At 36.3% G+C, this 543,449-nt stretch overlaps 15 protein-coding genes across 22 annotated transcripts; 6 read left to right on the top strand and 9 right to left on the bottom strand.

The window, feature by feature from the left end:
• Positions 1 to 447: 447 nt before the first annotated feature.
• LOC115919939 (neurabin-1-like) lies at positions 448 to 21,878 on the bottom strand. The gene is made up of 5 exons (XM_030974668.1): positions 20,806 to 21,878; positions 13,456 to 13,591; positions 11,643 to 11,879; positions 9,934 to 10,151; positions 448 to 601 (listed from the first exon to the last, which is right to left on the bottom strand). The coding sequence occupies exons 1-5, from the start codon at positions 20,844 to 20,846 to the stop codon at positions 463 to 465; spliced, it is 771 nt and encodes a 256-aa protein (XP_030830528.1). The 5' UTR covers positions 20,847 to 21,878; the 3' UTR covers positions 448 to 462.
• Positions 21,879 to 28,157: 6,279 nt separating this feature from the next.
• Positions 28,158 to 50,951, bottom strand: LOC115919759 (neurabin-2-like). The gene is made up of 4 exons (XM_030973904.1): positions 50,931 to 50,951; positions 50,213 to 50,345; positions 40,394 to 40,514; positions 28,158 to 28,283 (listed from the first exon to the last, which is right to left on the bottom strand). The coding sequence occupies exons 1-4, from the start codon at positions 50,949 to 50,951 to the stop codon at positions 28,175 to 28,177; spliced, it is 384 nt and encodes a 127-aa protein (XP_030829764.1). The 3' UTR covers positions 28,158 to 28,174.
• Positions 50,952 to 89,729: 38,778 nt separating this feature from the next.
• On the bottom strand, positions 89,730 to 96,621 carry LOC115920003 (somatostatin receptor type 5-like). The gene has a single exon (XM_030974816.1). The coding sequence runs from the start codon at positions 94,579 to 94,581 to the stop codon at positions 93,409 to 93,411; it is 1,173 nt and encodes a 390-aa protein (XP_030830676.1). The 5' UTR covers positions 94,582 to 96,621; the 3' UTR covers positions 89,730 to 93,408.
• Positions 96,622 to 104,774: 8,153 nt separating this feature from the next.
• Positions 104,775 to 168,147, bottom strand: LOC115919834. 3 transcript variants are annotated; one of them, XM_030974244.1, is made up of 5 exons: positions 142,437 to 143,001; positions 139,705 to 141,628; positions 136,072 to 136,101; positions 120,181 to 120,285; positions 104,775 to 107,378 (listed from the first exon to the last, which is right to left on the bottom strand). In XM_030974244.1, exons 1-5 carry the CDS (start codon positions 142,478 to 142,480, stop codon positions 107,286 to 107,288), a joined length of 2,196 nt encoding a protein of 731 aa, XP_030830104.1. In that variant the 5' UTR covers positions 142,481 to 143,001; the 3' UTR covers positions 104,775 to 107,285. The 3 variants fall into 3 exon arrangements, with proteins under 3 accessions (XP_030830104.1, XP_030830106.1, XP_030830105.1); XM_030974246.1 differs by lacking the exon at positions 142,437 to 143,001 and adding an exon at positions 167,933 to 168,147 and having other exon boundaries at positions 105,590 to 107,378; XM_030974245.1 differs by lacking the exon at positions 136,072 to 136,101 and having other exon boundaries at positions 105,591 to 107,378; positions 142,437 to 142,999.
• Positions 168,148 to 168,423: 276 nt separating this feature from the next.
• On the top strand, positions 168,424 to 241,422 carry LOC115917904 (epsilon-sarcoglycan-like). Of its 2 annotated transcripts, XM_030974248.1 has the most exons (13): positions 168,424 to 168,522; positions 194,063 to 194,176; positions 196,427 to 196,575; positions 200,471 to 200,543; positions 202,177 to 202,381; positions 215,391 to 215,550; positions 216,096 to 216,292; positions 220,215 to 220,238; positions 225,996 to 226,016; positions 227,407 to 227,556; positions 234,349 to 234,468; positions 238,706 to 238,755; positions 240,984 to 241,422. In XM_030974248.1, exons 1-13 carry the CDS (start codon positions 168,492 to 168,494, stop codon positions 241,064 to 241,066), a joined length of 1,377 nt encoding a protein of 458 aa, XP_030830108.1. In that variant the 5' UTR covers positions 168,424 to 168,491; the 3' UTR covers positions 241,067 to 241,422. The 2 variants fall into 2 exon arrangements, with proteins under 2 accessions (XP_030830108.1, XP_030830109.1); XM_030974249.1 differs by lacking the exon at positions 225,996 to 226,016 and having other exon boundaries at positions 168,425 to 168,522.
• Positions 241,423 to 243,996: 2,574 nt separating this feature from the next.
• Positions 243,997 to 257,149, bottom strand: LOC115918341 (proliferation-associated protein 2G4-like). Its single transcript, XM_030974243.1, has 10 exons — positions 256,988 to 257,149; positions 255,640 to 255,768; positions 255,019 to 255,124; positions 254,152 to 254,314; positions 253,473 to 253,615; positions 252,333 to 252,542; positions 251,309 to 251,403; positions 248,212 to 248,339; positions 247,639 to 247,692; positions 243,997 to 246,927 (listed from the first exon to the last, which is right to left on the bottom strand). Exons 1-10 carry the CDS (start codon positions 257,073 to 257,075, stop codon positions 246,835 to 246,837), a joined length of 1,209 nt encoding a protein of 402 aa, XP_030830103.1. The 5' UTR covers positions 257,076 to 257,149; the 3' UTR covers positions 243,997 to 246,834.
• Positions 257,150 to 262,203: 5,054 nt separating this feature from the next.
• On the top strand, positions 262,204 to 275,339 carry LOC115918338 (actin-related protein 3). Its single transcript, XM_030974160.1, has 11 exons — positions 262,204 to 262,377; positions 263,962 to 264,017; positions 266,591 to 266,715; positions 267,528 to 267,638; positions 268,174 to 268,269; positions 268,763 to 268,870; positions 269,271 to 269,588; positions 270,232 to 270,324; positions 270,864 to 270,989; positions 271,907 to 271,990; positions 273,039 to 275,339. Exons 1-11 carry the CDS (start codon positions 262,334 to 262,336, stop codon positions 273,132 to 273,134), a joined length of 1,257 nt encoding a protein of 418 aa, XP_030830020.1. The 5' UTR covers positions 262,204 to 262,333; the 3' UTR covers positions 273,135 to 275,339.
• A 4,151-nt stretch (positions 275,340 to 279,490) lies between these two features.
• LOC577291 (mitogen-activated protein kinase kinase kinase 2) lies at positions 279,491 to 338,022 on the bottom strand. Its single transcript, XM_003724662.3, has 17 exons — positions 337,598 to 338,022; positions 326,601 to 326,671; positions 313,829 to 313,932; positions 299,862 to 299,974; positions 296,363 to 296,403; positions 294,483 to 294,594; positions 293,929 to 294,090; positions 292,467 to 292,727; positions 290,510 to 290,583; positions 289,797 to 289,849; positions 287,048 to 287,137; positions 286,236 to 286,463; positions 285,411 to 285,559; positions 284,730 to 284,855; positions 283,321 to 283,450; positions 282,522 to 282,696; positions 279,491 to 281,682 (listed from the first exon to the last, which is right to left on the bottom strand). The coding sequence occupies exons 3-17, from the start codon at positions 313,830 to 313,832 to the stop codon at positions 281,445 to 281,447; spliced, it is 1,956 nt and encodes a 651-aa protein (XP_003724710.1). The 5' UTR covers positions 313,833 to 313,932; positions 326,601 to 326,671; positions 337,598 to 338,022; the 3' UTR covers positions 279,491 to 281,444.
• Positions 338,023 to 354,382: 16,360 nt separating this feature from the next.
• On the top strand, positions 354,383 to 365,532 carry LOC577416 (Golgi reassembly-stacking protein 2). Its single transcript, XM_777645.5, has 8 exons — positions 354,383 to 354,605; positions 359,625 to 359,705; positions 360,133 to 360,336; positions 360,998 to 361,084; positions 361,748 to 361,878; positions 362,432 to 362,582; positions 363,088 to 363,421; positions 364,233 to 365,532. Exons 1-8 carry the CDS (start codon positions 354,543 to 354,545, stop codon positions 364,574 to 364,576), a joined length of 1,395 nt encoding a protein of 464 aa, XP_782738.3. The 5' UTR covers positions 354,383 to 354,542; the 3' UTR covers positions 364,577 to 365,532.
• Positions 365,533 to 371,268: 5,736 nt separating this feature from the next.
• LOC577351 (pre-mRNA-splicing factor CWC25 homolog) lies at positions 371,269 to 377,199 on the bottom strand. The gene is made up of 10 exons (XM_030974606.1): positions 377,006 to 377,199; positions 376,066 to 376,238; positions 375,381 to 375,492; positions 374,836 to 374,921; positions 374,408 to 374,477; positions 373,290 to 373,964; positions 372,835 to 372,971; positions 372,385 to 372,484; positions 371,867 to 371,928; positions 371,269 to 371,492 (listed from the first exon to the last, which is right to left on the bottom strand). The coding sequence occupies exons 1-10, from the start codon at positions 377,021 to 377,023 to the stop codon at positions 371,384 to 371,386; spliced, it is 1,542 nt and encodes a 513-aa protein (XP_030830466.1). The 5' UTR covers positions 377,024 to 377,199; the 3' UTR covers positions 371,269 to 371,383.
• A 3,805-nt stretch (positions 377,200 to 381,004) lies between these two features.
• LOC575396 (death-associated protein 1) lies at positions 381,005 to 386,947 on the top strand. Its single transcript, XM_030974556.1, has 3 exons — positions 381,005 to 381,289; positions 383,847 to 383,949; positions 384,822 to 386,947. Exons 1-3 carry the CDS (start codon positions 381,241 to 381,243, stop codon positions 384,988 to 384,990), a joined length of 321 nt encoding a protein of 106 aa, XP_030830416.1. The 5' UTR covers positions 381,005 to 381,240; the 3' UTR covers positions 384,991 to 386,947.
• A 5,605-nt stretch (positions 386,948 to 392,552) lies between these two features.
• On the top strand, positions 392,553 to 423,801 carry LOC754234 (ankyrin-1). Of its 4 annotated transcripts, XM_030974124.1 has the most exons (24): positions 392,553 to 392,651; positions 399,453 to 399,555; positions 400,431 to 401,019; positions 401,644 to 401,766; positions 406,014 to 406,256; positions 407,106 to 407,233; positions 407,918 to 408,021; positions 408,717 to 408,873; positions 409,632 to 409,732; positions 410,442 to 410,505; positions 410,992 to 411,177; positions 412,836 to 413,087; positions 413,553 to 413,745; positions 414,151 to 414,350; positions 414,672 to 414,814; positions 416,033 to 416,118; positions 417,126 to 417,229; positions 418,050 to 418,197; positions 418,980 to 419,015; positions 420,589 to 420,654; positions 421,444 to 421,599; positions 421,946 to 422,163; positions 422,976 to 423,103; positions 423,452 to 423,801. In XM_030974124.1, the coding sequence occupies exons 3-24, from the start codon at positions 400,644 to 400,646 to the stop codon at positions 423,567 to 423,569; spliced, it is 3,330 nt and encodes a 1,109-aa protein (XP_030829984.1). In that variant the 5' UTR covers positions 392,553 to 392,651; positions 399,453 to 399,555; positions 400,431 to 400,643; the 3' UTR covers positions 423,570 to 423,801. The 4 variants fall into 4 exon arrangements, with proteins under 4 accessions (XP_030829984.1, XP_030829985.1, XP_030829986.1 ...); XM_030974125.1 differs by lacking the exon at positions 418,980 to 419,015; XM_030974126.1 differs by lacking the exons at positions 418,980 to 419,015; positions 420,589 to 420,654.
• A 5,245-nt stretch (positions 423,802 to 429,046) lies between these two features.
• LOC100888280 (demethylmenaquinone methyltransferase) lies at positions 429,047 to 433,818 on the bottom strand. Of its 2 annotated transcripts, XR_004062095.1 has the most exons (4): positions 433,721 to 433,818; positions 432,454 to 432,592; positions 429,517 to 430,004; positions 429,047 to 429,155 (listed from the first exon to the last, which is right to left on the bottom strand). XR_004062095.1 is itself a non-coding variant. In XM_030974745.1 (3 exons), exons 1-3 carry the CDS (start codon positions 433,793 to 433,795, stop codon positions 429,583 to 429,585), a joined length of 636 nt encoding a protein of 211 aa, XP_030830605.1. In that variant the 5' UTR covers positions 433,796 to 433,818; the 3' UTR covers positions 429,298 to 429,582. The 2 variants fall into 2 exon arrangements, 1 of the variants encoding a protein (XP_030830605.1); XM_030974745.1 differs by lacking the exon at positions 429,047 to 429,155 and having other exon boundaries at positions 429,298 to 430,004.
• Positions 433,819 to 443,222: 9,404 nt separating this feature from the next.
• LOC593256 (krev interaction trapped protein 1) lies at positions 443,223 to 477,308 on the top strand. Its single transcript, XM_030974425.1, has 15 exons — positions 443,223 to 443,343; positions 448,012 to 448,322; positions 462,993 to 463,126; positions 468,268 to 468,402; positions 469,111 to 469,173; positions 469,618 to 469,711; positions 470,054 to 470,161; positions 470,789 to 470,890; positions 471,905 to 471,968; positions 472,393 to 472,544; positions 473,435 to 473,601; positions 474,802 to 474,937; positions 475,442 to 475,621; positions 476,079 to 476,204; positions 476,623 to 477,308. The coding sequence occupies exons 2-15, from the start codon at positions 448,056 to 448,058 to the stop codon at positions 476,719 to 476,721; spliced, it is 1,827 nt and encodes a 608-aa protein (XP_030830285.1). The 5' UTR covers positions 443,223 to 443,343; positions 448,012 to 448,055; the 3' UTR covers positions 476,722 to 477,308.
• A 3,784-nt stretch (positions 477,309 to 481,092) lies between these two features.
• LOC577549 (lysine-specific histone demethylase 1B) lies at positions 481,093 to 499,537 on the bottom strand. The gene is made up of 17 exons (XM_030974424.1): positions 499,409 to 499,537; positions 496,461 to 496,815; positions 495,980 to 496,069; positions 494,868 to 495,093; positions 494,138 to 494,327; positions 493,624 to 493,656; positions 492,776 to 492,960; positions 491,810 to 491,986; positions 491,014 to 491,223; positions 490,286 to 490,457; positions 489,556 to 489,683; positions 488,645 to 488,851; positions 487,598 to 487,714; positions 487,028 to 487,153; positions 486,084 to 486,209; positions 485,223 to 485,375; positions 481,093 to 484,706 (listed from the first exon to the last, which is right to left on the bottom strand). The coding sequence occupies exons 2-17, from the start codon at positions 496,796 to 496,798 to the stop codon at positions 484,623 to 484,625; spliced, it is 2,562 nt and encodes an 853-aa protein (XP_030830284.1). The 5' UTR covers positions 496,799 to 496,815; positions 499,409 to 499,537; the 3' UTR covers positions 481,093 to 484,622.
• Between the last annotated feature and the right edge of the window lie 43,912 nt (positions 499,538 to 543,449).

The raw sequence follows: 543,449 nt of genomic DNA, 5'->3' as shown, positions 1-543,449 counted from the left end.
TTGGATGATACATGTATGTTTGAGATGGTATTGCTATGTTTCTACATCATCTATGGAGAGCCTAAATGGCATATAGGAGTTAATGCCGTTTCTTGTCAACCTTGCTTCATTGTAACTCTCATTTCTAGGTGATAGTTCTCCTGACTTACATCATGGCTTGTTCCTCAGTGCATCTCTCGTCATCACCAAATAAACTTTATCTCTCCCACTCAGAAACTTGTCAATATTTTCCAAGTAAAACTTTTATTATTCTGTTCTCATTTGCTTTCAAGTTTCATTATGTCTCATTTCTCTTGCTTTATTATAACCTTATATCTTTCCTTTTATCAACAATATTCATGCCATTAACTTAAAACACCTGATTCCAGCTCACAGCTTATAAATCAATCATTTTTCCAAGTATCAATTTCATTATTTTTCTTTATTCTTTATGATATTTTTCAATCTTCTCATGTTTTTCCATCATTCTTGATCAGCACATCTTGTTTTATCTCCCTTACTTACCCTTGCTTGAAGATGCTCCACCTCCTTAGCGTGCCTTTCATCCTTGTCATCTTCGATCTGTTTCTGAAGACGTTCTTTCTCCTCTAATTCCTCCTCCCTGTGATGGAACAGACAAAAATGACAAGAATTTGAAATAAATATATAATTTACTGTATCTTCTTTATTATTATTTATTTGGCATTTCAAAATACAAAAGAAGGTACAATAGAATGGTACATAGGATACAAAGTATGAAAGAACAAAATTGGCTTCCCCTGTTGCACCTCCCGAAGTTGCCTGGAAGAAAAAAAGGAATGTGAAATTCCTATAACCTGTAAGTCATTTCTTCCGGGGGAAAAGATATATTACAAATGTTCCTCTACATGAAAACAAACATATCGATGCAGTAGGTCTCTGAGGAACATCCATCAATATGTGATAAACAGATTATTTATATTACACATTATATACCTCACTTAAGTAATCCAGCAATCTGATTGGTCGAAATTGCATTCATAAACTTTAACTGTTCCCGAAAATTCCCAGTAACCATGGTTAAAAAACAGTTCAAAATCCCAATAACCATGGTTATTGGGAAAATAGGTCAGTCTCCATGGTTACCCCATAGGTTTACATGTTAAAAAATGGTCTGAGCGATCGAGGATACCGTACGTGTGCGAAGAATTGGTCGGTAATTTCAATACAATTGAATCTCGATCGATCTTACCGACAATTTTATCTTGCATTGTTGACATGAAGACGAAAATAAACTTCCAAAAACAAAAAAACATCTGCCGATAGATCTTGATCTAAATTCGTGCCAATATGCATTGCAAAAGTAAAAGAAGGGCCTGTTTAATGGAGCAGCCGCGAAGCATCCACCGCGCGAAGCCGTTTCAATCCATTTTAATGTATATATAAGAAAAAACTGCTATGAATGGTAACAGAGCGCGATAGCCGAGCAGTTTAAGGCGCTCATTTTAGTCACCTCACCTTTTGTACGCAAGAGATCGAATCCCATATTCGAAAAAAGTTTTTTCTTTTTTTCCTTTTTTCTTTTTAAATTTTTTTTTTGGGGCATATAAAAGTATTAATGACTGCTTTAATATTCGAGAAATAGTTGTTTTTCTCAAAGCAGTCATTAATACTATATCATTCAACTCACTTGATGAAGTCTCTCTGTGCATGGTACTATGATGTAATATTATAAACTTTAGTAAATGAAAAGGAACTCTACTTCTTCAAACAGGGAAATCTGAAATTGTCATTAAATGGTGTTTTAAAACAATGATACAAAGAATGGAAAGATTCTATATAAAAAAGAAAGGTGAAAATTAAATGGTATGTACATAAGAAAGAACAAAATGGCAACTGATATTCTTTATAGTAATAAGAAATGTTATTCATATCTGGGAAATGATGTTATGTGCCCTCTTTGTTGGGAACTTAAAGAGCTAGTATAAAGGATGTATTACAACAACAAAAAAGTCCAAATTGCATGAAAGTATGAGTTATAAGCATACCCCTCCCATATTGATACATACTAAATGAAGAAAATATCAAATGGCTAGATACCAACCTGACATGAAATACAAGGTATAATTAGAGACAGGACAGGTGAGATAATTAGATGGAAGAAGAACAGCAACAGGATGCTAGTATTCCATGACAGACGGAGAGAGAAATAGGACAGACGGAGAGAAGATGGAAATGACAGCAAGACGTTCGCAGACTTGGAGAAAGTAAGAAAGGGTCGTATTACCAGAGCCGCAATCTCAAGACCTGTAATTTGATTTGCCTGAAAACTATTGCTCCAATTTCAGGTGATTCCCAAGCAATGTAGATTGATTCAGAGAAACACCTTCTCTCGCCTCTCGGCTTTACATTCACCTGATCCGAACAGAATCCATCTTTCGTTTCGAGTCAAGGGATGGATGAGCATCATTTAGTGACCTATATAGATGATCTAGATCAATTAGTAAATATCTCTCTTCTCTTGTCAGCAGTCTTTTCTCTACTGGATTCACCCCCAAAATATCAATCAAACCTGATCACACCAAATACAATCAATGGAATCTTTATTCTACTAAAGAAACTCTATTTCAAGATAAATGCAGGAATTAAATCAATAGAATTGATAAAAAAACAAACAAACAAAGAAACCAAGAATAATACAAATTAAACAAATTTATCATAAGACCTCATATATATATATATTTCCTTATCATGATGCCTCATGTATCTAATGATTTTCCTACTTAAGCTAGCCCTAAAATTTGGGTCATTTGTATTCTGAATTACATAGCTCATAGAGTGAATCTTACAAAGATGTCTAAAAAGTATCACATACTATTCAAAATAATAGGATGATAGTAATTTCAACAGCTATCTATTCATTACATCAGATAACTGGAAAATTCCATCATCATCATCATTCAATCTGAAAATCATCCTCAAAATATGATCATCTGATTACAGAGAGAGGTTTCAAACCTACTGCATGTAGCAACCACCTGTATAGAAAGATCAACCTGTTTAGAAGGACCAGATCACTGTTGCCTTTGAACAAGGTTTCTCATTGAAAACTCTCCTACAACTGGAACAAAAAGACTGCCAGCCAATGAAGACTACCTCATTTGTCTACCTTGAGCAGTCTTTACTTGTAGATTTGACTGTATACAACCATGGACCGTAGTAGGTCCATAATACAACCATGGACCGTAGTAGGTCCATAATACAACCATGGACCGTAGTAGGTCCATAATACAACCATGGACCGTAGTAGGTCCATAATACAACCATGGACCGTAGTAGGTCCATAATACAACCATGGACCGTAGTAGGTCCATAATACAACCATGGACCGTAGTAGGTCCATAATACAACCATGGACCGTAGTAGGTCCATAATACAACCATGGACCGTAGTAGGTCCATAATACAACCATGGACCGTAGTAGGTCCATAATACAACCATGGACCGTAGTAGGTCCATAATACAACCATGGACCGTAGTAGGTCCATAATACAACCATGGACCGTAGTAGGTCCATAATACAACCATGGACCGTAGTAGGTCCATAATACAACCATGGACCGTAGTAGGTCCATAATACAACCATGGACCGTAGTAGGTCCATAATACAACCATGGACCGTAGTAGGTCCATAATACAACCATGGACCGTAGTAGGTCCATAATACAACCATGGACCGTAGTAGGTCCATAATACAACCATGGACCGTAGTAGGTCCATAATACAACCATGGACCGTAGTAGGTCCATAATACAACCATGGACCGTAGTAGGTCCATAATACAACCATGGACCGTAGTAGGTCCATAATACAACCATGGACCGTAGTAGGTCCATAATACAACCATGGACCGTAGTAGGTCCATAATACAACCATGGACCGTAGTAGGTCCATAATACAACCATGGACCGTAGTAGGTCCATAATACAACCATGGACCGTAGTAGGTCCATAATACAACCATGGACCGTAGTAGGTCCATAATACAACCATGGACCGTAGTAGGTCCATAATACAACCATGGACCGTAGTAGGTCCATAATACAACCATGGACCGTAGTAGGTCCATAATACAACCATGGACCGTAGTAGGTCCATAATACAACCATGGACCGTAGTAGGTCCATAATACAACCATGGACCGTAGTAGGTCCATAATACAACCATGGACCGTAGTAGGTCCATAATACAACCATGGACCGTAGTAGGTCCATAATACAACCATGGACCGTACTAGGTCCATAATACAACCATGGACCATAGTAGGTCCATAATACAACCATGTCTCAATGGATGCTACATCAGCAACAATCAAATCTGCAATCTAAAAACGTTGGCATGCAAGCAAGGTTTGCAGCTAGCTAGCCAGCCAGCCAGCCAGCCAGCCCATGGCTTACATGAATGAAGCAGACATCTTACAATGGCTCACTCAGCCCGCCTGCCCCCTTACATCAATTAAACTAGATTTTAAGACTGACACATGAAGCCAGGCTCCTCATCAAAACAAAGTAAAGCTTCTTCATCTCCATTTTAAACTGTCCATCTTGGGGCCACTTGCCCTACCTACTCCATCCGTTCTATTTCACAAGCATTTGGTGATCAAAACAAAAACAACACAAAGTGTAACGTCATGGTTTATTTAGCGCATTTGTAAGTCAATTAGCTTTCATATCCCAGACACAAAGCCCCATTCCCCAAAGTAGCCTGCTCCATTTCTTTGATATCCAAGTATGATCCTTTAAACCCAATACCACGCCAGTGACGTCTATAGCCTCCCACTAGTGCCTCTCAGTGATGCATACACCCCCTAACACACCGGCAAAGTTATTTCTTTTTCCAACGATGTCGTCATCTATTCGTCTTTCTTTTTATTTCATTCAATAAAAACTGAACTAAAGAAACTCAAATTCAGAGGGATCTACCAAAGACTATTTTCATAGAATGTGTGATCTTTCTAAGTCAATGCCGTCACTGTGGCAAAGACCATCTAACTACAATACAAGGACAAATTTCTTTGCTTTCTTAGTAGACTTTCTACACAGTTTAAAAATGCTGCTGTCACAAACACAGTGTATATCTCAGTCATATCTTCAGAGTTTGTTTTTTTCTTCTGCAAGCAAACTTCCCTATTTATCCAGGATTTTCAACAGACCCTACAGGTATCCTAAAAACAAAAATTATGGCCTGAAGGTGAGATCGAAGCACATCTGTTTAAGAACATCTTTCAATTAAGTCATTGTCACAAAATAAAGAGAGTTGGTCATCAACCTACGGCTACGCTCAATTTTTATTTGCCACCTATAATCCTATGTGTCACATTGCTTTTCTAATTGCTTACGCAGTATTTTGCCATTTCATTCATAATGCTACTACAGTGTACATAAAGATGAAAGTGTTACTTTATGGCCATTTCCAACTGAAGTGGGTCATCAAATGAAGTTTTAACACACAGTGGGCCATGTTGCTGATTTCATTTATATTTTCTTCACTGATCAGTGAATGTTGCGTGGGATTGTGTCTACAGGCAAACCTGGCTCAAGATACATCATATACACACTTGTCTGCTTTAGGAGGACTACAGCAAAACAGGTTATAGGGTAGGAGGCTTCTGAAGACAAAGAAAAACTTAGGATTTATGTGCTAACTCCCTTCAGTTTAAAAACTACATAAAAAATACAGCATTTAGGAGTCAATGGTAGAAACTAAACTTCCCACATGAAGTTGACGTTGTAAGCAGACAACTGTAGATGAAGTAGAGAATTCTGACTAGCCCGTTCTATCTAAGTAAATAAAAGTTGGCTTAGATTTGAATGTTCATGTTTAATTTATAAGCATGTCACACTCAGAGGTACAACATTTTCATACAGAAGTTTGACTTCTGAGAAGAAAACAATTGTATATGACGTAAGAGCAACCTGGCTAGCCCCTGTCCCGTCTGAGCAACATCATTTGACCTAGCTTTTTAAACATTTCCCATTGAAGCATGAATGAACTGTGTGCATGTTAAGGAGGCATAAGTACACACAGGAGAGGAGAGTCCTAAACCATGACTCAGTTTTGACCCATTCAGATGGTTGGTCAAACACTTGTTTCAACCCTAGACTCTAGACCGGTCAACATAGGATGACTCCTTGACTGGCTGGCCCACCTCGACCAGACCACAAGCACCGCCTCTCAAGGACCTTACCCAACAACCTACTTCAAGGGTGATGCATCTCAATGGCTATCTTCTCATCAGCCAAAAATAAACGGAACATAAAGTGTTTACACCATAACCCTACCCTACATTTTACTGAGTGATGTTAACTAACAACCTACTCCAAGGGTGATACATCTCAATGGCTATCTTCTCATTAGCCAAAAATAAACGGAACATAAAATGTTTACACCATAACCCTACCCTACATTTTACTGAGTGATGCATCGCAATGGCTCTGTTCTCATTAGCCAAAAGTAAACTGAACTTAAACTGCTTACATCATAACCCTAGCATACTGTACAATCAACATGTGGATGCATCTCAATGGCCCTGTTCTCATTAGCCAAATCTCAGCTAAGCTTCAAATGTTTACAGCCATCTAACAAATTTGCTGCAAGTTGGTATACTGGATGGCTTGAATGATACCCTATGGTTTAAAGAGGATGTCATCTTATGGGATACTTTAATCCATCACATCGGAGGGACAGAGGATCTTTATGATCTCTCATCTCAGGGCAGATTGTGGAGCTAGAAATTCACGAGTCTGACCTATCAATTACTCGACAACGATTTTCTCTCTCTCTCTCTCTCTCCACCACTTTTTTGTGTTTAAATGACAGCCCTTTCAATTTACAAGATTAGATACCATGAACTTTACTATGCATCCTACGACACTGACCTTTATAATATTAAAATGTACCTGCCACCCCTTCTCCTCTCTCTCTCTCTCTTTCTGTCTTTCTTAATTTCTTCTTATATCTCCTCTTCTGTCTTGACTCAATACTGTCTAGCTCCATCTGTCTTTCAGTCTGCCTCTGTCTCCTGTCTGTCTCCCTTCTCTCTCTCTCTGTCTCTGTCTCTCTGTCTCACTCTCTTGCTCTATCCTTCTGTTACTGTCTATATTTTCTCTCTGTCTGTCTCTCCTCCCTCTCCCTCCCTCCTTCTCTCTTTACCTAAGTGCAAGTATCTGACATCATAGAAGTCTTGAGGACCCTTTGGCTAGGCCTGTAACCTCCCATAAGTGTTGGTGATGCGTCAAATTAGAAATCAACCATGAATCCAGACACTTGATTATACAAGTGCTGGCAATCTACTCCACGCATTTCATGTAAAGTACTGCCCTACTATTTCAAATGCTCAGTGTTTTGCCAATGCTCAATGTTTTGCCAATATAATAACTATAAACATTTAAAAATTAATTGATTATACAAAATTATTACCATTCAATTGTCATTCTTAGTTTAGTAGATATTCTAACATTTGCAATTATAATGCCAGGGGAATTTCTGATTATCGTATTGTATGTGGAAAATCCTCCTATTTTGATTATTTTATATATTTGCTAAAGTGTATCACAAATTATAGCCTGCTATCCTTACTTATTCATTTCTCAAGTTTGAACTAAAGTCAATTTGGCATTCTGAGCTGCCCCAAGAAACGAGAATGACTGATTGATTGCACAGGCCACATGTTATGTCTCTGGTGATTAAGAAGGAATTCCCAACTGTCAAAATGATTCTCTTTCAACTGAATATGAAATGACATATGTAGGTGTGAAAATGGTTCTGTCACTCTGGGAATATGTCTAATTCTCATTGTTAAAACAACAACAAAATCACCTCGTTCAATTTTATACAGTGTTTTGGGTCCACTCTGTAGGATACATCAATTCTTCTGCCCAAAAGTTCTACACCAAAATAAAAGTCTCTTTATATGACCTTTGGCAGATGTGTTTTCTAGTATCACTACATTTAGTCAATGGCAATATCAAGAAATCTTTAAATTTTGATGAAATAAATGGATAAAGACAGAATTGCACATTATCTACTACCAGATATAACAGAGGTTAGTAAATACTGTTAATGTAACTCTTGTAAATCTTGAATCTTGCTGTTCACCTTCACTTATAAACCACCTTCACCTTCCCTTTCAGGCCTTATATCTTCCTACAAGACAATCGTCTGAAGGCAGTAGATTACTTTCTCACTTTACATCTCAAATATGTGTTTACATAAGATCTGTAGCAGTGAAGAAGCATATCAACAAACTATCATTCAATACCACTTCCTGTTCTGACAATCGCAGCAACATATATATATCTATTTCTTTGACACGCAACCTACAGCTAAGCTTGGTATCTTCCCACGCTGATACTGCTGCAAGTGAAACACAGGATTTAGGTCGAGTTCAGGGAAAGAAATAGATCTATTACCATCTTTATCTTCTCACTATACTTACAATGGGAAGAGCATTTCCTTTGAAAGCTATGTCATATAGGATTACTTTGGAAATAGTCTTGTATTTGTGTCATTAGCACTTGAACTTTAGACTTATGTCATGTATCAAGACTGAGTCCCACATGTGCATACCTATGTTTGTGCCTTTGGTGTACTTGAGTTTCAATTTCTTTTAACCTTTTAATGATCAAAACAAATCCACAATGCTTGAGGATTGATGTCCACTCTTTGATCAACAAGTCAAGATGTCTACATTTTCTTTAAAAGCAAAGTTCTATTGATAATACTTGCAGCATAATATTGAAGTCATCATCACCTTGATATGAAACCTAAAGCTTAGCCTGAAACTGATTGAAGAGTTCCTAGTTGGCTGACCCTTAGTGGGTTAATCCTTTCATCGTTCTCTACTTGATTGCTGGAAGATGTTTTTCATCTTGTGATCTGTCTCCTGAAAGACTACCAAGGCCAAGCCTTGCCTCTAAGAACACAGCTTACAATAATATTTCTTGAGAGGTTTCCTCTGTCCTTCATAAAACAGTGAAAGTGAGAGCATCCTTGTCCTACCCTGAGGAATGCTACTTCATTTCAGGATAAGACTTTGTGACGAAATAGCAAAAGATAAACAGGAAAAGAAAGAGATGTACACAAACAAAACAAAAAGAAAAGAAGACATAAGAAAAATTAGACAAAACACACTACCTAAGATACGAATATTCCTTCATGCTCAATTTTTGACACTAAAATCAGTTTTGTTTGATTAGAGATGGCTTTAAGCGGAAAGATGGCACATTAGCATTAAAGATAAACTTGAGTTCTGGTAAAAAAAGAAAATGAATTCTCACAGAATCTAACGAAACTTACACTGAATGTTCAAGATTACAAATAAGTGTCATGTCAATTTTGGAAGAAAATGTATACTGGCTGAGTAATGAGCATAGAAAGATAAGGAAATCAGGGTAGTACTATAGCCCTGACACCATGTGTGTTGTCCCATAATACATCTTTCTGTGTAAGTGATTGTTACTTTACCAAGACTCTGCCAAATTTATGATGATTTTGATGACTCGAGAACCTTGCATTACACACCATTACTTACATGCTATATGATCAACTTTTCTGATCCATTCCACACCTTTTCTTTCACAATGCAATCGCATTACCAAAACTCAAGTTTATCTTTAAATGTATCCCTTTTGGCAACATTTTCCCTTGGAGCTACATGATACATTAAAACATATCTCCTCAAGCAGACAATCAATTCTCTACTAATTAATCCTTGCTGCTTGTAAGTATCGGCTTGCATGGTGATGTAGATAGACAGTAGGCTTGCGGATGCACCATGCTTGCGGATGCACCTCAAGAAAGATTACCAATAGTCCTTTTCAGGACTCCTCAATCCTCCCTCTCTCTCACATGGTGTATCTGCAAGCCTACTGTATAATTAATCCTTCTAGCGCCACAATGGCTATGTTGAACCTACCTTGCTTGTAGGTCCTTGATGAGTTTCTTGGCTTTATGGTATTTCTTCTCGAGACCGGCGTGCTGTTCCTTGGAATCGTTGAGGGCATTTTTCATGCTGTCTATTTGGGTTTGTATCTTCTCCAAACCCTTCTCTAGGATAGCCATCCGACGATCCTGGGCTTCTATATGGTTCTTCAAACGCTTCTCCTCTGTCTCCCAGCCTTGGGCTTGCAGAGCCTATGATCAAACACACAGATACACTTAGACCCGTCTATAAAGGCCATGTCTATATAGGCTATCCAAGGGAGGGAAAACAGGGGGCTACTATCTGTACACAGGTGGACTTTATAGACAGGTTCTACAACATATTTATGACTCACAGAAGATAATGCAGGTGATCACTATGCACAGGCGGCCTTCAAAGTGAGGTGGTCACTAAGAAAGGTTTGACTGTATAATGTAAACCATTACTTTTATGTTTTTCCCCTTCTTAATTTTACTAGTAAAATAGAATATAAAACTTTTCACTTGTACGATAAGGCCTACAAAAAAAAGATGGTGTATTGCCCTTTGTGACAGACCCCAAAATCTTGAAATCTACGGACTGCTTTTTTTTTTTATACTGATTTTTAGAAAAAAATATATTAAAGCATTCACAAGTGAGAAATATCAGCCCAAAGAGGGAGTAAAAAAAAGGGGAAAAAAGAAGATTTCCAACCGACTGACCCATGATTTGGCACCTAAAGGGCAATACAACATCTTTTTTTTAAAGGTAGGAAAATCTACCAATTCATTCTAAGTGTTGGTCATTCAAGGCAAAATGAAGAACTACAGTTTTCACCCTCTACTTGCAATTCATATCTGCATAAAAAGGTTTTTTTCACTTAAAAATTTGTTTTCTTAAAGGTCATTACATCTTGCATGAACAACGTTTATTAGTAAGTGATGATTTCTAGAAATTGATTAGTTCACTCACATCACCTGTCCATCTCTGCAAGCAGATGTACAACAGGTGAACACTACACAATAAAGTACGATAACATACGATTGCTTCTTCCACATAGTTTCAAATTGATACACATCTAGCTGAATCATAGGCATATTCCTAAACTCATCTCTCCTGGTTCAGTTTATCATGAACTCAAAGATTTCAGGAGTGCTCCATCAGGTTGATATGATGGATCTTTAATCAAATATTCATGATCTATAACTGTCAGGCTTTCATGGAGAAACTGGTAACTTTGGCAACACATGGTAAGATATTTTAATTACTTTCAAATGTTTCAATAGAACAGTTGCATTCTATATCCTTGCTTGAACTTACACCTTTCATAGCTTTCACTGTAATATGGGTATCCTTGTACAATTTATAATGATTATATTCATCATTTAACCTAGGGTTAAGCCATTGACGGCAGGAACAGGGTGGTTCTGTATAAAACCTTCTTTGAAGAAGGCAACCTACGGTATACCTAAACCTGTAGTGAACACATTGCCTATGGGACAACCTGATGGCTTCTGTATAAAGCCTATAGGAATGAGAGACTTCAGGGGGGCGTTTCACAAAACTTGTCATCAGTGACAAATGACAGATTTTGTTATAAACCACTGAAATCCTTGCTTCTGATTGGTTATCAGCAGATTTGTCACTGATTTTTGTCATTTGTCATTGAAAAAAGGCTTTGTGAAACAGGTCCATGTTGTTATCAGGTTAAGAAGGGAACCTACCTGAATCTTAAGGTTGGGTATCTCTGCCTCAGCCATGGCAAGCTTGTACTGTGTCTCCTTGAGTTTGATCCTAAGGTTAGCATAGTCTTCAGCTGTCGCCTCTGATGGTGAGACCACTGAGCTTCCACCACCGCTGCTTAGGGTATCATCTAGATCATAGGTACCCTGGATCAGCTGATTATCATCAGGGGATTCCCCGGGCATCTCTACTGATGGGGTATCCTCATCAGGGGAAGGCTGGTGGTGGGAGGAAAACAAGGATATGATAAACAGGCCTGGGAGAAATATTCAGATTTTAAATTATTGGCCTGGGACTAATATTTAAATAGTCCTATGATGGGAATGGGACTAATATCCAAATATTCAAATTAGTAGAATAATTAGCCATCTATCTACCAGTACTCAAATACCATTGTTAACCCCATTTGAAAATTAGTCTATTCACTAATAGTGACTGGGATCTTTGAATAGCTATACACTGTGAAAAAAGTCATATTGGCTAAACAAAGACAATAATGTAATCTATAATTCATATTTATGAATAATTAGATATCTGAAACATTCAAATACATTTTTAATCAAATTTCAAATACTGACAATGTAATTATCCTAAGTTCTTAAACTAGTCATGTCCACAAGCCAACAATTGTCCTGACTGTGTAGATAAAAGTCTATAATTCCTGGTCTGTGTGGATGCATCATTCAACTTGATCATGTCATCAAAAAGGTCATCAGTAAAATTCTTGTAACTTTGCTCCACTTGGACTTAAAACAGTGCATGACAAAAACAACCACTGAATGGCTCTATATCCTGTTGAATAATAATACGTTTTACGATAGAAGTGATCGATGCTTTGATTATATGACCTTTTAGGAATGATCCAATTTGGTTGGTTGTTGAATAATCTAAGTCCTAAAAGAAAAGATGCAAGTTGCATCGCCGTTGCTTGTTTGACTTAGAAAAAGGTCTCAAGTCCCGTACAGCATTACGATCTAAATGTGAAAATCAATTCCCAACTCCTCCCCCCCCCCAAAAAAAACAACAACAACAAACAAGGGTGGAAACTATGTAGGCAATGCATGACTTCAACATTTTTTCTTCTGTTGACATGAATATAGAAGGAAAAAAAATGTTGTTGATTGACGACAGCACTAACATAGAGCGGAAAGACATAAGGAAATGACACACAAGGGTCCATGAAATATGGGGACAAATTCTAAGAAAAAGACGCAAAAGGGAAAAGACAAGACGAAAACAATCAATTAGCTGAAAGAAAATAACAAGTAGCAGTAAGAAGTGAGAAGACCTAATAAATGAGATGACAGGTATCAGAATACATGATCAGTATCAAGTTACACGTTTGGATTCTTAACTCATGCACAAAAAACTCAGAATTCCTCTTTTGTCTTTTCAACGACATGGCTTATCCAAATCAGTTTCCAAGTCATTTCATTGAAATTCTATTCCAGTTTCTTCAATTTCAGAAGCTATACATTAAATTAAAAATAAAAACCAAATATATCTAATTTAGATAAGTCAGCCAACTTTTAAGAGCTGTATAAATAAATTTAAAGCCCATCTGTACTGGTTTACAGGAGTGATTAGACCACCCTGCAAGGTCACCGACAGGTGGCTATCTCATCAAATCAGCTCTCACTTAACATAAGAAAAAGAGGATCATGGGGGACCAATGGTCACCAATTAGGCATTGTTTGCTATATAGAGGGCGCAAGTAGCTATAAATAGTGCAGTAGGGCTTGAAATCTTTGATTTATTTAAAATTTGAGATTTGTTTCTAAAAGAAATTCCTACCACTGGATGTCTATTAGCTGGTGGAGGAGGAGCGGGATGAGATGGAGGAGCACTGATACGATCCCGATTGAGAGATTGATTGATAAGAGCTGCTACCTCACTGTTTTCACTATCCTTCTCACGGCCAATCAGAAACCTGCATGGAATGATATAAAACATTGATAAACATCAGTCATTTCTTATTACTCTCTATAGTTTACACTCAAAGACCATACTGAATAACAATAGGAGAGATTTCATTAAGATAGAAAACAAAATAAAACAAAATCAAAAAGGACTTTGTTTGCTTCAGTCAATTTTAGACATACCGGTAAAGTATACTCACCAATAAACTGTAAATATAATCAAATGCCAGTACAAATATGAGCCCTACACATCTAAATATATTTATGAACTAGTCAAATATAGTCCCGAAAACCCCTTGTGACTCATCTGAATGAATGGAGGTGATTTAAAGGAATTATCAATCACAATGCTAGGTGACTGGTATATTCTATCTTCAAGAATTATACTGTATGAATCATCAAAGTATGATAACTATTGTTATAAACTATACAAAAGAGTATATATCAAACTAGTATGACCTCATAATATCCCTTCTAAAGGATGGGTCATGGATGCACAGCTTAAAATGAGTTCTTTTCATACAACGCTCAGAATCCCAGCTGATCTGATCGAGAGCTACAAGGGAGTTCACTAGTATTCTCTTCCAAAAGTGATATTACCCCTTTCTGGCCCTTACAGATAACATATCTAATCTTCTTTTTCTTTTTCTTTTTTTTTTTTTTGGGGGGGGGGGGGGGGCTCATTCCTGTCTTAAGAGGGCAGCATGCCACTAGAACCAAGGATGAAGTAAACAAAAAAGAAGTAGTTCAAGGGATCTATCAAATTTGTTTTTTGCTCCCCAGACAGGGCAAGGCTGACAGAGCAAATCTGATAATTGGTATTTTCGTCAGTAAATATGTATATTTATCGGTTATAAAATCTTCCACCTACGCAGTTTGCATGGAATGGGCAAGGTTCTTAAGAAGTAAAGATACAAAGCCCCTAGACACATTAGAGTACAAAGACTCATTTGGATCTGAGTGAGGTTAAGATGAAGGATTCTACCAGTGGGTGGACCCCCGTTACTCAATACAACATCAAAAGATTCCAAGCACATTAAAGAGTCTACACAAAACACCCACATTGAAGGCTAATAATCTTTGAGGAGCTAGTCGCTCTCTTTTCACCGTTGCTTTAAAGGACCAATAACAAGGATTAAAAAGATCAGATGCCTTGACTCCAGATGGTTTCCATGGTAACGGGTAGCTGAATGATGCCTTGTAAGATGGAGGAGAAATAAGAGCGTCTGAAGGGAAAATAGGACAAGCCGTATCGATGGAGGAATGAAAAGAGTTCCTTTCAACGAGAAACAGTGAGAGGGATATTGAGCAAATGACAAAGAGGGAGGCAGGCAGGCATCGGAGGCAAAGATCCTTCCAAACAAAAACCAAAGTGCACGAGGGAAAGGTAGGCGTGTCTTCCTGTTGCTAGGAGCAAAGAAGGTCTTTTTTCTCTCTTTGAGGTTACAAGGATGTGAGGGGGCTGCCATGTTTATTAAAGAGAGAAAATGTTCAGTTAAAGCTGATAAAAGGGACAAATTTCAAAGGGACTTTTCATCTCGATTGCTACTGTATATGAAGGTCTTTTCAGCATGCCCTATATTCTGATATCAAGCACTAAAGAGCTATCATTAAGCACCAAGGGAGGGAATCAAAGTGGCAAGCTAACAGCCATTTCTTTTCATTTCATCATATTTATTTCTTCTTGATATACTTCCTCTTTAAGTGGGTGGTTTATTGCTTTATTATATGTACTTACCCTGCTAGAGGTAATAAGGAGTGACAACAACAAAATGATGGTATAGATATTTTTATTTGGTCTCATCATCTATTTAAATTATTGGATACACTTCTATTTCAAATTTGCTTTAAAGGTACTATGTCCTATTTGCTGATGAAGACATACCTAATGATTCATAATATCATCTGTTTGGAGCCAGAAGGGTGTTAACTCATATGCTTTAACATGGAGTTAATGCCCTTCTGGCTCTGATCAGACGTGTCTTCTTATACTCCCTATATTTCTCTGTTTTATTTAAAATCTTTATCATCCCACTGATAAATCTATCCGTCTGCATGCTTTTTATCTACCTACCCTTCACATACCTATCTATATGTCAATCTATACATATCTATTCTTCATCTGGCTCACAATTAATATCTTCATATTCCTCCCCATTTGAGTGCCTCTGATTCCATCGCTCAAACTCTAATAATCTTGTCTATTTCTATGCCTTAAATCTCTCATATTAAGGTTAATGCTACCCCAGATGATCATGTGATATAATAACGTCCGGTATCGTCCGCATATTACTAATTAATGAGTAGCTTATGGGGATTAATACCGTCCAGTCATTTGAAATCACCCCCACACAATATGATCATTATATCGACAATGATTATGTGCTCCAGTTTCCGCATCAACATAACTTTTTCACAGGACTTTGCAGCACTGAAGCTGCAGTTATGATGAAGTTATGCAAGTTTACAACGTTTTTTCTTTTATCAAAGAATTAAACCTTTCTTGCTTCTTAAATAGTTAGTACCATATTTCGTCGCTGTTTTCACGAAGTGACGGTAGTGAAAAAAAATTGCATTCACTTTGCGTTACGATTTTCCTCACTACTGTCACTTCGTGAAAACAAGGACGATTTAGTGATTTACAATTTCTTTTTGTCTATTCTATGTATTACAAAATACACGTGTACAAAATAAAATCATAACAAAACAGAAAAAGAGAAATACAAGAATGCTTTTCAGTATGCATATTAAACAACTAAAAAAGAAGGATCATATTTTAGATATTCTAAAAATGAAATAGCTTGTAATTTAAAACAGATACCCCAAAATATCAGTAGAGAGGGCACCAGGACGAAAAGAGATTGTTTAGAACGATGGAGAGGGAATAACAGGGATACCAGTTGATTTCTCCAGATGAGCCTGTAAAGAGACCCAGACATGTTGGAGCCTTGTATGTTATGTATAATATGAAGCATGATAAAGCCTGATATGGAAAGGTGTCAGGGCCTGAAATCAGGCTATAGCCTGAATACTGGCATCCCTGGGACATAATTATAGCGCATAGTGGTGTAGCAATGAAATCTCAAAATGCTTTACAACAACATTAATACATGTGAATGTTTTATAATATTTTATACAGACAATCACATTTTATCAAACTTAAGATTTATTAAAAAGCTTAATGGTATGAGACCCTAGAATGCAGGAGCTAATGCCACAAAGGACCATTTTTCATTTACAAGCATAAGGATATAGGAGGGACTGACTAGAGAAGCTTGTTTTAATAGAGTTGCATATATTCCTTTCTTATAGATGATTTCAACATATCTGTAGTATACCACTTCATTTATCAAGAATTTGCCACTGGTAAACATTTCGAATCAATTTCAAACACTGTTGAAAATTCTATAGTTACAGATAACAATTTCTCGTTCTCACCATTGATTGCGTTTAAAATAAAATATAATTAAATTGTCTACAATAGCTATAAAACATAATTTTCTCTATCATTACTTCATTAGAATTATATTCAATGTCATATGTACAGGGAATAGGGGAAAATAGTCATGAAGCAGTTTGTAATATTTAAAATATGGGTAATTCAAAAAATATAAAACATTGAACAAGATTTGTAAATGCTTGAAAAGTAAGTTTGGACCCTTTTTAAAATTAGGAAACAACCTGTATATTCTTAATTATGACATTCTCTTCCCAAAAATACATGTTTCCAACGATCCTCAAAACATTTCCCAAACAGCCATTTTTTAACCAATTGACAACGGACTATATCACTCAAAACCTAATTCAATGCTAACGACCCATTTCCAATGGTTGCATGACGGAACCCCCTGTGTCTGGTAAGCAGAGAGTGCTATTCTATCTACTATTAACCCAGCTAATTTGATTTCCCTGTATTAGGTTACACACCTGAGAGGCTGATAACCAAACTAAAAAACAAATCATCTCGTCCACCTATATACCACACCCAACAGGCATGACTTCAACTTACCCCCATCCATCCATCCATTCAATGTCTCCTGATAGACACAAGGTAATTACACCTCTTTTATCTTGACATGGAGTTAAATACCCTTCTGGCTCTCAACAGACAATAATTAGGACCTTTTCCTCGGTATCTAGATCTCCCAATCTTATTTCTTTCGGACAATTAGTGAGCTTTAATATGTGACCCATACCTGTTTTGCTCTTATTTATTTCATAACCAGTATACCTTTGAGAACATTTCAGCATATTGCAAAACAGAACAAAAACTTGCACAAACTGCAGAATTTAATGTAATTCTTGTATTTCCTCGCATGAAATTCTCACAAATCTAGACCCTCTTGAAATTCTTAAACTCTCTTGAGAGCAAAAGTTTCTGGTTTTCACAACTGAAAGCTGTTTGAAAGTATAATATTCATACACCACACCACACGCAAACCATTGTAGCACAGATCTACTGCCATAAATATTGTTTGTTAGATACCAGTAGAGAATAAAAAGCTGTTCTAATTGGACGGTAACTTTTGACTATGGAGCTGGTATATCCATGATTTACATTGACAGTATAAATCATCTGTTAGCTAGGAGCCAGAAGGGCATAAACTCATCCAGTTTCACTTTTTTTTAGAGGGATTAACACCCTTCTGGCCCTCAAGAGATGAAATGTTAGTTTTACATGTTGCAATATCTAAGCTGCATTTGGATCCACAACATCCTTTGTTTGATACCAAGGTTCATCTCCAAACTTGTTTATCAACAATGATACCATTGTCATCACACCCCGCATGCTGTTCATTAATAAATAGAAACAATATGACTTACGGATAGACTGGAGACGACGACATAACTGTGAACTTGTCAAGTTTAAAGTAATATTCCCAGCAGCCATTCAAGAATCGGAACCAGATTCGACATGACATGAGAATGATTAACGTTTGTGGTATCCCGCCACCCCTTCCTCCAGACATACACTACAATGACAGGTGCATCTATGCAAATAAGATAGCCCTGGTAGAGAGGGTACATCACATCACTGTCATACCAGGCCTGTATCCATTGGACAGTCAATCAGGCCTTTCATACTAAAGGAAATCTATACAACATTTCTATTTCTATTACTCAACAGTGTAAAAATAACCCTTGTATCTGCATACAAAGCATGAGAAGCAAGGGCTACAGCCAAGACATTAGTTCCTTATGAGAAGAAGAAAAAGTTTCTGTAAAGAGAAATTAAGAATTCCTTCCAATGAGAACAACCCCATTAGCTATTCCATTAACTTTTTCACACTATCATAAAAATAATACAGTCTTAATCACCTATCCTAAAGAGTACCCCCATTAAGAATCATCAATGGTGATGAACTAATCTACTATCTCACCTCTTATCTTATTTCTTACTTCAACTGACAGACGCGGAGGTGAATGCTTCCAAATAAGACTTTTGACTGACACATTTCTTCATATACATTTAAAGCAATGGGTGGGTCTGATCATTGACAATGATTCCTTATGCCAAAGATGTGCATGCTTCTACAACTTTGTTCCTGAGACAGGTTCCACTGAGTTATTAGTAAAACTGTCAAATATTTCAATGACAATCATAACTGGGAACATATTAACAGACTTCCTCATAATTCAGATCTGTTTAACCATGTTTATTTCCTTGCTTGATAAAAAGTAGGTGATATTTAAAAGTTTTCTTTTGGGGTTTTGAGGACTAGAAACTGTGACACAAAGTAATCTTTAGTGTCAGGAAGATAACTTTGAAAGAGTCATTTTGGGTTCTAATTTTCAGCCAATAATACTAATCTGGAAATATCACAAATAAAATTGTCCAACTATGGTGTTAGTTTCTCATAATGACATGAGATCTCCTTCCCTTTGATATGGTTATGTCTTCATTAGATTTAAATGACAAAACATCTCTGAGGAATGGAGATGATTTCTGCAATGAAACTCACTTAAGGTCAGAAACAATCCTAACTGGATGGAAGTCTTCAATGATACCTCCTGAGTATTAGCTGTCTCCTGACCTTTCTCTATTCTCTCAAATCTCATATTTTCATAGAGCAAGAAAATGAGAAAAGACATATTCTTGTGAAACAGGAGCTAAAACATCTGGGGCTGTTCTAAAGAATGGCGGACATTCAGACGTATCATGACATACGATAGTCTGAAGCTACAAGGGCTATGAAAAGCAATGTTAGTTAATTCCTTGGCTCTCGATCAGCAGGAAATATATCCTTAACACTCCCTTTGTAATCATGCTTTATATTTACTTACAGCCAAACATATTCGACTTGTTTCTTCCAGTCTACTAAAAAAGAATTTTCAAGAAGTTTTTCTCAGCATCACCATTCTACAAAACTTTTCATTTTGTTTTCTTCACCTTATTACTATGTCTCATTTCATTGGCATTATCATCATTTTCAACAGTTTTCTTCTGTTCAAATTCTTCTCATTTGCTTTCTCGTTCAACTAACTTCTAATTCTCCTCACAATCATTTTCAATATTCCAATTCATCTGTTCTTGCATTCACCTTTCTTCCTTGCCACACCACCCTCAAAACAGATTTGTTATGCATGCATACATCTAAAAAAAAGTCATGAATAAGTCATGCAGGAATGTTATGACATGAAAAAAAAACAGAAAAACAGTGATAACCAGACGATCGAGACTTGACATTTTGCCGATCATATTGATAAAAGGAAACCAGAAGGCCATCAGGTTTGAAATGCCAATTACTTTCCAACGTGTTTAGCTTAAATTAAAGAATATTGATATGACGTGACAACATGCTTCTACGAATCTCACCGTGTATTGCATGGATATTTTGTTTGTGTCTGTTTAAAGTACAATTCTGGAATACTCTATACTGCTTTGCATGTATGCAATGTATTTTCACTGATCGTGTTTGCACAAAATGGGAAATAAAGACATGTCACCCATGCTTTAACTAATTAACTTATTATTAAATGCAAGAAATGATGTGGGGTGAAAAATCATGAAAAACAAATAAAGTAACAATATTTTCAATTGTTGATGCTTAATATCTCATACATTTGGTCATTTTGAGTATCCCCTTCCAAACATTGACCATTGAGTAAGCTAGGTGTATACCCTACACCAACCTGTATAACACAAGATGACCAACACACTAAACAATTAGCATATCTTAGTGAGATCGAGATCGAAAGAGAAAGAGAGAGAGATTGTGTTTACCGTTTACTGGTAAAGGTGGATCTGTAGATGACTTCTGCCATTCTTACGTTGCAGGTTTCTCTAAATCGATACCAGTTTATTCACTGCTGAACCAAGCAACAAATCACAGGTATAAAACTCCCTCCAGATAACTAACGATCCAGATCACGTGTCTTGCTATTGGGTTTGAAATCTCACATTGACGTATCCATGCAATGAATTCCAGGTATCCACCAGAAGGTTGCCATACGATCTACCAAAATGGATTCAATTGGTTTGGTAGAAAGCCAGTGAGCTAGCAATGATAACTTCTATTGTCTAGAAATGCTTGCAAGACAAGCCTTAGTTTTCACCATCCTAAGGAGTGAGCTCATTAATTGGCTTTTTTGTCAGAGTACTGCTAGACTTTGCTTGTTGATTCTGAGGTTTCTTATTGAGGAAATGATGAGAAGCAGCCAAAGTCAACACTCCAGGTCCAGGTCCATTGAGTAATAGAAGTGTAGATTGATAAAGTCTTTTCTCCCTTACAAAATGATACTTGATACCACTACTCAACATCCATAGACAAGCTAGAACTAGCTTCCTGATGTAGAATATGATAAAATGCTTAAAATTCGTTGATATCAAATCTAATAGAAAGCAACAATGCAGTTGACAGCACTTTTAATGTGGACTAGATGAAATGTAATAAATGTCTGATCCTAAATCTGATATAGCTGGTGAAAGCAAGCTCTAATCCATATTCTGCAGCAACTTTGTACGGATGTCGAAGCTCATTCAGACATTCTGTATTCCTGCTACAACGTCAAGAGACCGATGGCTTTAGAATCACAAAATAGCAATGTCCACTAGCTAGGTAGCATGTATACTGCCTGCATCACAGTTGCTTCCAAATCGCAGCCGGTACGTCCCAGCTAGATGAAGTGTCCTATTAGCCGTATATTGATGACATCCAAACTAAGCCAAGTTGGATCAAGCGCTAAAGGTTACCATGTAGCTCTTGACATATAAACACAGGCTGTTCCGCTTTACAAATGGCACTCTCAAAATGGACTCACTCCCGGCCCAAAACAGAGGCGGTTAGTCGATGGTGACTAAACACAGCTATGAATCATTGACTCATGTCTACAAGGGGTGGAGGAACTGGACAAAATAATCTGCTAATTTTCTTCCAACTACCCATAAAGATCATCGCCGTAAATGAACCTGGTCTCTTAGCAGGAAGAACTCAAGTTGAGAAGTCCAAGGAGATAATTAAGTGATGAACAATCTCCTCTTTTGTTGCTACGTGTCTGAGGAAGTTTGACAAACTTGAAGAGCTTTTAGTCTCTCACGATTCCAGCTTGCGTGACAAAACCTACTCCAGAGGAAGTTGAAATGTGATAGATATGAAACCATAAACCATGATGAAACCAAGTCTTAGAAGATAACAAATAAATATTCTTTCTAGGTCTCTGGAGATATTTTATGATTCCATTCAACACTTTCAGAACTCTATATAGTTATTTATTGTATTTTCAAGTACTTTTGAAACAAATATTTCATGGGAAAGTTTTTTCATAACAGTTGAAAGCACAGAAACTATGCTTACAGTGGTTTCGGAACTCTTGAAAGATAATTGTTTTCTGGGTCAAGCATCGTAAATAGAGATTGATTATCCATCTACAAGCTGATCTTTGGTAAAGTATCTAAGATAAAATAAAAGCTACCAGCTAACAAGTTTTTTTAATTTTTCATTCAGATAACTATCAATCATTCAAATTGAAAACTCTGGTATAATCAAAATGCCTTCATTTGGAAATCTTAAATGTAATACAAAGTTTTGGTATGGGGTCATGAATTTGGTTCAATTAATGAACATATTGGAAGCATACGCGATCCTACAATATTCAGTGTTCATTGTCACGGTTGAAATCAAGTCTAAAGTGATGAAATTGTAACTGCTTCACAAGGTCAAGATATTAATTTAGTTTTAAAACAATGTTTCTTGACTAAAATTGACAGATTTGCTATTTCCGTTTGGAAATTATATATCACAACTGCATATTCTGAGATTGTCATGGTCACAGCTACTATTGGATGGCTATATAAGCTATTTGAAATTCATCAAAATTACCTGGAGTACCAGTAAATCTTATATTCATTTTTTTCCTCGAAAACAGAAGTGGGGGCTAATTTTTCTAGTGCTTATAATACATACTCTGGGGGATCTAAATATATATCAACATTTCAAAGAATCGCAATCCGTCCATTAACAAAATTTCCCAAACTTTGTATTAACTTTAATGATGTCCATTTTGTATCTATTTTCCAATGTACATGTTCTACACTAAATAATGTACTCTAAATTGAAAGATAACATAGATTGGAAATAAAATGATCAAAATATACAGAAATTAATCTTTCTGACCTTAAAATGTCACTCATATACATATGGCTGTCAATATTCATCCATGATAATAGTTCCAAAGAAAGAAATAGATCAGGAAATATCAAATCAGATATTTTCAAAGTGGAATTTTGGAGAGTACCAGTTGTTACATTGATATGAAGAGCATATCACAGCCCAGAGCAGATGATATTTTCTGCTCTCATAAGAGAAATATTGACCTGTCAAATGCCATACAGCATTATAGGTCTCTATTTTTGCTTCACATCTTGAAGATCCATCAACAAACAACACTCAAATACCAGATCTACATAATGCCTATTGTACCTCTTTTGTTCACTACTTCACAAGCCTCTGCATTCGAAGAAAACCAAATTAGAGCACACCTTTTCAAACTTTCTTTATTTTAAAAGATAGAACATAGAAAAAGGTTGATCTTAAGAAAAAATGAGAAGGGTAAATATAGTATGCAGAAAGAGGGAGAGATATATATATACAAAGGAATAGAGTGATGAAGAACGTACCACCAAAATAGAAAACACCAAAAACAGATATATATATATATATATATATATATATATATATATATATATATATATATATATATATGTAGAAAAAGGAGGAAAGAAACAAGGATATGATTTGAAACTGGAGAGCCAGAAAGGGTTTCATCCATTAACAAACAGTCCTAATTCCGCCTATCAGCAGATGATATAGCAGGATGTGGTCCTGATATTGAAGAAAAAAGAGTTGTTATAAAACTGAGATGTCGGAACATTATTAGAATTTTAATGATTTTTGTTGGTCTTTATAGTGAATTTAAAGTTTTTCAATTTGACCTTTTTCACAAACTCCCGTTGAAAGATTATCCGTAATGGCCACTCTCTAGCTCTCTCCTCCATATATCCTATCCCCTGAAGCCAAACTTTCACTCGAGTGATTGTACGAAATATGACACGCTTATCAGATTTGAGCAGAAAATAAATATATTTGGGTTCTACGTCGAGCTGTCATAAGCATGACATCTAAATCAACAACACTGAAAGCCTTACCTTAAAAATGAGCTATACATATGACGCAAATTAAACAACATATCCGGTTTCCTACGGTGAACTGCTAAAGTATTGGTGCACACAGAAGATAAATCTTGCAGAACATAGATAAATGGTAGGTGTGGGAAGTGGGTAAAGAGGAACTTGAAAAATGTTTTTGCCAAGAAATGTTCAATAGAATAAACTAATCAATCAAAATAAGAACATAAACTTGGTATTCACTTTACTAATTAACTTATAAAATATCCTATCTGCAGTCAATCCACACAGAAAAATATACAATAATTACTTACCCCTGCCCTGTTTTCTGCTTGAAACAATATTGAACAGTAATGCTAATTAGTTACAATGCAACCTTTTATTTCACAAGCAAAGTATAAGCAAGTTTCTTGATTTAAAAGGCATTTTAAAGCAAATTTGAGCTTGTGTTCAAAACTCATATAGACATTGTCACAAAGACTGTAACAAAATGAGCTTAAAGACAATTTCAATACCTCCATTGTATTGCCAATAGAAATCGGACAACGTGCATGTAATATATGATTGCACAGGTCAATCTGTGATGCGCAACGCTATTGAAATTGCCTCGGTTGATTTCTTGAAAGTCTTTCCTATCGTGTTGTATGTGTGTATCCATAATTTGAAATTGATGAATTCAATTATTTTACCCTTTTAACTTTCATCAGAGGAGGCACGATAGCTCAGTGGGTAGAGCAGTTAATCATTCATCCTTATTACCAGGTCCCCTCGGAGAGGACCTAAATCCATCAGTCCTCTGGTTGCTAACCAACAAGCATTTATGCTTTCTTAGCAGTCAGGTAAAATAACCACTACTACTACTACTGTACGATCCCTTTAAAACTTGCTGATAAACAAGATGCACCAAGGTAGACAAAACAGCAATCAACGCTATTTCTGGAAATGCCAAATGATGCTATCTAATTCTGCCAAACCTATCATTACAAGAAAGTGTTTTGGGATACAATCATGTTTTCACTGGGGTGTTGCGAAATTGCAACGTAAATGAAGAATAAATTTTGGTTACTTTTAAGTAAGGAAAACTTAAAGTGGGAGCTACATTTACATCTACAAGTTTCCAGGGAACACCAAGAGCTTGTTTTTGTTATCGAAACTTTTGTCTCTTTCAATACATTTTCACATCTAACACAAACAAAAGTGGAATTTCACCATCCCTATCAATTCATGACATAAAAGAAAAGATCAACATGATGATTAAACCCCTCAGCAAAAAAGCAAGAAATCTGATAGTTTTACTTCAACATTAAATAAAAGTAGGTTCTCTTCTTTCTGGACAGCTTTCAAAGTATTGCAAGACATTTTGAGTGCCCTGTGTAACATAGAAAAACACATTTTGAAGGCATCTTTCTCATATTACTATGCGGAAAACACCTTACACAAGAATGAAAAGACAGGATAAAAGATAAGATAAGAAATAAAGTGCGCCATCTGCCCTACATCTACATGAAACCATCATCAAAGAACAAGTAAAATATATATCAAAACTTTAAACACATACCTTCCACTAAAAATCAGCAGAAATATAATTTAATTTAAAGATTTGTGATCATTTTATCAACTTCTATCAAACTGAAAATGCTACAGAATAAAATATTTATGCCAACAATTTGATTGTGTACAAAATAATGACACTGAATGTACTAAAAAAAAAAAATCACTAAATGAAAAAAGTCAAATACCCCTGAATAATAAGCATTATGCTTGAAACTTGGCAATATTATATTCAACCATTATCAAAACAAATTGTAATTCAAAAAAATATATATCATTCTATCTCTTTGACATGCTTGATGAATGTTGATATTAGTATTGATAGAATCATATTAGAGAAATTTCTATAAAGATATTAAATGTATCTTTAAAATATCACCAACAGGATTATGAGGAGGATGCTCGAGACAAGCAGAAGTAGAAGGAGGGAGTGTACGTCATCAGGAAGTGATAGTCAGTAACCCCTCGTAAGAGGGAAAATGCTGACTTTAATAAATGGTGATAATGATGATGATGATACTAGAAGATTATATATAAAATCTACCCCGCCTGCTAATAATAACATGCCAGAATGCATTTTTTTTCTCTTGAATTTTGCTGTGGATAAGTTTTGAACAAGAAATATATATTCAAATTCAAATTTACTTATTAAAATCAAACATACAGAATCATTCCAAATGCTAGCAAAATCACCAGCCACCCCCCCCCCCCCCCCATGCACCTCCACATCAAACCTGCCCCCTTACAATCCTTTCAATAATAAAATGGGAAAGAAGGAAGGGCATGGGTATCAATTACCTTGCTGTGTTGTAATAATCTACAGAGCTAGAGCCCTCTGAACCCCTTACTAATGAGCTGGCTGACTATGCTTACGGATAAGCTATTTTGAGCAGTAGTGCGCTAATCAACAATTTCCCCAATTGAAGTAATTACTGCTGGCCGATGGGCACGGCTACTTGTAAGGACCATGCTGACTGAAGGCTGGCTGAAGGCACACCCATGCTCTGATGAGGTGTGGATTAAAAGGTTGTGTAGGTTTGCTGGAGTCCTATTGTAAGTTTTAACATGTTTACTGTTTCGCTTGACATGCTTCTTAGAGAAAAACATTTCATTACATTTTTAACAAGGATAACTTTAAAAAAAAGAAACTTTCAATATATTGAAAGACAGTAAGCATTAATTTAGCTGATGTTAGGCTGATTGTTATCTTTCTGGTAAACAAAAAATGTTATGCTTTCAGTTTCAGATCAGAATTCTAAAAACTACAAGTACCTTTAATTATCTCCCAAGTTTACATAGGCACCCACATTTTTTTTTTTAATTTACAGTTTTTTTGTTTCCCCCTTAAAAATATATTGAGCTCTTTAACTGAATATATTGTAAAGGCATATCCTTTATCCAAGACTAAACATTTTGCTCGCAGCTTCATTCTATATTTATTTCAAGTTTTAATAACCTTTTAAATACTAAGCAGAGATAACTATAGCCAGAGTTTATGAAAAATGTATGTTATCCTCAAATCAAATCATAACCAGTCTTAAATCTAATGTAACTGTAAGAAAAGTACTAGTGATGCCAATTTGAAGAGCAAATACAGAACTACTGAGCTAGTGCCGCAGAACAGTTTTCCATCTCTTGTCAAGTTCAATGAATTTGATACTTAAAAGATATCATCTATGCAGCATCCACAAAGGGTATGACAGCTCCCTGTGGCATGAAAACATACAAACATCAACAATGTTTAAAGAAATACACCCCCGAAATGAAGAAATAACAAATTTGACTGTTCCTTCTGTTTTAGCTAGACATCTCTGTTTACATGAGACTCCAGTCATAGTTACCATTTTCTCCTAGAAAAAAAATTGTAAAAACAAAAAACTTTTCCTTAAGAATTTTGGGAGGAAAGACAAAATGGAAATTTAGATCTCATGTTTCCTCTTGGAACCATGTATGCATCATTGTTGCTATGGTAACGCTGCTTTCACAGCACACCATACATCACTGTCCAATGAAATCTCTATTATTGTTTCTAGCTTATTTTTTTATGTCCTCATGAATAAAAAATAATCATCATATTTAAAAGTAAACTGTGTGTATGTAAGCGATGTGCTTTCATGAGGTAACAGCTCCATGCAACATGGCTACATGAAGTGATATGTCAGAGGAATAGTGCTGTTGTTGGTGCTGATTAGTAATCTCCATTGTAAAATCACGATGTGGATAAAGTTGAAATCAACGTTGGACTACCGAACAAATTAGCCTGCAGTCTAAATGTTGGCTAATTAATATGAATTCAAGTAACTGAATATTTAGATGCTAGTTTCAAGGATTCAAGGCAGTGAGTGTTTGTTTTCATGTGGGGGAGGGGGGAGGAGGGGAGGGGTCGTTCCCTCTGAATATGAATATTTGATCATCCATCTTACCTGACTTGTCCTTTGGTGTTCTTAAGAACCATGGCTGCATACGATTGACTCACACCTACAAGACTCTTTCCATCCACTTCAATGATCTGATCATTCACTTTGATCCTAGAGAGAGAGGGAATAAAGAATAGGAGACAAAAATTATTTAAAATTGCAAATATCAATGCTCAATATCTATGCAATTAATTGATATGGATCTGCGCCTACATGTACCGTAACCTCTAATGCTCTGAAAGCTGATATCTATAATTAACTCAAAAGCATTTTCTTTTCTTTTTTTTTATAAATGTGATACGGTACATGTCGTGATTATTACATAACTGATATTTTTTACATCAAAACAATACCAATTATACCAGTGAGATGATTCTACATCTCCAATTCCCTTGGATGTGATTAGTCTTGTCCCAAACACTAGAGGGAGCACTACTGCATGAGACAGGACCTTGGTCATTGCAGTCTAGCCTAGCTAAGAGCTAGTATTTCATCAAGTTGATATAAGAGGCATGTATTGATTCAACCTAAGGCTACTATGATCACATCTAACCTTGAGATCTCATCATATTGTCAATCACGACAGATCATCTATATCTTCACTATTCCCTACTGACTTCTTGTCTTGGTCTCAAACATCTTCCTGATTGTCATGTCTGGTGAGATTTCAAACCAAAGTAAAACAAATTCTTACGAGAAATACAATAAAAACAATGTTGATCATTCAAATACAGACAATTAACCTCCAAAAAGTCATCAATTTGTAATCCCCTGTATGAAAGATTAGATATGGTCATGAAATTGAGACATGTACAAAATGTATTGTTGTCTGCTGAGAAACAGAGGGTGTTTGTTAACTTCTACATAGATTCGTCCTTGTTTTCACGAAGTGACAGTAGAGAGGAAAATCGTAACGCAAGTGAATGCTATTTTTTTCACTACCGTCACTTCGTGAAAACAGTGACGGATTTACCTTCTGAATCTTAACACATGATAGGCCTGTTAGCCTGGTCATGTGACATACCCTTCACTTGCTTGAAAACAGATTTTTTTAAACTCAATAATGTCCAGCTTTTCAGGACAGGGGATAACTTGCCAAATAAAGTCAGAGAAATGAAACAAAAATATTCGGTATTGACAAGACTATATATGAAGTACCAAATCATTGTTCCGAAAACTTGTGTGAAAAGAAAATACAAAAGGCAGCAATGAAATGGAAATCGATAGAACAATGTCAATAAACTCCAGGCCCTAGGGTGTACAATGAAATTATATATGTGCTAGAAGCATCTGTAGAATTCTTGTAGTTGAATCACCACTTCATCAAATGAAACATACCCATCTCTTCCGATCGCTCCAAGAACAATTACAACGGTTCAACTTCAATTAAGTGTGTCTGGTGTAGTCATATCAAGGGAATAACAAGGAGCAATACTCTCGTTTAAAACATATAAAAAATGGGAAATGGTATGAGATTACATAGAAGGCATAGGTATAGCTATAGGTATTGCTATAGGCTTTGTAAGTCATTACAAATTGCGGCAGATCAGTAAAGCGCTTAGAGACATCGTAGATGTATTAAGCGCTATATAAAAGCGGAATATTATTATTATTATTATTATTATCAGGATGGGGGGGGGGTGGCATGAGAACATCCCTTCTGGCACCAACTTGGGATTATCTTTTGGGGGAGAGAGGGGGGGAGAAGCTTGTCAGAAAAAAATTGTGAACTTTTTTTCTTCTTCCTGTAATTAGCAGGGGTCTCACTTAACATATTATTTTGGTTGCCAGCTTGGCAACTTATAACAGTTAGTTTCTAAAGTTGCCCCCCCCCTCAAAAAAAAAAAAAATAATAATAATGATAAAAATAAAATAAAGTAGGCTTGAGTCGGTACGGTCGATCACACCGGGACCCGACCGTTGCCGTCGGGTCCCGGTTTCGTTTTTTGAGAACCGACGCTCCGAAAAAAATAATGAAATATGTAAGAAATTGCAGTTTTGCACACCACTAAAATCAATCCACCTTGAAACTTAAGTATTTAATTGTTACCAATCATATTCTAGCTCATCCTGAATCAATCCGAACTGCTGATATAAATATGGGTTGCAAAGCAGTTCGCCCCATGGGGTTGTTGTCGCCAGCTGCTAGCTACATGTAGCTACTGTACTGGCTGGGTCTCTCGACAGAATTAATAAATCAGGTTGAAAGAAAAATTAATGTTTGAATAATAAAACGATTTTCTAAAAAGTACTTCTTAACAACATACCGATCAAATAATTTTTAAAAGACAAAATAGATATTTTTTCTTTGATTTTGAACACCGCATGCTTCTTTTAAAAGCTGAAAATTACTTGGTAATCACAAGAAGTTTCGATACGGATAGCTGTTGCAAGGCAAGTTCAGACTAGTCTCGGAAAAATGCGCTGTGCTCCTCGTTAGCTGTAATGCGTGCCAGAACGAACCCAAACGAAGACGTGATCGTAACGAGAAAAAAATCATTAAAAACTACGAGAGCACAATTGGAAAGACAACTACTCAAAATTATCGTAAGCAGATACATAACTTGGAGGAAGAATACAATAATTGTCCAAGAAAAGCCACACAAATAGTGTATTTAAGGAGTTACTATAGGTACAATCATTATCGGAAGGGCCTGCTGCGATATATCCGAATTATACACGTGTTTGAATTGAACACGAGGCAAATACCGCCCTCTACGGTAAAAAGCAGTATAACACAGGATTCGAGTATTTGCAGCAGGCACCTTGCGATAAAAATGTACCCAGTTACTCCTTGATTATAACAATTTCTGTGGCATTTATTGGGCGATTATTGAATTCTTTGTCCAAGTTATGTATCTGATTATGGTAATTTTGAGCAGTAGTTGTCTTTCCAATTGTGCTCTCGTAGTTTTTAATGATTTTTTTCTCGTTACGATCACGTCTTTGTTTGGGTTCGTTCTAGCACGCATTACAGCTAACGAGGAGCACTGCGCATTTTTCCGAGACTAGTCTGAACTTGCCTTGCAACAGCTATTCGTATCGAAACTTCTTGTGATTACCAAGTAATTTTCAGCTTTTAAAAAAAAGCATGCGATGTTTAAAATAAGAGATAAATATTTATTTTTGTCTTTAAAATATTATATGATCGGTATATTGTACAGAAGAATTTTTTAGAAAGCCGTTTTATTATTCTAACATTAATATTTTTTGACCAGATTTATTCAACCTGCATAAATCAAAATGGCGGCTCGAATGTTGTCTTTCTATTTCTGCCCCAGTTTTTTTACTTTTAGAGGCACGATAATGGCACTAAACATCGCCAATCATGGATGAAAATAATGTCAAATGGAAGAATATACCGATCTGAGCCGAGGTATGCATGTGTTGATATATTTGATTGATAAAAAAGGTCACTTTTAAGGGACATACTGATGATATGCGCTTTTTATAGAGGCAAGTGACAAATCCTGGGAGCTGATTTCGGGACACCGGGTCCCGATCGGTGCAAGGCCGTCGGGACCCGGTTTATGAAAATCCCGACATGACTCAGGCCTAAAATAAAGACACTTTTAGCAATCATTTACAGTGAACTACACAAAAGTCATAATGAAATGATAATGAAAGTGAGTTTTATGTAAAGCCACCAAGGCAGGAAATGGAGTACTTTGAGGTTGTCCAGTAGGATTTTTCGTTGGCAGAAGGACCCGGGGAAACATCTAATTTCGAGCCTTGCGTCTAAGATGTCAAAAATCAATTACGCTTCACACACAAGTTGACACGTAAAAGATGCCACAATACTTTAGGGCTTGAAGTAGGAATAACAAAACAAAACAATTTTTAATTTTTTTTGTATATGTTTGATTTAGAAAAGACAGAAAATCAATACTTCAGAGCTATAGAACTTTTCAGACCGGAAGGGGAAAGGATACTTTATCAATCATGTCACATGACTCTGTCTAACTCTAAATCAAAAGCTAAAATAAAATTCATCCATTTGTATTTTTAGGTACACCACGTATGAAGTTCAACACAAAACGAGGCAACATTTCTAGTGGAATGGCTGCAGGTACGGAAACGATAAGAATATTAAGTTATAATACTAATATAATTAAATTGGAACATAATATAGCTTTCTCATATTAAATGTCTGTAACTTGGACTGTCCATGCTCAATTTAGCACTAGAACAGAGCCGCTTAAAGCAGAAACTTGGATATTAGCACGTAAGCATGCTATTCTAATGTTCCTTATACCCTTAAAAATTGTAACCTTTTTGTTTTAATTCTAGTTCACCTGGTAATATTAGATGTTTTTGTACTTTTGGAATGATACATTTCAATTTGAGTTGCATCATTCCATTACATTCCACACTGATTGAAAACATACCATCCATTACATGTAGCAGTACATGTCAAGAACCTCTACCTTAAGAAAGAATAAAGTTTAACTAATCTTTTGAAACATTTCAGATCTACATGAGGGGTAAACGAGGTGGTATAGAGAATTGGGGCTATCTTTTCTAATATCATAACTTATCCTGGTTAATTATTCCAACTGATTTTCATTAAATAATCATTTCTGTTGCTTCCGTTTGGGAAGATGGATTTTCCCTGATTTTATTAAGTAGACATCCAAGGAAGCTTCAAAAATTTGTTGCAAAATGACAGCATATTTTCTTCTTCGTAACAAACCCTTTATATATTTACATCAATCACCAATGAACTATCTACTGTCTAATGCTATTTATTTGGAAAAAATTAGGCCAACCAATCCATGTGGAGATACCCATTTCAAGTCACTTTAGGAAACGATATTCATTTTCAAAATCCTGCCTTTTAGCATTTAAAAGCAATGTAATTCAAGAATGTAATTTGTAGATAGCAAGGGACAAGTATAAAAAAAAAAAAACCTGAATGGTCATATATAGTTACATACTTCATATGAATGGAGGGGGGGGGGGATTTATAGAAATCATGTAGTACTCTCCGCATTCTCTATCTCCACTCACAACACACATGAAGGTTGTTGAAGGTCATTATTCCATCATGTTCTCTGGAGAATGCAGTCCATTTACAATGCACCCTAAGGCCAACTCATATAAACCCCACGCAAGTCCATTTAATATGAACCCCTCTCGGATATGAACTTACAAATTGATATGGCATCTGAAGAAGAAAAAAAATTCTTAAAAATTAACCTTGACGAGATTTCTTTTTTTCCTCTTCATGGGGTGCACCCCTGCCTCGCCCCCCTGTCGCGCCCCTCATAATGCCTGGGGAGGCATGTGGGTACCCATAGAGGGGTGAAAAATGTTTTTAATGTAATCTTGATGAAGGCATGGGAGGGTGAACTTGATATCATCACAAGGGGTAGATGGTTGTAACTCCATGCAAGCTAAATGTACTATGGCAAGGGTGGGGTCCAGTATCAATGAGATGCACTTTTAGCAAGCCAGCTTCCATCATCACGCTAACTCTCCATCAACCATGTTGAGACATTATTAAAGGTGCTAAAGTGGTATCCTACTATTAACATCCAAAATATGTGACACTTTCAAAGACGCTGTTGATTTGATGTTTATTACATGTGATGCAATTCTTGAGTATTTGATAGATTCTTTATTCCACAGACTTGGTGTGCACACCTCAATCAGCCACTGAATGGACATACAACCTTATACCATTAACATGAACTGAGCTGAACTCAGAAGTACATGACACTAAACATCAAATTATTACGAGAGGAACATTTAACACATTGGCGTTGCTCTATCAAAAGGTGTAGATTTGCTGGGTAAGGTACTCTTCTTACTCTGTTGGATATCTCACCAGTTGTGTGAAATAATATAACAGCTGTTAGAAATAACATTGACATCTTTAATATCATCATACTAAGAAGTAAATGTGATGAAGAATGTAAATTCACTGCATAACATCACGTTCTTGGGTAGGAGATGACAGGTTACGAAACTCCTTCATTTCTAAAAGACCTTATTCATTTATTAACCATTATCTTCATCTTCCCTTTACAGCTCTTGCTTTTCAAGTATTACCAAGACGAATTATCCACACTCATACTTTAATATGGACTTGTATTAGTATTTAAAGATAATCCCAATCTCTTTGATCAAATACCCTTTTCTAACTGCACCGATTTTCATCGGATGCATCCGGACGCATCCGATGAAAGTGCCAGTTAGAAAGCAACAGAGGAGAAAAAGGCGATTAAATAGCCGATGAAAAGAAGAGAAATAGGCGATTAAATTCTCCTGCTCTAGAGCAGGAGAAATTCTCATTCTATTGGTGTCACACCGATGAAACGTGCAGTTAGAAAACGTTCGGGAGAAAAGGGCGATTAAAAAAGCGATTAAAATGGTCAAAGGTCGCAGTATACGCGCGCTTTACCGTAACCAGCTGTGTTTGTTGACTGGAGCGCGGGCTTAATAATTACGTAATAATTCTTCACTTCCGGCGAGGGCTCGCCACAGCGAGTGAATTTCACCGGCAGTTAGAAACCGACAGGGGGAAAACTGCGGTTTCACCTTTGTTTACATAAGGAAAATTCAATCGGTATTTTCATCGGTGTGACTCCGATAGAGTGCAGTTAGAAAAGGGTATAAGTGTAGCAAGAATTCAGAATTGCAAACAGCTGTGAAATTCTTCAGAGTCGGGTAATGAGTAATTAATAAGTCAGGTAATTAGTAATTGGTCCTAGATGACCAATGCTGCCTGGAAGACCTAGTCAGTGGCAGCAAATGAGAAGGCTCTTCAGTGTGCAAAAGCCTGGCAGAACATTTGAGCACAGATGATGGACACGAAAGAAGAAGTAATTAATACTACCTAGGGTAATAAGTAATTAATATTACCTGGGCAATCAAAATTGATTAGAGGTCTCTGTTTGGTTATCCATGCAATTACCATATATCATAATCTGTGATGATTATAATTAGTCCATTCATTCTCCATACACCCATCCTCACTATGCTGAATTTTCAAAACAGCCTGCCAGCCAGTTCTACTCTGACTTCTGAGAAATTAACACTACACTCTAAAAACTGAAATGTTAAATGTCAATTTAAAAGGGCCGAGGCACTCTTTCAAAATGTCAGATTGTTTCTTTTAACCTGCTGGATTCAACCTTTATAGTGTTGGATCCAGCATCTTCAAAGTGTTAATCTACCATTTTGAAAGAGTGGTCACCCCTCGGCCCTTTTAAATGGTGATTTAACATTTATAGTTAGAGTTTATATAGCAAATTCATAGTGAAGAACCAAATAGCATGTTATTCTTCGTCCTTGTGCTAGGAATACATATGTATAATGTACTAAGTAACTTGGGGTATATAATCCCAAGCAAGTTAAAGGCATCAATTAACAATGTTAAATCTGAGATGCATGGCCCTATACATGCTATTAGTGTCTGTGATATGGTGTAATATTGAAGCCCTAAAAAAAATGCGCTTCAAAATGATCATGAAGTTCCTCATTATTTTCCCCAACAGACTGTAGTGTTATGAAAACTGTTAGGAAAACGTAAAAATTGATATCGATTTCCAATCATAAATATCTTGATAATCAGACAGGCGATCGACTTGTAAATGTCATGGGATTCATGTATGCCCTAAAGGTTTATAATTATGGTTGCAGCATGAGCTAAATCAAGGATTTTTTTAAAGGATCTTACACAAAGTTACCGGATCACTGTAAAGGTTAGTTGGTGAAAGAGCCCATTATTTTACCAATAAATGGAGCAGTGAAGATGCACTGCAATGGGGATCAAGATCATGCCCATGCTCTGTAGATTTACTAGCTAACTATCGAGAAACGAGCAGGGATTACTCAGTCAAGCTAATGGAGACCCCATCAACCTTGGACTATTTTCTTGAGCCTAGCTATTAGTTTAAAGGTAAAGACCAGTTATGGTTATGCGATTGCATTGTGAAAGAAACGTTGTGGAATTGATCAGAAAAGGTTGATCATCTAGCATCTAGCATCTGCAAGGTTCTGGAATCATCAAAATGATAAGAAATTTGTCTTTGTAAAGTTACAAGCACTATACACAGAAAGATGTATATGGGACTACCCTATATCTCTCACAGACCATGAGAGAAACAAATTTACCAAATATATGAATTAGTAGGCGGTTTCCCGGGAAATTTTTTATCATCATGTATTAGTCAAAACATATTCTTTCACATGATTGGTAATGAGAGCTTCCATTTCATTTTTTGAAATTGGGGCGTTTCCAATACTGGTCTTTACCTTTAATATCTTGAGCAACGAGCTTTCTTAGGCTAATGTAAAAACACCTTTAACCTTCTTCTCCATTCTAGTTCAACCTTCACCATACCAACCATACCTATAACACCTTTCAGACCACTTTTCCAATAGTACTATTCTCCAAGCCATAAATCCCCTATTCACTATCCCCCAAGCAGTAGTTTGAACTGCATCGTTAGTTATATCACCCCTTTGGGATGAGGTGTCTGAGAGGATCAAGTTCCATTAATAATCATCCATCCATGCTTATAGTTAAGATCAAAAACAATCTTCCATTTTCATAATAGTGAATAGGCATGGTTTTATTGGCTTCAAAACTAATGATCATGAACTTAATAATTATGATATTGGCCTCCAAACTAATAATCTTAAGCTTAATAGTATAATATGATAATATTGGCTACTTGTATACTGCTCATAATTGTCCACCATGCAATGATGCGCACAGAGCTAAGATATCACAGTTTGCTTAAAAGCATTACTCATTTTTATTAAAAAAACGTTGGGAAAACGGTTTTGAATTTTTTTAATTCCAAACATAAATATATTGATAATCAGACAGGTAATCGGCATGTAAAAGTCAAAGGATTCCTGACTGACCTACAGGTTTATATTATCACTTCAGCATGAGCTAAATCCAGGATTTTTTTAAGAATCTGAGACAAAGAAAGATACCCAATCCCTTTAAAGGCAGTGTATCCCTTGTGCAGCCAACATCAAATTCTGTAGAACTTTGCAGGAATTATGAATATGTCACATATATATATATATATACCTGTGAAATTATGGAATTTAAATGTTAGCAGTGTCCTAGTATTCAAATATGCAAGGAAACCTGTTTACTTTCTAGACTTCACTGTCAGACACTTTTGTAAGACTGACTGACTCTTTTCTTCTTTGGTAATAACATGCATAAAATGAGCTGTAAAGGATACATGAACATCTGTCTACATCAATAACCCAATTCTTGTAATGGCCAAAATTAAACTGATTGAATCTTTGCGCAGCACAAACCTATGACCATTCAGTAGAAGGGTCTCAAAATCAGACTATTTAATTAAACGCCAGCGATTGCTAAATTCGATTTGACAACTAACGGTTGTTATTTTCCCACAACAAGACATTTTCAAGCCCTTTCAAATGCCGTTGGAATTTAACCTTTTCATTTTTGTTGGCCTGCAAATGGGACATAGTACTTTTAAGGCAGACTTAAAAGGGTCCTAGCTATCACCTACTTTTTTAATACAAATGTTAGGGTTTCCATTTGATATCCAATGTTCAGAATATCAATTTCAAATAGAGCATCTGTAAAGAGAAATGGCAGATTCAAATTCAGGTTCTGAAATTGCACTCTTAAAGGTAATACAAAGTTTTGGTATATAGGGTCATGAATATGGTTCAAATGAACATATTGGAAGCATAAATGATCCTACAATATTCAATGATGGTTGTCTTGGTTGAAATTGAGTCTAAAGTTATGAAATTGTGAATATTAACTGTTTATGTTGTATAGCTCCCTTTCGAGATTCATATTACTTTAGCTTAAAAACAATGTTTCTTAACTAAAATCAACTGATTTTCTATTCCCTTTTGGAAATTAGATATCAGAACTGCATATTCAGAGATTTTCATGGTCCCAGCTATTTTAATTTCTCGAAATCCTTACTGTTTTAGAGCCCAATTTTCTCAAAGTTGCTTATTCTAACACTAGGTTTCACAATGTTAATGCAAATTTTAAATTTCATAATCTAATCCTATTGAAATATTACCAAAACTTTAATAAAGAGAAGAACCTTGTGAGAGTGTGCTTCCATAACATTTGTCACACATGAAGGCTGAAGAGATGAAGAGTTTCTAAATGTTTCCCGGGAAGTACAAGATATGTTAAAGTAAAGTAAAAGATAACTTTTTGAAGAAAACCACTGCTGATATATACTGTGCAGCTTTATAGGTCTGTGATAAAATAGAAAGGCAATATAGGTCAGTTACAGAGAGGGCATGCCTAAACTATAGAAGGCAATTTGTAATATATCCTTCTAAGTAGAGTTTCACCAGGCCATAATGAGAATATATCGTCTGTTTCGAGCCATAAGGGCGCTAAATCTGTTTTAAAGTATAATATCTAACATCCTTCTGGCTCCAAACAGACGATTTGTTTCTAAGATGACAGATATGCCTACGCGTTGACAATTGCTCTTTGATGGGCAAGGAAATGCTCTGTGGAAAAAAAAGCGCAGCACTTTGCTCATAAACAATAAGAAAGCAATTCACACTATATCCTTCTGAGTAGAGTTTCACCAGGCCATAATGAGACCATATTGCCAAGGTGGAGAACTACATATTGTGATATGCTCCTCAAATTCTGACAAAATTGAAAGCAAGCATACAGTAAGTCTTTTTTCCTCATTAGATAGCCCTCATAAGGTCAACTTTGTTGAGAACATCTCCATCAGATGTGTTATTGCATATCAGTCGAATATGTGAATACAAACATATTATAAGATCATATAGACAACCGTAGATGCCCTAATTCAAAGGAAAGTAACATCAAAATGTGAAGCAATTTGTCCAAACCCTAGGGCTATTTATGCTAGCTGGACCCAACAGTTCATTTGAAAGTGTCCATCAGAATATTGAATCAAGCAGTTACTTTATACATCAGCCTAGCTTATAGATTTCAAGCAGACCCTTTTTCCCCTCTTTTTAATTGGTTTATCAAAAAATCGCTGAAGGCTGATATTGTATGTTTTACAAAGCAATCAGATATTAACAACATAATACAACAGTGTCAAAATACAAAAATAATATAACAAAATAACAATGGCAACATCATACAGCAATAGAAAAGATTTAGTACAATGTATGGAAGATGCAGATAAGTAGCCATCCAGGCAATGTCATTAAATATTCAAGGATAAATCCAATTGAGCATATGTTCAGGAATATTAGCCTTATTATTATTTTCACAATTATTGCAATAACAACCAGGAATAATTCAATTCCTCATAAGGCTGTCCTCACTAGCTCCAGATTACCAATATCCCACTATTTGAACTATCCCGATCGCAAACTATCCAGCTAATTTGCGTCTTCATCAGCCCGAAGTTCCAATTAGCGGGATATTTGGTGGGGATTGTCATCCCAAGATATCTTGGGTGGTTGGCAAAATATCCAGCTATTTGTCTGGTGCGTCTTCACCAGACCGAAGACTCGCACTATACTATGCAAGAACGCTGAGCAAAAGAGTTTCAAGTTTTGAGGTCGAATCTCGAGCTGATGAAGATGCGATTTGTAACTTCGGGATTAATTCCCAAATCAGAAATAGCGGGCTATTTGGCAATCTCGAGATGATGAAGACGCGCCTATATATACCCCTTTCATATGAAGGGTATATAGAGGGGTAGAAGAGGATCGAGTCCGCATGCACTCAGTCCAGACACAACTCTAATAAGAACAGTATCATGCAGCATCATATATCGATCCACTTTCAGTGCCAGACTCTTGAAGAATTCTGAGAGAAGGGTTGAGTCTGAACTTCATCTACACCGGAATTGCATTCTCTACAATATGAATGATATGTGCACTACTCAATGAAGATCTCAAGATCAAGATATCTTCTCAATTATCTCCTGTCCTTTTTTACAACAGGTTGGTGGGTAAAAAAATGAGAAATCATGGATATATTAGGACCGTCCTTGTCTGCATCCATGGAAACAAATGAGCATGGCAGATGAGATGAGCTCTAGCTGCTCCAAGTATGACCGGTAGTGACACCGGTAGCATGATCTGAGATGCGAATCAAGTGGGTATATTGACCCATGGACCTACTACGAACAAACGTAGGTCCATGGTATATCTAACGCTATGGACCGAGTCCAGACTCGGACAGTGTATATATGAAGGGTATAAGATGAAAGAAACTGAAATGGAGTGTTTCTTACCTTCCATCTCTCTGTGCGGCTCCATTAGGGGTGATCGTCTTGATGAAGATACCAAGCTTCTCTAGGCCTGCGTCTGCTCCTACTCCCATACCTATGATGCTCAGACCTAGACCGTCAGATCCTGCAACAAGAAAAGAAAGTTAAATTAACAAAGAGTTAAATCATGAAAGAACTATTAAAAACAGATATTGTGTTTCGAGACTGGGCAATCTACCGCAATGCATCAGGATAGATTTGTATTTTCTAATAAATAATTCTCCCAACAAATGATTTATGTAACCTATTTTGATGCTACTTCTATTACTGAAAAGACTTTTAAGCATAAGTATTAATCTGTTGACTACTGAACTCTGTCACTCCATAGGCTTACCACATATACCACTCGGTTCCCATAGACAATCTAAATATGGCTTTGACCAACAATATAGTGAAGATTTTAAGTCTTGCCTCCTTAAGGTTTTGTAATCATCTTTTTAAATAAAAGATATCCATAGACAGCTCGGTATCAGATACACAAACATTTCATAATAACCATTTATCAGTCGGGAGCCTTATGGCACCAAAGTGGGGCTGGATCGACAATCATGTATGGTGTTATCAGGAATATACATCCCACTAGGCGCCGGGCAACCTCTACTGAATCAACATATATATTATAAGTGATATGGAAAGATGCGAAAGGGCACCCTGTATGAATGTGTTGATTTTAAATTAAAGTTGGGGGTCTCCGAACTAGCATGATGTAAATTACTCAAGAGATGGAATAGAATATCAATTGGATTTACAGATAGAGAAAAAGAAATATCATCGCTTGGATAGTACAAATCAAAGCAGATCAAAAGAGAATGTGTGTGTGTAGAGGGGTACGAGTGTGTGTGTCTGTTTGAGAGAGACAGTGAAACATGGAAAGTGAGGGGGAGAGAGAGAGAGGGAGAGAGAGAGAGAGAGAGGGAGAGAGAGAGGGGGGAGTGAGAGAGAGAGAAAGAGAAAGAGAAAAAAGAGAGAGAGAAAGAGAAAAAGAAAGAGAGAAAGAGATAAAAAAACGAGAGAAAAGAGAAAGAGAAAGAGAGAGAGAGAGAGAGAAAGAGAGAGAGAGAGAGAAGAGAAAGAGAGAGAGAGAAAAAGAGAAAGAGAGAGAGAGAGAGAGAGAGAGAAGTAAGTTTAGACTATTTAGCATAGAAAACTAATTTGAAGAAAAAAAAACTGATGAAAAAACTGTTAAAGAGACTCCAGGGGGTATTCTGAACTTTCTTTTTATCTCAGATAAAACCTGAGATTCTAAGTCATCAAGATAAAAGTACCTACAAGATCTTTTTAAATTGGAAATGTACCCTGAAATTTATTGGCGACAAGTTCAAATTACCAATAAGAAATGGTAATTTTCACCCTAATGGTGTTCATGGAAAAGAATTACTATCTAGTGTTAGGAGAGTATAGCATGAAAGCATCATTTTGATAAATGATAAGTTTGCTGGATTCCTGCAACTGAAAAGTTTGAAAATCTGTTTCTACACTTTCACATTGCTGAACCAGACACAGAAAAAATATGCAGAAAACCTCTCATGGCAACCTATAATAACATTCTTTGAAACACAAATTAAGAATCCTAAAGAAAAGGGAAAATGTAGAGAGGGAAAATGTAGAGAGGGAAAATGTAGAGAGAGAATATGTGACATAGGGAATGAACAAAAGACCAAAAGAAGAAAAGGAGAAAAGGAGAAAAGGAGAAAATATCGATGGTGTTGAGTGGTAGCACTTTGATATTTTTGACTGAGGGTTGTTGAAATGCTCTTACATGTCCGCAAATAACCGTGCAACTCCAGACATGAGCAATTGAGAAATCAAGAGCTTGGAATAAAGGCTGACATAAACTGAACTCCTTCTCTCACTTCTCACCTTCTTCTCTATTTCCGTCACTCTCCTTTACATTCTCGTTTAAACCCCTACAATCTCATGGTGTGTGCATTCTTCTTCATTCATGTACCTTTCTTCTTCTCTATTTCCATCTCTCTCCTTTACATTCTCGTTTAAAACCCTACAATCTCATGATGTGTGCATTCTTCTTCATTTTGTACCATTATTCATCTCATTTCTGGCTGGAATAAAGCTTCATTATTAAAGACCTATCTTATTCTATGACCCTTTGGGTATACCTTAATATATCAGACTTTAATAAAACTATCAATCATAATTTAATGACTCTGTGAAATCAATCATTTATCTATACAAGATGAAGAGATAGAGGTGGGGATCAATCCACTTATCAAAATCCTAGAGCTCTAGGGAATTTCTTGAGATCTTTTCATTTCATCTCATCTCCTGTGCTTTAATATCTCTAGAGAGAGAACTGACCATATGTCCACCCAATCAAAAGACACAATCATCCTAATATAGCATTTTTGTTTTGTTTTAGATGTTCACAACCCTTATACCTATGAGTATTCATAGGTATATTTCTTGCTTGTGGTATTGTGCAGACAAAAGGCTTTTTAACTATAACCCCACCCCCTCAAATATACTGCCACTTTCTTACTAGACAAGTTATAATTGATTGCGTCAAAATTATGAATTGACAACAATTCTTAATTAAGAAGTAAATATGTTGTAAGATTATGAATTCTACTGAAAATTTTCACTTTTTCCTCCCTGATATGTAGAATTTTGATCTGTTAAGTGTTAGACAATAAAATATTTTTCTTATACTTTTAATGCTTTTAGAGACATTAGTTAATCCCTTAAAAAAATGTGTTTCTGTTTTTCACAATATTCTTTGATGAATTACACTCGTATCAAGAAGACTAAGTTGAATTACATGATATAGGAGTGGGCCGGCATACAATTGAAATCCTCAGACTCCCCGCTCAAAATGCTCTTCAGTTGATTCCAATAAATATGATAATAAACAAAAATACAGGAATACTACCAAAGATGATGGATAACATTTTGAAATGTTATCAGATTACCCATCTTATTATCCTCCTGGAATCTCTCTTTCTCATCTCATGAAAACCAGTTGCACTACCCAAAAAGCAGCAGAATTCTTTTATTCGGCAATACGTCATCTAATCTTAGTGTCCGAGCTTATAAACTGACAGATACGTATCGGCTATCATGAGAAGCTATACAACTCATAGGTATTCGGCTGAGAAAGCAGATTCTATTACACGCTCAATGGAAAACCACCGCATTCTCCTCCTAAGGATATACCTCTTTCATCTACATCAATCCAAAAAGGGTAAAAACTTTTCCCTTTTGTGCTTTCATCATTCTCCTCTCATTGATAAAACTATTAATATCAGCATTTATGAAGGTTTTTCTTCAGTATTATAGGGCTTAATGAATGATATATGACATTTTGTAATGGAATAATTAATAACGTAAATGCAAGCTATGAAAGATAAAAGTCCTTCAAAAATTCCAACATGAAAATAAATGCAAAATTACACTTCAGTCTGATCACAGTTAGGATTTCATTAAAATCATCATTTATGATTTGAAGTTGTAAGGCTTTTACCAATATTTGATATAACAATACACTTTAAGCAGATAGATTATTTCCACAGAAAGAACGAAAACCTGATGAAACTCATTAAAGAATTTTTTTTATTAAAATATAATTTTCAGCTAAAATTCATACATTTGGCACACTACTCTGTGAGCATTTTGAACACGTTTTTCACACACCATGGTTAATTTTCAGAAATGTTGTTTCTATAACCACTACCATAAAAAAAGAATTTCTTGACGGATACGAAAATAAAAAGGAGTTTGATGGAACATTAAAATGAGGCTTTAGAAGTTATTTGATCATGGCAATGTGAGCATGCAGTCAGTGAACTTATCAAAAAGCAAAAAACATCCCGAAAAGGTTAGATTACATGAGCCTCCCTTGGGCGATCCATTCTTTATGAAACCTGGCATTTCTATATTCTTTTTCACTTCCTCTCATATTTTTAAAGACAAAGTTCAGTTCTGGATACCCCGAATAGTGTACTACACAAGATTATTTGTTTTAAACTATGCTTTTATGGTCTTTAATTGTTCTCTTAATATAATATAGTATTAATGACTGCTTTGAGAGAAATAGTTGTTTTATTACGCTCAAGGGAAGGTTAGAATTGTGCTATTCCCCGAGGCTTGCCGAGGGGAATAGCCCAATTGTAACCTTCCCGAGAGCGTATGAAAACAACTATTTCTCGAATATTAAAGCAGTCATTAATACTTTTATATGCCGAAAAAAAATAGACTAAAAAATAAAAAATAAAATTTTTTTTTTTTTGGTCGAAGATGAGATTCGAACTCTTGCGTACAAAAGTTGATGTATCTAAAGTCAGCGCCTTAGACCTCTCGGCCATCGCGCGTTATTAACATGCTTGGCAGTTTTGTACGATATATACATTAAAATGGATTGAAACCGGCTTCGCGTGTGATGAATGCTTCGCAAAAGCTCCATGAAATGGACCCTTCTTTTACTTTTGCAATGCATATTGGCACGAACTTAGATCAAGATCTATCGGCAGATGTTGTTTTTTTGTTTTTGAGAGTTAATTTTCGTCTTCATGTCAACAATGCAAGATAAAATTGTCGGTAAGATCGATCGAGATTCAATTGTATTGAAATTGCCGACCAATTTTTCGCACACGTATGGTATCCTCCATCGCTCAAACCATTTTTTAACATGTAAACCTATGGGGTAACCATGGAGACTGACCTATTTTTTTAATAACCATGGTTATTAAAAATATTGAAATGTTTTATGCATGGTTACCGGGAATTTTACAGGAACAGTTGAAGTTTATGAATGCAATTCGACCAATCAGATGGCTGGATTTCTTAAGTGAGGTATATAACAATAATTACTTTGATAATTGTCTTTAATTAGTTTTATTTATTTGTGAACTCTTTCTTTGTTCCCATATGAATATATCTGTGTTTCGAAGAATGTTTGATTAAAACCCAATTTGTGTGCTTTTTGTTTTCTATATGACTCTAAACCACATATAAACAATACCTGAACATTCCAATTGACTACATCCTCAAGAGAGAAGAAGGTATTTCGCTCTAAATGCAATTAATCTGCACACAAACCTTTAACAGTTAATGAACAAGTCAGCATGGATAAGATGCAGTATGCTTTGATTACTTAAGTATGTTATATGGATGAGCTGTACACTCCTCTATCTCAAACTACAAAACACAAATTTCTACGACCTTTCTCCAATTTTACTGTCTTTTAAAAAATAAATATGAAAAAATGATAAATGATGCTACACACGTACACACATGCAAAATTAGAGTGGAAAATGATTTTTTTTTTTTTAAAGAAATAATTAAAGTGGAAAATGTAAGTAAAAAGGGGAGCCTTGGATACCCTGTGCATGTTATAGTGGAGAATGATTCCTGTGTATTAACTACTGCCTCAAGGCAGTGTGCCACTGCTGTACATGTAATGGAATCAAATATTTGTGGAGAGTTATGGCTGATATTCTTTTTGACACAAAAAGGTGAAGATAAAAAAATAGGACTTGTGTTTCTGCATGATGTCTAGTTTGGCCCCTGAGTATGCAGGGGAATATACATTAAATCTTTTCATTTTTTAAAATAATTATATTGTATAATTTATTTAAAATATCATATTTTATCTGTGCATGAATCTGTACTAAAATGTTTGATTTTCGTTATAAAATAAAGTGATTATCCAGTCACTTAATATGATCAAAAAAACTTCATGATTTTTTTTTTCATCTGCATTTTTCTTGCAGGAATTAATTACTTGAAATGCTAGAGGCGTCGTAATGGCAGCCAGGCTACAGCCGGGGTAGTAATTGTGTAGTGCCAGGAGTGTCAAGTCTGACAGATATGAGCGCTATACAAGAACACCATTATCATTATTATTCTCTTTCCAGCACACTTTCTAGAGAAATTTGGAAATTAAAATTATAACAAAAAATCAGGACCGATCAGACAAGCAATTAATTTCAAGCTTCGTGATTCTGGATCAATGGTCAGCTAAGACAGAGTGGTGCGGAAGTGTGCTGGTAGAAATTAAAACCTCAGTCCCATGTATTTGCTTTAATGATGTAAAACAGCATGGGATCAATGCAAGATCACTGCAGGATATTAGAAAATGAAATGGAAGAAAAAGAAGAGAACTAAATGAATCATACCTTGCCAAGAAGACAGCTTATTATCGCCAAGGTTTTGATGAGTGAAATTATAAGCACCCGAGGGATTAGAATCTTGACAGAAAGTGACAGAATGACATATACGCAAGGACAGAACCCAGCAAGCTTTTGTTGACATTACATTAAAAATCAACCCCAGAGCTTTTCAAGCAATGAAATCATGGAACAATTTACTACCATTAGTCCTGAGTACACTGAGACATTGAATTAAAGAATACTCCCCCCCCCCCCAGCAATTGGTAATTAGTTTCTTATGAAAACAAAAAATATTATTCTACTGTATTAAGTTAAGCCTGCCTGAGAAGATATTGCTCAAAAGTATTAGTGGACAACTCTGTCATGATGTAATACATATTTTGGCAATGGAACAACATCATTCTGGATCTACATCAACAATAACCCCCCCCCCCCCCCCACACACACACACACACACACACACACACACACACAAACAAAAACTAAACAAACTCTATTGCCAAAGTGTGATTACACTTTCTGGTTTTTGGCATTAATGAGCTACAATAAATTGAATACCACAATACTTCTAGCAATGTGAATGGACTTTTGTGACAGTGCCATTAGGAAAATTGAAAAGCTTTTAAAAATTGGAATGAAATAGAAATCTCATTGAGGTTTAATGGATGTATGATGATGCACAGCATGAAGTAATCAACAGAGAATGTGACTGGATTAAGTCCTTCTAACTAATGCTACATTTAATCTATTTGGCAATGAGGAAAGCAATTCCTTAGAAAATCTTCAGTTAGATTCTGTTTAAGAGAATTCAAGTAAGGATGATGAAGGTGACCTAGATAGTAGTGATGATAATGATGTCTTAACACAGACAACTTTGAAAGTATGCGAGCTGGAACATATACGCATTTGCAGTGACAAAGCACAAATGTTGCATCAAGATCTTCTGTTACCATCTGCAATTACAACAAAATTTACTATAAATGGTAGAGAGAGAGAGAAAAATAGAAAGAGAAATCATAATGTATTTGTCTGTACGTAGACCTGTCTACATTTGGGACATCATTAAAAACATCAACCAAGAGAGAAAAATTATTTTAAGAAGTTTGTAGTGATTTGAGCCAATTAATGAAGAGAAGCAACATAGAATAAGGTATATCTATTCTATTTATCAGCCTTTGGGGGGGGGGTCAAATAGTTGGAGATCAAATCAAATGATAGGAAAAGACACACAATTATGGCAGTTGCAATCCATTATTAGAGTAAATGTCTGGCATTATGTTTTCAAAATGACCAATGATGATATTAAAGAACATTAGCAAGCAGTAAAAGCAGATTAACCCATTTAGATCTAGGGATCACAAAATAGACTAAAGATTTGGATCGGGGATAAAACAAAGATATTAGGACAAGGAGATAAAGGAATCAAATTGTATCCTTAAATCCAAGATATGAGTAAACATTCTAAATATTAATATTTACAGCCGGCACACAGCTGGTTCTCTAATTCTTACATTAGTTCTGTTCATACTGCGATGCTTTTGATATGTGTTGGTTGATGTGAATTGGCCGGTAAGTGATCATTCCTTGGACTCTGTTCCTACCAGCATGGAAACGTTGTAATAAAACTGGAATTACCCAGTTCACATGTATGTCTACAGTTAGTGATGAGTTCTACTCCTAGTACTACTGTTACCCAAAATTATAAAAATGTTCAAGAAAGACAAACTTACTCCCTGATTCTTTACAAGAGAGAAATTAATTGTGTTTATAATTATATTTCCACACTTGACACTGTTTCTATCCAGTGTTCAGACTGTCTCCTCACTGTGCTCACAAAGTTCCATACTCTCTCTCTACAAAAAAGGAGTGAATGTTCACTCTATTTTCACTACATTTTCAATCTCCAGAGGAGTGACGTCTGTGATCACTCCATTTTTTTTAGAGAGTACTCTGTTCATGCAATTATCATTCTGTTTTCACACCACTTTCACACTGTTAAATAGTCTCCACATTGTTTACATCTCCACAGTGTGTTCATATCTTTTAAAGAGTTTGAATAACATATGAAGGGTATCCACAGTGTTTACCTTCTTCACAGTCCACACTGTGATGATATTGTCTCAAGATTGTCAACAATGTATAAAGAGCCTCCACACTGTGATCACAATGTAAGACCACATTGTGATCACAATGTAAAACAACACAATTACTACTGTTTTGAATATGCAAATTAAAAAGTATTAAAAAGTATTAAAGTATTAAAAAGAATTCTGTGCTTGTATAGAGGATGAAGGGTTCAATTCAGAGCAGGCAGTGAATGTGATAATAGAGTTGATTAGTTGTTTACATCAATCAACTCATCAATGTACACTCACTACATGATGAAGAGAACCACATCTGGTTATGTGAGAAAACAATATATCACAGGAAACATAAATAGAAACATGATCCAGTGACAAGGCCACCTCTCATAATCTCATTTACAAACTGATCAATCAAGTAAGTTAGACTCTGTAAGCTTACAGTAATCCTATTTAGTAAACTAACCCTCAACATAGCTCAACATCCTTCAGCATAGCCTCTTGTTCAAATTTGATCTGTTTTTCAAACCACATTTGTATGCATCATTGCCAATATAAATCATACATAATTGAGCCATTTGGCTGCAAAGTGCATTCATAATAAAGCCTTTTCAATCAATCAATCAATCAGGGGCCTGTTTCATAAACAACTTTTTATCTATAACAAATGCTAAATTTATATGAATAATTTGCTCTTAGCCAATCAGATGCCATGATTTCAGTAGCTTATAACAGTAGCTTGTAACTTGTTATTGATATCAAGTTTTATGAAACAGGGTCCTGGTTATCAGCAGTAGATGTGAACACATTAAAATCATCGGCATAAATTTTTCTTCCTCTCTCTCTCATTAACATTCTTCTTTTTTTATTTTATTCCTAAATATCATACTACTGAATTCAAAGAAAAACCTGAATAACAACTGTGTTTTTTTGCATTTAACTCCTTGTATTATTCATTACCACCTGCCCTTGTTTGTGTCTAGTAATGTGCTGGTATAGAATTTTTCATCTTAATTTGATTTAGAATTTATGATCTAACTTATTAAATAGATGACGAAAGAAATATTCATATACACTTCTCTCTCTCTCGCTCTCTCTCTCTCTCTCTCTCTCTCTCTTTCTATCTCTTTGTCTGGGTGTTGTATATTTCCAGAGCTATCAGTTTACATTAGCTTTTAAGCTGAAGTTCTTACATTTTGCCCCTATCATGTTCCACTACATTTCAACTAAAAACAGGATGTTTACTTTCAAAGTTTCCCTTTCTATCTCTCCCTTCTTCTCTTTCACTCCATTAAATACTCCATACTATCCCACCTTCTCTCTCCCTTAATCCCTCTAGTCTGCTCTCACTATTTCTCTATATTTCTTCCTACCCCCCCCCCCCCCAATTTCTCCAACTCTCTTTCATACCCCTTTTTCTATATCTCCATTTAATTGTTGTTCATTTCTCATTCTATCTATATATCTCTCCCTTTTTTTCTATCTCTCTATAATTGCTCCTTCTCTTACTCTCCATTTCATTCTCTCTCATCGTCTCTCCGTCTCCTATGACTAACATCACTTCAAGGTCAACTCACCTTTCTCAAGGTCAACGGGGAAAACATCCATTTTCTCCACTCTTTTCTCAAGTTCGTATTCGGCTGACGCTGCAACGGGATCAATGTCATCATTGCGCCTATCATAGACATCTTGGGCGTATGTTTCATGAACCTGTTGAAATGATAAAAAAACAAGAAGAAAACTGATTTATGGTGATTCCAGATGGGACAACTTTTATTTGTAAACAAAAAAAGGAGCAAAAAGCGTTTAAAAAAAAAAATTCTCATTACTACTCTGCTCAGATTGTTGCAACCAACATGTTTTACAGTAATAAATCCAACATTGTAGAAATGCCGTCACTACTACTTTATTTTCCATTTATTTCACCTCGGAATTAAAAATCACTGTACATGACCAGTCACTAATATGGTGTTCTAAATTTCACTTAATGATTGCCCTAAAACATCCATGATTATTGGCAAAGGGAATTTTAAAATTAAAATTCTGTTTTGTTTAATAAAGAATGGCCTGTAACACATTTCACCTAGAAAAATACCTCAATGTTCTGCTATCTTGCTTTTATATTGATCCTAAATCCTTTGAAAGTGGAAAATAAAGTTCAAGTTGGAATGGGAACAGTTCAGCTTATTTACGATAAACTGAAAAACTATCAACAGGACACAGACAGACAATTCCTTAAGGGATAATACCACTGGCACCACTTCCTCTTCCAGAGGTATTAACACAGATTGTTACTCTGGCCTTGACCAAGATCATTGCTAACCTTAGCATTCATTCCTATCTAGAGTCTCTTAAAGAAACATTGCTGATACTAGTTCCACTTTCTATCACTTAAACACATGCCAAGTTTCTCTCTCAATCTTAAAATGTCCTCTCTTAAGCCCCATTATATATATCCTCTTCCTGTTCACTACTCCTTTACATGCCATCTATTTTTCATGACTTTGTCTTTTCTTGTAGTTTCAATTTACTCATGAATACTCATTTTGCACACACCAATCAATCAACAGGAAAACCTTCATGTTATGAATAATTAATGAATCCCAAAACATTCCCAATAAAATGAGTCAAAGTCCTACCGTTCGTTCGGTGAATCTTGCAAGTCTGGAAGGTTATATTCTTAATACAACATTCAACAATTGATATTAGATAGCAAAGATGGATTGACTTAGTACACTGTATCCATGACTGTTTCTCTTTCTATAGTGAGGTTTACACGACAGTTTGTTACTTCAAGTTTAGATTGTGGTTTTTAATTTTGAAGTTATCTTGTATAGTTAAAGACCATGGGGGCGCACTTATGGTTACGTAACTTGAAGCTAGCTCAAAGTTACAAACCATGACGAATCTTAAGGTAAGCGTGATAACTACAACTAGCTGGAGGTCCTAAATCACAGTGCCATGCGGATGCAATCAACTTTGAGGTTACGCCAGATAGTAGTTAAAATGAATGCTTTCCCGGCGTGATAGTTAACAGTGTACTTGTTATTTTGGTCATCGTCATTGTTAGTGGATCGTGGTTAACAACTTTGAGGTTACATTAACTTAATGTTTGGAAACCATGACGATGCCGTGCGAACATAACGTATCTCTCTCATTCCTATCCCCAGCGGCCATGATTAGAACAAGCACTTAAACAATCGCCCTTTCCACATTCCAGCTTCCATCATCTCTACTCCGATTCTACAAACTATTCTAAAAGGGATCAAGAGAGAGACAGTTGGATAAATTGATACGGATGTTGAAGAGTATAGTATCAAATGGTTTACCAATTTCGTCCTGTATCAATGAATGAAAGGTAATCAGATGAAAGATGAAAGAATCTATCATTCATGTTTGTCACATGTATGAATAAAGACTATATGCCAAGTTTTCTTGAAATTGTGTAACACTTCAATTAAATTTTACATTACATCTAGAAAAAGGTGTACCGGTAAGGCTTTTCCAAGAAATTTATGTTTTAAAAAAAGTTTCTAAAAAGCACTGAAATCACTTTAAGATATCATCAAATATCTATGACGAAACAATACAGCATTCAACATTCATGTTTTTCTAACTGCAATAGTTTTTGCAAATGAGAATAAAATCATAAGATATAGGCTTTTCTTTATTAGAACCCCCCCCCCCCCCTAATATATCAAGGCTAGAGAGATTTATCAGTGATGGCAGATGCTGAGAGTACTTTTTAATTGTTAAACCCTTTTTGTAAAGATGTATTACTGCTAAAGATTCACTTAAATTTAAGCCATTTCTATTTATAAGACAGACATTTAACTGGACTAAACTTAAAGACAGGTAGATCTAGAACAATAAGTGAATGCACTACTCTTTTGGAAGTCACTAAAAAACCTTTTATTCCATCCATGCATCCAGTTCCCTCGTTTAAATTCAAATATATTCATGAATTCCTTCATATGAAAACAGAGAATCTGAAGAGTATTGTGTTAAGTAAACACTGCATTTCAACATCGAAATTGAAAAATTGGTCAAAAATTTCTCGGCCGCTGCTGACAATTGATGGACGAGAAAATCCATCATGAAAACATTTATTCCTCTCAAGTTAATGCCGAGAAACTCTAGAACGTCAAAGGGTTCGCCAAACCATATCTGTAAAATCAATGATTGTGCTATATGCTAGGGCCTTAAGAGATGGCTTAACATTTTGGATGTGTTCATACTGGTCTGTAGAAGATACTCTATCTATGAACACAGGTCCACTTGACAAAGCACATAACATATATATACACTTGGGGGTTGAATGTCACCATAATAAAAGTATTAGTCACCTTAAATATGATATGACATATATAGAGTTTAAAAGAACACACTAAAAGGCTCGTAATTCTCAAGCCACCCCATCCCCCATCCTACTCAATATAAGTTATATACTTCAAAAGAGTCAGAGAGAGATGAGGAAAAAAGGTCTCCCTCCCCCCCCCCCCCACCCCCATCTCTCTCAAATGCACAAATAGACACTTTTTCTCAAAAGTTCCCAATATTCCTACATTATAGACAGAGATGCAGCATACATGTGATGATGCTAAGCAGTGGGTATGGAGAAGAAGAAGCAGGACGTGACAATTTGAATGGACTTTAGGCGCCAGTTATGACTTATGCCACTTTAAATAACGATCAAAACAGATGATAAATCAAAGCATAAAATGACAAAATATATGACACTCCACACATGTTGGCTAAATGGCCATCTTTTAGCTCCTCCCCACCCCCCTTCCAAAAAAGAAATTGAACTACTGTATTTAACTTCTCTATTTTTAGGCCTCTCTTGTTCCAAATGTATCCACACATCTTTCCATTTCAATCTCTTATATGTTCATCTTTTATCGGTATGCATCTAAACATGATTTCGTCTGTTTGGAGCCAGAATTACGGCGTTAACTCTGTTAAAGTGTATGAGTTAATGCCTTTCTGGCTTCTAACTGATAGTTTGTTCCTCCCTGCCATCTCCCAATCCCTATTTCACTTACAAACAACATAAACAAACCATCATCAACATTTCTCAAGGCTCTGTCATGAATAACATTATTATCATTATATCATTATTTATATACTGCGCTTTTCCCAGAGCAGCCCAAAGTGCTTACAACAAGAAGAAAACTTACAGAATCCTAAAATCTGGATTACAAAAAAGAAATGTTTTTAAGTCCCTTTTTGAATGAAGAGACAGATGGTGATTGCCTGATTGCCTATTCCAAGAAAACTAATTAGATTAAAAGAACCTTTGATACATATACTCTGCGATGATCAAATTATATACTGCTAAAACCTACCTGTAACTTTTCAAGGTGGACCGTTCTACTATGAATTAATATTAATTATTAATTAATAGTGCTCCACAACAGCACAGATGGTCTTAATGATATACTATTTTCCTATTTTTTTAGCATTCTTTTAACCACACCATACAGCTATGTGGATATTACTTGGTATTTCACATAGATTTTCAAAGATCAATATAGATCTAAGAGCAACTAATGTGCTTGAATAGACAGCGTAGAATTTCAGAAAGTCATTTAGATAACTAATGACTTGACAAAATTTTCATTATGTTTCAAAAACAATTTCAGAAACATAAAGTGGCTGGAAATCTAAGAGACACACTATAGGATGTTTGGCGTTATTAAGGGAATAAGACGAAGCGTTGATTGATCTCAGAGGGGTTTTACATTACATGGCCTGATTAAAATGGGGTCTAACTTTGATATAATCTTTCCCCTTTGGTCTCATTCTCATTCACAAAGTATAATCAGGTCATTAATAGGATCCTGAACGAATCTTTCCAATGGATTGTCTCATGACCTAGTTTGGAAAAGATCTTATCAATTCCCATCTCACTAATTACTCTGTGACTTAGGAAAAACTCTTAGCGATGGAGAGAATTTGAGGAAACGTAAGCAGAAACTTGACATTACTATGAAAAATAGACTAAAAAGAGCATTGAAATCAAATTATAAGAAAATAAAGACGTTTACTAACTGAAAAGAAAAATATGAAAAATAGAAGGGATTGAAATAGAGAAAGCAAGAGAGAGGGAGAATGAGAGAGGGAGAATGAGAGAGGATAAATAGAACAGAGAAGAGGATGGGGAGGAGAAGAGAAAGAAAACATGAATGAAGACTATACCTTGACAGATGTAATAGGGAGTGGAGAGGAACTTAGCTCCAGAAAGCTCAAAAAACTTATAACAAATATCAAAGTGAGGTAAATAAAAATAAAGAGTGCAATATATATCGCTACAGGAGAATCACACTCCTAAACATATAAAATTCCCAAACTATTCCTGCAAATGAAAATTGCATTTTTCTTGCAGCAGAAGAAAAGAAAAGGGAAGTAAATAAAGGGGAATTAAAACAAATTCAAGGTGGACAATGCAAATAGTGTAGAGATATCAATCTAATATGAGTTCATTAGCATAGCATCTAGGAGACGCGAGGGTTAGACAAATTAAACCACTGCCCTCGTTGGGAAGAAAACCAGACACAATTTCAAGGATTTCTGGCCTCCTTAAGATGAAATCCAGACCAACGTATTCATGGAAGTCTAAAGCAAAGTAAACTCCATTACATTAAGGCAAGAAAGGTGATCAAATGATTTGATTAAAGATCCTACCCCACACCCTAGCATCATCTGTAGAGATACATGCAACGCTTTGCAAAGGTCAGTTGTATAGTTTGGGGCAATTTAAATCCTAACTCAGGTGTTCTTCACTCAATTTAAAGCAAAATATAACTTCGATTTGTGAAACAATTTAACCAAGTTGGGCATAAATGTTGGCCCCAAATTTGGTCATACACATAATTACCCTCATGATGGGCAATTGTTCACCCAACATTTTGGACAGAGTAAGGTACATGGAGTCTATACCGATGCCGGAATGAAATAAAAGTGTATCAATGTAATGTAGATCAGCTGATAAAGAGACATAGGATGCTCTGAAAAAGCAGACATCTAGCATCCAAGCTACTGACCAATGCTTGAAATACAAACTGTTAGTTGTACTACATACATCACCAAGGTTATATACTCAACTAAAAAACACAGCAGATGCCCAAATCATTGCTTGTTCTTAAAAAAAATGTCTTGGATTTAGCTCATGTTGCAATCATAATTATAAGCCTTTAGTTTATACATGTATCCTGTGACTTTTACCAGCCAATCGCCTGTCTGATTATCAAGATATCTATAAAAGAAATTAGAGATGTCAGAATTTGTTTTATAACACTCAAACATTTTTACTTTTCTGAGGCACTTCATGATCATTTTGAAGCACAATTTTTTAAGAGCTTCAATAATACACCATATCACAGACACTGATAACACGTAGGGCCATGCATCTTAGATTTAACATTGTTAAACAATGCCTTTAATATTGTGTGCTGGTCTTATAAATGATTTTGTCAATAAGGGAATGAAGAGGTCACTAGGATATATTAAATGACAAAATGAAATGCTAAGTACACATGATTGACCTTGATTGACCCTTAGTGCTTCCTCTCTTGCTTCACAGTCTACAGTAGATATTAACATAGCAATTTCATCATCTTGATACCCTTCAAATTTTCTTTTCTCTCTTTTGAGTTTTAGTATGAAGTATCTTCTGAAGTATTTCCTCTGTTGGTACAGCATGCAAATCCATCTTTTAAAACTTGGAAAGAAGAGAGTAAAAGTTTCTAGCAAGGAGAATACTAAATGCCCAATGGACATAAAAAGCAAAATCTATACCACTTCAACTTTTTGAAGTAACCGAGCACTGTCTGATTTAGGCTGTTGCCACAACATCTGACATAGCGCAATTTCAATCTGAGATGTTGACTGACTCCCTATAAAAGTAGTAATATCATTGATCCTGCTTCTCTCTTGAAACAATGTCACATATACCCCTTCTATCACAGTCAAAACACCTCATATGTCAATTAGAATGATATCAAATACAGCCACTTTAAGGCACAGGTGGGAGCTGATCTATTGAGATGTCTCATGTACAACATGTTTCTATATCATGACTATGTTTTGATAACCCAAAGGGCGTTAAGTCCATGTAAAAGGATATGACTTAAAGCCCTTCTGGCACTCAGCAGGTGATACCATGTGGACGTGTCTCTGTTTTCAGGGCAGGGAGATGAGTATTGAGATCAAGAGAGTACCCGCCTTCCAGCTTTCTTCCAGCTATCGCCACTTACAGACATGAGAGTGATAAAATGAGGGCAAGGCTCTTTAAAGGTAGCATCAAGTATTTACAAAAGTACTGTGAACTATGTTCTATTCCACACCTGTACTGCTCTCTATATATGAAATATTCTCTATGTGGTATCCAAGATGTTGATAATAAACTTAACTGGAATAGGAACACCCAAATCGTAGCAGGCAAGGCGAGTCAAAGGTTATACTTTCTAAGGAAACTAAAGGAATTTCATGTGGATAATAGGATTCTAGTTCTCTTCTACCAATCTCTTATACAGAGTATCCTGACATTCAATTTTTTGTGCACTTTTGGTAATCTTTCAAAACAAAATCGGAGAAAGTTAGATAGACCCAGGAAAATTGCCCAGCGGTTAATTTATTCAGATCTTCCCCCTATCAGTACTGTGTATGAAAAACGTATGTTACTTAAAGTTCACACAATAATGAATGACCCATCACATCCATTACATCATTTCTTTGGATTCAATCGCTCAGGTATTCGCCTACACGTACCGAGGAGCAACCGCTGTCGTTACAGACAATCCTTTGTACCGAATGTCATTCATATGTTCAATGCTAATGTCAAGCGATGACCCTTTTGAAAGTCTCTTGCCAGCCAGTTAGCCAGTTATATATTTATATTTTCCTTGTAACTCTAACACCTGCCAATTGACCCACCGTTCAATCTTGCCTCTGCTCTGTTGTTACGCATAATTAGTACCATAAAGCCGGTTTTTTAAAATGTGCAACATAATGGACCAGTTTCGCAGTGGGTTCGGGTTGGGTGCGCGGGTCTTTGTCGGGGTGCCTGGATGCGGGTGGCTCCATTCACCGTTGGGAGTGGTTGTGTTTTGGTGGGCGGGGTGTGAGTTGCGTACGTTGGATGTTGCTAGGTTGGGCGAGCTCTAATGTATTGCCAGCCTGGTAGCGTCTTTCGTGTGCAACTCGCATTCTGCCTGTTGGAATACGATTGTTCCTGGCGGGTGGGAGGAGTCATTCGTGTCCGCGCACTTCGCGGAGACCTGCGCATTCAACATGGATACACTGCGAAACTGGTCTATTACCTCTCAGATAGACAGTTACATGTGTCGTGTATAACTCGTCCCCCTTCCTTTCCTTTTCTTTCCCCTCCCTCTATTTATACCCTCTTCTCTCCTTACGTCCACCTTTCGTTCCTATCTTTCTCTCTCTCTCCCTCTATCTCTCTCTCTCTCTCTATCTCTCCTCTCCCTCTCTGTCTCTTTCCCCCTCTCCCCTCTCTCTCTTATTACTATTTTTGCTCCTCAGTCTCCTTACGACTTTTTTCTCACTTCTCAATCTTTGAATGTCGACTTCTTTCTTAAGTTTTCCCTATTACTATGTAATTTATACTTATGCTTTTTGTTAATGTCATGATCTCGTGTGAATTTATGTACATTATGTGACATATCAATTATTTTGTTACTACTTTGAATTGTGTTTATGTGCTGCCAGTGGAGGCCAATTTTCTATGTTTTTGAATATGGACCAATAAATTATCTATCTATCTATCTATCTAAGATATCTCAGAAGAGCCCGTGCCTCCCTGGAAATGATATATTTACTTTCAAAGTAATTCAATTGGAGATTATCCATTATCATCTTTGCAGACATGGATATAATAAACAGGCTGGTAAAATTCATTAACAATGTTTAAATAATCAATCAATTAAGTCATACCTCAAAAGTTGTACTTTGCCTCCTTTCCTTGTTACCCTAATCTCTAAGCAATAGTTTAAAACATTGATTCATCAGCAAAGAAAATATAGAATTACATTTTTGGCAACCCATGGAATCTTGGAAAAAAGAAGCTCATATGCCAAAAAAGAGAGAATTTCACAGATACTTGGTTCCCAAGTGTTTTGAATTTGATCTAACATTTCATTCCCTTTGTCAGCTGATTGAAAATGGTTGGATGAAGACTTTAAAGCATATATACAAAGTAAACAATGTTGTTTCATCTCTTGACCCATTAAGGTTGTCATACAGGAGGGATGTATCTGTGTCAAGAAGGTAGAGAGAGAGAGAGAGCCGCCCGCATGTGGGCTAGCTGTAAACTATATCAATGACCTATAATGATCGGATGACAACAAGACGAATATGAATCACTCAAACATCGCTTAAAGCTTGACTTTCATTTTCGTAGAATGAGGGAGAATATGGAGCACAGGGAGTTCAAATCATACACCTTTAATAAGAAATGAACCTACTTATATTCATGTTGACAGAGGATCATTTTTGTGGTTGAGATATCTAATTAAATCATCTCACACCCAAAGCGTTATGTGAGCAGCAGCAAACTACTTTGATTGTGACTCTCCCTCCAGGCACTCCTGCATGATATGATCTCATGGAAACAAACTTCTGTTCATACCTGAAATCACCATTGTGTTACAATTGCACAATTTGAATCTAAAAGGGAGGATGTAAAGTCTCAAGCTTTAAAATGTTTCAATAACTTTGTCACTTGCTTAAAAGATACATAATGATTATCTCTAAACCGAATTTTTAAACATGCTGCTTAATATTTTCATATGGTCAGAAAAAGTGAGTAAATTGTTCAACTGAAATCCAAAGAATTTTAAGAAAAGGGCTATAAACGTTCATTTTCGATAGATCAATAAGAACACTATCATAAAATGCTTAGATTATAAATATCATCACATCAAGGAATGATGTTAAAAGTATGGTGGCCCTGAAGGGACATCGCGAATAGACTAAATCGTGAAAAATATGCGATAAAATTCACGATATCGTCAATTTTATCGCATATTTTTCACGAAGAAATTCACGAAATTGACGATATCGTGAACTTTATCGTGAACTTTTCACGATGAAATTGACGATATCGTGAATTTTATCGTGAAAAGTTCACGATATAAAGTTCACGATATCGTCAATTTTATCGTGTACTCTATCGTGTACTCTATCGTGTACTCTCCTGACGGGCGCTTCGTAAACAAAACCAGCCCTAGCTGGGGGAGACAGAGAGAAGGAAAAAAGGGAAAGGGAAAGAGAAGATAAAAGGAAAGAAAGAATAATAAGAAGATAAGAGGGAAACGGGGGGGGGGGGGGGGGGGGGGGGGGGGGGGCGAAGGGCTCTTGCCTCCTCCTCACTCCCCCCCCCCCCCCCCCGCCAAAAAATAAATAAGAGAGAGAGAAGGGAAAGGGAAAGGGAAAGAAAATATAAAAGGAAGAAAGAAGAGGAAGAAGGAGACGGAGGAAACGGGGGAAGGGCGAAAGGCTCTTACCTCCCCCCCCCCCCCCGCCAAAAAATAAATAGAGAGAGAGAGAGAGAGAGAGAGAAGAAGAGAAGGAAAGGGAAAAGAATAAGAGGGAAGAGGAATAAGGGGGAAGGGCTCTTTGACCTCCCCCCCCTCTTGCCTCCCCCCCCCCCCCCCCCCCGCATAAATAAAAGAGAGAGAGAGAGAAGGGAAAAGAAAAAAAAATATAAAAGGAAAGAAAGAAGAGGAATAAGAAGGAAAGAGGGAAACGGGGAAAGGGCGAAGGGCTCTTGCCTCCTCCCTCCCCACCCCCCGCCAAAAAAATAAATAAGAGATAGAGAGAGAAGGGAAAGGGAAAGGGAAAGAGAAGATAAAAGGAAAGAAAGAAGAGGAAGAAGAAGAAGAAAAGAGGGAAACGGGGGCGAAGGGCTCTTGCATCCCCCCGCCCAAAAAATAAATAAGAGAGAGAGAGAGAGAAGGGAAAGGGAAAGAGAATAAAAAAGGAAAGGAAGAAGAATAAGAAGAAAAGAGGGGCTCTTGCCTCCTCCCCCTCCCGCGCCAACAAATAAATAGAGAGAGAGAGAGAGAGATAGAGAGAAGGGAAAGGGAAAGGGAAAGAAAATATAAAAGGAAAGAAAGAAGAAGACGGAAAGAGGGAAACGGGGGAAAGGCGAAAGGCTCTACCTCCCCCTCCCCCCTCCCGCCATAAAGGAAAGAGAAGGGAGAGGGAAAGAAAATATAAAAGGAAAGAAAGAAGAGGAAAAAGAATAAGAAAAGAGGGAAAAGGGGCGAAGGGCTCTTGCCTCCTTTCTTTTCTTTCTTTTCCTTTCTTTCCTATTCTCCCTCTTTTTCGTTTTTCTCTTTCTTTCTTCTCTTTCCCTTTCCTCTCTCTCTCTCTCTCTATTTATTTTTTGGCGGGGGGCCGGGGGACGAGGCAAAAGCCTTTGCCCCCGTTTCCCTCTTTCTTCTTCTTCTCTCTCTTCTTTCCTTTTATCTTCTCTTTCCCTTTCCCTTTCCTTTCTCTCTCTCTCTGATTTATTTTTTGGCGGGGGTGAGGGGGGGCAAGAGTCCTTCGCCCTTCCCCCGTTTTCCTCTTTCTTCTTCTTCCTCTTCTTTCTTTCCTTTTATCTTCTCTTTCCGTTTCCCTTTCCTTCTCTCTCTCTTGATTTATTTTTTGGCGGGAGGGGGGGGAGTGAGGAGGAGGCAAGAGCCCTTCGCCCCCCCCCCCCCCCCCCCCCCCCCCCGTTTCCCTCTTTTCTTCTTATTATTCTTTCTTTCCTTTTATCTTCTCTTTCCCTTCCATTTTTTCCTTCTCTCTGTCTCCCCCAGCTAGGGCTGGTTTGTTTACGAAGCGCCCGTCAGGAGAGTACACGATAAAATTGACGATATCGTGAACTTATATCGTGAACTTTTCACGATAAAATTCACGATATCGTCAATTTCATCGTGAAAAGTTCACGATTAAGTTCACGATATCGTCAATTTCGTGAATTTCTTCGTGAAAAATATGCGATAAAATGACGATATCGTGAATTTTATCGCATATTTCACGATTTAGTCTATTCGCGATGTCCCTTCAGGGCCACCATATAAAAGTGTTTAAATAGTACATCCAAGACTTGTATCATCGTGCTTCTAATGAATGAGTAAATTATTTTTTATTGATTGCCTATATCACAATGTTAATTGACACTCTGTCTGTGACTATTAAAGTATTTGTGTACAGAAAACTGGAATATTATTTATGTTGAAGATTACACAATTTTATTTGTAATTTATGGCATTTTTTTGATTTTTTTCTTTTTATGTACAGTAGTTTTAAACTATTTAATGCTATTTTTAAATACTGTTAATATAAGTGTGGTGAATGATTTAACTTGTGTTCTGATGCCTGATTGTTTTTAATTAATACAGATTTGAATTGCATTGAATGAAACATCAATTTATACTTATTAAAAAGGACTAGCAAAGATAAACTTATATCAAACTACTAGAGAGTGCCTGTCAATAAAAGTTTATAAGAAAAATCTTCAATCACATAGTGCCTTTTTTCATCGTTTACATCGACCGGAAAGATCATTCAGTGACACCTAACTGGAGTTATTCCACCTTTTTTTATTCAATTTCAAGAAGACAAAGTCTTAAGTTCAAAGTTTTTTAGGACTAAATGTGAACTTAAAGTGATCCCGAGACACCAGGTCTGATGCAGAAACAGATGCATAACACAGCCCTGCTTTGAATAACCTTAAACTTCCATACTAAGCACTGATATAAGGAATGGAATGGGAAGCATCAGATGAGTGCAAGAAAGATGTTAACTCCATGTAAAAGCATCTTAATTGACACCCTTATAGCTCTAAGCAGATGACATGAGAGACCAGACCGTTTGCAATCAATACAAGTTAGTATTTTTGTTGCAGTCATAGATACGTAATTTTAAACTGTAATTTGGTAAGGGAAGCTGTTGCGTCAATTAAAATTTACCGGAAATCCGAACACTTATGACCTAGAAGAAATGGTTTTATGTTTATTATGTTAGAATACTTTTCATCTTTGTGACATGTATTGATTTTCTACTTTCAAATATTACAGGTTATTATCACAGGTCTTGTCCTTTCTTCCTCTTTCTATTTCTTTGTTTATTTTTTTACGTTAAACATTTCAAACAACACTCTGCGCTCTGTACTCAATTATCATTATCATTTTCCCTATCTTTTTTGTGAACAAAATGTTGAGGGAAAATATTTCAGCACAAAGAAAGAAAATTGTGTGGATAATACATTCAATGCAATACATAATTGAATCACTTTTCTATCATTAAAAAAAAGAGATATATTTTTAAAGATCTGTCACAGGTAGCTAACCATTCAGTTGATCAAGGTTTTATTCTCTCATTCCATGAATGTGGGGGCGGGGGGGGGGGGGGTGGACTCCAATAACATTTTGTTCAGTAATGCTACCTGCTACACTTAGTGCTTTTTGTTGGGAAGGGTAAACGTGAGTCGATACCATAAAATGGTTATGTCACTCTTGATTTATAGTTAGATATGGCGGAGCATGGCGTGAGCATGGTGAGCTAAAAGGGTTGTACAGTCTTCATATCGATTACCAAAATACCGGTAGGAAGGTTATTTATCAAGTGGACTTTTTTTAAATTTTACTTGAATGGCACTTATGATGATATGTAGGAATGAAACAAAGAGATAGAGGGTGGAGAGGGGGAGAGGGAGAAGAGGAGAGGGGAGGGGAGAGGGAGAAGAGGAGAGGGGAGGGGAGACAGAGAAAGACAGACAGACAGACATACAAGAGAGAGAGAGAGAGAGAGAGAGAGAGATGGAGACAGAGAATGAGAGAGACAGAAAGACAAAGAGACATAGGGAAGGAGAGGTAGGGAGATAGAGACACAGAGACAGTCAGCTAAAGATATAGAAACAGAAAGAGATGGAGACAAAGATGGAGACAGAGGTGTTACATAAAACCATTACATGGGATCAATTTCACTAAAAATTAACCCTACCACTTAGAAAACAGTTGATATTGATAATATATCCTGCAAGGTAGACTACAAATTTTATTTTTAAAAAAGATCAAACTCACAATTCAGAAAATTTGATAGAATTAATTCAAAGAAATTATTCTTTGCTATAAAACTTATACCAATATATAATTTCCTTGGTCCATGAAAAATTGAAAATTCCAATAGAGAGATGATGCAAATTCTATACTTATATCATGATCAGGTCTTTTATTTTTCTTCAGCTAATCTTTGACACTGCTTGATCACGTCCCTTTGTTATTTCTACAGCTCTGACCTCATTCTTTCCAGACCTACGTCCTTCTAAATCTCAAGAGCTTGTAATCAATGACATTTTCACCTTGCAATTATCCGATACCCAAAGACACATGAAGCACATTCTTATCTTTCTGCACAAAAGACGAAGGCCTTTTGAGAAACTAAAAACAAGGCGTAAAGTATCTGCTTGAAACATCTTGAAGACATGGCGTTAGTCTTAGATGACCAATCATACCCTTCAGCTATGCACAGGGTAGCTAAGTATCAGGAATGAAACAAAAGCCGTGGAAAAACAAGGAAGACCTCGTTCCAGGGAAGGCGCTAATTGTTTATTGCTACGACCAATTCAATAAGAACGACGCCAAGCTGAAATCTGAATCTCTTCTAAAACACTGAACTTTGAAGAAAAAAGAGTTATTTTCTACTTGTGGCAGGTGACAGATCCTTTACTACAGGCTAAGGTGATAGCCTTACATTTTGATAAATGGGTAGGAGATCTTGCTTGATTGGAAAGGTTAACCATGCGATACCTGTCTCATCAACGCAAAAACAAACAACTTTCACATATCGGTAGAAAAAATGTGTTTTCATGAAAGATTTAAGATCTTATACAGATATGAAAGTATTCTTCACCACTTAGGGAGAAGACAAACAGTTGGACTAATAAAATTTCTATATAATAGGTCTCTATAATTACACACATGAAACATTGTGTTGATCAGAAGGCATTTACTAAACAGCTTTAAAACAAAAATGCATTTTTGTTTTAGCTAACTAGTTTGAATAAATAAAGTCCCTTTTCTTATAGCCCAGCACTGATTCTAATCAAAAGACTTGTCAGCCCAACAAAAAATGGGAAATACAGTGAATTTTCTAAAATTAAGTGTTAGATCATTGAACTACAATATCTTTAAAAGGACTAGACAATCTGACGACCCATTTGATGAAAAAATATATCAACAGAATTTCAGTAAAACTTCCCATGTACGAAAAGCCTCTAATAATTAAAAATTCAGTGGTAAAAAGGCGCTAAAGGTTGTAGAGGAATGCACAGTGGTGAGGAGATGATGTTATAAGATAAGACTCCATGTCTGATGATGTCTTTCAACTGCTTATCCTCATCTCATGCAGTCTGTCTACAAGAATATATCAAACATCATCAGCATAGCGTACCTGCCATACAAACAGCTATGGTTACATTGATATAACCTCTGACCTCTACAACTGCCGCCGGCAAGCCCACAAGGAAATCCAATTCTTTTACCGTGACTCTATATAGGTTGTCCGTGCTACAACCAATGTCTGCCACCTGTATTTACAAACAACATGTAACTATTTACACATTCTTTGTTTCTTGAATCAGGCCTATATTGACATGTCTTGTCACTTTAATACAGAAACTGGAACGATTGCATTTGGAAAGTTCTTTATTTGGTTCTGTATTTGGTTCTGTATTTGGTTCTGTGAAATCTGAATGGTTGACCATAAGAATAAGATCTAAGCAGGTTGGAATAAAACAGTTTGAAAATATACATGATTTTACCTTGCCTAAGGTATCCAGAATTTGCCAGGTGCAGCCACAAAGGGAGAGTGTGTATTTTTGTATCACTTTGAACTGATTACATACCTGTTAAAAGTTGAACAAATTCTCTTGAGTAATTTATCTATTTTTACTATATTTCATGCTCAAGTTTCATTACATAATTGATTATCACATCATATGAATCATGCTCCAGGGCATTGCGGTTATTTTGCTCTTTTCATTTCAAGAAAATAATCTTGCCAGTCTATGTAATCCACTGCACACTTTTTTTCAACTTTCAAACTGTCATATTTCAATACGAAGAGGAGGAGAGTGAGGGGAGTAGAGAGAGTGAATGAGAGAAAGAGAGAGACAGACAGACAGACAGAGAGAGAAAGAAAGAGAGAGAGAGAGAGAGAGAAAGAGAGAGAGAGAGAGAGAGAGAGAAAGAGAAAAAGATAGAGAGAGAACAAGAAAAAGATAGAGAGAGATAGAAAGAGAAAGAGAGAGATAGAAAGAGAGAGAGAAAAAGAAAAAGATAGAGAGAGAACGAGAAAAAGATAGAGAGAGAGAGAGATAGAAAGAGAATGAGAGAGATAGAAAGAGAGAGAGAGAGAGAGAGAGAGAGAGAGAGACAGAGAGAGAAAGAGAAAGAGACAGAGAGAGAGAACGAGAAAGAGAGAGAGAGAGAGAGAGAGAGGGAGAGAGAGAGAAAGAGGAAGTTGTTCGTATGCCATCTATTGATTTCTAAATGCTTCATCAGGCCACCATACACCTAAATAGAGAAAATAGGGATAATTTGTATCCATGATGAATGTCTTGGAGTGTGAAAGATTCAAATAAGAATCAATATTCAATAACATCATCTAATCAAGCTGATGGGTGAAAAGAACATCCTGAATTACCTCTGCTGAGATGAAAAAAAAAACCTCTCGAAGGCTATTCTTTGCATCCTTGCGATCGAAGGCGTTCATTTTCAAACTGTTATTTCGATGCTTGCAAACTCTTGACGTCATTAGATACTCTTCCATGTTCACCGACACATGTATCTGAATCCAGCCAACCTAAGGGTGAGTACCCACATCTACAAGGCAATGCTTGATAGATCCCTTGCTACAATAGTGCAATCTTCTGCGTGCTTGTCGTTCAGCGTTTGCATGATCAGTGCGACTCCGGATGTGAAGCTCATCTTAAAAATCGGTCTGGTATCCTGTCAAGCCTATTGTACGCCACCCATAACATATTGATTTCAACTCATCCATACTCAACAAGAGAATATTTATAGGACCCCTGAGATCTCAAACGATAGATAGGCAAAGATCAAGTACAAAAAATCAACATATATACAACACAGAGAATAGATACAGAAAACTTGAAATGACGATGATATGCCCCTGTTCCAGGAAGCATGATGCATTGTGGCTACAATCATTAAGGCCAAGTCAACCATCGTGGTTTAGGGATCAATATAAATATGGGTCAGTATTTTGTACGAGTTGTCTAAAATGGATTGTTTTTCTCATGCTTTGTTTAATTGCCCTAATTGCTTGGCATTATTCACATGTGAGTGCATTCATGGCATGGCAGAAGGGGAATTTGTATCAATCAAGAAGATTCAGGGAAATTCCCTTAACCTTGCTACCATGCTACTTAAAAAGCAAGCGATGAGGTCTGGAGAAAAACAAGAATTTCAATATGTACCCCCTGAGAAATCTTCTTTTTCTTTAATCAATTTCAAAAGTGAAATTAAAACCACTTAATTGATTTCTTCCCAGCATATGCCGGAAAACAACATGACAACTTGTGAGATCAATGGCACTCGAACAGTAATTTTCTATCAAAGAACATGAAAGTATCAGAACTTAACAAGGTTTCATTTTTCACAATTAAGAAGGTAATTAAGAATTCATGAATCAATACTCTTAGAGAACTTGTGTAGCATACATTAATTCACCCAGAAACAATAACCTTTAATAACCACTCCTGATTTAAAGATAAACCAGTGTGCTTCTACAAAATGTGCTACCTCTACAACTAAATATGTTTTGCAAACAGTATGGAGTATTTCAAATTCTAAGGACATTCATAATTGAAGAAAGGGTAGGATTCCATCACCAACAGCAGTATATCCTTCATCCAGGGATTTTCATCAAACTGTTTGGGACAGTAAAACCTGTCTATAAAGACCACTTAAGGGAGACTCTGCAAAAGTGGTCTTTGTAGGCAGATGGTCTTTATGTACAGGTTCCTTCAGTCCATGTTTCAATGAGAAACTATTTTCAAGGGAGAAAACAAATGTGGTCTTTGTAGACAGGAGGTCTTTCTATACAGGTGGTTGCAGGTTTGACTGTATACCATTTTAACCTGCTGTTATCTTCCAAATATCTCATGAGTTATTAAGACTGTAACAACACAGAAGATTTCTCAAGAAAACATTGTTTACAGTGTTTTGACTATTTCTTTGTAATTTTGTAATCATGTTTCCAAAAGATTTTCATTGAATGCAGTATACCTTGTCACTCAAGGTCACGAATTGTGTAAAATTGGTCATGCCAACAATTACAATATCATATACAGGTCCATGCTCAATTATTAGTAGCCTTTTAGATTTACAAGAGGATCAGAAAGTTACAAATGGACACATTGATATCATGATTTCAGATTAATCATAATGTCCATAATGTTTGGATACTTGGGCTGTTTTTAACGAGTCTACAGTTGGCATTGATATTTCCCTAACTTTCTTCCTATCCCCTTCCTTCTCTCTCTCTCTCTCTCTCTCTCTCTCCTCTCTCTCTCTCTCTCTCTCTCTCTCTCTCTCTCTCTCTCCCTCCCTCCCTCTCTCTCTCTCTCTTTTTCCTTTTCTTTTCTCCCCTCTCTCCCTCTATCTTACTCTTTTCTTTCTCTATGCTCTCTTGGGAATTTCTTTATTGTATGTTACATGTATTTCGGGTTAATTGCAATGATGTCTACAATGTTGAATACCTGGACTGATTTTACAGATTCTACAGATATAGTATTGATATTTCCCTAACTTTCTTCCTATCCTCTTCCTTATCTCTTTCTCTCTTTCTCTCTCTCTCTCTCTCTCTCTTTCTCTCTCTCTCTCTCTCTCTCTCTCTCTTCACCTTTCTCATGTTCTCCCTCTCTCTTCCTCTACCTTACTCTTTTCTCTTTCTATGCTCTCTTGGGAATTTCTTTATTGTATGTTACTTGTACCATCTCAATACTTTAAACAAAAATTTAAATATTCTTTAGCTGACATATTCCCCTTTTTTCACCATTGATCTTTTTAAACCCAGTCTTATGCATTTTAATTTTCTTTTTATTGGACTCTCGGTCTGTGCCTGATTTAGTTATTGCACAGCTCGAGAGCCCTCTTTTTATGTAATTGTAATGATGTATACTTATTGTTTATATGTCCTTTTTGCAATATTTACTGATAATAGTTTAGTTATTTGATATTTTAACTTATGTAACTTATGTATTTATTCATTACTGCTATTTTATTATGTATATTTGATTTAAATTTTATTTTTGTACCCGAGACAGTTGTCAGTCTTTGGACTGTTTGCTCTTGGCTTTTGATGTTTTGATTTCAATAAAATCCTATATATACATATAAAAGTAATAATATCAAATCAAATGCTGCAACATGGACCATTTCTTTGTTTCTGTTGTACTTTAATAAAACTAAGCTCTAGTCACAATGGTACCCTTAATAGAAATATCAAAAGTAAATCTATTGCACGCTATAACCTTCACATACTATCAAGAAGATTATAAACGGAAATTTGGTGTGACGTTTCCATTTGTACTCAGTCATTTATTAATTGAATTTAATGTGAAGCAAACCTCCAGTCAAAACAATCTAATTTCATTGTGGACGTCATTCACAGCGAAACACAGAGCCGTGGTAAAATGAACTAATTTGGTTAAAAACACAAATGATGAATAGGTGACAGCAACCACTGGGTAAAGGTTTCTACATTATTATAGAGAATAGACCGGTGGTATAGGAATTTTCACTGGCTTTCGTGTATTTCACGCTTATCATTGGAATGATAGGTTTTGTATTGCTGCAAAATGAGACCTTTAATCCTCGAGTGGCATATAGGCTGCCCTGAGAGGGGGCACGATCAGATTCATCCAATGTGTTTAAATATTCATTGTAGACCTAGATAAAGAGACAAATCAGATACTCTAGGGATATGCTATGTTTTAAGTGCATCTTCCAATCTGAATGAATGAATTTCTTTCAAACACATATCCAGTGTTCAGTGGACATCATGAATAAAACAAGTTTAACAAAAAACATCTGGTCATTACTGATGTTACATTGCACCATTTCCCATCCCAACTAATCCCAGTTGGTCACATAAAATGAAAAAACTCTATTTATCTAATTCATCATACAACTTCCTTTTGTACCACAATTCACAAGATTTGTTCTCCCAATTGGATACATCTATAGTCGGTGTGGCTAGTACAACGAAGGTCAAGAAAGGTCAAGTTCGCACCTTAGGTAGGCGTTGGGCTTAAAACGAGGGCCCTAATTTACATGACTTGCGGCCAGAATGAGGACCTTGAGTGTTTGGAATTGTTCATCCAAATCTGACAGGTTGGTCAATAGTACTTCTCAGACAGGAGACAGATCTAGGGTCTAACAGGAAGCAGTAGGAAGGCCAATAAATCAGCCAAGTGCACCCTAAAGAATACAATGTCAGCTCGGTCCGCTTCGATGGTACATCTTCAAACAACAACTTCATAATAAATCATAAGAATTGTTTTAAATAATACACTTTATCCTCATGATTTCCAAATACCTGCACAGCATTTTAAAGTCTCATTTATAAGCAGGAATTGCATTAGGTCAGTTCCTCCTCTTATTATGGAAGGGAGAATTTTGAAATGATTCTATCATTCATGCGTAAAATATAAAAGAGCATATACTATTTTCAAATTAGACCTTACAGGTGATTTTTGCAGTTCTGTTGACTTCATTTCAAAATAAAAGGTGACATAAGAAATTCAGTATTCTCACAAATTCTTTGAGCTTCTCATACCGAATTGGATGAATAGAGGTAATCATTACCAACAAGGCACAATGAATGAATTAATAAGTATTACATTCCTTTTGTTCCGCTTGTGAGCGTCAAGTAACGCCCGGCTGGAATGCTCCCCAGGGAGTGGAGATTGTGCATGCAGTGTGTGCGGGCAAGCATTGAATCCAATGACGGGTTAATAGTATATTTGTAAAGTGCTTAGAGACATTTGTATTAAGCGCTATATCAAAATTAAATATTATTATTATTATTATTATTTGTTATTTTTTTTCTAGATACCTGATATGTAGCAGATTCACAACAGAGCTAGGTCATTTAAGTATGACTAATGTTATCCATGGGTAATCATGAATTCAGACTAAGTCTTGTTCAATCGAAATGTCATTACGCCTTCGCTTTCTGCACATTTTGTATGAAATTTCACTGACTAGAAAATACAGTCATCTCAAAGTAGATAGTTCAAATTCCTAACTCACAACCATACTTGACTAAAAGCCCTCTTCTTTCAAGTGCCCCTCACTTCAAATTGTAGACTACAGACTCTGGTTTGGAGAAGGCTGCATGTCCCCCCCCCCCCTGATGTTAACATGTTAGTTCTGAATGCTGAGAAAATAAAAAACAAGATCATAAACCCTGCAGGCCTTAAGTTCTATCATTTTAAAATCATTTTCAACTATATCTCTCTCTCTCTCTCTGGAACAAAAAGGTCCTTAAACTTCATCTCATCTCTGTCCTACTAAAAAACTTCCTTCTTCAAACACAAGGTAAGGAATGTCAAGAAGCTGCGATGCATGAAACAATCACTTCAACTACAGCTGGGTACCTTTCAAGTCCAAACTCAAACTCTAACAATCTCTTCAACCTCAAAAACACACAAACAAACAAGTACCGGTAGGCTTTTTATTACGCATACTAAGGAGTACAAAACAAGAATACAGGAAATTTAAAATACTTTCTACAAAATATCATTAATCGCTTACCTTTGAATTTTGTTTGGGGCATGAAGTAAAACTAAATAGGAGTCCCAAACTACTGTACATTATACCTTTAATATAGTGATAACAAAAGGTGGGGGGGGGGGTCATGGTTTTCCTGATTGAATAGGAATTTCATCCATACAATAGGGAAGAAGAAAATAGCAAATCCACTTTTGTCCCTGAAAAAGTTGATGAAATGTCACTAAAGCCTAACAGCGTCATTACTTATGAAGTTCATACCATGACACAAGCCAATGAAGTTTCATTCAGCAATAACAGCTCGAACCAATATTTAAAGCTCCAAAACATTAAAAGAACACTTATCTTTATGAAAGATGTATTTTTCATTACATTCAATTATATTTCTAATCGATGAGACAAAGTTGCACTTTAGGACAAGAAATGTTATAACTGAGCATGAACCCTGGGCAATCATTGATGGTTTCCTGCAACTCAGACTATAAGAATGAATTCTAACATCAGTAACAGAGAGGGAAATAATGTAACATACATCATCACACCTGTTCAGTCTACACTGCAGAAAGTGCATCCAACCCTGCCGTTTCCCACACCCATCTATATAACAATATGTTGCTTAGCAACCACAAACAATCCGTGGGTATACTAGTAGATCAAATTGAGCAGCATGACTTTTAGCACGGCCGGGGAGGAGGATTTCAAATGGTGACTAGCAGGAAGAATCATATCCATTTCAATTGTACAAATCAGTGAATAGTATTAGTGATCCCATGTGTTGTGATGTTCATTGTGTGGTCCATTGACTCGACGAAGGATAACCACAAACTGATTGTCAGCTATATTTTGTTTTCTTCTTTATTTTCCCTTATGAAAAGGATCAATTGCAAATATAAAGCAACTTTTACAATATAGATTTGGAACTGTTATAAATCAGCATTAAAAGTTTTTTCTTCAATTAATGTATTGCCAACAGGATCCAGAAGTTTAATGAGCTTTTTATTAATTTATCTGTAAAGAGATAAACATGATGAGTTGGTTAAAAAGAACTAGGTGGAAAGAAGAATCCTCTCCATACTAGTTAGAAATAAATAGTAAACAGATATTGACTGCCTAGAGGGGAAATATAACATTTGAGACCCTCGAGAGAGAGTTATATTTTTGTCGAGTGACATTATATTTTTCCAAAGCATCATATAGTATTCCGAGACTAATATATGATTCCTCAAGGGAAATTAAATGTTATATTGTTCCTGAAGGAAAAAGTTAATATCTGCTATATTATGATGAACTATATTAGATACAAAACAAGATGCAGTCTCTTAGTCTGTGTGCAATTTTACCGGCATGAGAGCTGCAGTACTTGGTCCCAGTATATACATAATAAATTTAAGTGATCAACAATCTTTGCTTAAAGAAATACACTACAACCATAAACAATAAATCAAAATCTGAGCAGTTTGGGCTTCTTTAAAGTAATTGGAGAGCATTTCCAATTTTCGATTGATTAGAAAGAGACCCCCAAGAGTATGTTTAAATGGTTGTATATGTTTCTCATGTTGTGATGATAAGAAGCTTTCTATATGATCTCCATGGGTTTAATGTTGCATAGTGGGTGAGAAATGGCATGCAAGATTAATATCATCTGAGGCGTGGACCTTTAGCTCATCATTTCTAAGGCATGCTCCCCTCACGGTAACTCATCAATAGGGGCATCTTTATAAATTATTCAACTCCGTTGGAGGTATTAGTTGTCTGTTCAATGTGGAAAGTCTCAGCATTCATCTTTAGAGAGATAATTATTAGCGACACATAAGTACCCTTTCGTTATAGGCATTCAATAGACCTAAACAATAGACGCATGCAGTAAACAGCTCCTACTCCCATATATAGGCATTACAATGATACGATGGGATTCACCCTCAACATTAACCAAACATGTTTAATCAAATCTCTTTCATTTGCCGAGAGTAATTGAGCTCTCTCCTCAATCTAATCATACACACTTCTATTCATTCTATTATACGATTCTATCATGATATTTTTTAGAATAAGTTCAGGTTGTAAACTGGGTATCATGTAAATCTCGTTTAAAAATTTGGAATGATGAAATTAAGGTCCCTGCTCCAGCTACTTCCTTTGGGTACAAGGTATCATTATTCTATTTCTTAAATGACACTATACTAATCATCATCACCAACATCATCATCATCATGAAATATAATGGATTCTAGTATAACATTGTGTAATGTTCACTCTAAGAAAGGAGTAAAAGGGCGACTCCTTGTTCAACTCTCCTCTCCATATGAACATCAATATCTTATCAAATGTTTAACCAGAATTAAAGGTCTGTGAGCCCTATCTTCCAACATAAGATAATTATCTATTAGGTCAAAGTGTGTGTAAGCTGATCTGATGTTCCCAAACCAGCCAAGTTTAAGGAATGTCACATTAATGACATGAAATATGGGATGTTAACAAATGTCTGTAAAACTAAAATCAGGCACATAAAAGCTGGGCAATCCATTTTGCAAAAACTACTGTGCGTTTTTTAAAGCTTGATGTAACATCTATGAATCTCTATATCCAAGCAGGAGGAACAGTCAGTGTGTTAAGAGAGAAAGTGTTAAAGAAATCTATTAAGCTGTACTAAACAATTACAATTTAAAAAATCCATTTCAAGCTTGAGAAGCTTTGCAAGATGATTTCATCAAATCAAAATTCAATCAGAGACAAGAAATCCCACAATATCACGAGAATGGCTCAAAATAACTACATTTAGATTCCCTCAGGGAAATTAAAATAAATCCCATACATATCATAAGAAAGCTTTGAAATGAACACAATGAATTAACCGTAAGGTGTTTGAGACAAGGGAAATAAAACAATCCCACGCACGATAAATTGATATTTTACTTTGAGATTCTCAGGCAAACATGAAATGACATTTTACTTTCAAATTCTTAGGCAAAAATTTTCACACTGACACTGTGAAAGCTTGAGATGCCATTTTAAGGTTTTTTTCAACAAAACCTCCATGATGTATCTCTTGCTTTCATCTGCATGTCTGCCTTTGGTCATTAGCATCTCAAGAGTGCAACACCTACATTTTGGAATATGTTAGCAACATTTCTTTTTACAAGTCTCAAAGAAACGACAAGGTTGTAGGCAGATGAAAAATATTTGCAGATCAGGAAAGACGGATATAAACTTAAACATTTCAATACACTAAAAAATTAAGAGAGAAACTAGATCTCTGACTTAGTACACTGCAGTATTTTTCATTCTATATAAAGCATGAATTATTGATATTTGCAAATAGCTGATCAAAAGATTCAATATTATTCAAGATTTCCATGAATCGCTGCCCTCAATAACATTTAATCAAAAGGTTTGATCATGTGATATATCTGTGTGATATATGCCAATGGTAGGGTCATATTGTTATTTCAACACAAGAGGTGTTTGCAGTTTAGTGGATATATTGCCAGACTGTGGATTAACTTCTTTCTTTGTTTGTTAAATTCTAGCCCACGCCAAATCAAAAATGTCTCTTGGTGAGACATTAATCTACATCTGACTCTCTACCAGTGGCGTACCTATGGGGGGGGCAGGGGGGGCAGAGTGCCCCCCCTGACGGGCTCCAGGGGAAAAAAAGAAAAAGGGGAAAGAAAAGAAAAGAAAGGGAAAGGAAAGAAAAAGAAAAAAGGAAAAGGAAAGAAAAAAGGAAAGAAAGAGAAAAAAGGAAAAAAAAGGAAAGAAAAAAGGAAGAAGAAGAGAAAAGGAAGAAAAAGGGAAAAGAAAAGGAAAGGAATAAAAATGGGGGGAAAAAATAAAGAACATGGCCGTAAGCACCAGGGGGGGGGGGGCAGTTGACCCCATATATTTTGAAATCGTACAGTTTTTTTCCTGAAAATGTAGTGTAGGCCTATACCAAATCCTTCAATTCTACTTCTGAAAATGCAAAAGTACCCTCATGACCAGTTCGGTCGCTCGAACTCCCTTCACTCCTTTTGCTTTTGAGATTCTTCGAAAACTTTTAACGCATCTTTCCCCCTTCCCCGATCAGAAAAATATTCCGCATACGGCCCTGAAAAATTAAAACAAATGAAAATAGGAAAATATAAGTGATATAACAAATTTGAAACTCTTCGCTGGCGCGAACTGCTTGCTAGCCTATAAATGTTTTCACTTCCTCGTCCCCCTGAAAAAAGAAAAGGATTAGTATTGCCTAGAATACAACTGTGCCTGCCCCGACGGGCCCCGACCTGCAACCATGGCAACAATAACACACAATATATGTACCAAATGTTACTAAAAGAGACTAATTCATTTTTATCGCTCGCTACACTCGCTCGCGAATAAAATGAATAGACATTGCTTTGGAAACAATTGTGCCCACCCTTGACCTGCAACAATATCATTAAAAATGGAAGAGTTTTTTCGCCCTCTCGCCAAAAAGGAATTGAATCGCGTTAAACGCGATTGCGTCCATCCTGACCTGCACCAATAAAAACAAGTTTATTTATTAATTTCTATTAAAAGAGAATTTATTTTTTTTGCTTGCTCGCTATGCTCGCTCGCCAAAATGGAATTGACACCGCTAACGTGCCCGCCCCAACCTGCAACAACCAGTTAATAATTATGTACGAAACGTTATTCAAAGAAGTTTTGGTGTGCTCGTGCTCGCCAAAACGGAATTAACATCACCTTAGACATGATTGTGTAAGCCCTGCCCTGCAACAAAAAAATCTGAAATTTATGAACCAATTATCATTACAAAAATTTTGCTCGCTCGCTACGCTCGCTCGCCAAAATAGAAATAACACCGCTTTTAATAATCACGTCCCTGACATGAAACAATTAAACCAAGTTTATATACCATATTTTCCCTATAAAGAGAAGTGATTTTTTTTTGCTCGCTCGCTACGCTAGCTCGCCAAAATACAATTAACACCGCTTTTAATAATCACGTCCCTGACATGGAACAATGAACCCAAGTTTTATGTACCATATTTTCCCTATAAAAGAAAAGTGATTTTTTTTTTCGCTCGCTACGCTCGCTAGCTCGTGGAATTATGTGCCCACCACTAACCTGCTACAATATCATTAAAAAGAGAAATGTAGGGGGTTGCCTGCCCGCCAAAATGGGATTGACATCACCTTAGACATGATTGTGTAAGCCCTGCCCTGCAACAAAAAAATCTGAAATTTATGAACCAATTATCATTACAAAAATTTTGCTCGCTCGCCAAAATAGAAATAACACCGCTTTTAATAATCACGTCCCTGACACGGAACAATTAAACCAAGTTTATATACCATATTTTCCCTATAAAGAGAAGTGATTTTTTTTTGCTCGCTCGCTACGCTCGCTCGCCAAAATACAATTAACATCGCTTTTAATAATCACGTCCCTGACATGGAACAATGAACCCAAGTTTTATGTACCATATTTTCCCTATAAAAGAAAAGTGATTTTTTTATCGCTCGCTACGCTCGCTAGCTCGTGGAATTATGTGCCCACCACTAACCTGCTACAATATCATTAAAAAGAGAAATGTAGGGGGTTGCCTGCCCGCCAAAATGGGATTGACATTGCCTTAAACACGATTGTGCCCGCCCCCTACCTGCAACAATGAAACAAATTTTATATAGCAATTCATTGAGAGAAAGATGTATTTTCGCTCGCTAGCTAAAATGGGTATAAAATCACCCTAAACACAATATTGTTCTCGCGCCCTGCATGGGACAATTGAACCAAGTTTAAGTGGCAATTATTAAAAAAGAAGTGATGGATATGTGCGCAACATAAATGGAGTGATTGCAACTGCACTTTTCTGATTTGTGTTCCATGCACTCTGTGGTCGGTGCTACTTGAGAGAAATATTGCCCAAGATGGTGTAGTATAAGGGGTGGTTACAATAAAGAGCTTGAGAGGAGATGATACAATTGTTAGGGGGCCATTAGCGGTTTTAGCAACCAAACATCTAAAACACTGTCATTACAAAACCAATCCCATGGAATCAGAGACTTACTTGCAGTTATAGAAGCAGCATGTTTCTAAAATTCACAGAAATATCCTATAAAATGTTTGATATTTTCTGACTTGAATTGACAGGAAAGGATAGTTTGGGGGATATTTGAAGTGATGATGACTTGTTGGGAAATAGATGTTAGAGCAAGAATGATAGTTTGAATTTATCAGCGAAAAGAACCAACATGAACAGAGAGTTATTAAGCCCTGGAACACTCACCACGAGGTCTATATAATATAAATAAGATCCTACGGAATTTGAATGTGTTTAGAAGATTTGAAAATGTGAACATCATCGTTTATTTTGCAAGCCTTGTTAGTGAGTTGTTTCCTCCTGAAACACCAACCAGTAGTAATCCATGCCTAAGGTTACTAATTAATTCTATCTCACATGTGCTGCATCACCCCTAACTCTTGATGGCTGTATGTGATTAGGAGAGGCAAAGTTTGTATTTTACTATAAAAACAAATACTAAACTTCATTGATCATCATCCCCCTGCCCCCCCCCCCCCCTGCCCCATCTCCCCAAGCATCAATTAAATAAGTCAATGCCTTCTATTTTAATTGCATGACAATGTACACTGTCTGCCCAACTATCTCTCTGTCAAGCTTCTAACCTACTAGAAGGCTGGCTTGCCAACTCTTCTTCATGTGGAGCTACATGGAAGGTATAGTGATTACTAACAGCAGGAAAGTCATTATCTTGCTCACTTTCACATTGAGTCTTAAGAACATATTCAGTTCTTCCCCAAAATAGGTCTTACTAGTAAATACTAGGGATTTGTTTCATCATATTTTTCAAGGAAGAGTAAACTGCAAAATTTTAAAACCCCTTGGAGTCTAATCATTTTGTCAGCTTATTGTCAACTTTAAAAACATTTTTTTATTACATAATAAGTTGATTTTCTTTCTCTCTCTCAACCTTGTTTCCTCTTCCTATTTTTTTTTTTTTTATTCCTGTTCACCTGTGAGTTCTCTTGCTTTCCTATCCTCAAACATCTTATTCCTGAGTTGCATCTTCTCTTCTCTGTCTCTATAAATCTATTTGATAAAACATTCTTTTTTTTTTTACTCAGCTGTCTTGTTATCCTGTAAGGTAGTATACCATTCTCCTCATTTTCTACTTTTCATTTTCTACTCTGTCCTTTTCCACCAATCTTTCGTATATTCTCTGATCAACTTTTCTTTCTTTCTTCTTCTTCCTGCTCTTCCTCTTTCTAGTTCCATCTCTCTCTCTCTCCTTTCTTTGTCACCTTTGATGACACCAAATTTGTTAATGTTTTTAATATTTGTAATAAATTTAGATTTGTATGTATTATTTGAGAGTTTTAATTTTGTTTCATTATGCATGACATATGGTTGTACGTTTTAGTCATTCATATTTTGATCGTTTATTGTGCTGTACATTGACTTTGTAAATAGAGGAATTTCAGCTTTCCACCTGCATGTTCTTTTATTGTAATAAACCAAATCAATAACATCATTAAAGTTAGGCACACCTCATTTCATATTCATAATTTTATATTTGAAGTTTAAGAGAAAAAAAGAGAAACATGATAAAGAAAAGGAGAAGGAAAGATTATTGTTCCATGGCTTACAATAAGATCATTACAAAGAGAAAATAAATGAAATACTAAAAAGGAAAACAAATATTGCCCATTCTTTGCTTTATTATCAGTTTTCAAAACCTAACATTTTCTGACATTATTTGCTCAAAGACAAGGCAGCAATTTCCTTGAATCCTAAGTTCTCCTATAGTTTCCACAGCCCCAGAACCATTTTGAAAAACAATTTGTTTTTGGACTGCAATTTACAGTACTGCAAAAACCCATAAGAAACCGTTGGTATTTGATAATTCTGTTATTTTGGTGAGTTGTGCCTATTCACCACTTATCACTGCCCTGCATGCGTTGGCACAGAAGCGAGGAAGGTCATGTACGTACGTGACCAAAGACCGGAACTATTCACTGATGTTTTGAGAGTGAGCATTTACACTGTAACAATCAGTGAAGTTTAGCCGACATTTAAAAAAACCATCAAAGATGTGGGTTTATTGATTTGGGTTCTTCATTGTGTTTATGGGTAGTAATTGCGCATGCTTAGCTACTTCCAAAGAAACACCGGAATGTTAGAATAACCAATGTTTTTTCGCTTGCAGTGTATAAATTTGCTAACACGCAAAACTTGAAATTTCATTAAACCTGAATAGGTCATGGTCATTAAAATAATGTTTCTACGACAGGACCCAAATACTTGCCTTAATTCCATGTTGTCTTAGTTCATACTCCATTAGACTTCACTAACACATCTACGTCTACCATGTTTGTATGACCAAGAAACAGAGTTACATGTACTGTAGCTTCCAATGTAAATCTATAAACCCTGATGGTTTCTTCAGGGGCTGTCTTTCTTTACTCCAATTAACGGGTCAAGCTTGGCGAGTTTAACAGGTCAAGCTTGGCAAGTTTAACGCAAGCATTTTTATAGATATAAACAAAGCACGTCATGACCGCCATTGGAATGACTGGACATTGAAGATGTAGGATTGGATGTTAACACCCATTTTCAAAAGACACCATCCTGAATTCTCTCAGACTTATAAGAGGCATACAGAATAGAAACAGATTCACCATTGGTTAAATTTATATTTCTATTAATTTCCTCCAATTTCTTGGTTCTACATTCATTATAAGTGTAAATTTGTTTATTGTAACTCATTGTTTTTATCTGTAAAACTACAGCAATTCAGCCATCTGGCTGCGAAGAGATGTTTGATTAATGAATCTTGAATCTTGAAAAGAATCTGTCAAAATATTTTCTTCAATTTTCTTGTGATCCACTGCAAGACTTCTTAAAGCCTGATACATGTGAAGAGGCCTGGACTTGTCACTCCCTCTGAAAGTGAACTTGAGTTTTTAGCATGAATTCATTCCCACCTTCTTAATCACAGGATCACTAGGATTTCTCAAACAGGATAACAAGGTGGCAGCTTGCGTGACTTGGGATAAAGTTTATTTCAAATTTCATGTATCCCAGCTGACATCTATGATGCCCTCTGTTAGTTTTAATGCTTCACTATGTGCAAGTAAGAGCTGTCAATTAATAGCGAAGGTTTACATGGGACTCTTGCCTTACTTATATTAGCTGGGTTAACATGACGGTCCGTACATGTCAAGTTTAGCTCATGCATGGTTACAAGCGTGGAGGTTGTCTTGTAGTAAATGACTGAGGAGATGCACTTGTCGTTTCTAAAACTTATTGTTTACCCAATGTTGAAACTTAATCAAAGAGTGATATCCGGTTAATATGAAAATGAAACCTAGCGGGATGGTTGATCCTTACTCAATATTGATTGCACATTCAATTACTTGTGATGTTTCGACAGTTTTTAGTAATCATAGCCTTGCTTAAAACTGTCAAGCAGTTGCTGTATCAATCAATGCAAAGTCAACCAATTGCTGGTGGGTCATTGTTTGAAACTCAAAGGTTTCACAAAATGTATTTTTTAAAAGTTTAAACTCAAAAGGTGCCATGCAAACATGGCCATTAATTGTAGGGCTTCAAGTCGCCAAACTGGTGCCGGGCTAGCTAAAACTTAAAACAACATATTACCTACACTCTACTGCATCCCAATATCCAGAGAGTGACATGGTGAGGACAATCAATGCATATTTAATATCATCATATGAGGATGAAATCAATCAATCTTCCAACAACCAAATAACTAATAAAGTGCATTCATACAAGACAAAAACCTTAGAGAAATTTGATGTTTAAATAAAGTGTAATGAAGCATCATGTGTCCACAGTGGTATATACACTGTTAGAACAAGTATTAACATTTTTAATCAACTTGGTTAAAATTTTAATCAACCACCGATTACCGTATGAATGACACAATCATTGGTTAAACTTTAACCGACGGCCTGTTGATTAAAATTTAATCCGTGGTTGATTAACAATTTTAATCAATTATTGGTTAAACAAATTTGCTCAATGTTGGTTAAAATGGTGTTGATTAAACTTTAACCATTTGTTGATTAAAAATTTAACCTTTTGTTGGTTATTTATGATTTGTTCAGGGCTTATTCACATGATGTTGGTTAAACTTACATGGGTCGTTGGTTAAAATTGTAACCATTGTAGGTTAATTCTGCTTTGATTAATTCACACGTTGTTGGTTAAACTTTAGTGGGTTGTTGGTTACAGTTTTTAATCACTGTTGGTAAAACTTACGGTGGTTTGGAGGTCTTATCCTCGTGTTTGCAGGTAGGAAATTGTTTTAATATGATTATCATCAATGCTAAAATTGTAAGGAAGAAGTTAAATAAGGTTCTTGCTCAAATTAAAAACGTTTTGTGTCCCGGGCACGTAGGTTGTAGCTCAATCAGTACTCAGGAAGTGTAACGGATGACCTACCCAAATTGCATGCATATTCAAGACGTTTCACTTCATGATGATAATTAGATTTATTTTTTTTAAACATAGGTCTAGTCATCATTCATGCATGTAATTTGGGTAGGTAATCCGTAATACACTCCTCTTTCTTTGGGTCCATGCCTCCTTCACAGTTGAAGATTCTTGCAGACTGACGAGTGTATGTGTGTGCTTACGAGAGCCAGGTGCATTGTGCAATGTGCAAGTAAAAAGTTACTTACTGGTTGAGCTACGTACAGCCTATAGGGGATACAAATCGTTTTTGACTTGAGCAAGAACCTCATTTCACCTCTTCCTTACAATCCTAGAATTGATGATGATAATATCAAAATAATTTCTTACCTGAAAACACGGAGATAAGACCGTCCAAACCCCCACTTCCTTAGCATCCTCGCGACAACCTCCATTGTTAATTTTGTCGCACGCGTAGCATGTACTTTGTGTACTTGTAGCTAGTGCAGTGCAGTGTATTATGTTGAGCGATTGCTAGCTACGCGCTTCGATATCGTTCTGTTGGGTCACGTGACCAGTACTTTAATCAACATTGATTAAACTTTAACCAGAAGGGGGCTATCATTAGGTCGGAATTTTGTTTTTTAATCCATGCTGGGTTACAATGTTTGCCAACGACTTGGACTTAACCAACATAGATTAAAAGGAATAGTTTTGATCAACACTGTTTTTAACCAACGCAAGATTAAAAGTAAATTTTAACCAACACTACATTTTTAACCATGATGGAGTGTTTTTTAATCAACTTTTTTTATAACCCACAGTTTTTTAATACTTCTTTTAACAGTGTACTAGGAATGAGAATATACAGCTATTTTTGCTGGAGGTCAGCTGTTAAGTGTCAGCTTACGTCATGAGCATCCTCCCAATCCTTTAAAAAATGTTGTTAATTTAACCCATACTCATGACAAGCCTTGCTAACGAGGCCACTGGACTTACTTATCATATCACTGTCAAAATGATGGTCAAACCTCAGCTATTTCACCATGAGACGCTTCTTTGTACATTTTATTGTATCACGTTCCAAAGTGAAATGCATATTTATATTGTAAAGAATAGCTCTTCAGTAAATCTTGCTGTGAAGTGTGAAGATAGGGGCAGCAAAGGAAGCAAGAAATGTATTCAGGTTCATTAATAGAAAAGTATAAGAAGGTTGGCATGATGATCGAAGAAGGAGTTTAGTAGTAGGTTGAGACAACGTTATAATCATGATAGGAATAAAGGGTCATTAGCTTGGAAAAAAGATATAAACATAGATTTAAGACAGATACAACCCACATAATTTGGAATGAAAGTCAAGAATAGTACCGGTACATTGCTAGGCATCGAATTACCTTAACTCTCTCTCTCTCTCTTAATTCCCCCTCTTTCCCTCTCTCCTCTTCTTTCTATGGGTGTCTCTCTCTCCTTTGTTCTCTTGTTCTCTTCTCTTTCCTCCCATTTTCATAAACCTGTTAGTCATTCTCTCGAACCCGCCCCCTTCTATTTCCCTCACTCACTCACTCACTCACACACAACTCACACACTCACACAATAACTCACTCACTCACTCACCCACCCCCCCCCCCACCCACTCACTCACTCACTCACTCTCCCACTATCTCTATGACGTTCTCCTATAGAGTGCATAAAATATACAAAAAGTGGGTCCACTTTTGATATATACGCACTGTATATACACTTCATTAACTAATAACCTTATCTTTCTCATTCATCAATGAACAAAATCATTCGAACTGATGGTCATCTACGATAGGAGAACATAAAGGAGAGAGATTTTATTCATAGCATTTCATTCATAGATAGGTATATACAATTTGCACTCCACAGAATTTAGAAAATACATCTTTTAACACGCACCAAAGTCTGTCTATACAGATACATGTACAACAGACATGATATAATCCACCAATACATTTATACAGTATATAGTATATTTACAAAACATACACGCAAAAGTCAGTACAGTTGATGTTTATACATAATATCCACCCCGATATCTTTCCTTCAAATCACACACTTCTTATATTCATAAAACTCATTTCTGTACAAAGTTAAAGCCTTACGCTCTTGTGATTTACCGATTATGAATATAAATTATATAGTACGGTGACCATTTTTCAAATATTGGGCAGATGTACAGACACTCAATGCTGATGTTAACATGGTCATTCATGTAGATCTATTTGTCGTTCTTTAGAAGAAAATTGATAGCTTTCAGATTGACAAATTTAAAAAAGGAATGATTACAGTATATCATCAAGAGCAGCCCTAGTACACACATCATATGGATAGGGAGTTAATTTGCAGTGCACTTTGTGCATGTCATGTACCTTTGATGTTTCATGTGCCACATTATACAAAGACCTACAATGTACTTATATGTAGCAAATATGCTTAGTCTTAGTACGGTTGTACTCATCTTTATCAGCTATTAATGCAATACAATTCAAAAATCAATAAACAATTCTTTATGAGATATATTCTATGGATTATGAAAGGATAAAGACGGAAATGTGACTTAGGCACATTTTCAATGTTTAATCTTCAAATCAAAATGGAATTTTCCAAAGGTCATAAAATTCAAGATTGGCCTTAAAACATCTGGGTGTTATTACTTTTTAATAAACCAATGATATTAAATTGTGATATCATTCCATTATAATGAAAAATCACATGAGCACATTCAGATGAACTTTCAAAATCCCTTAATTGAATATACTAAATGGATGGTTCAGTAATGATGGTGAAAATTACAGCTGAATATCTGTACAGTCACAAACTGTACAGAAATATCGTGTTCCCTTCCCCCAAAACGCATTAAATCAAGGTAGCTCTCATTGGAAATAAATGCTAGAACTTAAATCTAAATGAACTGAGAAGAAAATAAGTTGTTATGAGCACCATTTTCACAAACGAATCAGGAAAATGATATATTGTAATTTATAATATAAGAAATATAGTAAAAGTAAAATTTGTACTAATGGCAACATGGTCATGGTGGTGGCAGTAGTATCAATATTATAGTAGTAGTACTGATATAAGTAGTAGAAGTAGCAGCATCAGTAATAGTAGTTTGTAGTGGTGGTGGTGGTGGTGGTGGTAGTGGTAGCAGTAGTAGTAGTAGTAGCAGCAGCAGCAATGATAGTAATAGTAGTAGTAGAAGTAGTAGAAGTGATCAATAGAGTTTTAGTAATAGTAGAAATAGCAACATCGGCAGCAGCCATACAAGAAGCAGTAGTTGAAGGCCCATGTTCCTATAGACCCCCCCCCCTCCCACGTCCCCCCTCCCATCCTGCCACTCATGAAGTAAGATTCTGGACAGGGTTTTCCGAAGGCCAATGTCTTCATTTTAACTAAGGAATTACATCAAGGACATCCTCTTCCTTATTTTAATCTGAGCTTTTCATCTCTGAAAGTCATCGACCTTCTTGAAGGTCAAGATCCTCCGGCCAAAACCAAGTAGACTTCTCAAATTACATGAACGAAGATCAGACCATTTGCCTATTGGTTAACTTGTTAGTGTCATGTAATATCATGTTCATGGTGAAGACTTCAGGCCTTATAGCATTCCCTTTGACTGCAATAATAACTGCTGAGAGCCAGAAGGATGTTAACTCGGTGTGACAAAATAATATGACGCCCTTTTAGCTTTCAGCAGCTGATATGATGTGCATGCAGTGAATACAAATCAGAGGATTTATACAACATGAAATCATGGTACTGTTGAACTGCGCTAGCACAGAAGCGAGGAGAGAAAAACCAATGGTTTTTGCTTGCAGCGTAAATGCAGCTGAAGAGATATTGGCAAAAATCATCCTTCATTTCAAAAGCTCTTTACAGATCATTAGTTGCCTGGTTTTGTACATCTTGATAAGATTTAAGAATGTAAGCAGATTGTGAATATATATATACTTCAATGATGCTACACATCTATGAAGTACTCCTATGGTCAGACTAATGACTAGCTCTGGTGCACCACATCTTTGTAAGTGGGCAATCCAAGCACTTCGTTTTGACATTTTTAACCTTAAAATGAAGTGCAAAAATAGTTGCTCCGAAGTGCCACTTTTATAAACGAGCTAAACTAACTTCCTTTAAAAGCCATTTTCTGGAGTGCAGGCTAGATTAGGTTTCAATTTTCATTAAATGTTTCACAAGATGACATTTTTAAAGCTTTCAAAATTTATGAAAATAACAAATATAATGAACAAGCTAAAGCAATATGCTTATATAAAAATCTGTTGTTGTTTTTTATTGTTTCATCATGGACTAGAATCTCATCAAGTTCACACCCTTAACCTATTACCAAAGATGATATGATATCATGTCATCTGGCCCTCTATAGATACCGGTAATCCAATCTCCATAATTTATAAATTCCATCATATTCCTCAATTTTCAATTAACATTATAATCACAGCTTTTCACAAGGGAAGAATATATATATATATACTTGCCCCAAGTGTGTTATATATCTGATTACTTTCTTCTTGCTGGTAGGCAGCCTCATTATCACTTCCCCATAACAATTATTTTTAGCTACTACTCAAATTACCGGCGGCGTTCTTTGATCACTGGAAATCTATTTTAAGTCAGCATAAGCATTTTAGATCTTCATCAGCATTTCTAAAGCAATAATAAAATTCTATCAATTTTGGTTATGGATAGTCTCATTAAAATACTGATGATAACAATAAAATGATGAAGATGATGATGATGTTGAGACATAAGATGTTGCTGGGTATGATGCTAATGATGATGATTCGTATGAATAACAAATGATGATGATTCGTATGAATAACAAATCATGTTTGAACATTTACACATCTTTCTTTGACAACAATCAAGTTTGAACAGGTTGGTTATTTTTGTAGCTTTGGGGATGAATTTTAGCCCCATCCTTCCCTTATAGCTTAGATTTCAACATTCTGAAGATGACTTTTATTTGGTTCATCTTAGATTATTTGTAACGCATTTCCGCCTGAGATGAGTCCATCATCACTCATAATCGAGAGCTATAGGACAATGTAAGCTGACACTCACACTCTCTGAGGAGAAGGGATAAAGGCCAATTCTAAGAGCAACAAAATCAACATCTTCCTTACATCTCTTCATCTTCAAGCTCATCTATTGATGTTTTTCAAAATTAAAATGTTTAGAAACAGAGTTATCTAAGCATCTGTTTTAAATGTGGAATTACATGATTCTGTCTACACTACAATATTGAGCTATAGAGCCAGAAGGGTGTTATATAACTCTGTGTAAAGTGAATGATTTAATGCCCTTCTGGCTCTCAACAGAAACATTGTAGTATACATCATTGCCCCCCCCCCCCCCGTATTATATTGATTGCATCTTTGCATGGTCGAATGTAGATTGATGTTATTTATGTATAAAATTGTTTTATCGATCATAACAAAACATTTAATGACATGCTTTCTGTGAACATAGTTAAAAGAGTAATACATAAACTGTCAACAACATTGTATAGAATTACAAATGTTGTTTCTTTTTTTGTCTAAGTGTTACATGAAACATTAAAAGTAAATTTTTCTTTAATAATAAAAAATAAAGTTAAAAAAAGAGTCCCAGGTCATTCAACTATTTTTTTTTTAAATCCAACTCAGACCAGGTTTTACAAAGTACAGTTAAAATAAACAGTGATAGCCAAGACATGACTTAAACGAAACAAACAACAACATTCCCCAAACACTCCCAAAACAAATTAATGAAACTGAGACCATTTAGGTTGGTGATGGCTGCATCCCTCCCTTGGTAGATCAATATTATGGGGATTTTTTGTTTTTTGTTTTTGAGGTTTTAATAGCAAATATTTGTTAACACACTCCTCCTCGTCATCATCAGAGAGAAAGAGAGAAAGAGAGAGAGAGAGAGAGAGAGAGAGAGAAAGAAAGAGAATAAAAAGAAAGAATGTGAAAAAATGAAGAGAATAGGAGCTAGGAGACAGGCATGAACACAAAGAAAGAAAGAGAAAAAAAATTAAGGGAGAATAAAATGGAAAGAAATACATGTTGACAAATCAGTCACATTTGTAATTGATTTTCACAAAGAACTGACAAGAAACATGAGGAGAAGAAAGTACAAGAAGGTGCTCACTTTGATGAAGTATTGAGATGATTTGATTGTGAAGAGGAATGGAACCTTACATGAATCAATGGAGATAGCTTGATAGATCAATAACCATTCATCATAACACGTCATTGATATACGATGCCATCTGCAGAAAGCAACTGCCTTACTATACACAAACCTGACCTTCAGTCACACTTTCAATCACACTTTTTGGTTATTTGCCAGTTTGTGAGAATGACGATAAGAGTGAAATGCATTCAAAGGTATTGAATTTGTATTTAAAGATAGATTTTTATCCTGATTTGCAGGTCATACAATGTAGCAAGTCGTATTCAAAGTAGTGATATTCGTTTTAGCAGTTGTGGTAATTGTCATCTATTCTTGTATTGTAGAAGTGGTAGTAGGTGTAGTATTTAATGCTGGAAGTATAATTAGTAATTAAGTGGATTAAGTTATAATTGAAGTAAAAATTGTAGTAATAATAAAAGTGGCAATAAAAGTAGCAGAAGCAGAGCAAATAGTAGTATAGTACAGAAGTGGTAGTAGGTAGTGGTAGTAGGTTGTAGTAGTAGTAGTAGAGGTAGGTAGAAGTAGTAATAGTAGAAATAGTAGTAGTAGTAGTTTAGTAGTAGTAGTAGTAGTAGTAGAAGTAGTAGTAGTAGTAGTAGCAGGAGTATTAGAGTAGTAGTAGTAGTAGTAGTAGTAGTAGTAGTAGTAGTAGTAGTAGTAGAAGTAGTAGTGGTGGTGGTGGTAGTACTAGTAGTAAAAGAAATTGTAGCAGCAGCAGCAGTAGTAGCATTGGTAGTAGTAGTTGTAAAGTACTAACAGCCACAGCGGAGGAAATTATTTCTGTCATATCATCATTATTGTTACAGGAATAAAACAAAACTGAAATTATTTAAGTTATGGTCAAATAAATAATGAGCAGTTGTAGCGGCAGAAGTAGTAATAGTTGTACAGGTAGTAGTATAGTATTAGTAGTAGCAGTAGTTGTAGTAGTAGAAGTAGAAGTAGTAGAAGTAGAAGTAGTAGACGTAGAAGTAGTAGTATCAGTAGTAGAAGTAGAAGTAGTAGTAGTAGTAGTAGTAGTAGTAGTAGTAGTAGTAGTAGTAGTAGTAGTAGTAGTAGTAGTAGTAGTAGTAATAGTAGTAGAAGTAGCAGGAAAAGAAATAGTTGCTGTTATTGTGATCACCGTTGTCATTTCAGCAGTAACAGTGGTTACAGTCATTATCACAGATAAAGTTGTAGTCAAGTAGTAATAGTAGGAGTATTCATAGAGTCAGTTGTAAAATAATTAATATAGTCATAGTAGAAGTTAAATGGTAATAGTAGACATTAACAGACATTTATAGAGTAACAACATTTTTACATCAGTGGTAAGTGTTTAAACTGAGTGAAAAATAAAAGCCCCTATTCCCTTTTTATTTCTTTTTATTTCTTTTAAATGACTTTGTTTCAAATTTTCAGATATGATTTTGCAACATTATTTATGCACAACTTCAGATGCAAGCTTTTCATAAAATGTTTTTTCAAAATGTGCCTATAAATTTCTAGCATGCACAAACCATTACATTTCTCTGTTACAAAAAAGCTAATTTCTGTTGGCTTTACCTGATGCAAAAGAACCACAAATGATTGAATTGTGCTTTTTTCACAGAAGCCACAAAACATGAAAGACGTTTCGTCTGTGTAAGGTCAGTTTTCATTGATTTCATAAAAGCATTAAATCTTGAGTTTGGGACGGGAGACGATAAGTACTTTGTTTTTGCTGTGGAATATTCATGGTATCTTACAAGTGCTTTGGTCTGATTATACAATGGGACTCCCCCAAATACCAGCCGAGACAAATTCGCACTTCACATATGAAAGGTAAAAGTTGCCCCAAATTCCAGTTATGAGGAATCCTTGACATATCTCTACAAACCACACTGAGGAGTAGGAATTGTATCTTGATTCAAGTATATCACCCTGATGTAAACAACAATAGAAAAATAATAATAATATCAACAGCATTCACCATGAAAATAGCTAAAAGACATTTATGAAGAAAAAACAAGGATTATGGCTGATTTTCCTTCTCAGAACACAGATAAATGAAACTACACCAGTACATTTTCTAACATTTTACATACTTCTTATTATTTTATTAAATAATTTAGCATAATCCATCATAAATCTGTACTACTACGTATTATTACCATTACCATAACTGTCTCCCAACTTATGTCTCAAATATCAATGTAGCATCTTACATTATTAAAGAAAATCCCAGAATGAAGTGAATAATAATAAATTAGTGCAGGCTAATGAATCAGGGCTTGTATTTAGAGCAAACTAAAGACTGACCTTTGGTAGTCATTCATCAATATTACTTCTCAAATTAGCCATCAACACTAAAATGTCACAAGTCAAGTATGACGCAGTTGTGGTAAAATCATAATTCAATGTTCCTCAAAAAAATTTAACGCAGCAACAAGCAAAATTTATTGTTGAATATATTTCAGAAATCTTACAAAGAGAAATGAGTGAAAAGATGCAAATAACCATGGCAACTATTCATTGATTAACCCCCATTGTTCAGCAAAGATGAGATATTAAAAAAGCAGTCCGGGTTCATATGTAGAACTCTATTGCCATAGTATCTCTTGCACAGGGTTGACGCTCTCAAAATGATGGTCCAAATTATTTTTCTTTTCATTGCTGCTTTAATTTGTAACAGTAATATGTCATGAACACTTCGTTCAAAATATGAATAAGATTTGATTGAAGGGGGAAAAAACCTTGTGTCTATGGTTAATGACAGGTTTAAAATTGACAATACACAATTATTTTTGTTTTGACATTTCATTACCAAAAGGGAAACTTCAAAGGTTGTTTGTAAATCTTGTTTCCTCACTATCATGTCTTGGTAAGTACCTGACATACACCTGAACCGACAATTTCATTCATCAGGATTCTTCTTAGAAAAAGAGAAAGAGAGACTACAAAACAAAATTTGGATTTGGATTTTGATTGTAATTCAATTTCTTGTCAATATTTTTTCTTACAAATATTGCTCTCAAGGATAAAATTTGGGAATTAGTTTTTCTTCAACAGTATTTTTTTTCTTAAAAAAAAAAGCCAGAAGCTGTCTACCGTGTACCAGAAAGAAAATGATATTTTCCCATTCAAGTATTATCTAGATATGGAGCAGTCCTTACTGACATGAATGGCATACTTTGATACTGACTATAAACCTTTATTGGACACATGCATATACCAAAATAGGATTTAAACTACTATCTTAAATGGGAGTGGGTTGGATCATACAAATTTGAAAGACGTATAGCACCCGCCTTTGCATGAATGCTTTGTCTCGATAAGGTTAATCTTCACTATATACAGAATATCAATTGGATGAAATAAGCATCCTTAACAAATGCAAAAAAGAGCCCCCCCTATATTGCCCTTAATTACAGCTTAAATGACCGCACATTCAAGAAAACATTTCATCTCGTCTCTATTCCATTTGAACTCAAGTTGAGTGAAGATGACATATATGCATTTTTAAAAGCATTTCATTAGTGCAATGTTGGTTTTCTAAATGTCACAATTAAATCTACTTAGCAAAAAAGCGAGCAGCCTTGTGGGATGAAAGCGGCGACAAAATAAACAGTTCTAATTCAAGTAACTGAGGTTGATTCATGGTATGCGCTCTCATTTTTCACATTGCAAAAAGTCAAAGTGCAAAACTAGAAACAACAGCGAACAAACAGTTGTGGTATCAGTGGAAATTAGATTGATTTATGGCATATAACTTTTGTGAATCTTAAACCACTTGTCAAATACTTGCAAACATTTCATGAGTGAATAGTCTCTTGTTTCACAGTATCCATGATATGCAGAAACAATACATGGATCTATCTTAAAGGTGTGTGGGGGAATGCTTCAGCTCTCATTATTGGTACTTAAAAATTGATAGCTCTCGTCAAGAGAAAGGGGACCATGTACTGCCCCAAGCAATTTAGTCCACTCGATCCTTTCATGATTCTATCAATCATTGGGATTCTTGTGTCAATATGATTCTTCAACTAATCATCCATCTGTACCATTTACCCACTCCCACAGGTTCGTAGCTGACTCATTAGCGTTCTAGTATATTTTACAAGTTTTGCTGATGAATTAATTATACACAATTCCTTGGCTCTACACATTATACCCAGTTAACATCATCTTCTTAGAGCTCTATTTGCAAGAATAAAATTATAATAAATTTGATATTTTTATAGCACACATATCCAAAACACACAAGGTGCTCGAGGTGCTCCAATATAATGCCGGCTAGGCTAGGCTAGGCTACTGCATCGGTGCTCACAACATACAAGGAATTCCTTCCTACTGCATAGTACCCATTTCACACCTAAGTGGAGATCGAGAGGCAAATGAAGATTAAATTCTTGCCAAAGGACATTAGTATATATATTTTAGACAGATAGATGTTTTAAGGGTTATCAGAAAAAGGTTATATGAAGTGGTGTGTAGAGAAGAATAGAATTAAATGATGCAATCTTTGTCATATTAGAATATTATTCTTTAACATAAATAATCAACTAAACCGAAACTCACATAACCGTGCATTATAAAAAAGTGACATGTTTTTTACGATTCAACTGAGAGAAGTATATTAGTTATATGTTAGATAAATTTTCAAATGAATAGGCAAATGTGTTCTTCTACATTACCAATTGAGTTTGCTAAACTTAAGTGGGTTCAATGAAATATCAGTAATAGGCCCAACGTGGCTTAAACGTGTGATGTCAAGGATTAATAATTGATAATGTTTGAGGAACTAGGCTATTAATATTTCATTCATATTGAAGAAAATGTCAAACATGCATGATTTATGAATTGTTTGCCACTCCTTGGTCATGAACAGCTGCAGCTGCCGTGAACACTGGCTACAAATATATTTCTACAGGTAAAATATATCACATTTTAAGTTACATAGGGTCAGTCAATGTATTGGGTTTGATTATCTTCAAAATCTGTCACATGTGTCCCAAAACCTAACAATATTTTTTTACAATATATTCTGATAGATTGAATTTGTAAAGTGAATGTAATAAAATTGCACACCAAACACCATTACCACAGTTGATCAGAGGTATGAATACATTGAGAGCAAAGGCAAAATTAATGAATACATTTCAAATTCTTTTGTCACACCAAACATAACCATCACCTAAACGTTATCTCCAATACTTGAAAACAACCACTGTACAGTTCATAGGCATGCATTTCTCGGCAATAGTTTGATTTTTCTCGAGGTGAAGATATTTTGAGATGACTCTCCCATGCAAGCAGAGCTTTGTTCGATCACACTGGATCTTCAGGAGGTAAGCGCTTTGGTAGATGTGTAATAGCTATCTTCGGACTGATACTAAGGTAACCATTGGTATGGATACGCCCCATACCATCCGTACTACTGTTACACGACTTTATGGAGCTGCGGGATCGACGAAGGTACATGCTAGACGTGCGCATGCTGCTCTGGCGGCTGTTAAGCTTTTTCCGTCGAAAAATGCTCCGGCAGAGACGGGGGAGGTTCTGGCGAAAGTTCTCCCCGAGCATGGTGTAGACGACGGGATTGATGATACTATGACTGTACATGAGAAACCAGCTGATGATATAAGCAAGTAGGAGAGAATCTGTGAACTGTGACGGATCCAATTGACTCTGGATGAACTGGACGATAAAGAATGGTAGGAAACAGGATACAAAGACAAAGACGATGCAGATGACCAAGACGGCGACTTTGCGACTAGCGCGTCGTGAAGTGTTACGGATGTCCTGCAGGGGACTATGCCGTAAGCTCCAGATGATGAGAAAGTAGCAAATAAAGATTACAGTCAGAGGTGCGCAAAAGTCAAAAAAGAGTGTGTAGATTATCCACCAGTTAAAATTGTTGACATCCTCATCTTGCTTCGTTGCAAGCGCCAAGCACAGGTGCACCTTTTGGCCGTTCCCAATATATGTGATCTGATCGGTGTAGATCCAAACGGGTAAAGACACCAAGAACGAACAGATCCAGACCCCCACACTGACCACACGACCGTTGAAAATTGTCCGATAGTGCATCGACCTGATAGGGTGGCAAATGGCCAAGTAGCGATCGAAGCCCATGACGACAAGAAAAAAGACGACGGTGAACTGCGTCATGGTATCATACGGAATAAGAATTTTGCACATGACGCGACCGAATATCCACTCACTCCGCCACATCTGATGGCCAAGGAAAGGAAACGTAAACATGAAGAAGAAATCTGCCAAGGCCAGGTTAAAGATGAAAGTATTGGCCAGAGTTTTCATGTTGGAGTACGTCAGAAGAAGTAAAATGATGAATCCATTACACAGCAGTCCAACGGTGCAAAAAACAGCTACCAGGCCTGGCAGAATCTTCGTCAAGATGCTGACAAGCGGAGACACTGTTACAAGTGTCCCGTTGGCAAACTGCAGGATTGCAGGATCTGCATACCCAACAGTCGTCATTGTTAACTATTCCTCTTTGCTATTTTCCTTGATCAAAATGTTAGCAAATAAAGTTGCTTAAATGAGATCCAAACCAAAATATAAGCTTCTTTTTTCATCAATGTTACATTCTGTTTTTGTAATCACACATACAAATATCAGAACTGCTTGATATTGGTACAACAACGATCTGTCACATACTAGACGATGAGGCACAGTAAGCCAAACTTTGCAGGTTTCCTTCTACTTATATCAGTAGTAATATGTTCATCTCCCGGTAACTTGTTTGAATTCTTCAAATCCTTTTCACCACACATGGGTATAAACACGTTAAAATTCATAAATTCCTCCAGGCATCGTTCGCAAACAAATATGTAGACTCATTGGCACACACGTAGTGCAAACTATTTCATCCCTTCCTTCCAGGGGTGATCAGACAAACGGGTTTACATGACAGCAACGATATTGACTTTTCTCTCAGTTCTTTATCTCCCATTCCATATTCACTCACTTTTGCTTCTTTAAAGATCGGAGTGTTACCCGGGAATGATTTGTGATGCTGTCAACTTTCCTCTATTTATCTTTTGGTAGGGTGATAAATCCCAGTGCGCTAATCTAACAAGGTCTTTCCAGGTGATTGTCTAGAGCTGTACAAGGATAGCATGGCATTGTGAAGAGACCTGTACTAAATGATATTAATGAATCATGAAGCACCTACGTCAATGCTTCCCACGGTGGACTAAGAAGCACAGTACAATTGCAGATATCCTTTATTTCAAGAACGCTTGATGAATATTTGATAAGTCAATCTGCAAGGCTGCATTGATATCTATCCTTGCTTTGATAAATGAAGAAATCGTTCAAATTTAACATCACTCATGTAATATCCGAGAAAAAAATGTATTTATTCACACGCCGAGCATGGTGTTCTATTTGCCAGGGTGATAAAACCTCTCTGGTATTCTTGTTGTTAGACGCGGAAGCTCCAACCCTTCTCCCGAACCCAGCGCACTCGTAGTGTCCTTCAGAAACGGCACTTGGGAGTATCTTGAACCCTACCAATTCAACATGACCCCGAAGACGTGATTTCAAATATTGTCGTTGATGGCTTCTCACCTGGGAGTACTGGGCGGAAATGAGGGAGGGATAATATTCCAGTGAAAATCACCCCCAAAATGAATTCAATTTGAGATCTAAATTCTCAGATAAATTGAGCTGTAATAAAAGTTTTAAATCGATGCATCCGTTCCCTTTCTGATATGGTCACATTCCCAGTCATATATTCAATCTTCTCTCAGTGATTGATATGTATCAATACCACCAGCAGGTAATGTTGGGCAGTCACGGAATGAGTTCAAAACAAATGGATTTCTGTCATGAATGCTACCATTCCATATCACAGGTGTGATAAGGAAAAAATCTGCACAGATACTTGAGATCTTGTTCTAAAATGCTATAATACTGTCGATCTGTTCCAGTAGAAATCAGGTGACTCTCCACACAAGGATTTCATACAAACTCACTCCTTTTTCTGACAAAAAATCCAAGGTAATAATACCATGTAATGTTTATAGATGATGAGAAATGTTTCCCCTCTTTTTAATTCCACAATAAGTTCATGAGGTGGGAAGGAGATTTAGTTGAAACAGCTGCATTTCATCCTTCAAAGTTCAAAATGATCCATGGCACGATGAAGATAGAAAAAGATTTCTTCTGCAATGCATAAGTCCAAGTATTTCTTTCCTATAAAACTGCTCGAGAGAGAGAGAGAGGGAGAGTCAGACAAGGAACTAGCAGAGGGTAATTGATCACAGTAGTGTGGTAGCAGTGCATGATGAAGGTAAAGTAACATTCGTGGGAGTATAGTGTGATACTAGCTTGGCCACCACTGTATGGCTGAGAGTGAGTTGGACTAGTCCATTCCATCCCAGGGGGTGATGAAATATCAGTTTAAGCTCCCAGACAATTCAGGCCTACTTTCAACATCAAATTCAGTCTTTGGTTGTTTTTCTTCAAAATTACTACCGTTTTCTTGAAAATTTCAGAAATACTTCAACTACAGAAATACTTCAACTACAGGAATACAAATCTGTATATCTCATCTCTGCATTTTACCCTAGTCAATAAGTGGAATTGGTCTATGAAACTAATTTTCTTGCATATGATTGGAGTGAGGTTCTGACCAATAGCAGCCATGCATGATATATGAAGTCATATGGTAATAACTTATAAAGCAATATGAGATGTATGAATATTCATATGAAAATAACTTATAAAGAAATATGAGATGTTTGAATATTCATTTGATAATAACCTATAAAGCAATATGAGATGAGTACAGCATGTCAAACCAAAAAATAACCTTCAATCCTCTCAAAATAGCCAATAGATTTAGGGGGAATAATTTCCTAATGCCTTTTAAATAAATTACTTCAGTCTTCAAAACAATTAATATGCAATATGCTATTTGCGGTATACAATTATCTCATTATTATTATTATATTTACAAAATTCAAGGCTGTTCCTCCATACATTTTCGCTCACTGTACTTTAATAATATCTGAACTCATAAAAGCTCACTTTATATAACTGTAATTAATTTGTTTTTGATGGAACGCACTGCTACCATACAAACGTGATTAGCCTAATCGGCTAATAGATAGCAAGGTGACAAAAAGAATGCATCCTTGTTTAAAATTGGATTACCCCTATTGGATTTTCTTTCATAAAGCAGCATGTAATGCACAGAGATAGATAAATATTTACTTTAACATTCTTTCATAAATCCTGCTTGTATCATGTATTTGTGATAATTCACTTGGATAGCACATGCCAACATTATATGTGAAGGAAATACAATGTCCTCAGATTATTCATGCAGCATGAAATACAGAAATATATTTTCACAATTTTTCAGAAAGGTAGGAGCACCTTTCATTTCAATATCAAGCTACAAATTAAAGCGATGTAGTTAATATCTATCTTTTTACAAATAACACATGCCTAATCAATTCACTTCAATAAAAATCACTGTGCTGGGAGGCAGAGGGGCATTTAATACAGAATACACTTAATTTCCTTCTAGCTTTTAACAGACAAGTTGATCTAAGACATAATAATGCGTAGGATAATCTAGATTTAGCTACACAACAGCCAATTACTTTATACAACACACAATCAAAGAAAAGAAAAAATGCATACAATCTTTATGAAGTTAAAGAGAACGAGTAAGCGATGCATTGGCCTTAAGTTACCATGGCAACCACAAATGAAGCAGTTGCCATTGTGAAGTGTCGATCGAACCAACCTTCCATATATCCAAAGTGGGCAAACCTTTTATTGTTCAGGTTCTATTTGTTAAAGGCGAACTGCATCTAGATGAATCTTTTCATCTATTCGATAGATCCTCCCTTCTCCCCCCACGCCCTCCCCCCCCCCCCCCTCTCTCTCTCTCTCTCTCTCTCTCTCTCTCTCTCTCTCCTGATCCTTTTCTGTCTTTTTCTTTATCCATATGTCTGTCTCGTCTCTTGATCTCTTCCTGTCTCTTTCATTTCCAATCTATTACTTATCTAATATACATCTCCCCTCTCTCGCTGTCTATCTCTCTCTCTCTCTCTCTCTCTCTCTCTCTGTCTCTGTCTCTCTCTCCTCTATCATTCTGACATATGAGAGATAAACATTTTGAAGTATATTTATCCTGAGAGCCAGATTCTTGATACATTTGTACAATACAGTGTATAAACTATTCATATCCCAAATATAAATGTCTATGCAAATATTGCCGTTTGTATAAGTCAGGATATATAAAGTGGCTTAAATGTTGTAATATTATTTCCTTTTCGTGTCCATTGTGACTTAAGCTTATCAAATTACAGGCAATTTATGATTTAACTTCTCCTTGCAAAGAAATTAAGAAAATTCAAAACCTTCTACTGGACATGGAACTGTCTTTAACTTATCATACTCCAAAAATCTGAGAGGAAACTTCTGAGGCATGAATTGTGAAACTTGTCCAGCTTTGAGAGTTGTTCAAACAAATTTTCATGAGATGACATCGCTGTTTAGTGTACTCATATCTTGGATAATCTCTTTTTGAATGGTTTAATTTTGAGCTGTGTTTGTAGTGGCTCTAGGTATTGATACACACTGACAGGGTTGTAATCATATTGTATTATGAAGAATGGAATAGCATGAAAGACATAATTAAGTTTTAATTCTCCACATCACTTTCTGACGTTGATTGATTGACTGTTGGATATTAAAAAAACTGAATTAGGTGACTTCAATGTTTTTATTTTATCCTCACGTCAATGTTCCTATTTCCTAGTTGATATTGGAAAATGATGTCCAATGTCACGGTTTCCATCATCTTACAACTTTATATATAAGCTTTCTGCCCACATACATAAAATGTATATAAAACAGATCTATCAAATTCAAACAGTTTTACAGAATCAAAATATAATGATTTAACCTCCGTCTATTATTCTTTTGATTGATGTTGAATCATTGTAAACTCTTCACCTTTCTTTTAAGTTTCTTGCAGGAATCTCTTTCCCTCGTCCCTCATCTTCCTTTTCCTTCTTTATATGTTACAATAATCAATTCCAAACTTTTCAAATTCTCACCCCCCCCCCTCTCTCTCTCTCTCTCTCTCTCTTTCTCTCAGACTTCTCCTGTTCTTGAATGATACCTTTTTTATTCTTCCCCCCCCCCTCTCTATTTATCCCTCCCTCTATCAGTAACACACAATCTCTTGTCTTTCCACCTCTCTGTTTCCCTCTCAATTATTTAGCTGTTTTCTTACTTGTCTTTCCATCCTTATTAATCCCTCCCTCTGACACTTGTTCTTTCCTTCCTTTTCTCTTTTTCTCAATCTCTCTTGACTACTTCCTGTAATTCACTCACTCTACCTCTTCCTCTGCTGTAAGTCTGGTAGAGCATGTAATGCTTTCCTGTCCATGGCGTGTTAAGTTCACACCCTGCATACCTCTCTCTCCTTCATCATGCTTCCTGATTGCCAATGTTACCTACCAATTGTCACACTCAACACGTACAACATCAACCGTAAACAAAACAAAACAATGACGTGGGAGACACACCCACACCATGCTATCAGTGTAGCTGAAAAGAAATAACAAGTTAAGGGCCAACGACTCCTGCCTGATCGACAAGAAACTGAAAAGGTCAGAGAAAGAAATAAAGCAGTCTGACTCCATTGATGAGCACGTTATGCAAGAATGATGAAGTAGACGTAAACAACTCCATTCTCACTAAATGAGACAATGCATACTAGTAATGTGCAAAGCCTCCAAGGGTAAAATGTCACTGTACTGTTCGGAAGTCTGACTGAATTACAGTGCCAATCAGTCCAAATAAATCTATCCAAGAAATAAAGCAATTATATGAAGAAATTGGTGGTAAGATTGAATCCAAGAAATGAAGAGAAATCTAAGATAGCTCTCAGATCATAATGTTTCCTGACATGAAGCATTACAAGTTAAACTAATACAGAGATATTGGTTTGAATTTCTAAATTTACCTTCACACTGCATGTAACTCTTTCACATTTAGGAGTATACAGAGGTGATAATTATATTTTAGTGCATGAGTTCCTTCAAAGAATGCACAAGAGGTTAATGGTTCAAATTTGGGGGGTAAATGTGGACTAGAGTGTGCCATCCCTTAGTGTTAAAATAACTTAGAAACTGATTTTCTCATCAGATTTAATTTGCACTTTATAATTTAAATAATTAAAAATAATATATTTTTTTTAATTACAAAAATTTCATTTAAAGGTAATACAAAGTTTTGGTAAATTTAGAAAATTGGCTGGATAGTGATTCTTTACAATTTGTGTATATTTGGATGCCCCTGTGGATGTATTATAAGCACCAGAAAATTTAGCACCTAAAACACTTCTGCTTTCGAGAAAATTTGAAGTAAAAAATTTACCGGTGCTCCCGGTAAATTTTGATGAATTTCAAATAGCGCCTACGGCCAAACAATGGTAGCTGCGACCATGAAAATCTCAGAATATGTAGTTGTGGTATATGATTTCCAAATGGGAATAGCCAATCGGTCGATTCTAGTCAAGAAACATTATTTTATAGCTAAATTGATATCTTGACCTTGAGAGGGAGCTATACGACATGAACAGCTTATTATTTACAATTTCATCACTTTAGACTCGATTTCAACAGCGACAACGGTCACTGAATATTGTAGGATCACATATGCTTCCAATATGTTAATTTGAACCAAATTCATGACCCCATACCAAAACTTTGTATTACCTTTAATACACCTCTCCGGTAACAATGACCATTCTTTGCCAGGCCCCATAGTATAGCTGCATGTCATTACATAAGTGGGTACTTAATTACTTCATTAATTAAATTAATCAAGTAATGTCATGTGTGTAGATTACATCTTTATCAATATACAGTAATTTGGTTCTATTATTATCCATTTAACATCTGGAGAAAAAAAATAGAAATGCTCATCCAGAAATACATTTCACAAAGTATTCAAAATGTATTCATGTAGTTAGTCCATTACAATACAGCTAGTAATCTTTGCACATTTTCAATACATTCCGAATAACTTCATCATCTAATTTGATCGCTCAGTCAAAGAACACCTTAACCATAGTGTATTTTTCTTCCAAATCTAACAAAACTTCTTTCTTTCTTTCCCCTATATACAAAGAGAGTTGAAGCCAGACTTCTTGTAAATGTAACACCTGTACACCGGTAAATCAAAATGGACATGTAATTCTGTAAAGCAATTGATTTCTAGATTATATCTTTGTATTCTGACTACCTGTAATTGAAAACAGCACTTCATGTAATGTGGCTGTTGTATGTTGCCCATGGCTACGCCTTACTAATATCACAATAATCAATGAAATAAGTGAATCCAAGAAAAATAGGTCTTGTTTACTTTTCTAAAAGCATGGGAATAATCATCTTGCCTACGGTAATGAAATCGTGTCGCTTTCACTCCCCCGGCCTCCTCCTTTTCTCAGCTCTCTTGATGTGATCATCCACTACTAAAACAGTTTGTATTTCCTTGTACCGTGACTAACACGATTAGGTTCTCACATGCATCTACGCTAACACCAAAATCCCAACGTACCTCACACATTTTGAAATTCAAGCAGTCTCTAATCTGACATAACTTGTTTTTCAATGTTTTGGTTCGGAAGGGCCACGGGTGGATACATTTCAGTGTCTCGGCATGGCAACGACACCCATTTCACAAAAACCGACCTGCCCCCCCATTTCCTCTTGATCAACTTCATTTTCTGAAATGCTATTAGTATAGCCCACCTGTATATCAATAATGCTGGATGAAATTCAGGAAAAAAAGGTGCAAAATCCTTTAATAAGGTGTGAGCGACTGTAGGTGCGTGTACAGCCCCTAAAGCATGAATAAGAAACAGACATAAGATTGGCAATACTAAAGCCTTGATCATCAATACGTACCCAGTCTATGTAAATGATGAGATTGATGGGTTGTAGCAAGGAAGTAGCGGGGGGTAGCCTGCCCGTTTTGATAATAATCTCTGATCAACTAATCCCTAGGCTACAAGTTTGTCGTATTAAATCTTTGAATTGGGTGACAAAATGGCAAAGTTATTCTCCATAAATTTGTCTTCCGTAAGTTATACAGCTGGCCTAAAAAGAAAGTGACTCAATATTCGTTAGCCTAGCTCTCTAGGTAATTCCTAACAAATTGAAATTATTCCGATCCTTTAGGGGTGGGAATAATTTCTCTTCATGAATTGTAAAGTAAGAGCAACCTAAGAACCTCCATGATTGTAGAGCCAATTCCCACTGCTAGCCAGCCTACTGCATACATGGTCTTGATTATAACAGGAGGGGGGAATGGGTCAGAACAGTCTAAAAAGTTTCTGACAATTAGGCAAGACAGAACCGAAAACAGGATTTCTGTCGCTACAATATGCTCTGATAAGCCCCCAAAGAGGGTGATCACATCTCTTAATGGGCCTATGGGTCACAAATCTAAGTGGGCCACAATAATACACAAATGGGCACACATTTTTCTTTCATGGCATAAGGTACGCACATAGTCTTTCAAAAGGGAGGGGAACGATGGGGCATTATATAGTGCCCTCCTAAATCTGCCAATGGGGTGTACCCACATTATAGTATAACCAAGATAAAGTTTTGTATCTCATTGACCTTGGTTTGAATACGAACAATCTTTCTTAGAAACTGAAATGTTTTATGGAACTGGACTGGATTTAATACAGTTACCTGCTCCAGATATTGTACAAATTTCATTAACAAACTTCATTAACAATGAAACTCTTTGTTTTATCTATGGTGTACTGTTTCTATGATTATATAGATCACAAAAAAAGATAATATGTGAGTAGCAATGTTCTATCCCAACAGATACATTTGCAAGCTTTTATATCATTGAGTTAAATTCCCATAGGATAAGCCTACAACAAACAAATCATGATCCTGCCGCTAGCATTCATGCACTGTTGTTTTGTTGGTAGTAGTTTTATGCCGTCCATTTAGTACTGAATATATCGTCGCTGTTTTCACGAAGTGACGGTAGTGAAAAAAATTGCATTCACTTTGCGTTACGATTGTCCTCGCTACCGTCACTTCGTGAAAACAAGGACGATATAAACCATATCTTTAGTTATATAAGAAAAACTGGGAACTTTTTTTGTAATTATTATCTTTCATGGCATAAGGTACGCACATAGTCTTTCAAAAGGGAGGAGAATGTAATTTGTAATTATCTAATTAATTAACCAGTATCGCAATTTATTAGGAGTCTCTAGATGGTTTACAACTTTGTATTTCTGCTTTTTGAATACGTTTATAAATCTGGTAAGCCTGGTTTTGATTGCATAGTAATCTAGCTTTGCTTGAGCTGAAACAGGCTCCTCGGCTACTTGGCGTACTTGCGGTGTGATCTTTTAATTTTGTAGCGCACGGTGCCTAGACCACTCAAAAACACTAAATTGAGACACATCGTAACCGAAATTCCAATCCATTCAAGTATTTGTAAGCAAATATTAAAGTGAGCTTCTTTGTTAGTACTAAAATAGAACAAGTTAGAATGTGAATCTTTTTTTTGCATGCATTCATGCACTGTTGTTGTTGTTTGGTATTATCGGCGTTTCATTCTTTTTCTTTCTTGTTTATACAGAGGAGTTAGTGCACAAAAAAAGCAGTTAGTGCACAATATATACTACAGGAAGAATCTTTCAAAATGCCAATCTCACAAAAATAAATCCTATTTGGCATTAATCATCCTACCCCAGTCTAATTCAGCTCATAGCGACCACTCCCATTCATCCTGTCAAAAGAAGAGCAATAAAGAGCAATTTTTGATAAATATATGGCCTTCGAAGGCCTACGTAATGCAACAAAACAACATTGGAAAAAAAGCCTTTCATTTGCAACCTTTTCTGCTTGTTATGATTTCAAATGAGAGATAATATAGTATTCAAAGCTGGTATTTTATCATTACTGATCTTCAACAAATCACTGCCCAAAAATGAATGACGTCAAAGCAGCTGCATCAAGGAGGATATGGAAGGAGAATGGTAGACAGAGAATGGTAGGCGGAAAACAGATTATTTATGCATTCAAACAATGTAGGAGTTATTTTCTCTCAAAGCAATATGCTGTCTTCCGTATTGAATAGTCAGTCATGTGGCTCTATAAATATACCTTTACCTCCATTGAAATGCTGTTTACAGGAAATAAAATATCACTTGATTCAGATAGTTGTACCTTAAATCTTAAAAATAGAACATATTATATCCTGCATCCAAAATGTATTTTTGATATAAAAGAAATTGTCTTAACTGATCTCTGAGAAGTGACCAACTTATAACTGGCCCAAACATTGTCAAGCGGTGTGTGCAGCGCTTTGTAACCGCAAGGAAAAGGCGCTTTATCAAATATCTTTTGATTGATTGAACGTTACAAAATTACAAATAATTAATGAAAGTGACAATCATTATCTGAAGGAAGTAATTAATAATAACAAACACCTTTTGATCTGCTAGTACTAGGATGGCTCAAACAAAATTTGCTAAACACATTAGACACAAATGTTTAAGAGTGACGTATGAAAATATTTCAAATTTGGAAAGGAGAAGACAATGGACAAGAAAGAGAGAAGTGTGTCACAGGTAGATGAGGTCAGAGTGTGAGACGGCCATCTGTAGCCTTGGAAAATAGGGGGTTTTCTTTCTGAATTTATTCATGAATACATTGACAAATCATGAACACATACAGAAGAAACGGTTGGGTTCAATGACAATCACTGATATATGAGATACTCTAACATCTCCCAACAGTCATATAGTATTCATGCCGGAATCTGTGCTCCCTATAACATGAACTTGAACGTTCCAAAGTTTATATTTTATGAGTTTACTAGGAATGCCAAGACAGTCGTTGATCCCTGGTGACCGTGAAGGCTGCATACCCGCAAGTCTTAACTGAACTGATACAACTACTCTAAGTATCAGAGTATCATCTCCATGCAGTGACGATGTAGGAGAAAATGACTTCATCAGAAAATAAAATATTCAAGAGGCCTGCTTGCAAACACAAGAGACAGATAGGCTTACAACCTTATCAATAATTGATCGACTAGGTATAGTTAGACATAACATTTCTTAAGAAACCTTGTTTTAAATGAAATATTCTGAAAAGCAACAACTTGTAAGTTCAAAAGCGAAAAATGTCAATTTAGGTAGATGAATCTAACCCACAGAAAAGGCTTTCATTTTCCATTAACTGCATTTCTAATCAGCTGAATCACATCAGACATTATGTTAGTATGCAATTAAATGGCATTCAAATAAACATGTAAACAATTATTTTGAAGATGATTTAATGAATTATTGTTATTAATTCGGATGTGTTATAATAGGTTCTACAAATATGTCACACATAGTCCCTGTATCAAGCCTATATGAATTAGAGACTTCAGTTGCCATTGGGTTAATATTGTAATCTAAGGTAGATTGTAAAGAAGCAGGATTCTAATATTCTCTACACAATATAGCTGTTGCCAATACAAACTGTTTCTATGTTTCTTGGAATCTAGTCTAGTTGACAATGAGATTCAAGGAGATAAAAGGAGATAGGTAAAGCTGACAATGCATACAACATTACTGAGGGTTAGTGAGAAGAGTCCCAGATCTCTCCAGACTTGATAAAAGAGTCTTGAAAGCATACCTGACATCTAAACTGATTTTTGTCCATGTTGGTTACACACCCAACCCCAGACATGTAGAGTAGTGTGATGTAGAACCATTGAATAATGTATGAGAGAGAGAGAGAGAGAGAGAGTGTTTGGTTGTTGGGTCTGAATAATGTCAAACAAAGCTCACATTACATGCATATATAATCCTTACATACTTGTCATCCCTGGTTTCTCTCCTATCCTTCCAACTAAAGAAATATATTCAAAACTTATTTTTAAGGACAAATATCACGCTGCGTTATACAAGCACAGAACAGAAAATATGCAACTTTTCAAAAATATATGAATTCCTTTCCATCTAGATTCAAAAGGAATCTTTGATACATTTGGGACTGCCACACATGAGTGATGTTTTCCTACATGTTAAGGACATGTATCTCCTGTATGTCCATACCCCCTATCCCATGGCCTACTCTAGAGCACATCAGCCTTAGCTACAGAGCAGAGCAGAGCAGAGCGAGTCAGGCAGCCTCGATGGATTCTTAAGGTCTCCGGAGGATAGACAATCGATCACCGGAAGGCGTAGGGAGAGAATTGAGGCTCTAAGTGCTTGTATCAACTCAGTCACAACCAGGCAAGGCTTACCCTTTCACCTGCTTAAGAGAAGGGCGGGCTGAGAAGGGCTGGGATTGGCTTAAAGCACAGCAACATGGAATATACTTCACCAACAACAACTAAATATATGCCCCTCCTTCTTTTGCATCTCTCGTCCTTCTTATATCTATGTTCTCTGACTTTTATTTTCATTTTTGGTTAAACTCTTGTTCTTTCATATATTTTCCTTTCTTCTACCTCTGATTTTGTTTAAAACTCAACGCCCTTGTCCTTTTATCCCGACCTTCTCTGGCCTCTGTACTTCTTCCAGTGTTTTTGGCAATGGAAATATGGTTGACCGCATGAAGCTGAAAAAAGCTAAATACATATTTAACCTGAATTGGTGTGCATTCCGCCTGAAGGCTGATGGGTTGATGTACTTGATCGAGACTCTCGTACTAAATACTCATCTTATATCTGGGTCATGTTCAAATATATTTATTCCTCAATAGGATTCCGAATCAATGCCTTTTGAAGATGATTTCAAACTATTGGCAGTGCCATGCTTTTCTCTCTTCCTTCCTCCTCTCTCAAAAACTATAGGAAACATGTCTCCTCCCACTAGATCATCCCCTTCTCTCTCTCTCTCTCTCCCTTCCTTCCTTCCCCCTCTCCCCTTTCTCTGTCTGTCAGTCTCTCCCTATCTCTCTCACACTTTCTAAAATTACTAAGCTATTTATCTACTACGGAACAATAAGTCTTCATTAAAAGAAATTGTGTTTACTATCAAAAACTTGACTCCATATCTTGTGTAAAATATTCCAGCCTGACATTGCTACAATATAAATGTATCTATTTCAATTTTACACATATATCTTTTGTTAATCTTACTATCTTACCAATTGTTAGAACTACATCACATATCCTATTGATTGCTGCGCTTTGTGATTATAAGTAAACTTACCAGGCCTTGCCATTACATTCAAAATATGTAAACATCTTACCTGCAAAGATAAAATAGAAGAAAGAAAAGAAAAAATATTAATAATCAAACTGGTAATCAACTTCACTGCATATATTGGATGGTTGGATACTTCACTAAAAAAATGTTGATACTAAAACAGATTAACTAAATGAGTCAGATGTAAAGAGATAGCAAAAACACATTAACATTAAATAATATTTGTTACACATGTATTGAAATTTGTTTAAGAATGAAATAATGTATGATTTATTCATGAAGTGGTAGATGTCAACATGAATACATTAAGATTGAAATCATGAATGAAACAGAATGAGTTAAGTTTTGTCATTTGAAGTAATTACATGTCCTATTTATTTTTAATCTCTTTAATATCTGCCTCAGCCATTCTTTTATGAAACTCTTATGTGTATGTGCTTCTCTCTCTCTCTCTCTCTCTCTCTCTCTCTCTCTCTCTCTGCATGTCTCTCTCTCTCTCTCAGCTTTATTTGCTTCATATTTGGAGACAAGTTGGAAATAAAGCTTGTTCAAATATTTATTCTATCCATCACTTTTCCTTCCTTATATCCTTTCTTCCTCTTGCGCTTAGAAACATTGTATGAAGCGCATTATAAATGTAATGTATTAATTATTTATTATCTGTGTTTTAATTTTTAGCATATTTCTGTTTCCCTTGTGGACGTATTTCCTTGATAGAAATAACAGGACAAAAGGGAATAAAGAATTGATCAAGCATACATTATATAAATATACAATGACACTCGAGGATCTAGCTAAAACTATTCACATCGAAGGAACATCAAATAGTATACTATTGATGTTCCTGAGTGCGAATAGTTTTAGCTTGTTCCGAGAATGGGTCATTGTATAATTGTTTTATATCCCTTCCATGTGTATCATTCCTTGAACACTTCTGTAATAACACGTACCGTTCTCACATTCACATCACATCCAAAAAAAGAAATAAAAGAAAATTGCATGGCTCAGATGCAGTTATTGCACAAAGTGCAAGGCGTAAATTGCAATGCTTGAGCGCCGTGACACCGCTGGAGTTGCCCGTGTGGAGGCATTTGAAATCCTGTACGCTCGCTGAATTTTGCCAGTTTAGGGGGGGGGGGGGGTGGGAAAACACCTAGTTCACTTTTTCCCAGGAAAATTTTCCCAGGAAAATTTGAACTATTTGTGAAGTCAGTAATAAAAAATGAGCTATTTGGCAGGAAACGTCTTTTCTAGTAAAACTTTTCTTGTTGTGTACACTCCCAATGCAACAATCTTACGATAAGGGATATAATACAAATTGTGCACCAATGAAACAAACCTCAAGATTGTTCCAAAACGCAGTGCCACATTCAAGCTTTAGTTTCTTCTATAGGGCCAAATTTAACAAATTGTAAAAGATATTGAAACATATATAGTTGGCTGTCATATAAGCCATTTGTATAACTTTTAGTTGAAACAGTGAGAATTTCAACAAACAGGATCTTAAAGTTGTGTAGATCCCAACCTAGACAGGATTCGACTATATTTCTTCCTCATTGTCAACTTAGCAATGTAAACACACCGAGCCATAGGTGTACACAACTGCCCTCAAGGGAAGCAGCCAACGAGCCGATAAATGCTCATCATATTGATGTCCATATGATAGGCATATACTGCGGAATACGAGATGGATGATACGAGGGGTAGCACACCCCAAGACAGCGCGCTGAGCGGAAGAGAGCAGTATGATGCTGTATCAGGTGGTATGAGGATAGCATAGAAGGTGGAGTGATTGACAGCATCAATGGGGGGTATTTTGACGCGAATGCAAACCAGATATGTGTGTTGCTTTTCAGCAAGGTGTCAACCTTTTGTCAACCTTTTAGATATGTGTGCCTGGAGCATCCAAAAGGCTTGGCAGAGCAGAGCTGCAAAGGGTAAGACCTTCAGGCTACACAGGGAAGTGGCAGTAAACTAGGTTGATATGCATGCATTGTTATGGGCAGTGTGAACTGCTTTGTTGGTCAACTAGACAAGGACTTGTACTTGAAGCAGTATCTGATGCATGACCCCTTTGCCACTGCAAGGACGACCGGTGCCTGAAGAGAATACACAGTGCAGTACAAGTGATATGCATGAATTACCCAAGGCCCTATGACGTCTCTAAAACAATCGTGCTTTGGGGTCATTACAAACATGAAGAAGGAACCTATAGGAAAGGGAATGATAGACATAGGAAACTGTGCTGGTGGGAATGGGGTCATTACAAACATGAAGAAGGAACCTATAGGAAAGGGAATGATAGACATAGGATACTGCGCTAGTGGGAATGGGGTCATTACAAACATGAAGAAGGAACCTATAGGAAAGGGAATGATAGACATAGGAAACTGTGCTGGTGGGGTGAAAATGACGTTTACTTAATATTTTAAAGATTTCAAAATTAAAATATGATTCCTTGAAAAATACATGCATTTCAAAATGAAGATTTAGGGCCCTTTTCATGCCTCATTAATAAATCAATAATCTAGTAAATGAAGGGAATCTGTTTTTTAACGTTGCATTCTCTCAATATGATGTATTTTTTCCTTTCCTTTAAACCCAAAATTCTAATGTAGCATTTCCAAACATTAAAACGGACCACCCACAAATTTTATCCAGTTCATCATTTTTTTAATATCTGTTTGCTTGAAATCGAACAAAATTTAGTTTTCTTATCTTTCTTTAACATGACACATCTTATTGCTTCAGGAAGGCAATTAAGGCGTAATACAATCAGCTTACTGACAACTAATCAATCAATTATTGAATGCAACTCTTTATCCTAATATGCTAGTCTGTAAACTGGACACTAAATATTGATTTAAAACTTGTTTTTAAGGAACTTTTCATATGGATAAGATGACAGTCTACACTTAATCAAAATGTCAAACTTTATTAGTATATCCTGTCAAAATCTGGCAAAAGATGACCATGTTTGCTAGTGAGTGGGTGATTTGAAGTATTTAATGAACTGGATGAGGTTTGTGGTGGAGATAATTTTTTCATTTTTTTATTTAAAATAATATTTAAAAAAAGTAAAGACACAGCCTACAACATTTAGAAACAGCCGTAAGCTTAATTAAAAACAAATAAAAAGCCATGTTTGTACTCGATGTATCTTCTAGGACTTGACATTTGGGAAAAACAAATTCTGGAATAATAAACAAAACTAGAGAGCGAAGATCAAAGTTCTAGAAAGTAAATTTCTTGAAAACATACTTTATCAGATATAAGTCTGTGGACAAAGTCTGGGAGAAAACCTTGAGAGAAAGCATAGCATAAAGATAGAATTAAAATGAATGCCTTCATAACATAATTAAAAATGTTCCTATCTGAAAAACAGTTTTGATTAAATCTACATGAGACATCTGAACACCCACTACAGCAGGGACAATACAAATATATTCAAGCAAAAAAATGCATCTCGGAAAATAAACGAGTTGGGAAGTTTGTAGAAGAGATGCAAGTCTAATAAATCAAACATTCTACAAAGTTTAGCATGTAAGGAGGTCAGCCGATCGACCGACCAGGCCACTGGAGAAAAGCAGCCTAAAAGTAGTTACATGAGGTTAATTTGATATCAAGAACTGTGTAGATAAGATAAAATAACAACCAACTTCACTTTCTCTCTTGAAGATAAGAACAAGTCACTTTCTTGTAATCCAAATAGCCCCATATAAAGCTATTCCACTCAGAAAATAGCTAAGAGGGCTGTGCAGAACGGGAGATAAAACAAAATGTTTCTGTCCCCAAAAGAGTTGTTCAATGACAACTATCGCCATGGCATCAAGGGTAGGATGAAAAGAGGTAGATAATTCAAAAAACAATAAAGTTACATCATGGCTCTTAGCTGTTGATATAAATCGACTGACGTCCCATCCCCCTTCCTCGTGTCTGGCCCAGCTGTCGCCATGGCACACGTCGTCGTTAGCAACCCGACCTCTCAATATACCATCGATAAGTGTAGAGGGTATGAATGTTGAACGCCACTGCAAGAGCTGGATCGACAAGTGTAACCTTCAACCTAGATTCATACAGGTCTGATGGTTTTATCTCTAAATGTGACTTTATTATGCTTTCAATGGTTAATTTACAGAATGTGTAAAATAATATCAACAAACTAAAAATTCAGGGGTAAGATAGCTAAGCTAGATTTGAGATCTATACGATATGATAACACAATTACATTCAGAATTTCAATTAAATTAGATTTTTCTTTTACTTTCTTTTTCTTTTTTATATGGATCAATTGAAAGTATTTATTTGAAATTAAAAAATAAATTATAAAATGACATTTCGTCAAAAAGATGTGGGAAAAGGTTGATGAGTACAACACATATTCTGTATTTGGCTAATTAGTATCCTTACATATCATCCCGGAGTACCGCTTCAGGTTTGAACTCAATTCATCTTGCATTAAAAATCTTTTCTTCAAGAGAGATTCCTCTGTGATGTTCTTTACTTCACTCACAAGCAAATAGCAAAAGTAAGAGTAAAAAAATTTGTTTGTCTTGCCAATGGTTCGTAGGCAATGAAAAACCGTAAAATGATCAGACATGAAGGATTGTCAACCAACAATCGTTAATTACTTTTGAACGCAACTCAATATAAGGCAAGTAATAAGGTAGATTTTAGAAATGAGTATCAGATAAATTGAATACTTTGACTGGAATTTGTTATTTTGCGTGTGTGAGTGGGAGGGAGGATGAGGGAAGGTTGGCAGATTTGTTGTTTTTCAAGAGAGGACATGTAACAAATCTGAGAGAGGTGTATAATTCTTCTCAAGCTGTAACTTGAAATGGCAACGTACAAGCCCAGGGCCCCGATTCTATGTAAGAAAGACAAAAGGAGAAAACACAACATAGAAACAGATAGGTGCACCGTTCTTGAGCATCAGACTAGCCAAATTCTGACCCGCGTTGCGTATCAATTTTGTTCGTTTATAGGAACTCCTGGGGCTACTTTAGAAACATGAGGACTGCTGGAAGTAAACAGGTGAAGAGATTGAAGATGAGATGGAGAAAAGAGAATAACGTTGAGCTACGATGCTAGACGTAACCTTTCAATGAGTCTTTTTTTAATGTGTAACTTAATCTCATTAAATGATCAAACAGATCTCCCAACCAATCACTGGTTTTCAAACTGATATTGCTCAAACTTGTAAAACAAGAATCAAAAACTTCAGGAAAAGAGAAATGTATTAGCAATGACTTCAAACATAGGCCATCTGATAAATAGACGCTGCTCATCCCATTGCATTTTTGTTTACCAAATTGCTTCAAGAGCACTGACATTGTACTTCATTCAGCAAGCATATTCCTAAGACTCACCGTATATCTCATGAGTTTGGAAGTAATTGCTATTGAATTGGATATAAACATATAAGAAAATAATTGTTTTCCCATTAAGGTCTGAATTGCCAGATGAATAGTAATTTTGAAATTACTGATAATCCAAGCCTTTAGGCAGAGACAGGTCATCAAAGCCAAGATCGGCTACCAGTCATTCAGCAGGCAGTTATTTTATCTGTTTGACGTCATTGATTAACAGCCTATCAGGCATTTTCTCAGACTGGAGAGCTTTAATACAATTTTAACAATTCCAATAGAATAGTTTATATCACCATTCTGGACAATTAGGCAAAAACTTACAATATGCAGGGCTAGAAATTAAAAGATGCCCTGGACACATTGGCACTCAAAATCTAGATTCAGACCCCCCCCCCCCCCCTACCAAAAAAAAAAAAAAAAAAAAAATTAAAAAAAGAAATAAAGAAATAAAATAAATAATTAAATAAAATAAAAAATAAAAAAGTTAATGTGGAGCTCTGCAATATGGGAAAAACTATTACTTTTTCATAATTCTAATCAGTACAACTATTGCACTATTTTTCCACAATATAGTCATGATGGGTTGTAAATTTGATGGGCTTACAGTAAACTGAATTGGGGTGGAAATAGAAGACAGAATGACCGGTGTATCTGATCTCTTTTCTCTTGTCTTGTTTTGACAGAGGATGCAATCAATTGTTTCCTGATCAATGGCAAACTTCAATGAGACACTCTCAGATATCAAAATAACCATTTAATTGGTAACACTACCTCAGTTCTATCTGCGCGACGCCAGGAAAGTAATCCTCTGGCAGGCCCTGATTGTATGAATAATGTTTGATTTTGCTATCAACAGGGTTATAGGATTACAGTTGAACTTGTTACAAAACAAGAATTAGGCATGAACAGTGACGCACAAACTAAGATAATGATTAAATCTTGTTTTGTCCTTTAATAACATTAGTATGAATATATTTACCTGCCATGTATTAAGATCTAATGAAGATATTAACATGTTAACAAAGAGAGAAATTTTCCAAAATAAAATTTGATACTTATTTTATTCTAAACAATCAACATAAATATCTCCTTTTGCATAATTGCTGGATGCATCGTTAAAAGAAGGTTGGATTGTTGGAAGGCTATAACTCTGGCAGGTTGTTTCTTAAAACAAAGACTCTATGGGGGAGTCATGATTTACTAGACACATTAACATAGGTTAAGATTTTGTTTTAATAGGTGATCTAATTCTATTTCATTAGTACATTAACGATAGATATATCACATGTACTAACTGTTGAAATTCCCAAATATTTATTGAGTGGGAGGGGGAGATTTGGGAAGAAAATGAGTGAGGGTAAGAGGAGCAATGAGTGATAAAAAGATAACAGGAACGAGATGAAGACAGAGACAGAGAGAGAGAGAGAGAGACAGAGAGAGACAGACAGACAGAGACAGAGACAGAGACAGATAGACAGACAGACAGAGGGAGAGATGGAGAGAGGGGGATAACAATGATAAGTGAAGATACTGATAATCTTTTCCTATAAGAATAGGAAATGGGTGTGCCCCAAAGAAATAATTTCAAAATCTCGAGCTACTATAGAGATATAGGGTTACATTTGCTCACAGCTTTTCCTTTTAACACCACCATAGCCCATGGTTTTTGTTAAGTCAATCCTTTGTATCTGTCTATGAATTAGCTTGTAAACCAACGGGTACAGTGGCATCTAAGAACTTTGCACCTGTCACTGTTCTCTTAAGTGCCTATTCTTTCACTAAATGTAATTTTCAGCTTTCCTGAAATTTATTTTTGTGGGTTGATATCATTGCTTATATCTATTCACTCTTATTTTGGAGATATTATAGTTACAGACAATGACAGTTTTTTAGATGATTCCGTTTTGTTAGAAAGAAAAGAAGGACAAAAAACGGCAGCTGTTAAAAAAGTAAGTTATGCTTGCTCTTCTAACTAAAAAAGGAAGCAAAAAAATATATTCTGTTGGTTTGTAACGAGATGTGATACTCAGTGGCCCACAATATTTATTTCTTTTAATCCATTCAAAGTAAAAATAATAAATTAAAGCCTCAGAAGTTAAGTAGAAAGAAGTAGTGCAGGAATGTAAAGCTGTTATTCTGGTATGGTATTCATGTGAGCATCAAGGGAAATCATATATTGTGTGTATCTATCAATACATCTTCATGACAACTCTCTTAGGACCCGTTTCCTCGTCTCCCTTGCACTACAATCAAATGCCATCCTACTACAAGGAAATTTAGAAGAAATGGCAATTGGGGATATTCTTAAAAGATTAAAGCGTCTATGTCCTCTTGATGAAAGTCCCGCCCAAGATTCAGAAATGTTCAAATGACAGTTCTACGGCTGGGTATCAAGACAGTTTTTTAAAGTTTTTTTTCAAGAATTCTCTCAAAAGAAACACCCACACAAAGCAATTTATTTGGGGTTAATTGATGCATCAACACATCTCAAATCCTATCACCTGATATGTTTTGTCTGTCCATCCTATTCCATCCATGGTAATATATAATTAAACATACGGCCCACCGCACACTATGCAACCTTTCTGCAATCTGATTTTCAAAGAAAATGCAATTACATAGATATAGAATTCTAACAAACATCGTCTTCACGATGCAGGTTCTAAATAAAGATAAGAATACTAACAACCAGAGTTTTATTGCATTAATGGCATCAAGTCGTAGACATCTCACACAATGTGTGACAACGCTACAATTCTGAGCCGATTTAGCCATTTTCTCCTCCAAGGAAGCTTGAATTTCATTTGAATCTAAATTTTATCAATAATGTGACCTTTCAAATCATTGATCATTGAGATAATACAAGTTTGAATATTCATATCAAATGCTATTGCAAATTCTTCAAAAATCAGGTCGTTTAAAGGCTGTCTGTACTAGTTTGGCTAAAAGGGATAAGACCACCCAGGAAGGTCACCGACAGGTGGCTATCTCATCAACTCAGCTCTCAATTCACATAAGAAACAGAGGATCATGGGGGACCAATGGTCACCGATTAGGCATTGTTTTCTATATAGAGGGAGCAAGTAGGTACAAGTAGTTAAGTGGGCCTTTAATGTGTGATGGGCTTTAAGTGCTAAGTATTTTTAATTTCAAGGAAATACACAACTCTCTACCGAGAGCAAGGAGGGCATTTACTCTGCATACAAGTAAATGAGTTAACACCCTTCTGGCATGAGGGGTCATGCAACCCACTGAAAGGTAAATGTTCATTTGTTGTCCAAGAAGACCTAGAATGATTAGACTTGATCCAAGGCTGATCTATAGCAACCTTGGTCAATACATCTCTTAACTTCTGACATTTGAATTTACATCTATTGGTTTTCTGGAGAAAGCAGGGGCAGCTAGCTAGGATCTCAGGCCAACAAATTACCATTTCTAGTTCAAACATGTGCAAAGAATCTCACTACGGGCTCATTCAGATATGAAGCGCTAAACCGCTGCAAACAAATCCGCTGCCTTTTTTCTACGTGTGAATGAATGGCAACTGTGCGCAACAAAGCTCCTAGGCGTTTTCACTAAGCACTGTTTTATAAGATACAGAAATGTGATGCGAAATACACTTTACATCATCATTCTTAAAAAACAGCTGCAGTTTTACTTTCACATCTGAACAAGGCCTTAGTGTCTTCCACCACAGACACTTAGGAGAACACTTTCATCGGTACACAGTTTAGCAAACTGATATTTTTATAATGAATGTAGAAGAGTAAGTAATAAAAAAATATCTCAAACTTCTTCTTCCATAATTTCTAATTTAGTGTGTATGAATCATTTCTGACCAAAAAGTAAACCTTGTGGACATATTTTACATTGAAGTTACAATTTGATTTGATTTGATTTGATTTATTGGTTCAGTGTATAACTTCAATGGACATTTTAGAGAAACAATATTACCATATTTGACAGAACAACTAACAAAATAGACAAACAAGCATGCTCGTTTGCATGGTGATAATTGCTCAATCTCCATTTCTAAGATTCTAGCTACTGGTTATCTTGAAGAGACTGGAGTCTTAACAAACACATGTATCTGTTACACTAAGAATAAGCTGTCTCTTATAAGTAGGCTAACCTGGTAATCGTTCATGTTTTATTCATCAAAGTAAGTTAATCGTTACAGATGTTTTTTGATGTCATTACCCTGGTGGTGTTGATGGTGATGGTTGAGAGTAAACACTATTTACTGCACAGTTCAAGGTGTTTTTGAAGCAATCTTTTATAAAATAATGTTCTTTTGAAAGTCTTCTACTTCTCCACTGGTTGAGTTGGGTATTTTTTGGATTTCCAAAAATCTGACAAATTGTGTTAGAATTTTGAAGCAAAATGATCATTCTTAAATAATGTAAAAGGGACAATGATCTCCTATTTGGTAGCTTGGATATTTTATTTGCCGTTGTCCAACAGACAAAGACACAATTTGATGTACATGCGTGCAAATATGCATTCAATTGGGATTGTGAATATTTCAATCGGTCTTTATCAGAATTTGTTGTGGTATTCTTTCAATGTAACTATTGCCCTTGAATGACAGGAGAAGAGACACAATGAATGCTACTCGTGAGAAACAAGACAAATATCATGACTGTTCTAATTCTACCACAGAATGCCCTTCCTCATTTTATCACAATGAAAATTAACCCATTTCTGTCCTAAATAAAAATTCTGACATCACAAACATATTGATCATGAGTTCTAGATTTTCATAAATGTTTTTCATACATGCACGCTAGTATTGATGTTATACGCACATCGCATACATTAAAGATGGATGGTAATGTACATTTAGACAAGAATCGGGGCGAAATTAGTGATTTTCAGTTGGAGTTTCCAGACGAAATTCTTCTGTTAACAATTTGTAAAAATTAGTCCATCAAACAAGGGCAAATTACATGCCTCAGCTAAAGATAAGGAAAAGTTGAGATAATTAAGATAAACAGTAAATAAGGAAAATGAAGAGCACAATATTATGGCAACGAGGAATAGTTAGGCTACCTGCCAAATAAAACCAAACAAAAACAAGGCATGCTTTTTATTAAAAATTGCAAGCATCATTGTACTTTTTGAGGACACCTTCCTTATTATACAAAGATTAATCTTGCATCACCAGTTGTCCATCTTAGTGCTTGTCTTTTAGCATTGACCAGTGAAAAATGCAACCAAGCTTGAATCAAGAAAAGCTATGAATAGAGAAACTTCACATATATTCAAGTGACAAAGAGGCAAGAAAACAAGACATATTTAGACCACACAGCTATGACGTCAAAAAACAACTTCTTTGCTCTCTCTCTCCTCCTCTCTCCTACATCTCTACCTCTCACGATTATTTTAAATTCAATGCCGCCTGCTCTAAATACTATTATCAGATTTTTTCTTGTTTTCTCCCTTTCCTTTAATTCACCCAATCGCTCACAAATCTTTTTATGTATTTTCCATCCCTCATCTCTGCATCATGAATAGATAAACCCACTATGGTTGACTCTTTTAGAGCAATCGATATTGATTGAGACGTCCTTATTTCTTTTCATCGTCTTAAACTTTCAGGCATAAGACATCAAATACAATACCTCCTAAATCCAAAATCTAAGCTCCTAAATATATTACCAATTTGAAGAAGACAGACAGATCTTGTTTTTCATGTGACATATAAATGAATAATCGTTACATAACTTTCAAGAACACACATCCAGCAGTAGTCTTGATGGGTTTTAAAGTTTTCTACAAATGATCTTTATCTGCCCATGAGCAGAATGTATCTCTGAAGTGGCTTATTCCTACACTTCCCCAGCTCTCTCTCTCTCTCTCTCTCTCTCTCTCTCTCTCTCTCTCTCTCTCTCTCTCTCTCTCTCTCTCTTTTTAATAAAGTTTGGAGTGAACTTGCTGGAAATATCAACAAATCCATTTGCTTTTCCAAAGAAACCCTGGACTGACTTAGCTTATGTGTTCATGATATGTTCTTGGCACCTTTCTGTCCCTCTTCATATTGTCTTAAAAATGGGGCCCTTTGAAATCTTGATCAATTCTCAGAAATTGAGATGTACTTGGCTTCTTGAAATGCGGGTTAAAACATTCACAATATCCACTGATCAATCCAGTTTTTAAACCACCTTCCGAGAATCAATATTCATCGACAAAGGAAAGCATGGTAAGCTAAAACTTCTGAAACGAATCTGAGTTCTCTATCTATCCGGATCCTGCCAATCTTTATCAATACTTGACCTGCGCTGATAAATAGGTTAACAGCTAGTACCCCTGGACGGTTTTCCTTTGTTCTCATCTCTCAGCTTCTTTCTTATACTTCAATCAATTTCTTCCACTCTCTCTTTCTCTCATGCGGTATCATCTTTCTCATTCTATATGATTACCTTCCAATTTCATCGCTTTCTCTCACTTCTGTTCCATCTTATTAATTCTCTTCCTCCTCTTCCGCTCATTTTTTCTCTCAGTTTTCATTCAATTTCTTACCCTTTTACCCATGTCTTGCCCCCTCCCACAAAATTGTTCTGCACTTAACAGTAATTTCGAATATCCTTATGGAGACCGTTGTCAAAATTTAGAAGCATATATTTTGTTATTTCTAATCTATTCTTCTGCTAAAAGATTTGGATAGATGCAATGGTCAAGCTTGAGATAGAATAGATGAATCCTGATTTGTTGTTGAACAAGAATAATTGACAACACAGCAATATTCTCTAAAGTATTTTTGAAATATAATCTCTTTTTGAAAAGGCAATAAAAGTCTCTGCTTCTCATTCAGTCTGATTGTGACTGTGTTCATTTCTCAAGATGCACCTCTCTTTGCATCTCTCCTGCACCTCTTTTCCTTTTTTTTTTCCTTCTCTCTTCCGCCCCCCCCCCCCCCCACCTTCCCACTCTCTCTACCCATTTATCCCAACTACCACCCCAATTCTACATTCTACCCACTATTGTCCAGTAAGCTACACAAATTTAGCTTGGTGGTCTACAAAATAAATGATACTCACCTCGGCAAGAGGGGGCAGTATTGCAAAATGTTATGAACATAGGAACACAAATTTAGCTCGGTAGTCTACAAAATAAATGATACTCACCTCGGCAAGAGAGGGCACTATTGCAAAATGTTATGAACATAGGAACACAAATTTAGCTCGGTGGTCTACAAAATAAATGATACTCACCTCGGCAAGAGAGGGCAGTATTGCAAAATGTTATGAACATAGGAACACAAATTTAGCTCGGTGGTCTACAAAATAAATGATACTCACCTCAGCAAGAGAGGGCAGTATTGCAAAATGTTATGAACATAGGTTGATGTTCTTGTTTGCAAGTTTAGTTAAATTGTGATGAGTGATGGCAGAGAGAGGGGTAAACCAGCTCAATCAATGAAACACACACACAAAAAAAGACTGCATTGTGATTAAATAAGATGGAACATACCTGTGCAGGTCCGTTGTTGAATGTGACACGTCTTTTTGCTTTAGTTTTTGGTGTTGATTCGACCTCATCTGTATCTGACAAGCCTTGGATCTGTATCTGGTATGACTGCAGAGAAAAACATAAAGAAATATTCAGTTAGATGGGCTGTATCATGACATAGTACTCATTTTTACAAAGTGGTAAAGAAGAGAATAATTAGAATATGATTATGAACAGAAATTATGAGATTGCAGAAAAAAGGAGATTTTTTTAAGAGAGAAGAAAAACTAGATGGAACTTCGACTGCGTGCAGTCGAAAATGATGCCTCCGTCATAGAGCAATTTTACAAACCAAAACAGAAGAAATTTTTCGAATTCAAGTTCAATTGTAATCCATTAACAGGTTTTCAGAATATTGTGATTACAAGCTATTTTTGCATACATAATGAGCCCATGACCTTTGACCTTATGAACCAAGAATCTACTCAGTTCATTGGCTCTGCAAGAAACATACATGACCTAAGTTGGCAGGAATCCATCAATCGGTTCTTGAGATAACGCGATCACGAGCTGTTTTTGCATACATAATGTGCCCTGTGGCCTTTGAACTTTGACCTTGTGACCCCTACATCTAATCAGTTTATCGGCTCTGCAAGTAACATACATGACCTAAGTTTGGCAGCAATCCATCAATCGGTTCTTCAGATAACGCGATCACAAGCTCATTTTGCATACATAATGAGCCCTGTGGCCTTTGACCTTTGACCTTGTGACCCCTACATCTAATCAGTTCATCGGCTCTGCAAGTAACATACATGACCTAAGTTTGGCAGCAATCCATCAATCGGTTCTTCAGATAACGCGATCACAAGCTCATTTTGCATACATAATGAGCCCTGTGGCCTTTGACCTTTGACCTCGTGACCTCAAAATCTAATCAGTTTTTCGGCTTTGCAAGTAACATACATGACCTAAGTTTGGCAGCAATCCATCAATCGGTTCTTCAGATAATGCGATCACGAGCTCGTTTTGCATACATAATGAGCCCTGGGACCTTTGACCTTTGACCTCGTGACCCCAAAATCTAATCAGTTCATCAGCTCTACAAGATACATACATGACCAAAGTTTGGCAGGAATCCATCAACCAGTTCTTCAGATAACGCGATCACGAGCTCGTTTTGCATACATAATGAGCCCTGTGACCTTTGACCTTTGACCTCGTAACCCCAAAATCTAATCAGTTCATCGGCTCTACAAGATACATACATGACCAAAGTTTGGCAGGAATCCATCAACCAGTTCTTCAGATAACGCGATCACGAGAACGGGACGTACGTACGTACAGACGTACGTACGTACGTACGTACGGACGTACGGACGGACGGACAACCCGAAAACATAATGCCTCCGGCTACTTCGTAACGGAGGCATAAAAACATGATTATAGAATTCATAATCCTGAAGACATTTCTGCAAACACTACCCAGCACATTATGATTACACACAAACAAATGGAAGAAGTAAGTTGTAAGAAGTTTATTTGATGAATTGCATTCTTTGGCCAAAATATTTGAATACGAAAACAAAACACAAAAACTGAGTATTATTTGTTTTCAGTTTGCCTGCCACGAGTATGTGGTTGAATTTTTATGATCCTGAATGGAGTGATGCACAGTCTTGAATAAATAGTGAAACCTGTAAATAAACACTGCTCAAGGGAAACATAAAAAGGTTTTTTTAAAGACAGGTGGTCTTTCAATACGTACAGGTTCCTTCAGTACAGGTTTCAATATATTCAAGGGAAGTTAAACAAAAACAGTCTTTATAGACAAGTGATCTAGCTATACAGGTGGTTGCTAAGGCAGGTTTGACTGTAAATACTGTTTACAATAAAATTACACATCTATACAATACGTAATTAGAGTTAGGAATAATTTTTTTCTTTTTTGCTGTTCTCAGATGACTTGCTTTTCCCTTGCGTGATGAGATCCCATGATGCGACTACCAGCAGTATAAGCTATTCCCATAGATGGCCCTTCCTGGCAATGTCGATGAAAGATGCATCAAGTCAAAGTCTGTTTGCTGCCATCTCATGGCAATAGTCTCATAAGTTATTGTGGTACCCCAAAACAATTATTGCATCAAGAGTGTAAAATTCAATTTGCAAACTCAATAAATACAGCTGCCAGATTTTCAGTTTACATGTACTTCAACTTAGATTGAGGACATAGAGATATTTTTTCTGAAAAAATGATTATATGAAATTAACATAGTGTTTCATTGTTAGCAACACTGATAAAAGAGAACATTTTCTCAAAGTTACAATACTGATATTTAGTTGCACCTTATCAAATGATTTACATTAATTAAGATAAAGAACTGTACTTAGATATTTGACACAGTTTATGAACTGATACAAAACTCAATTAAATAATGGAATTTTTCATATTTTAGTTACAACAAAAACATTTTATTCACACAAGGGTTTGTAAATTATTTTCCCTGCAGGTGAATTCCTAAAAAGGATTTGTTAAAAATGTGCTTTGTTAAATAAGCATGCTTATTGTGCATATATCCCAGGTTAACTTTATTTGAAAAAAGTGCTAATGCCCTGGGACTATGTGTAACTAATTCCCAGTAATTCTCACATGGCAGATGAAAGCCAACTTAGACCTACATTTTAAGCCAATCATAGACCTAGAATTCAATATGTGATATTAATTCATTAATGTTATTGTTATAGTTCAAGTGATTACAATCAAAGAGGGAGAGTTGGACATGTATGCTTAAAAAACATTTTTTTTCTCACCCACCATGTCTGTTCATGGCTTATCACATGTCAGTAATCGGTAACGGATCATGTGGCCTGTAGAATGTCAGGAGAAGTCAGTGGCTTTGAATACAATTAGTGTCATTACTACCAAGGGAAGCCCCTCTAAAACCAATCTAAAGAGACTACAGTCTACTTTCCAAGACCTTGGTCTGAAATCAACACAGATGTTTTCTTCTACAGATCAAACTGAAGACCTATAATTTTTCTCTATTTCATTAGCTCATTAAATTAAATTGAAATTCAAGCCTTTTTTAATCATTTTTAATAACAATTCTTTTAAACTAAATCTTTCACTCACAAAGGTAAAAGACAATTAGGACAGTAGTGTAGACAATTTTTGTTATAGTGTTGGATAAACCAAGCAGACATTTCAGGAATTATTAGAATACAACAGGTCAATGACACTATACATGTACAGTAGGTAGGGTTAGACAATTATTTAATTACCCTCTCCATTAATTTAATTACTTGACTAATTAGACAAATATTTAACTCTGGAAGAGAAGTGTTACTGATTTATCAAGATGGAGGATAAGCAGGATGGATAGGGGGATTAACAATTTTTGTTTTAAAGAATGCAGCCCTGGGATTAAGATGACTCATTTCCACTATTGTCCTATATTGTTTTCTTCCAATAAATATCCATGCTTTGTTTTTAAAGATACTGCATCTGTTATCTACTTTTTGCCAATGTTCCTCCCTCCCTCCCTCTATCAGATCACCGCAAAAAGACCAGGGGGTGTTTCACAAAGATCTTAAGATGAACTTATGGAGTTGGACTTAACAATTATGGAAAGCTGTTAACATCTATGAGAATATTTTGCATAAAGTTGTTTTAAAAGGCATAAAATGTTGATTTAAACCATTCTTATTTTCTATTATCAAGGAGATTTCATGTTCTTGATGTGGAATTTATAAAAATTCTAAAATACTTGATTTTTCGCTTTTGAATATATATTATTTTAAGGCTACAAATGGCTCTCCATAATTTTTAAGTCCAACTTAGAGTTAAGTTCGACTTAGGATCTTTGAGAAACACCCCAGTAGTGTTATTGGCAATTCATAGCGCTTACAGCCTTCTAGCAGGCAAGCACTCAAGCTTTGACTACAAAATTTGTTCCAAACATTGTATCCCAGTCACGTTGCATAGTATGTAAACATTTCTTTCTCTATGAGAATATTAGGTTTCCTGAAGACATTTCAATCACTGCTCTAACATTTGATTAATTACACTGTTTGTAGTGAACCTCATAATGTGACTGATCAATCAGTCAGAGTCTACACCGTTTGTTTTGTGAGTGGGAGTATAATGAATTCATGTTGAAAGGAAAGAAATGTCACATGACCTGACTTCAAAGTGCTCACCCTTTCATACCCTTACTATAAGTACACCTGATACATCACTGTAGTTGAAAGATCAGAAGTTCATCAGCTACGACAAAATAAAAGGAGAGCAGATCTTTAAGAAAGTCCTTTCATGACTGATGTTCAAGTTCAATGTAATGTATTTCAATTCATACTATTTGGCTGAATAAGGAAATTAAAGAGCCTGGGCACAAAATAAACAAAAACAAAAACATCAGAAAACCACAATAATAATCTTGTATTTCTGCACTGTTCTATTTCATCGAATTGATTACATCCAATAATTGCTTTATGAAGAAAAGAAGTTTGTGTCTTCCAATAAAATCAAAGCAAAAATGGTACCCAAATTGAGAATCCCTGATACAAACATTGTCTACAGCAAGCGGGTTGTCTAGATGTTAGAAGGGAATGAGAGGATAAAAAACGTATATAGCACCTTTGAAGTAATTCAAAACAATAATTATTCCTTCACCTTAAACTTGATTTATTAGCAAGATCTGACCTCACTATGATTCTAATGATTTATAGTCAGTTGAGTGTGGAAGATTATCAATAAGGAATATATATATACGTCAATGATAAAGTCTAATAAATCATTTATTAATGACACAATCATATTTCAATGCCATATGAAGACTCATTTATACCTCTTTATAGCTTATACCTAGAGACATATTATAGGAGAAGAACTCAATCAATTGGTTTGATTTTCAGTCTCACCATCTTCATAGCTCAATGGATAAAGCAATGGTCTAAAGAAGAAATCTATATTCTGAGTATTAGAGATAATGACCAACTTGTATTATGATACAATGAGAGCCAGAAAGGTGTTAGCTCAATGTATTAATCTCTTAATACCCTTCTGGCTCTCTCAGCATATGATATGAGTTTAATGCAGTCTAGCATAATAGTTACATGACATGTACACTCTGTTTTGACTGAGAATTATAAAACACCCTTTTAAAAAAAAGACATTACTCCCCCCCCCCCCCCCCCCCCCCCCGAAAAAAAAAAAAGAGGAACAAAAGAACATTGGATTGTTGATTTGGGTGGGAGTGATGTTTAAAAATAAAGATGTTGTATATAATTCTCAGTCAAAATAAAGCTTTTTAATCCTACAAACGCTACAATAAGCTCCTTTTGAAGAACGGAGAGGTTGGATGTTGGGGGGGGGGGGGTGTATATATCCCTCCCTTCTTATTCTTGTTCATAAGCAAGATGGTACACAACTCAGACTATGAGTCACCTCACAGTTTCTTCAAGCGCAACGTTATTTTACGACTGTGCAAGCAGACCGCGTCATGCCTCGCTTGAGTCAGGATTAAAAATAAATCTCATTAGAAAAGCGCGAGATGAATGTGTGCTATAGGGACAAATAAAGGTGAAATATTCAATAACTACATTAAGGTTCAAGAACTGGAATTAGACTTTAAATGTGGAGTAGTTCAATATTGACTCGGTCCAATATTTATTTGGGGAGAAGGAATTAAAGTGGAAAAGTCCCGATAGAATCTAGATATTTCCCCACCGCACAGCTCTAATTTGCTCCCGATTCATTAAACATTACATGTAGATGGTAAGATGCAGTCATCTTGTGTCATGAGATGCACATGCACTAGTTATAAAATTAGACTACTATAATTTTGCTGTTTAGATCTAGGAAGGTGTGACTGTGAACTCAGTGTTCAAGTATATAAGTCAATGCCCTTCTGGCTCCAAACAGATAAACCGTCTTAAAACTGGTAGGATTATAAGATACTGAGATGTGAAGCATACACTTTGCATCACCATTTACAAAGAATGCTGGTGTTTTGCCAAATCATATCTGAAAGAGGCTCTACCAAGCTATTTTATATTTAAAAAATTAAACTCAATTAGTTTATCGCATAATAAATGATTTTTTATTAAGTTTTGAGAATTCACTGGAAATTTGATGGATTTATACAATGAGTTTTAGGATTTTTCAGTTGACAGACCAAACTCTAGAGACTACCTTTAAAATTGACGCCTAGAGCGATATACGCCCTATATACACGGACGTACACCGATGCTAATTCTAGCAGGTTAAACAGACCTTTCGTGAGAAACCAAACCTGACTCATTCATTCTCTACCGGAGTGAGATCTGTTAATCATTCATGAGAATGTCATGCATGAGTGAACCCCATATCATATCAACCTCAGTATTATATGATAAGCTGCTCATGATCAAATTTGTATTTCATCATCATGGATCCACCTAGTCATGGGTGCCTGCCTAGTGTATGTCACAACATGGTGTATTTTAAGAGCTAGAAGGGTGTTAACTCTGTATTAAAGCCCTTCTGCTTCAAAACAGCCAAGGTATGTTTTAACACTATCACTTGCATGAGTAGCATACGCTGTAAAATTAAAGCATAAATCTACGATCTTGGGTGAGATAGCAGATGGTGTCTTATAGAAGTGAACAGAACCAAAACAAATTTGGTGAATAATGTTCTTCATGAAATACACCAATTTGATTAAAATACATCCACCTTCATTACTCGCATACTGTATTCCTTATTTGGGATGATGCAAAATAAATCGAAAGTGTTATGGATGGCAATGCAGTATACGTTAAAAATACAACCTGAGTGCACAGACAAAAAGTGCTTTAAATATGTAAAAGTCGTTTTTATTTTAGTGTTACTATGTAGATGTACATGTATGAATTAATACACTTCCAGATTACTTCAACAGTTTTTGCACATGTAGTACATGTAACTTTAGCATGACATGGCTAACAGGTAGGCAACAATCTTTTTGGTTGTTTCCCTCATTATCCCACTTACGTAAAAACTGCACCGAGTTCACAAACAAGGGCTTTCTAAAGTATAAAAGAGAGATCACAAATTTGAGTGAAAAGGACATAGTATGTAGGCTGAGAGCAGCTGCAGCATTGGTGACTAGACACTACCTGTCTCTTTGCTCAATCAGCTTTGACATTCAATAAGTTAGAAGGATGAGAAAGACGGCTAAAAACAGATGGGTCTTTTGGTTTGGGGTTGAAAATGAAAGACTTCCAAGAGAAATGAGAATTGGCAGGACCAAGCGGAGGAGTCTATCTGGGTTATTTTGGGTGTTACCGCAAAAAGGCCCGTTCCGGGGTGCTCTATTTCTGACTGATTGACCTGCCTATACTGTTTAGGGTGGAAGAAGGTACTTCTAGGTCAACTCAAAACTTATTAATGATCAAACATTCAGATGGCTACAACTTATCATTGAAATGACTTAATGTTAGGGTGAAATTTGATAATTTTGGACAACAATTGTAAAAATATTATTATGACATCAATGCATTCTACTAATTACAGGAAATTCTTACTGAATTTATAGGTTCAACCCTGGACCCAATATCATATCTAATCCTAACCCTAAACATCACTTACAGCCTAAAAGAAATCTAAGACCTAACCCTATTAAACATTTAGGTGATCAATATAGAGCCTGGAGAAAACGAAGCCAGCCAGTACAGTGTACATACAATGTATAGTAGTTGGATCCCCATCAATATATGATAAGCATTTCCAAAATTTTCATTTGGAAAATGTATCGATTTCTGTCCTCTATTTGGGTGAAAAGTGTTGTTTAATTTTTATTCATATGAATGAAATCATCAAATTAGCCCATTATCATCTGGGACCTATTTGAGCTTAGGCCAATCACATTTGAAACATTACATCTGAGATGTAGGATTTTCACCGGTAGGGTATTTAGCCTGAGGTGACATTTAATCCCGATCTAATCCCAAGTCATTAGTCACCAGTCAAAAGACAAGGTATACATTTCAACACATGTGACCCCTAAGGCATGACTCAGCAAGTTCATTACTGCTCGCCAACATGGCCATCGAGCTTCTCACCTCAACCATGGACTCAAGCTATAATGAATGTATTCACATCATGCCAAGATTGCTATTTAGGCAATCATTTATGAATTTACAACATACCAAGATTTCTTTAATGTATTCACATGATACTAAGATTGTTCTTTACACACAATCATTAATATATGATCATAACAAAATTGCCATTTGGGTGATCGTTGATGTATTCACATCATACCAAGATCGTAATTCAGGCAATCAATAATGCATTCATAGCATACCAAGATTGCTATTTAGGCAATCATTAATGTATTCACATTTATGTAGATTGCTGTACCATACTGTTTGCAATCATCGAAATACAAAGATTATTCCATTTGCCAGGAAGCAATGTGAATACAGAGATATAGGATTCTATCATTTGCATTTAAGATATTCACAATCACATCACACAAAGGTGACTATTGGCTGCCTTAAGTAATCATCTCCATATTCAAAGCAGACACAGATTTCTATTGGTTGCTGTATGCAATCATTGATGTATGTATTCACATCAAACAAAGATTTCTGATTGGTTGTTGCATGGCATCCTCTATTCATATCATCCAACGATTGCTACTAGCTTAAATGGTTATGTGATGTAAGGAAGACAAGTTCACAGTGGTACCAATAATCAGTAGGTATAACCGCTGGTAGCTGCATAGTGTTGTGAATGGAATGCCTGACTAAACCTCTGGATCCACCCAATTTAACATACAATCAAATCTAGATCTACTTTTCGACAGTAAGTCTACCTGGCCTGCTAAGAAAGAGTGATAAAAGGATTGCCCTCGAGCAGGTCGTCATCAGGATTAGCAGCTAGAGACTAGTCCTTTCTCTCACCAGACACACACCGCCGCGAGATGAAAATTGAATTATTCACATCTCTAGAGGTGTGAAGAAGCACCGGGCCTTAGGGGCCATGCGGGCGGGCAAACAGGGGTGAAGCATCTTCCAATTGTTTGTTATTTCATTTCTAAGGTAATGGAAGCGAAGCACTACTCATCGCACGTCCCACGGGATGGTGTCTGGGAAACAAGAATAACTAAAGAAAAGAGGATAAGAATGGGTCATAGATTTATAAATCTAGCCAGCTTGGCGTGAAAATGTTAAAATTGACAAATTCTAACAGAAGTTTAAATTTCCAATACAGCAAAGGGGAAACATATAATTTTAACAAAATGGAAAATAATGATAATCATGATGGTATAAAAGAGGAACAGTTTTTGTGTATTTGACTATCAGGACAACAAGATATGGAATGTACTATGAAGCAAGAGTATTCAAAATGAAAATGCTACACCATGTATATGGACCAGATGACATACTAACTTAATGACATAATAATATTAAGGATTCAGGATAAACACAAACATTTTTCTATCTGTTTTCTGAATTCAAATTAGCTATCCCAGCCCTGAGATGCAAATGCCTGGACAATTTGAAAAAAATATGAATAAATATTATTTTTATTGAAAAAAAAACTCACAGAACCATCAGTAAGACAAAAAATTGGACCATAAAGACCAAAAGGTTCCAAACATTAAAGAAAGGCAGAATACTTTAAAGCAGCAGAAAATGGGACACTTGGAGTTGATGGAACCTCACAGTGTAAATAAAGTGTCATATTGAAACTGGGTTCTGAGCTGATCTGATCTGAGTTTGGAATACCCATCTCTTCTTCTGATGTCTTTACCATAGGGCCCTATCTTAAGGGTAATGTGTTTCTCAATCCCAAACTCAGATGCTGGATTCATCTACCGTCATTCTATTCATGGGTAACACACTCAACAAATTTAAAAGTACAACGTCTGTGAATTATGTTATGTGTGAGTCACTGTCCAATGAAATTGAAAACATGGACTGTTTACATGCATTCTCCCTCGGAGATGAGAAGAATGTAAAGGTTACAGTGGTTTTCATGTTTAGTGGTTTAGTAGTAAACAGGTAGTGGAAGAACATATTTTTATCTATTATCTCATGCTCATGATGAAAACTACATGTATACAAGATATGATTAAGTTTCCATGTATGTTAGTCAATATTCAATATTAAAGATTTAAGATTAAAATTTAAACTCATTTAAACTTCAAACTTAAGGAAGCAAGATTGAAGTTTTGTTGTCCTTATATAAATAAATTTTTATTTCAACCAGTATTGATACAAAAAGAGACCCCAATTTGTTATTTTTAGCAACAACTCCATTTTTAACTTTCAAAGTTGTCCCCATTTAAAAAATATATTTCTGCATAATAGCAAAACCATAAATACCAACCGGGGGGGATTTATCTTTTACAGAGTATAGTGATAAGGATTTGTCCATTACCTTGCTCTAGCTCTAGCTCTAGGAGATTAAAATCCTTTCCTTTTACCAACCTTTCCTTTGTCTTCCTCTTATTTTGAGCTAATCTTCCTGCCAAGGCTTACAATTATCATCTAGCTCAGGTCTAGGCCTTTGCTTGCTATTAAAGGTAGCATCAAGTTTGCACTCGTCCAAAAGAGAAGACGTGGGTTTGTACTAACACTGAAAAAAAAAATTGTTACCACAACTTAAGTATTACCATACAATTAATCTTTAGTATCCCTTTCTTCACAATGAAATTATATAAACTATCGCATGAGAAAATACATCAAATATAAGATACATAATATAGACACCCTAAATAAACTATTATTAAATTGGACTGCCATATGCCAATACAGAGGCTGTATGATACACCATCCCAACTAACCACTACACAAAAATGGTCCTAAAGAAAAGAATATTATACAAAATATGATCTACAGAATTCAATCAATGGAGAACAAAGCCTTTAAATCATTGATTAGAATCATTAATGTACCATGAACATCGCTACATGATATCACAGATGACCTTAAACAAATGCCTTTTCTGTCCTCCAGTTGAACTGACAATATACGCACATCTTCAGGAAGCAGTCGTCTAAACAGAGTGTTAAATTTTAAAGAGTTTTGGATGTGGTTTTTCTCTTTTAATCCTGCGGACATCATTTATGACAATGAGTCATTAGAAAATTCACATTTGACGTACATGTGAACGCATTTAATCTATAGTAAACAAGCCAAATCTAAATCTTACAAACACATTGAAAGATTAAATCATCTGCTGATAGAGAGCAAGAAGGGTATTAACTCTAAGAAATAATATGATTTAATACCCTTCTGGTTCTTAACAGCTAGACCTAGCTATATGTAGGTCTACATATCAGCACCTGAAGAGAAACAACCTTTTCATAATCATACAACTTATACATAATAGGACATTATATGATACAAACCTAATTATAATTATGTCAGATCAGACTAACTAGCTCTTAGCTAATCATGTATCAAATAACCTTCATCACAAAGTGACTGGTTCATAACTTCATACTGTAAAGATCAGCATATTAATTGCTTATTTCTGTGAATTATGAAGCCCATAAAATGATAATTAGAGAAAATATTACAAGAGTTAACTTTGAAAAGAAAGACCAGGGGGAAAAAAAGCTTTATCTTTTATAAGCTACCTTAATACTCATTGGCTACTTCAATTATGAAATAATCCATTCCTTTACATACGACATAGCCCTTAATTTGTCTGACTGCATCAATGCTTCTACACCATATGGTATGAAGGACTCTGTCCGTCTCGTTAAATGAAATGATTACTAGAGCGTCTGCTGGCCACTGTGTATTGCAATCCAACGTCTCGTCCAATCATTCAGTCATTCATTCATTCATGTGTTTAATAGTGAGAAGACTGAGCTTAGAGGTAGGTTATTAATTAGCAGTATTATGAGGATGAGTCAGCCACATGGAGCGCAGCTTCCAACCACATTAAGGTCATGAATGGACAACTGTTTTTCGATGCATATACCTCTTAAACCTCTTTTGAAAGTTTATTCCTAAAATTTGAAATTGAAAACTTGAATCATAACAATTCATGAATGCATTACCAATCCTATGTATGCTCAAGATTTAATGTAACAGTGGTTTGGAAAAATGTGTCCGGTATGGCATATGTAAACACGTTCCAATGATAGTAAAAAAAGACTTCTGTCATAAGTGACCTCAGGACCTTGCATCATTTTCTGAAGCTCCTTAAATTCCCCAGGGACCTATTTTCTCTTACTGATGACCCCGATTATTTTTCATAAGGAAATAGCCTACTTTCATAAAAAATATGTTCCAAAGTTGCTTGTTTTCAGAGTTGACAATTACATAATCTCTGATACAGAGCGTACTAAAATACAATAGCCAGGTTCTGATACTTAATTACATGTATGAGTACCACTTCTTTGTTTTTTGTTTAATGATCTTTGGACTTCTATCTCTGATCTTTGTAGTCTATCCTTAATTGCCTTAATTATAAACTCAGGAACAATACCAGGAAGAAACAGATAACTCGGTTGGACCTCACTTCTACTGATAGTGATACTATTCATATCACAAGGGAACAACTTTGACACTAATCTACTTAATTACTGATTGTCAGAACATTTTGAGAAAAAATAACAGTAAGAAACAGTAAATTTATCATTAGCTATTTCCCCCCACACTGTGTACTTTCTATCAACATACATCAACTACCAAATCCAAGATCATATTCATCTTCTTATCAAACTATTATGTCAAGTGATACTACCATAAGAAAAAGTCTGTAAATATAAATCTACAAAGTACTCATATTTTGCATATAATCAAACACCTTCTATCCTGGATAGTCTTGTAAGACAGACTGTAGTTTCAACCAAATTTCTTTAACAGAATGGTAAAATTTATTAATTTCTTCTTGTCCACACTTTTTAACCCCCCAAAAAAGCATGAGGTTCCATGTTCTTTTATATTTTTCTTACCAAACCGAAAACTGAATTTGTTAAAATAAAGTTTAATTTCTCCATGCATGACAGAGGTTCAAAACAAAAAATCTTGACGAAATCAATAGGTGATACGTAGACTTTGTACGTATCACTTAATTAAATTGCACTGTACTAAACATGTTTGTTACTTTACTGTCTAACAGTAACACTTGCTAAGATTCTTCTACATTCATGCCAAAGAAATAATATCATATAATTAAATGAAGGGTGTGGGATGAAAGGAATGCCCCCCCCCCCCCCCCCCCCGAGGCAAGACTCTAGGTATCAAGCTTACTTGGCCTTTGAGAAAGAAAAGGGTAATTACAAATTCAGCTTCCCTTTATACAGCACTGTCATGTCCTAAAGAATCCTCATTATTTGATCAACATGTAATCTTTTGAAATCTTAAACTCATTATGGTCACATATAATTTATAGCCAATATCATGCACATTATATTTGCACTTGTGATTTCAGCTACCATACTATACAAGCAAAAGGAAATGAGCTCAAAAATTAATATTTGCTCACAAAATGACAAGGCAAATTTTCATCAGTCACGTAGATAGTGAGGTGAAAATTCAATTTTTGTGAGAAATTACTCCTTTTTCCTGTTTTTCTCAAGTTAGTATAAACTTGGAACATGCAATCATCATGGTTCAAAATGGTTTGTAAGATCATAACATAAACATAAAATTGTGTTCATGGATTATACATGTACATGTATAATATAGCAGGTATGAGATGGATTTTTTTTGTTAAATACCTTTAAAAATACATGGGGCCAGTGACAATGAATTTAGATTACAGTTTATAGAAATCTTTAAATGTTCAAATAATCATTTGGACTCTGATCTTCAATGCTAAAAGTGCAAATGTGACTTCAATTATCACTAGTCCTGGGCGAATCTTACTCTTGACAGCTCAGCTGATACAATCTATATCCAGGATGTATTTCATCAATATCTTCTGATGAAGAAATTCTGTGCCGCCCCCCCCCCCCCACGCACACATACATGTACACCTACTCCACCAAGAAATCTTATCTAAAGATCAAACTTAGAGGCTTATCACAGTCATCCATTTCCAGGATATGTATGATTATTTTCAAAATATAATGGCATAATTTTGTTTTTTAAATCAGATACAAGAATTTTTAAATTAATGTTAATGTGTGAGAAATCACTTCCTTGTACGTTTAAAAACATGAGCCACCAAATTGGAATCTTCATTATTACATACCTGTATGCACTCGTGCATTTTGTGTAACATGCCCTGTTGTAAAGGGGGAAGTCCCTCCCTCTCTACCTCTCTTCAACGTTCACTATAATGGGTTTGATATCTATACAATTCTTAAGGAGCACCAAAGCACACAATCTCTCCTTTGTACCTTCTCTAAATAGCTAATATTTAATTGTTAAATATTGTCGTCTTTCTGGGCGTTTCCATCCAAAAGACCTTTGTAGTATGGTGTTTCAAACAGGAAGAATGCTATTGTGTGTTTGCATACAATGTACAAGCAGTGGGAATAAATTGACATCTGTAAATAGAGGATTTTGGTATCAATAAGGCATGGGACGAACATAAATGCCTGTAGTATGTTCACATATGCCTGCATGTATATCTCAGCAAGTCACATATGAAACCAAGAGGAATAGATACCTCATAGATATATAGTAAACTTGTAAATGTCACAGCAATCTTTTCTAAAAATAATCGCCACACGGACATGAAATTTGAAAGAAATGGACAATGGTTGCCCTTTCAATACAATATAATGATTTCAACAAAGTTTTTACCAGCAAGCATCTAAAATATTTTGAAATAAGATATGATTGTATCATGAGCTTATAAATACAATGTACATGTCCATGTTCATGTATTAAAACCTTTAAAATAAATTTGTTTTTAAAGAGCATATATGAAAGCTGATATATGTTTAAAAAAATAATAATAATTCCGCTTTTATATAGCGCTTAATACATCTAAGATGTCTCTATTAAAGCCTCCACCAGTTGTGTTAGTTGCTATTTAAGGCATGAATATTAGTCTCCCTAAGCCCATACATTGTACATACATGCATGATGTGTTTATACTTAGTAAAATGATAACAGCTTAAAATCTTACATCCAGGGAGTCACAGGGGGCATGTTCCCTCCCCTCCACTGGAAACCTACTGAACTTATAACATGTTATAATTTACTGTGCCCCATCACCCACACCTTTTTACAACACCTATGTGTGTTCAGAAATGCTTATTCTAAGCAAACTAATACCATCATTCCATATACTCAAAGTATGACACACTTGTAAATATGCATGTGATCGAAAATGCATGACAAATTAGCAAGTTATCAGAAGAACACAACAGGTTCTTCACAATACTGCAGACCATTGGACTTTAAGGTTTTTTTAATCATTAGATTATATTTGGCATAATAGTTAATGCATTGAGCAAAATAAAGATTAAGTTTCTGCCTCTGTTATCAATGTAATAATCATTACCGGTAATCTAAATATTTGCCATATTTGAATATAACTCAAGTGAAGGCAAAGTCCTCAACAGCCAATGTAGGTAAACTCCCACTTGACAGAGCTGCAGGTACAGGGTCGATCTACACAGAGGGGAACTCCTGCGTTGAAGGGTGCTATCAAATTATCGAGAACAGTAAATATTGATAATAATAATGAAAGGAAAATTCACATCTTACTTCTCTATAAATTTTAGACAGAGCATTTTAGTCTTTCATCTTACAATTTGGCAAGTAAATTCAGGGCCCACAACCGCGATAATGAAACAGTTGTAATCTTTTCACAAAACAATTTCATAAAATTCTGCAGCTACTTGAGAGGTTCATGTAGTTTGGAGTAATATAATATGATGCTATGAGATTATAAGGATGATATACCATAAGCAGCAGCAAGTAAATATGTTTGATTGCTTGGTAATTTTAAAAAGTTGTTACCTTTGGTTTTCCCCTTTTCCGTGAAGATAACTGCAACATAATTGAATGTAAACAATACAATGAATCATTTTTCTGAAATTACATTTAAATATTACAAAAAGGAAATACAGGATATCCACTTAATATCAAGCACATGAAAACAAATTCTGGAAAAACGCAATGATAACGATGATTACTAGGATGATGACAACAAAGACTTGGAAAAGTAATTCATTTTGCTGTATAAATATTACAGACTATAAGCAGGATTCAGTCATAATCATTGAAATAAATATATGTAATATCTTTGAGAGTACACGGTACATGTCAGCACAATAATCAAATTACAGGAGGCCGGAGCTCATGATGCTAATGTATTTGCTACCGTTGCAGTCCTACTCTGCAAATAGGAGCTACCATTTCCTATGATGTAATAGAACTGTTCATTTATTTAGTAGCTACCGTTGCATTCCTAGTTTTCCTACTGTGTAAATATGAGCTACTATTTTCTTGGATTACTTCCTCAATACTGACCATGTATTGCAGTATGACATGAGCAAATGTGGTCATCGGTATCGGTATGTATTCTCTTCTTTCCCAATGAAAATTGGTTATAACCTAATCTCCTTTCAAGTTCTATAGTTTACAAGCAGCAGTCATTGCGTATGTAACACTCAAGGAGACAAATGACAACTCATAAAATATAAGAGAAAATGTAATTTAAATTCTTTTCTAAAAGCAATGAACACGGTCTCCAAAGAGACCAAGAACATGGTCATTGAGACATGTTCATATGATAATAGATGAGTGTACATCTCTCTCCCGACTGCCTCTAATTGAGAGGGACTTGAACATGAGTGCAATACAAACCTAACCCCATATAAACTATGACTAACTTTCAGCTTAGCTCAAGGCATGCATGCCGACTGATCATGTAACATAGAATTGTATCTTTGGAAGTCAGAAGGGTGTTAACTCATAGTTTAAAACCCTTCTGACTCTATTAAGACGATATCGAACATGGATCTTAGGTAGATGTGGGACGAGTAGGCCTAGTAATACCAAATTTCTTTTCTCCTTGTTCTTTCTCTGGCTAAAATTGGTTTTCTTCTCGCTATTTCTCATTCATTATCTACCCGGTAGCTATGATGGCATTTAAGGGGGAGGGAGGTGGGCTTGCATTACTTATTTAGAGAAATAAATGTGAAAACTGAAAAGGTTGTTCAAATAAAGGGTGGGTGATGTAGGGGTCACAGCATCTTCTTTCCGGAGGGGTCACAGCATCTTCTTTTCAAAGCGGTGCCCCCCTCCCTGCTGTTCTTCTTCTCCCTTTTTATCTCTTTTTGTTTTTCTATCTGATTGAGAGAGGGGCAAACAGTCTCTCACTCTGTCCTCTCTGTAGCTACACTGCTGAGATCTGGGGCCCATTTCATAAAACTTTTTATCTATAACAAATGCTAAATTTCTATGACAAATTAGCTCTCAGCTAATCAGATGCCTTGATTTCAGTAGCTTATAACAGTAGCTTGTAACATGTTATTGATATCAAGTTTTATGAAACAGGGTCCAGGTATGACTAAGAGGAGAACCAATGAAACATTGCCTCAAAAAATAAAGCGGAAGTGATTCCTGCCCCATTGATTGCCAATTTGATGAACATTCATAAATCCTTAAATGGCCTGATTAATGGATGAATGGTTAATTCCATTGATGAAGTATTGGTGTGATGAAGTAATGATGTGATGCAGTGGGGTTGAATGGGAGGAAACTGGTTTAGCCTCAAGGGATCATGGGGGTGTCGGGCTGACATAGACGTAACTACAAAGGGAATTTGTAATTTTAAATGAATGGGAATACATGTACTGAGGTATACCCTGCAGATGGCTGGATGCGCACTTTCTATACACTAATCAGGACTGGTTTGTAATATTGGTTTCACATTAGTCACATGTTCTTTCTTGAACACATGAAGCTTAATGAACATGAATGTGAAACCGCATAATATATTTTGCCTTTCTTTGTTTGTCGTTCTTATATTAATTCACAAAAATACACGTACATGACTTACGTTTTATGGTATTTGATTTTTGGGTTTATAAATTACTTTCCTTCCTTCTTTTATGCACCAACCACAGTAATAAAGACATGTAGTTCTCCTATATGCTCATTTGAAAGTATATGAAAAATAATGAGATGAACAAAATGTAGGCCAACGTACGAACGTGCAAGTAAATGTGGTCTCTACTTTACATCACATACACTTGCCTTTCTTATAATTCATGAATTCACTATAGATGCAACAGTGACTATTAAGCTGCATGGCAACCAAGCCAGTTTTTAGGACATTATAAAAATATATTTCATGAGGTTAAGATTCTATAGTGCTCAGCTATAAAGTAAGCAGTGGTCTGAAACCATGGTGGGTAGGTAGTCTGCAGGATAGATAGCACATCCCATGTTTCCTTTGAGATCCCAGGAGATACTATCATAACTTGAGTGAAACCCATTTATCTTCTCCTCAAATCAGACATATATTGAAACATGATAGTTTATGCATCCTTGATCTTATAAACTACTTCCTCTAAATTTGTGAGGGGAAGGGCAAAGAAGAGCAAGTTTGGTTTAAAGTCTGGGGCAATAAAGATGAAATACCGACATTAAGTTTCTCTTCTCTTCTCATAAATTTTCTAATATATATAAATATTTTTCCATGTACATGCACAAATTTCTCAACATCCAATTCCGCCTCCCCCCCCCCCCCCTCCCCAGCCAGCTAGTCCTGTTTCTGTCCCATGAAACTTGAATCAAAGCACATAAAAATTAAAACCTAAATGTAAGTGCATGAAAGTAGTTCTGTCAATAACTCAAACAATTAAAATCTTTACATTGTAGCAGCCACAATCCATTACTTTTTAGCCCTGCCTATCTCTCAGTATTACAGTAGATATTCTTAACGTTGCTAACCTATATGTCTTTTTTAAATTATCACTTTCATATATTTATTATCAATATAATCTTTAGAGGACACTTTCTGTCATGACAATATAATGATTTACTGCTTTTCCACTACAAAGTGGTAACCATGGATACAGTAAGGTCATAAAGCGGTCCTAGTATTATTTCCTATTGTAATCACCATGTTAAGAACACAAGCGTGTCAATAACACTTCTACTGCTCTCAGAAACAAAGACAGTTTAATCTCTCTGGGTTAGTCTAATGGGTAACTGGTCTCTATACAGGGAAACCTAGGGAATTAATTGCATGCCTAAATTGATATTTGAGTTTAGGTTGGTCTCCTTATTATTATTTTTAAAAATCCAAGTACATTATTTTAAAGTACATGTACATCAATGAATTTCCAGAATAAATGAACAGCTAAATGTCTATAATGCTATTATGCAAACTAGTGTTACAAACAAGAAATGTTGGTAACATAAAACTTCTGAGAACATCATGAATGGCTCAGATTCAGGAAAGTTTCATGTTGTGAATGAAGTGAATAACTGACACGGGCAATGAATTTTCACAAATCGCAAAATTTCTTTCCACATGAACAGCTGTTACTCATTATCATGCCACAAAAAGTTCTGTTTTAATGGCATGTCTTCTACTCGTTTTGATTAAAAGAAAAGGAAAGAGTTTTGACCACTTACCGTATCATCTGGAGAATGTTCCTCTCCTGAAGATGACGACTGTTCCGTTGAATCATCATCACTACCAGCTCTGGTTTCACCAGGCATGAACCCTCCAATGTTGAATGATGTATCATAGCCTTGATCCTCTACAGAGTCCTCAAGCTCCTCTAGAGTTCCACGAGCACTATCAGGCTCGTGACGAATGTCCTCATCATCATCCTTATCATTCATCAGGTCGTAACCACCCACAGCATCCTCAGAGTCATCGGTGATGTCCGAGTCATCCGGTTCAAAGTGCGGAGGTTCGTCATCCTCGCTTCTCTCTTCTTCATCTTCTTCTTCTTGATCGCTGTCCAGGGTTGACTCTGGTAAGGACATGGCCATGGCAAGGATGTCGGTACTAGCTCCACCACCACCACCACCACCACCAGAGGTGATTAGACCACCACCACCATCACGACTCCTAGGAGATACATCAGACGTGATGGCTTCTGCTGTCAGGTTGATGCGATTCTTAGAGATATCATCTTCCATAGAGGGTGTAGGGGAGAGGAATGAGCATGATCCTTCAGAAGGAAGATCAGATACGATATCAGGTCTCTCCTCCTTGGATCCAGAACTCAGCTCAGCCACAAGTCCTGCTGATTCCACTTTGCCAGATACGGTAGCTCTTACAGGTTCATGGCTCTGTGCTTTGACTTCTGGAAAGGGAACGTCTTCAGTCTTACTGGGAATGTTCTTAGAGGAATATGGTGATTGGCTTAACGCTTCATGAATGTCATTAACTGAATACTCATCATCAATCGATTGTGTTTGCGGCTTTTTCGTGTCTACGCTTCTTTCTTGAGCAGCGGCGTGATTAGACCTCCTAGATGGCACCTCTGGAACATTCTTGCGCCGACTGCTCTCAACATCCACATTCAACTTTTCTGCATAATCAATATCAGGCCGATTAATTGCAATAATATCTGAGGCAGGCATCTCCTTTTTCTTTGGTGGATCTACATGATGAATCTCTGCATCACTGTACTCCCGAGAGAATGGTCTCGCCGACTGGCCAAAACTCCATCTTCTTGTGGAAGCACTGGAATCCTCTGATTGCCTTGAGGAGCGATTTCTCCTCATGACAACCTTAGATTCTTCAGCTACGACAGTCTCCTTATTACTAACGTCCATTGGTATGGCTTTGGTAGCTTCTACATCTCTGTTAACATCTCCATTCGCTTTAGGAAGAGAATCCTTTAATCTGTCTTCACTAGGTATATTTGCCACAGGTGGTATATACTTTGAATTTATTACTTCATCACCATTTGAAGCGGAATGTGATACATTGTCATCGGATTCGAATACCTCTGACTCAGAGTCCCTGCGGATACCAACCCCAAACGGCTCTCCAGATCTGTCCACATTTTCATGGATGCGTTTCTTGAAGACCGGAGGACTTGTAGGTGGGCTACTACTGGTCCTTCTGGGACCTGTTGTTGCCCTGCGTTGGATAGGAGGGCTACTCGCAGCCTCAAACTTCTTGAGGACATTTGTGAACCTCTTCCTTGGGTCATCTCCACTACCCTCCCCTGAGCCTTTCACCGGTACACCTGTAAAGTCCCCGCTTAGTCGCTGTTGAACGTTTACATTATACTCATTGCTGGCAGGTCTTGGACGACCATGTACTGACTTTGATTCTTTGTGCCGTAGTACAACCCCAGACAGTGAGGACTTGGCTGCATTGCTAGCATTGCTAGTTGTGGTGTTGGCATTGATGTTATCGGTTGTCTTGACTAGTCTTGGGGCAGGTGGAGGCTTGCCAGTGGTGGTAGACTGCTCCTCAAAGAGATGCCGTAGCTTGCGTACATTGGAGCTGATGGTAGACTTCTCACTGCCGCTTGGGTTACGACTGGCTGTTACTGCAGTGGACATGTTGATGTCAGCCAGGTCCCAGCACCTGAAATGAGCAATAATACAACCAAAAAAGAAATTAATGAATATTTGTTTTTGAAATTCTGTATTTAATGCTTATATTATAATGCAAAAACTGTTATAGGCAAATTGCACAAGAGCTTGAGATCATGAAAATATAAGCCATGAAATGAGTGAATCACAGCTGAAACAATTAAACAAATTAGCAATTTTCAATCATTTCAAGTGGCAAATTGTTCTGGCTTTACAGTGTACAACTCCTGTTAGAAACTGACTGTAAAATGTGAGACAAATTTTGGCAAACGATCTGAAAATTTGTCAAACAAATCAAAAGGAGCATGGAGATATCTCGCTATAGGAATGGGAATAAGTTGTATGATTGGATGGAACCTTGTTTTTAATTTCTACATGTATTTGCATTTAGACATACATGTACATGTATAACACAATACAACAAACAATGTAAGAAAAACACTTTAATACGAAATTACAAAAAAAGGCTTGACAAGAGAGTTACATGTCATCAGCTTGAGCCAGAAGGTTGTGAAATCATTTTATACAAGTACCTTTCTGACACTCAGCAGAGGATGTAAATTAATAACACTTGGTAAACTTTTGAAAACATATTACGTAGTTCAGATTTGAATAAAGATCTTCCTACCACACATTATTACACATTATCATACTGTCGGACAAAACAAAAACATTATTTAAAAGTCTGCTTTCATATACACAGGAATGTGTAGTGATTACCACGGTGTAATCATTGAAGACAATGTGCTAACAAAGTCAATTCTTTCCCAACCTAGCCATTACAACCATTCAAGACTTACCACTCAAAATCATTTTCAGACATTTCTTCATCTGATGACGACATGTTTCCTAAATCAATATCCACTCAGTACAGGAATAATGAAACGGTCTTCACTGACCACCTACATCAATGTCCACTCAGTAGGGAAATAATGAGATGGTCCTCACTGACCAGCTTTCCAATTCAACAACTCTATATACACCATACAGTATGTTCTATTCCTAAAGTATTTATAGGATAGCATGTATTCCAACAGATCCACTATAATCCCATGTGACTAACTGCCTTTCAGCATCTAGTGAAGACAGTAGAGCAACAGCATCCAGACTTCCATATGAAGCCTGTGAGTGCTACTGACAGCTGTGTATGGAGTCACTAGTGATGTACTGACAGATCAGCATACATAGCTAGCCCGGTCGGTCGGTCGGTCGCGATACATCAACGACGTCATGTGCAGTATGTGACTACACTTTTATGCACACATGAATAAAACATAAAGGGCTGACTTGTATGATCATTCCTTCTGTGCAATTTACGCGATTGCATTTGCAGAAGTATACACGTCCAAAATGTCAAACAGCACAGCTGAAATTGAAGAACATCATTCGGTATTACTTCTTTACAAGATACGACAGATAGTATAAAGAGCAGGTCTCATGAGAACAATTCTGAACAATCTGTACGATCAGACATGAATATGATGCCATTTAAATTCAAAGGTTCTTCATGCACAGCTACATGAATATCCACAACCATGAAGGTCAAAGCCAGAATTACCAATGGATCAAAAATTGTTTGTCCTTTCTCAGCAATGTTTTGCTCGTCTAATTAGCAGGAAGACAATGTAGGTCTGCATGTTCACACCAATATCCTGTATACTTCCTAGTACAATCAAGTATCAATTAAGAAAACAGGCGATATAAACAAGTCCGTATTGTGGATACCACTCTCTCTCTCTCTCTCTCTCTAGAATGTGCCTTCCGATAATATTGCAGAATAATATAAACCTATATAGACGCACATGCCAAGAATTACATGTATGTCTCGGAGCTTTCTTGAGAACATGTCCAAAGCGGCACACCTAAATGATGCGATTACTTCCGACTAAGGTTTCTTTGATCCTATTAGAGATTCAGTAGATCGAGTGTGCGTATCTATGGCATTGGTTCGCTGATTTGGGGCCCTATTGTAGAGATCTGTGAGAACGAATGCAGGAAGTTTGAAGTAAGGTCTAAACAAAGCAAGAGCAAAGCAGAGATAAAGGACAGGCTTATCACCGTCTTTGTGGCCTACCTTGACTGCATGCCCAGGAACATTAATCCTATGATTATATAATGTGCACTAGCTGAATAATGTAACAATGGCACAATAAGGGTGATGTTTGAAGATGTAGTATGATTGAGGCCAAACATCAATTACATTATAAACAAATAAACACAAACTATCTAATGTCCAATTGTTCTCCTGGGTCCTCGAATATCAGTTATCAATCCTTCTACAGACTGGGTTTCTATCTCAGACCCTTGTACACAAAACTCAATGACTCATAGAATGAAAGATTCCAATTTAAAAGAAGTGATACACAAGTAATCAGAACTTTCAAAGTTTTCAACATGTCACCGAGGATAGGCCTGCATATTTCAAATTTGACAGATGGACCGATTGCTGAATGGCATGGATGAGGCCTTTATGATACTCAAATATTGGGGCTTTCACAACAACATTGTCTGAAGAGGAGCTCCAATGAAAACTTGCAATCCCAACATAAATCAAACAGAACTAATTACAGAGTTCATGGATCTGCACAGATCACGAAGAACGATGGTTTCATGTACTGAACGTATAGACAAATAAAACAATGAAAGATGGCTGACACAGAGAAGTTCAACAGCTGCCTAGAATGTATTGAGACTGGGTACGATGCAGATGCTAGTTGAGATCTTTAGGAGATCAGTGCTTGATTGAAAAACTGTGATCTTGATATCAACTGCAAAATATCCACACAGATCACTCTAGAACTCTTTAGAAGTGTACATGTATACTACAAACAGATCTATAGAGAAACAAGTAACGTTGTCCCGTCGCCAAGGATGTACATGTATAGGACCAGGTCTGATCTACTAGATGTTGAGGAGATGAGCGATGCTGGAGACGTTTGTTTACTATGGTGGCCCTGAAGGGACATCGCGAATAGACTAAATCGTGAAAAAATGCGATAAAATTCACGATATCGTCAATTTTATCGCATATTTTTCACGAAGAAATTCACGAAATTGACGATATCGTGAACTTTATCGTGAACTTTTCACGATGAAATTGACGATATCGTGAATTTTATCGTGAAAAGTTCACGATATAAAGTTCACGATATCGTCAATTTTATCGTGTACTCTCCTGACGGGCGCTTCGTAAACAAAACCAGCCCTAGCTGGGGGAGACAGAGAGAAGGAAAAAAGGGAAAGGGAAAGAGAAGATAAAAGGAAAGAAAGAATAATAAGAAGAAAAGAGGGAAACGGGGGGGGGGCGAAGGGCTCTTGCCTCCTCCTCACTCCCCCCCCCCCCCGCCAAAAAATAAATAAGGAGAGAAGGGAAAGGGAAAGGGAAAGAAAATATAAAAGGAAAGAAAGAAGAGGAAGAAGGAAAGAGGGAAACGGGGGAAGGACGAAAGGCTCTTACCTCCCCCCCCCCGCCAAAAAAATAAATAAGAGCGAGAGAGAGAGAGAGAGAGAGAGAAGGGAAAGGGAAAGAAAGAAGAGGAATAAGAGGGAAACAGGGGAAGGGCGAAGGGCTCTTGCCTCCTCCCCCCCCCCCCTCCCCGCCAAAAATAAATAAGAAAGAGAAGGGAAAGGGAAAGAAAATATAAAAGGAAAGAAAGAAGAGGAATAAGAAGGAAAGAGGGAAACGGGGGAAGGGCGAAGGGCTCTTGCCTCCTCCCTCCCCACCCCCCGCCAAAAAAATAAATAAGAGATAGAGAGAGAAGGGAAAGGGAAAGGGAAAGAGAAGATAAAAGGAAAGAAAGAAGAGGAAGAAGAAGAAGAAGAAAAGAGGGAAACGGGGGCGAAGGGCTCTTGCATCCCCCCCGCCCAAAAAATAAATAAGAGAGAGAGAGAGAGAGAAGGGAAAAGGAAAGAGAATAAAAAAGGAAAGGAAGAAGAATAAGAAGAAAAGAGGGGCTCTTGCCTCCTCCCCCCTCCCGCGCCAACAAATAAATAGGAGAGAGAGAGAGAGAGATAGAGAGAGAAGGGAAAGGGAAAGGGAAAGAAAATATAAAAGGAAAGAAAGAAGAAGAAGACGGAAAGAGGGAAACGGGGGAAGGGCGAAAGGCTCTTACCTCCCCCTCCCCCCTCCCGCCATAAAGGGAAAGAGAAGGGAGAGGGAAAGAAAATATAAAAGGAAAGAAAGAAGAGGAAAAAGAATAAGAAAAGAGGGAAACAGGGGCGAAGGGCTCTTGCCTCCTTTTTTTTCTTTCTTTTCCTTTCTTTCCTATTCTCCCTCTTTTTCGTTTTTCTCTTTCTTTCTTCTCTTTCCCTTTCCTTCTCTCTCTCTCTCTTATTTATTTTTTGGCGGGGGGCGGGGGGACGAGGCAAAAGCCCTTTGCCCCCGTTTCCCTCTTTTCTTCTTCTTCCTCTTCTTTCTTTCCTTTTATCTTCTCTTTCCCTTTCCCTTTCCCTTCTCTCTCTCTCTCTGATTTATTTTTTGGCGGGGAGGGGGGGGGGGGGGAGTGAGGAGGAGGCAAGAGTCCTTCGCCCCCCCCCCCCCCCCCGTTTCCCTCTTTTCTTCTTATTATTCTTTCTTTCCTTTTATCTGCTCTTTCCCTTTCCCTTTTTTCCTTCTCTCTGATTTATTTTTTGGCGGGGAGGGGGGGGGGGGGAGTGAGGAGGAGGCAAGAGCCCTTCGCCCCCCCCCCCCCCCCCCCGTTTCCCTCTTTTCTTCTTATTATTCTTTCTTTCCTTTTATCTTCTCTTTCCCTTTCCCTTTTTTCCTTCTCTCTGTCTCCCCCAGCTAGGGCTGGTTTTGTTTACGAAGCGCCCGTCAGGAGAGTACACGATAGAGTACACGATAGAGTACACGATAAAATTGACGATATCGTGAACTTTATATCGTGAACTTTTCACGATAAAATTCACGATATCGTCAATTTCATCGTGAAAAATTCACGATAAAGTTCACGATATCGTCAATTTCGTGAATTTCTTCGTGAAAAATATGCGATAAAATTGACGATATCGTGAATTTTATCGCATATTTTTCACGATTTAGTCTATTCGCGATGTCCCTTCAGGGCCACCATAGTTTACTACAGGCTCTTCCAGCTATAGAGGAAACAGGATGAGTCAAAACCACAACTAGTCTACCATCAACAAGTACACAGTCCCAGGTCAATTCTGGTTATTAATGACTCTACATTAGGCACGTGCTAGTACTAGAGTGATACAAATAGGTTTGACATGTGTTTGTTTGATAAATAATAGGATCAATTATAATAAACAAAACACAAGTTTTAAACAAACTATAAATGTTGGCAAAAGATTTTTCAAGAAGTAAAAGTGGAGTTCTAACAAACTTTTGAACTTATGCAGGGAAATTTGATGGCAATGTAACAAAAGGAATGTGTTTTGGAGTGTCTAGCTGTAACCAAAGAAACTTGCATATATCAAAATAAGCAAGAAAAATCCACACAGCTATGAATTTTCATTTTATTCCGCATTTCACTATACCATTTTCAAAATATAATGAGAATGAAAGCTTGAATTGGACACTCCTAGTGCATCTTAATATTTTATGTAGGAACTTTCTTGTGCACATTTTGTATTTTCATACATGTTTATTCATTCATGTGATTTCGAATTTTCCAACAATGTCTTCTTCATTATTCCATAGCACGGAGACATTGCATCTCAAGTGTCTATCGACCAAGACTATATAGGCAAGACATGTCTGTCAGTCAGTCTGTCTGTCAGTCAATGTAGTTATCCATAAGGGCAATGAGAAGGCAAGCATTCTATTCTAATCTTTCTTTGTTTGTATCTATAGTCCTGACTGTCATGATACCACAGATGAGGTAGTATATATTGCAATCATTTATATCAATTTTCAGGCAAACATTGTGGTGGGAGAAATTTATTACAAATTTATAGTCTGAAAAGCAGACTTCATTTAAAGCTTGTGTCAAATCATTGCATTTATAGCAGAGAATAGTCAATTACATAATGTTTTTCATTCAAATTTCATGACTAATTTTGTTCAATTATATTTCAATTATGTTGATTTCATAACAGATTTTTACAGCAATTTGTGTGGACTGAAGGTTGCTAAAATCTGCTGAGGTTGATAGGTAGAATAACGATGAAGATGACTTGACTCTATCTACATGTACATACATTGAAGAAGGTAAAGGGTATACCCTATGACATTCACTTGATTAGCATTACTTGTATAAAGTTTTTATGTTTATTTCAGCATGTTGGCTTAACGAACCACCCCTTCTCCCCTCCCTTGATAATCTTATCCCCTACTCCCACTCTGGCTCATCCTAAATATTAATTTCCACGGTAACTCATGACCTTTTAATTTTGCCCATGATTCCCCAAAATCATAAATGTTAAGTCGCTCCTAGCTGAACCTGCCTGTCCTGTCGGCAGTCCAAAGTTCCCCCACAACATCAATATGAGTCACGTAAATTATGATATTCGGAAACCCCTGCTCAGTCAGCTAGCACTGCTCGCAAATATGCCCGCTCATAAATTATGTCCACGGGTCTTAAAGGGAAAGCCAACGTAAATTATCAATTATTCTGTGGTCAACCAATAATAAACAGAAGCTTTTAAACATATTACGGAACAAGGCCACCATGGATTTGGTCAAATGTCTATTTTTCTTGGATCATCTTGATGGTCAATGACCCAGATGATTTCTTTTAAAATATTTTAAACTGCTAGAGAACCTGTATTAAAAGATTTAAAACTTGCTCTCCTTTGGGGGTTACTAATTATTGCTCTGAGATTATGTCAAGATGAATAGGTGTACATGTACATAATATGAATTATGAGCTAAGAAACAACTTGTCTACTTTCAAGTCATTTTCAAGTGAAGTAGGCATAGTCTGTGACACCTTCATGTTTCAATCCAAACTTATTGAACTTTTGAATAAAAAGCAGGATTCAAAATTCAAAATTGTAAATTATATTTTTTTAACAAAGATTAAATGTATTTAATATACCTTTGAATACTGTGCGTGTTTACTGAGTTATCCATTCCAAATTTTCAATGGCAACCCAAGGCATTATAATTGTTTATTTTTCGCAGATTCTAGACATAACAAGATTCAAATTTGGGTACCGCTTTGCGGCACATCAATAGTGCAAATAATGTACACTGTAGGCTACCGGTATACAGGTGTTTTATCATCCAATCGGAAGCGACATGAAGAATATTTTTGCTACAAATTGGAAATAGTTTTATCACTCATAAGACACCACATAAAATATATAAAAAGTTATTAACCAATAAAATATTAACATAAAAATGTTTTGAGCTTATTTTTTTCATTGAATGTAAATACCTCATAATAGAATTTTTGTTATCTCAATTTGAAGATTTAAAGTTGTGTCAAAGTATGGGGTTATGTACATTATGTACCTATGATGTTCATATGTACGTACCCTTTATGAACCCACTACCCCCTCTCCCTAAGATCAGAGGGTGTATTTGATCTAAGAAGCTCCCACCAGCCAGCCCCCTTGCGTGATCTCATCAGAGGAACAAGTAGACAACCAATCACGACGTATCGCAATCCCAGATTTGGGTTGAAATCAGAGGAAACAGGGATTCTAACTGAACTCAATACGCCTACCAATGAATCATGTTTCTATAAACTGAGTAGAGTTAAGCTTCAACAGCTAGGGCTAAGGATTTGGTCTTAATTCCATGGGCATGTTGGAGAGTATTCTACTGCAAAAATCGCAGCTCTTTAATAAATTGATAATCATTCTAAGTGGTTACAGCTCATCTCTAAATATGATGCAATTCCACCCAGACCAGACAAGAATATTCTTGGCTACGTTTCTCCAAGAAACGCATTTCTGGCTATGGCAACAAATCATCCTTTAACAAACTGAGGGATAAATCAGTTCACTTTGAATTTTTAGCATTTTTAAAAGTAATTCATGCTAGGGACATGCCTCTTTACAGCTGAAATTATTCATTTCACTTTTAAAAAATAACTAACCTCTTTAAAAGTGATGTTGAACAATTGCATTATCAAATTTTAAAATGAGTACCTATCATGAAATTTGATCAAGACTCAAACTACTGCAGTAGTAGTTTCCATTGCATACATGTAGATGCTAGAGTACTTGACATCTTTCAAGAAATATAAATGTACAGAAAGTAATCCATTCTATATTTAAAATCAATCCTTTTCACTTCAAAGCCACACAAAGATAAAAAGAAGAGGAAATGTTATCATGTAGTTTGCTATGCACCAAAATAAATGCTTCATAAAGGTTTATGAGTCAAAAACAATCAAATAGAGTCAGAGGCAAGGGCAGCATGTACAGGTAGTTCTCTTTGTTCATATCTAAATATCCTCCATGATGTAAACATATTGATTGGGCAAGCTAGGACCCACTTAATGAGCAGGGTTTACAGGCCATATGCTGCAATCAAATCTTGATTACAGCATATCATACTAATATATCTTAAATATATGTAGCATGGATGATTCCAGCTAGTTGCTATGGTAACCCGATGTGGCATTCACATGCTACTTATTACCGAGGGTTGATCTCTCTTTCTTTCTGAATCTTACTCAATAGAATCACTCTTGAAATGTCAGGTCAAAAACATGAAAATAAGAATTCAGTCAAGCAAACTAGATGTAAGCCAAAAAGAAAGACAAAATGAAAAACAGCAATCAATAAGTAAGAGAATTGCAAAGAGGGAGTAAAATAAAAAGAGATTCAAATCAATTCACAAAACACATGCTTCAACTAGTGTCTGTGTAATATTATAACAACAAATTTACATGTGATGTTGTGTAATTTTTTTTCTGTTCAGTGGACTCTCTATATTTTCTACAATATTTGTAAGTACTTTGTATACTATGCAGAAATGTAATACTTTGAACACTGTTGAAGAAAGAAAACAAAATATGGAAAGGAGTATATGGGCTCCACAAATAGAAGAACAGGGAAAGAAAAAAAAAAGATCGCAACTAAGAGGTCTTTATTACTGAGTGATGGCATGATAAATGAAGATGAATACGTGACACAAGTATCAGTTTCATACCATAAACATTGCTCCCAAAACAAACTACATGAAGAGGATACATGCATGATCAAAACAAGATTAATCCAATCAAGATTCATGATCCTACATGTATCTGGTTCTGCCTACACTACAGCGATTTGCAATGCTTTGATCTCATTTTTTTTTTTCATGAATTTTTCAATAGCATTCCTTTTAATGAGAAGCAATATGTCAAAATGATATTTTATTATGAAAAAGCTAAAACACTTTGTTTTTGATTCGTATCTCAGGATAGGAAAGGCAAACATGATTTCAACTTTTAGAGGTTGGAACAAACAAAAAGATCAGAAACAGAAATATCTCCTTAACTTTATCACAACTTAGAAAATGAGTAAACAGTACCCCCCCCCCCCCCCAGAAGAAGAAAAAACAGGGCAACACAGAGAAAGTTGAAGAATATAACATTAATTGGAAAAAATTATTGAATTTACTGTTAACTATGCAATAAATGACACATAGCAGAGCAAACTTATACGACACCATACGTCTTAAGTTTTTTTTTCTTTTCTCTCTAATAAAGTTTTAATCTCATTTCTAAAGAAGAAGGTATGACTGTATGGTCATCTGTCCTCACATAGTGACCGATGGGTGTCCAGGGTTCAGCGTGACTCCCAAGATCCCCTGGAACAGTCACAGTCATGGTATGGCTATAGTGATGATGACCATACTAGATACACCCTTACAGGTTACAACTCAACAGCTTAAAGGGAAAACATCAGCCATGCCAGTATTCCTACATAATAATACCAATTCAACTATTACGTATACCCTCTATTCAACTTTATGGGAAGGAAGAGCCTCGTGGTACAGGGTTAACTGTTTTTTCCAGGAAGACAATGACAAACATGTAAAGTATGTAGGCATGGTGATAATCTTTGTTCATAATTACTGCTTAGGATTTGTATAGTAATATAGGATTATTTCAACAAAAATTCACATTTAACTCACTCGAAGATGCCATTGGGATTATCTTTATAGGCCAACTAGTAGCTCTCATGGCTCTTGCTGTAAAAGTCACATTTCTTTTCACTTCTTGTGTTTCAATGTAATTGTACTAGATAAACCAAATCAAATCATGTCCACCTTTTTAAATCAGAAGGATCATTGACCATATTTGTTTAAGAATCTGATTCATCTTTTATCATGCCTCATTTAACCTTGCCTTTCTTTGTATGTGTAAGAAGCTATGCACCTTGTATTGTCATGTAAAATAGAAGTGGGACAATGGAACTGGAATATACCACTTTTCTCTCTAAACCTCAATGAAACGTCACAAGTGTATTGTGTGCCTGGCAGAATGGTGCAAACAGGGCCAGGAGCAGGATGTACATTTCTAGAAATAAACCCATGCATTTTAAAGTGAGAAAAAATAGACATAGGACTATTAAAGATCATATGTTCAGGATTTTATCATATTTGTCAGTGGATGTTTTCAACTTGAATGTCACTTTATATAGCCCTTCTAAGAATCAGAAGGGGGGTGGGCATCAGCCTCATGTTAACCACTTAGTGATACCAAAGAGATACCAGCTCTCTTTGGTGAGTCACACCAATGACACCAACACCATATGGACTACAGAACAAATACAAAATAAAATGAGCCCTATATTAGCCAAGAATAGGCGGGTTTAGAGTCGGGCGGAGTTAGTTTGGGGGTGTGATGGAGATATACATGTAAGGGCTGATTTTCCATTTTCTCAATTGGTGACAAAATGAAAAATAGTCAATATGGTAAAGACCAATTAACTACAATCCTATGCATGCTCTTACACCGTATGAATAGAAAGCAAAATGATGACACTGACCACTATGGCCAGTAGATCTAATCTCACTTACTATAACAAGTTTACACTGGATAGTGAGAACTGGACTAAATCCTCACCATTCTTCTCACGATCCTTCTCACCACCACAACACCAATGTCAATTTCCCAATTAGAAAGTATGCCCCATACAATACCTATAAATACCACAGGTTATTAACGACCAAATGCAATTATGAACTTGGCATTCACCGTGGTTGACTGTGGTCGGTGGCTTGGTCAGTGGGTATATACCCCAAATGCGCAATTCCACGAAGGCAATCAAGGCATGTATTAAACTGAAGGGAATTGTTTGTATGTACACAAATATAACATACCAGGGTGTTGTGGGTAGCACAAGATAATCAAGAAAGTAATGCCACATGATTGAAAATTCATGACAAATTTTCACTTACGCATGAATATCAATGATAGCAAACACCTTGCCCTTTTTTGTTTTTAAATATAACTTTTCTGTGTAATGCTTATCATACATGTACATGTATGATAAGCACTCCTATCTGGTAACCTGCACTTCTACTCAAGAAGGAATTACCGTATTTGCCAGCGATAAGGCCGCAGCGCTGCATAGGCTGCACCCCCAACTTTGACATTTTATAGCAGAAAAAAAAAGCGACTAAACAAAAATATTCATAATTTTCTTATAAAACACCATTTTTTCTACAACCTGATACTAAATTCATCAATATTCTTATAAAATTTACAGAAAAAACTAAGTTTACTTAAAAAATGATTGTAATTTAGAAAATCTTCATCAATTTTGAAATGTTGTATCCTATACATGTATATACCCCTACCACAACGAAATTGCCTGAAATGGATACCAAGAAAATAGACTTGGTGCAGACTTTGTCAAGATGTGCAGTAGCTCCGTAATGGTCCCTTCTTTTAGCGATGCAATTAATGGCACGAACTTAGATCTAGATCTACTGGTAGATTTTGTTTGAAAAATAAGTTATGAAGTTTATTTTCGTCTCCATGTCAACAATGCAACATAAAATTGTCGGTAAAATATGTAGAGTTATTCTAGAAATGTCCTGTACTGTTGTACATTAACTGGTATAGTCATTGTAGTCCCATATGTACAAATCCGTGCTGTTACTGTTGTTGCGCATATGCCGCACCCAGACTTTTTAATATTTTTTCTTCCGAAAATACTGCGGCCTTTACACCGGCAAGGCGGCAAACACGGTAAGGGGAATGCACTTTTCTGTTCTACAAGTCTATCATTAAAACGTGACAGAAAAATTCCTTCTTGCAAAACAAATGATAATGGTACCCAAAGGTACCTTTTGTATCATCTGATAATCATACATGTATATAAAATGCATGAAAGCAATCCAATACCCTGTATTGGTAGTAAATTTGGTTTCTATGAAAATATTTTGAAGTCTATTATCATAGAGAACAAAAGATATATTCCTAAAGCTCTGCTGGCTTATTCAACATGAAGTAGGACTTTGAACCCAACTGAATAGGAAGATATTTCAACAATATACAGGTACGTACATGCACCAACAATGTCCAACAGGTACATGTAGGAATTCCAAACCAATAGAATTAATGGAATACACCCATGGGGATAGATGGTACCATCATTTCATGAATAATAATTGTGGGGGGGGGGGGGAAATAATGTTCATGACACAGCAAATCTGTTCAATTATTTCATAGTCAAATATTTTCAAATTGCTGTACTTTTCATTGTTATTTGATGTTCATGAAGAGATATGAAATAAACTGAATATAATTGAATTCATAGTACATGAAGAACATGTAACTCATATTAACATGTACATGTATAAGCACAAATCATATGTTCAAAAGTAGGAGGGCGTTAACTTAGGGTTAAAGTATACCAGTTAACGCCCTCCTGGCCCTAAACACAAAGTCCAAACACATAATATTATATTTTGGTAAATGCAATACCATGAGAACCATATTCTTCAGAAGTTCTGTTTGAAATAAGAATATGAATGTATGAGAGTTTTCATTTAGTAGCCTTGAATTTGGAAATTAATATCATACCCTAACAGCTAATACGTAAATGTCTTTAGAAATCAAGCATATTTTTCCAGTGATAAATCAATTCAGGAATAGTGCTTAGTAGTACCAGTATGGTATGAAATAACAGTTTTGTCAGAACATAAAAATGTTTTATTCAATATCATTGATACACCAAACAGCTAGATATCCCAGGGGCTGTTGTTTCAAATGAGTACATAATGATCTTCTTCTTGACTCACTATGAGCAAGTCAATATACCAACCAAAGACAGAGTAAGATTATGAATCATCCTTCTGTGCAATAGAAATTTATCTCTTCTCTATAATCCTATTTTCAAATAAAATGAAGTAAAAGAATGAAATCTACGTCTGTACATGATTAGGCCTGATCGTGATTACTTCTGTATATGAACAGAAGATATTTCATCTGCTGGGAGCATATAGAAGAGCATTCAACTCAAATGTTCTTAAGATGATGCCCTTTCTGGTTCTGTGCAGACGATTTATCATCACACCAAGCAAAAAGAATAATACAACCCTGATTATAAATGTAGGCTTATATAATCAAACTGAACTCTGTCTCCTTCACGTTGATAAAGTTCAATCTATTCTGTACAGTGTTATTGGGCTACAATCTACTTTTATTGCATATTCTGCACTATACATGTAAATGTCCATACACGTACATGCCTTTACAACTGTACATTAACCTTTTTGCAAAGTACAGTACACATTACAATTCTTTAATGGAGTTCCTCATTCCACAGGACTATGCATTATAGAAAAATGGTAATTAGTCTAGATAGGCAGCCAACCAAGCAATAATTACTACATGTACATGTATTATAGCTGTGTATACATTTAGTTATTCTGAGTTGTAAAGCTTGTCAAACATTTGTACATGTCATGAGAAACGATAATATTTCCATCTGATTCTTGTATGAAATAACGTCATATGCTTTCCATATGCTGTTTGATCCTGCAGATGGACCATGATGGATCAATACACAGACAATGAGTGTTTTAAGAAAAAAACATATTCCAAGGTTTTAACCTTTTTTCCCCAAAATCTACCCAACAAACTGTTGTCCATATATCATTCGAATATTTTACACTGACATTATTACTCTGTCGATCAAATGTGATTTTGAATTTGATAAAAAATGTCATTGTGCACTACTGCCAGATATACTGTTGGAAGTAAACGTGAAGGCAAATGATACCTATTACAGGTCAAGATAATGAGGAGAATTGTCTAATTTAATCTGAAAATAGACAAAGTGAAATCTTTTGGTACGTGTTCAAACCTTTTAAAGCTCACAAGAGTAGGTCTAATAATTTCATAGCCTGTAAATTTTCACACCCTACTGCTGTTCATAACCTTTACAATAAATTAGACCCCAGTTTCCACCTAAGGGCCTTTTAATCAGTCCCTTTGAGAAGGAGATTATTAAAATCATACTTTTTTTATTACCTCTGCTCTGGCATGTAAAGGGAAGGCCAAGTAGTTTTCAACCATCATATTCATCTTGGAGGAAGCAGGCTGTCATAATTAATGGTGCTATTCAAGATTCTGTTGTTGTATAGGGGAGCTATGAAATTGATTAAGTACTAATTACAGACAATGAGCTCAAATCAATTACCCACAATTTGTTAGCATAATATAGGTTAACACTTCCCACAATAATAACTTTCAGAAACCAACATGCTATATCATCTGCTGAGAGCCAGAGGTGTGTAAACTCTTTATGAGACTACGCCCATTTATTAGCATCAATATCTGTTAAACCATACAAAAGGCATTCAAAAACTTAAAACTCCTTCACTGTTGCATAGAATGTAGATCATTTAAATAAATATTCAATTCCTTGTAGGGGCGGGCTACTGTTTTTGTTTAACATTGCCTGCATACAAGCCTAGACAACAATAGAGAAGGAGAGGAGTAATGATTATGTAACATGTTACATTTGTATCTCCTTGTTATGACCATGTATGACCTGTGAACCTGTGTATTTGCTCTAATCCCATTGTGTTAATCTGTTTAAAGAGAGAGGAAGAGGGGGAGAGAGGAAGAGGGAGAGAGATGGAACCCTCTTAACTGTTTACAGTTATGTACATAACAGTGATTGGTGTATCCTGTATAATATCATTATGAAGACAAGGTCAGTTTGTTAGATGAGAATAGACAAATATTCTAGGAAAATAGTTGACCTTTTTATAATCATATCCCGAACACTGGAAATAACAATTTTGTTTTGACTTCCGGGTATCACGGGCTAAGTAATAATATTTAGATAATCATAACCAATATAGACAAAACTTGCACTCTTTAAAATAACACACTAAAAAAGGTCTCAACCAAAGTGAACAACATGGTTTAAAATATTCTGTCAGTCTAGTGATATAATATGCTGTACACTATAACTTTCTTTACAAACATGTAAAAGCTTTGTGTGTATTTTTCCCTGCATCGATCAGAGTAAAAATCAATTTTTCAACAGGTTCAGATTAGACAGCTGTACAGATACCAAAACAACATCCCAGACTAACTAAATCCAATAGCCAAACACTTAGATAACAGCACCAAATACCATGATCTGTCCGAACTACATCTACATTATTCTTTGCTTTCATTATGTTATTATTATCTGGTTAAATTGCTCTTCCTTATTTTTTAATGTAAAGTGCATATAGTGAATTCTATGAATTATTAAGCGCTTTACTTACCATTATTATCATTATTTTAAGTAAGCCTATAATCACATGTAAAATCTATGTAGGCGAACATATAATCCTTATCCTAGGCCTATTCAGGCAAAGGCTTTATCTCTCAAAATCATTATCAAATTCATATAATGATAATTCAGAAACTGAAATCTAGAAAACTCCCTTGGCTTGTGACCAAATTCCATTCAAGATGAGTACATTCTTCATAATATTTGTCATTTTTATGCAAACAACTACCAATGCATTGAACCAGAGCAAAATATCCTTATTTGTAAGCTTTGTGTTTTGCAAAGGTGTAACCCAAAAGACATTCGACTTTGTTTTGTAATTTTGAATGGGAAACTCCCACCTTGGCCCAAATCTATTGTACAAGTACATGTACATATAGCCTATGGCTCTCCTGTCTTGACGTTAGTCCCACACACTCCAATTGGAGGTGGGCAAAGTTGGGTAAAATCTAATGGAAAGGAGAGTATATTTTGTCTTTTTAGCTTTTACATGTTTTCCCCCTACCCTTTTTATCTCTCAGTAAAGAATGATACATGTAGGTAATTATTCCTACCCCAAAACAATTACAAATTTGATTTCAATGACTTTTGTCAATGCTTATTGTTCTTATCTTAAACATCATTGAGAGAAGATTGTAATTCATATTCAGTGACGTACATATCTTTAGTTCTCTCCTCATCTCCCCGCTCCACAATTTTCCTTTACTTCTTTCTTCCCTTTATGAGTTTAATTGAGTTTTTTTTGTTGTTGTTGAATTATTGTTAAATAACGAAGTGTAAATATGATGTTTTTTATTTTTTAAATCAAATCTCTGTAAATCATGCATGCAATTCAGCCATTGGCTGCGATATGTTGATGAATAAATACCATACCTTACCCATGCATGAAATCCATCCACTGAAATAAATAAACCATTTTTTCTATGCGCTCAAGATTATACTTGTCATACATGTACTTGTCTTGCACTTATTTTCAAAGTACATTATACATGTCATATAGAGGGAAAGAGAGAGGGAGAGGGGAGAGAGAGAGAGGTTCACACAAAAGTCTTTAAGCTTAGTTCATGTTTTTATCGTTTTAAACATTGGGACCTTGCAGACGCATTTGTGGATACAAAAGTTAATTCAAAGTTACAAAACATGGCAGATCTTAAGGGTTATAGCGTGATAACTACGAGTAGCCGGGGGTGGGGGTGGGAGAGCAAGGGTCCTCACTCAAAGTTATATGCTGTGCAGGCTCAATTAGCTTTGATGTTGCGCTAACTTGTATTTATTAAAAATGAATGTTTTCCCGGGCTTGTAGTTAACTTTGAATACTACATGTAGCTGTTTTGGTCCTGCAAGAACCCTCTTCATCGTTAGTGGGTCGTTGATTATAACTTTGAGGTTTAAAAGTTTAAAAACTGAGACATTTCGGTGTGAACAACGCTAGATCAAGAGAGCAAAAGAGAAAGTATGCTACTCCTGAGCTAGCGGAGTTGGGTTATAATTGGCAATAGGAAGTAAGGCACCTCTTCTCAGCCTTCCGTTCAATGATTGACTGAAAGATGACAGCTACTGTCAAGGTCCCCCACGTTGTCAAACAGAAAGCAAGAAAATCAGGTAGTGGTGGAGAAAAGTAATCTCAAGATTGTTCCAATTGAAGAAGAAGTTAAAGAAAACAAGAAAGAAGAGGCAAGAAGATTCTGAGAAAAGACTGTATGCGATTCCAGGCTCTACATGGGAACTAAATTGGTATACCATTAACTTAAATACTTTTGTAATAAGAAAATTGTCACAAAATACAAATTATTATATTGTATCTTTATTGAACTGCATATTTAGTTTATGTGAAAGCTTACGATTCTACCATAATGTACATGCAATTGTACACGTAGATCTTCAAGGAGGAGTTTACCTACATGTACTAGTAAACATTGCCTTTATCCAACATAATAACCAAGCATCTATCAATCAATACAATATCAAAGAGTAGACCAATTTTCCTTACAAGTACCTCCATAAGGTAAAGTCCAAAGTGTATAGGTACATGTACGTAATACAGTACACACAAAGTATTAAAGGTATATTCATGTATCGTGCGACATGTACTATACATGTTTGTAAGTATTTGTTGAATAGAAATACAGCGAAGCAAATAGGCATGAAGTACAAATAGTTGAAAGAAGAGATTTGTCTTATCTGACCTGTGTAAAGTCCAAACAGAAAGGGAGAAAGAGAGAAACTGGGACATTTTATGTACCATGAATCTCCATGTATAAGACACACTTTTTCCTGCCCCCAAAAATTCTTAAGTCAGAGATGACAACAAAAACAAAAAAAATCTTTTTCTGGGCCCCAAAAATAGGGGTGCGTCTTATACACTGAGATTTACGGTAGTGTTCTATTAACAACAGAATGGGAGCTAATGGACACTGCCAACAACAGAAGTAAAAATATACTCCAAAAAATATCAATACTAAAAAGTAGCAGCTTGTGTCTGATTTTTAGGGATTATACAGTAGAAAGATGTTCCATGTATTGTATACCCTATCTGTAACTTCTGTACAGGTAGATCATCTTAGAGATTACTTTAAACATGAATTATTCTTGAGGACTACAGGCCTGAGGATGCCTGAGGAGGCCTGAGGGGTGCATGGGAATGCAAGGATATCAGTCATCTAGATGAGAGCGATTAAAACACTGATGGTGTGAAGAATGTGCTAATTCTGTCTCATTCAACTCTCTTGACAATTTAGAGGATTCTCAGAAATATCCTAGCTGCATGGGATGAACTCATTCTAAATTAGGCATGACACACAGAAAGCAATAAGAAAAGAAAGTCAGGAAAAGACATGTGGTCCAGGGGGCCAGCACCCATATTGTTTGAAAGGGCACTACTCCCCTATATTCTTTTAAACTATCTTTTGAAAACAAAAACATTTCTGGCGTATCAATCAATTAAATAATACAGTTCAAAATTAGCTATTTTAGGAAGCTTTTGCTAAACATAGTATAATGAGGTAATAAACTGAAGATTAGATGACAGAGCACAATCTTTATGTCAAGAACATGACTTGGAGTTAAATCTATGAAATGTCAAGAAGATGACTTGGGAGTTAAATCTACGAAAATGTTGGTTTAAAAAGTTTAGAAATAATATATATTGTGCGAGTTTAGTGCATGACGTAATTTTCTATACACTTCTTCAATGATCGTTTCTATCTAGTATCTATAAATGTTAAATATATTACCCAGCAGATATCATCCTAACACAATTCACACAATCAAATGGCCAAATTCTATCCCTGATGTCCTATCGAACTTGACCCAACACCTAACGTTTACACCTATGGTGTTTCCCCCATTTCCCCTCGAGGAGGCGAGTTGGCTCAGTCGGTAAAGCGTCCGACTGTCGAACCAAAGATCCCGGGTTCGACTCCCACCCAGGTGGATGACTGAAGCCTGCGTTGGGTGTTAACGTGCCCCTTTTCTTGGTCATAGACGCAGGTTATGTCAAGTGGAAAACACTCAGTCCCTCGGATAGGACGTTAAATGGAGGCCCTGTGTAGAGAAGAGTCACTACCTTTGCACGTTAAGAACCCACTGCACTATTCGTATAAGAGTAGGGGGAAACCCCGGTGTAGTGGTCCACCTGCACACACCCCCAGTATAGTACGATAATACTCTGTAAAGAGGTCTGTACTCAAAAGGAAGAAGAAGAAGAAAGGGTCAGAGTTCGTCTTTGTTATTACTTCTCACAACTGGAGAGTCCGATTTGAATAAACAAAATTACCCTTTCAGCTTCCCAGTCAAGTATGGTAATTGGTACACTGTACCTTAAACATCATTATACAAATTTCATAATTCTATGGAAAGATTATTTTCTTTGCATATGGAACTGGGTAAAGGAGAAACATCATTCCTTATGGAAATATAAGTCACTAATATAAGATGATCATGAATTTCTAATTAAAAAAGAAAAGAATCATTTCATACTGATATCTTATAAAACACATTTCATCTGTTTAGAGCCAGAAGGGCATTAACTTAAATATTTATAATAATAATAATAATAATATTTAATTTTTATATAGCGCTTAATACAAAGGTCTCTAAGCGCTTTACAAATATACTATTACCCCGCTCATTGGATTCAGTGCTTGCCCGCACACACAGATAACCTCCTTCCCAGTTCAAACAAAACAATTTACTGGTAGGGCCTACATGAAAGTACAGTAATACTGAAAGGAAATCAATCTTTAAGTACTTTTATGAACAATTTTCATTCTGGAACTATGAGCAAGGTGATTTGCTTTTCTCCCTTTGAATTAGAGGCTAACTTAAAATGACTAATATTACATAAATACATGTACATGTACCAGGACAATAACCCTGCAACGTACAAAGATAAAATAGTTCACAATGATAAGAATTATCTCAATGGCATTACATTGATGGACAGGAAGTTTTAAGAGTACCCCCTCCATCTTAATTTCCCATTGCCTTCCTATACGCATTGTATACTTCCTTTACAAGCTACATGAGTGCATGAGGCACACATCATGCACATGCTGTGAAAACATAATGTAACTAACTCACTAAAAAAAATTCTCATTTTCATTTAACATGTATTTTTGATGGGTTTAGTCTTAATTTTTTAAGGTTAAGTAGTGTACAGGATAAGTGCCGCCATAGAATCACTGCAGGTCATAAAAGTTGCATACAGTACGTGTGTAGATGGAAAAAAATCTGGCATAAACTATTAGAAAAGAGTAAGAGAATGATGTGCTATTTATAAACATGTATAATGGGATAATTTGATATCAAACTAAATAACATTAAAAACTAGCTGTTAGCAACTGATTGAGGATTGTTATAAGTTTGCCAACTTGGCCCCAGATCAATTTTCACAAATTCAAAGCAAACTAAGAGACTTTGAACAAGTGGGGCTCTTCAAAACAATTCCTCCGACAGGTACATGTAAGATACATGTAGAAAATCAAAATCCAAACTCCCTTCTAAGTTCTTATCCTTCTATTTGAAGATGCATATTTTATGGATGTCTGGTTTTATAACTTGTCTTTTCTTGCTGCAAATTGGTTTTGATTTTCAAGTCTTTATTGTTTCCTTGGGATCACAAGATTCTCAATGTTACCACTTGTCCATAATTTTACAGTATACACCTGTAAATATTTTGATCATGATGCAAAAGATACATTAAAGTATGCTGTACTGAGTCTGAGAGATTTCTTTCCAGCCCTTTCATCATCCACTTCTAAGTTTTGATCTAGTTTCTGAAAGGAAGCCAAAGGCATATTTCTGGCCACAATCCTCAATCCTACTTGAGAGGATCACTCTCACAACTCTCCCATAGGTATACAATAGGAAGTTACACCTTGTCACAGAGCTAGTGCAGGGTAATGCAATGTCCTACATTGTATTATCTACACAAATATCTTTTACAAGCATGGTTTACTGGGAAAAACCTCTTGAAAAGCAGAGCAGAGAAAAAAATAAGACTCAACTTAATACGTTTTCCAGACGAGAAGTCATCAAATGGTACATGTAAAATGTTATTGATACGGTCACTACTACATGTAGCTGTGTCATATTAAAAGGTTCACATGAGAAGTATTAAGATTCCCATATTTGATGATCTTGATTGTCTGATTTCACTCAAAGTTCCTTGTGATCATATTTGGGTTTCCTTCTTGCCATGGACCTTTCTCATACATCCTTGGTATACTGTACATTGTATGATAGAGAGACAGTAGTCTAAGCCTACAATAAAACAAGAAATATGCTGGTTACATTAAATAAGAAATACAGAATTACGATTCAATCAAACCTAATAAATTTGTAACATACGATGTAGTACTAAACCATATCAACAACCGAACAACGACTTGTGAAGATGATTGTTATAAAAATTATAACGAGGTCATAATTCATTCCCCTAATCACATTTAATCACCCATTTCCAGTGCAAAGCATGCAAGGCCGTAGTAAAAGGCGTCAATTACTTACAAACATTTATCCTGCAAAGAGGAAATCAACTTGTGACTAGCTGCCGTCGCTATGGTTACGATCGAGGCCAAAGTGTGACAAAAATGTGTACATTCCATCTCCTTTCAAATGTCAACAGACTTCATATGAAATCAACAGCACTTTCTCATACATTGGGACCTTTTCTATCAGTTCAATTGAAAGGAAATGAGCTTGAATTGGCATTTATGGCAAAATTGAGATTGTGAGGCCTGATTTCTGTTATCAAAATACTACAGTTGATATACAAGGTGCATCTATTTTTTCTCTTTTGATATGGGCTCTGAGTTGCCAAAGCTACACAACTGTGTGTGCTGACCTACAATTGCACCTGGTATTCATTCAAAATGTTGAAACTTGAAAGCTACATTGTGTACATGTACGTAGTAAGTTTTGAAATCATTAGTTTGGTAAAACACTGCTTGAAAGGCAGTTGAATAATTTGGGAAACCTGAAGAGAACTATTAAAAGATTTAGGGGAGTTCAACATTATCTAGATTAGTAGTACAACTGTTACTCCGACAAAAACAAATCAAAACATGAATTCACTAGTCAGCAACATCTGCAAATGTATAGGCCTATAAAAGGGTAAAAGTGCAAGAATCAAATTGCATTACCCAAGAATATGACCAAATCTAATTCATATAGAATGACCATATCTCACAAGCTTCCTATATATGCCGCATCCATTTGGCCTTTAAAAAATAATATCCTAAGTGACTTAAGTATTCCTAAATGGATTACAGAGTGTAACACCAGATGCTGGGGACATTTTCATTACAGAGGAAATTCCTCCTGGCTCCATTAGCCCCTGTGTATGTGTTCTCATGGTGGTTGTAGTACATTTGTCATATAAATGTATATTGTATCTCATATACTTTGCATTTTGTTTGCTTACATTAAAGCAAGTAAGAGAAATTCATATAAATATGTAATGTAGTAAATTTTCCACATTAATAGGGTCTGCTTGTAAGCAGATCAAACAACAAAATTACTAGATCATCCAACCAAAACTTGTATAATAAGAGTAGGAGCCTAAAAGCTTAGCAGATTGTGGCCACGGCCATGCATTCCTGTCTGTATTGTTATGCTAATTGCTACATGTCATACACAGGACACATAATAGTTTGGGCGAAGAATTAATACTGGGTGGATCTGAGAGGCGAAAAATGTGTTGGAAACTAACAGAATTTGTTACAATGGCTTTTACATGTACATGTAAACATACTTGTACAACTTTACTGCACATGTAGGCTAAGTACTGTACAAATATGAGAAATTGTAATGAAATGATTTAATAACTTTAAGCAAATTGTCTGTACTTCAACAAGCATATCTACAGTATTAACAATATATATCATCTATCATTCTAACAGAGTGGACTTCAGTAAATTCTAGTATGTACATGTGAAGTGTATGCTGAAGTATACATGTAGCTGAAGCTGAAGTATTCACAATAAGAACACTTACATGTCTATATGCCTACTATTAAAAGCTAACTGTGTATACATTTGGCTGAAAGTTCAGTCGTAACATTTCGCTGGTTCAATTAGTACACAGCAGGATCTCACTCGCATGCATTACAACATTCACACGTGTAGTGCACAATTAATTGGTAATATAAAGGTTAAACACTGACTGCCAAAATAATATTGGCAGAGAGAACACACCTTGGGAGATTTGACCTATTTTAAGCCAACTGCCAAAAAAGTGGGCCAAATTTGTTGGAGTATTCTGAACTAGTCAAACGACCACCACACCCAGGAAATACTCCCAACCCAAGCAACAGCTCTCTAATCTCAAACCTCAGCTCAGGCAGGTACATATAGATAGGATTATAGGTAGGTAGGTAGTATGAAATAACATATAAAGCCATCATTGATCCAGAAGAAATCATGTTCTTCACTGTACATAGCAAAGTCAGGTGGCTATGCGAACGAATGCATACAGTACTGGTGCTCACACATACTGTACACAGTATGATCTGGCGACAATTGCTATAGATTCTATATATCATTCCTGTTATAGGCCTACATATACATGTACATGTTCCTGTAGGGCTAGAGTTATTAGTTTGGTACAGGGTGAAGTGAAGAATGTATGACATTCACAAAATTAGAAGAGGAACAGTGTAGAGTCAAGTGATACTTGACGACTTCCTATCTAATTACTCATCAATACAGTGTGAGCTCTTCCCTTAGTAAGTGTGAATTTTTCATGGGACTATTAGTGGCTGCCGCTAATTAGATTAATTTCACGTCGAGATCCTGTTGCCCTAAATGTAGAAACCATAGACATTCATCACCTTTCATTCGTCCATTATGGCTTTATTAATTGTTGGAAACTGGATAATTTATAACCTCAATATTCATTAAGGATATAAAGAAAAGATCTGGTAAATAATAAATACATGTATATACTAGTTCTTGACTTTATACCTCAGGAAGTAGCAGTGGTATACATTACTTTGTTTATGTACATGTAGCACAAGCCTAGAGCAGTCATGTCAAAGGGGGAGGGGTGGGAGTTGGAGTGGGGACAGTCTTACTACCAGTATGTGGATGAATGATGCAAAATGCCATCAATTTGGGCAAGTTTATAGGAGGGTTGTGTATTATCTTCCCATTTATCCCCTCCTCTCACTTTCTTTCTTTCTTTCTTTCTTTCTCTCTTTTAATTAATTGTTGGGGGGAGGAGCATTTGATTGGAGGGACATGTGTCAACCTGCTCCCTTGCCACTCACCCCCCCCCCCCACCCCCTCAATGTTATTCCACTGTACTATAATATGGGCTACTATATTAGTCTGATATAAATCATCCTACATGTACATGTACTTTCAAAGGCTAATTACACACCAATGAATTGTTAAGACAGGGTGTTCACTTAGTGGATCACGGAAATAAGAATTGTAAAGTGTGTAATCTGAACCACATGTAACCCCGTTACCTGCAGCAAATAGACCTCATTCTTCTTCGTCTTGACACTCAAACACTACTAGTGTACACAACAGGGCAGGGGATGTAGTTTGCATGCAAATCCTTTTGCATATTTCTTTTTTAAAACCATCAAATCAGAAAATTCAATAAAGAATCTATTATGTCATATACGTACTTTACTCGTTTTACCATACAGAAATAATCACATCATACTACATACTTACTTTTTCCTTTAATTTTACAAACAATGACAAAAAATAATATTGATATCCTTGAATATTTATAGTTTCTTGAAACTGGGAAGTATATTGTTCAAGCAAGAACTTAATAGAGTATGGGGGTGAATAGAAACTGAAAGAAGTGCACTTTATATTGTGTGCTCATGACTACAGTGTAATCATATGAAGTGGTTTCATCTTCTTGTACCTTAGAAACGAGCAAGGCTGAAGAGGGAGAGAGAGTGCTGTATTAATAGGAGCGTTGCCAATTCAAGGCAAGTTGCTGATAGACGCCGTCTGTTGCGATGTTTATACTGCGTCTCACAGGAGGGAGGAAAACAAAACATGAACATGACATGGACAGGTAGCAAGCAGTACATGACATGTTGACATAGTTCTCCCCTTCTCTTGTAGTATACATGTACACTGTATGCAACATGAAATTGAATGTATTGGGAGTTGTCCTCTACTGACATTTTCTTTATTTCTCACTGCCTCCCATCCTAGTTTGGCTGCACATTGACAGTCATAGAATTTACGTTTTATTTTCTTGTTATTGTTTTTCACCACCTAATGTTTTCAAATAATTTTCTTCAAGTATATAGATTGAATTCTATCTGTGATCCATTGTTTGCACTAACATGATTTTGCAACCAGATTCAGCATAAATACATATTGTAATTGAAAATAATATGTTTTGGACACATATTGATTTTAAAGATGAAGTTGAGTTCTGGTCATGCGATTGCATTGTGAAAGAAATGGTGTGAATTCGATCAGAAAAGGTTGATCATGTAGCATATAAGTATTGGTGAGTAAGGCAAGGTTCTGGAATCATTGAAATGATAAGAAATCTGGCCAAGTCTTGGTAAAGTTACGAGCACTTCACACAGAAAGATGTAGGGTCTATGGGACTACACGAACACGTGGCATAAAAAATCTGTCCCAATTTTTACAATGTTACATGCCATATTTATTTAGAATATGTAGGCATTTGAAGAGCCATACTTCTCAGGGAACATGGTTTATCTGATGTTCTCCAAATTTGCATAATAACAATGATATTGCTCACAACTCTTCCCAGATCTCAACCTTCTCTTTATTTAAGTTTGAACTTCATTTATTGCATTTACCAGTCATCAATTTAATGTTTGAATCAATACATAGTCTACACTGTTTGATTATCAAAAATATACCAACATCTAAATAAATTCCACTTTTTCAATTTATGCCACCATGCCATTCATGATTCACGGCCATCCATTCATTCTTTCTTACATTACACTGCACTGCATTGAGGCAATAACTTCAATGCCAAAGGCAAGCCAGACAACACCAAAGCTTCGGGAGGCTGTGGGGGTGTGTGTGAGAAACTCTGATCCTCATGCAGCAAGTGTGTGCATATTCCCATTCATCTATTGTGTGGATTTGCATTGCAAAACAATCTCAGTTCTTCTTACCTAAATTTATGCCTTTATTTGGAACGAGACTGAGAAGGTGAGCCAGGAAACCTAGGTTTATCTCCAGATATTGATCCGAGTAGACTTCGTTACAAGCCAAAAGGTAGCACAATATTTAAAAAATCTCCGTCAAAATCCTGGAAATCCTGTTCGAAAATAAATGCGCATTTCGTAACCTTCCTTCCGTGTATTCTTGCTACCATTTTGTGACAGATCAAACACCACATGTATGATACACGCATGCGCGATGTTTCGGGGTCATCCCCGGGCCAGCAGAGTCCAATCTATTACGAAGGGGTGGTATCTTCTCAATAATGCATAATTTTTAATTTTTACTTATCTATAATGCATAATAACATTTTTAAATATTTTTAATAAAATTTCTTTTAAGTATTAACAAGATTTTGCTCTCTAAATTTAGTTTTGATGAGTTAAGTGGATAATTGTAAACAGACTTTACCCCTATTTCCCAATCGATCCTTCTGTAAAAGGTAAATAAGCAGTTGCAGGTGAATGAAGATAGGATAAATGGGCGATTACTGACGTGAAAATTCGAAAAATGGAGGTGAAAACAAGCTCATATTTCATCGGTAGGTGTATAGTTTCGATATTCCTAAATATTGTGTTCTTTGCCTTCTTTTTCCATCTATTTATTCATGTAGTATTTAGTTATTTCGTGAAATTAGGCATGCACACTACTGTATGGTCATGAACAGTGTTTGGAGCATCTGCCGGTACCGTGTATTCGCATAGGCCTGGTGCAGCGGCCTGGGTTGATTCCCGAATGTGTGTGGATGCTATTGACTATTGTCTATTCTACACTACAAACAGTACATGACTATAATACTCTACTTCTTCATTTTGTTTTTCTGTTGAATGCTCTAATGCAGAGATGCAAAAATGTGATTTATCACTTTATTATGTCAACATGTAAACACGAATAATCCAGCTTCTGCTGCTTTTCATGTAAAATGACAATTAGATCTAGATCTAGAGTAAAGGAGCCGGTAATCGGCCAGCTCCAGTTTTCGGCCGATTGGTTGGATGCAAGGTAAAATCACTCTAAAATACATCGCATGATAGCATAACACATATCCCACACATACCATACCATGCCAGTGTCACTGAAGAACCACATTTGCAATGGAAAATATATCCTAAAATATCACATTTTAGCGATGTAATCGCCGGTCCCGCTACCCAAATCTGAAAAATCGAGTATCTTACGCGTGTCTGTAAGAAATATGGGTACCATAAAATGAGCTTTATTTCAAGTATTTTTCAGATTTAGAGCCCGATTTTGTGCTAGTCGCAAGCTCAAAAGTATCTCATCGCATGTATTAAATCAATGCAGCCGCACACCGCGACGCACACACGATATCTCTGTCTAATTCAGATTCCAACTTCCGATCACCGCTGTGCCTGTCTTCGGCCAGGCGAGCACCAGGGAGCTCCGGCGTGGGATACCTGCTCCGCCCGCTTGTGCTGTACATCAGCGCGGAAACGCACGGCGCGCGCGAGCGCTTCCTATTGACTTTGTACATGCGGCCGTAAACTGAAACGCTCGGCCGATAACTGGCTCCAAAACAGTGAAAATTGAAATGAATATTGTCATGGCAATTCGTGATTTTTTTCTGGGATTCTTTTTTTGTTTAAATAATAATAATATTTGCTTCATGATTTGAACAAGAAATGATAATAAATAGGAAGTAAAGAGTCCTAAAAATAGGATTTTGTCTTAAGTGGCCGAAAACGGGCTCCTTTACTCTAGATCTATGACTATGATGCATGTATTTTAAAATTACATAATAAACCATTAATTGAATTGAATTCTTCTTCTTCTTCTTCCTCTTCTTCCTCCGTAAATGCTACTTCATACAACAAAGATTACGCACTGCAGTGTGGTGTGTGCCATGTCCAAAATTTGTGTAGGTCTCAACCCAGGTGCAAAATATATATATACAGTGATGTGCTGTTAAAAATCCAGAGAAAGAAAGTTCACAGTGTCCTTCTTGAATTGATTGCAAACGAGTTACATTTGTTCTTTTCTATTGGTATGACAAAAATCATTAACTGTAAGAAACAGGTATTCTTGTTTAGCTTCGCCTTGGAACTAAGATTAAGAATAGATACCAAGATTGCACATAAAAATTTAGCTTTTATTAGTGCATGCGCATTACGCTCATCCGATCTCAGCCTTATTTTCCTAAATTGGCACCTACAAGGGCCCTTCTTATTGGCTATCACTGGCTACCATTCGCTCAATGTTAAGATATTGGTGTGAGGAGAAAGCTTGCGATTTCCCGTTTGATTATTATTATTATACCAAAATCATGATATTTCAGTCAAACCTCTTTTTGTTTCGATTTTTTCAGCATCCTAAATCAGTAAATGGGTTAGGTATTTCACTTAAGTTTAAGTCTGACATACCTTTTTATTTAAGTTAGAAAAATTTTCATTTTCGTCATATTTAAGGTACAAACTTGCAAGTTGTACTGAAATGTTTGTTGATATTTCTATTTATGTGTGTACCTACATATATGCTGAGTGTGCCTCATTTACATGTACACTGTATGTGTAAAGTGCGTCACCTGTTAAAGCATGACATCTAAGTGTGTTATGTAATATTATGTATTGGCATTGCCGTTGCGCTTAAGTTGCATTTAAGTTGCGCTTGAGTGAAGTAGGCCTTCTCTCACTTAAAATCGAAGCTACTCAAGCGGATCGGCCAATGGGAGCATGTTTTCTAAATGTACAGCGCTCAATGCGTAAAGTTCTACATAGATTGGCTAGAAGTAGAAGTAGAACTACAGTACTTGATACTTGATGAGGTAATCCGTGAAGCAGCTTTTCCAAGCTATACTGGGATGGGATGTGTTGTGACAGCAGGTGAAGGTGCAGACAACAAAAGGTGTACAATTTCTTTATAACAGTGCAAGTAAGAAGAGAAAAAGTTGTACTGTAAGCTCTGTTTTCTAATTTCTATGACACCTAGCCTGGAAGATTCCCGGGGAGAGAAAATGTTACACTGTACGCTCCCTCTCCTTTATGGCGCCTAGCCTGGAAGATGCCCAGAACTTGTAGGAGAGAAAACAGTAGAATACAGAACTTGTAGAAGACTGAACACCTCATCATCATCATCATCATCATGATACAAGGAGAGGTAGATCCTGTAATCCTCGGTCACTTCTTCAGGGTTGGTTAAGTTCTAGAGGTTAACACCTGCTAGAAAAGATCTTCCCACTCCAAGGCCAAGGGCGAGATCTTCACAAAATCCTCACTGTTACCCAGCTCCATTCTCCTCCCTTATTATTAAACTATATGATGAACTGAAATTAGCAAAACTAATTTTTTTTCTACAAGATCCGGGGCGGCGGAGGAGGGGGGGGGGGTACTCAGATGTGGTTTAAACGTGGGTGTGCCGCTGAAGCCTCGAACCGCCTACCCACTTTTAAGGGTCATTTAGGGGGATTTTTCTTGAAGTAAAGCCTTTTTTTTCCTTCAATCTTTGAGGTGTAGTTTGAAAATTTTGAAAAATCGGACCCATGTTTAGGGATATTTTTGTTAAAATGAGACCCAGGTTTAGGTATTTTTTGTGAAAAAGTGACCCATTAGAATGGCACACCCCTATATGTCTTAATAAGTGAGCTAGGGTGTCGTTCCGATCTTCCGATCCGATAAAAGCCCCAATTCGATTTTCCAATCTTTTTTGTCTGACCGTAATATACTAGTAGTAGTACAGCATTTATTGTGATGCTGAATATGTTGCAGCTGAATTGCATTGGGGCTATATGTGTCTGTCAGATCATTGCATGATAAACATCAAAAACTACACAAGCACGTTCTATTCGTGATCTTACTTGCAGCTAGTATGTATTGCATGAACTTCACTCGACAACTGTTACATAGATACGAGGATTGTTGCGAGTTTGCAACGCGATTTAAGAAAATTACTCTGTTATACATACAGAGCTATCGGTGACCGCAACTTGCGATGGGACACTTGCGATGGGACACTTGCGACTCACAAAAAATATTTTATCTAAAACTGAAAATTTCTTTAAATACAGCCCAGGTTTTGGTACTATGTTGCCTTACAGACACACTTAAGAGATGTGCATTTTCAAAATTTAGCAGCGGGACTGTCGGTAAGATCGCTGAAATGTGACATTTATTGATAGTTATTTTCATTGCTTCTATATGTGATATGCTATGATGCTGTGCATTATAAGATGATTCTGCAATGGTATGTTTTTTTTAATCAATCAGAAGTGGATTTTTTTTGTACATCAGCAGAATATAAAAAGAGGGAGGAGGAGAGAAGAGAATAAGGGTTTTACAAATTTTATTTGAATGACTTTTTGCAATTTGCAAACTATATTACGTTGACTTTTTTTAAATAGCTTTCAAAAGACATTTATTTGTACTTCCTTTCAAATGAAGAAAAGAAAATGAGTCAATAGCACTGTAATGGAAGTCAAGTTTCATATTGGTATTTGTCCCCTGCCATAGAAATGACAAAAATGGGAAAATCACAGTATCAGTATGGATGTACTACATGACTCACTGAAGTGAGTTACTTGGCCTATTCAGATAATATGAAATGCTGCCATCTCTTGTTCAGGTAAGACTCTGGTTAAGCTGACAATTCTCTGTCACCTCACATAGATATCCATCAAAAGAACTTTTGTACCAATAACCTGGGCCTCTCTTTGCTTCCTTCCTTCCCCCACCTATGAAAGTCATGATTAGATTATGTGCTTCATGTTTGTTACTCTTTCTCATATCCTGACTCTCAACTGTGAACCAAAGTAGTTTTATTTCAGGAGAGGCTTAAGGGTAGGGGATGGGATCAAATGATTAACCAATATAACTATTCTTCAAGAAGCACTAAAACCTCTTTTTTTTTCAATCATTATCATCCTCCATGCTATCAATTTATTTCTCTTCAATAAATGCATCCATACACATTTTTTCAAAAGGTATTGAGATGAACATGGGATAAGAAAAAGAAAACCACGTCTGTTGCAATCTGTACGGGTCGAAAGGGAAACCGAAGTACAGAAGCAGCATAGTCAGAAATAAACCTGTCAAACTCAATTATCCTTGAGAAACTCTTCTTCCAGGCATATTATCTTTTTTCTCTATCCATTTCCTTAATCATGTCATTTCTATTGACAAATGGAGGAAAGGGGCATTTTGAAAATGTTTCAGTAGATACAGCATGTAAGTGGATACAGGCCTTACTGATATGACCACATCTATTATTTGTCCATTTGAGATTGATGTGTTTGATGATCTTGTTTAACTTTTTTTAATCGTTTGTCCAATTTTATCTTAATTATTTAATCATTCTTTTATCTAATGTCATGCAAATTTGTTGTCAGTCATGTGATTTATAACCTTGGAGAGCCAACACTGATAATGATAATACCACATTTGAAATTTGAATTTATCACATTAAGTCAATAATAACGGTAAGAGAAGAAACGTTTGCATGTATATCCTTTGAGGTAAAAGATATTCAGCACCATTCAGTAATAGTTCTAAAAAGTTTAAGTGATGCAAGGAAGTTTGCAATTTCATAAAGGATATATAATCATGGTTGTGGTAAAGCAGAGATATATATAATTAGCAGTTGTTCAAAATCCCAGGGTCCCCTATCAAAGTCAACTGTCAGCCAATAATAGTGAGTCAAAAGGTGAAATATTTGGTTGTCTGACCTTTCAAATCCATACACATTAAACATATAAAAATGCTGTGTGGTTAAGGCAACTATAAATTCAGTTCTAAGTCACTAAAGCCAGGTGATGAGGTGAATATAATTTGTGAAAGGTGTATTTTTTGTATTATTAGTATAATATTTAGGGTTATCCAAAGTATATATGAATAAGATACTTTACATTAATAATAGACCTACCGCGTATTCACATTGTTTCTCTTTGCTCACTTGATATATAAAATGTTGCTACATTACGGTATATAAGAATATCCAAAATGTTATATGACTTGATGTCAAATGCTACTTTTGATTTAGCCCTTTTTCAACATAAAGTTTTTTGTTGTTAAAGAAGTAAAAAATATTGTGTAGGGGTTTCTTTGGTAATTGATTATCATTCAAGTATCATTGATGATATTCTTCAAAGTTTTTTTAAAAGAAATAATCCTTTTCCTTTTGAAGAAAAATTAATAAATTTGGATAAAACATATTTTTGAATAATTTCAATGCTGACATTTATTCAATTTTTTGAATGGTTTAATTCACACTGATCATCGTCATCATCAAGACCAATGTTCCTATGACACCTACCTTTTTTTGTAAAGTCCCACTCTCTTAATAAGTCCATCCTTGACTGCATTAGCCCTGCTTCTAGCAGTGGCGTGGTCTGGAACTGCGGCGCAAAACATTTTAGGTTTTTAGTTAACCGCTCAGAAAAGCAATCCTTTGAATTCAAAGTTTATACTGCTGAAGTCAGTTTAGAATGTTGTAGAACAATCTCTAATGATCAAATGCATTTGTCTTTACTCCCACAAGTAGAATTTTCTTAGATGGAATCTTTTGCGGTCATTCTAATCTTTGTGGAGTACAGAGATTTCTTGGGTTGAAGAAAGTCAACTTGTTATTCTCTTTTAAGTTTCATTTGTTCTCTCAATTAATCAGACTCCAACGATGGTTGTAAAGATAATTGTGTCAAACTATGAGAATGATTCAATATGCCGTATTAACTGCCACTTGCCAGTGTGTCGCGACTTGAAACACAGGTAACTGTATAACTAAAATACAATGAGTTAAATATGACTGGCAAAAATGATTATCCACTCTGTATCTTCATCAGAAATCCAGACTGATTATCAAACCGTTAACTTCTCCAATGCAAAAGGACTAGACTGATACAAGTAGCAAACGATGAACTTCACAGAGTGAAAACTGATAGCAGACTCCTTCCAAATTTCTCAGGTGTTTCCTCTAAGAAAACTGCACCATCATATGAAACCTGCTGAACGAAGTCCAATCAAGGAGACACAACTGTACGAAGAACTTGAGCTCTAGATTTGTTGGAGATAATGTGTTCTTTGGCTTTTTTTTGGTTGATGTCCAATAAATGTGCAGTTGCTTGTATTTCGGCCTAGCTTTGACCAATTCCTATCACTTGGTGTATGTAATTTCTTATCAATATTTAAAACTTGCTTCAATGAATGCTTTTGTTACTTGGCTATTAATTATGTAATAATATTCAAGAATTATGATTTTTCCTTGGAGTAATTGATAGATAACAAGATAAAACAGTTGAATTGATTAGTTTCAAAGGTCCAACAATGTATCGTTCCTCTAAATTCGTTCCGGCTATTTACAAATTGAGTTAGAATAGAGGTGATACTATGTGTTCAGTAGTATTCTTCTCACTTAACACCTCTAATATCAACCAAGGTCTTGAATCCTAGTAACACCACTCTCACGTCACTTCAGCTCCTCAGCTTATGCCCCGATTTCCTCTAACGGACCAAGCACAGATCGCTTCTTGTTAACGATGTTAAATATCTGTCTCTGCCTTCATTGCGAAGATGCAGCAACGCTTCCAAGTCTAGTAAAGGAGTCAGTCTCTGAAACTCCCGTACAGGAATTAGTAGCTGTCTAGTCATAGATTTCTGCTTGAAAAATAGTTTTGACTCTGGTGTGAGAGGTCCTCCAAAAAATTTGTCTAATTTCCTTCTTTGGCATGAAAGTCATAAAAACTTCCACGCTACAGTCATGGTAAGGTTGATTCAATAAACCAAATTTGGTAATCTCCTGTGCATTGCAAGCTTTCCAGTTGACAAAATAACAATTTCAGAGCACCAAGATGAAATTTTTACAAGATATAAGAAGCATTCCTCTCTAACTACTACATATAGTCCATTTCAGGTTGTACTGGTAAGATTTGTCCTTTCAAATGTCTTTCAAATGTTCTTAGATATTTGAAATTATGAAACAACAGTGAAGGATATATACAGATGTCAAGAACTGCAGAGTTCAATTCTTAATAAATGACTTCCAAATATCCAGAACAAATGACCTAGTTTCAATCCCCAACTTGAAATTACTTGTAGAGTCGCTCAAATTTCAACCGTGTGATTAAATTGGATGGGGATGCTCAGGCAGCACAGAGTTTGAAAATCTTGAAAGACTGTTGAGGGGAAAAAGTCACAATTTGCGTGCTAGAGTGAGTAGATTTGAGGTCTTTTGCTTGATTAAAGGTGACAAACTTCTGGTTTTGATGCAATGAACGTTGGCTGAACATCAAGTCTCATATAGAAGATGAGCAAGATGAAGATGTCAAAACTTGTTGCAAATTAGAGGAGAAACTGTCCACTTTTGATGATGAATCGACTTGAGACAAGCAGCTGTGTTGAGTTAGAAAGTATGGAGGAACTTTACAGAGGAGAAATGAAGTTAATATCATGAAGCCTCGATACTGAAATAGTTCTTTTGGTAGAATACAAGTATCCTGATGATCAACAGAGAGAGTATCAAATGGAATAGAAAATAGAAACTGTGTGCTTCTGATAACAACTGATATTCCTGTGAAAAAAATATTCACTTTCAAAAGTTGTATGATATGCTCAGTGGCTTCTCCGTTTCATGTCAAACTATTTCAGACATGGCAACCCAAATGTTTGTGCCTTCAGCTCATATTAACAGCACATGAGAAAGTAAATGTAATGCAGACTTAGGCACTTGAACAAGCAATTAGTGAAGTGAAGAAGGCATTAACAGGAGTAGAAGAAGTATGTCTTTGTAGTTCAAATCTTTAAGAAGGTCAGAGAATGAAGACTCTTGAGTTACCTCCCGGTCAAAAGAACTAAAATACATTTCATCCTTGAAAGAAAAAACGTCCTAGCTCTCTCTCTCTCTCAAGTTCCCCTGAAGATGAGGGGCGATAAACTTTTGAAGAATGTGACACCTTGAAAGTTGATACCTGCCTGGAAGTGGCCGTGATTGGTGAACTTGTACTGCGGTCAGAGAAGAAGCAGAGACGTGCGGATAAGCTTGTAAAAAGTCAAGAATGTCATCTACTGTAGTGAAGTCACGAGTTGCCAAGTTGAGGGAGGAAAGTGCATTGTACGTTTAACTGTCAATGAGGCCAAGGTTTGTTCCTGCCAAGTAAGCTCTTAGTAATCTGAGTCTGCAACATTTCATGAGTTCCTGCTGATATCACGCATTTGGTGAAAAAAATCTAAAAATGTAAAAATGTGATGGATGGTAACATGGGGTGTTGCAAGCAGAGAATGTTTCCTACGGTATTACCTTTTCTATTTTACAAAACAAGATTTATTGGATAAAGGATGAAAATATCTCAGACAATATTGACACAATCAAGATCAGTTTGTACTAGATACTCCTTCAGACGTAGCTGATCTCAATAGGGCATTGACTTAGTGAAGCTGCAGACTCGTAGCTCATGATCTACAGGTGCCCCCTATACCAGAGAAATGATATCTTATTGAAGAGGCGACGGCACGTGAATGATTGGGCAGTTGATCCTGCGCATTGCTGTAGTCATGATGATTGTGTGGTGGGGTAGGGAGGGGGCGTGTCATGGTACCATGGGGGTGATATAATGGGTCATGAGTTGATAGAGGGATACAAGGAATGGGGGAGAAGAGACGTATATGGAAGGACGGAGGAAGAAGGAGAAATGAATATTTGTTAAGGAGGGAAATGACTAGTCTACCGTGAAATAGATGAGAGTTGAAAATATATCACTGTGGGCAGTGGATAGACTAGGAATGCACAACCCAAATAAGGGTTTGACACAAAGTAATAATGAAGTGATTAAGAGAAGGTTTGTAATTTGGAGGGGATATAGAAGAACAAAATAAACTTCACCTCACAGTCAAGCATGATGAGTGAAATTACAAAAGGAAACAAGGTGGAAAGGTTATAAAAAGGTTAGGAGAATTCAGTTACATGCGTACAAGTCATTAAGAAACGTAGAAAGGGATTATGTTTTGGTAAGAGGATGGAAATGCCAATATATGAAGAGGGGCTCAGTTGGTGACAGGGGTATTGGATGGTTAGGGGTTGGAAACTGATTGCAACATGCATGCAGGATGTAGAAGTTGGAACTGAAAGAAAGAAAAACAGATTTTTTTTGTTGATAATTTTGGGGATAGAACACTGAGGACATCTACAAAATTATTAGTATCTTGGCATAAGAGCTCATGATATCTTGTTTGACTGAAGTTTACAAGGAAAGTTTGAATTACTTATTGTGATAGGTTAGGTGAGGGGAATTCTGTTATCTTCATCTTCTGTAATTGAATACAATTCCTGTCATATTCCTTAAACTTTTATTCCTACACATGATAAAAGGAGTTATTCTGTTAAGAAGGGGAGGGGAGGGGAGGGGGCATTTGGGTGCTATGACGCGAGTAGAAGCACCGAGCAATCTCTTCCCAACAAACACGTGGCAGTAATATCCTGAATCAGGCTAGAATGCTTAACTCCCCAGTGTTTCTCTTCCTCTCAGGCTCAGCTAGAAACTTCTTGGACATGGTCCAACAAATCTAGGGCCTTAGATTGCTGGAGAGAGAGAGAGGAGAGAGAGAGAGAGGCGGGGTGGGTCAAGAGATCCATCTGAAATTCAAATTCAAGATTATGTCCAATTAAAAGGATTTAAAATCAACTGATCTCCTTAGTTTTGTGTTGCACATAGATAATATTCATTTTTGCTATGCACTTGTTTGCAGACTCTCACAACAGAGAATATGCAAAGTCATTAAATAGTATTTTTAGGGTAGTACTTGAAAGTCATGCTGTAGAGTATCACTTAAAGAGATACTTAATCTTGATGTGAAATTGTGTAAAAAATGAAAGTTATCAAATAATGAAAGAAATAGGTTATTGAGAGTTCAAGCGGATGAATAAACTATATGAACATTCTTTTGAAACTTAGATATCATTGAGCCTGTGTTTGATAAATATAATGGGTAATATATCCTGTTCTAAAAATGAAATTATTAAAAGATTTAGCGTCAACAATTATAAAAAAAAATTTAAAGAGTAAAATAGTGAGCTGGTCAATTTTCCAGTGTGAATTCCCCTATGTAATCTAGACCTTCTGCAGATACAAATTTTCATAAATTGATTCTTTGTATCAATTTATCAAACTCTCACTAGTTGAATTGATCAATTGATTGCTTGTTTATAGTATTCTTTCTCCAAGTTAAAGCTTACTATTAGGGACAGTTTCCCATCTTTTGTTAAAGGATAATACATTCCACAGCCAGATCACTCTCTAAGTCTTTTTTCTTTTTCTTTTTTGTTGGTGCATTAAATCCCATTATCCATTACTTGATACTTCTTACCGTAATAGCTTCTTAATATAACACATTAAAGCAGTAATTTATAAAAGATATAAGATAACGCAACTGTGCAGCTTACAGGGATGAACAGCTACTCTATGCATGCGTGTGAGGGTATGCTGTGAGCATGGACCTTGTAAAGCCCTTAATTGATGAAGGAAATCAGTGGTTTTATAGCACACCCATCTCTTGAAGTTCAGCGGTATGAAAGATCACAGTCTGAGGCATGTACTTCGGTAATTGGTCAAAGCCACATCTTAAAGACCTACTCTTCCTCATGGCGTGAGATTCTTAGGAAAGATGAGATGAATGATATGACAGGCAATCATAAGGGTCATTCACACTACAGAAAATATATACATGTAGTTAGAACAACTAAATTATTCATAGTTTCATACCACTTGTAAATTTGATGTTTTTTGTGTTTTGTAAGTCATAAAAAAATAAAGGTAGGTTGGTTGAATAAGGGCCTTTGTTGAATACTTTTAGATGTAAGCTTTAATATGTTGCATTCTCAAGAAACACAAATGGGGACCAATTTTAAAAATTAGAAAACTTAGTAAGGGTAGGAATAATTTAGTTGATTATAGACTATTGCATAAAAATTGTCTTATAGCGATGGAGGAGTATATGAGAATATCACATCCAGGAATCTCCTAAAGAAAAGTACAACGTAATTGTTGATAGTTCATCTTTTACTTGCATTGTGAGTATCATGAGCATTCATTGAGTATACAATATTGTACCTGGTCAATCACATCGGTGTGCACTCACAATTATCCCTGCCCAGATGTATGGTTTTCTTTTTATATGATTTTCATATGATTGATAGACCAGTATTAAGATTTTGTTGGAAATGATGCACAAACCTCCAGCTTTCTCTGTTTTTTGGTTTTTACAGTATAGATGAGGAGAGATTAATTACTAATTATATTGCTCTAAAATATCTGTTTAACTATACAGTACATTTTTCTAGTCAGAATGGGGCTTACGATGACTCGGTTTATTCAAAGGCCCTTTCATATCTTACAGAACTGGAATGGATATTGGTGACTGATTCTATCATTTTGAGATGGTACTTTATCTACAACTACATGTATCTGCTTATAGTGCATGGACTTCACTTTTAGGAGGCTTTTATAATGCACGTACCCTCTACCAACTTCAATAGAACTGCCTGTTAGGAAAAGCCATCATCATAATTCCAAATTTGAAAACTTCCAGTCTCTTGCAACCAATTTTCAATGGGACACTGAATTTTATTATAGCTGATCCAAGACTTTGTACACTCAACATCTGAACTTAATTCCTTGGTAATTTCATGAAGTCTAACATATGCAAACTCTGATGCAATGCAAAAAGAAAAAGAGGAGAGTATGTCTTTAAAAAAAGTTTAACTTTATTCTTTTTAATGAAAGCAGCTACGTCAGTACTGTTTTAAGAAATGATAGATTTGATGACGTTGAGATGACTTGAGATGATGCGAAATGTCATCAACCCGGTTGATAAACGGATGTCATGACGGCGGGCGTTATCTCTAGTTTATTAAGTCATTGCTATTACGTAGATCATCATTTCCCTAATGACTGAGATTCACAGTCGAGCGAGACAGACATATTGTCTGCTATGACTCATGCTACATTTGGAGTTATGAAGTAATCACTTTTTCAAACTCTGATATTTAGATCTAAGACACAATTAAGTCAAGAGATTTCTTAATGTGATTTCTACTAAACATCCCCTCCCATACATACACAATGTTGCTCTGATTGTGTCCTGCTTCCCTCGTACACACCGGTTAAATGTAATAATAATAATAATAATAATAATAATGGTGGCTTTTGACATACCGCTAATATCCACAGTGATGCTGCTGGCACTCCAAAAATATATCCCTATCTATAGCTGAGTGGCTAAATATGTAGCACTCTACCATATGATTTACCTGTTTAATCCTCAGTAGAGATTAGCAAATGTGTATTAAAATCTTGTTAAAGGACAATAGTGCCAGACTGGGATTTCTAAATCCACAACACTTGGATTGAGAGTCAAGTGAATGAATGAACCACTATACTATACCTTGAATACGAAATATTGACAAAAGTATGACTGAAAGTTTACAAAACTAGTGTTATCATGCATGCCAGGTTCCAGCCTTTACTGTATATATATGTGTGTGTGTGTGCCCCAATCTTACCCATCACGAACGACATGGGTTGAGAGAGCCAATTTTTGATAAAATCTTGTTTCAGGGCCTGGGATGGAAAGGTTGTTGACTGCCAGTATGTTTTTGAACAAAGGAATTGGAAAATGCAATACTGACGACTAATTCAACTTGATGACTACCCCCTTCATATAGGCTCATTGTTGTCTATGGTGTAGATCTTCTTCATTGAACATCAAATTGGGCTGAAATTGATCTCAGAACTCAGTCACGATTGTTAAAGCTCTGCTGATAATTGGATGAGATTGGTCCCTGATTACACCTATCAATGAATCACCCACAATCCATTTCTCAAAGTGTTGACGGTATAGTGATGTCACAAGTCTTCTTTGTTCACCGGTCTCCTCTCATTTAGGAGATGGGTTGTTTAATCTCTAGGGGGTGTTTCACAAAGATCCTAAGTTGAACTTATCTCAAAGTTGGACTTAAAAACTATGGAAAGCCGTTTGCATCTATGAAAATATTTTGTAAAAAGATATTTTAAAAGGCAAAAAATGTTGATTCAAATCATTCTTATTTTCTATTATCAAGGAGATTTCGTGTCCTTGATGTGGAACTTATGAAGAGTCTAAAATACTTAAATTTTTGCTTTTGAATATATTTATTTTAAGGCTACAACTGGCTCTGCATAATTTTCAAGTCCAACTTAGAGTTAAGTTTGACTTAGGATCTTTGTGAAACACCCCCTGGTTGTATATATAGGTTTGGGATGATTCTTTATTTCTACCTTAGATGTGGAGAAAGTGCTCCCAATGACCCAAGGTTCCTTTCTGAAGGGCAGTCAATGAATCAGAGAACACTTGGTCAACATTCTATCTCTGACTTTCTTTTCTGTATTAACCAGGGGGTGTTTCACAAAGATCCTAAGTGTAGAACTTAACTCTAAGTTGGACTTAAAAATTGTGGAGAGCCATTTGTAGCATTAAAATTAAATATATTCAAAAATAGAAATTCAAGTATTTTAGACTTTTCATAAAAATTCTACATCAAGAACAAGAAATCTCCTTGATAATAGTAAATATGAATGATTTGAATCAATATTTTATGCCGTTTAAAATCACTTATACAAATATTTTCAAAGATGCTAACAGCTTTCCATAATTGTTAAGTCCAACTTAAAGAGCAGCTCGAAAAGCAATAAAAAATAGAATGCAAAGGTGCTGGTATATAAGAAGTAGAGTTAGAGTTTCAGATTGGTTGGTTATCGAATTACTGATGATTCAGACACACTGTGGAAAAGAATGGCTAATTTCTGGTTTGACCAGATAGGTGGGCTCTATCTAGTATAAACCTGTGATTTTGATGAAAGAATTATTATTGTGTATCAAAATTGCCAATTTTTTATCGTGAAATCTTACTAACATGGTTTAAATTAAAGGGGAATATAGAAATATTATGGTTTAATCAAAACGTTATTTTCTGAAAGAAATTGGTGTTCTTTATGAACTGGTTTCAAAGTGGCATTGTGTATGTAAACGACATTTTTAGAAACGGTACCTTTAGAAGTAGTGCTCAAATTAGGTATGAATTAAAGCAGGTGAAAAGCAATGTATTGTTTGACCTTGAAAAACTATAAACAGCGATTTCAAAGCAGTTGTTTACCAAATGAAATAAGTCTCCATTGAAAAGAACCAATTTACAAATTCAAAGAGTTCTAAAATAGAAGTAGAAAACTATGAGTTAACAGGTAAACAATATTATATACCTCACTTAAGAAATCCAGCCATCTGATTGGTCGAATTGCATTCATAAACTTCAACTGTTCCTGTAAAATTCCCGGTAACCATGCATAAAACATTTCAATATTTTTAATAACCATGGTTATTAAAAAAATAGGTCAGTCTCCATGGTTACCCCATAGGTTTACATGTTAAAAAATGGTTTGAGCGATGGAGGATACCATACGTGTGCGAAAAATTGGTCGGCAATTTCAATACAATTGAATCTCGATCGATCTTACCGACAATTTTATCTTGCATTGTTGACATGAAGACGAAAATTAACTCTCAAAAACAAAAAAACAACATCTGCCGATAGATCTTGATCTAAGTTCGTGCCAATACGCATTGCAAAAGTAAAAGAAGAGTCCGTATATGGAGCTTTTGCGAAGCATTCATCACACGCGAAGCCGGTTTCAATCCATTTTAATGTATATATCGTACAAAATTGCCAAGCATTTTGATAGCGCGCGATGGCCGAGAGGTCTGAGGCGCTGCCTGAAGATACAACACCTTTTGTACGCAAGAGTTCGAATCTCATCTTCGACCAAAAAAAAAAGTATTTTTTATTTTTTATTTTTTAGTCTATTTTTTTTCGGCATATAAAAGTATTAATGACTGCTTTAATATTCGAGAAATAGTTGTTTTCATACGCTCTCGGGAAGGTTACAATTGGGCTATTCCCCTCGGCAAGCCTCGGGGAATAGCACAATTCTAACCTTCCCTTGAGCGTAATAAAACAACTATTTCTCTCAAAGCAGTCATTAATACTATACTATGACATGCTATGGTAAGATGATGGGGTTGCTACATGTCGTCTACTTAGGGAAAAGTTTTTAGATAAAGAAATCAACTGGCCAAATTGTTTTAAAAGAAATCTAATTAACATTAATGATAATAAGCTGAAAGAATTTCACTTTAAGATTTCGTATAACATTCTACCAGTGAGAAAGAATCTTTTGAAGTGGAATCTTGCACCTGATGATATGTGTAAAATATGTGAAGCAAGTGAAGGCATTGTTCATGCTTTTATTTTATGTAAATGTAATGATTCCTTCAAATCATATTTATGCTGGTTATAATAGAAAAAGTGTTTGATACAGAAATAAAAATTACAGCAGATTATCAAACTAGGTGAGGAAACTCAACAGATCACATAATTTCCATTGCACTTTGGTCAATTTATAAAATGATACTATTACGTAACTTAAAGGGGTATGATCTTAGAAAAACTAGATTGAAGTATATCTTTATTTCAGGGCTTAGAAAAGAATTAAAATTGATAAGAATCAAAGAAATTAAAACAAATCAATATATGTCAAGTCCAACTTATATATAGAGATAAGTTCAACTTAGGATCTTTGTGAAACACCCCCTGGTATGTATCGTACATTATGACATTCACCTGACTCATCATGTGTGAGGATTAAGAAATTAAACGCTTTGTCTTAATTTAATGAAGTTCTTCATAGTCATTACCATCTGTTAATAAAGGCTTTAAATTCAATTTAATGCCTCCAAAGAGTTATGCAGTTAGGAACACATTTTTAACAAAATGTAAACACCAGTTGGACAAAAGGGCTACAATTTGATTTACTAGACAAAATATTCAGTTTATAAAGCAACTAGAGCGTGTATTTCCCTTTATACTCTGTATGATATCAAAATTACAATGCTGCAGATCTAATAAAGTTTTTGTTCTATTAGTTATAAGGTATCTTAACCACATTATACAAAGGTAGGATTATATACATGTAGATATATCACTTCTATTGTGTTTATCAGCTGAATATGTGTACTATACATGGGATCAAGTACACATTGTTTCCTTTTGAAAAAAAGGAGGTTGAGTTGTATTGTGGTTTTACAAATGAATGCATACCTACACAAGTAAACAGAAAACCACTCATACAGATCTATTGTAGGTATTATACTCCATATTTCTGCACAATAATTCTTAATTAAATAAAACTTCTTTGTTAAAAGAGAAAAGGATAAGGCATTGCATTCTTTGGTATATACTTTTTCAAAGCAGTGTTAATAACATGTGTGTGACACAAATATTTTTTACGATTATAAATTATACAAATATTATAACAATGTACAAAAATTGAATAGTAACTGCAGGCACAGAGAGTAGGGCCATCCAAATATGTAGAAACACAGTGAAATAAGTAGGAAGATGAGAGAAAGAGAGGGGGAAATCCATATAACTCTATTTTTAAAGCCAGGAATAATATTTTAGTGTGCCCACTGTCCAAGACTGCAAGTAAGATTACCAAGGAAAAAAGATATATTATTGATCAAAAACAAGTTATAAATAATTGTGTGTAAACTTACCTTTTCTCGAACCTTTCTCGTAGTTTAAGAAAGGCCATTTTGGCTGATTCACCGTTAGTATATATCCTGTTCTGTGTATCTACTCTCATAGATCAAATCCTGTGCTTCAATCAAAGTACCACATGGTGTCTATCTATTCAGGTTCATTGCTCATCCACAGTTATGTAATCAGGTCAATGTTTTGATAGTAATTGAAACACACTCAAGGTACATGTAGTCAACTTTTCTAATCCCTCGCTTTGCTATTCCAAAAATGCAAATCCATCATCGTAGGTCAGGATTAATGAGCAAGTAAGTATTTTAAGATGAAAATCTCTCTGCAATAGCATTTCACACCATCTTTGAAGGATTTGTTTGGCATTCAACCACAGAATTATTTTTATTTGGACGTTTTCCGAGTCAGAATGCTATCTGATTTGACATTTGATCCAAGAATTCAAGTTCTCTATCAAATCTATGATATTAAAGTTTCCAGTTCCAAGTATAAAAGCAAGAATATGAATCCTGTTCTGTTCGCTAAGTGGCGTTCCAAAGGTGTTCTAAGACATGAAACCAAAAAGATAATTGGGACATCAGATGTCTGCAAACTTGAAGATCATTCTCTGTATTCCAAGATACATTTTAGCTATAATAACAACTCTTTTAATCGCAAATGTGAAGGAAAACAAAGTTTTCTTGACAATATATTTATAAGTTACCGTACTTTGGGTATCAATATTATGCTCTCAGTGCATTTCTGAGCTCTTTGATTATTTGATTATACCTTATTTTGTTCCTCACCATGAAGAATTGCTCTGGAAACAACTGTGCAATCTTATGTCTAACTTACATTACTCATACTGCCATACTTGTATCTTAAAATGTCTTATTCATTCTTTCTGTTTTGAGAATATGACCATGACTTCCAAATGAGCTTTGTTCACATATCACCACCGCAAGGTTACAATCGCTTTCTCAAAGACATTCTGAAACCAATTAAAACATTAGTTTTACCCTGCAATGTATCAGGGGGAGATAATTAGGAACATGACAAGTTCATTTATCAACAAGACATGACTGATTATTTTGACTCATTAAATTTCAGAGCTTCCAAAGAACATTTTCTTTACACTAAGATTTGCAGGATTAGTGATGCGTCATGAGCAGAGAATCAACGAGAGACATGAATTAACAGGGAATGTTTGGGAACAGGTGGGACAAAGAAAACAAACTCATGTAATTGTCTGTTTCAAGACAAGTCATCATTTGAATTAAATGAATTAAATTCTCATTCTCAATGATTAATCACTTTAATGCTGATGTAATCCTGTATAAAGTAAATATCAAACATGCATTAGAATGACTCATTTCTATAATTAGCCATCATTTTTAATCCAAAAATATAATCATAAAATATGACTATGTTATGGATATTTTTGTCAGATCGAAACAAACATCCTGTATTATCTGTGGAATTTGACTCATTAGATTATTCTGCCAAATTATTGATACAAGGTCATATTTCTTTTCAAAATGAAATTGGATAATTTTAACTATGCAGCATTTTGTTACATTTCCTCAAATGATTATACTTCAAAGAAGCACCACGAATATAACACCTTCCTGCTACGTATATAACATATATACTGCGTCAAACATGTGGATATCTTTATCTTCTATCTTTGGTATCTATCTACTGCATTATTTGGTAAAGTCAACTGCAGGCATATTGATGGGATTCTCCTCTTTCCCTTTATCTTCTATTGTTCCATACACATCTCCTGCAGAGTCATTTTGGTCCAGAGTCCTCCACATTTGGAATTATTCTATCACGTGGATATATACCCAAAATGATCACAAATTTCCTGCGTGTGTACTCAAACTTCAATCAAATTAGTAATTTATTTTATATTATATGTTGTATTATCTAAATGCAACATTCTACCTTTGTCGCATACAATGTTGTTGCACACACGAACACCTCAGCAACTAAACCAGCCTGAATATGTGTTTGCTAAAAAGTTCAAATTGCTGTTAATCCTTATTGATATCCATCGTAGTTTATCCATGAAGTTTGTTTCCTCTATGATGTGAAGAGAAGATTCACCACCAAATGTTGACCACAAGTGAGTTCTCTATCTCTTAGAAAGTCAAGGTCCTAAGTTGCTTGGTATAATTCAAATGTGTAGATTCCAGGTATTCCTATAGCTATCCAACGCTGCTCTTTCAAGTTCTCCTGAAGAATGACCCCAATAAAGCTCCATTAAACTGGTCCAAATAAAGACATGTTTCACCCTGGATATCACCAGTATAATAATGGCAGAGAGGTACTACGTCCCATCACATAATCTGAAAGTTCCGTGGTTGATAATCCTTAAATCCCAGGGATTAATCTCCCTTCAAGAATGTTTTGATCCTGGGATTCTGAGTATGATTCAGCGATTATCACTCGTAAATTCATTTCTCGAGCTCTTCCCTTTTCTACCAAAAACCCAGAAACCAGTTGTGATATCTATGACTCACGACTTCCCTAAATTGCTTGAGAAATTGACAACCAAATTATGCCAAGAGATGTATATGCCAAGAACCCATGATAGGAATTTTAAGTTCTAAATTGGGTTTGGTTCTCCCTCCCCAGGTCATAGCTGGGAGTTAATATGAAGTCATAATCATAAATCGTTGCCATTCATAGGTGCTAGCGGAGTTACTCATGCATACCAATTATATAGGCTTGCATGTGTGCTCAATCTCCCGTGGAGTATTTACAAGTAGCGTTGGTTGAACTTCATATTCCACCAGTATGCATGCTGATCCGTGTGTATGTGTTTGTGTATAGAAGATGACGATTTCAATTATGAGTGTAGATTCTCTTACACTATGTGGTAGAATTTAACAGGTGGTAGCCAGTGGCAGCCAGTGGTAGCTAACTAGTGGTATGTAGTGAACTCTCCGTATAATATTACATAGTAGATTCTGATGAATATAGTTTCCAATATCTCCCATTTGGTCATTTCTTTTAGGATTCCATGATGATGCATTTAATTTCACGAGATAAAAGATACCATTTGAAATCATCAAAATTTAAAGCCCTCTTTCATTGGCTCCATAGATGAGATTAAAAGCTTATTGACTATTCCAACAGTAGTATCAAAGAGTCTGATTATTTGTTCATAGTTGAGATCTTGCAGTATGAATCCATATCTAGAGGTCTTGAATATCCATCCAAAGGTGCTACAACTTAGGCGTTCACATGCAAAATGATACTCAAGGTTAGCTTTGAATCCAAGCAAAAGATGCTTCTCAAAGGATCACGTCGTGAGGTTCAAATTGCTGATCTAAGAGAAATCCTGAATCGTACTTGTAGAAGTTGAGCTGATGTAAATCTTAAGGTTGCTCTGCATTTGATGACAAAATAGCAAGGTTAAACTTTATCTAGGAAATAGTTGCTAGGAGGAAATTGCCTCAAAGATTTCCCATGTCTGTGATGTATGCTGTAGAAATTATCCTGAACATGTAAGAAAATTCATATTTCAGTTTTAAACTGTTTTGCAAAACAATTTTGAGAAAATGATGATTTTTTTTTCCAATTATTTTTCAAGCTGTTAATGTTTTGTTTTTAAGTTCAATAAATTCAATCATTATAAATATTGGTAAAAAGTTTCTCTATAGGTCAAGAACATTAGATATCAATTAAAATATATAGTGAATATATTAATAAATTTGTTATGATTGTGCTACCTCTTTTTAATAACGGTAATTGTGTATGAAGTTTGATCCTCTTCAGAAGCAGTGAAATAGTTGAAAGTTGCCCAGCTAGCAAAACTTTGCGTGGGAAATATCCAAATTTGCATTGAGGTGCTTGTAATCCAAGTGCATCCTGAGTTCTTAATCCACTCTCTGTTCCTTCAGTAAAGTACTACTGGAACTTGTCCAGAGTAGCAGGAAATTACAAGATCTAAAACTAAAATGTACAAGCGATTGAAGAAGAGGTCCAGTGCAACAGAAGTCCTTTTGTAAGTGGTCACTTTTTCTTAAGCTATTTGTTCAGAGCGGCACAAAAGAAACATTCCAAAGCTGCCTTGGTGGTGGTCACTAGGATCCAAATATTCCCTTTGCTCGGTGAAAAAGTACTGAAGTGATGTCCAAATACTACGCATTGAAGTACCAATGTGCAAAGTCCATCATCATTTTCACAAAGATGAAATATTGGTCAATCCTTTCCTTGATTTCTGTTACTAGGCACCGCAAGATGTGTCCTGATTTTTTGCAATGAGATGAAGTAGATCGATGAACCAATATCAATGCAGTCTATTTGATCCACTTAATTTAACAGCTTCATTAATCTCTCTCCATATGTCTATGCTCTCACCTAGTTTAAAACTTTTTGAAAACATAGCTGTACATACAGAATACACCAACACCATACCCATCATTCCTACCATGGACTCTGTTCCTACCAATGCTACAATCCTGCTTTGTAAAGAATGGAAGATTCAAAATCATAGTAACAAAAGGTTTGTACCTCAGAGAATTGTCCCTGTGCAAGTGCATTTCCAGTGTAATAACATGACAGATAGCAGAACATGTCCAGAACAAGATGAAGAGAGAGAGATTGGTGTTTATTCTAGTTAGTATGGCTCTTCAGTGAGTGGAATCTAGAGGTCAGGTATGGGTTCAAATCCAAACCCCGATGGCTGCCAATTTGGTGTGTTGTTGTCAAAGGGGTAGGGAACATCCTATTTATGGAACATCATTCAATTGTGACATGAGAATTGGTGCATTACGATGAGTGCTGAAAGTTGCTAAAAATTATAGGTAAGAATGTTATTGAGCATTCATCAAGTGGACAACAAACTTTAAAGATATTTCTTTGACCTACAAGCTTATAATTGGCCTATCGGTATTTGCTGATTGCCAGAAGTGTTAAAATGTTAATTTTTGTCACTCCAAGTTGATAAGTTTGAGATGTTTAAAATAAGTTGCAACTAATATCAAAGCCTACAGTATGACCTATTGCAATCAAAGAAACTTCACTTTTCAAATAGCAAATAAAAAAAGAGCTCCTAGATACCAATAGTAATTTTGTTCTGGAGCTGACAACAAACCAGTGTTTTAACAATCTACCTAGTTAAAGTAAGCAACTAATAAGTTTCAATAAATAGCTATCATAGCAGTTGAGAACAGTTGATGAAGTGGTCTAGTGACTTTCTCTAGTAAAGATTGAGTTGACATGGATCCGGAAAGGTTCAAGACTGACCTAGCTCTCTATATATCCACTGTATCCAGGTGATCCTAATGAAGCTTGTTCTGCTTGGTTGTCAACAATTGGTATCATCAGTTCCTTTGCTTTGTACAGGTTCATCTGACAAGTGGTCCTTGAAGAAACCATGTAGGTCTTCCTTGTAGACTTCTCTTACTCTCTGCTTTACATCCTAACAGAAGGGCTGATATACAATCCACTTATCACTCTCTGATGCATGGCATGTATCAGGGATTCCATTTTTCCGGTCCTGTTGATCACTTCTCTGTTTCAGCTCTATGTGGTGTATATAGAACAGACATACAGGACTGCAATGTGTCTGGAACTCTCTGCAGGCTCATTGAATCAAACCAAGTGTTATCACTTATGTTCAACTCACCACGATGTAATAGAAGCGCATTAATGATCAATCTACCTTGGATCATCACTGCAAAATAAATCCCTTCCAGCTCGGCTAAATTTAGAAACATTCAGTTGAAACAGACAACTTTTAGCTTGTAGCTGATCGTGTCTGCTCAATAATCCAACCTGTCATACATAGTTAGCTCGCTCACATCAAAATAAACTCTCTACAAGCATACGCTTCTCATGTCCCAAACTGATCCAAAATGTTTTGCTTTTCTTTTCCAATGGTTGAATGTCATTATCCTCAAAAGAGTCCATTTATCATTGACAATGGGTCTCAAGGTCTCAGGAAATAAGAGTCAAAGATCGTTGCAGGAAGTGGAGCTTCACCTTTGCTTGATCGAGCTAGGCCTATTCTTGTGTGAATCCATACAGACTTTGTTGATATGATGATGACCCGTGTTTTCAGCTGTTAAAGACGAAGTTGAGTTCTGGTCATGCGATTGCATTGTGAAAGAAACGGTGTGGAACCGACCAGAAAAGGTTGATCATCTAGCATATAAGAATTTGTGTGTATTGCAAGGTTCTGGAATCATCAAAATGATAAGAAATTTGGCCAAGTCTTGGTAAAGTTACAAACACTTGCACAGAAAGATGTATATGGGACTACACGAACACGTGGCGTAAAAAGCCGGCCCCCCCCCCCCCCCCCCCGATTTTTACGATGTTACATGCATATTTAGAATATGAAGGCATTTGAAGAACCATGCTTTTCTGGGAACATGTCTTAACTGATGTTCTTCCACACTTGCATAATAAGAATGAGTAATGCTCACAAATTATTTTTCACCTCTTCCCAGAACTCGACCTTCTCTTTAAAAGCATAGTCAACATGTCACAAAGACATGTTAAACTCCATTGGAGTCATTGACATTTTGACAAAGTATAAATTGTACATTTACTTCCAATTAGTTTGATCAAGAGTACTAGACCAAGAACTAGATAGATAGTTTATTCCTCAGCACTATACAAGAACTAGATAGTTTATTCCTCAGCACTACATCCTGACTTATGGATCCTGCTGAGTATCGTCGTAGAAGTAGAAGAACTGTAAAAGTAGAAATATTTGCAGTACGTTAATTTTCACGGATTTTGCGCTAAGATCGGCAAGCGTGAATTTTAGAACCCACAAAAATAACAGCATTTACAGTATCCTATTACTGGTACCTACTTCAAACATATATGCTAATACTTGCACTCATATATATTGATTGTGATTTTCAAAATGACCTCACTAGACCCAAATTTCCTTCATTCCAGTTTATTATTCTCTATTTTTATGCTATTTATATAACAAGGATTTAAAAAACTCATTAACCTGTCATGTCACTCACAATCCTATTGTACTTAGCCACCATGTGTTAGAAGATCCTAGGTATGCAAAGTAAAGTATTATCTTCCCACACATGTGTACAGTAACAAAAAATGTTTACGGATAAAGTTCTAAAATGTATTCTTTTAGAAATCGCTTGTATTTGAGAGGCACTTTGCTTCAATGAAGATATTGAATACCAATAATGATGTGGTAAGCTAGCTATCAACAACCTAAATAAATCTCATCTTATTGAAACTCCAAGTGACCCCTACCAAAATATGCCACTGGACCCGCCCACTCCATTTTAAAGGTAAAATTTATCAAAAGGAAACCACAAATATTGCTGTCAAGGCCATGTTTTTTTTAATGATGTTATTTGTTTTTACCATGGCGTCTCAAAAGTCTCACATTCAAAGGGGTTGAATTCTACAGAAATTTGCCTGATGCACATTGACCCCTTTAGTATTCCTGAATCTCAGTGAAGCCCTTCACTAGAAAGTATTCGCTAATTTACCAACCAGAGTTCTCATGAAGCAAGTAAAGTCCTTGTGTGCAAACAATTGCCTTCATTTCACAAAAGTGAAGTGCAGCTACAATATTTGTTTCCATTCCACAAATTTTAGCACAGCAAAAACAGTTGTTTTCCTTCCACACATGTGCAGCACCAAAAAAAAGATGTTCTTATTCCATAAAGGGGCAGCTCAACACAATTTATATGTCCTTGTGCACTTTCTGATTTTCTGAATCCTCAAAAAGCTGCGTAGTATCCTGGCAAGTTATACACAACAGATCTTCATGTAGGCTAGGGCTAAACAAAACAGGACCAGGTCTCAATGAATCTCTTAGGGTGTATGCCTCTACTTGTTATAGCTGTTTACGTTGAAGTGATCGTGTTTACCAGACTCTGTTCATCTCATTCATAAAGTTTGGGCTATCCAAGGGCTTATCCATAGGATTTACCCAAGCCTAGCTCATTCTATTCTCTATGTTTATTGTTTGGACCAGGCTCTCTACTTTCATGCTTTGTGACTATTGTAATATCGGGGCTGCTGCTCTATTCTTCAGAGTGGAGTAACCTGAAAACCTTCACTTGAAAGTATTTTTGTTGCCATTTACCTTTTATTTTGCAACTTTAGATGGTGGGCTTACAGGAATTAATGGATTGTGTAGTAGGGGATTGATGATGATTTACCCGTAGAGGAAATATAAACATTTTCCCTAGGAAGCATGCCAACATTTGCAATGTTTAACAACATGAAATGTATATTGCAGTTTTTTTAATCATTCTCTCTATCTCTCTCTCCCTCTCTCTCCCCCCCCCCCCACTTCTCTCTCTCTCTCTCTCTCTCTCTCTCTCTCTCTCTCTCTCTCTCTCTCTCTCTGTCTGTCTGTCTCTATCTCTCCCTCTGTCTCTCTCTCTCTCTCTCTCTCTCTCTCTCTCTGTCTCTCCCTCTGTCTCTCTGTCTCTCCCTCTGTCTGTCTCTCACTCTGTCTTTGTTCATGATATAACTCTGTCTCTCTATGTTCTGCTTTTCTATAACAGGTATCTTCTTGGCCGTCCTTCACCCTCATCTTATCCAGGCACTCACCATCCTCTCGGGAGTCAACTTTCAACATCCTATCCTAAGGACAGACTACTTTGATGAGTACACACTTGGTTAGTACCTTGAGAACATTCATGTACTCACACATCAGAAGGGATCAAGATTAATCACAAAATCTGAGCTCACCTTTACATTTATCTAAATTTCTTCACATCTTTGGAACTCTATGATATAGTATACAAATATACAATACCTCTTGAGGGTCTAGCAAACACTATGAGCTAATGAAGAGGCATAAATAGTAACTTTCCCGAGAGCAAATTTATATCAAATTTACTATTTTGATATAGATTTACCTTGAGGAAAAAATCAATATTTATGCCTCTGAATGCTCATAGTTTGCTAGAGCCAAGAAAGACATACATGAAACTATACATGAGGGATATAATAAACATTATAAATGTGTCTTGTGGTGTATGAGGAATAGGTATGATGCATCTTTTTCCGACCAAAGTTCTAAATATTGATGCAATAGTCTATTTGGAGTAACGTTGCACATTTTATGGGTGTACAGTGTAATGATACACATTTAAATACCTGTGATTTGTTTCAGTGACATAATGATTCTAATTGGTCAGAATTTATGTGGGCTTTCGCAATCAACCAATCAAACATATTATTAAGTTTCTTTATCAAAAACATCCAAAAACACCAAGGCAACCTTACAAGGGAGTGTAAAATATTTATTAACAGTTTAATGACATCATTGCTCATTTTTTAATGAGCTTGAACCACAAACCAATAAAATGTTTCCTATATCATGTTCAGAACTTACATAAGAGGTATTACCAAGTTAGCATTTTAAGGGAGTTTCTTGTATTTGTCATTAGATTTATGACTTCTTAAGCCCTGGGAATTGTGGCTGGTGTGGTGGGAAGCTCAGTGGCTAGTCAAGAAAATAAAAAAATTGGCAAACATTAGTGTGTCTTATTAGTCATAACTCATGTAATTACTGGTTTTATCTATTTATAGGCTGCCAAATTTATATTTGACACCTTGGTTTTGTTCCAAAGTTACATTTAATGTGTTTTGTCTGACCATTGTAACCCAAAGGTCTTGTATTTGGCATGCAAGGAGAAAGTTAATGAAACCTGTTAGAGTGTCAGTATTCATGTATCATTCAGTCTGCACTAAGACTGATTGATTGATTTTAGTTATCAAATATATAAACATTTAAATCTTGAAATAAGCAAGAAAAAGAGAAACCTTTATTACCTTGGCATGGATGACCCATGAAAGTTTATAAATAGTTAATTTAGCATAAACCAGGGGGTAGTTATGATTTTGTTTGTATATTTACTTAAATTTTAACATACCAAACAAAAAGGGGAGAATAACCAGGTAGTTAGCATTTGATCCTGAAAAAATTAGCCAACGACAAAACAATAATCATATTCTATCTTCACACAATCCCTGAGTATCAAAATTTTCTTTTTACTTTAGGGTGCGGTGTCCTTTTAAATTCACTGATATTTTGTGAGGAGCTGATCATATGAATTGTAAAGCACTTCCTTTCCTCAAGTGGTCAGCATCCTCAATCAATCATTTAATGCATTGACAGTCAGCTTTATAAAGAGAAAGGAAGGAATGATGATTTAACAGAGACGCAGATTCTCTTCAATATTATCATAAACTTTAATCACCTGCCCTAAATACTTCCTTCTCTCTTTTCTGTCTGCTGTAGATCAATAAACATTTGGAGGGGTGTGAAAAAGAAGAAAAAATTGCTCTAATGACTCTTCTTAGTGCATAAATGTATGCTTAGATGGTATTGATGCTGATAATATATTCTATATACTCATAAGATTTTTTTCTTTGTAAATAGTAATTAGTATGATGTCAAATTCTGAGAGTTTAATAGACTGATATGGAACCAAGGTTAATATCATGCTTCTTTCCATGTAGATACTTATTTTTGATTTACAAATGATTGTTATTGTCTGTTTCCACGTACATTAAGAACTTTTGAAATATTACACAAAATCTTTTTATTTCAAGAAAATTGAAAACTTAAATAGTTCAAGTTTGCATTGCTTTAATAGTAAAAAATGATCCATGAGTTTAGATTTTTGTTCATCTGACTCAGATTTATGTCTTAATGACTTAAAATCTTGTATGAGGCTATATAGAGCTTATTTAACATAGCAACATATAATAAATGAAAAATGGAATCTATCCTACTCTATCCTAAATCACCGGTGAATGAGTAGGATAACCACTAAGGGTTCGTGGAAGATAAATACAAGCATTTGAATACACTACTAAACTGGTCTATATATTTTTTTTTTCGTCTTTTTTCTCAGATTCTACTGATCCAATCATCTTTCGACCATCCCTGGTCAGTAAACCTAGTCTACCAAGCTGGCTGAAGTTTATCCAGCCAGCTGACCGCTCTGATGGGTACCTGTATGGAACACCTCAAGGGTCTAACATTGGACAATTTAATCTCGAGGTTTGTACAAATATGAGTTCCTTTCAGGACAATCATATAATATCTACTTTTATTTCTGTTTCATAAGAATATTCCAATTTTTCCATTAAGAATCACAGACTGGGGAATTTTTGAGAACTTACAATACTAAATTATGAGGCTTCCACTTTTTAAGAAATGTGATGTTGTTATAGCAAGTGAGAGTTGTCTAATTCTATGTGAATTACTTGTTCCCTTAGTCTTTATATTTGCAATCAACTCTAGAGTTCATTATTTTCTTTACCAGGTGTTTGGCCATACATTTGTTCTTGCTATGCCTTATTGATCTCCTTCATTTTACCTCTGATTTTCCATTAGTTTTAGACGCTGCAAATCTTTAGAATATCTAGGACTTTTGGAAGATGTAACGCATTAAGCTGACACAAGAATGATGTTCCTTACAATCTTCCATTTGCCTTATCTCTCTCTCTCTCTCTCTCTCTCTCTCTTCCTTACAATTTTCCTCCAATCTTCCTTTTTCCTTAACTCTCCCTCTCCCTCTCCCTCTCCCTCTCCCTCTCCCTCTCCCCCTCTTTCTCTCTCTCACTCTATCTCTCCCTCCCTCCCTGTCTATCTATCTATCTATCTATCTCACTCTTGGATCACATCAATAATTTCCCCTTTTTCAAAGGTCAGTCACCAAGTTTATCCTGGATATGTAGGAGGAATTTGATGGGCCTCTTTGAAAATTAGAAAATTAGAAAATAATATGTTCCAGACATTTGAGATTCTCTTATCACGTTATATTTTCACTTTTGGAAAACTTTCTCACTTTTTCTGTAATTAATGTAGGTCTTGAAGAGGGGAGGGTTTTAGGGATAATTCTATCGTTTCAATTACATACCGCTCTATATTTCTCTTTATTTTTTTTATCCACAGCTATGTATATTTAACTCTTCACTTATCTGTGTCTTTATCTTTCTATCCATTGGCATGTAAATAGATAAAAGTAGAATGGGATTGAATACAGCTGGATACATCTTTCTCTCTCATTCCATTCTATAATTCATTTTGCAAAAACATTTTCCTCTTCTCTGAAATTAATGATAGCTATCAATTTGTAATTTCATCAAAAACATAGTGGTACATTTTTTTCTTCTTTGAGCGTTTATAAACCATTGAATTCCCAGGGCTGTCTCAATTGCAGACCATGACATTTAATGTATGTCAATGGTTGAGATGATGATAAGAGTGGGAAGCTCTCTTCTTTCAACGTGTAAGGAAGCGTCAAAGGAAACGTCTTCCCCAAACGATTTCATAACGCATGTTCCCTGACCAAGAGGGTTTGATCTATGGGGAAACGAAGGGGAAAACCATGAGCTTGAGTGAATGCAGTTCAGCTAGGTAGGCAGAGGTGTGCCAGCCACTGGGGTTTATTTCATCAGAATTTGATAAAAATCAGAGATGTGGTTTAAAGCAGAACAAAATGTGATGAATTTCATGTAATCAAGAGGAAACAAGTAATTTTGGTAAATAATTTGCTGACTTATAACTTCAGTCAAATCAGTAAATTATCTTTCTGGTATATGACTCTGTGTTTCATTTTCAATGTCCTGTTTCTGTTTCTATTCGGTGAGATGGAGACATAACTTCTTTTTTTTTACAGCAAGATGTTTTTACTTAGTATCCTTCCATGTTTTTTGGTCGTCCATGTTGTCTAGGCAGTTTCTATTACAAACAATTATCATTTACAAGTTGTGTGTAAACCAGTGATGCTATTTATACTGATTTTAAAAATGTCATACTTATAATTGTGCAGAATATTAATATTTTCATGGGAATAACCTGCCATCCATGGGAATACTGACATATTTTGATAAAGTTGGTAGCTGTTAACAAATGATTGACAACATTTGAAAACCATTGCTGTTGGCTAAGAATGATGTAAATGACAGTGATATCAAATATTCATTTCATTAGAAAAACAATTCAACTAAAATTCAACTGAAAATATGGGTAAGGTTTGAACTTGTACTCTTTAATTTTTATTGCTCTAATCTTCAGGCCTGATAGATGACTGATTTAAATTGGTTTCCCAATTTTTTTATTATTCTTTCCCCTGTTTTTTCTTAATTATTTTTTGCCCCAAATTTTGTTTCTTTCCGATTTTTATTCATACTTTTTTCCTCCCGATTTTACCCCTTTTTCCACATTTCCCCTATTTTTCCTATTTGTTCCCAATTTTCCTTACTCAAAAGGGGGGAATGTTGTTAGATGCCTCCCCCCCCCCCCCCAAATCCTTTTTCCTTTTTTTTTAATCAAGGGGGGGGGGGGGGATAGGGTTAGGGGTGGTTCCTTTTCTTTAGTGCTCACTATCACCCCTGAATCTTGTCCGTGAGTTAAGAGTCAAAAGGATGATAAGTACATACAAATATATGACGTGATATCTTTCTAGCTCTCAGCAGTTATTAACCTTTTTGCCTGGTGCCCCCTCCAGATCTGTTTTATTTTCCTGAAGATGGGTTGATTTGTAAGATGAATAGGGAGGAATTTGTTTGACGTGTTGCAGTCTGCATGGAAATTGGATTTAGAATCTGTATTTATTCAGCCATCCCGTACGCTGATAGATAGCTGTCTTGATCTATTCAGGATGTCTGCATAGCTTCTTCTTTCTAGCCAACTTCAGAAATAAAAAAGGGTTTTTACAAAGTGTGAGGTTTTAAAGTTATGATTTTAGTGAATGGCTTATATTATATCATTATCATAGAATAGTTTATTGCTTCAAATAGTAAATGTGCAAATTGTTTGGAACAATTTGAACATATAATCTAAGAAATTTTCTGTTCTTATTACAGAATTATTTAGTCTATATTAATGACTTCCTAAATTTTCCGTATTCTGTACTCTGAATATGTTTTATGAAAAAATGTTAATATCTGTGACATACATGAAATGAAACTAAAGAACATGAGTTTTGAAAATCAAAAACATGTTTTTGAGTTCACAGCCCCCCCCCCCCCCCTCCCCCAAGATACCACATATATCTCTATACTTTGAGTCTTTAAATGTCTATCTACAAGTATGAATAGATGAAAAACTTAAATGTAAGTATGTATTCAGGTTTGGGGTATTTTTATTTATTTTGATCAGCCGTAAAACAGCAATATTGTACAGAATTTTACAGACTAGTGCTTTTTAAATTCCATGGAAACCTATAAAAACAGGGCCCTTTTAGGAGACCAATATAGGATCTGGACTCTGGAGTACATCTCTTATGCATCTTCCAATGACTAACGTTAAGAACTAGTTGATGATCCATTAAGTGTCTTGAATTACTTGGCCACAAGATGGAAATTGTTTCCGTCATTTGACCTACTTCCAGAAGAAAAGAAGACGAGTTTGAAGTGATCTCATTTGCAGTCTGATTGTGTAGGAGTGTATCATAGGAAATAAGATGTGATGAAGATCACTTCAGGCTGCTCCTTTGGAAATGCCTCAAGTTATCTATCAAATTACCCAATTTATCTCATTTTCCTTCTCTATTTTCATGCCCCCTATACAAAGTTGCCACAGGCATTATTTTTATCTTGATCTCTTCCCATTTTTATTTAGTATATGGTTTTTAAAGTGTGTCATCATCCAGGGTAAGATTTTTTAGAATATTTGTTCATTTTGATATTCAACATATTTTTTCTTTCTCCTTGTTAGTGTCAGGAATAATCCTGTAATTCTATCTATTGCAGTTGTCTTGTCATCTGCTGAGAGTCAGAAGGGTGTTATAATACAGTTTAAAATACATTAGTTCTTACCCTTCTGGTTGTTGTCCAGAGACAATATTACTTGTGAAGGGTATATACATGTGGAAGTTGTTAAAAGAATAATCAATAATTTTTGTTATGTACTTGATCATTGTAAATCTATCTATTGTTTGTTTCAGATCATAGGACTCAACTCCAGAACGTATGAGAGCGCAAGAAAACTTGTTCCGATGACTGTAGAAGAAAATACAGGTTTGTATGGTTTTTCCTTTCTATCTCTCCTTCTGCTTGTCTCCGTCTCAAGGGCACTTGATTTTATGTTTGTTGATATTCACCTTCTATTTATCTTTCTTTTTCTTTTTAGAAACTTGTGCCTTTTTAATTTCATCTATCTCTTTTTCCCACTTTTTCAAAGCCCTTATTTCCTCCAATTTCTCCTCTAATAATAATAATAATAATATATAACATTTATTAGGCGCTTAATACAGGTGTTTCTAAGCGCACCATTGTCTTGACTTAAAATTACCAACTAAAACTTGTAATAAACACAAAAAATATAAATATGTTCTTTATTCAATAAATCAAGCATATATAGTAACAAAAATAAAAATGAGAACAAACATAAGGTCAAACAAACATCTCCGTTTGTTTTCCTTAGATATTTTAATTCCCCTATTCTCTAGTCTGTATACTGTATCCTTCTTTCTCTTTACTATTCTATTTCTGTGAATCAGAGTTGATTTTGTTACTGTTCTTCAGTTTGCAATGGGGGGAGAAAACTTAGAATGGATCTTGTTTCATTATTGCCTGTGGAAAATATCCAATATCAAATCAAGAATCATAGTTTTAAAACTTTTGGCAAGGATTCCTCTATTTTGATCTAACTCCATTTGACTGAGAATGAAATCATCTGGGTGTATGTATGATATATGATTCATAGGGATACCAATCCCACCTTTATCAGAACTCAAGGTACTAGTTCCTTTGGGGCAAAGGGAGGGGATTCAGTGTACAAGTGTATTTTTGATGTGTTGAGTGAATAAAGCAAAAAGTCATATCTTTTTGTTTTCATTTTTGTAGTATTTGAAGCAGCAACAAACATATACATTACAGGAACTTCAGTCCATTGGAATAGAATACTTTTTCAAAGCTATAGTTTTTCATTATATTCATGTTGACAAATGTATTGTATCACTCTTTTGCTCTTTTTTGTATACAGTATTTAACTTTCATTGTGTTTCTTGAAACTTTAAAATACATTGTGTATCTTTATTCAGCCAATATGAAAAGGATATAATGAATCATTTCCTCCCTGTTAATTGGAACTTGTAAGTATTATTGGCTTTCATAGCTAGTTGAAAGGAAATCATGCTCAAAAATGGTATTTTAAGATCAAGATAAGGAAATTATATAAGTGAAAACACAGGTGTGTAAAACTATGAAACATTTGTACATGATACACAAATGCAACATCTCTTCTCCACATAGTTCTCACCATTTTAATGTACTACTATTTTAAATATGTCAATTTGTGTATCATAAATACATCCTTTTGGAGGGGGGGGGTGTCTTCACAAAGAATAACTGCTCTGACTGAAATGTTGAAAGTCAGAAGAAGATTATCGCTATTTAAATCATAGAATATAACAAACTGGCAGGGATAATCCTGTTCCTAATATTATTTTAATGTTTTAGTCCTATATGTACTTAAATTTTGTAATATTCTTGAGTTCTAAACGACAGTCAGTTTATAAACTGACCTTAAATTTGTTTTTCATTTTGAGATCCATGCTGAGTATAGCAAGAAATTCATTCTGTTTCTCTCCATTGCCCATCACTGATGGAAGGTACCAATATAACCATGTCATTTACTCCCTACTCTCAGGTTCCTCTTCTAAGTACCAGGCAGATTTCTTCATCACCAACCTGAACCTAGCCGACATTCTAGACACTGAGAAACAAGATGACTTCAGGTCAGGGGTCAATGCATTCTGGGGTCAAGGGTCACAGGTCACCATTCAGTCGCTGACCTCCGCGCAGGACCTAGGACTAAGAGTACCACTCAATCCGCAGCCGGACCAGAAGTATGGGTAAATAGTCTGATTATTTAACAGACTGATGTCTGCTCGTAGTAGGTAGATATGGTTAAACCTGTATGTAAAGATCTCTCAAGGGAGGCCCAAAAAGTGATCTTTATAGGCCGATGGTCTTTATGTACAGGTATCAATAAGAAACCGTATTCAGGGAAACAAAAAATTTGGTCTTTATAGACGGTTGGTCTTTCTGTGCAAGTGGTCACTAAAGCAGGTTTGATTATACATGTATCATCTTGTGAGAGCAAGAAGTATGTCACTTTGCAGAGAGTTGTCATCCTTCTGGACCTCTTCAGATGATGTAGTATGGGTTGGAACAGTTTAAAGACATTCCCACTGCTTCTCTCCACCAAGGTGTTAAATGGGTACCTGGTAGGATGGGAAAGTCATATTAGTTTGCTCAGAATATGTTGAGCTTCTATAAAAAGGTGCCCGCTGAAATGCTTCCCAAGTAGTGGAGAAGGTGCACACATTGTATTTGGCCAAGCCTAAATCTGATGACTGGTGTGATAATATATCTGTAGATGTTACCGGTGTATAACTCAGATCATCATCATTATCTTTATTTGAATAGACTAGATGGACATGCATGTACTGTATCATGATATTGATCAAGGTGAGATTGTTTTGAAATAGGAAGGTTGATGATAACAATAACAAAGTCATTATATAGTGCTCTATATTAAACTGTTTCACAGAGTTCAAACAATTTAACATACAAGTAGCAAAATTTAATGATAACAAATGAATAGAAAAGTTTTTAGAGCCTTCTTAAAAAAACATCTAATGAAGGAGACAAGCGGACCTCATGGTCGTGGTTGCAGAGGCTTGATAAGCATTATCACCAGTAACTTTGCTGTTTGTTCTGGGCATATGGGGTATGGGGCAGCCTGAACTTGAAAGGAGGCCGGGTCTTGCAGAACTGAGATAGGTGGGAGCTTTACCTTGGAGACACTTGTATATACACTATGAGTTGTCTAATTGGCAGCCAATGCAATTGCTTCAGCAAAGGAGTGAAATGGTTCAAATTCATATCAACCAAGAGAAACCTCATTGAAACGATTTGGCTTTTGCTATTCTCAAACGAATATAAGCTGTTTTGTACAAAGGCCTTTTCTTCTTCAACACTTTTAATTGTTCCAGTTTATTGAACGCCCGCTGATCATACGTTACAGGTTTCCTGTGAGATTGTCGGCTGAGTTCAAGATTGGTGCTACAGTGCTATATCTGATTTCTCACCACCGAGTCACATCTGGACAGACACACAATTGTATGGTAGTGCACAAGAGACATGGATAAACAATGACATCATTTTCCTTATCTTAACCAAGGATTTCTTTAATTTCTTTTATTTCAAGAAAAGTCATGTGATGTATCTAGAGGAACTCACCTATTGGCTCTAGACCAACTATTTCTTTGTCTGCACCACAAACATTGGGAGGCTTAGCAAGATAAACGGAAGGGGAATACTTCTTGATACTTCACCAGATGTTGTCTGTAGAGCTCTGGTTGCTTGGGGGAAACTCTTCAGTTCTACATCCTATTTCAGTTGCACACCTGAACTATTCTTCAAGGATTTCTGTTTCCTGCCCTACTTCGTCTCTCATGCTACCTTCCTCTTTAACCTCACAGTTCTCACAATATCCATGTATGCCTCTGATATTCTCTCTTTGAAGACGGCTGTCCAGAGCATGCTGACCAGTACAGAGAAGGGTCCTTTTCTAAATCTTGTTCACGGAAGAACGTCTGTAGGGGTACCAAGTTGTTACATCATAGTTTGGAGACAAAAAAAATGAATAATTGAGGTACACCAATTAGGAGTATTCATTATTCAAATGGAAAAAATTTCGTTAGATTACTCATAGCTTTAGTTGTGCTGAAAGGGAGCATGACAGATAGAAACTTTAAAAAAATTATCAAATTATGTCTTAAATATGTGTTATTATAAATGTTTCTATTCCTGTGGTCATACAGAAAGAAGAATAGGCAATTTATAATAACAATAGCTGCATCTATGCTGTGCACGTATCTATCCCAGGGGATGTTCAAGGCACCTACAACGTATTATTACCCGTATCAGACATCTGAGCTGGTCATTTACAAAACCGTATTGCCCTAGTTTTCACTAGCAGTGGGAACGGAGGGGTATATTCTTTGTATTTTCCTTGGTCTCCCTGCGCGTATTGACTTTGCGTGTAGAGACGAGTGAAAATATACCTTGGTATTTTCCACGGTCTCGCATCCAGGCATCTCTTATTGACCGCGCCATATTGTTTCATTTTCATTGCGCATCTATTATGCGTACGAGAACCTACACACTTTGCGCGCACTCTATTGTGACGTAATAATCACACCAAATGCACACTGTTTGCAGTGTATCCAAAATTTTGTCAAGCACTGGATGCACAGTGCTGGTTTGACAAAGTTTGTTCAGTTCTTGAGATTGTCATGGTGGATTTCTGTATTTGCTCTAGATGTCTGATTTGGATAACAATAAAAATAATGACTGGCTTTACTTTCGGGGGATATCAGAAATATTGACCGCGCTAAGACCATATTGCCCTCGTCTTTCGACTCGGGGCAATATGATCTGAGCTTGGTCAATATATCTGATATACCCCTCAAGGCCAGTCAATATTATATAATTATTAACCGTATCAGACATCTGAGCAGGGCAATTTTTAAATGGTATTGCCCTCAAGGTTTTGATGGATAAGTCAACAAAATTACAATAAGTTAGTCCGCGCAGAAAAGTCAATGGGATTTTGTGTGTAATTTGGCGGGCAATATAGGTTATATAGAAAACCAATGCGCAAATATTTTACCCCGCTCAGAAGAGTCAATGGGATTTGTGTGTAATTTGGCGGGCAATATAGGTTATACAGTAAGTCAATGGACAAATATTTTAGCCCGCTCTGAAAAGTCAATGGCAAAATGCGTGTTAAACTAGTGCGCAATAATGTAGTGCCAGTTGTAATTTACATCGCGCATCAGCTATTGTAATTTACATCGCGCATCGTGTATTAGAAAATGCGCACTTTGCGCGAACTCCATTGTGACGTAACAATCACACCCTAGGCAAACTCTTTGCAGTGTATCGAAAATCTGTCAAACACTGGATGAACAGTGCTGGTTTGACAATGTTTTTGCAACTTCTAATGCTAGGAAACCCTGTGTAGCCTACATAATTTAAGAGTATAAGATAGTAAGAGTTTCTTGTTTGCTCTAGATGTCTGATGTGGTTAATAATAGTAATATTGACTGCCTAATTCAGGGCAATACGACTTGTCATATATCACCCTCACCTTCGGTTCGGGCGATATATGTCGTATTGCCCAGAAGGCAGTCAATATTACTTAAATATATTACCTAAGACACTCAGAGCATTTCAGGTATAGGTACCCATTCACTACTCATGGGTGGAGAGAGGCAAATGTAGATTAATGTCCTGCCATAGAACATTAGTGCCGTGGCAGGACTCAAACCACAAACCATGTGATCCACAGTTGTGTGGCATATCCTCTAGACCATGACAACACAGATACAAATAAAAAAGATTGTTTCAATACTGTGTATCATCATCATCATCATTGTCGTCGTCGTCATCGTCATCATCATACGATAGTGACTGAAGAAATATGGATAGGATAAAGAAGAAGGGAATGGCCATGCAGGAAGGAGACTCAGCGCATATAAACACTGGCCAATAGTATAGCTATAGGATATGGTGAATATACATATAACTAGATGTATAGCCATGCAGGTGGGAGCCGTGATTATAAACAGTGACCAAATGGGTCAAGATTTTTAGATATGAACCTATACCTGTGTCCATACCATGAAGGAAGGATACTAAAATATTAACTGACCAAACAAAGTCAGAAGGTATATGCGTGAACATATCCCTTTGACCATACAGGAAGGAGACTGTATGGTCACAGACTGACCACACTAATCAAACTCTACAAAGAAGAATAGGAACATAATTATTATACTCATACTCTTTAACAAGGAGACCAGGGGGGTGATTCATAAAGCTGTTCGTAAGTTATGCACGACTTTACGCACGACTGGTGATATGTTCTTGTGCTACATGTAAATGATTGAGAATCTGATTAGCACCCAAGAACATGTTCCAGTCGTGCGTAAAGTCGTGCGTAACTTACGAACAGCTTTATGAAACACCCCCCAGAATGTAAGCAGCGACAAAATAAATCATGCCGTGTAAACATAACTCTGTGACTACTGTAAAAATAGAAGCTTTTATGACATGAAGCCTTAACAAATTGTAAATTAAAGCTATTTCTATGGCAAGAAACTTCGTTATTTGCCCAAATTAAGTGTTATACAATGTATCAGTTGTGATTCCTTTTTTTTTTAGCATGAAATTGACACATATAAGCAAACTAGTGAAATTCACAAAGTTTTCATGCACAAAAGAGTGTCTTTAATGTATGCACTGAGGAGATGGGAATACTGACCGTACAAATGTCAAGAATACAAGGGTACCAGAATGTGAACAGTGACCAACAAATATAAATCTGAAGATATGAACACAACCCTGTGGCCAGGGAGGGGCTTGAATACATTCTGACCACATACTTACCAACATTGTATAAAATAGAATATGAACATAGCACTGTGACCCTACAGGAAGGAGACTGGGATATAAACAGTGACCAAACACTGCCACAGGTAAGCGTTCACATGTGGGTCATATTAACTCAAATACTGCCCAAAGGAAGTCAAGGTGTTAAAGGTAGACTGTTGTCATCTTTGCCTTAATCCTTTGATTTTCTCTCTCATTCAACCCATCTCTCTCTCTCTCCCATTTTATCTCTCCCACTCTCTCTCTCTCTCCCACCCTTTCTTTTTCTTTTTCTTTTTCTGCCTCTCTCTCTCTCTCTCTTCTCTCTTCTCTTCTCTTCTCTTCTCTTCTCTTCTCTTCTCTTCTCTTCTCTTCTCTTCTCTTCTCTTCTCTTCTCTTCTCTTCTCTTCTCTTCTCTTCTCTTCTTTCTCTTCTCTTCTCTTCTCTTCTCTTCTCTCATTCTCCCCTCCTTTGTCTCAGTAAGCTTCCAATGACCCCCCAAAAAACTTCTATTTTCTTATAGCAGTATCCCAGGACCCAGGATAATTTATATACGGAAGCTTTTATTGATTTCATTGTCTGTTTCTCAATCCTGATGAATTTCTAGAGGATACCAAGCACATGACTCTAGCTGAGCGGTATAGCTGATGCCTGTCATCATGATGTGTATTGTCTGCTTTTATGACCCCCTGGGGAATCCCCCTGGGGAATCTAACCCATGACCAGGTAGATCCAGTCTGCATGGTGCTAGATCAGTGCACTTGCCTTACAATGACCTTTCATTTGAAAGAAAGAATATCATAAATCATTATTAAACTATTGATTTTTAGTGCTGTAAAGCAAACAGTTGTAATCCGCTAGTGAAGATGATTCTTTGATATTGTAGTATTCCTGAAAGAAACAATTGTTTCTCATTAAAAACAATGGAGAAAGTTCAATTTGTGAAGTATACAAAAGTGTCATAGTTGAGTGGTTTAAACACTTGAGTTGAAATTCAGAGGTTGTGGTTCGATCCCCACTAGGGCACTAATGTCCTTTGGCAAGGCATTGATCTTTATTTGCCACACTCGACCCACGTGAGGTTAATGGGTACCTGGCAGGAATTAATACCTGAAATGCTGGAGCGCTGTAATGGTAGCTAGGCTAAAGCCAGGGTAATAATTAATGCGCCTTGGAATTGAATTTCTAGATAGACGGCGCTATAGAAATGCATATAATTATTATTAATTAATGTATATATTTAAGTTGCTTGCATACAAATTACTTTTATAGTCATTTATAACAATGGTGAAACTTGACTGTATGCAACCCTTTCATTTATAAACGTTATAGAGAGTCGTTAGATTTGCATATGTCTAGCATATGTAAGATACAGGAGACGCACAAGGAGACCTGCATACGTGTCCTGATTCAGACACGTAGTCATTCAGAGTGATACATTCAATTCTTCTTTTGAAAAGTACTTCCTTTTACTTGAAATAAATATGCTCCATATGGATAAATCTAAAATCAAATTATGTATTCATGGGAAACATCTTTTACTCATTTTCTTTTTGACAATAGGTTTAGTTGTTGAGGGTACGTTGTCATCATTCAATAGTCTGATTGAGTCCAATGAACATTGATAGATAGAAAGCTGAATCATATCTCAGTGGATAGGTGCTTCTCTATTAGCTCAAAATAAACATGAGTTTGAGATATGAGATCCGATTAGCGCTTGTGTAGAACCTGCTCAAGGTAGAAGCTCCCTGCTGTAGTTGGTGTGAGGTGAGCAGTCACATGAATAATTAGCTCAAGCTACAAGGTCATAGTCTGAATGAATTTTTGCAAGCAATGGCCTGCCTATTGTCCAAACTGCAGGCTATTTCACAAACAAGCCCTATGTTCCTTGAGATAATAACTCAAGCTTCATGTAAATGCAATGATGAATGAATCCGCTATTTGCATTTCCAATTCAGATTAGTTTAAGACTAGTTGTGATTGGGCTTAGATCAGAATGATACAGCAATCTTTCATGTAAACTCTGACTAGTGAAGACTGGTCTTACAGGCATGAACTGTAAGTTCAATATGTCCTTATATTTTGTTTGTTACTAACCAAGCGAGAAGCCTTCAGTTCAACCCTCTTCCTCGAGACTCCCTTGGGGTAATCACTCATTAACCAACCAAGATGGTTCTCTAGCTTAAGTTTGAGTTTTAGGAGATTCGTATGTGCCAAGAAAATCTTTGGAATATTCCTTAAATAATAGTCAATATTGCAGCAGTTTGCCTATACAGGAAAAAGACATTGTGCCAGGTTGTTGAATGCCCGCTAATCATAGTTTACCTTTTCTCCTGTGAGATTTTTTCCTAGTACAGTTCAATATTTAAAAAAAATTGTAGTAAGTGTTTTAGAAGATAATCAGAAGATCTGGGATGTATTTGTTACATCTCAATAAAAGGTCACTGTGAGACTTTAGAGTAAAAGGCACTTTGACCCCAAAAGATCACGTCTGACCCCTTGGATGGAAGGTTGCTATGGTGTCCTGGTGTAGATCGAGGAAGAGATTAGAAGCTGATGCACCTTACAGATTTATCAACCGTATTTTAGTTTACCCTACTGGGTCTTCATTGCATGTGGCAGGTTATTGTAAAAGTGAATGAAGGATTTTTTATTGTCTTTCTTCCAGAAAACTAAGTTCAAGAAGTTTTGTAATGTGATACAAGCTTGGTTAGTGACTAATTGCCTTCTAATCCAATGAACATTGATGTTTGCTGAATCACATCTCAGTGGAGTCCTGTCTAAGCATGAACGCTGAGAACATGACATCCCTTTGTTTATGTTTATTGCTAACGGAGTGAGAAGCACTCAGATCAACCCTTTTCCTGCAAACTCTCCAGGGAGCTGATCACTCATTAGCCAGTATTACACCATAGCTTCGTAGAACAGTAGTTTGTAAGTGTTTTGCCTGTATGACCTCCATCTGACATATTTTGTCAGTGCCTTAAACCACCAACCTGTCACTATTACTCCATTAGATTCACCTATACATGTATTGAAATGAATTACCCCTCCCACACACACACACACTCACACATACACAGCCAAAATGTCCATTAAGAAACATTTTGTAGAAGATTTCAAGATGCAGCAGTATACCATTGATTACTTCTTGGCATAGATATTTGTAGTAGTATTGCACTACTTTCTGGAAACTTTCTTATGGTGATTGTAGTGCAGACAGAATAGCTGGGAGATCATTGTGATAATGCATATTGTATCTAGGATATTTGAAGGGTCACCAAAAGGTCGACAAGGGTCTGCTAAGGCTACAAGATCAGGGCCCCCGTCTTACAAAGAGTTACGATCGATCCATATCAATCGCAAGTCCTCTAATCAATCGCAAGTTTGCAGTCTCCTATCTCTTATGTACATAGTTGCGATTAATATCAATTCTTTGTAAGATGGGCCCAGAAGTGGACAAATACATGTACAACATGGATATTCTGTGCTTCTACATTTAATATGGAGAATTAATGCACAAAATGTCACCAAAAGTCTTCACCCCAAAATCATGAAGTTCTTGAACTTCTGTCGTCCAGATGTGTATCCAGACTGATTGATTAGTAATCCAATGATCATTGATGTTTGCTGTATCACATATCAGAGGAAGTATAGGAACATTCATCACCGACCCTGAGAGAAGTCCTCCGTTCAACCCTGTTCCTTGAAGCTCTCTAGGGATGTCCACTCACTGCTATCTGAGTGCAGAACAATGGTACAGGAACTCCATGTGGCCGGGGCCTGGGAGTGTGAGGGGCTGGTCTTCCTGTCAAGCATTGTTCTTTTTCATTCCATGTAAACTCCTGATGAGCATCATGGTGTGGGAATGTCAAGGAGGTGTGGGATTTTGAAGCAAGTTAGGAGAAACAGATGATGTATTCCCAGGAATGCTTGACGTATTAAATGTGTGAAAGATGAAATTTGGTTTAACCCTTCCAGTGCCTTCCAACTACCAATACCAAAATTCTCATATTGTACAATATTCTCATAATTGTTTTATTCAATATAAGATAAACTGCATTAGCAAAAAAAAATAGATTGTGCAGCTACATGTATAATGTGAGATGTTTGAATGATTGATAACATTATGGCTCTTTTCAAACAAAACTCTTGTTTTTAGTGAGTGGTAAAATGCATCAATAACTTTTAAAACAAACATTTATCTTTCAACTTTAAGATATTGACCCGAAATAACAATACGCACCATTGTTCAGGGCCTTCCGTACAATATTATATTTACATGTAGTCCCGCTATAAGAGTGTTGTAAAATATATCAAGAACTTTAAAAAGAAATGAATCATTGCTCCAAGGAAAGTATCATGACGTAAGATGACTGTGCAATGTCTGAAATAACTATGAGGGGTTAGTCCAAGACTCCACCCAACATGAGAGATGTTCTGATGTGTCATCTTCATGGTGGTCCGTAATAAGACGTAGATCAATCCCATCATGCATCATGGACTCGGGAGGAGTCTCCTAATTACAGATTGTGCTTTGAGTGACAAATTATTTGCTGTTCCAGACTACATGTATCTGTATGATGGTCAGAAACTGTCCAAGGACTCGGGCAAGAAACTTTTCCAAGTTTGATTTTGTAAGACAGTATGAACATTTAAGGTCACTCAAATCTTAATGATATTCAACTCTTTTGAGATGATTACTTCTTTTCTTGCTTTTTTCCCCAAAATTTCTATAAATGTAAATGTCTTGTTTGAATACCAACACTCCTTGCATTTCAGTTGTAACACAAACTAGCAAATATCTTCTGGGGTATATCTCCAAAGCTATGAGGTAATGGTATATCTCTGATTAGACAATATTCCCTAGAATCAGAAAAGGTACTGGGTGATGTTCTAGGTAAAGACATACATGATGCCACAAACTCCAAACATACTCAAACAAACTCAGTAACAAGGCACTACTGTATAGAGAGCAGAGAGTGAGATTGCTCTATTAGTTTGGATGTTAAGAGGAGATGAGAGAAAGCAAGTGGTCCAAGAAGATAAGGAGCAAGGCTTGGTAACATGTGGAGCATAGTGAGAGAGAATACCCTTGATGTGTTCTAGATTGCTGATTAGCATCGGCATGTTCACACTTAGTGTGAAGTGGGCCAAGAAGATAAGGAGCAAGGGGTGGAGCATAGAGAGAGAGAATACCCTTGATATGTTCTAGATTGCTGATTAGCGACGGCATGTTCACACTTACTGTGTTATCAGTCTAGAAAATAGGGACAAAATGCTTGACTATCCACACAAGATGTATGTGTCTTTGACAGTGCCAAACAGTCTGGTTACATACCAATGACAATGATTGGCTGTAGAAAATTCCACCTCCAAGGTAGGAATAACTTGCAACAAATTTTGAGGATGGTTCCGTATTAAATCGTGTGAGATGTTTTCATGAACTGTGTGTCTCAGTTTTATACTTGTATAAGGCCAGACTCATATTTATCTCATTTACAAGAGGAAGAGAGTGCGTGAGGCTCTCCTTGACCATCTATCTTTGACCATGTCATGGGTTCAGTAATCCACCTGTTATAAATATCTAATTGTACGAGTACATCACTCAGAAGAGATTGATGAAAGCAATATGATTTTGAAATAAAACCCTTCCCCTTCTAAATTCATACTGACTTTCTCACATATCTCTATAATTACACTTGTACGATGCATTTATTGGCTATGAATGTCCCAGAGATGACTAACGTAAACTAAAGATTTATTTTCTGCTTTACCCGCAGGTATTCCATGATCTATTACTTTTAATGATCGGCACACAGGAAACAATGAAAGCAAAAGGATACCCTTCTGAAAGCAATGGTTTCGATAAGGAAACCAACCTTCAGTTTCATGGATATTTAAACTTACTTCATCTAACATCCCATGCTACAAACACTTAATTTGTTGTAATTTCCATTTCACCTCAGAACTTTAACCTCCTGTTCCTTGACCCTAAACCAAACCAAACCAAACCAAGCTTTTCCTGTGAGTAGTGTAGAGGAATGCAAGGAGCTGCATTACAAATTATTAGGATATATCCTTATCAAATGTGTGTGAATATGATATACTTTCAAGAACTGTGTGTCTCAGTTTTATACTTGTATAAGGCCAGACTCATACTCATCTCATTTACAAGAGGAAGAGAGTTCGTAGGGGTTCTCCTTGACCATCTATCTTTGAACATGTCATGGGTTCAGTAATCCACCTGTTATGGGTTCAGTAATCCACCTGTTATAAATATCTAATTGTACGAGTGCATCACTCAGAAGGTATTGGTGAAAGCAATCTGACTATGAATAAAACCCTTCCCCTTCTAAATCCCAAGCCAGATTGACTTTCTCTTTATATCTCTTTAATTACACTTGTAAGATGCGTTTATTGGCTAAGAATTTCCCAGAGATGACTAAAGTAAACTCAAGGTTTATTTTCTGCTTTATATACCCGCAGGTATTCCATAATCTATTACTTTTAATGATCGGCACACAGGAAACAATGAAAGCAAAAGGATACCCTTTTGAAAGCAATAGTTTCGATAAGGAAACCAACCTTCAGTTTCATGGATATTTAAACTTACTTCATCTAACATCCCATGCTCCAAACACTTAATTTGTTGTAATTTCCATTTCACCTCAGAACTTTTTAAAAAGCGGTAAAACTTCACTTTCAAAGTCAAGTCAAGGTGCTTCAACCTCCTGTTTCTTGACCCTAAACCAAACCAAACCAAACCCAGCTTTTCCTGTGAGTATTGTAGAGGAAGGCAAGAAGCTGCGTTACATCTACAAATAGAGCATCATAGATATGCTTTCATGGACATTTAAACTATGATTACTTATTAGACATTATGTGTTTTATTGTCTAGATTTAGAAAAAAGGAAGTTACCAACCTGGGCTTGTGTCATGCCTCACACACCCAAAATCAACCACAGAAGAGTTCTTAGTAAGAGGTGTTACAAGGGAGGGTTATGTAGTTTTGAGTAAACATAGAGCTCTGTGAGACGACTGAGTTCAGCTAGGGTTGCCAATATGATTGATTTTATGGCATCCACCTTTGATTCCATGACCATGTCAGTTTCCTGTCTTGCTCGCTGGCTTTCTTAATGGAACATTTACATTTGATCATAAATCAGGAATTCTGCAAGATTTTCTTTTCTTTTATGTTGTTGCATCTTCAAAGTATTTTTTTTTAATCTTCTGATTTTAAGGTGATCACCGGTATATAGTTCGATATGGAAGATTTTGACATTGAAACTGACATAAAGTATCCATTTTCCAATGGAAAATCGTTTTTCACTGCATGAATTTTACAAATAATGAATTTATAAATTTAGTCAGCTGTATATTGTTTTTATACTTCAAAACATGTATGAGATCAAAATAAATAATGTTTGGCTAAGGTACATTATATGCCCTCTGACCCTACAATATGTACCGTATTTGGATGTTAATCTTTTATGCAAGTACTATCTTTAATACTAAGATTTGTATGGACTGATAAAGAAATGTTCACAACTAGTCATGAGTTATGAAACTACATTTATTTATTGTATTGATCTCTTATCGTCTCAAGCGAAAGAGAGATGGACAAGGTATTTCCTGTTCAAGTTAATCCAAATTTATTATCTTTTAAACCTCTTATCCTCGTTGAACTGCATGAATAGAGGAAATAATAACTATCTTTCCGGGATGATAATTGAAACAATCTGTTCATGTTTCAGAGCCGTTTTTATCAACATACAAGCTAACGATATTCTAGTCTGATAGAGATAGCTGAAATGGTCAGCTAGGTTCAGCCACAAGTGATTGAACTTTGGCTAGTTTCACAAAGGAACTCATCATGCCTTTGTAGTAATGAGTGGAAATAGAACAAATTAGCGCATCCCCCATGGCTACAGATCTAGCCAGTGCAGATGTGTTCTGAGAATTCATGCTATTTAACTTGTCAAAATGTGGTCAATTATTGGTTGTTTAACAGGCTATGAAGCAACGCCAAGGCTAGTTGTTGACTTGTTTCACTGACACTTGCATTTCCTTTTCCCTGTGTGCTTCATCTCACACCTTGTAGAGAGATAAGATCCCTCTTTGAGTTGAGTGCTTCTGAGGAAGATTGCTACAAGTTATACAATATTCAGGAGAAAGAGATATATGCTATAGCACAATCTTTTATTTTGCAATTCACAATGAGAACTTTTAAATAGAATATTCATAGGAAATAATTTTCTTATTACCAACACACAATGAAATGATAAATTTTCTTGCAGGATGACACTATACATGTACTTGCATATATTGCATTGGTTTGTTATCATGCTCCATGAATACTTAAAGATAATTATATGCATAGTTTTTTTTGCAATCTCTGTTTATGCTAATATACAGGGTAAGAATCACCATTGGTGCGCGACAAGAATCAGAGACTCTAGCCAAGGTGATATCAGATGCTGTCGGTCCCTGCCAGCAAGATAGTACATACACCCCTACTGACATCAATGGATTCTTCCAGCCTGCATTTACTATTGACTGGTGCAATGTTTCCATGGTAATGCTAATACATTTATTTATTTAATTTATCATCTCAAAAGAATTTCCAAGTGTTGTTTAAGTTTATTGAAAATGTATGTAATGCATTTTCTTCCAAGATCGTTTTGGCATGAAAAACTGAAGATGGTTAACAAGATAAGCATTTTTACTGGTCTTAATAGACCCAAAGTAATTGGCTAGAGAATTAAGCTACGTGTAAGCTTAGTATATCGAGAATATCCTTGTTTTAATTGAGTTGCTGTAACTTTCATTTATCAAGCATTATTTGTAAGGACATTTCTTTTATTGATGATCTATGTTTTTTTGCTTGATTTTAGAAGATCAGACGTCTCTGTTTTTGAGAAGTTTGCAAAGCATTCCTGGCAACTTTTTCGTAGCTTTTAAGACACTTGTAGTTAATTGTCCCTGTAATAGAAGACAATAGAATTATTGTTAAATGTACTTTGATCTTGGGGGATATTTTTAAATAATCCTGATTGTAATAACTCCACCATTTCCTGACATATCTATCATACTCTAATTCTTTTCTATTTTCAATAAAAGATGGAAGTAAGTCCAACCCAGCTCCAGAACGAGTCGACTCCTGTCTTCTTAGGAGGGATGTATGAACCCCCTATCATGCAAGTGGAAGATTCCGATCGTTTCCTTGAGTTCCTACTACTGGTAGTGGTTCCCTGTGCTATCATGTTCTGTTCCATTCTGGTTTTAGGGTACCTGATGTGCTGCGGGCGGAGTGGACGGTAAGATAATATCTTGTCTGACAATTGTTATGTTCACTTTGTGTAAAGCTCTTTTTCTCTTCTGGTTTGAAAAAAAATAGGTTCAGTTTGTTTGTTGTAGCTTATGTTTCTTGTATGTTTTAATTTAATATCTGAAAGGAATGTAGTTTGAAGATATATTATCAAATATGAAAGTGAAAAATATTTCAAGTTTACATTAAAAGAAACGTGAAACATAAAAAAAGATATATCTCATTGAATAGGAGGACTGATATTCCAATTGAAAATATTGATTGCTCTGTGGATTGGATTGTCATTAGATTACCAAAGAGGTAATAACATTTGTGTGTGTGTGTGTGTGGGTTTGTTTGTGATTTTAGACAGATAACGTTACCCAAACCCTTGCTTCCTGGTCAAAAATAAATTTCATGATTGAAATCGGAGAAATAAATAGGAAAACTTAAGTAGACCATATGAAATAATCATCAAATGATTAGCGATCAAGTGTCCAGACATATATTTAGTTATACCTGTCAAAGTAAGCTATTTTGCCGTGCACCCCCTTTCTGCTTATCTTAAGATCAATATATATGATCAAGATATCTTATTCTTTATAAGGTCAAGATTTATAAGGTAAAGGCCTACTTGTAAATCTCTTTTCAATTTCTTTCCATTTTCAACCCTACTCAAGGGATTACTTTATCATTGAGTGATCCAAATTTATTTGGATGTTTTTATCAACACTGCCCTCAATCAGTGTCCACCTCCAGCCGGCCAGTTTAATAAGTGCATCTTAAGATTGATGTTACCATAGGAACAGCATCTAATTCAACCCTGATGAACTTTCCAATTGCCCACCTCTTTTCCTCCAATCCTGATTAGATGCATTGATTATGTCGATCTTTAATCCATGAGATTTATAAACACTTGATGTGGTTTGTGGAATGGTTGAACGAAGACCAGCCTCTTATCTGATTTATTATCGAGCTTTTATCATGAAAAAGCTTAAGAAATGAAGATTTGACTAAATCAAGACATCAATCTGTCTCTCCCTTGGTTTGAGGTGTTTCACATGACTGTGAGTTTAAGGGTGGTCCATGAAATATGATAATCCCACTTTCCTGAGCCTTCATCCTGTGGTAGGGTGATCAGCTCCCGATAGCCTCTCAGAAATAATTGAGGATTTAGATTGAAACGAGGCAAATCTCCTACTACTTTCCGCCTAAATATACGCCTTTGGTGTTTGCACTGCCATTTTTCATAAAGAGATGTTTTGAGGAATTCACCAACTTTCTTCTTGTTACTCAGGTTTTGACATTTCCTCATCAAAACTTAATCTTTTATCATGGTACCTGTCGTTATGATCATTTTTAATGGACAACATTTCTTGCATACCTTTCACTTTCGGTCTTAAACAATCCAACAAACAGAATCTGCTAGATTTAATGATCTAGATCTCCCTCATCAGGTAGCCAGGTGATAATCTTGACACAATTCATAGAGAAATTAAAGGAAGGTTGTAGCGGTAGTAAAGCCGGCTTCACAACATTTTCTGTATGCATATAGTCCTCTAAACAAAGGGTTATAATCAAGTATAGACATCAGTAATTATGGAAGCAATGTTAAGGAAAGACAGCTTTGAGGTATGAAAGTAAATTTTAAATAAAGAAAGTTTTTGATTATTGTATAATTTTTTATTCTTAAACAGTATAAACCAGAAATTATTCCAAATTCAATTTCATAGCTACTTTGATTTGATCACACAATAAATGAGAGCATCTAAGATTGCCTGCAACTATTTTTAATCCCTTGCTTCCTTCTGCATCCAGAGCAAGAATGATAGGTGAACAAGAAATGATGATAAGGTGAAAAGATTAGCTGCTCTAATCTAGCCCTATATCTCGTATTAATATTTTATCTTGCCCTTGTGATTCTCATATTACCACCCAAGGAGTTAAATATAATCAAACAGATTTCCATAGAAGAATAAAAGATGTGCTTGGCATTTATTACCGGTAATTGTCTGATCAGGATTCAGCAATACTGCAATTTGACTGTAACTAAGTGACCTTAACCCTACATTACATGTATTTATTTAGTTTTAGTCTTTTCTTGTGTTGTGTGCTTATATTGAGTAAAATTGTCTTGATTTAGTAAAGCTAATGTGATTAGAAGAAAACTATTATTGAAAGATCATGATGCCATATTAGTATTTTGTGAAAACATAGTATATATTGCAGATACAGAAAATTAAAAATAGGTGAAGGAAATTAAATGTTAGGTGTTGGGAGAACAGATTAACGTTTTTAAGAATAGGTCTTTGTTGAGATCCATTTTGTTCAAAAGAGTTCTCATAGAACCATGAACATCATGCATCAAGAACAAAATAAGAATCAGAACAGAAACCGAATTTTCAATACCATAAATAGTTTTATTTGTATTTAACACTTCTAATTGTTTTAGCCCTCCGGTATTACATTTCTTGATAAGAAGTCCTTGAGAAATTATTTAATTTATGACAATTAAGCAGATTTCCTTCAGAATATCCCTCGTGTGAAATATCGCAAGTTTGAGCTAATCTCTAGCTAGCAAACCTGTCTACATTTCTCTTTCTATTTCCTCTATTTCCTTTCAGACCATTTACATTTTTATATGGTTCCCTCATGGATTTGTTTATTTACATCTTTATGATTTTTTAGAGAGTAATTTATTTGTTCTTTGACATGCATTATTTGCTGTCTGTATCACTTTTCATGTCATTCTTAATTGATTTCCTCTCATATTCTTTCTTCCTCTCTCTCTCTCTCTCTCTCTCTCTCTCCCTCTCTCTCTCCCCCTCTCTCTCTGTCTCTTAGTTCATTTACTTCATTTGATAACCATATTTCTTATCAACCAGCAATCTCTCAATACATTCAAACAATATCGCAAAACTCACCTTTTCTGTTCAAAACGTAATTTTAAAGTGCATTTGAAAATGTATATGGAAAATATGCTATGTAAATACAATAGTAGAACTAGTAGTAGTATCTATCTTTCTTCTTCTTTATTTCTATCATTATAAACTGATCATGACCACACAAAAAAATGTACTAATACTTGTGACACATTTAAATGGGTTAACAAGCAAAATGAGAGTCTGTCAGATTAGTGATTGCCAAATGGCATTTGACAGATCACATGACATCAGTGTTTTAATGTGTTCACCATTTTCAGTTTTATTCAATCTACATTTCCAACAGGTATCATCTGAAATTTGTAACCATAAATATTAAATAGATTAATATAATCTTGCTTTTAAAGGAAGACTTGGAGTACAGATATAAATTTATTGCATTTGATTTATCAAGGGATTTGAATTGTTCAGCCGAGTAGCATGTTAAAGGTTGTTGACCCATAGAGGGCTTTAGTTCTACTGGTGTGGAAAGCAGAAATGTTCAGGTCTAGCGATTGTCCTCCATGCTGTCTGTCACCAATAGAGGGCTTCAACTGACCTTTCAGGATATATACAGATTCCAGCTTAGATTGAGAGATTCTTGTGGGAGGGAGATCATCAGTGATATAGATAGAATCAAAGAGGCAAAAGGCGAGAGAAAGAGAGAAAAAGAAACAGAGACCAGGAGAGAGAGAAACAGAGAGAAAGAAACAGAGAGAGAGAGAGAGAGAGAGAGAGAGAGAGAGAGAGAGAAACACATATCTGTAAGAGTTTCAGAGAAGAATGGCTGAAGCAGATATAAAAGAGATTGAAAATAGATAGGACGTGTAATTACTTCAAAAGATAAAACTTAACTCATTCTGTTTCATTCATGTTTTCAATCTTAATGTATATTTCATGTTGACATCTACCACTTTATAAATGAATAATACATTATTTCAATTTATTTTTAATTTTAAACACATGTGTAACATTGATTTTGTTCTGTTTCTTTTATTTCCTATCTTGCAGGAAAGAAGTTGCCAGTACATCTGAGTAAGTATGTTCCCACACTCTATCCACCCAAATCATATCTAAACATTCCCCCAGATCTAAGATAATGTAACCAGCCTTCATTTCCTATGAAACGCAGCAGCTTGTTTCTTAGCAGGAAATCTATTTGATTTCATTTAAAACATTCAGGTTAACAGGTACAATTTCATTATTTCATTTCTCGCTTGTGAAATGTTCTCCTAGTGATTTGAGAATTGAAAGGAGGCTGTGAAATTTGAATTGGTAGGAGGAAATTTGATTACAAGTTTGGGGAGATTTTTGCAGCATCACGGAGAGTGTTTATTTTGGTTCTATGATTGATGTGATGTAGATTTAAAGCAGGGAATATCAGTGACAGAGACCAGTAGAATGTGTCTTAGCAGCTGGTTGGAATTTAGATATTCATTTTAATAGTGTCCAATGGCATTGACCAGGAGGATGTGTCATGATGCTGGAAATAAACAAGTAAATAATTGTATAGTCCTTCGAATAATGGAGTAAAGCGTTATTGCAGAACTCACGTAATCCATCCTGTGTTGGCCAATTTTTAAAGATTCCAAGCCTAATTTGAGCATACATTCTGAACATATATAGTAGGTAATAGGACCTAGGTAGTGTTGCATTTGAAAGTGATTTGTCATTAAGTCATTCTATTTTTTGCTTCACCTCAATGCAAATGTGTTTTTTTCTTCTTCTTGATGCACATATTTCTTGGTACCAATTTACTAGAGAATATAAGTGCAGATTTATTCAAGAATGATACGTCATTATGAAAATGCTAATGTATTCATAATTTGACATTTCTTGTCTTCATTACCCAAGACCATGTAACGGTTGGTTACATCGTAAATTAATTTAATTACCAATGTCATTTTTATCTTCACTTCATATCTTTCAGAGCTTCTGATGAGTGATAAGTTATTAGAAAACTTTCACCTAAATCACTATTGTTTTGTTGTTGTTGCTTTGTTTGACCACATTTCCTGAACTTTAAATGTATTTATCTTTTATTGCATTTGTCAGTTGGGAGCCCAAGAAGGTCATTAGCTCATATACTTTAACACATAGTAAATGCCCTTGTGGCTAGGAACTGTATTTGTATGAAATATGACGTATGAAGTGAAGATATAAACCCATCCTCCTATGAAAGGTAAAGTGAAAGTGATTTTTTAGCCTGCAGGTATGGAACCATCTCCATAGAAACTGATCATTCTAAACACTGTCCAGATGGTTAGAGTCTAGACCCTAGCATCCTTACAACAAATCATAACATGGATTAACCATCATATTTCTCTGACAGGTATGAAGCCTGGTTTAGATTGGTTAAAAATGATAGTAAACTGTGTAAGTAAAGGTAATCTTGAGTTTTTTTAATGACAACGTAATGAAACTTACACTTCATATTCAAAACTACAGATACAATGTAAATGATACCTGCCATATGATATTGATAGAAAGTATGATGATATGTCAGGAGTGAGCAATGGAGGATTAGAACATCTAGCATGCATGCAAAACATTTGGTTTTCAATTATGTAAATATGACCTTTGCTCTTTAGTGATGTTCTCCAGCAAGCTTTTATTAATTTCTCTATTAAATATTTTCTGGTCTACACAACCTCCCTACCGCATTAATAACAATTTAACATTATTTTGAGCCAGTTTCTCTCAAAATAGAATTCCATTACCAGAGCTCAATCTTAGCTTTCAACTCATAGTGTGATCTGATTAGGATATTAAGGTAACCCCTGTATTTCTTTATATTTCAAATTGATTGAAGAAGATTAAATTCAAGGACATCTTCTGTACATGTACCAGGTAAAGATCATAGTATGAAAGACATCATGTATTCTGATGCTTTAAAGATGATGACTAGAGTGGATCAGGTACTCACTGGGCTCTGGGGCTTGTAGATGTAGGAGATAGTAGAGCTGATATTGATCCCTTCCTTACCTTAGGATATGTATGGGTTGGTTTGAATCCAGTTCCCATTGCACACAGAGAGTGGTGTGCAACCCCATTCATTGTGTATCATTCTATGCTAAACCAGTACTGCAGCATGTTAACATTGTACTGGTCATCAGTTGTATTGGTACTATAGCATGGCCATGAAGACACTCTTCTCAAACTGTGATGCTTAACCTGAAAGATTTCTTGCCTAAAAGAGGATGAAATTTGACATTTGATACAAAAGCACAGCGATGAAAGTTTTTTGTTTGAAAAGAGTTGAGTTGCCGTCACTGCAGGAGGAATTGCTTCAAGCTATAACCCAACCTTATTTGGTGCTGGAGTGTTGATGATGTGATAAAAGGATCCTTCACAGTTCAATGGTCTTCAGAGAAGGGGAAAGAAGGAAGGGGAGGGGGAAGGGGGAAGGTCGAGATCTTTATCAGTGTGCTATCAGGACGTTACTCAAGACATAGTCCCACCTCTTAACAATCATCAATGTCTTGAGTCGGTTATGTGGCTGAGGAATGAAAACATGTGGCGTATGAAACATTTTACTGGGATGTAGCTGATGGCCGGACCATGCTCTGATTCAGCTAAATAGAATTCTCATAGGTATATACTCAAGCTATATCAAAGTAACTGTAATTTTCTTTTAGCAAGATCCTGGGTGAGATGACTGGAGAAATATAGTCAAATTTGTACATTACATACCGATACATTAACTTATTACCAGTACAAATTCTTGATATGAAGACAACAGATGAAGATGTCCTGCTCAAAGTCTGATTTCATATGACTAATTTGACTACCAAAGTGCTTTATACACCTGAGGTTATGGATCTATTTCCAGCAACAAAACTGAGCCAAATTCAAACAAAATAAGCCAAATATATTAAAATAAGGATTCAGTTTTTGTTCTGTCGGCCACATAGAGGTAATATCACAGTTTGTGAAATTTTGAATTAACTTTTGATAGAGAATTAAACCCAATTATGCAGTTTATGAAACATAATAAATATGTTTGTAGCATTTTTTTATTTTAATTCACACATTTTTTTCTTCTCAATATACCAGGGATCAACACAGACAGGCACCCAGGACATATGGACATCCAGAATCCAAGTCTAGTCCCCTCCCCCCCCCCCCCCCAAATATAAAAACATTCTCACATACCGGTATATCTCATTTATACAGCCCCTACAGTTTACAATTCGGCCCCTACTAAAGTGTTAGTGTTGAGCCCTGGATATACATTTATATTGTCTTAAGAATGCAAGCTTGATAGAAAATATTTCTATTCAAATCTGATGAGGCAGAATTATATCACTCTAATCTTTGGAATATTTATATGCCTATCTATGGGTTGATGATAAAAGCATTCTTCTATGGGTAAGAATGCCCTTAGTCTGTGAGCGTGAATAAGATCTATGATCCATTGGTCTTCAGAGACCTGGATGCGTGGAGGCATGGAAACAATCACTTCCTTCTCAACAGATCCTGGTGTATGTCTGCTCTAACGAGGGCAGCAAACCGATCGTTATTATCTCAGCTATGGTGGAAGTGATTATGGAGATGGTGTTTTCTAAGACAGCAAAGTCTGTAATTTGAAACCGGTAGTTTTGTGTCACATGCCATCAGTCGTTCTCCTGTGGTCCATAAAGAGATTTATCATCAAGAACAATCTCCTAGCCCTAGGGTAACCAAGAAATCAGTTTTACCAAAGAAAGACTAAGCTTTGGTGTAAAGTAAAGCACCTTGCAAATTATTGGTGCTTTATGACTAAGTAGGCAGCTATATATGGAGCAATTTATTGCATATCCTCCATAGAGGATGCAAAGAATTTGATTTGTTGCTCCAAAAAGAAGTTTTTTGTTGTTGAAAGTGTTAATTGTGGATGAGTCTGTGAAATCAATTGATATCATCAGTCTGTATCAAAAGACAGTACTAATGGTGTTAATCCAGTATGTTATCTGTCATTATTGAAGAAGAAGGAACTCGTCGTTCCTCAACCAGCAATAGCCAATATTTGAAACAGACGTACTGCAGGACAGACTTCTTCAAGTTCTCCTATTTCCCTCGTACGTGCAAGGACTGGAATAAGTTACCTGATAGCGTTATCAACACGGGATCAATTGATTCCTTTAGGTCCCATGCGCTATAAGATCGCTCCATTCCATGACCACGTGCCTCGTTTCCGTGTCTTTATATGGACTAACAAGTCTGTCGACATGTATTGAAGAAGAAGAAGAAGTACCACAGTAAAGCGATTCATCCACTTGATATTCAATACATCAGTACAGAGGTTCAAATCTCTACCTGTAAGATGTCAGAACATGAGGCATTTATTCTACAATTGCCTCTATCAACCCAAGGGTATCTAGCACTTGGTAGGATTTCTCCTTGACATAATGCAATCTGTACTACAACATTAGAACTTTGTTCCGGTTAAGTAGTATGTTTAATTTGCAGAAGCAGTTGGAGATGTAAATTCACTGTGTTAGATGCAATAAGAAAATGAAAAGATATACAAAGAGATCTCCTATACCAAAAGTTCCAGATTAGATTAGATTCCCCAAAGCATTGTATCTCAGATAAAGTAGTCTACTGCCCTCTGTAGGGTCAAATACATCATTCACCTCAAGAACCTGTTCTAAGAAGACTAGCAGCAGATACAAGAGAGTGGAGTTGAATTTTGTTCATAACGTCATTTCTCGCTTTGAACAGTTATAAACATGTCACATATATTTTCTACTGAGAGCCAGAAAGCTGTTAGCTCATATAAATCGATATACTTTTACATAAAGAAAACACTCATCTGACAATACGATACATTGATTTGATCTTACACTGTGTAATAGAGACTGACTCCAAAGCTTACTGATTGCCTGGAGGTTGTATCTTGTCCACTTCTAAGAGTTCAAGACTCTTTAAATCAACCAGGAAGTAACAAAATATACTCTTTCTTCCAGGGTTAATATCCTTTCTGTATGATACATACATGAAAGTACTTACAGAATGTTCTGATCACAGGTCATTTGAACTTTTATCTTAAAAATCAGTTCTCAAGACCCAAATGTCCCTGAATCTACCATCGCACTTTTAACATGATTGATGATTACCAAGTTAAATCAGTATCTTGAGGGTATATCATCATCTGTCAACGCACATCCCGCCCAGCATTACAGCCAAACAATGACTATAAATAAAGAGCTTTGTGAGATCATGCAACTCGATAGTAGTGGAGCCCTCTACGAATCATTCCCAATTTCCTCAACCAATAACTTTGGAGCGAGCTATCTGACCGCAGGCAAAGTTACGTGCCTTTTAACTCAGGAGGCCTCCTGTTGTATTCTTAATCCCATTTCCTCAAATTTCCTTTTTGAAATCTTGTCCCTGTTCACTCCATGGAACGGAGCATGTTTCCCTGGTCCTATCAGTGTTTTGTTAGAGCTAAACACAGCCCTCGGTTAAGTGGTACATCGGTTATGATTGGTTGGTTAAATTCTCTTACCTTCGGTATGAGAGCTAGAACCTGGGACTTGGAAACATAACCTCTTAATTGTCCTTTTTCTGCAACTCATTCAATATGGTGTAGTCGATTCTATTCATTGAGGAATTTACATGTATCATTTTGGTCAGTCCATCTCCCAGCTGTTATGAAACAGTTAAATCCTGTAGATAACCTCTTCTCCATACAACATGTTTACCTTGTACGTTGTGTCTTTATGAGCTGACAAGTATATACACTGGACATTTCAAATCAACACCAAATATTTCAAAAATGTTTTCTTTTATCAAATTTTGGTTCAGTTGCTTCATATTTGGCACAAGGTTTGTATTGCATTCCATTGCTTTCCTCTCTCCTCTCTTTTCTTAAATCCATCGATCATTTTTTGTTTCTACCATAATGCTCATAATTAAAGAAAAAATGCACCATGCCTTTCCTACTTTACCAAGCTCTTTCATTGGAATGACCTTTATTCTTTGAAGATCACCGTCATATATGTATTTGTATATGGGAACACACAGAATGTTCTTGTAGATGTAGAACTAGAACTATGATGTTGCTTGGGGTTGCATGAGGAGGAAATATAGGCCTAGTCCCAATTCTGTGATAACTACGACTAATGCCTCCACGAAGTTAAAAACATCAATTATGTATTCTTGTATTTTACTCATCAATGACATTGAACCAAATTATGATAACCAGGATAGGATGTGTATTTTTGACAGTTCACATTTATTGGCATTCAAAGGATGGGACCAGGCCTAAGATTCATGAAATGGCTTTTTTGTACATCAAAGACTAAGTATTAGATGAATTTAGTTGACAAAAAGCTGTAGATCACCGATAGAGGGCCGTTTGGTTGTGAATACAGGGTTCAATGGAGCTGATAGGAAAGCTTACATCACAATATAAATAATGTTTTGATATGAACTGCCAGATCATGACATCATACCATAAAACATACATGTAGATGCATTTGTAGTTTAGGGCATCTTTTCATGAAACCATCATAAATACAAGTTCAACGACATCCCATTGAAACTTGTGTTAAATTAAATGCACACTTTTCATTAGGCTATCGGTGATCTTGTACTTACAACGATTTCATGAAACAACCCCCAGGTTATTAGGAAGAGAAAGACGCAAATAACATGCACTGCACTATATGGATAGATGTCATTCTCATTGGCATGTTGTAGTGGATATAGAGGGAGAGTAGTCTAGAAAGATATTATTGCTTCAATGAGAATTGATCTGCATTTAATATCACATGCAGGTGGTTGGAGTTAGTCATAGAACAGTCATTCTTTGAGCTCAAGCTGTCTAGTACATGGATATTAGGTGCAAATTAATAGATTCAAGAATGAATACTTTTACCCATTCACCAGTGGAAAATAAAATATGCGTCATCCCTTTCCTTTCTCCTTCTGTCTCTCTCTTTCTAATGTGTCTTTATCTCCTTTCTTTCATTTTCAACTTGTATCTCGAGTTCTCATTCTCTCTTTTGCTCTCTTTCTCTTTCCTCTCTTACTCTTTCTCTCATGCTCTCTCTCTCTCTCTCTCTCTCTCTCTCTGACCTTCCATTTCCCTGTTTTCTTGTACTATCTTGCAATCTCTGCATTCCATTCTCCTAGAAGTTTGAAATCAATAAAATTAATTTGTCATTGTCCTACCTTTCTTTCTCCTTCTCCTCTCCCGCACTATGTCTTCCAGACTGCAGCTGACCCATCATAGGACGTTACGTCAGGCGTGTCGCGACCTCCGTACGATGTCAAACCGACGTGATGGTACTGCTTCCGTAGCGACGCTTACTCCAATCGGCACTCCAACTGTCGGAAGTCAAAGGTCGCACTCTCGTTCTAGGTAAAAACTTTTTGTAAAATGTATTATCCTAGGATGATTTAAAATTCTATTCAAAGTTTTATCCATCCATCTTTCCAATAAATGGTTAAATCTCTGCAGTGTCTGATAAAAATGCTCTCAAATTCACTCCAACCAAAGATATATTTCCTCCTTTGGTAAACTTTTTCTTCACACTTCCTTGACTGATTCCACTCTGTTGTAGATCAATGAACCTTGCAATCCTTAGACAGTCCTTCATCTGTATCTCATGATCGTCTGTCTCTGCAGCGTAAATCCTGCTCAAAACTCTTTTTCCTATTTGATCAGTAGAACACAGCAATCTGAGACATCTTACATCTGTGATACATGATATGATATCTGCTAAAATTAGTTATTTATTTCAGATCCTTCTGCTCTTCAATTTATCTTTTTTCTCTTTTTTCTATCAAAGAAATTATGAAGTTCTTAGTCATCGAGAAGAAGCTCTACAGAATTTGTATCTTTTAATTTCCGGTATATTACAAACAAACCAAATTGCTCTACCTTTATGGTACTGTGTGCATTCAGTCTAAGAGTAGGCCCTACTGTACTATGTAATTATTCACTGACATTGCAAGTTTTTAGTTGGTTTGTCAGTGTTTTTAAGAACAGAACTTAATTGAACCTACTTGTATGTATTAAGTATGAATAAATTAAACATTTGCCCATAATATACACAGAGGTATGTATCCTTGATTATCTAGTAATGATCTTGACCTGAGGAAAGCCCTAATATTTAGAACGCTTTCAAATAACAACTCTTTTTACCCTTGGATAGTGAGAACCAAGCTAGCTTGCCATGATTCTGATCTTCTTCATCTACTGTTGATCCAAAGGAGATTTACATACAGGTCTTTGTTCGCTTCATGGTAACCCTACCGTGCGTCATATACTTCACTAGTTTTACCTATGAAAGCCAATAGTTTCGATGTGTGTGTATTCATACTCTCAGATTTATCAGAGATATCCCAAATATCTCTCTATTTTTTGCATATCGCTTAGATTAAAGTAGTTATTTAAGTAAATTGAAGGTTTTTAAATGACAAAAACATTGAACAATATCACAAACTTTTATATTGTATCTGTGGAGACATCACTAGCCATATCTCAAAATTGGCAATTCTTTCTTATATGCTTTTAAAGTTCAGAAAAGTCATTTGATAAATACACTGGACATTTATCAACTGTAGGGTATATTGAAGTGGATTTGTTAAGAGCTGTTTGATTTTGCAATTACATGAAGTTCACTTCTCTTCCCTTGCCAATTAAATGACCAAAATACTCTGAGAAATCACTAATATTGCATTATCGCCCTGTTGATAGCAGCACAGATTTAGATAATGCAAAAGTTAGACAAAGTTCTGTCTATCGCTCAACCAGACATTGGTTTATAAGTAGCAATCAGGAGCTCAATGGGACATCCAAAGAAGATTTAAGGTCACAGCGAAGTCACTACAACGTTCATATTCACCACATTACTGCTATCACTTTAAGTGGTTGATGTACCCACAGGTCTACACAAACTCCTCCGTGTTACTATTTGTAATGTTGGTTGATTTCCTGGAAGATGTTTGTTTCCATGGAGATAAGGTTGTCCATGCTTGATGCTTGTCCACATGTTTCCTTAGCTTCTGCAATCCATCATGACATTTCTAGAGACCAAAGAGAAGAAGTTGCGTTGTAATAGCAGAAGATAGATAAATAAGCAAGGATTAGAACCAAGAGATCCCAAACTAAAGCTTGAAGTACAATTTTTTGTCTGGTGTCGCAGCTCATAATTTGAATAAAGTTATGATTTCTGTTGACAGAACAATAATTTTCCCCAGATATTGATATCCAAATTTCTTGCTCAATGATATAGGAACACATCACATAGCTTGACCAACAAATGCTTACAAGGACATATATATATCTCTCTGTTAAAATAATCACATATAGATTGTGAATTATTGCAATGAGGCTCGTTTTTTAAGCCATTGGATCCCAAGCCACATATTTCAATATTTGTTACAGACAGAATATGATATTACTCAGCAATGATAGGATTAACATCACGGTAGGCAGGAAAGGATGAAAGCCTTGAAAATGAATTAGAGATAAACCGAATTGGGATTGATTTAGGGGTAACCGGGAGTTATTCCCGGGCTGGAAAGGCCATGAAAGTTTGAAAAGAGATCCAGCTCGTGTGGTGACTTCCTGTATGTGGATAGAGCAGTTTGGAATATGGGAGTGTGATGTTGAGACTTCTGAGGGGGAAGGGTTCTACAGGTACCTGTTAAAAGTGATAGAAAAGATACCTCTAATTGTTTAATGAGCAAAGACAAAAAATAGTCAGAAGCAGAGTCTATCATATTTCACCTGTTAACTACTGTGTTCTCTCATTCTCATAGGCTTGATACAGGGACCACCTGGTTTCTGTAGGCAATGGATTTATAGATAGCCTTTATTGTAGCAATGGTAGTAAAAGTTATTGTTAAAGCAGTCTCAGTATTAGTTTGATAAATGCCAGCATTTCAGACTTCACTTCTCTTTTAGTTCTAATGAGTAAATTCTCCCTAAATGAAATACGGTCATCAAGTAAATAACTGAACCCCTATGATCATGTCAAACACCGTATTGCTTGTAAGCAGTACTGACTTCTTTGCACAAGCTAATTTCAGTTGCAGAATATTGCCATTTAGGAGGTTTTACTCATCACAATATAGTTTATGTATTTGTCTAGCCCCTAGAGGTAAATTAGAATTTGGGCTAAGATTTGAAGAATCTTGGAAGGAGAAGATAGAATGACAGATATAAGCCAGGGTAACTTCCTTCTGTGATGTAATGTGAAATATATCAGCTGGTTTGGTATTCATAGTCAATAAAAGTAAGAATGAAGATGATTCCTAGCTTTATTTGAAGGTAAGGGATTTGTCTGGCCTATGAAATGATTCTTTTAAAAGCTATAGCAAGGATGCTTTTAGTAGATCATTTCTGTTCACAGATTTTTGTTCATATAATATATATAGAATAGGTAACAGATATAATGAATTGATCAGCCTGATTTTCATGTTAGAAGTTCTCTCTCTCTCTCTCTCTCTCTCTCTCTCTCTCTATCTCTCTCTCTCTCTTTCTCCCCTCTCTCTCTCTCTCTCTCTCTCACTCTCTCCCTCCTTTTCTCCCTCCCTCCATCCCTTTCTCTCTCTCTCTCTCTCTCTCTTACTCTCATCTCTTTATTATTCTCTCTGTCTCTTTCTCTGTTTGCTCTTTGATGACTCCTTTCATAATCTCATTCTCTCTTATCCTTTTTCTTGTATTCTAATGTTCTCCTTATCTTTCACATTTTCCCTCTCTGCACTCTTTCCTTATCATTCATTGATTTATAGTTTCACTTATAGGGATCAGTCCTGTATCATCAGTAACAATAATATAAAATTAGTCCAAGTAGAAAATGTGTTGAATCCTCAAAAAAAAATGGTGCGAGAGGCTCATTAGTGTAGATCAGACAGCAAATCTGATATTAACTTTTCCACATAACTTCAGGACACTGATTTTTATGTTCATACATGTAGTTATCAATGATGGTAATGTGGAAATGGTCCCCTATCTCTTTGTCTGCTCACTCTTCTCCTCATTTATTAATGTTGAAACAAGTGTATTTATCCTCTCAACCTTGTAGAGCAAATTGTTTATTCTGTGACTATTTATATCCAAACAACAAATTACCGTTTCATGATAATGAATCGATTAAAGGACATCAAAGCAGATGATTTGTCAAAGTATGAATTTCATCTTCTTTCAATTAATGATGAGTGTACAGACATTTTTCCCATAAACACATCTGGTCAGCTGGACCATCTTTTTTCTGTCTTTGGACGTTTCCTTCACTTAATTCCACGTAATCTAATGACTCACTTTGTTTGATTGGGAACATGCCACTATATCAATACAGTGTAATGAGTGTTTCTGAAATATCCCTATGTCCCATCAGCTGTATCGTGTATAAATGTTTATGAAGAGTCACCTGCTCCGGTCACACTTTCCTAATTACGAGGCCCAGCTGTAAGGATTGCTACTCTTCTTTTGAAACAGACATTCATGGCAGCTAGAGCCCTTTGTATCTAGTGGAAATGAGGCTATGTAATTGCTTCTGTTATTACTTTTAATATTAAACACATCATTGTTGCCACAAAGCTGCAAGAGATGCTGCAAGATTGCCTTGCACCTACCACATCAGTCCTTCTAAAGACTTTGTCAGAAGAGTTTCTTGTTCTCTCCCTTCACTCGCTTTACTTACCTATCACACATCCTCTCATTCTTACATTTTTTTCTACCATCTCTTTCTCATTACTTCAATATTTTCTTTGTTCTCCTATATCTCTTGCATCGCACAATTCTCTTGCATTCTCTTTTTCTCTCTCATTCTCCCTTTCAAACTCACAAGTTCCCTCAATTTTGATAGAATTTAATCAATTTCAACTTGGCAAAGCTGAATCCTTTACAATTAGACCTTGGCATATAACTTTCAGAATAATTGAGTGATTAAAAGAAAATTAATTAACACAGTTTGTGTTCTTTGTTGATAAGCATACAGGTGTTAATGTTCCTGTGAAACTTGTTTATGCCATGTTACTTGGCTTCACACCCAGGGGCGTCGCTAGACCTTTTTCAGTGGGGAGGGGGGTGTAGAGGCCACCGATTACTAACAAAACTAGCCACCAATTACCGACAAATGAATTAATGCCAATGTGCCAATGTCTACAAATTAAACCCTATAAACCTGGGCCTGGGACTAATTTCCTACAAACTATCTATACCTGTGCATGAGCACATGGTCATTTTCCTTGACCTCATGAATACACGTTTTATTTTGTCAAGACTAGTCAGCATCATAGCTATAAACAAATTTGCATCCCCAGAGTGCAACTACTCGGTGTGGCGTGATTGGAAAGAGCGCTGCGTTCGTACACAAATAACCCGGGTTTGAAGCTTGATGGAGCAATTTTTGAACCCCTTTTTTCTTTTGCTGATATTATAGTAAGGTTGTCAATGACAATGATTTTTAATGATTGCTGGTTGCTGAGTTGTAGACTCTCGAAAGTCATCACAGCAGATAAAAAGTCACAGTTTGAGGAAAAAGTAATTCACTGGCCGACTGACATTGTACATCTCACCGAGTTAAAACTTCTGCATTGATATAGTACACGAGGATCGAGCTCAACCTGACACAGCAACGTATCTTTGCATATTTTTCTTGCTCCCCTCGACGAGATGAGTCCACCCAACAAGCCCTTTTCCTTTTCCTTTCTTTTCTTTCTTTTCCTTTCCTTTTTTTTTCTCTTTTTCTTTCCCTCTCATTTTTTTCCTTCCTCCTTTTTTCATTTTTCCTGATGGCAGCGCAATTTTACCAACAATATCCTGATAGGCACCCCCCCCCCCTCTAGTCCCCTCCTCCCACCTGACATTGTGATATTTTAAGTAATCTTTAAAGGTCAACAACAAAGTGAAAAACCTGTCCACAAAAAAATACCTTCATTTACTTTGTCTTTGTCTTTTGAGTATGATTTATGCAGGTTTAATATCTTACATTTAGTATAGCTAAATTATTTTTCCAGAAGACATCTTTTTGAAAATAAAATGTCAACTCATTGCAAGTTACATTCTGAATTTAATTCAATATCATACCTCTGTACATGACCATGCATGTATACCACACACACACTCACACACTAATGAATACATAATTATAATATCTCAACAATAAAACACTGTATTATTTGTGCATAGTCTATTTTTTTCAAGATGACTTGACCTCAATTTGTTCAAAAAGTTCTAGAAGATCAGAAATGTTGATGAAAATAAACCAACTGTACATGGTCAAGTTCCAAGTGCATGCCTGATATTGAAATGAACTTACTTTGTAAAATCCCACCATTCCAATGTCTTAATCCACATGGCTCTTATCCCTCAACTGTGAAAATATCTTATGCCACTGTCTCCTTGCGTTCACTATCTACATACTAACTGTCCTCTTCTAAGAGTTCACTTCATATTTCTTTCTCGTTAGCTTTTCTATTGTCATCATGGTCTTGTCCATGAAGTCCGAATGACCCAGACAGGATGTCATCATTGCTTCACACTCTATGCCAAATTATTGGGTTAATTTGACAGAAAAATAGTTGTTGATGGATGACCACTGCAGCTCTAGCCATCTGTCCACTCTACACTGCCCCTTAACTAGGGTCCTAGCTAGAAATGAATCTGGAATGATGTAATGTGTCCTTATAAATTACTTCCTTTGGCATGAACCAGATGAGATGTATCCTTGATTATTGTGAGGTGTCTTCATTCATTAAGGACATGATATCACATTCAAATGAATACAGGTGATGTGTAGATACAGTTCCATTTCTCATGACTTTTCAAGTGTCTTTTCATTAAGGAACATCTGCATTTTTTTGTCATTCAGATACTTCTTACACTTTAATGTAAAGCACCAGTTTGTGACTGATTCAATTATCACTTAAAGTACTAATTATGTGAGCTACTTGTGTACTGAGTTCCTTACTGATGGAACATGAAGCTAATCCCATGAATAGCTCAAGAATAAAGCTATTACACACAAGATAGTCCTGGCAATCAGGTAATATTCCCTACATGTATATTTTATAAGTATGATGTACAAGTAGTGACTTTTTAATTGTCATTTACCTCAATTTATTGATGAGTAGAAATAGAATAATTAGTAGTTTGTTAATGTTGTCAATACCATTTTGTTTTGTTGTTGTTTTACAGAGGATATGATGAGTACCCATGGGCCAGCAGCACCCCTCAAGTTAACCATCGTGGTATGGCTACCCCACCCCCCTACAGGACACCGCCCCACCCTCACAAACATCGTGAGACAAGCTTCAGGTGGGTCTAATATTATATTGATTTCTTTCTGTTTATTCATTCACCATGTTAATAATCATTGTTAATGACATCTCTATTGCAACTTCTACATCTTATATTGCTCAATCTGAAATAGAATTTATCAATATGGATTGAGTCCATGTATACTCTAGACCTAGTTGATTATTGGAGACATTTGAGCGTCACTTTATGAGATCATATAGTTTTTGTAAGCACATATATTTTATACTGATCAAGATTTGGACGGTTCTTTTAAAAAGAAGTCATTCAGTTGACATCATTGCTATTTGCAAAATTCTAGTTGATTTTATTAAAGTAACTACTAGAGGATATATAATAACATTGCATTCGATACACCTTAAATGTTTGCTAATTGCATGCTAACTCAAGGTCTAAGTATGTCACAGAATGGAGAGGGATGTCACAGTATATGACTCAGCATGATCCATGTATACTGAGAGAAAACATCCATGTGCCTCACTACTCACAGACTCAATTAATCCTTCCTCTTACATCATACTATCATTGTACTATCAAAGGTTGTCAGTCATAAGATTTATGCATGGAATTCAGTGAGTGAATTCAATGTGAGTAAGAATGATTTTGAACATTTTTAAAATCAAATTTGAACATATACACTCTTCATATGAATGAATAATTTCTCACAGACAGTAAACCAAGATCAAGATATTCCTTGGTTTTTATCAAATGGGTTGTATCATTGATTTTGAGATACTGTCAAGAACTCAAGATTATTACAAATGTTTGTCACTTGCAGCCTCTCTCCTCAAGTTCAAAGATATTCTTAAACATTGCTTGTTACACATGGTACCCTAGGAAGTAGTGAATCTTTGTGTTAATCTAACGTATGTCATCAAGCGTTTGACCGATTGGCTGGGACAGGATGAAAGGATTAGACTTGCAGTCTGGACTCTGCCTGTCATCACCATGACGACAGCATCAAACTTTCTTATGAAGCTAGAGCTAAGAAGGGGGATGGGTGTTCAGGCACAGACTCAGAAGTTTGATTCAAAGCATATAGTGAAGATATTGAATGATGTGTAGAACTTCTGTAAGTTTTACTCTAGGACCTAGAAATAGCTTTCGGAAACATACGTGCGTAACATCATATGTTGTGTACCCGTGCACCGCCGCACACCTGGGGGGTGTTTCACAAAGATCTTAAGTTGAACTTATCTCTAAGTTGGACTTAAAAAATATGGAAAGCCGTTAGCATCTTTGAAAATATTTTGTAAAAGTTATTTTGAAAGGCATAAAATGTTGATTCAAATCATTCATATTTTCTATCATCAAGGAGATTTAATATTCTGGATGTGGAATTTATAAAAAGTCTAAAATGCCTGAATTTCTGCTTTTGAATATATTTCACTTTAAGGCTCCAATGGCTGTCCATAATTTTTAAGTCCAACTTAGTGTTAAGTTCTACTTAAGATCTTTGTGAAACACCCCCCAGGAGTATGTAAGTCCCGGAAGTGGCTTGAAAATACATCCAAGAGGCTACATCCGGGCATATTGGCGATAGCGAGAAATTAGGGCCAAGAAACAAATCAAAAGAAAGAATTGATGATGTAATCTTGACCCATATGTCTTGACTTGTATAAGGATGAGAGGGAGGATGAGAGGGAGGATGAGAGGGAGGATGAGAGGGAGGATGAGAGGGAGGATGAGAGGGAGGATGAGAGGGAGTCACAGGGGAGGATCAGATTAGTGAGAGGAGGAAATGAGCGCTGGATTTACCAATCTATAGAATCGGTTCTTACCTCGTCCTTTTTATCTAACCTAGATCTTCCAATCTAGGACTCTATTGATTGACTAATTATGAAAAGCTAAGCTTAGGTGTAATTCATTCTAAACTTATACAGGACATGACAAATGTATGTAAAAGTGAGGTGTATTGCTTGGGCTGCATGTGTAGAGATAACAAACTTGCCTAAGGCTTTCCTCATGTAGCAACATAATACAGTGTGTCTATGTATTTCACCTAATTTCACCTAGGGAATGCTCTATATATAGGCAATTTTAACTTGCTTTATGAATTGTTTTGAGAACTAGGAATGGCTTTTAATCAAATTTACTTTAAAATGCTCTCCTCATTCTCTTCCATTTTCTGTGCTCCTGTCAGTTGAGCCTCAGCTCTGTTTTCCGCTTCACTTTTGTCCCCGTCATAATGGTCTTAATCTCTCTCACATTATCTTCCTCCCATGTGTGTCCTCTTCATGTGTTTCTTCTCATCCCCCTCTGGGCAATCCTCCCACATAGAGTAATAAGCAAGAAGACAAAGAAACTTAAAGTGTTTGCCAAAGATTTGAAAGAGACCTGAATGAAAATGAAATGATAGCAAAGCTATGACAGTCATGAATGTAACTACTTTATGATGTAATAAGGAATAGCTTTCAATATGTTTGTTGGTATATGCAATAACCCATTTGACTCCTTTTCGATCTGTGCATAAGGGCTATAAATTTAGAATACAATGTCTTTCATGAACATCATTTTTGTGTCCTGCAGGAAGATTATTTTCTTCATAGAAATTTTTAAAAAAATATGAATTATTTTAGTTAGTCTTAAAGCTGATGAAGAAATTCTAAAAGATGTATCACTCAAATAATCATGATTTTCACTGATTTGAGATCTGTATCTGTAGGCCTCAATTTTGTAATATACATGTATTTTATACCTGTGTCTGTGATGCGTGCTACCAAGTTTAGATTGCCCTTTAACTAAGCTACAATCGAAGAGCTTTAGGGCAAGGAACTGAGTACTGAGTGTTAAATCTGACTCAGTTATTCTACCCATCATACATCTGTTATAGATTCACTAGTTTCACAAAGATGCCCTATTTATTGTCTTATCATAACACATCTTAAGATGTTACCGCACGCCCCCTTCCTTCTTCCCTAATTGAAACTCATTCGCATTAACATAGTTTCGGTCTTTTTTTACTTCATGTGCGTGTGTGTGTTTGTCTATGCAGTCATTCTTGGGCTCACTTTTGATTATCAATTATAATGATTGTTTTTGTCATAGTAAAAAGACAATCTGCTTTTTGTCTTTGATTACTGACAAATTTTATCAAGATGTTCTCTTGAATTCATTTGTGTTAGGGCCAAGTGATCTAATATTGTCATCTTTTGTTTATTGTACTTTATTAGCAACAGGTTTCACTGTCACTTAAAATTATGGGTTGGTTTGCAATCTGTTATCAACCGAAATACAGCAATTTCAAATGAGGAACAGTGATATTTGGCCATGAACTGATTATTAAAGTTGATAACTCTAGAGAGAGATGCAAAGTCATATTTTCACAATTAGATTTTCTAAGATATTCAAAGAGTTTGAAAGGAAACTGCACTCTTTTATATCAAACTTGGTACAGCTAAAGCATGAAGCTTTCACTTACGTCATGCCTAAGAGTACACCTTTCTGGAGTAGTAAAACCAAGCATAACCTCTCCAAGCCTACAGTTATACCTGTCTCAAGAGCTGAAGAAGCTCAGACTATTCTCATACGTATGATTACACCTGTCATCCTGACTAGACACTTGTCTTGGTCAGTTGGGTCTTCCTTAATCCACTCTCACTTTTGATATAAACTACAAATAGAAGAATTGATAATATCACACCAAGATAACATCGTCATATGTAATTTACACCAACTCGATGACATTTGATACTCTTTCTCTCCCATGTTTTCATGTGAAAAGTTGATGTCAGGTAATTTGATCCTAACATTTGGTTTTGTAAGGGTGACTGATAAAATGTCAGTTTACTCCAAAAGAGGTTGGCTTAAACCCATCTCTTCCCATTTTCCATTGAATCCAGACCACCAGAGGATTAGCCCTCATCCCTTTGCTCTAGAAATAGCCTGTCACATCTCATTAGTTAATCTCTATTTTTTCTTCTGTCTCAGTCTCCTTTCGTTGTTGTAGACATTTGGATTCCAGCATACTTGTCTATTCTTGAGCCGAGTCCTTGGTCATCGACACATCTCAGACGACAATCGCTCCACGGTCAATACCCTATTCTAGACAAGTTCTGAAGTTCAACCCTGAACCTAACACACAGTACCTTACTCTGAGCTCACTTTCTAAAATGTATGAATCAAAACGCCCATTTATTAGCGAGATTTTGATCATCATTATTTTTGTTATAAAATGCACCTCCATTATGTATTTAATGCAACCATCAGTAATGTTGTTTTGTTCTTCTAATTTCAGTAATCAAGCATCGGACAAGAGACGATTATCTGAACCTTCCAACGCCCGAGGTAAGATGTGGCGTCGGTCTTTTTGAAAATTTGAAAATTACATACATTTTTTAACATCTATTAAAACATTCTTCTCAACTAACTAGCATGTAGGATGTGAGTTAAGTTGTAAATGTTTTCAATTGTTCATCTTTATACAAACAGTATTCACTCTGTATCTAACTTTTGATGGGAATGTAATTTAGCAAGAATTAATGACCTTTTTGCTTGTAACCAATGATATACATACATGAAAATGAAAGGAACATCCAATGTTCTGTTGCACATGGAATGGGAATGCATTATATAGAGTAAAGTTCCTTGTTCAGTCTTGTGTTTTAATGTATAAAATTTCTGAAATGTGTGCATACAACACAGTGTAATATCTCCACATTGAGATAGAATTACTTTACAATGTACAGTTAAACCTGCTTTAGTGACCACCTGTCTACAAAGACCACATTTTTTTTGTTTCCCTTGAAAATGGTTTCTCATCGAAACATGTACTATAGGCACCTGTACATAAAGACAACCTGCCTATGAAGACCACTTTTCTTGTCTCCCTTGGGTGGTCTTTATAGACAAGTTTCACTGAATATGTTTGCTCCGGTTTGCTGTAACCTACTTGCGTACTAACCATCTAGATTTGTCTTGTATCTTAAAGGACGCAAACACAGAGCTGGACCACAATCTTCAATCCTAACTCTTTAACAAGTAAAACACCTCATAGTCAACACATGTACAAAGCATGAACAATTTTTATTTATTTTATTTTATTTTCTTTTATTCATTATCAAAAGTTATTTTATTTAATATTAAGCCTCTTATTGTTTCCTTCATTTTCTTTTTTGTTATAGACGAAGTTTAATCGTAATATTTCATTTAAGCATTTACATTACACCCTAATGCAAGCTGAACCACCTCTCTCTCTCTCTCTCTCTATCTATCTCTCTCTCTCTCTCTCTCTATCTCTCTCTCTCACTTTCCCTGTATGTTTTGTTTGTGTGTGTGAGTGTGTGTTTGTGTGTACTTGTATTTGCAATTTTTCCTTTTGGTAATTATTTATCATCTTGTTTCATTGAGTGTTTTTTTTGCATAGTTAAAGTTTGTTTTATTTCATTTTCTTAATTCTTCATATCTTCTTTCTTTCTCCATATATTCTGTCTATAGGTGTCTCTCTATCTCTATCTCTCTCTTCCTCTTCCTCCCTCTCTTTCTCTCTATCTCTCTCTCTCTCTCTCTCTCTCTATCTCTCTCTTTCTCTTCCTCCCTCTCTTTCTCTCTCTCTCTCTCTCTCTCTCTCTCTCACTCTCACTCTCAATCTCCACCCCTCCCCCTTCCTCCCAATTTGCAGTCTTATGTGCCATATTAAAATCCAACTATAATCGAAATTCCTGCCTCTCAGCAACCAATTTGCCTTTTTGTTATTTGCATATTGATGATGCAGTATTCACATTTAACTTTTAGGGGATGCAAACTGAAAGAAATGTTGTAGTTTCACTCCCAATTTGATTATCCATTGGAAAAGATCCAGCCATCTGATCCACTGATCAGTGATTATCTGTTTGCATGCCAAGTGCATTTAAAAAAACTTACCGTATGTAGAACAAAGATTACAAAATACAATCTTACTAACAACCTTTCTGTTTCGTTCACATGTGTTACATTCAGAATTAGATTTGTCAGTGATAACAAATTTCATTTGATATCTAAAATTAAAATTTATTCTGATTTTAAGATGATGGGGATGATTTTGTTTAAATCTGTTACTGTAGTAAGTCCTTAAATGTACTAAAAATATATTCTCTTTTGTCTGTTCTTTGTTTTCTTTGTTTTTAATTTTTTAATTATTTTTTCTTCTTCATGATTTATATTGTTGTTCTATGTGTTTGGAGTGAGTACTGTTTCTGTATCTTTCTGTTGTATCTTGCTGTTATGTTTGTTCTTATTTTATTCACATTTCATATACTCTTCTTTCTTTCCATAAATCATCTTGTGATATATAATTCTAGTTTGTTAATCTGTATGTGACTTTACGACTGTCTTGTGATATTCATTGTGTTCATTGTAATCTATCAATGTTTGTCATTTTGTCCATGTGGTTTCAGAGCTTTTCTTCCTCTTTTTTTCATTACTTCTATCTCATTCAAAACTTCTCAGTAATTTTACTGTGAAACTACCTACAAGTATACTCTGTTAAATTATTGCTTATTTGTTTTCTTTTTTATCTTTTGTTTGCTGTTTTGCAGGTGGAGAGTCACCATCAATGCGTCCTGTACCACCTTTCATGGGTAGCACCACATCAGATCGAGTACGCCCAAGACATGTGTGAAAGGGTCTTCACTGTTGCACTATCAAGAGATGCACTTTAAGGGGTCATTCACACTGCATATAGTACTGATATGATCTAATTGCAACTCCATTAATTTGGTGGTACTGTGAAAAACAGTTTTGGAAGGTCCTAACTTTTGCAGAGCAATTAATGTTGTATAGTTGTTTGTTCACTATTTCTATTTAATACGCCATTGAGTGAGAATATATGAATTTTGAAAAAGCACAAAACATAGTACAATAGACTCTTCTTCTTCTTCTGTACATGTCAACAGACTTGTTAGTCCATATAAATACATGGAAACAAAGCACATGGTAATGGAATATTGACTCACTAGACTGTATACAGAACATCAACATTTTTTTTCTAAATATTGTTGCAGTAGTCTTTATTCCGGTGTATTATCTTCATTATATGTCCCAATTCTTTTTTCAACTTCTTTACAATGTGGATCACCAGGGTGTCTAGCCTGACAGACATGAGTGCTATTACATTTTAAAAGCCAATGTAAATGGTAATATAAATACAGCAAACATCTGTTTGTGTTAGATTGTTAGAAATTGTAACAGCTTTTTGCAGGATTAGAGTAACTGTAAATAGATATGCAGCTCCTTGCCGTATAAATAGGCTGAATGATGTTAGCTTACAGTACTTGTGCAATGAATCTACTTTAGTGTGACTAAGATTTATATTCATATTTCCGTTATTATGGTAGCATTTATTTTTATTTATTTTACGAAATGTTGTACAATGATTTAAAATATGTGTTCTGAAGTTTGATAATGCTTCTTTCATACATGAATATTTTTTATTTTATTTTAAGTATATTCATAGGAAAGACTGAATTTGGCACATTAATGTTCAGAATTAATTTTGAAGTGACAAAATTCCTTGAAAGTTATTCTGAGTTTGGGAACTTTCTCTGATTAGTCTCCTCTCTCATCCTATTTGATTTTTGATTGATTTATTCTCAAGATTTGTTTCACTTTTTTCCTTCGGTTAAAGTTTATTCATTTTATTTAATACTAATTTCTTTACTTTAGACCAAATGTGACGGATGACATGTCAAATGTCACAATTATGTTTTAAAAATCTTTTTTAGCACAGTGCAAAGCCTTTTATGGTGCAAAATTGCAAATGAATTGTATATCAACACTTTGTGCAAATGTAGATATAAACACGATGATGAATGGATCAAATTATGTAGGTAGATGTTTGGTTGTGATTTGTGATATTTTAATAAGTGCTGACAGTATATTACTTGTATTCATTTAATTTTATTAACATGGCACTAAGAATGTATTCAGTAATGCTAAAACATGCTTTGCTCAATGTATTATGCTAGATGCTAGCTATTGAATGATTGATATTTATATTATCAGTTTTATATCGATATTAATATTTATTATAACGTGTGATAGACCTTGATTTGTGTGTTCTGTCTGAAGGAGAAGGCATTGATTCTCACATTACTATTAACTTTTATCAGACCTTTAAAATTAGCTTCGTGGAAAGTTTGTATCACATGATCCAAGAGATGACACCAGTACAACTTACATTCATTTGAGAATTAACAGTACTAGCTGTAGAGCTACATGCATGAAGGTATTCAATTGGTTAGTGCTCACTTGTGGAAACCATCTCAATATGAGTATCATATTAGCTCCAGTATCACAATGAGCAAACAAATCAAAACAAATTTTGGGAGTCACAAAAGCAGCATGGCTCATCAGAAATCATTTCCTCTAAAACTAGTTGGATGTCTACCGGTATCTATGAATGTACTTGACAAAGCAATTTTGTCTAGTTGATCACGGTGTGGAAAATTGGTCATGGTATGCTGGGTACCCGGTAGGATGCGACCGTCATTGTTGGTCAGTTTTTGAGCATCAAGTAACGCCTGGCTGGAATGCTCCCCAGGGAGTGGAGATTGTACACACAGTGTGTGCGGGCAAGCACTGAATCCAATGACCGGGTAATAGTATATTTGTAAAGCGCTTAGAGACATTGTATTAAGCGCTATATAAAAGCTAAATATTATTATTATTATTATGCATGTATCATACTGCCAACCAATTTTGGAGGAATATCAGTTGAATATTAAAGCTTATACTGCATATCACGGAAAATATGTGTGTTGTTATTTCATACAAAAGTGTACCGTTTTTGTTTTAGAACAACATGCTTCATTGACAATTGCTCTACAGTCAATTTCCAGCACTAATAAACCAAATTCTTAATTTCCAACCTTGGACCCAATACTATAAATAACCTGAAGTCCAACCTTAAACACAATCACAAGATTCTAGTTTTATTGTACAGAAATCAAAACCCTAACCCTTTAGCTCTGACAAAATAAAGGTAGAAGCAATTGTCATTTGAGAATAATTGCATCACATATTTTCCTCATTTACATACCCCCTCTCTCTCAAGTCCAATGTAATGTAGATACATGAATGTTTGATAATTAGTTGCATCGCCTCGACTCTCAGCGTCCCTACCCCCTTATTTATCTCACTCTCGCTCTCTCTCTCTCTTCTAGTTTCTCTCTCACGGTCTCCATTGTTCATTCCTTGTCATCTCTCTTACCTATACCATCCCAAGATGGTAATTATTTGCACGTTTAGAATCTATACATCAATGTGAGGGGGATTTGTTTCACTTTTCACAGAGGTCCATCTACAGTCAAAACTAGCAACCTTTCAGCAAATGACACTTTGAGAATTTCACACATGGTTCAGATTCAAGAAAGTTTCATTCAGTAATGAGTAATAAATTGAGTAACTGACAGAACACTGATTTTTTTTTGGTGCAATTTGGAAGTCTCTGGTCATTAAAATCACTCTTGTTAATAAATCTTGATAGTTTCATGTTGCAAGAGTTTCTGGGTCTACAGTAGGTTCTTACACAAACACAAAGCTCAGCAAATGTTCCTTTCTTCTTGTTTATTGTGATCACCTGGCATTTACTTTTATTTTCTCCTCGTTTTCATGAAAAAGAACATAAAGATTGAGAATGAAAAAATAAGCAAAAGACCACAGACATGACTGATTGTACGGTACCGGGCAATCCCCCATCCCTAAAACTACTCAAATAATTCATCATCACATACGTCATTAAGACATAACATCAGATCATACAGATGTGCCCATTGCCTGCAGAAACATCGCCACCAAAGACGGTCATCTCTTCAACTAATTCCTAGATTTTTGTCAAGATTTCCTACTTGAAAAAGAATAGTTGAATACACAAATGATATGGGTCATAGTTGCTTATTCTACAAAAGCTATCTATAAATGATACCAATGAGGGCTTAATCTAACGAAGCAATTAATAATTTGATTACATAATCACTCTTAGAGACAAACGATACATAATTCATGAACACATATCCTTCAGAATTTACAACTTCTTTTCATACATTTCACAAGCCATTTGAGAACAAAATAGGGAAAACTTAGTAAATGGTGGTCCCCAATTCCTTGATTTATTTCAAGTTTTAAGGTTCTATCTACAAGTAGTATTGGTTTCACAGTGATAACTCATAAACCACAGCTCATACCAATCGTATTAATACAAATAAAAATCTAAAAATTATGAGTAACAGGGAAATGGCCCAAAATTAAAAGATAATGACCGTCAACAGCAGATTGTCTTGATGACAAAAAAAATCTGTTAAAATTTAAAATCACATGTTGGTGCAGGGGGGGGGGGGGGGGGACTATTTCCCACCCCTTAAATTGTCAATGTTTTCATGTGGTACGACCATATCAAAATTAAATATCCTTTTACCTCATTTTTCACCGTGGATCAAAACCCGAGACTGCCACATCGTGTACAGTACATGAGCACTGAATGTGTGACAAATGTCAAATATGGCAATCTCACTTTCCTGAATGGTTGACCAAAGCAGGTGACAAGTTAAAGCACCAATAAAGAAACCACAAATTCCAGACAAATTATTACAGAAGATACTTTTATACAATTTGTTGAGGAGCACATCTACCTTGTTTGGATAAAAATAAAATTCTCTATGGATAGTTTATCAGAGAGCTTTCAATTAATTCCAAGACCACATAGCGAGGATTAATTCAACAAATTGAAAATGTCCATTGATTGTTTTACACTTTGTGGGAAAAGAATTCTATATTTTCAGCAAATTCTACAGATTATGTTGGGTCTCCTGAATATATATATGAACTTCTGGCTTTCCACAAACATAGGATCTAAAAACTAAACTAAGTACTACCAAACTCTTGGAAGACTCTAGCCATTACTTGAACCAAGTATTTCACATGATCAATAATTGGCCAAGGAAAAAGAAAAAAGCAATTCACACTCATTACTAAAAACATCTTTCAGACTGGCACACAAAGATCCTTCATACTAAATATTCTAGTTGACATTACAAAACACAACTACAACTGCGAGCAAGATTTCATAAAGCTTGTATACAAGAATAGTCTGTCTTGAGGCCGTAATAGGTTTGATAAAAAATTACACAAAATATGAATTTTGTCCTACCAGGGCACATACTGATATATAAGAGCTTGGCTCATAGAGCAGATATCAAGATCTAAATCTTCATCTCTTAAAAGGCTCTTATTAATATTTTCAACATTTTTTGAGTCTTTCTCTCTTTCTCACGTCACTGCATGTAATTGGACCCAGGAACATCGACCACATGTTTTTTAAACTGAAATAAGAAACAATGATTTCAATTATCTCTATGACCTTTCCAGATCTTAAAAGCTTTTTCTCTCAATCTCAAGCTATGAAAAGAAGAAAATCTTATCAAATGACGTCAGTGTTTGGTAACAGTCCTTACAATCATCCTTACAATCAGAAGAATAAGCTGACATGACATAAAGAATCTTGGAAACAGAAATCAACAATGAGGATACAAAGATAATAATTACAGAGTTGCCTTTTCCAGTCGCAGGCTTTACATTTCCATCAAAATATCTCGCTTATTTTTTCTTTAAAACTTTGCCCAAACCCATATCGGCTGATATCTCAAAATCACAAACACGTCAGCCAAAGCCCTGTCATTCATAGCTAATCATAAAACATTCGCAAAATACTCGGTCCCAATTCTATATGTTGGTATAAAAATCATACATACTCTTTTTTTAGTTAAACCATGATTTTCTGGACTATAAGATATAGACTCTCAATGATTTCATATCCCTCTTTACTTCTTCTTCAAAGTATAATTGCTTAACATATCCATGTCTAAACATTTTTTAAATTTTATCTGTGTGGTTGTTATTTGCTCTTCCCTCATCTAAGGAATCTTTTCAATCTCATCCTCACCCATGCCATCCATTCATAGACAATGCCTCCCACATGAAGGCTCAAGTACAGTCAACACTTTTAACCATCTCTATGGCTGTGTTCATCCAAATCTTTCTTATAGCCTGTTTTAATTGACCCTCACCAACAAACCTCAACCTATATCTTCTTCATTAAACTATCAATGGTCCCAAATGCATAAGATGATGAGTAATTCCACTCTTGCTTCGTGCAGATACTCTGCACTTTCTTACAATCCATCCCGGTAGAAAACTGTGGCTTCCATAGAAATCAATAATAATTACAAGTAGAAATAATACTTGTAGCAGGAAATAATAAAAAGAAACTAAGATTTAAACGACGATAGGATATGGGGGAGAGGGAACTGAAAACTACACCATCTTGTCCGCACACGTTGAGATGATGGTCGTACACACAATACTGTCCTATACACAGATATGAATGACTTGCTATCATTTCTTCTCCTCCTCGACCAGGGTAGGTTTCTTCTCCTCGACCAGGGTAGGCGCTTCTTCATCTTCAGCTGCCTCGGCTTGCTTGGCCGCCTGCAATGACAAAAAACAAACATAGAATCATCTTATAGAATAAGTTTGGTGGAGTATCATCATCATCTAGTGCCGTCCCTTCGGAAGGGGTTGGCGGCTATGCACCTCCATTGCTTTCTGTCATGTACCTTTGTTCTAACCTCTCCGTAGTGTAGTATATTCTTCTTATTATTATTAAATATTCTAATCAGGAGCGCCAGGAGTGTCAGGTCTGACAGATATGAGCACTTTACAAGAACCCAATATTATTATTATTATCATTATTATTTGGTATCACCTGTGCCTGGGAATGGAAAAGCAACCTTAACCACTGTAACTCCCAGGTCTCTCCTGCTATAACTGATTGGGGTGTAAAGGTGCACATTTGTTCATCGCCTCCTTTATCACTTATAAGAGACAAATCTAAACAAAATTGACCATCTTGTCTTTAAATGTAAGAATGTCACCAGTGGCACATCTGACTTGAAGACATAAAAGATGTGCATATTGTCAACAACTCTGAATTTGACCTCCTGGAGTGGCATGACGTTAATTATGCTTCCACTACACTACAGAGGGCAGTATTCCATTAACCATGACAAGAGGGATCTATTCTTGATGGCAGAAACCAACAGTAAGACATTGGGTTACAGCTCACTCTACATGTCATTTATCAATACCCTTCTTATCAATATTGTCAAAGGACTTTTTTTCTGTGATTGATCGACTTACCTTCTTTTTCTTCTTCTTCTGAGCCTTGCGACTAACTGAGGAATTAAGCAGCTCCTGAAATAGGCAAATTGAATTTAAAGTGAACACTTCATCGGTACTTTGCAATTCCTTCTTTTCAATGAATTTAATTTCAGAAGATTATATGTAGGCATAAAAAATTATGCTTCCAACATTTACTTTCCTAGTGATCAGCAGATCGGAAGAAATCAACATCATTAATAGTGAAAACTGACTATCAGATCAGATCATACACCCAGAAAGTCCTTATACAAATCAAGTTGCTATCAAAATGATAAACTGATTGTTAATAATTGTACAAAGCAAAGCTTGAAAAAATCAAACACATGTTTTCTGATCTTGAACAAATACCAACTTTGAAATATTTTATGTAGCATGGTTATGGGGGCAGACACATTGTCTTTCTCAATCTCTGAAAAATATTACTTTTGGGGGGAAGGGGGGGGGATTTTTCTCAAATGTAATTATTCCTCTTATTTTCTGATTACATTGAAAAAAAATTAATATTAGAGTGGGAAAATGAGTGAGGTATATCTGACCATGCTTGGGTCTTACCTTTAGTTCTTTGTCTTCAACTGACTTGTCTGATGGATAGAGAGATAGATCGACCGGTAGACCTGTTATCTTCAAGGGTCCGTTAGGCATCAAGAGCACTGTGAACTTGAACTGTGCCACAAACTCACCTGAAATATAGAATCAAGGATGTGTTACATATCAGGTTAAATAAACAAACATTTTCACACCCTCGTGATAAAGCCAAACAATTTTTAACATTGTCATGATTTATTATCTTTCTGTTACATTTAATACCTCAAAACAACTATTGTCGACAAAACAACTATTGTCGACAAACCAACTAATATTGAATATCTATAATTTTTACCATTATCTATTATACCATTATCTATGATCAGACTTTTCTCTTACCGTTGTATCGTTTCATTTTATTTTGCTTCTCTGTATTTGTATATATTTGTTTGTTTTCTGTTAACTATTTATAGGCAGCATTAATAAGGCTCTTGCCATTATAAGCTGTCTCCTCATTCATGCATTAGTATTTCGTGATCTGTTCCATACATTTTGCAAATGCGTTTTTTTTTTAATAAATGAAATACATTTCAACGTGAATTTGATCAATTAGATATATTCAGTAATCCATCCTAAACCTAAACCTAAACCTACATGCTCGAAGGCGATTGTGCATGCGACATACCTGCACAAAGTTGTTACACTTCGTCATTGTCCTTGTTAAAAAAACTTGTAACTACTCCCATGTGTAAGTGCACCATACATGATGTATCTCTTAAAGTTATGTGGTTCAAAGGGCAAATTTCCCACGGACAGAATTGATCAGGGGATGAAGTATTAGCTCTACAAACTTTATTTTACTTTCCCTGGGGTTTACTACACACCATAACATGGGCTGTTATGGCATGCGAAAAAACCCAGGTTCACTATGGGACTGAGATAATATGCTACATGTATATAGAAATTGTGTATCATTTTTTTTATTTGTAATTAATTATTTTTAAGTATCAGGCATAATTGTTCACTTCTTATTCTGCCCTTTCTCTATTTCCTTTTTTCCTAAGCGGATAGGGACTTCTTTTTGTTAGTGAGATGTGCTATGAAAGTAACGTTCATTATCATTATTATTATTTGAAGTAAAAAATAACCCATGACAATGTGCATGCAAATAAAGGTTGTATGTCATATCCTCCAATAACAACTGGTCTATGTTTAACAGGGCAGTCCACAAGGGTTTTTAACATGTAACAGTGACAGACTTGAATGTTGAAAATAAGTTTAACTAGATGGAACTTTGACTGCGCGCAGTCGAAAATGATGCCTCTGTCATAGAGCAATTTTAGTAACCAAAACAGAACCAATTTTCAAATTCAAGTACGACTGTAATCCATTGACAGGTTCTCAGAATATTGTGATTACAAGCTATTTCTGAAATACATGTATGACCCTTTGATCCTTGACCTCATGACCCCAACATCTACTCAGTTCATTGGCTCTGCAAGAAACATACTAGGCCTGAGTCAAACCGTTTAACCGACGGTTATCCGACCGCATTCATCAAAACCGTTTAGCATTTCTCGCTCCGGTTAACCGTTATTTGCATACATTTTGGAATGTGCTAATAGCCGATGATAAAGATAATCAAAGAAACCGCAGTGTAATGTTACACCCTGGCCGCTGCGCGCCAGCTTTCTGGCAGCAGTAATCCCCATGAATGAATTTGTAAACAATAAAACAACCAGCCCCCTTCTCTCTTTTCTCACCCTCTTTATTCCCTTCTCTCTGCAATGTGTTCATCGCTCATGTACCTTTTCTTATTACTGCACTCTCAGCTCACAACTTTCTAAATGTTTACACATTCGATGGTCAGTTCCTCTCACATCCCTTCTCCCCCGAGTCTCTCTCTCTCTCTCTCTCTCAATATTAATATCCATCCCTTGCCGACTCGCCCCCTAAAATAATGTTCATATATAAATAAAATACAAAAATATTGATAACAATAATAATTGAAGTTTTAGAAATATCAATCAACAAAGTCTTGGATATTGTGAGTAATTTAAGTTTTTGATCATTCTTCAATTCAGCCGATTAACACAGCCACCCTTTCTATCTAGTCTCACTTGTTTTACTTCTTTACTCTCTCGTGTCCCTGCCTCGTCCATGCAGGGACATGCAGGGACATGCTAGCCCATGCATGCTCTCTCAGTCACACACACATGTACACACAAACCTCCGGCGCCCAAATACACTGTACATACACACAGATGGAGAGCTCATGCTTGTCACATGCACACATGTGGGCGTGGCTTCTTGACCTCCCACAGAACTGGGTACGGTGAAAGCACGCGCGGTCACCAACCTGTAATTTATGCTGGTATCAAACTCCACCCACATAGCTAGAGAACCTTCCTGATTGGTCACTAACCTGGATCAGCTCATTGCAGGGTGTGTCTTGGGTGTGTGTGATACACACTTCCACATAATTTCATATGGCAATGATACATGCAGGGAGCTCTCTCCCTGACCATGTGCAAACATTGCATTGCAAAGGCATATATAAACACGTCACAGATCAGCAATCTTCACAGAGTAACTTTGCAAGGTTAATCATGATATCAAATTCAGATGAGGAATAATAAGACATGTTTTATGTTGTTTATTACTGGTCTCTGTTTATCAGGATGACCCAATTTGTGCCATAGTCTGGGGCTGGGAATGCTCAGCCCGACAGTCTGAAGACCAGCAGGGTTCCGAGCTACAGCACTATTACAAATACTGTATTTTCACTTTTTCAGATTATTATTAAACGGTTAAACGAAACCGCCCGTATACTTTTAACGGTTAACCGTTTAGCACAAAAACCGTAATGACTCAGGCTTAAAACATACATATCTTGAGTTTGATGGTAATCCATCCATAGGTTCCAATGATAATGTGATCACAAGAGAGAGAGAGAGAGAGAGATAACATATTTGGTACAGGTTACCAATTGATTGTTCGATGGATTCTTGGACTCTCCCTTGCCTCTAGAAGAGACTTTCATTCTGTGGTAACATTGGTCTAAACTAAGCCCATTTTTTTGTTTTAATTAGATAAAAAAAAAATTAAAATGTAAATAGCTTACCATCTTTCTCATATAGAACTGGATAAGGTTCAACAAGATTGTGGTTCAGACATTCTACGATACCCATACGAGCCTTGCCTTCATCCTCAAACGACCTGCAATCAAAAAAGAAAGTTTTATTGATTTTCTTGCAAAAACATTGACAAAATTGATCAGTTACTTCCAAATCACTTGTGACAAAATAATATGCCGTCCCTTTCAACAATTAGCCTGACATTAAAATCTGTAATTTTTAATATCATTGATACAATATAAAAGAGAAGTTCTAAATGAAATTCCACTGTTGAAATGGCATAAACTTCAGCAAATCATCAATTCATACTCTTCGCTTTATCAGATTAATATTAATGTTGGATTGTTTCTGCACTCTATAAATGTATTATTATTATTTTGAAAAGAAATAAAACATCAAAATTTTGGTTGATCCTATGTTTTGGTAAGGAAATTTAGAGGAAAACTGACTTGTAATAAATTCTAGATTTCATGTCGCATAACAGTGGCACAAATAGTTTTATTTCCTTGTAGACATTTCTTTGCCCATTACTTAGCAATCAGTTGCTACCAAAATATCTTTGTAGTCATTTATTTGTAGTTTACAACATTTCTGTGCACATTTGTTTGATTTTTTTAAAGAATATATGCCCATCATTACTAGAAATCAAGATAGGCATCCAGTGAATCAGTCGGAAAATATATCTATACAGATGTTTCAAAAGAAATATTCATTAATTGCATCCCTTTTACCAACAGTGATTCACTGATAGAAACAACATCTAAAGCTTTCCTTCCCTACCACTTACTGTAAAATATACGCAGAAATATTTGTGGTACATTAATTGTCACGGATTTCACGCTTAGGTTGGTTGTCCGCAAATTTTAGAACCCGCAAAAATATAAACATGACTTCTTGTGTGAGCTGAATTTGATGCAACGTGAATTTAAGAACCAGCGAATATGTTTTGGGGTCGCTCAGCACGAAAAATTAATCGCGCGAAAATAACAGCGTTTACAGTAGTTGACTTACCTGAGTGAGAAAGGCATTGTGGTGAATCTCTTGGTCAGCTCACTGAAGAATGTTCTCGAGGTACGCATCTTGAGCTGGTAAGTTTCATCGGTCCTCTTGTAGACCGTGACCCTATTCTCTCGTTCTTTAGCCTTGCCTTCTCCTGTACTCACCAGTACATCTATAGCATAAACCTCATGAACCTCAAAGGTACACTTGGAGTGCTCTCGCCTGGAAACAAAACAAATAATTTAGAACATTTCTGACCAGAATATGACAAAAACTTTGTCTATATCAATCTAGAATTCACCTACCTTAATATTTAATACGTTTTTTTTTAATCCATAGTAGAATCCCAATCGCTTGTAAACCAAACTGCAGACTGGCAACACTTTTTCATACTGATGGTATAGAAGACAATGTAGTACAGTAAACTGGAAGTAGCACAAGTCGAATTTTCCTAAGTCAATCAATTTTGTCGACCAAACTATGAAAAACATGTTTTATTTACACTTCCTACATGTAAGTTTAATTTTGCATTTAAGGCAAACTATTTTTGCTGTTCCAACAGATATGACTTGAGCAGAGTTACCTGTAAATACTGGTACAACTCCTCATGTGTACCCGCCACTCATCCTCTCCAAGCGCTATAGTTCTCCTTAGAACTATAAGCTAAGAAAGATAACCAACAGTCTTTTTCAAGACTACACCAACAGTCCTTTTCAGGACTACACACCCTCAAGAAAGATTACAGAGAGTCCTTTCCTTTTCAGGACTCCTCAATCCTCCGTCTCTCACATGGTGCACCCGCAAGCCTACTGTATATCTACATCACCATGCAAGCCGATACTTACAAGCAGCATCTATTATCAGTAGTATTGTTCACTATTTATTGTGGCATTAATTCTAGAGGAATGACACCACTTGTACAACAGGCTTAAAATCCTTGTTCAGATAAAACTTAGTATACCTCCACAAAATAATACTGTTGCAAAATAAATTCTTTTACGTGTAAAATAGATAGCGAGTGAAAAAAAGTAGGCAACTAAGGGTGGAGGCACAAACAGCACAATGCACCTATATTGTTTAAACTTTTAATTATTAACTTTTAATTTATGGCATAATATGCAAGTTTGGAGGGTGCAGGGTTGGATAACTTACAGCTGTTCTTCTGTAGGGTTTTGGATGATACTCTTTTCACCATTGATGATGTTTCTCTTGAGTTGATGAGATAACATCCCTGAGACTGGTTTGCAACCAAAAGACTCAGCAGCCTTCTGGATCATCTCTGTTACTTCATTATTCTGAACAAAGATAAATAAACAAGAAAACATTGCAGATGCATCAAAAAAAGCTAATATTCAGAGAGAAACTACATTAAGAATGAAATCTCTGGGGAACCAACCATCAAAAATACTTTGTTGTTCAAAGAAAAATCACTCCCAATGACTATGCACAGAAATTGTTAGGACGAGCATGAGGAGGAGAAAAAATGTATCAAGGATTGCATTAATACTTGAAGCTGCAATATATTACCTAATAAATATAGAGAAAATTATTTTGGTGAATGGTCACCATTAATATCTGTAAAATAGACATCGTTACTGATATTAATGTAAAAGAAATATTACCAGACCTCTTTTTAGCCAAGGTACATTTATAAAGTCTGCATCTCAAGTACTCACCACATTCACTTCATAAAAGTATTCTCGGAAACATGTTTGTGAAGTTCACTTCATATTCACATCGAGTCATCTTGATTATATTGGCTCAAAAACTTTACATTGTAACATCCTACATACTCTAACTCTCTACAGAAAATATTAATTAAATATCCTACCTGTGTGTCTGGCTTGACTTTCCTTAATGCTGCTTCAGCCATTGTGTGTGCTGCCCTGAGAAGGTCAGCGTTTCGACCTTTGACCTTGTTGTCTGACGATGCCCCGACAATCAGGGTGTGTGCAACGACGCCTATGAAGCCATCTACATGAGCACCAAGATCGCTAGCAAATCAAAGAGAAACCAGGGGAATAATAGTGATCACCACTGACATTTGAGCCAAATCTAAACCCATACCCAATTAACCAATTTTTCCAAAGATGGTTAACAAAAATGACAGAGAGAAACAGTGGAAACAATTTTCTTGTCATGTGTAACCAAAAATCTTAATGACTGAAACTTGAGTATTTGAAACTTGAAATAAACTTCTTGCTACAGATCCTGGAATGATGATGGCCTGGAATAAAGAAATGTGTGGGTGTCCTTACGATTCCTTAGTTCTTCAAAATTTCAGATTAGGGCTTGCCGATTGAGCAGAGATGATGTTGATGTTAGCATATGACAGTCAGCCATGCTTCAACACCTCTTACATGTATTATCTATCTCTGGATAGTGGTAACCAATTGATGTAGCAGTAATGTAGAAACTACTTCTCTATTAACAGGAGCTCTCTGATAGATTTAAAAGTGGGACCACCTCACAGGTTTTTTTAGGAGGTTGTTCCTCTTTTGTTCAACCAGAAATATTTTTTCCAGAGGTCTTATGGAGTTTTGATAACATACTTGCTCACTACTCCTATGTATTTACTTTCTTTAATTTAAATTTTGCAGTACACTGTCAGAACATACAGATCAAAGCTACTCCTCCCTACCCACAACTTCTCCACCCTCCAAACCTCAGACACCCTCTTGTGTCATGTTATACTTACATCTTGACAACATCTCCGTCCTTCAGCTCTACTTTCTTATCGCTCCGTAGCGGTGAGAAGTGACATACACAGTTGTTGACTGATATACATGTTGGGAATGCAATACCTGAAAACAAACAAATAATATTCACTTACTTGCACTGGTTCCTATTATGAATCGGAAATAAACAACTAAAAAATCTCTTTTTCACTCCTTTATTTCATCATCCAATAAAGATTTAAAAGAAAAATGCATGTTTCACGGACTAACTAGTTACATGAGACAAGGAAAGAAAAAGATTAAAGTGTGATGAAAAGTGGATCAACTTTATCTCCTCCTGTCCTTCCAGTATTATCAGTGTTTGCTTTCATATTAATCTCCAAACAACCTCCCCAAAATAACTTATATAATCTGACCCATCAGCTTTACCAAGCAGAAAATTTACCATGCAGATAAAGTATTTACATAGACAAGCTTACATCAGGTCCAATAATAACAATGATAATAAATAATTTTCTTTCTAAATCAAATGCAAATTAAAGACTGCATTAGACCATTTTGGAAATGAAATTGCAAACATAGTCAATTATATTGTTTGCTCTTTTCAATACCATTTCATTTCATTCATAAATTCTTTGTACCTTTCTTCATTTCTTTGTCTTTCTTGTAGACCCCGCCTGTCATCTCTTCTAGAGTCTTGTCTCCAAAATCACAGATCGAGACGACCTCTGCACCTGTCACACATTTCACCATTACCTGCTTCAGGACATCTGAGAGAAACAGAGAGAAACAGAGAGAAACAGAGAAAAATAAAGTAAAGACTTGAGAACTATATTAGCTCCTACAAAGAATGGGGTAGCAGAAGCATATTAAATATGTCTTCAAGGTATTATTAAGTATGAAATTAATCAGAGTAACCTTGGTACCTGCTTTCATAAAACGAATGCTCACAGAATTCGAGAGGAAAAAAGGGAAGGAGTACGATGAGAGTATCATGTAAGAATTGCATTTTCCTTCATGAAGTCAATTTCAGAATAATTTTTTGAAGGTGCTGCCATCTTGGATATCAAGTTAACATTTTGGATTAAGTTAATAGCCAATGTCACACAAGTCCAGGGCCCCATAGCACAAAAATGATTTGGCATAGGACCTATAGAGTATAGTAATTAAAACACAATTTTTCAACGTGTCATTAAAACATAACGTGAAATTCATCAATCGTACGATCAATAGTCAAGCTTTAATTAGCCACAGGACTCACTTTATTGTTTTAGTTTAAGCGGTCGCCCGTTTGCATCACTTCTAATTTTAAGCTTCTTGTGTGTACCAATCTTGTCTTTCTCTTCTTCCTGATGACCAACCCACAACCAACAAGCTGATTATTCTGTCAGTTTTAAATATTGATTCAATCTTTTTATTTAGATTTCAAGTGAAATAAAGAAAGGATTTCACAACAGAATTAAATTTTTACACACAAAACAATATTTATCAGATAATCAGCCAATCACTCAATGCTCTTTATCATTTTAACATTTCATAGTCTTTGACTTTGAACTCAAACTTTTAAGTCAAGTTGGGTCTCAACAGCTAACACACTACAATTTTCAAATTTATAATTAAAATCATGTGATGTGCTCAGGCTCAGCTCACATCATCAACAGATCAAATTAATACAATAGCAAATTCCCTTCAAATCATAAGCTATTATTATGACTGCAGGAAGAAGTATATATATGCCATAAAACATTCTGACTCTGTCTATGTAGATCTACCTTCCACAATCGAGCATGCAGCGCATTGGACATTGGTAAAAATGAATGAATGAATATCCATACGCACACAACACATGCATACACCACACTGCACTGCATTGCAATCTGTACATGCAGATTCGTGAGTGATCCATCTGGTACAACTTTTCCACCGATAAATGTTTCGTTTTTCTCATCAGTCATTTCAATAACGTCATAGACAACTCGTCCAACTTACCGTTGACCATATCGCCAACCATTTTATACTTGGTGACGACGACGTCTGAAGCTATGGTAGGCTCTTCTTCTGAATCTGAGTCAGGCATTTTGAAGAATTTTCTTGTCTTCCCACACGAAATATAACACACGGTGCGATTCTGCGTTGAAATCAATAGGCCGCCGTACAAATTGTACTGCAAAATTACGGTGGCGTTGCAAAATGCGTTGAAATGTCTCCACACGTGTTCAAGCAATACAATAGGACAAGCGCGGGGTTTTAAAAGGATTGCGCGCGAACGTCAATAAGTCCCATAGATAAATCCGTAATGATATTCGCCATCACTTCTTTCATTAATTTCATGAAATTAAAAATTCTTTGAATAAACATTACACATGTAGATAAACGAATGGCGATCATGCATCATTATGTTTAAACAACAACTTTCAAATCTGAAAGCTCGATCTAAATGAGCTATTTTATTTTATTAATCACTTTTCTATAGTAGACCCTAGTCTATATCATTTTAATTACATATTAGATAATTGTAGAGAAAGATACATCAACGTTATGCAATACTATGCAAAACGCAAGGGACTTTGTATAAATATGCGCTACGAGAAAATATCATCATCAGAATCATCACTAGGGTCTAGTAGTAGTTTAAATAGTAGTAGTAAAAAAATATGGTAAGAGGTAAAAGTAGCAGGGGCGTCGCGCGCCTTTTTCACGACTCTGGAGCCGAAAGCTAAATTGTTTTTCATATGAACTATCTATACTTTCTATAATCTACTTGCGGATGCGCAAATGGTCCTTTTCCTCGACGACATAAATATACGAATTATTTCGTCAACTTAGTCAGTATCATAGCCAGTAGCGTACGCAGGATTTTTTTCAAGGGGGGGGGGGGTTCAAATTTGAAAAAAAACGACTCAGCCAGCCGGCCGCTGAATGAGGGGGGGGGGGGGGGTAAGAGCACATTTTTTTTTGTCCCGAAAATTGGAAAATTATGCCGACCGATTTTCGTTCAGTGGGGGGGGGGGGGGGTAAGGTCAGTTTTTTTTTCTTTATTTGACAAAAAAATGAGGGGGGATTAACCCCAAAATGATTCATCTACCGTTCACGACTCTTAACCCTAATTGTCTGAAGTCAGTTTTTTCCCTCCCTCGCAAAGCGCGAAATCTTTGACGTTTTATTAAATTATCATAGAAAGAAGGCCATTTGTTGTACCGTTCTCGACTCTAATTGTTTGAATTCAGTTCCCCCCCCCCCCTGGGAAAAAAACGTGTAAACGTGATTTTTACCTTTTTTGGGCGATGCCCCCCCCCCCCCCCCCCCCCCTGGCGCTCAAGGGGGGGGGGTGCTAATTTTTAAATTTTGGAGAGCCAAAGGGTGAAAAGTTGGGCCCCCTCCCCTAAGAAATCCTGGATCCGCGCCTGCCCCCCACCCCCCCCCCCCCCCCCCCCCCCCCCCCCCCCCCCCCCTCCCGCGCAAAGCGCGGAATTTTTGACGTTTCATTAAATTATGAGGAAAGCAGATGATTCGTTGTACTGTTCTCGACTCTTTATCCTTGTCTGAATGAAGTTTCCCCCCTCCCGCGCGAAACGCGGAAGCTTTGGCGTTTCGTTAAATTATTAGAGAAAGAAGACGACTCGTAGTACTGTTCTCGACTCTTTATCCTTGTCTGAATGAAGTTTCCCCCCTCCCGCGCGAAACGCGGAAGCTTTGGCGTTTCATTAAAAATAGAGAAAAAATACTATTCGTTGTAACGTTCTTGACTCTTAATTGAATTTAGTTTACCCGAAAAATTTAAACCTCTGATTTCCTTAGCTGATATTATATGAAAGTGAAACTTCGTGAAAATACAAGTATTATATTTGCAGTCTCTCTCGAAGTCGTCATAACGAATAAAAAGTCACAGTTCGTAGGGAAAAAAACTTGTCGGCCGACCGACATTATACATCTCACCGACTTCAAACTTCTGCATTGATATATAGTACACGAGGATCGAGCAAGAATACCGATACAGCTGACCCGACACAGCAACATACTTATGCGTGTCTTTTTTGCTCCCTCGACGAGACGACTCCACCCAACAACCCCCTCTCTCTTTTATTCCCACCCCTCCTGTCTCAGGCTCCTACCTCCCCCTCTCTCTCCTCTCTTTCTCTCTTTTCTTCCCCTATTTTTCCTTTTCTCCTTTTCTTTCTTTTCCTTTCTTTCCTCTCCTCCCTTTTTTCTTTCTTTTTTTCTCTTTCTTTCTTCTCTCCTCTTTTCTTTCTCTCCTTTCTATTCCTTTCTTTCTTTTATTTTTTCTCTTCTTTCCCTTTCCCTCTTTTTTCCCCCTCCCTTTTTTTCCCCGACGGCAGCGCAATTTTACCGACAATATCCTGACACTGGCACCCCACACCCCCCTTTAGAGACGCCTCTGAATAGTAGTAGTAGTAGTAGTAGTAGTAGTAGCACGGTAGTAGCAGTGGCGTGGCTAAGGGAGCACAGGGGGCATCCCACCGACCCGCCTAAACGAATGGCAAAACAAAAAAGATGAAGGAAAAGGAAAAACAACGTGATAGTATGGTATGGTATGGTATTCACGGTTAAAAACACAATACATTATTGTGCCCGCATTCAGCAAAAGCTGTTTTTCAGCGAGGCCGTGATTACATATAACAGAATATAAAACAATGAAAATACAATTTACAAACAAATATGCAAGTTATAATAAGTGAACATATTGACAGAAATTTAAGTACAAAATAGAATCATAGTGATAAAGTGAGGGGGGGGGAAGAAAAAAAATTATAGTAATGTAGGATTGCTCATAAACGCTCTTCAAAGATAACTTATATGTGAATCAGTAACGTAGGGACAACATGATAAGTCTCAAATGAAATGTTCTGTAAGAAGTGCATTAATTTTATTTTATTATAATTTTTATTATTATACGTCGCGAGAGTAGGCATATTTTTAGTTAGACTATATCAAAAGCATACATGTATTTTGAAATAACGTCAATTTCAGAAACTGCAAGATGCGCAAAATATATAACGAAATCTCGCTAGGTTTGATGAAGAAATAACATTTCTGAGATATAAAGTATACTTTTGTCTTACTCGCTTCGCTCGCTCGCAAAATTTAGAAACGGGATACTGTCAGAAAGCGAGGGCCATAACCATTCCCATATGATGATATGATGATATTAGGGCACCTAGCTGCCCGAATATAACCGGGGAATATAACCTTAATTGTTGTATTTTATATCGAAATGAAATTAATACCGTACTGCAACAAAGGGTCTTTTATTGTCCTCGTTCGCTTCAATTCTCGCAACGTTGATAACTCTTCAATTTTATCTAGTGTATATTGATGACTAAATTACATTTTTTCCACAATAAAAGTACTAAAATTTTACTCGCTCGCAATATTTCAGATCCGGTTAGTAAATTTCGGGGCAAAAGGCCCTCACGTCTATGTGTACTGCGAGGGATGGACAACGAATCCTTTTTGACGAATTCGGATTTAGGGTCACGCGAAACTTTTCAACTCCATAAAGATGCCGTGACTAAAAAAGATGAGGTTGAAAAACGTTGATATAGTAGACTAAAGACTGTTGTCCCCCCCCCCCCATGACTGAACCCACGCTATGCCACTGAATAACAGTAAGAGGTGGCGTTCCGGGGGAGACCCCCCCCCCTCTTTCCACCTCTGTGTTGATTCCCCCAATCCAAATCTGATATGTGCCACTTCTACTTTGACAAGAGCCCATTTTCCTTTATAATAAGTGCATTTTCCATTCTAATAATTTCTGATAAGTGCTCCTTTTTACTTTGACAGGTGCCCCCTTTTCTATTTTAATAAAAATTAGTGCACTTTCCCTTTTGATACGTACCCATTTTCTTTTTCTAATACGATCCCCTTCCTATTATCATAAATGCCCCTTTTCACATATAATAAGTTTTCCTTTCAAATTTTATAAGTTTCCCTTGTTACTTTTGACGTAATTGCCCTTCGATAAATATGTGCCTTTTTTATACCTATGTCCCCACTGTCGCTTAATCCCATTTTGCGGTCATCTTACCTGTTTAAAGAGCTACAATAGTTTGAAAGAATCGGAGCAGCTTCGTGTAGCAGTAGAAACTTTTTTTTAAACACCACAATGCAAGGCAGTGGACCCAGGGCAGGGGCACAATCATTTCATAAGAGCAAAAGGCTGTGCCCCTTTTAGAAATATAATCGTGCTCGTTTTCAAAGCTACCGAATGTCCTTTTTCTAGATATATAAGAAGCGTGCCCTTTTAACACTAATCGTTGCCTCTGTTATTATCATGGCATTATTATACTCAACTTCTAAAAGAGGCATCTTTCACACTATCATCCTTTAAACCCCATGCCCAGTGGCGTACGCATGATTTTTCAAGGTAATCAACTGCCCTTTGTTCGAGAATATACAATTTAGACAATTTCGGAGTTTTTGAATTCAGGCAACTGCATTTAAATTACCAAATGACATTCGTGTTAAAAAGACTGAGACGTGATTACCATACGTGCTATGTTGTTATCACCCCCTCTTCTCCTTAAAAACAATAAATTTCTCATATAACAACCTCCCTGATGTTTGAAGTTTGAAGCTTATTTGTTTCACATTTACATCAAAACAAGTACAAATTTGTTTTATTTTTATACAACTATATAAGCGTAGATTACACCCCCCCCCCCCCAAAAAAAAAAATCAAATCAAGTATAATGTACGGGGAAATAAGTACGAAGTTTCGAAATATATAGATATGACAGGCAAGGTAATACAATGTAAAACGTGGGGAGCCTTAATAAAAAGCAAAGCTTGTATGTGAATAGTCTCCCGTATTGATTAACACAATATAGTAGGTCTGAATTAGAAAGGTATTATAGAAGGCGAAAACGGAGTAGTATATAGTAAGAGATTGAAAAAAAGTAATAATAATTATGTGCCCCTAATTTAAAACGACTAAGAGCATTTTCTCTCAAATTTCCTCCAAAACTGGCTCGCTACGCTCACTCGCTCACATTTATTGTTTATCTCATTAAATTATTATTATGATAATTATTGTCATGATAATTATAATAATACTACTAGGTTCTACTACATGTACTAATAAAACACAAGACAATTTATAATTATTGACTGGCCTTGTCCACTAGCACTCGCTGTGTTTTTAAACATAGCCCCATCTACGTTGACGGAGAGATATTCAGGAAGCAAGAAACTCACTTTGCGTGTGTAGTGTTTTATTGTAACCCTTCCGCGATCTAGTTCCTTGTGCGGAATCCAGATAAGTGGCCAAAAACACTCCTTTTTCTGAAGGTTGTGGACCGGACTACAACTAGAATCATGGCTAACAGGTTACCGGCATGTGTTATTGATCCGGGGACAGGGTAAGTTAAAATATTCTTTCTATCAGTATTCCGTAAAGCTTCATTTTTATCGCACTTGTTACTGAACATGAAAGGGCAACTCCCATCTTTATGTTCATTCGACGCTAGTGTGTGTGTGTGTGTGTGTATTGGGTTTTTACAGACGTGTATCAATCAGATATGATTATTTACGTCTGGGACCGACCTTTAAACGTCACCATCCGAAAGACGTGACTCAGTTTCGAACCTGCGTCCTGGGCTGAATCAGTTTGTAACTTCCACTTTTTAGCTGGATTACAGGCGCACGCCACAACGCCTAGTGCTATAATATCCTACGCCAAAAGGAAGTGCTAAAGACAAGAGAATTGATTGTGTTTTTGTGACTTTCAAAAGCACGGCCAATTTGACTAATCTTAATATGGATTTATATAGAACAGTGTGAAACCAGTTGAAAGAAAGGCAGGGTGATCTTGGACATATTGTGGAACAACTGGAATAGGAAATCACTAAAATCATGATCATCACATTCACAGATATATCTGCTCAAGTTATTTTGAGTGCCTGTGGCTGTGCATTGGCATTGGTGAAAATGAAAGAATTAGTGGTTTCCTATTTTATGACCAAGTCATAATCTTTAGTTAAAGATTACACGAAATTGCATGTTATAGTTTTCAAGGGCTGTATTAGAAGTAGGTCTTGAGTCTGACAAAATTTGGTTAACATTTATGATTAAATCATGTTATAACTATAGGGTCTTGGTCTTGGTCTTGGTCTGACTCTGTCTCTGAGCTAAATTATGTTAGAAAGGGTGACACATATCTAAGCATCTACACAACTCACAAGTGTACATATTTCATCTATAGAATATAAACAACTGTAATAATAACCTAGGCTATGGTTATGGTATGGTTATTAAAGAGGGAAGTCACCCTAAGGTTTTCTTGATTTTATAAAATCTGAAAAATGAGAGATTCAGATTAGACTCTAGGGAAAGTTTAGATCAAAATTCAGTTAAAAACTGGAAATCATGAAAATTAAAACAGTTGTAACTTGTAATCCATGAATTCCAAAGTGGCAACTCTCTCGTCATATCTGGCCAGGTCCAAGTATATATATCCAAGTGATAGTTTCATTTACATTACTTATAATTTTCTTAGATGTCAATGATGGAATTTATTTATCTCATAGAGGGGTTGTTGTGTACAAACATATTTGCAATGATCATATCTAGAGTGCATGTATGATTGCATTTTTTTTAGAGAATTCAATAGTTGTTTATTAATCCAGTTAAAACATGTACATGTATATCATTTTACATTAAAAGCAGCAGAAACTTGATTTTATGAAGTGGATATATCACCGTACTGGATCACTCGGTTTGTTATTCGCGTCCTGCCATGGCACTAATGTCCTTTTGCCAGACTTTCATCTGCTTTTGCCACTTTCTACCCAGGTGATGTAAATGAGTACCTGACAGGATGAAAGTCATTGAATGCCAAAGCACCTTGTTGGGGTAACTCGGTCAATCCCAGGTTGAAAATAGTAATGCTTAGAAGCAGTAATAAGTGATATATTATTATTATTATGTTTATTTTTTTCCACCAGATACTGCAAGTTAGGCTTTGCAGGAAACACTGAGCCTCAGTACATCATTCCCTCAGGTGAGCCGATAATACTTGAATTAAATCCATTATAAACCCATTACCTATGAGATTGAGTGGTCCATGTATGAACCCATTACCTATGAGATTGATTGGTCCATGTATGACGCCCATTGGAATGAGAGAATTCAGTACCGTATCTGCCGGCGTAAAGGCCGCAGTATTTTTGGAAGAGAAAATATCAAAAAGTCGGGGTGCGGCCTATGCGACGAAAGAGTAAAAAAAAAAATTTTAAATAAAAAAAAGTAAGTCAAAACCAGCACAAATTTGCACACATGGCCCTCGCGTACACAGATAACGCGTGGCGCGCGCGCCACGCGTTCCTGATGGGCCCGACCTAGCGCCACGCGTTCTTTAAAAAAAAAAAAAAAAAAAAAAAAAAAAAATCATTTTTTTTTTTTTTTTTTTTTTGAAAAATCAGAAAATTCCGGATTTTCTGGTCCTAGAAATCCCCAAAAAACAGAATATTCTGAATTATTCGTAAGGGTTGGCAGGTATGGTATTAAAAATTCATCAAATTACTTGTAATACTTGTAAAAAAATAAATTTAAATTTAAAAAAAAAAAAAAAAAAAAAAAAAAAAATCAAATTTTTACTTTTTTTTTTTTTTTTTTTTTGGGGGGGGGGGGGGGGGGGGTCAAATTTTCCCTCGGGTCGCGCCACGCGTTTTTAATTTCTTGGCGAGAGGCCTGCTTGCACATATAGGACTGGATCTACGAACGGTACAATAACTACACATTTCCACACATCTTACCGACGATTTTATCTTGCATTGTTGACAAAAAAAACTTCCAAAAACAACATCTGCCGATAGATCTTGATCTAAGTTTGTGCCAATGCATTGCAAAAGTAAAAGAAGGGCCTGTTTATCGGAGCTGCCGCGAAGTATCCAGCACGCAAAGTCACTATTTTGAATCCATTTCAATACACAAGAGAGAGGCGCAATGTATACATCACTAAAAACTACATGAGCTATCATCAGTGCGTGATGGCCGAGCGGTATAAGGCAGTGATTTTAGTCACATGAACATTTGTACGCAAGAGATCGAATCCCGACTTTGGCAAAAGATTTTTTTTATTTTTTTTAATTTTTTTTTTTAATGTCAAAATCGGGGGTGCGGCCTTATCGCCGGCAAATACGGTAGTCAATATGTTGAAAACTTGATATAAGCCCTGAGGTACACCAAAGAAAAATTAGTGATTTTTTAAATTAGTGACTTTTTTCAGGAACACATGTCACATTAGTGCTGTAGCCGAACCGCCGAACCGAACGGAAGTTCGCCGAACATGGCACTTCCGAACCGAACCGAACCGAACCGAACGCAAAGGCCTGGTTCGGATGTTCGGCAAAAAAAATGTAAACGTTTTTGCAAGCTAATAAACTTTTCATTTTGTACCTAATTTTCATGTTATGATTGCTCATATTATATTTACTTTTTTTCCCATTTTCCGCCCTTGTGATTTATGCCTATCCAGTGGTGGGCGCAACTTCACTGGCGCCATTTAAATCCCAAATCCTGACCACGCTACGTCGCGATCGCAAGCCATAAACAAGAATACATGTGCGTGATCAAAACAAGTTTAGCTCAATTTGCTCAAACCCGTTGAACAAAACATTAATATTTTAATTGTAACCATATCGGACAAATTTTACAATATAAATAATGAAATAAATATTTATTATCGTATGGTATTTATTTATTCAGGAAAAATAGGGATTTTATATTTTTCCTATTGAAAATAAAAACTTATAAAAAAACAGTTCTTGGCGAGCCTGAAAATTTCTATTCAAGATGGCACCTTGTATGACTCTAACATTAGACAACAACCGTCTCGGAAAATCTTTTAAAAATATCATTGATTGACAAATTGAAAACATGATTCTTTTAAAATTGAAAATAAAACACGATTCAAGACGGAAATACGAATGTAAGTAGTATTTTTCTTCACAAATAATTACGTTTAGAGCAGTTTTTTAATGTGAAATTTGTGCTGGTCGGAAGCAGTGTGCAGAAGTCCTCTGTGCCGGTCGGGCCCGGCAGGGCGGGCGGCCTGCCCAGTCCCGACCGCCGTGGCTATAACGCTGCTTGCTATTAAATTACCGAACCCCGAACCGAACCAAGTTCGGGTGAAAAATTGCCGAACTCTGCCGAACCGAACCGAACACGAACATAGCGTCTGACTTACAGCACTATGTCACATGGTAAGCAATTTGCTCATATTTCTCTATACATCTGTGAAGGGAAGCTTTAAAAGGTATAACAGAAGAATGTTAGTACTGGTATATGATTTTTTTTTAAAAGAAGGAAATAATGGAAAACTGGTGCAATACGATGATAACTGTTTTAAAGATATTAATTAATGCTTTTAAACATGTACATTAAAGCAGACCTCTCTTCCTTCAGTTCATTGCACGTATCCTTTATGTTCTCTGTATTCCTCCTCAGATATTTATATATGCAAGGCTCTATTTTTCTTCCTGAGAACAGCACAAGTTTCAGAGTGTGTGGTACAGTAAAAGTGATGTGGTAAAACAAAACGTGATTTATTTTAATTTTTCTTTTCATCACCAGCCATTGCGATCAAAGAATCAGCTAAAGTTGGAGATCAAGCTTCTCGAAGATTAGGGAAGGGTGTGGAAGATCTGGATTTCTTCATTGGAGATGAAGCCATTGATAAACCAAACTACGCTTGCAAGGTATGTGTATTCATCATTCTACAGGCCTGATAAAACCTGATTTTAATAACCCGATTTAAATCGGTTTCCTGATTTTTTAGATTTTTTTTTCAATTTGTTTTTCTTTATTTTTTCCTGATTTTCCAGATTTTCCCCTTATTTTCTTTATTCTTACCTATTTTTCCCTATATGGCCCCCAATTTTCCTTCCTCAAAAGGGGGGAATGTTGTTAGATGCCATTTTTTCCCTGAATTCTTTTTTTTTTTTTTTTTTACTCAAAGGGGATGTGGTTGAGGGGAAAACCCTCCCCCCCCCCCTTTTTTGTGCTCATTATCACCCCTGATTCTAACAAATGTTGTATTACTTGAAAGGATTCACCTATTGAATGCTATGATGCTTCTTGTAGTGTAAGTACTGAGTAGCATTAATCATTAAATGATCTTCTCAAAAGTATTTTGTCACTCAGTAACAAGCCTGCTACATTTATTGACAAGTTGATACTTTCAAAGGACGACTATTTCTTTAAGGAGAATGGCTTGTCTGTGTTCAGTGGCTCAATTGATCTTTTAATTACCACACTTGACTCAGGTGATGTAAATAGGTAAAGTAGGGACTAATTTATTAAAGCTTCTGTGCCTTCATTAGGTTGAGGAAGCTGAGCTAAGTTAATAATTCAGAGCTCTTTTGAAGCACATACCTGTATATGTGTAGACTTGGATAGGTAGTGATATGAGCTTTGCAAAAACTGAGTATTATGGTTATTGTTATTATTATCATTATTATCATTACTGTAATATATATTTCCTGTATGATTCTTTTGCCTTGCACACCAGTATCCTATTCGTCATGGAATCGTTGAGGATTGGGACTTGATGGAGAGGTTTCTAGAACAAAGTATTTTCAAATATCTGAGAGCAGAACCAGAAGACCATTACTTCTTGCTGGTAAGTTTCACATAACCTCGATGTGACCATTGGGTACTTTTTATGCGGTGTTCCTACCATTATTTTATCCTTAAGTCAAGAGATTTTTTTGCTTTTAAAAGAAATAAATAGAAAAAACAGTCATGTCATATGAGACACATTACATAAAAGAACCATTACAAATCATAAACGATACTTCTACTCTGATATCACTGGTTGTTAATGAAAAGTACATGTGTGTTTGTTTAAAGACAGACATATTTATATATCACTTTAATTAACAAATAATAAGAGACTGGGCATTGATGAAAGGGGAAAAGTGATGTAGTATAACTTGTAAAAGTTTTCTTTTGGAAAGGAAAGTCATAAGGTTTTAGTGTCACGTTTGATTGAAATATTCTTCTTTATTTCATGAATGTATGGGATTCCTAGATTATATGTTTCATCACCTGCATTTAGTAAAAAAATGTCTAAAAATAGAAAATGTTGGTTAGTCCCAAGTTTTCAAAAATGCTTCCATAGAAATCAAGTTATTTGACATATATGTTTTGCACAGACGGAACCTCCCCTGAACACACCAGAGAACAGAGAGTACCTCGCTGAGATCATGTTTGAGTCTTTCAATGTTCCAGGACTCTACATTGCTGTACAAGTAAGTAAAAGATTCATTCAGTTGAGGATTTTTACTGTTTGGTGTTATTAATGTTTTTCATGGACAAAAAGGATATAAACTGGTAATATTTGTATTGAATTAATCCTTTTCTTTGTTTTGTTTTATTTGTTTTTTTCTTTTGTTTAGTCTTACATATCCTTGCAAACTAATTCAAAGACATGTGTCATTTAATGTTTTTACAATCAAATCATGGGGGTGTAGCCTATCTTATTGGTCTTACACCAATTTAAGAGTGCATGTCCATGCAGTTTTATGATTGAGATTATATCCATTATGTGTACACCACAAGAAAAGGCACAGACCATGTGAGAGCATTTCAAAAGCTGATTTAGAGATGTGACCTCTTCATGAAGGGACAGGAACTGTCATCCAGCATGTATACAAGTATGAATCTATAAGACACTAATCATTGATGTATACCAAATATAATCTATAAGAAACTAATGATTGATGTTTTCATTCCACTCTGTAGGCTGTGCTAGCCCTAGCAGCATCCTGGACATCAAGGCAGCAAGCAGAACGTTCTCTGACCGGTGTCGTGGTCGACAGTGGTGATGGTGTGACTCACGTTATACCTGTGGTATGTTATCTTATCTATCCCCCCCCCCTTCCATATGAGGGACAGAATGAATGCATGCAAGAGACCCCTCTCCTGTAGACCATTCCTAATGATATTCACATGAAACGTGACTGTTTTGTAGTAATATTTTAATCAATAGGTGAAAGTAAAATTTGTTACTTACAATTGTTTAAGTGACCCAAACATGTGAAGCAATGGAAAGCTATATCAAATACATTTTGGATTGGATTGTGAATAGACAGAGAAGTATGGTTTTGAATTGTATAGCTTGTTGTTTTGGCATGTATAGCATGGAAGAGACCATGTGTGTGTTATAAATATTGCTTGTCCCCTGTAATGATTATTATTGTGCTCATATAAGTTTACATTGTTTGTGACCCTTTAATGTTGTATTTTTCAGGCTGAGGGTTACGTCATCGGCAGCTGTATCAAGCACATTCCTATCGCTGGTCGTGATATCACATACTTCATCCAGCAGCTTCTAAGAGAACGTGAACCAGGCATACCTCCTGAACAGTCCTTAGAGACAGCCAAGGCAATCAAGGAACGTTGGGGATACATCTGTCCAGACATCGCCAAGGAGTTCACCAAGTACGACACCGATCCATCCAAATGGATCAAGAAGTTTGATGGAGTCAACTCTATCACCAAGCAGAAGTTCAGCGTTGACGTGGCCTACGAGAGATTCCTGGGACCTGAGATCTTCTTCCATCCTGAGGTACAAACAGCGCTCATCTCAAATCTGTATCGAAATACTACCCTAGGGAGACACCAAGAAAAATACTGCCCTAGGGAGACACAGAAAGTGGTCTTTGTAGGCAGATCGTTGTTACACAATGGTTTCAATTAATATATTTAAACGAGAAATTTTGTCTTAAGGGAAACAGGACTGATTTCAATCTGCCGTCAACTTGTCACCTGTCTATAAAGGCCTCCTGTCCTGTCACTTATAGGCATTTTGTTAGAGACCTTCAGTCAATAATATTAATTATGCATAGACAATAGTATGATTGACAGATAAGCCACACTTATTCAAACTTTTTTTTTTATAGCAAGCAGATATGTGTTAAATTGGGTCTTTTTTCCATAATTACGTGTAACAAACAGAAGTGTTATTAATGAAGGCAAGATGAGAACATTCATGAGATAGTCAATGATGATGCCGACTTGATGATGAAGATGATGATGATGGTGGTGGTGATGAAGATATGTTGATTATGTTTAAAAAGCAATATATTAATCATAAACATGGGTAATTTGGAGATAAAAATATTGATAGATAGGTAAATATTTATGCTTCCCATAATTGTGTCAGGAATGATGATTGTCAAAGGTTTACCTGCCATTGCTTTCCTCTCTAGTTCTCCAACCCTGACTTCACCACCCCCATCTCTGAGACGGTGGACAACGTGATCCAGAACTGCCCCATTGACGTCAGGAGACCACTCTATAAGGTAACCTACCGTCTCTCATTCAAGTCTACCAATCTACAAAATAATACATTTGTTCTGCATGTTAGTAGAGCCATGTCATAATACTATATTTAAAATATGAGCTTCAAATATTTCTTCTGTTAAGAGATTTTGAAAGTTAAAATACACCCTCAATGAACATAGAGTTTCCAACAGATAAATAGTTTTTGACAAGCATATTTTGTCAAAATATCTAGTTTTTGAGAATTAACATGCAGAATGCAGTATATAAATCAAATATAAACTGCTTATATTGGGGTCAAGGTTATAACTATAGCTCCCCTGTGACTTTAGGACTTTACAATATGCCCTCGACTTTGTCTTCAGGGCACAGTACGGTTTCGAGATCACCGCAGGCCATAGTTTTAACCATGCCCCTCATAGCAGTCAGTATTTCTGTATTGTGTATGATGTATTATAGTAGAAGGAAGTATCATGTATTATAGTAGAAGGAAGTATCATTCTTTACACATTATATTATAATATTGTATTAATATTAAATGTTTGATTTGTTTGATTAGAACATTGTTCTGTCTGGAGGCTCCACCATGTTCCGTGACTTTGGCAGGAAGTTGAAGCGTGATGTGCAGAGGATTGTGGATAATCGTCTCAAGCTTAGTGAACAGCTCAGCGGAGGCAAACTCAAGGTGAGATACCTCATATCATGGCTGCAATAGAAGCCATCTTACTCCTTAATGTTGAATTTAATACAAGTATTTGTATATCATATAGGCTGCTTTATTAATTGGTACTATAGGCATGACATTTACCATTAGATGCCATGTCATATAGTGCAGTGGAACAAATTATTGTCTCAGCAATCGCTCTTCTTGTACCTACATGTTATTAACGCAGCTTCCCTTTTTAAGGATTCACATACATGATAGGTTATCAGAAATAAGATATACCGTCATCTAATTTGGGGATTTAAAAAAGAAAAATTTAACCCTTAGTTGCCTCAAGAGTGTACTATGCCCCATACTTTGTCTCAGGTCACAGCACAGTTTTGAAATCACCTGGTGCCCCACATACCAGTCAATATCTGTATGATATACTAACATGATTACCCAGATCAACTTCACAATTTGGACTTTGTGTATGTTGACTATTCAATAAAATAAAATAGGCAACATTACAAGACTTTAAGTAAAGATATAATGTACATCATTATGATGCTTTAGATCAAACTAATACCTTTTGTACATGTAGGTTTGTTATTATTTCATGATTTGTGAGAGTGATCCAATCCAATCCATAGAGTATCTGGTAGAGCGCTTTCATCTTGCAGAAGGGGATTCACAATATGCTCCACAGAGTAATATGAAGGACATGTAAACAATGATAAAACATTCCAAAAGACCAGCAGAGACTTATAAAACATGTTCTCTGACAAAATAAGTGATCATTCAAATATATCTTGAACTGGTCCAACAATGTAGCAGCATTCAGAGTGAGAGAGAGAGAAAGTTTATTTGAATTGTGGATGTGTTAGAATCTAAATCTGTGATATCTTGTGAGGATACCAACTTAGATGTGTACTTTCCATCTTTGACTTTGTTTTCAGCCCAAGCCCATCGAGACTCAAGTCATCACACATCACATGCAGCGATACGCTGTTTGGTTTGGAGGCAGTATGCTCGCATCTACGGTAAGTCTCTAATCATTGTGCATCCTCTCTTTGGATTTTTTCCCCTTCTTTTTTAACAAAGATATTTATATATTGATTCAGGGACAACTACCCCTTTTGATTATTATCCTTGGACATTTTTGCCCCTTGATACTAACCCTCTTGGACAACTAACTCTTGGTGAATCATCACCCCCAGACAAAAAGTACCCCTAAATTTTTTACTGTGGACAATTTTTCCCCGGGCAACTTTACCTGGATACAATTACCCCCTGGATTACTATTACTGCGTCAAGCATGCCTCTGTAAACTACATTCCCCCTCCCTCCTTCCCACATATACACACACACACACACACACACACACACACTCCAAAAGGGAAAAAACTCATTACTGCATTGGGTAACATGAACAATGTCCTGTTCTGTATGTTATAACACAGAGCTACTCAGTGAATATGCGCAGGAACTTTGTAGCGCACAGTAGTTATTCATTTACACAAATAAATACAAATTAGGCTTTTTTTAAATTGTGGCGGCTTACTGCATCATATCTGAATGAGCCTAAACATGGATTTGGTGCACCCACAAGTTCTTACTTAGATCTATGCAGGCAAACCCCTGAAAAACCTTGATCCATGCGTCTTGGGAACATCATTAGTATGTAGCCCTGCAATGTAAGATCAATAGGAGATTATGAAAGGATTGAAATCAGTAACCATTTTATAACGAGTTGGCCTTAGAGATGATAGTGTGATATTATACAAATGATTCATGTTTCCGAGTGCATTAGTGAATATGCACTGTACACAGGTTAAGTCTCGTTCATTGTCCTGCTCATTGCAGCTTAACCGATCGCAGTTCATATCACTAATGCACAAGCTATTTTTTTTTTTGCACGTTAGGCGGAGCAGGAAAGAATACATGGTTACGTGTTTTCATCCGACCAATTAAATTCTAGAAACCGGTTTATTTGCAGATCTTATATTTACCAATCAGGTATTTCAATTGTATTTTTTGTACACTTTTGATATCATGATATACATATCTGTTTTTATTTTGCTCATTCAGCCGGAGTTCTACACTGCTTCTCATACTAAGTCTGATTATGATGAGATTGGACCCAGCATCTGTCGCCACAACCCTGTCTTTGGAGCCATGGCATAGAGGGCGACAAACAGAGAGAGAGACAGAAGTGATGGGAGGTAGAGAGGAAATATATAGAGATTGTAATGCTATTGACAACCATGGAAAGATTAAAATAATCAACATCATCACTTTGAAAATGTCTTGGTTTTTTGCCAATAACAAGATCACCACTTTAAAAGCATCATCATTTTCATAATCGCTATCTCAGTTATCATCATCAACATTTTCCCCTTTGTTTACCGTGCCCCCCCCCCCCCCCCCCCCCCCCAATAAATTCTGTATCTATCACAGAATGTGATAGACTAGTTTGATGACCAATCTGAGATGAAATGAATCATTTTTCAATTCAATTCAAAATTATTTCCACAATCTGATAACCATGAATGTATGGTGATGATGGTGATATTGAGAATAAGATGATGATGACAGTGATGATGATGATTAGAATTAAAGAGGAGATATTATTCCAGTTTCTTAGCCATGTCTTGAATGCTTCCCTCTTGTGGCAGGTAGAAAGACAGGGAGCAACGTAGTGATATTTTATATTCATGCATATGTAGATGATATTCTCACCAACTTATCTATCATTACCAAATAAAGATCAAGATTATTAGAAACTTACCAAGATTGTGATAAAATTGTATGGGATAAGTTTGAATTTTAATTATAATGTATGGATTGGCTTTATATTTGGATATAGATGTATGTTACAAGCCACCTTGTTTTATTTCAAATTATGCATCAATCTGTTCCTTCTACTGATTATTTTTTGTTGTATAGTCTTAATCATTGTGGCAGTATGTTGTAAAAATCTAAATATGATTTACCTTACTGTACATGTGATGATTTTATACATTTTTTCTAATGGATAGAGCATATACGGTAGTTTAATTCATGATGTAGCATAAAAAACATTGACTTTCACAATTAGTTTGGAATAATGCTTGTGTACTTAGGTAAATATTTAATCTGAAGTTTGTTAAAATGTATTTATTCTTCATTTGAAAGCAGCACATTGATTTAATCCAGTATCAAGCTGGCTAAATAATCTCTTTAAAAAGCACTTAAGTTTGATGAACAACCATTTGATTTCCGATACAAAAATTCCTTGTGGTAGAAAGAGTTGTGTTGTAAGACATGGTATGTGAACTTTATACAGGAAACTTCATGTTGACTTTTACAATCCAGGATTTGAATAAAGGCTACCGTAATCCTGAATGACAGAAACCATTTTTTCTCCAGTTGTTAAGAAGGAAAGAGCATCCAACATGCTTTTATTGAGATGAAAGCTGGGGGAAAAAGTCCCATTTATTATGACCACTCCATAAAAACACCTCAAAATATGTACAGATTTGTTTGGTTTTTGTTTGGAGGTTGATATTTTACCTACATCCACGTTGTGTGTTACTATGTAGTATTATAAGTAAAGAATAGTTGTTCTGGTGGAATATTTGGTTATGAAACTCAGGCAGCTTCTTCTTGCTTTTCTTTGGGAAATTCATCATCAGTAGATAGCCGAGTATGCTTCCAAAGTATTTGTTCTTTCTACGGTATATCATGTGCAGCTTTTCTTTGATGTCCCTCGTTATATGTAGGAAACGTAAAAAGTGCCTGATTTTAGAGAAAAGGAAGGAGTTAAGAACAGCATGGTTCAATTTTTCTCATGTATTTACATAATCATGAATGTAGTTAAAAATTGCTCAAACCTTTGAGGAAAATAGTGCATACCATTTGTAATGTCATAACGATCATCTGCACTTGTATTTGATGAGCGGTATTAGAATGCATTTGAGTAGTATTCCTTGGAATTATTTTGCTAGGAAACAAAAAGACAACACCATGCTTTATCTCTACTATTGTATAGACATTTGAATAGAATATTTTGCAAATTGATACCATGAAAATGATTTGGATATTGGACCAAGTCTAATCAGTATTGCATGATTGCCTAGTACTGGGTAAAGGTTACATCATCAATTATAGTTACTATCGTCTTTCCCAAACCGAACCTAGTAGAGACAAATCTTTTCTTCTGAGCTCCGTTAGATGAATGTCCATCATGAGGTTAAGATATCATGTAACCATTGAAGAGCCTTAACAAAACTTGTTAGAATATCCTTATTGGTCAGTCACTGTTGCATGTCTTTTAGTATGATATATCCACAAATCAGGTCATTTCCTTTGATTTGATGCAAATTAATAAATACACTTTTATTATGCCTACATGGTTATTGTGTATGGTGCTTTCTTGCATTGTAGCTCCTGTCTGTTCAAAGTGTTAGAAATATATTTCTTTCATTTGTGCTTGGTATGCCTCTTGTAGATATTGTGAGTTTGGTATGCTGGAGATTGTTTGTTGTTTGTTTTGTTGTGAGAATTATTGCAATAAGAAGTAAAAAAAAAAGTTGAATGCATTGTGATTGGAAATGTTAATGGTTTCCATTTCTCTTTTTGGAGTTTTTACATAAGAGAAGCTAACTAAAGCAGAATCTCCATTAACAACTGAATTATTCATACCCCTTGTAAATTTTATGTTTTGTTTTGTTTTTCGTAACTCGAGAATGAAAGGTGGGCTGGTTGAATTAGGGCCTTTGTTGAATACCTTTTAATGTCACATTCTCAAGGAACATGAATCTGTACAAATCAATTTTTCACATATTTGGGTATGAATAATTCAGTTCTTAACTGTATATACATCTACAGGTATATTTTGATGCAGTGCACCTCTCTCTCTTTCTCTCCACTGTATACTTCATTCTCTCATCTTTGTACCGGTATATGTACGCTATCCTTATTCTTACTCATTCTCACATCTCACAAGCTACTCAGTACTTACAACACTGAAACCACTTTGATGTAAATCAAACGGCAATAATTGAACACAAATTTCATTTTGGCATTTTAATCTCAATTTGTACACATTTTGGTATAAAAACAGCCATCAAAACGATACATCTTTGTAACTCGGTATGTATAGTTTGTTGATAGTTGTCTAGAATGGATTGAGGTGTTACAATGACAAGCAAAACATGGAGAAAATTCAATCTGCAAAATGCTTTATGTTAAGCCAAATACAGAATGCATTGATTTTAGACTGATGATTAAAGGGCAATCCAACCCTACTAGGTTCATTAATTCATTTGAATGAAAGCAAAACAAATTAGAGAAACTCAAAATGGTGAAAGTTTGAAATTAATCAGACCAATAATAAGAAAGTTATAAATGATTGAAATATGAGATCACTACTTCTATGCGAATCTCAAATTGGAATTTTGTAAGTGGATTGTGACATAGACATGGATAACTCTCCCGTTTGTCTGTTTTTCTCACAAGTGCCTTCACCTTGGGGCACTTCTCAAATTATATTATGGAGAGTACATTATTACAGATCCTCTAAAAAGAAAAGACCATCCTGAGTCATATATGCTTGAATTTTTACTTTTTAAAATTTTAGTAATTTTTGTTTTGGAACAAATGAGAAAGTTGTCCACACCTACATCACAGAGACATCACCAATTTTGCCAATTCGAAGAGCCCATACCTTTAGTAGTCACAATGTTAAAACATGTGTAACTTTCTCATTTTTGTCCGATTTCATTCAAACTTTTACCAGTCTGCTTCTCAAATATATCCTGCTTTCTTCTAGAGTAGTTTGCTCTTAAGGTTGGATTCCCCTTTAAAGAACTCAAAATATCAGCCCAAGACTACTTTTCTTACACACCAGCCATTATTTATCATTATGAGTCAATATAAGCCCACTATAATATACACACTGAACTTTGTACAAACCAATAAATGTATATATAATCATATACAACATCATGAGCTCTTGCGTTGCTATAGCAACAATTCTTACAAAAAATAATTCTGGAATTCTTCTCTCTTTTATACGAAAATGTACAATAATATGGAGTATAAATAGTCATAATATTCTCATACACTAAGAATATAATTATCTAATATGATTTTTTTTTCATTTTCATCTTTATAAGAAATAAAGAAAGATATAATGTACTTAAAGAAATTAGCCCAACCAATCATAATTGAGAATGTAAAATGAATACTGATACAAACAAGAGACACTGTCTATGATTGGTGGATATGGAGTATTAACAAATAGACAAACAGGTACCAGTCATTTCCCCCATATGTTGAACTTCATTCGCAAATGCTTGGAAGTTGTACAAGACTGCAGTGTGAAAGTTCAACGTTTGTGGTGGAAACATTCCTTTAATCTTGTCCAATAATCACATCCCGTTGCGTAAGTAATGCTCCAAACTATTTCATTTTGATAATGAGAACTTTCTTGTAAAAACATAAAAAATAGGCTATGACTATTTAAGTCCAAGACACAACCGTTTTCCAAGCAAGCAAGAAATACTTAAAGCAATCTACTAATGAACTGCCCAGATGCCCTGAAAGAAATAAAATCCTGATTTCAATGTGACCTTTATAAACGGAATTGAAATGGGAGTGTAAGCATGAGAAAAATTTCCTGTTTGGAGAGAGCAGATATCTCTAAAGTAAATCCTTGCTAAATGGGACCAACATTTCTAACACTTCTTCGCCTAAGATAATGCAGCATAGTATGGACTAAGTAAATATGTTGTTTTCAGAGATACCATATATACTTCAAAACATCATGCATAGCTAATTTTTGAACCCATTATTTGAAACCAGTTACCAGTACTTAACATCAACTGCACGAGGCATAGCATGGGTCCTTTCATTAGGGGGGGGGGGGGGGGGGGTACCTTAACATGGGTCACAAAGGTGAGGACAATTGTTACAGGTTCTTTGAAATTCTGTTCCATATCTTGATGTAATGGTTCCTGTAGACATGGTGTATCTGGTACATACCAAACGTAATGCATGTATTATTAGTAAGTTAACGTAAAACATATGTCAATCTTTATAACAAACATACACTAAGTACATTTGAAACAAATCACAAACACATGTTACTTTCTACTCCTGAGTCCACAGGCAGATATCTTATCATTTAACCCACTGCCTGTAGGAAAACAATGGTTTCTGTACTAGACATATGGGAATTAAAGAGTTCAGTATTCAACAGCTTAACCAATATAGAGACTAAGAGATAAATAGAAATGTTTTTGAACATATATGACAACCTTAAAGGAGATTTGACTCTTACAGTAATTAAATCTGCAAATATACCTACAAAGTTAAGATGACATGCAATTATTTAAGCACTGAGATCAGCAATCTACATGGACATTCAATGATGTGACTGTCATCTAAGGAAGAGAGAAAGGGAAAGAATGATAGAGGGGAGATGGAGGGGGAAACACAGGAGGAAGAGAGAGAGAGAGAGAGAGAGAGAGAGAGAGAGAGAGAGAGAGAGAGAGAGAGAGAGAGAGAGAGAAAGAGAGAGGGAGGAGAGAGGGAGGGAGGGAGAGAGGGAAGGAGGGAGGGAAACACAGAAGGAAGAGAGAGAGGAAGAGAGAGAGAGACAGAGAGAGAGAGAGAGAGAGAGAAAGAGAGAGAAAGAGAGAGAAAAAGAGAGAGAGGGGGAGGGAAGGAGGGGAGAGAGAGAGAGAGAGAGAGAGAGGGAGAGAGAGAGAGAGAGAGAGAGAGAGAGAGAGGGAGGGAGGGGGAGGGAGAGAGAGATGATGAATGGAACAAGTCAAACGACTGTATGGTAGAAAGAAAATCTTTAGAAAGACCAGAGAATAATTAAAAAAGAGGGAATAACTAATTTGAAGCATTAGCAAATAGCTACTACAATGTATCTCATTTTGTGCAGACCAATACCAATCTGTCTCTTTGTATACTGAAGATCAATGTAGATTTGGACTACATGCATATTGTAATGAATGCTACATGTAGTTACAGAGTAGAACCAGGGACTTATCCCAAGTCCCTGATAGCACCATGACAGGCTTGACAATTTGCTTATTTGACAGGTTGCTTTTTTGTTTGTGGGGGGAAATGGCTACCATATTTTGAATAATACCCGACTGTTTATGGGCACTATGAGCCACTTTGCTTACACATCATGGTAAAAACACTTAAGAAATATTAATGAGAATCAGAGATTCAGAGATTGAGAGAGAGAGAGAAAGATATTAAGAGAGAGTGAGAGAAAGAGAGAGCGAGAGTAAATAGAGAGAGATGTAAGGCTATACATGTACCTTTGTACACTAACAATTCAAGGTTTTTGCAAACAGGCACTTAGAATCTGACGTTCCCTCAGGGGATAAAATCCAGAAAAAAGGCCGGATATTCAAAAGAATTACTAGAAAGATTAAGTTATTTGCTCCAGTGACTGATAAACAAGTAACTTGACTCACGTATTAAAGACAAACAATTACAACACACTACATCACATTGACACACAATAGACTCTAATGCACATAGGCACATATGTTATATGTTATACTCAATCATACTTTTGTTTAAAGTGTATGCATATATATTTGTTATATCTATATATAAACGTATAGTACAGGATTCTATACACATACACAGTTATATACATATACATGTACAAAAATGTACATACATGTATCATAGTAGTTTGACACACACACAACTATATCCGATCACATATTGAGAGATATAAGACCCTTGTTCTATGCGCATAAAAAATAACAATGTGCTCTATGTATAACAATGTGTCCTAATAGGCTATATGCTACTTCATTCACAATTTTAATGCCAAGTTAATGTTATTCCCTCACAAATAGACACGAAGAAAGAGAAGTAAAAACCTTTGCAGCATGATCTAATGCATTGAAAATAAATCTATATTATTGAACTTATATTTGCACCTTTCAATTTCATCCTTAAATCATATAAACAGTGTAGATTACTTCGTGTAACATTCTACAATATTCATACTCTAAAAATTCATTATTTGTGTACCTTGGGCTGGTATGTGACATATTGAACAGAGTTTTATGGGTTAGAAGAGAAAGGTTAGAAGATATAAGGTTTTATCAGCCATTTGCATGCATCATAAACTCTTGCTCAAGATTGCTTCTAAGCTGTTATGCATTGTACATTGTGACTCCGTTGAAATGGCAGAATGCATGGTAGTGCATATAGAAAGCAATTTAATGGTTTTCTGAGCAATGACTTATGAGACACACCTCAACTTCATAACATGTATATACCACTGGCAACACGTCTTATGAATATTCTCCCATTTTTCTAATCGATCAAAATATGTGGTAAATGTTGTGCGAAGTAATCTTTCCTACATAAACATCACATGAATGTAATGATGTATGGAAGTCATTAATGTGAGCATTAGAATGTACCTTAAGACTGCATCACAATATTTCAAACTGTGTAAATGAAGAGTTCACATCAACCCTGTCATGATAATTTAGTTCAGAGTTTTAAATAGTATTTAGATGAAACTTTGCCTCCTACTTAATGAAACACATGATGTAGTATACATGCATACTACATTTTTTTTTAAAGTCACAGTAACATCACATGAAATACCAGTAAGAATGGTGAATATTACAAATCTCAATCCACACAGTCTAGTGATTATGCATGTCTTTATTTTCCCCTGGATTTGTTACCTTTTTTCTTTCTTTTGCCCCCACTTGACTTGTTATTTATTTATGTATAAAATCATAACAGTTTTGCTCTTTTGAAGCAGTTTACCACTTAATAAGCGAACAAAGCCTTTTATAGAAGTTTTTTGATAAGCTAAGATAGCACAGGGTGAATAACTATCAGTACAGGTATACAAGTATTCTATTCATATTCCCCCCATAGCATAAGATATGTTAGTAACAAAACTGAGCCCAAAAGAAGAAAAAAAGGAGATGTTATTTTATCCACAAATGAAAGAAGATGTAATAATGACAGGTTTCACTATTCCTCATCAGAGCTTGCATCAGATGAAATGCTGTTTACATAACATGATAAAAGGATGACTATCAAATATTGAAGGTAAGGAGAGTAAGAACGATAACAATCTAGGGATGACATCAATCGACTAGTTGAGTTGATAATCAGTGTTTACAATGATGGTTGAAGCTTGACTGTATGCCGGCAGACACCTTGTCCTATGACAGCCATTGTTTTCCTCCTTGTTTGCGATTGATTAGTACCATAAAGCTGCTCCGATAGATATCATAAAGCTGCTCCGACCAACCGATGGATATCTGAAAGCCAGGCTATTCATGCTTGGCTTGGCGTAGGTTTGCTATCCTGAGCCATTCTCATCACCTTCCTTCTCTAGCTGCAGCTTCCCCATACACAGTACACACCGTTAAACACTCTAATAGTCCACGCTATGTGTTTCTTCACCGTTTCAGTTTCTATACAGCGCCCTCTATGTCAATCCATGGGGGCAGTCCTTACAAAATTGTGCCGTAAGAGTTCAGCGGCCGAGGGCCGGTCGGCCAGGATTTTTTTGAAGCAGAGGGTGAGAAAGTTTCTTGCGTCTTGAGACACACTTTGTGGAAGTACAGGCTCGGTCTCCTTCGTAGCAATCTTAAAGATGGCTGCCATAGCTTCGTAGTCCGCCCAGGGGGGTTTGGTGGTCAACATTTCAACTACAGTACAACCGATACTCCTGCAAATAAACAAACAAACAAATATCTTAGACAATACTGGCAGATATACTACAATCAAATAGAGCTTATAAGTCATTTACATATGCTTACTTTCTTTATTTAATCAACTTTACAATTGTTTATAGTGCTGCACTTTATTCCCCCCTCCCCCTAAATACAAACATTACAATACAAACAAAAAATAAAGGTTCATTTCAATATGAATAACACATTTTGAAGGGAAATTAAGGTGAAGATTCTGCCAGAGTGCTGATAATTTGAAAAAAATTCATTGGTAATATTCTTTTGAAAAGTCGTTTACATCACATATCATCTGATAATTGATCCAAAATGGGCATTGATTGGGCCTTATATTTGTCTTTCTGCTCATGCATGTGATAAATTCTTTAGGAACATGTATCAGAACTGGAAGTGTACATTAAAGGGATCCGGTAACTTTGTCTCAGATTCTGAAACAAAATCCTGGATTAAGCTCATGCTGCAATGATAATTATAAACCTTTAGGTCTGCCAGGAATTCCATTACTTTTACAAGCCAATCGCCTGTCTGATTATCAAGATATTTATGATTGAAATTACACATTTTGAAAACTGTTTGCCCAACGGTTTTCATAACACTACAGTTTATTGGGGAAAATGAGTTTGGTAAAACCGGTCACTCAAAGATTTTTACTTTTTTGAGGCAATTCTTGATCATTTTGAAGCGCAATTTTTTTTTAGGGCTTCAATATTACACCATATCACAGACACTGATAACACATAGGGCCGTGCATCTCAGATTTAACATTGTTAAACGATCCCTTTAACTAAATTGTTGATGAGTTTCAGTCTGTACTCACCACACATCGGCTCTCCTTCCATACCCCTCTCCGTTGATGATCTCAGGGCTCATCCAGTATGGGGTACCAGTCACTGTCTTCATGCCTGTGATATGACTATGTATAGTCTGTAACCTGGTAGAGGCACCAAAGTCTGCTAGCTTCACGTTACCACTCGATCTCAATACATTGGCACCTGGGTGGAGAATAGAGAACATTAACATGGTTACATGAGCTGGTTGACCCGATGGACATTATTTGAAAAATGTAAATGAACATGTAAATATAATCAAAAACATTTCAATATAGGTATATATATGTACATGTAATAATAATAATAATAATACATGAGATTTATATAGCGCCATTATCCATTTTTATTAAATGCTCAAGGCGCTTCAAAATATTGGGGAACACATTATATCATGACTAAGAATCGTGTACATTTACATAAGAAAGAAAATGCAAAAATGAAAGAATGAATGAATGTCTGTCTTCAAAATGCAAAATTGAACAAATGGGATTTAAGGTCACCTGAAAAACTTCTCTATGGAACTGAGTATACAAACATCAAATTTCAGAATGTTAGAAAAACATAATTGGAAAGATGCAAGCAGAAAGATTAATATTCAATTCACAGAAAATGAATCATAAGAACTTTTTTTCAAATTCAAAATGGAAAGCAGCACTACACCATCCAAGAGAGAATGACAACTCATTGCAGAGCTGTTGTCATCAAATTTGACAAATGTCATCAAGGTGACACATGAATTTTTTTATTCTAAACCCCCTGTGAAAAAGAAATTGTGTAAATTCAAACCTTTGATATCTCTGTGTACTATATGATGATCATGAAGATAAGCTGTCCCTTCTAAGATCTGTCTTGTATACTTCCGTGTCACCGTGTCTGTCAATGGACCGTAGAGTCGAAGTTCATCTTTTACCGATCCCTGCAAAGACAACCAAAGAAAACTCAATTATTCACTTGCATACCGGTATCTCTTCATGACCTTGATGTAACATTCTTCAGGTAGCCTACATGAGTTCTCTCAATAAATGATCAAATGGAGAAGCAAAACATGAAAGATATATGTCATACTCATGGTTCAAAGGTTGAGTCCATATTGGTCACATTAATGGATTTGCTATTAATGCATACTTCTTGGTGCATTAAAATCATCTAATAACTTAAGATGAACTGATTTCTATAAAATAGAGTGCACACATTTTTTTTTCACAATGAAATTGGAAGAGGAACTGAAATAAACCATGAGAACAAATAGTCATGTGACCAATACAATCACCATTGATCATGTGAGATGTCAAAGAATGCAGGTATTCAACAGCAAACTTACATACAGCAGCTTCTATTCAATTCTTTCAGTACGGAACCCTAGCTACTAGAAAAAAACACAGAACCCAAGTTCCTTTTTTATGCCATGAATTCTAATTACTGCTATCAATAACATCTTACAGGGAAGTAATATTAACATGAAATTCAAAATAAATGCAACATCAAGCACTATGATGTATGTACCAGCTGTCTGAAGATGTATTACATGTACATAAAATACAATGATCTAAAGCCACTGAAACAGAAGGCATCACAATATATCTATTTTCAATCACTTCTTTTGCTAAAGGGCACGCCTGAAAGGCTGTATGCATGGGGGAACTGAGCCTCTAATAATAGAGAAGCATGCACTTCAACTGTAACATAACTCAATGGATATTGGTGTCCTTGTGAGACTTCTCAAGCTCTATACCTGAAGACTAGACCGATTCAGGTCAACGAGTAATGACAAAGCTTTATTCATCCAATCATTGTTTAGTAAAAAATAAAGCAGTCCTCTTTTATTTACTTCCTACAATAATCACATCTATCAATTAGCCTACTTATATATTCCAGGTCACTTCTTAGACAAACAATAAATGAGATAACGCAACAAATTGGTCAATATCCTATATGCTCTAGTAAATTTGTAAAAATTAATCATCATTTATGGTTCTCATGATTTGTTTCAACAGTCATATTTACATTTTGTTTTCAATTATAAAGTTCACACATCAAATGATATTCAAACATAATTCATTTACAGATAGTTTGTTGGATGATTAGGCAAAATTACAAGCATGCCATTACAGAGTGTGAGGTACAAAGGTCATTATGGACATTAGTTTGGTGATATGTAGAGTTATCACTGCATGTAACTCAATGGCAGAACTCACCCCTGACATGAACTCCATGAAGATGGACAGTGTTCCATTCTCTTCAAGACATCCAAAGTATTGCACTATCCTAGGGTGCTGTAGGTTCCGCAATAACTCAATCTCTTGCTTCAGCGATTGCACCTCCTACAAAAGAAATCATTTAAAAACACACTTTATAGCAAGACATCTGAAGCATTGGCACAGTTGACTTAGGAAACTGTTGTACAAATGATTAAGTAACTACAATCAATATGAACATAATGACATGTCATGGTTTGCGTGTATTATTCAAGATCAGTATTCTAAACAATAAATCAATGAAATTATGACTCTCATGATGTACACATACACCTGCCAAGTTAAAGACCAGTCGATTGTACTCTCATTTACAAAATCAACAATGTATAATAAACATGTTAAAGTATGCCATGCTATCACATGAAAAAAACATACACATTTATGGAACAGGCACATGGAAGCATATGTTATTCAAAGCCTTTCTGCACTAGTTCGGCCAGGAGGGATTAGACCTCCCTGCATGGTCACTGACAGGTGGTTATCTCATCAAATCAGCTCTCAATTAACGTAAGAAGAAGGGCATCATGGGGGACCAACGGGTACCGCTATTGTTTGCTATACAGAGGTGCAAGTAGCTGCAAGTAGTGCAGTCCCGCTTTAAAGGATGCTAAATGAACTTACTTTTCTAGCATCAGTATTGCTATTCTCAGTAGGAACCTGTTTGACTGCTAACTCCCTGCCTGTATCAGCATCATAGCAAACATATACAACCCCAAACGCTCCTTGTCCTAACAGCTTTCCTCTCTGCCAATTAGTCGGGGCTCTGGGCGCTGGAGTTTGGGAGAAAAAGATGACATATGTGAATGGAATATATTTTCACTAAGTGCATCAAAGATGAGTTGCTCAGGTTTCAAATAAGGAAATGAAAGTAAGACCTATATTTTTTTAAATCAAAAGCACAGTTACTTCCTCAGAATCCACAACTTAAAGTTATAAATAGTGTCATGAAAGCAAGGATACAATACATGAAGAGCTTGCAGATAGCGATTCTTCAAATCTAATCATGCTATGAAGGGCAAAAACTCAAGTTGTTGGTTATTTTTATGGATGTTTTTCAATTAAAAAAAGGAAACAATACAAAAATATCAAAAAGACAAGAATTATAGATATACATATGCCTAATATGGAATACTTTGAAGAGCTACTACATGTTTCAACTTAGCTAAAGCCATTGCAGTCTCAATGGGCAGTCTTTGGGGATATCCAAGCTATTTGACCCAAACAATACCAACCATATCTCAAATATTACTATCTCTGGCCTTTACTAGCACCCTACTAGAGTTTAGATCAAACCAATTATGAAGTATGATGACACGATCAATGAAACTTCATGTTCACAATGCCTCAAAACTTGGTAATAGATGTGACACCAAATAAATTGGACTTGCCCTTAAAATGTCATTGCACCAAACGCTTTACATGAATTAGCCCACTATGGTAACTTACATCTTGTATTATCAGCTAGATTGAATGATTTGGGATGACCTCCAGCCAGACCCTCCAGGTCACCTTCAGTCCAGCGTCTTGGAATGCTACTATCTGTATCATAGTCTGGACTGATCCCGCTACTACTGCTTCTCCCTAGTGATGACAGGGAGTCTGATATCGAGTGCTGGTCGTCGTGCATCGATGCCAACGGTGGCCTCTTGCCTCTACTTGGAAATGTTTTACGACCTAGACGTGGTGGAGGAGAATCCAGAAATCATGCAATAAGCTCATGATCCTTAACAAACTTAAACCAGCCTTTTGTGAAGATAATTAATCATCATGGTTGTAAAACTTTTATCCCACTTCCAAAGTATGATTTCCAATATTATAAATACAACAGTCACACCACTAAACAGACTAAACACTGACCAACTCTTGTATTTTAGGATTTCTGTTTTGAGGAGTCTCATGGAGGCCGGTCTTGTGTTGATCTTATCTGTGTAACTGGGGTATAATGAAGATAAAATGATACTAATGTATATTCAATTAACAGTCTGAGAGTGGTCCATTTTTAACCAGAAAGCTTTGACAGTAGTTAGGATTTTACATCAATCAAGTAAACAATTACACCTCCATCCTACAACCTGATCCTAGCTAGTCCACTGTATTCAATCCAATGGTATTTAATATAGGAAACATACGCTAAGATTAGTACAAGTCAGGCCATCACAATGGATCGATATGAACTAAAACGACTCACTTTCTATTCATTTACCTAGCAAGAACATCACAAAAACAATGAGCTGTGAGTAAAGATTGATTGATCTTACCATCTTCTGTATCTATTCTGGAAGGCTTGACACTCTGCCGCGAAGGGAAGGTTCCTCCTTTGATCATACCACGACCTACTTGAGAATTTTCTGTGAAATAAAGCAAAAAATGAGATGTTCAGTTAAAGTTAGAGTTTTCATCTATTTCCCTAAGGAAAAATACAAGAAAATGTGCATTCTCCTTTTATCTGGACATGCATTGTTCAACAGGAAGGAAATGTACCATTTGATTTCCACTGTATTCTATTCTACTTCTACTTCTATGGTAATACTCATAAACGCCTGTTCAGCATCTAGATGAGGGTAAAGCATAGAGTTGTTATATACAGCTCTATGCGGTACAGTTCCTGAAAAGGAAACTAAATTGATTCAAGAGCCACCTTGAACTGCTCCAAAGAAGGCAGTTCGACGATGATCTGAGGTAGCTCGTCCCAGTCCTTAAGTGTCCTGAAAACTAAATTTGTAAGTGTCCATTGAAGAGCCTAGTCTCATATATCCTTGTTGTTTACTCCTCCTAGTAGTTCTATGGCGTGAGTAACTCTAGTTTGGATTTGAGATTGTTAAAAACGATTTATTAATCTGACCAGAGTAGTTGAACAGGGTTTAGTTTCGTGACAGTAATGTACTACTCTCCTGAGAGGCACCTAACAGAGGGGGAAAATGCATTAAACATTTGTATAAACAGTCATGAAAGGACTAGAAATCTAATGCATCTGCATGCAAAAAACTGCAGTGCATCGAGAGTTGAGACTATACCAATACTCTATAGACAGTATACGAGGGACTTCAGCAGATTTGCAGTTAGTTGACATTACAATTAGTTGACATTACAATTAGTTGACATTACAATCCCCAGAAGTAAAGACCTGAAATATAATTGGACATGTCTTCAAAATCAGTATTGAAGCTGGCCCTTGTGTAGATGGCCAAATCTGCCAACAAGAGTGAGAACCCGAGTCGAGCTGTGAGGATGATCAGTGAGGCTGCTAAGGCCGGAGCTAAGGCCGGAGCTAAGATCGTTACCCCCCCCCCCCTGAATGTTTCAACTGTCCTTACGGCACCCAGTTCTCCATGGAGTATGCGGAGAGCGTACCAGGCAACTCCAGTCGAACACTGGCTGCGGCTGCTAAAGAACATAAGATATTTGTGGTAGGAGGTTCCATACCGGAGGAATCTGATGGTACGTTCTACAACACATGCACTGTCTTTGAACCAATGGGAACCTCCATTGCTAAACACAAACAAATCCATCTCTTTGACATGGATGTGCCAGGAGGTATTACTTAAAAAAAATCTGACGTGCTAGGTCAGGCCAGGATCAGACCTGACTACTTTCACTGCAGAAAATGTAAAAGTTGATGTTGGGATCTGCTTAGCCTATAATCTAGGCGGAGTGCCGAGCTTTTTTCTTTGCTGCTAGACTAACCTTAAGCAGAACGTCTGATACGGCGAGACTACAAACCGTGAGTCGCGAAGCGGCTCACAGCCTATAATCACTGGTCTAGCTAATCAATATTCAAATATATTCAAAATGGCGGATCTATGAATCATTCAACAGCCCTACCAAATAAGGTACACCTATGTTACGTTCGACCAATCAGATATAAGAATCCGTGGTCGCGTAGAAAATCACAGCACAAGGGGATTGCTTGGTATATTGCACTCTTTCCAAAACCAGTAGGTAATGCAACAAAAATATCCCTGCCGGCTTCAATAACGCTACGAATAGCGGATTCCTGCAGTTCTCTGAATTTTCCATTAGGAATGCCTAGTTTGTTGGCCGCATTATGATAAACTTTCTCGCAGAAGATCGTCGTCGCATGAACTACCCGCAATCTTGGATGAAGAAAATGACGTAATGTCACGTGATTTATAATATGCATATGCATAGACTCTTCTCCATACGTGTTTCTGATTGGTTGAGTTCATTTCGTATTCATGAGGTTTTTTCGTACGAAAAACTGCCACGGATTCATGGTCGATAATAAAAAAACGACTAAAGCTAGACCAGTGATTATAGGCGGTGAGCCGGCTTCGCGGCTCACGGTTCGTAGTCTCGCCGTATCAGACGTTCTGCTTAAGGTTAGTCTAGCAGCAAAGAAAAAAGCTCGGCACTCCGCCTAGATTATAGGCTAGGATCTGCTATGATCGACATGAGATTTGCAGATCGAGTTGGCTCAACTGTACTGCAAGAGAGGCTGCCACCTGTTTCTGTATCCAGGAGCATTCAATATGACAATATGAATTATTCTCACGGAATAAAGTGATTGCATTGGAGGAAATAATAGTCACATTCAAATATTTGTTGATCCTATGGTGTATGTATATGGTTTTCTTTGTATTTCAGTTATTGTTATATTTACTTGCAGGTTTGTATTGTCATTATATTACTGATTTACTCATTTACTAAGCCTCGTAATACTATTGTACATGTATCTTTTTTCTGTTGGTCGATCATTATATACCAATTTTAAAAAAATATATATATTAAAATTAAACAAAAATCTCACACTTTACAGAAACATATACATATATAATATCAAGAGAAAAGAAAAAGTTGGACAAGAGAGGCAATGACAGACCAACGCAAGTTTTCTTTTTTCCAAATTCCTGTCGTTTACATTATTACGGGTCACAAACAGAACCATGAATGACAGAGTTAAAATCACAATTTCATCACAGCTGTGAAATAGAATAACCATAGGAATGAGACCATTCCCTCTAAACAAGAACTAAGCCTTATACTCACCAAAGTCGTCATGGTTCGCACAACTCTGTGACTTGAACATTTTTCCTGTGGCACTGTGGAATCAAATGGAACAATATGGAACAATGAAGTACATGACGGGTGTAAATAGTTTCAAGTAGAATCTCTATTCAATATTAGAGATGAGTGTGTCTAGAACATTGTGTACAGATAATTTTACTCACTCACCTTCACCATAGATTTACATAAAAAACAAAATAATAATAAATTTGTCACATCATATCTGAACAATCATTGCTAAAATTCAAGCATAGAATTCTATTTCTAGGAATTTGACATTAGAATGATAAATAACTCAAATTTAAAAATAAGATGTTGATTTCTAGATACATGGTTCTACATGGGCAGTTTCTAAATGCTACACGAAGGGTAAATGATCTCGGCATGTTAATCTATTTCATTTCATCCTCTCTCTCTCTATAATCCATCTCAAATCTTAAAATGCCCATGTGGATACAAAGCAGGCTTAAATAATTCAGACGTTTGAAATTATAATCGCTTTCTATCATAATAATGGCAAAAAGGTCCTGATTTCCATTAAATAGGAAAATAGTCCACAATGACGTTTTCATGTAATTCTAAATCAACTGTGCGGTAATATACCCTGAAAATGGGACCTTTCAAGATGGAAAGTGTGATTATTGTAATGCTGTTGTAATACATGTACTGGAGTAGAAAGCTAGAAGATAACCTACCTTCCTAATGAATGACTTCCCATCCTGAGTTTATCTAGTGACTGTTGGCTTCCATTGGGGCTCACCATTATTCTCTGGAAAGTAAATAAAAATGAATGATACAAAAATTAAAAAAATCATAACATAATTCACATTTTATGTTAATTTGCTTCATTGAATTCTTGTCTAACCCTTTAACACATCAACATGTAACATCAATAGTTATACTTCGAAAATTCATGTTTTCTATAATTCACAGTTAACAACTATTGGGATGGATATACAGTAGACTTGCGGTTGCACCATGTGAGAGAGAGAGAGGGAGGATTGGGAAGTCCTGAAAAGGACTCTTGATAATCTTTCTTTCTTGAGTGTGTGTAGTCCTGAAAAGGAATGTTGGTGTAGTCTTGAAAAAGACTGTTGGTTATCTTTCTTTCTATTGGGATGGAGTAAGAAGCTATGGATCACGTTCCGTTCATTTCAGTACCACAAATATTTCAATTTTTATCACTATGGGAAGAAAAAAAGTGGATTGTACACCTGTATTGAGTAATATTGATTTGACTTACTGTTTGATTCTATTTGTCAAGAATAAGTACATTTACATCATGGCATATATCAGAGAGAATAATATATAATGTTACAGTATTACCCCTGAAAGCCAATCAACATTTCGTTCATGGAATTGTTACAATATTTTGTACACAAATAAGATTCAAAATCATTCCCAGTTCTCAGATACATTTCGAACATTTAGAAATAAATTGAATAATTTCAAAAGAATAAGGGAAATAAGGCTGAATATTACTTCCCTGATATGGCAAGGTTCAAGAAACATCCATACCTAGAGTAGCACTTGTTCTGAGCATCAGAGATTATCTATCAGACCAGTCTAGATTAGACATAATCCTTAGGGAGATTATCATGAAACCCTACTCACTTTAATCCTTAATCCTCTATGCTAAAAGGGGAACTGACAACTCATAAATTTAACATGAAGCCATGCAGCTAGAGTTTCTCTGAGTACCTAGATGGAAGGCAATCTTATTTGATTATGCTGTAAAATCATGGCAGGCGGGTGGGTAAATGTAATTCATTCTCAAATTAGTAAAAGGGATCTAATTCTGAACAGATTGTTTCCCTCGAATCCTAAATACAATTTGCTTTATATCAAAGCATAAGAAGAAACTAGACGACTTGGCTTGTCGATAAGCATGCCTACCGGTATACTTTGTGGTCTGAAAAAGATCTTAATAATAAGCTACACAAAATTCTCTCTAAAAGACACGCACTTCATCAATATTCGGCCTCCAATGTGTTATGAGTGAATAATATGAACATGTAGGCATGACTTATGGTTTGTAATATGCAATATGTTGACATCATTAAGTGAATAGAAGATCATGTTACTTTTATATAGGAGTTTAGATACCTTAAGAACAGTAGACCCACAGTTAGGCATATCTACATTTGTTTAATTCACTGTACAATAATCAATGTTTGCAACATGAAACGATCATGAATCTGAACTAATTGCTTAATTGAGAAGAGTTTTATGCAAGCCCAGGTTCCTAATGTTACATGGTATGATAAGCACAAAATCTTATATTGCTGAGGTAGGCCTCCATGCTTAAAGAAATAAATTAAATATTCTTCTATTATATAATGTTGCGGTGCTAAAGCTACAAATCAAGGTTGGAGAGCCATGCAAAAGAGCGTCATCTCACACAAGACAGAGTTTCTAAATGCTGCCCAAAACATTATAAACCCATGTCAAGATAGGTATACCTAATTCAGCAGGGCCCGTCTTACAAAGAGTTGATATCGATCAATCGCAACTATGTACATAAGAGATAGGAGACTTCCAACATGCGATTGATTGGAGGATTTACGATTGATTTGGATCAATTCTTTGTAATACGGGGCCTTGGATGAAAGATTATTTTTCGCTGCCCAGCCGGCCGCCTCTGATTCTTACCTCCTCTGGCGGTTCTGGAATGAAAGTGCCCTCCCCGAATGTCTGAAGTCTTGACTGATGACCCATATCAACCATGGCATTAGCAGGTACATAGCCAGGAGGTGGAGATGGGTTAGCATTATCTCTAGTAGGCATCTCCTGCGTTGAGTATCGTTTGTGTGTCGTATCATGACTGGTATGGACATGATGGTCTTGGGGTACTGATTGTGATCGAGACGGTGATGTGTGCTTGGACTGAGGTATGGTACTACTGCTTCGGATCTAAGGCAATCAAACACAAGGTTGTAATAATAATAATCATAATAATCTTTTAAATTCCACTTCAAATTTTATTAATTTAAACTGAAAATGGAAATTCTTTTTGCCCAATAGATCGTGAGCCCGGCAGCCACTGAGCAGCGCCAGATCGCTCTATCCCTTATTGTTGAACGCCCAACAAGGTACAGGTGTAGCAGCAACTCCCATCTTTTAACGTCTTTTGGTATGACGCGACCGAGGTTCAAACCCACGACCTCCCGGTTGTGAGACGGACGCTCTACTGACTGAGCCAACACACCATTAGTGATTGCGCATTTACATTCAGTCAAACTCTACATAAAGATCACTCACAGGTAAAGATTGTCGTTAAAAGCACACACTCCGCAGGTTTTAATGAAAGATAATTCAAAGAAACTTCTTAGTACAAGCCCCTATTAAAAAACTTACATGTATACATGTATCATGTTTACATGCAAAATTCTTCTTGCCATTATTTTTCCCAGATCACTGGTGTGAAAACAAGACTTTCAAATGATGATTACTTGTGGACATACTAAAAACATTTATCTTATGAACCGCTTCAGTCCTCTGAAAGAGATTTTCCAGTTAACAATGGAAATAGTCTTGGTGTTATAAATCCTCTTTCATGAGACCGTGAGCATGGAAACATAAATAATAAAATAAATAATATTAAAACGATGCATATAAAGCGCTTACCACCAAAGTCTCTTCATTGAGTAAACCATATCAATATAAAACTTAAAAGGTAATTGCGAGTTCTGTTAATGTCAGAAAATTTGATATCCTAATATTACCAAACTTAAACCAAATACTCAGTAGTCAGTACTACAAATAAAATGATGTCTGATGACTACCTTGGTAGCAATTAGTGTAAGAGCTGAGTACTTGGTATAGAAGGAAAATAAAATCAACCAAGTCATCCCAATGGTTTGTCACAAAATTGATGCACATTTTCAGTACATGTGATTTCCCGCAAGTTTTCATCACTTACGTTTACTTTTTGCTGATCCTAAACAACATTCTTTTGCATGATTGAACAATTCAGAATTGCTTGAGGCTGGTTTCTATAAAAATGCAGTTCCATGAGCAGATCTCAGCTTAGTAAGGCACTGTTAAGCAGGCACACCTGAAGTGGATCTAGCTTTCCTGTTTGATAATAACCCTGCTCATTCATTGTACTTACTGCAGTGTCGTAGAGATCTCTCTTAGAGCTGCCATTATTATTAGAAGATGAACCTGGTGTAGCGAGTTCTAGATGAAGCCTGAGGCTCTTAGCATTTGGGTTATTGTCAGTGATCTCTACTGCATGATTTAGATCCGTCTGATCACGTATTGGAATTAGTAACTGGGGAAGAAGAGAAACAGTTGAAAATCAAAATTAAGATCATGTAATTCAATTCAATTCAATACAGAAGGTCTAGTGGAAACAAAAACAAACAAACAAGAAGCATCACAGGAGATCTTTTCCTGAAAGTGCAATTTCTTCTCATTAATTTGATGTATTATTCTGTTCTTTAGCTCGCTTTATATAGCTCAATTACTCACATATATCTTCACTGAGGAAGTCATATATGAGGTCAAGTTTTCATCGTTAAAACCTCTACTTTGCTACTGAACGTTTCCTGCATATCATTTGAATAAGTTAAAAAGCTAGTCTACTACATGCATACATACTATCCTTTGTACACAAAAAATATTTTAAAAAATATATATGCATACACAAGACAATGTACATACCGAGAATGTAGTATTATGGTTTGTGAGGAACATATCCACTGGCTGCCCAAATGTTGTCCTTGCTTTGAGCAGTATGTCATCATACTTGAGTGGTCTTGGGATTTGTAATATTCTAGAGGGGGAAGAAGAAAAAAAAGAGTGAAAAATCAGTAATTGTTAAATTTTTGTTATGCTCATATATTGTTTTCTTCCTGGCATGTATGTGTGTACAACAACAGCAACAAAATAGTTTTGGTAAGGAATTTTAAACGTTATAAGATTCCTCTATGAACTGTAAAGAAATGGCCAACAACGTAAGAGAGGGGGAGAAATACAATTATTGAAAGTTAATATCATATGAATCTTGCTAAATGTGAAACTAATATTGAAGGGTAAACTTTTTTTAACCAAACTTGGCTCTTCAATCGAGTTAAGTGATTTCATATTTGTTACTATGGTAACTATGGTTTTATATCTACGGTACCCTTGTAGAAAAATCACCCTCAACCATGTCCCTCTTACCCTTCTAAAGTACAGTGTTGTATGAGTCTTTGTTATTTCTTAGAGCTTGTAAAAGTCTCTTTTTTTTTAGCTTGTAAAAGTCTTTCTTAGAGTTGATAAAAGTCTCCTCTTAGAGTTAAATCTAAAGCTGTTGATAAATTGTGACAAATCTTAAGCAGAATTGCCCGTTAGTCAGCAGACAATCCAATAAACAGCACAGTGACTCGTTTTATTCTACCCTTATATATATTATTTTCCTCAGGCAAAAAGAGCAAGCGAAGTATTCTAGGATTTCTGTGTAAGAAACGATAACATGATCCCACCGGGAGGAAGACATTATTCACACACAATACTTCACACTTTGCTAACAAGACTCTGATTTATAGGAGAGGAAATTAACATGGAGACTTGGCGTATCTGTTCTCAATTACTGATGATATCTTTCTAATGTCACCCAAGTGTCAACTTGGCAGGTTTGACTTCTGAAAAACCTTTTTGCAACCTGTTGAACAGATCAGTTACATCTGCCTTACTCTGAAAAAATATCCTTTAAAAAAAGTTTTCCAAAATATTATTGTATCCATGCCGCCAATAAATATATGAATGTGAATTGATAAAATAAAACTTTAAAATTCTTAGCTTACTTATAGAATCTGTCAATAGAATGATTGAAATAATAAAATGTTAAGGTACAACATGATCAAATATTGTCTGCCAAGATCTGAACATGGGCATCAACTTGTAAACTTCAAAACAGAGTATATGTCCTTTTTTACTCTGAACACTTTAAATAAAATACTCATCTTCTCAAAAATCAAGAAAATATAGAAATTAAATAAATAGCCTGAGGAATACAACTTAAAATAGTTGATTTAAAAGGAGGCATGTAATCAATGCATAGTTTCATGCAAATGATTTATAAATTCAACCAATTCAAACTCTTGATTTACACAGCCTCAATTTTCCATCAAAGCCAAATACGGTAACATCGGGTGATGAGTTTAATAGCGTGTGTCCATTAGTAGGTGACATAATGAACAGCATTAAGGCAAGGAAGTAACATGGTATTCTCAGAACTTTGTGTCATAATTCATCTCATATTTAAAATCATATTTCACACTTATAAGGTCCCTTTTCAATATCCTCCCCATAACATATCTCGTATTTCATATCATATTCACACAAAGCAGGTCCCTACCAATATCCTCTGTATAATGTGAGTCAGTTCAACATGACATTGATTTCATAGCTTCCTATCTTGAACAATATCTGCTCCCATCCACCCAAAATTGATGAGAAACATTCAGGGAAGGAAGGATGGACATCATCATCTAAATCAAACACAGGAGCACAAACTATTGGAAACTGTTTTTATTATAGACTCAAGTCATGTCACTCACCTCTTCTCGCCATTGAATTCAAACTTGACTCGGATCTCAGTCTGCAGGAAAATAAAAATAGCAATAAAGAATGAAGAATGGAACAAAAATAGATCTTTTATATTTCCTATTAAAGAATTTAAACTATATTTCATGCTTTTGTTTGCAAGTTTTTCACTTTTAACATTTCTTTGACATGTGAACTGATGACTCAAGAACATGAAGTTGACTATAAGTAGCTGTTGTATATCTGAAAAACGCAAGTTTCTCGAGGGTGCCAAGTATGGGTTTTCTTTAGGGTGCCGAGTATGGGTTCAAGTAAAGTATCCTCTAACCTCTAGTGATATGCTTTAATCATTTTCATACTTATAGATATTTATCCAAAGTCAACATACAATTCACACACATCAATTTGTTTAAATGTTATATAATACTTCACAAGTTAAATCAAACACTATTGGAGCCAAGGATTGTTGAGGATTGTTGATCGCTGATTTTTTTTTTTTTTGGGGGGGGGGGGGGTATCAGAAAGAGCATTTTGTTTCAACTATCGAGCTAAACAAGATTTTTATTCGACAAAAAGTGTGAAATAATTTGCCTTAAAATGAGATTTGCAAGTATTAGCACGGAAGAATACAAAAAATCACTTTAAAAAAAAGAGTGAAATAATGAGGAAAATTTCTCTTTCAATATAATGATAATCTTGTATTTGAAGCCTAAATCTTCCAATTAATATTGTTTTAAAGCAGCTTGAGATAGAGTTATACACAATAATCATCTTATTTCGCTAATGTAAATAATATTTTGTAAGACCTAATCTAGACAGACCGTATACATCTAACTTGGACAGGGGGAGAGGTGGGTGACACAAGGTAAATGAAGCCTATGGTATCCACACACATAAAAAAAGAAGCTGTGTCATAGAAGCGATCTATCTCAAACGACTTCCTCTCTCCTGCCGCCAAATCGCGCTAAAAATATCTCCGGCGGAAGATCTCCTGCGCTGCGTGCTTGTGCAGGCTAAATGGAGGAAATAGACCCGGGTCTTAGTGTCGTTACGCATTGAGCGGATCAGTGCATTGCTTGATAGGCAAATAACGGGTAATTGAGTTTGGGTGAGATGTGAGTCGCATAGACTGACAGGCACCATGGTGTTTAGATGGGTGTCGCATAGACTGACAGGCACCATGGTGTTTAGATGGGTGTCGTTTTTGTGAATGGAAGACATGCTTGGACATAGAGGGCATGTGTTTCTGCATGTCAGTCCGGGGGAAAGGAAACCTGTTGAACTTGAGCTTTCTGTTTAGGAAGCATAGAGGTATAGCTAGAGGTATATACATATATCAATAGCAGTCAAAATACATTCTTCAATCCGTAGACCTCCCATTTAATGATCGACTGATTCTAACAAATTATTACTAGCAATTAAATAATCAACTTATAATGCTGGTGATTGTATGTCACGGACAGATACAGATAAACACCGGTAGCAGAGAATTTTGTGTTGTACTGTACTATTCTCATTCCAATTCCATGAAATGAAACAACTTTATATAAATTTTGGAAGAAAGCGATAAAATTAATCTTTATTTAAGCAGTAATAGGGTCTACGAAAGTCTATGAAGCATAGACAACCATCAGAGTCTTCACATGTGTCTGAGATTAGCAGAACAGGTCATAATCTATTTCTTGCCTTACACCTAGTGACCTAGCAAGCATGTTGTATCATGGTAGACCACAAAGCATGGCATGTTCTGGTTTCCATGACAACTTACCAGTAAAGCCACTCCAGACACAAAACACTTGCAACCCTTATCACAACAGTACTTTCTAAGCTTTGTTTCTACTCCTTTTCAAATTCCAAATGTATCTCATCTATCATGCAAAATCTTACAAGTATCACACAGCATTTGTAAGTTCAATTTTCAATTGCTCTAGAATGAATACAAACATTTAAAATTTTCCACTTAGTATTTTTTCTATGGCTCAGTGTGATCCTTGACTTAGGTGGTGTAAACAACATTTTTTTTAAAGAAAACAAGATTTCTTTGGTAACATAATTGAAAAGATACATGTATTTGAGTGCACTGTGATCTCCTACAACATGCATGGAAACTAGGCTATTTAGAGGTGTCCTGTAAGTCATGTATACTGTATATCAACACGTAGAACGGACAGTGATAAAGTCCACACAAAGGTAATTAGTTGTTATTGTGTTATAGTTCATCTACAGATTAGTGCTTAATTAGTCAGTAGCCTGTTCTAATACAATCTCTATTGCAATCAAATACTGGTCAAAAGGGGAAAACCCTGACATCGACACTATCCAACATATGGCATATATAATAACTGTGCTCATCTGCATGTATAGTAGGCCTACAAGCTACATATACCTCTTGTAGAGAAACTTAACAATAAACATCATGTAAAATAGTTTTTAAATTGTTTTCAATTATGCATGTCCATTTTCTTTTCTGACATGCAGTTCTTTTTGGATTTTCTATAATTACAATCAATTAGCATTAACAAAAGTTAGCAATTTTATAAGAAAATTTCTCAGACTTATTTCATCAAGCTGGCACGAATATGGAACTAGGGCATGTGAGCAGCAGCAGTGCTATATCACAGGTAAACACAGACGACAGAGGACAGGAAACTGCCCCCTCCTTCTTCAAACTCTTGGGTCAGTAATGAATTAGGGTAATTAAGACAGACATAGTAATCTTTTAACGAGATAACTCGTAAGCTAGGCTCTATAGACAAAACAGGTGTGATATGGTACCTAGGTACAATATATCAATTAGTCTTGCTGGCATGGAAAAGATTCCAGTGGCGTGGATGTATAAAGTCAATAAAAAATAGCTATTGGCAGTTTGATATATGGAAGTCCTCATGAAAATTGCAAATATGTCTAATTTCAATTTATGTTTTTTTTTTTAAATGCTGATATCAAACTATTAATAGTCCTCCAAACGGAATCAACATTCTCCTTTAGAAATATTATTCAAAAGGACAAAATTCTTTATTTACTTTGAATTCAACTTCCTAATATTTCTTGTTGACACAGGACAATTTTAGGAAAATCACTGTCATGTAACCTGGTAAGGACTCTACCCTTTTTACACGCTTTTGCTCTTTAAAAATGTACACACTTCAGTGACTGCACATTGACTGTTATTTGCTAATTCCACCTTTTTATTAATATTCCTATGAATTACTCCAACCAAAATGAGGCAGGTGTTTTTGCATTTAATAAAGCTGTATTGAGATGGGGGGGGGGGATAACCATAAACAAAGAATGTCTTGCTGATCAAAATACTTTCACAAACATAGAGAGTGAGTGGTCCAGATTCTTAAAAGTTTCATGCTACAAGCTAAATGAACCATGACACTCAACTTTTGCAACTTTGCGCAAACTCTCACGCTACGAAAGAGGTCATTATTTTAATACAATCTGAGGAACTTAAAGTTTTGTTGGTGTAAGTGAAAGGCAAGAGACGGGAGAGAGCTTGATACTTACAGAATGTGATGATGAGCTTCCTCTTCCTCGATTACGATTGCCTTGTACTCTCAATGATATCAGATTATCAGTGATCTCACTGATCACCTGATTACTGTCGGCTGCTGGATCCACTAGAGAAAAAAAAGAAGAAAAAAAAAGAAGAAAAAAAAGATGTTTGATATAAGTTAAAACAAAGTCAACATTACATCACAATATACCGGTAATCATATAAGGAGAAAAGGGCAGTCTATATGTACATTCAATTGACTTTACATGTAGGCTGCATTTATAAGTGTGGGTTTCTTTCTGTGCAGAATACAGACATTAATTTAGGGAAACCATAAGTACAAGTTTGCCAACATCCCACTGAAACTCATGGTAAATTTTAATACACATACATTTACATGTAGGCCAATATGTTTTAACTTGATGTAACATGGTTTTGTTAAATGTTGCCTGATTCAGAAACATTCATATAGCATAGGTTGTTATGGCACTTTTCCTAGTTGCATTATCAAACTCAATTGAAACTCTTTTGGCAAGACATTAATCTACATTTGCCACACTCTACCCAGGTGAGGTAAATGGGTACCTGGTAGGATTATTCCTTGAAATGCACTGTGCGCTGATACGGCTGCTGGAGCTAAAGTTAGGGTAATAATTTCCAAAGCTCTTTGGAAGCGCATAGGGACGTTATAGAATGTAATATGCGCTATACAAACACTAAATATTATTATTAACTACGTCATACAAAGGAGCATGTTTAAACATAGATTTGCCACAATGTGGTTTTATAAATTCTCACTAATGCATCCAGGATCCTATGGATGTGTGACGTCAAACTGTGGGCTGCAGACACACAACACACAGATAATATTCTTTTCACAGAATGGCTGAATACCCTTATTCCATAATTAATACAATCATGAAGGTATGGTGGGGCTGAAACTAGTCTAGACACTCAAGAAGCTGCATCACTACTTGTTCAATTAATAATCATTGTATAATGAGGGTAAACTATGCAATTTTCAACAGAAGTATTCTTGTAAAGGTCGGCTGTAGCCTTTCCACATAACTGTGGTCAACCAATCTGGTTGCATAGCAGACAATTTTCTTCCAAACTGTGAGTCAAAATATAAAAACTCACACATATCCAAGGCTAAGATCACAAGAAGTATATCTTTAGTCAATAAACAATACAAGCAGTCCGAGTGGTTTGTAACTTGTATCCGACTATACCATACATGTATTTACAATTCAATTCAATTTTCTAAAAAATCAAGGATAATTAAAATAGAAGCATTTTAGTATTTAGTTACATATATGTGACTTCCAATTCTTTAAAATATGGACGGGATTTTTAGCCATTTGTAAAGCTATCGCCACTTGACATGAAATCTGATCAAGAGAGAGAAACTGAGCGTGAAACCTTAGGTCTTAGATACAGCATGAAACTAAAATAGCTACGGTATATATCTTAAATCTTTATTATTTTTATCACGCACATTCATACAGCTACAGAGCAGGTGGTGTTTACTGTTGTTATTATTTTTTTTTTTTGGTGACCAGTCAAGAATGATTCTTTTTGCCACTAGTATTCACTGTAATGTTCTAGGGGGGGGGGGGGAGGGGGGAGGGGGATATATCACAGGCTAAAGGCTTCATGTACAGTATCTAGTCTATGGTTCAGACCTTAAAAGATCATTAAGTAGAGTTAGTGCATGAAAGTGAGGATGAAGTATCTAGTGAAAACCTACATGTAGTCTACAATCCAGACACCGAATGGTAAAGCATTTGTAAACATACATTTACATGTAAAACAAAGGTACTGAGGAGAAACAATAGTCTATGTTTCAGACCCTGTTTAGTTGCTATGCAGGGTTTGTGACAAAATTTAAAATGTAGTCATCTGAACTCGTCTCTCAGTCACGACCTAGTCAAACATTAGCTAGGGTACTGTATTAGCTATTATTTTCATGAATTTTGCGAATTGCATATTATCGCAAATTTATCAACACACACAAAATATTGCCACCTAATCATTCCAGAGCAAAAAAATATCAACATAAAATGATGTGCTTGCGCCCTCTCGATCGCCAGCAGCATTTGCCTGGCCACTGCCACTACTACATGTACGTCAATGTATATAGCTTGTTGTGTGACAGCGGTTGTAACACTTCCTCAGTGATTCCACTTTGCGCGACAGCAAGTGGGGAAGTTCCCATTTTTTCAAAAAAGTTTTGTACTCTTTAGTAACCCTTATCAACAATTTGAATACATACTTGGTATTCTAATCACCATGCATTATGCTTGCACGCCTGTCTTAAAATCAATCAGCCTTCTCGCTCTATGCAGGTTCGGTACTTGGCTGTATGTGGTACGATGGGCTGCTCAAACTTGTGTGTGTATGGATGTTGGCGTGAGAAAGTTCGTAAATACGTCATGCCCATTCATTAATTCTGCTGTGTGCTATTCGCGAAAGCAACAACTCACAAAAGGTCTCTTAGCCTGTCATTCGTGAAAATACCTATACACCAAAATATCAGCTTACAGAACATGAATGTAGGCAAGGAGAAAACATAGTTTAAAGTCCAGTACCTGCATTGTCCCTATGCATGGTTTGTACTTGTAAACTGGGTTGTATGTACTCGCTTGAGGAGCTGCATGACTTGACAAACTTTCAAAAGTATTTTTTGTTTCTGTTGTGTTTGTTGAGTGGGATGGGATTTTATGAGAGATACAAATATGCCAATTATTTATTACCCCTTGTCGGCCAACCATACGTGTCTAATATCCTTATCTAAAATTACTTCTATAGAATTAAGAGACAAAAGAGCATCCATCCTCCCCCCCCCCCAAGTAAAGGCATAGCATTAAAGTCTGTCAAAGAAAACAATTCATTTCATATTAGGCCTGCACAGATGTTAACTCTGTTAATTTTCACCAGGAAGGTGGGACTGGAAGGGGAATTTGCTTTCATGCAAATATATGCAAATATCAAAGTTATTCAACAAGGTTAATAATTCAACCCAAAATCAAAATACAAGATGAGGTCTTGAAAACTCATGTAGAAAGTGAACAGGATGAGCCCCAGAGCTGAATGTGTTCTAAAGGAAGACCTCGGTAGATCACAGAGTGTCAAAATTATATTACAAGAGGAAATGAGCAAAGCAGATGACCTAGATCTAGATTCTAAACTGTCTGGTAATTCATACTCTGGAAGTACTAAAAAAGAATCTCCAGGTCACACCTACCAGCGCTGGACTTTCCAATTTATAAAAATGATCGGCCTATTCTGATCTTATGCAGGATTTCAAAATCTCTTAAGGCTTGTAGAACCTGGAGGTCCTGTAGTCCAGTGGTTAGATCACTGGACTGAGGATGCAAAGGCTTTGGGTTCAAACCCCAGCACAGCACTTTTTCCTTATCCCTTAAGCAAGGCATTCTATCTTCATTGCCTCTTTCCACTCTTGTTTTAAATGAATACAATGCAAATTTCATTGTCGCTGGATTATAAAAAAAATGTATATAGCAATCTTATCTACATGTATTTTGACAAGACAGAAAAAGGTTTTGAGACAGAAAATTAATGTTCTCCACACTAACCAATTTGGAAAATTTACCAAACATAAAGAGTAGAAGTGCATGTATATCTTAGGACATTAGGACACTTTGATCAAACAGATTAGAAGTTTCTAGTCTCATTGTCATCCCATGTTTGACTGGATGCAGGATGTAACGGATATCATAGTCTATGCCCTACTTCCACATTAAAGGCATTCCCTATGGTTTCATATGTTTGGCTTCTTGGTTGTGATGTGAAAACATCAATAAAATACTAACCGTGGGGAGATCCGAGAAATGCACTTACATTTCCAAGTAAAATTGATATTATAGTTAATGTGCTTTTTTAGTGTGTGCGTTATTTCATAATGTATTACACGCTATACAAGAACTTAATATATAACTATTATTATTCTTTATGCCACTTGTAACTGTTGAAGACACTAAATGAAGCCCAAATGCTGAAGCTATATTTAGTCCTAGGTCTTCTTGGTTTTCCCTCCTCTCAAGAATCAAGATTAACTCCTTTTTGAGTTGTCTGATATGTCATTAATTGTGATCTCTCTTCACATATAAATACTTCCCTTTAAAAGTTTATAGTACCTATTTCAAGTAGAAAGGAAAGAATTGCACACATAAGAGTTCATGCTGGGTTCCTGTATATCCTTCAAGAGAATAAAGAAAAAATTGCTCTGCCTAATGTCTCCATGTTTGCATGTATGGAATGATGAGAGTGGGATATAGGGACACCATACTGTGCACTTAACATCTACTGACCGTAAAAAACACATAGAGCGGAGAAGTAAACAACTAAAGTAAATACAGAAATACAAAAGGTTCCATCATGCATGGCACGGTACTATATCTAGATTCTCATGTACTGTACTGAAACTGACAAAGCATTGGTACTAAATTAAGATTTTTTTTCAATTTTATAGCTCATTTGATCTATTGAAGTATTTCAACCTTTTAAACATTATGTGCCTGCAAGCTGCAAATCTTTCAATTTTCTGTCAAATATCTGGAGCATTTGTAGACATTTTGAGTATACTCTCACAGCTCATGCCGAGTATAGAAACTCAAAGAGAAAATGGCCTTGTGTACTTTTGAACTATGTATTCAGAATTAAGATATATTGTTAGAACCAACCAAATATATCTTCATCAAAACTGGAAGAGCCTTCATGTACATAATACAGACAAGGTCTACATGTACATGTAAACATTTTACAAGCCTATACTAGCAATCAAATCAACAACAAGAATGGCTAGTGAAAATATACAAAGGAGCAAAGAGTGGTTAACCTCAAGAAAAGGCCAAAGCGTTCTTGAAAACTTCATAAGAGCTCTGGTAAATAAAGTAATAAAGTTACCACTGCAAGGAAACATCACTATTATACAAGCAAATATCCCAATACCTATTGTGAACATAATTATGAGAATTGTTATCACGTTGTCAGCTACTTATAATACTCAGCATTGAGTTTGTGCTGGATAGCGATATGACAAGCTATTTTCTGCACCCTTTTTGTTTTAAGAATGGAAAAAATGGCAGAGCCGGTTCAAAAGGGCTCTTGACTTCAGTCAAAGTGAATCAATGAAAATGGTGAGATCTGCCATAACAAATCAGATATCCAGCGGTGAAATGACAAGTATTCCTTCACAAGCAAGCTCCGGTCACAAGTAGAATCAAACTGTTGGATTCTTAACAGGTGGACCTATGGCAATGTGGAATTATACATGAAGCACATCAAATACAGGCCTATAGTTGGAAGTACTGCTAGTATACATGGAAGCATGGGCCTAGTTTGGCTAGAAAGAATGGAAAGGATTTAGCAGTTGAGGCAGAAAAGAGAGACAAAGAAACGGCAGAGTCTGTAAAGAAAGAAAATAAATCAAAATGCGGAGAGAAGATGCAATTTAAAGTAAAAAGTGACAGAGAGAGACAGAGAGACACAGAGAGAGAGAGAGAGAGACAGAGAGACAGAAGCAATATTTTGTATAATTATGTAGCCTTATTATATTTGACATGTGCAGTAAAGAGAGAAAAGAATAAAAAGGGAATGGAAAAAGGTGACATAGTGACATGTACAGACTAGAGAGTACAAGCAAAGAAAAGAGATAGATAGATAGATAGATAGATAGATAGATAGATAGATAGATAGATAGACAAGTTGAAGAGAAAGAAAGAGAGATAGATTGCAGATTGGTAAAAAACCATTATAGCATTAACTCCAAGACTGGATACCGGTAGGCCTTTATTGTCTACCAATCCACATGGTTGAAGAAGAGACGACCCTCTACATTATAGCAAGATGTGTCAAAGAAACGCCACAACAAAACATGACATAAACCGCTGTATATTGCACATAATATTTTAACTGGGAATTCATAACCTGCTCTAATTTCTCTCTAGCCAGCTGACATAAGCTCCAAGAAGTCTTCTTATAAATGTAATCCAGGCTATTGTGTATTTTTGATTGCTCTCTATTCCTTGCAATCTCATAAAGCATGAAGAGTGGATTTGACATTAATCTTCTTTAAGGTAAATCACCGAGAGACATGCACCATTTATTCAGATTTTCTCTACAGATTCAGTTTCATGCACAAATTTAGCAGAATTAATCGCCTGATTCTGAAATGTTCGGTCCCCCCCCCCCCCCCAACCTCAACTTCCCAAGGTGAACCCACAAAAACCCAAAGTTAGATAATGATATATCATGGTCTATTGCTTTTGAGGCATGCTGTTTCTAATTTGTATTCTATTGTATTTCAAAACAATAGTTCTACCTTCATTGCACCCTGGATAAAGGTGATTACGTCTATTGAATGTAGCATTGTTATGACATATCACACGCATTAGAAGGGATATCATAGCAAGCTTATGTGATACATTTGCTGCCAAAAAATGTGACATTTGAAGGACACATTATGTAGCATTCCAGTAAGGAATGTAGACATTGACGAATTCCCTAAATCTGATTGATTATTTAATGTTTATATGACCGAAGTTCTACTGGGATTGCAAATAGGCTCAAATGAGGATTGATTGCTCTAAATTCTTTTACAAGTAGCTAGGAATTAACTAATGCCTTAACGATATCAATAAACAATTTTAGATGTTAAATAGACTCTGTGATATGCCAGTACACCTGGCCATAATATCATATACAATGTGTCAAAATCAAGGCTCCTCTCTAATATACATGTTTTGAAGTGTACATCTTTGACTGAATTCGAAATAATTAAAACAATGTATACTTCACTTCCAAATCGACAATCATTTGAAATTTATAATCATGATTAATTAAGCAAAAAATATGAGGCAATCGAGCAGCTGGTTCAAATCGATAGAACAGAGACCTGTTCTTTAAAAAAAAAATCATTTTCCACTAAGTTTTTAGAAGTATACTGGTAACCGATTTGCTGCGGTACAATCAGGTACAATAGCTTAGAAATGAGCAATGACAGATACACAATGGGCCAATTGAGCTTATTCATAGAAAACACTGTCCCATTACTTAAGTGTGATAAGTGTGTTGGTGCTTTTAGGTATAAATGATTTTCAGCATTCATTATGGGGGTAATTTTATGGCATACACAACCTATTTACTGCATGGTAAATACTTTTGAAATACCCTATGAGTTATGTAGAATTCAAATTAATTTACAATTCTGTTCTTCGTATGGTACTTTTGTAGTCCTACTCTGCCAAAATATTCTCCTTTTTTCCCTCCAATTTGGACACACATAATGCACATACTCTTGTGAAGGTACAATGTATTATAAGAGAGGTAGAACGGCTATCTTTCTTTTCAAACTAAGTTAGAGCTATTCTCAGAACCTTCCCAAAGCCAGACTAATCCCAGAATTTGTTTCCATTTCATTTCATCTTTTGACTGTGAAGCCTGTAAATATCAAGAGAAATCTCAATCTCTTTAATCAATTCTAAAGGGAGATCAGTAGAGCATTCCTTGTGTGACTGAACCTAGCGGAAAGGCATGTTCACATCTTGAATCTCACAGAAAATAAAACACAGAAGATTCCTCCATAGTGGCGTAGCTACCGGGGGCCCCAATCAAATGGCAAGAGAGGTAAAAAAAAAAAAAGGGGGGGTGGAGGTGGTAACACAATCAAAAGATTACATGACCCAACTCACAGGACATGCTCTCACTCGATTCTCTTGTATTTCTTCGACATAGTGAGACCCATTCCCCCCCCCCCCCCCAAAGATAACAGTGCCCCCACACTGGCTGGACCTATGCTATCACTGGTCTTATCTCACATAAGATACAAAAATGTACATTAGCTAATCAGGAAAAATTATGAGATATTCCATTCAATCTAATGCACATGTCCAACTTCAAAATCTCTTTTCATTTGTCTGTCCTAATCTTACTGGAACATTCCCTGCTTGTTCCCACGTACATGTATGTCTACATTAACACTAAAAAACAAACAACAAGTTAAAAGAGAATATTCAGAATAGAAACTTGATAATTTGAACCTTGTATCTGTTCAAACCAAGAAGTTACTAGCATTGTTCAAACTTTGTATTCTCGAAGATACATGGAGTGTGAATACATCAGCTGACATGCAGAAGGAGGTTTAATGTGCATTTTGTGACTAAAGCCAGATAGAAAAGAAGAAAGGAAGAGACTTGATTTCAATACACATCCTAGGGGCAAGGTCTTCCATTCTTTATCATCAGGTATAAAGCACTGCCTTGTTCCAGGATTTAACAACAGTTCTACAAATTGATATCTTTTTGAAATGCAGAACAATAAAACCCCAAAGGTCTGTATATTGACCCCTACTATATTGTACCTCTGCTACTGTACGTGTCATTGGTGACTATCCCAGTGACCACTCTGGTACTGTCTGTCTCTAGACCAATAAGCTTTCAGTTCACTAATTCACAGTATTTTCAATTAAGATATATACAGCTATTCCATTGTGAACACTTGCGTTCCACGGTTTTGTATAAGAACTAGCTATTATTATTATTATTATTACAGCTAATGTAATCAGCTATGATGTGTGATCTCTGATGTAGTGGCATTCTATGAAGGAATATTTCTTTAAAGGTTGAAGATAAAGACCAGTTATGGTCCTGCGATTGCATTGTGAAAAAAACGTTGCGGAATCGATCAGGAAAGGTTGATCATCTAGCATATAAGTATTGGTGTGTACTGCAAGGTCCTGGAATCATCAAAATGATAAGAAATTTGGCCCAGTCTTGGTAAAGTTACAAGCACGTACACAGAAAGATGTATATGGGACTACGCGACATGTGCGCGAAACGTGCGCTATATCTATCAGGTCCAAATAGATATAGTTTATTAAATATATCAATTAGTAGGCGGTTTCTCAGCAAAATTTGTATCATCATGTATTAGTCAAAACATATTCTTTCACATGATTGGTAATTACAAGCTTCCATTTCAATTTTCAAACTGGTCTTTACCTTTAATGTGGAACAATCACCCGGAAATAGTAATAGGCCTATATTGTTGGAGATATATAATCACCTCAAAACTAAGCGAGACATATGGTTAACAAATAAAAGAGTATCAAAAGAGAAACAGATTCCATATATTATCATACGTCCATTATGGTAAACTTCCGTTCAATACAAACTGTATACATGTGAGTGTATCAACTACTCTGCTCCCAAACCAATAATAGCTTTATTTTGAGAGCAAGTTTTGTCATTAAACTTGTGATATCTCTTTACAAATTACAATCAGAAACTGATTTTGACTATATTATACCTTTATGGGATCCTAAATATAAAGAACAAAAACGTGTTGGGTGATTGGTCTTCTTTATACATGTAAGTGTTACATTTTCAATGAATGGTTGACAAAATACCTGAAATGAGTCAGTATAGTCAGACCAAAGTTTATATCATAAAAAAATAGGACCTGTCTAAATATCATCATCTAAATCCATGAGCATTTCACTAAATGAACAATACATAGTTCTACATTACATGGTTGTTTATTTCATTATTATCTACATAATTCCACTAGCATTAATTTAAATCAGTTGTACAGTTTGAAAATACAGTTTCAAAAACAGAACAATATCAACAAAGTGATGGCCAATTGCTCTGAAATCCTCTTAAGCTCAAAGCAAAACTGACCCAAAGACCTAATGATCAAAATTGTCTTTTTTACTAATGGTATTGTCAAATCGAAACCCTTTAAAAAATTCCAACGAAATAGTTTGTTTGTCTAAAAACTCCAAATGGTATGTTATCAAATTTAGGATGATACAAATTGTTACTTATTGTAAATTAAGTGGTTTACAGCATCCTGCCACAATATGGCTGATAATATCTTTTTAATGAAGAGCAACACAGACAATGCAAGTTCTCTTCTCTACTATGCCATGATACTGCACATCGATCAAGTAACATTGATTGTGGTTCTGTAGTGGTAAACTTTGAATTTAATCTTGCCCTACAAGAATGGGCTATTAATCCTTGAAGGACGCCATGAATAAAACAAAGAGCCAGATACCTAGCCATGAGCACCCTATCAGAACATTCATGAACCCAGACTAAACCAAAATCAATCACCGCGCATACCGACAGCCCCCGTAGACCTACAAATGGATCCCTTAACGGCATACCTGAGCATTGTCAGTCTCTACTTTTGTTTTCACCTCAAATTTGCGATCGGACTGGATGCGAGAGTTCTGATTGCTAACTTACTATTGTCCTCTTGTTTGCTAAGTTTGATTGCTTGCCAGCGCCCAGCAGTCTCTCTGTAACAATGAAGTGCCCTTTCTGTGAAGTAACTTCAAATCATTTCTAATGAATCATAACCAATAAGTTTCTTTTCTATAGAAGAAGATAAAAGAAATTGAATTCTATTCTGTCCTGTGGTACATTCTTATATGGAGCTTTCATTCACTGGTGTACTTTCAATCAAACAATTAAACACACTGTTGAAGACTATATAAAGCTTTATCAAGATTCCATTGATTATTTTTAGAGATTCTCTTCTTTAGAACGAGTGAATAATTGGACCGGAAACAGGGTCGAAAACAAAGAAACTGGCAACATAATACCAAAAAGCATTGAAAAACTTGACTGTATAGTCTTGTGTAGGGGTGGAGATTGTTACATGTACTACCAAGTTCTTTTCTCAAACTTTCTCAGTCATTAAACACTTCATGAGGCCTAACCTTAAAAACAATTAGTAAAATCATTTTGACCCAAATAGATAATCCTCATCCCAATACATGCTCTTTGTTCTTTCTCTGTATAGTCAAGTATGTCAATCATCAAATTAATATAATTTACATAATGTGATATATACTTTACAATGATTACTGTACTCACAAGTATAAGCAAGTTTAACATTTTATGCCATGATATGAATGTTAAGAACTAGATTTTGCTGTTCACAGAATCTTTGCTAAAGAAACCTCTGTATTTCTTTTAAATGTGAATCTAAATTTTAGCTTTAAATGCAAAAAGTAATCTGAATATTTAAAGAAAAAAAAATTATTTAGAAAAATTAACACTTTGTATCTAATATTGTCATGTAATCTCTAACTTTGATCAGGATTTACATCATAAAGCTGATAACTGAACTTCATTTATAAATTGGCATTTCATTACATGTTTGTAACCTTTCCAAAGCCACATGTGCCTATACAAGAAAAGGCCTGTTGATTGTTTTCAATGATTTTGCCGGAAATTGAAACTCATTCGTCCCACCTATGTTCTTAAAGTGAACAAGCCTAATGGTGTGGAATTCCAACGAGTTGCTGAGTGTTTGGTTATTTTCTCATCTTGTGAACCAGACAGACACTCCCCCAATCAAATAACATGTCGTGTTCGTCTGCATGTATTTTTTAATGTAACTATCTAAACCCACTGGACATACATGTATGTATTCCACTCACACATCATTTAACTCCTACACTACCATCCACATTGAACATAATGGAGAGAAATAAGAGCAGAAAAGTTTATCAGTACAAGATGGGTTAATTATCACTGTGAGGAGCTCATTCCAAGCCCACGCATAGGTCGAGGGTCAACATACATGAGCTTATGGTTTCATACAGCAGGATATAAGCTGGAGGTGTATTCATGTTGAGCAGAAGCTAGGAGCAGCATAATAAACATTCCTTCCCAACCAGAAGCAGAGAAAAAAAGCAGAAAAATATGAACATATTTGACCACGTCTTCCTTCCATGTTTAATATCAAAGTTTGTTTCTCAGTACAGCTTTATGAAAAATGACTTGCATCATTTATTATGACATAAATCAGAAATCATTTACAAATAAAAAAAACAAAACATGTCTAGTTTATTGCCTATTTTCAACAACCAAAAAGGTGACATATGGTAAAAACTTTTGTTGAAGTACAGTGACTTTATGATGATTATTCCATCTTTTCTCTTTTTATTGATATGTTTGAAGGCTATTTGAGGATATGATTCTATTTGTAAAATAAAGGATTTGATTCCAAAGATGAGTTTCATGAATCATAATCTGAAGGTCTATAGCTGCATTTCTACTGAAACCTATTGTTCTGCATAGTACTATGAACTTCATTTTATGACAATTTGGATGGCTGATGAACTAGATTCGACAACAATAACTAATTGTTAAACACTGAAACTGCTCTACTTCACCAATCTGTCAAATGAATTTGTCGCAACAACAACAACAACAAATTGTATAATCTAGTAATGACTATCAATACATTAAAAAGAGTATCTCAATATAGATGTAACTCGTCATGAAGGAATAGGCCTATATACCTGTAGTTCATATAAAACAGGTCAGAAACCATACCACGCAGAAGACCAAAAAGGTCTTTTTGGTAAAATGACTCCTAAATGACATCTGATACATGCGTAGGAGGATATTTTTCAACATCTCATTTTGACATTTAACAAGCTGTCAAAAAAGTGAAAAATAACATTCAAATTCACCAATTGTGAAGAGAATAATATACAGTTATCAAAGAATTCTTTGTATCTTACAAATTGTGTGCTGAGAGGCTATAACTAGAAGGGTATTTATTCTATGATTAGTTGTGTTAAAGACCCTCAGGCTATTTATGCCGTGTAAGTTATACTTCTGATTGCTTCTGTGTGTTACAAACACCAGTGACAATTGCTTTGCAGTAGAATTTGCTACGTTAACAGAATTCCTACATGTGTGTAACTTCAGCCCTAGACCAAACACTATTCCTAACCCCAACCCTAAAGTTTCCTAAACTTAGCTCTAACCTATATATCTTTGGTGAAATAAACCTGGAGCAAATGTTGAGGATAAAAAGAAATCTCATCAGAATAAGCTACCGGTAGTCTTGTTTTTAACAGTGGTCATAGTGCACTGTCAAGAATTAATTTTAATTTAAAATGCTTAAATTTTTTGTTTCGTTATCAAAGTGGGCATTATAAACATATTACATGGAAATAAATGTTACAATAGGGCCATTTACATGCACACTGGCAACCAAACATGCCAAAGTTGCTAGGCAACTACGCCAAACCAGAAAATATACCAAGCCAGAAACATTCCAAGCCAAGTGTGTGATTTTGTTTAATGTCTGTGCGATGTTTGGTAATGTAAATGGTAGCAGCTGAAAAATTGTGATGTTTGTCACGTGACTTTCGGCACTTCCGGATTGTTACCAATTTAATGGCAGTCCAAGGTCAAAGGTCAGGAAAAACTCCACATGCCCATTACCAACCAAAACACGTCAAAATATCACTGAGCTTTTCAGTCGGTGATGTTTTAGCGCAAAAAAAAATATTCAAAAAAAATCAAAATGTTTTTAAAATGAAGTTTAAGACAGTATAAATGAGCCTAATGAGGGTAGTAGGTTACCCATATCTGGTCAAAGGTGAGGTGGGGGAGGGGAAGGGGAAATAGCTGTTCTTAATCTATATTAAGAGCTGGCTATTAGAAACTGTTCTGAACTTCAGATACTAAACTTGGCCCTTTCACACAACAAGAATGCAGATAAATGAACCACATCCATGAACCATATAATAACAGGTACGGCGCAAACATAGAGAATAACTAAAATCCTACAAAGAACTAATTTTGGGAAAGAGAATAAAACTAGAAAGCCTTGACTTTTGAACTTGTTCTTAATCTACAAATATGAATTTCGATCTGATAAGAACAACAATGAGATCAGTTAACGGAGGATGAGCATGTAAGTACAAAGTTGATTGGGAATTCCCAAAGGTTAAAGATCAATTGCATTCCATTCACGCAAATTCTTTTACAAGTTTATTACTGCCACAGGAAATTTTAAATGAAATAAGATTATGGCAGGCATTATGTGAAAACATTTATCTTCTAGACATTGGATTCTGCAAATTAAGGTAGGTTCGCCCGTATCACAATAGAAAGAGGAGTGTGTTATTGCTTACCCATTTTGATGGTTCACCGCATAGCCAAAGGTATGAAGAAAAACAGCTAGATGTAGAATGATATAAACCTGGGTATTAATCCAACAAGATGAAATGCTATACACCTGTATACAAAGAGAAAGAAAAAGAAGAGAAATGCATCATTAAGTATCAAATCAACAATTGAAAGACCTCCTACATTTCAATGGGGCAAATTCAAGAGGATTTTGTCCAACATCCTGAAGAGATAACACACTTACAGTTATATCCGTGTTGTACTTATACCTTACCGTATACACAAACATGGGACATAGGTAACATTGAATTACAGGTACTGATATGTTCACCGTGTTTGGTGAAAAAGGAAATAGATAATGCATCAATTTTAATTTGATTTGATGTTCAGGCACACAATTAAATGGGGCAAATTCAAGATAATTTTTTTTCAATATGCTGAAGAGATGACATTGATTTGATGATCAGACAACAAAAAACAGGAGTCAATATAGCTGATGACCTTGCTTGTAACTCCTCATGCATCAATTAGAAAGCTATTGTTTACTTTATGCAAATGATCTACAGGCATCAATGATTATATGGCCCCCAAATGCACTACAAATAGGTTAAAGGGAATTTCATAAATTCTTTATAACAATAAAATCTCCTACAACAGCTTATCTGAGTGTCACTCACGACTGCCTATCTGAAAAGATTTTAAAAGTAACATAAAAAAGGACTATAACTTATGCTGTTACTCAGTCACTCAGACAGCAATATGGAAAAATAAAGAAGACTTTGGTCTGTAGCACAAACTAGTTCCACACTACTGAATGTAAAATCATTTAAAGAGTGGTCTGTGACAAAGACTAGTTCTAAACCACTGTCTAAATATGATGTGCATGTCAACATATGATGGGAAATATCAATACATATCACCCCCGTACCTCCGTTATGTGCCTCCATTATGTACGGCTAGATGGGTATACTCATGTAAATCAAGTCTAGTCTTTCAATAATAGTTTTCTTTAACAAAAAAATAAGTTGCTTAATCAAGACTCTGGTATGAGCACGGCTGGTACAGTACACATACAAGTACGGTAAACACCATTTAGCGCATGTAGACGTTACTTCAAATAATTCATTTCATTTCATATACATTTCAAAATAGGGTACAAGTTAATTTTTGTGTGATACAATAACAATCAATAATACATCATAAATAACATAAAGACAAGTGGTCAATGTAGAGTAATGATTTATCTGAAAGAAATATGATGGGGCCTACATAAAAGCAAGCTTGTAAAGATGTAGGCCCCAGTGAAATAGTTTGTGGTAATGAATGGAGGATGGATATAAATAGTGACCAGTCCAAATGAATCCAAAAATATACAAGAACTGAATACCATTATTATTATTATAATATGATGCTAGCTATCTACAAGTCTCTTTTCTAGACCACCAAGTCAATATGTATATGACTTTCATGATGAAAAGGTAAGCTTGCATTGCAGACAAAATATTGGCAAAGAATGTGTTTGCATATTTCATGTCTCCACTATGCTAACACAAGAACCAGTGTTTTGATCATACAACCCTATCAACAATCGTAACATATAAAAGGTCTCAGCATTCACAGGCAGGAATAGGTCTTATTTAGACAAATATTTCTCACATCTATTCCATGAATTTCATGCAGAAAAACCTCAGAAGTATCTTCCTTTTCCAAATATGACACAGGGTACTTTTGGCAACTAGTTTATGGGATGTTCTAGCAGGAATATGCCTGGATCACCCACTCAAATTACTTCATTTTTTAAACTGTATTTTATATCTAAATGGCTAGAACTAATTGTTGCATATTTCCATATTTGATTTAGTCAAGTCTATTTACAAGTATGTATATTATAAATTTTCCTAACTAGAAAGGCCAGAGTAATATTTGATAAATTCACACACAGTTGTAAGTCACAATGCAGTCTGTAAATCAAGCCTAGGAAGACTTTGCTCACATTGAACTTGGTGAGCAGTGTGCATGCACTATTGAGGTGCTAATATTATCACTTGTTGCTTTCTCACAGCATGCATCCTATCTAGTCTTGCCATTCAGACAATACCAAATGCAAAAACAGGTTGGAATATCTTGAATTCAGGAATATCTTGAATTCAGGAATATAGAACTCAAAATAAAAGGTACAATTTCAAGTTTGAAATTGTTGGGGGTCCAGACTTCGATTTGGGGTGGTCATGTGGCTGTCCTAAGCACCTGTTAGTGTTGAGCCCTACCCTACCATGAGTACAATTAGCCCTAAACAGCTCACATTGGAACAGGACAACTATACATTGCATGAGCTCCGTGGACAGCCAACAATGATGCATTTTGTCAACCCTAGAATAGGCAAGGATGGTGTACTCTCTTGAAAAATATTCCTCATAATTATGAGGAATATGGATTTCATTTTTCATACATAAATACTCCTGTCCGAGGCATGTTTGAACTGTTCTTCTTTCCTTTCAAATGTTTGTAAAAATACTTTGTATGACAACCAACACAATGTAACACAGCTTCCTGGTGGAGGGATTAAACAGTCTCTCATAGAAACAAATATTTCTTGGAACCTCTTCAATAAATACGGGTACTACGTTTGACTTTGTATTGATCATATTGTATATATATCAGTATCTCTTTGTACTTCTACAAAAATAGCACGCAGCCAGGATCGGGCTAACTTCCTCAAACCTAAGGGCAATTTCATCTTTCCAGAGCAATTTTTGAGCTTCATGAAAACTATTGAAAATCAAATCCCTCAACACTTTTTCTTCAACTTCCAGGAGTATTTTTCTTTTATTGTAAGGCAGTTTTACAACCAAGTAAAGCATTCAGATGGCCCATTTCTAGTAAGCATCCCTTATCTTGAATCTAAAGTGTAAGTCAAAGTATTGACAAACTTAGCTAGCTTCAAAGAGTAGATCGGAAAAGAGAGTAAAGGCGGCAATCTTCAATCAAAGAATATTAAATGTTCTCACTGAATAAGAACTATCTACATGTAGTTCAGCTTTTCCCACTCAAAGCAAACAGACTGGTCAAGATTCACTTGGAATATGACCATTAAAAGAAGGATGCCACTTAAATCAGCAAACTACTATAGTTCGTAAATGCATTTGATATGTATGTGACAGTCATATTATTTAACATCATACGTTAACGGAATGGCCTATCTCTTTAAACTTGATCTGATGTGCACTGCCTACTAAATAGAATCCAAGTCATTTCATACTGGACTAAATGCTCTATTTGTAAGATTGACAAGTCAGTTGTAATCAAAGCTCATCCTTTGAATCAGCAGAATAAAGATGGAGGGAATTTGCTATATGTTGTTAATCACTACGCTTGCTTTCAAAAGGAATGAGCCCCACACAAGCACAAATGCAAACACTCTTGAGGATACTAGAACACATATACTCACTCTGCTCTGCTCCGATGGTGGGTTTGGGGGTTGGTTAAAATGCTGTCTACTATTTACTCAAGTCATAGAAGGTCCTACCTACTTCTCATCTCGACCACACATTGCAGGCATACAATCCAACCCCAAACAATAAGCATATTTACTTTACTCCGAATTATCAATATCATTTTCATCAAGTGACCTATATAATCACCCCAAATGAGTAGATCTACTATATACATGTAGATCTTGGGCAAAGTCAGACATTTATTGATAATGTCATTTAAAACTTTAGTACCAATGCTTTCAATAGAAGTGGAAAGTTTGATGGAATCCACAGGCATAGAAATCAATATGTCTTTCTCGACTTATTCCTAAACTGATGGAAAATGATAACCCTCAAGAATCGTGTACATTTAAGATTACAAGCAGGTCCTATGGAAAGAAACATTTAACCCTGAACATGGAAAGAAAACAACACAGAAATATATAAAAATCTTCCCTAAAAGGCACCCCCCAAAAAAATAAAAAAATAAAAAATGTTCGTTTGCCATCTTTCTTCTCATTACAATTGCGATGATTAACAAGAATAAAGATAATTACAGTTATCCCAAAATCTTTGAAAAATTGCTAGTGCTACGATAAGGCACAAAGTGATTGAATTCTAAAGAAACACAATGAATTCACAATAGGTTCTGACTTGGAAAGGTAGTGTTAGTCTTTATTGTCAACGGGCAGATTAGACTGGCTATACCATCCTAATATCCCCTGTCTGCTTTAGTTTGTATTAGAATATATTACTGGAGCTTACAAGCTAACTCTCAAATCCTCCCTGTTCTGAAGAAAAACTCAACCATCAGATCAACACGTCAAATGTACATGTATGCAGCTCAATCTCCTAGCGACCTCAACAAATATTGGAGAGACTGGAAACCCAATTCTCTATGCTACTTTGACTAAAGGATCAATCTGATCCGCTTTCACATCTTTATCCAACAAGTACCAACTCAGCTAGGGCCTGCCAAGAAGATATGTCCGTTGACACCAAAGTTGCAATACCCTTTTCACCTGCTTTCTGCTCCTCTTAATCATGCTTTTTCCTCCACAGCCTTCATTTTTCTCTGTAATATACTATACACTTTTAATAAGTATGGACTATCAGAGCATATCTAAGAATATACAGATTTTAATATCAAGCTCATCTTCTTGACCACTACTAGGTTCTTTTGATTAAGAAAAACTTTTTTTTTCGTTCTTGAAGACAGGACTTGTCTTGGCCGAAACTGACTTATGGCACTTAAGTACAAATGTTTTAACAACTATGTGTTGCATGTCTACGATAGAAGCAATTCAGTACTACCATTAGAACTCAAGAGTAAGGAAACCTTATACTTGTCATAGGGAGAGAAAGATATTCCTCAAGGATGATTTACAGGGATTTTGTCTATACGTACAAGGAGATCTTCTAGGGACAGGACCTAGAGGAAGTTGGTGCAGATATAGATAGTCCAAAAGGTGATGGATCAAACTCAAAGGGAACTAATCTACAATACAGACACTGCCTTGCATTTGATCTCACAGGTATACTACTGCTTTCTGCTTTCAAATGGATGGAGTCCTCGAGAGGGGGGAGGGAGAGTAGGTGAGAGAGAAAACGAGCTTGCTGGAGACTCGAGAGCAACTTTGAAGTGTGTACAGAGTATACAAATGGTGGATTTGCGTTTGGTAGTATTCCCTATGAATTGATGGGGAAGGAGCTATACACACATACCAATAAAAGCAAAGATAAACTAAAAAAGGACTTTCTCTTTCTTCTTTTCAATGAATTCAAAGAGGGTGGTACAGGAAGATGGTGTACGTCCCTTATCGGTAAGCAGACCAATAACATGCAGGAATTTAGATTCAGTTGTATAGATGAAGACGATGGCTCCTATAATTTGATCCCTTTCCTAATGAAACGGTCTTGTCATGGTTGTTTACACCATGTGGTCTGCGGAACACAAAAACTAAAACTTCCAAAATCAGTGGCAAATTTTCTTTACTATCCCTGGAGCATGCCCTGTATGTTACAGCCTGCAGAGCCTCGCCGATCAGAGTGATATTATTACAGAGAATCATATTGACTGACAATGGTAGCATCAATACCATCAATTGATTAAAATATCAAGTTTGCTTCAATAAAAGCGGAAATATACAAACAACAAAATTCAAATCCCTATAAATTTGACAGAAAATCAATTAAAAGGAAGATATTCTGTGTTAGGATCTGTCCTCACAAATCTAATCATTTTTCCAAACCAAATATCACTGCATGCAATAAGAGAAAAGAAACCTTTAGTCAAACGGTTCTCCCTCCATTTGCAATTCAAATCCTATAGTATTAGTATAAAGGCCAGATTAATGCCTATTATTTGCAGCCCTTACCCTCTTTTTCAGGATGTGTTTACTGTTTAGCCTCCGGTCATTGAATCAAATCTCAGGATTCAGTAGTGAACCAAACTTGTATGAATCTGAAGAACAAGCATCCTCATTAGTGCTAGCAATGAGTTCAACAAGGCCAGCTACCTACCTCAAAACCTCTGGTTAAAGGCAACAATCTGGTTTTGGTAAAAAGCATTTATTGAAACCATGGACCTACATGTGTACAACAATGTACCCGGTCCCATGAAATCTAACAATAATTTGCTGAAAATCACAGACAAAAAAAGTTGCAGGATGACACGAGAACAAATGGGAATTGGACAAGGGCTCTTTTGGTCATGTGCGCTAACTCTATTTTCTCACCTTTCTCAGGTTACTACTCAACTATCATGCATTTCTATCAGATACAAAATGGAAGTTACAATTTATAGCTTAGAATATAATTTAGATTCTGTGAGGAGCATTCTTTATTATTATAAAAAACTAAAGTCAAAACTATTCAATGATGCCAACAGCATTAAAAAAGAGGATTTTCCACATTCCGATAGATATGAATGGTGTTTGCCAAATGGGTGAGCTTTGCTTGTAGCATTGGGACTGATGAACAAGACAATCCTTGTGATACGCAGACTACGAGGGCAGGCAGCAGGGATGGAGTAAAGCTTGCATGTGACCATGGCAACCGATATGATGCTGATATCAAGCTTCATCTCGTCACCAGCATGACATCTGTGTGCATGCGTGAGTAGGAGCCAGCTAGCCAGGGTAGCGCTGCTGCTGCTGCTGCATAAAACACTTTCATTCTCTCCACTATATATGTGTGAGCCCTACCAGGGAAGTAGCGAGGTAATGACATCAATTATAGCTCTTACTGTCAGTTCACTTTATACCTGTGCGGCTCGGAGCACTTGAGTAATTACCAGGTACACAAACATGTTTATTGACTGTGTGTGTAGGCCTATTAACCATTTATACATCTCTATCTACAATCAAATGTGTTTGTACTACAAGATCATCCATAGGAAGTTTCATGGGCAAAGCCTTGTACTTGCTCAACTTGTCCTGTTTTACTAACACACATCTAAAGTAATATGTAAATACCAATAGGAATTTCTTTTTTTAATATTGATACTTGACGGATACATAGTACATTCCAGTTTAAAATCTTCACTTGTTGAATAGCAGTTAACAGCTATGATAACGATGTGTAATAAGACTAAGAAAACTATGGAAGAAGTATCTTCCAAACCCTCCGTCTTTATATCTTTCTTATACCATGGCATGGAATATGTTTGTATTTTGATAAATGTATAATTTGCAATATCGATGGATCCAAGTCCAAATTATCTTGGGCTTTAGAGTATTCAGCAGATTGATCAGAAATTCACCTTAGGCCTGTCCTTATCAGCTTGAGTTGGTGAAATAGCCCGCTATTTTTGATTCTGGAAATTAGCCCAAAGTTACAAAATCACGTTTTCATCAGCTCGAAACTTGAGCTCGTGAATTTAGCTCAAGAAATTTGCTAGTGCATTTGCTAGAGCTATTTACATAGTGCGAGTCTTCGGGCTGGTGAAGACGGACCGGACCGGACCGGACCGGACCGGACAGGACAGATACATGTAGCAGGCTATTTTGCAAACTAGCCTTAGATATCTTGGGAAGATTTCCCAAGCAAAATAGCCTGCTATTTGCGTCTTCACCTGCCAAATAGCCTGCTATTTTGTGATCAGGCTAATTTCCCGAATCAGAAATAGAGGGCTATTTGGCCAACTCGAGCTGATGAGGACAGGCCAACTGTACACATTTCTTTGAATGACAATTTTCATCTCATGAGATGTAGAGAGCCCCTCAAATGCTATCCTGATGTAGTGGGATGCTATCCTGAGGTAATGGGAACCTAGCTAGAGATTGAAAAGTGCTTCAGAGGATCAACTTGATGTAAACTTTCACTTATGACCTCAATCTTCAGGCCACTGTCATAACACAGACACTGTAATCTAAACATGAGGGGTAACAAAAAATAGAAAATCTGGGCTCAAGAATACCCCCAGAGAGATGAGTACCTATAACAAAATTGAGCATTTTAACCTTGTCTGGCCTGTAGTCTATGTTTTCAGACATTAATAATCAGCTTTAAGATGTAATGGGGATGTTGCAAGACTAAAAAATTATTTTGGAATAATGCAATAAGATTCCCTTGTTCATACTGCACGTCCATCAAATCATAATTGAGTGAACTCTGATGAAAAACCATAATGTACCCTTCAATGTGCCGTCCATTGAGGTCTAACAAGTTAAACAAATAAGCTTCATAAAAAGACAAATAAATAAAACATTAAATTCCCTTGCGAAAATGCTTCAAATTTATGTATTTTACTACCAGTAAAACCTTTTCCCTGGTGGTCCTAAATGGCAAATTGTACCCCCTCCCAATATTTCAATTGAAAACATTTAACCCTTGAATGACCCCAATTTATTAAACACATTGGACTTACCTACTAAAAGGAAGATCATTTGCTGAGAAATAAATGGAAGAGGGTATTAATATTACAGATGTGAACTGTTGTACTGTACATACAGGTGTACCTTTAATATGTAAACATGCAGTTGTACATTGTACATACATGTAGATGCACATTAAAAGCCAGATGAATTTGATCGAAATCAGAACTTTGTTTTCATTCTAAGGCAATCACACACAAACAAAAACGTTAGAAGATGCGAAAATAGACAATCTAATGGTTTCAATTCATAAAAACCTCCTCTAAAAATTACCACAACAGGAGAATAATACCTGGCTTCTGGGTCACTTTTCTCTATTATTAAACAGTCTGTGTTGGCAGAAATAATGCCGGTGTATTTTACTGTGTATACTCCCGCCAAGTTTAAATCTAATATAAAAAAGTATTTGTGATAAAACATTGACTACAGCTGAGAGGTAAGCTGTGTCAGGTTGGATGCCATTATGAAACCAGTGGGACATCAAAGTACATGTGTGCATGTACATGTATGTCTCTACTGTGTAACTTGTAAGAAACTACTAGTTGCTACTAATCCATTATGATGCAGTTTGGATAACTGCTGTCAATGCTGCTACTAAGTATTATACAAAAATGATATCGAGTACTGGTTATTCAATTGGCTTGTGAAAAAAAGGTGTATAAGTTATTCTGAAATGATAATATACATATATTATATATTGACCAAATCTTACAGTTCTAAAATACATGGGACACATGGAGATATACATACACGCAAATAGGCCTATGCTATGGGACTGCACAAACATTTGTGATAGACAATGGTCCAAAGTTTGTCTTGTTATATTCAAGATAAAAAAGTATATGTTAGCCTACTTCAAAACCTATCTTTCAAATGGGACATTGCTACTATGAGTATTTTTCCACAAAGGAATAATAAGAACAAGAATAAGAAAGCTCACAATATGTTTTCTCCTCCATCAAAACTAAACCTTTCTCTGTAAGTGTCAGGCTATCAGCCACCAATCATACATCTACACTGTAAATGTCAAAATAAGGACACACTGTTCAAACGTCCTAATTAGATTAGAATTAGCAAAGTTAATATGTCTGCATACCCCTCTACTTACTCCCCATAACCTCATGAAAATGAGAAACTGATATTCAACAATTTCCCCTTATTTTGTCTTGTTACTGTATTTCAATAATTTAACAATTATTTTTAATTAACAGCGTGGGACAGATAAATCTTAAGTTTCCACTGAGATAATTATAGTTTACAGAGTGCCTATATATCAGAATTAGCCTCAAAAGTGTGATTAAATTACAGGTCAAGTATTTAAGCCTTAAATGTCAAGTCCTTGTACTTGATTTATGGTTCATTGACATTTTCTCTATTCCAGGGCATGCAGAATTGGTGGAAATAAGAGTGGGATTTAGAATACCACATCCTAAACAAAGACCACAGCAAAGCAAAAGAGGTTTCACACCTTCCTTTGTTTGCCACTATCAGTGAAAAACACCAGATCTATTCTACAAGTACAGACTCGGTTGATTTTCACAATTAGACAAAAATGCCCTGCCTCTAAGTACGTGTGTACAACCTTGTAAAACAGCTAAAACCAGAAGAAACACAGTCTAAATAATCAAATAAGACTTGAACTTAGTCTGAACCATATTATCAATAGTTGCCAGGAGTTGGGGTGGGCCAGGGCCTAGAGTGCATTTCTATGGTGGCCCTGAAGGGACATCGCGAATAGACTAAATCGTGAAAAATATGCGATAAAATTCACGATATCGTCAATTTTATCGCATATTTTTCACGAAGAAATTAACGAAATTGACGATATCGTGAACTTTATCGTGAACTTTTCACGATGAAATTGACGATATCGTGAATTTTATCGTGAAAAGTTCACGATATAAAGTTCACGATATCGTCAATTTTATCGTGTACTATATCGTGTACTCTATCGTGTACTCTCCTGACGGGCGCTTCGTAAACAAAACCAGCCCTAGCTGGGGGAGACAGAGAGAAGGAAAAAAGGGAAAGGGAAAGAGAAGATAAAAGGAAAGAAAGAATAATAAGAAGAAAAGAGGAAAACGGGGGGGGGGGGCGAAGGGCTCTTGCCTCCTCCTCACTTCCCCCCCCCCGCCAAAAAATAAATAAGGAGAGAGAGAGAAGGGAAAGGGAAAGGGAAAGAAAATATAAAAGGAAAGAAAGAAGAGGAAGAAGGAAAGAGGGAAACGGGGGAAGGGCGAAAGGCTCTTACCTCCCCCCCCCCCCCCCCCCGCCAAAAAAATAAATAAGAGAGAGAGAGAGAGAGAGAGAAGGGAAAGGGAAAGAAAGAAGAGGAATAAGAGGGAAACAGGGGAAGGGCGAAGGGCTCTTGCCTCCTCCCCCCCCCCCCCCGCCAAAAATAAATAAGAGAGAGAAGGGAAAGGGAAAGAAAATATAAAAGGAAAGAAAGAAGAGGAATAAGAAGGAAAGAGGGAAACGGGGGAAGGGCGAAGGGCTCTTGCCTCCTCCCTCCCCACCCCCCGCCAAAAAATAAATAAGAGATAGAGAGAGAAGGGAAAGGGAAAGGGAAAGAGAAGATAAAAGGAAAGAAAGAAGAGGAAGAAGAAGAAGAAAAGAGGGAAACGGGGGCGAAGGGCTCTTGCATCCCCCCGCCCAAAAAATAAATAAGAGAGAGAGAGAGAGAAGGGAAAGGGAAAGAGAATAAAAAAGGAAAGGAAGAAGAATAAGAAGAAAAGAGGGGCTCTTGCCTCCTCCCCCCCCCTCCCGCGCCAACAAATAAATAGGAGAGAGAGAGAGAGAGAGAGAAGGGAAAGGGAAAGGGAAAGAAAATATAAAAGGAAAGAAAGAAGAAGAAGACGGAAAGAGGGAAACGGGGGAAGGGCGAAAGGCTCTTACCTCCCCCTCCCCCCTCCCGCCATAAAGGGAAAGAGAAGGGAGAGGGAAAGAAAATATAAAAGGAAAGAAAGAAGAGGAAAAAGAATAAGAAAAGAGGGAAACAGGGGCGAAGGGCTCTTGCCTCCTTTCTTTTCTTTCTTTTCCTTTCTTTCCTATTCTCCCTCTTTTTCGTTTTTCTCTTTCTTTCTTCTCTTTCCCTTTCCTTCTCTCTCTCTCTCTCTTATTTATTTTTTGGCGGGGGGCGGGGGGACGAGGCAAAAGCCCTTTGCCCCCGTTTCCCTCTTTTCTTCTTCTTCCTCTTCTTTCTTTCCTTTTATCTTCTCTTTCCCTTTCCCTTTCCCTTCTCTCTCTCTCTCTGATTTATTTTTTGGCGGGGGGGGGGAGGGGGGGCAAGAGTCCTTCGCTCTTCCCCCGTTTTCCTCTTTTCTTCTTCTTCCTCTTCTTTCTTTCCTTTTATCTTCTCTTTCCCTTTCCCTTTCCCTTCTCTCTCTCTCTCTGATTTATTTTTTGGCGGGGAGGGGGGGGGGGGAGTGAGGAGGAGGCAAGAGCCCTTCGCCCCCCCATGTTTTCCTCTTTTCTTCTTATTATTCTTTCTTTCCTTTTATCTTCTCTTTCCCTTTCCCTTTTTTCCTTCTCTCTGTCTCCCCCAGCTAGGGCTGGTTTTGTTTACGAAGCGCCCGTCAGGAGAGTACACGATAGAGTACACGATAGAGTACACGATAAAATTGACGATATCGTGAACTTTTCACGATAAAATTCACGATATCGTCAATTTCATCGTGAAAAGTTCACGATAAAGTTCACGATATCGTCAATTTCGTGAATTTCTTCGTGAAAAATATGCGATAAAATTGACGATATCGTGAATTTTATCGCATATTTTTCACGATTTAGTCTATTCGCGATGTCCCTTCAGGGCCACCATACATTTCAATTTCTTTTGGAGAAAGAAAGAAATTTACAATCTGTCTAAAATAACCATGAGACATGAGAACCTTGTTTACAGGTCCACTGCAAATGACACTGTCAACTCCGGTAGTAAAATACACTTGAGTAAGAGGAGTAATGCTCCAGCCAATCCTTTTTACATCCAGATGAGATGTTTATGGACAGACAAATTTGAAGAAGCAGAGATATAAAAAGTCCATCCATAAAAACACATTTCCCAGGGCGATCCTTAGCAGTCATTTTTCAAGGATGGCATTGAAAGTTATATTACAAGCATATACACTGTAAGAAATCAAATTACTAATAAATAGCTTCTGAAGCAGTAAACCACAGCATACATACAGCACAGTAAAGAGTGATAGAACACATCTTCATACTGTGTCTAAGGCATCAATATATCAATAATTAGGTGCAGATAGATGCCCACACAATACTTGAAGAACTTGAAGCCTGTGTATTTAAGTCTTTAAATTTAAAAGTGGCAGTGTAGCCTTATATCATTAAAAATTAAAATTCAGATGGTCTGATAAAGTTTAATTTACATACCAGTACATGTACAGTACCTATGTCATTTGTTTTCTTACCTCTATTAGTGTTTGCCTCAGATTCACAATCAGACTATCACCGGTACAGTTTTAACAGCATCCTGTGTTATCTAAAAAGATATCAAAACAAAATCAAATGTTATTGCAGCTTTCCAAACATAATATCTTCAAAATGTCTTTTTTGAATAAAAACACAAAAATAAAGAAACCCACATCTATTTTACCAACTGATATTGTTCTATCTAAATCTAAAACTGTAATGCAGGTGTGATGAGTCATTGAGTCTTAAAATGCTAAGAAGTAAATCCTTATCTTCTGATTTGTTTTCAGTAATTATGCAATAATGCTACCTCTTCAAAATAAATTTCCTTCTAATCTGCAACTTACACATGTACATGTAGCAGAAATGCTAAGAACACTGCATTACACTGTACCATATGCATAATGCATGAAGAGCTTGAAGGCAATCAGTTTTCAAAGCGACTTATCCTTGATTGATATTCATGAAAATATCAGATTAGGTATATCATATGGCCCAGTTCCTAGGTAGTTTATTGATGATGATGAGTCATACTGTATCTGGAGGCATTCATACAAAACTGAAATGTACATGCATTAGCTGTTAAGAGACCAAGCATATTTTCTTTGACAGTTTGAAGGAACTACAAACTATTTTGCTCCACAATTTCAGGAATATATTTTCTGCATTTTAAGAGATTGATTAGTAAATCAACTGTTTTAATGATTATGTAATGAAATACATGTAAGGTACATTTGTTGTTTATTGAATACATTTGAATGAGTGAATGAATGCTAATATTGTACAGCAAAGAGATTCATTTCTTGCAGTTTTAGTAAGCAAGGAAATCCCTTTAAAATCCTAGGGTTCAAACGATATCAGGAAATACATCCCTATTCTCTAGAATATTGATCATGATGCTCTTCACATTACAATGAACCACAAAACCAAAGACTGAAGCCATCGCTTTAGACATGCAATCTGTTACAAACTACACAGTGAAGTACATTTTGTACATATGTACATGTAATACATGAAATGGGGAAGAGGCTACGAGGGGGAAGAGGGGGGGGGGATACTGTAGCTGATTGAGCTTGGAGATCTGTTAAATGTAGAATTGTAGAAATGTAGATCTTGGTGATCACATAAATCAGAATTATATAATTCTGAATACCTCCATCAATAAGTTTCACTTATTCATTTTCTCACATCCGCTTAAACAGTACAGAAACATGTTCTAGAAGGTGTCATACATGTAACTGCTTTACTGTGTAGCCAATACAATAAATTGAAAGTGAAAGACTGAAAGCACTACATGTATATGTATAATACTATAATGTAAACAAATCAATGCATCTAGTACTTTTCATCAAACGTGCACAAGGAAACAAGGAAATTCTAAATTCATATTCCGGTAGCCTTGGATTGATATCCATGTGCATGTATCCTATATCCTGGTACACACTACACACGTCCAATATAAATGGAGAAATAAGGCACTCATCACAAAATTAATTTTAAAATGTTACATTGTTGCTTCATTCCTCACCCACCTACCTGTACAGCCAGAACACCTGCTACCAACATGTACACATACGTACACTGTACAGGTGTATCTCTTCATCCATCAATACTCATTTAGTGATAAGATGCACTGATCAGTGGTATAAACATGGAGATATCCGTACATACAGTGTCAGTGGTATAAGCCACAGAATGCTCCAATTACATCCACTGTTCTAGATCATGATGTAGATGAAACATGGAGAGATCATTAATACCCAAACACTCTTCCAGTCACACAGAGATGCGTTTCCATCCAGGATCTGAGCTACATGTAATGAGGAGAGAGCATCAAGGGATAGATTCTTCTCTAATGAGTCATCACCAGGCGTACGTATCACAACCAACCTCATCTACTGGCTTCTACCGATACATGTACCTATCAGCCACCGTATGATTAATACATATTCACTCATTCTTCCTCTTCTTTTGTGTGAATGCATCAGCAAAGTCATTCATATTTCTCTCTTGGCTTTGGACAGATGTTTGGGTCTAAGAGCATTTAATATATGTTCTACTGGTCTATGACTAATATGCCATTATTAATATTGATATGACAGGATGGAGGGTACTGAAACATGTTAGCATTACAGTGATTCCTTATTTTGCATTGTTACACTATTGTTACAGTCTATATCCCAAAAGGCTATTATTTTGGGATAAATATTTAAAATTTGCCTCATGCATGAATACATGAATAGTTGAATACAGTTGTATACATGTACATGTATTATGCAGATTACATAATACTTGTAAAACTTGATTACAGCAATCATTTGTCTGTTTTGCTTTTTTGCGGACACCATACATGTAGGCAGCAAGCCAGCTTTGGGCTTTCGGGATGCGAGGATTGAGGTTGCTTTGGCGATGGCTGGTAAGTTGGTTGGTAAGTTGGTTGGTAACTTCATGTCAACAATATAACACAAAATTGTTGGTAAGACATGTGTTATTCTAGAAATGTCCAGTACCATTCATTGTAGTCCCATAAGTACGAATTCATGCTGTTTTCATGGTTTTGACTTGTGATTTTTTACTCTTGTGGCACATTGGCCGCACCCAGGCTTTTTGATATTTTCTCTTCCAAAAATACTGCAGCCTTTAGCCGGCAAATATGGTAATTGACATTTCTAAACAAATACAGTTTAAGTGACATGTCATACATGAATTTCAGGAATACCTAGGCATTCTTACTATGATACCTGTTAATCTCACAATGGTCCAATCAGTGAGTTGGAAGATTGCAAGGACAAGGTTGAACTCAGAACTTTATTCAAATCCACATTTTGGGCATTACAATCTAAATAACCTCTCACGCTCTGTACAAAATGTAGCAGGACCGCATGAGAATAGAGAGAGCGAGAGAGAGAGAGAGCGAGAGAGAGAGAGAGAGAGAGAGAGAGAGAGAATAGAGGAATATGTATGTATATGTAATCATGCATATGCATAACTAATATACATTGTACATGTAAATTGAAAGGAATAAATGCTATTCATGTATCCTTGGAATGAAATCATTTCCATAAAGTGAAGGGTCCTGGTAATGGATAAATAAGTTACGTGTGAGCTATCTCATACTTGTATTCCCATGGCGAAGATCATCATAGAACCATACCAACATAAGATATATCATTGCCCTTGAAGTACAGTACAGTGTAGCATTTGTACATGTAGTTTGTCCCTTGAACCTAGGGAACTGGTCCTCAATACATAGTCCCACATACATGTACATGTACATGTACTTGTATGTGAATACAGTGCATGTAAATGCTACAAGTGATATTAATCAAAAATGTAATTACGATCATCGTCCAAATTCTGATGGATCTAAAGCATTATAATACACAACTGTTTTTAATGTCCTTTACATTTAATCTTTAAAAATAGTATCTTTACATATTGTTCTTAAAAATATATTTCAACCACACAGCAAACCAACTTTAAGTTTAGAGGAACAGGAGTATCACACAGTCATGAAATGAGACAAACAGTTTTAAGCTTAGAGGCCGGAACAGGAGTTTTACATAGTCATGAAATGAGACAGTCTTTAATATTCATTCTAGACCTATTGCTTCTAGCCTGACATTGATAGGTGTCTATGTGAAACCCTACCAGTCAGCATGACATTTCAAATCAGTCTCCTTCTGTAATCTTCATTCAACAATACACATGTCTTACACCCTACAGTAGTACATGTAGAGGTTACTATTAATTAGAACTCTGTAAGTGTGGTAATGAATTGGTTCATCATATTGAACATGGCTCACAGGCACAGGGTATATGTCAGGGAAATCTTTTGACAAGCCACATACTTGCATGTACAGGATTTATAGGCAGATACATATCGTATTTCAGTTAGCAGTGCAAATGTGCAATCCCAACGATGTAGGAAAACAGGCTACTGAAATACATTTGACATATATATTCAGGATGCCAGAGTCTTGATTTCAGAATGGTAAGATTTGTCTAAAAACACATTTGACACTTGGGTCCAATCAGGATCATCAAGTAAACGCATAATATCACTGTACTGGAAAACAATACTAATACACTGACTCTAGCACATACATACATACTGTACATGTACAGTCAGTAGCACTTTGTCTGGGCCCTCTTCTCAATCTAACACCCCTTTTATACTGAAAATTAAAAGCAACCTGGATATTTGGGTCTAGAAAATTATCCTCTCCCCTCTCTCTCCCCTTCCCTGCCCCTCCTCCTCTCCTCTCTCACCCCTCCCTCCTCCTTTCCTCCTACCTCCTCCTCTTGTAGATTCAAAAGGTTTAAGTTCAATAGTGACAAGAAGTGGCCCACCCACCATTTCATTTTATTTCAGTTGTCAGAACACATCTATAACTCTTTGACAATCAAAACTACATGAAAGTATACAAACAGCAATATACAGGGTGTAAAGTACTTTTATCCACCCACCTTCCCTTGAATAGATTCAATAATTAAAAAAGACAAAACGTGGGCATGGGTAGTCTATACAGACTTTCATTTTCACACTTACACATAGTACATTGTATGTCAGTGTCTAAAAATAATCCATTACATGATTTACAGCTAATTATGCAGTACACCCTGCCTGAAGTTAATACTACATGTATTTCCAAATAAGAAGCTCATTAAGGCTGCATTTCAATGAAATGTAAATCATTGGTTTCATGGTTTCACTTTCTACATATATTCGTCTAGAGAGTTCATTGAAAGGCTTTACAGGATATCTTGAGGCATTATCATACCCACCCTAATCATAAAAAAATACCCATATATAGAGCAAGTACTCATTCATATCCTGAGCTTGAAGGAGATGTGAAATATAATTTCTGTTTACAAACTACCACTTAAACTTTGGAATGTATAGCAAATTTTTCATTTTTTTCTCAACAGCTTATAAAATAGGAAAATTTGAATTTTAGAAATTAAAAAAAAATGTTGTAAAATAAAATTCAATTCAGTTGCATATTGTTTTTGTAATGAATTTGGGTTTCATTGAACAATAATTCAATTTTACATGTAATCAGAGCTGCCAACCTTGTGCGACCAAAAAAAGGAATTCATAAAAACGAAGCTTACAAAAACGCGCTACACACTTCCAATGCAGAAATGTTCATTCATCATGCTGTTTTTTCCATACAAGCAGGAATTTTGTTTGGTGGTTATTTTGGTATTATCAGCATTTCATTCTTTTTGAGAATATTTTTCTTTTTAAGTATGTTTTAAATTTAGTTTTCTATTGAATTTTTGATCAAATCACCATTTTAGGGCAGTTGTTTGACGTGTGGTATGTAAAAAAAAAAAAAAAATTAAAATTAAAAAAACGTATTTTATGAAGAAAAAACGTAATACCGTAATTTTGAGGAAAAAACGGAGTAATTCCGGCAAAAACGGAATGGTTGGCAGCTCTGTGTAATTATATGCCTAAAGGGGCTCAAATGTCACCATAGTCATAGGCCTATCATTATACTTCATGCATATCCTCTGTAATGTGCTTATAATCTAGAATCTAGAATTATCCACTAAATGCCCACTTTAATGGAAAAGAACAAATTTTGTCAAAGTGGGAAAAATACTGAAAGTGTATACTGTACAGTAAAGATGTGACAGGCTGAAATACAAACAGGACGTCTATAGTGTACATGAAAATAGACTACAGTGAAGTACGGTGATTAAACTCAAACGTAGTAGTGTATCTGATATATGACATGTATCATCTGTGTAACATACCAGTGATAAACACACAAGCATCTCAATGTATTTATAACACAATGTGTCTACTGCTGTGCTACATGCATGTATGTACATGCACTTGTCTCTTCAAGTTTAATCCTTTATATGGGAGGGTGGAAAATCTAGCCAACTCCGAGAAAGACAATTTACTTGTGAACTTCCTCTTTAGTCTCATATTTCGTCGCCTGCGTATCTCATGATCACTCGCCAAATTGGCACCACGGTAGGCCACAGGATTTCTGCACTATGACACACGGCCCTACATGTGTAAATTTGGCTTGCCTAGCGAGTTTTGTGCATTTCTCTTTCGCTAAAATTATTCATATCCACAATGTGGTGACTGACTTGTCAAAATTGAGGAAATTAATGTAATTGAGCACGGCAGCAACTAAAGCCAGACAAGAGTCAAGTCAAAATATCAGTTCTGTTCTTTGCTTTTCTAACTCTCCTTTCTTGGTTTGACAACTACCGACCTTGTTAGTTTTCAACTAAATGTTCTATTGTGAATAACTGCTGTACTTGTAAGTCTAATCATATGAATGACAGAAATATTAATAGATGTCTCAAACTAAGCCTAACGTTTGTCTATATACATGTATGCCTCCTTGATGGGTTTTTGTTATATTACAATTTGGGGGCCAATTTTCATTTGATTTTTATGGCCTTCTCATAGGCAGGGCTTCACAGTAACTTACGAAGTGGGTCCCGAATGAATTTTATAGAGAGTGTTACATAAGCCTAATGATGAAAATTGTAAGATGTTGGCAATCCAGAATTAGATTTTGGGCAGCCATCACTCTTTTCACACTTTTTTTGCTTAACCCCGTACTTTGCTTAGCCCCATACTATCCTTATCCCGGACTAAAAGAGAAAATAATAAAATATTTGCTTTAGAATACAATGTGGAAAGAGACATACAGATTCCTATTAAAGATAAATGTACATGTATTGCAGGTCTACATGCATATATCCAGCACAACGTGCAGTAACCCTCATTCACACTGAATAAATAAAGGCCTTATAGATGCTTTGTATAATTTTTTAAATAAATAAATACAATTTGCTTGCATTGATGTTTCTGGGCATCATTCTGTATGAACATTTATCTACTGTAAATCAAGATCAACACACCATGCAAATGTCACATAAGAATGGCACATAACCCTGCCCTACAAAACACGATTTCTTTAATTTCACAAATACAAGGTTTTTCTTTTGTGTGAATGGGTCCTACATAATTACGTTCTAGTTAAAGACAAGGACGATGGCATTCAAAGGGGTTCAATTTGACTTCAGCATTCATGATTTTATTACACCATCTCCAACCCCCTCCCCGAAAACAAAACAACCACATGAAAATGTAGATTGTTCAGTGCCTCTCTATTACAGCTCACCTACATGGATGTTCCACCATAAACTCGTTGGTAATGACCTAAATACTTTATAATCCAGCAGTGAGTAGAACTAAAATCATATGCAGGCCAGGAGAGAAGGCTAATCAATATTCACATGGAGTATTTCTACCAAGGTCGTTCAAAGTTCGTAGGAAAAACAAATATTACAACTGACAGTGAATAAATCGGCACTAACTAATTAGTCTACCCAACCAGACCATCATTGGGACTTCTTAATACTTAAGTACTAGCAAGCATTTTTTCCTTGAATTTTGTAAATGCATGTCGCACTTAGACAAGGCATTATACATGTACCGGTATGGTTTTTTTTAACTTTGTTTTTTTTGTATAGAACAATTAATTATCATAGGGAATCCATGTAATGTCATGAACTTTAATAATGTCATGGCTTGCATTTGAATACTGTTCCATGGGGAAAAAATACATGGGGGCTCTGGGCTAATTAGCCCCCGAAAGTCATAAAAGAGCCCCCCAAAAATATGCATAGAGTTCAATGCAAAACAAATTAAAATGAAAAGTAGCCCCTGAAATTTGTTTGATTTTTTTTTTTCCTGTACTGTTCGGTGCATACTGTACTCATACATTGTACATGTACCTGTAGGCCTAATGTTTCTTAAATTATTCTGATTATCCTTGTTAAATAAAAAGTAGATTAACTGATCTGAAACTCAAGCTACATTAACTAGGTATGGTGTTCATGTTCAATCTTACAGTCAAATATAGTTGGCAGCAGCATGTGTACACAGCAAGTAAGAGCCAAACTGTAGTTTAAAAAAATAAGATTCATGCAAAAAATTCTCCCTTTCAATGATGAAAACTCACTTTATCTACCGGTACTGAATATTTTTTAAAAAGTGCTTTGCTTACAAAACAAAAACTAACCACCAACAAAAACATACATGAAAAGAGCCAAACTGTAGTTAAAGAAAATAAGATTAATGCAAAAAAGTCTCCCTTTCAATAATGAAAATTCACTATATCTACTGAATATTTTAAAAAAGTGCTTTGCTTACAAAACAAAAACTAACCACCAACAAAACATGCCAAACCATATGAATACACATTTGGAAGCAAAAAATCTCTTTCAAAACAGAACAAAAAGGATTTTGATTGGAATTGATTTAAATTACATTGAATGTGTCAATTACTGATGAAGGTGTGTATGTTATAGATTATAGTACATGTACCTTTTAGTGGCCTTGCTGGTGCACTGAAGTACTGTATGCTCAAGATTAATTCACATACATGTACCTGTAGTCAGTATGTGTACACTATGTATAAACAATGAATGTGGATACCTGTGTGTACATGTACATGTACATTGTACATCTGTGCTGTGTTTCAATATGTCGACCAACATAATTAAGGCCAACATACATATGATGTTTAACTTACTTAACACATTTACAAGCACAATGTAAAGTACATGTACATGTGTATGTAAAGTACATGTGTATGTAAAGTACATGCAGCTCCATGTCACACGTATCAGTTATGAAACTACCGGTATACCTGTAACTTGACAGAAATACAAATATAACCATATTATTTAAAGCATGTCACTCATTTTCCTAATGTTCACTATGCAGGCTGCCTATCATTGTAATGTAAATATTTGTAAAATGGTATGACCGTCACACCAAGAGGTTTTTCAACATGCATGAACATGAAGGCCTAGATGCTTCATCCAGAAACATGTATTCCTTACCAAAGAAAATGGATTGCCCTACAATATTGAATTTATCAATATAGGGCAGCTAAACCTTGACCACAATTTCAATAACATGCTTCTAAACACTTTTAACTGACTCCAAGTTTTAAAAAATCACACAATAACAAAAAAAGGATGTCCTCTGTGAAGTGAAAAAAAGCCTGTCATCCAAAGTCACCAAAGCTTATATAAACTGTAAGAGCCACCATGCATTGAGAATCACTGACACATAAGATTGACCCATCCCTGGTCAAAACAACAAGACTGTCTCTCTCTTCAGCAGGGTTTCATGTATGGGTGTTACATAATCAGTGAAAGGAGACTTGCATGGTCACTCAATAAGATACAGGATGCTTCCTTCCAAAAACAAGAAACTGATAAACACGTACATGTACACACATCCTAATGAAAGAGATTGAGTAATTGCTTCAGATATCTAACAGGACACCAGTAGGAATATAAACAACACAGTAGGAATATAAACAACACAGTAGGCAATGCACTTGTAAGTCATGTTTCATAGAATGCTATACAAATAAATGTAGTAGCATGCAACCACTAAGGAATTATCTACAAGAGAGATAGAATATCATATTCCTAAAATAAGAGAGGTACTTTAGTCAGGATTTTCAGTCTTGGTTGCCATGACTAGAAATAATTTGAGCATCCCTTCACCTCCATTTTCAAAATGAATCATTTGGACAATATTTATTTAATCAGGACCTCCAAATTTTATCTTTAAAAAATGGAATTTAGTATTTTCTTTTGTGGATAGAAATGGTGGTCGTTCATTACCAATGGGCACGAGCGCATTGACTTGGATTTGAACCTGGGACCTCTCAGTTAAAAGACCACTGCTCTCCTTCTGATCTTAACTGATGATTTGAACCTTTAGTCTGGACTAACGAGTACCATAATATTCATAATTTGCATTTTTGCAGTGGCCTCAAACAGCTCACTGCAACACTGACGAAGTACATGTATGAAGACCCGCAATGCAATTACATGTACACTGTACATGTAGTTACAAACAACCCCCCTCCCCCCCCCCCCCCCACAAAAAAAAATGTATATTTATATCCATGATATATAAATAAGTAAATTTATAAAAGCTTAATCTCTCAAATCAAACATGTTCCTTTGCTAAACTTGTACTCTATTCTTGTTATATTTTACGAAGCAAATACGATAACGCCTGGCAAGTACACTGTATGCCCATCAGACTGTTAAAATATTAAAGGGCGCTGGTCTGAGAATGGGAATCGTCCGCATAAATGAGGATATCCTTGTATACGCTGACAAAATGCGTTCTAAAAATGAAGGATCGTCCGCATTTTCAAGGACGCTTTTTTTTTCCTTCAGCGCTTTGCGAGCTTTTGGTTCCCAATTTGCACGCTTACGACGCGATGCAGAAAAAGGATTCCTCGTAATAAAATACCCCCAGTTCACCATCTTATTTTGGGGGGGGGGGGGTTGTCTTTCTTAGTCAGGATTTATTGCTCATAACATGAAAGTCTCTGTACAAAGTCAATGTAAAATGAGTTGATAAAATCATCACAAAATTCGTTTTTCGCATCGGAAATCAGAATCGTCAGCGAAAATGCAGAAAATCCTTATTTTTGCGGACGCCTCTGTCCCAGTTTACGAAGACGATTGTCGTTATTCTCAGACCAGCGCCCCTACTGCCCACGTCTTGTGTATATATGCCTCCTACATCTAAAAGGAAATCTGAAGATATCTGTGGCGTATATTAAAGTTATACCATTTTTACTTTTTGTAGCTTGTGAAGTTGTGTTACGACTCTCCATTTACAATTTTGAAAGCTTGTTCACAAAGTTAACATAATTGATGAAAAGAGATGTTAATAACAACACTCTATACTGTACTGTATTTGTTACTCTCTTGCATGCTAGGTATGCATGTTAATCGCCTATGTTTGATTAGGAATCGTGTGTATAAATTAACTTGTGACTACATGAGACATGATCATGAGACATGATGAAAGAGAATCACATTTTGTCACTCACTTCTCATACTATTAAAACATACTCCTAGCATTAATATACATTGTGGTAAAGCATAAATTCCATCAACTTACAAATAATATTCCTGAAAACGGTATATTCCACTGCGTTTCCTTCTTGATTGAGCTGAGGAAATGAGGTCGCACTTCAATAACACAGTCCGGAGACGTCTCGCATAGATCTGTGTATAGATTATAGCATCCAATAATTACGTAGAGTTTTAACGTACAGTACCGGGTTCAGCTGCTCCTGCTGCCCAACCCCTTCAACTTCGCGCCGACTGCGCTTACAAGTTGAAGATATTCCACTCAATTTCGCAGATGATTCTCAGAATCTATGATCCAAAAGTACGTGTTATATATCTACTATGACAAACAGCAAGGCATCGAGCTATGTTGATTATACATTAAGTGAGAATCCAATGTAAGTAGCACTATTTTCAGCTCCTAGTCGACGGATCCAAGAAACGTCAGTGGTCGATGGTATTGTCAATTTTCGTATGCGTACGCACATCATTCAGGTAGCGCTATATTTATTTACGAGCGATTGTATCGTGAGTGGGCGCTGTTGTTGTCAGTTATAAGTTATTCGTTTAAACAGTTTAAAGATGTTTCAGTTTCTTAATATGCAATGGATTGACGTGTTGCTTGGTTTCAGAAAAAATATGAAAGATAATATATTGTTAAATCATGTATTGATTTTGGTCAAATATATGATTTACAGTAATCGTAAAAAAGGAAAGTTCCCAACTAGTAAAGAAATATGTAAGGCTGTAGAGAACATGAAAAAGCAAAATTAAAGGACAAACTGCCAATACATTGTAATTCCTGTTTCCTGTTCACTCCCTCACTTTCTCATCGATCCGGACACTTATCTGCTATCGTGTTTGCTTGTTTTTTATATTTTATATTTTTATTTTTTTAAATAACCGTATAGTTAAAGACCTCCACTGATACAAGACCTTTATATAGTTATAATGAAAAATGCACCATATCATTATATGTAAATATAACAAATTTTGTTATCATGGATTATGAAGCAGCACCTTCACCTTATACTTTTTGTTTATATAAGAACATCTTTGTTCAGATTGCTTAATTTATATTGAACTAATTAATTTGCTTATTATGATGTAAAAATTGTTCCTTTGTATAATGTTGTATCCAAGTATTACCGTCACCTTTTCCTTTTTAAAGGAATTGGAGCACATTCTGTACACTTGTTTTGAATGTGTACTTTATTAGTTTGGATACAAAAAGAAAATATTTTTTAAATATGTCTGTGTTTATAATGTATGAGACAATGTACTACATGTATGTTTATACAGTAAGAACAATTGTGTTCCTATTCATTATTTTGTATAATTATGAAGATCTGAATAAAGGCAAAAAAGCTTTTTAAAAAAAATTAAAAAATTTGTACCCTTACCAAGTTTTTGAATTTCCATGTGAAAAATTGATTTGTCCCGATTTATGTTTCTTGAGAATGCGCTATATTAAAGCTTACAGCTATTAAAAGAATTCAAAAGATGCCCTAATTCAACCATACTACCTTTCACTTTTAAGTTACGAAAAACACATCCCCCCATTCTCAAGAGAAAAAAAATAAAAATTAAGGGTATGTTAGATTGTTTTGTGGTTGGAGGTACTTTTGTGGTTTTTGTCCTTTCATCTTCTTTTTTTCACACAAAGTCTGAAAAATTGAGAAGACCAGCATTATGGAACAAATTGCTTTTTGAATGTGTGCTGTATATTTATACTTCCAAAGAGTGTAACTTAGCGAAATTCTAAATTATTATGAAAGCAATAATTCCTTTTTTATTTTCTGGCACGTCTATCTGACTTCTGCATTTCCTTTTACTTTGTTAATAATGAATTGAATTGAATTGAATTGATATCTTTATTTATACACGGTTAAAAAAGCCCAAACAGTTACAAGACTGATTTCCATTGGGGCCGTGTGACACAATGTAAATACATCGAATTAACATAAAAATGATAATGGTACATCAATGACATATTTAAAACAAACAATAAATAATCAAGATAAATATCTAACAATATAACGATAGAATAGTACTGCCGAAAAAGTATATGTATATTGATAACAATAATCATGAGTGTCCAAACAAGAGTACTGTAAATATAATTCAAATTAAAATAGGTAATACAAATTGTTACTAGTGCATATAAACTGCCAGAGATGATGTATTAAAAAAAAAAAAAAAAAAAAAAAAAAAAAAAAAAAAAAAAAAAAATATTTAAAAAAAAATCAAATGTGGCTGGTCAAGATACTGCATTATTACAATTAAGGATATGATTACAATTTTATTTTATTTAAGTCAGTAAAAAAACACTTAAAAGTGAATTAGAATAACAAGCACAGCAGATAAAAGATATATTATTTAATCATTTTCGGATAAAATGAAATGAAATTATATTACATCATATGGAAATTTAAAAATACCTGAGCAGATGCATACACAACAATATAAATTCAAACAACACAAAAATGGACACATCAAAAATAAAAAGGAAACATTCGAAAGTTCATAGACATATTTGAGCATAGTATATTGTATATTATTATAAATTTGTTATTCTTTTGAGACCTGTTGTGAAACTGTACTTGGTTTGTGCAGCTTGCACTTCGTGTGGTAGTGAGTTCCATAGGCAAGCGCCTCTGTACACAAATGTGCGTTTGGTACTATCCGTTTTAGGCTGGATTGTCTTAATACATAGATTGCCACTTCTCGTATTATGTGGTCTTTCTCTGAACGAAAATTTATCAATTAAATAAGAAGGGGCTTTTTTATTAAGTATATTGAAAGTCATTAAAGCGATATTTTCCTTCCTTTTCTGTTCAAGCGTATCCCATCCAAGTTTATTAAGGTTGTAGCTTCCCGATGAATCCCAAGGGGTATCATTTATTATTCGAGCTGCCCGATTTTGAAGTTTCTGGAGATCATTTTGAAGGCACTTTCCACAGTTTCCCCATATTACATCACAATAGGAGAGGTGGGATAAAATCAATGCATTATATACTAATTTCAATGTATCTTTACCAACAATATTACGTATTGATTTTAACATATACAATCCACTACTACATTTCTTTTGTACAGATTTAATATGGTCTGTCCATGATAAAGTTTCATCCACAATCACTCCCAAATGTTTGCATGTAGTAACTCTTTTCAGAGGGGTTCCATCTATGTTAATATTCAAATTTGTATTACGTGCTAGTTTAAGACGATTTTTTGTTCCTAGTACAATGTATTCTGTTTTATTTATATTTAAACTTAACTTATTGACATCAAGCCATTTTTTCACATTTACTAAATCTTCGTTTACTTTGTTTTCCAGTTCAGAAAAGTCATTACTAGCATAATATAAAATAGTGTCATCAGCATACATATTTATTTTACAATTTTTTAGTACTAAGGGTAAATCGTTGATGTGCATAATAAAGAGAAGAGGTCCAAGGATGGACCCTTGTGGAATTCCAGATTGAATAGGTAAAAACTCAGATGATATACCATGGACTGTGGTTTTTTGGTATCTCTCATACAGATAACTTGTGAACCAATTAAGTGTGTGTTGTCCAATACCATAATATTTTAATTTTTCAATTAGTAAATCAAAATCAACTGTGTCGAAGGCTTTCTTCAAATCTATCATTACAGAGCACACCACTTTGCCTTGTTCGAAGCTTTTCAGCCATTCATCTGTCGAATTCAGCAATGCAGTGGCTGTTGAGTGCAGTGGCCGGAAGCCAGATTGATATACATTGATTAGATTATTACTATTCAGATAGTCATATAACTGATCGAACACTACCCGTTCTAGTACTTTCGAAAGTATTGGCAGTATCGATATCGGTCTAAAATTTGTGGGTTCATTTGTTCCACCTTTATGTAAAGCACTTACTCTTGCCTTTTTCCATTCGATAGGGACACATCCAGTAGTAATAGAGGTATTTATAACATGTGTTAAAGGTTCATTAATACTGGAAATTGCCAGCTTAATCAGTTTCATCGGTATCATATCACATCCCATTGCTTTGTCATTTGATAGTTTCAACAATTGTTTTTTCACTTCATCTATGGTTACTGGGATAATTTGAAAGATATTTGTCAGCGTATGCGGTGAGAATAGCATAACATTATTGATTGCATTTATGTGCCTCGTACATTGAATGACACTAGCAAGTGAAGGACCTATTTTGACAAAGAATTCATTCAATTTTTGTGAAATTGTTTTCGTGTCATGAATTTCTTCTCCATCAATTTTTAAATATTGAATTTTCACATTTTTATTCTTGCGTGGTATCAGCATGTTAAGATTTGTCCATGTTTTCTTAACATTACCCTGCGAGTCTTTAATATTCTTTTGAAATGTTTTTCTTTTGTTCGTTCTTATTCTATAAATAACGTGATTCTTGCTTTTTCGGAATGCTTTCCAATTCTCACGAGTATTATTTCGCGTTGCAGTTTCTTTCAACTTATCCCTTTCATGAATAAGATTAATTATTTCAGCATTTATCCAGGGTTTCCGATCTTTTTTTACACGACTTTTTCTGACCGGAGCATGTAAATTACATAATGTTGAAAACTTTGTCTGGAATTCATGTAGCGAAGAATCGGCATCAGTACATGTAAAAACACTTTGCCAATCAATGTTTCCTAGATCGTCACAAAAGTCATTTACATTGAAATTCTTATAAGTTCTATATGTCCTATAAACATGGTTAGGAAATGATTTGCGAACTCGACCCCATACAATATATACAAGTGAGTGGTCACTTATTCCTAAATGAATGACGCCACTTTCAACCACTTTCTCACAGTTAGAAGTATAAATTAAATCAATAAGGGTAGATGAAAGCGGTGTTACCCTCGTGGGTTCTTTGATCATTTGGCTTAGAGAATAATTTTGGCAAATTTCAAGCAATCGTTTTGTGTAGCACGATAAAGGGTCTGCAAGTATATTGCAATTGAAATCTCCTAAAAATATGATATCCTTTCGTTCCTCGTCAATTTTTAACAAAATATTCTCAATGGCTTTAAATAGTTCGATACTTGTTCCAGGGGGTCTATACCAAGCTAAAACGATCATAGGTGAAGACATAGGTTGCTTCACTTCAACAGCAACAAGTTCGATATCATTTACCAGAAGATCTGATCTTAGTTTGTGGCTAAGTTTATTTTCATTAACGTATATTGCAACCCCTCCGCCATTCTTATTACGGTCTTTCCTATAAATACAGTAATCATGTATACCTATTTGCACGTCCTTTATTTCACTGCTTAATCTTGTTTCATTTAATGCAATAAGATCAAATTTAAAATCATTAACCATCAATTGAAGATTGTCAATATTAGATAACAGAGTTCTAATGTTCAATTGAGCTATTCTTATTCCATGCTTCTTTTTTATTCTCAGACAATTATCTTTAATATTTTTAGGCAACAATTTGGTTTTTTTCCGTTCCCGGACTACATGTACAAGTATCTAAATCAGAGTCATATACATTGCCAATATTAATGTCTATTTCGTTTTTGTCAGCAAAATCGGATTCACTGGCATCAATTTCATCGAAGTCACCTCCATCGTCAAAGTCTAATTCTATTTCTTCACTGAAGTTTGTCTCGTTGTCATCGAAGCCAGTTTCAATATTACCATCAAAATCGCTGATATCGTCGTCATTAGTGTCTTCTTCATTGTTGTCATCACTACGAATAAAAGAAAATTCAGTCATTTGCTTCAAATCTAGGATATTATGGACTACATGGTCGTTTAACTGAAGAGTGTTATTATCGGCGCACACTTCTTGGCCATTATGTTAAATTTGGTTTATTTCTGAACAGTATTTAGCTTTATGGCCGTAGTTATTACACTTGTGACATTGTATTACCGTATCATATCGGCAGGTTGATCGAGAATGGTTGTATTCACCACAGTTGTAGCATCCAAAGTATGTGCTGGAGGAGCCTTGTCGATGGTATTCGTCACGCTTCACTGCATCACTGTAGAGAGGATACTGATGAGCCAAACTCTGATGTGGTAGGGAATCATAGTGACCATTATCATCATATTCAGCAGCTGTCATCGTATGTTGTAGATCATCATTCATTTGTCTGTAGAGTGGATATGTCGTTCTCGAAGTTGTTAATTCTGGGAAATCCTGGTCAAAGGCATGGTAAAGACCAACCGAAGTCTCCCGATAACGAGGCTGGCGGATACCTCGTACGTGGCCGATGAGATTCCGTGCAAACATCCTCACACCTTCGTCGTTTAAATGGACACCATCATATCCAATATGGTACTTGGAGTTGATGTTTGCGTTGTCTATGTAGCGCCATCCATGCTTTGCCTTGAGACCATACAGGCGATCGTTGGTCTCTTGTAGCTTCATATCTACTGTAGATCCCTCATTTCTAGGTACAATGGAGCTGATAGTTATAATCTGTACCGATGGACAGGATCTAATGAGGTGTAATCCTGTAGATTCAATCATTGTAGCTATCACATCGGGTTGACTGTCTCTTAGACTATTTGTCCCGACGTGAATGATGACTTCTGAAACTGCTTGATCTTTGGCAATTTGTGTTGCAATTTCACATATGTCTTCAGCTTTCGCTCCGGGGAGTGTTTTACAGGATATTCGTTTGGAGCGAGACAGTTTTAAGGGGTTTATTCTACGAAGCATTGAGTCTCCGATTAACAATACTTCAGCCTTTTGTTTGCTCTTGAAGAGTTTACTCTGTTTATTCTTATAGTCTTGAAGTTGATGAGTCAGTGTTATTGTGGTTTTGTTCGGAGTTTGGTCATTTCCATTTGTTCCCATCTGTAGATTTTCAATTGTTTTCTGAGGCTCATGCTCGTTCACTGTTTCTCTGCTGTCGGTGGCTACGGGGTCATTTACCTCTCGTTCCCGGGTAGGAGGGTCAGTGCTTATCTCTTTCTCTTTCGCTTTCGGTTGACATTCACTAACATTAGAGGAGCTCTTCTCATTATCCATGTTCCGCTTGATTATGTTCTCGCATTCAAACTTTTCACTACTCGGTTCTGGCGTTGGATTAACTTGGACACTCTTTTTGATGTCGATTAAGGATAGTTGGCATTCAATAGCATCCAGTCTCTCTGGAATTGCCACGCATCGTTCACACAGGGGCTTATCATAATCGCTCTCTGTAGGCGATCCACACCAAATGCATAGAGGGCTTTCATGAACGTCGATCTCTATCGGGCATTCTATTGTTTGCGGCTTATTGGTCAAACTATCATCTTGTTCAACATGGCTGTCTTCTTCCTCGTTTCCAATGTAAACATCAGATAATAAGTTTTCATTAATACCAACTGTCAGGGCAAAGTGTTTGGAGATATTTTCCTCTAAATTTGGGAGAATGCGGCACAATTCACATTCAATGAATTCAGTTTCATTAGTGTCCCTTCCTTGGTTAAGGTACGAGATGCGAAGGTGGGAAATAGCTATTGATAAGCTTGATTTGGTAATATATTTGGGCAACTTGTATTTAAAGTTCGGATGTCCTGGTATACCCTTACATGTGTTCATCTTAAGTTGCTTAGCCATATTTCACGGTATACGTTCATAGTTCAAGTAGAAAAAGGATATATTGTCAAATAACTTTCTCACCAATATCAGCATTTCATCGGCCTATCTCAGTTTCAATGACGTCAATATTCCCCATTTGGGAGTGTAGTTTCAATGATTACACAGGTGGGACTATGGTGATATCCAATCATTCGAACGGAGTGTAATCGCAATGCAACAGCACAAACTCAAAACACTTTTCCGGAGTGAGTATCTTTCCAATCGAGTAAAATTTCCAGTTAATTTCCAAATCAATACATTGATGTCTCTCTGATATCTCTCTGACGATGATATTTTCACAAAATGTGTCCTTTTATGAATGTTTTCCTTCCAAAACAAGACGAAACTTAGCAGAGCACTTTCTCACATTGACTGTAGGCCTACTAAGTAATCAAGATGATCACAGATGGGATGTACCTGAAAGAAAAGAAAGGGAAAAAGAATAATTATTTATCTGAAATGGTGATTGCCCTCCTTTAGATTGTGTGACACTAATCCTTATGAAAGGTCTTCATGACATCTATTCATTTCCCACTTTCCTATAAATGAATTTAGTACGTTTTTAGTTGTGTTTGTTGTTATTGTTGTTGTTTTACAGAACGCCCTCTACTTCATGGAGCTAAACGTTTTAGGGCATAATAGATATAGGCCTATACATGAATAATTATTCACAAAAAAAGTGATAATAGTAGACACTTTAAAAACATGATAATTTTTTTTCTTTTCAATCGATCTTATTTACTGGGTGTAAGCCACAAATATGTTTAAATAAAAGGTAACATTTGTCATAATGACAACTTAGAAGAAGCTTAAAGTGAAATGAGGGGGGGGGGGGGAAGAAGAGGAGATGGTCATATGGGGGGGGGGTATGAAACATAAGGCAAAAACAGCTGTACAGCTAAAAATGAGCAAATAAAGGTTTTGTAATCAAACCATTCGTGTTGTGATCTTGAACTCCCGATAATTTTACACGACATTCATTGAATAGAAAGAAATCTTGATTCCAACGACACACGCCTAGTAAGGCTATTATGACGTATGAATTAGGTAAAAACAAAACAAAAAAGGGGGAATTCCCAAGCAACTTATGAGCGCGCACATCGACGCGTAGCGTGTGATGACGCGCGTATTATAAAACGCGTGTCAAAAGTGCATCGACCCCGACCTATAAAAATATCTAGTAGCATAGCTACTTGAGAGAGAAAGTTTCGTCACCGGAAGTTGATTTTGATTGGTCAGTCAATAATTGAAGCTCCAAATAATTCCCTCTCATAGAGATGGTAGGTGAGAGAGAACTACATGTATTTGGAGCAACATGATTTAACCTTGTACATCCGGACAGTTAATTTCATTTATTTCCCAAATTGATAGACTCTTTATATTACAAAAAGAACGATTTGTATATTGATAATGCAGATTCCCGGGCACACACGAATAATCTTTTTTCTGAATAATAAATTGTGAAAATAAAAGACTTGTGTATTTTTCAGCTTGGACAGTTTATGTACAAGCTCAACACTTTACAATTAACTTTTACCTTTTAATGATATGTTCCTTACAAAATTATTCGATTCATAGTTACTTCACTCGCCAGGCGAGTTCTTTTCATCTACCATGAAATAGAACATTGTTTGCACAAAAGACATTTATTTGTAGAGGTCCAAAACTGCGGAATTCTCTTTCAAATGATATTAATTCGATACAAATTTTTAAAAGCTTTCTCCTGAAATCTGAATAGTGACTAGGCTATTGCCCCTTGCATTCCCCAATCAAATATATGTTGTAGTGTGACTTTATGCAACTTTGATGTTTGTGTAGCTTTTATTGCTTCTTTTTATGTATGTTTTTATCATTGCTTTGCGTTCAAAAATGACTTCTGGTATTACTAAATAAGTAATTGTTATTGTTTGTTTTCTCATAAAGTAATAATTCATAATAATTGATTTTACAGAGGGGCCTACATCGTACGAGCTCTGCTTTTTAGTCGGCCCTCCTTCCCTTTCAATTTCATATTTTAATGTATTGTATTGTGCAAATTGATTATGTCTATCAATATGTGAATATGTAATAATGTAAAATCATTGTAAATATGAAAAATTGAAAGAGGAAAAAAATAAATGAATTGAATTGAATTGAATATTTTGAACAAGTTTTCATCTACCCCTGACATCTAATATGCCACGAGTCTGTCAACGTCACGCTAAACGAAACCTCACCCCAAATAATAAGTGTAGGTATTCTGAAAAATGAGATGTATTCCTGCTCTTTGATGTATATATTTCATATACGAAAATGTGACGTACCAGGTGAAGTTGTATATGTATCACGAACACAACTTTAGTTGGGAATACTTGTTTAATCAATAACAAAACATTTACTTTTCAATGAGGAAAAAGCATAGGTGAGAAAATAGAAATTGTATTGGTGAAAAATATATAACAGGGGACAGTAACTAATTCATTCAAAAATACTAAATTATAGCAGTTAACAAATCTATTTTATTTATGAGAAACCTCCTCCCCAGAAGAGCACCAACATATTTGATGCAACGTGCGTTCTTGCAATTGTAATACAAATTATACTAGCAGGTGAATGAAATGCTTCAACATCACACACCTGGGAAAGAAGCTTCCATAAATTTTAATGCATTTACTTGATAAACGACTTCACATAGTACGTCACGTTATAAAGAAAATGGCGATGCCCATGTCGTGCTGAGAAACTGTGCATTAATTTTTTGTCTTACTTTATGCCTTTCTTGTACACTTTGGTGGGGAATCGTGTATATTAATGGACAATAATGCAATACATAATCATCTCTCAGAATAAGTAAAGTTATTTCTTGGAGTGAGGTTTCCTTACAATGTCATAAATGCAAATTATTCATGGTAGTTAGTGTTGATTGATGCACATTTTTCATTAAATCGAACGGCATACAAATTATTTGATATACACCTAGCCGTAGATAATGTTGCCAATAAGGTTGGAATATTTTTTGTTCATTTTTTTTAATGAAATGATTATGACAGCAGGGGCGGATCCAGGAATTTCGCTCAGTGGAGGGGGGGGGGGGAGCACTAATTTTTTTTGGCCGGGGGGGGGGCACGTGCCCCCTGTGCCCCCCTGGATCCGTCCCTGTGACAATATGGTTTAATCTTGATACATAAAGTTAACATCTTCTCAGGATTTGGATAATCACTCTCCATGACATTTATATTGACCAATACAGTTCTGAGAAGATATAAACGATATTTAATTCACTCTCGAAGTCGAACCAATTTAATATTCGGCCTATACGTACAGAGTTGACAAATGTCGGTGCCTCATCTCTGTCATTCTCTATCATACATGAAATGAGTATAATTTCAAAATATAAAGTGATATTAAGAACTTTTCCATATAAGGGCCTATGTCAAATTTATTATCTCTCCGGTCCTTTTCTCATACGACACACACACAAAATAAAAAAAACGAATAAGTGAACAAACAAACAACCAAACCATGCATGCCATAAAACTCCGTGAACGGAGGGATACCATACGTGTTCCATCTCCGGCTCGTAACAAAAGAAAAAGGTCTACCCGTGTTGACTTTACACACCAGACTTTTGCTGAAAAGGGGAGGGGGTGCTGAAAAAGGCTCGTATAACAAAAGAATAAGGTCCACCCGTATTGACTTTACACACTGGACTTTTGCTGAAAGGGGGGGGGGGGGTCGCTGGGAACACGCATATGCGACCCTAAATAACACTGAGTGGGGGGGGGGGGGGGGGGGCCGGGGCCATACCAAACCTCTGAATGAGAGTAATACCCTCATTTGAAGACATTATGGAGACATGTGCAACTTTTTTGTGTCATATCTCCCGGCGATGCGAGGGCAGTGTCCTTATGCTGCTCACAGGGCCGGAGGTCGGCTGGGGGCAATGTATCATCGCCTACAGTTCCAGTTGAATGACCCCTCCCCTAATAATCATTTTTTACCGTATTTGCCCCGGTACACTCCACCCCCATCAAAGGAGAAGGACATGATCCCTGTCTAAATCAGTTTGTGGATATACCACAGTTCGGCGGATATATTATAGTAAACAAACCAAGGGGGAAGGATGTGGGCGCTGTGCGGGAGGTAGAATATTAATCTGTAGAAATCTGTAAACATGAAATTGAATTTTGTTTGAGCTGTTTTGTTAAGCGCATATGAAGAGAATTCTCAGTCTACTTTGCGCTTTTAATGTCAGTATTTATAATTATTATATCAGGGATACAAAGATCTTGCCCTCCATGTATATCACTTATAAAGTTATATGGGGATATATAGGTAATAATTGCTCGATCATTTCAAACTCATGCTCTTTCAATGACTGTTCGCAAACAAAATTGATATATCATTGATTTGATCTTTTGGTAGAATTTATATTCCTGTGAAGTTACTTTCAAGTCTTGCATGATCTTATAAAAATAGCTATTATCCTTGAGTTCATGCCCTTTGTTTCACAGCCTGATATTATTTAGATGAATCCTTTTCCCTACATTTAATTTCCCGATGATTAACGTGGTCGGGGAAGGAGGGGAAGGGGCGGGGCCGGGGTGAATGAAAGAAGTAAAGGATTTGAGAAAAGACTTACTTCAGGCCATCGGGTTTTTTGCTTTATGAACTGTCGTGAAAACATGCGTCACGTTGTTGGGTTACACGTATATACGAACTTTTGAGTAAACATGCCCCTAGTATATTCACGAAAGGTCGGGTAAACTTAATTTTAATAATCAGTCGTAGTCGAGTGGTTAAATTACTTGACTGTAAATACTAAGGGCGATAGGTCATAGTTAAGCGATGCATTTTATCTATATACATAATTCTCTCAGTTATCAATGGGTACCCGATAGGATGCGAACGTCATATGGCGTGGTTGGATTAGTATCCCGATTGGCAACGGTGCGACTCGACTGCTCCCCAGCCTAGGAATTGGAGGATTTGCGCTGTAATTATATGCGAAATAGTTGACCAAGTATTAGTGCTTTGGTCAGTTATTTAATAGTGATTAATAGGAACTTTACTATTATCTGCAGGCGCGGATCCAGGATTTCTTAGGGGGGGGGGGCCCAAATTTGAAATTATGCGAGCCAAATATTGGTACGTTATGGTGACCAACAGTGACGTAATGCGGGGGGGGGGGGCGAGTTTCCCCCTACCAGGCTTTGACGTTTCATTATATTATTAGAGAAAGAAGACGATTCGTTGTACCGTTCTCGAAAATAATTCTCGTGTGAATTTAGCTTTTCCGATTTATTATTATTAGAGAAAGAAGACGATTCGTTGTACAGTTCTCGACTATTAATCCTTGTCTAAATTCAGTCCCCCCCCCCCTCCCCCCTCCTGCGCGAAGCGCGGAAGCTTTGACGTTTTATTAAACTATTAAAGAAAGAAGACGATTCGTTGTAACGTTCTCGACCCTTTATCTTCGTCTGATTTCAGCAGTTCCCCCCCCCCCTCCCGCGCGAAGCGCGAAAGCTTTTACGTTTCATTAAATCATAAGAGAAAGAAAACGATTCGTTGTACTGTTCTCGACTCTTAATCCTTGTCTAAATTCAGTCCCCCCCCCTCCCCCTCCTGCGCGAAGCGCGGAAACTTTGACGTTTTATTAAGCAAAGAAAGAAGACGATGCGTTGTACCGTTCTTGACTCTTTATCCTCGTATGAATTCAGTTCCCCCCCCCCTCCCGCGCGACGCGCGGAAGCTTTTACGTTTCATTAAATCATTAAAGATTCGTATTACCGTTCTCGCCTCTGAATGCTCGTCTGAATTCAGTCCCCCCCCCCCCCACCTCCCCTCCTGCGCGAGGCTTTGACGTAGTATTATTAGAGAAAGAAAACGAAGCGTTGTACCGTTCTGGACTATTAATCCTTGTCTAAATTCAGTCCCCCCCCCCCTCCCCCCTCCTGCGCGAAGCGCGGAAGCTTTGACGTTTTATTAAACTATTAAAGAAAGAAGACGATTCGTTGTAACGTTCTCGACCCTTTATCTTCGTCTGATTTCAGCAGTCCCCCCCCCCCTCCCGCGCGAAGCGCGAAAGCTTTTACGTTTCATTAAATCATAAGAGAAAGAAAACGATTCGTTGTACTGTTCTCGACTCTTAATCCTTGTCTAAATTCAGTCCCCCCCCCCCCTCCCCCTCCTGCGCGAAGCGCGGAAACTTAGACGTTTTATTAAGCAAAGAAAGAAGACGATGCGTTGTACCGTTCTTGACTCTTTATCCTCGTATGAATTCAGTTCCCCCCCCCTCCCGCGCGACGCGCGGAAGCTTTTACGTTTCATTAAATCATTAAAGATTCGTATTACCGTTCTCGGCTCTGAATGCTCGTCTGAATTCAGTCCCCCCCCCCCCACCTCCCCTCCTGCGCGAGGCTTTGACGTAGTATTATTAGAGAAAGAAAACGAAGCGTTGTACCGTTCTCTATGCCCGCCTTAGGGCCCCTGGTGGGGTCGAGGCGGCGGAGCCGGCCCCGGAAGCTCAGGGGTTTTAGGCGTTTAATTAAGGTCAGATGAGCATATTTTTGTGTATACCTTATTATTTTGTGACACTGGCAAGTCACTATTTGGCGTGGGGTCCAGGGGCCGGAGCCCCAAAAAATCAGGGGTTTTAGGTATTAAGTTACCGTCAGATGATCATCTAAGGGTCCGCCGTAGGGCCCTAAATGGAATCCAGGGGGCAAAGCCCCCGGAAGCTTAGGGGTTTTAGGCATTTAATCACGGTCAGATGAGCATATTTTGATGCCTCATTATTTTGTTAACACTGGCAGTTCACTATTCTTACTTTCTTGCTCTCATTCTATTTCATTTCTCTTTAAAATACTTTTTCAAGAAAAGTGGGGGGGGGGGGGGGCTCGATGCTCTCGATCCCCGCCGTACTTCGGGCCCTGACATGTAGGAATCTCAAGAATCATATTTTTTGCCTGGTTGTAAATTTTTTTTTCCAACAAACACATACAAACGTATAATTTACTAAAAAGTGAGGAAAAATTTCGGAAATAATGTCATTTCAGCAGTATTTTTAATCCACCGTTGTGGAATTAGAAATAAACCACGTTTGAATATGATTTCCCCCAAGCCCCCCCCCTATCAGTACGCCAGTATCTCCTCTTTTCCCTTTTTCTATCCCTTTCCTTCCTTCTCTCTTATTTTTTTTTATTGGGGGGGGGGGGGGGGGGGGGGGGGGGAGGGGGTTAACAGCCTGGGAGGCAAGGCCCTTTCGGCCACCCGATCTCCTTCTTCCCCCTTTTCTTTTCTTCTTCCTCTTCTTTCTTTCCCTTTTTCTCCTTTTTCCCTTTCTCCCTTCTTTTCCTTTCTTCTCTCTCTTTTTTTTTTTTTTTTTTTTGCGGGGGGGGGGGGGGGGGCCAAGGCCCGCTCGGCCCCCCCCCCTGGATCCGCGCCTGACTATCTGCATTAATTATCATTTTGCCAAACTCTCAATTTGACAGATTTTGAGGTGTAACGCTTCAGTAAAGTAAAACAAATTTTTTTGCGGTTAAGTTGCGTGTTAGTTCAAGTGGCGGATCTAGGAGGGGGGGGGGGAGGAGCCGGGGGCCCCTCACCTGGCCCCCTAAAACAGGTAAATTTAATCTTTTTTGAAGAAAAAAAAGACGGGCCCCTCCCCCTGGCTCAAGGGGGGGGGGGTCACCCGTTGAGCCAACAAAATATTAAAAAATAGTGCTCCTCCCCCCTCCCCCCGCTTAATCGCCGACTGGCTGATTCGGCGCTAGATATTTTTTCACGAATCGGGAAGAAGACAAAAATTAGTACTCCTTAACCCCCCCCCCCTTTTTTTTTTTTTATTCACCGGCTGGCTGATTCGGCGCTAAATTTTCTTTCACGAATTGGGAGGTAAAAACATGAGTGGTCCTGACCCCCCCCCCCCCCTCGCTTATTCGCCGGCTGGCTGCTTGATCCGCCGCTAGATATTTTCATAGTTTCTCACGAATTGGGCCCCTATTAATGGCCCCTCCCTTGCCGCCGACTGAATCCGCCCCTGGTTAGGCCTATACATTTTAGACATGTGCGCCCTACAAAACAAAATAAAATTGTTTAGCACTGCAGTGGCTGCACCTTCTCTTCTGGATATCTTTCTGTATTGAAATTGCTATAAATTGCATTGCTTAAATTATGTAACCATTTGTCGTTATTTAATAAGAGAATTTGTTTCGATATATCTATATAATTATACTCTCCTAAAAACTTATTTGTCATTGTGTGTACTTTCCTAAAATCTTTATGTAATACATTTAAGTTTAATATATTACCATGTAAATATATTGTAAATCGATGAGGTACTGTACTTCTAATGAACAAACTATCTTTTTATAAATGTAATGCTTTCTGGGAGAAATGAACGGACTAATGAATATTAATGAGTCAGAATTAATCAGGAGAGCTTAGGTTGTTTCTAGTTCATCGTGACTGTGCCATGGACCAGTGATGGCCTGGTGGTAGAGTCGCTGCCCGGCAAGCAGTAGATGGCAGGTTCAAATCCCGCTGGTTCCAAGATTTTTTCTGACTTGTGTTTTTCAATACAGGTCGATCAATCGACCTTATATATTGATACAGATCGATCAATCGATCTTATTTACTGGGTGGAAGCCACAAATATATTTAATAAACTATCTTTTATCACTCCAAATTTGCGTTTGTAATTTAAAATATAATCTTTTGCAATTTCTCGTCTTGTCTTGAGATGTTTTTACAATGGTTTAGAATAATCACTAAACTCTTGATGTAATTTGAACAACCCAGTTCTAAAACTCGCATTCGAACTCTTTGGTTTTCTGTTTCATATATTTCCATATTTCATTTTTAATTTTCATTGTAATTGATATGTATATGTTGCAATTTTGCAAGTTTTCATCTAAGAACTATATCGCAATTCAGCCATCAAAGGCTGCGAAGATATATATTTAAAAACCTTGAATTGATTAATTATCATAATTATTATGTGATTTGCAATTATGATTATAGTTTCAAAGTGATCGAGCTATCAATTTCACAGTTGTAATTTTGTTTTATGATGTACATGTATATGCCTATTATGAGTACTGTGGGTGCCACTTCTTTAAGTTTTGACAAGTGTTTGATGACAATACATGTATTTAATTTTGTTTTCTGCCCGTTTTTTTAATTTTTTTTTTAATGTACTGAATTGCTGCATTAGGATTCACGCACATAATCCGACCTCAAACACAGAACCGTCCCATGTTGCATTGCTGCTATGCCACGTAAAATTTGCCGGTAGAGGATTTCCATCCGCTACAACATTACACATAAAAGACACGTATTTTACATGGAAATTTTTTGAACTGACGGATATTTGACTGATTTATACAAAGTCACGACCTAAATCAACGAGAATCACACAGGATGGGAGGTGCAAATAGCGTCGAAGTACCAGGAGGAGGCACCGAAGGGTACCATGTATTGAGGGTAAGCTACACTTAGTTGGAGTGTCCTACCCATTTACTTTTGTGTTAGTACATGATTGATACAGGTGAAGCTCTAGACCGAAAACTTCAGTCTCTCTAGTCGTCGGTTGTTCCACTGAGACTACGTCTGGCTCCACTAGACCTCCGATTGTAGAGACTGAAGTATGGCCTATCGGGACTGTACGGGACTGTATGGAACATATGGTTTGGTTCGACCGGACCGCGATGAATGAGATATGCAACGAGGTTTTCACTCTTTATAGGGAGGCCATGGCCAATGCCCGGGCGTAAGGCTTCTACACCTACGATTTGTGCGCTCGTCGCCCACTTCAAAAAATTAGCAAAGGGAAAAAAATGATGTAAAAATAAAAATTGAAGAAAATAAGAAAAGAAAATACAATTATACATTTCACAACATACCTATAATCACGGATCTGTAACAGTCTTTCACCATTTGTTGACAATCTTGCAGATTTTGACGTTTTTTAATCCAATAATTGTGGTTGCAGACGACCTTGACGCACTCGCACCACCGACTAAGAAAATCCTAGAGGGCGTAGAGGTTTGCTCACTAAAAACCTTCTCATTGGCAGAAGGTAGACCCTAAAAATATGGGATCCGTTTTGAGTAAAGAACTTTTGATAGAGATCAACATTTCAGATGTTCACAATTGCCACTTCTAACAACTAGAAAATATAAAGAAAAAAGATTTTATTTTTTTTAAATACAGATTTTTACAAACTGAACATTCGAAAGTAGATAGAGTACGATGTTTCTGTCAATATTGCGTTGGTTTGAGCCCTATAGCTACATCCATCTCAAAATGAGAAGGAAAACAGTGAACAGTGACGTCATTGTTCGCGCCAAAAATAAAGGGCATTGCGACATAATCTGAGCTCCGGTCAGATCGTGCGCAAAGCGTAGTCTTATTTATAGATCCTAGTACCTTATTCTCACAGCACTAGATACGAGTGTCGTGCAGTAATGTATGAGAAGTGTTAAAAAAGATATTTCAGTAAAAAAAAAAGTCTACGTGAGCAGTCTATACTCCAATTGAGAATTGAAATGAAAGCCATGATTTGAAGGTGTGTGTTGTATGATACATGGTTAGTGAGTGTGTATGTTACGTATAGCAAAAGGGAGAGAGAGAGAGAGAGTGAGAGAAATATTAGTACACGTACGTTGCATGCATGGATGTGCGCTATGATTGTGTTCGCTGCAAGATGGATGTTAATTGGACCTCGTAACTTCTCGATCATTAATAATAAGGAATACTCATGAGGAAATCAAATTATTGGAATACACATCTAAGGTAAATATCAATGAATTATATATATTTCTTTTCTGCCAATTTTGATATCTATTCTTCATTTTTGAACCATCGTCTTCGGCTCGTAGTAGTAGAAGATGTAATCGTTCGCACATTGATGGATCGGGGCTTGTCTGTGTCGGTGTGTACGTGTGCGACCGATTCAAGGCTAGCCGCTGTTGAGTGATTGCACTTTCGCGCGAAGTTTTAAACTTCATCATGAACTTTGTCCCTCGGGCCTGTCTAATTATGAACGTAACTTTGAGACATGAAATATAATTGTTTCAAGGCTCTTACGTACGGAAAGGCGTAGAAGGAAGCTGGATAAAAAGAGCTGGATATCTCCTATTTGATGGAACTTCTGGAGTCGGCAGATGGGTGGATTTTCTTAGTGAAAGTAAATGCTTTCTTTAATCTTAGTTTTAGTATAAACAAATTAGTAATTAAAAAGTTAGATTTGGGCATTGGCCTCCCTACTCTTTACCTCCTCAGTCATAACTGCTGCAATTATAATAAAAATTAAAAATAATATATTTATAGCTTATTTGACTTACGATAGCTTGCTCATTTAGATCCTAAATTAATGATTAATCTGAGAGAAAGTCTCGTCGTCAACATTATCCGTCTTGGTTTTAGTTGATGAATATTCATTTTTTCTTTTCGAACGTCCAATAGCTACCGTAGCTACGTTCGAGTATGAGTCAGCCCGGCTTGACCAACGAACTCCCACGAAACGAGTGCTCTGATTGGCCATTTGGCTATGTTTTGGTAGGTTGACCCGGAAATATTTTGGCCGCCGGGTCATATACCCCTATGTTCGAGTGCATGAACGTACTGTTTCACAGTTCTGAGATACAAATTGAATAATTCATATAAGTAAGTCCGTAAATTATACATTTAATATTAAGTTATCAAATTTTGATAACTGCAATTAGGACAAATGACATACCGACCTAATTTACATCTGATTTAGAAATCAAAAAATTAGATCTAAATAAAGAAAATCGGGGAGGAAATGTTTTGAACGAAAAGATGTACATTGTTGGCTCTAGCTACCCCCACGGTACGAGATCTCTGGGTTACCATCTGTATTGGGGAATGTCAACAAATGTCAGTTTTATTAAAGAAATGACCCAAATCAGATGGTTATTTCTGTCTAGTGAAGCTCATGCAATTATTAGCAACCACATAACAAATAATTGGGCGCTAATTCAAAATCATATCCATACTTTGACCCCTAACTCCGGCGTGGAGATACATGTACCCTACTAAAACATACCGAAAACCAATTAAATCTTCATCAATTGTTCAAATAGTCTAGTGGTAATGAATTTAAAAGTTGTTATGTTTGTTAGGCCTATCTGTTTTGTGTCAATTTTCTATCTTTTTTGCAGTATTTTCCTCAAAACAAAGACTTAAAATACACTTTCTCATGGGATTCACAGCAAACTGCTGCACAATACAATTGCATACCGTGCTGATGGTGGGGTGCAGGCGTGCGTGCCTGAAGTTAGCGACCATAATCTCAGATCCTCATAAAATTAATCTAAGCAATTCATCATCATGGTCGCTAACTTAAGCCCCCCCCCCTCCCCCACACCCCACCGTCAGTACGGTATGTAATTGTAATGTATTTTGCAGCAGTTTGCCGTGAGTCCCGACTATCCTTAATTTTTAGGATGCATTTTGTCCGCGTATACAAGGATATCCTCATTCTCGGACCAGCACCCCTACTGAGTATGTACAGTTAACAAGCGCAAGCTAATTTTTGTGGGATGTCCCCATTCAAACTTGGATCAATACATTTTTTAAAACCTGAATTTGTTGTACCTCAAAAGCTTTGTAGAGAGTTTTGCCTTTGCTCAAGGTGAAGTGATGGAGTGCATTGTGCATGTTAAAAAAAAGCGAGATTGTCGGCTGTATGGTTGACTCTGATAGGATCGAACACAGGATGCTCCTTCATGGTATCTGCTCCAACACCGCTTCCATCCAGCAATGGCGCTCTGCTCTCAAGCAGCTCAGTCTTCCCACTCTAGACGAGCTTGTAATGAGACCCCCCAACTACCACCTATGAAAGCGCCTGGTACAGTTAGCAGTGATGCACGCTTCTGAGACCAGACAATGTGTTGCCCTCACTGAAAAGACTTCTTTATCCCTGTGGACCAGAAGACCTAAACCTAAGGCCAAGGATCTGTATCCTGGGCATATCGCCAACCCAAGCTTGAGGTCAGCTATCACCATTCGAGCCCAGATCTCCTGCAAAGTCTACCTGACCCAAGTCAGGCTTGTCAGGATCGGGAAGGCAACTGATGACTGCTGCCGTCTGTGTCGGGCAGAGCGAGAGGATGTTGAGCACCTTGTTGCAACTTGCCCAGCCCTATCATCTGTGTGTCAAGACCTTATTAATCATATTAAGGATAACCTCAACACAAAGCAGTTTGCTCAATACTTCGAATCTGCGCCTGCGCTGTTCTTGGAGTCAGGGCTCTTTCTCCCTGCTGGACACATCAGCAGTAGTGCCAAAACACAGCTGCATACACTTATCCTTTATTTTATACGCAACCTTCACACAACCCATCAAAATCTACTTAACAACCTATAGAAAGCCATTTATGTAACTTCGGCAGACTCACAGTCACAGTGCCGACGATCTCCGACCTGAGCGGAGGAAGGATACAAGAGAGGTTGGGGAATATACATGAACAAAAGTAGGCAGCACATTTCAAAATCAGATGGTTAAAAGTAATAATTTGGCATGATAAATGTGTTTATCACATATCAAACTTCAGCAGAGGTAATCTCCCAACCCTTGCAGCAAATGTTCAAATAAAAGGAAATAGTTGTCTATAATGGGAGTCTCCCAAATAGGCTACCAAAACTGTTGACAGAAGTCTCTGACAGTACAGACAGTCTCCTAAATGCGAGAGATGAGAGAGTCTTTCAAGCTAATTTCCTGCTCAACATGCACAGCAGTTCATGCCAAAACCAGTCTGGATCTGGATCTGGATGTGTACGATGCAGAGCCCTACTGTGCATAAACGCATCTGTTGAGAGAGAGGGCGCGGGGGTACGTAGAAGGCTCTGTCAATGGCCTTCCTGAATGTGCTGGTTGATGTGGAGTTGATGGTGTTTTCATCCAAATGGTTCCATTCAATGATGGTAGATGGGAAGAATGAGCTCCTGTAGTTTTCAGTTTGTGCTCTGATGGGGTTGTAGCACTTGCTGTTGTTTGTCACTTGTCTGTCTATGATATTTGAGGTATTACAGTTTTCAAATTGTCAGAAATACATGTAACATATTTTGGAATATAACCTAAAATTAGGGGAGGGGACAAGAAACTGAAAACAGATTTTACTTGGCCTTATGTATCTTTTTTTCTACTATTAATGTGATGGTTATTTTACCTGACTGCTAAGAAAGCATAAATGCTTGTAAGCAACCAGACGGCCGACGGCTTTAAGTCCTCTCCGAGGGACCTGGTAGTGAGGATTAATGCCTTTAACCAAAGGGCACTAGCGCATTGCCTTGGTTTCGAACCCGGGTCACCGGATTACGAGACCACTGCTCTACCGACTGAGCTATCGCGCCTCCTCAGTGATGATTTCACTTTACATAAATTTGATATTGCTTAAATGCAAATAACTATGACAGAATATGAAATTGTAATTACCGGTACTCTAAAATAAGATACATTTCTTTATTTTCATTCAGGTGCAAGAGAATTCTCCAGGACACAAAGCTGGATTGGAAGCATTCTTTGATTTTGTCATCGCTATTGGAAACACAAGACTAGTAAGTCATAACACTAAAGCAACCAGAATCTATTGTATTATATATGTGAATCTATTTCTTAATGATATGGATTGTTATTAATTTTACAATAAGCATTTGTCAGATCATCAGAGTCATTACTGAGTAAATGTATAGTTATTTAAGCATTTACTACTGGCAAAATTCATGCCAGTGTGTGAAAACTTTTGAATAGATAAGGCTAGATCTCTAATGTCTGCTTAGAAAGCCTTGATTATTAACTACGTACCACATTGGGGTCAAATTGAACGCGGTCTGGCTTAAATTTAAAGAAATAAAAGGGGATTATTTGTCACGGAATGACCCATTAGCAACAAGGTTTATGTGTAAGAGGATTAACTAGTGCAGTGTTGCTGAGATAAGTTTCTTGTGCTTGGTGATGAGGAATTATCTTGATTTCTTATTCCAGGACAAAGATGATGACACCCTGAAGCGTCTTCTTACGGAATACGAGGAGAAGCCTGTGAAGATGTTGGTTTATAGCAGCAAGGCATTGAGTGTTAGGGAGGTTACACTAACACCAAACAACAGATGGGGTGGTCAAGGTTTGCTCGGTGTCAGCATCAGGTTTTGTTCATTTGAAGGTGCTAATGAGAATGTCTGGCATGTCTTGGTAAGTTCAATTCCTTTCAGTCATATTCATATTCAGCCATTGGTGTAGGCCCTGTTGGGTGGGTCCAGCTATTTATTGGGCACTGATCTTGTGGGGGGGGGGGAGGGGAGGGGGGGAGGTACTCGATAGCTGTAATGTGAGAGAACAAGGGCATAGTGTGAGAGGAGGTGGAAGGGAGTCGTATCATTCTTCTTTTCATATTGCTTTCCCTTTTTCTTTCTATTTCTCTCTGCCCCTCTCTTTTCCTTTCTCCCTTTCTTTTTATTATTTATTTTCAATTTTAGAGGGAAAGGGAGTGGCATATGCCCCCTCTGTTGCTATGCCACTGTATTTTTGCAAATTCATTCGTCACCATCATTGTACCTTTCGAGGAAAGAGTCTTTATTAACCACATCACACAAATCTTGCATTATCCATCCCAAAATGCTGATTATAACGAAACATGATTTCATGAATATTCTGCTCTGAAAAGACATTTATTGCTGACATATAAATAGCTAGAAAACTAGTAGAAACTATCTTTGAAGGAATTACAGAGAATAGGGGTATTCTTTGCTCTTCTTAGGGATATGAAATGAAGTGACAGAATTGAAATATGTGAGAAATGTGTGTCTATAAATTAGAGGGTAAATCTCAACATTCCATCTTGTTTCCTTCACAGGATGTGCAACCCAACTCCCCAGCATCAATAGCAGGGTTCAGAGCTAATACAGACTACATCATTGGGGCAGACTCGGTGCTTCTGGAGGTGAGTATGAGCATCAAGCTTCTTCGTTTCAGCTGAAAGTTTCCCATGACTTGTGTATTGTATCTTCACATCTCGGTATCTTTGATAATAGTAATAAGTAAAGAAGTTTCAATGTCAGTAATTTTGATATTGTACATGATACTCAGATACTTTGCAATGCACACAGACAAAGCTGAATTTAAAATGCTAATTATTCGGATTGCTATAATGCTTAGATATACATGTCTCTATAACTTGATTATTACCCGTTCATTGGATTCATTCACTCATTATGTGTGCAACATATACCCGACATTGAGAGTACTGCTACCATACTGCAGCTTTGTTACTATACCTTTGCCATGTATTATAAAATTTGTTGATTGATGGTAAGGTTAATATTGAGCATATGTCTCATCATGTATCGCTCAAACTTAAGATAAATTATAACTCTTTATAATATGCAGCCCAGGACATCCATACTTCATTTAGGTGGAATCTATATATGACTGCATGTTTGCAATGTTTGATTTGTTTTTGAAGCATGCATGCCAGGTTTGTGTACAACCAACTGTTAGTCATATAAATCAACACATGTCATATTATCTACTTTTATGAAGTGTTAACTCTACCGATTATTCTCAATCTCTGTTCATTATTTCCCCCCTGTTTATCTAATTCCAGTCAGAAGACTTGTTCTCCTTGATCGAGTCACACGAGGGCAGGCCACTCAAACTCTACATGTATAACGTCGAGACAGACGGGTGTAGAGAGGTCACCATCACACCTAATAGGAACTGGGGAGGAGAAGGAAGGTATCTTTACTCGAACGTTTCTATCTTTAGATTACCAAAACCTTAACCCTTCCAACAAATCCCACCCTAGAATGTTTTACTGTACGTGCAAAGTAAACATTTCTTTATGAATAAAACAAAAGTAGGTACTTACATTGTCGAGATGGTTGTGGTAAAGATATTTAATGACAACCTTAACATGAAATATAGTTTTTAAATGCCGAAAAGCACTCTTGACATAAAATTTATGAAAATAGTTTTTCAAATCTTGGCACAAAAGGATTTTTTTTATAAACGCAAACGAATGCATACTATGAGGAAAATGACAGACATTTGGTGTAAGGAAAGTATTTATATTCAATTTCAGTCAGAATCATTTAAAAAAAGAAGAAAAAAAAGAAATCTGTACCAAATTACTAACGTCCCTACAATCAGATTTCATTTAAACTAGTGGACTAATTTAAAAGAATCATCCATATAATTATGTCTCCCATCACCATTTTGACTTGATTTTTCAGCATGCAATTTCAGAGATAGTATGTTACAGTTTTCTTTATTGTTTCCTGTTCCTCAGTATGGGTTGTGGCATTGGATATGGTTACCTTCATCGGATTCCCACAAGGTCATTCCCTGAAGGTCAGACGATTGATATTAGTGCACATTTAAAAGCATCAGCAGCAGCAGGAGATCAATCTACATCAGCTCCACCTGATGGATTCTCAGAGGTATGCCTCACATAGCATCACAAACATTCAGATATTACATTCATCTGATTTTAAAGATTTTTCCTACAAGACTCCCACAAAATTATGCTGAGTTTTTGCATGCCAGAAGTGATTCAAGACCTAATGGCTAATTCTGAAAGTAAAAGTGTATTTCTTTATAGAAATAGTTACAGAAATTTGTATTATATAATATAGACAAGTAGAATAGAAACCACTTTGAAAAAGATTGATATGATATGTCAAGATATTGTTGTGCATATAATTTTATATATATATAAAGATTTCATATTCCACAATTTTAATGATATAGAATGAAAGGTAATAACGTTTTCAAGGTAATATATGACAGATCTTCCTGAAGGAAGCATAGTTTAATGTAAAGCTCACTGAATATTTGGCCATCCCCCGAATTGCTTTGAATTATACCAAGCAAACATCATTTTTTTCCCATATTGTGTTGTACATTTATTATAATTGTAATAAATTTATTTCATCATTTGTACAGGTCTCATTAGCCTCGACTCCTTCTAATTCAGTGGCTGGTCTCCAGACCAACCTGGCAGACCTTGCTCTAACACCAGGAGCCACGCCCACTGGTGCCACACCCGCTGGTATCTCAGCAGCAGCAGGTGTAGCCCCTCCGCTTGCCCAGCCCAACCTGAGTGCAACCGCACCCTCTCCAGTCACACTTGGAGGAGGGACTACGGTTCCCATGACAACAGGAACACCATCTTTGTATCAGAGTCCAGCAGGAGGAATGGTTCCTCCTCTTAACCTCAATGTAACACCAGGAGCATCTCCATCGGGTGCTTCCATTCCACCACCACTCTCTGGACCGAGTAAGCTCTATCATCATCCAGTAGTTCCATAGTCACATTAGGCCTAAAAAAAAATAATTTTGTATTGGCTTTAGGTGCCAAAACATGGATCGGTTGAAATTCTTTTTTTTTCCTCCCTCTTTGGGCTGATGTTTCACAGTTTTGAATGCTTCAATACATATTTTTTGTATTCATTAAAAAAAAAAATCTAAAACTCGGTAAAAAAAATTAAAACTTAAAAAAAAGCCGACCGTTGATTTCAAGATTTTTGGGAGGGCAATGCAACATCTCTTTTTTTGTATGCCTAAGGATAGATGCAGTAGTGGCAATTCAATAATATTTTGCAGTTGTAACACATGATACTCCAAACATGTTCTGGCACTACTGGGCCAGTGGACCTGCTATGTGGCACCTTGATTGAGAATGAAGCGAGTACCAGTAAGAATGTCACAAGAATTTATCTTATCTATGTAGCTGTGGAATTTGTACATGATGATGATTCACTATGGTAAATGTGTATTGCATTAACTATGAATCTTTGAATCTTGCAGACTTTCCTATCAAAAATTTGTAATGCCTTTTTTATTTCCCTGAAATTTAATTAACTAAAATTACTGGTTAACATTTAGGGCAGAAATAATTTGGTTTTTGATACCCTTTTCAAGTTATGGGGGTTTTCTGTTCAATTTATATGTCATTTCAAATAAGCATGCATAGGAAGTTAAATTCAAATGTTATGTGTGCTGTAAAGATTTAGTTCCCTTGTCATCATGTCATAATTACATCATCATTTCTTTTATTATGATTTCATTTCCTCTTGTCTTATTGCTAGTTTCAGGCATGCTGCCACCAGTGAGTTTAGCCAATGTGCCAGGCCTACCCAACATCAATGTCTCTTTACCGTCGGTCAATCTCGCTAACTTCCCTGCTCTCAACACATCATCCTCCTCGGCATATTCACCTAACACATCTGGTATCAGCCCCGCCCCAGTGGGAGGTGCATCACCAGCTCCCATCTCCCTAGGGGCGTCGCCTGCCCCGGTCTCAAACCTGCCCCCTCCTCCAGCTGTTAGTCTGCCTGGTGGTATCTCGATACCGGGGCCAACACCACTACCTACCTTACCGGCAGGCATTGGGGCGTCGCCTCTGCCAGCATCATCAGCACCCTCTTCATAAGAGATGGACTCTCAACATAGACATTGTAATGAAATATTCTGATTGGAATTGTGTTTGTGCTCATGCTGTAAACAACATGGAGAGGGAAGGTATGACTGCAGCCTCATGCAAGATATTCATCTTCATGTTTCGCTAAGCATCCTGACATCAAGTATTACTCAATGAATAGATGAATACATAGATTCTAAATATGAAATGTTGCATGCTTTTATTTCACTTCTGTTCAGTGATCGAATGCTGTAAAAAAATAGGACAGACTATAGTGTAGTATGAATTCCTACAGCTGTAGTATGTAATGTTAATAGTAACATGGTTCCAAATTCACAAAAAGAATGGTTGAAACCTCTATAGGTTTTATACAAGCATGTCCTATGTCCAATGCAATCCATCACTCATAAATGCATAGTGATATCTTTATTAGTCTGTGGTGAATGTGTCACCCATGATTCAACCATGGGTTCAATTTAATTGCCCTTGTCAATTTCGGCAAAAGAGATTACATTCCTCGGCACAAGCCTCATTGAAAAGAAGAAAATATCAAACATTAATTTGAATTCATTTCCTCAATGTAAACTATACATTGAACTTTGACTGTTCATGTGTATCATGCATGTTACAAACCAGATTTCTCTGAAGTTGCAAGGGTTACTAATGTTCATAATGTTCATAATGTTTTGCCAGGATCTGTAATAAATTTAGCCCATTTACATTACCATCCAACCTTCTTGATTTCGCTAACACTGTGTTGTGCAGCTCTAACGCACTGTAAATGGGCTTAAAGTTTCTAATAGAGAGTGATATGAAAGAATATTGGCCTAAATCTAATATATATTTGGCAGAGAAAGAATATAATTGTAAGTAATACAGAATAATGATTAATCTGAGTAAGGGATATATTGAATATTGTCATCGACTACAAAACATATTTTGTGAGAGGTGATGGAGTTTAGATTATAGAATTTAGAGAGAGGGTTTTTTTGTTTGTTTTTTTTTTTTTTTTTTGGGGGGGGGGGTAGAATTGGGAGAGGAAAGGGGGGGGGGGGTAATACAAATATATGATAGGAACAGTCAAAGGGAGGTGATTATTAATGAATGGCATTTTAACACATTGAGATAATCCTTGATATTGTTATGGAATGAAAAGAAAATATATTTAAAGTATGATATGTATTAATTGTTGTTGTTGTTGCTTTGAATAGTGCATGTTAGGTAGGAAAATTTTCCATTTAAAATGGCTGATGTTTATATTTGATTTATATAAATATGTTGTAGTATTGAAGAATAATCACTTATAGAGCTGTTCTCTTCTGTTTAATTTCTGTGTAGAAAAATTAGAAGTAAGTTGTAACTTAATTCCTGTAATAATTAAATTAATTGTCCACTAATTGAGAGAAATGTCAATATATTTCCTTGCAGAGTGCTTTAGTAATGTGTAATCATGAACTAACTAGTCTCTTGGATAGGACATGAGCTATAAGTCCTCTGGTTGCTAATTACTTTAACCCTTTGCCAACTGGAACTAGATGGCTCCTATATAAAGCTTATGGGAAAGAGAGAATACAGTAGTCAATGGGTTGTGATATAAACCCCTACAAATTTCAACAACCATTAATGAGATTTATATGTTTAGGTTACAATGGAAATGTTCCAATTTGTTGTTATTTCATAAAATTTAGCACTTACACATTATGTGCATTATGTGCTATTTATCCGACTGAAGAAACAATGAAATGGTATGTTTGTAAAGGTTGACGATGCATAACGGTAGGCTTTATGTTAAAGTCCCCAGTAGGTCTCTATGCATTGAAGCATCAAAATGTTAGTAACTGATGCATCTCATATCTCACAGTCCAATGTTTAAAGGGACGTGTATGTTATACTTGTAGGAGGAAAACGTGATATAATGTCAATCATTTTGGTAATGATAGTGGTTAATGTCAATAGTTTGATAAGAATAAGTAGGATGAATTTAATCAATTTGAGGGTCACAGGGGCAATGGTTAAAGTCCATCACTTGTTAGATGCAAGAAGTTGAATATCGTTATAGGCATAGTTGTATTCGTGAAATATTTTTGTTAATACATTTTTGTTCACATTTTTCAATACTTGTTCATAAATTCATATATATCTCATGAAAATCATTCCTCAAAGGATTTTTTCCATGGAATGGAATTTGATTAATACTCACCTCCTCTGTCCTGTCATCAGTTTTAATTGATAACAGTATTTAAATTAGGAACCATGCCATCATTTCATTTTGTATACACCTATAGTTTTATTCCTCAACATGTTTATTCAGGAGTTAAAAGTGCTTACATGGTAGTGTATGCATCGTTGATAATGTGAACTATATACTCAAAACATCACTATGCATTGTAACAAAAACCTTGATGAGACAATCCCTGAAGCAGATTTCCAAGCCAAACTGAGATCGAATATGATGTAGCATAGCATGTGACGGAGCAGATAACAAAATGGTGTACGTTAAGGGATAGGAGTAGTGTTGTATTTATAGGGTAACTTTCATTGATGATAGACCCTTGAGATATTCAACATAACAGATATAGTATTGTATGTGGATTAAGATTAGAAGTATAGGTAATAACATAAAGTGAAGGGGTAATCTATTTCTTTATACAGGTGATGTTTCCGTAACCAAATCATTTCCCCATTTTTTAGGAGTACTGACAATCAACTATCTTGTGCAGTTTCATCACCTTCAAATAGCTGTTAATACATTTCATGTTTGAATCTTTGTAATGGATCAAATTTCCTCAAATTGGTTGCACCTGTTTTCAGAATCTAGTTGTATAGGTGGATGACTAGACGTAAAGCCTCTGGGTCTTGAAGATACTTTTGTTTTTATGACTTAACTAATTGGCAAAACACCAAACAACCCATCTCATAAACCTGAGCAATCCTGCTAAGTTTCTACTTCTTGAACTCTATTGGTTATTCCTATCCAATTCCCAACACTAAAATTTTGAACTCTGATAATCTTTCAAAGCTTAGAACTATAATGGCATTAACGATGATTTAATAAATATATTATGCTAAATGACAGTTTATGCACAAATGGTTGGTTTTTAAAGTCAGGATTTGGAGACTTCATCTTTTTTTTCACTTTATAATTCAAAGAACAATTTTTGATGGTATTTCCTCTTTTTGTTTCTCATTTGTTTTGTGACACAATATGCTTTCAAAGTATTCATGAACAGATCACAAATGATTAAGTTGTAAATAAAAGCTATCATGTAGAGATTTGCTATTGTTGACTGTTTCACTGCGTCTGAAGGGTGTTTTTCAGCCATTAAAAAAGAAATCCACAGTAATATTAGAATATTATGTGGCTGGATTTAACTTAAAAGGGTGTACAGCTCCAGGAGAAATGAATTTGATAATAAGCACGAGCAGAATAAAAAGAAATCAGACAAATAGGAAAGATATTAATGAATTGTTTAATTAACCCCCCCCCCCCCAAAGAAACAAGAAAATTACACATCAAACTGATTTCATGAGTATGCTAAAGGCCATTTGTTTTGTGTATTGTTTCATTAAAAATCTCTATATCTAATTTCCCCCAATACTTAAAATCCTCATTATTTTGATAGTACAGTGTAGCTATGCTATTCCAATGATGTACCTATAATGAAATAATACATTTCTCATAAACATGGAGAAAAATTGTATAATTTATAATTGAATCCAAAAGATTCCTGTGATGAATTTGAATAAATGCTGACTTTATAAAGATACATGTACGTAGTCCAATAAATTATCACCATCGATGTAGTTTGGGCAAAGATGTAAGAAAAATAGTTTTTTGAACAGAAATTTGGAATTTATGATAAAACAATACACAAAATAGGCATTACTTTACGTATGCATATGACATCACAGTTTCATAAACAATTTGCTAATTTGATTGTAGTGACTGTTTACATATTCAAAAATCCATAATTTTTTTGTCTGATTTTTCTTTAAAAATTGTTATAGTGTCCGTTTTCAATCAAATCAACAAGTTTTTGGGGTAGGATTTGCCTTTGATTGATACTAGTACATGTATAACACAACGTGACAATTACAGTGTCTTCGGGAGATCTTCTGACGTTGGGAAAAGTCTGTATTGTAGACATTTAAAGGTATTGTTTAAAGGTAAAGACCAGTATTGGAAATGCCCCAATTTCAACAAATGAAATGGAAGCTCTTATTACCAATCATGTGAAAGAATATGTTTTGACTAATATGTTGTACTGAGCGAGGCGGGAAGATTCGACATGACATTGCCAGGAAACCGCCTACTAATTAATATATTTGGTAAATTAGTTTATCTATTGGTGTGCGAAAGATATAACGCACATGTCGTGCATGTGTGCGTAGTCCCATATACCTCTTTCTGTGTACAGTGCTTGTAACTTTACAAAGACTGGGCCAAATTTCTTATCATTTTGATGATTCCAGAACCTTGCAGTACACACCAATACTTATATGCTAGATGATCAACCTTTTCTGATCGATTCCACAACGTTTCTTTCACAATGCAATCGCATGACCATCACTGGTCTTTATCTTTAACAAGTTTCCAGTTTTACAAATCTGAGATGCATGGCCCTACGTGTTATCAGTATCTGTGATATGGTGTAACATTGAAGCCTTTAAAAAAAAATGCGCTTCAAAATGATCATGAAGTCCTTCAAAAAAGCAAACAATTTTGAGTGGCCGGTTTTACCATATTCATTTTCCCCAATAGACTGAAGTGTTATAACGAACTGTTCAAAACCATTTGGCAAGCAGTTTTTGACATTTCTAATTCCAATCAAAAATATTGATATCTTGATAATCAGACAGGCGATCGGATTGTAAAAGTCTTTTGTAATTATGATTGCAGCATGAGCTAAATCCAGGATTTTGTTTAGAATCCGAGGCAAAGATTCTGGTACCCAATCCCTTTAATGATAGAACAGACATGCACATTTGTAGTTACGCTGGTGTTTCACAAATGGAGCAATTCTGATAACAATTGTCATAATCGAATAGTAGTTTACAATGCTTTAAAAATTCAATGCGATGAACTTGTTTGATTGCTGAACTTTCATATTTACTCAAAAAGAACCATTTAGCAAGTTACAATACAACATTCAAAATAAATTTTGTCTCATTTAGCAAAAAGTCATTTATTCACTTCAACATGGAATGTACATAAAACAAAATTGTACAATGTATACAGTGCAAATGAAATTACAAAAATAGACTTTTGCCTTAACATGCACAACTTATGATATCACAATAGCTGTAGGTAAAAAAAGATTTCAGCATTCTACTGATATCATAAATTAATCTTTAGTGCTAATAACTTTGTCTTTGTCTTATAACAGACAGATAAGTTTGATTGCCATTTTTTTTGTGGGGGGGGGGGGGGGGGGTGGGCTTTTTTGGATGCACTTTGTCTTTCACCCACTTACTATTTATCTACAAATTCCAAATACAAGGTTTTATTTCTCGTCTCTGCATTTTACTATGTCATGTGTAAACAAGTGAACAGGATTTGATGGATTGACTAAATAAAAAATCTGTACCAGGCGATTGCATGGCCTTACCATGTGTAACTGGCAATTCGTGGTAAATCTGCACAAAACAGCGAATACAAATTCACTGTTGATCTTGCAGCCATTCAAAAACTCTCAAATCGTGGCACATGGTAAAACAAGCCAAATTTGGCTATTAAAATTTTGTTTGGGTCATTCAGGATTTTGAAAAATCTGAATATTCCAAACAGTTGGCAGGTATGCTTTCATACCATTATCTTACAAGGTCAGGTATAACATTTCATATAAACAAGTAAAAGAAGAGAAGTTTACTCCTAGATTAGAAAGAAGGAGAGATTACTGTAGTAGAAGTAACATGAAGGTGAAGAGAAAGAAAGGAAAATAGACAAACAAGATGCGTGAGGAATAAAATATTTGTTGTTGTTGCTGAAAGAAACCTGTCTGCTCTGGAATATGCTTTTTTTAGGGTGTACCTTAAAGTGAAGTCGGAAACATTTTCATCAGAATATCAAAAGACCACCATCGCTATTCCTTCCCAGTTCCCTCTACTTATTGAATCATACTCTCACGGTTTTCATTTCAATAAACTTAAATGTCAGCATAGCTCAGAAACTGGGTACACCAATGTCACATTTGGGTAAAAAAACAAACTTGTACTATATTCATTACACAAACAGCCAGCAATTCATAGAATTACTCCTTTACAATTGAGCAAATAATGTTGTTAAAGACAAGTCCTGTAAATCAAGCAGTGTCAATGTTCTGGTACAAACTGGGAAAATTGCCATATTCCTGACTGAGAAAGCCCCAAAGGAAACAGATCATCCCTACGTGGCTCCTGGATTTGAAACAGAAATGTCCATAGAAGCAGGGTTCGAGATAGCATACAAGCAAAACCAAGTTAAGATGATGATGTTACAGGCCGTCTCGACTGATGGTCAAAGTGAAGTAATATGGAAGGAGTTGAAGCCTCATCTATCATCTGAAATCCAAAGGCATCTCAAATGAGGAACTATTAAAGCTTATCTGTACTAGTTTACAGGAGGGATTAGAGCACCCTGTAAGGTCACTGGACAGGTGGTTATCTCATCAACTCAGCTCTCAATTAACATAAGAAAAAGAGGATCATGGGGGACCAATGGCCATGATTAGGCATTGTTTGTTATATAGAGAGCGCAAGTAGCTACAAGTAGTGCAGTGGGCCTTTAAAATATCTTTTTGACATGACTGTTAGCCATGAAGAGGCAAGACAGCAACCTTGTTATCTTCTTGCAAAGTTCTTATCCAGGGCTGCATTGGTTCGCTGGATACTGAAAACATTCCTCTTTATCTGATCCTCAACGGAACTGTTGCTTGGTAACCGCATCTTCCTGAAAATACAACAAAATAACTTGAAATTAGTCATGATTATAACGGATATACTTTACAATATGTCCTCTACACAAGTGACCTTTTTTTCTTCAAACAAAGGCTTAGGATTAAGATCAATTCCTTAAATGTGCTTAAAACTCAAACAAGGAAAAACAAGGTCATTTCAACGATTAGATTTTCATCCCCATTATCTGATCTGAGACTACACAGTCATACAACTGTACATTATTTGTCACATATAAGTAAACTGTACAATGAATTTTATACATATCTGCACTTTCATACACATGTACACATTTCCTAATACACCTTAAAAACCAAAGGACTACGTCCTAAAATTACAATGAATACAAATCATTCGAAATATACTTACTCAAGAAACTTGGCTTCTTTTGTCTTCTTTGTCTCCATTTCTGTCTCTTCTTTCTCTTCAGCCTGTAAAAATATATCAAAAAGTTTGGCAAGAAATAAATTAATCTTAATCCATAATTTAAAGCATTGGATTTCAAGAACATAACTAACATATCTTTACATACGAGATGAGCAAGATCTAAGGGTATGGTTATTACAGGGTTGATTGTGAGCACTACAAAAACCATGCCCCCCCCCCCCTTGATTTAAAAAAAAAGAAGAGAGCATTCTGGGGGGAATGGCATCTAACAACATTCCCCCCCCCCCCTTAAGAGTAAGAAAATTGGTAAAAAATTGGGAAAATATAGGAACAAAAAGGGAAGAATAGAGAAAATAAGGGGAAAATTGGGAAGAAAAAAAGAAGAAAAAAATCGGGGAAAAATAAATAAATCAGGAATTATCAGGCCTGTTATTGTGAGTATTCCAATTACTATATATGGGCATGGGATGGTAGAGTTATAGGGATGATGTTACACTTACATTGTATCTCGACACCCTGTCTTTTCTTTGTTCATCTCTCCACTTAGCATTGTCCATCATTTCTGCTCTGCGACGTTCCAACTCTTCAGCATCCATTTTCCTGCCAAAACACAATGTAATAATGTATGAATTGGTACCACTTTGCTTAACCTAGAAAGTTCAACCACATCTTAATTTACAATATCTAAAAGCCAGTTGCTCTCTGCATTCCATTTTTTTTAAAATAGATCATAGAAATCATTCTAAACATAAATCATAGAAAACAAATGGCAACACTGAACAGGCATAAGTAAATTGCTTGATAATTGGGAACCTTTATATTTTCTAAATAACTGTTTGCAATATTTCTACATGAATAATGATATATATTACCACATCATTAAAAGGTTCAATGAATTCTTAACATTAGGCATTAAGAACAATGAGCAACACAAGAACTTTTTGGCTTACTTTGATTTCCGTTGCTTGACAGGTGACCTTGACCTTCTTCTATCTCTGTTCCTATCATCATGTCTGAGATGTTTGTTAGGGGTATGATCACTCTCACTGCTACTCTCTCTGTGCCTTCTTGGTGCTTTGTGCCCTCCCTGAAGAAAAAGAAGATTCCATTCAATGTATAAAGCAAAGGGATACTCTTAAATGGACCAGTAAGCGACTTTGTCCTTCAAAAGCTGGCAACGCATCTATTTTCCTTTCATTAATGCATCAACACATTATCATTTGGAAAGTAAACCAGATATTAGTACAGTAAGGACTCTCTGGTCTCATTATTCAGAATGTGCTTTCTTTATCAAAGCACATATTTCACAACAGATGTTCTGAACTTTTTCTGGAGCTTTAGCTACTGTACATGCAAGGTGTGAAAACGTAAGAGTTTGGGTTAAACCATTCGTCTGAGTACTTACAATGAGTCCATAGCCAGGAGGTATCTTTTTCTTCTTCTGTTCAGCATGATGGGATGAAGAGTTCTTCCTCATCCTTTCATCCTCTGAATCAGCACTACGATCTCTCCTCTGTCTCCTCTTCTTCTCATCTCTCCTGCTATCTCTCTTCCTTTCATCCTCCGAGTCATCACTACCATCTCTCCTCTCTCTCCTCTTCTTCTCATCTTTCTTGCTATCTCTTCTCCTATCCTGTTCTGAATCACTACCATGAAAGTCTCTCCTATCTTTGTTCTTCCTTTCCTTCTTCCTAGTATCTTTCCTCCGTTCATGTTCTGAATCACTATCACTAATGTTTCTCCTTTCCTGATTTCTTTTTTCTTTCTTTCTTCTATCTTTCCTTCTTTCCTGTTCTGAATCACTATCATTTATTTGTCTCCTATCTTTGCTCCTCCTTGATTCCTTCCTTCTGACTCTCCTCTGCTCTTCATCTGATGATTCACTGGAGTCTCTCCTTCTTTCCATCTTTTTCTTCTTGTCTCTTCTGTCTCTTCTGTCATGTTTTGAAGTACCGGTATCACTCTCACTCTCACTTTCACTATCGCTGGACGATTTTCTTCTTGATTTTTTATGTTTCTTTCCTTCCTTGCTCTTCTTACTTTTCTTGGACTTTTCTTTGGCTGCCACCTGTGCTTTTAACTAGAAATAAGAAAGAAAAAAATCATGATCCTCATTTAAAAAAATATATATTTTCATGATAAACTTATTAAAGCAGATTTAGCAGACTAATTAATCTTAAATAAACATCGTGACAAATCAAAACTAGAATTTGTAAGATAAGGAAACTTGCAAGTATTTTGCGTTATATTTTATCTACTTGGTAGCTCAAATTTCATACTATAATTTACCATAGGGTAACTAAAAAAATTATAATGGGAGGTGTCTGAATAGTAATACACTGATGTAATATAACAAAACTACTTGTACAAAAATATAATATTAATCTAACAGTAGTGCAATATTGCTTACGACTGAAAACCTGAAAACTTTGTCCATTTTCATTTTATGTTATGCTTCCCCTCAAATCAAACAATTCTATCAAATCTGAACAAATTGTCCATCACAGCAACCGGCGTACTTACCATTAACTGGAGCTGCTTCATTCTAATTGGGTTGTTCATCAGAGCTTTCTTGTGACCCATCTCTTGTTTTCTAGAAGAATAAAAATGAAATTAGAGGTTGAACAAAAGATATCCTGTTAAAAGTTAATAGCATTACACAACAAAGGTGGATGCATGGGTGCTTTGAGCAATATTTATTAGACTCTTCGCTGTATATGAAACAAAATTGCATGTATGAGTGCATATTTATTCAATAGTAACTGCTAAAAATGACAAAATCTTTTACCTTTTTTTCGTTCATCCCACTTGCCATTCATTTACATGTAAAATGGTTTGCATTGACACATCATTGGGGGGGGGGGGGGCTGGTTTAAGTAATGTGGAGGCAAGGCCATGCATCTCAGATTTAACATTGTTAGATGACTTAAAGCATTGATGAGGTAACTTACTTGATAGCAAAGAGAGGATCCTCTTTCACTTTAGCCGCCATATCTACAATCAGACCTGATGCTCCTCCACTAGCTGCTACTTTAGCCTGCAAACAAAAATCAGGTGTACAAAAGGATGAAAACATATTTCTGCTGAAAGATGATATTCCTTTAATATTGACCATTGCTGTGAAATAGTTCAAGTGATGAATAGATTAAATGAAGGCAATGCTAAAGTTGGACAATCTTGCATCTATGCTGCTTGCAAACTGTTTCAAAGACATACAGACCAAGGTGGTGTTACTCTCTTCATAACAAATATGATTAATCCATTGACTAATGGATTCTCTCACTTCCATAGGCTTTAATACATAAGCTATCTGGTTAAGGCAGGCAATGGATTAACATAGATTTTGGTGACAATCGCTCCACACGGAGTCGACGGTTGATATTGTACACTAACCAAATTTTTGGATTAAACCCTAGAATGACACACATTTCCCAATCTAATCATATAAATTATAAAAAGCCAGTCCTTTGTATCCTAAATTTTGGTTTGTATTTACCTTTGTTTCCTGGTGTTCCATGATGGCTTTATCAACCTTCTTGCCCATCAGGTAATCTTCTTCATTGACCTGTGGTTGGTTGTACATCCAGTCCACTCGATCCTTCTTCTTCCTGCAATATAAACAGATACTTCATTGAATTCACTTGTTGTTCAGGAGTACAGTATACAATTTAACATGATAACAGCTGTACAATTCATTCATTTATAGCAAAATACTGCATCTAAATACCAAAGTCTATTTGTCCTGGTTCTACACATGAATTTAAATGTAATAAATTCCAATCAAACAACCCGTATCAGTATTTTAAAAACTCGTTTGACATGTATCATGCCTAAAATGCTCATCACTAACAGAGACCCTGAACACATTGGTGCCAAACACCTGAGTCCAGACTCCCAAAATTTGGAAATTTTTACATAGAACTTGTACATACAGAATCTAAAAAGGTCAATCCAGACCCCCTTCCAAAACAGTTAATGTAGAGCCTTGTCCTCATAACATACAGAGGCTGAAAAGTAAGCAATGATATTTTACTTCACTGACCAACCGGTCAAAATAACAATTAAAGGTATGTGATAGATATATTATCCCCTACTATACTAAGTTACTGAAAAAAAAATGGTGTTTGAAAATGTCTCAGAATTATTAATATATTAACAAATAACATAATAAATGAACTTACTTGAGAGTACCACTATTCTCTCCATGTTTCTTTATTTCTTCCAGATCTCTCTCTTCCTGCATTTGTCTCTTGAGCTCCATCATTCTCTGTCGTTCTTTCTTCTCTGCATTCTCTTTCTTCCAAACCTTCTCCTGGTTATCCATCCTCTGAGGGTGCCACGATTTCTTCATATTCTAAACAAACAAATTCAAGAATTGGTCTCACTAACAAAGAATACTTGGCTACCTAATTTTATAGGGAAATCCAACCTTGAAGGTAAACTCTTAGGAAAGCAGATTGATCAGAGAAGCAGACTGCTGAAAGTTTGAATTAGTCTGACCTGTTTTTTGAAGAATTTTACAAGCAATATTTTATCTCTTTATCTATTTATGTTGGATGATATCATAAAGGACAAATATTCACGGAGTTACACCCCCCCCCCCCCCCCCCCCCGGCGGCGAAATTTTTATTCCCAAACAGGTTTGCAATTTCTTATATTTCCGTTCTTCTCCAATGGCTGATACGTCATTAGCAGCTTGGAAAGAGGTCACAAACAATTAGACTTTGATTTTTTATTGCTTTGCCCCACTATTTATAAAGGCAAAAATACGGAATAAACTGAGACTTGAACCCACAACTCTATGATTGCATTACGCTGACCTTACCGATTGAGCCAACGATGGGTTGATGAAAAGTGATTCTGCATGATTTCTATACCCCTATCACTCACCCTAACGGTTACGTCATTGCTAGTGACGTAATATATCAGCCAATCAGATGACCGGAAATATTAGCATTGACAAACCTGTTTGGGAAAAAAAAATTAGCCCCCCGGCTCCCTTCATCAAATCAAATCATGAAATCATACACTAATATACAAGTCAAGTTACACTACGGTCCCACTTGATCACATTCGTGTACGGCGTAGTAGAAGCTTAACTATTGCCCATAAAAAACTCACCAAATCTCCACCACCCATGTTGAACGCAACGATGATGTTAGAGCACGCCTGGAGAAAAAGAGTTGATGAAACAAAATGATGATCTATTAATTCCACATCTACCGGATTCGGGGGATTTTGAGGAGGAAGCCGGAACTTGTTGCTGTCGGCGTTGTTCTCAAAATGTTGCAGTCCAATCGTCGACTCTGATATCCGCGAATACTGTCTCGCCGGGTATCCGCACCGGGTATCCGCGAACATGAGTATGCTTATGTATATTCTGTTGAAACAAAATAATGTGCCTATTTTTCATTTTTTTTTAAAGTAGGCATGAACTAACCATAATATGAAAATGTGATAGATAATGTGATCATTGCTTGTGGAAGAAAAACTCAAATTACGACATGACCATCTAGGGTTCACTTCTAGGCAGGTGCCTTAATTTTGTATCCCCGGGGTATACCTTTACATTTTTCGTCAGCAAAGAGGGAAATAGAGGGAAATACGCTTTTATTAAAAAGGAAACGGGGCAATCATCAGACGAAAAATGGCACTTATCAGAAAGGATAAGGGGTCAAGCGTCAACATAAAAGGGGCACATCAGAGATGAGAAGGGGCATCTATTACAAACTAGGGGGCTCCTCTCAAATTTGAATAGGGTCCTCGATCACCAGAGATGAAAAGTGGGATCAGGGCCCAAGGAAAATAGGCACTTGTCAAAATAAAAGGCACCTTAGATTTGAAAAGGAGGTGGTAAGGGGCACTTCTTGTACCTGAAAAAGGGCACTCATCTGAGATGAATAGAGGCACGTATGATAATGTAAATGGGCACTTAATACAAAGAAATGTGGGCACTTGTGGGCACAAGACCACTCTGTCTCAGTGCTACCATCTGGTTCGCTCTTTGTTTAACACTTTCTGATGACAATGACTTTATAAGAATTGCTGATTTACTGATTTTACGCTTTTGTGATTGTGATACATGATGACGATTATTTTTATAATCCGATGTTGTTAAGATTGCCCTTAAAAATTTATATCAGATGATAGTGAGTTTTATTATTATTATCATTTCTTTATTTAACTGCCGACTTGCTGACACCAGGAATGTTTGAATTGTTACTTAACAAAATACTCAGATCTTTTTTGACATGGCATATTGGCATCAATTAATAAATTGAAAAGAAAGCGACGCTCCTTCATCGGAGAGGCATGCATAATGTTTGTCTTTTATTTAAATGCACGTTCAATGCACAAATAATCAAAGCTGCACAATGAATGAAAGAAGAAAATAGTTATATGCGAGAGTTTCAATGCTTATTTAAAAAAGACAGCAGTGAAAAAGGTCTACACATAGGCCTATAATTACTACGCAAAATACGATACAGAATGCAGGTGTAAGCACTAATAGAACACAGTATCGGGGAGCATAATCTTCTTTTTTTTTTAAGGGGGGAGGCTGTTAATTTCAGTATCAGTTTGCAGTGACATAGCACCACGGACTTTAAAAAAAAATCAATTGATTTATAAAAGCAGAGCTGGTTCAGCAATCTATTTCAAGAGAGAATATTTATGTCACTGTGCAAGATTACCAAACGGGCTAAAATGGCATTCCTGACACGGTCCATCCGACCCCGGAGTGGAGGGGGGGGGGGGGGGTGGCGCATATAATCTATATTATGAAATTACTTTCAAAAGGAGGATTCAAATGCAGTTATTCCGAGTAGTATACCTAACCCTTTCAATTTCAAAATTACAATTAACTGCCTCCAAGATGAGAATTCCAAAAACCAAGAAGCTTAAAGGTACTATGTCCCATTTGCAGGCCAAAAAATGAAAAGGTTAAATTCCAACGGCATTTGAAAGAAAATACTAATTTAGAACTTCCCTAAAAAAAAAGGGGGGGGGGGCTTGAAAATGTTTTTAACATAGTTGTCCCTGAATCGACTTAGGAGCTATAGAGCCAATAAGTAATAGTCTTGATTTTCAGACCATTGTACCGAATGGTTTTATGCTGTGCAAAGATTCAATCAGTTTGATTTGGCCATTACAAGAAGTGGGTTATTGATGTAGACAATTGCTCATGTACCCTTTACAGCTTATTTTATGTTTGTTATTACCAACGAAGAAAAAAGCCATTCAGTCATGCACTCAGTAGATGTCTGACAGTGAAGTCTAGCAAGTAAACGGGTTCATATTAGGACACATGCTAACGTTTAAATTTCAGAGATAGGACATACATTACATATTCATAATTCCTGCAAAGTTCTACAGAATTTGAGGTTGGCCCGCTCCGGGTTGGCTGCAAAAGGGACATAGCGACTAGATCTAGCATCTCAAGACAAAACGGGACAAAACTCAGCATAAAAAGTGATAAGATATTTCATCATCGCAAAGTAGGCTATAGTGTGCCGACTGCTTGAACAAAATACAAAAACAACAAAAAAGTCCGATTTGGTATATGGTCTCGGTCGTACTGCTAGGTACATTGAATTTGCAATATGGGGCGGTCTTATTATATATAGCTCTAAGGGGGCGGTCTATCCGCTAGTTTCAATATGGCGGCGATATACTGGAAAGAATTAAGATTGTATCTCGATGGTGAACCGAACCGAACAGCTCAGTGGTAAACACATAAAAACGGAGATTCATAAAAACGTGCGCTTGAACATACTCCCAAAGAGCTTAATTTACAGAGAATGCTTATTAAGTTCTACTAAGCACGCCATGTATGGGTAGTATATGATTGGTACTTCGATCCTTCTAAAAGCCTTGGTTCGGTGCACAGGCTATATCCTATATGGTGGCTAATTAATTAGTTCTTTTTTATGAAGTGCAACCTGGGGGTTGTTTCACAAAGATCCTAAGTTGAACTTATCTCTATAAAGTTGGACTTAACAATTATGGAAAGCCGTTAGCATCCTTGAAAATATTTTGTAAAAGTTTTTAAAGGCATGAAATTAATGTTGATTCCGGCAAATCATTCATATTTTCTATTATCAAGGGAGATTTCATGTTCTTGATGTGGAATTTATGAAAAGTCTAAAATACTTGAATATTTGCTTTTTAATATATTTCATTATCAGGCTACAAATCGCTGTTCATAATTTTAAAGTCAAACTTAGAGATAAGTTCAACTAAGATCTTTGTGAAACACCCTGGAGCGGCATTCTGAAAAACTGTGTGTTTAAGCTGTATTATACCGAAATTATTTCAATTGTCGTAACAAAAAAAACTTGGTCAATGTCTACAAAAAGCTATCTCAGTGTTGCTCACAATATGGTTTAAAAATCTGTGCAAAAAACAGCCGGCCTAGATGTTAAATGTTTTATATATTACCCATAATTTCAGTTTTAACATCACTTTTACATATCAGAGTTCTAATAACTGCCATTGGATACCGTGTATCCATGGGGATTTATGGTAAATCTATATTCCTGATTAGCCCTAGTAACCAGTAAAAGGCCTCAGTTTCAAAAATGATGTTATGTTTTATGTTTGATTGGCAAAACAGAAAGCAAGAAAAAGTAATGGGTAATATCATGATGTAACGCATTTCTTTCCCTTCCACTTTTTGTTTGTCTCCCCTATTTCATTTTATCAGTCTGTTGAGTTTGTATATAATTGTGATTGAATGATATAAAGTAATAAAATGCCTCGTATGAGGAAAAGAGAGGGAGAAAAGTAAAAGTTCTGTTTTTCATAAAGAAGTTGTGATGTGCCAGCACTCGGGGACTTATTATATAGGCCCATAGTAAATTAGTAATTGTTATCAAAATCTTTATTTTTCTTCTTACGCAATGACATTTAAGTTTGTCTCTGTTTTTTTTTCTTCTTTATTTCTTTCTTTTTTATTGGGGTAAACGTCACTCCAGGGGGCGTCGTTTCACAAAACTAGTCATCAGTGACAAATGACAGTGTTTTTGTTATAAGCTACGGAAATCCTTGCTTCTGATTGGTTATCAACATCTTTTTCACTTATTTTTGTCATTTGTGAAACAGTGAATCCTATCAATATTATTGTTGGTGGCAAATACGGATCAGGTGTATCGTGTCTTTGGCACTTTATTATTCTACGGAAGTGCCTATTAGTGATTTCACCCTGACAAGGTTCTCTCTGATGTGTCGACGCTCACCTATACTCGCGACGTGGACAAAACAAACTTACAACACGCAACTGCAACTACTGACTGTCGAAGCTCCGTATTTTCCAAGAATTTAATCTAACACTTGACTGTGAAGGAAAGCTCGTCATAATGTCATCGCCAGGAAAACCAGATTTAAAAGCTGGACATGCTCCTGCAGGTAGGAATTTGTTATTCTACAACATGGTGAAACAAACATGTCGAATAGGAAATAAACAGCTTGTAGACCTATTCAAATTGTGTGACCTCGAGCCTCGAGGCTGGGCGAGGCCCGAGGGTTGGGTTGATGTGGGCTCGGGTCGGCTCGGGTAGGGTCTGGGTGTGGGAAGCGATGGCGGTGCAGCCCAGCTCACCCATCATTTGTCAAATAAATATACTTATTACCTGATCTATCGACTACTGGGCAAATGTAGTCAGTTCTGCAATCCAATTTTCAAGTCTACCTTCATTCTTCTCTCTATTGTGAAAGTTTGTATACATTTTGGGTGGATGTCGCAGAACGGCAAGTTCAAACAAAGATCAGCAATGCGTGACATTTTCATGATTCGGCGCACAAGTGCGCTTGCGAGGGTATAACACACGTATAAGGTTTTTTTTTTTTTTTTAAATCTAGCGCGCGTCGTGCGTGAGAACGTTTTCAGACCCTCAAAATGTTTGACGTCACGCCTAATGCGTGACACTTGGTAGCTCTGATGTGCGTGCGCCATTTTAGAAGTGTTGTCATCATGGCACCAATCATGGTCATTGTCATGCTACCTGGTGTCTTGGTGATATTGAAATATGAATGATATTAATATCACTAAGCCTTAATTGGCACCCATTTACCTGCACATAGACCTATATGGATCCGCCAAACCTTGCAAACTTTATGTACTTTGTAGCTCCAAGTCCAAGTTCGCTGCAGATGCAGGACTCTTCTTTTACTTGTGCAAAACACCTTGATTCTGAAATTGGTCAAGAATATAACCAAAAATATATGCAATTTACATTACAAAAATGTTGACCTCTGATTAGAGTTGGCAATGTTGTTTCTGCTACACAGGTAATAAAGTGAAAATGCCTGATATTGCATTGCCAAGTTGATGCTTTAGTACAACAATAGTGATTAGTGTAGATAGGTGCCCGCAGCTTAGAGAGTGTCATGAAGAGGAGGAAGAGAACATGCACAAGAATAGTTGAATGTATGTATAGGTTGCATTATTTGTGATACTGTCAATATCGTGAATACTAATGTCTGCATAACAGACAGGACACCTGTGTGAATTTCATCAGTACTAAGTATACATTCAGTGACTATCTACAAAAAAGTGGAAACCTGCATTGACTCTACAATAATGCATACATAAACTGATCCACTATTGTAATCAATTAACTTTCTGTCAAATCTACCTGGGCTTTGTTTCACAAAACCATCATAAGATTGACCAACATCACATCTAGGTTTTGAGATGTTGAATACGCTTAATTGTTCCAGTTTGCTTGACTCGCACATGCATAGATTTTGAAATTATGTGGGTGGCATCTCAATGTAGGGCATTTTAACCTTAAAAATAAAGTGGGCCATTCCATGAGAAGAAGGACATGACATCAAAAAAAAGAAATGTACCTCTTATGTTAATTTTTTGATTTATCACTAACCTTATGCCATGGATGTTCATAAAACATTAGGGCCTTTCAAATTCAATACAATTTATTTTTCATTTTTGTTGATTTCCTAAGATCTCAAACCATCATCAAAAACGTACATGTGGGACTGTAGATGAAAAAAAAACAATTTATTGCAGATTACACAGGATTCTTGTAATATTTTTTCCTGAAAATTTCGCTAAATTGAAAAAGATGAATATATTTCCATATTCTAAGCCTTTTCTAAGGGGTCCAGGGATATTTAATCTATTACATAGGGGTGAAAATGGCCTCCGGACAAAATGTAACGCGAGTTACCGTAACGTGAGTTACCGACATATTTGCTTCCTGCATTTTACTGGTCCATTGTTTCTTATCTTTAATATTGTGATCTTATGCTAGTAAGTCTCAACCTACTATCAACGTAGGAAAGATTTTGTCAAGATTGTCTAGTATGAGGAGACTTTGCCAAAAGAGGGTCTCATAGAATTGACCATGTCCTTTTTTTGTAACGCGAGTTACCAAAATTCAATAATCCAAGAATCTAAAAATGTTTGTTCTTCAATTTTCTTTTTTGTTTCATTCAGTTGTTCTATATCTACCCTGTCCATGTTTGAAAAAAGTATCTTGCAGATCCTAGCAGTTCTAAAGATATAGGCACATTATCGTGTCAATGTACCCATTAGGTGTAACGCGAGTTACCATGGAATGGCCCAAGTACAGTAAAACCTTGCAATAACAATTACATTTGGACCAAGGATATTACCTCTTTATATTGCAACCATGCTATATCAGGACTAAAAAGCAATATAATAAAAAAATAGAGGGATTAACATGTTTTATAACAATGAGTTTGTTATAACCATTCAGTGGAACAAGAATATGTTTACAGTAGGCTTACAGTTGCACCATGTGAGAGAGAGGGGGGAAGGATTGGGGAGTCTTGAAAGGGACTGTTGGTAGTCTTGAAAAAGACTGTTGGTAATCTTTCTTTAGCTTATAGTTGTAAGCCTACTGTATATCTACATCACCTTGCAAGCCGATACTTATAAGCAGCATCAAAGAATATGTTTGTTATTTGTGTTTTTCAGTGAAGGTAGGAGGAGTGAGGATACCTGGGAAGGTCCATCATGATAAGGCTGTTAAGGAACCTGACGTTGAAGATGAGGAATACGAGGAAACAACTGGAAAAAGGTAGGAAAATTCTCATCATGTCAGGATTGATTGATTCATATTCCTCTCTTTGATATGTACATCGCCACCCCCCCCCCCCCTTTAATGTATGGGGCTGGCTTCTACAAAGAATATGTGTTGCTTTAAATCAAATCCTATGCATCATGATCTATTGTATGATCTTATCTGAAGTTGATGCTATAATGATACTCCTTTAACTAGAACATCATAAACTTTGCTTCAAAGCATAATTATTCAATTACATTACAGTATAGCAGTCGCAATGTTATTATATAAGAATTTAGAATATTTGCAGTACAAAATGTCAATTTGTAATATTTGTAATACAAGTGACCTTATAGTTACAAAATAAAATGAAAAAAATTGAATAGAATATGTATGGCAGAGCTTAGCTGGTGATAAGCCAAAAGCAGATGCTTAGACGGATAAGAATATCAAACAGCCATCAAGGGAACTAAAATGATTGTTACAGCTGTTAATCAGAGTGCAAACATTGTCATTATAAATATGTCAATGAAAATAATCTCATACTGTACATGTATATTGAAGGATACCACAAGGCTAATAACTCAGATACACCGCCAAACCAATACCAAACTGACCGATTCTTGGCTATTCCAAGAAACTGCAACTTTACTCAGTTTATTGTCGGTCTCATGTTGGTCTCGTCTGTGTGACCGAGACTGAGGTATGATTGATATTGTCTTTATAATGTAGTACTGTGAATAAAGCTGTGTTGCATTGATACTGAAATTCTCAAGGTAGAGAGTATTTATACTTTAGCCTCTACTTGTAATTGATTCGTCATGATATCATACCTTGATAGCATGCATTTGATTTCTTGTTTCTCTGTATTTCTTTTTTTCTCTCAGCCCTCCCACTAATGATGTGAAAGTACTCATATCTGGAGCGCCTTCGCATGGTAACAAGGATTTCCCGCCCGAGGCCATCAAGACGTTCCATGAGAAACCAGTGCCAACACATCAGAAGAACGTAGCCAGTAAACCTGTCAATGTGGTACAACAACCAAGGAAGAACTAGGAAATCAAACCAAACAAAATAAGTGCAAATACGAGACGGGGCTGTGTTGGGATCCATGTCATCATGAAGTCAGTTGATGAGAAATCTTGGTTTAGAGGCATTTCAGAAAGCAGTTTCCAAATAAGGTTACTTGTATGATGCCTGGAAAAGAAAAGAAGGTTGCATAATTAAAGAAATCATGCTGAAATATCAGACAAAAAGTTCATCAAAGTTGAAATACAGAGTTTGATAGATATTTTCGAGATACCTAAATATTTTTGTTTAGTGTGGAACACACATATGTTGAAATCATTTGATGGTTTTTAAATAAATTATAATGTTAGTTTTATTGTTGGATATTCCACATCTTTTTGAAAGAATGAATAAGTAGTACTGGGTATAGACTAAAAGAAATTGAGGATTATAGATTTTAAGATTAAATTGATCCTTATTTTCAAAATTACTTTTGTTTTCTTTTTATGTGGAATGCAATTCAAAACTTACTAAAGTGCAATTAAGTTTTTTATTTCAGGAATTGTGAAGAATGTAGCCTTGTAGTGACTTGACTTTGCACAATTCAAATTGACAGATCACAGCATGCTCTGTCCTGATGAAGAGAGATATCTTATCCAAAGACCTGTTCAAGAAAACTAACAATGTTAAGTAGAGACAACTCATGAAAGTCATCTGCAATCGTTTCCTATTTTCATGAATTTTAATTCATTGACTTATTATTTAACACATTGTGATGATTTTTCCTAATTCTTTAATGGCACGATAACAGGCAACAACAAAACAAATGAATAAATGTAGCCATTTAGATTTAGCAGGTGAAAGCATGAAATTAAACAATTCAAGAGAAAAAATATAAAGCCAGTTTTCAAATATTGATAACAATGGAAGTAAATTTCTTTTATAGATGTAATGATTTAAACAGAAATCTATTATTTTGATGTAATTGTAAGATGAGAAGCATCATCATAGTCATTAAAAGGTTTAGTATGTCAGGCATTCAGCAAGGGTATTATTTCAACTTTGTTTGAAATTATCATGGTATGTGTGACTTAATCTATGACTCTAAATTTTGAACAGAATTCTTTGCGAACTCCTGGTTAACAAGAAAATGAAAGCACCTGCTGCATATTGTGAAGTAAATGCCCTGAGCTAGTTTCTTGAAAGCATTGCACATGTATGGTGGTGGCTTTATAATGTTCTTGAACTTAGGCAAACTGGTCCCATATGTTCAGTATATGTTTTGATGATTATCAGCATACAATGCAGAATGCACAATATATTGTATATTATATTGCTAAAGTGGTTACCTTATATTTCTGTCTATTTCCAGTTGCTCTACTCTTAAATTTCTACCAGTATTACGATTATCTTTACCAGGTAATTTTCTAATTTCTACCTTGAATGAATGGATTGTATTAAGCCTACAGCTATCATTGCCAATCACACAAAAGATAGTACTTGACATATACTAGAAATTATGGTAAACTTGTTACTTAATTGATGAACAAATAATTTGAGATGACTTCAAATTAAAAAGGGAAATTATGTATGTTTATTTTATGATTTTATAGATTTTTTTTATCTCGATTGACCAAATCATTTAGATGCTTTTGAAATTTTAGAATAAAAGTAAATATATTCATACGGTACCTTACTGTATTTTTTTGCTTTTCCCTTTTAAACAATAGAAAGACTAAAGGTCGTTGCTTTATTTGTTCCTTAATCCTTATTGTTAAGTACTTAATTTTTGTTAAAGGGCATCTAGACTGATCTGGAAAAAAACCTTAAATTCTTATATTTAGAATGGAACTTTAGACTTGATTTTAAATCTTAAAAGAGATGTTTAAAAAAGGATAAAGTTCTTTTGAAAAAGATTTTTTTTTCTTCTGTTAGTATTATCCTACTTGAAATCATTAAAACTCATTTTTATTTCAGCATTTAATAAAAAAATTCTGGGATTAAATGTTCTGTATTCAGTTTTATGATTGTTTTTGATTAATAGTCACATACCGGTAGTAATCATTTCTAACCAAATTGTATGCTTGGAAAATACAGTACGCCTGTAATGACAGATAGGCATTTCAATTATATTTTACTTTGAATTTCTTGCCTGTGTGTTATGTTGATGCACATAACCACTAAATATGAGGTTATTATATCGTTGGCATAGATTAACAATTTTTCTTATAGGGCAAGTCCAATCTTTGAGAGTTATTAAAACTTATCAGATGAGTATATTCTACCTTAAAAAGGCTATTCCAGCAGCGAATTTGATTCACAATATAGCTTACAAAAAGAATGTAGAGAGAGAAGAGTTTATTAAAGCAATCCAACGGTAGCTGGATTTATTAGATCTGGGGGGTGTTTCACAAAGATTCTAAGTCAAACTTAACTCTAAGTTGGACTTAAATATTATGAAGAGCCATTTGTAGCCTTATAGTGAAATGTATTCAAAAGCAAAAATTTAATTATTTTAGACTTTTCATAAATTCCACATCAAGAACATGAAACCTCCCATGATAATAGAAAATATGAATGATTTAAATCAACAATTTATGCCTTTTAAAATAACTTGTACAAAATATTTTTCAAGGATACTAATGGCTTTCCATAATTGTTAAGTCCAACTTAGAGATAAGTTCAACTTAGGATCTTTGTGAAACACCCCCCTTGATTTATTAGATAGTTCATGTATTTTACGGTTTATTTTTTTTCCAATCCTCTCTACATTCCATTCAATCTGTGTTTATATTAAGCTTGATATTAGCTGTCCATTGTGTGGCTTTAATTACTCCAAGTAGCTCATTAAAACCAGATGGTTGGTACATTGCATGTAAAGCCATCATATCCTCAAAACATTGTTTTGTCAATTGTTCAATCTGTAGCTTGTCAATGCAATTCTATGGTTTCAATAAAGACTCTATTGAGATACAAAACTGGTATGTGTTGTAGGATATATGTATCTAATTTTATTTTTGGTGCATTTGTTTACATTTGTGCCAAACTTAGAATTGACTTTAGAAAGAGGGAGGTGTCAGGAAGAGAGTGGGGGGGGGGGGGGGAGAGAGAGTGTGTGGGAGAGGAAGAGAAACATTTCTCCTTTCTATTATTAATAATTTATTTTATTTTTCAGGAGACATGATAAATACCAAATTGGTCCGAGAAAGTCTTGTTGAATGTAGAGGTGTTGTTCAGTGGATAAATCTCATGGCTGTGACTCACAAGGTATGGGGGTTTGAATCCCTGCTATATCATTTGGCAAGACAATAATATTCCTTTGCCAGCCACACTGGACGGAGGTATAGTAAGTGGTTACCTGGTAGGATTTATTTCTGGAATGCACTTGCTGAAAGCTTAGTTAATAATATATTCAAAATCTTTGATTTTTTGGATAAGCATAAAGATGCTCATTCATATGATCCAAATTGAAGAAAATGTAAAAAACAAAAGTGCTGTGATAGAGTCAATGTAAGAGTGTTATAATTGTTACATGAACAAAATATAAAGTGCCTCTTCATATATCTCCTAGATCTGATGTGTGGTATAACACTGTCTCTTCACAAGGTATAGAGGCCCTTTCTAAAATTATAGGGGCACTTCCTAAAATTATAGGGGCACTTTCTCAGGCGCGGATCCAGGATTTTCCAATAGGGGGGGGGGGGCCGGAAATTCGAAATTCGCGCAGACCGTTATTTAAACTTACCAATACTGACATAAGGTCATATTAGAAGCACTGTACTTTAATAGTGTACTGGTACCTACAAACGGGCACAATTATTTTGGAAAGGGGACATGCTCACGTCACATCTCTTGTCCGATATCAACATTCCCCGTTTTCAAGTTATGCTCGCGCGCAATTTTTTTACATTTCCATCAGTGGGGGCTGAAGCCTCTTGCCCCAATATCTATTTCCTGGTTTAATAATTTGGCGAGTGAGCGAAGCGAGTTAGCGGAAATTTCAGCTTATGTAAGTTGTGAAAAGTGTTAATTGTCACCAAAATATACGAGATAAGATATAACAAATGCATATTGGTAATTTTTAAATTTTCGGGGAAAGAGAGGCTGCAACCCCATCCCGCATTAACTGCAGGTGTTTTGAAATCAAATCAGACTCCCAAAAAAAGTATTAACCAAAACGCACGAATCCAGTTTCAAAAATCCAAAAAATGTCAGCTTCAGAGGGGGGCACATCACCCCTCAGACTCCCTCTAAAAGTATTAACCGAATCGCACGAATCTAGGTAAAAAAAAAAATCAGCTTCAGAGCTAGAGAGGACCCCCCCCCCACACACACACACACACACACACACCCCCTGTGCGCGCAAGCGTGAAATTAAAGCTGGCGCTAATGTGTAAGCAGGGGCGGCGGAGCTATTTCCGAAGTGGAAAGCACCAACAAAAAAGGGCACCTACCAAGCGAAATCTCAAAGCGAAAATATACATTTTTTTAAACATTGGTATATATCCTTTCATTGTGATTCCATTATCAGGGACGATCTCAATATTTGTTTTTCTTTATTTATCATACAAGATATTGCTTAAGCATCACACTTTCGGCTTGGTGTGATTGTCTGAATATTCATTTGCGAGCGAGCAAAGCGAGCGAGAAAAAAATTTAAGATCTGTGAGGTCGCAGAGCGAAAAATTACATCTTATAAAGAGGAAAAAAACCAAATCATGATGGGGTTATAAGCATCACGGAAGACTGAAAAAAACATTTGTTTTAAAGTGACATTTAATTGTATCATCTATAAATGCGAGCGAGCGAGCTTCAGGGGAAATTACTCTTAGTCGCTTTAAATTAGGTGCAAGACTAATGATGAGCAGGTTAGGGGGCATGTTCCCCCCGTGCCCCCCCCCCCCCGTGCCTACGTGCCTGATGATGAGAGGTTAAGTGGACACATATCGAAAGGGATAAAGACACTTATTAGAAAAGAAAAGGAGCATGTGTCAAGGTACAAAGAGTAATTATCAAAGGTTCAAACGGGGCACTTCTTACACCTGAAAGAGGCACTCACCAGAAATGAGAAAGGGCACTTATGAGTATGGGAAATGGGCATTTGTGGACGGAAACGGGGCATCCATCAGAAATTGATTTATCAGAGGTGAAAAGGGGATAGGTCCCTTATTAGAAAGGAAAAGGGGCACGATTCAAAATAAAAGGGCAGTTAGCAAAGGTGAAAATGGGAAACATCAAAATGTAAATCTAATACCATTATGGTAGATATTAAGACATTGATAGACGTACGCGTAACGCATGCCACACACAGAAAAATGAGAAGAAAAGAAAGAATAATGTTTTTAAAAAAGAAGATAGAGGAAAAGGAGAGAGACAGAGAGAGGGAGAGAAAGAAAGAAAGAAGAAAGGAAGAACATGCAAGACTCCCGGCAACAGCAAATTATTTACACAATTTCTTGCTGTCTGCTACCTCGAGATCACTGGAGCGAAGAAAGGTAACATAATAGCAAGAATCCCTATTCAGTGAAGGATTCATCCTTTTTATGCAGATGCTTCTTCTACCATTCTTGACCAGAAGTGCGTTTCAAACTCGATGATATGGGCATCATCCCATTGAATGTTGTGTCCAGTGTTACGGGTTTGTTTTACTACTTGCTGCCTAATCTGAGGGCTCTGTTGTGCTCTTTAAAAAGAGGACACAATAGGGGCAGCGCAATTTAAATATCAAGGAATGTATTAGAGTTTATTTCTAAAATGAAATGAAAGGGCTATTTGACTTTTAAGAGCGATAAAAACTCTAATCCATCCCTTGAAATTTAAATTGCACTGCCCCCATTCAGTGTGCCATTTTCAAAGAGCACAAAAAGGCTTCAGATTGAAGATTCCATCTCATAAAATTGTCTATAAGAGAGAAAGAGAGTTTATTTCGAGAGAAAAAATGAAATGAAAAGGCTATTTGACAAGAGCCCTTTCATTTCATTTTAGAAATAACCTCTTTTCCTCTCTTATAGACAATTTTCTCTCTTGAAAGTCAATAACCCTTTCATTTCATTTTAGAAATAACCTCTTTTTTTCTCCTAAAGACAATTTCTCTCTTGAAAAGGCTCTGCCAGGCCCCTCAAGCCCTGCCATGTTGTATGGATCCATTAGAAAGCAAAATAAGCCCACTCAATATATTAAAACGTCATAGCGATTCATCCAAATAAGAAATCCACGTAAGAGGCATTTTGAAAGTTTTAAGAAAATTCCTTCTAATTCCAGGATATTGGGTGTTATTTTTCAGGAAACTCTATTTAAACGAGTGGAAGCACTGGCGGTTCTGTTTTTTTTAAAACTGTAACAATTCTCCTTGGATCAGAATATAGACCAAAAACAAGCCTCATTATCTTCAGTATACAAGTGTCATTTCGGACCTTGCAGCTTTCATAGAAATCGCTTCTGGACCGTCAAAGAAAAAGTTTGAGAACCCCTGGTCTACGCATTATACACCTCAGGACCAACTTGACAACTTGACAAAAATTTGAGGGGGGTTCGACCCCCTCTCCCCCCCCCCCCCCCCCCCCCCCCCTGCGTACACGCCTGCATGTGCATCCCTTCCTCCTTATTCCCTTATCCATCGTTACCGTCACTACCATTTGAGTAGGGCCGCGGCAACCGGCAAAGAAAGACAACCGGCCGGCCGGTTGTCTTTCTTTCTCCCCGGCTCCTCTCTTCTTTTTCTTTCCTCTTTTTTGAACTCTCTCTCTCTTTTCTTTACTTTTTTGTTCTCTTTTCTTTTATATTCTCCTTTCCCCCCTTTTTTTTCTTCTTTTTTTTCTTCCTCTTTTTTCCTTCTCAATTTTTTTGCGCCGCCAATGGGGGGGGGGGGGGGGGGGCGCGGCCGTTTCGGCCCACCCATGGATCCTCCACTGCTTTCTGACTATCGAAATCATCCTTTTTGCATGCTCTCTTCTTGAAACAAGTCTTTTGAGGGGGAAATGAAGGATTAAATGAAAAATGGCACATCTTTGGCTCAGTAATTATAAGCAACTTCCTGTTTGGAAACTCTACCTGGAACAAGGGCAAGGTCATTGACACAGATTTACTAAAATATAGGGAACCTTTTTATCATAAGGATATATTTTTAGGTCACACGAGATGAAGAAGGGGAAACTTTACTAAAGGGGGCCACCAATTTCATCACTGGATAGAAGGGCATTTGTTTACTTACATACAAGGGGCGTTTTTTGTTATGGTATACTTTCTTGTAGATTAGGTGGCCGGGGGCAACAACTCGATCCTCTGCCCCCTCCCTATAGCTCCACCCACCCACCAGTTAAAGCTGTTGACTAGAGGACACTCTAACAATTTCATATAGTTTTATGCTTTCCGGTGGATTAAAAAGAAAAATATATCTACAAAGGGTAAACTGCATATTTGGTCAGTGTCCAAAACAAAGAGATTCGATGACATAAACAGTATGCCCTCCGATCAAAATGTGAACAGCGCCATTCGCGGACAAGATATCTATTTCGTAAACGTATACGCCATTATGTTCGGCGTGGTGGAGGTGGATCCTTTAAACTCACATATCCCTGGGCGTACGTATAGTACTGCACTGACCAGTGAATTAGCATGCAAATAATATCAGATGCATCATGTCATCTGCGCGCTGATCATACAATAATTTGTAAACAACGCTCTGTTGGAAGGAAAGTTCTATGCTACTCGTAAGTATTAACGTTATAATTTTAAGTAAAAATTTAGTCTTATTATATCTGAAATGCCCCGTTTTTATCGTTTAAATAGCCAGGCATATCTTCATATTGTCATTATTTTACCGTCGTAGACGGCAAGCTTTGTTCGCACTTCGCAGTAAGTCTGACTAGACTTTGATCGCCGCGGTCGCGGTCGGGCTAGGTACGCTGCTTTTCATCGGGAAGCTTAGGTTAGGTTGGAGCTCCCGTATGCATGATACGCCTGCCACCATAACTTGCATATAAGATTTGACTCGAAATTGAGCAAGAAATGTTAGTGTATTCTTCTATCAAGTACTCTGACTCTAGTCTTGATGTGCTATAAAGTGAGTGTGCAATGTTGAGTGTTGACTGTTGCATGTTGTTGACATTCACAATCGTGACAATTGTGCAAACAAATCAGGTTCAACTTGAGTCTACTTTATTGTTTTCATGGTCCGTTCACATCATGTGCAGAAGAATAGAGAGAGAGAGAGAGAGAGATAGAGAAAGAAGCTGATATGATATTTGGAAGAGAAAGTATGTAGATGTATTGTAGGTCTAGGAGATGATGTTACCAATTCAGAAAGTGAGAGTGATCTGAGGCCTTGGGAGACTGACTCTCTGAGCTCTCCCAATTCAGAGACTATTGTATCCAATGTTGCAGACTTGGCTTACATAAACACAAAAGCAACAAAATAATCAAGGAGCCAATTTATTAGTGCCAAATTTTTGCCTCCCTGAAGTCAGGATCCCATTGGTTTTGTGAATTGTACTTGTGTAGATCATTAATTTTTTTAAATAAAAAACAAAAGTAGACGTTCAATCAAGTAATTTTTGATTTTTAATCTGCTCATATTTTTATTTTGAGCAGAGATAATCCCTAATTTGCCGCAAATGTAAATAACTAAGGAAATTGGTATCTCAAATGGGAGATTGGCTCCCAAATAGGCTACCAAAATTATTGAAAAAAGTCTCCAAATAGAAGATGTATATATAGTCGCCCATATTGGCTGTGCGCCTCTGTCAATTTTGTAGTCCATATGAAGGGGAACCCTATGTCTGCGCACAGTAATATTTTGCTTGAAATTGACAAGAATTTTTGTATTGTATTGAAGTTATCCCTTTTATTCTACACTTAATATGTACGGTTATAGCAGTAGGGACAGATATTTTGTGTTGGTTGAGTGGTTTGTTTTATCAGAATAGTACAACTGTGCGTATGTGCAGATAAGGACGCAGTGCAAACATGGGCACTCTAGCAAAATCACTGTTTAACGATTTCTTTCTTTGTCTGTTGTGGCCAGGTGTGCCAAGTAAAAAAAAAAAAAAAAATCGTTTGTTTAATTTGCTAAAGAAATCTATTTTCTATTAATTTTATAACATTAAGATAGATACTGATAAAGAATAAAATATTCTTGGTTTATAATTAAAAGCATGATACCGGTAATAATAGTAATATCAAAAACAATTATGATGGTAATGATAATGATAATTATGATTTATAATAATGAGTATATTAGTGTTATACGTGTACCAGTATTTCAACTACAAAATGCTGAAGGTGCTGGGAGTATACATAAGAAATATAATCTATACGGTAAGTTAATTTAAATTGCAATACAGAGTAGGACTACATGAATGATATTGTGCAGGTCTATTTTTGAAAATGTACTTGTGGAAACAAAATAACCAAGTAGTGCTTGACTCCCTTGTGAAATACGTTTCCTATTCTTTATGCAGGAGCAATCGTTTGACTGAGTCTGATACTAAGACTGGGTTTAGTAAAACTTCAAGGTACATTGTTCTTCATTTTGTCAGAAAATCTGCTAAATCTGGCTGTAAAGGAAAGATCAGTATTTTTGAATTTATTAACAACAACACATCACAATAATGACAGTACATATGAACAATCATGTAATGCAAAGAATAATACTGATACATGTATACATAACACAAGAGTAATGTCGATTGAACAGTAATGGTTTTAAAACGATATTTTTTAGACATACATCTGCATACTATTAAATGTACAAAAGATATATACGTAAATATGTATATTACTATGTTTAGGTGAAGTTGTTAATGGGAACTAGAAGTTAGCACAAGTGCTAGTCGAGCCTAGTTCCATTCTTTGGCAAGATTTTTTTTCTGTTAATTTGTTTTTACATATGAATGTAAAACTTGTTTGTTTTGTATTTACATATATACAACAAAATAATACAATATCATGTAACTTTTTTTCTTTACTAAAATGAAAAAATATAAATAAAAAAGCTTAAGCGTTAAAGCATTAAAATGAAAGAAGACAAATCTTTGAAGAAATAAAATCATCAATGTGTTCATAAAAATGAAAAGGATATATTAATAAAAATAATCATACACATGTTCGTACATGCACAAATCCTGTAAAAGCTTAAGGCCGCTATAATCGTTAACAAGGAAGTGTATACTTATATAAAAGGAAGACAAGTAATATAAAAGGAAAAAACGAAGGGGGGTTGGATTGAGCCCACGTCATTTACATAGAAGGTAGGTGGAAAGATGTCTCCGAAAATATAACCTTGATGTTTTTAATCTAATTTCATCTGGCAGATCATTCCACAGCTTTGTTCCTACAAACGAAATACAAAATTGCCCTTGCGTTGTCTTACATTTTGGTTGATAAAGTAAGCCACTTTCTTTTCTCCTAGTTGCATATCTGTGCTGTATCATCTGACAATAATCCACTAAAGAGTGTGGTAAAAAACCTTTTACCAAATCATACATAAATGTTGATACAAGAAGTTCATGAAGTTGAAAAATATTTAAAATGTTTAGACTTTGAAAAAGAGCTTTGGAGTCTGTTCTAAGTGGACTGAATGTAATTGCTCTCATTGCCATTTTTTTACTTAAATATATACAATTTAGATTACTTTTGTAAGTGCTCCCCCATACTTCTACTCCATAAGAGAGGTGAGGCTGTATAAAAGCCTTATATAATAACACAAGTATATTCTTGGGAACAAAATGTCTCAGTTTAAACAGAATACCTACTTTCTTTCTTATGCATTTGTTTATTGTCTGAATATGTTCTTTCCATGAAAGGTGACAATCAATTTCAATTCCTACAAATGATGCAACAGATACCTCTTTATGAATAGCTTAGCAAACACTTTCTTTTCAGTCACTTAAAGGGGGTGGATCGCCAGTTTCCATGTGCAGAAGGCCATAATTCGCTGACACCAGACTTGGTGGAAATACCATTAATGGGGGTACAAATTTGCACACAGCAAACCCATAGTCCAGTCAAGAATTACCCCCTAATCTCTCGGAGAGCTCGAGAGTCTTCGGGCAATTCAAAGCATTACATAAGGTCCAATGGTCATAAAACTCAAGGCTAACCCTGGTGATTAACAACACCTGTTATTGGGTAAACACCCGAACGGTGTCGAATTCCCCATGAGAGCCGACTACTCAGTGACTTTAAAGGCTTGACTGGGCAGTTAAGTGTTTAATACCCAGTAAGAAGGCCAGAATATCTCCAATCACCCAATGCATCTCATGTGTACCCTCCACCTAGACATATTTGTGTACCGGTAGGTAGAATTAATAAGATCAACCTCAAAAACTGTACCTATTCCAAAGGGTGGGATCGTGTTTTTCAAATTGATTAAATGCCTTTTTTTTTGTAATCGAGGCAGCTGCAAAAGAAAACACAAACATTTCCTGCAGAAACGAGTACAATGGTCTGCATGAGATCTGTAACGGGAGCTTAGTGCTGGATGTCCAGTCTGGTATAATAATACACTGGAAATTCATTATCTGTCACACACAAATACAGTTAAATCTAAAACTAAATCTGTGCAATGCTATATGGGTGTATCTGTGTTAGGACTTGACTTGATAAACAATGTTTCCTTAATAATGATCCAAATTGTCCAATTTTAAGAATTGCTCTGGCAATTTATGCATATATTATTTGCTATTTCAGTCATTTAACATGAAGTTGACCAAAGGTTGATCCTCTGTATCTACACACTTGTCATCTTACTCACAGATCTTTACACATGCATCATACCTTCTCTCTTTCAGTTCAGTTCATTTTATTCAAAACCACACAAAACATGATATAATCTGTTACATTTCAACTTGATTACATCATAAACTGAATGGTTTTAGGACCCCTTTCATGAAAATTGTGGGATCTTTTTCCTGATCTACAATGTACATGTACTGGTAGTCCATGGTCCATACTACCTAGATCAATTATTATAATCTCCTGCTCTCCCATAAAGTCTTTTGATAAGCCCCTTGATTTAAGATAGTTCATGCGTAGTACGGTAGTAGGTCCATGATGCTAACAATACAAGGAGTATAAAAGTGTCCAATATACTCCTTTTATTGTTAGCATCATGTATAGTGAGTGTCCATAGTGAGTGTCCATAGTGAGTGTCCATAGTGAGTGTCCATAGTGAGTGTCCATAGTGAGTGTCCATAGTGAGTGTCCATAGTGAGTGTCCATAGTGAGTATGTATCTCTCATCTCTCTCCCAGACAATCTGTTGGCTTAATAAGGATCTTCCTATCTAGATGATGTACTCCCTGATATTCTTTGCACGAACGAACGACGAACGATGTATCTCTCATGGGAGACATGACCCAATGATCTCCTTCCACCATATCATGTTTGAAAGTGAACTTTTAGCATTCTTCAAGATTGCTGAAAAAAACTGCCTATTTTTCGTACAGTGTTACTTATTATATTCCTTTTACTGTACTAACCCTCTTACATGCAAAATATCCTGAAAAAATTCTCAAACCACAAAGATATTTATGGTTTTCTGTAATTCCCTGACATAACAGTAAATTCTCCCAACTAGTTTTTGAATTATCCCAACCGTTTTTCCACGAAAATAAGACATAAAATAGGCTTTAAAAAAATCTTTGGACACTTAAATGTTTGGAATGGTATATAGAGCCAATTTAATGCTTTGTGATGTGACGATTTACATTCACCTAAAATTTATTTTGATTATAACTATGTTGTTGGGAGACTTTAGGAATCAATCAAAATATCAGATCAGTTTTTCCCAATCACTCAAAACTTCAGATTATCTTTAATTGTACATCTAGCATTGAAGTCATTACCTTAGCATCATTTTCCTCTCATCTGAACAATGTTACCAAGTCCCTTTAAAGGGGCTTCAGTCAGGAGGCAATAAAGTTAGAAATCAATTCAAACCTACTATTACCTTATGATGGTTATAAAATACTAAATAAATCTTTATGTATAAACATGTTACCGGCACTCATTCTTTTCACACTCACATTATACCCTATATTCACTAAAACACCAATATACTGGTACATACATTAGTCAGTTTGTTTTCTACACATTTGATTCAAAACAAATTAATTTGTTCCCTTGATCATTTACAATTCTTCATGAGTTTTAATTAGATTCATATGTACTGCAGGATATATGTTTTAGGCTACACATACATTGTAATTCATATACCAGTAGCCTATTCTTTTGAAAGTGAAAGCAAATGAAACTGAAAGGGTGATGTATTTCCTTTAATGATGATGCTTTCATTCTTATCCCACAAACGCCGCCGCAATACAGGAGACGCATGCATGCTTATCAATTTCCAACCACTGAGAAAAATGACTCGTGGGGAATTTACCAGTGTAATAAATAACATGAATGACCTACTACCTAGTCATATGCTGTCTTAACCCCTTGAGTACTGAATTATCTCATTCCCATAGGCTTAATACAGGGATCACCCAATTCCCATATACAGTGGGTTAAACCATGGAGCTACCAGTATAGATAGCTCCGTGGTTAAACAATTAACTGCTGAATTCTCTCATTGCCATTTATACCAGTTCTCATGGACAATGCTTTGAGCTACCACAAACTGAATTATCTAACTGTGACCAGACTCAATGAGATATTGCATCTCAGATTATTTGGATATATTAATAAATACTAGTTTAAACACATAAATCTAATCCAACTTGCAGAGAAAGGGTCTCATTAGCTCCAATAAGGATGATTAACTTGTCCAAGGTACAATATTTGTGGGTTATTGCAGTAAAAATTACAGGGGGCACGTTGGCCCATGGAAGAAAATTCATGTGAATTGCGAATGTTTGAGTTTTGCAAAACACTTGGAGAAAAAATATGTAGAATCTAGAAAGAGCTATGTTAAAAAAAAAACACTTGTTAACAATATTGCATGTTTATGTATACTGCTTGAAATGGTAAGAGAGGCTGTCCTCATAAATGTTGGTATATCAGACTTTCAGTATATTATAATACAGATTTGAGTACCGGTATACAGTACTAAAGCCATTTCTAGTTGGATTAGAATTAAGAATTAGTCAATTCTTTATTTCATCTCAGACCGTTAGTTATTCAGTTATATCACTTTCATCCTTATTTTACTATTCATAAATTTTCAATTCAGTATGTTAAAAAATCTGTTTGATTGGACTTTGAAGTATCTGGTTAGCAATATTTTTTAGTAGCTCTTGAAACTGTCATTGAAACTAGATTCATACCATATCATCTTTTCCATTGTGTAAACATTACAACAGTACAACAATACTTTTAAAAATCACGGAAGTACTTATGTTTGGTGTCATGTTCATACACTTCAAAGAATGGTCTCTCTTTGCTTTTGTTTTTATTCTCTTTGTGTAGAATCATGTAAGGGTCAAAGTCTGTATGTTGTGAGCTCAGTACGCTGGCTAAAACTTGAAGTTTCCCCAGTGCAATCATGTGACCGCATTTTCTTTGTGATAGGTACCAGTTTTGATGAAGATTGTTGACACTATATCAGATGATGAGTATTACAAGACTCTTGGAATAAGCAGCAAACAGGATTCTGCACGTACTGATTTAAAAGGTAAGATTCGGTTCCTTCCTGTTTTCTAACCCTTTAACTAAAGTAGGCATCATATTACCTTTAATATCAAAATATGAAATTTAAAAAAAAATTGAAGGACAATATGGTATTCTAATTCTGATGCAATTTCAGGTATGCAGTACCGGTATATACATGCAGTATAAATTGTATTTGTTTTACTAAAATGTTTTTGTGTTTTGGAATAATACATAGATGAAGGAAATCACATTCAGTTTAGAAAGAGTTCTTTTGAAGAATGTTTGTATACCTCAAAAATATGAGCAAATATTGTTGTAATATTAGATAATAACTGGTGATCGAGTCATGAATTATAAGTAGGAAAACTTCAAAAATTTTGATTTTGTTTATTGGTTTCTTTTGATGACAAGACACTGGTTATACCCAAAAAAATGTTAGATTTGTATCATTAGATGCATTCAAGACCAAGCTGTCCAAATTTCTTGATGTAAACCACAAGGTAATATGTACCCGTACATATCATTGTAGCGTACTTTATGACATATGCAGTGTATGGAAGCAAGGTAATAACAGAGAGGGTTTTAAATGAACATGCAACAAGTGAATGTTTTTTTCTATTCATAATTTTCACGTGCTAAAATTATGATTTGGGTATGGTAATGTTTTTTATCGGTGCAGTCATACTCCTGATAAATAAACACTGAATGAATCTCTATTTTATTTTGTGCAGAAAGTCTGTTCTAAATTTCCTTAAACAGGAAGTGAATACCTGTTACTCAAGCTATTAGTTACATGTATACTGCACATTGAAATCTGTAAAATGTTTTTTTAAATACCTCTCCTTAATTTGTTTTTATTTCTCTTGAATTACTTTCAACGGAACTGGAATCTTTTAGGGATGTGCTGATGTTGACGCTTCCATGCGAATAATATACACTTATGTGTTGTTCTACATGCTTGAAATGAATATGACTGATGCCTTCAAATGTGTACGTCAAGATAATTGGAGGAATATTGTGAACTCTAATATATATAGACAAATGATGTGAGAGACATAGCCTGGAAGAAAACAAAAGTCAGACACACTCTGTAAAGAGCAAGCAGGCGAAATGTTCAGAAGACGCAGAAAGAGAGATGCACAGAAAACTGAGGTTGGACCCAGGTCCACCATCAAACGAACAATGTCTATTGAATCCATGGATTCTACTATGAGCGATGCATCCTTCAATGTCACCAACAAACCAACAGACTTAAGGGATTTCAAATTAGCCAACATCTTCTGGCGTGCCAAGCTCTCTTGCCATCGATTTCATGTCGGTAACCCCCTGGTGACCTTCAGTGACCTTTGGCCTGAAGAGGTCAAGGATCTGATCTCTTGTTTCAAGGACCCTGAGTTGCAGGATTCAGTGGTGACATGCTGTAAACTGGTGCTCCGGTGTGGACCAATCAGAGTCCTCAGAGAGCTGCTTGATCAAAGAATCATAAGTAAGTAGGGATGTACTGGGATTGTAAAGGCTGCCTGATTTGCAATTAATAATAATGATAATATTCAGCTTTTATATATGCGCTTATCACATCTCGGATGTCTCTAAGCGCTTTACAGATATACTTTTACCCCGGTCATTGGTTTCAGTGCTTGCCCGCACACACTGTGTGCACAATCTCCACTCCCTGGGGAGCATTCCAGCCAGGCCTGACTTGACACTCAATTGTACACATGTACAAGGGAGAGTAGTTTGAGCAAATGAGTGAAAAACAGTACCGGTAATCATATTTATCTGATCAAAATTTCATCTGACAATCCTGACTCTTGCTCTGTTTGGTGAATACAGTCTTAAGTTAAAAGAAATTAAGTATTTTTAATGTTCTAAGATTATGTAGATTTATGAAACACATGTTTTGAAGAATTTTAACCCCGATCCAGCAATTTGTGTGTAATACCTTTAAGATTTTCAATACTTGTTTTCATCTCCATTCTTTATCAAGCATCTATTTTATTTCACAATAAGAGAGGCAAGAGGGTAGAATTTTATAGTCCAAAGTTTTAAGGGAGTAATCAACCTTTTTTCACTTCGCTATAATACATTTTTGTCTGTTTTGTATTATCAGATATAGATCAACGTCTTGAAGAAGGACTAGGTCTCTTACACTACGCAGTCCTGGCATGTAATGATGAAGCTGTATCCTTTCTGTGTAGTAGAGGTGCCTCCGTCAAACAGCAGGATAAGCTAGGTAAGTCTTCCAGAAAGTACACCAAACCTGCTTTAGTGACCACCTGTCCCTTGAAAATGGTTTCTTATTGAAACATGTACTAAAGGAACCTGTACTAAAGACCACTTTTCTTGTCTCCCTTGGATGGTCTTTATAGACAGGTTTCACTGAACTTACAAGAGCAAATTTGTATGAAATTTCTTTGAAGAATTAATGATTAGCTAAAGGATACACGATGTGTATATGAATCGAAGGAATGTTAACTGACATTGCATATATTTGGGAAGTCAGCTGTCACCTACAATGTAGGCTACAGTACTGAAGTGTGACGTCATATTAGCCAAATTTTCAAGGTTGCCGGTTCAGTTGTGCTAAACATGGGCGTGGTGATCACACTAGCGCTAAACATTAAATTTGCCCTGCTCCAGCCCTTTGCTTGAATGTTGTCGCGGTGAACCTCATGCTAGGCTCTGTTGTTTTAGAACTAGTAACCCGAACGACAAGCAAATATGACGTGAGCACTTTGGTACTCTATTGTTTGAGCAAGAAAGCTGGCCGGTCATATCATTGCTGATGCTCATGATGTGTCCCTCCTGTTTGTACAATTCATTTCAAATATGATGTTCACAAGGTTGATGGACCTGATTGTTTATCAGGTTTTTATTTAAAACAATGCTCATACCTGTATTTTTGTTATATCTTTTACATCAAATGTTCAGATATGAAAAACAATCACTTGTTTTTTTCATATATCTAACAGTTTTTGTTTACCTAGATACCTTAAGTTCAGCTTAATGGATTGCCTGGGTATTAAATCAATACCACTTGAGCTGGTATTAGATGTACTATTGTGATACAGATGTCATGAATATGTAAATTAGCTCCAAGTACTAGTATCTTCTGACATTCTCAAATAGTCAAGAATTAAAGTTTTAACTCTTTGCAAGGTATGGACAGTTATCATTGTAGCCTCCAGTTTTCTCATGGACGAGTTGTGCATCACCGATAATCTTGTTAAAACTTGTTCTTCTCAAAACCTACCTTGAAAATTCCCGGAAGATATTCTGAATATTAAGTCAGTCAAAGCAGAACATAGTAAATTCCAAAGTTTACAATCAGTACACATGTAAGTCAAAAAGGTGAATTTACTCATAAACATGTACTTCGGTCCCATTGTAGCAAAGTCTTATCATTGTCTTGATCAAAATCATTTGCTGTATTAACCATAACCCATAAGATGTAAATCAACAAGATTATAGGTTTCGAGTTCAGGCTTCGGGGTATATGACCTTCTTTGTAATTCTAAAGGCATCCAGTAAGGATTTAACAGGAAAGAAACAATCAATATTTTTGCTGAATTTAGCATTAATCTTTGCTAAAAAAAAAAAGTACACAGCAATGAGGGCATTAGTAAGAATTACCATACAAGATACCTTTGGAACAGTCTAACACGCCCGAAGCGGTAGCCGAGGGTGTTTGGACTGTTTTGAAGGTACAGAGTGTGGGTAATTTTACTAACGCCTGAACAAAATGATGTGTATTATTTGTTTTATAAGATTATGTTTTTATTTGTTCTATAAAATGATGTTTTATAATATGATTTCAATGAACCGTCATTAGAATAGGATAATGACCGGTCATTATCCAAATTACGCGTTCGACAAAATAAATTCATGGTCACTTGTACGCTTTCATCCAATCATTTGATTAGGATCCACGTCATCATCTTTTAATTTCCATTATTCAATGGGCCCTGTTTGGTGGTGAGGTATCAGGATGTGGCTTTGCATATAGCCTACAAGGATGCAGTTAAAGTAACCTATTAGCCTTAGTTGTGTATTAAAACTGAATCACCAGGCGAGTATTTCATTCAGGGGTTTACTAATCCTGCTTTCATCGTGTGGGTCTCCTTAACATTTACCTGAACAAATGAAGTGGATTGTACCAGTTTTTCAAAACATCTTACTGGTCATTTATTTATTCTGGTCCCTGGTTTGGTTATCTAGTATTGGGTCTTAATTACCCCACCATCACCTCAACTTTGTAATTTTATGTAACTACTATAACCCCATGACTCCATTAAGGTTGTCAAATTGCTTTCTCATCGTGCAACATATGAACTAGACTGTAGTCACATGATATCATTCGTGCGATGGAACTATTTTTATTAGTGTTCCCCTTATTTTACTATTTATCATCCTACTTTAATAGTGGGGGCAACTTCTGCAGTTTGTAGCTATTGCCTGGTCATCCCCTCCCCCAAATCATAGAATACTGGTTCTGTCACTGACAATAGTTACACAACCAGTTAAAGTGAAATTGGGATGCACACTATTTATACTCATATTGGCAGGTCCTTCTGAAAAACAGGAAAAGCTCTTTTCCTCCTTATAATTGGAATACATTCAACTAACCCTGGGGTAACCTTGTATTCTGACATTTAGTGTCGATAAGAAATACCAAACGATTAACAATCAACACATCTCTTTATCATTATACCATTACTTGGAGGTTGGATTCTTGCCAATCATTACCAAATATATTTTTTCTTCTTCCTGATAGCTCTAAAGTTAGGGGGTTACGAAGATAGTGACCTTAATAAAGTATTCCAAAGTTGAATCAGTTGTTCCATTAAGTAGGGCTTGACATGAACTAACAGGTGCCTGGTTGTTTCATGTTTTTGTCCCCACACTAATTTTCCCTCTGTAATTTATTTGTTTTAATACACTTTAGATTATAAAATTTAAGAACAAATCAGTCACAGGGAATTTTTGTGTGTGATTTGTCCACTACGATTGTTGTCGATCAGGATGTTTCTATAGGAGACTTGAAAGATAATGGTATTGTTTACCAAAAAAACCCTGGGAAAATGAATGCTAACAGAATGTTACAGGTCTGTTCCTGCAGAGGCACAATGAACCCTTTATTCATGTAGTTGGAGGACAAGTCCACTCGAAAAATAACTTACTTTCAATAAAAGCAGAAAAATCAGACAAACCAATAAAAAAAGTTTGAGCAAAATCGGATAACTAATATGAAAGTTATAAATTTTTGAAAAAGTATGTAAAACTATGGAACAATGAGAATCACAACACAAATTGCCAAGATGTTTATCAGTTTGTGACGTCATGTCCTCACAACTTATCAATTGCTTTACATAGTTTAATCCCATTAATTTCCCCTTTTATCCCCCAAAACTTGATTTCCCCATGCTTTTGCCCAGGTTATATGATTTCTATCGTATTGCATGCATGACATTTCCCAAAAACATTTATGAATTTTAAGGAATTGATACTATTTTTTGAATATTGTATTTCATAATTATTGATTTTTATATAAATAGTTTATAAATTTTTTTTTTTTTTTTTCATGATTTAACTGGACAAAAATTACTCTTTATTTGTGCATCCACACAAACACATATTACTCAAAATCTAACTTGGATGCTGGTGTGAAGAAATTCAATTCTTAGGGTGAAAATAGGAAATTTATATTATTAACTTACAGAAAATAATTGGTGGATAGTGAGGACCATACGTCACAGACTCATGAGTGAGTTGCCAATTTGTGTAGTGATTTTCAAAGTTGTTCATGTCATTAAAAATTCATAACTTTCTTATTAGTTATCTGATTTTGCTCAAACTTTTTATGATTTGTTTGTCTGATTTTTCTGGTAAGTTATTTTTGGAGTGGACTTGGGCTTTAATGATACACTTGTGTCTAGAAAATGGGCGTGGTGCTCAGTACATTATCACATGAACTTAAATGCTAATGTACAAAAGTGTTTCTACAGAACCGAGAAGGAAGATGATGAAGTGTACCTCTAAAAATTCACCTCTGAAGACCGGTACGCTATTCAGTTAGCGTTATAATGGAATTGTGGTGTGTTTCTACAGAAGCGCGAACCGGTACCTGGAAACATCCGAGAAAAAGAGGAAAACCAGGATAGTAACACTGTAACAGTCTTTTGGAATCCTGTATAAACATGCTATATGATATGACAAGTGATATACTCAGAATTTACAGTTCTTACTGATTATTCTCTATCCTAGGTCGTACGGTAGACCAGGTATGTTACTGTTCTTACTGATTATTCTCCATCCTAGGTCGTACGGTAGACCAGGTATGTTACAGTTCTTACTGATTATTCTCCATCCTAGGTCGTACGGTAGACCAGGTATGTTACTGTTCTTACTGATTATTCTCCATCCTAGGTCTTACGGTAGACCAGGTATGTTACTGTTCTTACTGATTATTCTCCATCCTAGGTCGTACGGTAGACCAGGTATGTTACTGTTCCAGGACCAGAAGATGCTTGCCTACCCGTTACCATGGAAGTTCATTCCGTAAGAAACAAGGGTCATTTCATGATAAGAAGGTCATCTTTGAGTATGTTCAGCAACCTGACCGATTCAATGACCTTCAGATCCAGATCCAGTCCATGGATTTTGATATCAATCATGACAAAGATCAGAAGGGAAACCTTCTCTTACATGCTGCTGTCAAAGGAGGTATGCTTCACAAATTATATATTTTTTTGTTTGTGTTTGGATAAATTTTCTTTTTTTATGGGCGATATTTCCCACCCAAGAATATGTCTATGGTGTAGTGAATGGTGGGAACAAGAAAAAGCTAGATTTCTGTCCTGAATGAGAAACAAAAACATTTATTGTAAAGATTGTTCTAAATTTAGATGTTTTGGGCTAAATAGAAAAATTAATTTGTGTTTGGGTAAAGAATTGTACAAACTCTACAATAAGGCCATCATGGGCTTTTCCTTTGTTCTCCTATTTCATTTGAAGTCGTTGTATAAACTGAACATTCTCTGCCTTAGTATGTATATATACTTGTATGTTTATTTGCTTTTGCTTTGTTTTTTATGAAATTGAAATGAATAAACAACTGATTAAACAACTGATTTCCCTGAAGTCTGTTAAAAGGCCGAGTTCAATATTCTCAAAGAATGGAGAACAGTTGTTAAATGGAGTATAAACATCATAGTGTTCAAATTGGCAGTGTTCCTGATCCTGGAAGTGTATATCTCTGTTGTTTTGTAACTTTCGTCATTCAGTTTCATTTTAGACAGATAACCTTTTATCAAAAGAATGCGATAGTGGAAAGAAATGATCAATGTAATAAGAGGAAATGCTTTGTATACATCATATGACTTGGCTTCGGTAATAACTATACTATACTTTCAGTTGTGTATATCCGCTGAACTTAGATGAATTATGATAGAAACATTTACACATAACTTATCTGGGATATTTTATACTAATAATCAGTTGATCTGCCAATGAAATATCATGTTCATAAATCACTTTCACTTGATGTAACATATATTTTTGTCTTAATTGAAGGGCTCCCTCAGCTGTCGTTGATCTTGAATCTAGTTCAGTTTCATGGTGCTAATGTAGAGGCTACGAACAGGAAAGGAATGACACCTCTTATTCTTGCATCTCAGCTTGGCCTCGATGTCATTGTAGAGGTGAACCTTCATTTGATAGCACCTAGCTAGCTAAGATTCTTTATCCAATCTGGCAGTTAGGGTTGGGGAGCCTTATTAGTAGGCAGCCTATGCAAATTCTCTTTTTTGCTTGTCAGATATTTTCAGAATCATTCACAAACAAACAAATTACATCCCTCCATATTTTTACACAGATTCAATCAAGTTAAACTTCTGTTCAATTCAAAATACACTACTAGTATTATGCCCACATTCAATTGAATCGTTTTCATGAAGTAGAATATACAGTTAACAACTAAATTATTCATACCCTTACCAAGTTTTGTAATTAGCTAAGTATGTGAAAATTGATTTGTCCCAATTTTTGTTTCTTAATGTGACTTGTTGAAGCTTACATCTAAAGTTATTCAAGGCCCTGATTCAACCTCTCCACCTTTCATTACCGAGTTAAAAAAATACACCCCCAAAACATTGAATTTACAAGAAGTACAAATAATTATGTTATTAACCATGCAAATTATGTAATAGTAATAATAATAATAATAATAATAGTATGTTCGTATATAGCACTGATGTTTGTGAATCTTGACACTCCTGGTACTCCACAATAAGCAATGCTACATGTTTAAGAAGGTATACACAACAATTTTTGTACTGCATACTTGAATTAATTAATCATATTTGTTGAAAATTATATTTGTGCAGATCTTGATTTGTGTGATTGGTGCTGATCCAGATACGAAGAACAATGTGAATGGATGGACAGCCTTACATTATGCAGCTCAGAAGAACCATGTCCATGTCATAGAGTAAGAACTATTATCATCAAATAATTATTCTATTCACAGGATATGATCCAAGGTATTGCATTATGAAATGCAAATAGATATAACACCTGACTGCTGTGCTATGCTCAGTTGACTTGGACATTCCAGATTGCTTGCATATTTAAATGGGGTAGTACAAGGCTTTCCAATTAATTTAAAATTGAGATTGAAATTGAAATTGAAACTGAAAATTTATTTTCCATTCAGGAATTAGTTTTTTACTGGTATAAATTTTCACAAAGAACGAACAGAGAAGGAAGAGAAAATAGGACAAGGCTTACTCAGTCATGAAATATGAAAATGTTGTTGAACTGCTTAAACTTAATAAGAAACTTGATATTAAACACATCTAGGATAAATTAATCTTTTTAGTTCAGTGATGTTCAATTCTAAAGGCAATTGCAATGATGCCCTTTGCAATGATAATAATACAGTATAAAAAGATGTATTTATCGAGTGACATAGAGTTTCTGAAGCTTCTTTGCATTTTTGATGAGTTTAAATAGATCTGTGTTAATTCTACCAATAGTAGAAATTTAGGAAGGAAAGCCAGCCACAAGTACATGATAATATGGATATAGCTAAGCTAGTTTATGTGCTGATCATTTGCTTCCACTGTACACTAGAGTTGGTTCATGTAAAGATTACATTTTTATATGCTTTTATTTGTTTTATAGCTGCCTTGTGAAAAGAGGTGCTGACATAAATATAGAAGATAAATTTAGTATGCGAGCAGATGACATTGCCGGCCGATGTGATAACAATGAGTGTCGTGACCTCATACGTAACCTTCGACATCAGCGCTGTATCCTGCTCAGTCAGTATGTCAGAAAGGTTAGATGGTTTGAAATATGAATTGTATGTTGAACAGAACATTTAGGTGAAATCCCACTGTTCCTACTAAAAGAGGATAGTTCAGGCAAGCATCAGAAAAACGATATTTCTTAATTGTTTTGCAAAATCAGGAAATGCTCCCTTCCACATAGGGACTTCTGTTTCATATTTTGTTTTGGGTTTTACCGGATTATTTCCGGAAATTCCTGTTCAAATCTTCCAGAAATAAATTCGAATGGAGATAGCTACAGTATGAATGCAGAGTTATTATCAGTGACAGAATGTATTGAATTCAAGGCCATTTCTACTTCCTGAATCCCCTGAATGACCTTTCAGTTGTATTGTTTAAACCCAACAGCTTTAAATACTTTCAAATAGATTAACAGTGATTTGACATTGGGGCAGGCCTTAAAAGGTTGTAACTGTCATTTTGTAATGTGACAATTGTGATATTATTTAGTAAACTTTGACATAGAATTGAAGAATAGCTTGAATTAAAACAAGGAGAATTTGTTTTAAAGACCCTATGGTTCTCTTACTATGGTATGTTATGAATGGGATCTTGTAACAGAGAGGTCCCAGGTTTTACAGAAAGTAAATGTGCTCCTGAACTCAAAGGTATTAATCCTCGATAAAAGAGTCTCCTAGATGAGACTTAAAGGTAGGTTTAGTGGTTATTTATCTACTTGTAAAATCAGGATTGTTTTTGTATCACCAGATTGTTTGATACTGTGTGTTTTTATTATCTTGATTTGAAGGGCAACCTGTCACCAAATGATGCCAGAGTGAAATTCTCTGATCATTTCAACGTTGATAATGATGGACTAACCCTCATCATGGCTGCTGCCAAAGCAAACAGGTAACACGTAATTTTTTTTAAAGGCATCGTTTAACAATTTTTCCTGTTTTATAAATCTGACGTGCATGGCCCTACATGTTATCAGTGTCTGTGATATAGACTGTAGTGTTGAAATTTTTATTTCAAATCATTAATATCTTGATAATCAGACAGGAGATCGGCTTGTAAAAGTCATGGGATTCCTGAATGACCTAAAGGTTTATAAATATGATTGCAGCATGAGCTAAATCCAGGATTTGGTTTAGAATCTGAGGCAAAGATACCCAATCCCTTTAACTGACCCTGCATGACTATTACTGAAGAATAATGCAATCATAACAAACGGTATACCAACAATTGTTGATAAATGGTATACTTAAATTTTGTTCAGAGCATGTTGAAATTAAGCATAATCAGAAAACAGCGCCCTTAAAACAAGACTACCTATTTTGAAAGTATTCTTCAACATAAACAGTTTAACTTTTAAAAAACCAATTTATCCAAATCTATATATTTACAAAAAAAATATATATATAATTTTAAAGGGGAAAAAACCCTAAGAGAAGAGGCGTAAATATTCACTTCTGAATGACAAACGCCTATAAACCAAAACAACAACAACAATAGGTATTTCTTTTCTACTGAGTCAGCATACTTTGTAAAGATTAATTCAGAAAAAATAGATTTTAAAAGAAAATCTTGTTTTTACCTTGTTTTATTCTTTTTACAGGTGTGACAATCTGAGCATCCTGTTAAAGGAGAAGAACTGTCCTGTCAATGCACAGCATCACATGGTAAGTTGAATCAATCAGTATCAGTTCAGTACGAGTAGATTGTAGTCTTATTGATGTAATGTCTATGGAGAACAAAAACATGTCATTAACCAGCAGTTGGAGGAGAATTTGTGTGTTTTAAATTCATTTGTCTTACCATACTTTATTAGTGGTTGTAGGTGTTAGGAAGGGGTGGGAGGGGTAATTGATTCTAGGGTTAGCTTTTATTGTTGTCAGAGAGAAGGGAGTTGTGGTCTCTGGGATGGATAGTCCAGGAAGTAGTCAGTCTTGTCACCCTTAAACAGTAGCCCCTCTGTAGGTATCATAGTCAGTTATGACCTGGTTCAGAGTCCATGGTATGCAAATAATTCATGTTTATGAGTGAGATAATACAATTATTTTATGAGGTAGGAAATGCAGCTGTTCTATTCAGTACATTGATTAAAATTAAGATATTTCCTTGTTTCTGCTGTTAAAAATGCCTTTTTCAATTTTTGTTCTCTCTAGACTGGAAAAACAGCACTTACTATGGCCGCCATGGATGGCAATGCGAACGTCCTCCAGACCTTGCTGACCCACAATGCATTGGCCACTATTCCTGACATTGAGGGCAGGCTTGCACTTCACTACGCATGTATCCATGGCCATATCGACTGTGTACAGGTCATTGTTGAATCAACTCAGGGTCTACATGTAAGTCTTATCTATTCATTACCAGTTGCATCAGGGGGGGGGGGTGTTTCATAAAGCTGTTTGTAAAGTTACGCATGACTTTACGAACGACTTGTATATGAAAAGCTAAATGGGGTGCTCAATCCTTATTAACTGTATCAACTAAAGTTGAACTGTGCAGATCTAGGTTAACATTCTTATTATAACAAACATTTTTAATGCAAAGTATATTTTTATGCCTCCGTTACGAAGTAGCCGGAGGCATTATGTTTTTGGGTTGTCCGTCCGTACGTACGTACGTACGTACGTCTGTACGTACGTACGTCCCGTTCTTGTGATCGCGTTATCTGAAGAACCGATGGATCGATTCCTGCCAAACTTTGGTCATGTATGTATCTTGCAGAGCCGATGAACTGATTAGATTTTTTGGTCACGAGGTCAAAGGTCAAAGGTCACAGGGCTCATAAGGTATGCAAAAACAGCTCGTGATCGCGTTATCTGAAGAACTGATTGATGGATTCCTGCCAAACTTTGGTCATGTATGTATCTTGCAGAGCCAATGAACTGATTAGATTTTGGGGTCACGGGGTCAAAGGTCAAAGGTCACAGGGCTCATTAGGTATGCAAAAACAGCTCGTGATCGCGTTATCTGAAGAACTGATTGATGGATTCCTGCCAAACTTTGGTCATGTATGTATCTTGCAGAGCCAATGAACTGATTAGATTTTGGGGTCACGAGGTTAAAGGTCAAAGGTCACAGGGCTCATTAGGTATGCAAAAACAGCTCGTGATCGCGTTATCTGAAGAACTGATTGATGGATTCCTGCCAAACTTTGGTCATGTATGTATCTTGCAGAGCCAATGAACTGATTAGATTTTGGGGTCACGAGGTCAAAGGTCAAAGGTCACAGGGCTCATTAGGTATGCAAAAACAGCTTGTGAACGCATTCTCATTAGAACTGACAGATGGATTACTATTTAACTCAGGACATCTTGCAGAGCCAATGAACTGAGTAGATTTTAGGGTCATGAGGTCAAAGATCAAAGGGTCATATATGTATATGAGAAATTGCTTGTAATCACGATATTCTGAGAACCTGTCAATGGATTACAATTGAACTTGAATTCGAAAAATTTCTTCTGTTTTGGTTTGTAAAATTGCTCTATGACGGAGGCATCATTTTCGACTGCGCGCAGTCGAATTCCATCTAGTTTGCCAAAATTTAATTTTTGTCATTGGAAATATCAGAAAAAACTTTAGGCATCCTATCTGACACATATACAAGTCATTCGTAAAGTCATGCGTAATTTTACTAACAGCTGTATGAAAGACTCATTTATTTACAAGCTGTACACCTTGTGATGGTGACAGATTTCTTTGTAGTCTATGTAAGCATGTAAGCCATCGTTAAGGTTCAGTATTTAGGAAGTGACTTATTTTAGGTGAAACAAAATTAAAACACATTGCTCATTGAAGTACAGTTGAATTATTAGTGAATCTTAAGAAGAAGAAAAAAAGGATTGTGACATAATAAAGGGAATGAATACCATTTTCAAGATTAATATTAGTACCAGGGTAGTGATTGTAAAGTACCAAGAAGCATTAATGAGAGAGAGAGAGAGAAACAGAAATATTTAGTGCTATGTAAAACAAGAGCTCTTATCCTTGTTTTCATCAGGGTTTATACACTGCCTTCCAACTTGCCAAAGACACTTCCATCAAAGCTCTTCTCCATGAAGCCATGGAGAGACGTCAACGTGAGATCACTAACCCAACTCTGTTTGAGTGTGTTATGAACGGTGATGCTTCTAAGATCTATTGTATGTTAGAAGAAGGTGATGATGTCAATCCTATCACTGGTACTAGTGACTGGCCTGTCTACATGGCTGTAGGCAACGGACATTTTGAAGTCGTCAAGCTACTCCAGCAGGTACCTTAACATTTTCTTATGCCACTTTTCTTGGAAGTATTGATACTATGCTCAATAAAATGAAATTTGTTAGGTTCTACTTCAAAACAATATACTGGAAAAAGGCTTCAGCCTACTGTCTTTATGAAATAATATATATTTTCAATAAATCATTTACATCAATCAGTTCCATTTTTCCTTTCATAGATATATAATGGAAGTTTCCATCCATTCTTAATAAGTTATGTGATATTTCAATTTTGTAAAAAATGTTCCTCTTTTTACCTCTTTTTTGTCTCTACTTTGGCAAACGCAAGGAGATGAACCTTTCTATAAATTTCTAATAAATTTGTTTTCAAAGATATATTTCACAATGTGTACATGTATGTCTCTGGGGTCTGGTTTGTCTTGTTTCCAAGACATTTGATATTCATTTCATTCAAAGTTCCTTAAATAGCATTCTATATTTCTTTCCTTCCTTCCTAGTATGGTGGAGATATCTGGAGCCTTCATTCAGCCACACGATCCAGCGTCCTGCATGTAGCATGCTCTAGAGGCCTTCAAGAGATAGTCTGCCATCTCCTCTACTACTGCCATCCTAACGATTCCCATCACACCATTGATATCAATGCTATCAATAAGGTGGGGGTTTCTGCTCTGCAACTAGCTGCTTCTAAAGGTAAGTCCACTTTATATAAGGATCATCAGATTAAAACTTGTTTATATCGAGATACATTTCCTTGAAAAACTGTTTTGTTACAAACTTGTTGGAAGATTCTTCCCTTGCATATCAATCAGGCTACATCTCTTGAATATTTCAAATTCATGCTTGAAGAAATTCTTTAAATTGCAAAGGGAGCATTAATTTCTAAACATTATTATCTTCAAAATGTCAAATTTCGTTTTGAAATCACCTTACATCGTTAAAGGTTTTGTAATGGAATAATGTCTCTTGAAGAATTTTCTGGTTACTCTGTTATCATGAAGATGTCATTAGAACGTAGGTGTTCTTTCTCTCTCTCTCTCTCTCTCTCTCTGTCTCTCTTTCTCTCATTTAAGTCATGTCTTTTGATACCTGTTTCAGGTCACAGCGCTATCGTGAAGATGCTGTTAGAGCACGGAGCCAGTGCAGCCATCATAGATGATCAGGGACGACTGTATAAGTGTGTTGAATACGAGGGTGTGCAGGCACTGATTGAGAAACATCGTAAGAACAGAACAGAGAGGATCATGCTAGGCATCAAGGATAAGAAGAGATTCAAACAACTCAAGAAGATGTGGCAGGTATGTAGGTCTTTGCCATGTTGATATCAGGTGAGAGTCAGAAGGGCGTTTCTACACTCTGGTAAGGCCCTACTGGCTCTCAGCAGATGATACATCATTGTTTTACTATTTAGTTGTTTGTAGACTGTGGTCAAGTTGTGGATAGTGCAATATTAATGCTATTTGATAATTCGGCAATGTCCTTTTTTCTGCTGAATGACAATCTTGATATCAGTTTTGATCAACAGGAGGAGTTAGATCACAAGACTTGATACATTATCCATATAATGACAATAGGGTGTAGCTATAGAATTGACTTGTTGATATCTTGCTTGTTTACAGCCCAAGTTTGACCACAACCTACGCAATAAAGCTGGAGACACACCTCTAATGACTGCATGTCTGTATGGCCGACTAGAAGCGGTCAAGTTCTTCTTAGAAACTGCTGTTCAGAATATGGAGGAAGAAGAAGGAGACTTGGAAAGGTACAATTGTTCATAAGATTTGATAGAATTTGATGGAACTCTTATCAGTTCAATTAAATGAATTGTGCAAATATGAAACTGACTTCATGACAAAATGTTTAAGCCCTTAAGCGGTCATGAAATTGCTGTGAGAGGTTTTTTTTAAATTTATTTTGTTATTCCACTTTAATAGATTTCTGGCTACCATAACAAGGTTATTCTTGAAATCTTATTTCGTATTTCAGTATTATCATAAGTCTCAAGTAATTGAAGCTATAAAAAAAAAAAGTTCTAGCCACATGACTTTGGCACTTGTGTATACATGTAATATTTATATAATATTGGATGGCTTTGAGTCAGGCCTGATAAAAACCCGATTTAAATCGGTTTCCCGATTTTTTTATTTTTTCCCGATTTTTTCCCGATTTTTTTTTCTTCCCGATTTAAAAAAAAAAAAAAAAAAAAAATCAGATTTTTTTTTTTTTTTTTTTTTTTTTTTTTTTTTTTTACCAATTTTTTTTCTTTCCTTTTTTAACCTGATTTTCCCGATTTCCCCCTTATCTTCTCTATTCTTTCCTATTTTGCCCTATTTTTTCCCCAATTTTCTTACACGAAAGGGGGGAATGTTGTTAGATGCCATTTTTTTCCCCGCGAATCCTCTTCTTTTTTTTTTACTCACGGGGGCGTGGTTGAGGGGAAAACAAAAAACCTATTTTTTTTTTAGTGCTCACTATCACCCCTGTTGAGTGTGATACAAGTATATATTGCTCAAGCTATGACAATATTGAACGAGTCGGAGACGAGTCCAATATTGTCATGGCAAGAGCAATATATTCTTGTATCACACGAAAACAAAGCCATATAATATTATTAATATTATCTATATCAGGCTGACTAGCGAAATAACAAAATTTGATGTTACCTCAGCAAATGTGGCTTTGTTTTGATGTGATATCGATAGTTGAAGTTCCCAGATAACTGAGCAATACGCAAACAATATTGGTCAGTCATCCGGGTACTGCACTAAAGATATTGAATACACTGATTTATTGTACCACATGGAAGCCTTTTATAGATAATAATCAGAAGTATTGTATGATTTTTAGTCACGACAAGTATTCATATTCACTTCATAATCAACAATTCTCTATTAAAAGATTGTATTTTAGCTTCACAGGAATACTGATTTAAACTTGGTTGAAGTAAAGGGTGTTTTTAATTTGTTATCTGTCTGTTCAGGTCAACGAGATGGAGACGAGAATCTGATAATGATTCAGGGACCTTCTTGGAATCTTGTTCACCTGGTACATCAAGGAGAAACAGAGGTCAGTACAAGCTCTTACAAATAAAAATGTTCTTCATGTTATGAATAAATGGTAGTATGTTGTCTGCTAAGAACTTGAAAGGTGTTTAATTCGTATTGTTATTTTTCAGTGGTGGGGAGATGGAAAGGGGGGGGGGGGGGTGGTATGGACATTCTTTTCTTGTTGCGCTTTCATGCCTATCAAATAATAACAATTATTTTCAAGCCTCCACCAGCAAAGATCAATATGAAGGAATGACTTTTAGTATGCATCATCACTGCTAGATGAACTGATTTTAGACTTTTTATGCCTCCGTTACGAAGTATCCGGAGGCATTATGTTTTCGGGTTGTCCGTCTGTATGTCCCGTTCTCGTGATCGCGTTATCTGAAGAACCGATTGATGGATTCCTGCCAAACTTTGGTCATGTAGGTATCTTGCAAAGCCGATGAACTGATTAGATTTTGGGTTCACGAGGTCAAAGGTCAAAGGTCACAGGGCTCATTATGTATGCAAAAACAGCTTGTGATCGCGTTATCTGAAGAACCGATTGATGGATTTCTGCCAAACTTAGGTCATGTATGTTACTTGCAGAGCCGATAAACTGATTAGATTTTGGGGTCATGAGGTCAAGGTCAAAGGTCACAGGGCTCGTTATGTATGCAAAAATAGCTTGTGAACGCATTCTCATTAGAACTGACAGATGGATTACTATTTAACTCAGGACATCTTGCAGAGCCAATGAACTGAGTAGATTTTAGGGTCATGAGGTCAAAGATCAAAGGGTCATATATGTATATGAGAAATTGCTTGTAATCACAATATTCTGAGAACCTGCTAATGGATTACAATCAAACTTGAATTTGAAAAATTTCTTCTGTTTTGTTTTGTAAAATTGCTCTATGACGGAGGCTTCATTTTCGACTGCACGCAGTCGAAGTTCCATCTAGTTAATCATGAAGTAAGTTAATTCATGAGGTAGATTTGGTTTAAGATTCTTTTCAATTGTGCTTTTCTCGTTTCTTGTAGCATCACTGGACTACATGGAATGCTCTACAGACTTCAGTGACTATGAGGATATCTCAGCCTATCATCCTTCTCGTTATGATCTTTATCCTAGTATACCGACGCAGGTAAGTATCATCAGGAATTTATTGATGGCCTGTAAATTGTGGAAATTAGAGAGCATTAGACAGACATGACATTGTAATTATCTTTATGATGGGAAATTTTTACTCTCTAAAAATCATGCAAAGTATATTTTTAATCATAGTTGTTCATTAAATTGTTTCTTCCATCTGTTTTCCTTCCACTTCTTATCTTTTCCACCTTTATATTCCTGTCTCCTCTCCCTTTTGTCATCTTTTCCTCCTTTGTCTTCTTGTCATCATACTCCTTATTTAATCTGAGTATCATTCTTGCATAAAGTCATTGATAGTATATCAGATATAAATCAATATCTAAAATTGTAGCATGTTTACTAAATCTTTTCCTTATTCAGTATACAAAAAGATGCAGTCTTAAGTTTATGAAAATGAATGTATTCTCACATTGAATGTATTCCGTCTCTGGATTAGATGGTGTAGTGTTACAGGTCCTATCACTCTATAGGTCCTTCTTATACTGAGCAGTTGATACTGTCTACAGGAGCAGTGGGACAAACTACCCTTTTGAAGGTTATCTTGGGTTCATGAGCTGCTTGAGGGATGATACTACAGCCCAAAACATCACTCAGAAATTAAACAAATGTCGGAAAGATTAAAGTGTTGCCAATTTGAAGAGCAGTGTAGAAAATCAACTTCCTTCATGGACTCTCCTTGTGCTACAAGCTGATAATAATGAAAATATATGTCAAGACCATTATATAGACCCTCTCAATGTGATTGTTGTCCAATAAAGCTACTATTAAAATTACCTGATGAGCTAACCAAATTAAAACCTCTTAACATCCAGGACATCTCCAGCGAGTCTGACTCCAACCTGACTCCCGAGGGTCTAAAGAGGGCAGTACAGCATAGTAGACGGATGATTCAAGGAAGACCAGGTACCCGCAAGTGTTTATCAGACACTGAGACTCTGGATACACTTTCACAGCTGCCAGGTGAGCGTGCAATATCTTGTTCATTCTTTTCCTTACAGCAATATAACGGGCAAAGGCAAATAGACACATGATGCCTCTCATTATCAGCACATCATTTCCAAACCCAACTTCTTGGTTAGTTCCATATAGATGGTCCCATTAGATTGTAAGGTTCGGCGATCAAACAATACAACTGAAATCATATGATTTGTCATTTTATCCCCCCCCCCCCTAAAAAAAAATAAGCGTGTTAGAACAATGTTATCGATGACCAAAATTAAGAAATTTATGTTTTAAAACTCTTTGTTTAAATTGATTGTAGATAGATGAACTGTTGTTAGGACATTAGCAGAGGTCAAAGGTCATTAACTGACGAGGGGGATGTGAAAGGGAGGGGGGGGGGGACGGGAGAGTATAGGGGCAGCCAAATAGCAAAAAAGTTCATTGCCGTTGTTGATATCTTCTGAAGGTACTTATTTTGGGATGACATGATTATTGTGAGCAATATTGTTTTCTTTCTTCTTTCTTTTTCAATTATTTTCGATAGAATACATAGGACAAGGAGTAAGATGTTAGCTATATATGCATCATGAGAATGTGCACTTTCGATAAATGAATGTTTTTCATTTAACCATTTCTTTGTGAGTGGAATGTGACGGCACCTGTATTTTTTTATTTTTTTAATACAGTGCATTCATTTTCCCCTTTTCTGTACAAAAAAAATTAATATATTTTGAAGACTTGTAAGTTCATGTAATGTATGTAGTCTTAATTTTATTGATCAATGCTTCTTCTATCTATAGCTTATGAAAGACTGCACTCGATTACAGAAGAGAGAGGTATAATAAGTAGAATTGTGTTTGGTTATTCTACCAGTTGCATATCATCATGTATGTGCATGAATGATTATCAGTTTGGCATGCAAGGCAATGGTTTCTATATATTTTTGACATGTTTTGGTATATATTTTATTATTTCTATTTAATTTTTAGTGTTTTTTAGCATCTCTTTAATAGTGTGTTTATGTTATTATTTATATGATTTCAAATGATTTGGTTTTTGTCAAGGATCAAGGGTGTACATTGTTTTATACTTTAATCATTTGTTTGGTACATCATCTCTTAATTTGGAATGCTAAAAAAAATGAACAACTTGGAAGAGTAAGAATTGATGTCATTGCAACATATATATTATATATAATACATATTATTATTATTATTAACATGGTATCACATTTTTGGTTTTAAATACACACGCATGTTAACACTGACTATCAAAAGCCAATGTTATGTAATGATAGTGATACAAATGTTTTTATGAGTGCTTGTTTTTGTGATGAATTAACTTTGGCAAATTACATCATGTGTGTATTGCTAATTTTCATTTCATTTCATTTCATTTCTTTATTGAGTCCATATAGGATAATTGTTTATATGCACATGAACAATCTTGCTTCAACATATAAATGAACATAGGAACAACATATAATTGACATTCATAGGGCCCTGTTTTAGTATACATTTGATATAATATACATGGTCATGATGAATATACATTTAAATACTCTTTCTTCTTCTTCTTCTTCTTCTTCTTCTTCTTCTTCTTCTCTTTCTTCTTACATACCCTCCATTTTTTAAATTCTTATATGCTCTAATCTAAAGTAGGTATTTTGTGTTAAAAATTATTTCTTGATATGGTATAACAGTAGAGGTACAACAGTAAAGTAAGTATACTAAAACAATATATATATTCGTGTAACATGTCAATGAGGGTATCACTACCGGTCTATATCTTGAAGACAAGGGTATTTAATTCAATTCTGTTTGTCATTCAATATGTGACCCTAAAGCAATTTGTGAGATTCATGAAAGTATATCTTGCTATAACAGCTTGCTTCTACAGTACCTTATGTCTTGATGGTATGATTTCATTTCAATGGTTTTGAGAAAAAAACCCTTCATTAAATTAATTATAAATACCCTTGTCTTCAAGATATAGACCGGTAGTGATAAAATTGCGGTTCAAGGGTTTTGGGTGCAAAATATCCATTCAATATTGTTTAAATATTGCCTTCAGAGGTTTAGATGGCAATACTTCAACCTAAATTCACAAAAAAGCAGAAATAAATGCCCAAATGTTCAATGTTGAAGTGCAATCGCAATATTTATCGAGGCCGGATCGATATGATTTACCAAATATATCAATTAGTAGGCGGTTTCCCGGCAAAATTTGTATCATCACGTATTAATCAAAACATATTCTTTCACATGATTGGTAATAAGAGCTTCGATTTCATTTTTTGAGAGGGGGGCGTTTCCAATAAAAACTGGTCTATACCTTTAATGAGTTGTATTTAGCAGAACAAGTCATAAGTGAGAAGTAATAGTATTCTGTATATTCTTGTTGTTCTAGGTTCTAGGTATGCTCCCGGCCTTGCATCAATTAGGTCTTCATCATTTATGAGCCTTACTGATACAGGTAACAGTACCAAACATTCATATCTATGTCTACAGCTGCAGTTTAGCTAACATGTTCACCAAAAATTAGGGGTTATTAGGCTACTGATATTCCTGGATGTTAACTAAATTATTCAAATTGAACATAGATAAAGTTACTTCAGTTCTCTTTAAAGTGTTGAATACAGTTAACAATATTTCGCGGGGGATTTATAAAGAAGTTTATTTCCATTCTGTGTCACTTCCATGATTTCTGATCTGTTTTATTATCATGAAGATGGAATGCATCATCTTGTTGACTGGTAGAACTGTGAGTTTGTTTAGAAACTCCAAGCAATGTGCCATAATTAGAAAAAAGAGGATATTGAGTATTGTTGTTGTTGTTGTTGTTGGTAATAGTTTAATGGCATTTATTCAGTATTGAATATATACGCCATATCTTCAGTTTTATAAGAAAATCAGTTATACATAAGAAAACTGAGAAGAAAAATTTGTAATGATATAATTAATAAGTCAGTAACGCAATTTATTAGGAGTCTCTGGATGGTTTGCAACTTTGTGTTTCTGCGATATTGAGTATTTTTGATGTTCAAGTATATTATATAATAGTGGTGATTGAACAGTGGGCTGGTTTGTGTTCTCGTACCAGAAAGCAGTAAAGGATGTGTCCACATCTTAGAAGTTAAGAATATTTTCTGGCTTATATTAATTCATTCACAAAGCAGGAATGTAATCTTTAACCCCAAGATAACTACGTTTCTGTAGATATGAGATTTTATTTCTGTGCTCCAAACTTTTATTCCCTCTTTAGAGTGCCTTTCCAGACCCCGAGATAATGTATCAATAGCTTCCTTCAATGCCACTGGTAGCGTGTATGGAGGATCTAAGGCTATTCATTCCCGCACACCATCCATGAGTGAAATCTACGTCAATCTCGGACAACCAACTAGGCCAAATATCTACCAAGGTACATATATATATCAAAGCTAGGAATATTCAAATGGATGACAGAACATGTGATTTGCTTTATTGAGCATCTTCTTTGTGGATATGTAGTACGTTTGACATGGACCACACAAACACGAGGCATCAGGATTTGATCCAAAGGTGTTAGCTATTTCTAGTCCTGTTTGAAATAAGAAAGTACTTCTGGATTATTAATTATCATTCTGAAATACGTGTACACGCCAGTTGATTAATAAAACAAGCTATATGATCAAACAATTTACTCTTGATTGTTTATTTATAACAGGAGCACAAACACTTCGTCGCACAGAAAGTATTAAAAGATATATATTTCTATTTTCTTCCAGGTTCCACAGTAAACCATATATGTGCGTCTAACACCCTGGACGGTTGTACAGCTGTACATCGAGCAATCCAATGCTCTGATCAAAAGATTGGTCTGGCTATCCTTGCCCTTCTAGTGGACAAAGATACAACCATCATCAATGTCCAGAACTGTGATGGTATTACTGCTCTTCACCTAGCCTGCAAACTTGACCGTAGACAAATGGTCAAGAAACTTGTGGTAAGACCGTGATGAGATTCATCTCATTAATAAATGGATATACAATATGTAATCATATTTTTGGGGGCTTCATATTATGATGACATTATGATGTCTTAGTTGAGTGGTTTAAGCACTTTACTTTAAAAGCAAAGGTCATGGGTTCCATCCCGCCATGGTGCTAATGTCCTTTGGCAAGGCATTAATCTACATTTGCCACTCCATACCCAGGAGAGAAATGGGGACCTGGTAGGATGATGAAAGCCTTTGTGTTTGTAATTGCCATTTGCCATCACAATGACCATATGGTAGGAATACTCCCCAAGGAGTGGAGATGGTGCACATAGTGCATAAATGAATCCGGTGACAGCCTGACAGGGGTACTAATGTCTGTAAAACGCTTATATTAGAGACAGTATTTTGTAATAAGTGCTATATAAATCCAGATTATTATTATTATTACTATAAAACATTTGATGTTCTTATACAATATTTGAATTAAGATGATGTTTTTAATGAATAACAAAGAGAAAACAAAATACAATTTTTTTTTATAGATGTTTATTAATGTTGTGATACCAGGTTTTCTGAATAGTAATGCATTATAAAGGATATTTGTAAATCTTTCTGTGACATTCATGAATTGTAAACATTATCCAGTTTTGGAGCAAGAAAATGTCTGGAATTGGGAAATGAATCACTTTGGTGATTCATGTATTTTGGGGCATGGACTGTCACAAATCTGTGACAGAGTTTTTTTTGTTGCAGTATGATGGACATGCTATGTTGTGTGAGTTGGTCTAACATGATTGAAACTGTCTTTGTTATTGCAGAGTGTTGATTACATAGACCTCAACATTCGCACACTGGATGGCAAACTTCCTGAGGAGATGGCCAGGTCAGAAAGGTCAAAGGTTGCCAAGATGGTCAAAAATGCAAGAGCAAATATAGAAGGGGACAGGTGAGAACCAGCTGTTGATCTGGAAACTTGCGATTTCAAAAATACCCCCAGATTTATTATACTTTTGTTGATCCAGACCTATGGAAAATTTGCAATTACAGTTTGTGCATGTAAAGATAAAGATTATTTATACCTAACTCAGGATCTGTGCCATAAGGTTACAGATAGTGCATAATGCTAGTAGGAGTTGATAAGCATGTATTGTGTCCAGCAAAAGATATTCATTCCTACACGATATGATATCATTGTCATATTAGGACCTTCAAGTAAAAAATATTTCAATCTTTTCAGGAACTAAAGGCAGATATAGAAGTGACCTGAAAACTCCAATTATTTTATATTTTGTAGATGGTTGATGGTCCCCAATGAACCCACCACACCAGCGAGTTCGTACGGACAAGCATCGTCGATAGACTTTGATAAACTTGATGAAAGATTTGATCAGATGAAGAAAAGGAGACCATAATGAATCGACTTTGATAGACTTCAAGAGAGAGTTGATCTGATGAGGAATTGAGACCATCATCAATCGACTTTGAGAAACTTCAAGAGATATTTGATCAGCTGTGGTAAAACTAGAGTCATAAGAGAACAACTACAACTTGTTAAAGGTAAAGACCAGTATTGGAAACGCCCCAATTTCAAAAAATGAAATGGAAGCTCTTATTACCAATCATGTGAAAGAATAGGTTTTGACTAATACATGATGATAACAATTTTGCCGGGAAACCGCCTACTAATTGATATATTTGGTAAATTAGTTTATCTATTGGTGTATGAGAGATAAACGCACGTGTGCGTAAGTCCCATATACATCTTTCTGTGTACAGTGCTTGTAACTTTACAAAGACTGGGCCAAATTTCTTATCATTTTGATGATTCCAGAACCTTGCAGTACACAACTTTTCTTTCACAATGCAATCGCATGACCGTAACTAGTCTTTATCTTTAAGAGATGAAAATACCAATTTATGAATTTGTGTGCTTCCAATCCATTCCGATCTAATCAACAAACTATGTAGTATATCACCTTTCCTTGCAGTTAAAAAGCGCTTTAAAAGCAGCTCCACAAAGTATAAGTACAGTGTGTATCAAAAACTTATCACTCCACTGCTTTGATGTATTATAGAGTCATAAAGCATGCACACCATTAAACAATTATCTGAATGAGGGTACAAATGGAAGAAGAATTTTACTCTGTGACATCATTTTTAGGTGTCTTAAAATTCATTAAGAGTCTTTTGAGGAAAAGGAAGCAATTTGGGTAATTTGTCATTAAATCTCGCATTATTGTAGATAATATATATTTGACATACTTTTTATATATTGAATCATTGCCATTTCTTATACTTTTTGAGAGGCTTAAATAAACATTCAAGTGCAATAATTTGTTTCCATTTCTTAATACATTCAGGTGTATCATGTTTTTTAAAAGAGTCTTTATTCTTACAAAAGTGAACTTTTAATTTTTATAAAATTCAATTGTATTGAGCTTCTGCTAATCTTGACTTCTGTATTGGAAATGTGAGAAAATCTGACTAAGATACTTCCTGAATTGTTTATCTTACAGGACATTATTAATAAGGCCAGCAAAATGTAAAAAGGAAACAAGATATGATGTAAATCTAGACTTGCTGAAAGGACACCATGTATGAGACCACCGCATGTCATGTACGTGGGTGTTGATTACTTGCTTGATTTCCTCGTCTTTACTTTAATACTCAGCTATAGTATATTTCATGCTGCAATTACATTTTTTTGTCAGATAATATTTATCTGTAGTAGTCTTAAACATTCAGTTTAAGTTCTTCAAGTTTTTTACAATATTGGTATTGTATATATAGCACTTTGAAATATGAGTAATGCTAGCTCTATCTTTTAGAAGATACCAGACTATTTTATTTTGATGTTATGAAACTGACACATGCAGTTTTTAAAGCTCTTTCAAAGGAATCCCCCAACTATGTACTGTATGGAAATCCCTAAGCAACGTTGTTGAATTTACTGTTATATATGGACAAGATATTGGGATTTATTTTCCTCAAACTTGATTTGAGGTGTATTACTACCGGTACTCAATCAACAGTTTGTATTATAGTCATCAATTTTTGTTTTATTAATGTTTTATTTATTTATTTATTTATTATTTATTCGGCAATTCACAAAAAAATATAACAATGTAAATACAGGTAAACTAACATTAATAATAATAATAACATTAATTACAAATGCAAAATTTTCCTGGAGGTCCTCTGAGTGCATCAGTTGGCTGCCGTTTAAATAATAATCTCTGTTGGAAGAAGAGGTGATGAAATGAGTCCAATTTATGTTATCGAGTAATTATTGTGAGTTTTGCAAATGTGTTATATAACAAATAATCAAACAATGATAAATTTTCTTTGATATTTGAAAAGTCCAAGCTACATTTTAGTATGTTTGGTGATATACTTAGTCAATGGGCCTACTGTAGCTTGGACCAGACCAAATAGAAAGAAACAAATGATATATTTCATGTTAATTTATGTTTGCAACTCTGCTGTTCCTTTTAACATATGAGACACGAAGTGAGGAGATACCTGGTACTTGTACATTCATATTCAAACATTTTAACAGAGATGTACACAGAACTGTACCAAAAGAAAACTTGCATGAAAGTTGATACATTCTAGTTTTGATTTTTCATCTCTAAACTACGCAAACTATCTTTGATTGCTTCTGCACTGTGGACAAGTATTAATTAGTCATTGATTATGGGTATTGAAACAATAGCCAGTATAAAAAAAACAATCTTGCCAATACCATTTTAGAAGGAAAAGAACTGAAACTGATGCTGCACATGTGAATACTGAACTAACATTTTCATGTAGATATTTTCTGAAAGATTTTAGTTTTGTATTTAAACAAATACATGGGGGGGGGGGGGGCCATTACATGTATAAACATATCTAGAAATAGAATATGGTCAACCATTTATTAGCAAGTGATTTTGTTATACAATGTTTTTTATCAAGGTTGTGGATATGGGGAATATATTCTTAATGTAAATATGTGACCTAATACAACAAAAACAGACTTCAAAGTTAGGACCAAGACAAATTATGCATTTCCATCTATTTCAATACACTAAATTTTGTTACGAGTGTAAGATATTGAAATGTAACTAATGAGCTCTTCTTCTCTGCTGTGCTTCCTTACCTGTCATAGCTTTCGGGTGAAGGGATTTTTTTTTTCTCCTCTCAGTTACTATGTTAGATGCACTTTTATTTTGGTATAATATCTGATTGCCATAAACTTGAGCCTGAGATACATTGGGCTTAGTATTCAGCGAGTTAAATTGTGATTAGTTGAGTTTGCATGTAGAATGTCCCCTATATCCTCCCTTATACATTCTCTCTCTCTCTCTTTTCCTCACTCTCTGTCTTCCTCACTCTCTCTGTCTCTCTCTCTCCCCTTCTCTCTCTCTCTCAGAAGAATAGTTACAAAATCCATTCTCAAGCACAGTATCATTGAGGGAAAAAACTCACTTAACCTGGAAGCTAAGCTATTTTAGTCAATATACAATTTTCCTCTTGTTTTAAATTATGACATCAAGTATAAATGAGTGCTCAATTTTTATTTGATGTGGAGGAGGAACTAGTCGAGGTTGTCGAAAACGGCTAAACATTTACATCAATAATCAAAGTATGTACAGAGACCTGCTTTATTGAATAAATTGTATATTGAATATTGAACATTTGTGTCTAATTGATGTTTCTGCACGGTGTGAAATAATTTGTTGTGAAAGGGACAATTTAAAAGAAAATTGTTTGCTGCTGCACTCTATTATTTGAGAGGTGTGTTAAAGATGATATTAGAGACAGCAAAGAAGGCAGGGGGTGGGGGGGGGGGGGTACCTGACAAAGTCTACTCCCATCACTCATTAGTTCAATGAAGACTCCTACAGTTCTAGGGCAGACGACGGTGTACTCTCGTATAAATATATGCATAGACACTGATTACATGCTACTCTTTAAAATAAATACTTTTTGAAATAAATTCAAGGCACAAACAAAAATCTATTGATACTTTGGTCATACATATGTCATATGTCAGAGTAGACAAAAACAAAAGCATGACACACAATTGTGAGATATTAACACATGTTGTATTGCCTGTATAAATATCCCTCCCTGCTCCCCATCCCTATTAAAAAACAAATACCGGTAATGACTTCATCAGAGATGCCAACTGTTCCGTTTTTGCCGTATTTGTCCCGTTTTTTCACTATGAATACGGCAGTACGTTTTTTGTTTGTTTTGTTACGTTTTTTTAATTTTTTAATTTTTTTTTTTTTTTTTTTTTAATTTTTTTTTTTTTTAGTGACGTTTTTCTTAATTTCTGATCATGGGCCTTGTGTCGTAAGTGTATTATGCACCTACGTCTTCAAACGATGCACGCAGAATGGTGATACGGGCCCAAAACTGCGCACATTGCGAACAATCCACATGTAATGTATGCACGTCGCGCTCTGATCCGGGTATGTATACATGGTACTGCCGTTTTTTTTAAGCTGCTCGATTGGGCGATATGTTAAGGTGAGAGATTTTTTCAAAAATACTGTTTTTTGCTCTTAAGAATACTTTTTTTTGTCGAAGAAGGTTGGCATCTCTGCTTCATGTAATGTATCGTAAAATAACATTTATTCATTCAGTATAATTATATAATATTGACTGGCCTTGAGGGGTATATCAGAAATATTGACCAAGCTCAGATCATATTGCCCAGAGTCGAAAGACGAGGGCAATATGGTCTTAGCGCGGTCAATATTTCTGATATACCCTGAAAGTAAAGCCAGTCAATATTTTTATTGTTATCCAAATCAGACATCTAGAGCAAATACAGAAATCCACCATGACAATCTCAAGAACTGAACAAACTTTGTCAAACCAGCACTGTGCATCCAGTACTTGACAACATTTTCGATACACTGCGAACAGTGTGCATTTGGTGTGATTATTACGTCACAATAGAGTGCGCGCAAAGTGCGCAGGTTCTCGTACGCATAATAGATGCGCAATGAAAATGACAAAATACGGCGCGGTCAATACAAGATGCGAGACCGTGGAAAATACCAAGGTATATTTTCACTCGTCTCTACACGTAAAGTCAATACGCGCAGGGAGACCAAGGAAAATACAAAGAATATACCCCTACGTTCCCACTGCTAGTGAAAACTAGGGCAATACGGTTTTGTAAATGACCAGCTCAGATGTCTGATACGGGTAATAATACTCAATTCTTTGACAATAGTGTCTCATATATTAGAAACAAAATACACACAACATGAATTGATTATCAATGTACATTGAATTTAATTGAGTTGAACTTTATTTTCATTCATCATAAAAACATCATAACAAAAAAATACAAAACATAGCGTACAAGTTAAAGAGAAACATTTACAATACAACAACAAAAATATATATGAATGTGGAGACAGCTAGGAAAGCCAAAGGCTTTATTGGTGCTGCCACCAAAACAGTAATAACGTATAATACAGTATTATATATAATTTTTTTTTTGATCTGATTTTATTTCTGCATTTTTTCCATATAAAATATAACTGAATAACATAAGAATAAAATAAGAACATATAAATGTAATGTATAATACAACATAAATAAACAATAATTTCTTCATGTCAAAATGTTTTTTTTTACATAATATATGTACATATAATAACGAAACTTAATATTTCCATAACATATAATCATAAATTTAAAGTATTAACCAAACTATTCTGTTGGAAAAGTGCAGGAGACCGTAATCATAAGCAAAGCTTGACAAGTATGGCGGCCTCAAAAAAACAAAAACAAAAAAAATCTTAAGGTAAACCAAATTAAAAAGTGTTTAAACGATCTTTGTGTATGAGTTGATGAGGGTGTTGTGCAAATATATATATATATATATATATATATATATTGTGTGTGTGCATGTGCACGCGAGCGTGTGTGTTTGTAACGAATAGAGGAAGTGCACGTAGCTCTGTGTGGTATAGAGGAGTGGAAACACTCTGTTTGAGAGGGTGAAAAAAAACCTACTAGAGGGGGGGGGGGGGGGGGGGGGAACAAAAACAAACCCAAAACCCCCAAAAAAGACCGTGTCCATAATCAATCTTTATTTATTTTGATGGATTAAAAATGATTTATATCTCCTTTTAAAAACGTTAATTGATGGACTAGATTTTATATCTTGAGGTATATTATTCCACAATTGTGGCCCTTTAAAAAAAAAATGATTTCTTAGTTATAATTTAGTCTTATTTTATTTAAATGAAAATTAGATGAACTTCGAGTATTATATGAATGTAATGCAGAATTAAGAAAAATTTGCTGGAAAGACTAATTTGTATGAAATTATTAAAACATAAGTACATAAATATTGCAAAACTATAATTACAAAGATTAGTAAAGTGGAATATGAAAGTACTGTTCCTCAAATCATGATTTCCTCGCTGGAATCAATTCATATGGCGCTTCACCATCCTTTAATGACTTCATACCATCGCATTCAAACCCCACAGTCCTCAATGCATCCATGTAGCCATCTGGATCATAGTTGCCATACTTGAGATAGCCAGTGTCATGTGATGCTTTAACCCTCTCCAGATTGAGCAGAGTCATCATCTGACCACCAGGCTTCAGAACACGGAAGAGTTCCTTGGTTACCGCTGTCACGTCTGGCCAGAAGTAATAACAGTTGGTATGGAAGATGCGGTCCATGGAGTTATCACGGTAAGGCAGGTGGACTGCATTGCCTAGTGTTAGCTCAACTATGTCATCTGCAATCTCCTGCTCTAGATGGTCCATTGCTGCCGTCATCATGGCTGGAGAGAAATCAATACCATGTACCATTCCCTCACCTAATGATTGAACAGAAAATGAGAAAGAAACAGAAAGGGGGAGGGAGGGAGGGATAGAGTGGAAGAGAGAGGGAGAGATTAATTCCTTGAATGACACAAATAGAAGAGAATAGGAGTATGTGGGTGAAATGAGGAGATTGGGAGGGGAGAGAGGAGGGGATATGAATAGAGGGAAAGGGGGAAATAGAGACGGTAGGGAGAAAAAGATGGCAAAGGAGAAGCAGAGAGAAAGAGAGAGAGAGGGGGAGGGGGTATTAATGCCATGAATTTAACCTTCACCTGATATGATTAAGAAAACAAAAAAGATTCTTTTGGATTAGAAGGGCCCATAGGAAAAAAGCTGGAGCCTGGAGGAATATATGTAGGAGGAATACATACAAACAAAATATCTAAAGATGTTTGAAGGTTTGCATGGTGGTATGAACAATCGCGGAAGAGGTTTACGGTACACCATGTGTAAAGTCCTAGAAGGACTAAGGAAAGTGGATAGAAATAGAAGTGAAATGGAAAGGCGAGAAAGTGGAGGTTGGAAGGAAGAGTATCTTTCGGAAGTGAATATAGTCCTGAAAAGGACTATAAAACAAGATTCCCTGCGACTGCGGCAAAGTCTACATTGGAGAAACCGGCCGCGATTTAGACACCCGACTGAAAGAACACAAGACCCACCACTGACGCAGCGACTGGGACAAGTCAGCCATCGTCAAGCACGCACAACAAGAGCTCCACCGCATTCACTGGGATAAAAGTCACCTCATCACCACCATTCGACATTGGAACACCCGAAGGGTCCGAGAAGCCATCGAGATCCACCAACACAACACCGTACCCCAAGACCCAGGCCTTCACATCAACAGCATCTGGCACCCAATCCTTCATCACCATTCTACTTCCGACCAATCTTCAACCAACTCTGTAATGTTATGAGCTGAAGTTATGCAGCACTCCTAATTTGAACATGCCACCATGTCAAAAATAGTGGGTTTGTTATGTAGACTTCTTGGTTAGTACTTTACTGAATGTAGCTGGGTCAAGAAAGTAATAAAGCTCCACATATCTTTGCTTGAGGTTCAGGAGTTTATTGGTGTAACTAAAACATCATGCTTATGCTGTGCATGCTAGTGGTCAAGTGCAACTTACCACTCTCACATGTCCAGTACATAAGGCAGTGTATGAGGGTTGAATGTGTGCATGGCTAATTACTCATTAAATACATCACACACTCTGTGTGCCAAGAGTACTGTATTGAAGAGTGCTTTCTGCATGGTTGCTTCTGAATGAATGTGCATGGCTGTTTAACAATGAGCACATACAGGTGTAAGTTATATTCAAATTAGGAGTGCTGCATAACTTCAGCTCATAACATTACAAACTCCACAACCAGCACGCCAACCACCAACACTTCACTAATCCATCCATCCGTCAGCCCGGACACCACCTGCAACCACCCAACCACACTTACTCAACCAAGCACTACACGTTCTCAACTAGCCACTTCACCCACACAAGCACCGCCCACGCCCACACCTCGCTACAACCTACGCCGACACCACCAAGCTACTCACCTGATCCCACCGAGACCTGCCCGCCGAAACCGCCGACCAACACACACAGAGCGACACCACTAATAGCCGTCCTCACCGCCGTTCGATACACCCACTCAACAGCCGACACACCGCCCGCTACTCCGCCGACACCAACCACACGACGTCTGCATAGCCGCCGCCCACTCGTTTCCCGCCAATTCACGCAACCGAGCGCCACCACCGACAGCTGCCTGCCAACCCGCCGAGCCCGCCGGCCCAGTGCTTTCCCCCAAGTCCGCACTCACGCCATAAGGACCGCCGCATGCCTAGCGAACACTCACTCCTGAAGACGGACAGTCAACCTGTCCGAAACGTCGAGTCTACTCTCCTGCTCCTGCTCTGCAACTCTACTCGCCGACTCAAGCCAGCTTCTCTCATCTACTCAACTCTCCAACTCAATCCAGTCTTCTACTCAAACCTCTCATCCTGTCTACAACTTTCTGGTTTACAGTCCTTTTCAGGACTATACTCACTTCCGAAAGATACTCTTCCTTAATTCCAACCTCCACTTTCTTGCCTTTCCATTTCACTTCTATTTCTATCCACTTTCCTTAGTCCTTCTAGGACTTTACACATGGTGTACCGTAAACCTCTTCCGCGAAAATATCTAAACAACTTTAAATACTCCAGCTCGGTCTTGAATATAGCAATCTAATAGGAACACAAATGATAAATGCAAGAAAGCTCAAATGCAATTAAGTATTTCTGAGGTCAAGCCCAAAATTGCATTCAACTTTTGCATTCGCATACATATTTCATCAAGTTCTTTAAGCATTATGCATCATCATTCTAAAAGGTATTTTTAATTATAGTATGGATATTTGACTTACAATGTAGCCTAAAGTCATTTGTATTATTTTTGTTACCTTTTTTGACACACTGTGCTGCTCTCTTGAGTCCTAACCCTGGGCCAAAGCCGACTTCTAAGACATGATGGTGTGGCTCAATCTCTGCATGCTCCACAGCCTTCTCCTCAAGGGAACGGTTTACTTTCTTTAATAAACGCTTTGGAAGGAAGAAAAAAAAGAGGGGAAATTGTAAATATTAAGCCTCGTAGTTGTGCATATTCTATAGCAGGATTTCTCAAACCAGGGACCTCTTTCAGAAAGCCTTTTTTCAATGACAAATGACAAATATCAATGACAAATCTGTTGACAACCAATCAGAAGCAAGGATTCCAGAAGCTTATAACAAAAACTGTCATTTGTCACTGATGACAAGTTTTGTGAAATGCCCCAAGATGTGATTTCTATGAAAGCTGTAAGGTCCGAAATGTGGGATGCCATTCGCCTGAAAATTCTTATGGTCGACCGTATACTTTAACCTAAGTAGAACAATGTACAACATGATTGCTGGAAAGCCGGGCACGACTCAAACATTGCTCAATTTGTTCCAGACTTAATAGACAATCTAATCCTAAATTTTTACAGTAAAAATGTCAAGCCAACTCGTTGGAAATATAATCTGCGGGTGTAAATCTAAGTTTCAACTTTCATGTTCTTCCTTTTTTCTCTCCCTCTCCTTGTTCCTCCACCCTAGCTCTATCTTCTTCTCTTTTACCCTATTTTCTCTTTTTTCCCCATTTCCATTTGTTAGGCGGCTTTAAAGGAGGGCCGCAGGCGATTCGCCCCCCCCCCCCCCCCCCCCCCCCCCCCGATCAGCCAGTGATTTATACATTGATGCAGCCAATTATACACATAATCTGTGCTGGGATTTGGTTGCTATCCTATCTTGTACGTTGCCGAGCCATTACTCAGAGTGGCAATTTTTATTTTAATAGTATTATACATATTTATATATTTGTTTCCCTTAATTCTCTCTCTTTTTCCTTTTTCTTTCTTCTTCTCTTTTAGTTTTACCTTTTTTCTTTCTATCTTTAGAGAACTTTGAGATACCCTGTTCTATAGAATGGTACAACAAACAAATTTCATCTTAATATTACACAGCCATAACTTGTACAGTAAAGTAGGCGGACGCGGACGGACTCCTAGTCATACTCATAAAGTCTGGTACATATCGATATACAAATACATGAAATGCAGCTTCAGCTTGCATTTACTTGATAAATTAGGCTACTCTGCCATACTTATAGCATTATACCCTTACACAATAACAGAAAATGATGAAAATTACCAATATAAATGATCCAACCAAACCAGTCTCGGGTCTTTTCAGGTTTCTAGCGATAGAGTCGACAAAGAGAGGCATGATTACTTCGTAATGCAATGTAGTAGCAGGGACTTGGGATACACTAACAAGTCCCTGGTAGTAGTAGCAATCTCGCTGTATGTACATACTACATACACGCACAGTATACGGACAAAGTAAACAGCACAGTACAGCCAGGCCTCAAGCCCCGCCCACCTGTGTCCGACTTTTATCGTGAGGTTTATGATGTAGAATCTTCTTGGTGTGTATGACGGGCGGAACGTGCCATCGGATCACACAACCATACATCCATATGGTAATGGTAATGGTAATGGTTTTATTAAAAATTTATTTGCAGCCAGATGGTTGAATTGCAGAACTTTGTACATTGTAAAAACATAAATATTTATACAAACATAAAACGTATTAAGACATATCACGCAGTGAATGAATTAAAAAATCAGTGTAGGCCTACACATATATCCAGAGAATCCAAAACTCTGCTGCCAGGCTTGTAACACGCACACGTTCTTGTGAACACATCACCCCAGTACTTCGCGAATTGCATTGGTTGCCGGTGACGTACCGCATTATGTACAAAATCTTAGTTTTAACTTATAAATGCATTCATGAATTGGCACCAATTTATCTGCAAGAATTAATCGAGGAATACAAACCCTCACGCAATTTACGGTCATCTTCACAATTAAACCTCGTATCTACTTCTGTGTCAACTCTCTCTTATGGTAATCGCTCCTTTCGCAAAGCTTCTGCTGAACTTTGGAACAAATTACCTTTAAATGTAAAAAACTGTCAAACCATTAACCTATTCAAAACTAGTCTCAAGACACATTTATTCAAAATTGCGTTCGATGATTAATTATCTCTGTTCACTTTGATGTGTATTCCATATGTATTGTTATTTGTAGGTTTATTTGCATTTTTAGTTTTGTATAAGTTGTAATTGTATATCAGTCTATTTTGTGTGTATAGCGCTTAGAGACTTCGGTGGTAAGCGCTTTATAAGTAACGTTTTTATTATTATTATTATATATATACAAATTAATACAATTCATAAAATTTGCTTAACATTCTATTCCACAACCATCATAGGGCTGGAGGGAAATATAGAAGAGAGGTAGGGAGGATAATAGTGCAGACAGCACGAAAGACCCAGGAAAAGTGTGAGATAGAGACAGGCAGAGAGGGAGAGAAAGAGAGAAAGGGAGAGAGGAAGATCGAGAGAAAGAGAGACATGCAAAGCGAGATATCCCAAGACGAAAATCCAATTGAAACCAATTGAACACCAATTGAAATTTCAATTGGTTTCAATTGGTTTCAATTGGTCTCAATATGTTTTAACAGGTTTCAATGGGACCTCAGATGTTTTCAATTGGTCCAGATTGGCCCCATTGGACAAATTGGCCCCATTGGCCCCATTGGCCTAGGCCCCATTAGACTTTAATGGGTCCCCAATTGGTTTCAATTGGTCCGGATTGGCCCCATTGGACAAATTGGCCCCATTGGCCCCATTGGCCTAGGCCCCATTAGATTTTAATGGGTCCCCAATTGGTTTCAATTGGTCCGGATTGGCCCCATTGGACAAATTGGACCCATTGGCCCCATTGGCCTAGGCCCCATTAGACTAATTGGTCCCCAATTGGTTTCAATTGGACCAATTGGCCTTAATTTGGACTTCAATTGGTCCCATTGAAACCAATTGACCAATTGAAACCAACAAATCTAGGCATCTCATGAATATTCATTATCACTTTACACGTGTCACAGAAAAATAAATTTATCATGATTTGTTAAGCAAATTATGACAATGCACATCAATTTTGTGATTTCTTTATTCCTTCAGCAATTATTAACCAATAGATTATTTTGTCTGATCATGTTACAATTACATTCACGTTTTAGCAATAGATATATTGATTTATATATTGATTATATGATTACTAACCAAGAAACAATATACATATTTAGTATATATATTTGTATGAGCCATTGTCACTGTAAATGAAACTCTTGAATTCTCTTCAAATGATGAGGTTGTGATGAAGTTAATGCAAATGAGATTGGAATACACCTAATTGGTGGACAGTTGCCAATATCGATTATGAAGTATCAATAATTTATCACTGGTTCTTCTAACTGGATCGATTTACCAATTGGATCCCCATTGAATTTCCCCATTGAATCCCAATTCAATACCAATTGGCAATTTGGAGTAAATGGAAAGTGAAACAATGGGTATCCATTGAAACCAATTGGCAATTGGTCCCCATTGGTCCCCATTGGAGTAAATGGAAAGTGAAACAATGGGTACCCATTGAAACCAATTGGCAATTGGTCCCCATTGGAACCAATTGGCTATTGGTCCCCAATTTGGAGTAAATGGAAAGTGAAACAATGGGTACCTATTGAAACCAATTGGCAATTGGTCCCCATTGGAACCAATTGGCAATTGGTCCCCATTGGTTTCAATGGGTACCCATTGTTTCACTTTCCATTTACTCCAAATTGGATTTAATGGGGATATTCAATGGGGATTCAATAGGATTTTCGTCTTGGGATATATATATATAAAAGATAATGCTGAGGATGAGAGTGTATATCAGACATATCGAAAATAAGGTAAAAAGTACAATTTCGACAGAGAGAATACTGGTTGTAAAAATTAATAAATTACATTTTACATTTTCATTGGTGAGTTATGGATAAAATATATTGTAAATTGATCGGTAGGTATGCAATCAGATTAGAGACATGAAATACGGTAATTTTGAGATTTTTCTAGTAATAAATATGTGGCAAGTATGTTTCAATCATTACATAAGTTAACAATGGTAATCTTGATTTACCGTATTATATTATCATTTTCATTAATCAATTATCAAGGTTGTACAATCGTCTTAGTTAAAAGGTTATATACTATTTCACATAAAATAAAATAATTCTACAGCACCTCTACCTCATCACTATGGGGATAAGTTTACATGTTATACGAAATAATGTGGACAAAGTGTATGATCACTACTGTGAATTTAACAAGTCAATAAGGTAGGGAACTGGACTGTTACGAAATCGTTTGGTTTTACATTTTAACTGTTCTCTGGTATTTGATTTGCGTAGGCTTCTAATGTTCATACAAGGAGGTATGAGGTAAGATACCTTCTCGTTTGATACCAGTTTCTCTGCAAAACTCAAACACAGTTCCTTCCTTCTGTCAGCCAAAGAAGACAGATTCATTAGATTCAGTGCTGTCTCATATGACTGGTAATTAGGTCCCAAGATTATTTTCATAGTTCTTTTCTGCACCCTTTCTAGTCGATCTACTTGTTAATACATTATTGTATTGCAGTGTTGGTCAAGCGTAAAAGTATAGTGCAATGGGGTAGTACAATATGGCTACTAGTAGTAAGTTAGTAGCATCTTGAAAAAATATTCCACTCTCAGTTCTGTTTCAGTTATCACAAAATATACAGCCAAGTTTGTCCTACAGCCTCCATGCATTTGCTTGAATGCTTAGATAACATCTATATGGATGGCAATAAGATGGTTCTTCAAAAAATGACAAGATAGGCGGGAGCGATATAGTGGTATTCAGCCTGCTAGGCGATTCACGATCGGATGGATGTACGGTTTTAAGTTTTAACCAATCAGAACGCAGGAAACTGTACAACTGTACAACTATACAACTATACAACTATACGACTGTGCAACCATACAGCTATAGAACGCATAGCAAAATGGGCCCATCTGGGTTTTAATTGTATGGGCTGACTAAAGCCCACGAGGCCCATACAAAAACCAGATGTATACCAGATGGGCCTTCCCACCCAGAACCCACGCATATTGGCCCCATGTGGGCCCCATGTGGGTTTTTGGTGGTGAAAACTCGCACGTCGAACATCGGCTGGGCCCAGTTAAAAACCAGGTGTATACCAGATGGGCCTTCCCACCAAGAACCCACAAGTATGGGTCCCATATGGGCCCCATGTGGGTTTTTAGTGGTGAAAATCGCACGTCGAACATCGGCTGGGCCCAGCTGAAAACCAGATGTATACCATGCAGATGGGCATTCCCACCAAAAACCCACAGGTATACGGAGCCCACGTGGCCCATATAAAAACCAGATGTATACCAGATGGGCCTTCCCACCCAGAACCCATAAGTACCAACACATATAGGCCCCATATGGGCCCCATGTGGGTTTTTGGTGGTGAAAATCGCACGTCGAACATTGTCTTCGCCCAGCTGAAAACCAGATGTATACCAGATGGGCCTTCCCACCCAGAACCACAAGTATATTATGTCCACGTAGCCCACGTGGCCCATAAAAAAACCTTATTGGCATTCCCACCCAAAACCCACATGTATATCAACACAGGTGGGCCCCATGTGTGTCTTTTGGTGGTGAAAGTTGCACATCGAGCATCGGCCGGGCCCAGCTAAAAACCAGTTGTATACCAGATGGGCCTTCCCACCCAAAACCCACAAATATATCCCAGAATTTGCATAATGAATATGGGGTGCGTGCACATCTATGTTTTTTACAATTTATTTGAATTTACAGGATATTTATATGTTTTTTAGGGATCCTCATGATTTGTATACTGTTCTCACTTTTAATCAAAGTACATGTCTCGCATTACTTGAGATACCATCACATTTCCAAAAGTATCCCTTCAGCCATAAATGATCGAAGACCCCAAGCCCCCACTGCCAGTCGGCCACCCACTTTCAAATGTCCATCGTCCATGCAGCTAGGCAGAAAAAGAGAAAGAGAAAGAGGAAGAGAAAGAGGAAGAGAAAGAGGAAGAGAAAGAGAAAGAGAAAAAGAATGAGAAAGAGAAAGAGGAAGAGAAAGAGGAAGAGAAAGAGAAAGAGAAAGAGAAAAAGATTGAGAAAGAGAAAGAGGAAGAGAAAGAGGAAGAGAAAGAGAAAGAAAAAGAAAAAGAAAAAGAGAAAGAAAAAGAGCAAGAGAAAGAGAAAGAGAAAGAGAAAGAGAAAGAGAAAGAGAAAGAGAAAGAGAAAGAGAAAGAGAAAGATAATGAATGGGACTGGGTTAATTGGAACATAAACACAGAAACATTTATGGATCCATCCACCAGTGGCAGATTCAGGGGGGGGGGGCACGGGAGCCCCCCCCCCCCTGGCAAAAAAAAGAAGGGGAAAAAGGGAAAAGATGGTGAATGTTTTTCATACTGGAAGTCTACAATGAATGAAGATGCAGAGCTTCAGGGGGCTCTGCCCCTTGGATTTCACCTAGGGCCCAAATTCAGGCAAAAGTATGCTCATCTGACCACTATTTATTGCCCGAAACCCCTGAGCTTCCGGGGGCTCTGCCCCCTGAACCCCACGCCAATTCGTGACCTGCCAGTGTATTAAGGTATAAAATATACTCATCTGACGATAATTTAATGTATAAAACCCATGAGCTTCTGGGGGCTCCGCCCCATGGACCCAACACCAAATTGTGTCCTGCCAGTGTCACAAATAAGGTATAAAAATATGCTCATCTGACCGTTATTTATTGCCCAAAACCCCTGAGTTTCCAGGGGCTCCACCCCCTGGACCCCACACCAATTCGTGACCTGTCAGTGTCACAAATAAGGTATAAAATATGCACATCTGACGATAATTTAATGTATAAAACCGCTGAGCTTACGGGGCTCCGCCCCCTGGACCCAACACCAATGTGTGTCCTGCCAGTGTCACAAATTGTTGTACCGTTCTCGACTCTTAACCCTAATTGTCTAAAATCAGTTTCCCCCTCCCTCACGAAGCGCGGAAGCTTTGACGTTTCATTAAATTATGAGAGAAAACTGACGATTCGTAGTACCGTTCTCGACTCTTAATCCTTGTCCGAATTCAGTTTTTGACGTTTCATTAAATTATTTGAGAAAGAAGACGATTCGTTGTACTGTTCTCCCTTGTTTGAATTCAGTTTTCCCCAATCGCGCGAATCGCGAAAGCTTTGACGTTTCCTTAAATTATTAGAAAAAGCAGACGATCTGTTCTACTGTTCTCGACTCTTAATCGTTGTCTGAATTCAATTTCCTTCCTCCCGCGCAAAGCGCGAAAGCTTTGGCGTTTCATTAAAATATTAGAGAAAAAAGGACGATTCGTTGTACCGCTCTTGACTCTTAATCCTTGTTTGAATTTAGTTTACCCGAAAATTTTAAACCTCTGATTTCTTTAGCTGATATTATAGGATACAAGTATTATAGTTGTGTAGTCTCTCTCGATGTCGTCACAGCGGATAAAAGTCACAGTTAATAGGGGAAAAAAACTTTTGGGTCAACCGACATCTCACCGACTTCAAACTCCTGCATTTATATAGTACCCAAGGATCGAGCAAGAATAACGACACGGCTAACCCGACATCTTTCTTGCTCCCTCGACGAGACGACTCCACACAACAACGCCCCACTCTCTTTTACTCCCACCCTCTCCTCTCCCAGGCTCTTACCTCCTCTTGTTTCCTTTTCTCTCTTATTTCCTTCCTTTTCTCCTTTTCTTTCTTTTCTTTCTTTTCCTTTCTTTCCTCTCCTCCCTCTTTTTCTTTTTTCTCTTCTCTTTCCTTTCTTTTCTTTTTTTCCTTTCTTTCCTTTCTTTTCCTTTCTTTCCTTTCTTTCCTTTCTTTTCCTTTCTTTCCTTCCTTTTCCTTTTCTTTTTTCTTTTTTTCCCTTTCCCTCTCTTTTTTCCCCTCCCCCTTTTCTCTTCTTTCCCGACGGCAGCGCAATTTTACCGACAATATCCTGACAGGTGGGGGGGGGGGGGGGTGTCACACCTCCACACCCCTTTGGAGACGCCCCTGGGGGGGGGGGGGGTCTGACGTATCAGCGATTGGGCGAGCAGGATATCAAACTGTGAATCTAGAGAAGACGCCTGCCACACAATCTTCATTAAATTTCTGGGTGAAGCTGTCACTAGGGGTACTACAAGGAGGAGTACTTGCCCCGATCATATTTTTACTTTTTTATCAATGATTATATCACAATCAATTAAATCTGGTGTTACAACAATATATGCTGATGGTATTATTTTATTCGAGATAGGGTAAGATGTGACAATTACCTCTAAACTTCAATCAAATATTGATTCTATTAATCATTGGTACAAAGGATCAATGTTGACCAAAAATGTTGACTGAAAACTTACTGCAAACGCGTTCTCATGACATTCTGAAAACATGAATTGATGGAATTGAAATTGAACAGGTCAAGTCCATACAATACTTAGGCGTTGAAATTCAGGAAAATTTAAAATGGGATATTTATGTAAATAACCTATGCAAATATATTGGATACAAGATCCGTTCTCGTGGGAAACTGAGGAAATTCCTTAGTTCTTCTTTACTGAACACTCTTTATAAATTTACATTACTGTAACAGCCCTGCATTGATTATGGTATTTTTGTCTGGGCCAACAGTGCTATAAAACACAACTTCAAAGATTACAAAAACGAGCCGCACGTTTTATAACTGGCAACTTTGACCTGAATATTGCTTTCAAAACACAATTAAAACAAAAAACAATTAACTTGGCAAGACATTAATGAAAGAAAAGACTACTTTCTTCTCACAAAATGTTTAATACATGGTATAGCCCCTCCACAGCTTTGTAATGATTTCGGAATATTTTGTGAACGACATAATCACCATACTAGGACTAATGATAGTCTTATTAATTCCCACATGAAGTCCACAACAAATGACCTTGCCAAGAACTTAAGACAAAAATATCACCACAGACATGGCAGTGCTTGATTTTTCAAAGGCTTTTGATGTCATCCCGCACCAGCGTTTCCTCATGAAATTAGACTATTATGGTATTCGAGCAAATAATAAGAGATGGATATCTAGTTTCCTGACAAAGAGACTGCAACGTGTCTGTGTAAATGGTCAATGTTCCGAGTGGTTATCAGTCCTCAGTGGCACTCCACAGGGCACTGTATTAGGCCCTCACCTTTTTCTACTCTGACCACATCAATGACATTCATGAAAAGGTTAACAGTACGTACAACACGACTTTTTGCTGATGATTGTTTACTTTACCGTCCCATCAAATTTGCTGAAGATGAGAAAGCTCTTCAACAAGACCCAAGTCCAGTGGTCCAAGACTTGGGGCATGCATTTCAATCCCTCTAAATGCAAAACCATGCGTGTTTCAAGAAAGAGAACACCGGGTACTAAATCCTACAAAATCCTTGATGTTACCCTGGAGGAAACGAACCAGACCCGATACCTTGGCATCAATATCCAGAAAGACCTATACGCTGGAATAGCCAGACTCATTATGCAACCGGCAAAGGGTCCTTAACTTCCTAAGACGCAACTTCCATCACTGCTCATCTAATGTTAAAGAAAAGTTGTGTCCACACCTTGACTACGCCACTGCAGCATGGGACCCTTATACAGCCAAAAACACCTATGCTGTCGAGAAAGTTCAACGTCAGCTGCACGTTTTGTCACCAATAATAATATGGATGGGACACCAGCGTTACCAAGCTACTCAACCAACTCAACTGGGGATCTCTTAAAGACAGAAGGGAAGCACACCGTCTTACCTGCCTCTTCAAAATGATCAAGGGACAACTCGACATCGACTACCAATCTCACACCAACCCTAAGCCAGACTGACGTAGACGAGGACACTCCAACCAATTTGAAATTCGCCACACCATGCAACTCGGACGTCTATGCCAACTCATATTTCCCAAGGACTGTAAAGACATGGAACAACCTCAACAACCTACAACAAGCAACCATCGACCAAACCTCCCCGCTCTCATTTAAAAATGCAGTTACTAAAGAACTTTTTTTCCAAAATGTAATCGTCCACCCGGCCCACCTCCAGTCAAAACTCTCCTTCGGAGTATTTAGGAGGAAAATAATCCAAGATCCAAGATCCAAGATCCAAGAAGTCGACCTCTCAATCTTTAAACAGCGGCCTTTACATTTTCCGGTGCTAAATGCGCGCGCTGGAATGGCATTCCACACTATACAAAATGCCCAAACAATTGAAACTTTTGAATTGATTTATAAGAAGTTTTGTTTTTAATTTTATTTTGTAAATTTTTGTATCTATTGTACTTTTTCGTATTTTTAATACTTTATTAAAATGTATGATACAGTAGTATGTTATATCTAATGATACTTACATTTCTGAGTTTTTACTATTTTTTGAATTTTTATGTCCACTTTATGCAGTTCAATTCAATTCAATTCAAATGAGGTTTTATTCAAGACTTGAAAAAAAATGATTGTATTTGAAACATATGTTATTTGCTTTTTAATGTTAACAGGACCATGTTGGAAAAAAAACCCAGTAAATCTGAACATATTATCCTGTATAAAGTTCTTTAAATAAATAAATAATATAGGGGTCCAGAGTTCGGTGGGGGGGGGGGGGGGGATGTCTGACGTACCAACTTTTGGGCGATCACGATATCAAATTGTGAATCTGTATCGAATATATAGAGAAGACGACTGCTACAGTTACAATCATACAATCTTCGTTAAATTTCTGGGTGGAGCTGCTTTAATCTCATGGAATTTGTTCGTTTCTTGAGTCTTTCTCTCATCCATTACCATGTGAGTATTCGCATCGAATCAACGCATATAATATAATAATATGGATTAATTATTTGATAACAAAATTTTGGGTAGTAAGTTAGCTTGGTTGTACCGAAAATGAAGAAGACTCGTCTCTCCAGTGCTAGCGAATCGTAGCTTTGTGTGCGGGGAGTTCAGGCTGTGTTTGCACGAGTCGTTGTGGACGGTTTTTGTCCGTCGCTGCTACAGATAGCTGCTGTGCAGTGTGTAAGCTCAGTCTCAGATCTCATGCACACTGTATACTGTATTGGTTTCCAATCCTTGTTTTTCTTGCATTCTGTAGGTGGCTGAAAATGTGTAGGGCTCACAGTTTAAAGGTAACTTCATTAACTATTTGTAGACTACAGATATTACTTAGAAAGTTAGAGACCCATGGCCATGCCTGGCTATTTTTTTCTTCAAAATTGATTTGATCTGATATTTAATCACATGACATGGCTTCATTAATAATCCTGGCTGTGTATTATGTTCAATGGAGTCTCAACATTTCAAACACCACTGTACAAAATTCAGCACTAGTTTACTTTCATATCCATTTTTTGACCCGTAACTCCGGCGTGGAGATACCCTAGATCTAAAGTACATAGGGTCTACCCCAAAATTAGACCGAAAGCTTCAGTCTCTATACCGTCGGTTGTTCCACTGAGACTACGTCTGGCTCCACTAGACCTCCAGTTATAGAGACTGAACGATCGCCTATACCATCGTATGTTGAAGATATCACGGCTAGATTTTAGCCGCTAGGCCCCTCCCACAAACATGACAAACTTGCCACGGCCGTATTGTTATGCCCCCAAAATCCCCCAAAATGTCATTTTACCTCGTCCATATCCAATTTTAAATTAGGCCTAGGCTATAATACATCGGTTCCACTTACTAACTTGATTGAGATAATCCGTTGAATGGTCCCTTTTAAGGAAATTATGGGTCAAAATCGACATCCATGTTGAAAATCTTGCAAGCCGTGTTAAAACTGTGATAACGCCATTACGAACGTGTAGATGGCGCACAGTTTTTCCTTCATAATCATTTTGCCTTCGGTGTAGACTAGAAGGGATGAGATTGACGGCAGCGAGAGTTTAACACGGCTTGCAAGATTTTCAACATGGATGTCGATTTTGACCCATAATTTCCTTAAAAGGGACCATTAAACGGATTATTTCAATCAAGTTAGTAAGTGGAACCGATGTATTATAGCCTAGGCCTAATTTAAAATTGGATATGGACGAGGTAAAATGACATTTTGGGGGATTTTGGGGGCATAACAATACGGCCGTGGCAAGTTTGTCATGTTTGTGGGAGTGGCCTAGCGGCTAAAATCTAGCCGTGATATCTTCAACATACGATGGTATAGGCGATCGTTCAGTCTCTATAACCGGAGGTCTAGTGGAGCCAGACGTAGTCTCAGTGGAACAACCGACGGTATAGAGACTGAAGCTTTCGGTCTACCCCAAAATTAACTCCGGGAAGCTCCAACACCGGCGACACAGGCGTCGGAGCTTCGGGTGGTTTCCTTGGTTTCTCTTGGGGGCTAGTAAAACAACCGATTGGGTGATATTATTGTTAAATCTGCAAAGGGAGTACTTACAATTTTTACATCATAGGGTGCACGACTCCTCAGGGCTCAACTCCAATCACTTGAATGTATAATTTGAAGAAGTCTTCGATGGGAAAAAAAGGTTAATTCGGGATACTACACCAACGATTCTTCCATGTCGCAGCATTGATTCAAAATAGCGATGAGAAGGTACGCATGCGCGGCAGTGGCGAAGAAAATATGAATATTCAGGCTATCGAGCGCCGATCGCTCGAAATCGCTGAATATGCACGAGGTTGAGAAGGGCTCTGTTTGTTCGAGTCGTGCATATTCAGCGATTTCGGTTAGGTAGGTAGCTCATGGTAGCTCATGTCGCAGCTAAGCAACATGCGTACATGTACGCTTGCATATCGCACGATGCAGCTGTTTGTCACGTACCTAATATTTTTCTGATTTTTTTTTTTACTTCATCAGATATTCAGGTAGCTTTAGTAAGTTTAATCAAACCTTAGTTTAATAAGTTGAAGGTAGGCCTAGACCTCTAGGCCTAATTTTATTTTTAAAAATCATATGATGTGCGTCTCAATCATTAAAAGGTTATTTCGTAGGGACTGCATAATACTTAAAGAGCAGTATCAATACTAATGTGGCTACTCTCTATAAATAAAATGAAATTATTATGAATTAGGTCCATTAATATGTTGTGTTTTTAGAAGTTAAGAACGATACATGTAGTCTATACATAGATCTATAATTGTTCCAGTCTAAGTTAAATCTTAATCAATCAAAATTGTTCTTCATTATTTTTGTTTAATTTGTAGATGGCCTGTGTTGGATGAGTAGCATGGCATTAAAACTGCATTTAATAGCATGTGGACTAATGTGGACATTAGAAGTCTTTGTGAACAAAGTATTAGTCCACAAGCAAATATCACCGAACAGACTCCAAATTATATTTAGTTTATTTTTTCATTTCTCAAGAGGAGCAACAGATATGAGTCTTTTGATTATGTACATGTATGAGGGGTACACGTTCCTCGTAATTTATATCTACTGTAAATCTCTGTGTATAAGACGCACCCTATTTTTAGGACCAATTTTTTTTTTTGCTTTTGCTTTTGCTTTTTTGCCGACACTGAAGGCAGCAAGTCAGATCAGATAGCGTCTTCTTTCAGCGTTTGGTAAGGTACGTTCAGAAACCCAAGCCATGCAAGGAAGGTCTTTGATTTATTACGAGGCGCAGTTGAAGGGCTTGTGAACTTGTCACAAATAATAGTAACAATGTTGTTTTTAAAACTAAAGATTACAGAAAAAATTTGCTCTGAGTCCGAACAGAAATTTGGACAGGCTAGATTTCGAGTGGTGAGTCGATATTCCCCGTGTGAGTGAGCTGCATGAACCGGGTGAGTGAGCTGAAGGCACGGGAGAGCTTCGGCCGGCAAAGTGCTTTGTGAAAGGGCATAATTTATTGAGACTGAAAAAAATAGAAAACTCTCTTCCCTTCAAATTAGGAACGTAGTTTAACTTCAAATAGTAGATCCTATTCTTTATTTGCATTATGTAATTCATGTTGAGACACAGAGATTTTTGAAAACCACTAAACAGCAGCATTTTGAGGATTCAAAATATCCTGTACCTGTGTATAAGATCAACCCCGAATTTTGATTTTTTTTTTTCCGGCGGAAAAAAAAGTGTGTCTTATACACAGAGATTTATGGTACTTAAAGTTTAAAGCTTAAAGTTTTTGATAGACAGAAATAACCGTCTGGTATCAGGAGTTCTTTCATGGTTGGCATGGTGAGGGAAATATTGTCAAGTGGGTGCAATGTAACATTTTTTACTAAAAAAGAGAATCTATTCAATATTATTACTATTAGTTGCATGAAACCTAGTACTTTTACCATCACTCCCACCATTATGTTTTGTATTAACAATTTAACATGCTATTTAATCAAAGGGAAAACTATTTTGTCCCCCTTTATCGAAACACTTTTGCATGGTACATGTAGATGTGCGTTCATTCATCTGAGCTTTAGCATACATACTTAAACACATACCGATACATGTACATCCACTGTTTCCATACTTGGTGTACCATCATCCACGAGATGATGAAATACAATTGTATGGTCATCTGATTTCTTTTCGAAAAACATTAAATATTGAAGTCAAATTGCATCGTCATCCGTACTATAGTTCTGAAAGCACAAGATGTAATGCTTTTTCTGGTATACATACATTGTAGATACATTGTACATGACTACTTTCAGATCTTATCTGTTTTTTGTAGCTTAATGCCAGGCAAGCATGGCTTGTTCAGCTTTAATTGGCTGGTTGGCTGGAGCTCCATACATGTACATGTACAGTGTAGCTTAGCAGCTTTTTCTTTAGGGATCTATACCTATCTAGTAATACTCAAAGATTGGATGTACAGAATAGTTGATTATGAGTATTGAGATGTGTATCAATGGAATGCAATATTGCATATAATTGAGATAAATTGTCTAGCAAGGTTGCCCCATGGTTTCCTCTCCTGTGATGACATATATACATGATATGAATTATTGCTTCTCATCATTTCAGCTAATATCCTTTATATCCTGAACATCTTGAATCACCAAATCTAATTAGACCGTATTCAATCATCGAGTATCAGATAAGTAGAGACAGAACTCAAAGATTTGTCATTAAGTATTTCATTTTTTATATAGATAATATTATTTGATTTTTGTATAGGTCTTAAATCCACCTTGATGGTGCTCCAATATTACCCTGTCTCTAGCTATATAATGTAGGCATTTTAACACCTGAATAGAGAGTGGCAAATGCTGATTAATTAGATGTCTTGCTTGCCAAAGAACATTAGTGCTGCCCAAGGGTTTGATTTTAACCTCATCTCCAATTCACCTAGACAGTGTACATGTATTCTTTCAAAATGTACATGAAGTATGAAATATTAAATTTTTGTAAATGTAATCTTCAACATTTTTGACACAAAGATTCTCTGGTGGACAATTAATGTATTTTGTCCTTCCAACTTCTCCTATACAATTAATCTTTAGTGTATACACATCATTTTGTCATAATTATTACTTTTTTCATCTTTGCAGTGATTCATATCTTTCTGAGTAAACTGTCCAAGAATCACTGACTCATGCCTGTTGGACCTAAGTCACTACTTAGAAGAAACGGAGAGATGAATTCTCATACCCGGAACCGGAACCGACCTGCTGCCCCTCCCGAGCGTAGATTCAGAGGCAATGTGACGAATCCAGCATACATCACTCAGGTTACACAATCACAGTACCGGATCCCACCGGCTGAAGCTCTTAATAAGATGAAGATGCTTGAACATTGTGATCGGGCTGTTATCAATCCAATGTTTCATACACCTTCTCCTGACCATCCATCTAATGATCCAGTAAGTCACTCTGATACTAGCCCTAGAGTTATTCTTTTCAACCTCTATCTCTCTCTCTCTGAGACTGTCTCTGTCTGATCTGTGCTATATATCTACCCGTTGTGGAATTCTTGTTATTAATTATTTTGTATTATTTTATAATATTCCACATTGTTAAATAGATTACTGATGACTACACCCAACTACAAACCGTGACTGAAATATTTGAATTTTTAAACAGCATGATGGAAATTGAGAAATATTGTTATCTAAACCTAAATGTACACTGTAGGCTATACAAAATTTGGTCCAACTGATGGGAAATCCTTTTTGTTAGGTTTATGGGGCACTGGTGTGTAAATGATAAAAAATTAATTATATTTTTCATGTTTCACTATTCTACATATCTTGTAATGTTAAATTGCATTTTTGAAAAATTAACTGTTAGAGAATATTTAATGAAATAAATTCAGATGCACTATCAATTCCTTAAACTGGCCTGATCGTATCTAATGATCTTATGCTTCCCTTGGCAAGTAGGGTCTAGATCAATTCAATATCTACTGTACATAGAGTCTATACATGTATACATGTGTAGATCTATCTATAGAGAAACAGTGAAAGAAAAGAATAGGTGTGTATTGTGACATTAAAACAACTAGGTTTTTTTTAATGATAAATGACACTATCAGCCATTTATGATCCTGTTTAGGAGTGCATCGTGAGATTCTTATACCAAGAACAAGTTGAAATATATAAATAATGTCTTTACATGAAACATGAATGTTAACATCATGTTTGGTATATACTTGTACCTGTATGTGTGTGTACTTGTCATGCACAGTAACTCAAAGAAGGTGAGACCTGTGCAAGGTGTTTTCTTGATTCCTAGAGCTGTTTTCATCAGAGATAGGTTGAGAGGAAGCAAGGTGGGCATCCTGTGATGATATCTACTTCTAATCATCTGCATTAGATACTCAGCCAACTTGGTCCCTAGGTGTTTAAATCAGGTGTCAAGTTCTCTGTGATTTATCCATGATGAAACAATGGGATGATGGATGTGACCTATTTCACAGTAAAATCTAATCCTGATGAGATTGATGCAAAATGACTTTTATATTGCTTTCACATTACCGCTTTTGTTTGGAAGCTCTCCAAAGTTTACAGGTGTGCTCACCTTTTCAAAGGGAATGTACCTGGTGTCGTGTTCAATTTTACATCAGATTCTTTTGCATAATATGTACTTCTTTCACTATTAGACAATTATTGATGAATCAAATAATATCCTGCAGCGTCAAGTCATCTAATAAAATTTAAAACTGATCATTGATATCAGGCCTGATAATTACTCGATTTAAATCTGGTTCCCAATTTTTTTTCCCCTGATTTTTCCCTTATTTTACCTAATATTCCTGATTTTTTTTTTCCTCAATTTTCTTAATCAAAAGGAGGGAATTTTTTTTTTTTGATGCCTTTTTTTCCCCCTGAATCATTTTTGGTTTTTTACTTGAGGAAAAAAAATTAAAATATCTGGAATAAATGGGTACAACTGTATCTAAAATAAATGCAGCTGACTATATGCCACAGTATCTCTACTAGTGTTTTACTGACTACATGTAAGCTAACCTAAAAGTTATTTTCATTTATTTTTGAGCCATCATCCTACAAGTAAATTAATTCTTTGAATAAAAGACATGTTCAATATGAAGCATTAAAACCTGTGTAAAATATTATTATCATATCTTGATTAGAATTTAAGACCATATAAATCTATAGAGGATTACGCCTACATGATGTAAGTACTGATAAAAGGTGTTACCACAGATATGCTTTTCACACTGGCAATATTTTCCTTAACCCCGTACTATAGGTGGGGTTAAGGGGGGGTCTTAACCCCACCTATAGTACGGGGTTAAGCCTATTCCACTTTCTGTTCAGACTGGTTTTTACCAAAGTGGGCTAAAGTTGGCTAACCCCACCTATAGTACGGGGTTAACTAACCCTGCAAAATAGCAGGGCTAACTCCGCAATTGTGGTGCTAACTCCTGCTAACCCCGCAATTGCGGTGCTAAGCAAGTGAATGAGAACAGAAACGAAAAATAGTCCGGTACTACGCAATGGAGCGTATCGCAGCTGGCCAGATGCGAAGTATGTCCTATCATAACATACACGATATCCGGGGTTAACGAAATGCAGTGAGAACAGCGGGAATTTTCTTATTCCGGAATAGGCGCTAGTACGGGACTAAAAACAGCGAGTGTGAAAAGCCAAAAAAATAGTCCGGGGTTAAGGATAGTACGGGGCTAAGCAAAGTACGGGGTTAAGCAAAACCAGTGTGAAAAGAGTAAGAGAGGACTCGTGTCAAAGGATTTAAATCCTGACAATTTTTGAAGGAGGTAAACATGCATCATGATCAAGAACATTTTACCCTAATTTGTTCATAACATGGCAATAGGCCTTTCCTCATATTCTGTCTGTCTGCCTTTAATATATCTGAGTCATAACATTGTCACTCCTCCTCACATCAGAATATAAAACGCAGGCATATCCCATTGTCAAAACTAATTTGATGGCCTGTCATAGCCCACCTACTAAGTTTACAAGCTTATCAGTATAGGACTGAAACTACCAATACCATAATCCTCCTTACAACAAGATCAATTTCTTTTGGAGTCAAATTCATGTAGAGAGTGAAAAATCTTGACACTTTGGCACAGGATTGTAAGAGACAAGATAAAATTGTGTCTGATCTAATGATTCTAATAGCACTAGTAGAGAATGTCAGCTTGGATGATACATGTATTCTTTCTTGATTTTATCTAGCATTGCTCCTAGAAAAATGAATCGCTTGACCTTTCAGCTCATTTACTGGTACATCACAATATTGGAGTTTAGAAGCCAATTTTAACTTTGCTTTGTGAAATTTCAACAGGGTTGTCATTCACAGTTAAACCACAATATGCATTGGCCTTACTGTTTACTTCTTTGTTTATTACGCTGAATAAAGATGATACATATAATGTAATTGATGGAGTTAGGTAAAAATTGGTCTGACTAATTTCAAACAATATCAAACAAGAAAGCCCTTGGCAAAGCTCTTAATCATTACCAATATAGCTTAAGTTTTATATTAAATGTAATAACTTCTGTCCATACGTCGAGCATAATTTATTAAATTTTAATTCTTCACATTAAAGATTAAGGCCAAGATGAGGGTTTCTTAAACTTAAAAATCATAATTTAAGTTCCGGTATTAAACACATTTTTTTAAAAACTTTCATTCCTGATTGTAATTTTGGGCTTGCATAACAGAATGGTTACATGTATCAAACAGTAAACCAAATGATGTCCTTCAAATGGTATAGAAACATACATGGTGTCTTTTCATCAAATCACAAACTTTTATAAATGTTGTATTTGATAAAAAATGTCTATAATTTATTTAATGCAAAGTCATTTTTTGTCTTGAAATTGGGTTTGCAAAAAACTGACCGACATATCACTATTTTTTGTATATTTTTGTCTGGTCAAAGGGTGAAGGCTGTGTGGAATTACAAGTAGGTCAAGACTCAAGATCATATCTTAATTTAGCGAGGGAAAAGGAAGAAGTAGGGTTGGGTACCTGATTTGCAAAATTAGATCAGCCAGTTGAGATCAAAACAGAAACTACAAATATATTTTAGAATTATGAGTAGTGGCCAAAAAGTTGTTTATTGGGTCAGTATACATGTACATGTAGGAAGAACTATCAACATGTACATGTACCTCTCTAATATTCTCTCCCTCCCTTTATTAAATTGCCTTTCAATTTGTTCTTTCGTAGATCAAATATATATATTTTTTTGTTGTGATGATTTGTTTATTTTCTGTTCTGACCATTGAACCCCTCTCTGTGAACACTATACATACACATGTTTGATCAAAATTAAGAATCATTGCATGTCATCTATTATATTTTCTTCATACAGTAATTAAATACAGGTTCACTGACTTAAGCTGAGAGGTATCCACTTAAAACTCATTGGGGATTTGAGGTTTGGAAAAAGGGTAAGAGGAAAGTCTGGGTCAAAAGAGAAGAGGCGTGACGTCGATATAATTTTTGTGAGAAAGGTTTGTAAAGGTAGGGATGGAGTTAATATCCTCAAAATCTCTTCATTCTTTTCTTTTCTTTTGATTGATTGTGGTTAATGATAATCTGACAGTGCTATACCTTGAGACTATACCTTTATCTTATCTCACTTCTCTTTAGGCAGGTAGCCAGGATGTATTTATATTTGGAGAATGGGGGGGGGGGGGGTAGGAGAAAAATTACCACGATCAAAATGCTGAGTACCAATACATTTTAAAAATAAGTGTTTTGCTGTGTTTAGCCCGATTTATTGAAATGAGAATCATAACCCTTAAGAAATTTTGAAGATGATTTTTGACATGCATAATTGTACATGGGGTGTACAAGCATACCACCAGCATAAATCACAAAAAAGTTTAACAACACAATATCTATAGAGAAAGTAACTAGAATCTGGTAAGATTTTTTATTTTTTTCATTTATTTATTTTTTATTTATTTATTTATTTATTTATTTATTTATTTTTTTTTGGAGGGGAGGGGGGGATTTACCTTGTATGCTGCTTTTTGCTCTAGATTTCAATACTTGTGTACATGACATGAGGTACAAACATAAAAACTGCTTGTAACGATCACCGAACTATCATTGCCATATTTGATGTCTTTTAAGGAATTAGAAATCACAGTGCAATTTGGAATTGTTGAGAATGCCATTACATGTACATGCATACACTGTATATGGAAGGCTCAAACCGAGTATGTGATATTGTAAACAGAATACGAGTCCTATTGCTCAACTTTTATATTTAGCTTTCCATTGTGAGTAAGCAGAATAATTATCCATGCCAAATGTTTGTTGGACAAATGAATAAGATAAAATCAAATGAAATAATTTGTTTAAAGATTGTTATGATTATAGTGATGAAGGCATGTGTGAATCATGGACCTAACTGTGTAGGTCTTTGATGAAATATCTTAAAGACTGTTAGAAGTCATGGAATTGCTCAACAGAATTCATGTGTCCTCTGTGCCTCCTTGCACTCTTTTATTGCAGGGGATAGAAAGTTCAAACTTGAGACTCTAAGATTTTACAGCTTATGACATTTATGTTGAGGATATGAATGATATCAGAGAATCTTTATTATGTCCGTTCATTTCACATGGAGTAGGTGTCATTCTAACTGCATCAGAGCAGGAAATCATAAAATTTCATTACTTGGTTATATGACATCTCCTCACAAAAACAAGTCTTGCTGTGATTGAGTGATGGATGCGAAGAGTGCAACTTCAGCCAAAGATGTGATTTTCTTTTTGTATCTTTTGTGAAGCACATGGTCTTATCACCGGACTGAATCATTATATTAGTCCAGGCACGATTCCCAGCCAATTCACTAAAGTTTGTGGCAAGGCATTCATTTACATTTGCCACTTTGTACCCAGGAGAGAAAGGGGTACCTGGTACATGTATGGCATTGCAAGTGATTGAATGTGTCAAATGCCTTTACTGTGACTCACAGCAGGAATGTTCCAATGTGAGTAGAGATGGTGCACATATGTCAGCAATGGGACGTGGACAATTTCTCAGGGTTGCTATTTCTCTGAATCTTTCAGGTTGCTTTTGACACACCGCTGTCCATGCTAAAATACAACTTTTTGAAATATCATGAGTTTATTTTGATGAAAATGGTAAAATCACTGATTGTGGTTTGATTGCTGTTTCAAATTCATGATTCTGGATTTGTAAAATCCTTGATATTGATCTTGATATTGATATGGGCCGCATGTAGAGCTCTATGACATAAATTGATCATAAGAACTTTTGATCAATTCTATGTTTTGGATGACTCTGCTGGGTGTATGATATGAGAAAGTGACATTGTTGAAAGGTTGATGTGGTACAATTAGGCCTAGAAAGATTCTTAAAAAATGACTCTTGCTATAGTCTGCTATAGATAGTGTGAGTACAGAAGTCCCTGGGTGAAATGTTAAGTAGAGCAGATTATAAGGGGCTGTCTCAACCATTACCCTTCTCTCCTAAAAATTAGTTCTGAATGGCAGAGGAAGTGAGAGAGGCGCGTCAAACACCATGTTCCCACACCTTCTGGGCCCTAGAGCGCCCTAGAGCGTGAACTGTGTTTTAAATCTCTAATATAAGCAGTGTGCCTGTCAACCTGAACATGAATTGATGATGAAGAAAATGTGAGTGAAGATCCAGAGGTCCAGTTTCGGTTTCGCACCAAGTGCTTATAAATTGTCATGTTCTTTTTCCTGTTGTGATATTGATGTACATCTTCCATTTCCTAATGACATTAGCTATCTACTGATGTATTGAACATCAACGCTGTAGGTCTGTTCTGAAGAAATGTAGTTCATGTGGAAGGTCACGCATTTGGAATATCAAAGACACATTTATTGTTTGTATCCTACAAGTGTCAAGTGCCTGAAAAGAAATGCTGTAGACAAGTAGCTGTTAGTTATTGGCAAGTCAATAGTATGCGTACAGAATGTGACAGAAGGTCTTTTTTTTGGGGGGGGGGGGGGGGGGACTCTTTCAATGACATTCCAGAAAATAATTATGAGATATATAGATGTGCCACCATAGGTTCTACAGTTATAGCCTGCAGTGTTCTAAATCATTAGTAGAAATCTAGTTTTCTTATGAAGCGATTTGTTAACCCCTATACAAATTTCAGTACGCTAACACGCGAGCTCGTCAGCGTGCTCGCCCACGAGTTCGTCGACGAACTCGCAGACGAACTCGCAGACGAACTCGTTTCGTTCCAAATATGCAAATTAGCTACGAGCATGCACGCGAGCTCGTTGGCGAGCTCGTTGGCGTGCTCCAAATATGCAGCTCGTCACTGGCTGATAAGCTCGTTGGCGAGCTCGTTGGCGTGCCCGTTGGCGAGTTCGTACGAGTTCGTCGACAAGCTCGTCAACGAGTTCGTACGAGTTCGTCAACGAGTTCGTCAACAAGTTCGTACGAGTTCGTCGACAAGCTCGTCAACGAGTTCGTCGACAATCTTGTGGGAAAAAAATGGCTGCGAGCTTAATGGCGTGCTCAACAGCATGTTGGCATTAGGGACTTTTAGATTTGCGTGGACTGAAACCTGTGACGTCCATTGAAGGCAGTGCATAAAAAGGACGTCGACCGTAGCAATCCACATTGTCTTCGTGCAAATCTAAAAGTCCCTATTGAGAACTAATTTGTGTCTACATATAGAGGTGAACTTGATGATCCTGTTGAGCTATTGGCATGCATATATATTTATCTAACTTATCAACCTTCCAATATCCTGTTAACATCTGCAGGCTGGCTGTGCAGGGACAATTCAGTTGGCAAGCTGGTGAAGAATACAGTGATCCTCTTTAGAATAAGGGAAAGTTAAAAGCTCATTACTTCTGGGATATCAATCAATGAAAACACTAATATATCAAAGTACAGAAAGAAAAGATATAACATAAAATATAACTTAAAACAAGTATCTTTTTATTAGAGTCAATACAAACCCTGTAAAATACATGTTACCTGTATGCAGGGTTCACAACTTCACACTACGATATGAATGAATAAATGATTTCCAAATTATATAATTACACTGTATAATGAAATTAAATATGTGAGTAATTACACTGTATAATACTCTGTCTTTGAAGAAATATTATTATCCATTTTGGTAATTATTCCATCATTCTAATCACTCATAATATTACAAAGATCCAAACTAATAAAGCGGTATTCATACAATAACTATATAGCATCCCCCTTCTTGTCAGTGTATTCACCAACCCAGGGTACCAAGTAATGATACAAGTACATATACTATAGGATCTCTAGAATAATCCCTTCTTTATATCCGCTAGCAAACTAGTTTTCAGTATTCAGACAAAATGCATTAATGTGCTCTCATGTTGCCTAAATGATAGGGTTTGTCAGTCAAGATACAGGAATATTTACATGAATATAACCTTATCACATAGATTATATCTAATGTTACTTTAATGAAGTGAATATACTATGTGCTATATAGATAGAGAAACAAACTTCCCAATATATGAAAAGATATCTCACTAGAAAGAGAATAAATACTTTATCTCATTAATCATTACTCTACACTTCTCTTTCATAAATGTATAAGAGAGGTAGGCCTAACTGTTGGCCTATAAATACACAAGTAGAACATTTAGTTATAAGGTGTGAGGAATTAGTTTTTCTCTTACCTAAAACAAAGGAGCTGCAATACCATTCAAAACCCATGTCTGCTCTCTACAAAAGCAAGATGGAGAAAGACTTGCCCAAAGTGGCCTATAACTAACACATCAATTCATTCTTATCAGGAATGCTACCAGTGGTAATTCCACAAGAGAGAGTAAACAAGAAAGTGAGAGTGGGGAGAAGAGAGGAATAGAGATTTGTGTCTTAGCACTGGGGAATCCTATGTACATAAGGAGAGAGCAAGTTAGAAACAGGGAGTTGACCTCGAATCAAGGTCTGGGTGTGTGCTCTTATGTAATACCTGATAGTGACATTTCAAGGTGTTAAATATATGATACAGTCAGAATAAATGGCAACCCCCCCTTCCAAATCTGGTATGCTGCAAATAAATGTTTCAAAGTTTCAAAAGAATTTAATTAAATTTACAAGTAATTTGACAGGTTACTTCAGCATGAAAAAGCTATTGTTTCAATTTCAACACAAATTTTCTGAACTTTCAATGTAATTGCATATACAATTTATGTTCTGACAAAGAGGCTCAAAAATGTATCAAAATAATAAAGTATGCATTTGTTTACCTTAATTATTTCAGGTGAGAGATATCTTCAGATCAATTAAATAAAAAGGATGCTGGTGGAGACAAGAAACTAGGAAGTAGGAACTCATTTTCCTTGGCCCAAGACATTTTAAAAATACATGTACATATATTAATAGAATAAATAAAAGAAATTGGCATCCTGAAGGGAACTTTGAAATACATATACATGTATACCGTGTGAGTCAAAAAAAAGTTTACAACTAGAAAAATGCTAATTATTCTAAAAATCATCTATGAACAGTAAATTATTATACATCTTATGAAAGAGTGTTTTATTCCAAATCGTTTGGTATCACTTTTGTGTGGTATGTGTTCACGCTTGGATGAACAGGAGGCATTGTTTGTGAAAGTGCAAAAATTGACTTGCGCCAAAGTGATGCCTACAGTACATGTATGTATTATGTTGGGATCAGCGGAGTGAGAGAATGAATTGAATGTATCAAATGAAATGCATTGCATATGTTTTTTGCAGAAGCAAAGTCACAAGCAAACACACTAACAATGTTCGTTGATATTTTATATTCAATTTTTGATATGTGTGGCATGATTAATTTTGTTTGGGATGTTATGTTGATCTGTAATGACTGAAATAATACCCATATCGCAATTGTTTTATTCAAACATCACATTAGCAACTTTGGCGCAAGTCGATTTTTGCACTCTCGCATACAATGCCTCCTGTTCATCCAAACATACCACACAAAAATGATACTAAATGATTCAAGATAAAACACTCTTTCATAGAATGTATAATAATTTACTGTTCACAGATCATTTTTAAAATAATTAGCAATTTTCTAGGTGTAAATTTTTTTGGGACTTACACTGTATACCTAACTGTTTTCCTGGGAGCTGGATCACCTGTTTACCAGCGAGATCGTGGCGAGCTCTGGGGAGCTCGCCACGAGCTCCTCAGTGTAACCCCGAGCTCGCCACGAACTCCCCCTTTTACCCACGAGCTCGCCACGAGCTCCCCCTTTTACCCACGAGCTCCCCACGAGCTCCCGAGTTTACCCCCGAGCTCGCCACGAGCTCCCCAGTTTAACCCCGAGCTCGCCACGAACTCCCCCTTTTACCCACGAGCTCGCCACGAGCTCCCCAGTTTACCCCCGAGCTCGCCCACGAGCTCCCCAGTTTACGCCCGAGCTCGCCACGAGCTCCCCCTTTTACCCACGAGCTCGCCACGAGCTCCCCCTTTTACCAACGAGCTCGCCACGAGCTCCCTCTTTTATCCACGAGCTCGCCACGAGCTCCCCAGTTTACCCGCGAGTTCGCCACGAGCTCGTGGCGAACTCGTGCACGAGCTCGCCAAGATTTTGTAAGATCGTTACAAGCGTCCTGGGAGCGTGTTACGAGCTTAAAGCCTAAAAAACGATCTTATTAAGCTTACCACGAGCATAATACGAGTTCGCGACGAACTTAAATTTGTATAGGGGAATACTATCCTTATGTATCACACTACACTTACACTTTAGGTGTTAGACAATGCTGCTATAGAATTCCAGGGAATGTTTACTAATTTAACAATTTACACGTAAGGTAGCAGAGTCCTTCTTAGCCAGAAAGGGATAAAGTGGTAAATCCGTTTTATAACCTCATGCACTTAATCTCATAATCTCTCTGGCTCATACTACAAAAATGATGAGGCGTAAATAGATGTCATGTCTTCTCCATTTCCTGAGGGACAGTGCATTTTATTTATGGGTCTATACTTATGCTACGCTATTCGTTCAGTCTGTATGCAAGGTCCATAGAGTAGCCTAGTCAGGTACCCTTTCATTGAAAGAATAACTTTATAAGTTGTGCATTTACACTGGTCTACTTTCATTGCATACCCCAGAATGTGTAAAAAATCTACTTGTACATGAACAGAAGGTCTGATTTATTCATGTTTGAATTTAAAAGAAAAACCTATTAGACAATGGAACATTCCAGGATTGATGTAAGTCCTGTAATGAAACGTCAGGGATGACACATGGCCCCATTATAAGTTCCTGTTGCCAAGAGCAATTACCTAGTCCTAGCCAGAGAATGCCAAGTTGACAGCCTCAAGCCTGCCACATCTTATGGTAGCTTTATAGAGGTCATACAAGAGGAAATGTCTGGCCTGACTCTGTAAAGCACCATGAGTCAAACAGTTTGGAGCTCTCACTCGACCCTTGTATGTATAGTGATGATCCATTTTGACCGATTGGTGCTCGTAAACATCTTTCATTATCATTTAGTATAAATGGAGTACAATGGAAAGACACCTGAACAAGGCGAATTAAAAAGTGCTGAGTAGAAAAACTCATAATTTTGGGAAGCAAAATCAATGTGTTGCTACATCAGCAATTTGTTGGGGAAAAGCTGCCCATGTAGAGTGTGCATTTATAGCCAAGGAGTACACATGCCTGAGTGAACAATCACATGCCCTTTTCTCTGGGCTATTAGATTTTCTTTATTTTTCTAGTTCCAAACAGTAAAAACAGATTTCAAGTTGATAAACTTGAAGTAATAGATCAGGAAGATGTCCTAATTCTTTTACTTGTACCAGGGCTTGACACTCTCAGGCAGCCAGGACGCATGGACCCCAGGAGACTTGGCCCCCCCCCCCAAAAAAAAAAAAAAAAATCTGAAATTTTCAATAGGGCTCATGCATACAGACTCTAAATCATTCAAACTGGATCTCTTTCCAAAAAGTTAGTGTGGAGCCCTGCTTATAGGTTGCTATTCAAATTGTTTTTTTGTCATTTAGATCTATCATTAAGGAGCAGATTTGTAATTCATTTACATCATGAAGGCTAAGTACAATACTGTACTGTACTAACAAAAAACATGACAATGCATTTTCTATCAAAATGAAACAAAGGCTATAGAAGAAGTCAAGTTCATTCTATAGATGCACACACGGGACACATTAATAAACAAGAATTTTTCATTCTAAAAAGATAAATATGTTACTCATTTCATATCAGTTCACATCAGTTATATATTTAATTCCGGGAACGCACGTTTGCCGCTTAATGAATACATGACTGCCAACCAGCCCGGTTCAATTAATTTTCCTCTTCAGTATAAATGTACATGTATTTAAATAATAGAAATTCAGAATATTCTGATAAAGGATTATAACCTGGAATTCAAATTGATTGGATTGAAGATACTGCCTGTAATCTACCAGTCATCACCTGTACGCACCCATTTATTTGTTGCATATTATCCCCAGGGTCACCGTAGTGAGATAGCAACACAGGATTTGTACGGTGGACGAACCCCATGACACATGGTTCCTTGCTTTCCAACTGTATTCTGCCTCTTTGTTCTCTGTATGGAATGAGTAACCCCCTGCCACACAGACAATACACTGACAAAAAAAACCTAAAGGCTACCTTAGGTCTAGAATTCATTGATAATTGGTTGGTTTGGTAATGTGACTGGGGTATCAGCATTTATACACAAACTGGCTTCTTAGAATATTAATGCAACATTAGCAAAAAATGTAAGTTCATCTTTTAGATGACGACCTTTTGTCCTTTCCTTTCACTCTGTGATAATGAAATACACGCTGTATGAGACTTGTTTTCATACTCTATGTTTATGAATGAGTGATACGATATGTAAACCGGATAGAACTGTTTTTATTTATTTTTTTATTTAAAATGGTTTATTTCATTAAAAAACATTCGCGGCCCGAGAGCCGAATTACAGTTTTTTTTACAAGGTATACATCAGTGACAAAGTGAAATTACACGTAAAACATTATGCATGGTAGCATTATGGTAGTAAAATTGGAATTCTTTTGTACATATGATATATAATTGTGCTTCAACGACCTTGGCAAATTGCTCGGAACATATACAGAAATTCGAATTGTATTACCATACTTGCAATAAAATTATATATTAAACTTGTACAATATATGAATAGCAATACATTTTTGATATTCAAAAGAATTAAATGTTTTGGTTGGAAAATGCATAGCCAGATGGGTAAGGTATGGTTATGGTGTTTTCTTCAATAACAGAAACAGAGACAACAACAGAAACCAAATCCACTGTTGGTGGAGTTAAGTAGTTGGCACGGTCATACTACTCATATCCTGCAAACAAACAACTGTACAGTAGTTTCATCCAAATGCTATCCACCTGATATGAACAGATAAGAACATCATGCTTGTTGTTCTGTATTTATAATGTATTTAAATTTGATTATTAAATTCATGTAATGCTTGCCAGCTATCAAAAACAGGGCTTCTATCATAACAAATTAGGCTAAATTACCATCTACATGTATCTTTCTCTCTCTCTCTCTCTCTCTATCTTTCCAAAATGATACTTTCAGTACACTTTCTTGGGATCGTTTTTCAAAACAAATTAGCAAGAATTTGAACTTGTCTGTCATCACAAATATTGGGCTAAATCTGAACTGCAGCGTACATAAATGTATACCGGTATATTCAACTTTTTGACCTGGCAAATAGAGGAGCTAATTATATAAGAATAATAGTGAAGTCACCACTTGTATAATCATGCCTCCCATCACCCTTTTAACTGATCTCTCAACATGTATTTTGAAAGTTAAGTAGTACTTCCAGATTTGATTTATGCATATTTGGAATTATTTGTATTAATACTTTTTTATTTAAACCTAATTAAACTACAATTGACTTAAATTTCAAGAGAATAGATTTAAAATTTGCCTTCAGAACATATTTATAACACATTAATCATGAATATTAAAAAAGAACATCTTAGAAAGGATATTCACCCAGCTTCATTTTCATGGGAGAAGAAAAATAATCAGAACTAACTGATCAACAAAGTAATGCATGAAACTGGACTCATTTTGCATTGATAAGATCCTGCTCATGTTTGTCAGAAGCTGAAGATAATTACTGTCATTTGCAGAAAGGAAAAGCTTTAATGAACCACTAAGGAATGCATATGTCACCAATGATCTGTCATAGAGAGATAGAAACTAAGTAATAGTATGGTTAATAGAGTTTGACAGGTCAATGCTGTGTGTCATCATTCTCGCTAGATTGACAACCTGCAGCTTTCCAAAAGGGTATTGACCTCTTTGTGAATACCTAAAATATATATTCGTATTCGTGTGGAGAACTGCTTCTTATGCGAGATTACATGTACTTTGCCCTTTATTTATTTGGAACCTCCTGTCATTGTCCAAAACAAGAGGCAACTAACATATGAAACATGTAGCTAAGGAGTTTGAGGCTTGAGGTTTGTTGACAACAATATCACTAATTTGATAAATTTAGAGCTGAATGATTTCCTTCAAAATTAAAATGTGTCGGTGATCATTGCCCTTATAGTCCGGTGTGTTGAGAGCCATGTCAGAGAAAACAAAAATGTTCTTTATCGTTCATATGATTAAACGTGGGCCTTTGAGAGAGAGAGAGAGAGAGAGAGAGAGAGGGGGGGGGGGGGGGTCCATGAATCTGCTTGCTCTGCATTCAATCCCCAAGTGGAAGCAGATCAAGAAAGTACATCTAGCGATTTTCAGATTAGCTTAAGGGTGTGGACCAAGTCCAGACTCAACTCTCCATGAATATGAAAGAAGTATTAGATAAGTACTAGTACCCCAGTTAAATCTGAAATATTTTGGAGGTTATTATCTTATGGTGTTTGAGGTTACTTCATGGAGGAAATCATCCAAAATATGTACCGCAGTTTGACGTATACCTATATGTATTATGATAAACCTCTTCTTCCTGCCACTTCAGACATAGAGACATCAATGTTGCTTGTCTTACATGTAGAATTATGTTTAACAAATGCCATTCTCTTTCCCTCTTTGTTCTACATAGAAAATCAATGAGTTCATCAGCGTTGACAAAGCAGTCATCAATTTCTTCTTTGGTCGAGGTGTGCCAGACTACAATAAGATCAAGGCTACTAATAATGATGATCAGAGGAGCCACATACACACTCCTCCAGACAAGTAAGTCAGAAAGTATTTTTTTGGTGCCAGTTTAGTATGAAAGAAGTGATCTGTATCATGGGCAAATTGTGCAGCAATATTAACTAAGGCTGTGCACAACAGTGTAATGAGGTACCCGAGTACACTCCCAGGCTCACAAGCGAATACTCAAATATTCGGACGCCATGTTTTTTTATTATTTTTTTGAATTTTTTTGAATTTTTTTGAATTTTTTTTTTTTGATTTTTTTTTTGCCACTACCATACCACTCGGCAGTTTCCCAGGTCCCTCGCCGAAAACGCATGCAATTTTACTTTGAGTTGCAGTTGAAGGCGCCGATTTTATAAGAATAATAACATTAAACAATGCTGTTTTAAAAACCAAAGATGGCAGAATAATCCATTTTCCTCCAAGTCCAAACAGAAATCTGGACATTTGGTCCCAGTTTCTGAAAGGTGAGTTTGACAGTGCTTGAGTTGGGAAACATTTTTACCGACGGTACCATGCCAGCGGTCGCCGCTTTCCCTGGCACGGGTAAGTGTGGGCCTGGACTTTTTTTAAATTTTTTTTTTTTTTTTTTATTCTTTATTTTTTTGTGGCCGAATATTCGGGTACGAGAAATCGTACCCGAGTAGTTGTCAACCGTGCGGGTACTCGAGCATTCGACTACCCGTCGCAGCCTTAATATTAACAGAATCCAACACTATGTCATTCATTGATTGGTATTCAGACTCAGATTCAGATTTTGATCGATTCATATTTACAAACTGAGGAATTCAGCCTGAATTGAATAGATACTGACATAGCAAATATAATAGTCATAATACAATATATAACATAGGTATATATGTCATGATATGAATGTAAATACTCTCCACACATATAGGAAAAGGAAGAAAGATAGATTGAGTTCAGTTCAGTTCAGTTTGTTTTATTATTATCATTTCGCAGCCTCAGCTGAATTACATGACAATTTACAATCAAGTTAAAAATAGCATCACATTTCATTTCTAAACATCATATTTCATAACACAATGCAAAGGTATAAAAAATAGATACTTTACATGAAGTATAATTAATATTAGTTAATCTGGGAAACATAAATACTTACAGTTTTCTTAACCTATTTCCAGAAAATTTCTTATGATAGCTCGTCTGTAGTTGAAGGAGTATTTGTGTTTGTTTTTGAGAGAAGGTTAGAAAGGGGAGAAGATGAGATGGAAAGAAAGGGAGAAAGGGAAAGGAAGGAGTCGAATGGGTAAAAAGAATGTTGTAAAAGTAAGTTTTTTTAGTTGAATGAAATACCATTACAGAAAATAGTGTGAAAATCACAACTGAAACACAAACTCCAGACTGTGTCCTAATAGTTGTATGTGGAATTTTGTGTTGTGAAATTCAATGCTTATATTATGTACAATATACTAGATAGTGCTATTACTGCAACCACTAATTGATGGCTTCCAATATTGCCTGATCCTTTAAGCTACCTCTCCTGCTTTAGAATTAACTCAATCTCTCTTTCTCACTTCCTCTCTCTTTCTATCCATGTTTCTCTCTCTCAAATCATCTCTCTCAAATCTTCTCTGTCGTACTTCCCCTCTCTTGCATTGATTTCCTCTCTCCCTTTTCGATCTCCTTCTCTCTCTTCTGTCTCTCTTTATCTCTGTCACTTCCTCATTTGTATTGCTGATAGATACACACACACTCTCTCTCTCTCTCTCTCTTTTTCTTTCTCTCTCACTCTCTCTTTCTTTCTCTCCCCCTCTCACTCTCTCTCTCTCTCTTTCACTCTCTCTCTCTCTGTACTAAGCAAACTAAAACTTTTGAAATCTGTCTTGTAGGATGACAAGTTGCCGTAGTTCCTTATAGAAATAATAGTAGGAATAAGAATATGTTCATGTACCTCAGGTATGAATACGTTTTATACAGGTTCAAAAATGAATTGCATACATGTGATGAAAGAGATGATTTAGGATAAAATATGATGTGGTTTCATCTAGGACTGTTGCCAGAAATATCAAATACCCCCTGGTCAAACTTTAAACCTTCTTTGGTGTGAAATAATTTGCTTGTTTACAAAGTATTTGGCAAGTGGTAATTAAATGGGGGTTAATTCACCGGAGCATATGTTCAGTATTGACAGACACAGATTAAAAGGGGATTAGATGGGCAGGAAAATAACATTGCCATGTCACTCTGGAAAGTATGAGTGATAATTAATAGAGTAAAACAAGCTGTTTTCATTGGATTATTTAGATCCTCTGTAAGTGAGGGCTTCCCTCTCTCCCATCCCCATCTTCTCACCTCTTCCGGATTCATACCCTGCATGCATCTCCTTTCTTCTTGCCCACAACTTAAAGGGCAACCCAATCCTTGTACTAAGTTGAATTGAGTGTGAGCACACAGTCGGAGACACAGGTTGGTAATCATTTGGAAGAAACCAGACAAATAATTAGAATATCATAAATGTTTGAATGTTGAAATCACTAAATGTGAATCTCGAAATGGGGAATCGGGCATTCAACTGTGATGTGATTGGGAACCTCTCTCCCATTTTATAATGTGAACTAAAATATGAATTTCCTGCTTTCTTCAAATTATTTTTCCTAATGGGATATACTCTAATGGATAGCAGGTTGTTAATATATAGGTCATCAAAAGAAGTAAATGATATCGCACTTTACAACAATGAGAGGGTTGTCAGACAATTCATCACAATAACAAAACTGTTTTGCCAAATTGAACTTGAATTGAACCATGTATCTCTTGTAACTTCATTTTTTTGGCCTTAATTTGTATTGTCTATTTTCATGCAAGCTGTCACTGATCTGTTTCTTGAGTGTTTTGGTAAAATTGCCCTTTGTAGTCTATAACACAAGCTTGAAGAATCACATCTTTTTTTTTAGGTGTTTTGCATAAAAATGGAGAACATAAAAATGGTGAAGCTGAAAAAAAATCACATATAGATTTTATTTGAAGTTCTAGGAAAAGTTATCACAAATAATTTACTATAGACAATATTAAGATTGTGAATGAATCAACTGGACACAAAGTTTTAAGTACATTACCATACTTGTACATCACAACATGCCTTTTCCTTTCCCTATCAGTGTATACGTTTGTGGAATATTATGCAGCTATGAGCTGGGGCCTGTTTATGAACAGTCCTATCATTCTGTAGACAGTATTTAAAGGTAAAGACCAGTTATGGTCATGCGATTGCATTGTGAAAGAAACGTTGTGGAATCCATCAGAAAAGGTTGATCATCTAGCATCTAGCATCTGCAAGGTTCTGGAATCATCAAAATGATAAGAAATTTGGCCCATTCATCGTAAAGTTACAAGCACTATACACAGAAAGATGTATATGGGACTACCCTATATCTCTCACAGACCATGAGAGAAACAAATTTACCAAATATATGAATTAGTAGGCAGTTTCCCGGCAAATTTTTTATCGTCATGTATTAGTCAAAACATATTCTTTCACATGATTGGTAATGAGAGCTTCCATTTCATTTTTTGAAATTGGGGCGTTTCCAATACTGGTCTTTACCTTTAAGGTAGCTGAAAAAAATTGGTATCCTTTCAGTATATAACGTAGGCTAAATTGTTAAAGGCCAATCAAGAAGTTTTTAACATCAAAATATGTATTAACATAGTTGTACTATTATAATTCGTTTGAAAGGTTTCTTCATTGATAACGAAGGCCAAGATTTAAAAAAAAAATATTATTATTATTTATTCGACCATTCATTAAAAAAAAAGAGCACAAATACAATACAGCATGGCAGGAGAAATAGGCTTTCCTATCACAGTTTGCATCAATGAAAATATGTGCTCCCACAATCAACAAGCAAAAATCAAGACATGATTTTCATTTGGTTAAAAAAATGGTGTCTCAAAGTATTGCATTATTTCACTTTTCAGCCATTTTTTTGTTCACATTAGAGTCTGGAAGAAAGGGAATAGATTTGCTATCACAGATTTTGATAACAAAACCATGACAATCATTTTTCCATCGCCAAAACAGCCTTTTTGCTATTTTTACCATTATCTCATACTGCGACTTTATCCAGGGTCTCATGGGGACATGTCGTTGGTGATTTCTTGTTTCAAGACTTTGAATGACCTTCAGAGAAAGGCAGAAATCTATAAGATGGTATGAACAGACCACATCTGATCTATGATGGCATCTGGATCGAAACCTCAACCAGGCTGAACTAGGCTAATTAATCTGATATGTTACACTGTTTTCTGATATGCAGTCTGTTTAGATAGTTTCCTTTGAGGATTAGAGAGTAAGGATTTGGCAAAGAGTGGCACATTTCCTCCAATCAGAAAAAACCCATTTCAATGACATCTAGAATTTCCTTGAACAGACCAATAGCATCTGTGTGTTCCATTTACGGTATTCAAGAAAAAGGATTAATAAACCTACTTATACAAAGTTTGAAAGGCTACTGCGTGGGAAATGTCTAGACTCTTTATGTTCTTTTTATGTATATTTGGCAGCCTTTTTCATGATATAAAAGGAAGAAAAAGAGACTGGACAATTATATGACCTCCATTAGGTTGAGGTATAAAAAGAGAGAGAAATCTAGCCAGAGAGTGATAGAATAAAGTAGAGGAAGGGGAGAAGGTTAAGTTGAGAGAGAGAGAGGCTGGGAAAAGAGGCAGGGGCCACCTACATGTACATTGCACTTTGAGTGTTGTTTTCAGCTAGTGCCATTTTCCCTGTTTTACAGGATTAGTAGGACAATTCTATGCCTATCCTTGTGTGCTTGATAGTAAATCGAATATCATCTCATCTAATCGATCAATGTAAAATCCAAAATTAAAGGAAATTGTTTAAAAAATAAAAACATATGAGAATTCAATATATACTACAAAATAGGGTGACAAGTACTATAAATAATATTATATATTTGATAAAATGATGCATAATTTTTAATGCAAAAATGAACAAATATGGTTGTACAAAATGTTGTGATAAAATGATGCTACACCATTTATGCAGGTAGAAATAAAAATGATGGTGGTACATATTGCATTGTTCATAACTTCATATTTATTCACATGCACTGTCAACAGTACCATGAGAGATAAATTTACTTTGAATTAAGAAATGATTTATTTTTTATCATCTCTATTTTAAATAGTTGGGTTGACCAGTACCCCCTTCATAGTGCTGCATATGAAGGTAATGCTACTGAGGTTGCACAGCTCCTTCATAGAGGCTACCCAGCTGATCAACCTGATGTACATCTATGGGTACCACTTCACTATGCATGTTGGTAAGTAACTATTAACCCCTCCCCCACCCACCTCCCCCTCCTTCATTCAGACCAGCACAATCTTTGTACCTAGGAACAGCTATTTAATAAGGAGTAAATACATTTAATCTGATATTGTACAACAAAACAATGTTTATAAAAATGAAATTTTTAGCATCATTTGAACCCACAACTTATTCCAATGTCCATGTGAACTTGGTATTGATTGAAAACTTGGCAAGACTATTAAGTAAGTGCACGGTGCAGTCTTTTGGTTAATCTAATTATTTTTGTACTTGAGATGGCATCTCTTTACCGGGATCATTGTGTAAAGATACAATCTACCATACAAAATGTATTTTGATTTTTGGGGTGACCGACAAGTATCATGCGCAGGTTACGTGAATTTAAAAGTAGTATTATGCGCAGGTGTATGCCCTTTAATCAGTTGGACACCTGGTGTTCAGGACTGCGCACAGTACACACCTAGCCTCATAGGACCATACTCATAGACCCAGATTTAATAGCCATTAGGTTGTTGGATGAAATGAATCATCTTCTGTAAAACTGTATCAGCTGTCAGCTACACCTGCTTGAAAACATACTCAATACTGGTGTGAATGGGCCTACCCGCCTGATATTCAAATGCTCTCATAACCAGCCATATTTTACACCAATTAATTATGTGGTATATCCCAATTTCTAATGATAACCTTTTCATTTTTGCAGGAATGGACATGTGGAAGCGGTGAAAACTCTCCTTCTAAATCACAACTGTTCACCTAACACAGAGTAAGTATTGATAAGCCGAATCATGCTATGTTTATAAACATGCAAGTCTTACTTAGATCTATAGCGATAGGCTTTGTATTGTCTCTAGTGACATTGGAGATGTACATGTATTCCCTCGTACCATACTTTTGCTAAAAGCATATGTAATTTATAGAACTGCATGTGCTCCTTTTAAACCAGAATGAGAGTGTAGAATTCTATATGGTTCACTGGTAGTGTTAAAAATGTTAATACAATGTAGCAAATACCTTTTACACATTATGTTTAGAGTTTAGGTTTTATTTGTGTTTACTTTGGAAAAAGAATTTCCAAACATTTTTTTAGGCTAATAGATTATATTTTGCCTCAGTCTCAAATGTGGACTCATAACTTCCCACTCTATTATTGAAAAGAAAATTCATTTGTCTTTTAATTTTATTAACCATCTTGTGTTTCTACCTTTAGGAATGACAGTGGGTCAACGCCGCTTCATTTCTCAGCATTCAAAGGTCATGCGGAGGTCGTACGATTACTGTTGAATCATAGAGACATTGACAAGGTATGTTCCTTTACCTTAATACAAAGAGTGGTATCAGAGTAGTGGTAACAGAGTGAACAAAGTGCTGCTCATAATGATTCAGTGTGATAACTAGTTGCATACTTGATAGCTTGTGTAGTATAGTGTTATCTGCTGATTTCAGGAATTCTATAAGAGATCAGGATGAAAAAAAATTCATACAAAAGTATACTGGTATAGAAAAATTATGATAAGTGGTACACTGTTACAACAAAAGTGTTTTAAATTTAAAGATGTAGGTATCTTTTATATTCTTTATTATATACATAAAATAGATATTGAACATAATAAATGTTCAATAAACTTGATTTCTTCTTATTTCAGTTTGTAGTGAATAAAGAAGGAAGAACTCCCCTGCAACTTTGTGAAGAATCCAGGCAACATGACTGGGAAACCACAAAAAAACTACTCAAGGAAGCCAAAGAAAAACCAGTAAGTGTGTCATTAGGGCTGTTATCATGACTATGGTTACCAGCATTTCTGAGAGAAAAATTAGGTCAAATACTCTTTTCCAAACTTTGTGCTATGTGTAATCACTACAATGCCCCTATTCACCCTGTTTTATGGTACGTAACTAAAATGGCTGTAGTGTAATGAAAATGTCAAATTTTCAGATAATACCCATCATAAGTTTGAATAACCAAACAGTTATTCAACTCAGGTAACTTATAAACAGTGAAAAGTAGCTTTGGCGGAGAAAAAAAACCTTGGGATTCAGACTGAACCAATGTTTCCTTGTGTGAACAATTCTTGTTAATTGCCCTCATTACGGATGTAAAATTGTGTATCACTCTCCTTATAGCTGATACTGTGGAGCATGTAGAGCACCATTCAAATATTGGCATTTGAGCTTTCATATATATGGGTACACATGTAAGGCTCAAATGATGCTTTTCATATTTCCATCATGACTAGAATAAACAAAAATTGTGTTCTGCACATATCATTAAACAATTTTTTGAACTTTAACTTGTTTTGAGGAATTTTGAAAGAGGCAGTCACAATGACTAAATCAATGTGAAACTAAGCTTCTTCTTTTTTCTTCTTCTTTCTCTTTAGTCTCACATAAAGATTGATGTACATCTAATGGACCTGGATGGATCACACGTGGTACTAGATCTAGAGAAAGGCAGTAATACATTAATAGCAGATCTTGTTCAGGTTAGTAATACAGTTCATATAAAGCTATAACAATGGTTCTCAGCTTTGGCTTATGACCCCATTAAGGGTAATCTGGATTATATTGGGGGGGGGGGGGGGGAGGGGAGGGGGGGGGGGGGGAGGGGGGGGGGGGGAGGGGAGGGGGGGGGGTGTAGAAGTAGGTAAATTTTATACTATAGCATGACAGGATATTAAAGGTATTACAAAGTTTTGATAAAGGGTCATGAATTTGGTTCAAATGAACATATTGGATGCATATGCGATCCTACAATATTCAGTGATTGTTGTCGCGGTTGAAATCGAGTCTAAAGTGATAAAATTGTAAATAATGAACTCTTTATGTTGTATAGCGCCCTCTCAAGAATGATATTACTTTAGCTTTTAAATAATGTTTCTTGACTACATTAATTAATTAAGCTTGTAATACAATGTAAAGCGCATAGAGACATACCTTGTATAATGCGCTATAGAAATATAATTTATTATTATTATTATTATTATTATTATTAATCAACCGATTTGCTATTCCCGTTTTGAAATTATATATCAGAACTACATATTCTGAGATTTTCATGGTCGCAGCTACCATGGAATGGCCTTAGGCGCTATTTGATATATTTGAAATTTAATTTGTCGAAAGCAGAAGTGTAAATTTTCTAGTGCTCATTATATATCCACAGGGGCATCCAAATATATAAAAATTGTAAAGAATTACTATCGATCCAATTTTCAAAATTTCCCAAAACTTTGCATTACCTTTAATATGGGGGGGGGTTCACGACACTGACAAAAACGTAAGATCGCAATGGCTAGCAACCACCGTGTTAATAAAAAAGACAGTGTGGTTGCAAGGTAAGAGTTGATTTTCATTCTGATATCTTCATTTCCAACTATCTGCAGAGTAATTTATTGTGCACTTGATAAGGAAACTCAATACGGACTATCTTGGTAAAGAATTATATTGCTATAGAACCTTACTCGTAAAGTCCTGTTTTGTTTTATTCCCTATTTTAGCAATTGCAGTTACCGAGAGGTGGTCTTCAGATCTTTGCTGTATGGATTGCTTCACAAAACCTGCGTAAGTAAAAATGGACAGTAACAGCATAGTATGAACTATTGAACTATAGAACTTCAAAACATCCAAACAACCTAGAACCGCTTCTCATTACAAGGGATTGCCCTATCTAGGATGCACTAGATCATGCTGTCTCAAGGTGAAAACATGGTAGTGTATTTATCAATAGAGATATGAACATAGTTGAGAAATGCTATGACCCGTTTGAGATCTTAGCTACTTTAAATATAGTACTAGCATTGAAATTGAGATGAAAAAATATATGAGAGTATGACATGTAAAATGAAAACTAGTTCATATGCTTTCATGAAGTAAACTTGTACTGTGAAGCAAGATTTTAAATGTAAATATGAACAATTATCTTCTATGGACATATCAAACAAATGAAATAAAAATGAAATGAAATATGAATTTTTGTTCTTTGCAGACTTACAGATGCGCCCAGAGCATAAACCTGTGTTACATTTAAAGCAATGGGATTCCATCATAAGACAACTCACTAACTACAACCCTGATACAGAGCGCCCTCTACTGTATCTCAAGAGAGATGCTCTACTCACGGTGGAAGAAGAGAGAACAGTGAGTGTTTCTGATTCTGATTCTGTTCTGATCCTGGTCCTGATCCTCAAGAGGGATATATATAGTTGACCAATAAGAACGTTATCGTTCAAGAGAGTGTTTGTTGCATCTAGAACATTTCGGAATTGAGTCCCATCACATTGCAGTTGTGGGGAGGGACTATGATTATATTACCCCTTTGGATTGCTTCCCAGAGTCTGGTTTTTAAGGTTTCAACTGAGTTGCAGGCAATGCTGCTGGGGGTGCACAATCTTACATGGGATATCTCATGTCTGTCAAAGATTTTCAATCTTTTTCATGAGTTATCGTCTAGAATATAGTGACAGATCTATGGTGACTGAGTACTGGAATGGGGAGGCCCAAAACTTTGGAAAACTCTCCCAGTACTGCTACGCTTAATGACAGATGTTGAAGTGTTTTTACAAAAGCACTTAAAAGTTATCTTTTCAATTAATGTTTCCATCTATTATAAATTGTAAAGGGCATTGAAAGGGCCTGTGGAATTTGTTCTCGAGAGTTATCAACAGCTGTCACTTAAAATGTCATGACAGATTGTATCGGGCAAAGGAATTGGTAGTTTACTGAGAGGTCTTAGTAAACTGCCAATTCCTTTGCCCGATACAATTGACCTCATATCAATAGGAGAAATAGAAAACAAGGAAGATGCCATGACCAATGAATTTATTGGGACTGTACAGTCTCAATGTTGGATTATATTACATCATTCTACTCCTTAAAAACTCATAAAAATAAAACAAATTTGGGTGATCGTTATCTTTTGTACATTGCATGAACCCTTGGTTAACATGAGCATTCTCATAAACAAAATTAATCCTCCTGGGAGTGGAGATTAATCTTACTCTCAATTATCATATTTTTTCTTGATTTAGATTCGAGATCCCCAAGCCATCAAGATGCTGTTTGATGAGTGTTTGCTGAATGTATTAAAGGGAATGTATCCATGTAATGATGCTGATGTTATCACACTAGCTGGTATCTATATGCAGATTACATATGGTGACCATGATCCTAAGAGGCATAGAGCAGGATTCTTGAAGTAAGTTGAAAAACCTTTCAGTACTCTCTCTCTCCAAGATCCTTTAAAGTAGACACACAAAGAATCAAAAGTGTTTTGAATTGATGCAAAACTCATATCATTGTGAAGGGGAAGCCTTACTTATCAAATACAACAACTCTCCTCTTCAAAATATGTTTGGGGCCAGCAGTAATCAACTTTCAAAAATGTTAGTTTTGAGATCCAGATTTTCTGCCTTCAGCGGTCCTTTGTAGAGCGTCAATATTTGTGACGTCACACACGGAACACTGCTGGCTAGCTGCAGACTAATACACGCACGACTCTGGTACTGAGCTGTTTGTCCAGTGTTTGACGTCACTATTCAGAGCTCGCTCCGCTCGTGTGTTTGGCTTATGTTCAGGGGCGTTCGGGGGTCTAAGAAGAGTCTTGAAAAATTGCATTTTACGCCTTTCCATGATATTTATATGATTTCTCAGCAAATTATTCATGTTTTTCAAGAGAAAATCTTTCCATCCATATGTAATTTGTTCTAATTGTCAGTTGTAGTGAATTTTTCTTTGTGTAGCTCCTTTAACACAAAGCTTAGCAATTGATTATTTGATTGTTTGATTGTTCATGGCTATGAATTTGAAAATTGCATTCAGTTGATTTCTTATCTGTGTGTTATGTGCCCTAGGTGTTGTATCTATAGACTTTGGCAATCATGCTGCTCTACGATTCTTGATCTTGAGCCTCCTTTATCAGTTTTATCAGTTTTCAGTGTTATAAGCAGATATGAATAATTTATGAAGTCATGAGCTGACATTCATGAAAGCATACTAACCTTGGTCCATGTCTAAACCCTGATTAAATTGGTTGAGTTAGTCCACATATTTAGGGAACTAAATGTCAGCTCCTGTATCTTGTATAGGTAACCATAGTACTCAAACATAAATGACTACACAATATCATGTCATCATGAAATTAAATTAATCATAATTTAATTACTTTGTATGAAATAAGGGTGTCATTAAATGTATTCTTAGGTATATTTCTTTATTATAAAAGGCTTTGTAATGAACAACTTTTATATTGATGTTGTACAATATGGTAGATCATAATATCAAATAATGTATGGGAAAATAGTTTACCCCCATAAGTATTCACTCTCATGCCTATTTATGTTTTGTTGATTAATGAAGATTTGATATCACACTTTGAATTTGATTGATTTCATTGTAGCAACATCAACCTGAGGCATTTCATCCCAAGCATCAAATTAGAGGGTAAAGGTCAAAGCTCAAGGAGTACAAACTGGGCTCAGAAGATTGTTAATGAACATCGGAATGTCACACAGAAAGGCATTAGAGATGTCACGGTAAGTGGAAATAAAAGCTACCTGGTATGTATTCTCCGGAGTGCCAGAAGGGCATTTGGAAAATGATTCAAGTTAATGCCCTTTTGGCTCTCATTATTTGCCATGTATTCCTTTAAGGTTTGTTGAAGTTGTACAAAAAATAAATGAGTGTTCATTGACCTAATACAGATACATTTGTCACACAAAGAAAAAGCTGACATTAATCATTGTAGTGGCATATGGTGTGTTGACTCCATACTGTATTCAAATTATAAGTTAGCATGGCACTGGTTTTTTAAATGTTTTTTTATGTAAGATGAAACTGTTAATTGATTTATGATAGATTCTGAAATATGTGTATGAGAAAAATGCTCTAATCAGCACTTGTATCAAAATATCTTGCATTTTTCTTGCACAAAGATTAAAAAAAATATAATTGTTAAGGCGTGTTCCGTAACAATTGCTCACATTTAAGTGCACATATTTGTTTAGCTTTTGATGACATGTTTCTGTTCTTTTTCTCAGAAATTACAAACGATGTACTTGGAGATTTGTCGGTCCTTCCCTGTGTATGGTTCGGCCATATTCTTTGGGTCAGCACAGCTTGGTGGTAGCCGGAGAGGTCAAGGAGGGTCACAGAGGTCACCAGCTGCATTTGTTGGGGTCAACTCTAGAGGGATACATCTCATTAATGCCATCAGTAAGGTGAGGGTTGTAGTCTGTTGTTGCATCCAGTGTAGAAGGCTCTTCAATCATATCCATTGATATGTACTCTCTCTGTCTCATTACATGGTTCTCTACTCTCGTCTGTGTTAAACCACCTTGTCCAATGATTGTTGTTAGTCTTTGTGTTTGTCCAACTCATAATGCTGCTGTAAACCAAGAACTTTCTGGAATCAGTAGCTATGGCCATTATCACAGTAAGAGACTTGTGCATATGTAAAATTGCAGTGTTATTATGTGATTCCTTTACGCATTAAATTCTTGCCAATCGGACCATTCACAAAGATTGCAAAGTATTTTGCATCCAAACATTTCTAGTCTTACACAATCTTACACAAGTGCTTGTTATTTTGTTGGTATAGATGATGTTTCATGTATGTTTATATTTGTGTTTATTCATTTATTTATTTGATGGTCTTATCTATGTTTGTTTATGTAGATGATGATTCTGAGTGTTGGATACAAGCAAGGATTGACATGGGAAATATCAAGTGACATGCAGACATTGACTCTACTCATCCAAGATGGCAATGGCTACAGGTCTCTACCAGTTAAGACTAAACAGGTGCATAGTACTGTGTTATAGGAGAGGAAGATGCAAACAATGGCTATACAGATACTTATGAATATATATTGGGAGTTTGATGACACATTGAAATAAAATGGATAAAGTGAAATATTTTAAAAAGTTAGGTTTCATAAGACGAGCAGTCTATAAAGAAGATAAAAACTGATATTTCTTGGCCTCTTTTAAGAAATATGGAGTTCATTGCACATTCAATAGTAGTCAGTTTAATTTGTTATTCTACCTTTGATGCGAGGCTATACTTGGCATCAGTAACTGTAGACTTGAAATTTGTCCTACTTAATTGTACCATTTCGGTGGTTAAATTGGTGATATTTGTTGTAGTTTTCTTATGCTACTTTCTCATTTTTTAAATCAGGATATAGCTTATAACTTGTTTTTCGATTTGTGTTTACAGGCCGCCATCATCAGCAATCTAGCCAATAAGCTTTCAGGAAGAATGAGTCCAGAAGATCAACCCTCGACGAGTAGAGCCAACAGCTTACAAAGACATTGATCTGTAATACCTTCCAACTAGTAAAGCCAACGGTTTACAGAGACATTGATCCGTAATACCTTCAACTAGTATAACCAACGGTTTACAAAGACATGGATCCGTAATACCTTCAACTAGTAGAGCCAACAGCTTACAAAGACATTGATCTGTAGTACCTTCAACTAGAAGAGCCAACAGCTTACAGAGACATTGATCTGTACTACCTTCCAACTAGTAAAGCCAACGGTTTACAGAGACATTGATCCGTAATACCTTCAACTAGTAGAGCCAACAGCTTACAAAGACATTGATCTGTAGTACCTTCAACTAGTATAACCAACAGCTGACAGAAACATTGATCTGTGATACCTTCAACTAGTAGAACCAACAGCTTACAGAGACATTGATCTGTAATACCTCAACTAGTAGAGTCAATGGTTTACAGAGACATTGATCCGTAATACCTCAACTAGTAGAGCCAACAGCTTACAGATACATTGATCTGTAATACCTCAACTAGTAGAGCCAATGGTTTACAGAGACATTAATCTGTACTACCTTCAACTAGTATAACCAACAGCTTACAGAGACGTTGATCTGTAATACCTTCAACTAGTAGAGCCAACAGCTTAAAGAGACAGCTGGTCGTGATTGAATGGTTCTGGGATTATACATCTGATGGTGTAAAGCAGAAGCTTGTATTCAATGTTTCTTTATGTAGTTCACAGTATCTTTTTTCCATCCAGTCTTAGGGTACAACATAGATGACAACTGTCTTACGCTCTTAGCTCGTTATGGAAGATTTCTGTGCACTCCATTTTAACTTTTTACCTCAACATCTCTGTGCTGACAATCATGGTATTGTCAATCACCTGCAATAAGGCTGTTGTAGCTGTGTGTTGTCAAGGAGGGTAGTGAGACTAACAGCCTTATTGCAGGCAGCTAATGATGCTCTCTTGTGAACTCAAACACTGCTATTGGTTCACAAGAGAATGTTTGCACAGATGAATTAGACTTAGTACAGTACTGTGTAAACCTCAACTATTCTACCTACATGTATCCCCTAAAATACTTATAAAGACTCCAGTATGAAGTGAAACTTGTTTGATGAATAAAGTTTGCTTTGTACTTCATTATGACAAAGAAGCCAAGGCTTTCTTTGAGAAAGACACATAAAGCAATTTTGAAGTGTTGTATAACCAAGTATGAAGAAACACATGTGAATGCTTGAGTGGTTATCCATTCTGCCAGAGTATACATCTAACCACGCATCCTTAATAGCAATCTTGTGTATTTTCTAATCTACTGTTGAACCTATATCTCACTTTCATGTGGAAGGTGAATTTAAAGAGTGATATTGGAACTTTATTTCTGATTGATCCCCTAAATCCCATCAAACGCTTGTTTCTTAGTCAGTTATAGTATGTGCTCCTATGTGTTCTGTTTCTCATTATCTATGCACAAATTCAAACACTTCAACTTTTCCAAAAATTGAAATGTGCATCTATCGTCTTTAAGTGTGAGTAGTAGCTCGTTCACTGCCAATATTTCAGAATATATATCGGTTATCAGAAGGAGAAAATAAGAATGAAGCAGAATCTTCTCTGATTCTATCTTTATGTCACGGAAGTTAATAATCCTTTGTTCTTCTCTCTCCTTGTGTGTTTACCATATCACTTTCATTCTCTAGGCTTCTCATTCTTCTTCTGTATCTCTATTCTCTTATTTCTCGCATTATATCTGTTTCTTTCCCTCCCTCCCCACCCCTCTTGCTCTCTCTCTCTCTCTCCCTTTAGTTCATCATTTAAGCCAGCAGGGTATATATATATATATATATATATATATATATATATATATATATATATAAAAGTGTGAGAATTCTCAACTTTGACATGACTATATATATATATATATATATATAGTCAATATTGTTTGTTGTAATAAATTATGTCAATAAAGATTGTATACATGTATACTACCAATGAATCACATTATATTACTGTAAATTAATGCTCATGAATGAAAATATTGTCAGTTATTCAGACTTTTGTAAATGTGTGTATATATTTTGGATATAAAATGTATAGATAAAGTTTATAGTACTAGATGTAGAACATATAATCATGATGGCCCGACATGCTCTGATGTATGTACAGGTCTGAGATGAGCATATCATCTGTTTGGAGCCAGAAGGGTGTTAACTCATACTCTAACACAGAGTTAATGCCCTTCTGGCTCTGAATGGATGATATGTATATTATTTTAAGCAACTCATGTAATTGTCAAGTGCAACTTTCTAGTAGTTTCTTTGTTAAGAGCTTCAATCAAGGTTTAATCAAAATGTGATAAGGAATATTCTATGTTTTGTTGCAATTATGTTATCTTATCTCTGAATAATATGTTTATTAATGAATGAAGTATATTATGTTTAAGTACCCGCCCTCCCCCCCCCCCCCTTTTTTTTATTTTATAGATATGACGTGAGAGGTATTATACCTTTGGGTTCTTGTTCCGTCCACCTTACTATCTTGTTTTGGTGATATGTCAAGAATCATTTGGGTAAAGGGACAAAAAAGATCTCAATATAGAATGCATATTAGAAAGAATACTTTGAGAATTTGTATAACCTTTGGCCATGTTTTCAAGTTGCATCTGTTTTATTGCCATGGAGAAGGACTTTCTAGACTGGGATGATTGGGTTGGTGGTAAAGTCAAAATTCCATTTAGAACCTGAATATTCACAGATCTTGCAATCAGATTTTGTATAATCAAACAGATATTTTGCAATTTATTGAAAAGTCGTTGAAGATCCTTGACCTCCATGCTCTTGATATACATCATTGGTCTTGTAATAACATCACAATGATCTGTATGTGTCAATCCTGTGGATATAACATGTGGGGTTCTCATATTGAGAGGTCAAATACAGTTACATCCATTCCATTTTGACATATTCTAGTCCACCAACAATGGATCAATTTTCACTGATGAAAATTTGGTTGTGGTCATTTATAGTTATGTGAGAAAGGGACGCAAGTTAACAGACGTATATGATTTATTCACTCGTGGGTAAAAGAATGTAAATTAGGCATACTGTAGATGATTGTACAGGATGCACAGATTTCCTCTACAATGTATTCCGAATGTGTAAAATGACATAAAATCACTCCTAGCCTTCATTGATTAATACGGTGGTCTCAGATAGCAGGTCTTTGCGATTGTCAGAAGAAAGCTTTCGTTAATCATGTGTATGATTAATAGCACTTTTTTTTTCCTTCCAAGTTTCTCTTCTGTAATTTGGAATGGCCAGTTAAAGGATTGTTGTTTTATCCCTTACTTTTGTCCCTCATCTGTCTTCAGCCTCATTCTCTTAGAACTGGTCCCCTATGACCAATAATGATATCTATAAGTTCATCTATAAATATTTCCCAAGTCGATCTCCTGAAGTTTATGTTAGAATCTATTAGATATATGTATTGCAGGTTCCTGCTCACTGATGTACATCAATGCTAATGGGCCTTCATAAGTTTGTTGTAGGATCTGTGGTATTGCTCACGATGCGTTTTCCACTTCAGAAGATCCATTTGGGAGTTATTTATATTTCTAGTCACTTACCATTATTGATAATATGGGACTGGACAGGTAGGCATAAAGATATGATGCAAAGTAACTTCACTATCATTGCTACAGCTAGTCTGTATTCTATTTATTTGCAAGCTGTATGAGGTACAGTTAGGATACTTAAATATATATGCATATGAATATAGAGAGCATAGTTACATAATCGAATGATTTAGGTGCTCTCATGGACATTTTTATCAAGCTCTATAAAATTATCTGGTAATGTCTTTTGCCAAAATTATTTTGTTATAGTGAAACAATAAAAGAATATGATTTTTATCAGAGATTTTAACTGCAGTCTGTGCCATTCTTTCTTCATCACGGTCATCCTATGTTTATCAATCCCCCCCCCCCTTTCTCTTTCTACGTTGTACCAAGGACACTCGTAAGAACTGCACCTTTACTTTGATAACCACTCATAAAATGAAGATTTCCTTGGTATAGAGAATCTTGTTAATTTGTTAATTCAAGGTCCTTTCATGTAGGGTTAGGGTTCATGAAAGTAGGTCCTCGGTATTGCAATTAATTTCCAAACTGGCCTTGGTATGTTATATTTCCTCAAAAAATGTGTGTCTTCAAATATGTAATAATATACTGATGTGTATTACGAGTCCTTTACACCACAAGTTTGCATGTGTGTGCGTGTGTGTGTGTGCGTGTGTGTGTGTCTCTCTCTCTCTCTATCATCAAACATCCCAGCTATTATACTACAATATCGCAATGTGGTTCCACTTCAAAATGAAATAATGCACATTAATACATACAAAATGATAGTATTCTATTTTCTCTGACTCTTGTTTTATTTCTACATATTAACATATTTACATTACAGTTTCAAGTTTGACCCTTTCTCTTACACTAAAAGCAAATATATGTATGGTATCTCTCATTGCATCGTCTAGGAACCTGAAAGAAAAAAAAAAGTTTTCCTCTGTAGAAAAATACATGGTAAAGATATTTCACTCAGCGCTCAGGAAAACAAGTGAACCAAGACTGTAAATATTGTTTGTGTAAGTGAATGAGGTTACATGACTGATGGAATAGTCACTGCATTTCAGGGGAGAAACATTTATAAATATCATACAGTTCACTCACAGCATGCATAAAAGTTAGATGTATCAAATAAAGAAGACTCGATGCAAAGTAAATGCAAATCGACAAAATCGTTTTACAATGAATTTTTTTGTACAGGAAAATTAGAGATAAAAATGCACAACAAAACTGGCATATGCAGTATGGTTTCTACAAAGGTGATCTGGAGTTCTAGTAATTGGTGCTATACCTTAGAAGAAAGACGTTCTGCAATGTTTGTTACAAGGTAAATAGGATATTTGCCCTACAAAAAGGTACTGGTCAAAATTGCTGATAAAATAATCAGAACAATAATTGAAGGGCAAGTCAAAGACCATGGGATGTGATCATGTGCCTATCATGTGCCTATCATGTGCCTATCATGTGCCTATCATGTGCATATCATTAACAAGAATAAAGAAAACTCTACAGAAAAACCACATCACATAATTGCAAGTGTAATTTTCTTTGTGATATGATTCTGATCTAAACTCTAGTAAGGATACCAACTTGATAAAATCATTACATAATACTTCAAATTGTGGTGATGTCTGTGACGTATGGGTGAAAATTTGGACTTAATCTGTAAAATAATACCTACTGTAGCAGAACAAATACTGAATTTAGTTTGTTTCTCTAACCTCAAAGAGAAGGGACAACATTCCTGATGGCTGAAGGAGGATGATTCAATATACATTCATGTAAATACTGAATTGCTCATTACTTAAATTGAGAACTGATCTTATTACTAACATGAATGAGCTTTGGTATATTAATTTTATCATCCAGTTCACTCTGTACCATAGGTCAAAGTTCAAAGTTTATTTTTACAGATGACTTATATTTACAGTGGATAAAGAAAAGAAAAGACAGAACAAAGTTTTAAATATTACATTTTGAATAAGAACTTACTAGGATATTACACACATACACATCAAATTTGAAGACTAAACTGTACAAATATAGACAATAAATAATACAAAAGAATCAAGGCTTGTTAACGACTACTTTTCTGACTACATGAATTAATTTGTAAAACAAATTTTTGAAGCAAGGGATGTATGTTTCTTTCTCATTGATTCTAGAGTTAAAGTGAAAATCTAGTAAGAATGAAAACAAATGAAATCAAAATAGAGTCATTTCAAATAATTGACAAAAAGATGCAGAGAAGTTATTGTTCTTGGGTGATAATTCAATTTCTTACATCTATGATTACATTAACATTGCAAATTGTAAGAGACTGTTTCTGCCCTCCTTGTTCCTAGCCTAGGAAAGTATGTTACTATGATGGCACTCTTTACTTGATATCATCTAAGTACAACTTTGTAAAGCGCTTAGAAACATTGTAATAAGCGCTATATAAATATAATGTATTATTATTATCCAGTTTTTAATAATGTGAGGTTATAAATGTGAAATTCAAACCTTTTTAAGAATACAAGACTGTAGACAGGGGAGGATATACATGTCTAATAGTTGGGACATGAAGAAATGAAAGTAAAAAAAGACTATATTAATAATAATATTTTCTTTTTAAATCACTGATCTAAACATGACCAACAAAAAATCTTGTAACAACAACTTGGAATGATTTCTATGTTTAATAATAGTTTACATTCTGAATATAATATAAAGTTTGGTATTATTTAAATTGATCAAAATACAGACCAGAGAAAAGTGCAAAATACATGTAGTCAACAATAACATTGGGAATCCAGCAAGTGACATGAAAAAGTTTTCTCTGTTTTCTAATTTTTGTAGCCATGTCAATGAAAAGTACTGTACTGAAATAAGCACAAAAAAAATCACCATGAAGGAAAATACTAACATTACTGCAACCATCTAATAAGACTATCAATGAAAAGAATACTTGCAGAATATTTCACTCACATTAAAAATCTAGAAATGATAGTTGGGATTGGGATGAATACTAGAGAATAGCTGGAATAATTGCATTCAAACAGAAAAGGAAACCACAATACATTCAATGTAATATTTGTAACTGCTTAATACATTATAAATATTCCATGTGTCATATTTCATATTTGCATACTATTGTGCAGTGGGGTGTACTCATCACAGATGCATGCAGCATTAACACAAGAGATGTACTAGCCAAATGGTTTCAATGCTTGACTAACAACACTGTGTAAAACCTTCGGGTAAACTACTGCCACTGCCATTGTATAAACATGAAAGTCAACTTACCGGTATGTCTATACTACTTCGTCATGCTGATTACTTTTCAAACTATAACCTTCCCTTGGCTTTCAACTTTAAAGGGACTTCAGATACTCTTAATCCTTTCTTCCACAGGTACCCTTTCTTACGTGAAAATCAACTCCTTTAAGATTATTATTCAATATTCAATAATGATGTTTGCGGTTTAAATGAATTATAAGGTTTTGTACAGAAGCTTGAGATTGTTGGAAACTTAAATATTATATAGACATTTTCTTTTGTACAAGTTATATCAATACTAATTAATTGTAAGTCACGCAAAAATTCAATTTTTGTTGGTATTTTTATATACAGTGAACTCAATGATGAATAGATTGCATTGCAAAACTTTAGAGAGTGAAAATGAATCAATTTTACCCAAGAACCTGATGGGTCTTATTTTTCCAGTCTATTTATAGAAATATTTTCAAAATGTTATGAAATAATTATGTTTTTTTGTTTACAATGTGGAGTAGGAGTACTGTTGGATGATATGTTTGATACTCGTTGTGAGTTATCTGTTTAGTACATATGGCCAAGAAGAATGGTCTTCAGATGATATTTGAACTATTCAGTTGCCTGACCTGAGCTATATGAAGCCAAGTCCCACTGATAGATAAATAAGTATTCACATAACATCACATTGATTTATTATTGAAGTTATTTGCATTATGAAACAATAGTCCAAAGGTTACTATGATTCAATGTGAACATGCCCAACCTATAAAACTTCATTTCATAATCAATGTAGATGACGCATACACACGAGACCTGTTCATTTGGATGAACATGTGAGGCCCTCCATGAGGATGTTTGAAGACCACCACGACTTATCCATTCAGTTTCAGCTCGATTGACATGATAGGACACAACTCCATTCAGGTTAAAGATCAGAAGCATATAACAATCAGAGCATGGTTATGCTTTGATGTGTGAATATATCCACAGAGGCATACTGAAAACAATCCCATGTCACTGTAATGTCTTAGGGTGCGTTCATACAATCCTCATCATAATGCAATGATCTTGTTAGCTTCTCTGATTCCACTGAGGTAGGCTCCTGTTACTGTCTGAGGAAAACTTCTATTTGTTGCCTGAAAGAAGAACAGAACAAATTGGTAAGCTCTTCCATTACATTACTGACAATGCTTCCAATTACAGCTCAAATACCCAATTCACTTTCCCAAATGCTTTTATCAAGTGTATCTGGCTAAAACAGATCCCTGCTGATCTGACTGAGAGAGCTTCTAATTTGCAAGTGTGAATGGGGTTTAGTGAAACTTCTACCTGTTGCAATGTTCCCTGAAGTTTAGTGTAAATCTCTAAACCCTCAATAATGTCAGGTTGATTGGGTTGACTGTTGATTAAACAATATCTTTACAACAGGATTACAAGACCCAATGTAATTTGAAATTTTACAAAATTCAACTCTTAAGTTCAAGCTTGGTGTGACTTTTTGATCCCTAAATGTCCATGATGTAAATTAAATTTAGATCTTAACATTAGATGTATTGGGGAGTCAAAACATATAATCTTTGCTACAGACTTTAGAAGAGCCATTGTTCTCAAACACAAAATTTAAAATTCTTGAGAATCTAAAGATTACTTACTTCTCCTGCAAAGAAGATCTTCTCATCGATGCATTCAGCCAGGACATCATACGTCTCTCCGCTAGCACCGGAAGCTATGAAGCTATATGACATACCAGCAAACTCATCCTTGTGCCACTGGGTTACAAAGTACTTGCTTGGGTTGGGAACCGTCTGCAAAAAATGACACCCCATATTTTATCGATTTTAATCTAATCAATGTTTCATTTTTAGACAAGGTTTTTTGAAAGTATAAAGTAACATTGCACATGTTAGGTGTTATGGTCCAGTGGATAAGTCTCCGGACTGTGAACCACAAGGTACAGGGTTTGAATCCCTGTTGCAGCACTAACATCCTTTGGCAAGACATTAATCTACATTTGCCACACTCGACCCAAGTGAGGTAAATGGGTACCTGGTAGGATTATTCCTTGAAATGCACTAAGCGCTGGTAACGGCTGCCAGAGCTAAAGCTAGGGTAACAATTTCCAAAGTTCTTTGAACCGCATAGGGACATTATATCATAATGTGTTTATGCGCTATACAAGAACAGATTATCATTATATTACAGACAGATGATAGGGATAATGTCTATGTCATTCCTCCCAACATTCTACAGTAAATATAAACAATTTCTGTATTTACAAATACAATGTCTTTTGTGTGCACTGACAAATAAGTTTTCAGAAAAGGTGAGGAATAACACTAATGAAATGAAGGCCCTTAAAAAAGGAATTTTCAGCAGCTAAACTATTTAACTTTGTATTTCCTATCTTTCTCTCTCCAGTGAAAATAAAATGAATTCTTAAGGAGTTAAAGCTCACATATTCCATATGGAAAATAGTTAGAGGCAACCATCTAGCAGAGATCTCAGATTCTTACCTGTTTAGGGAAGAGTTTCTTGAGACATGACAAGCATTTCTCCATCACTTCTTTCTCCGTCATCTCCTTGAGTTTCTGTACAGCATCACCACTGATGATTGACATCAACACATTACTCTCTTTATTCTGGTGGTAAAAAAGACAAAGATACAGATAAAAACAAATAATTTGTGTATTTATCTTTGATTCTTTACTTGTATGATCTTGCATGATAATTCACATCTGAGCTTATCTATTAATATCATATGGATATAAAAGAAGGGCTATTGGACACCTGGGGGTGTTTCACAAAGAACTTATCTATGTTTGAACATTAGGGAGAGCCATTTGTAGCTTTAAAATAAAATATTCAAAAGCAAAAATTCAAGTATGTTAGACTTATCATAAATTCCACATCAAGAACATGAAATCTCCTTGATAATAGAAAATATGAATGATTAATATCAACATTTTATGCTTTTTGAAATAAATTTTACAAAATATTTTCAAAGATGCTAATGGCTTTCCATAATTTTTAAGTCCAACTTAGGATCTTTGTGAAACACCCCCTGGTCATTGTTTCATTACCATCTTCCTGTTAGCTTGGTGCTGCTGGTAAGTTCTGATGGAGCTTGTCAGTAAAACAATTCATTGATACTTGAGTTGGTATAGTGGTGATGCGTCTGGTATAACTATACAGCTACATTGACATCAATCATGGGCTGCATCTTTTGGATAGTGTTATCAATGGTTAATCTCAAAATATTATTACTCAAATCTGACTGTTACAAGTCTGGAAAAACATAATCTATAATCTAATTGCAGTAAAAAATATTAAAATGGACCTACTTTCTGGTAGGCTTGATGCTTATAACGGTACAACTTTTACTACAATGGCTTATTCTGTATTCAAATATGGAAACAAATTCAAACAACACAATGATTGAGCTTGCAGGTCAACTTACCCCATTGGACATGTCATAGAAGATAGAGAAGAATCCTCTGTCAGCAGGGTCTGTTGGAATGTAACCAAAGTAGTCTGTCTCTTCTACTTTCTTCTCCCAAAATCTGGAGGGAAACTGCAGCCCAATCTGTCAGAGAAAGGATAACAATCTTTTAATATTCAAAATATTATGTATTCACATCTAAGCTTTTGGAAGAATTGTTCTTTTAAAAGCCATTTGAAATAGATGAAAGACAAATATGCTTCAACTCTGTCAAAAGTATATAAAATAAAGATCCATACAGAATGCAACATAATTTCATTTCAAGGAGACACAATCTTGTAAGCAAACTGCTTGCAATGACATAAAAGAATAAATGGGTAAAAGAAAGCAAATCTGACCCAGTTAAGAATTACATTGTGAATTTCGTAATTCTAACAGATTGTCCAATTCATTTCAAATCATCTGTAAAATAGGTCTATTTTAAACCATGGGGACAATCCTTCATATTGAATTTTACAGGGTAGGATAACTGTACTATTTTTCACAGAGAAATGGGCTTGAATACAAAGGTCTGAGAATGTACTTTACCTTCTCAATGATCCCCGATCCTAGACTGTTGATTGCTTCTAGTTTGTCTTCAGGTAGAGGTGGTGTGAAGCTGATCACTTCAGACTGGAGTAACGCTAGAGGGATCGTCAAGAGAACCTGAATCATACAGAAAAAGGAGATTCAAAAGTACAACTTCATAATACACATTTATATATCTCTGATTTATACACATTTTTAGTGGCCACCTGTCTACAAAAACCACATTTTTTGTTTCCCTTAAAAATGGTTTCGACATGTATGACTGTACTACTATTTTGTATTATTCAAAGCAAAACTTTTCACAATTCAAGCAAAGTACTGAATTTTATACTGTCCTCTTCTAGCTTTCAAAAGTTATTTTGATTTGTCTGAAACTAACTAATAGATGTAGGTGTATGTGCCAGGAAACCATGACCAATAGTGATCCAACAAATGCTTGAGTGACAATTAGTGTTATGGTTAGGTTTAGTGTATGGTCCAGAGCTGAAGATGTTAAATCATGTACACAGAGCAACTGTTGCTGGAGTATGAGACACACAACTGAACAACACTGTAGTACCATACCTGCCAACATTTGAAAATAAGAAATAGAAATTTTTAGCAAGGTATGCCTTCAAAAATAAGAAATCGCACTTGCAGTGGCAGTGTAACTGGCAATACCCGGTAAATCTGTACCAAAAAGCGAATACAAATTCGCTGCTTGATCATGCAGCAATTCAACCCACACAATACATGAACTCTCAATTCGCGGCACATGATAAAACAAGCTTAATTTGGCTTTAGCACCCCCCCCCCCCAAAAAAAAAAGAGTTGGCAGGTATCTAGTACCTTCACCCTCTACGGTGAACATCTTTTACACAATAGCATGTAAATAATCACATTTTGTCTGTCTTATGACTATAGAAATATCTTCTATGGGGATCAATTTCAAAGTGCATGTAATGTAATGTAAGTGTACTAAGAACCAAAATTGTCTACACCTGCATATCTACATTTGTTTTCACCAGCTACAGTAGTGGAAGAATGTAAGTGAACATGACTGATTACCTTCTGAGCTGTTAATGTCTGGCCATCCTTGAGTGTAATGGTGATGTCATCAGCTGAATGGTTGACAGCCGTAACTTGGTGTTGTAGTCTTACATCCAGACCCTTTGCTAGTTCAGTAAAGACTGTGTGATAGCCTTCTTTCAGGAGACAATGATCACCAGCAAACTGAGCAAAGGCTTCGTTCTGATCCCAATGAAGGGAAGAAACCTTGAGATAATAAGACAGGAAGACTTTGACTGTCAGTGGAGTAAATAAGTGTACGCTACTGTATGTATTGAAAATTAGGGGATGGGGATTATGATTATGAATAGATTAATAACAAATAATCATAGATAATTAGCAATATACAACATTTTGAAGCAGCTGCCTATTTCTTTAAAGCTTTAAATCAAGAGGATGAGGATTTAAAGTGATAAATCACTGATTACATTTTTAGATAAGGCAGTTTATCTACACCAGTCTTTCTGAATCAATCAACTTGTAGGAAGCTGATGCAAAGCAAGGAATTAACTATTATTGTTATTATCATTACATCATTTTAGAGAGAGAGACAATTATTAATCCCACTATACAACAAACATGGTTACATTAATTGAACCCCATTCTAAAGTCTTGTTCAATTAGGACATCGGGCAGAGCTGAGGAATGAAATGGGTTATAAAAATATTGCAAAATTATTTACTTTACTTGAATCAAAGAGAACTGTTGCTGAGCTAGCGCCATGAGCGTCCCTGGACGGTGTGTGTGCTCTATAAGTTTACACTATTTTTATTATTATTAAAATGCATATAAAAAATGTGTATAATTCATTTACCTGTATCATTGTTTTCATTTGCCCTTTTCCTTCTATTTTAGGTGATTTACAGCATAATGCCCAAATAGGCATTACATATTGGCAATCTTCAACTTACCTTTGCTAGATTGCTGCCACATGCATACTCTAGATTACTGATGTGAAACTGTAAGAGTCTGTCTTCCTCCGCTGAGAATGTGAGATTGGTTTCATCCATGAAGGTCTGATGCATCTCCATGATTTTCTCTGAGGAACACACATAAAAGAAGTGATGATTAGAAACTTAAATGGAACCATAAGATACCAAAACATATTCTATTTTTCATAATGACATTTGATCCCAGTTTACATCTGCCATTTATGATTAACGGCTATCACTGGTCTGACATTTTGTCCGCTACTATAATGGCATTGACTCATATACTTAAGAGCAGAGTTAACAACCTTCTGGCTCTCCAGAGACAATTGATAGAATTTTGATGTACTGTTCTATTCTGCTAGAAATACTTTAACACCAGCCTTCATATACTTTACTGATCTCTGAGAATTGTCTAACTTTTGTTTTAAGTGGCCCAAACATTGTGGAGTGTGTGTGCAGCGCTTTGTAACTGCAAGGAAAAGGTGCTATATCAAATATCTTTTGGATTAGATTGGATTGTTCTGTTGTAGAGGGCCTAGCCTAGAGTCATTTCTGGATATGTGTGACAAAAAAAAACCCTCAAGATTGCTTTTTTTTAATGATGGTGTCTGTTTTGTATTGAGTTTCACGCTTCAAGCACCCGATCCACTTTACAGTATCTGCTCTATCTTGTTTGGTTTCTGTCTCATACGAAAAGAAGTTTACTCACTGCCTAGAGGTGAGTCTGAGCTTGAGAACTTGTCTTTCCTCCATTCAGCAATGGCATCTAGCATCGCATTAAAATGAAACTCAACCCGTTTGTCTACATGTAAGTCAGTCACCACACCTCCCTCTCCTAGCAGGTCACAGCGTTCATGCATCTTACGCAGCTTGAAACCACCCTGTAAAGAGGAATGCATTCAATAAGGTAAACTGATGGTATTCCGCAGCTCTGATGGTATCTGATGGTATTCTACAGCTTTGATAGTATCTGAAGGTATTCCACAGCTTTGATGGTACCTGATGGTATTCCACAGCTTTGATGGTATCTGATGGTATTCCACAGCTTTGATGGTATCTGATGGTAATTACAATATGATAGTATTCAAAGTGTAATTCATTCATGAAAATGAATTCAATGGTATACCTTTCATAGCCATTATATGCAAATCTGACTGAATATCAAAATTAAATATGAAAGTGAGACTCATACCACGGATGGCACTTGATATAGAACATTCAGAATGAATACAATATAGCATCATTATTCATCAGTTTGACTGAACTTCAAGGATCATGCTTTTTGTTTGCTTTAACTGAGCCACATAATAACTGAAAAATAACACTATTTGCAATTTGCAGACTTACTATCATTAAAGATATATGAACATTTCATCTAGTGAAAGTATTGGTTTTAACAGTAGATTTTGTATAACTCATAAGAGATGGGTAACTCACCTGTTCACACATGAGTGCAATAGGATTATTAATACATCCATTAACAATCTGGGCTCCTTTACCAACACATGATCCTAATGATTGATCATCCCAAACTCTTCCTCCAATCCTATCCCTAGCCTCAAGCATTGTGACATCACAACCCATGTTAGTCAGGTGACGGGCTGCAGCCAATCCTGCTACTCCTGCTCCTATCACAATGATCTTCCCCTGTCAAACCACACATTCAAAGGAAGAGAAGTCTCACACACACATCTATGATATTGCATTTTTTCAATATTTCACAGATAGACATGTATAGAAATAATAGAGCAACAATAATATTCTGTTTGTGCATAGCACATATCAAATTATGACATGAGCTTCCAAATACTAGGGATAGACTATTCTGACTTGAGCTTAACTACCAAGGTAAAGCTTTGTGGATTATTTAGCAATACATGTAACACTACGGGTACTAAATATGCAAAATTTCATCACAAGAATTCTCAGGGTGATCTCAAATTTGCTCTCTACTTTATTTCACCTGATATATACGTTTTAGGTTCAAGTTGTGATTGGGTCTAAGGTTACGTTTAGTTTTATGATAAATTTTAGGGTAGAAGTTGAATACTTCACAGCCATAACTACAAGATGTGCCATAAAATCATTCTTTCCATTAAAACCCTGGTCTTTTCTCTTCTTTCCTTATAACAGCAAAATTGTATGACATAGATCTGAATATAGTTATTTTCCTCCATTTGTCCATCTCTACTAATTATGGTCGGAATTTCCTGAAAATAGGTCCAGGACTTACCATCCCCACATCTCTACAGACTTGGAGCTCCTTAGGAGGGTCCCTGAGTAGTCCTGTGTTGATGAGTCCTTTCCGTGTCAGAAAGGCTACAATCGGTTCCAGGATCTCAGAACATTTTATCCTCACCAAGCCTCTCACAACGAGTCTCTGTGTACAGATATGAGCTGTCAGGAATTCCTAATAAAAAAACCAAGCAGATTATAAACAATAAACATATGTAAATATTAGCTCAGATGAATGGAACTAGGTTCATATCAGATTGTTCTCAGCTCTATGGAAACATGGGCAAATAAAAGTTATATTGTTCCATATTTTACTGACCTCACCTAAGATTTTTGTATACTTGATTATTGCAGGAAGTCAATAGCACTTCTAAGAGTTGAGATAAGACCAGGGAGGTGTTTCACAAAGATCCTAAGTAGAACTTAACTCTAAGTTGGACTTAAATATTATGGAGAGCCATTTGTAGCCTTAGAATAAAATATATTCAAAAGCAAAAATGGAAGTATTTTAGACTTTTAATCAATTCCACATTGAGAACATCAAATCTCCTTGATAACAGACAATATGAATGATTTGAATCACCATTTTATGCCTATTAAACTAACTTTAACAAAATATTTTCAATGATGCTAACGGCTTTCCATAACTGTTAATTCCAACTTAGAGATAAGTTCAACTTAGGATCTTTGTGAAACACCCCCCAGGTGTGAAGAGAAGTTAAACACAAGATGACAATTTACGTTCAGAACTCCTGGATACTTGGTAACATATGGACACCAAATAAGTGAATACCCTAGACTTGTCCAGGGGGGCGTTTCACAAAACTTGTCATCAGTGACAAATGCGGTTTTTGTTATAAGCTACTGAAATCCTTGCTTCTGATTGGTTATCAGCGGATTTGTCACTGATTTTTGTCAGTTGTCATTAGAAAAAGGCTTGGTGAAACAGGTCCCAGATACTTACTTTACATCTCTGAGCCCACAAGGCTAGGACCAGGTTCCTGAGAGCTAGATACATCTGTTGCTCCCTCTCAAACTCAGGGAACTCTTCCACTTCCTCATGCTCCATCACATCAGGGCAGATACACAGAGCTTTACCCTGTTCATCCGGCTGGTAGAATGGCTGGAAGTATGGACTCACTCCTGCAGCTGATGGAGCAAATGGAGTAATCATAATCAAGATAATAACTATCTCTTTTAAAGCCTGTCTGTACTAGTTTGGCCAGGAGGGATTAGACCACCCAGAGTGGTCACTGACAGGTGGCTATCTCATCAACTCAGCTCTCGATTAACATAAGAAAATGAGGATCATGAGGGACCAACAGGCACTGCTAAGGCATTGTTTTCTATATAGAGGGAGCAAGTAACTATAAGTAGTGCAGTGGGGCTTTACAGCACCTTACTTGTTGTGATGTAACAGACCAAAGCCCTTACAGTGAGCACCAATAGAGGTACCATGGTCTAGAGAATGAGTTATCAGACTAAGTGGATCACATGGTAAACCAATGGAAATCCTTGCCTCAGCACTGTCCTTTGACAAGTCATCTATCTACTTTTCCTACCTCGACCCAGGTGAGGTAAATGGAATCCTATTAAGACTCAATTAGTTGAATTTATATTAATATATAAAACCCTACCCTTTTTTTTCTTCTTGTTTCTACATTTTTTTTCTCTGTCATGTCTCAATTCTCCTAATGATGATGTTTAAATATACCACACATAAGAAACAAAGAAGATACATACATAAACAATAAACATGCAAACAGTATTATCTATAACATGCACTGAATCTCAAGTTAGTTCTTCACTTACCAAAAGGTTCTTCTCCTTCAGATGTCAATGAACCTAAAAGAGAGAAAGACAATAGATGTTTAGTTTATCTTCATCAATCTGTATGATACCACAAGAAAATGATGTTGCTAACATAACAGTACTATCAGAACTTTTAAATGTGGATCTTATATTAAATATCAAAATGTATAATGTTGCACAGACAGTAGTACTGATTTCGATTTAAACACTTTAGACTACCGAGTACTGAAACTAGAATGTATAAGATTGAACAAACAACACTACAGAGACAGCATACCCATGTTCAGTTTCATATACTTGAAGAGTTCCAATTTCAACCCTACACAAAACAACAACTTACCCTTTCCTTTCTCTACGCTAAACCCTTATCTAAACCGGAGACCTAACTTATAATCCAATCGCATCCCTCATCTTACATCTCTGACAAAATAAAGTATGGACAAAACTTCCAATCCTCAATATGTAAATATGAATTCCACATTGATGTAGTCAATTACTTGAAAGAGAAACTGACCTCCTTTCCTTGATGCTATGGGACAGGATGCACTGAGACCCACTCCATCAGGGAAGTAAGATGTGAGGAACGGAGCAGCAGGAGAGGTCTTAAGGAGTGGTGGCATGACGAGGAGAGATAACCATTCTAGATCAAACGTCTGTTCAACACGATGGTCCTGTAGTACGGTACAATGATCTGATGGTGTGCCCTGTGAGGAAGGTTTAAAGGGTAAATCTAAAGCTTTAACGACAGTGGAGAAATGTCCAGTTTGTTGTTGTGATAGTGAGGGCTATTAAACATTTCAATGGTAGTGTATGTGCCCGACCAAGTAGTCCCTGGACTATCATTGCCCAGACAACACAAGTAGTCCCTGGACTATCATTGCCCAGACAACACAAGCCCAATTTGACAATTATTCCCTGCACAACAACTATTAACCCCCGCCCCTCCACACCACATTGACAGTTCCGCTAGGACAATTTACTCTATGACGGCTACAAAAAGGTTTGTTTATTTAAGGTATTTGCCAGGGGTAATTGTTCTATCTGCGGGGTGTTAATGTAGGGGTTAAAAGTGGAAATGTCTCTTTGGATTCATAAGACATGACTGTTCTCTCTTTACAAAATTATAATGCTATGATCTGATTTATCTGGTCTGCTGATGTTCACTGCATTCTGGTACCCTCATTCTTGACCAACTGTAAATTTGATCTTACTAAACTTTATAAATATTGAAAGCAATAGCTGACCTGTTTTGCTCCTGCCTCATATCCGCAGACATAGCTCTGTATGATCTCCAGTGTTACTATATTCTTGGAGGGGAATTCTCTCCATTTGCCACAGCCAGGTTGGGTGCATTGAAGCCAGAAGGGAAGCACTTTATCTGACATGTAGGACTTGAGACTAGGCTCAGTCTTGCCATTGCTACCCCAAACACGCTTCCAATTAGAGACGAGCTGATAACCTTGATGATGGCTACAAAATAGACAGAAAAATACACAGCAGTTTATAGGTAAGGGATCTAGAGTGGTCATTTTAAATTTTAAAAAAGCTCCAACCCAGAAGTAAGGTGCTTTTCACCAGAAAAAAAATCCAAGGAAACATATCCATAAAAACAAATTAAGGTAAAAAAAAAGATTATGAATCATAAATTTCAGAATATTTTAAAGACTAAGGAGATCAACCGATTTTGAGACAAAGTTGCAACTCAGTCATGAGTTTGTAATGACATTCCCTCACTACTCACCAATGTTTTGTTTTTGTGTTTTTTTTACTTCAAGTTCTCACAAATCCTTGTTAATCATTTCAGATGATTGTTTTCATTGCTATTATTATTATTGGAAATGGTGTATGAATAGTGTTGTTAAAGGTAAAGACCAGTATTAGAAACGCCCCAATTTCAAACAATGAAATGGAAGCTCTTATTACCAATCATGTGAAAGAATACGTTTTGAATAATACATGATGATAAACATTTTGCCGGGAAACCGCCTACTAATTGATATATTTGGTAAATCAGTTTATATATTGGTATGTGAGAGATAAAAATGCATGTATTGCGCAAGTGTGCGTAGTCCCATATACATCTTTCTGTGTACAGTGCTTGTAACTTTATGAAGACTTGGCCAAATTTCTTATCATTTTGATGATTCCAGAACCTTGCAGTACATCTATGCTAGATGATCAACCTTTTCTGATCGATTTCACAATGTTTCTTTCACAATGCAATCGCATGACCATAACTGGTCTTTATCTTTAAGGTAAGATCTAATGACCTCTATAATGTGCTTTTGTACAGCCTTATTAGAAAGGGTAAGTCAAATTTGAATACAGGCTTATCAATTATTATCAATGCACTCACCTTCTGTAGAAGTAGTCAAAGCATTCATTACAGTAATGCTCTCCTGCTGAGAGATGATACCATCTAGCTGTAGAACCAGCACCAGCACAACTACAAAGAAACACGAGGATACCATTAGCAACAAACCATGCAACAAACTCAAAGGACAAGCAACCTTTCTTATATGCATATGGTACTTGAGTAAAGCATTGAGATAACAAACACAGTTTTGTTCAAGTTAAATAAAAGGAAATTTGGTGCCTCACACCAAATTTTGTTTACAATTTACTACAGAGATTTCATATTTTTTATGTACTAATGCCTAGTACAAGAATAAAAGTAACCCCCTCCCCCCCCCCCCCTGAAAAATACTCCTGGGTTCTGCCATTGGTCCTTAGAGGCTACGAAGATCGACCTACAACTCAGCAACTTGACTGACAAAATGTAGACAATATCAGCATGTAAGAGTCTTGTGATAAATGGTTTGAAATGTTTTGCTCACCGATCTGAAGCATTGGCAAAGCATTGTGGGATCTTGGCTGGGCATCTGCTCTTCTCACAGCTACGAAGAGGTTTCTTGGAGTCCTTGTCAGCTTTCCTCTCTTTCTGCCCCTCTGGTGATTTCTTCTGGCTGGGTCTAGCAGTAGACCTTGGGGCACTGGGAGTGGCCTTGGTGCTGGTTGGTTTGGGTGTGGTCAGTTTGGGTGTGGTCAGTTTGGGGGAGGCAGCAGCTACTGGTGTGGATGATGTTGGGGGTTTCTTTGGAGTTTTCTTAGGAGGTCCTGGAGATTCCTCCTCCTCAGCATATTTTGCTGGCTTCCGTTTGATTCTTGTTGACATAGCTTATTAATTGTATCCTGAAACAAAGCAGATGATCAGTATAAATATAGATTAATTTTCAATTGATGCATAACATACTTAAGTACTATACTCTTCCATCGGACTCTTACAGACCTAAATCAGACAAGTCGCTTTTCAATTTTCAACCTTGATCATTTCAGATAAATATTTGTGAAAAACACAATTGTTTATATTTTTTTTACTAAGAATAGTTAATATACATGTAAGGGTGTATTTTGTGTAAACTATCATATGCAAATATGGGGGGGGGGGGGGGGGGGGGCACCCATCTAAAAAAAAAAAACTGATTCACTGGTCATGGAAGATCAGAGACATCTCCGTAGCCGTAGACATAGCTGGTGAATAAAGTTATGATTGTCTTGACCAACCAAAAAAAATACACGGGGGCGGAGGGCGGATTCGCCCGGGAAAGACCATAAACAGCCCCCGAAATAGGCTCAAAATCCGATTTCGGGGGCGACATCAAAAAGTGAAATGATCTCAAATCGCCCCCGTAACGATTACGAGCGGTCGCGCGCCCTCTTCTAGCTTCGTATTCATTGCGTGCATTTCTTGGTCCGCGCGCTGAATCTCCGTGTAAAATTGTATAAACAAAAATCGGTCGTAAAAAAACTCGAACCATATTCCATACCTTACCTGGCTTACCATGTCGCACGCAAGTACGCCAAAAACACGTACATTTTCGCAGTTGCGAGAGATCGAGACGGAGCGTAGGGGTCGAGTTTTTGGCGGTCGATTTTGTTTTGGTAGAAGCTGAATCTAGACCATGAACCACTAAATGATCGCGAAACTGCAATCAATTTCCATCACGAATTCACGATTGCCGCAATTTTATAAAGTTTCCATAAATAGAGGTATGAAATTAAAGCCTATTTTGTGATATTCTCGCCATGTTTACGTAATTTTGATAATCATTTCTTAAAAGTAAAGAAAATCAGACAAAATCACCGTGACTGACACGCATTTGTACAATACAGTGCATTGCCGCTGTGCAGTGTGTGTGAGTGAAGATGGGCTAAAGCTCCAACACCGGCAGCGCAGGCGTCCGGCAGCGCAGGCGTCCGACGCCTGCGGCGCCGGTGTTGAAGTTTCCTGCAGCTGCAGTGTGGGCGTGAGTTGGGCTGAGCTCGAGTCGAAGAGATTTGACACTTTGAAATTGTTATCTGTTGGTTTGCATCATTATTGGCGCGATTTCAATCTAGTTTCGTGAATAGATTTACGAAACCTGAGCTTAGAATTAGTAAAAGTATTACTAATGTCTATGTTTTTAAACGACTGTCTGATTTTCTTGTGAAAATTTTACTTTGAAAAATGATTATCGAAATTCATGGCCAGAAATAGTCACAATCTAGGGTCTATTATGTTACAGTTCTTGCATCAAATCAATACATGAAAACTTAGTTATTGAACTAGAAAAAGGGGTTTCTTTTTTAATAGGCAATTATGAAGCAGGAAGCCCGAAACCTTAGCCTACTAAACAAATCTCAACAAACTGTAGGCCTATCCTTTTATGAATTAACGAAAAAGTAGCCCCAGAAAAAAGAGCCCCCGAAATGGAAAAAGAGCCCCCGAAAGTTGAAAAAGTAGCCCCCGAAAATTTCCCCAAAATTTGAAATGGAGCCCCCGAAATGAAAAACTTAATTTTTTGCCTGGTCTTGACGTTGGTTTCGAAAGCAGCCCCTGGGGTACAAGGTTATCTTAAATATTATTAGTGGTCTAAATTCTCTTAAGTGGAACTCTCTCCAAGACAGACGCGAAGCTCACCGTCTAAGCTGTTTCCACAAAATGTCACATGGCCAGCTGGACATAGACCTCTAGATGCCCGAACCCACATTAAACCTAAACCAGATCATAGCAGACGTGGGCACTCAAGTCAGTTCAAAATACCATTAACCAGATTAGATGTATACAAGAACTCATTTTGTCCATGCACAACCAGAGCATGGAATAATCTCGATCCGATTTTAGTATCCCTGACTGACTCAGCAAAGTTTAAAGTAGCACTCCTTCCGAAATAAGTCCACCCTCTGCCACCACGACCTCCACTCCAGTTTAAATTCCACTAGGAATCTTTTGGAGGAACAACAACCAAGTACCAAGTACCAAGTGATCGATTGACAGTATGCAAGAGAGTTCAGAATCACACAGAATTCAGACTGAATATACACAAACTTCGTAACTGACCACTCAGAGTCAGAATCTCACTCACACGTCACACATCAAGCTAAAAAAAATATCTATAAAATGTACACCTTACGCAAAGAGGAAAAACAAGAAAAAAGATCAAACATGTAGTGTGGAATTGTTCTCAAAATAACACAGAGACAACTGAAATTTATGAATACAGGGGCCGGGGGAAAACTCTATCCTCGTTTCGCCATCAGCCGAAATTCTCAAACACCCTGAACTTGCCATCTTGCCCAACAAATAAATCTCCGAGTGGGGCTGTACAAACTCTAACGGCCGAACAAAGACAAATATTAATTTCATTATTTCACACCAGACTTCGTATTATTTCATTGACGTATGCACGTATCAGTGTTCATACGTTCAAATATTATTTTAAAGATAAAATTGAGCATACATTACCTAAATATGAACGTTCAAGGTCTGGTTGCAATTCGACATTTGACACAAGCTCCGACCGCGTTCATAGAGGTCACGCTACGGACTACAGTATCAGACGCCAAATGATTTCATGCGCGCGCTCGATGCCCAGTCCAGGGTATGTGAGTTACCTCCCTGCCCAGTCTATCCAAGAAGTTGCTGGTAACTTCTTGGTCTAGATCTATCTCAAAATGCCCTCTTTATCTGTTTATTGTTTTAGTAGGCCCTATGTGACAAACATTTACCCCGGCATTTTCCATGAGAACCTTCAGTTTGTTCAATTAATCGACTAGAGGAAATCAAGAATTTTGATTGATAACGACTGGCGATTTTAGCATGAATAATTACACAAATCAAAGCAAGCACTTTGGAGCATTTTTTTTTTTGGGGGGGGGGTGCAATTGGGTACGTACCTATTTTACCCGGGCTATTTTATTTATTTTCAGTCTTCATTTTATGAATATTTATGCTTCAGTCATTTTACAAATTTCTCCCATTTTATTGTTTTTTTTTACAGGGTTTAGAGACTAGTCTCCGAGTCAGTGGTGTCTTGAATATTTGCTGTGCCCCCACTCCGTGAACGGAGGGATACCTACACCGAAAATTTCTGTCTCTTTCGTTCGTTAGCCTCTGATATGGGTAGGGTCGGCTCCTCTCTTTTGGGATACCATGCGTGTTCCCAAACTCTCCGGCTCGTAACAAAAGAAAAAGGTCTACCCGTATTGACTTTACACACCGGACTTTTGCTGAGTGGGGGGGGGGGGGGGGGGGGGGGGGTCGCTGGAAACACGCATTGCATATGCGTACCCGAAATAAACACTGAGTGGGGGGGGGGGGGGTTATACACATCGGGACTTATTGAGATCGAGGCTGGAGTTCACTCGAAGAACTTGTTTCGATAAAAGTCAGATTTGCCAATTAAAAACAAATGTTGGATTGCAAGTCATTGTTTTATGTACATGTCTATTAAAACATCTATTGATTTCTGAAAAAGTAGCTATGAAAATGAACCTTTCAAGGACGGTGTTAACCTGACTTTCTGTATTATGGGGCAAGCTTAGCTGTCGGGGCAAACCTTCTTTTTTCCCTCAGGAAGGGCACTGATTCCATAAAATGAGGTGCATAATTAAATTTGTTCACTGGACAAGGGCACCTTTTTATTTTGGGGGAATAGCACTTCACCCTTTTCAGCTTCAGTTGACTTTTACGATTTATTTTGGCCAGCAATTAGGCCAAAATAATAACAAAAAATAACGAGTTTCTCGAATTAAGGAGGGGAAGGGGGTGCGCGGATATCGACGATAATGGACAAGATGTTGGCCTACAAACTACGTATTTAGCTATGGCATACTTTTTTGTTGTTATGTTGACTATTCATGAGGCTAGAGTACTTCACATCTACCCACTATAACAAATTACTTGATTGCTTAAATTAATGTCCTTCACATTTTGAGCAATGAGATGATAAGTTGATGTCCCCAGGCGCGGATCCAGGGGGGGGGGCCGAGCGGGCCTTGGCCCCCCCCCCCCCCCCCCCCCCCCCCCCGCAAAAAAAAAAAAAAAAAAAAAAAAAAAGAGAGAAGAAGGAAAAGAAGGGAGAAAGGGAAAAAGGAGAAAAAGGGAAAGAAAGAAGAGGAAGAAGAAAAGTAAAGGGGGAAGAAGAAGGGGGCCGAAAGGGCCTTGCCTCCCAGGCTGTTAACCCCCCCCCCCCCCCCCCCCCCCCCATCAAAAAAAAAATAAGAGAGAAGGAAGGAAAGGGAAAGAAAGAAAAGGAAAAGAGGAGATACTGGCGTACTGATAGAGGGGGGGGGGGCTTGGGGGAAATCAAATTCAAACGTGGTTTATTTCTGATTCCACAACGGTGTATTACAAAAAAATGCTGAAATGACATAATTTCCGAAATTTTTCCTCACTTTTTAGTAAATTATACGTTTGTATGTGTTTGTTGGAAAATAAAAAAATTCCTAAATTTACAACCAGCAAAAAAAAATATGATTCTTGAGATTCCTACATGTCAGGGCCCGAGGTACGGCGGGGATCGAGAGCCTCGAGGCATCAAAATATGCTCATCTGACCGTGATTAAATGCCTAAAACCCCTAAGCTTCCGGGGGCTTGCCCCCTGGATTCCATCTAGGGCCCTACGGCGGGCCCTTAGATGATCATCTGACGGTAATTTAATGCCTAAAAACCCTGATTTTTTGGGGCTCCGCCCCCTGGACCCCACGTCAAATAGTGACTTGCCAGTGTCACAAAATAATAAGGTATACACAAAAATATGCTCATCTGATCTTAATTAAACGCCTAAAACCCTGAGCTTCCGGGGCGGCTCCGCCGCCTCGACCCCACCTCTTTGAAATTCAGACAAGGATTAAGAGTATAGAGAACGGTACAACGCATCGTTTTCTTTCTCTAATAATAAAACGTCAAAGCCTCGCGCAGGAGGGGAGGAGGGGGGGGGGGACCTGAATTGAGACGAGGATTCAGAGGCGAGAACGGTAATACGAATCTTTAATTATTTAATGAAACGTAAAAGCTTATGCGCTTCGCGCGGGATGGAGGGGGAACTAAATTCCGATGAGGATTATTTTCGAGAACGGTACAATGAATCGTCTTCTTCTCTAATGATTAAATGAAGATTAAAAGCTTCCGCGCTTTGCGCGGGAGGGGGGAACCTGAATTCAGACGAGGATTAAGAGTCGAGAACTGTACAACAAATCGTCTTCTTTCTCTAATGATTTAATGAAACGTAAAATTTTTCGCGCTTCGCGCGGGAGGGGGAAAAAACTAAATTCAAACGAGAATTATTTTCGAGAACGGTACAACGAATCGTCTTCTTCCTTTAATAGTTAATATAAAACGTCAAAGCTTCCGCGCTTCGCGCAGGAGGGGGAGGGGGGGACTGAATTTAGACAAGAATTAAGAGTCCAGAACTGTACAACGAATCGTCTTCTTTCTCTAATAATTTAATAAGTCGTAAAATTTTCCGCGCTTCGCGCGGGAGGGGAAAAAACTAAATTAAGACGAGAATTATTTTCGAGAACTGTACAACGAATCGTCTTCTTTCTCTAATAATTTAATAAGTCGTAAAATTTTCCGCGCTTTGCGCGGGAGGGGAAAAACTAAATTCAGACGAGAATTATTTTCGAGAACGGTACAACGAATCGTCTTCTTTTTTATAGTTTAATAAAACGTCAAAGCTTCCGCGCTTCGCGCAGGAGGGGGAGGGGGGGGGGGACTGAATTTAGACAAGGATTAAGAGTCCAGAACTGTACAACGAATCGTCTTCTTTCTCTAATAATTAATTAGTCGTAAAATTTTCCGCGCTTCGCGCGGGAGGGGAAAACTAAATTCAGACGAGAATTATTTTCGAGAACGGTACAACGAATCGTCTTCTTTCTCTAATAATATAATGAAACGTCAAAGCCTGGGAGGGGGAAACTCGCCCCCCCCCCCCTGCACCGATCCCTCCCCCCCCCCCGCATTACGTCACTGTTGGTCACCATAAACGTACCAATATTTGGCTCGCATAATTTCAAATTTGGGCCCCCCCCCTAAGAAATCCTGGATCCGCGCCTGGATGTCCCATCCATTATCCAGGGGTGGTGGAGCGTCTTACAAAGTGGGGGGGGGGGGCACCAACACAAGGGGCACTTTCTGGGAGAAGGGGCACCTACAGAGGGAAACCTCAAAGTGAAAATATGCAATTTTTTAGACATATACCCTACAATGACTGTGATTACATTATCAGGGATTATTTCAACGTTGTTTCACTCTGTACATGATCCAAGATACTGCTTAAGCATCATACTTTGCAGCTGGGTGTGATGGTCTGATATATAAATAGGTATTTAATTTATAAAAAGTTATATAATACAGAAACATAATTATATCAACTTTAAATGCGAGCGAGCGTAGCGAGCAAGCTTTGGGCGAAATTAATGAAAAAAAAATACACTTAGTTGCTTTAAATAATGAGCACATTTTATGATGAAAGGAAAAAAGGGCATATATACAAAAGGAAAGAAGCTCGTGTTAAAGTAAACAGAGGAATTATGAGAGGTGAAAATAGGGCACTTCTCGCACCGATAAGGGGCACACACCAGAGATGAAAACGGCACTAATGAGAACAGAAAGAGGCACTTATTACAAAAGATAATTAGGAGTAATTGTCAGAAGGAAAATGGCACTAATTAGGAAGAATAAGGGGGCTCGTGTCAAAATAACAGAGGCACTTATCGGAGCTTAAAAGGGGGCACTATGACAAAGTTAAAGAGGGTATCTTTCAAATTTGAATAAGGGTACTCACCAGAGATGAAAAGGGGGCAATTATAAGAGGTGAATGGGCACATATCAGAAGTGGTAAGAAGCACTTCTTGTACCTGAAAAGGGGCACTCACCTGAGATGAATAGGGGGCACTTATTATAAAGGAAATTAGCACTTGTTTGTACGGGAAAGGGGCACCCATGAGATTTTGATAGAGGTATGTATTAGAGCTATGAATCGGCCCGGGGCATTTGTCGAGGAGGTGGCTCTTATTTTTTAAAGGGGCATCTATCAAAAGGAAAAGGGGCACGTGTCGAAATAAAAAGGGGCACTTATCAGAGGTGAGAAAAGGCACTCTTCAAAGATAAACGGGGCCACTTATTTGAAGCGGAAGGGGCACTTATTACAAAAGAAAGGGGCACTTGTTTAAGTAGAATGGGCACCTCTCATATTTGAATAGGGCAATTATCAGGGTTGGTAAGAGGCACGTATAAGAATGTGGAACAGGCATCTATTTAAAATTAAAAAGGGGCGCTTATCTGAGGTTAAAGGGGGCACCTTTCCTATGTAAAAAGGTGATACTCTAAAGTTTTTTGCCTGACCATTAATTTGAGAATTTCTCATTTTCCACCAAACGCATAAACAAGTATAATTTACAAAAAAAGGGTGAAAGAACCAATCACGTCATTTCAGCAACACGTGTAAGTCAATGATATCGAATAAGAATTAAGTCATGTTTGATTATTTGTTTGTATATACCCCCCCCCCCCATTAGTACGCGTGTGTCTGCAATCGCAGGCCTATACCATAATGACGGATAGTAATTCACTGAACGCGGGACTGCACTACTTATGGCTCGGTGTAAAAATGTCAGAGGAAAAAATGTCAGAGGAAAAAAATGTCAGAGGTAAAAATGTCAGAGGAAAAAAATGTCAGAGGTAAAAATGTCAGAGGTAAAAATGTCAGAGGTAAAAATGTCAGAGGTAAAAATGTCAGAGGAAAAAATGTCAGAGGTAAAAATGTCAGAGGAAAAAAATGTCAGAGGTAAAAATGTCAGAGGTAAAAATGTCAGAGGTAAAAATGACAGAGGTAAAAATGTCAGAGGTAAAAATGTCAGAGGAAAAAATGTCAGAGGTAAAAATGTCAAAGGTAAAAATGTTAGAGGTAAAATATATAAAAAAGCATGTTACAGGTTGAATATTGGTAATGTAATGTTAGGCTTATCGAAAAGATAAAACGAAGGATGCTCTGCAGTCATTAATTCCAGCGCTGCTTTATTTTCTTCTTTCTGTAACTTTTATTTACCTTTCTGCCCGAAATTGGGACTTTTTGCCCGATTATTGCCGAGGGAAGACGGGGGGGGGGGGCTGTATCCTTCTTTGGGGGCATAGTGACCCATAGTGAAACCGGTACACTGAGCAAACTTCTGGGTCAAAAGAATGTCTAAAATCGAGTAGTTTGGCCATGAATACTTATAGGCCGAGTTGTGGCTCGATGGTGTAATCATTAATAAAAAGAAAAGTCATCACAGCCCCCCCCCCCAAAAAAAGAGGATAAGATATCATGCTGTGAGTCCTCCGCCCCCCCCCCCCTTCGCCCCCACTTCAACGTCCCTTCTGAAGATTGATGGACATTTTAAAACGTGGCAATGACTACTATAAAATGTAATTTCCTACAAATGCATATTTCCAACAATTTCACTTTCTTGTGGGCTTGATACTTTGATACCTTGATACAAAGCAGAAAGCCGCCCATGTACACCTAATGCTAACCGCACCATCACATTCCAGAGAAGCGCGCGCTTTGCAAAGAGTTGATCGTCAATCACTATTGCGGTATGAATAGTCTGGGAGAACATCAATAAGCAGCTTTGACACTCTGATACAAAGCAGAAAGCCGCCAATGTTACATCAACCGCACCATCACATTCCAGATAAGCGCGCGCTCTGCAGAGGTTCTGTTTAAGCTACATCGTTCTATAATTATTTGCTGTGAGAGATCAAACTCTGAAATTGACAAATATTTATTCATGAGTAACATATCAGAAAACATAGTTTTACTGTACACATTTATAGCATCATGATCAAGGGCGTCAATCCGAGTTTGAGCATGAAGGGGGGGGGGGGGGGACACAATTACATGTCACCTTTACAGTTACTTTCAAAATTATACCACATTATGTTGCTACACACGCACTCTCTTTCTCTCTAGTTATTCTGTTTCACGGCATGTACTTTCATTGATGACGGGTTCATTTATTGTCTTTTAAAAAAAATATCTTTGACGTTTCATTACATTTTTAGAGAAAGAAGACGATTCATTGTATACCGTTCTCGACTCTTAATCCTTGTTTGAATTCAGTTCCCTTCCCCTCCCCCCCCCTCCCGCGCGAAGCGTGGAAGCTTTGATGTTTCATTAAATTATTAAAAAAAGAAGACGATTCGTTGTACCGTTCTTGACTCTTAATCCCTGTTTGAATTCAGTTTCCCCCCTCCCGCGCGTAGCGCGAAAGCTGTGACGTTTCATTTAATATTAGAGAAAGAAGACGATTTGTTGTACCGTTCTCGACTCTTAATCCTTGCCTGAATTCAGTTTCCACCCTCTCGCGCGTAGCGCGGAAGCTTTGACGTTTCATTTAAATATTAGAGAACGAAGACGATTTGTTGTACCGTTCTCGACTCTTAATCCCTGTTTTATTAAATTTTTAGAGAAAGAAGACGTTTAGTAGTACCGTTGTCGACTATTAATCCTTGTTTGAAAAAAGTCCCCCCCCCCCCCTCTCCCGCGCGAAGCGCGGAACCTGCGACGTTTCATTTGATTATCAGAGAAAGAAGACGATTCGTGTGTACCGTTCTCGACTCTTAATCCTTGTTTGAATTCAGTTCCCCCACCCTCCCGCGCGGAAGCTTTGACGTTACATTAAATTATTAAAGAACTTCTTTTCTGACAAAACATGGGGGGGGGGGGACATTTCACCACCTAAAAATACTGGGGGGGGGGACGGGAGGACGTGTCCCCCGTCCCCCGCCCCCCCCCCCCGGATTGACGCCCCTGATCATGATACTGCTTGTATACATGATGTTTGAAGGATATTTGGTGCAGGATTTATAAAAGGTGTGCTGGCATACACTGTATACCAGGGGCGTAAATCCGGGGGGATGGGGGGGGGGGCTGCATCCCCCCTGGCTTGAAGTAAAAAAAATGCTTATTCAGCGGTCGGCTGAGTCGTTGCGATTTTTTGGAGACCCCCCCCCCCAAAAAAAAAAGTGTCCTCTTACCCCCCCCCCCCCCCCCCCCCCCCCCCCCCCCCCCCCCCCCCCCCCCCCCCCCCCCCCCGCTTATTCAGTGGTCGGCTGAGTCGTTGCAAAATTTTTGGCCCGATTTATAAATGTTAAACCCCCCCCCCCCTTGAAAACATCCTGCGTACCTCTGACATTTTTTCCTCTGACATTTTTACCTCTGACATTTTTTCCTCTGACATTTTTACCTCTGACATTTTTACCTCTGACATTTTTACCTCTGACATTTTTACCTCTGACATTTTACCTCTGACATTTTACCTCTGACATTTTTACCTCTGACATTTTTACCTCTGACATTTTTTCCTCTGACATTTTTACCTGGCACCCTACTTATAGCTACTTGCGCCATCTATAGAGAAAAACATTGCCTAAGCGGTACCCGTTGGTCCCCCATGATCCCCTTTTTCTAGCTGATTTGATGAGATAACCACCTGTCAGTGACCACGCAGGGAGGTATAATCCCTCCTGGCCAAACTAGTGCAGATAGGCTTTAAGCTATTGAAATAGATGTATAATTATTGTTGATGTTTTTTCTCAGTTTGGTCTTAGTGTAGCTGTTCAGAGGCATTTGGCGATGAACCAATAATTATTATACTAAGGTAATGCAAGGTTGTGTATATGGACAAGAAGTCTGATATATCAGACATATATCATTAAAGCCAGAGAGAACTGTAAGCTATCTTTACCAAATAAGCCTGTTTATAATGATTTGCTCATATGTTTCGTCAGCTGTGTAGTGTTATTCATTCCGTTACTTAATTTTATAGAGATTAATCATCTCAGACAACAAAAAAATAAATTAGGTTACACTTAATTATTTCAAATCACCAACATTTTCACGTCATAATATGTTAACGAAATACAATGCTATACTGTATCATAAAAGTCATAGCATTAAAATCATCAATAGCAACATAATGATCTAATACATATAATAACTTATAAAGCGCTTAGAGACTTTGGTGGTAAGCGCTTTATAAGTTCCGTTTTTATTATCATTATTATTATGTATTGTGTCGTACAGAGTAAATATCCAAAAGGGTCTGATTGCCAAGGCCACATAATCTATTGTCCACTTAACAAGTTCATAGCTACAAGCATACTAGTATTTTCCAGTTCTGTTTACCCGACACGCCTTATTTGCCCACTCCTCTTTTCTCATTTTCTCTTAGCAGCCGCTATGCTGTTATGATTGCTTTACATGGAGGACGTTCAACTTGAAGGCTTAGACAATGATTGACCTTGCATAATCATATTTTCATTCCTCTCGATAGATTGGTCATTGGAGAACACGACAAGTACGACAGGCCTCTCTGCAACGTAAATAAGCGAAATAGGAGATGGCTGAGTAGATCTAATAGTTTATTAACACCATATTACTTTTCGTTATCTTATTTGAGTCATGTACATGCATAATTATAACGAAATGTTGAAGACCTATAATATAGTATGACGACTATGTAATAAATCCATAGCGACAAAATCTAATAGAAATTCTGATCGTAGATGTATCGATATTACTGCTGCTAACGATGACAGATTCAAAATCAAATTCAAACAAAAAGGATCATTCTCAAATTCGTCATAAGATTGGGTTTAAAAAAAATCAAAAAAACAATGTAACATAAATAATTGAGTGCAAAAGTAAAGATTACAATAATCAGGAATGGCAAAAAATAATGTACTATTGCATGATTGTGTGTGCAGCTGACAGTAAAAAAAAAAAAGGGGGGGGGGGTTGTATAACGGGACTCCCCCAAATTACCAGTGAATGCAATCCCTTTAGAAGTTTAGACCAATGTCCCCCTTCCTTCCCGTCGCGTCGTCTCTCTTGCTTTGTAAGTGGAAGTCGTGTTTGGTTTCTGTGGTCGACTTCAATGCAGGGAGAGGATACATTCATGCAGCTTGAGAAAGAATAATATTGAGACGTTTTGCATTTCCGCTCTGTCATTCACAAAAACCACACAGCAAGTGACAAGGCCTGGTCACGTGACTTTGGAGAAGCGGTGAGGTCGCCGACCGCCTCATGAAAGAAAATGTGAATGGCTTGTAATGTTTGAGGTCTATTCGCTAATTGTTTATGACATAAAAGCAGAATATCTTCTTCTTCTTCTTCATTAAGTTCAGAATTTTGACAAAGTTTAATTTTGGATTGTGAGAAATATCGTAGTCCGTTGTTTATATTGTATTGTCCCTGTCAGACCTTAACAATAAAAAATAAAAAACCTTATATAAATTCATAGTCCTAGTGTTAAGCCTAGTAAAAGATCAATAACTTCAAGGAAAATTACCTTTGATATATGTTTATTTATAAACTTAAATTATATAGAAATATATATTATTCTCATTTTGTAGGAATCATGAGTAAATATTGTCACCAACGTGTCCCGGGGGCGTCCGGGTGGGGGGTTGTGGATTGGGGAAGGGGGTTGGGGGCTGTAGTACCCCTCACGCGCGGCGGTCGGTACCCTGTCAATGAATACAAATAACTAACTATACAAACATATAACTAAATGGAGCTTTGTCCCTAAACTTGCGGGTCTCTGTGTCCTGTTCGGGTTCGCAAGCGAGGTGTAAGCCCATAAAAGAATGTCTTTTATTTTCATTAAAGACGGGGGATGTTTCCATAGACATGAATGTGAATTCCAAGTTAATCAGGGTCATTTTATTATCATGACAATTAAAACCCTGCCCATCATTATTTTGCATGTTAAAACTTTGTTACTACAGGCGCCACTAGCTGACGACTGATGTCAGCTATAACCCTCTTCATTATTTAACACACCACCATCACTGCCTCCACCGAAGCTCAGGCGATAGACTTTAGCTAGGACAGACCCCAAACTTTGCATCCCTAGACAACAATTTTCATTACGGTTTGAAATGTTCCGCCTGACTTCAGATAGCTGCTTCCTATGACCCCCCCCCCCCCCCGTAGGTAGCAATATAATGAAACGCCCAAATCCCGCCCACCCCTCCCCACCCACACACCCCTAAACTTTAGATTTTCATAGCGGAGCTTGGAGTACAAGAGGAAGAGAGAGGGAGAGAGAAAGAGAGATAAATAGAGAGAGGGAGAGAGAGAGAGAGAGAGTAGGAGGGAGGGGTGGAGTTGGACGGGGAGGAAAGGAGGGAGAGAGGGAGAGCTAATTATTGTTTTCTTTAAGCCCCAGTCCCATATAAAGCCGGACCAGCACGGACGAGCACGGACCACTCCGGACCATCCCGGACCATGGTCTGGGGTGATCCGGATGGTCCGGGATGTTTTGTTCAAAAAAGTGTGATGCTTTAAAAGCTACAGTCCCATATACGTCCCGGACCGTCCCGGACCAACCCGGACCCCATCCGGGGTGATCCGGGATTCGGTCCGTGTTGACACCGTGTTGGCACCGGGGTGGTCCTGGATGGTCCTGGATGGTCCTGGATGGTCCTGGATGGTCCTGGGCGGTCAATAACTCACTCCCGGACTGCCACGGATCAACACGGACCGCCCCGGCGCCACTACGGATGACCCCGGACCCAGCACGGTGGCTACACGGATCACCCCGGATCAAACTATTGTCCCGGACCGTCCCGGACCACCCCGGCAGTTTTTGACCGTCAAAAACATCCGGGGTCGACTCCCGGACCGCCCAGGACCATCCAGGACCGTCCAGGACCATCCAGGACCATCCAGGACCACCCCGGTGCCAACACGGTGTCAACACGGACCGAATCCCGGATTACCCCGGATGGGGTCCGGGATGGTCCGGGACGGTCCGGGACGTATATGGGACTGTAGCTTTACTGCATGCATTTCTTCTTATGATTTCGGTTTTTGATTTCATTCAATTATGTCCGTTTGACTACTTTCTTTAATGTGCAGAGTCCGACAAACAAAATCACCAAACATCGTACATGACAAATTAATATACACGTACCTTAAAATGTCGGCGAAAAAAGAATTCATTGATATAAATAGTATTGAGTGCCCTTATATTTTGTTCTTGACCTTGAATGGTGACCCTTTGTGGGGCATACAGTGATGACTCGCTTGGTGCGTGTCAGACGTGCACGAATGAATGTGGTATAATGGCTGCTTTTCCTTGAAAGAATTTGTCTAGTATCACTGTGTATCGGCGGCAGTCTGAAAATGCACTTTTTTTAAAGGAGCGTTTCCATGGACATCTTCTGAGATTTAGCTTCAGGTTCGAGTACTTTGTTTCATGCACTACCAATAGAAGGCGTGCGAGGCAAGCCAATGAAAACGGATTTAAAAGACGCTGACCGGAGTAATTTAAGCGGTTCTGGGAATTGGCGCCTTCTCGCTTTACTAAAAGAGCGTCGCCATGCAGTCTGTGAGGTAGAGTTTATGAATATTAATTCGTCGTCTGTTACAAGCATCTCCTGGTCACTGTCTTTTCCACAGATGTTAAGATGTTTTGTGCGAATGCAAGTCTAATGTCATACAAAACGGAATTTGGAGAGAAAAATGTTATATTGATCGGTATTTTCTGGTCTTGGTTTCCTGAATAAGTATGTGCAGTGGTTAACATTATAGAAACAAATGAATAAATAAACAAATAAATGTATTTTGATGATGGTATAAATTTCACTCAAATTGGGGATGGTTGAATCAGCGGTTTTAAAAGCCCTTGGTTCTTTATATTCTGTAATATATTGATACCACAACGCCTCTACCACAGAATGTTGTTGATAACATCATTACCATGGCGTTGAACAGTGTTGAGACGAAAACACGTTCGGGTTTCTGTAATTCATTGAATTATCCTCATTTTCGCTGTGCAATTTTTTTTAATTGTGAATGTAATATGAACCCTTTGCTCATGCCTGTGCTCACCTGCATAAGAAACTATATCCCAATAAAACATATTCACCACACAAATTATATGACATCAACCCCCAGTGAATTTACTTTGAGCATTCCATTTCAGTTTCACCCTTTGAATCCCCTGGCGTGGATGTTAACATGATTTTAGAAAGAACATCATCATTTGCCTACTTTGGAACATTCCAAGCGGGTGGGCCCCTTTGACGAATAAATGTTTATAAAATGTAAATAAAGATTAACCAGCATGAGTATGAGCATAAAAGAAAAGAAAAGAATGATTGCTCGAGACACGCATCTCATGACGCGACGTCGATGTCAAGGCACGTGATCGATGATGTCATGACAGTCTCGTCTCTCAAGTTCATTGTATCAGTAATTTTATGAATCACAAACTGTCTGATTCAGCTGAGTTCGCTGCGCTTAATAATCCATATTCCTTGAAATAATAAGAGTATTATAGGGACAAAGAGATAAATTCTTCGAAAACGCGATAAAGTAACCTCATTACTGAAAATCCACACTATAAATGCTTGACTGCTTGTTTGTATGTCTATGTTTGTTTCGTATATGTGCATAGTATACTAGAGACCGCATAGAGATGGTTCTGATGATCAGTCTATAGAAGTAGATTAACATGATATTAGTATGGTACTAATCACAAATAATGTACTATGATCATGATCAAGCCTCATTCCGTTGCGTTATAGCTGCCGTCATGACAGTGACGTCATGGACATGTTGAGGGAGTTATAATAATGTACATGATGTATATTGTATCATTTCCGCTTGACGTCAACAACTAAAAATGTTGCTGAGTGTGAATCAAATTTTACATCTATGTTTCGTCAATACGATCCAATTCTTATTATTATTATCATTTGTTATCATTAGTATTGTTATAATTATTTCCATTATTGTTATTATTAATAGTATAACAACTACTACTACATATATATGCACATGTACACATTCATCTACTTTCTCTATCTACATCTATTTCTAACTACATCTACATCTATATCTCTATTTACACTTTCACTCCCTGTGTATATAACATGTTTCTTCTCCTTCTTCTATATATTTACTTCAGAAGTAATCTACTTCTACTTCTACCCCTAATTCTACTTCTACTTATTCTCTACTTCTACTTCTACCCCTACTTCTACTTCTACTTCTTCCTCTACTTCTACTTCTACTTCTACTTCTTATTCTTCTACTTCTACTTCTACCCCTACTTCTACTTCTTCCTCTACTTCTTCTACTTCCACTTATACTTCTACTTCTACTTCTACTTCTACTTCTACTTCTACTCCTCTCCTACTTCTACTTCTACTTCTACTTCTACTTCTACTTCTACTCCTACTTCCACTATATTAATTCTTCTACTTCTACTTCTACTTCACATACTTCTACTCCTACTTCCACTTATACTAATTCTTCTACTTCTACTTCTACTTCACATACTTCTACTCCTACTTCCACTTATACTATTCTTCTACTTCTACTTCTACTTCTACTTCTACTTCTACTCCTACTCCTACTTCTACTTCTACTTCTACTTCTACTTCACATACTTCTACTCCTACTTCCACTTATACTAATTCTTCTACTTCTACTTCTACTTCTACTTCTACTCCTACTTCCACTTATACTAATTCTTCTACTTCTACTTCTACTTCACATACTTCTACTCCTACTTCCACTTATACTAATTCTTCTACTTCTACTTCTACTTCACATACTTCTACTCCTACTTCCACTTATACTAATTCTTCTACTTCTACTTCTACTTCACATACTTCTACTCCTACTTCCACTTATACTAATTCTTCTACTTCTACTTCTACTTCACATACTTCTACTCCTACTTCCACTTATACTAATTCTTCTACTTCTACTTCTACTTCACATACTTCTACTCCTACTTCCGCTTATACTAATTCTTCTACTTCTTCTTATTCTTCTACTTTTCTTCTACTTCTACTCCTACTCCTACTTCCATTTTTACTTCTAATTCTATTTCTACTTCTCCTATTTCTACTTGTACTTCACATACTACTTCTACTTCTACTTCTACTTCTACTCCTACTTCCACTTATACTAATTCTTCTACTTCTACTTCTACTTCTACTCCTACTTCCACTTATACTAATTCTTCTACTTCTACTTCTACTTCACATACTTCTACTTCTACATTTATATCCACCTCTACTTCTACTTCTACTTCTACTTCTACATTTATATCCACCTCTACTTCTACTTCTACTTTACTTCTACTTCAACACCTACATAATCAGCCTTTAAAACATTTGAAAGGTCATACTACACTAATCATACCCTTACACTCACAACTTAGCATGCTTATAGTCTCTACATGAGAGTCCACCACGGTCCGGGGCCACGGTAGATTAATGTTGCACAACCGAACTACCGAAATATAAGAGAGAGAAAGAGAAAGACCGAACAACCGAAGTTCTACTGCATGCCAGTTAAAGGCGTAGATGTTGGCGTATATTGGCATTGCATTCGTGCAGCCCGGCGTTCTTTTCCATTGGATTATTAATGTAAGAGAGAGAGACAGAGAGAGAGAGAGAGAGAGAGTCGCAATTTAAAATTCTATGACTTTGACCAGGGGGTACAAGTCTGATATCGAACCGACTGATTTTAGTTCATAAAAGATATTAGTTCGAACTCGACATTTGTTGTTGAAACATATTGAACTGCACACAACACCTTTTTTATTTTATCGTTCTGTCCCTTTAATACTTTTGTCCTTATTTTTCAATTTCGTTTTTTTTCATTAAACAAGACAAGTGTTTATGTCAATGATCTCAAGGCAAATTAAATTAATTTGTTTTCAATATACAGAGATTGTGGAATAGATATGATTATGTTCACGAGGTCAATTGTCCCTTTGTGACGTCACGATCGTTTCTGAGAACCGAGATTTGACCATGACCATTAATATATCCAAACAAAGAACCTCTCCACCCTCTCTCTCTCCCTCTCCACACTTTCTCTCTTTCTCTCTCTCTCTCTCTCTCTCTCCACCTCTCTTCAACTCTCCCTTCCCCAGAAATCTCTTACATCAATACCTGCCCCCAACAGGGGCCGGGGGCTCAGCCTCGGCAGAATAACAAGGTACTCTCTCTCAAGTTCTAGGAAAAGCGAAATTATTGAGTCATTCAAGAGAACATTTGTGCAGTGTGGACTAATAATAGAGCGTGTATAGTGTGCGGTCAGTGTCCCTCGATGTGCTGTGGTTGGTTGGCTAAAATAGCTAATCGTGTTAAAACCCTTATCCCTGGGAAGCACGCGACCATCGTCGGCTTTAGTCTCAAAAACAGACCAGAGTTTGCGTTTTAATTGACCACACCATATTCTGTATCTAGCTTAGTTATGAATTTGTCACGTATGTCCTATCTGCATAATGTAAACGTTAGGAGTGTCCTAGTATTCAAAATTTCAAATGTATATGCATTATGTCCTTAATCGTTAATCTTTTGTTGATACTTTGTATAAAATATTTGTTGGTTTTTTATTCAGAAATCTTAGCTAGCCTTCATGTTTAAATCTTATATCTCGAATATGATTGCCCTTTTTCAAAATACAGTTTTAATTTAGTCAATAGCATTGTTTTGAATTTTATTACCTAGCCGTCGATAGTAGAATTATTGACCATAAGATGTTTGGCAAATTTGCCCAGGGAGTTTTGCTCTGTATTCAAACCACGCACTGCTCATCAAGACCTCTGTAAAAAATGTGCTCTTTACTTAAAATGAAATATACAAATTTTCATTGAGTAATTCAAACATAACCGGTGTGGGTATTTAGACTAAGATAATCTTGCTGTGAAAGAGCGCCACAGCATGTTTTCCAGGAATTAATATCAGTGCTTCGCTCGTTCGATTTTTAAGCTGCTACCTTCAACCTCCGTACTAATTGATCCAATTATGCGTTATGAATTGAACATAGTAAGTAAGATAGGCGGGTTACGATATGGACGCGAATGATTATGTGCTAAAGGGGTGCCTACGTGGGATGCGTGCAGGGGTAATTTTCTATAGTGACGTGTAGGCAGGTTAATATGTGGTGAATGAAGTCAAGAATATTTGCTCAAAACAACTCATTCCACAGCGATTCGACGAAATGAAACCATAACTGAAAAAAATATGTACAAACGTGTTACGAAGTTAATGTTTCTAGCATGTGTTTTCTGACAATTCAACGAGGAAACTAATGGGTGTTTTCCGCTTTAAATATAATATTATAATGAAAATATAATAAGTCTACGGTCCACATTTTAGTCCCTTTGATGCCGGCATATTAATAATCACGGCGGTTGTTCTTATCAATACTTTTAAAACATCTACTGATAAGAAATGATTTTTATTCATGTAATTTCATAGGTTTATTTTGTTGTTGTTTACTTGAGTTTTTGTTTTGTTTTTCTTTTGGCTTTATTTGCCACTTCACCCGGCCTACATCCTCCCTTTCTCTCTCCGTGCATTGACACTTTGAAAATGTTTGGAGAATCTAAATAGTCTCAGATCCGTCCTTCACCGAGCAGGATCTATCGTCATCACCATCATCCTTGCATGATATCAACGCCTTGGGGAGGAGTATGAGATGTGACATGAATGAGAGGTATGTGATGCCATGTTCATCCATGATCTCCCACATTCATCCTGACAACAGACATAGTCTGCACATACAGACTTTATGTAACACGTGACAAAATCCAAGAAAGCCTTGAGCAAGGCGTAATTTTGTCAGTCTGTGGCTGTGCCAAATAAAAATCTTCTACAGCGCAGATGCCGAAGAGGTGCAGTCTATAGTCTTACAAGTTCAGACCCTGTTTTGCGAAATATACTTGATGATGGTTTGTGCCTGCAAACTATTTTCAATAATGACTCATAAGCGCACAATGCAAACAGGCATTCCTGAAACCAACATGAATGGAATACAAGATTACTGTTACATAGTCATGATGGTTCAGACCTATCTCATATCAAACTCACACTCATGGTGATCTCATCTTCGTAAATGTTTTTGACAACAGAGGCAAGCTCATTCTACTGGGTATTATCCTTTTCATGCTTAAGTAATGCCAAATATGGATGTTGTTGTTTGTTTCAGGATACTTATCTTTATTGTCCACTGTTAAATTTTTCAATTTTATTTAATTCCAACAATACACATTAAAATCAGAAATACATCACAGATGAAAACCATTTTACATAGAATCAAGGACACATTAAAAGACCAACATAAAACGATTTATGTTTATATAAATTTTAAAAAAGACCAGACAACCCTAAACAAAGTTTGGAAACTAACAATCATAGGTTTATACTAACAACTTAGAAAACAGGAGGAATTTCTTAAATTTTCTCTTAAAACTATTGCAGAAAAGAACTGATGTGATTTTGTTTGTTAGAGAATTCTATATTGTGCTGTGTGTCTGCATATCAAAACGTTGGGGTCATTGAACAATGCTTGTTTTATAACCACAAAATGTTCTATAGAATGACGTGAAAAACACGTCTTTTAATACATCCATCTTCATTCTGCTAAAAGTGCTATACAATCATGTCGCCTATATAGTTTGAATAGTATAATACGACAACGACTATGTTTCTTTCTAGTAAAGCAAACAAATTACATTTTCATTATGATTTACCATTGTGTTTTATTTATTTAAATAGTCAATTTACTGTTAGTTTCAGCTCGTTTTCTTTGTAAAATCAACGGATCGAGCGACAGAGCTTTATTATCATATCACAATGTGGTATACCGCCCTCTTCAAAAACATTTTCCCTTTGTAATTTCATCTTTCCAACCATTATAAACCTCGTTTTTATTTATATGTAAGACCTTCGCATCTGTCTTTGCCGAGCGAAAGTTTTTGGTGAGATGATGCAGTTTTGAGAACTGTGTCGCCTAGTCTCTGTCACGGTCCACGCACAGTGGTGGAACGATACCGGCTACACAGAGATACAATGATGTGCACAGAGCATGCCTGATGCATTTTCTTCCATTCCAATAGGGTCCGTTTAGCTCTAAATGTTTTGATATGCAAGGGAAAGAGACAAAAGTGTTATAAACAGCCCATACATAATGATTTGCACTTCTAGTATTACATTGATATGCCGACCTATTCAATGTGAGCATATCGCATAGGCTTTGAAGTAAAAGTCAATTTTTATGTTTGAAGAGCAGTTAAAATAATGGATAGAGTCAGTGCGCAAGGCATTTGACTTGGTACAAGTAAATATGAGGGCATTGAGGGGTTTAATTTGGTAATTATTTCCCCATAAAAAATTACAATAGCTTAACTTGGTAAAACAAGAGTTTTATAAAAAGCTATATGGATCTTCTTCATCTTCTATGTGCCATATCCTGAGACGTTTGAGTGTCACAAGTCTCTATCCCATATTCTATGAAGTAATTAATTCTCCCCGAGATCAATTCCACATTCAGAAATCCCACTCCTTAAGCTACTCATCCATATGGATATGTTTTGGTAATTTTCTGATGATATCAATATTCTGAGAAATAGTTTTGGTTACAACTCATGTAGCACATCCCAAAATTTTGTCAAATTTACCTGTTTTATAATTTTCCCATTGACTTTTAGAGTTAAGTTTTTATTTGATTTATTTGAGTTAGATGGTTTACTATGAATAAATACATTAACAAAAATACATTGTACACTTGACTTCTCAGCATTTAAACAATGAATTGTTTCTAAACCAGCAAGCCACCTCTCTAATTTATAATTCAGATTTCTATTCATTATTTGAATCGTTTAAGATGAAAACAGAATATTGGTATTATCAGCAAACAAAACGAATTTCAGTTGGCTTGAACAATTTGGATTTATAAGAAAAGAACCGGGCCAAGGATTGTTCCTCTTCGTTTGCAGTTACCACCAAATTGCCGACTTCTCCGGGCAAACCATTAAAAACAATCTTGTGGATAAACTTTTAATTTAAACTCAAATGAGAGGAATGTGATGACTTATAAATTATAAAGAAAATTTACCACTGGAAATCTTAACTTGTTTAATCTTTCGTATGATGGTTTAATAGAACCACGGACATTGCAAACCAGGTTTTGCACAATAACAATGTCACCATCATCATCTTGGTCACTGTTTGGAGTTTTTTTTTTGTTAGCATTATCATTGTTAAATTCATAAACATCATCCTTATCATTATCTTTGCTATTGTCAATGTTATTGTCATGATTATGCTGGTATCAGAATGTTTATACGGAAAGATGAATAATGTAGATTTAGTGTATACATCGTTCATCATGATCGACTGTTTAATATGAACGGGGTCTGACTAGAAACAAACTTAAACTTAAACTTAAAAATTCATATAAAAGAAAATTAAAATTAAAACTAAGCGCTATACCTTTTTTCCATTATTGTTATTATTATTATCGTTATTTAATATCATTATATTATCAAACGGGGTAAACAATAAACTTCCATATACATTTTGAAATGCCTCTTATAATATACATGCATGGTAACTACTATAGTTCATACACAAGTAGCTTGGGTTTAAAACTAAATTTACCAGCTGAAATTACAAAACTATACTTATGGTTAACAGGATGAATGGTTTGGTTCTAGTGTTATTACCGTGAAAAAAGGGAATTATGTTTATGTTTTCATACTAAATATGAATATGAATATGAATATGAATAATATATTATTTTTTCTTGAGAATATTATGATTACAATAAATTGAATTGTTTGTTCTGGGTACACAAAGACACACCCTCATAGCTTTGTATTTCCACTTGAATGATCTCATATTGATTGAGAGATAACGGGTGAACGAACTAATGCATAGTAGTTACAGCTGAATGTGTGTTGCATGTCACCAATTCGCGCTACACAATATGATACGTGCCCTACATCATATCCAGTGTGCTTATGAGTTGTATGATTAATAACCCACAATGCAAAGGCTGGATTCCTGAACGAAAATTGTTGGCATGTCATTACGAAATAAACACAAGTATCGTCAATATAAATGCAGAACCTCTCGTTTTAAACAAAGTGCAATAATCGCTGATTGTTTTAAGTTTTTCTTTTCAAACCCAATCTTTTTGATTTGTATATTTGAACTTTTGTCTTTTTAACCAGACCTGTATTTTATCTGTCATGATTTCATTGTACGATAATGTAGATATGTTTTGTGAATAGATTTTCTTTTCTATTTATATGTATCCTCGATCATTGTATACACATACAGTTCAGCTTTTTAGCTGCAGCATGTGCATCATTGTACTCTATGTTTTTCGAAATAAAACCTTGAATTGATCGGTTATGGATCTGATTTGTTTTAGTTCAAAAACATTGATCTCGAGAACCATCTAATGTGATGAATTGCCGCTTATAATAGACAATAATTTGCCCGGACAAACTATCCCCTAGAACAATTAATTCTAGGACTTTCAAGCTCCGGCGGTCAATAATCCATTACCATCAAATTACCCAACTTCCTCTTTGAGAACTCCCTCGGGATAATACTATTTTTTTCCCAGGCTAACATCCTAGATTTATTTTATTATAATATATATAGTTATAATAGTTTATTATATAAGAACTTGTTGTCCTGGGGGTAGTTTGCCGATGTAGGTGTCTGGGAGACAATGTCCATGGTGTAGTTTGTCCTAGAATGGGCATTTTCTAATACACGGCGTAACTTTGGATAATTACTGAGTGAATGCCATATTTCCTTCAGACAATCTTTTTACGATGCAACCATTGTGTGAAAATGAAGAGGATATGTATGGAACTCTAGGTCCATGGTATTACAACGCATTGTTGGTAGCGTCAGTTGTCTACGTTCAAAGTCCACACACAAAGAAAATAAATAGAATGTTATTCATATATACCTTGATTTTTTATGAATACAGTATGAACTTGATCATTTCTAATTTCATAAATCTTGGAATTATGTATACAGTACATATCAATTGAATTTCTTGTTAGGAGTTTTCTCTATATATAAAAAGAGAAAGAGTATATCAATATCATGACCATGACCATGGCTGTCATGTAAATGGACTTAAGCATTCCCCTTTTCCCCACACCTTGGTATTATGTAGTACACAGTACATGTCAATAGAAAGACTAGTTTCTCTTTCTCAGACAGAAACCACATATCATTGAATGCACCATAGGCTTTGCACGTAACAATTACTGGAAATATTCATGTGTTTATTATTATTCTCCCTCAATTATTATCACCATAAAATGTTATCACTTTTATGCATATTGCTTGATAAGACAAAATGGATGAACTCATTTGACTATACGACCACGAATGATGCTTTGGCATTGTCGAAATAAAGGGCTGTTATGAAGACTACTTGATAATAAAGTAGGTCGATAGAAAGCGGTTTAATTCATTCGTTTATAGGGCAATGTCAAAGAGAAGCGTGTGGACTGTTCAACAATCATAATTTACGGTATTACTTCGAGATTAATTCCACACGACAAAATACAGCCTGCTCTATGACTATGTAGTATTCATTGCTGGCAAGACACATGGCTTGTTTACAGTTTTAGTTGCACCATAATAATTGTATGCCCCCCTCTCTCTTCTCTCTCTCTCTCTCTCTCTCTCTCTCCCCCCTCCCCCCGCCCCCCCTCTCTCTCTTTCTGCTCCTGCTTCTGATATATCCATCTTCTACTAGTATCCTCCACCTTCTGTTTGGACAAAAAAGCTTCTTTCTAGAACCAAACGCAACATCAAATCAATACCTTCACCGGTATGAGCGCAGAGACGATTACTTGAAAGAACCAATATTATTGGGAGCCTATGAAAAATAATGTTAATCGGGTTTCCCGCCATTTTCAGTCGCTGCTGTATGTTGACATCTACTGGAGAGAGGCAAAGCTATCGTTGAGTAGGAAATAAATAGGTTAGTTAATATTATGCTTTACTCTGCCGTCTTGATTATGTTACCTTTGAAATGTAATAGGATTTTCGTTCTTACCGTTAGTAGTAGTATTAGTCGCTCCATATACAGAGCGAATTTCTTTTCACGTAATATAAACATTGACAGACAATAATAAACGTAATGATATAACAGAAATGAGTATTGAAATATCTTTGAGTGTATGTGTATATAAATTATTGTGTGCGGGTAAGCATGAATCCGATGACTGGGTAATAATATATTTATGTAAAGCGCATTGAGAGGGCCTGCGGTCCTGAAATGCGCTATATAGGGGAGAACTATTATTATTATTATTAATTGACATTGTTTTTTAGTCATTGTAATGCAAAATGATTTGATAACAGGAAATGAAAGAAAAAACCTACTTGAAAGCAATGCTTGTTAGGTGTAGGCACAATAATAATTTAACTTTATACATTTATAACTTAATTTTGAAAAAAATTACGAAATAAAAAAAAACATGACATTTGTCTCGTCACCATGCCTTCTATAAATCCAAATAGTACTTAACCCTTTGGATACTGAATCTCTCATTCTCGCATGTTTTTGGTACAGGGACCACGCGGTTCCCGCAGGCATGGTGTTAAATTGTTTTTCTTTTTATCCAACTGGTGTATCTTACCCGTATCTAAGGATCAATTAACACTTGAAGTGTGCATGGTAATATAAGATGGGATAAATTACTTCTCTTAGGCGGTCCATTTCCTGGGATGAATATCAAAACAAAGGAATTTAAGTACTTTGAGGGTCAAGTAGTTGTCATTTGGTAAATTATATAAAAAAAGGGTCAAAATGTAACATGAGAATTGAAAAATTGTAGTATATTTACTTTGTTATTCAATCCTCATCTTGAGTATATGTTTCCCTCTCAATGCATGTATCGTCAGGACAAAAAGCCTGAAGAGTCTATTATGATATGATTGCAGGGCCCTCAGGGAGAACAGTATGAATACTGATGAGGCTACCCTGGGTAAACAAGACATATTATTATTATTTTCATCAACTACCGTACGCCATTCAGGCCTATAAGCAAGCAATATTAGTGCATGCGCCAGAAATATAATCCAACCCAATGTTGTTCATTTTGCAAATCACCTTTTCTTGTCATATTTGATTCTGAAGTGTTGCATCAAAGATCGCACTAGTTACTGAAGCAGTTCTACGTGACTCAGCAGAGACGCATCGCGTGTAACAAGCATAACACACTATTTTGTTGTTGTTGATGATGATGATGATGATGGTGATTTACATCACTTAAACTTAAAACTTGTATGGCGCAATTGATCTGTTTCAAACAATCAAAGGCACCCGCTCTTCTAATAGTCATGGGCTACACATTTGCCATTGTTCCAATGGTGTATTCACCAAACCTTATAGTAGTAGGCATATTTTGCTTTTCATAATTTTGAACAGTCGAAATAGGTGCAGGAATACTAACTTCGTTTTTTTTGTTGTAAAGGGCTAGCAAGCCAGGCAAACAAATGTCTACTGTAAGAAGTAAAGAAATGGCAATTATTTTACCCAAGGAGGCCCATTTGCAATCTTGAGCTATATGCCTCGTTTTCATTTGTTTTCTTTATTGTCGATAGGTATGAGATTATTGTTAGATATAAAATAAAATCGAATCTCGCCAATCCTTTGTCCTTTAAAGTGTTTTTAGTTACCCTTCTCTTTCAACCAAGTATTCACAGTGTATTGTATACATATTCGTTTTGTTGTTGTTGTTGTAGTTCACTATATTATTGCCTATCCGTGATTTGGGGCAATCGTAAGCTAACGACATCCTAATCTTGTCCCATGGGTTAAGCATTCGAGTTGCTCTCGATAGGTCGAGTGATTATCTCAATGCCCAGTAGTAACTTGGAATACCCTCACTCAACGGCGCCATTTATAGTCTTATTTCAAGGCGTAAACGTTTTTAAGTCTGTGGCATAATGAAGTACGAACCTTCCTCTTCATTGATATAGAAGTAGAGTCAGAGCTAGAGGGTGGCTAATGGCGGGTGCACGTGTCCCTAATCCAACGGTGAAGAGGAACAATCTTTTTTTTTAAAGGAGTTCATGACAGAGGGAGGGAGAGAGAGAGAGAGAGAGAGAGAGAGAGAGAGAGAGAGAGAGAGATGGAATTATATAGACATACGTAGGCGTTCACCTCACAACATCGAATGCCTATTTCATTCACCTATTGTAAGACCGTGCATAACTAATACATACCACCCCCCCCCCCCTCCCAAGCATCACTGCCCCCTTATCGGCTGGATGAGACATGTGTGTGTAGACCCCCTCATCCATAGCTATGTTCCTCGTATTCATCACTTTTTATCTTAGGATAATTATCGTCGATATACTGCATGGGTTATCATCATTTTTTAGAGGCAGAAGCAAAAGTTGTGTGTAAACTAACTGCGATACCAATGAGACGTCAAATTCGGCACTTAAAACAAACGAAGCCTGATAAGTGAGCTACACCCCATCAAGTGTTGATTGTGCGGTAGCTTATAATGGGTTTATTACAATCCTCAAAGGGAATTTATATTTATCTACCTCTTCCTTCTCCTCTATTTCATACGTCCATAGAGAACGTTTGCAGTGAATGCGGGTTAACTATATTTTGTCTCTGTTGACATCATCATTGACGTCACAACATCACCCAAGCTTAACCGTGTTAATCACGTAATCAACATCAAAGCTAGCTGTTGATTGGTTCCTCATTTGGTAAAAAAGAGGCCCTCTCTATAGAGATGAGCAGAAGCTAAAAGGGAGCAGTTTATATTTTGAAGAAATCAAAGTTGAAATCCTATTACGAAAAATATACAAAGATTTCTTTGAAAGATGTTGTTTATCTGATTAGGTATTATGTTCAACATGGGAAGGGAAAAGTGTGTATGGAATTGTTTCAGTTCTTTCTACATGTTTTTGAAGAAATAATTTAGTTATCAGCTGATTCCATATGAAAGGAATGACACAATAGAGAGTCATTATAGTTGTAATTGCCTGATTAAGGGGTTAAGATTTAATTAAGACGTCCTATTTTAATAATAAACGAAAACAAAAAGTGTATTCATGACTTCCAAATAAACGTTTTTCTCTTTTAGAAATTAGACTGTAAAAACAAATATTTTGCACGAAACACTTGTGGTGGCTAATTTAGACGTCCCCGATGGCACCCCCCCCCCCCCCCCGCTCGACGAAAATCTGGATCCGCTCCTGGATATTGAATCATTCTATGAAATCAACGGTAAGTAGGTAAATGAAAATACATTAATAATAATAAATTACAAAATTCTTTGCGTTAATTCAGTGAGCCGTTTATAATGGTAACAAGTCCTTATTAATCAATGTTATCGACTTAGTACATCCATGGTTGTATAATATATATCATAGAGTTCAAAGCAAAATCGTTCATATCTTTTTGCATTACTTATAATATCCCAACTAAAATAATGATTTGCATTAAACTGCTTACATTATCGTCTTCTCTCTTTTGTTTCTCTCTCTCTCTCTCACTTTAACTGATAATGTACATGCTTGGGATTGGGGGGGGGGGGGGTGTTTATGCTTTCCAAATATGTTTTAGGTTTTATATGTATTAAAATGATATTATTTTATGTTGTGTCGTATATTGTATAATAACATACTGTTAATATCTTAATTCCTGGACCCCAGGGAAGAACAGTTTTGTTATGCTAACAAAGCTGAACGACGCATGTTAATGTAGGCAATATGAAATTGAGGGGCACATGCACATTATAAATAAGTAACTATATTTATGTACATCGTTTTGTATTGTTAAATGTTATATTGTATTTTCTATTATTTGTATTTTCACTGTCAAAAAAGCCATTGGAAGCAAGATTTCTATGTAATGTTTGCATGCATGGACCAATAAAATAATCTTGAATCTTGAATCCAGCCATTTACTATACACATTGATTTTTACTATGTACATGCATTTTCTTTGTATTGTTTTTAATATTGTGATATGGAAAATAAATACCAATACCAATACAGTACAGTACAGCACCATTCTTGATGCTGTCCTCCGTCCTACACTTCGACAATCACTGAACATCGGATTATGACGTCATCACTTCCTAGAAGCCTTCAGGAGGACCTGATCACGTGACATACTAAGTGGACAACAATGGTTGATCATGGCGTCGCACTGACCACGTTCTAGGGTCTTGATTGACCTATATGGTGATGACCGGTGTAGCATTTCATTCGATGACCGACAAATCGGGTAGTGACTTACCGATTGTATTCTGAACGTCAAAGTTTGCTTACACTATATTCAGAATTTATGTAAACGGACAGACAATGTTTACAATACACTAAATCCCTTTTAAAATTTCGGTTTCTAAAAGCAAATCCAATTTTTTAAGTCAAAAGGTTAACTGAGATAATCAGTTAAACTTTCAAATTCTTATTTTAGTTTACCCTTTTCACATGCTTTATTATGATATAGAATAGTTAATTAGAGGGGGGTATATATACTTTCGAGACATTGATAGTATTAAACGAATAATTCTAAAAACAAGAATTGATATATACGGATCATAAATTATGTGGTCCGATATAAATCAAAATCATTTTAAAATGATTAAGATAAAGTGAGATTAAAAACTAATCTTCTACTTCAGTGTGGTTCTTTTCCATTAATTCGAAGAACTAAAAATCGCAGAGTCAAATTCAGATATTTGAAAGACAACTCAAAATAAGTAAATAAAATGAAAAATGCACGTACGCCCTCAATGGGATGCGAAAAGGGGGATAAGATTAAGAAGGAAAAGAGGGCACTGAAAGAAAGAAAGAATGATAGGGAAAGAAGATAAAAGGACACTCTCTCATTCTTTGACCCCCTCCCCTCCCCATTAATTGGTGGTCTTGTTAATCATAAATCCATCACCATGAACACAGAATAATACCAGTGTACTACCCCTACGGCCCTTTTATACCATGTAGAAATAAGAAGAACAACACAATGAAGAGAGGGAAAAAGAAAGAAGAAGAAAACGTTCCGGAAGAGAAAGATACCGTCTTGTGATGCTCTTGCTCCCTCGACAGAAAACATAGCCAACAATGTATCGACACACTGCAGTGGATCTTGTCTTTAATGTCTTTACCACATATTATTATTATCATTATCACTATCATTATTGTGATTACCAGTATTATTATTATAATTGTAATTATCATCATCATCATCATCATTAGAAGTAGTATCATTATTAGTATTATTATTATGCTCATTATTATATAGGTTATAAAGTTTCCATCTGCCGCTAGTAAACACATGACATCATTTTTCTTTTCATGTTTGATTCAAATCGTGGGGTGATTGAACGTGGTAATTTGGTTTTCTAGGAAATTCTCCTTAAAAGCATTCTGAGAAATGGATGTGAAAAATTGACACAACAGCCAGGCAGATTTCCTGGAATTGTGTGTACACTCGGTCGCCGATGGGTAGTAGCTTCTTAGAAAGCGCCATACACGGCCTTATTTATACAGGATTCGAATATACATAACAATAGACCGTGTGCACACGTACACATACGTACACTCACCTCTGCCATCGCCCAAAAGTGGGTTTACCACGTACAAATCGTACATGTACATGACATACTCCCGTTAATTGCCATAAAAACTCATTCGTGAAATACATGTTTATTGGGTAAATTATATGTACATAGTACATGTGCCAATAATTCTAATGATGCTTGTATCAGTGTAGGGTTATATGTGTTTACGAACAGGCAGCCTCGTTACATGTAATATCAAATTACTAAGGCCATACTCCTATGTTTTTTTAAATGATGATCGAATATTGTATTACGAGAAAGAAAAACTTTAATTCCAAGTATGTAGATCCATGATAAAAAGGAAGCAGAAGATATGTGTATTGGGATGAATTTATGATTAGTGGACAAAACAAGATTTAATCTTTATCCTTGCACTCCTCCTGATTCAATACAGGCCCCAATCCCTTTGTATGATTCAATGACTTCTTAGGAACCCTGAATCAATGCACCATGACAAAGAGAGACACAAACATAATAGATCTCTCTCTCCTCCTCCCCCTAACTTCTCCCCCCCCCCCTCTCCCCCCCTCTCTCTCTCTCTCTCTCTCTCTTTCTCTCTCTCCCTCCCTCTCTGTGCGATATAGTAAAGGCATGTCAAGTTGGATGTACATTAACACTAAAAACATATTACTTCTTCGCACTATTCAACTATTTTCCTAACTATACTGAAAAGTCAAAATTTCATTGATTTAAACCCTAGCTAAGAACATCACATTGACACCACCACCACCACCACCACCGCGGCCCACCATCACCACCAATACCATCACGATCATTACCACCAACACCACCACAACCAACAACGACAAACAAAGTAACTATAATAACCACCACCACCACCCATCATCACCACCACTACAATCCCGATCATCACCACCACCACCACCACCACCACCACCACCACCATCATCATCATTTTTAACAACAACAACACCAACAACAACAACGGAAACACCGCCCCATCGTCACGACCACCATCATCATCGACCCGTTGATCTCCTCTTGGGGGTCCAAAATTGTGTTGAAATTAGAACGTTGAGACCACGGAGTACAATAAGGGGAGGTCACACCATTATCTTAAAAGTAAATGGGTGGAAGCAGGGGAATAATAGCTGAAGGTCATCTTCATTCGTAATTAACTTGAGGAATTAGTACGTGATGCATTGGGATTACAGAGATGTAAAATAATAACCTTGAAGCTATTATAACTTAGGAGTTGTGATCCGCCTCCAGTTTACTTCATAATTGTCTTGTCTGAAGAGGTATTCAGCCAAGATATTTTACAAGCAAGTCTTCGGTGGATTCTAGTTTAAAACTATTACATGGTACAAATATACAAAGAAGAAAGTATCAATGTAAATGTAGTGGGATGGGATCATAACACGTTTGGTACGACTTTTAAACATGGTACCATTAACATGAAGAAAAAATATACATCATGAATACAGAAAAAAAAATACAATAGATTAGCACAGAGAATTTTAAATTAATAACCATATTCAAACTTTTTATAAGAATATACATTTCTCCAATATTTTTTCATATATTAAGAAATTTAGCAATGAATATTCTTTTAACTTACTTTTGAAAGAGTTTAACGAATAGGTGAGTTTGATGTGTTGTGATATATTATTCCGTAGGAGGAGTCCCTCGCATGTTATTATTGATCTAGAAAATCTATATCTTTACAATTCCATTTTATTTTCACCGATTTTTTTTTTCTTCTAAGATTTTGATCTTGTTGTTGATAATTTTGATAAAATAGTCATATTTGATACATGTTGATCATTCATAATGTCAACTGAGGAAAACCAAAACGTGATATAAATTTGTCGTTGTTGTTGTTGAGGAAAATGTCTTGATGAGAGCTAAAAGGTCGGCTTGTGTGTGCATAAGACCCGGTTTAGACCTTGGTTAAACATTTAGATTGTTTGACGAACAAACACTTGAAGACCCATACAAATACTACGTCACAAGGACTACCTAACATTATCTCCAGCATCGTACGTGATGACTGGAGTAGTCTTGCAATTCAAATCCCTCATCAGCCGCCGTATACAGGAATTAAATCAACTCATTTGATTATTTGTTTCCATTTCGACGTATAATTATTATAGCTTTTTGTATGCCTTTCTAGTTTTATACTCGTTAACATTTTTCACTCTATAATAATTTGTAAACAAATGGGTAGACATATGTTATTAGGTATATAATTATGTAAGGCAGTAATTATGAGAAATGAGGGCGTCACAGCTTGAGCACCTCTTCCATTACCCTAAATTAAATGTGTATCAAACATGAAATTAAGTTACGAAAATCAGTCCATTAAGACTATACTATTTAATATTTATCGCTGTAAATGTTATATTCAAGTCTGCACAGGCAAAGATAGGCGATATAAAGCAAACATTGAAGTGTTTTTTTCCAAACGTCAATGTAGACACACGTCATCCACGTACCATCCAGGACCTTGATAAACCAATGGGGGCGACGTGACTTCAAGCAGGGAGTGATCGATCGCCCAAATGAGTTGCCCCAAAAGACAGAACAGGGGTTTTTCGCCGGTTTGTCAGATTTTCCAGATTTTACCCTTTTGCTTGTTGTGCATGCTATATGTTTATAGTCACTAACTTTTTAAAATTTAATCTTTGTATGTGCCCCCTCAGTAAACCTCTGGTATCGGTATACATGGCAGAAGATGGCTTCAGACCAGTTAAACAGGTATATGACAAACAATTTCGATGTAAGACTATCTGATTCCTATCTTTTAATGATTACCGGCGTTTATTCTTGATCAGCGGATAACATATTTTGCAGTATAATGTTTACAAAACAGATTAGATTCATGCCGTGGTGTTATCCACAATCTATATCTCTAGCTACGCTCCCGGTCTCTCTCCCCCTTACCCCCCCCCCCTCCTTACCCCCCCCTCTCTCTCTCTCTCTCTCTCTCTCTCTCCTCTTCTTTCCTCTTCCCCTCAGTCCCCTCTCCCTTCCTACCAATGGAGATTAGTTGTTTTTAATTTGAGTGAATAGTTCTCTACCTTTAGATAAAATTATATAGAAATACAACATTAATTTATTCAGCTGTGTTGTCAATTATCATACCGAAAAAATAAGCTACAATCGTCAATTAGCCAAAAGTTTTATTTTGATTCTTGCTTGAAGACAAAGTTCGGTTTGCTTCGACAAGGCACGTACACAGGAAATAATAGAAACACAAACCATATCCTACTAAAGAATCCCATTTCACAAAAGGTTTCACTCTACCTCAAGAATTATTCTTGAAATTAACCGCACACCATACTTGACTCATCGTATTTAGTCTACCATACTTGATAACCTCACATGACCTTGAACATTACTCTGTGTGGCTCATGAAATAATATGTAAGATGTGTTTTATAATGGTGTTCAATGGCAGATCAAGAGGAAGTGGGACCTGAGGGGCACGTCCCTCGGCTAAACTGTAATTCGGCAGTAATTATTCAATTCATCTTTTTATGATTATTGGTAATATCATAAATAAATGTTCTTTGTTTGTTTCTTTCCTAGTTATATTGTGGTTAATGTGTTGTTCGTAAGAAATTGAATTGATCAGCGCTTGTAAGACGGTGCAAGCTTATTAGTATTGTATAATGTATTGTGAATATGAGGAATATTCTGTGAAAATAGGTCTGAAAGTTTACTAAACGTTTATGACTATTAGATAAATCTTGCTCGGGGTATATAGGTCTACTCGAAATTTGAAAAAAATATTAATCAACATGAAAAACTTGCGTTATTATAGCATACATCATCTGAAGGCTGACGATTAGATTATTGTTCTCATTCCTATCTTCTCTCTCTTTCTCTCTCTCTCTCACACCCTATTTCGAAATTGAATTGTGTCCCCAACCCCCTTCACATCTGGATCCGCACCTGCTAAAGGGGGGGGGGGGGCAGTGTGAAATAAATGAAGAGGGTGGGAGCAAGGGGTATTGTCGATAATGGATTGACAATTACTCATAAGAGCTGAACCATCGCTAAATATAGCTCTTTACTGGGTACTTTCGAATAGCATCCATAAAATTCAAACATGAAATTGGTCAGTTGACATATACATACTGCTATCAGAGTACAATGTGACATTGAGCTTTAATTGATAAAATTTCCAGGGACTATATGAAAGGAAATTCATCTCTTTATGATTTTGAATACAAAAGCTTCTCTGGTGTATAGTGCTCTCGTATTAAAGGATTGAAGGGAGTGAATTAGTCTGTAAGCACGAACCCTTCATATATCAATTATGACAAGGTGTCAAATGAAGAAGGTTTTCCGACATGCTTTAACTGCATTAATGCTTCGCGATTCTATACTTTACAACACTAACGTACCCCGGACCACATTCTTCTATCCAACGCTAACACTAAACCTGACCTTAAACCCAATCACAACCCTAAATAATTATATTCTACGAAATAAACATTGGACCAATTATAGTCTCATGTCTGATCACCTGAGATAATTGGAAGCCAAACACGGGTTCTGGTATGATATATCCAAGCTCTATCGGTCTATCTATAGACCTACCACCACTAGACACAGCTGTTTTGAAGCCTGGTTTAGGCTTGACTCAAGATACAATCATTATTTTGTATAATGCTAATTAGAGTATGTGTCTGCAGACTACAAATGATAAGACGAAGCGGAAGAGCTGGATCTTCAAGAATACGGAAATAACACTCCAAACTATTAAAGGCAGAATATACCTCAATGGCGTATCCGACAAGAGAGCATACATGTATACTCCCCCCCCCCCTCCCCGCCTCCAAGACATACTGTGTATGTGAGCTTACAAGCTCATGGCAGATAGACTACGACCCCTGCCTGGGGAGGATAACCTCTCCCCTTCCCTATTTCATATTTCTGTATGCGCCATTGCTTCAGGTCCCGTCTGATAACAAAATTGTAATATGGTATCTTAATTAACTAGAATATTGTGTTATGCTATATAACGAAATCGTAATGGTGTTGTAAAGGTGATTATCCGTGATTCTTTTGACGGTACCATGTGCCTACATCACGTATATCTATGTGTGTATATATTATTATTATTATTATATATAGAGAGAGAGAGACCTACATAGTCACCGGATAATAGGTGCAGTCTCTTAAACTGAATTGCATCATAAATTATACATAGATTCGAGAACCGTCCACATACAAATAAAGTAATAGGACATAGGTTAATAATAGGCCTACATGTATTTCGCACGCACTAGCAATGTAGTGCCTGGAAATGACGATTACGACGTGCCATGGAGAAGTACTTCAACTGTTTAAGATGGTGTAAGATATTTAATTATCTCCACATCCTTTGAGACATGTATATACTCTAACCAGGTACGTCACTTCAACAGCTGCACTACAATGAGACGACCCTGGATCAACATATCCAGGGACCCGGCCGGCTCAACAAAGAATCTACCGGCAAATTAAATATGATTGCGGAAATTCGGCCAAGCAGTAATGACAATTTTCCATTGCTGTGCATGAGCGATGAGTTTGCCTCAATATTAGAGCAAACATGAGCGGATAACGCGGTACCTGTAGAAAAGTCAATACGTGAATATAAACGCATGCAAATGGCTGTCACAAAGGAGCTTCTTGCTGTTAAATGCCAATACTGTACGAGTAGACCTACATGTATGTTTTAGCAGTTTGGGGAAATTTAATTGTAGAGTTTAACGATCTCCCCAGCGTGTTATATTATGTCAGACAAATTATAACTTGGCTGCATGTGGTTCTTTTCATTAATCATCATTCATATTAATATTCAGTAAAATCAAGGTAGCTTATAATGCGTTGGGGATTTAATTAATCAATTAGTAAATTTCCCGAAATTGCCTGTGGTAGAACCTACTGATAATTTTGTTTTTATTTTACCTAGTCTACCGACCGAATACAGGTTTGTTGGTTTACCAGCTTATTGCCATTTGATTTTATTTCCAATTCAGCTATCAAAATTGCGTCTAAATTCAATTGGTCCACTACTTTCGTCTTATTATCACATCAATGGTCATTCTTGTCTACATACTATGTTGTCTCATATTTTATCTACTAACCATTTGATACAATTTGGTCAAAATATAATTTGCCCACAATCGTAATTATCTACAACCATGGCGCCAACGGGTTACATCATGTACCCCTATGCTAATAACCTCATTGATGGTACCCCTCTACCACATGAAACCAGGTCATCTAAGAACACGCCCACACCCTTATAAGTGTGCTTCAAGCAAAACATCTATTGAAAGTGCAGCAGTGTAAATGGAACAATTCCCTGGCAATAATAGCGGGAGGAAATCATTTGATAACGGGGCAAAATCCATTTCGGATTCGATTTCGTTTGCTTCGTCAGTCACAATATCACACACACACAATAAGCCTACGTGACGTTCAACAGGAGCTCCCTTCTCAGGTCCAGCTTTAACTTTTATTTAGGCTGTGTTTAAAGCCCCACTGCACTACGTATAGCTACTTGCGCCCTCTATATAGCAACCAATGCCTAATCGGTGACCATTGGTCCCCCATGATCCCCTTTTTCTTATGTTAATTGAGAGCTTATTAAAGATAAACTTGAGTTCTGGTAATGCGATTGCATTATGAAAGAAAAGGTGTGGAATGGATCAGAAAAGCTAATCATATAGCATGTAAGTAATGGTGTGTAATGCAAGGTTCTGGAGTCATCAAAATCATCATAAATTTGGCAGAGTCTTGGTAAAGTAACAATCACTCACACAGAAAGATGTATATGGGACAACACACATGGTGTCGGGGCTAGTACTACCCTGATTTCCTTATCTTTCTTTGCTCATTACTCAGCCAGTAAACATTTTCTTCCAAAATTGTTTGGCACATGACATTTATTTGTAATCTTGAACATTCAGTGTAAGTTTTGTTAGATTCTGTGAGAATTCATTTTCTTTTTTTTTTTTACCAGAACTCAAGTTTATCTTTAATGAGATAACCACCTGTCAGTAACCATGCAGGGAGATCTAATCCCTCCTGGCCAAACGAGTGCTGAGGGGCTTTAAAGGTTAATCCAACCTGAGTAATAAGTTCATTTGAATGAAAGCAGAAAATAAGATACACAGAATGGCGAAAGTTTGAAATAAATCGGACCAATATAAGAAAGTTATGAATGTTTGAAATATAAGATCACTAAGTCTATGCGAATCTCATATTGGCAATTTCGTTAGTGGATTGCACTATGAACATCACGGACAAAGAAAGCGGACAAAATATACAGTTCCTCAGGTAGACAAAGGAACATCCCTTCACTGCTATTATGTAAAAAGTGAATATGCATGTGACACCTGTTCTACACATGTTTACATAATAGCAGTGAAGGGATGTTCCTTTGTCTACCTGAGGAACTGTATATTTTGTCCGCTTTCTTTGTCAGTCATGTCCATAGTGTTGTGACGCAGTCGCGGATAACTCTCCCGTTGTTATGTAGACAAATATCACTAATTTCTGTTTTTCTCCCAAGTGCCTTCTTCCTTACAGGGCTCTACTCAAAATTTTGGATGGCAAATGATAATGGGTCCTCCGAACAGAATATATCCTTCTGAGTCATACATTTTGCAAAGTTGAAATTTTAGTCATTTAGTGTGCTAGAACAAATGGGGAAAGTTGTCCGCTATTAAACCACAGAGATATTCCCAATTCAGTCAATGTGAAGAGCCCATAGTGAATACAATTTTCAACAATTGATAACTTTCTATTTTTTGTCCGATTTCGTTCAAACTTTCATTATTCTACTTCTCTGATCGTTATCCTTTCCTCTAGTCTAAGAGGAGTTTGCTACTTTCCATGAAGCATGCACTTTCTAACATAATCAACAGGCAATTCTTGATACACAATAGTTTGAATATTGGTATATGTTGGTAAGGGTACTTCTTAACTTAGATGAGTACTTGTTTGATGTTTACATGATGATAATTATATCTGCAATAATCCGTTTGGAAATACGTGTAGTGGCATTCAAATTGCTGATGCTACTATTTACATATTTAAAAGCATCAATGTTTATATCGATTTGATATAAAGATCTATATACCAACCACTTCAATATTAATCACACACCAGTGTCACCCTGTGCTGCTGTCCTGAGCAGTGTCAATGAACTTAGTGTGAGTTTACCTGACATATCAACACTCAGACAGTACACTCGAAAGTAACTCATTCACTTTGATAAGCTCGTATAACTGACTGATTTTGTTATTCTTCTCTTCATAAAATGACCCAAATATTTCTAAATCAATGATCGCCAAAAGTCGGTTGTACCATAATTATATACTGTCAGTAAGCTTTGATAATCTGAAATGCCTATATACAGTGTGCACTCTATATATTTTCTTTGGAGTGAGTTTTTTTATGGCACTATTTTAGATACTAAAATCTTAAACTTTAAAAAAAATTATATATTAAATTGGCAACTGTAGGTCATAAAAATCCATATTTTATGAGGAATTAATTCAGAATCTGACAATGTCATTTGTGCATTTTATCTTCCATTTAACAACATATTTGCTATTCAACAAATCATTTTGATTGGCACACAGGGAAGCAATAGGCAATGATAGAATCTGATGTTAGCCAGCGACACGTTGCACAGACAACATTAAAAAAATATAGTATAGGCTCACCTCAAATTTTTAGATACATGACGTCATCATGACCCGATTCATTGTCCCAGTCAGCCATCTGAGGATTTTCTCAATAATCTCTTATCTACATTGTCTGGGAGAGGGGGCATCCACAACATTACGTCATTCTCTATTTTTATTGCAATGACTCAGAAATGGCGGGCGTAGTTTTTTTGCGCTTTGGGCTGACTCACTTGTTGAAATACGGTCATGGAATAGAAACGTGGAACCTGGGTTCATTAACATTGAATAGATGTCCATCGTCATCCAGGCTTAATTAAATTCAGACATGTACATTGACAAATTAAATCCTCGTGAGTTATTGTTTCTTCACAAGTTTCACTTCCCTGTTGATTCTGTAGATTTAAATTCAGGAATTCTAGCCGACAAAACATCAATAATATTTTTTCAAAGCAACGTTGATCCTGCTTTTGGTTTGTTCTTCGATATCATGCCTTTCTCTCATTTAATCCCCTCATATTATCTGTGCTTTTTTTCCATTAATTTCCCAAACTGGTTGAAAAAATCTTAAAGACTAAATTGAAAGTAAATATTGCGTTAAAATTATTTCAAATAAGAATGTGTATACTACAACTACACAAGCCTACGTCCAAAAATTAAATAAACCCCTTCACCCATAATCTTATTTTTGAGTGTTCATTTAAGTTATACAGTTATGTTTAAGCTATAGAGTTATCGACCAGAATAATCAATTCCAGAGATGAACAAGCATTAATAATATAGGCCTGTACTTTGAGACATATTTGGATATAATAAGATTTTACTAATAATTATAACACTATTATGTTAGCTTCTATTATTTTTCAGGTGACTGGTAATCGACTGTCAACATGCATGGCTCCTTTATTAACCCAAGTTTAGCTCCTTTCGGCTATTCACCCAATAAGCTTTTGAGTTGACTCGTCTCTCTTCACCATTTCAATACTCCTGCAATGGCTATCCCATGATTTTCTGGCGGTTGGTAGGGGAGGGGGGGGGGGAGTGGTACAAGTCCAAAATTATGTTACAAGCAAACAAACAAGTTGTAGTGGCCTATAAAACTTTCCATTCCTCTATCAAAAACTCATAAAATAATATTAGCCAGAACAATGTTTGTAATTTAAGCCGCATTGTTGCAATTTTCCCGCCGTTTCTTTTTGTACTCCGCATTCATACGACCCGGCCGGCATTCATGTAACCGCACCACATTTCGTCAATACCATTGCTCAACCATTGTGAAAAACGTGTTTACAAAATAAAAATAGAAACAGCGTGGTTAAAACGTGTGTTGCATGTTTCAGTAAACATTCCATCCCGTTTGATCCAAAAGGTATTTATGTCTATTGTGACAGTGATTTATATGAACGAATGAAACAAGATATGGAAACTTTATCCTATCATAATCATTTAGAAACCTGTTATACCAATTTCTTAAAACAAAAAATATCATATACCAACAAATTAATTTTCGTCAGGGGAATGGGAAACCTCTTTTCGCCCTTTGATGGCCTTTATGTATTTTGAAGTTGCATATTATGGGATAAATATGCAGAATGAAATGGTGCATGGTATAATCTTCTATACAACGTAATATTGACCCGACATGTTCAGTCTTATTCAGTTATTCAAAGACCGGCATACCTATGGGGAGGTTCACCTAATTTAGTTCAATATCAAAATAATTGACCAAATTATTGACACAGATACTATATAGCTATACAATGTCAATTGATAATGATGCAAGTCTTAGCATGTTATATGAATGAATGCAAACTTGTTTACAGCAAATTCAAACAAATTAGCATTTTATGTTGCTATGTACTTTGTGTGAAGCCAGTGTTGATTGTGTTTCTAATAACGATCACAATGTGTTGTAATATATGCGTGGTGGTTATTATAATGATTCCTTTAAAGAGGTCACATCCTTACCCCGGGAAACAAAACAAATCAAAGCAAGATATACCGTCCATGCTTGAATTGTAGCCTAAATATAGGATTTGTTTTCAGAACATCTAGAACATAAGAAGACCTTTTTATCGCCACACCTTATGCACGTAACAGCATAACATAACAAAGGGGAACGAAATGCGCGGTGGAATAATTATGTGGTTTGGTGTATTATAAACTTATATCAATATCTTATCGATTTAATGTGGCAAAATTAATCTATTCATGTTTAAAAAAAAAAAAATTTGCATGAAATTCCAAGCCGAGTGCAGCTTAAATGTATACCCTTTATTCTGCTCAGCTGTCGAGTCGTACATTCAATCTTGAATATCTTGCTTTTTTTTCCTTCTAAACACTGAGGCTATATATTTCCATTGCTTCGGTTGATGGTGGGGATTTTTAAGTATCAAAACCGACGCAAACAAAACACATTGCTCAATTCCATGCGATTTACAATTTTGCGATTGCCACATAACGCTCTCCCAAAATTCCCCACTCCAGAAACTTAGCCATTACTAACAATCCACGCATGTATATAATATCCATTTTGCCGGTTCGCAAACAATAAACGTGAGTGAGACGTAATGGGTAGGTGAAAAACCTGCGAGATGGAGTGGAAAATTTCAGTTCTAAAAATAATGTTCTCCTATTTTGTTATAGACAAATTTCGTAGGTATTGAAAAGAACATATAGAAAAGTCAATTTCTCCCTTGTACGTTGTCTCCCGGTTGCGACTTTGCGTTTTACACCCTGGCCTGGACCTTTTCCCAATAAATTTCAAGGAACCGACTGGGAAAAGTCTATCCATGACAAGATATTGCGCGCGCACGTAGCTCTTCTGCAATGCTCAACGTACGTCCTATATGTCCAGTGTCGCGGTACGCGGTACATGTACTTTTGTATCGAGACGTACGAGTGAGAGAAAAACAACGAATAACAACAGAAGGAAATAGAGAAAAACAATAAATAATTAAAGAACAGAGAGGAAACAAAGAATGTCATAAGCAGAGAGAGAAAACAAAAACTAACTTGAAAGAAAGAGAGAAATTAGAGAAGGAATTAATCAAAGTAAGGAAAGAGAGAAACCAAATAATATTATGGTTTTTGTGGTTTAATTCCGCCTTCTTCAGGGTTTCAATTTTTAACGTGTAGCCTACTTTCAAACCATTTGCTGATTCGGACCCCCCCCCCCTAACACACGTGTACACATATCGACACATACACAGACTACACTCGACATAATATGTGTAATGGTAATGTAATACATAAACTGTGATTTAAATATTGCACTCGTACCATTTTCTATTATTGTGGGATCACGTCTTTCATTTTTTAAATTCATGTCATTTGTTTCTAAGACCTAATTTCTCTAATTCTCTTGACCCCTCTCCCTTCATATTTGTTTTCTAAGACCTCCCCCCCCCCCTCATCTCTCTTCATATTTGTTTTCTAAGACCCATTTCTCCCCCCCCCCCCCCATCTCTATTCATATTTGTTTTCTAAGACCTCTCTCTCTCGACCCACTCTCTCTCTCGTATGTATTTCTCAGACCCCTCTTTCTTTCTCTCTCATTAACCCCCTCTTCATATTTGTTTCTAAGGCCTCTCTCTCTCTCTCTCTTCATATTTGTTTCTAAGACCCCCCCCCCCCCTCTCTTTCTCATTTCTTGATATTTGTTTCTAAGACCTCTCTCTCTCTAGCTCTCAATTCATGTCTGTGCATGTACGATTCGATTTGGAACTGGCGCGCCCGATCGAGGAGCGTAGACTAGACTCATTCAAGCAGTTTCATTGCTATTTACCGGGAAAATGTCCAGGCCAGGGTGTAAAACGCAAAGTCGCCTCCCGGTTCGCGAATTTTTTTTCCGTACTCGAGAGGGCAAATACCCCATGTGCGCATGCGCGTGGACTTGTGATTTCTCTGCTACTTCCCATACGAAATGTACATGTATTCGCATCTACTGTGCACGATTCGCGTTCTACGAGTAAACGATGGCATAGTAGTCTTCAAACACAGACTCTGATTTGCCAGTTTGACAAAACAATTACGCATATATCGTGCGTAGCAATAGTACTAGTATTCAAGTCTGAGTAGTTGTATGATTCAGACATTTTAGTGCTTACAGAAATGCATCCCAAATTGAATAGCATGGTATAGTAGTCTGCAAGCACAGACGCTAATCGGACAGTTTGACAACATAGTGTCTTGACCAAAGTTAGAAATATTATTACAGAATGACGGTTTTGAGAAGGCCAATAAATGACCTCATGGTGTGTGGGTTTGTTCAGAGCCAGAAGGGCATTCGTTGTGTTAAGAGTTAACATCCTTCTGGCTCTCAGCAGACCATGATTATAAATAAAAGTAATACAGAGAGTGCGAGCATACTGGAGGGAGGGCTAGAGAGAGAGAGAGAGAGAGAAAGAGAGAGAGAGATATGGAGAGAGAGAGAGAGAGAGAGAGAGAAAGAGTGTGAGAGAGCAGTGGCACAATACATAGGCCTACCATGGGGTCTGGAATCATTAAACTACACAAACTTGCATAAAATCACTACTCATCAATACACAATATATTATTATGTCCTTGCAGACTACTATACTACACTCTACACATTGAGATGCATTTCTAACGCACGCACCAGTAGGGTCTGAATCATACATCTACGCAGACTTGAATAAAGTACTTCTCAGCACACTACTAGTATGTTGTCAAACTGTCAGATTAGCGTCTGTGCTTGCAGACTACTATACCATTCTATACAAGTTGGCGACTTGAATAAAGTACTTCTCAGCACACTACTAGTATGTTGTCAAACTGTCAGATTAGCGTCTGTGCTTGCAGACTACTATACCATTCTATACAAGTTGCAATGTATTTCCATATGCACTACTGGGTCTGAATCATACAACTACACAGACTTGAATAAGCACATCGCGACACATACGCATATTGATTTGTCAAACTGGCAAATCAGAGTCTGTGTTTGAAGACTACTATGCCATCGTTTACTCGTAGAACGCGAATCGTGCACAGTACATGCGAATACATGTACATTTCGTATGGGAAGTAGCAGAGAAATCATAAGTCCACGCGCATGCGCACATGGGATTTTTGCTCTCTCGAGTACGGAAAAAAAATTCGCTCCCGGTTCCGGCAGAAATGAAACCGTCTCAAATAACAACGCGCGATGACGTCTGGGGACTCCCCTAGTGGCTAGACAATAGTGGGCGTGGCATATTCTTGAACTGTAGGTGAACACATTCATCACCTTGTATTGTGACGTCATAATGGAAACGTTCTACTACAAGTAAAATTGAAAATTAAATTATTACGCTGAAGAAAAAAATACCTCCAAAACTGATGAATGAAGGACGATGAAGTACAAGAAGTTGTAACATGCACATAGATGCATGGCTGATTTAGGATTTATAGGCCTACAAAGTATATAACTAAATGAAGAAAAAAAAACATGACAGTGTAGTAAAGCAGATTTGCGAGTACTGTTTTAGTGTTTGTAAATGATCTCTATACAATGTTCACTATTCACATTGAGCAATGACTGTATTCAGCATTTCTGTCGAAAGGAAATCAATTGATGTGAAATTTGTTTTCATTCATTGTGTAATATATCAAGGTGAGTCATCTTCCGAACATGGTTAAATATTCTGTTCGTCAAAATTAAAATTCCTGATTTTAGTTTGGAATTCCACGCTTCAAGTGATTTCTATGCGGAGCCTGGTTGGATGTAGGCCTATTCATTACAAATTCTACCTTTGACACAGAAGTGCATAATACAATAACGATATAATATTATCTTTCTCAGAGACGATTATTACTTGACTGAAAGAAACATTTACTAAAGTGTATTGAAAGCGTATCCAGTATACTCAGCCACTAAGTGGTTATCATAATAGGCCTATATTATATAATTGTTATAGTTATGTATAACAATCGTGTGATTTTCAAACTATGAAACATATAAATACTTTTGATGGTCTTCCGGCATTGAAATAGACATTGACTTGATATTTCACGTTATGAAATACTGTTCATTTGATAAATCCCATTGCATTACAAGAGTAGTGAAGATGATCATGAAAGAACATCTGTAGTGACGTATGTAATAATATGCATCCATCTCCATTCATCATTGATGCTAAAGAAAGAGTTTACTGAAAAGAGAAAACCATCCAAATACAGCATCAGTTCAGGGAAACTATTATGTAATACTGTGATACCTCAATCGTTTTTCAGGGCCTCACAGTTGATTTACAGCCATCATAACACACTGGCAGAAAAGCTCTTTCTATAGTCTACACAATATACACATTTTATTTTTTTATTCTACAGGATTTAAAACATTCAAAGTAACCAATTTTCTTTTGCATACAGGTATTCCAAAATTCATATTTTTGCTTACTTCAAATTCATTTATGATTTTTTTATAAATTGAATGCGTTTTCGCATTTGTAGTCAACTGCGTAAGAAACCTAGCAAGCACACAATAAGTCTGATATTTTAGACTACGAGTCAGCCTCGGTCATTTGCTTTTTGGCACGACCCCAAGTTTCGACATAAACAAACCACACTACAGAGGGGTTTTTCTTCTTCTTTCTGTTTGCGGAGTTATCATCACTGTGTACCCTCCCTCTGATTTCACCCGATGCCTCGCCATGTGGCCGTCAGTTTTCTTTGTAAATGCGCTGTGCTTTGAACCGGCTTTCACACCGGCTATCAGAGGGAGGATGTTTCATACATGCATCTAGGCACTGTATCCGGACCTCGATTTAGCTTATGGCAGGTCATATTTTTGATGTTGGAGTTTACCAAGGAGCTATGTATTATGTTTATGCCATGTATATGCCCCGGTATATGCTCCTTGTTTATATCATATACATTGTAGGTCCATGTTTATACTAACCCTTTTTACTGACAAGAGAAGAGGATGGCAAGATTGAAATATCAAACAGAAGGAAATCAGTTATGATGTTTTCTTTTTAATTGTCGTGGCACATGAACAAACTTGAACAAAAAACATTCTGTGCAAAAACGAATGCTGAAACTGACAAAAGTGAACTAGAAATTAGTAGAAATTAATAGAGTACTACCATGAACCTACTACCTAGTACAACATATGACAATTAAAATGAAGCTTTTGAAATAAAGAATGAATGTGTGGGGAGTGGCGAGGTCCTCGTATTTTTGTCTTTCTTTAGTGCAAATAACCGTGAAACAAACGATGTTTTGATCATAACTACCATTCAAAAGGATGAGCTACAGCTCGAATAATAAACTACACGTAAATCTGAAACAAATTTGATTAATTAATTGGTGAACAAATTCATTACAATGTCAATAACCACCCCCTCCCAACCGATTCCGTATAAAATCTGGACCACGTGCTTTCCA

This window comes from Strongylocentrotus purpuratus, unplaced genomic scaffold, assembly GCF_000002235.5.
Source record: "Strongylocentrotus purpuratus isolate Spur 01 unplaced genomic scaffold, Spur_5.0 spur5_scaffold_7, whole genome shotgun sequence".
In the NCBI taxonomy this organism is placed as follows: domain Eukaryota; kingdom Metazoa; phylum Echinodermata; class Echinoidea; order Camarodonta; family Strongylocentrotidae; genus Strongylocentrotus; species Strongylocentrotus purpuratus.
The sequence above is the reverse complement of the archived record's forward strand: the minus strand, read 5'-3'. Positions and strand labels throughout refer to the sequence as shown.

Excerpts from the sequence above, each read along its gene's own strand:
- LOC115919939 (XM_030974668.1), bottom strand. The coding sequence starts at position 20,846 with ATGGCAGAAGTCATCTACAGATCCACCTTTACCAGTAAACG. Across the intron at positions 13,592-20,805 it reads TCCACCTTTACCAGTAAACG|GTTTCTGATTGGCCGTGAGA; the intron begins GTAAACACAATC and ends CATTCCATGCAG. Across the intron at positions 10,152-11,642 it reads TACCCAACCTTAAGATTCAG|GCTCTGCAAGCCCAAGGCTG; the intron begins GTAGGTTCCCTT and ends GTTTGATCATAG.
- LOC115919759 (XM_030973904.1), bottom strand. The coding sequence starts at position 50,951 with ATGATCTTGGTCAAGGCCAGA. Across the intron at positions 50,346-50,930 it reads TGATCTTGGTCAAGGCCAGA|GTTCATGAAACATACGCCCA; the intron begins GTAACAATCTGT and ends TCATTTCAACAG. Across the intron at positions 40,515-50,212 it reads CCCCGTTGACCTTGAGAAAG|GATCTGACGGTCTAGGTCTG; the intron begins GTGAGTTGACCT and ends TTCTTGTTGCAG.
- LOC115920003 (XM_030974816.1), bottom strand. The coding sequence starts at position 94,581 with ATGACGACTGTTGGGTATGCAGATCCTGCAATCCTGCAGTTTGCCAAC.
- LOC115919834 (XM_030974244.1), bottom strand. The coding sequence starts at position 142,480 with ATGTCGTCATCAGATGAAGAAATGTCTGAAAATGATTTTGAGTG. Across the intron at positions 136,102-139,704 it reads AACATTCTCCAGATGATACG|TTATCTTCACGGAAAAGGGG; the intron begins GTAAGTGGTCAA and ends ATTATGTTGCAG. Across the intron at positions 120,286-136,071 it reads GGAAAAGGGGAAAACCAAAG|TCATACCAGATACAGATCCA; the intron begins GTAACAACTTTT and ends TTTTCTCTGCAG.
- LOC115917904 (XM_030974248.1), top strand. The coding sequence starts at position 168,492 with ATGGAGGTGAAAACAAGCTCATATTTCATCG. Across the intron at positions 200,544-202,176 it reads GACTGTAGAAGAAAATACAG|GTTCCTCTTCTAAGTACCAG; the intron begins GTTTGTATGGTT and ends CCCTACTCTCAG. Across the intron at positions 234,469-238,705 it reads CATCGTGAGACAAGCTTCAG|TAATCAAGCATCGGACAAGA; the intron begins GTGGGTCTAATA and ends TTCTAATTTCAG.
- LOC115918341 (XM_030974243.1), bottom strand. The coding sequence starts at position 257,075 with ATGCCTGACTCAGATTCAGAAGAAGAGCCTACCATAGCTTCAGACGTC. Across the intron at positions 254,315-255,018 it reads GACGGAGATGTTGTCAAGAT|CGATCTTGGTGCTCATGTAG; the intron begins GTAAGTATAACA and ends TTGATTTGCTAG. Across the intron at positions 248,340-251,308 it reads AGTTCTATATGAGAAAGATG|GTGAGTTTGTGGCACAGTTC; the intron begins GTAAGCTATTTA and ends TCTATATTTCAG.
- LOC115918338 (XM_030974160.1), top strand. The coding sequence starts at position 262,334 with ATGGCTAACAGGTTACCGGCATGTGTTATTGATCCGGGGACAGG. Across the intron at positions 270,990-271,906 it reads TCAGCGGAGGCAAACTCAAG|CCCAAGCCCATCGAGACTCA; the intron begins GTGAGATACCTC and ends CTTTGTTTTCAG. Across the intron at positions 271,991-273,038 it reads GCAGTATGCTCGCATCTACG|CCGGAGTTCTACACTGCTTC; the intron begins GTAAGTCTCTAA and ends TTGCTCATTCAG.
- LOC577291 (XM_003724662.3), bottom strand. Across the intron at positions 290,584-292,466 it reads TTCCAGAACCGCCAGAGGAG|AGAATAATGGTGAGCCCCAA; the intron begins GTAAGAATCAGA and ends TTTACTTTCCAG. Across the intron at positions 286,464-287,047 it reads CAGAATAGATACAGAAGATG|GTCGTAAAACATTTCCAAGT; the intron begins GTAAGATCAATC and ends CACCACGTCTAG.
- LOC577416 (XM_777645.5), top strand. The coding sequence starts at position 354,543 with ATGGGAGGTGCAAATAGCGTCGAAGTACCAGGAGGAGGCACCGAAGGG. Across the intron at positions 354,606-359,624 it reads AAGGGTACCATGTATTGAGG|GTGCAAGAGAATTCTCCAGG; the intron begins GTAAGCTACACT and ends ATTTTCATTCAG. Across the intron at positions 362,583-363,087 it reads CACCTGATGGATTCTCAGAG|GTCTCATTAGCCTCGACTCC; the intron begins GTATGCCTCACA and ends TCATTTGTACAG.
- LOC577351 (XM_030974606.1), bottom strand. Across the intron at positions 375,493-376,065 it reads GAGAATAGTGGTACTCTCAA|GAAGAAGAAGGATCGAGTGG; the intron begins GTAAGTTCATTT and ends TTTATATTGCAG. Across the intron at positions 371,493-371,866 it reads AAAGAAGCCAAGTTTCTTGA|GAAGATGCGGTTACCAAGCA; the intron begins GTAAGTATATTT and ends TTGTATTTTCAG.
- LOC575396 (XM_030974556.1), top strand. The coding sequence starts at position 381,241 with ATGTCATCGCCAGGAAAACCAGATTTAAAAGCTGGACATGCTCCTGCA. Across the intron at positions 381,290-383,846 it reads AGCTGGACATGCTCCTGCAG|TGAAGGTAGGAGGAGTGAGG; the intron begins GTAGGAATTTGT and ends TGTGTTTTTCAG. Across the intron at positions 383,950-384,821 it reads GAGGAAACAACTGGAAAAAG|CCCTCCCACTAATGATGTGA; the intron begins GTAGGAAAATTC and ends TTTTTCTCTCAG.
- LOC754234 (XM_030974124.1), top strand. The coding sequence starts at position 400,644 with ATGTTCAGAAGACGCAGAAAGAGAGATGCACAGAAAACTGAGGTTGGA. Across the intron at positions 401,020-401,643 it reads GCTTGATCAAAGAATCATAA|ATATAGATCAACGTCTTGAA; the intron begins GTAAGTAGGGAT and ends TTGTATTATCAG. Across the intron at positions 418,198-418,979 it reads TACACTTTCACAGCTGCCAG|CTTATGAAAGACTGCACTCG; the intron begins GTGAGCGTGCAA and ends TTCTATCTATAG.
- LOC100888280 (XM_030974745.1), bottom strand. The coding sequence starts at position 433,795 with ATGCCTCTCTTTGTCGACTCTATCGCTAGAAACCTGAAAAGACCCGAG. Across the intron at positions 432,593-433,720 it reads TGGTTGGATCATTTATATTG|CGTTTATTAAAGAAAGTAAA; the intron begins GTAATTTTCATC and ends TTCCTTCCAAAG. Across the intron at positions 430,005-432,453 it reads AGCACAGTGTGTCAAAAAAG|GTGAGGGAATGGTACATGGT; the intron begins GTAACAAAAATA and ends TTCAATCATTAG.
- LOC593256 (XM_030974425.1), top strand. The coding sequence starts at position 448,056 with ATGCCTGTTGGACCTAAGTCACTACTTAGAAGAAACGGAGAGATGAAT. Across the intron at positions 471,969-472,392 it reads GATTGCTTCACAAAACCTGC|ACTTACAGATGCGCCCAGAG; the intron begins GTAAGTAAAAAT and ends TGTTCTTTGCAG. Across the intron at positions 474,938-475,441 it reads AAGGCATTAGAGATGTCACG|AAATTACAAACGATGTACTT; the intron begins GTAAGTGGAAAT and ends TCTTTTTCTCAG.
- LOC577549 (XM_030974424.1), bottom strand. The coding sequence starts at position 496,798 with ATGTCAACAAGAATCAAACGGAAGCCAGCAAAATATGCTGAGGAGGAG. Across the intron at positions 495,094-495,979 it reads TTTGACTACTTCTACAGAAG|CCATCATCAAGGTTATCAGC; the intron begins GTGAGTGCATTG and ends TCTATTTTGTAG. Across the intron at positions 490,458-491,013 it reads TTGCACTCATGTGTGAACAG|GGTGGTTTCAAGCTGCGTAA; the intron begins GTGAGTTACCCA and ends TCCTCTTTACAG.